Source organism: Leguminivora glycinivorella, chromosome 2 (genome assembly GCF_023078275.1).
Source record: "Leguminivora glycinivorella isolate SPB_JAAS2020 chromosome 2, LegGlyc_1.1, whole genome shotgun sequence".
NCBI classification, from domain to species: Eukaryota; Metazoa; Arthropoda; class Insecta; order Lepidoptera; family Tortricidae; genus Leguminivora; species Leguminivora glycinivorella.
Window position 1 is genome coordinate 1,018,569 of NC_062972.1, and position 459,182 is coordinate 1,477,750.

At 38.0% G+C, this 459,182-nt stretch overlaps 10 protein-coding genes and 3 long non-coding RNA genes across 18 annotated transcripts; 6 read left to right on the forward strand and 7 right to left on the reverse strand.

The window, feature by feature from the left end:
- Positions 1-2,721: 2,721 nt before the first annotated feature.
- Positions 2,722-35,419, forward strand: LOC125236957 (iodotyrosine deiodinase 1). Its single transcript, XM_048143876.1, is given in 5 exon segments — positions 2,722-2,938; positions 31,662-31,886; positions 32,693-32,818; positions 32,821-33,008; positions 34,563-35,419. Coding segments are annotated over 5 exon segments (900 nt in total). The 5' UTR covers positions 2,722-2,760; the 3' UTR covers positions 34,746-35,419.
- On the reverse strand, positions 10,896-11,844 carry LOC125236966. The gene is made up of 2 exons (XR_007178256.1): positions 11,658-11,844; positions 10,896-11,218 (listed from the first exon to the last, which is right to left on the reverse strand). It is a non-coding gene; the product is annotated as an uncharacterized LOC125236966 (long non-coding RNA).
- LOC125236961 lies at positions 16,999-22,601 on the forward strand. Of its 3 annotated transcripts, none has more exons than XR_007178254.1 (4): positions 16,999-17,896; positions 18,804-18,916; positions 20,714-20,798; positions 22,303-22,601. It is a non-coding gene; the product is annotated as an uncharacterized LOC125236961 (long non-coding RNA). The 3 variants fall into 3 exon arrangements; XR_007178253.1 differs by lacking the exon at positions 20,714-20,798 and having other exon boundaries at positions 16,999-17,468; positions 17,703-17,896; XR_007178252.1 differs by lacking the exon at positions 20,714-20,798.
- Positions 35,420-49,448: 14,029 nt separating the features above from the next.
- LOC125241626 (alpha-1,6-mannosyl-glycoprotein 2-beta-N-acetylglucosaminyltransferase-like) lies at positions 49,449-53,612 on the forward strand. The gene is made up of 2 exons (XM_048150191.1): positions 49,449-50,555; positions 53,469-53,612. Exon 1 carries the CDS (start codon positions 49,462-49,464, stop codon positions 50,548-50,550), a length of 1,089 nt encoding a protein of 362 aa, XP_048006148.1. The 5' UTR covers positions 49,449-49,461; the 3' UTR covers positions 50,551-50,555; positions 53,469-53,612.
- Positions 53,613-55,640: 2,028 nt separating this feature from the next.
- LOC125234740 (alpha-1,6-mannosyl-glycoprotein 2-beta-N-acetylglucosaminyltransferase-like) lies at positions 55,641-56,765 on the forward strand. The gene is made up of 2 exons (XM_048141130.1): positions 55,641-55,823; positions 56,187-56,765. Exons 1-2 carry the CDS (start codon positions 55,641-55,643, stop codon positions 56,763-56,765), a joined length of 762 nt encoding a protein of 253 aa, XP_047997087.1.
- A 750-nt stretch (positions 56,766-57,515) lies between these two features.
- Positions 57,516-64,444, forward strand: LOC125234751. Its single transcript, XM_048141139.1, has 2 exons — positions 57,516-58,735; positions 64,219-64,444. Exons 1-2 carry the CDS (start codon positions 57,936-57,938, stop codon positions 64,442-64,444), a joined length of 1,026 nt encoding a protein of 341 aa, XP_047997096.1. The 5' UTR covers positions 57,516-57,935.
- Positions 64,445-64,511: 67 nt separating this feature from the next.
- On the forward strand, positions 64,512-152,563 carry LOC125236796 (nucleolar and coiled-body phosphoprotein 1). 4 transcript variants are annotated; one of them, XM_048143737.1, is made up of 12 exons: positions 64,512-64,627; positions 73,976-74,043; positions 74,424-74,646; positions 75,384-75,566; positions 137,729-137,854; positions 139,112-139,273; positions 139,708-139,815; positions 139,897-140,015; positions 140,233-140,370; positions 140,704-140,899; positions 141,647-141,707; positions 141,785-141,925. In XM_048143737.1, the coding sequence occupies exons 1-11, from the start codon at positions 64,513-64,515 to the stop codon at positions 141,658-141,660; spliced, it is 1,452 nt and encodes a 483-aa protein (XP_047999694.1). In that variant the 5' UTR covers position 64,512; the 3' UTR covers positions 141,661-141,707; positions 141,785-141,925. The 4 variants fall into 4 exon arrangements, with proteins under 4 accessions (XP_047999694.1, XP_047999700.1, XP_047999683.1 ...); XM_048143743.1 differs by having other exon boundaries at positions 141,798-141,923; XM_048143726.1 differs by lacking the exons at positions 64,512-64,627; positions 73,976-74,043; positions 74,424-74,646; ... (4 more) ...; positions 139,897-140,015; positions 140,233-140,370 and adding exons at positions 142,433-142,811; positions 144,005-144,104; positions 144,183-144,713; positions 150,591-150,724; positions 152,169-152,563 and having other exon boundaries at positions 140,821-140,899; positions 141,785-142,276.
- LOC125236821 lies at positions 97,911-106,976 on the reverse strand. Its single transcript, XM_048143753.1, has 6 exons — positions 106,842-106,976; positions 106,341-106,489; positions 105,169-105,292; positions 104,149-104,313; positions 101,602-101,697; positions 97,911-98,501 (listed from the first exon to the last, which is right to left on the reverse strand). Exons 1-6 carry the CDS (start codon positions 106,884-106,886, stop codon positions 97,995-97,997), a joined length of 1,086 nt encoding a protein of 361 aa, XP_047999710.1. The 5' UTR covers positions 106,887-106,976; the 3' UTR covers positions 97,911-97,994.
- LOC125236830 lies at positions 128,058-135,685 on the reverse strand. Its single transcript, XM_048143766.1, has 7 exons — positions 135,554-135,685; positions 135,100-135,179; positions 134,568-134,674; positions 131,627-131,705; positions 130,964-131,032; positions 129,744-129,885; positions 128,058-128,526 (listed from the first exon to the last, which is right to left on the reverse strand). The coding sequence occupies exons 2-7, from the start codon at positions 135,151-135,153 to the stop codon at positions 128,384-128,386; spliced, it is 594 nt and encodes a 197-aa protein (XP_047999723.1). The 5' UTR covers positions 135,154-135,179; positions 135,554-135,685; the 3' UTR covers positions 128,058-128,383.
- A 10,435-nt stretch (positions 152,564-162,998) lies between the features above and the next one.
- On the reverse strand, positions 162,999-202,197 carry LOC125234762 (protogenin B-like). Its single transcript, XM_048141152.1, is given in 23 exon segments — positions 162,999-163,742; positions 164,539-164,622; positions 165,838-165,898; positions 167,064-167,160; positions 167,717-167,825; positions 168,555-168,667; positions 168,670-168,703; positions 169,159-169,263; positions 170,159-170,304; positions 170,783-170,916; positions 171,505-171,669; positions 172,235-172,343; positions 173,483-173,653; positions 174,182-174,257; positions 176,354-176,448; positions 177,102-177,296; positions 177,615-177,702; positions 179,136-179,300; positions 195,786-195,908; positions 196,526-196,712; positions 198,337-198,402; positions 198,760-198,848; positions 202,174-202,197. Coding segments are annotated over 23 exon segments (2,730 nt in total). The 3' UTR covers positions 162,999-163,448.
- Positions 198,763-377,792, reverse strand: LOC125239906. Its single transcript, XM_048147677.1, has 4 exons — positions 377,654-377,792; positions 235,937-236,090; positions 235,240-235,360; positions 198,763-198,900 (listed from the first exon to the last, which is right to left on the reverse strand). The coding sequence occupies exons 1-3, from the start codon at positions 377,709-377,711 to the stop codon at positions 235,267-235,269; spliced, it is 306 nt and encodes a 101-aa protein (XP_048003634.1). The 5' UTR covers positions 377,712-377,792; the 3' UTR covers positions 198,763-198,900; positions 235,240-235,266.
- Positions 377,793-393,346: 15,554 nt separating this feature from the next.
- On the reverse strand, positions 393,347-395,800 carry LOC125242390. The gene is made up of 3 exons (XR_007178865.1): positions 395,756-395,800; positions 395,203-395,286; positions 393,347-393,528 (listed from the first exon to the last, which is right to left on the reverse strand). It is a non-coding gene; the product is annotated as an uncharacterized LOC125242390 (long non-coding RNA).
- A 22,066-nt stretch (positions 395,801-417,866) lies between these two features.
- On the reverse strand, positions 417,867-455,100 carry LOC125234794 (peptidyl-prolyl cis-trans isomerase G). Its single transcript, XM_048141199.1, has 20 exons — positions 454,781-455,100; positions 453,019-453,124; positions 452,010-452,097; positions 449,529-449,558; positions 448,238-448,374; positions 447,067-447,175; positions 446,665-446,803; positions 446,448-446,479; positions 444,514-444,586; positions 443,901-444,002; positions 442,116-442,200; positions 440,777-440,851; positions 439,635-439,700; positions 431,300-431,408; positions 429,980-430,189; positions 428,275-429,009; positions 424,544-424,619; positions 423,491-423,581; positions 419,054-419,111; positions 417,867-418,125 (listed from the first exon to the last, which is right to left on the reverse strand). The coding sequence occupies exons 1-20, from the start codon at positions 454,973-454,975 to the stop codon at positions 418,056-418,058; spliced, it is 2,586 nt and encodes an 861-aa protein (XP_047997156.1). The 5' UTR covers positions 454,976-455,100; the 3' UTR covers positions 417,867-418,055.
- Between the last annotated feature and the right edge of the window lie 4,082 nt (positions 455,101-459,182).

The window sequence follows — 459,182 nt, forward strand, 5'->3', positions numbered from 1 at the left end:
TACAGTGTTTTAGGTAAGTGAACATTAATGAACATAATACTAACTTCCTGCTTTCGTTTAAACACAGTTTAACACTGTTAATTATAGTATTCCTGCCTATTATACAATTTTACCCGTTACTAATACCTAAAGTTACATTCAGTACCTAATTAAATGTGAGTGTGTTTGGTAAAACGTCCCACTTTGTCGGTTACCATTAAGGCGAGATTTACTTGTATATTTATATGAATAAACTGACAAAGCGGTTTTATAGTGGTAGTATATGGACACAGGATCGATAATTAGGTATCGAAGTTAAAAAGTTACTAAAATAGGAATTTTTAATATAATTTATCACAAGCTTGTACTTGCAATACTATGTCACATCTCGGACACTGGCGATCAAATATATGAAAGAGGCACGTTTTTAAGCTCGTGTATAATTTATCACAGGTCGACTGCGTTTTTGTAACTGTGAGGTAACCGAGAACTTTCAGCGGGGAGCGGGACATACTGTACGATAGTACTCTTTATTATACTGTGACTATGTTATCTACTCTTCGAAGGCCGCGATAATATCTGACACAAAGATATAGGTATTTGTAGTCATAAGAACATGTCACATACTATTGCGGCCTTCGAAGAGTAACATATTAGCAACATAGTATAGCTATAGCAAATGTCAATTCCTTCATTCCGCTATAGGACCTCTTTGAGGAGTGTCTTTTCAAAAGGGCTTATTTCCATTTTATCTTTTTTTTAAACTATGAATGCAGTTTTTCTTAGTATAGAATATTACGTGTTGTTTTGAGATTATAGCTCAAAAAGTCTCGCCTTGATCTTTAAAAAAAAGAGTAACATCAAAGTTTAGAACAAATTTTGAAGAATGTGTAATGATTATTTATGTGGATAAACCAATGTATGTAGTACAACAACATTGATATCAACTAACTTAATACCAAATCCAAAAAATAAATAAAACTATTTTAAAATAATAACGTTTACGCTACAATAAGGCCACAACAAAAGGGCTTAATTCCCAAAAGTTCGCATCAAAAGTGCTTAATTCTCAAAAACATATGGTAATTAAATATTTATTTAGGTACACATGTTACGTTTGATGTAATCATAGCATTAACGTCAACTTACAATATTACAATTTTGCAAATTAAATATTAATTTCAAAATCAATACCGTGGAATTATGTTTTTCTCGATTTCCCAAAAAAAGTTCAAAGTGGAAATAAGCCCTTTTGAAAAGACACTCCTCGTTTGATCTCCTTGGCCCACTTTGTTCAGCGTTTCACCATCTTCGCGACTAGGTATCCTACCTACGTTACTAGTTTTAAGTACCTAAGTACCTATCTTGAAAACACCCCTAAGACACAGTATAATAAAGAGTACTATCGTATAGTATGGCCACTCCCGCTCCCCTCTGAAAGTGCCGCCCACCCCCTCTCGGTTACCTCACAGTTACCGCCTGTCAAAAACGCGAACAGTCGACCTGTCATATTTCACTCATACAAGCACAGTACGCGTTCACCTACACGAGCTTAGACTGTGTGCTAGGAACGCGTGAGTTACTAATTTTATTCTAGTACCGTCATCATCATCCTCCTTGCGTTATTCCGGCATCAGCCACGGCTCATGGGAGCCCGGGGTCCGCATTGACAACTAATCCCATGTTTATTCTAGTAGCGTATTTAACATAATTATGTTTTTTTTTACATATTTTTCATTTTGAAAATGTGATGAAAAAATTGTGTAAATATAAATATTGCAAACTCGTCTTTAAATCGCTCCGGCAGGCTGTCGCGATTTACCTTCCACTCGTGTGCAATATTTAACTTCCGCCCCACGTTGCATAATGTACTATTTTTGTCGTATCTCTTATTGTCCGAAGGTTCTTATGACAGAAAAAAAGCGTATGTACATAGGTGTATGCAAAAAAAAAAACAGTATGTAGGTACTTAAGTGTTATTTTGTCTGCCTTGAATAGATGAAGAGGCCTTTGACCTCATCTTTAATAGTGTATTGATAACTGTAAGATAATTATTATTAAGTCCTCTTGTCTATGTACGATTAAGAGTTCTGACCGTTTTTTTCGGCAACAAAAGATAGTATTAATTTTAACTTCGTTGTCGTTTATCCTGGTTGCATCCTCAGCTGCTGCTGTTCGAAGCCCAAGGTCTACTTTCAGACTTTTTTTCTCCACTTCACTCGGTCTTCGGACTTGAGGTAAGTACGTATAAAGGCTCCTTTACACGCCGCGAGAACTGATATGCGATGTTCGTTACATTGCGGACTGTTCGCGTTACAATTCAGCACACCAAATACCGCAATGTACCGAAAGACACATGTGAGATTTCGATCTATGTAAATTGGCCTTTAGACTTTGGAAATTGACACAATAGGTACCCATAAAATTTCATGGATCTGATACATTTTACATTGATGACGTCATGCTTCGAGTAGCTTAAGCATGCGACACAAAGTGCAATAAACTGAGACGAGCGCTTTTTGCGCTCACATGCACAAAATAATAGCGAAATAAAAACTCCAAGGTCATCACAAAGCCCGCCAACAGGCGCCAACTATTCGACATTTACACTCCAACACCATCAATGTAACACTTAAGGCAACTATACAATGTTGAAAATAGAACGAGTTATTATCAGTCAGGCGCAAATAGATTGGCAAATGAAATAAATAATCGAAGTCGAATAAAGTCTAGTTAGCCGGTTGTCTCCGATCGCGTCGCTTGTGTCGGCGCTGCGCGACGATGAACTTTATTTCTGCGTCGATATGGACACTGGAGAACCACTGTTTCATTGTGTACACGATTCTGCTGGTTTCCTTCGTGGTGTTTACTTTGTTTCATAAGAAGAGGGTTGAGGCACAGGTCGTGAGGCATAATGCCAAGGCGAAATTGGCGCGAAATGGACCGGGGACTGGGAGAGGTTAGTTTTCATTTTTTTAATCCGGTAGCAGCAGGAAAAGTTTAGTTAAGGTAACTAATAAAACAAATACGTTTTGATATAGTTAATCATACTTTATGTTATAATTATTACTCTCTAGGTTCCTGTTTTGCTTTTATTTAGAATTGGAAGGAAAACTAAGTTTATTAAAGAGAGGAACGAATAAACAAAGTATTTATTAGATACCTATTCAATAATAATCCTTTCGTAGCAAAAAATTTAAATGAATACTCTTCACATACTATTATTATTATTTTCCACGACAACAACTGGCAAAGGATCTTTTGATACCTACCTCAAAAACTGATAAAATATTGCGTTTTTATCCAGTATCCACATCGTTCAAAGTAATTTCATAAAATGTTTACTTGTTATCTAAACTTGTCAGACTTTTAAATTATGATCTTGAGTCATACATTTTTCGATTTGATTCGGTTATAATTTTCCGTGTTGGTGTGGTCTAAAATCTTTCTCTCGGTGGGTGGCAACATTTGTTACACAAGTCCTTCGATCAAGATTTCAGTAAGTATTTGAGCACTCGCTACGTTCGCGGTACAATTTTGGTATCTTTCGCTTGCTCAACTGTCCCCTCCTAAAACAAATAAAAGTTATTAGTTATATAATCATAATAATCATAATATATATAATTAGTATATTAATAATCTACTAAAGTGAGTACGTATTCACATAATGGTATAGGTAGTTGAGCCTATGCCGATAAGTACAGGTAAGTACTTAGGAAAATTAAACACCATGTTTTCTTTTCAGTTGCGATAACTTAGGCATTCACGTTTGAATGGTACCTAAATACTTATAACCAGTTTAATGTGCCTGCGTTGAACAGGTTTATAAAAGGCCCTTTATATAATACTAATAATCTTTGTCTCCGACTTTGTCTGTGTGTATGTTTAAATATATATGTAACTAGCTTTTGCCCGCGGCTTCGCTCGCGTTAGAAAGAGACATAAAGTAGCCTGTGTCACTATCCATCCCTTCAACTATCTCCATTAAAAAAATCACGTCAATTCGTCGCTCCGTTTTGCCGTGAAAGACGGACAAACAAACAGACACACACACTTTCCCATTTATAATATTGACATGGATGTAGGATGGTTTTCAAGTAAGGGCCTGTTGACAAAAAACCTATGGCTACGGACGGAAACATGAAAGAGTGATAGAGACACAAACGTTTCGCTATCGTGGGGGAACCTCTTCTGGCCACTGTGGCTAGCCCAGAAACACAGATCCATGTAAGGCACAGAGGGACACATCTCGCCTGGGGGGCAAATGTAACTGGTCCATTTAGTGTTTTTAATTTTTTGGTTTTACAATGTTTGCATTATTAAACGTGTCCACCGATTATATATGATAGGCGTGTTCAGTGGATACATTAATTGTAGAATTGTATCATAGTGTAATAATGGAAAAAATGGATCAGTTACAATTGTCCCCCAGTCGAGATTTGCCCTGCTGTACCTTACCTAACATCTTCAATGTATGTAATTATAGACGGTCAACCAAAGTTTGGCACTAGCAACAGGCGGCGAATTTGAAAAATGTACGGCTCAGCGGCCATATGTCTTCATAAAAGGCATGCCTTCCTAAACCTTGACGTTGGCGGTATCATCGACGAGCCATAAATGCCATAATACTGAAAAAATGTTAGAAAATGTAGGGGCGACGTTTAATTCCCATACAAAATTAGAGTTTCGCGCCTTTCTTTAGTGCTAAGATTTGGATGACCGTATATATCGCTGACGATATATCGTTAATCGTTATCGCAAGCGATTGAAACGTTGGGTACCCAGCTTGCTTATCACACAAAGTTGATCAGTAGTACCTAATCAGTCGGTAGATCGTGATTAAATGGTAGGTGTTGTTACATTAAAGGCTGGCGTTCACTTACACCGAATCGAGTCTTCCATACATTTATGGTGCTAGTGTGGGAGCACCATAAATTGCGGCGAATTTGATTTGACGCGTGCCAATGGACGCACTTTCATTAGTATATGCAGAAGGCGAGACTCGTCGAGCCTAGTGGTCATCAGCCTTAACGTTTTCACATTATCCGATCCGATATCGGATCAATCGGATGTAGGACCGATATCCACATTACAGTGTAGCCGAATGCCAAAACGCTTCACAATTCGCTCCTGATTCGTCCACGATTCGCTCACGATTCGTGAGCGTTTTGTGAAGCATTTGTGCATTCGGCTACGCAGACAGGCGCCATCTTGGATTTGCGCCATCTTGGATATTTTTCTATTGAAATCCTTCCGATATCCGATAGTCTACTATCATAGAGTTCATAAAAATAACCACTTAACCACCAACCACTTAACTCAGGGTTAGTGGGATGTCATCTGTCAAATTCCATATGAAATGGAGGGTTAACCCTCGCGTTAACCCTCCATTTTCGTTGGTGCAAGTAGCCCTTAGAATGTTAGTCACATTACTAATATATTTTTATGCAATAATGACCCGCATGCACAAACTACCAGGTACTTAGGAAGCCGGTTCTTTTATTAAAATTGCATCATTAGCCTAACTTGTACCTGGGAGGCCTATTCTGACTGCAAAAACCTTAGTGATTTGATATTACTCCAATTAGATAATGAGTGAGTGGCAGTAACTTGTCAAGTCAATATTTTATTTTTGAAATTGGGATATGTATGCATCTGTGACGTCAGCGCATAGGTCAGGAGTACTAGTTTTGAATATTATTTCTTTATTTACATGAGTTAAGTGGTATCCCTAAGCTAGGCTTTCAAATCGGAGGCTGGTAGCCAGTAAGTTTCTCGGAACACACGTAGGTACCTATCTAATGTACTTACTACCTATGTGCAGAAACCTAGTTACCAACCTACTCAAACTACTAACAGGCAAGCATGGTCGCGCGATAAATAATAAAACATCAGGTCGTTCACACCATTTGTAGGTGCGATAGGCACGGCCTCATGTTTTATCGTTTATCACGCGACCATGCTATCGGTTTTTTTTTATTACAGGAAACAGACTACACAAATCACGATTTAAATCTTCGCCAAACTGCACAGCAGTTTGTTGGCGAAACTCTGGACATCATCGGCCTGCCAGACATGGTCACTACTGATTACACTACTAATGACTACAAGTGATTAATTTCGGTGAAGTATGGTGGAAAATTAGAAAAGGAATACATGTATTTTATAGGTATATGATCAATTAAAGCTCATTTTACTGTTATTAATAGTAATTAACTATTCCAGCTGGCTTTGGACATATTTATATGCCTTTAACGCGGCAATACACCAAAATTGCTGGAAAAGTACTGATGTCTCATAATTAGGTACTTACTCGTACCATTACTATTTACATTTTTAAGGCGAAAATGTTTCGGATACTTTCTAAATAGGTACTCAGCATAACGAATAAGTAGCATTGAAAATAATTAGTGCCTCTAGTGTCCACAGTGAACATTGTACCCACTGAGCATGAAACTTACAATAACTTGCAGTAAGTTTACATACCTCACATTTGTAAGTTTAGAATGTAAGGTCGGAGAAATATGACAACAACATTCAACTTATTGGTAATTTGAAACTTTCAGAAAATTAGTAGTGCTATATTATTGTAACATGACAAATGAAAACTAATATTATAATATTGCAAGGATGTTTTGATTACAAGTTATTTAAATGTTCATTTATTACATTGCTGCAACAAGGTATTAGCTATATTACATATGCAACGTTACAGCAACATTAACTTTTAAACATCAAGTTTTCAATGTTACTTCAATGTCTAAACTTAAAGTTTCCCAAATGTTCAAAATCAATATTACTGCAACTGACCACTTGAAATATTGGTTTTATGCAGTTGCTGCAATATCACAAATTAAGATTTACTTCAATAAAACCTTTTGATATAACCGGTATATTTTTTTTGTAACATTACAGATAATTATAAATACAATGTCACAGCAATTGCTTTTTTTAAAGAATTCATTTCTCAATGTTGCACCAATTTGTAATATTTACGTTTATTGAACATTTCACATCAACATTACAGTCATTGACCGTTTTAAATATACGTTTGATAATTTTGCTGCGATATCACAAAATTAGCACTCTTTCAATGAGTCTATTTATAAGGGCATAACATTACGGTAAATTATAAACAGTGTAAATGTTTAAGCTAGATTTTTTTACATTGTTTTTCTACTCCTCTTTTGGAGATTTCACATTCGGTTATTCTCGAGAAAATTCAAAATTGTTATTTCTTGATTAAACTATAGTCTGTCAAACAAGTCTGTCAATAAATAAGAACAAAGTAAACTATATGCATCCTATTCTTTAGGTGCGGTCGCTAGACGGCGGACGCAGATCTGGACAATGAATTTGAATATACACTTAACCGTGCAAATTATCGGTCGACGGTCGCAGACGTGGCCTTGAGCGCATGGACGTCCGATCGAAATCTGGCTCGCTGGATGTTTTGGTCAGCCGAAGCCACGTCCCGAAGACCGTGCACACTGATCGGTCGCGGTCGCGGTCGCTCGACGGCGGACGTCCGCGTAGTATGTTCCTAGCTGTAATAGTTTTCTGTTCTGAGATTAAAGCTAGGAACATACTACGCGGACGTCCGTCGTCGCGCGACCGTGGACGCGGATCTGGATAATGAATATACACTTAACCGTGCAAACTATCGGTCGAAGGTCGTGGACGTGGCCTTGAGCGCATGGACGTTCGATCGAAATCGGGCTCGCTGGATGTTTTCATCAGCCGAAGCCACGGCGTGATACTCTGCAGCCGTACCACCTCGCTTTATTGTGCTCAGATTACCATGGTGGAATGTACCTCTGACGTACCTCTTGTACCTCGTCGGAAATTAAATGTACTGTACATGTAGTTTACCAGAAATATGGGTTTAAAAGGGGTCCGACTGGGGAGTACTACTCCCCAACTTGAAGTTAGGTTCTGTAGACCCTGATGAATAGGTCAGATGGAAAAGGCGGTATTCCTAGGCATGGCACACATGTACCCTTGTTTCGCCGATAAACTTTTCATCGACAACAAATCATCGAAAATTTAGTTCGAGTAATTTTGTTTCAACTACTATTTATTTGAAATTTTCTTAGGTATTATTAGGTACCTACGAGTATAACGTGCGCATCCCGTACGTAGCGGCGTGTGCATCAGTGGGGTTCGAGCCAAACCACAGACCACATTAATATTATATATATTGTGGAACTGGTAAAGGGTGTGATGGTGATGGTGTTCCCTTTACTGAGCGCAGACTATTTAGCTTGAGGTTCCCAATAAGTTGGCACTCTTAAAAGACGGTGAAGGGTTCAGGCCTGGCTAATTAGAACAACAGCAATAGGATTCATTAGTAGGTACTATCTAACACTAATACCGTAAGTGGTATATCTGTACACTGTCTTTGCTTACACTGAACTGCACTTTGACTATGGCCGCGACGGCAGCGGGTGGACTGAAAAGGGTCCGATATCGGAGGCAAGACCGATATCGCATACATTACAGGCGCCATCTTGGATTGCTTTCATCGAAATCCTTCCGACATCCGATATCGGATCGGATAATGTGAAAACGGACTTACTAGGAAAGATACAACGTGTGATCGGAATTGCGACCTTACGCCATAGGTACGCTATTAACTAACTGGATCTTATCTTGGGTAGTTAAGAAGCCTTTCCAAGCAAGCGTAACACACGTTTTTGTATGGGATACAATTCATGTAAAGATGGCAAACAGACAATAAAATTTATCAACGTAGCTACTCATAAACTCATTCAACATTAAGTGACTCATAAACTAAAAGAAAATACTTACCTCATAAACTATTTCAGAAGACGTCGCGTCGCGTCGTTCATAAATGTTGGAGATAAGGTAATATAATAGGTGGAAACTTGAATTCGATCTTTTACTTAGAATACATACGATTATATTTAATTTTACACAATAGGATCTACCGAACTACAGATTATTATAAAAATGCACTGCTTTAAAATGATCACAAAATAAATAATCTAAAATCGGTGCTGCTGCTTTTTTTTTCCGAATCAGTCTTTACACTGGCTCTAAGACCCCTAACCCTCCATAACTGACTCGAGAAAATTTAAATTTCTTAAACTGTTTTACAGTATTCAACTATGGGACTGACAAGAAACTCGCCATACGTATTTCTTTTACATCTTAACACGTTCGCCCCGGTACTGTTTTACTGAATTGCCTATACTATGCCAGTAAACATTATCTTAATCACACATTACAATACATGCTACTGGTATTCTACGAAATTCATAGTCCTATGCCACTAGCATTAAGGCTGGTTTTAGTGTCACGCGGACGGTCCGCGCGACTAATTTGTATGAAGTTGATGTTGTCGTCCGCGCCACTTTATAATGCTCCCTGAACTTCATACATACCTATTACATACATACGTACGAGAACTCGCATACGAGTTTTATTACATTGCTGTATTTGATGGCTGTGCATAATTGTATGTAACATCAACAGCCCGCAATGTGATTAAAATCGCATGCGAGTTCGCACGCCGTCTAAATCAGGCCTAACGATAAACTATTTGTTGCTTATTTGGTTTCTATCACTTTCATCATTCGATATCCGTTATCTTATAATATCCATATTACATATAGATTCTAGGATTATTGTCATAAATAAGTAATGTAGTAACCGAAGACAGTATTATAGAGATTATTTGTTGAATTCATTTAGACACAATAAAACTATGGAAACGGATTATATCGCGTATAATGAATTTACCATTCATCCCGACGTTTCGAACACTTTACAGCATTTGTGGTCAACTGAGGAAAAATTACAATGTGCAAAAGCTACCCACATACAAGAAATATTAATGAAGACACAGTTAATAAAGCTAGTTATACAATATTTAACAAATTTTACATTACTAGGTATGTAAAAACAATTAATTAGTTAATCTACACAAAATTTGCAAAACCAAATGGCGAATGTCCAACACCATACATTCTGGGTAGATACCGCTTCTCCTTAGCAAGAAACAGCTTATCAAACTTTATAGCGTGATTGACTTTATCCATGACATGTTCAGAGACTGCAGACCTTTGCCAACGGTGCTTGACATCCGCTATGTGTTCCTTCACCCATGTGGAAATACTTCGTTTCGTCTGCCCTACATATGACAGGCCGCACTCACAGTCTAACCTGTACCCTCCTGCATTTTGTAGAGGAGTTTGACACTTCATAGACCTCAGGAATTGTGACATCTTCTTCATGGGCTTCAAATAAGTTTTAATGAAAGTCCGTTTCAAGATGTGACTGATCCTATATGTGACCCCTCTAAGAAAAGGCAAAATAGCAAGCTGGCGCTCGACTGTAGGGATCTTCAAACAGGCCTTCTGCTTGACATGCAGTATCTTGAGCTTTTTCGTCAACAGCGCCTGCCTGGCATGTCGAAGCTCCGCGGCCAAATTCTGGTTGTCACATATCCTCTGAGCTCCCTGAAACAAAGATTTGCCCATAGTAGCTAGTTGACAGGGATGGTGGTGAGATTGGCCATTTATGTACCTATCAGTATGAGTAGGTTTTCTATACACAGTGCAACCTAAGCTAATATCAGGATTCCTCAAAATGAGAACATTCATGAAGGGACGAGAACAGTCTTTATCCATAGTAAATTGTATCGTATGACCATTTAAATTCTATCCATAGTGAACTATGAAGAAAGTTGAAACACTACTTTTAGGAAGCATAGTAAAAGTGCCATCTACATATCTTTTGAATATCTTCGGCTGGACGGCAGCCAATGAGAGTGCTGTCTCCTCGGAGTCCTCCATAAAGATGTCGGCAACTACTGAAGACACAGGAGACCCCATTGTCACGCCATCCACTTGAAGGTAGAATTCATCATTCCATAGCAAGTAGCCCATATGTTCTGCTCTCGCACCCTCTTCTTGACAATTTCATTGCAGTCTTTTATATTCTTGGGGCCTTTGGTTTACTTATTTAGTCTTCACTTCTTCAATGTCATAATTTGGATTTCTTTCCACCCCTTTTTGCCAAGAGTGGCACAGAAACTTAGTAGTTCATGTGCTCTGCCTACCTCTTTATGGGATAGAGGCGTGATATCTTTTTCTAAGGCCCATATTTCCCTCTTGTGCCGTCTTCTCTTCTTCAATGGCCCATTGTAGTTATTCAGTACAATATTTTTCTTCTAAAATTTGCTTCTGGACTTTTCCAACCTGCCTTGGTTTATCTATAACAAAGTAATGTTTCAGAATAGAATTGCATAAAAACAATGGGAAAAAAATTGATAGTATATAAAATAAATATTACTAGCTTTTGCCCGAGGCTTCGCATAAGTCACTCTCTGTCTCTTCCACTATTTCCACTTAAAAAATCACATCAATTTGTCACTCCATTTTGCTGTGAAGGACGGACAAACAAACAGATACACACACTTTCCCATTAGTATGGATGGGCCGGACAATGTCTGTCTCATGCACACACAGAGTTGAGCAAAAATTGCCACAATGCGACGAGTCAGAGATTGCTCAAGACCGTGACAAATGGAGATCCATGGGTGAGGCCTTTTCCCAGCAGTGGGACACTATGTAGTCTATTAATATAGCCCGAAGCTTTAAGCAGGGTCACTACACTGGCCAGACATGTCATATTAACATATAATAACTTACATAAAGCGGGATTTCGTCTTGTTCACAATGAGGCCGACTTCCTTTGAGACCATATATTATTTTCATCATCTCAGAACTAACTTCCCTCAATTATCCTGTGGACTGCAAAATACTTAGATGTAGTTTATATTATTAGACCTGAAGTTTAGAATTTTTAGCAGTATGTTTATGATTCATAAGTTAAACTAAAATTATTTTTTTCTTTGACATTTGCATTACGTTTCATCTTCATCCACATAAAATTTCTTAAAAAAGTTGTATCATTGAACAATGTTGTAGGAAGAATATACATTTAAAGTAATCAATATTAAATACATAATCATGTATAAAATCAATAAAATGTGCAAAATTTCAAAAGGCGTTATAATATGGACCACGTATTCCGTAAATCGAAACGTGAGAAACGTCAATATACAATGTTGCCAGCTGTAACTTACAATTAACGTAGTATCTTCTTAGTAGTTTGTGCAATTAACAAATTGACAATTTTTATTTGGTAAAATAATTTATTGATTAGCTATACTTTAGTAAGACATTGTTAAACAGACCCTAAATATTTTTAACATCGTCAAAAGATTTTAACAGTGTATTCCTGACCACTTTTAGAGACTATAATGTTATGTACTTATACTTTTCTGGATATTGCCTAGCTTCAGAGTTATTACCAATTGAAAAAAGATGTTATTGTTAGTCAGTAAAAAGATCCTTTACGGGAGTTGATGCCACTATGGAGATTATGGTCTCATCGCATCGTCTACTTCCATATCGATAAGATTTGATTTCGTATGCGTCGCATCGCCGTCGCGCGACCATCGCCCACGCAAGCCACGGCGTCACTATCCTCATTGATAAATGTCAAAAAGTAAAAAGTAAAATCTTTCAAGAATGAAGTTTTTAGAAAAAAAGTTAAAACTCGTTTCAAGTGCTAGTTTTATGAAAAACATTTACTTTTTACGTGAAAATACATTCAGAAACAAAATTCATGTAATATCTTTTTTTTGATTTACACAAAAAATGGGTGGTTAAATAGTATATTTCGGCTTATTCACTCCCACGGTGTATAAAGGGAATTAAGATATACAAGAAGCAAGGCCTTTGACACTGTCTCAGTTACCTTACCATCCTACTCAAAAAGCTAGAACATTGGGGGATTCGGGGGTCGCATTGGATTGGCTTGCTAGCTTACAGGGCGCACACAAATTGGATCACCGATCCTAAAAACCGGCCAAGAGCGTGTCGGGTCACGCTCAGTATAGGGTTCCGTAGTTTCCCGTATATTTTTTTCAAAACCTGTTTAACCTATCAAGTTGAAAATAATTATACTAGAAAGACTTTTTCAAGTTGTTGTTCAAAAGTTAGAGGGGGCACACTTATTTTTTTCTTTTTAGAGCCATTATTTATGAAAATATTAAAAATATTTTTATATTAAAGGAAAAAATGGAAAAATTTACGCTTCCGGCGGGACTTGAACCCGCACCATTAAAAAAAAAAAAAAAAAAAAAAAAAAAAAAAAAAAAAAAATGTTTAGAATCGTTAGCAGACGTTTCTGCTTAATAAAAATTAATTTAATATTAAAAATGTCAAAAAAAATATTTTTGTAAACCCCTATTCATTTTTAAATACTTATCGAACAATATATCACACGTTAGGATTGAAATGAAAAAAAAAATTCACTCCCCACTTTACATGTACGGGAGGGTATTCTAATATAATTATATTTTTTTCACTTTTAATTTTACTACATTGTCGGCGTGATTGATATACATATTGGTACCACATTTCAGGTCTCTACTGATAACTTCTCTCGTCTTTAATTTTTTGAGGCCCAAAAAAGGTGTTTGAGGCAACGTGAAAGTAGAGTTCCTCAGAAGTCGCATAGTATTTATTCTAGATCATTTGGCCGGGTCCTTCACCGTGCCAGAACAGTGCAAAGTGGTAAAAAAATAATCCAAAAAAGGTTCTTGAGGCAATTTGTCATTTTTACCAGTAAAAGATGAGGGTCTAAATAGCCATGGAAAAATAATGCCATGACATGAGGTGGGGTCCATACCCAGCCATTCGATCTTGAAAGTCAATTTTTTAGTTTTCCGTAAATAACTCGTAAACGGTGGCCCACAGCAAAAAAATATGGTAAACAGAAAATATCTACATTAAATTGTCTACAAGAAAGGTTATGTACGTTTTTTCGATAGGAACAATATATAAGTGGATAATTTAGTAAGAAAGTTTTTTTTAATCGATTACATGCTCCGTTTTTCGTCAATACCTCGTAAACGGTGGCACACAGCAAAAAACTTTGTTAAACAGAAAATATCTACATAAAATTTCCTATAAGAAAGGTTATTATAAGGGGTTACCCTCATCTGGCAGAATAATTTTAGTCCGAAACACACTTCGCATAACATGTTTCGCAGTAACACTTTCAGTCGAATTGTTTGTTTGTTACAATACAGTAAAACGGAGCTATTTTGCTCCCCCATGGGTAACTTTGCACCACCTTTAAATATGGTTTGATTGCCTCAAGGATCAAAATGTATGGTTGATTAGATGAATTATTCAAATCCACCCTCATACACATATCATAAAAGGGTTACCCTCATCTGGCAGAATAATTTTGGCCAAAAACACACTTAGCATAACATATTTCGCAGAAAAAACATTCGGTCGAATGGTAATTTCGCAGAAAACTTAGTTGGCATTATTACTACCACGCATAAGATACATTTGGCAGAATATTGTTTTACAGAACATTACTTTGGTCAAATTTGATTTAGCGTGATTGTATGTACCATAATAATCTTATAGCATAATATTACAATAGCAGAATTATTACACGCTATCAAAAAAGAAAAACTGCCCCAGAGTCACTATTAGGTACGACGACGAGCGAAGCGAGGAGGAGTGTTAGGTATCTTGCATCCCAAACACATCCAACTCGCTATCAAATAGCGAATTGCAACTTTATGCCTCCTACATATTATGCACAAATGTTATCTATTTCATGTAATCTATTTCAAAAAACTTACCTACTAAAACATTGATCCTAGCGAAAAATCTTATAGAAACTTTCTTGTAGGAAATATTATGTAGATTAATTCTGTGTAACATCATTTTTGGCTGTGTGCCACCGTTTTTGAGTTATCAACAAAAAACTGCCCATGTAGTCTATTTAAAAATACTTTCCAACTAAAAAATTGATCCTAGCGAAAAAACTTATATAGGTTCACTATTCTCTGGCAGAAACTTTTTACTCATTTGATTCGTATAATAGTTCTTGGCAGAAGTCACGTTTGGCAGAAACACCTTACGCAGAATATGCTTTGGCATAAATCATTTCGCAGATTTTTGTAATACCGAATTGTTTCTTGTCATAATGTTGATGAGCATAATAGTCTTCTAGTCAAACAATACTTTTGCAGATAACATTTTTTTTTTAATGTTTTTATCTCTTTATTTACATGAACATATTTACATAATTATATAAGAAACTAAGACTAAACTTAAAAGCTAGCTAATGTCTAAAATAGGCCCTTGAGGCATTGTACCAAGGATACTGGCGACATTAAATGGGCCGCTTTTTGTTGATCGATTTTGAGATTTGAGTTGAAACTCCTAAATTTGCACTTCAGAAAGAATTATAAGACAAACTTTCCTACTAAAATATTGATCCCAGCGAAAATTCTTATATATCCTTTCTAGTAGGCAATATTATATAGATTATTTCCGGTTATGAGCCACCGTTTTCGAATTATTTACAAAAAGCGGCCCATGTAATCTATTTAAAAATACTTTCCAACTAAAAAATTGATCCTAGCGAAAAAACGTATAGAACCTTTCTTATAGAAAATTTTATTTAAATTTTTTCTCGTGAACATTTTATTTAGCTGTGGGCCACCGTTTACGAGGTATTTACAAAAACGGCCAATGAAATCTATTTAAAAATAATTTCCAACTAATATTGATCCTAGCGAAAACTCTTATAAAACCTTTCTTGTAGGAAATATTATGTAGATTATTTCTGTATACCATTATTTTGGGCTGTGAGCCACCGTTTTTGAGTTATCAACAAAAAACTTCCCATGCAATCTATTTAAAAATACTTTCAACTAAAATATGTGAGTGTGGACGTGAAAACGTCCCACTTTGTCGATTGCTATAAAGCCACTTTGTCAGTTTAAATGCATAAAAGATACAAGTAAATCTCGCCTTAATGGTAACCGACAAACACACTCACACATTGATCCTAGCGAAAAAATGTATAGGACCTTTCTTGTAGGAAATTTTATGAAGATATTTTCTTGTGAACATTTTATTTAGCTGTGAGCCACCGTTTACGAGGTATTTACAAAAAACGGCCCATGAAATCTATTTAAAAATACTTTCTAACTAAAATATTGATCCTAGCGAAAAGTCTTATAGAAACTTTCTTGTAGGAAATATTATGAAGATTAATTATGTATAACATTATTTTTGGCTGTGAGCCTCCGATTTCGAGTTATTAACAAAAAACGTCCTACGTAAGCTATTTAAAAATACTTTCCAACTAAAATTAATCTATTTAAAAAAACTTACCTACTAAAATATTGATCCTAGCGAAAAATCTTATAGAACCTTTCTTGTAGGAAATATTATGTAGATTAATTCCGTGTAACATTATTTTTTTTTAGCTGTGAGCCACCGTTTTTAAGTTATCAACAAAAAACGGCCCATGTAATCTATTTAAAAATACATTCCAACTAAAAAAATGATCCTAGCGAAAAATCTTATATAACCTTTTTTATAGGAAATTTTATGTAGATATTTTCTGTTTAACATAGTTATTTGCTGTGGGCCACCGTTTACGAGGTATGGACGAAAAACGGAGCATTTAATCGATTAAAAAAACTTTCTTACTAAATTATCCTTTTCTATATTGATCCTATCGAAAAAATGTATATAACCTTTCTTGTAGAAAATTTTATGTACATATTTTCTGTTTGACATATTTTTTTGCTGTGGGCTACCGTTTACGAGTTATTTACGAAAAACTAAAAAAAATACTTTCAAGATCGAATGGCAGGGTACAGACCCCACCTCATGTCATGGCATTATTTTTCGATGGCTATTTAGACCCTCATATTTTACTGGTAAAAATGACAGATTGCCGCAAGAACCTTTTTTGGAATTCTTTTTTTACCACTTTGCACTGTTCTGGCTCGGTGAAGGACCCGGCCAAATGATCTGGCATAAATACTATGCGACATCTGAGGAACTCTACTTTCACTTTTTAATAATTCCAGGTTGCCTCAAACACCTTTTATGGGCCCCAAAAAATTAAATCTTTAATAATTCATAGCTCGATAAAGCCCCACTCCCCAGCTGCCAGACTTGCAGACCTGATGTTGGTTATGATCAGAGAAGCATCTGAGCACCTTTACAGGTTGCCTCAAGTACCTACTCCAAAATCCTGCCAGCTCTTGGAAGTCTTGGACCATTAATTGATCATTTCACGTAAATTAATATTTTCTTCTTTAAATACTTATAAATTATATGCCAGAGACTAATTACTAAGAGGGGCCGTTTCTTATCAAATACAACTTATTATACTGTTCGCCCGTATTAGGTTTACACCCTGTATATACCCGTCCTAGCGAAATCACGATATGCATTTTCGCCACTGACGGTAACGGAACTAAATAATATTAAATATAATTTTCCCTCGGTTTCTGAACACGGTTTTAGAGTTGGCAACCCCGGACCGCGACGCGACGCCATCTTTTATTTATTCTATCGTGGTGCGCGTCCTTCTGTGAGTTAGCTGACGGAAATATGGTGAGATTTGCTATTTAATTACCAATTTACAGCCTATGTGGCAGTTAACTGTTAGATAGTTTATTGTGGGACTAGGTTGGTTTGTGTAATATATCATATTACAGAAAAACGGCTCGTCACGTCGCGGGTAGCGCTTACGCCGCCTTCGCGCCCCACTTGAATCGACGACCTACATGTCGCATCCGCGAATTATTTTTAACATTATAAATCAATATATTTTTATACTGTGTTCAGGTTCAGGGTTGTTTTTGCCCATGCCCCATCATCTGCCGCGATCCTGGACAAGTTGGCGATCAACAGGATCCGGCCTGCGTGCAATGGCCAGTGAAGTCTATCCCAGTGCCTGTATTATTATCAAGTCATCACGCTGTCGTCGTCGGACTCGTCGGTTACAAATGACGCGGCAGATCTCTCTTAAGCTTAGAAAGGTATGTAGTTGCGCGTTCCATTTATACGTCTACTTTGATTTCCTTTTTGACTTGTGAATATTGTCGTGAGTTCGTGGCATAATAATTAGTGTTACTTAGTATTATCAAAGCTTGTAAAATCGTAAGTGACATACAGTTAATCTAGTACAGTTGTCGGTACGTAATTGCAAAGGTTGTATTTGGTTCTAATTTATCAACACAGAGTTGTTTTCAAGTTTCCAAGTAACTTGTTATTTACATGCATATAAATTTAAAGATAAACTGAATGTTTATGAAAAAAAAATAGTGTTTCTTTGTTCAGTGTCTGCTACTTTATAAAGTTGTAGTTATCCACCTACGTAAATACGTACAGATACAGAATCAGATTTATCGAATCTTTAGTGCCTCCGTCAGACATTTAGGGCCCAGTTGAGCATAAATTCATTTAGGGCCACTTGTACCAACTGCTTAACTCAAGGTTAGTGGGCTATCAACTGTCAAATTCCATATGAAATGGTGGGTTAGCCTCGGGTCAACCCTCCATTTTCGGTGGTGCAAGTGACCCTTAGGTATGTAGTCAGTTGTGATTGCCTGATATTACAACTTGACAATATAAAGCCGTCGAGGGTACAATATTTGTATCTTGTCTACAACATTTATTTTGTGTTTCATTGTGTACCAAGTATAAAAACGTCACGTCACGTAAATAGTCCCACATGACCCTTTGATAGTCCAAGCTCAGTTTAATTAACCCAAGAGATTTGTGTAAATTAAGCATTTGGGTTCATTTAATTGCTAATTATTTGTGTGTGTTCATAAATATTCCTGGGTTTTCTTATTAACTGTTTCTGCACCTCATTAACTAACACTGCATATTTGCTTCTCCCTGTTATTTTCACTTGCTTAGCTCACGCACCGGACATTTCAGATGGTTGTGGCGCAGTGCTCTGCTACTTCGTGCCACAGACCATTCTCCAACTGCAGATCTACGTGTCAGCGCGACAGTGCACTCACTAACCTTGTTTGGCCCGGTGGAATTTGGTTAGCTTGCACATTTTACCCTTCTCTTCATTAATTTATTTCTGTATTTTCATTCAGTAAATACAAAATGTCAACAATGACAGTAGTGATAACAAGAGCGAGGATATTGACGAAGCAAAACTTAAATAGAAATTTCCTTTAAAAATAATCTGCCATATTTTTAAACCCAATTTCTATTTAAATCTCATTGAAATTTATAATGATCATAGGAGTTGACCGTGACGTCAGTCGACACGTTTTCGTTTAATTTCCATATCAGCAAATCATTCAAATTCGTTTTGAGAGTTCTTAAAAAGAAACTGATTTTACTAGAAGGAAAGTAGCCTATAATAAAAATGTATTGATAAATAATCATCTCAATCTCACATCATTTTTAGAATTCTATAGTCAACTAGCAACCCTTATAGTTTCGCCATGTCTGTCTGTCTGTCTGTCTGTCCGTCCGTCCGTCCGTCCGTCCGTCCGCGGATAATCTCAGTAACCGTTAGCACTAGAAAGCTGAAATTTGGTGCCAATATGTAATTATGTATATCAATTACGCCGACAAAGTGGTAAAATAAGAAGCGGAAAAAAATGTTTTGTTAGGGTAAAGTGGGGACTGATTTTTTTCATTCCAATCCCAACATGTGATATATTGTTGGATAGGTATTTAAAAATCAATACGGGTTTACTAAAATCGTTTTCTGATAATATCAATATTTTCGGAAATAATCGCTCCTAAAGGAAAAAAAGTGTGTCCCCTCTCTAACTTTTGAACCATATGTTTAAAAAAAAATACAAATGTAGAACTTCACTCTAAGACCAAATTAAATTATTTCATAGGAAATATAGAATGCCTTGGTCATTTTTTCTTTGTATATGACATTTATTTCAGTTTATAATGTAGAACTTTATAAAGACTTTCTAGGAAAATTGTTTTGAAGTTGATAGGTTCAGTTGTTTTTAATAAAAAATACGGAAAACTACGGAACCCTACACTGAACGTGGCCCGACACGCTCTAGGCCGGTTATTTTTACACTTTACTATGAATAACAAATCTCATAAGTCGATTAAATTTATTGTAGACTAGGGTGGTCCAAAAAAAAATGTTTTTTATTGTTTGAGCTCCACATGGTTATTTCTACACGAAAACTTATTAAAATCATGTCAACCAATTTTGAGAACAATCAGACTTTATTTAGAGGTCGCTCAAAATAAAGCAATAATGCCATACTGAAATGTATGAAATGAACTTGACTAAAGAAAAATCTTACATGGAGGTATTTTAATGGTTTAATTATATTTTTCCCTATTTCATTAGAGCTAAATAAAACATGAACCGGGCAGTTTGCAATGTTTTAATTATTTCGGTTTTTATTTTATTATAGGAGATATCCAATTTTAAATGTATCTTGAGCGACCTGTAAATAATGAGCAAATGGGTTAAAATTTGGTACATAAACTACTAATTCATAATAGAACAAAGGGAACCATGTGGAGAAAGGATTAGTCATATTTATTTTTCTTCCATACAAATGTGGACCACCCTATTGTAGACCATGTTTCAACAAATTTGAGAGCCTTGAATTCGCTTAGGGAACGCACTGACCTGTGGGTCACTCTTATAATATATATAGTTGTCCAAAAACTGGACAGTGTAACTAACGCCGTGTCTTGCGTGGGCGATGCGACGTATACGAAATCAAACCTTATCGATATGGAAGTGTGAGACGCGACGGCGACCGTCGCCCTCGCAAGACACGGCGTCACTAGCAATACTAGCATTAAGTGGAAAGAATAGTCTACTTTCCTTTTAGTCAATTCAGCGTGTGCTACTCTGCGGCGCGGCGGCGGCGGCGGCGCCTTCATAATGAACTTCAACTAACTATATGGTAAAATGATGTACGTAATTACGTATAACGTACAATATGTACGTATGATGTTTATGACTGCACCTATAGGGAGAAACGAAATAATGGGCTTTGATTGTATCAGTACTCATAGATAGAATCTACATTATTTACTTTTTCTTATGGAAATTGATGTACAAATGTCGTTTATTATGTACGTATTGAAAAAATCATTACTTTCAGTAATTCCGCATTACACCTGAACCTTATGAGCTATTATGCCAGGTGTACAGGTAAGTGAGACGGAGATTTGTTCCTTCCACGCTCAAAGCCCATTATTTCGTTTCCCCCTATACTTAGGAGGCCTAAGCCGAAAAGCGCTATCTCAAACGAAAATCCATAATTAACTTATAAAGTATCTATAGGTATCTGTGGAATAGGTATCGAGACAAACCTTATTGGTTTAACGATACTATGTAAATTAATTAGAGATTTATGTTTGTGATTACCTAAATAAATAATAATATCACTGACGTTTACGTTTCCAAAATCATTTGGTTTTGAGACAGCGCCACTCGGCTTAGCAGGGCAGTATAGGTATAGTCATAAACATCATACGTACATATGCCGCCGCCGCAGAGTAGCACACAAATCAGCTTCTTTTTAAGTTTGCTAATTATGGAAATAGTACGACTTTCGTGTTTAGTGACGTCAACTCATTTAGGGTGCGTTGGGGCAATTTCGAACCACAGAAATGCTCTGGTAATTTCGAAAGGGGAACATTGATATGATGGAAATAATGGTGATTTTTCTGTGACTTTCGAAATTACCCCAATGTACGCTATCAGACATATTCAATAGAAATTTGATTTAAAAATAACTTTTGCCAATGTGTTTCTTATAATTATCTAATGCTTCATTTGTAATTTTGTATGGTATAAAATATTTTAAGTACAGGAAAATTCCATGTACAAAACCACACTGCAAAGTCTCCTCTTGAAGACTTATCAGTTTCTAAGAAATCGTGCAGACGTATTGGAGACTGTGCAGGATGAGAGCAGGCAAATAATAATAATTGGCTAGTCACCGCCTGCCTATTTTTTCATGTTTTTATAACATAATATGATCAAGGCAGGTGCCATAGTCTCCCATAGTACCGGTTACAAGTCCACCAGCAATTCAACCTAATAGCCCGGTTTCTTTTATTTACCTTTTTCTATCAATAGTTCTACACTAACCGGCGCTTGTCCTTGGGTGCATTACTATAGTGCGGACAGGGATAATCGCCGGGTAGTGTCACATTACATTTAGAGTAAATTGTCTAGAAAGCACAGCCGAAGCCAACAGCACAGAGGCCGTGCTGTTGGCTTCGGCCCCACACATGCCTCCCAAATGTCCGGGACCCCATGGTCCCGAGTACTGGAAAGGACAAACAAATAATCAATAAGTTAAATCATACAAAATAATTATCATAAATCCTTCATCTCATCAGCGGCAAACTCATGTTTCATGTGTACAATCAGAATTATAGATTGAATGAATTTATTTTTTTGCAGGTATGTCACTTGAGGCGAGGAGGACTTGAGAAGGTGCGTCTGCGAACGGCCTTAGTGACGCCTCTTCAGCGCGACGGGTGGTCTCCTCAAATATGAGAAGGAGCTCGGGTCCTGCGGGCTCTTAACCGTCGTAGTATTCACGCAGTGTTTTAAAATAGTGTTTGTGTGTATTATGATAACATTTATGTTCAATTCAAATGTCTAACTCTACATAAGTATTCATATCATTTTTCATTAGTATGGTGCTGTTTTTGCGGTCTGAAGAAAAAACTTTAAATAAAATAATTATGTTGTCTGTATATCCATGTTTTTGTTTTACAATCAATGATTTTTGTGTGAGGTATTTTTTAAGTTTGACTTTTTCGTTTATAGTTATTTTGATCATACATAATCATTAAAATTATGCTGGGTAGTATCTGTAAGCTGCGCACGGATCCGAACCTGTCGAGCGTACTCGCGCGCTAGCCTTTGGCTGTCGGCTTTTGGAGAGAATCTAGCTTGTTTCAATAGAATCGCGATCGAATCAAGCGAGTTCTCTTTGAACCGGCAGCTGGCAGCCGCACGAGGCTCGCTCAGGCTCACGCAGCTTGCAGAGCACCTTGCGGGCAGTTATATTTGTGACGTCCTACCAACCACAAAAATCACGTTCCCTGAAATATCCCTATGAAATATTGTGTGAACGGTTCACAAGTAACTTTCACAAAAGTTACCAGTGATTTGTTGACACAACATACCAAATATAATCATTTCCAGAAGTTTCAAATGAAACATTATGAGAGCTACTTTTAGGTACATTACATGCGTAACTTGCAAGGAACTTCATTAGAGTTATTAAAGCAATGTTATATTTGTAACGCATTGAAAGGTATCGGTGAAAAGTCAATACAATATACAACATCAAACTTTTTGGTGTATTATGAATGTAACATTGCCGCAATGAATAGCATGTATGTTACGGACAAGTTGCATAATGTGCTATTGATGCAATGTACAAAAATGAACTTCTTAAAAGTTTTCGTCATAACTTTCTAGTAAGTTTATATTTCAATGTATCAGCAACATTGCTATTCAAAGTTATAGAAAGTTGTAAAAATCCGATCTGGGAAACTTACAGGGTTTATCTACAGCGCGGCCGAAAGCGTTTAACATCAATATGGCTCAAACGTTGCTCAAACGTTTCAAGCTTGCAATTGTAAGTTTCAAGCTCCCAGATGTAGCATTGAGCAATGTTACCGCAAGTTCTGCTTGCTTAACGGGTAAGTAAATAACTAAAATACTCTAAAAACATTACATGCGCCTATAACTTTTGAAGCCTTTTGAATTGCCCTCAATTTCTCCAAGACCGGGCATGGCATCAGACCCCGACTTGGTGCCAACGGGACCATCTCGGGGTTATAATCGTACAATTAAAAAAAAAAATTGAAATTCGGTTCACGATCCTCGGAGATATCGAGTAACATATACATTCAAAAAAAATCTGTAGAATTGAGAACCTCCTTTTGTTGAAGTCGGTTAAAAATATCGTACTGGACTATCGTGGGTGAGCACAAAAGTGGCTCTTGTCTGAAATCACTCTTCTACAATAAAAGTGGCAGAATTATTTTTATCAGAAGATATTATTGCCCGACAAACACTATCTAGGTTACCAAATTACGCGGCGTGCCAATTACAGATACAATAGGTATTTGCACTATACACGTATAAATTGCGTCACAAGAATATTATTTTTCACCCTTTTGAGGTTAAGTTTATTTACTTCCTCTTAAATGCATTATTTTAAATAAAACTATACATATTATAAGTACGTAGGTAGGTACGCAAATAAAAAGATGATGGCTTGCATGGGACTTGGACTCGTGGCCTATGGTGTTCGAGTCTCTGGTCGTGGATGTAAATTGTGAGTCCTTTATCACACATAGGTATCGAGTACAGCGCAGCGGTACTCGGCCGACCACATTCTCGCCGCTCAGTATCCTACTAACTAGGTGCTCAAAGCCTAAGCCTGAAAAAAAAAACTTATACCTACCTACTAAGGCAGCATGAATTCAGAATACATGGAATTAGCATATTCTGTCTTTCACAGAGTATGAATTTCTCAAATTGACCTATTTCAGAGAGACTGTACAGTCATCAACACTAATAGTTACTCTTCGATATTCGCAAAAATATGTGACACGCTCTTATGGCTTTATAAATAAGATCGTGTCCGATGATATTTTTACGGCCTTCGAAGAGTAACAGTAAAGCTACATTTCATAATCATTTGTTAATAATAAAAGTGACACATCATACATATAAGTGATTGCCTATATCTAAGTAATAGTAAAATATAGAACAAAGGAACCTATTTAAAAAAAATCTATGTAAAGATGATGTAAAGAGTAAATCAAACAAAATAACACGCGACCTCCATAAGCGGAGTTGCGTTGCCATTGTTTTCGATTATTGATATCATCATGATAGTATCATTACGGATCAGGGATGTAACGGAGTTCTGCTTCTGCTTCCGTTACTGCGGAACTTCCGTTTTGTTTTACACATCCGCTTCTGTTCCGGTTCTGTTATTTTTCAAACGGAAGTTATAACGGATGTCGGAACCTAGCGCGACGGTGGGACATGAGCGGCGTACATCAAAGACCAACAGGTCTATACCTATCATTCGCTCATCTCTCCGCTTGCCACGTGCTGCGATACTAAACATTAATCGCTTCATTCCATTGCGCGCCAATATTTGTCCTGTCCACCTAGTTAGTAGCGAGTGAACAACTATTCAGTGGTGCAGGGCTTATCTACGATCCCCTTAGAAGCTCCCCTTTGATTTGTTTATTAAATACAGTTTACTTCTTTTACAATCACTCCATTTAATTTAAAAATTTAATTGTGTGCTAACAATTACACATATAATTTTTACTGGTTAGTTTTGGATTGTATTATACTACCTACGAGTAAGTTTTCTTTTCGTTTCTAAAACCTTTTACGGCATAATAAAGGTTTAAAAGGATTCTTATGTGATTTTTAGTGATTACCTAAACAACAAACAATCTTAAATTTCAAGGTGATTTAAATTTTTGGATTGTAATGAATGATATACTTAAGATAAAATATCAGGTTACTTTTCTTTTCGTTTTTAAAACCTAAGTGGGCCTAAAGGCTGATTACAAACTGCTGATTACAGGCTGAACAGTAAACACCTAAAAGTTCTAGGTAATTTAATTAGTTTTGGTTTATGTTATACCTATGTGGTATTTTTTCATTTCGTTTTTAACATCTATAACTTCCGCTTCTGGTTCCGGTTCCGCTTCTGCTTCCGTTAAACTAAATTCAAAACTTCCGCTTCCGCTTCCGGTTCCGTTAAAACCACATCCGTTACATCCCTGTTACGGATGTCCGATTACGCCGATTGTACAGGTTGTAAGTATTATATCTCGATTTAAATTATTGTTCATTACTCACGCGAATTTCAAGTAAATTGTGATCAAATAATAGGTTTCATCATGTCTGACAGAGAAAAGTAAAATAAATGTATGTAAATTTTTACTAAAAAAATGTTCATACACCGTGTTTTTTCGGTTTTCATACATAATAAATGATTTAAAATAACATAAATGTTAGTGTCAAGTGTTTGACGGCACATGTCAAAACAAAATAAGTAGTAAAGGCTATCGTCACACATTTGTTCAGTTATTAAATTATTTTTTTAACGACTCGATAACCGTAAGAGTTATGACGCTAGTTTCTTAGAGAAATTAATTGTATTTGACCTAAAGAACCTTCCCTTAAAATTAACGAAATTCAATAAAAGCACTTTGTATGAAGATGCTAGTATTAAAAAAATAAAAATTAACAACTGTCGTAAAATGCAAATATTATGAGAATTTACCTTGCTACTAATAAGTATATCCTTGACGCGATATACTTGGCCTTCCTTTTTAGCAGAAAAAGGCGAATTTTAAATCATTGACGTATTGAACATTAATATTTAATACTGCCGCGAATACTGACGTCACAAATACTTAGAACAAGTTTTGCCGATATCCGACGACAGTTTTTATGTCAGTAGGTAGATTTTTTAGTGACGTAACGTACCTACATAAATGAAAAATGGACGGTGAAAATATTTCATTTAATTTCATTTATTTATTCCTTATATTAACACTTACAGTCTAGCTACACATGTTAAAGGAGTGACAGTTTACAAAGTTAGTTACTTAATTACAACATAAAATGTTAACTTATTGTAAGTCGTAATGGATTCCAGGTATCGGCTACTAACTATCATAAAATAGGTCTCGGTACTTTGAAATATGTCCAGATTGCTGTCGCTGTCCAAGATGAGAATATGAACTACCCGAAAAATTATATCGAAGCATTTCTGGGGTAGAGTAGCAATAGAAGACTAAGAAATAATAAGGAATTGTTTTTATTATAATTCAATGACACAAACTCTGAAATTAGGCAAGATCCAGTAAAGTCGTTTTTTTCAGGTACACCGTGTATACATATTTTCATATGCGTTGTATAAAAAAATCATGGTGGCTTTATATGTACATTGCGTTATCGTTAGCATGTTATAGTATTGTTTTTGTATTATTTATATTATATTTATTACAGTATATACACTCTAATATACATAGTATGCTACTTTCCAACAAAGGAAAGCAGATACATGTGCGAATAAGTAGGTAATTATATCAGGTTAAACGGCGAAACAATCCATGCCTACTACATATACGCATGCACTCCCAAACGGGTTATGCAGAGCACATGAACATGAAACTGTCGAAGTTTCAGTGCCACTATTGGCAATTGAGGCCATTGAGGGGTTGAAATAAAACGAAATTATTTTAATAATTGGCTGACAACTATTAAAATATCGCACCGCTCGCCATCGAAAGGGCGCTCATCCACACACCTTGCAACCTAAATGGTCGCGCACCGTGCGGTTTCAGAGGAATTTCCTCCCACGAACGCTCCGGCTGTGGAATGAGCAAGGTATTCCCGATGCCGAGTATGGGGTTCTTCAAAAAAGGAGTGTACAATTTTCTAATGGGTTGACAACGCGCATGTGACACCCCCTGAGTTGCAGGCGTCCATAGGTTACGGTGACCGTTTTCCATCAGGCAGGCTGTATACCTGTTTGCCATCGACGTGGTATAAAAAAATTCTAAAACTACTTACCTTTATAAGATGATTCAATGCTTCAGGTTAATCTCATGATAATTGTAACCTAGATGCATTGCAAAAGGTCCATGGGAATTATTAAATGGTGTTTAGTGTTATAGATCCCTAATAACAGTGAGTCCGTTTTCACATTATCCGATCGATATCGGATTCGGATGTCGGAAGAACATCAATAAAAAAATCCGATAGTATGCGACATCGGTCCGACATCCGATATCGGATCGGATAATGTGAAAACGCAATAACAATGTATAAATGAATGAACTTGCCTGTTACTTATTTGTGATTAAAATGATGCGGAACTTATTTAGATAATAAAATTACGCTATGTGCGAGACTCAAGTGTAACATAACGCCCAAGTTGGACATCATTTTGCTACCATGTGAAAGATATCTACTTTTCACATTACATTAAAGTGTGTGTGTCTGTTTGTTTGTCCGTCTTTCACGGCCAAACGGAGCGACGAATTGACGTGATTTTTAAGTGGAAATAGTAGAAGGGACGGAGAGTGACATAGGCTACTTTTTGTCTCTTTCTAACGCGTGCGAAGCCGCGGGCAAAAGCTAGTATTTTATAAGTTATAATATACTCGTATATTATACTTGAAGGAAAAAACATAGGTATGAAAAATGACGAACGAAAACGTTCAAAAACATGTGTCGTTGAACAGAAAAGTGTCATTTCGTTGCCTCCTAACAGTGACTAAAAGTACCACTTTGCTCTCCAAAAGAAAAAAAATCTGAAATGAAAAATAGGTATTGTTATGTGCCGTTGAGTAATTAAATGTGTCAGACAGATAAGTGGGTGACCCTTAATATCGTAGGTCAGAGTTACATGTTCTACATTCAAGAGTAGGTATAATTATACCATTTTCTTTCAAGTCGTGGGATTGTTCTATTCTATGTATTTAAGCCGTTCGTGGATGCTATACCATATACACAACAGTCGAAAATTCCATGCGCATGCGGGCGGCTCACCGGACTCACTCCGCGATTCTATCGCCGTGCTACAAGTACATGCCGGCGGCCGCGAGTTCGCGGCCTAATCAAGGGTGGCGCGCGTTCTCACGGAACGCACGTTCGCACTTTCTATTGTTATTTTACGTCGCAAGTTTTTTTAAAGGTTCATATGCGATGTCCGCGTGTGGGATGGCTAACAATGCTAAGTTAAATAGATAGAGATAGAGATCTACTATTGATTAAGTCCCACGGAAAAGTTCAATAATGCTTGTGATGTTGGAACTTAAACCAAAATACTGTATATATACCTAGACAGTACCCAAGACTTAAATATAATAGTATATTAATAGTATAAAATTTTATCAGAGTAATTAATTCGTTTTAATCCATAGGCAACCCTACGAGGGACGTTAAAAAAGTAATGAGAATGGATATGTTCCTGTATCTTGATTTAATTTTTCTTAACTTGTCCATGTAGCAGTACTCATTAAAGTGAAATTGCATAATTCAAATTTTTACTACTTTCATTTGTTTTTCTTTGATATGTAAATAATTGACACAAGGTGGGGGATGAAAATTTTCAGTAAAATAAGAGCATGTTTTCATGAATATTAATGACATGTCGTGAGTTCATTTCTGACATGAATATCAAAAATAATCATACTTTAAATTAAAGCTGGGTTTATCCTTTGTTAGTATTTAGTAACAGCAATAAAAAAAGTTCGTATAGATACATTTTCAAACGGTATGGTATCCAAAAAAAATATAGGTGCTGTTTTGGGTCATGTTCACGATTTTTACAGATTATCACGAAAATTGAGAATATAGATTGGAAACAAAATGACGTTAGTATTAAAGAAGAACATACAATCATTTCCATATTAAAAAAATGATTAGTTACAATAAGAACATTTTAAACAAACAAATAATAATGTTTTTGGCCTTCAGAATGACAGTCGACAGGGCCGAACCCTCAAATTGCCGAGGGTGCTGCTCAAGTTAGTGTAGTTAAAGCTACAAGTGACATACCTAATATTGAAGGCAATGTAAGGATTATTAATATTTTATACCCGACCTTTAAATAAAATTGTAATATAATCGCTACCTGAAGTATAATGAAGTGAAGTGCTTACTGACATGGTATTTAGACTATCCTTAAGATTTTAATTTTTAAAGGGGGCAAAAAATAATAATTGAAAATATTAAATATGTAAATAAATCACAAAAGAGTTACTTTTAATTATAAAAATATAAGGATACTTACATTCTTATGTTTTAATACTCATTATCATTACTTATTGAACGCCCCTCGTATCATCCGACGCTGCGCACGTGCGGCTGGTTTCTTTGTAAAATTTTTGTAGGCATTTAAAAAGGCGGCATTTCGAAAACATCAAAGCAGTGGGCCTTCTGTACTTGTACTATTATATATTCTGTTACGCATGCTACATTTGGACAGAAAAACTGTTAAAGTGGTCACGTAGTTTGAGTATCTGTGTAACGTTTCCTAACAGGTTAATTCCTATAATATTTTTAAATGCATTTTTATAGGGAATCTTTACACAGATTGATTCACTGTAAGCTCAATAAAGCTTGAGTTGTGGGTACTCAGATAACGATATACTTAATATATTAAAGAAAACACCCATTACTCAGGAACAAACATTTGTGTTTACACTAAATTATGCCCTGACCACAAGAATTCGAACCCAGGACCGTAGACTTATCAGGTAGGGCCGTTATCCACTAGGCCAGATCGATCGTCAACTTAATTAAAACGTAGCCTTAAAAAATAACGTTCTTTTAGGAAGGTAGGTACCAGCAGCGGCTGATCCATACAAGCCGACTCCCACAGGCTTGCCTAAAATTGATTAATAGCAAAGTACCTAATAATGTAAAGGTAGGTTTCTTTTTGCTCCGTGTTGCTTAGCAGAAATTTTCACCAGCCGCCACTGGTAGGTACATTGCTTTTCTCTGCAATATACGTAAAGGCTTGTGATGGTTGCTTTTCTACACCTATGTTATTCAGTGATAAGAATATCAACGGTCGCTCAAACTCAAACTAAGCGGAACATTAATCGATGTGATTACAAATTGGTAATTTCATACTATTTCAATGGCACAGTGTACATTTCTTTAAGATTAACTTCTTTCGGACTCAATCCGCAGTAGGTACTCTAGCTGATTTTCCACCGAGGAAGATAACCAATATGAAAGACTTTACGGTCGGTTCAACCGGGCTGCATTCCGTTCCAGTGTGCGTAACCAAATGCACAAACGCCCACGAAACGCTCACGATAATATGATTCAGATTCAGATTCAATAGTTTATTCATGGTAAACACATAAGTATTTCATAAATTTTACAATTTTACAATATCGCTTTCGTAGCTAGCGATCTCTATCGCTCTTCCGTATTGGCGCCACAGAGCGCGACAGCGTTTCGATCGGCGTCTGGCGTAATCGATTGCCATTCGGCTAGGCCGGCAGACTGCAATTTGTGCCGAGTAGGCGTGTAATGCGATTCCTATATCAGTCAGGTTGTAGTCCATCTCTATGGCTAAAGCCTCCGCCACACATTTTGATAGCGTAGCGTTAGCGGAGCGCAATGATAGCGGTGCGCCGGCGGAACGCTGGAGTTTGGAGAACGCGCAATCTGGCCGGTCCGCTGGGCGCAACGCCAGCGTTCGTCCGGCGCACCGATATCGTTGCGCTCCGCTGACGCTCCGCTACCGCTCAGCCTACGCTATCAAACGCGCATGTGTGGCCGAGCTTTAGAGTGTGTGCTACTGTGGTATTACAACTATCGATTTTGTGCGTCAGCATTCTGATCATGTGCCTAACATGACATTGCTTTAAACATTAATTCAGGCGTTTCGTTGAATACCTAATAGATATTCTGTGTATTTGAATGTTTATATGTTTGAATGATCATTAAAAAGCGAGATACACTTTGGATATACATTTATCGCTCATAGTCGTAAACAAAATTACCTAACTGTAGGTATAAGGCAGATGGAATAGGTGACAAATAAACCGCAAAATATTTGTTTTAAGTTCCACTATTTTAATCCCAACGGAAGTTATTTATTTGTGCGAACGAACGGGTAATGATGCCTATATTTTCACTATAAATAATTTCTGATAGATTGATACAATAGCATAATGATAGAATTTTTAGTCGAAGATTCTCCTAACCAAACCAAATTACTTTTTCAGAGCGTGAACGCGATTTTCCTGAAGACGACCCGGACCCGATCCTCACATCAGCTATCCCAGAAGACACGCCCCACATTCCGTACAAGCCAATCCACCGCTCTGATGAAGAAATCCTACAACGGTCCAGGGAATATTATGAGCTGATGGCGCAGCGGCGATCTGTGAGGATGTTCAGCACAGAACCAGTTCCTCAGGAGGTCCTTGACAACATTATTAAGACTGCAGGTACGAAACACTTTATCTGGTCAGTTCAGACATCCACAGCCCTAACAAACTGCGTGACCTCTGGAGATTCTCATCCAGGTCCAGGTCCAGCACCGGTCTGTCAGGATGTTCAGCACCGAACCCGTCCTCAGAAGGTCCTTGACAACATCATTAAACTGCAGGTACGAAACACTTTTCTGGAATACATTTTCTGGATTCTCATCCAGGTCTGTCAGGATGTTCAGCACCGAACCCGTCCTCAGAAGGTCCTTGACAATATCATTAAAACTTCAGATCTGTCTAAAGATACCCAAATGTCATACAGGCCAGTCCACCGTTCTGATGAAGAAATCCTACAAACGGTCCAGGGAATATTAGTAGCTGATGGCGCAGCGGCGATCTGTGAGGATGTTCAGCACCCATACCTCAGGAGGTCCTTGACAACATCATTAAGACTACAGATAAATAAACAACTTTCAACCAATTCTCGAGTATCTTCATATTTATTCCATGTGAGAATGAGTGTCTTGAGAATATATGAAACAAGTCCTCGACTAATAGATTAACGACTGACAGTGAGATCTCGGCTTAGTTCCAAGCTTAGTACCAAGTTTGCCAAATACCACCCTTCAGAGTATGGGGCCCTAGAAAAGCATACAAAGTGTCGATGGTAAACGATTACTGCGATTTAATTATTCATGTCATGGCACTTAAGAGAAAAATACTTCTTTTCAAAAGCCCATTCTGTAGCCTTCGAAAACTTCCGTAAATCATAAGTGCTTATAATTTGCCGTGGTGTATTGACTAATAGATACGTATCATTTCAGGCACCTCACCATCAGGAGCCCACACCGAACCCTGGACGTTTGTCGTCGTTCAAGACCCAGAAGTAAAAGAAGCCATCCGAGAAATCGTAGAAGAAGAAGAAGACCTTAACTACCGTCAGAGGATGTCAAGCAATGGACGACGGACTTGAAGCCATTTAAGACGAAGGCTCAGAAGCCTTACTTGTCTGATGCGCCAGCGTTGGTGCTGGTGTTTCGGCAGACACACTCGTGGAAAGAAGATAGTACTAAGAGGATGCATTATTATAGTGAGATCAGCGTGGCGATTGCTGCTGGGATTCTACTGGCGGCTATTCAGGTAAATGAGAAAAAATTCAAGTTATTCCGAATTTGTATTATATACTTATCAAGTTATCACGAATTGCTACATCGGTATTCTAACCCTCTTATTCATAAACGTTCAATAAAGTTATCAAGCCGATAAAGTTCGTTTGTCCCTTTCTATCACACCGGTACGTCGGAAAGTGACAAACGAACTTTATCGGCTTGATAACTTTAGTGATCGTTTATGAATAAGGGGGTAAGAACCTTCTCTCGGCTCGCTTCCTGTACCATTCTCCTACCCAAGGACTCATTAGGTCTAAGGCTCAAAAGCAAGTAAGCGATGAATTCTATCGACGGCAGAAACGAACACAAGATAGTCGCTCCTGTGTAGACTTACTTAATATTAAACTTATTAAACTTCACATACAATTATACAATCACGCCTGTATCCCATAAAGGGGTAGGCAGAGCACATGAAACTACTAAAGCTTCATGGCCACTATTGGCAAATAAGGGTTAAAAGAAAACGAAACTATGGCATTGCAGACAGGTTGCCAGCCTCTCGCCTACACCACAATTTAACCCATATCCCATAGTCGCCTTCTACGACACCCACGGGAAAAAAGGGGGTGGTGAAATTCTTATCCCGTCACCACACAGGTCCACACTTAAACTTCATAAACTCACATTCACATATAAACTTCACATTTTCTTATAGCTTTATTCATATAAAGTTACGGTCCTGTTTTAGGTAGGTACAGTATTCAGCCTTGTAATTTTTGTCGATATCTCATTTCTAATTCAACAGTAGAACGCCATCTTTACTGTCCTTCATAACTATACCTAGATATTTTTCTGGCACGAACGAAGTGACACTAGTGACTTCCTTCCAATATTTAGTTCATCGATAACTTACATTATAAAATGTGGCATAAGTCTTGAGTAAGTAGTTTCATGTGCTCTGCTTACTCCGTTTAGGGAATATAGGCTTGAATTGTGTCGCTTAACTTCAAAACTTGGTAAATCCATTCTGCTTTAAGGTTGATTATCTTTCAGATCATATTATATTTTTCATTTATTCAACCTTAAAGCAGAATGGATTTACCCAGGTTTGAAGTTAATCGACACAATTTATGTGTATATAACATTTATGTTTTATACAAATGTCACATGTTTGAAAATAAATGGCCGATAATAATAAAACGAACCATATTTTAATAGTTTACATACTATTACATGATCATTCAAGGTTTCTAACATTAGTGAGATTAATATCAATTAGGAGTTATTAATAACCATATGTAAGGCTATTTATCAATAAAAGGATTGTCGATGTTTTTATTTTGTCAAGCACTAACAATTTGACGTTCGTGCCAGAAAAATATCTAGGTACCGTCAACCAATTGGAACCCTAGGCCACTCTACAACCATGTCAAAATGACAAGCAGTAAGAGATTTCTTACAATCTGATTTATAACGTCTCTATGACATAGTTCTACAATGGCCTAGGGTTTCAATTGGTTGACGTACCTAACCCATAACTTATTTACTTGTCAGCTTCATAACTTTTTACCTTATATATTTCCAGTACTGCGGCCTAGTAGCCCTGACGTCCACGCCCTTAAACTGCAACGCGCGCCTCAAAGCACTGCTGTCCAGGCCCAACAACGAGCGCCTGGAATTGTTGCTGCCGGTCGGCAGGCCTCATGAGGGCGCCACTGTGCCAGATCTGCAGCGGAAGACTCTGGAACAGATCATGGTCAAGATCTGACTAGTCAACTCTTGTCTTTCCTAGAAAGAAAAGTTAAAGCTATAAAAGACATGTCAACAACTTTTGGTTTATAAATCCGTCAGTATAGTTAGTACAGACTGGGATTTTAGTATCGTCCATTTTTCTTACACATATTGATTTGAAAGGGACAACACTACAATATTGCCACTTTTTAATTTCTACTCTTCTTTGTCAGACTATAACTTTATGTTTTCTAAAATCAAAATTTAAGTTGGATATTATGAAATATCGAAAACAATCTTAGGAATTTTCAGACCATTATCAGACCAGCATCTTTGGCATCTCACGTATCATCAACTGAGAGGAGGATATAGACCGTGATTACCTTTTTGAATTTATTGAGGTCCCGATATTTCGACGCAGTTGCATGCATCATGATCACGCGAAACAAACAATTATTACATAAAGAACACTGATTCCAGTTCAAATGGAATCAGAGGGCTTTAACTGCGAAAACACAGTAGGCCCTTAGCTGTCGTTTTTAAACTAAGTAGGTATGTTTTCATACTTTTCATATTGCAGATGACACAGATATATAGCTTCGCAAAACAGTGTATTAATAGTTATTTGTTATACAAGGGGGCAAAGTTGTATTTTAACGCCGAGTGTGGAATTGAAAAACGAGCAAGTGAAAGGATTTTATAGTTGAACCACGAGCGAAGCGAGTGGTTCGAGAATAGAATCCTGAACTTGCGAGTTTTTTAACACACGAGAAGTAAAATACATTTGCACCCGAGTGGAACACAAAACTTTTCCCTTCACTATAGCGAGGAAACTAAAACGCAAAAAAAAGGCGTTTATCACTGCTTCCAGTAGTTCCACAGGTGGTAAATCATCTTTATTACTAGATTCACCTACTTTTATCAATTTTAAAGCAGTTAATTTGACTTTATCAAGGTCAAATTACTTTTCCCACTAGTGGATAAAATGCGTTTTTACCCGCTGGTATTAAAGGACAAAACACGTGTTTCCGAGCTAGTGAGGGGAAAAAGTGTATTAAAGTATTAAAAAGTGGCGATATCGTAGTGTCTCGTTTTGTCACATGTATTGATTTGAAAGAGACGACACTAAGATGTTGCAACCTTTTTATTTTAGGTACAGTAAACGGCGATATAGAATGCACATTGGTCTTTGGAAAGAGACAATTAACGTCACATAATAAGCAAGAAAGAGACAACGCTCTACAAAGACGTAAAACAAATGTGAATTCTTTATCGCCGGGTACTGTATTATTTTTTACCAGAAGTTTCTCGTTACAGTAACGAGTAGCGACCATGTGCTATCTTTTAAAAAAGTGTGTTAAAGTGTTCTTAATTTAGGATAACTATTATAGATAAATACATTTAAATAGGTTTAATTATGTGTTAAAAAAAGGCTGATTAATAAGGCCTTGTTCTAGAATTAAGATTTTGCTCAAGAATTGTGATTTAATTACTCGTAGGTACAAGTTTTTTTGGAATTCTAAGTGTATTTATGAATGTGTTCGATTGTACAACATATACACCGTGTCCAATAAGTTTGAATACAGCACAAATAGTCAATAAAACAAAATGAACAAATAGTTACTACATTATTATTATATTTTATGAATGGCACTCTTATTTACTACATTCACAACAAATGTTTTGGAATAACTCCAGCATTAACTTGTTTACCAGCCTCAAACGCTTCTCAAACGGATCACACGCGGCACGCACCGTTTTCTTCACATTTCATCCCAAATACTCTCGATAACCTTTTTGAAATGATCTAGGTTTATGATTTTATAAAAATTTAGTCTTCAAAGCATGTATGACCATACAAAACAGTCTAATACGCCTAAACCTGGAGGCCTGGGTGGCCACTCATGTTTCGGATAAAAAACTGCTAAATTAGTCTGAAACTACGCTAGAATACCATTTGCCGAATGTGCTGGAGGTGCGTCTTGTTGGGACACATGATACTCATTCCCAAGCATCCTTTTTAACTTTAAGGCATTTTTTTCTCCAAAACCTTGGTTTTAAAGAAAAAAACGTTGATTTTAACGCTTTTATCTGTAAGTACTGAAGGTAGTTTACCTCGCTTACATACTGCATCCCACACCTGGGCCGATGGTGAGCTCTGGAACCTAGGCACATTTTTCTAGTTGCCCGGAACGTTATCTATCCTCGGTACCCATAATAGTTTATTTTGGACACGTGGCGTCTGTTTTATCACATACAGATTCTCCTTATAAAAAATAACTCGTCACCTGCGTGCCGAGCAAGTATTTTGTTGGCACTTTACCTCTTTGTTTTTCTTAGACACTTCGGAAATTTCATGTACTTTTATTTTATTTATTTATTTAAACTTTATTGCACAACTAAAGAAACATGTACAAATGGCGGACTTAATGCCAAAAGGCATTCTCTACCAGTCAACCATTGGGTTAAACAGAGACATATATGTTGGCGCAGGAGAAATAATAGCTAACAGAGACAAATATAATCGTGACATCAAACATAAATTTACTAAACTCAGGTTGAATACTAATACTTATATAAATTTATATAAAGATAGACTAATATATATAATTACATATATATGATGGTGAACATTATTTGAATTCTTCTGCCAGAAGATGCTTGCGGAGCAGTCGTTTGAAAACGAGTTTGCTTGGGGCTTGTCGAATAGAGAGGGGGAGAGAATTCCAAAGGCGGATTGCCTCGACGGCGAAGGAGTTAGAGACGAAACCAGAACGGTGAGAAGGAATGGAGAGTTTGAGAGAGCGGGAGGAACGTAGTTCACAGCCTGGACGGGGGGTAATGAAAGTGAATTTACATTTCAGATAACTGGGAGAGTAGGGCTCGAACAAAATGGAGAATAACATGCTCAGGATTCTAAAAGACCTACGACGACGAATGGAAAGCCACGTACTTTGTGCTTGTATTTTATTAAGAGGAATATACTCTTTAGTTTAAATAAGAATTTGATGGCCTGTGATCCCTATATCTTTAGAACTGAGGTAAAATGTGAGTATTCGGACTTATTGGACACGGTGTAAGCGAATAAAGCATTTTTTTATTGAAATAATATTTTGAAATACATAGGTACTTTTATTTCTTACTAGATTTTGCCTTCAACGTCTACGTAAAACTACGTTTAAGAGTTAGCCTCCTAAATTACTAGCAATATAAATGAAAAATCCTATGTTTGGTAATGAAATTTCGACCTAATATAGTTCACAGAATAAATACTGAAGGAAACAAAACCAATCAAACCCGATAAGGACTATAGGTAGAACCTTGGGCCGTTTGAGGATTGAAGACAGAGAAAACTTAGGGCCTATTTAGACGATACGAGAACTCGCATATGAGTTTTATTACATTGCGGTATTTGATGGCTGTGCAAAGTTGTATGTAACCTCAACAGCCCGCAATGTAACTAAAATCGCATGCGAGTTCGCACGCCGTCTAAATCAGTCCTAAAGTAAGAAAACGAAGGGAAAATCAACTTACCATAACTTCTTCATTTATTTCAGGTCCAAGTTTACAGACAAGACTTTACTTAATAATCGGATGCTCTTTAATAAAATAGCAAAAACTAGTTCATCAATAATAGACACGTCTGCCATGACTGGCTATGAATATACACAGTTCTCTGTCTCTCGCGTCGTCCCACCCCCCACAGTCTTCCACCACGTCGGTGCTATTCAGACCATCCATTGTATCAACCTCCAGGTCATATTTATAAGGAAACATCCCGGATGCCGTTGTACGAATGAACTTTGCGATATCCAAGTAGGTAGAACCGATGTCACAACTGCCATCGACGCCAAGCGCCTTGCAATCATTCGTCGGAAAAATCCTTGGCCCTTTCACTGAGAGCACGTAGAACGCCTTCTGGCGAGACTTGGAAGCCAAATGTTTCAACGAGTTTTCCCAAGTGTAATCGTCGAAGTAGCAAAACTCTTCTTTCAGGTCTTTAATCTCGTTCCACGTTGTCCTGTTGAAGCCAAATCCTGAGCTGATGTACTTAATTTTAGACCATCCCCAAATACTAATTACCAGAGTTGTATTTTCCCGACGATAGAAATGCGGTTTTGGTGGTCTATCCGCTAGGGATATAATTTTACATTCAGCGCAATAAAACGTGAGCCTTTTCTCTAATACCTTCGCCAAGATGAGAAAATCCGTAGTTAAATACTGTTCGACTTCCAAGAAATAGACGAAACCGTGGTATTTCTTAAGAATGTCTACATGGTCGAATATTTCGTTAACAGTCCACCACCAGAAAAGCTTTTTCTGAGACGCGAGCGGGTCTCTTTCGTTGGAGTTTGTACACTTATTCAATTGTGGACAGAATTTCTGATCTCCCCCTGGAAACCTGTAAGGATGTAGCTGGACGCTGTAGGGGTAAAATATTTGCATTACTCTCGTAAAGTGGACACCATTTAGAATGTTATAAACTTTAGCATCGTAGTAGTCATGCACGAAGATCAGCAGGCTCTCGTGAATACCCAACACTCTTTTCAACGACTCCAGTAATACTTCTACGTACCTGTAATTTCCATGTACTTGTATTACCAAAACGGCGTCTAATTTTTGGTTATTTATGAATTTGAATCTTTCTAAAGCCTTTAACATAGCCGTAGTATTTAACTTTTTAACACGCCCAATATGTTGACGGTCGTTGATTGGTGTGATTATTTCTTTTATATGTTTAATTCTAAATTTCTCATTTGTGATTTCTTTAAGTTTGCCTATTAAGAACCCTGTGTCTAGTTGGACGATATCGCGCGTACGTCTATCATCGTCCAGGACATTGCGTTTCATTCTTGTTTTCTTATTGCAGTGTATGTAGCTCATAACCAGTATTATACAAATCAAGGTTATAGTTAGGAACACTGTCTCTAATTGTCTTTTATTCATGCTAAGCCGAGACTTCACATATAGCACGAACCTTGAAGTCATTCTGTGATTCGTGGTTTATACTAAACCGAAAAAGGCAGTATCAAAATAAATAAATTTCTAAATCTATAGGTATTTATTGACATGCTCTTGTGACGGGAGCACAATTTGTAATGACAATGTCGTTACTCATTACAGATAAAAATATCTGACTAATTATAAAGAATAGTAAAGAGGACGACAGGCGATGATATTTATCATACAGCCTGGCAAAAAAGAAGAAAATGTCGTCCCGTTTTCTCACAATCATTGATATGAAAGGGACAACACACGAATGTTGCGGCTTTTTAATTTATACTATTTTTTGCTAGACTATGCCAGACTGTAAGCCGTTGTGTAAAGTGTATGGAAAGTTTTCTTTTTATTCTCCTATAAAGAAGTCTGATCGAGCTAGAAATTAAAAGGGTATTTAAAGGGTGAACTACTACTTTTGTGCCTAATTATTTAGATTAATTATGTTCTAAGGACACCACTCTTGAGTACGTCATAAGGTGGTTATAAGTATATTTGATGTCCACTAGACTGCTAACTTGCTAAGTACCTAGTACTTCTCTCTAGAGAATACAGCGGTATTTTACGATACTGTACAAGTGTAAAAATATGTGTGTGCAATAGTTGCTCTGCTCTTATGTTGATGAATTGAGAGCTACCAATGGGACATTCTTTTTGAACAAATTTTGGACATTTTTAATATTATATTTTTTTATTAGGTGCTTTCATTGTTAATTCCACCTTATGTATTTAGGTTAAAATGTACAACTAGTGAATAAAAAGCATTGAGGGTGGAATAGACATGTACAGCTTAAGTATAGAGAATGAAAAAGTAAAAATAAAGGGAATGATATTAAACTTACCGAGTTCGTATAATATTCTATAGCAATAAACAAAATTTTATATTAAAACTATAGCTACACGCTCTATAATAAAATACACTTTCTAACAAAAACTAATTAATTCATACTCTAACAAAAATAACAAATTCTTCAATAATAAACACGTCTGCCGTGGCTGGCCAAGAACATGCACAGTTCTCTGTCCCGCGCGTCATCCCACCCCCCACTCTTTTCCACCACTTCACTGGTATTCAAACCATCATGGTCAATCTCCAGGTCAAACTTATAAGGGAACATCCCGTTGGCCGTCAGATGAACGAAGTCAACGATGTCCCAGAATGTAGAGGTAAGGTCGCAACTGACACCGTTTCCGAGTGCGGTACAATCGTTGGTCGGGAAAATCTTGGCGCTTTCACTGAGAGCATGTAGAATGCCTTCTGGCGAGTCTTGGAAGCCAAGTGTTTCAACGAGTTCTCCCAAGTGTAATCGTCGAAGTAGCAAAATTCTTCTTTCAAGTTTCTAATCTCGTTCCACGTTGTTCTATTGAAGCCGAAGCCTGAGCTGATGTACTTAGTCTTAGACCGACCCCAGACACTAATTACCAGACTCGTGTTGTCGCGACGATAGAGCTCCCGTCGTGGCAGTCTATCCGCTAGAGATATAAATTGACATCCGGAACAGTAAAACGGTAGCTTTTTCTCTAATATCTTCGCTAATATGATAAAATCGGTAGTCAAATACTGTTCAACTTCCAAAAAATATATGAAACCGTCGTATTTCTTGAGAATTTCTACATGGTCAAACACTTGGTTGATTGTCCACCACCAGAAAAGCTTTCTTTGTGAATGAATCGGGTCTCTCTCGTTGGAGTTAATGCACTTATTTAATTGTGGACAGAATTTCAGATCTTCCCCCGGAAATCTGTAGGGATGAAGTTGAATACTGTAGGGGTAAAATATTTGCATTACTCTTGTAAACTGAACATCATTTATAATGTCATAAATTTCAGCATCGTAGTAATCATGTACGAAAATCAGGAGACTCTCGTGTATCCCCAACACTCTCCATAGCGATTCTAATAATACATTAACGTACCTTTGATTACCATGCACTTGTATTACCAAAATGGTGTCTAATTTATTTTTAGTGAAGTATTTGAACTTATCTAAGGCCTTTAACATATACGTAGCATTTATCTTTTTAACATGTCCAACACGTTGCTGGTCGTTGATTGGTTTGATTGTTTCTCTTATTTGTTGAACTTTATCTTTATCTTGTGCTATTTGTTGAACCCTGTTTATTATCAAGCTTGTCTCTAGTTGCGGGATGTCACGTCGTTCATCGTCGAGATAATTTTGTGCTTTTCTGTTACAGTATACGTAGCTCACAACTAGTATTACACAAACCGAGGTCAAAATTAGGAGCACAGTCATTTTCGGTTTTGTTTTCACGCTGAGCCGATGACTTCATATGTAGCACAAACCGTGGTCTCATTTTCTGATTTAAAGTTTAAAGAATCAAAAGTACTTAATTTCATCTAAATCAATATTTATTGATAACTTCGTTAATAAGTCACAAAGTCACAAACGATATGAGTCATTATGTGATCATGTCATAGACAGAAATGTAAAGAATATTAAAGAGGATATACAAAGTTAAGGAAAAGTTTGAGTTCGGTTCATAGAAAAAAATTGGAAAAAATAAATCAAACACGTGCAAGTTGCGTGCAAGTCATGCCTAACCTCTGAGTTTAGACGTGCAAGTTATTGCTGCAATAGCTGCAAGTTTTGAGACGCAACTATAGGTAAGAGTGAGTGGCAAATATCGGCAACTCTTTTATGCAAATACTTCTGTTTCAAAACTTGCTGCAATAACTTGCACGTCTAAACTCAGAGATAAATGCTTTAAAACGTAGTGATTCATTGAATTCAATGCTCTTTGCATAGTAAATGTAATGTATTTCGCCAGAAGCCCATACATATTTATCCTCTTTACTATTCTCTATTATTGTGGCACTATTTTTCTATCTGTGACACTCATTATCGAGTATGTCAGAAATATTAATAAACATTGATTTAGCATGAACTTGCTTTAATTTCTTAGTATACTCAAGTATACTTTAAATTACAAAGCATAAAATGACACTAAGGTTTGTACTATAGATGAAGTCTCGGTTGAGCATGAATATAAAGCTAAAGGCGACATCAGTGCTCCTTATTTTGACCTTAGTTTGTGTGATACTAGCTGTGAGTTATTTAAGTAAATACCTTAACAGAAAAGCACAAAATTATATCAACGATGAACTACCAGTTAGTGATATCCCGCAATTAGAGACACACAAATATCATCAAACATCAGAAGATAAAGAGAAAGTCCAAGAAATAAGAGAAATAATTACACCAATCAACGAGCAGCAACGTATTGGTCGTGTTAAAAAATCAAATGCTACGGCTACGTTAAAGGCTTTAGAAAAGTTCAAAAACTTGACTAATCTAAAATTAGACACCATTCTGGTAATACAAGTACATGGTAATCCAAAATACGTGGGATTATTCTTAGAATCCTTATGGAGAGTGTTGGGCATACACGAGAGTCTCGTGATCTTCGTACATGACTACTACGATGCTTACATTTATGACGTTATAAATAGTGTTGAATTTACAAGAGTAATGCAAATATTTTACCCCTATAGCATTCAGCTCCATCCACACCGTTTTCCGGGAGAAGATCACACATTCTGTCTACAATTGAATAAGTGCGTTTATTCCAACGAAGAGACCCCATACATTCACAAAGAAAGCTTTTCTGGTGGTGGACAATTAACCAAGTGTTTGACCATGTAGAAATTCTCAAGAAATACGACGGTTACATATATTTTTTGGATGTTGAACAGTATTTAACTACCGATTTTATCATCTTGGCGAAAACCTTAGAGGAAAAGCTCACATATTACTGCGAAGAATGTAAAATTATATCCCTAGCGGATAGACCACCAGAACCGGATCTCTATCGTCAGGAAAACACAAATCTGGTAATTAGTATTTGGGGATGGTCTACGACTAAGTACATCAGCTCAGGGTTTGGCTTCAATAAGACGACGTGGAATGAGATTAAAGCCTTGAAAGAAGAATTTTGCTACTTCGACGATTACACTTGGCAAAACTCGTTGAAACATTTGGCTTCTAAGAGTCATCAGAAGGCATTCTACATGCTCTCAGTGAAAGCGCCAAGGATTTTTCCGACGAATGATTGCACCGCGTTTGGCGGCGGCGGCGACGGCTTAAGGTGCGACATTAGTTCTACATTCGATGACATCGTCAAGTTCGGTCGTCTGACGGCCCACGGAATGTTCCCTTATACATTTGTCTTGGAGTTTGATGATCTGAATGAGTTGAATGGCACTGAAGTAGTGGAAAAGAGTAGGGGGTGGGACGCGCGTGACAGAGAACTATGTATTTTCTTGGCCAGCCACGGCAGACGTGTTTATTATTGACTTATTGTTTTTTTTTGTGCAATAGTACGAAGTAGTTCGTTTTTGATAAAAGTATTATTTTTGATAAAAGTATTATTAGTATAAAAGTTTAATATTAACGAGCATCTGATTTTAAAGTGTAGCCTTGGTTTAAATAGAGAAACTTTTGGGTCGACTCACACCGGAATGGCAGCGGCCGGCAGCGACGAGCAGTGGGGGGTGGCAGCGGCCGGTTCGTAACTCGTGTTGATTTGAAACACTCCCTTCGGTCGTGTTTTAATTTATCGCCACTCGTTACGAACTTCCTTTTTTACGCACTAAAAGGAAGTTCGAAACGAGTGGCGATAAATTAAAACACGACCGAAGGGAGTGTTTCAAATCAACACGAGTTACGAACCGGCCGCTGCCACCCCCCACTGCTCGTCGCTGCCGGCCGCTGCCATTCCCGTAATGCTAGTTCCAATATCACGCCCATAAAAAATATGTTTTATGTTTTGCCTTGATAAAGGCAAGTGTACCGTAGGATATTAGCACACTAGTTAGTTAGATAATCATTTAGTTCAGTATAGGATCGGCGAGCGCGAGTTTTCATATTAAACTTCGGTTACTTACAATGACCTATTTGGTCCCATTCGTTCTGATCTTTCCGACCGCAGTGGTCGCTGGTCTGGCTGAACTAAATGAGCAAAAGACCTAAAAGAGCGAACTAGTTCGTGGGAGCGATTGATGCGCCGATTTGATGGCCATTTACTATGTAGACGGTTTATAGTAAATGGCCATCAAAATGTTTGGCATACGTGCGCGACGCGCTCATTATCTAACTATCCTAGTACTGCGCTAATATGGCGCCATATGTACCTACCTACCGTAAATAAACTTTATTGGGTTTATCTTAGCTAACTAACTGGATATTTTAGGAATTGGAATGAAAAAAGTCTATATCTATAAAATAAGGAGCCACATGTTCAAGGACAAAGAACAGAATGGATATTTCCTTCGTTAAAGTAAAATTTGTAAACAAGTTATTTTGACTAGATGACGTCTCTGCCCCATAAAGGGTTAAAGGTTAAAATATGTAGAACTTCAGTTTCGACAATGACCCATATGGAAACCCTGTATGTATTAAAATAGTAAATATGAATATTAGTGTCAACTAACCGAACATACAGTGCGATTAAAATCAGTTAACGATTCGGCTAACTGATGTTAACTGATGTTAATCGCATTGTAAAGTTGTGGCGACAACTACCTAAATTTTTGATATTTGCCGGTCGCTTTTCGGTGAAGCAAAATATCGTAATGAAAGCGGACTAATCCCAATAAAATCTAGTTACCCTTCGGGTTGAAAGATCAGATGGCAGTCGCTTTCGTAAAAGTAGTATCTACGCCAAATCCTGGGATTGGTTGACAAAGCTGACCCCAGGGTCCCATGCCGTGGCGAATGCCGGGATAACGCACGGTGGATGATAATGATTCAAGAAACCTTACAAAATAGTGAAGTTCGAAAATGTAAAAAATACATTTTATATGAGAACATTTCATATCTATTTTTATTGGCAAGAAACATACACAACTTCATATCTCTCGCGTCTCCCCACTGTCCTATTGCTTCTGGTATCATTGTCGTGACATTTGTCTTCCAACCATCAAATTTCAGTTTAAAAACGTAAGAAAAACGCCCGTGATAAGTTTTTGGAAGGAATCCTAAAATTTCTAGGTAATTTCTATGCAAGTCACAGCCTGTTCCATTTCTGAATGCCCCACAATCAGTTAGGGGGAAAAACCTGGGGCCCTCAGTAGACAACATATAGAATCTCTGTCGAGGCGTCTGCAAAGACAAGTATCGTAAAGATTTTTCCCAGCTAAGTAGAATCATCGAATGTGCAAAAATGTTTCTTCAAAAGCCTGATCTCATTCCAGGTTGTTCGGTTGAAACCAATCCCCAAATTACTGTAGTTCGAGAAACCCCACACACTTATTATCAGCAGGCTGTTTTCAGGATAATACATTTCTGGTCGAGGCTTTTGAGTACCGAGTGATAAGATCTGGCAATCCGAGCAAAACGTTGGCTGTAACTTTTCCAACATTCTCGCCATATGAACGAAGTCACTATTCAAATAATTATCTGATTCTATAAAATAGACAACGCCTGTATAGTTTTTCAAAACTTTGATATAGTCGAAAACTTCATTTATGGTCCACCACCAGAAGAGCTTTCTTTGGACTAGAATAGGGTTCCTTTTTCTTGAATCAAAACACTGGTCTAATTTTTGACAGTATGTGGAATCTTCGCCTGGATATCTGCTCGGATATATCTGAATACTGAACGGGTAGAATATCTGCATAAAGTTAGCACATTTGAAACCTCTTATTGCAGAGTTTATATCATCGTCAAAGTAGTCATGTGCAAAGATAAGGAGACTTTCATTGATCGCCCAAACATCACGAATCGACTTTAAGAATATTGTCAAAATATTCGGTTGTACACGTATCACTACAACTGTAGTACCCATTTTCAAACAGGTGTTATTCTTATAGTTGTAGATATACTGGCGTTCATTAATTTTATGAACTAGTCTCTTTATCTTTTGTATTCTGTTGGTAACTTCAGCACTTTCGCGGAACTTGTATAAAATGGTGTCGTTTAATAATTCAGGTTCTGCTTCTGCCACGCTCCAACCCTGGTGAATCGCCCTTCTGTATAAAACAGCAGCCATAAATGCTAAAATCAGTAGCAAAATGATGGTTAAGATACAAAAGACACAAGTTCTAGTTTTCATGCTGTTTCAAATTTGAGGTTAGTTTCTGTGTGTATGTATTTGATAAATACTTAAATGTAAGAAAAATGCAATATTTATCAGGCTTGGTTAGGAACTTGTTAATAATTTGGATGAACATGCATTAAACATTATCAAATTATTTTCTGATTTCAATATCTCATTTTTGACGTGTCATTACCATATGACATACATAAAATGTCATTACATGTCACAGATAACGTAAAATAATACATACCCATCAAAGAGTTACATACACACCAATGATCGGAAAACCCTTTCGTTTATCACTTCGATACGGTAACCCCATCGAATCCTTATACATTTTCACGGTTACCCTATCGTAGGGTTACCCTAAGCATTTGGTTAGATTTTTCGTTTGGGTAAGGCAACAATACCTACCCTTACTGAATTGATATGGTTTTTAAGAACAACCCTATCAAATTGTTCAAATACCCGAGTTGCTACATACAAATGGACATACTGACGTGTAAACAGGAAGAATTTTGTAGGCTATTAAAAGAAATTAGATCAATTATCAGTTCGTAAATCATTTTTAATAAAACAAGCGCCTTCCTTCGGTGGAGAAAAACATACAAAAGTCCATGTCCCTTGCATCTCCCCACTCGCCCCTCGCTTCCACCTCGTTTTTATGAATGACCTATCAAATTTCACGTTAAATGTTGGATTACCCTCCCAATATCTAATGGTTGCTATAAATGTAACTATATCACGGTGAACTCTATCTAAATCACATTCTGATCCATTTCTAAATGCTCCACACCCAGTCAGGGGAAAAAATCTGGGTGCCTCAAGAAAGAGCACGTAAAGATTATTCTCTCTCATCTTTGAGGCTAAATGCTTCAATGAATTTTCCCAACTTGGATCTCTGAAGTAACAGAACTGTTTTCTTAAACGTCTCATTTCATTCCACGTCGTTCTGTTAAAACCGAAACCGGAATTGCTGTAATTTGACCATCCCCAGACACTTACAATGAAAGTAACACTCATCGGGCGGTATAGTTTAAACTGAGGAGGGTACAACCCAAGGGATAGGAACCGACATACTGAACATAACGTTGGCTGAATACGTTCCAGCAGCTTCGCCATGACGATCAAATCTCTGCTCAAATATTTATCAGTTTCAAAGAAGTAAATATACCCTTGGTAATCCTTCAAGACATGGATATGGTCGAAGACTTGGTTGGCGACCCACCACCAGAAGAGCTTCGCTTGTGCAAGAACTGGTTTTCGTTTATGTGAATTGAAGCACTGGTTTAGCTTATAGCAGTATTTGGGGTCGATGCCAGGGTACACTTCTGGATGCAACTGAATGCTGTACGGGTAAAATATTTGTATCGCTCTCGCATATTGCATGGATGTAATCGCTTTGTTGATGTCTTCATCATAATAATCGTGAGCGAAGATTAATAGACTCTTACGAATATCATGAATACGTTTTATGGAGTCGAAGAACAAAGATAAGTAGCTTATGTTGGGATGAACTTGTATCACTAAAACTGTATGATCGAACTCTAAGCTTCTGTACCGTTTATTGTTTATTATATTCTGGCGTTCGTTTATTTGCTGAATACTCTTCTTGATGCGGTTTAACTTGCGCACAACGTAAGGGCTTTCTTTGTACTTGAGGTACTGTATATTGTAAAGGCCCTTGCTCTCTTCTGTTTTTTCATATTTCGATGTGACTAAATCTACTTCTTTCTGCAAAGTGTAATGTTTTGGTCTCCTGTTGATCAGAAGATATATCATTAGGCCTACTATACAAATTAAAAGAACAACCAATATATTAGTTACTGCACTTTTAAATCTCATGTTGTAATATAATTAATTGTACATTGATAGTTTCTTATAAAAATGTATAATAATACAAAATAAATAAATTAAAAAAACGAAATAATAAACATGTATATTCCCGTCATTAATATGACATTAATGATATCAAGATAATAAAGATACTTATAGAATATTGTTATGATCAAAGATAATATACCTACTACAGCAATACTACAGTATGTCAAGCCGTTTTCGTCACTAGAAAAAAGCGGCAAATTAGAAATATTGATTTTCCTTTTTTTTATTAACTTGCTATTGTGTTTGTGATATAAACAAAAATTAAAATAAGAAATTTGTATTCAACGAAGCTAGAATAGTGAGAAGCAATAAATATGCAAAATACTAAATTAAACACTAGGAGAATGGTGAATAGATAAAGCTAATGGCTAATAGTCACATAGTACGTGACTTGCAATGAAAAAAACTTATTACTATCGTAAATTCACTGTTATAATTAAAATCAGCAAAAGAACAGAGATTACAAATAAGAAGATTACATACTCCGTGTATTAACAACAACAAATCACAAACAAGGATAATCTATGGCAGCTGTCAATGTTTTCAAAATAAATAACTCTGAACATACTTAGTTTCGGTCTAAAAATGTAACATAAAAAATATTAACAATAAAATTATAAAAAAATATAAAACGCTTATAAAGTCAATTGATTAATCCCAATAACCATTACAATGACTATCTTAAACAGGACAATAATGTTACTGGCTGTGCTTTGTTTTTGCCTAGGAGCACTTATTAGCCAAATCCTTTACGATAAATTTCAAAAGTATAAAATGGAAGCAAGGGAAAAATATTTGAAGTCGCTAAATGAAATGGACGCTGTAGATGCGGATGAACAGGCCTTGCAAGACGAAATCATTGATATGAGCAAGATGATGAAGTTAATTAATGAGAAGCAACTGATCCGTAACGCTAAGAAAATTGGTTTAAATGACTCCAGCTTCGAAACTGTTCTAGTTGTTAAAGTTCACAATAATATCAAACATCTTGGTGTACTTTTAGACTCTATACGCAAAATAAGGTACATAACTAAAAGTCTACTAATTTTTGCCCACGACTATTATAATTTCGACATTAATTTCATGTTGAGACGCGTGCCATATGTTAGAACAATGCAAATATTCTATCCGTACAGCTCGCAAATATATCCCGACATATATCCTGGTAGAGACGACAGATTTTGCAGAAGAATGAACAGGTGTGTTTTGTCGAATAGAAGAAATGCTACTCTTGCGCAATCGAAGCTTTTCTGGTGGTGGGTGACTAGTCAGGTTTTTGATCACATCGATGCGCTCAAGGAATATGAGGGTTACATATATTTTCTGGAATCTGAGCTGTACCTGTCGTGTGACTTTATCCACGTGATGAAGATGATGGAGAAGCTTCAGCCGCTGTTTTGTCCACAATGTCGCCTGTTGTCGCTAGCGTCTCGCCCGCCGCGGCCCGAGCAATACAGTTCAAACAACAACTCACTAGTGGTCGACGCGTGGGGCCCGAACTTCAGTAGTTCTGTGACAGGCTTTCACAGGCAAACTTGGCACGAAATTAAGTATAGAAAACAGGCATTTTGTTACCTTAATGACTCCAGTTGGGGTAATTCTCTAAGGTATTTATTTTCTACGACGCATGAACAGAAACTTTTAGTGCTTTCTACTGAAGGACCTCGAGCGTTTTCTACTAAAGGATGCGGAGAGTTTAGAAATAGAACGGGGTGTTCTATGGATAGGGTAGTATTGGACATTTCTAATTTTTTGTCAAAAATCCAAAGAGAACTATTTCCGGAGTATTTTGAGCTTAAAGTCGGAGATACTGGTACAAATGAAACGATGCAAGGATATGGGAACTGGGAAGATGCAAGGGATAAGGAATTTTGTATGTACATTGCTATTAGAAACAGCTGAGTGTATTGCATCAACATCTTCTAGCATCGTGCACTTGTTCTTGATTATTCACTTTTGCGCTAGGGTTGTCACTTTGCCTACACACAACACTCACGACATCAGCCGGTGTGTCCCTCGGTGTTTTTTCACGCTTACATTTGCTAATCACTGGGTTCCACGAAGAAGAAATTCCCTGTCCCTCATTTTGGTTGAAATTTCGATGCTTCCTAATTTCAATCGCTTCACGTACTTTTCTGCTGTAGAACAGACGTTCCGTTGATAGAATTTTGGGACTATGGAGCTCGATCCAGTGGTTTGGTCCCGACTGTAGCAGATGTTCAGCTACCGCAGACTTATTAATTTGGCGGTTTTTGACAGCCGCGATATGCTCCTTGACCCTTACCGCTATTGTGCGTTTGGTTTCTCCAATATAGGAACTACCACAGCTGCAATCTATCTTGTACACACCTGGTGTCTGATACGGGATAACATCCTTTGCTGACCTAAGTTGCCCTGACACTTTGGACATCGGTCACACAAATAAGAAATCATTACGCGGAAATAGACAGAGTGCAGTGTGAATTATACGGGTTGCATAGTGAGTGTGGTGCGGTGTTATCTCGCAGTGATTTTGAATTGTGGGATCGGATAACCTTCGAACAAGCGGATCGTATTTTTTATTATCGTGTTAAAGCTCATGATAGGAAATATGAAAAGTTGAGTTTTCGATATGGAAATAACGAGACTGTGGGTGGAAATCAAGATGATAAACCTACTTCCACGGTAATTAATTTATCTACCACTCCTCTGGAAAAAGCGACCGTCAGTATATTAGAAAAGGGTTGAATTTCGCTATGACACCTAAGCGAATTCCATATGAGGCCGTGATCTGTAGTGTTGAAGAAGCAATATCGCGAAACAAGGTTCCGTCTAGGGATGCGGAGGTGCTTAGACAGGATGTTGCGGTTATTTTGAGAAAGGCGACACTACCTAAGAGTAATGTGACTTCGGAGGAGCGTTCGGCTCTGAAGAACCTGAAAGCGAATGAGAACATACTGGTTCTAAGGGCGGATAAGGGGAACGCCACGGTAGTTATGGACTCATCGGATTACGATCGTAAAATAGGGCTTTTACTGAACGATACGAGTGTGTACAAGCCTGTCTCATATGACCCTACTGCCAGAGTTACGCGCCGGATTAGAGCAGTCATCAGAGACTACAGGGAGTTTTTCCAAGATGATGTTTTCGACAGTTTATACAAACCTAAGATAGTGCAGCCGCCGAAATTGTATGGACTGCCGAAGGTACACAAAGCAAATGTGCCTTTGCGTCCAATTGTAAGTCAAATTGCTTCACCTACTTACGATCTGGCAAAGCATGTTGCATCGGTGTTGCAGCCGCTTGTGGGTAAGACGTCATCATTTGTGAAGGATTCCCGTCACTTTATAGACATTCTAAAGGGCATCACGTTGGAACCAGACGAGATAATGGTGAGTTTTGATGTTGAGTCACTTTTCACCAATGTTCCAGTGAAAGAATGTCTCGAGGTGGTTCGGACGAGGCTTGCGGACAATGAGATACTGGGGTCAGTCATGGTGTTGCTACGAAACTGTTTGGAAGGTAGCTACTTTTTATATCAGCATAGGCATTATCTCCAGATTGACGGAGTTGCTATGGGCAGCCCTGTGGCGCCGGTGTTAGCGAACATCTGGATGGAGCATTTTGAGACTAACATAGACCTGCAACCATGGGCAGTGAAATTATGGAAGCGATATGTCGATGATGTCTTTTGTATCATGAAAGGTGGAAAACAAGAAGTTGAGCAACTACTCCAGTATCTCAATTCCATTCATTCAAGGGTAAAATTTACATATGAACTGGAATCGGAACGCAGTTTACCTTTTCTGGACGTAAAAGTGGTAGGTCGGATGGATGGTACTCTGGCGTACACTGTCTACAGGAAGCCTACACACACAGACAGATATCTTAACGCTCTGTCTCATCACCACCCCCGTCACCTGCTGTCCGTCGTGAACTCCTTAAAGAACAGGGCGCGTGACTTGTGTGACCCGGAATTTCTTGAGAGTGAGTTGTCACACGTTCAGGGGGTTCTTAGAAAGAATGGGTACAGATTACACAGTAGACAGCCTAGACGAAAGCCGAGGGGGAAGCATCCAGATGTTCCAAGGCGACCAGCTTTTATGCCCTACGTCAGAGGTGTGACGGACAAGGTCGGGACGGTACTAGGGAAGTATTCTATACGTACCGTGTACTTACCGATGTCCAAAGTGTCAGGGCAACTTAGGTCAGCAAAGGATGTTATCCCGTATCAGACACCAGGTGTGTACAAGATAGATTGCAGCTGTGGTAGTTCCTATATTGGAGAAACCAAACGCACAATAGCGGTAAGGGTCAAGGAGCATATCGCGGCTGTCAAAAACCGCCAAATTAATAAGTCTGCGGTAGCTGAACATCTGCTACAGTCGGGACCAAACCACTGGATCGAGCTCCATAGTCCCAAAATTCTATCAACGGAACGTCTGTTCTACAGCAGAAAAGTACGTGAAGCGATTGAAATTAGGAAGCATCGAAATTTCAACCAAAATGAGGGACAGGGAATTTCTTCTTCGTGGAACCCAGTGATTAGCAAATGTAAGCGTGAAAAAACACCGAGGGACACACCGGCTGATGTCGTGAGTGTTGTGTGTAGGCAAAGTGACAACCCTAGCGCAAAAGTGAATAATCAAGAACAAGTGCGGGTAGTTCGAGAAACTCGCGCGGCTAGAAGATGTTGATGCAATTCCTCGCCAGTCTACCCGTGACCACGAACATAATGTGATGTTCGAAACGTCGGGCCTAATATAAATGTAAGTGTTTACGCGATTAAGTCCCGTTTTGTTCTAAAATTATGAGTGCAAATCGTGTTAGTCTAAATCAATATAAGCATGTGAGTATTTTTAATGTCATATTATGCAAGTGAATGAATGGCAAATGAAGGTATCTCCAAACTCATGTGTTGACTGTGGGTCCTAATAAATTCATTGCTTTCTGTGTTTCTCGTCCAATATCTGGTAATTGTAGTCAATTTACTTTTAAAAACATACTAAGGTACAATTTTATTAATAAATATAAGAACGGTATCTTGAAAATGTATTTTTACTTCACCACTTGAATACTTATCCAAGCCAACAAAACTAATAATCTTTTTTTAATACTTTGACAACATTTTCTAAAACATGACAGAAATCTGTAAAACGCTCTTTAAAAACAAACGGCGAAGTGACTCGATGAAAATATGTGGACTGAGCCTTATAACTTTAATTTACTCCCTCTTAAACAAATAGTAATAGGTATGTATTGTGTCCGTCAGGATGGCGTGAGAGATGTAATCACAGATGTCATATATACTATAGATCAAGCAAACATATCTACTTAGCGTATCAATTGAACTCAGTGAAATCCACTGAGTTGTCCGTCTTTACTCGCAGCTTGCAGCTTTCGGGCGTCAATTTTTGTAAGTTGAAGTCAACCAAAACATAAAAAATGCCTCGTTACGTGATATTCAATTGCAACAACACAAAAATTATGAACAATCAAGAGCCTGAGACATAAGTATTTAAAATTACAGGCAAGAATCAACTTAAGTACAAAATTAGACACGCTCGGCCCCTATACAAATATATGAATTTGTTTCTTCTATCTAAATTAAGTTCTGTGGATGTAATAATAATAAGGTAGAAGTAATGAATAATTTATGTGCATTTATTACATGTATTACGAGAAAACAAGCGCCTGTAGCCAATTTATAGGCAAAACATACAAATGGGCAGTAAAATTTTTTGTTGTTGATTTGACCAATATCACGTGTGATTTAAATACTATTATTGGCAGTTTTATGAAGTACAGTTTAGGTACAGTTTATTGATATATGATCCAGAATATAGTTCCCACACGTTGGGGCGATACACGGCTATGCGCGCCAAACTGACGTCAGAATGGCGTGTCTATGAAACTATCTATTTAATGCGTGATTGCTTGAGATACAGTTTTCTTCGCTATAGGTACAGTTTAGTACAGTTTAGGTACAGTTATTTGGTGCAAATGTTGTGACGATTCAGACATCTCTCACGCCATCCTGACGGACACGTATGTATTTACATTTTAATGAATTCGTCGTAGTTGTTAATGCTGTGTCGGGCTGCAGGTTACTGCTGTGTAGCCTGTGTAGGGTAGCGGTAGGCAATTCCTACGAACTTATCGTAGGAATTGCCTATCGCTACCCTACGCAACCGTACTGTCCCCTGGGTGGCTAGCCGAATGGCACAATCGCTCACGAAACGCTCACGAAACGAAGCGCTAGTAGATATCTATCTCTATCGCGCTTGCGTATTGGCGCGACAGAGCCAGCGGCGTATCGCTTTCGTTTGGCGTCGGAGAAATGCCATTCGGCTACGGGGCCTGGGTGGCTAGCCGAATGGCACAATCGCTCACGAAACGCTCACGAAACGAAGCGCTAGTAGATATCTATCTCTATCGCGCTTGCGTATTGGCGCGACAGAGCCAGCGGCGTATCGCTTTCGTTTGGCGTCGGAGAAATGCCATTCGGCTACGGGGCCTGATCTGACCTCACGCCGTACGATAAAAAACGCGGGCAACTTTGTCGCTGCAACTATTTTGTTTCTCACATCCAGCCATATGTGCGCTCTTTCATACCAGCTCATAGACTGGATGAAAAATTGAATTTTCTTTTGTGATCGAATTATTGTAAACCTTTGTAATTTTTTTAATAACAAAACGAATCCATGTCAGCTGTCAAACATTTCATGGCAAAACTCAAAAAAAACATACTTATTTACTGTTTTCTCATAGTTTTCTCTATAAAAATGTAAAATAATGAAAATAAAGTTTAAATTTACATTACAAAAAATTCAAAGTGGAGTTTGTGAAAGTTAGTAATTTCAAAGGGTACAATGAGTTTCTTAAAAAAAGCCGTACTATTCCTGGCTCTGCTATGTTTCTGCTTAGTAGTACTTATTAGCCAAATTATTTACGATAAACTGCAAACACATAAATACCAAGTAAAACAGAACTATTTGAAAAAGGTAGATGAAATGGAAGCTGAAGACATGGATGAAGATTCAATGTTACACAAATTTAGAAAAACATATTCCATGGAAGACAAAATAGCGGACATGAGCAAGATGATCAAGCATATCAATGAGAAGCAGCGCATCCGCAACGCCAGGAAACTTGGTTTAAAAGAATCGTACTTTGAAACTGTTCTAGTCGTTAAAGTTCACAATAATATAAGACATTTAGCTGTATTTTTAGACTCTATACGTAAAATGAAATACATAACTAGAAGTTTGCTAATTTTCGCCCACGATTTCTATGATATTGAGATGAATTTGCTGCTAAAACGCATGTCATTTGTTAGAACAATGCAAATATTTTATCCGTACAGTTCTCAACTATACCCAGACATATACCCGGGCAAAGATGCGAGATTTTGCACAGAAATCAAGAACTGCATTTCATCGACTCAAAGAAATGCCACCCTTGCGCAGTCAAAGCTTTTCTGGTGGTGGGTGACCAGCCAGGTTTTTGAACACATCAATGTGCTCAAGAAATATCAGGGTTTTATATATTTTGTGGAGTCTGAGCAGTACCTGACGAGCGATTTTATTCACATGGCGAAGATGTTGGAGAAGCTTCAGACGCTGTTCTGTCCGGAGTGTCGCCTGTTGTCCCTAGCGTCTCATCCGCCGCGGCCTGAGCAGTACACTCAAAACAACAACACACTCGTGGTTGACGCGTGGGGCCCGACCTTCAGCAGTTCCGCGATAGGCTTCAACAGACGAACATGGTACGAGATTAAATATAGAAAGCAAGAATTCTGTAGTTTCAACGACTCGAGCTGGGATAACTCTCTAAGGTATTTAGTTTCAACGACGCAGGAACAGAAGTTCCTCATGCTTTCTCCTGAAGGGCCGAGAGCATTTTCAACTAAAGGATGTGGTGAATTGAATGGAACGGAATGTTCTTTAGATAGGATATTCTTAGATATTTTAGAGTTTTTGCCGACAATCGAGGAGGGACTCTTTCCGGAGTATTTTAAGCTGAAAGTTGGAGAAGCAGAATTAAATGGAACGATAGAAGGGGTGGTGAGTGGGAAGATGCTAGAGATAAAGAATTCTGTTTGTACATCGCTAATAGAGCCAGTGAGCCCGTATTGACCACTCCATACATCTGATCGATGAAAAACGCAAATATACGTGTATGTATAAACGTATTTTTAATGTTACTGTGCTTCTGTTTGTGATTTGGATTCGTCTTATGCGTTTGGAATCATGAAATTGTAACAATAGTTTTCATTTGAATTATAAAGATAAAGTTGAATGAATAAAGTAAAAACTTGAAAATGCCTTATTACTAATGCTTCTAAAGCATAAATAGGTACTTCCTAATATTACGTTGTATTTCATAAAAATAAGAACACTAACTTTATTTTAAATACTATTAACAAAGTTGGAAAACTCTATTAAAATCTCTTAAACGTAATTCCATAAGTCTCAAAATCCTAATATTAATTTTAAGTATTTCTAAGAAGCCCCGAAGTGACTCAATTAAAAAGATCGGGACTGAAACATAAAACTTTTATTTACTCCGTTTTCAACAAATATGGGTTAATGTGTTCCGTGTACAGTAATGTCGAAGAAAAGAAAGCACAATGTATAAGAAAATGTGAACGTGTTTGATACAACCATGTAGCATTCCAGACAAGGTTCACATTCCAAAAAACTTTACACAAAAATTTTGATTGTACATTTATACACAGAAGAGAATGAAAAACAGTAAGACACTGCTTTAAAACATTGGGTGAAGTTTTAAAATTGTTTGGCATGAGGGAGTGAAAGTATGGTTAGGTTAAAAATAGTAAATCGGTGGTTTTCGGAAGCGATCGTGAAAGCTCGGCAGTGCGCAGCCGCCCGCCTAGCAGCGCGCGCGCAGGCTAGGGCGGAACGAATTATCGATACGGTTTTACAGTCAAAAATGTATTACTTGAGTGGGAACAAAATAAAAGATATAAATTAAACTTAATTGTAAGCTGAAGTGAAAACGTAAATAAAGTACGCGTGTGTTATTATTGGTAACTTCCATAAGGAAGTTAAACTTCAAATTGAAAGTGAAACGGTATTAACTGTGTGTGAGGGTGAATTACTTACTTGTAAAGCTAAAGCTTAGCTTAATTTAAAAAAAAATGAATAGTTCAGTGTAGACAATAAGAAGGCAATGTATCACTAGTAGCAAATCACGAAATGCATTCCGTTACATTCTGTCTCGCCCCGCCGAACTCCGCACGTGCGTTTATTTTCATTTATAAATAGGGCAGACGCAGCTGCAGCATGATGTCATTGAAAGAAAGCAGTGACGTCACTGACGGCCACGAGAAAGAGAAAGATTTGGCGGAGCTTCCTCCGAGCGGGACATCTCTGCACAAGCGGCGGAGAGGCGAGCCTCCTGCATCCCTCTCAGTCAAGCCGCAGACTCCTTCTGACGAGGGATCCTCACCATGCACCGCCGGACCCAGCTTAGAATACTCCTGGTCACTACCCGAAGGAGAAGTCCTCGATCCAGAAACCCTATGCGAAAGCATGCTCCAAAGACTAAAAGATCGAGACGACTTAGCTTCTAAACGCGGCAAAGATCTCGCTGTCAAAACAAAAGATACCGTCGAAGCGTTGGAACAGCTAGAGAAGCTAGTTCAACTGCTGGATCAGTTTGTAAGTTTAAAAGAGCACAACGCCCGTCTTTTAAAAAAGTTGCGAGACGTGAACCATTTGAAGCGTCTGCATGAAATGTATAAGAAGATAGAACAGGAGAATGTGTTGTTGAAGTCGGAAGCTAAGGAGATGCAGATGATAAACGAAGCATTTGATGCTGAGTTGGAAAGCGAGTACGGTCAGGCGATGTTTGACAGTATAATGGCTGGGGGGAGGAGTATGAAGAGGTCGGGGTCGAAGTGGAAGAGCCATGGGAGGTTCGGGGGCTCGCTGCTGAGGCGACAGAGGGCGCGGTCGGCGGGAGGGGATGAGAGTGACGCGACGCCCGGCACGCCGCTAAGAAGACGGTCAGAAGGCATTTTTTGCAAGGAAGTGGAGAAATCTAAAGTTTCTAAGTGGACTAAAGTGAAGGCTGCTTTTAGGTAAGTGTTTGGTTTTAGTAAAGTTTGTTTACAAGTAGTTATGACCTTATAACTTAGGTAATAATAATTATAAGATCACAGGTTGAAAATAACACAGAAGTGAACAATGAACAATGCCCATATTACAATAAATATAAGAACTTTGTTCATAATTTGAACGTTTTGCGGTTACTATTAAATTATCTTATTCAGAGGTTAAGATCGTACTTAATTTTGAAGAAGATGGTGTTGATAGTCCTAATGATCTCTGATCTACAGGGCCGTGAAGTTTTCGACAAAATTGGTAATATGCGCGTGAGAGATAGCCTCTCAAACATTCCATAAAAAATATGGTTTTAATGTGATTAAATATTTTTTTTACAGTTACTTGCATAATTATAAACTTTTTTATGTTTGTATGTCCTTCAATCTTCTGATTTTCATGTTTTCATAGTATTTAAGCTATAGTTTAAATTGGCCCCCCTTAAATTGCGATGGAGGCTAATTTCGACTAGATGGTAGTTTTAATTGCCCCGCCATATTTTATATGAAAATCAACATCACTAGTGATGTACTCGATTCGAGGTTTTGTATCGATATTAATACCTCATTTAGTGACTCTGGCTCTGGAAAGGGCTAAAATTATATTTTATTGAACGTCATTGTGTATTATCGATTATTTTAAGCATTTAGTCCCTTATTGGTCTGATTATGAACAGAAAATAAGGTGTGCGCGGGCGGGTACAGTTATGCACCTATAGACACAGTATCTAATAGGCACGATTCCCATCACTATACTTAGTATGGAGACCAGTTTTAATTACCCCGCTAACATCTTATAAGTGTTTTTTTATACAAACCGACAGACATACATAATAATGAGTGTTTAATTTAGGTTCTTTACGTTTTGACAAACCACATGATATCTGGTTTACCAGTGTAAGTTCACTGTAACGAAACTTATTATCAATAGTTGGAATTCCCTCTCGGCGGGGTAATTATAACTATTTCACCATCTCATATAAAAATCGTATTAAAGTATACGGAATCTTTATTTTTGTGATGAGCGTCAGATGAAATAGAACTTAGATAACTAATCTCAGTGTGAAGGCAATCAATTATCATTTAAATTACCGTTGATAGTAGTTTTAGGCAGTCAAAGTTGTACTTATATTTTAGTAGTCGCAGTTCCCCCGCTTGACTTTACTTGCCGTCACTTTCGGATATAAACACTATAGCCCTATTACTTAGTGCCAAGGTACTAAAACTGCCTAAAATTCCATTCTATTCACATTTAAGTATGTTGCCAATAGAAAGTATATACCAAACAATTTAAATTCTTCTTTAAATTAAAATAGGTACATTCGAGTTCATAAATATATGTACATTTTTTCACCTTATTGCAACGAGTCACGGTAGTCACATATTTGTGATCAGTATCTTGCCAACATAGACGTGTTTATTTTATACAACATACATATGAATGCATTTTGTTTCCTTTATTTATCGACATTTTCAAACTGCTGTCCTAGAAAGGTATCATAACAGATATTTGTGTAGGTATGTCCTACGAAAATAAATGAAGAATCTCGAGATGTGTTGATGTAGCGATAGATTCAAGTTTTAACGGCCAAGGTGGAAATTATTTCATTTTGATATCTATTAAGTGATAGACAATGTTTGTCAGATCACTTATGAAGAAATTATTATATTATAAAATATGCATGATTATCTATAATCTTAATAGTAAGCCAAACTTACAAAATAATATTTGTAATTGATTTTATTACGTTAAAGAAATTGTAAGTAATTTTATTAGGTATTTGCAAAATCTTCTTATTGCGTTAACAATTTATATTGGCAACATAAAGTTCTTGAACAGAAAAGTGCCATTTTGATCCTTCCAAATAGGGGAGAAAAATTCACTTTCCGAATGGGTAATGTGTGGTAATGTGAATATAACGTTGCTTTAAACAAAGCTGCAGGTACATAAATTCCTGAAATGTTTATGTCGCGGTCTTGTCACCTGCCAACACAGACGTTTCATTGTGATTAATGAATCTTAAAAGTTGTTAAATTGTTTGTGGGGATTGTTACCGGATTGGATAATTAATACATAATTTTTGTCTATGTTTAGTACCTTGTTGGAAATTGGGTACATCTGACAAACATTTTTTTTTACTCCCGAACATTCGTCATTTACAGGGTCGTGCATAGATCTTTAAAACCCTACATAATATTAAAAGTCTATTCCCCAAAGCTAGCGTCCGCCGGCTTTCCGCGCATGCGCGCAGTAACGAAAATATTGAAAACGCATTGTTTGGCTCTGTAACCATGGCAACGCATTGTTATAAAAATACTGCGCGCGTGCGCGGGATGGCTTTGGGCAGCCGCGCTGACAGTGCAAACCTTTGCGTCAAAATACAGGAAGCAGTGTAAATTTCACGAAAGTTATTCTAGAGAACTATTAAAAACTATGTAAGTGCATGGTCGTATTTATATCTTCAAATGAAGTGACTCATATAATTTCGATCGAACTTCAGTTCAAGAAGTTCCTTTGATCATAAATAAGGAACTTAAGAAAAAAATCATAAACTAGAACGTTCCTTTGCTAATCCGCGAATTGATAACGTGCAAGTCAATCAGTGCTAACCTGTTGTACTTACTTGCGTATTTTTTACATGCAATTAATTTTCCCACCCTCCCACCGCAAAAATAAAAATAAATACGCAAATAAATACAACAACCCACCACCAAAAATACAAAACTCGACACGTGTTTCGCCTCTCTACGAGGCATCCTCAGGAGTTGATGTTGACGGTCCGAAGTTCCGCAACTGACTGGTTGTCTCCAGAATGGTCGGCCATATTTATACTTTGTCCACCCCCCCTACCAAGCAAGTTAGATGGAAAAATTCGTACCTAATAACGGCGATGACGCAACATTCAACTGCTCATTAAGGATCAACCCCCTATTGTGGTACCTAATTATTTCCAACTGTTCCAGAACCCCTAAACGCAGCCCTTTCGGACCGTCAACATCAGGTCCTGAGGATGCCTCGTAGAGAGGCGAAACACGTGTCGAGTTTTGTATTTTTGGTGGTGGGTTGTTGTATTTATTTGCGTATTTATTTTTATTTTTGCGGTGGGAGGGTGGGAAAATTAATTGCATGTAAAAAATACGCAAGTAAGTACAGCAGGTTAGTACTGATTTACTTGCACGTTATCAATTCGCGGATTAGCAAAGGAACGTTCTAGTTTATGATTAACATGGATTTCCGCAAAGTAACGCCTGATTCCATCGATTATAAGAAAAAAATGTTTAGTACAACCTACCCATGGTGTTTTTTCCGCACTAGCTGGCAAAGTAGTTCATTTCTTGCCAGGTCGCAACTTTAAAGGGCCATGTACTGAAAAACGTCGTACGATACACGTCCGAAGAGGGAATTCGGAACCCGTTTCGATTTCGCTTTTTGGATAAAGTGCAACATACATAAATACGAATAATCGAGATAGCCTTTTACCAGTTTGGTGAAAATGATTAAACCAATATGACACCAAACAGTAAGGTCCGACCGAGATTCTCGGCCGCGAATAAACTGTACGAAGTCTCGGCCGAGACTTCATACAATTTATTCGCGGCCGAGAATCTCGGTCGGACCTTACCAAACAGATTAAGTACATTGTACGAAATACCATGGCAGCTCAATTTCAAACAAATCCACTCCGCTGATTATTGCCGCGCGTCTATTTCTGGGTTTATGGTACCACTACAATGTTGGCTACCGTGACTTAACCCCTTCATCCCGCGGTTCTATTCCTGTCTGACATTAAACGACTTTGTGGTTTAAGATTTAGAATTTAATTTTGTTTGTTTTTGGTGACCCAATATCGGGCTTGTGGGATTCAAGGGTTTTATATGTCTTATGTCTTATTCGGTTAGCAAAGTCAGGCTATGTTATGTTTTCATGCAAACTGCTCCGTCAAGATTTTATCCGAAATATCCGTATACATTAAGTCCGTTGCAACAAAAATATGTATTTATAATTCTACAACGATTTCGGCACTGTATTGTATTGTCTATTTTCATATGTAATACAACTCAATGTAACTCTTCTGTAATGACTGTTTGTGCCAAAATAAAGAGAAAAAAAAGATTGCACACACATCTTGCACTTATAAAAGTAGTAAATGCCAAGGGTGTTTTTTTTTTCTTTATAAAATTCATTAAACGGATTTATGTTAATTATGACGTCACAATCACAATCTGCGTTCTAGTCCCGATTGTAATCGTTTTTTACTCCAGCACTTTTATTTGTGAACATCGTTAGTTCATATTATAGTACATATATATAGGTGCGTTTTCACATTATCCGATCCGATATCGGATGTCGGACCGATATCCCATACATTACAGGCGCCATCTTGGATTTTTTCTATTGAAACCCTTCCGACATCCGATATCGGATCGGATAATGTGAAAACGGCCTAAGGAGCCTGGCAGCGCGTAGCGGGATGGCCGGCTTGTCAACCGGGGTGGCTTTAGGAAAATTTGAGGTTGCTTTGTTGATATTTGAACGCCTTTAAAATTAACATTATTCATTATTTACTAAAACTGTTACTAGTTAGGCCAATAAATATTCTTGTAAATCTACCATAGAAAATCGCGAATTTACTTACGGTATGACTTTAAAACTAAGTTTTCAAAGTCACCCCTGCGTTTTAAAGCCACCCCGGTTGACCGTGCACAATCTTATGCGCAGTGTCTTGGGATTTTCATACAGTGAAGTGTAAACATATGGGTGTACACATCTTACTCAAAAATATGTCCCATAGCATCTTAATCCAGAGTAATAAGAGCGTACTACCATAATTTATGAGACTATTTTCTCGATACATATTTTTTCTACTCCCGTGTTGTTATTCGTCATTTACCGTGTCGTGCATAGATCGTTAAAGCCCTACATAAAAGATGCCCGCCCCCACCCGGCGCCCCGCGCACCCACGCATACGATATAGCTCTTAAAGCATTGTTAGGTAGCCTTTAAGAGATCCAGCTATATCTCTTAAAGGCTACCTAACAATGTTTTAAGAGCTATATCGTATGCGTGGGTGCGCGGGGCGCCGGCCGGGGGCGGGCGGCGGCGCGGGGGAGTGACAAGTCAAAATACTTATAGGAAACAGTGCGAAATTCACGAAAGTTATTCTAGAAAACTATTAAAAGCTAAGTGCATGGTCGTAGAAAAAGTATTGTAACATGCGACGGTGTTTAACTGAGTCAATAAATACTTGTGGCGTCTTACCCACGCCACTCGTCTTTTTTGACCACCTTTAAACGCCTGTTGCATAAAATATTATTTTAATCAGATTTAGGTACGTTGTCTTATACCTTAAACGCCAAAAACATATTTCCAGGCGTTGTGTTTTAATTTTAAAAATTCAAATTAATTCCCTAGCTATTATTAACGAGTAGGTATCAGTTATAACCTTAATTTATCTTTGCAGATGGGAGAAAGCCCAATGGCCTCAAACAACCGGCAGCGCAGTGGCGTGCGGCGCGATGGTGGGAGTAGTTGCTCTCGCTGGTTCATCACCAACCGGCATGGGGTCGTCTCCACCAAGCCTGGCGCACCCTGAAAGAGATTCAGCAAGTCTCACTCCAGGCAGTGCGCTGTCACTCACGCCTAATTCAAGCTGCGAGGAGTTGAGAGAACCAGGTAAGAACAACTAAGTACCTACTACAGATAAGATTGATCAGTTACAACTATCAGTACCGTCATGGTAGGGATGGTAACTGGCATGGGCTGGTCTCCTCCAAGCCTGGCGCACCCTGAAAGAGATTCAGCAAGTCTCACTCCAGGCAGTGCGCTGTCACTCACGCCTAATTCAAGCTGCGAGGAGTTGAGAGAACCAGGTAAGAACAACTAAGTACTACAGATAAGATTGATCAGTTACAACTATCAGTACCGTCATGGTAGGGATGGTAACTGGCATGGGCTGGTCTCCTCCAAGCCTGGCGCACCCTGAAAGAGATTCAGCAAGTCTCACTCCATGGCATGGGCTAGTCTCCTCCAAGCCTGGCGCACCCTGAAAGAGATTCAGCAAGTCTCACTCCGGGCAGTGCCCTGTCGCTCACGCCTAATTCAAGCTGCGAGGAGTTGAGGGAACCAGGTGAGAGAAAATACATCAAATAGTGGGATAAAGCCCAGGACCTGAAAAAAAACTAGAACTCTTGTATAGAGTATGGTACGGGTGTCAGTTCTAGTTCCTTTTCAAACTAGTTTGGGGTTCTCTTTTTTAAGTCAAATGCACCATATACAGGATACTATGGTAGTTTGACTACAGGGGCATTCCACGAGAATGTCGCTTACGACATGCAATTCTTCTAATACTTCTGAAGACGCTAAGAAAGCGAAGTTGTGTCTGACAACCTTTTGACTTGGTTAATCAATTGGCAGTATTTTCTCGAGCTTTACGGATTTGATTGATATAGCTGCCATACAAGGCAAAAGCATGTCGTAAGCGACTTTCTCGTGGAATGCCCCTACAGACAATACACGAGTCAAGAAAGTTTGGGTGCATAAAGGCCATCTAAAATCGATGAAATAATAAAAATCAATAACTAGGTACATGTAATTCATTTTCCATGTTATAATACTCTTCCATGTTATAATAATCCGTTCCATTGATGCGTAGGATTTTCGGTAATGTTTTATTATTATTAGTCTTCACGTATAAGCGCTGGTAGCCTAGCGGTAAGAACGTGTGACTTTCAATCCGGAGGTCGCGGGTTCGAACCCGGCTCGTACCTATGAGTTTTTCTGAACTTATGTGCGAAATGTCATTTGATATTTGCCAGTCGCTTTTCGGTGAAGGAAAACATCGTGAGGAAACCGGACCAATTCCAATAAGGCCTAGTTACCCTTCGGGTTGGAAGGTCAGATGGCAATCGCTTTCGTAAAAACTAGTGCCTACGCCAAATCTGGGGATTAGTTGTCAATGCGGACCCCAGGCTTCCATGAGCCGTGGCAAATGCCAGGATAACGCAAGGAGGATGATGAGTCTTCACGTCTAACTTCATCTTTATTGCAAAAAAAATACCCAGTTTCCCCAAAAGTAGTATTTGCGTAAATAAAGTGTTATTCACAGGTTATAAGGATTGGAATGCGTATATTTATCCTGTTTATTATATTCGCGATTGATGCGTTCTAAGAACATTGCATCGCCGATGTGTTTATAAGCAAGCTCTAAAATTTTACGGGAATATCGGTGCAATATGAGTAGATATTGTATGTAAAGGATATGACTCAGGAAATAATATGAGATGCTGTTTGATTACTACAAAGAGTACCTAAGGTCAATGTTGGGAAGACCGGCTTTCAGACAATTCCGTCTACCTACCAGTGGCGGCTGGTGAAAATTTCTGCTAGGCAACACTGAGCAAAAAGAAACCTAACTTAACACTAGGTACTTTACTAGTAGACAATTTTAGGCCAGCCGGTGGAATCGGCTTGTATGGACCAGCCGCTGCTACTACCTACTCACAATAACTTTTTTATTTATATCTTGAGGTCATAATGAACTAGATTTAATATGGGACTAATGCCAGGGGCGGCTCACTCCGCGATTCTATCGCCGCGCTACAAGTACATCCTGGCGGCCGCGAGTTCGCGGCCTACTCAGGGGTGGCGCGCGTTCTCACGGAATGCACGTTCGCACTTTCCATTGTTACTTTACGTCGCGAGGTTTTTTAAGCGATGTGGAATGGCTAATAATACTTAGTTAAATAGACATATTGAATAAAATAAATGCCATAAGACATGCTTACACAGATCTACTATCGATTAAGTCCCACGGAAAAGTTCAATAAGGCTTGTGGTGTTGGAACTTGAACAAAAATATATAACTACAGCATATATACCTAGAAAGTACCCAAGACTTGAATATAATAGTATAACATTTTATGTGAGTATTAATTCGTATGGATCCATTGGTAACCCTATCACCGGACGCCGCGCACGTGCAGCTCGTTTCTTTGTAAGAATTTTGTAGGTATTTAAAAAGGCGGCATTTTGGGAACATCAAAGCAGTGGGCCTTCTGTACTTGTACTATTATATATTCTGTGCTAATGCTGAAAACGCGAAGAAATTTCAACCGTAATGATAAAGCTTATTTCTATGGAACAGCCAATTTTTTTTTTCTGATTTCAGCATTGGTCCTACAATAAAAGTTGTTCATTATGACCTCAAAAGTCACTATGCAAAGTTTGAAATGTCCTTTTTATTTCACCCTGTATGTACGTACGCTTCTACGAACTTAATCGTCAAACATGTGAACGGTTATATATTATGTACTTACTGCAAACTATTTTCGTGCTTTAATATGATATAAATATTTTAATCTGGCAACATAAACTTCTTGAACAGAAAAGTGCCACTTTTGAACCCTCAAAGCTGCGAAGAAAAATCGCCTTCCCGAATGGGTGATTTTTTTATGACAGTCGCAAACATAGCATCAAAAACAGAAGAATAGAACTTTAGCTTTAGTTGGCTTTAATTTTATAAAGTATCATAACATGGAGTCAAATTTAGCATAAAGCAAGCTAAGCTGCCAACAATTTTGACTTATTACTTTTTATATTATAATCTCTGATAATCTCTCTTGAAATGATCATACAATTTTTCTCGCCATTAGCAATAAAACGTTTGCAATCCCACGTGGCGCCAAAATATCTGCAAAATCTAACTCATAATATCAAACCGTTATTTTTAGAAATCCAATGCGTCGCTATACTATGCGTACGGCATTATCGCAAGTCTGAAATAGACCGCATTCTTCGATACCACATCCGTTGGACTGTTTTGTAAAAGGGTGTACATATGAGACGTACTATGGCCCAATTCGAAGTTTTGATTCATAAACACTCTGTGTTCATAAAAGATTAGCTCCAGGTGCCTTACAGAAGACCGCAGCCAAATAGCACTAGACCCTACTCATAGTGTTGTGTTCCTGCCGGTGAGTAAGGCTGCCAGAGCTCAACGAGGGTGCGGTGTGCTGATGACGGGAGGACTTACGGAACTGACTTGTTTCGTCTATTGTCCTTTGAGTCGTCGGCAACCCTAACCCTCCTTGGAACTTGTATACTCCTTTTTGCTGTGTACTTAACACAGCAAAAGGGAATGTACAAGTTTCTAATGGGGTGGCAACGCGCATGTGACATTGTTTAAGTTGCAGGCGTTCATAGGTTACGGTGACCGCTTTACATCAGGCGGGCCGTATGCTTGTTTGCCACCGACGTAGTATAAAAAAAAGATATGGATTGCATAGGTCTGTGACAAATAACAACATCAATACAGAACATTTCTAGGATCTTTCCACAGGAGGGCGATTTTTGTGTCACTAAAATACCGGTTGAAAACGGTGACTTGCTATTTTCAGTAACAATTTTCTGAACTCGAACGCGTGAGACTCAAAAATCGGCCCGCAGATTCTGGAATTTGGTGTCATCAGGATAGAAGAGAATTACAGAATTATCGTGTTGTTTGACGCAGAGCAGCGAAGCGCAACCAGTGACCTATTTCACGAAAGTGACATGAACACTTGACACTGACATTTGTGCCTATTTCTAGGGTGCCACAAGTGTGCCTATTTCTGAATTGATATGTAACATTACTATTCAGCAAAATTTCCTTTAATATAAAAATGATTACTATTCAGCGTCCATATTCCTTTGTTGAGCAGGCACTGAAGGGAAGTGTCACTGTCGGGCGACAACTGTCACTGTGGTGAAACAGGCCACAGGCGAGTTTTTGTGCCAGATAGTAGCAATCAAATTGGCAGCTGTCTTTTGATAAATTTAGGAAATAATGATTATATATCACATTCTTTATTTACCTCTTAAAAAACTTAGAATATGGCCTTGTATGTATTAAATGAATTTTCGATACACGTGTTGCTTTCAACTTTTATGTAAGTCACGGTTTACACTTCAGTCGTAAACGTTAGCAATCGTACGTTGGATCTCTGCGAATGATCAATTTGTTTACCGACGATTGATCTACCAGAAATACGGACAAGACAGTAGGACATACACATTTTCTAAGTTATTTCTGGCGAATAATTTTATATTTTGAATTACATCTCAGACTTTCTTGATGAGTTAAGTATGGGAAAAATCAGGGACAGATGAGATGCAGTATAATTTGTTTTACAGAAGGCAACGTTGAATAACTACTCGTATTGATATTGGTCATGTGCATACAAAATAAGACATTTTTTTACCAGCAGCATTGCGTTCAAAATGTTCACCACATAATTTCGTGGAAAATTACTGTACAACATATCAGTACCAACATACAAGAGAGACTCTTAAATAATTATCATTCAAATGCATCACTTCAAATAATTATACGTATATCAGCCAGATAGAGGCAATTAAGACAATAGATTTTTAATACTACGTCGGTGGCAAACAAGCATACGATCCGCCTGATGGAAAGCGGTTACCGTCACCTATGGACGCCTGCAACTCGAGGAGTGTCACGTCACGTGTAGCTAAATTTTTTCAACAATTTCTGGATAACTTCCATAAGTATAAATTGCAACTTTGTCATTCGTTTTTGAAGAACAAAAGGGTTAATGAGCTGGTGAACAGTCATTTAACATGTTGAAACTTGAAGGGTTTCCCAATGTCTCCTGCGGTTGTTATGTGATGTCTGATGATGGCACGGATGAGTGATGGAACTGATGGATGCTTCGGCGGACGTCTCCACAAATAGACAAACATAAACACAGGATGATTGACGCAAATCTTGAAGGGACTGGCATTAATAGTACCAATGTGGAGTGGAACGTAAGAGTTATAATAATAATATTGAGGAAAATTGTGACTTCATGAAACTGGTTAATGAGAGCGAAGGAATTTATAAAAAAGACAAAACTTTGCTGCATATTTTTAAATTCGTAAAGCGGTCTATGTATATGACTGATACTACTAGTATCTCGCACTACAAGGATCATCATCATCCTCCTTGCGTTATCCCGGCATTTGCACACTACAAAGATCTCACAGTAAATTAATCACTTCTTCAAAATAAAGTAATTCAATTCAATTCAATTCAAATCTTTATTGCGATCATGTTCATTTTATACAGGTGTTAGGTAGTAATATAGTTGGTACATGATACCCTGATAGGGCACAGCAAAATTTCTTACATACTAAAGTACATACATTAGTTACATTACATTACATTATATTATATTTTTATAGAAGTTTATACAATTATTAATATCTATTTTACATTATTTAAACTTTCTCATTTATATTATCATCATTTAAATATTCGTTGAGTGAATAGTAGCACTTGTCTATCAAAAGAGATTTAATAACGTTAAACATTTTTTTATCATTTTCTATATTCTTAATAGCATCTGGTAGTTTATTAAATATCTTGATGGCCATTACATAGGTGCTATTGGAATGTTTTTTAATTCTAGAGGCTGGTAGCAATAATTTGTTTTGGTGTCTTAGTAGGTGCGTTGTGGGTAATTCGCGTCGTTTTTTAAATATGTGTATATTTTGCCTCGCAAATTTACACATTTCAAATATGTAGATAGATGGCAATGTAAGTATTTTAAATAGGCGAAATAAAGGTTTGCATGTGTCGGGGTGGTTAACATTTGCTAAGATTCGGATTAGCTTCTTCTGTTGTATGAAAAGTATTTGTTTATCAGTGCTGTTTCCCCATAAGATGATCCCGTATCTTAGCCATGAGTTTGCATATGCATTGTACACTGTAAGGGCTGTCTGTAAGTTTGTGGTTTTTTTATCTCACTCAAAGCGTAGGTAAAACCAAGGACCATTTAATACTAGACTGATATAGCCCATACAAAAAAGCGTACCCCTGAAAAAAGCTTAGTTTTTGCTTTAAAACTAGATGGCGTTGTTTCGTAACCCGGGAGTGGAAAAAAAACATATTTTCACACATATTTTAACTTGTTTTTATATTATACTATGAATAACTATCAAAAAACTTTATTTTAATATCAAAATATTGGCTCAAAACACAATTTTTACAAATTATATTTTTTGGTTGGCCTCGACGTAGTTGTGATCGCTTCGCTGGCTAAGTTTGTTCGCATGTTGTCTAATTATTGCCAAATAAAATGACTAGATGACGTTGGTGGACTAGGAAAATGTCACATCCGTTTCGTTGTTCATTAATATAATATACTTAGTGATAATAAACCTATATGTTAAGCTCAAATACGTTCAACAAAACGCAATCATTGTGCCAACAGATGTGACATCTGACATCCACATCACAAATGTCATTGTATGATTTATTGAATATTCATAATATATGGTATATGGATATTAAATATTTTAGAATCGCAGCAGCAATGCGAGTAGAGATACAGAATTAATAACTGTATAAATTAATAATTGTATATGACCAATGACCTCATTCATAAAATTACCAGTTTAGGTGACAGAAGGCGAATCCAATTTGTAAACATTAAATGTGCTAAGGAAAAGAATCTTTCCGATTTTCAACGGGACACGGCTGAAGGGGCGAGCTGGTTTCGACTGCGCCCATGCATCTCAATTGTCCAGAAAGTTCATTCGAAGATCATTTTGCTTATAATAATCTGAGTAATCACAGTGAATGGTTTGACAGTATTTCAGCTAACATGTAGAGAGACTTGCTAGCTTCGTCGGTCAGGCTTCGTCTTGGACACAACGCGGATAGTTAGGCCGCCAGGTGTGGCACTTTGGATTACGTTTTTATAATAAATTAATGATAGTTTGTATTGTTTTGGTAATATATTTTCTACTCGTATACTACTCGTTTGGTACTCGTATAAACCTAAACTGAGATAATAAATGAATAAAAGGAAATAATTAGTGAAACTCTGACATAAGTAATAATTAATGAGACTAAATGCGTTTTCACATTATCCGATCCGATATCGGATGTAGGACTGATACCCCATACATTACAGGCGCTATCTTGGATTTTTTCCATTTAAATCCTTCCGACATCCGATATCGGATCGGATAATGTGAAAACGGACTAAGACAATAGATACCTTGTTAGTGTTATATATACCTATGCCTATGCCTCCCTATGCCTATGAGGCTATATCCCACCAAAAACATTCTGTAAAAAATAGCCGTCTCGATGGAGCTGCTTGTTTATCTCTAAAAAGTACATAAAGTTCCTTACTGCGATTTCTTTATTATTATAGTTAACTAGCCTTTGCCCGCGGCTTCGCTCGCGTTAAATTCGAAAATCTCTCCACAAACTTCCATCCTCCATTCTAAGGAAGTGGGGGGATATAAAAAGAGACAAAAAGTAGCCTATGTCACTTTCCATCCCTTCAACTATCTCCATTTAAAAAATCACGTCAATACGTCGCTCCGTTTTGCCGTGAAAGATGGACAAACAAACAGACACACACACTTTCCCATTTATAATATTAGTATGGATGTTGTGTGACTTGGCCGTTGAAGTGTAGCGGTGCTGGCGACAGATTGGTGCAATGGTGTCATGGAGCACCTGGTTATAAACTTCTTTATACCCTTGTGTATAAAGAAGTTTATAAGTTTCATATTCGATGGTCCGAGCTAAGGTTCGTTCGACGACCTTTTTCGATTGTGTGTCTGTTTTTACGCGTAAGTACGCGTAAAAACCGCTGCGCATAGTAGTCGACCATCCAACCCGTACTTGCTCGTAACGCCTATCACCCACTTGACGTCGCGCCAACACTTTATGGAAAAAGCGGGTTTTCGACAACTACCAATAAGATTTTAGACATTCAAAAATCTTCAATAAATAATACTCAACTGCTTCGGTCGCACTCGTTCAAATATAGGATAGGATTGGTAATGAGCGAGACGGTCAGGAGATTGATTGTCAACATGATATCTGTCATAAACACCGTTCGAAATGGCCTCATTAAAATCTAAATTTTAAATATATTGAAAGTAATATTACTAATCATTGACGTCACGCTCAAAATGAAAGAGATAGAAAATTTGACAGTATGGTACTCTTTTGCATGATTGTCATAATTCAAAATAAGAACGATGGCTTGCGTTGTAAACAGGGACTGAAACATGACACGGGCCCCTAGCGTCATCTATATACTTTTCACTGTATCACTTGTAATGCCGTTGAACTACCGCGTGCGTATTTAAAAAAAAAACGACATTTTTATTCAAATGACACTCTTAGTGACATCTAGTGACATAGATTTACGGCTGCCAACGGGGTACGGTATTTAGTATGGACTCTGCTGGTCCTTTATAATCGTCCTTGGTAAAACTAAAAATTTTTGATCTTATTAATTGTATGTGTCCCTTCCAATTTACATTTTTGTCTATTACTAGGCCAAGTAAGGTGAATTCGTCTACTACCTCTATCTGTGTATTGTTATAATGAAACTCTAAATCTAATGGAGCTTTTTGATACGGATAAAAGGTAATTAATTTTGTTTTTGTGTAGTTTAATTCCAGATTATGATCGTACATCCAACTAGTTATTTTATCGAATTCTAACGTTAGTTTCTCGTTTATTTGGGCATTGTTTTCGCATTCGATGAGTAATGAAATATCATCAGCAAATAGGATGCAGGTGTCTTCTAATATTTTCGGAAGGTCGTTGATATATAAGAGGAATAGAAGGCATCCCGCTACACTTCCTTGTGGGATCGAGGAATTTACTACTTTGATATTTGATCGGATCATTGTTATTTCTCCGTTTGTTCTGTCATAGTATTCTATTTCCGTAATTTGTATTCTATCCTTTAGATAGGATGCAAACCATTTGTGGGCAGGTCCTCGTATCCCCACTCCATATAATTTATTCAATAGTATCGTATAATTTACCTTGTCATAGGCTTTTGTCATATCCAGGAGAACGCCAACTCCATATTTTTTGTTGTTTATGGTGTTTGCGACCTCCTGCATATACCTATAGATTGCTGTTATTGTTGATCGACCTTTTCTAAAACCATTTTGGCTTTCGTTGAATATTTTATATTTTTCACAGAAGGTGAAAACGCGGTCACACATGGCTTTTTCAAAGATTTTAGAGGCCGTTGGTAGCAGAGCAATGGGTCGGTAATTGATGGGATCGGTTTTAGACTTCTTTTTGTGAATTGGTTTTATTAGGGCTGTCTTTAATTTAGTACCTAAGTATTTAGTACAGTAAACTATTTAGTACCTAACTTACATATTTTGTCTGATTGTTGCAGGATTGTGTCGAAAAAATATCCTGCGCTGTGATGAAAATGATAATACTTTTCTACATGCTCCTCCACAGGTAACTACTGAATTCGAAAACTTACATACTTTACCTAATTTGACCTTACTTTTTACCATACATCATTTATCTTAGGTTTATCTTATCTTACTTCGACCCATTGGGATTTTTTGTGCAATTACCCCCTACGTTCCTAAGATCCTTCAGCTGTTCAAGAGCTTCTCGACCATCGCCATCTCCATGTGTCTGATAATGAGGCCCATGGGTAGCTCATCTTAGGTTTCGCGGGGGCATCTTCCGCAATTATTTAAAGAAAATAGTGGTTTGAAAATACAGCATTTAGCACTGATCTTTAACTTTCGAATGTAGTGTTTATTTCAGTATCACAATATTTTTTCAATTTAAATAAACGAAACTTATAATCTTCAATATTCCCTCAGGATGACAGTTCCACCTCCCCATCCCCGAACAAACTCCACAAAGGACCCTGGGGAAAGATGCGAGACATCATCCAAACTGGGCGGGAGTCCGTCCGAAAGAAAACCAGAGGTTCCAAGAGTTCTCCAGATGTGGTTCCACTGAGAAGACGGTCTTTGAGTGATGGAGGGGATAGCGACGCACCACCAGCGTTGACGTTGACTATACCTTCATCTGAGGAGTTAGGTAAGAAACATTTCCAATCCCATTTTGTATCTCTCAAGCCTTCAGCAATGGATAGTATCCTATTTTAAGAAGTCATTAGGCAGAAGACCAGATGATCCAAGAGTTCTCCAGATGTGGTTCCATTGAGAAGACTTTTAGTGATGGAGGGGACAGTGATGCACCACCAGCGTTGACGTTGACTACTTGACTATACCTTCATCTGAAGAGTTAGGTAAGATTTACAAAACGTTTCCAATCCCATTTTGTATCTCGCGAGCTTTGAGCAATAGATAGTATTCTATTTCATGAAGAAGACCCAAGAATGCAGGAATTCTCCAGACGTGGTACCGTTGAGAAGACAGTTTGAGTGATGGAAGGGATATTGACGCACCACCGGCGTTGACGTTGACTATACCATCGTCTGAAGAATTAGGTAACGCTGCTAAAATATTTTCAACCCTATTTTAGATCTCTTGAGTCATGCCGGAACTTCTTTTAAAGCCTTCTAAAAGCTTTATGTCAATAATTTCTTAATCGAAGATGTCTTAAAAGAAAGTCCAGAGAATCCAAGACTTCTTCAGACGTAGAGTGTCGTTGTGCGAAATAGTATTTGAGTAACTCATGAGCTCAGTCCGCTCATGTTACATCCAAAGCCAATGATGCGAGTCACATCTTAAGCAAATAAGAAACGTCAAGAAGTCTAAAGACAATAGAAGCTTGTTTACTCTTTAAATTAAAATGTATTATTTTCAACACAGAATCCGAGCCATCCCACCCAGTCCTCCGCAAGCAGCGGTCCCTCGAGCTCGGTGCGAGGCCCCCTCAGCACCGGCCTCCGCGGGCCTCCAAATGGACTAAAGTGAAGAGAGCTTTCCTGACTTCGGCTTCGGCCTCCGTACCATCCAGCCCGAACAGACATTCGGCGTTCTTTACCGATGTTGGTGAGTTATGTGTGTTGCATGTACTGTTTGTAAAGCGAATTAAAATTCTGATTGTGATTTTGTTCTTGAGAATATGAATTGAATAGCCTTTTCTGCTGTAAGGCGCGAGCACCATAAGTTGATCGCGTATATAAACTTGAGATTAGGATATCAGGAATTCAGGAAGGTCTGAGTACACGCTCATATTGGGCATGCAGGGGGTGCAATTGAAGCTTATACTTGTAAGTGTCCTACTCAACGCTGCTGCATAGGGTGGACGTATGCTCGCAAGCCCCGTTGTTGTCTCACCGAACGCATCGCTCAGGTACACTTAGTCTTCCAAAGGTGAAAGAAAAGAAGATTCTTCAAAGTGATAAACGCAGCATAAATAATGTATCTGCTATACACTCCTTCGAGCTTTAAGCTTGGAAGACCAAAACTACGATGTTTCTTCCAAAACAAGCCACCAAGCTCTAAAAATACTCCAAGCCAACTTTATGTGGCAATAGAATAGCCTAATTCCCGTCAATTTTCAGCCAATTGGCCCACAAAATCCATAAAACTCACTATAAACCCGACGTAAACCCTCCGAGACCATTACTCTTTATAGGTTCGGTCGAGTCACTAAAACATCTTTACAAGCTATGTTCCAAAAATATACAGGGTGTTATAAAAAGGACATTTCAAACTTTGCATAGTGACTTTTGAGGTCATAATAAACAAATTTTACTATGGGACCAATGCTGAAATCGCGAAAAAAAAATTGGCTGTTTCATAGAAATGAGCGGCATCGTAAGAGTCGAAATGTATGAGACATTTTTTTTTTTGCGATTTCAGGATTTGTCCCATAATAAAAGTTGTTCATTATAACCTCATCAATCACTATACAAAATGGGAACGGTCCTTTTTATTTTACTCTGTACGTATATACATACGCGCCTCTAAAACATGGACAATTATTTCTTGTGAATATAGTTTTGGATCATTGGTATTTGCGTCTTCACACTAACGCGCGTTTTTCGTCGTCTAGAGCCGAAACCGCGTCGATAGGTTTGGGGAAACCCTAAGTGGGAACTGCACCACAGTATACTAAATAAAATAGGTATGGCTACTCCCGCTCCCCGCTGAAAGTGCCGCCCACCTCTCGGTTACCTCACCTGTCATATCTCACTCATACAAGCATGGTGATGGTACGCGTTCACCCAATAAACGAGCTTAGAATGTGTGCTAGGAACGATTTAGCATGTTGTATATATAATGAAACGTTTTTATTTTTAGGTTTGTATGAAAGATTAAAGATTTAATTATGCGACCGAGTATGTTAAAGGGGTATAATAAACAGCCTTTTTTTTGTTCAAAATAATAATCAAGGTTTTTTTCAAGAAAGGTACATATTACGTTTAGTCAAATGACATATGACCTGAAGGGACTACTAATATGACGAGATAACTAACTTCCAAAGAACAAATTATCTTTACTCAAATGTCATATGACCTGAAGTGACTAATATGATAAAATAATTATAAACATATATTTGTTTTACAGTTTGGGCAATTCGCTGTTTAAGCAATCCTGATTTGTTTTTTTGGAATAAATTTAAATATGTAATTCAATTGGCAAATATGGGACATAATAAAACTGCGTTGGTTATAAAGCAATGACACCAATATATTTACTTGTTGGAAACACATCAAATATTCGACAAGGGAGTAAAATCATAAACAGGGTTACTATTAAGTTACGTATAATGAAATAGTAAAACATATCTACTAATTTTTAATTACAATTTCATTAGTCAATTTCATCAATTTATTCAGGTAGTTTTCATTGATTAATTTCATAGTTAAATTCAAATAATTATTATGCAATAATCAGGCATAAACAGTGTTGTTGTCGAGTTATTACGAAACACTAAAACATATTAACTTTTTAAATACATTTTTATTAATCCATTTCATAAATTAATTCAGATAATTTTCATTGAATAATTTCGTAAATTAGTTCAGGTATTTATATTTATTAAATAATCAGATTAAGGCACTTAAAATAATTACATAAATTAATTCAGGCAATTATTATTATTATATAATCAGATCAAGGTACTTATCTCTGTTCGTGGCGCTGGTAGAACTAAAAGTGACCGCTCGCCAGCGAGCAGCCCCTTTTATAACCAACTCAGGTAAAGTGGCCGGATCGACCCGGTTTTCTTGTCAATTAGCATTATTGCTTTAAATTTAAATGTTTGAGTGAAAAGTACCTTCAAATGTTACATTTTTAAATATTATGATGACAAATCCAACACGGCCATACTGACAAGTACTTCGATCTCGAAGTACAAAAGAATTTACATAGTTACATATCTTAATCTAATTCTTATACTAGATTACTCTTTTTATTACCCTTTTTTTTACATTTATATGTCTTAATCTACTTTTATACTAGATTACTCTTTTTATTACTCTCTTTTTTTTGTTTTATAAGTAGCCACAAGCCCTGACATGTAAGCCCCATCACCTGCTGCCCGTGAAGCTAGGCAAACATCAGACTTGGGACCGACCAGCATTCTTTTGTTTTATAAGTAGCCACAAGCCCTGACATGTAAGCCCCATCACCTGCTGCCCGTGAAGCTAGGCAGACATCAGACTTGTGACCGACCAGCATTCTTTTGTTTTATAAGTAGCCACAAGCCTTGTCATGTAAGCCCCATCACCTGCTGCCCGTGAAGCTAGGCAAACATCAGACTTGTGACCGACCAGCATTCTTTTGTTTTATAAGTAGCCACAAGCCTTGCCATGTAAGCCCCATCACCTGCTGCCCGTGAAGCTAGGCAAACATCAGACTTGTGACCAACCAGCATTTTTTTGTAGCTGTGGGCCCTGGCATGAAAGCTCCGTCACCTGTTGCGACATGACGTCGAGCAATCATCAGACACACAACCGACCAACAGTACATATACATATTATAATTATAATATATAATACACATTTTATTACATACGTACATATCCAACACGGCTAATCTGGACTTAAAGCAACCGGCAAAAAAAAAAAAATTGCTACCTTTTTTTAGTTATTTATTGTAATCTTAAATTGATGTAAGTATAGCAAGTACACAGTACATATAGCCAGTATTTTTTTTTGCGGAATGCTTTAAGATAATCAGCACTTATATGGCCATTTACCATTTTGTATACCATTTTACATTTTCTTTACAGATATAGTTTCATCGATAGGTATATCTTTCATCAAGTTTTATCATAAAATGTTTCAGATATTTGTACCATAAAAAGATACAGTATCCAAGGACTTCAATTAATCAATCAACAAGTGTGAATATTATTTATATTTCCCAAACAGCTCGGCCAGTCTGACCGACATAAGATTTTATGAAGGGCATAATATTATCATGTACCTATGTACATGTAAGATGCAAATGACGTACTAACTAAAAACCCGTCTTACTCTATTCTATTCACATGACAAATATCGCATTACCAGCAATGGTTTCATGTAAATAGTACAGAATAGAATAGATTCATACACTATTTACAATACCTAATAATAATATATAATTTAGTGTAGATACCTAATATATTTATTGGGCACTAGCATTACAGTATCACATATTAACTATGTAATGAGCTATCTGAGAAGTAAAGCATAAACCTGGCGAATCATCAGGAAGAGAAGCATATAGAATCGCCAACTTATTTATAGTGTTATATTATTGAGATTGATCATCGATTATATTTTAGTTAATACATTGGAAACTGTCCTCTTCCCAAAGAATTTTCTTTATTTGAGCCTATTCACATTATATTCTCCGTACTCTACTCAGCATGGAAGATGAGTAAGTACCTACCTAGTGACCCTTTTTTTTGCAGTATCTTTTTCTGTGAGATTTTTATTATTGTTCGGCATTTGTGTTATTATTGTTTTTTTTTTTTTTTTTTTGTTAAATTTGATAGTCGCTAGGATCACTATCAGGAACTACCCGGCAAATTACTTATTAAATTCGAAAAATGTTTTTTTTTTTCTTTATCGTTTTCATACATTATAAATTTGTCAATCATGTGAGACACCCGTAGAAATAGTGAAGTCAGTCTCAAGTAAATGACGTCACATGTCACAATAAATAATAATAAGGAATTACCAAAACGGCCTTTATTACTACGCTTACTGAGTCACTAAATTCATTCCCTGAATAACTCGATAACAGTAAGAGAAAAGACAACATTTTCTTACAGAAATCAATTGTAATTTACCTAAATAACCGTCCCCTAATATTAACGGAAATCAATAAAAATACGTAGTAGATATTAATCTACCAAAACTCGAAAACCAGGCAAGCTCAGAGTAAACTCTCTTTTTTAAGCAAGCTGCGTAAGCAATTATTTGCAAAACATTCTAGATTAAATGTTTTATGAGTCTCGCACTAGGTCCATTTATTTATCTATTTATATGTTAATATGTATGTAGGTTCATTTATTGTATCTATTTATGTTTATTTTACAATAGAATCGACTTGTATTTAATCATTAAAATCTCATACTGGCTTTATAATGACGTCCACCAAACAATTGTTCTGCCCAATCGTTGACTGATAGAATCTGGCTTAAGGCGTTAAGTCCACCATTTGTACTTGTTATTGTTAATTTGTGCAATAAAAGTTTAAATAAATAAATCTTTATTCGTTTTGAGCCTAAGACATGCGATAACAGACGCGTAAACGTGGAAGTAAAATTAAAATCTCAGACACGTCCTTAATCGTTACTTCTCAACGAAAAGAGAAAAAAAAAATAATTAAACATACTCGCAATGATGATAAATATGTAATGTAAAAAAATTAGGTATAATAATAATAAAAAAAAAAAAAAAAAAAAAAAAAAAAAAAAAAAAAAAAAAGGACGCTGTCAACGTCAGACGTGTTTTCGAGATTCTCTTCTATAATTTTTTACATTTTATGTTTACATGTTGCTTTTTAATCTTATTTATGTGGAAAATATTGCCCCGGACATGACATGATGCCATCACGAAATTGGGCTTGAAGCTGCAAAAGAAATAAGTTCAACATGTACATAGAACAGAAATGATTACGAGAAGTAAAACACGAGCTCTACAAGCGTCACCACGAGTAAACGCACGCCCACCACCCTCGCCCGCCTCGTCCGTCTCCTCGCAACCGCCGTCGAGTGACGAGTTCGCCACCGCGGCCGACACCAGCGAGTCGAGCGACGAGAGCGGGCCGCCGCCGCCGCCGCCACGACCACCTGCGCGACGAGGGCGGCCACCGCTGCCGGCACGCTTGGGGCCTGCGGGACATCCTGCCCCGCCCACGGCTCCCGCTGCCGGTGGTGTAGTGCGTCGCATGACATGGACTCGAGAAATAAACGAGAATGTCATGCGCGCCTATTACGGGGCCACAGAGGGGGGAACCCGGCTATCCGCGTACCGTTCGAGAATGCTGCCTCTGTTTCAGGCACTCGAGCCATCCACCACCGTATCGGAGCAGCGGCTATCGGATCAGGTGCGCGTCATTCAGCGGTCAAAGCGGTTGGATGACGCCACACTTGATCGGCTCCGCCAGGAGGCTCTCGCTACTCGCACGGACCCCGCCTCGGGGCGGGATTTGCCCGCCATGTCGCCGGACCCGGTGCCCGAACCCGACCTGGCACCGGAGGCGCCGCGGGTTGATTCCGGTAACGACGGCGGGGACTTCGCGAGTCAGAGCGAAAGTGAGCCTGCCAATGAGCAACTGAGGAGGTCTTTGGAAGAGGCGATTACGCAGTATCGCTCCACAAGCAATCCTAGGCCACGATTACCACGTCTGCCCATGAATAGACGCAATCTAGCGCTAATAGGAGCCTTAAATGCTTTACTAGATCCATATATGCGGACTAGTAAAGATCTAGATGATACACACTCGATCATGTACTGCGGGGCCATCGCGGCGTGCCGTGTTGCTCGAGTCAAGTTTCCGGACGCTGACCGTGCAACTAGGACCGCCGAAGGTGTTCCTGCATGGCAAGTACGGATTGAACGTCGTATCAACTCGTTTAGGACTCTCATTGCAAAGCTGATCTGCTTCAGAGGGGGTAATAATCGCCCCCGAGTAATGCGCTTTGTGAACCAGGCGTTCGCGGGGACGGACATTAGGCCCCGCGACTATTTGGCCAATGTCACAGAGCGCATCGACTTCCTGAAGCAGAAAGTCTATGCATGGGCAAGCCGTATTCGCCGCTACAGAAAGCGTGTGGACCGATTCCAGCAGAATCGTCTTTTTCAAAGCGACCAAAGGAAAGTATACCGAAGGTGGGAGGAAACCGACCCTCGTGTGTCTGACGTGCGGCTGCCGGATGCTACTGCCATGTCTGATTTCTGGCGTAGCATCTGGTCGGTGCCCGTCGAACACACGGAGGGTGAGTGGATGACCGTTGTCGAACGCGAGTGCGAGAGCATCGAGCCTATGGGGGCTATCACCATCAGCCCCGACGACGTAAGTTGTGCTACCCGTACGGCCCAGAACTGGAAAAGTCCTGGACCGGACGGATTGCACAACTTCTGGCTAAAATGGTTTCGATGCTCGCACTCGCGTTTGGCAACGCAATTTCAACAAGCCCTCGATCTTGGTTCTCTCCCACCTTCCCTAACAACTGGTGTTACTTTCCTGCTCTATAAGTCCGGTAGTACCACGGAAGCAAAAAACTACAGACCCATCACGTGCTTGCCTACACTTTACAAGCTCCTTACATCCATTTTGAGAGCAAAAATTAACGCGCATATTGTCGCTAACAACATTCTGGCTCCCGCTCAAAATGGATGTAGGGTTGGGTCCCGTGGTACTAAAGAGCTCCTCCTCATAGACATGACCATCTGCCAACAAGTTCGGCGGAACAAGGGGGCCATTTCGGCCGCTTGGATTGACTATAAGAAGGCCTATGATTCGGTGCCTCATTCATGGCTGAGAAGGGTATTGGAGCTGTATAAACTTGATGCAGCTTTAATATCCTTCCTGGCTGCATGTATGAGGCGGTGGACCACAGTCCTTCGTCAACCAGGAGGCAGGGATGGCCCCCCTGGCCCGCAGGACTTCATAAGGATTGAGCGAGGAATATTCCAGGGTGACAGTTTGAGTCCATTATGGTTCTGCCTAGCTCTGAATCCCCTCAGCACGCTGCTGAAGGATTCTGGGCTAGGTTGCCGGCTTCGGAGAGAGGGTGAAGTCATCTCTCACCTTCTGTACATGGACGATCTCAAACTATTTGCACCGAACACCCAAGACCTGATGGTGCTATTGAAAACCACAGAAGTTTTCAGTACCGCCATCAGAATGGAGTTTGGTGTCGATAAGTGTGCGGTCATGCATGTACAGCGGGGGAGGTTGTAAATTCAGAAAATTTACAACTTTCTGAGACGATGTCGTTCAGATCTATCTCTGAATCAGAAACCTATAAGTACCTTGGTATGTCACAGTCGTTGGGTATTGAGGATGTTGGCATTAGACGGTCGGTGAAGGAGCGCTTTTTCAGTCGGCTGACAAAAGTCCTTAACAGTCTTTTGTCAGGAGGCAACAAAGTGCGCGCCTTTAACGCCTGGGTAATGCCTCTACTCACATACTCCTTTGGCATACTACGGTGGACCCAGACTGAGCTGGACGCCCTGGATCGGAGGGTCCGCTCACTGCTTACCACACACCGTATGTTACACCCGCGCTCGTCTGTTATGAGATTGTACATCCCACGGAAGTGCGGAGGTCGAGGCTTCCTAAACGCCAAAGATCTCCACAACCGTGAGGTGTACAATCTCAGGAATTACTTCCTTAACAACGAGTGCGGGATGCATCGTGATGTGGTGGCAGTGGACGGAAACCTCACGCCGCTCTCCTTGGCGAAAGAGAACTGGCGCAAACCTGTGGTACTAAATACTGCGGACCGCAAGGCGGTATGGGAGAACAAGCAGCTACACGGGCGGTTCTACAAGGCCCTCACGGGACCCGATGTAGATCTGCTCGCATCGGTGAACTGGTTACGATTCGGGGACCTCTTCGGAGAAACCGAGGGTTTTGCCTGTGCAATTGCGGACGAAGTTATGATGACGAACAACTACCGGAAATATATCCTGAACGACGGTACGGTCGACATTTGTCGGGCATGCCGCCGTCCCGGAGAGTCACTCAGGCATATTATTTCCGGTTGTTCTCATCTTGCTAACGGCGAGTACTTGCACAGACATAATCTCGTAGCCAGGATTATTCACCAGCAACTTGCTCTTCAATACGGCCTTGTGAACCGCGAAGTACCGTACTACAAGTACTTACCTGCGCCAGTTCTCGAAAATGGTCGTGCCACGCTCTATTGGGATCGATCTATTATCACTGACAGGACTATTGTAGCCAATAAGCCTGACATTGTGATAATAGATCGACTGCAACGCCGGGCAGTGCTCGTTGACATCACCATCCCCCATGATGAGAATCTCGTGAAAGCCGAGAAGGACAAGTCCAGTAAGTACCTAGACTTGGCTCACGAGATAACCGCCATGTGGGATGTTGAATCAACGATCATTGTTCCGATAGTCGTTTCAGCGAACGGTCTCATAGCGAAGAGTCTCGACCAACATCTTAAGAGACTCTCGCTAGGTGGCTGGATCAAGGGCCAGATGCAGAAGGCGGTGATCTTGGACACAGCGCGGATAGTTCGACGGTTCCTCTCTCTGCAGCCCTAACCACCGGCAGCTTGGGCCCTGCCCCGCTGCTGGCGGCACCCTAGGTTAGGTTTTTTATAATATGTTTATATTTTTTTATTGTTTTGTAAGTGGTTTTGTATTTTACTTTTATATTCGTATTATAAATAGCCTAGCCTAAGATTTGAAAGAAATAAAGAGGAATAATAATAAAATACTTTATTGCACTACTACAACGACAACAGCTAAACAAACAAATAAAGAACTTAAATAGTAGGTAACAACAGGCGGTCTAAAAAAAGCGGCCTAAAGTCTACCAAATTTACTAAATAATTTGGTTTAAATTTCAATGCCTCAAACTGTACCTATATGATGGGCAGGACGAGGTTAAAGTAAGCACAGCAAGTTTTGAATCTATTTTTGTTTAATGATGTAGGTAAATATGTAACTAAACTACTGTATTTAACTTTCACTTTGAAGCCATACCATTATATGAAGAAAACACTATAATATACTACTATTAAATTTATATTTTTGCGCGTAGGCAGGGTTAATTACTAATTTGTTTGTTTCTGGTACAGCATAGTTAAATAAACAACGAAAACCACCTTCTAAAGTAAATCACATATCGATTGCCAATTTTTTTGTATCGCATTTTAATGGCAATCGCCTTAACGTTCAACGCGAAGTAATTTATAGCATAATTAGTCAGAGTCAATTCCTTGAACTGAGCTTTCAGTTTTAAACCATTTTGTAGGAAGAAGTGTTTTTAGAGGACCATAAAGAAAAACAATGGTCTCATTCTGGTCAATGTTGAGAAAAACCATTATAAAATGTAAGCGAAAACAAATACTGGATAATTGAAAAGCGAGTGTAAAAAAAAATGAAAGCGATTTTTGAAATGTACATATTTGCTTGAAAACACCGATCTTGACACACTTATTAGTATCAAATTTTACTTATTATTTACTGTTACTAGCGACAAAAAAAATCGATGAACGCTGACAAGCTTAGATACCCGAAATATTTCATACGTTATAAATACTGGCTAGTACCCATTAAGTGAACACTACCTCTTTGCTGAATACACAAACAAAAAATATATTAGTGATTTATAAATTATCTCAGTTTGTAAGAATTTCTCAAATGAAATACGTTGGTCAATACATAGATTTAGACCCCATACCAATACGAAAATCGAAATATTGTTTCGCAGTTATAGGATCCCACGGGCTCAGTCGTGTCCTAATACAATCTTTACAGCAAGAACTTATTTACCGAATTATGTCATTAACAAAGTATAATTTATTCCCAAAGGAAGAAACTAAACCAGTGTTGATCTAAACCTGTATTGTTCAATTCTGACTTTTATACCCTAACTTCAGGATTTAACTTTTTTTTTTTTTAAACAACTTGATCTAAGATGAGGTAATTTCTTTATTCAAGCTGTCATAACACTGGCTCTTTTAATAACTAGCCCGATCAACTGCAGTTCCGTAATAAGTGAACAAAATACTTACAATAACTTAAATACTTCTTTAAATGTATAACATCACTTTTTTGTGTAAATAACTTTACTGTTGCTAACCAATGAAATAAAATAAAATAAATATGTACAATAAAATCAGTTTAAAACACAGTGGGTACAAAAATATTTCTTCAAACAAAAAATTTCACATGATAATGCAGAGCCCTCAGGGCCTTACCGACTTAAATGATCATAACAACGCCAGTCCATTCAGGTTTGCAGAAGGTCCCTAAATCGGTGCACCATGCCTCGGCCGTGCAGTCCCATCATCGCTGCCTGTAGGACCAAATGTAGGAAGCACAATGTTGTGGTATCGGCAGCCCGAAGAAACTGCTCTTCGAATGGTGGTATGAAAGTTGGTCAGCAGACTTCAATCCGTTCTCTCTGAAATATTTAATTCACAGCGTTAAAAGATGGCTAGGTAAAACGTATCCCACTTCTGAATTTAGCATGTTGTATATATAATGAAACGTTTTTATTTTTAGGTTTGTATGAAAGATTAAAGATTTAATTATGCGACCGAGTATGTTAAAGGGGTATAATAAACAGCCTTTTTTTTGTTCAAAATAATAATCAAGGTTTTTTTCAAGAAAGGTACATATTACGTTTAGTCAAATGACATATGACCTGAAGGGACTACTAATATGACGAGATAACTAACTTCCAAAGAACAAATTATCTTTACTCAAATGTCATATGACCTGAAGTGACTAATATGATAAAATAATTATAAACATATATTTTCTCAAACATGCAATGAAATATTGTCTTTACGTTCCTTAAAATGGGCTGGGAAGTATCGCTTTTTGGGCGCAACAACTCGAGAGGACTGTAAAGGGATTTCATATTATTTTTTAGGCCTAGGCCTGCAAAGTAACTTTTTTTTATAAAATATTGTCCTTTAGAGCATTTTTTAGGGTTCCGTAGTCAACTAGGAACCCTTATAGTTTCGCCATGTCTGTCTGTCCGTCCGTCCGTCCGTCCGTCCGTCCGTCCGTCCGTCCGTCCGCGGATAATCTCAGTAACCGTTAGCACTAGAAAGCTGAAATTTGGTACCAATATGTATATGAATCACGCCGACAAAGTGCAAAAATAAAAAATGGAAAAAAATGTTTTATTAGGGTACCCCCCCTACATGTAAAGTGGGGGCTGAAATTTTTTTTCATTCCAACCCTAACGTGTGATATATTGTTGGATAGGTATTTAAAAATTAATAAGGGTTTGCTAAGATCGTTTTTTGATAATATTAATATTCTCGGAAATAATCGCTCCTAAAGGAAAAAAAGTGCGTCCCCCCCCTCTAACTTTTGAACCATATGTTTAAAAAATATGAAAAAAATCACAAAAGTAGAACTTTATAAAGACTTTCTAGGAAAATTGTTTTGAACTTGATAGGTTCAGTAGTTTTTGAGAAAAATACGGAAAACTACGGAACCCTACACTGAGTGTGGCCCGACACGCTCTTGGCCGGTTTTTTTTTTATTTCATTGTATGTTTGAGAAAAGCACTATACATGCCTCGGCGTGAAAACGGATTCCCGGCCTCGTATCCCTATCCGGCCTCGCTCGCACGCTCGCTCGGCCGTATATACCCACTTGGCCGGAAATCCTCATTTTCCCGGCCTCTGATGTAATGTACTATTGTTTTACAGTTTGGGCAATTCGCTGTTTAAGCAATCCTGATTTGTTTTTTTGGAATAAATTTAAATATGTAATTCAATTGGCAAATATGGGACATAATAAAACTGCGTTGGTTATAAAGCAATGACACCAATATATTTACTTGTTGGAAACACATCAAATATTCGACAAGGGAGTAAAATCATAAACAGGGTTACTATTAAGTTACGTATAATGAAATAGTAAAACATATCTACTAATTTTTAATTACAATTTCATTAGTCAATTTCATCAATTTATTCAGGTAGTTTTCATTGATTAATTTCATAGTTAAATTCAAATAATTATTATGCAATAATCAGGCATAAACAGTGTTGTTGTCGAGTTATTACGAAACACTAAAACATATTAACTTTTTAAATACATTTTTATTAATCCATTTCATAAATTAATTCAGATAATTTTCATTGAATAATTTCGTAAATTAGTTCAGGTATTTATATTTATTAAATAATCAGATTAAGGCACTTAAAATAATTACATAAATTAATTCAGGCAATTATTATTATTATATAATCAGATCAAGGTACTTATCTCTGTTCGTGGCGCTGGTAGAACTAAAAGTGACCGCTCGCCAGCGAGCAGCCCCTTTTATAACCAACTCAGGTAAAGTGGCCGGATCGACCCGGTTTTCTTGTCAATTAGCATTATTGCTTTAAATTTAAATGTTTGAGTGAAAAGTACCTTCAAATGTTACATTTTTAAATATTATGATGACAAATCCAACAAACGCGCCTCTTTCATATATTTGATCGCCAGTGTCCGAGATGTGACTACATTGTAATTTACATTACACTTAGGATATAGGTATTTACTATTCATATCGAAATTGAGTAAACCAACAAAATCTGAATCTTCCATCGATCACTACAAATAGAACAGTCAAATGCGTCAATTAAAAGTTAAAGTAAAACATTTCGATTACCGCATACATGTCAAGGTTCTCAATGACGTAGGTACTCAGTTCACTATTTATCAAGCTTAAAGCTTGGTAATAAAGACGATCGATGGTCAATACTTTAAACCAACAGTGATACTTTTCTAACTGATTACAGATCGACCTTAAGTCAATACTATAAAGTTTAAAATAGAACGATGGTTTAGAAATGGGGTATCTTCGACCCATTTAGAATAGAAGCCATGAAGAAATAGAACTGCGGTTTTTCGAGATATTAAATATAGATACGGACAAAGTGCCAAAAAGATGTCATCAAGCAGTAAAAGTTGTGTATACATACTATTGGTACTTTGTCCTCATCTACAAATCCGCAAGTTTCTAATGGGTCAGCGACGCACATGTGGGTCATTTTTTTTTTCAAAGTGGTCCACCCCACTTTTTTTTGGATTTGGAAATTTTTATGTGGTTTCCACCCAGAATCGCGAGCATTTTCAATCCTAATAGGAGAAATAAAGTGTCCCAAGGTTTTTTTTTCCACTCCGTTAACATTTTGTATGGCGGTAACGGAATGAAAGGTCTAAAAATGTAGGAAATCTTGGGACATCTTTTATTCCTATCAGGATCGAAAGACTTCTCGATTCTGAGTATGAATCGTTAAAAAATACCGATGCTACAAAAAAAGTGGGGTGGACAACTTTAAAAAAATGGCCCATGTGACACCACTTGAGTTTGCAGGCGTCCACGGTGGTTACGGTGACCGCTTTCCATCAGGCGGGCCGTATACCTGTTTGCCAGCGACGTGGTATAAAAAAATCTACAGGTTGTTTGACTCATGAACCGACAAAATTTTTTGGGGATTTGTGGTGTCAATTCCTCCCACTTCGTCCTTGGAACCTTGGTGTTTAGCCACAGTTCTGGAGATACGATTTTTTCATCAATCAAACAAAAAAATTCCCGGTTCATGTCCTGTATAGTATATTTAAGACCTTGACTGTACGTCAGTAGCGTAGCGTCGATACAACTCGATTCCCAACGGGTTCCCTAAAATTCTGCAGTATCTGTAGAAGGCTTTACTTACCAGCAAAAATGTTCACGCGTCGCCACTGCTGTACGTACAGATTATTCCATATACATGGTGTTCACATTGTAGTTCGAGCTTCGGAAATGTTTTGACCGGCGATTCCGTAAACCACCAGGATGTTCATAAAGTGGCTTCCTTTCTTGCGTCCAATATTTACTAAACAACCTTTGTTATTATTGGTTGAGCGTGTTTTCGATGGGATTAGTCATGCGAAAAATAACTGATGTACATTGGGGAATAGAGGTATATCCAAATTAAATATGGCGGTAAGAAGGTAGTGTCGGTCACGGATTAATTGAGGGCTTAGCCACGAACCGATTTAGATTAAAATGCTCAAATTACGGCGAGAGAGAGCACTACTACTTTTAGGGATTCAGGTGTTAAGGCCCAAGGTGGAAATCATTTTGCTACCATGTGACACATAAGAGGTATTAAAATTTTGAAAAATCCCCCGACCGCGACATAGTGGACCGATTTGCATGAAACATGCCTAAGAACACTCCCGACTAACTCAGCTTTCAAACAAAAAAAAACTAAATCTAAATCGGTTCATCCGTTCGGGAGCTACGATGTCATAGACAGACACACACACACACACACACACACACACACACACACACACAGACAGACAGACATACAGACAGACAGACAGACAAACAAACAGACAAACAGACAGACATACAGACAGACAACACACCGTCGTTTTTGCGTCGGGGGTTAACAAACTTATAACACCCCGTCGTTTTTGCGTCGGGGGTTAAAAAGTACCATTACTCGACACGCTAATACCCAGTAGATGACACCCTTCTGTCACATTAATAGACAATGACTTAAGATTGAAAGTGCCATCAACTGGGCCACAGTCGAGCACTGGTACTCTCTCGTATAGTAGAGTTCAGTTATATCTGGGGTGTCTAAATGGCCTTCACTTGCTATTGAGCCAACCCACGGCCCCAGTGTTTAGTCCCAAAGACAACTAAGGTGAAATATATTTGGCCACTTTGTTTACTGGGTGAGAACGAGATAATCGGCAATGCGATCAAAATCTTCCGTTAAATAACACTTCTATAAAAATGTGTGCAGTTTAAGTACAAACACTCGAATAACGACGCAGTTATTGGAGAAAACAAAACTGTGCACCTCCGATAAATTCTGATATTCCGCAGGTGTGATCAGAATGGATCGGATTAGGAATGAGTATTATATTTATATATATTAGGGCAAGTTTGAAAGTAGCGCCTATAACGGAGAAGATGAGGTAGCAAGTTAGCGTGGTGGTACAAACATGTAATGAGGAGGGATGAAACTCATATAGGCAAAAGAATGTAAGAGATGAATGTTGAGGGCCATCCCTGTGGGAGGGGTAAACCTAAGCAACGATGGATGGATCGTGTGAAAGAAAATATAAGAAAGAAAGAAGATGCTGAGATGACGAAAGATAGAGAAGAATGGAAGAGGAAGACAAGTTGTGCCGACCCCACATAACGTGGGATAAGGGTAGGAAAAATAAGAAGATTCTGCAGGTGTTTTACGCTGTGACACTAAATTAAATAATAATAAAGAGGCCTTGGCCTAAGGTATCCTGACCTGAAACCGCGTTCGTACGAAACGCCCAATATCGAACCACTGACAGTTAATTCTTCGGGTTATACAGTTAAATAAACTTGTCAATAAGATAGTCATAATCCTCTTCTGGTAAATGAATTTTATCAATTTTTCAACGAGACAACGGATTTTGTGTTAATTCCAGTTTTCCAGAAGTGGGTGATAATTTATTTGACAGGTTCAGTCTAGACGAGCTTGATACTTACGTATATTTATATCTATACTTTTATTCGGCTTTTATGGAAATGGTAACACAGATTCGTACATCTTTTTCCGTTAATTGTTTAAGTTTTTGTATTTATACTTGTATATTGTACTAGCATTTGCCCGCGGCTTCGCTTGTGTTAAATTCAAAGATTGCGGAATGGTTCATACAAACTTCCATGCTCCATTTCAGGGAAGTGGGGGGTTGGAAGGAGACAAAAGTAGCCCATGTCACTCTTCATTACTTCAACTATCTCCACTTAAAAAATCACGTCAATTCGTCGTTCCGTTATGCCGTGAAAGACGGACAAACAAACAGACACACACACTTTCCCATTTATAATATTAGTGTGGATATGGATATCTCATATTTACACTTTCCAAAAGTGAATAAAAAATATATAATAGTTAGCAGCGTTTCATTACTAACAGTTTGGTCTTCAAAAATTTAACACCTGACTGAACGTTTTTAGAAATGTGTAGCTTTCTTTATTATGTTTAAAAACGTAGATTTTCATTATTCTAGTATCTTCACGATAAATCTTTAGTCCAAATATCAACTTTATAATTTGCTTTAAGCAGAATAAGTGATAATATTGTAGACGGGAACATCCAGTCTAGACGGACATAGTTTACGTATTTTATGTCTGGTAATCAAACAGGTAGAGTGGGCGGCGGTTGAATGCTCTCCAAATCCTGGACTTTCACGCCATGGCAGGTGCAGTAATAGTGCATTTTAACTCTTGATCATGACCCATAACTTGTCAACGAATAAAGGGTACCACCAATTACATACAAGAACCAGTATGCTCGGTTTAATATGAAAGTCCAGCCGGCGTAGCTGAAATGACAATCGTTGACGGTAGACGCCGATCGAAAAGCAGCCAATACGGAAGAGCAATGGAGACAGCTAGCCAGTTATACATCCATTTTCAGATGTTAAATCCTGATAGGCAGCATGTGAAATCTACCTAAAACATAAGAGAAACACTTTGCCGGCTGTCTGCGCGCGCGTCCATTAAAATTTGGCTCCGATCCAGAGAAAAAAAATAATTAGAGGAAATGTAGGTGAGGAAGTCATTCACCTCCGCCACATGATACGGTCACGGAAACGAGACTAGTTGAGGGTTGGTCATGACCCTATTTGGGAAACTTGGTGATATATTATAAAGTAGGAAAACTTAGGTACCTACTCGTACATATTATTGTACTTTTCCCCTCACTAACTCGGAAACACGTGTTTTGTCCTTTAATACCAGCGGGTAAAAACGCATTTTATCCACTAGTGGGTAAAGTAATTTGACCTTGAATAAAGTCAAATTAACTGCTTTAAAATTGATAAAAGTAGGTGAATCTAGTAATAAAGATGATTTACCACCTGTGGAACTACTGGAAGCAGTGATAAACGCATTTTTTGCGTTGTAGTTTCCTCGCTATAGTGAGGCGAAAAGTTTTGTGTTACACTCGGGTGCAAATGTATTTTACTTCTCGTGTGTTAAAAAACTCACAAGTTCAGGATTCTATTCTCGAACCACTCGCTTCGCTCGTGGTTCAACTATAGAATCCTTTCACTTACTCGTTTTTCAATTCCACACTCGGCGTTAAAATACAACTTTGCCCCCTTGTATAACAAATAACTATTAACACCTTTCCAAAAAAAAAAAACTTTTCCACTATCTGTAGAAAAAGAGTGAAAAAAGTTATATAGCGGAATCGAAATATCGGGAGCTTGAAGATAATAAAAGAGGTATAGTCAACCAATAGGAACCCTCTAGGCCACTGTAAAACTAGGTCATAGTCTCATAGTGACGTTATAAATTAGATTGTAAGAAATAGGAGTATCTTACTGCTTGTAATTTTGCTATGGTTGTAGAGTGGCCTAGGGTTGCAATTGGTTGACTGTACTCAGTCAGTACAGTCAATTTCCCAGTTGATTTGAGTCTAGAGAAGCTAAGAAGTTAATTTTCTTGTTAATAATACGTTAAAGTACAGTCACGGACTTTAATTGTTAACTTCTAGCTCATTTTACACTGGACAAGTCTTAGCTGTAACTATGAGATGTCCAGTATAAAATGAGCTTGAAGTGGATCAACAATTAAAGTCCGTGACCGTACTTCTGTAGCCTATTTGATGAATAAATGATTTGGTTCTAGTTTGATTTAATAACCGTGAATAATTCTTACAGAAGTCTTAGTTCATTTCTTTTCCATCAAATTTATACTGATTTTGCCAATTTATAGTGCGTTCGGAAGCTGACATTTTAGTAAGATTACAGCTGGACTTTACAAATTGCTAAGATGAATGGGTGGGCGTTGACTGGTTCAGCTGCGAGGGAATAGTTTAAAGCATTTCAAGATAATGAGCAGCACAATTTCACGTTACTTCACAACTGCATAATTAGCCAAAAGTGTTACACTTTAAAAATATTAATGAACTACATATAACTGTTTGACGACCGGTCTGGCTCAGTCGGTAGTGAGCCGAGCCTGCCTGCTGAGCCGCGGTCCTGGGTTCGAATCCCGGTAAGGGCATTTATTTGTGTGATGACCACAGTATGTATTTATCTATTTAAGTATGTAAATCGTCGCTTAACACCCATAGTACAAGCTTTGTTAGTAATAATCTATGGAATGTATTTCCGGCAATAAATAATTTCATGTCATTTCATTTGCTTAGTTTGGGGCTAAGTTGATCTGTGTAAGGTGTCCTCAATATTTATTTATATTTATTTATGTTTCAACTGTCATTCGTTTTGGTTTAAGTTCTTAGATTAGTTTATTAAGTCAGGGACCCATCAGCGCCTCGGCTTGCAATGGCAATATGCTGAGTGGGATCCTATTCAGCATCTAGTTTGTGTTGTATCTATCTTATATTTGTCCAATTGGATGTGAAATAATAGTACATTACGATACAAGTGCGTAAAAAAGGAAGTTCCAAACGAGTGGCGATAACTTAAAACACGACCGAAGGGAGTGTTTTAAATAGATACGAGTTACGAATTTCCTTTTCGCACGTGTATCGTACGACGTTTTTCAGTACAGATCGCCCCCCGAAGTTTCGATCTTGCATATAATGAACCACTTCTCGCACTAGTGCGTATAAAAAGCACCATCTGTACTGAAATAGTACATTACGATACAAGTGCGTAAAAAAGGAAGTTCCAAACGAGTGGCGATAAATTAAAACACGACCGAAGGGAGTGTTTTAAATCGACACGAGTTACGAATTTCCTTTTCGCACGTGTATCGTATGACGTTTTTCAGTACAGATGAGCCTCCGAAGTTTCGACCTGGCATATAATGAACCACTTCTCGAACTAGTGCGTAAAAAAGCGACCATCTGTACTGATAAGTATATTTTATTCTATGTATTTTTTGTCGCGACGTGCTGGTAACTATTTTGGTATAGAAACTATAAAAAGTACAGTAGAAATATTCACTTTTTTATTTTTCGATGGTACCACGCCATATTTTACACCAAGCAGCCCAAAAATAATCTTCATATGGTTTAGTTAACCCTCAATATTCCTTGCCCATCAGTAACATAAACAATGTGTGTTTACAATATGCGCCCGAGTTCACGCAATGCCAACCTCTTTCGGGAGATATCGTAAATAGTAACAGTGATTTTGATTTGGGATAGGTTAGATTCCTGGGTGGCTAGCCGAATGGCACAATCGCTCACGAAACGCTCACGAAACGAAGCGCTAGTAGATATCTATCTCTATCGCGCTTGCGTATTGGCGCGACAGAGCCAGCGGCGTATCGCTTTCGTTTGGCGTCGGAGAAATGCCATTTAGCAGGGGGAAATTAGCTAAAATTACGGCATAATTAATGGAAGGTTTTTTTAAATTGAAATATGTACGTTATAGACCGAAGTTATTTTTCATCAACCCTCCCCACTCCTCCCTCCTCTGCGTCACCCCTCTACCCTCCCTTAAAGTGCCGAAAATGCGGTTTTTCTCGATTTCTGACAAAACTGTTGAAGATACAGAAAAAGCGCGTAGGAACGAAGTAATCCTTAATAAATTTACTACAAATCATTCATTAACACTTTGGTTCTAGCACTTATAGTTTACGCGTGATCCGTCACGAAAGTTGGTCCTTTGCTGCAATCTTCTTTAGTGAATGTTAAGTTTTCGCCCAAAATGCATACGAAATCGTCGAAATTTGTTTGATGTAACTAAAATATTGTAACTCATGACTAAAATAAAATTAAGGGGGAAAAATCACTACCATGGGTGGAATTTCCAATATGTCTTGGAATTCCAGTAACTATTTAAGACGTAATATTTTCACGGTAGTAGTCGCTAGGAGTACCATTGATCTATATAGTGTATCTATGACTGGGGATGAGCTTTTGGTAGCTGTTGGTAGAGCCCTGGAGTATCAATCCAGTAGCCGTGAGTTCAAGTCCTACCCATGGTAGTTATTTTTCCCGCTGAAATTCATTTTCAGTTTATAATATTTTAGTAATATCAAACAGATTTCGTAAGCAATTTGGGAGAAAACTTAACATTCACTAAAGAAAATTGCAGTAAAGGACCAACTTTCGTGATGGATCACGCGAAACCTATAAGTGCTAGAACCAAAGTGTCAATGAACGATTTGTAGTAAATTTATCAAGGATTACTTTTTTCCTACACGTTTTTTCTGTATCTACAACGGTTTTGTCAGAAATCGCGAAAAACCGCATTTTCGGCTATTTAAGGGGGGGAAGAGAGGTGACGCAGAGGGGGGAGGGATGGGGAGGGTTGATGAAAAATAACTTCGGCCTGTAATGTACATATCCCAATCAAAAAAAATCTTCCATTAATTATGCCAACATTTTCATATATAACTTTCCAGAAGCAACGGACTAATTCGGCTACGGGGCCTGACAAGCCCGGAATTCAGCGTGAAAATTTTGGTATTTCTTGGAAGATCTTTTCTGCATATTTCTATGGTTGATTCTGTTTCAGATTATATTTATATATTTTTATACATAATCAACCTTAAAGAGAATGGATTTACCCGAGTTTGAAGTTAAGCGATAAAAAATATGCTTGTATTAAAAAAAATACGGACACCACCAGTGGCGAAGGGCGGATATAAAATATTTGTTGAAAATATTTTTTTTGTTCCCACAGTTGCGAATTTGCTTGTATATTTTTTTAACCAAACCAAATTACATTGATCCCGTTATTCGTGTGTTTTTAAAGATTTTTTTTATTAGACTGATTGGCGATTGCCCCTAGTCACACCTGATGGTAAGTGAAGACAGAGTCTTAAAATGGAGCTCGCCGATTCAGTTATAGCACATTCACTCTTGCTACTTCAAATAGTAGGGATTAACCTAAATGTGTGTTTAAAAGTGGATTAAACAGGAAATGACTGATCCTAGCTAAAACTATGCCGCCGGACACATTTGTCAAATCTTTGAGCCATAATACCAGGTAAACAGTAATCCAGATTATTTATTTTAGACATTGGTTTATTCGTTATAACATGTTTAGGACAAAAATGTTGTAAGCGGTTTGTTGCTTTGGATATCAATCCAAAAAAGAAATCAATATATATTATAAGGCTTTTCGTTATTATCACAGCATATTAATGCTGGTACCAGTATAGCATGATTTTTATATTTGTAATATTTGTATGTTTTACCACATAACTGTTTCATCAGTTTGGTTAATAGTACTTACTACAGAGGCCGGGACAAAGGGGGTTGCCGGTCGAAGACATATAGACGGCCGAGCGAAGCGAGGCCGGATAGGTCTGAGGCGGGCAACCCCATTTCCCGCCGAGGTATGTATAGTGCTTTTCTCAAACATGGTATGAAATAAATAAAGTCTACTGAAAATAGTAACTTTGGATGGCTGTATCTCCTAAACGGTGCGTCGCAGCGCAAAAATAATCGAATTTTCGTTCCCCTTTAATACCCCGTATACGCTTATAAAAAAACAAAAAGTGAAAAAAAAATTTTTTTTGTATGATAACGCACCCAGAATCAAATATTGTCTAGGGCCCGTACCAGTTGCAGTCGGCACGTCTATAAAGCCCCTTATAGTTTTTTTTTAATTGGCTAAATACCTGGATGTTATGTCACAATTATCTGTGTTTGGAAATTAAAAAAGAAGACTTTGCCGGCCTTGGCCTGCAAGGTTTGTATGAAATTCCATTATCTATCAATCGTCCTAGCCGCACCTGCAACGTCATACTTCGCTGCCAATTATAAGGCACATAACATCAATATTTCATACCATGTTTGAGAATAGTACATTACATCAGAGGCCGGGAAAATGAGGATTTCCGGCCAAGTGGGTATATACGGCCGAGCGAGCGTGCGAGCGAGGCCGGATAGGGATACGAGGCCGGGAATCTGTTTTCACGCCGAGGCATGTATAGTGCTTTTCTCAAACATACAATGAAATAAAAAAAATGCTCTAAAGGACAATATTTTATAAAAAAAAGTTACTTTGCAGGCCTAGGCCTGAAAAATAATATGAAATCCCTTTACAGTCCTCTCGAGTTGTTGCACCCAAAAAGCGATACTTCCCAGCCCATTTTAAGGAACGTAAAGACAATATTTCATTGCATGTTTGAGAAAAAATATTATTTTCTATAAAGTTTATGGCAACCATTCATCAGTCGCTATACATTATAAATTTAACGATTTATCACACCAACAGCGTCAAATAATAAAGCGAGTATATTTATAGATTCTCTAATATGTTTTGAAATAAAACGTGTTCTACAAGCTGATATTCAAATAAAAACATCTCAAATAATGTTTCAGATATCATTTGAAATTGTTGAAACAAATGAAGTGCTGTTTAAATCTGCATTAGACTCATTTAAAGTGACATTGGGTTTGGCTGTTGTATTTGGGTCTGCTTCGGCGGATCCCAGATCCTCTTGCAGTTTTTTCAGCTTCTTTTTAAAACGTTTGTCTAAATCATTAACATTAGCTTCACTTAGCATTCTTCTGATCAGTTGTTTCATTTCTACGACTTCTTTCTTATTGGGATCTACTTTAATTTTACGGCTTTTCTTTGTAGGTATATCGAGTACTGTTGCGTTGTTTTCTTCAATGAATTTGTTGGCTTCTTCGGTGTAGTTTCCGAAGGCGCAGTTTCGGACATTGCCGACAAGGTTGAAGGCTTCGTCTTCGACGGTTTTGATGACTTCTATGAGGCAGGCTTCGTGCATGGCGCCGTGGGCGAGGACCTTGGTCAGCTCGACGACGCCCTGCATCATTTGACTGGTCACATCCATCATGGCGGCCTTCACGGCGGGTGACTGAAATGTTAATGATCCATCGATGAGTAGGGGTTTCAATAAAGTTACAGAGCAGAGGATAGTGTACTGAATACTAAGCACAGGAATATTTTTAAGTAATTTTTTAGCCGAATAAAAATATTTCATTTAAAATTATTTAAACCAGATAGTGATTTGAGGACCTTTAAACAGGTTTTAGCCGTTTAAGTTTGAAATCTAGTGGCTCCTAGCAGTTTTGAACCAAATGCGCAATTTCGATACTACCACGGATGTTAGCACAATCCGTGACAGATCTAGCCGAGTGACCCAGATTGAGTTTCGCTATTCCAGTACCCGTGTGGGTGTGAAAATAATATGTTCAATGAAAAGATGTGGAGGAAGTTGCTCTAAATACCTTTGCATTTTTTAAATACCTCATGTTAAGTGCGATCACCCGAGTCAAAATTACTTTGCGAGTACTACTTTTTACGAGAACCTATCTAGCTAATCTAACTATCCATTTTCACATCAGCGGTTTCAGAAGTCATGTGCAAAATACCTAGGTTTATACACCATGTTTTTGTTGAATTCCGTTAACTTTAAGGGATGGTTCTTTAGATCAAATACAATTAATTTCTCTAAGAAACTAGCGTCTTAACTCGGTAGAACTCGGTCAGGAACTCGTTAACCGGTAGGTTAACGAGTTCCTGATAACAAACCTAACGACATGTCGAATTTAACGGAAAACAAAAAAACATGGTGTATAAAAATTATCTAGGTAATACGAACATGGTTTATTTTATGTAGAACAAAGTGACTTGAGAGTGGACAGGACACACGATACAGCTTTTTATTACTTAAAATTTTAGTTGAGTATAGTTAGATAGTTAGTGTGTGGTGAGTTGGTGACCTTACATCTTCTACAGTGTTGTTTAGTCTGCGACCTATAGGCCAATTCGATCGTACATTCTGATTTCAAAATGATACCTTCCCCCGTGTTTCACACTCGTGTCATGTGCGAAAAACTACCAGGACATTAATAAAATCATATCATTTCGGTATTATTTTGAACTGCTGGCCAAACATATCATGGTTCTCGTCACGAGAATTTACAATCTCACCAAAGGAAACGCAGTTGTTAAAGAATCATCAGACATGTCCGTCGCCCGAAGTGTCAGAGCGGGGAATAAACATATTTCTGAAATATACTCGGCGCTTACGGCGCGTAAATTATGAATCAAAGGCCCGAAGAATACGCGAATGAGTGTTTACTGGGAGCCGCGAGTAAAAGCGTGTTGCGAAAGGAACCGTCAGTTAGTTACTTTAAAATGGTGTCTTCAAAAACAAAGTAACATGTAGTAGGAAAATCGTATTACAAAAAAAACGTACAAACAAATGTTGTGCATAATAGTTTGCGGATTTTGTCGGAAACGTGAGTATTGGTAGCGCTAGTTCGGTCAAAGTTAGTACTTCTCGTGAAAATACGAAGGAAAAATATTTCGCACTATATCTGTAGGTAAGTAAGTAAGTAAGTAAGATCTTTATTGCAAACCATGGTATTCACATAGATGTTACAAATTGTGGATAAGGTAACGGACCCAATCATGGACAGTTTAAGAAAAAAATTCGCCTGTTTTTGATATTTCGCCGATAAATGTAAAAATTCTACCGCTAAGCGTGTTAAATCTTGAATGTCCTATCCTTCTTTTACATTTCAAGTGTATTGCAGAATAGATACTCCTATTGGTTTCTTCATAGTAAACAAATTAAAACTAGGTGTTTTTTCTCCAATTATGGACGGCAGTTCTGCAGTAATGGATCCCCCATTATGGACAGTGAATTAAGTTTAAAATTTTACTTTTAAAGCCAACTGATACTCAATGAGTCAATTTTATATGACCATAAATAAAATTCTCTTGTAAATTTTGGTTTTGTAAATTGTTCCTTGTCCAACATAGGAGGTACGCAGTTTTCCGGTTCCAGTAATGGACACTCGCAAAATAACCCTTTTTCTTTATAATTTTGGAGCAACAAACTAGTATGTTTTATATCTCATGCTCAATGCAGTCAGTAAAACTCATTCAAGTTTACACCGAGTATTATTTTTTATTATTTTATATTGTACATGAACTCAACTACTCAACTCTCTTGGCAACATTACTAAGAATTCGTCTTGATATTTTTTTCAGTAAACTGGTGAATTTTACCTTGCCGCCAAATCCTTCAGAAATAACCGAATTAATTGAAGCTTCAAAATTAGACAGCTCTACAACTCTAGTTTATGGTACATTGCCGTCAGTTTTTAGAAACAAATTTTAGATACTTATTTTTAAGGATTTGTGTTTTTTTGTCCATAATGGCATCACCGTCCATTATAGGGTATTTTACATTAGTTACACGTTACACATGGACCCCGGTGGGGTGTAGCAATTTTCGTTATGACTTGTTTCTATAATATACATAATTACACACTAACATAAGGAGCTTTTAAGATGAAAGCCATAGTACAGGTCAATTCACAAGAGCTGGCACGAATGGAACGAATGTTTGAATGAAAATATGCATGTGTGTGACAGATTAACCAATAAAATGGTGGCTCTTGACAGTTACGACTGTATACCAATACAGGTGTCACTCACACAATCAAAGTTTCGTTCATTTCATTCGTGCCAGCTTTCGTGAATCGACCTGTAAAACGCGACCACATAAGATATTAAGTAATTAAGTATTTGTTTCTTCCATGAATTCTTTAACCTCATTTTCATAATGTTTTTGTTATTTTGAGTAACACATCGCATTAGGCATCGAAGATTACAAAATTGATTGACAAGAAAGATGGGCAAATTTACAATTGCGTTCACTCAACTCAAGTACTTAACCCATATGTGCCCAACACATGCTTATTATATTTTTTCCCCTATTTTTTGAGAAGACTACCTCATTCTCCTACTTATTTTAATGAGTAGTAGCGTGTTTTCAGCAGTGGGTCGAAAACGACCCTATGGGCATATATGGGTTAATGAATTTATGACTTGACTGTAGTTATGTATGACTGTAATATAGTATCGCGTGTGTATAAGACTTTCTAGCAGTTTAAGTCCTTAATTATTGATTCCCTAATCAACTTTGGATATTTCTTTACCTTAGCGATGACACATTTGATGACCTTCTTCAAGGAGTCATGTTCGTGGCCACAAGCCTTCAGCAACTCGTCAATGTCCTTCTTCTGTGTGCGGACCTGGAAACAGATTGCTAAATTAGATTTGCACGATTTGGATACCTACAGAATAGAAAAACATATAACCTAACCACAAAATGTATATTTTGAAGATAGAAAAAAATACCACGACATAATGGACAGATTTTCAAAAAACATGGCTAAGAACACTCCCGACTAATTCAGCTTTCAAAAAAAAACTAAATCTAAATCGATTCATCCGTTCGGGAGCTACGATGCCACAGACAGACATACTTATAGACATTCAGACAAACATCAGACACGTCAATCTTATAACCAGAGATCGGACGGATTTGCGACATTCTTAGTGACTTACGTCATTTTAATGACTTTTTGTATGAGATGACGCACAAAAATCCGATCTCTGCTTATAACACCCCATCGTTTTTGCGTCGGGGGTTAAAAAAATAGAGCATAACAGGGTGGCTAGCCGAATGGCACAAACGCTCACGAAACGCTCACGAAACGAAGCGCTAGTAGATATCTATCTCTATCGCGCTTGCGTATTGGCGCGACAGAGCCAGCGGCGTATCGCTTTCGTTTGGCGTCGGAGAAATGCCATTCGGCTACGGGGCCAGGCCACATCTTTTGGAGATTCCTGTTGCAGCATTCAAGTTCAAGTGAAACGTTTCCAAAATCAAAAACGTCTGTTCAGATGTTAGTAGCAGCCAGTATCACCTACCTTCTGGTACAGTCGAGTAAAACCCCTTAATTGTTACAAGTGGCACTGAAAATTACGTCTGCATTTCTAAAAGGGGTAGGTAGGCACAATAAATTGCGGGCAGTGTCAAGAAACAGTGCGGCAAGAAAAGCGAGGGTCTCCATGATACTCTTAGCAATTAAGTGGTTGAAAGAAAACGTGTGATGAACGGTATTGAATGAAATACCGTCTGAAATATAAAAAAAAACCGGCCAAGAGCGTGTCGGGCCACGCTCAGTGTAGGGTTCCGTAGTTTTTCGTATTTTTCTCAAAAACTACTGAACCTATCAAGTTCAAAACAATTTTCCTAGAAATTCTTTATAAAGTTCTACTTTTGTGATTTTTTTCATATTTTTTAAACATAATATGGTTCAAAAGTTAGAGGGGGGGGACGCACTTTTTTCCCTTTAGGAGCGATTATTTCCGAAAATATGAATATTATCAAAAAACGATCTTATTAAACCCTTATTCATTTTTAAATACCTATCCAACAATATATCACACGTTGGGGTTGGAATGAAAAAAAAATATCAGCCCCCACTTTACATGTAGGGGGGGTACATTAATAAAACATTTTTTTCTATTTTTTATTTTTGCACTTTGTTGGCGTGATTGATATACATATTGGTACCAAATTTCAGCTTTCTAGTGCTTACGGTTACTGAGATTAACCGCGGACGGACGGACGGACGGACGGACAGACATGGCGAAACTATAAGTGTTCCTAGTTGACTACGGAACCCTAAAAACCTTCAATTGCGTCAATTTAAGAAGCAATTGGTTGCATATTTAGTTGAAAAACGTTTTTACTCCATTGAAGAATTCTTAGAGGCCGCCTTGTTAATAATATGAATATGAACTAATTATATGTCGTTATTTTTTATTTTTATGAAAATTGAATATAATGAAACGTTATTTAAAATTAATAATTTTGATATTTAGACAATAATCCATACTAATATTATAAACGGGAAAGTGTGCGTGTTTGTTTGTCCGTCTTTCACGGCAAAACGGAGCGACTGATTGACGTGATTTTTTTAAGTGGAGATAGTTGAAGGGATGGAGAGTGACATAGGCTACATTTTGTCTCTTTCTAACGCGAGCGAAGCTGCGGGCTAAAGCTAGTTTTTTTTATATAAGTAAGTTAGTGACTTGATTTTATGACATGCATGCATTTATTATTTCTATGCCGTATGTGGCAGAATGTGCTGATCAAAAAATGTATTACCAACCTACAATGAAACATTCAAAGAAATAAAATATTTGATTGATTGATTGAGTGATATTGCAGTGACAGATTGTTAGCCCATCGCCCACACACAATTCATACTTTAATCGATGGAATCAAGTATATCCATGTCAATCGAAGTCTAGAACATTCCTTTACAAATTCGCGGATTAGCAAATGAATGTTGAACTTTAAATTCATATATTTCGGCCATTTTTTTCAAAGTTATCCACCCCACTTTTTTTGTAACATTGGTATTTTTTACGCGATTCATACTCAGAATCGTGAGGTCTTTCGATCCTGATAGGAGAAACAAATTGTCCCATGGAAATCTTTCCATACATTTTTCAAACTTTCCATTCCGTTACCGCCGTACAAAATGTATGAAAAAATGGTAACGGAATTGGAAAAACCTTAGGGCACTTTTTTCTCCTATTAGGATTAAAACAGCTCGCGATTCTGACTGGAAACCACATGAAAATTTCCAATGCCAAAAAAAAAAAACTGAAAAATGGCCATTTACCGGTTGCAAGCGATTCTTGATCATGTTCTTCATATTAATAACGGCGCCGACGGCCTGCGTAGGGTTATGTCCTATCAGGGCGTACCCACACACAACCATCTGATGCATCGCTTTCTCGGCCAGCTGAGCTGTCTCGTTCTCACGCTCTTTTAGGCATGTATCCAGCTGGAAAGTGGGTAATAGATGTTACTAATTTAACCTATATATATATAAATACATCCCACCCCACTGTCACAGTATAATAAAGTCACAGTTATCGCCTGTCAAAAACGCGAAAAGTCGACCTGTCATATTTCACTCATACAAGCATAGTACGCGTTCACCTACACGAGCTTAGACTGTGCTAGGAACGCGCCTCTTTCATATATTTGATCGCCAGTGTCCGAGGTGTGCCACTGTCGAGCACTTGTGCGTACCTATAGTCGATAGGGCTTGGGCTATAGTCCCTGTATGTTAGCTTGTGGATTCATTTTTTTAGTTAGCTTCAAGTAGAGCCATATAATCCATACTAATATTATAAATGGAAAAGTGTGTGTGTCTGTTTGTTAGTCCGTCTTTCACGGAAAAACGGAGCGACGAATTGACGTGATTTTTTATGTGGAGATAGTTGAAGGGATGGAAAGTGACATAGACTACTTTTTGTCTCTTTCTAACGCGAAGCGAAGCCACGGGCAAAAGCTAGTATTATGTATATACGGCAAAATATTTTACCAGCCTCTCATTCATCTTTACTTACCCTCGTTGTAAACATGCCTATTATGAGGTTAAAATGGGTTCAAAACTTAAAAGAGAACGTGATAATTTTCTATATAACCATCAACCTGGTTGTAGACTGAAATTTTAAAAATCTTCCAAAAGGCAGTCACTTAACTAGAATAAGAAAAGTATGTTTTCTTTTGGCAAACCCTTTTAATGAAGTTCCATGTTTACAAACAATATTTGGAGCAATCATGAGAAAAATATCGACAGTTTTGTTAATCGATAAGAAATGATCTGATGTCAATTGAATTATATTGAAACCTCAGTTCCTGTAGACTTCCTGATCTCCTCCAGTTGTCCTTGTAGGTCGGACAGACGCTCCAAGATGTGCGTGGTGCCGTTCTGAAGAAGCATCTGGATCTTCAGCAGCACCATGTTTACTGATCTGCAGAAACGTTTAATTAACTAGTTAGTATTTGTGTTAATAAATTAAATAATGAGGCGCAATGAGGCTACGTAGACTGCTTACCGCACTGTGTGATTATTTGCCACCGGCGTAAGTATATAAAAATGTAAAGTACAATTACGATTGGCAGGCCATTTCAACTACTTAATCTAAATATTTACAAAATTACACTATTAACTTGATATGTGTGTACCCTGAACCCGCGGACCATATGTGACCAGTGCACACTCAATTTGATAATTAGGCTTAAGACTTTTTATCGTATGCTGTGGTTCTAAAATTCGTGGAGGCCATATGAAAAAAATTCGAAGTCAATGTCAAATTTTTCATATAGCGATTCCACGGATTTTAGAACCACGGTATGCAATAAAAAGTCCTAAGCCTAATTGATAGTGTAAAAACTAAAAGTGTAAAACATTAAAAAATCGATTCGACGAAGTTCTCCCACGTACCTGACGTAGAGCAGTACTTATCTTATACTTTTAAACGAGCAATTCTTGTATATTTATTTATTTATTTATTTATATATACCGACGATCTCGGAAACCGCTCTAACGATTTCTATCGATTCATTCTATCGAAAAGAACTTGAAGAACCATTTGGGGTAAGTTTTTCTAGTTGTGCAATTCCCGAAAAGTTTTTACATTTGGATCACGTCTCCGATTTTGACAACAATTGGTAGGCTGATAGAGTCCGTGATGCTGAGCAAGATCCATTAGGTTTCTCAAATGTAGTTTGTATGAAACCTTCCTTTTTTGTTACCATATTTCTATACATTTTCGGTAACAAAAAAGGAAAGTTTCATACAATCAACCTAGGACATTTTGGGAAACCTAGTGGATCTTGCTCAACATCATGGATTTTATCAAAATTGGAGACGTGATCCAAATGTGAAAACTTTTCGGGAATTGCACAACTAGAAAAACTTTTGGGAGGCCAAAGTCCGATACCAGCAGAAGGCCAGAACGCTATCGCCTTCTCCTGTATACGATATTGATTATTCTCTATTACTGCTTGAGAACTTACTTCTCCAGGTCTACAAGGAATTTCTTCTCAATGCTCTGCGCCAGGTCTTTACTGAGCTTGCTCGTGATCTCATCCTCTATCACTTTATCCACCTCTTGGTTCACTTCATTGCCTGTTGCACTTATGTCTTGGCCATTAGATGTTGATATCTGCGAACTTGTAAACTGTAAGCAAACTTGCAGAAATACTAAAAACTTGACAAGGATAACTACTTAGATGAACATATTTAATAACACGTTAAATTATTTAGGAATGTAGTTGCATAAATGATTATTTATTTTATTACCAAACAAGTATTTAGGCGAAAATAATTTGCTTGACAGAAAGTCCAGATTGTGTGAAATGTGTGGTTAGATACTAAAGAGGTAACTTTTAAAATAATCTCCTACTTTAGAGCACAATTTTTTTTTTAACTAACTATATACTTCTTCATAGATTACCAGATTCTACATAGATTATCTTCTACAGTACCAGAAATAATGATAAAAGTATAATTCTCACCGCCAACACCAATAGGCTCCACAAACATATCATGACACCCGCCATTCCAGTCGCAACACAAAAATATCTCTACCCTATACAATAATATACAACTGAGAGCGTAGCCAACATCAACATCGCTTACGGTTTGTAGCGATTGAAACGCAACTGTCACTGTCAAACCTATCGTCCACTATGCTCCCCAAATCGCGTCTCAATAATTGGCCTTACATTTATTATGAAACTGCGTCCATTGGCGACGCGTCGAATACAATTCACCGTTCACAGCAAATGTATAAGCAGGTGAATTTTGCGATTCGATTCGGGGATTCCCTTTACGTGGAAGAGTGACAGAGAGATACACAAAGCGTTTCATTATCGAAACGATAGCTATTGTGAGACTACCGGCCTAGCCGAAAAAAACAATCGTTGAAAAAATTAAAAATTAAAATGAAAACAAAATATCTATTTTATCAAGTTTGCATTACTATGCGCAAAGACCTATATAACTTCGTATAGACAGATAAAGTCTAACAAAAAAACGTACCCCAAAACCATACAGAAAAAGGTACGGTGAGCTAGATGGCGATACACCTTTCGGGTACGCTCGGCTAGATGGCGCTAATATTAATATTTGACATTTTAAAACATATTAAGCTAAGAATATGGGCCAAATTGTCAAAACTGGGGTTCAAAAGTTTTAAGCCTGTGTCGAGAGGTGGCAGTCTATGCACTGTGATTACACATTTTACTTTGACAGTAACGCTCTTTAACACGTTCGCTGCGGCAAGCCAAAACCTTAACCCAAAATCTAGTGCGTTACTAGGACCAATCCGCCCCGTAATAGTTTACATCGTAGTGCGTTACGGGTATAAAAGTGCCCCGTACGCCTAAGTCTGTTAAAAGTGCTGTAAGTTCCTGAAATATTGGATTTTCCAATATTTTTTTCGACTAACTATAAGAGTATGAAATTTCCTACGTCTCATTATCCCCGCACGTAGATACGATAAAAACTCAGAAAATTATATAGAAAAGAAAATTCGGGGTTATATAATCCCCGTATCGCACTAAAATTGAAAAAATACGGGGCTCAGTACACCCTGTAACGCATGTAATGTATTAATGTCAATAAATTAGTAGTGATGGGAAATAAAATAAATCGATGTATATGCTGTATTAATAAAAAAATGACACATCAAAAATATGATACTTCGCACTCTTGTATTTTTGTGAAAGTAGTTAATATAATTAAGTAACGAAGATAAATGAAATAAGATAAACCATCACCGTTTTTACATATTAAAAACATATATTTAATTACCTGCCTGCAATTAGATGTCAATTTGTGGTGATTTTGACGTTTATTGTGTGGGATAATCTTTGTTTTTGGAATATAGTAGTTCTAACGTGTGGTTCGAGCGCTTCATTTTTAATTTGCCGATAACAAGTATTTCAGTAAGCACTGCACTAGCGATACTGTGCCCACAACCCCGTACGGGCCAGCAAATTCTTTTACGGGGTTCACGGAGACCCGTATCGCACTAGAAGGTAATTTTTGTCCCCTGGTCGGTACGGGGTTCCTGAGACCCCGTATATAATTAATATATCAATAAATAATACTTTTGAACAGAAATCCAAATGTATATTTGTCATTTTCGTAGTTTTAAAAATGACCAAAATACAGCTTCCGCACCAGCGGAGTGAACACGATTTTTCTCACCCGCACTGAGTGATGACAGCGTACGGGGTTCAAAAACCCCCGTAACGCAGTGAACGTGTTAATACTCGATCCTCTTTGCTATGCACAGATCAATACAACAAGATGGCCCTTACAGGGCGACTCGCGGTCACCAAGCATACGACAAATCAGGTTTATAAAAGTTTGAACGCGTGCGACACCGATCAGTAGCGCCCAAGTATACGACCCGCTAACAGTGTCCGTGTCCGCTCGGGAAAAAATCTTAAATAATCAATTTTGGTTGCAAACAATGGTCTCTTACAGCATAAAGTGGTGTGGCAAGTCTTCTAACACTTCTACATGTAAAAAAGATGGAACAACATTCCAGTTAAGTCAAATTAATTATTTTGTTGAATATTGTTTATTGTCCGCGGAGTTCATTTATACTGGTCAATATGGTTGTGCTGAGCGGCGCCGAGGCGCGTCCATCCCTATCGATCCCAATCCTGTCGTCGGCGAGGTGGAGGCGGCACCGTCCGAGTGGGTGTCAAGTCCAGTGTCGCCAAGACGGGCTGGTGGTCGGAGCGGAGGTGGTCATCCAAGACTTCCAGGACGTCCTGCGCGGGCCATGAGGGCAGGCCGCGTACTACCATAAGGTCGATGACGTCCGGGGTGTAGGCTGCTTGGTACGGGTAGTGCGTCGGGACCTCTGGTCCTAGCACCTCGTATCCTTGGGCCTCTGCGTCGGAGTGGAGTCGTTGTCCATCAGGACAGTCTCTCATGGAGTTCCATGCAGTGTGTTTGCAGTTAAAGTCGCCGGCCACAATCGTGGGCAGCGGCGAGTCCAGCAGATCGTGGACGTCAGCTACTGCAAGTCGACAGGTGGGCGGCTTGTAAAACGCAAACACACGCAGAGGGTGGCGGTCGACGCAGATTTCCACGCCGAGGGCATACGATGAACGGAGAGTCGTTGGTAGTGGCAGCGGTTGATGGATGACCTGGCGCTTGACGAGGACAACCAGTCCCCTGTAGGGTTGTCCTAGTGCGTTCAGCTCCTCCTTCCTGTAGGCAACGTAGCCTGATATGTTAAGGCGGTCCCCCGCCTTAAGATGGGTCTCCGAGATCAGGGCTACGTCTACCTTCTTCTCGGCAAGAAGTTGTCGCCCTGACCGACTCCACCCTCGAGCCCGGCGCCCGTCAGGCGCGCCACCAGCAGAAGATCCCCGCATCCATCCTGTTTCTCATCGAGAGGAAGAGGAAACTGCGTCGACAATACCAGCGCACACGATGTCCCACCATGAAGTCCCAGCTGAACTCACTCGCCGAGAAGATCTCGCAGAGCCTCGCGGCCCACGCTGAGAGCTCTTGGCTTGAGTACGTCGAGTCAGCTGGTGAGAACTGGAGCGACATCCACCGCTTGTGCCGCAAGCTGTCAGGAAGACCAGCGCCCATCCGCCCTCTTCTTGCTAGTGACGGTACCCCACGTTACAGAGCAGAAGACCGCGCGGAGATTTTCGCTGACCACCTGGAGACGCAGTTCAGGCCGAATCCGTCCGAGGACACTGAGCATGAAGCAGCTGTTGAGCAGCACCTGGCGGACTACTTCGCCACGTCTATAGCTCCCGATGAAGACCATATCGTCCTCTCCCCGGGCCAAGTCCAGAGGATGATACGACGCACCCCGCTGAAGAAGGCACCTGGCCCCGACCGCATCCCGAACGAGGCGCTGCGCCACTTGCCCCCGCGAGCCATCGCGGCGTTGGCGCGGCTCTTCAACGGAGTCTTGCGAACTGGCCATTTCCCGCGCCCCTGGAAGCAGGGTCGCGTCATCATGATCCCCAAGCCAGGGAAGAATATCCTTCGTCCTGAGAGCTATAGACCCATAACCCTGCTGCCCACCGTCTCGAAAGTCTTCGAGAAGCTGCTTCTGCCTCACCTGACGCCCCACATTCAGCCACGCGACGAACAGTTCGGCTTCCGTCCAGAACACTCGACGACGCTCCAGCTTGCCCGCGTGCTGCACCAAGCTGCAGCCGCCTTTAACAAGAAGGAGCACACGGTCGCAGTCTTCCTGGACATGGAGAAGGCGTTCGATCGCGTATGGCACCCCGGCCTCCTCTACAAGCTGTCCACGTCTACTACTCCTCGTCGAATAGTCAAGATCGTGGCCACCTTCCTGGAGAACCGCCGCTTCCACGTGGCGGTAGAAGACGCCGTGTCAACCGACCGGCCTATTCTCGCCGGCGTGCCCCAAGGGAGTTGCCTCTCGCCCGTGTGCTACGGGCGTTATACCGACGACATCCCGGCGAGCGAGGGCGTTACGCTCGCGCTATACGCCGACGACGCCACCTTCATCACGTCGTCCATCCGCCTGTCACACGCAGCGCACAAGGCCCAGTGTGCGCTAGAGGCCCTCCCCCCTTGGCTGAAGCAGTGGAGGCTATCAGTCAACGTTGCGAAGACCCAGGCGATCGCCATTTCCCGGAAGGTGCTGATGCCGCCGCGTCTCACGCTCCTGGGGCAGGCCGTCGAGTGGACCCCCACGGTTAAATACCTAGGGGTGACCATCGACCGCCGCCTCACCATGGCCCCTCACGTGCGCAACGTGATTGCCCAGACGCGTGCCGCTCGCACCCTCCTTGGCCCGGTACTACAGTCCCGGCTATCCCTCCGCGTAAAGTTGGGCGTGTACAAGACATACGTCCGGTCACGCCTAACCTATGCAGCCCCCGCGTGGTATGCGCTGGTGGGAGAGTGCAACAGGAAGCGACTCGATTCCCAGCAGTCGCTATCCTTACGCGCCGTCGTTGGAGCCCCCCGCTATGTGCGGAACGACGTGATAGCCCGGGACTTGAAAGTGGAGCCGCTACGAGACTTCGTAGCTCGCCTGACGGGTCGGATGTTCGAGCGTGCGGACCAGTCGCGCTTTGGTCACTTACGTGACATAGCGCCCTACCACGCACGCCCGCCCGACCACAGGGGCCTGCCGCGCGAGCTCGCGCCCGCGGCCCCTGTCACACCGGACTGACCACCTCGGACATAACACCACCCTGACACCGGCTGATGTTCGCTAGCCGGGCCTCCCCCAACGGGGTCCCACCCAGCTGGCTTGAGCTCGCCGGTGTGAGAAGAACACCGGACAAGACCCCACCGGAGCAACCGCTCCCCCCCAAGGACCCAGCCATGTTCATGGCTGGCGGAAGAACCCGCTGAAAGGGGCCGATGCCCCGAGCAGCATCCCCAAACCCCCGAGGGGGTATTGAGACGACACCCACTTCTGCGTCCATCCCTCTTTACCGAGTTAACAATGTGATATGCTATCCCTTTCACGTAAACGACTAGGCATGGGGCCATGTTAGTTTATGTCTGTTGCGGGAACTTCGTACTGCCGTTCGTACCATGTGCTACCATTTTATGAAATATAAAAGAAAGCAGATTTGTAATAGTGAATAATTATCTAGAATCTGTAGAGTCTGTAGTGGTATTTAGTTCATTGATTAGTTTAGAATATTTAGTTGGTTATTTAACTTAGTAAACGTAAGTAAAAATGCACAGTTTAGTTATTAGTTACTAGAATGATTTTTATTGAGATGCTATCACAATTATCATCCTCCTTGCGTTATCCCGGCATCGGCATTCGCCACGGCTCATGGGAGCCTGGGGTCCGCTTTGGAAACTACTACCAAGATTTGGCATAGGCACTAGTTTTATGAAAGCGACTGCCATCTGACCTTCCAACCCGAAGGGTAACTAGGCCTTATTATAATTTAATTATAATATTATAATTTGTTGCAAAACAAATTCACCACAGTACTGGTACCGGTACCATTGTCTATAATAGACATGTCCCATTCCCATCCCTACTGCTAATCATAAAGGCGCGCCATTATTTGAAACGACCAATGGCAGCAAAGTGCGCGCCCGCCTCACCCCGCAAGGATTGGTGATTTGCGTCTCGAACAATATCGCTTGCATTTGGCTTCTAGTGGGGTGTTCTGTGTTGCTATGTGTAATATGAACGTCAAATAAAGCTACGCCGGCTCTAACCCTACGCCTCAGCCTCGGGAAGATTTCAGTCCCCCCTCAGTTGGGAGGACAAGAGACACCGATCGAAACACAATCTAGACTAGCTAGCTAGCTCTGTCGCGCCAATACAGAAGAGCGATATATAGATAGCTAGTATAATAACCACATTATCGCTAATTAACGTACCTGTGTGGTGACGGGTTAAGAATTTCACCACCCCCTTTCTTCCCGTGGGTGTCGTAGAAGGCGACTATGGGATATGGGTTAAATTGTGGCGTAGGCAAGAGGCTGGCAACCTGTCACTGCAATGTCACAGTTTCGTTTTCTTTCAACCCCTTATTTGCCAAGAGTGGCACTGAAGCTTTAGTAGTTTCATGTGTTCTGCCTACCCCTTTATGGGATACAGGCGTGATTGTATGTATGTATGTATGTATTGAAATGAAATGAAATGAAATATTTTTATGAAATGAAGTATTATCGCTAACGTTTGTGCTTTTGGCTACGAACGCTGGCTAGCTCGGCTGTTGCGAAAACCGATCGAAACCGCTTTACGACACGTTTTACACCCGTTTCATTGCTATCGAAGTGCGATTTTCAAGAAATCACTTATAATAATATTTAGATAAGCCGATTTATCCGAACGTCGAGCTGAATCATCGATGCCGGCGAAAATATATCGATAGCGTATGATACAGTAGAACCCGCTTAAAACGATTCTGAGGGGACCCAGTCAAAAAAGCGTATTATACGGGAAATCGTATTAAACGTGAAAAAATTGTGTTTCATCGTAAACTTTTAATATGGTTACTTTTTCTTGGAGCGATAATGCTTTTCTTCCTATTTTTGACATCACTGAACCAAAGATGGGACAAATAATTCATAAACTCAACACCGACACTCAACACCGCAGCAGTGATAATGAGCGAAGTGTATGTAGATAGGTACGAACTATCGCACTAACCGCTGAGTTAGGACGACAAATTACAAATTTATCTTTACGGGTGGCGGCGTCGCCAGAATCGCGTCATTAGTACAGTACAATTAGTTCCAATTTTTGTCACCCGCATAAATAAAGTTGTAAAGTAATGCAAGGTGGGTGGTTTTAGATGGTGTATTAAGCGGGGACGCGAGTCGTATTAACCGTGAAAAAATGTCTGAAAACAAGTCTCAAATTGTAGGGACCGGCGTAAAATGGCGTAATATGCGGGAAATCGTATTAAACGTGATCGTTTTACCCGGGTTCTACTGTATATCATTCTCGTTGTGTCTTTGAGCTGCAGATGTAGTGCGAAAAGATTTGCCTTCGTATTGTTCCGGAAACGTACGAACTATTTGAGCCAGTACAAGATGTACTGACATTGACTGAACTAGCATGACAAATACGAACGTTTCCGGAAAAATACGAAGGAAACCCTATTCGCACTACATATAGGGTGAAGTCACATCTTTCAGCGTCGAGCCGCATTTTATGTAGGTACGAAAAATCGCTCGTTAGTAGGAACAAAGAGGATCGAGTATTATAGAGAGTTACTGACGAAGTAAAATGTGTAATCACAGTGCACAAACTGCCATCTCTTGACACAGGCTTAAAACTTTTGAACCTCAATTTTGACAATTTGGCCCATATTCTTATCTTGATATGTTTTAAAATGTCAAATATTAATATTAGCTTCATCTAGCTGAGCGTACCCCAAAGGTGTAATGCCATCTAGGTCACCGTACTTTTTTCTGTATGGTACTGAGGTACCTACGTTTTTTCCATAGACTTTATCTGTCTATACGGAGTTATATATGTCTTTGGTATGAAGACGCTTACGCATCGGAAAGCTGAAAGCATGTTCATACTAACGAGGGATTTCCCATTCACAAAATGCGGCTCGTTGTTGATGTGACTTCACTCTAAGCTAGCGCTATTTAATTTGACTGTCGTGACCTCAAAAGAATTTTATGAAACCGGTGTTTAAGAGAGGCCAAAGTGGCGTTAGTAACAATTTGAGGCGAAGCAGAAACTTGTTAATAAAGACGCCACGAGTATTTTTTGACTTGGTTAAAACGACGTTGCATACAATTTTTTTACAACTATTATTTTCTATTTAAACAGGTTTACTACTCGCCATATGCGGAATTTAATTAGAACAATTTTCTTCATACGATACTGAACTGTCATTGCCTGAGGTCATTGCATACATGATACATCAGAGTAACAGCGCCCTCTTGACAATATTAGTCATCAGAGTGGGGCCTGTAACAAAGGCGAAGAATTGAACTCTAGGCTATTCTCCTTATACTGATCAACATTTGTTCGGCGACTTTTAAAAATAACTTGTATTTTGATTTTTATCACCCTTGAAAGTTTTTTCTAAGAGGTAATGTATTACGAATTCTGTTAACCTCTCGTATGCTTAGGAGCAGATCTGCTCCATATTGTTTCAACTTTAACATGTAGTTATTATGACTAATATATTAATGACAATTTTTTGACAGACGCATACGAAAGGTTAAGTCTAAAGTGTGACAGACAACGTCAATGACAACAATAATGGCGTACATTGAAGTTAATATTTATTTTGTATGAAAAATTAAAAATTTAAAGACTTCATAATTTTTAAAAGTCACTGAACAAATGTTGATCAGTATAAGGAGAATAGCCTACAGTTCAATTCTTCGCCTTTGTTACACGCCCCACTCTGTATATTACTGATCAGGCTTTCCGGGAGTAGAAAAACTCACTAAGTACATGAAAACTAGAAGATTCTTGTCTTATAGGTATATTTCTTATTAATATTACTGAGGTCAGCCATAAGTATTAAAGTCCAATTGTATTAGATACTGAGTTAGATTTGCAAAGCAGCATGTTGAAGTGGATATTTCGGGTTTTGTCAACTTATTATCTTTGTTGTGCCTGTAAAATGAGGAAATGTTATTTAGTTACCGATTCTATGAGAAGTGCGACAAGAGGTATGGGATACATGATATGATAATAATTTATAATGATATAATATATAAAATTTATTCAAATAACTCATAATATAAAGGTACAACAGTGGAAAATGAATCTTCCACTGTTTTACCATTTCTACGACGCGAAACGCCACTGAAACGCCGCAGAAATATAGTTTGGCTCTGTCGCGCCAATACACGATAGAGATAGATAGCTACGAAAGACATATTATCGTGGGCGTTTCGTGAGCGTCTGTGCATTCGGCTACGCACACTGGCACTGTCGCGCTAATACGCAAAGAGCGCTGGAGATAGATAGCTACGAAACAGATATTATCGTGAAATTTTGTACATTTGGCTATGTAATCAGGCTAGCTTAGCCAACGTCACAATCGCTACGCTACGTTACGCTAAGTACTCCAATATGGAACAGAAAGAGCTACGTTAACGATATTAGCGTTTAAGCGATTATCGCGCTGGCTAGCTACCCTCTTCGCAATAGGGAACTTTACTGTAGTTAAAATAAAATATTTTATACCATGCACGAAATAAAGCATCAGATAATTATAATAATAACCTGGACAGAAGTTATTTTTAAATCCTATTTCTATTTAACATATCTGGGTGGCTAGCCGAATGGCACAATCGCTCACGAAACGCTCACGAAACGAAGCGCTAGTAGATATCTATCTCTATCGCGCTTGCGTATTGGCGCGACAGAGCCAGCGGCGTATCGCTTTCGTTTGGCGTCGGAGAAATGCCATTCGGCTACGGGGCCAGGGTGGCTAGCCGAATGGCACAATCGCTCACGAAACGCTCACGAAACGAAGCGCTAGTAGATATCTATCTCTATCGCGCTTGCGTATTGGCGCGACAGAGCCAGCGGCGTATCGCTTTCGTTTGGCGTCGGAGAAATGCCATTCGGCTACGGGGCCAGGTAGAAATATATAAAGTAACTGAGTCGACCGTGACGTCACTCAATTCGATTTCATATAAATTCCATATTAGCAAGTCGTTCAAATTCGTTTTGACAGTTCTTAAAAAGAAGCTGATTTGACTAGGAGGTAAGTAGCCTATTGTATCTTACTACGAAGTTTTACAGTACCTATGGTCCCTTGGAGTTTTGGCGTAGCACATGCACCACTTTTCGGCCTAGTGTGACATCAGCACCATATACTGAGAAATACGTTTACTTTCTTAATGCAGGACACGTGCGTTTGGCAGTAGTACAAGCGCCTTGTGTTTGATTAATTAGCTGCGAAAGCTGAAACATATTCAATTAGAAGAATATAAAAGACAACTACTACATATTTGAGCATTTCTTTTTTTTTTTGCCAATAAAAAAAATTTGATTGTTTTAGGGAATTTTAGGTCAATTGTACTCAGAATCACGAGTACTTACTTTCAATCTCACTGGGAGACAAAAAGTGTCCTAGAATTTCCATACATTTTTGTTACTTTCCTCTTTTGTTACCCCATACAACATGTACGGAAAATGTTAACAAAATAAGAAAAAATCGTATGGGACAATTTTTTAACTACTAGGATTGAAAAAGCTAGTAATTCTGAGTAGAAATAGCATTTTTTTTTTCAAAAATATCACACTTCATAAAAGTGGCAAAAAAAAAGAAATGCTCATTTGTCATAGAAGGGTAACTAGGTTTTTTAGCCACACCAACTGTTAAACGCTTTCTTGATACTTCAAACTGACAAAGTTGCAAAGTAGGTAATCCATTCCATACTAATATTATAAATGGGAAAGTGTGTGTGTCTGATTGACGTTATTTTTTAAGTGGAGATAGTTGAAGGGATGGAGAGTGACATAGGCTACTTTTTGTCTCTTTCTAACGCGAGCGAAGCCGTGGGCAAAAGCTAGTTTCGTATAAATTTTTACTTGATGGCCTAAGCTGGCTGATAGAATTTCTTCCAGAACTTTTAATAGTAGGTAGGTATGTTATGAATATTATGATACAAGTGTGCTAGGTTTACACAGGATTATTATCTACACAAGCGTAGATTATGAGAGCTCTAGCTTCGCTCGCGCGCTTAAGAGAACCGCCGTGTCTAATGACCAACGCACATGTATTTCATACGACGTTTTTTAACACACTTGAGAGGAAAGAAACGAAACAGATGTGTCGAAAAGAAAGTTACGTACAAGCTACCGAATATGTCTCAGTTTTGGGCTATTGGAAATTAGCGGCGGCCACATGTGAAGTCGAAACGTATGCAAGTGAGCCGGCCTAGAATGCAACACAGCCGCCCTAGCTGAAATGACAATCATTGACGCTATAGGTCAGCAATTCCCGGCAACTTTGTACATAGCCACGTCAGCAAATTACCAACATTTAGTAATACAGTCGACTTTCGTAAGATATATACAGATTAATTGTTATAATTAAGAAAATATAGATACTAGAGAACCTTAATGACGAAATAAAACTTAAGAAAATCTGAATTCATCAACAATATCTTGATAACAAAATAGGAATTAATAAAAACAAATTTAACTTTTTCCTTATTTTTTGTACAAACTTTTCGAGAACTGCTGAGGTACTCCGTTTTTTAGGGTTAGAAAAGTCGTGCGATTGTAGTCATGCTATTTTTAGAAAAACAATTTAAAAGTTAACATATCAGGGTAGCTAGCCGAATGGCACAATCGCTCACGAAACGCTCACGAAACGAAGCGCTAGTAGATATCTATCTCTATCGCGCTTGCGTATTGGCGCGACAGAGCCAGCGGCGTATCGCTTTCGTTTGGCGTCGGAGAAATGCCATTCGGCTACGGGGCCTGGGCAATTTCGCGAAAAAAGATTCAAAAACTTTTTTTTCTAAAATAAGAAAATTTAATGTTTTTCCTACTCAGAATCACGAGCCCTTTCGATCCTAGTAGGTAAAAATAAGCGTCCCAAATTTAATTTTTCCATTTCGTTACTATTTTTCAAACACTTTGTACAGCAGTTACAAAGTAGAAAGTATGGACAATAATAGGAAATTTTGGGACCATTTCTGTGTCTCTTGGTTTTTGCTCTAGATCGAAAGGGCTCGTGATTTTGAGCAGGAAAAACATAAAATTACTACCTTAGAAAAAAAAGGTTGGTGATGATTGTTGTCGCGAAAATCCCCATCAGGAACAACTTATTTCCAAGCTACCTATCTTATTTATAATTTCTATAGATGACTGAAATATTTGATGAAACTTACGTAAAATCAACTATAATAATCTAATCTTTAAAAAAAACCGGCCAAGAGCGTGTCGGGCCGCGCTCAGTGTAGGGTTCCGTAGTTTTCCGTATTCTTCTCAAAAACTACTAAACCTATCAAGTTCAAAACAATTTTCCTAGAAAGTCTTTATAAAGTTCTACTTTTGTGATTTTTTTCACAATTTTTAAACATAAGGTCAGTGCGGGCAAGACCGGCATAGTTTATTTGAAATAAAGTTTGAGTGGATAAAACTCTATAATTAATGTAGTCTGGCGTAATGCGCATGGTCCTATGAGATAGCAAATATTATATTTTACAAAGCTTTTATAATATTTTGGTGAAATAAGGTACTTTTAAGTCATAAAAATCACATTTTATAAGGCTCGCCGGGTTGACCGTCCTCCCGCGATGAGTACAGAAAGACCGTCTAGTGCTTGTTGTCGCGTAATTTCATATGAGACTAGGTTCCAAAATTATGATCATTGTTATTTTACGTAATAACAGGGCAGAATGTGCTAGATAATTAATAATGTTAAAATATTGAACATATAAGCATTTTTCTATTTATAAGGCAAGACCGGCATAAGTCCCGTAGATGGGGTTCATAACCTTTTCTTTTCAGGTCCAGATATTGCATAATACTGTTTTTCCAACGAACACCTGTGATACAATTTAGTCACGATATTACAGGCCCATATAAATCCAACTACTTATCTGTTTTTGAAACTTTTTTATTAAGAAAAGGTAATAGGATATTAAGATACGTGAATTAGTTTGGTAACATTTCTTAGCAATGCTTGGTTTTTCTATAGTTACTACCAGAGTTACCTACCACCTACCTGAGCTACCACCCCCGAAAACCTATTGATGACACCCATGACGACTTTTTGTCAAAGTGACAGCCAGCAATGTCAATTAACGGTCGGGTAGCCGTAAAATAGTCGGTCAAAAGTGTCAAAACCCTTTTAAAGGGTACCCATACGGTCCCTGTTGGGTAATGCTGATTATAAAAATAATGACCAACTGGAAACCCTACTCTCTTTTGAAATATTTGTCGCCGCATGTTGCACAATCTAAATATACTTAAACAAAAATAATAAAAAACGGTTAGAGCTTACGATAATTCTACCAACTTAAATATGATGATGAAATTGATGAATAATGCAGTGTAGGCTTACTTCTGTTCACCTCTTATCATTCTTCACAACCATGTCACATATATTTTATTTTTACTTAATACTTTCGAATGATTTTAGTAACACCATACGAATCATTATCAAAACCGTATTTCGAAGTTAAAATCAAAAACGGCACAACTATCATAAGCCAAAAACGTACCTATATATTGATATTGTTTACACTCGACTTATTTCCAATAAAGCCTAAAAAAGGTTGGCAACTCCTTGTTTATCATATGCCGGTCTTGCCTTTCTCTTTTATGCCGGACTTTCTGACTAGGCATAATTTCTAAGTTAGATATTTCAGAACATAAAACTAGAAATTGAGCGCGTTTTGAGTAGAATAATAGTACTAGTCAGAAATAACGGTTATTAAATGACTGCGTTACATACATGATATACAAATATTCCGACTGCTTCTATTTTTTTATTTTTTTTTGCGGAACCATGTTGAACTCGATGTTCGAATTCGAAACGAGAAACAAGTTTATTGTTAACTAGTGTTCGTCCTAGGGATATGTATTAAAGACCAATGGATTAAGGATGAAAAACTGCTATACCTCCAGAGGTGTGAGAAGCGTAGATATATAAACAAAAAAGTTATAGTCAATAGACGGTCTTTCCGGGTAGACGGTCTTCCCCACACTGACCTTATGGTTCAAAAGTTAGAGGGGGACACACACTTTTTTTTCTTTTAGGAGCGATTATTTCCGAAAATATTAATATTATCAAAAAACGATTTCATTAAACCCCCACTTTGTCGGCGTGATTGATATACATATGGGTACCAAATTTCAGCTTTCTAGTGCTAACAGTTACTAAGATTATCCGCGGACGGACGGACGGACGGACGGACAGACAGACAGAGAGACAGAGAGACAGAGAGACAGAGAGACAGACAGACAGACAGACAGACAGACATGGCGAAACTATAAGGGTTCCTAGTTGAATACGGAACCCTAAAAATGGCATTCTGTTTAGTCCGACAGTTAGATCGTTCAAAAATACTGAACACATATTTTTCGCTTTTTCTAATTAATGAAAAAATACAAAGATATATAGAGCATCAAAGTGGAGTGGGGGCTTGTGACGTCACTTTAAGTAAAAATTGTAACTATACGCGTGACGTCACGCGAAACGTCAACGCACTGTACCGTCGTCATTTTTCGTTTAAGAAAAAAAAGAAAAAATACGTGTCTAAAATTCTTTGATAATCTAACTGACGGACTAATTAGTTTTTTTAGTCGTCTCGCCTATTTTTTAAATTTTATTTTTTTATTTTATTGATTAAGGAAATAAACAGCATACATAATTTCTTATAGTCTACAACGATATGTTAACACATTAGCCAAAACAGTTTCCACTGAATGTTAGTACATACAATTTTACTTTGAGAGACAAAAATGCGATTAGGTATGTTTAAGTTTACATAAATGTAACATAAGGCTATTGTATGCTGTCTTGCCTCAGTGTTTGCCTTACCACACCTTACCTTATAATGCATACATGCATACCAACCTCATATTGGATTACGTTGAAAATTTTAAGCAGACATTTACAGATTAACTCCACTGCTGCTGTCAACTTCAGCAACAAACTGTTAAAAACAAAATAAATTTAACATTTTGTAAAAACCGCCGACATAGTCTACCGATTTTCTTTAAACATGGCTAAGAACACTCCCGACTAATTCAGCTTTCAAGCAAGAAAAACGGAATCTAAATCGGTTCATCCATTCGAAAGCTACGATGCCACAGACAGACAGACACGTCAAACTTATAACACGTCGTTTTTACGTCGGGATTTATAATTATAATAAATTTATTGCTTTTTAGCCCCCGACGCAAAAACGGCGGGGTGTTATAAGTTTGACGTGTTTGTCTGTCTGTTTGTCTGTCTGTCTGTCTGTGGCATCGTAGCTCCCCATTGGATGAACCGATTTAGATTTTTATTTTGTTTAAAAGCTGAGTTAGTTGGGAGTGTTCATTAGCCATGTCTCATGGAAATTGGTACACTACGTCGCGGTCGGGGTTTTTTCAAAATTTTAATTTTGTGGTTATTAACACATTCAATACCAGGAACCCGCCTAATGGGCGCTCGTGAACTTTGCTCAGATGCCAGATAACCCGCTAGACAAGACAACAGGTGCTGGAGCCGAATGCCATTTCTGCGACGCAAAACGAAAACGAAACGCCGCGAAAGGTAGTCTGGCTCTGTCGCGCCGATACCCAAGAGCCATAGAAATGGATATCTACGAACGTTTCGTTTCGTGAGCATTTGTGCCATTCGGCTACATACCCAGTTATAGATAACGATCGGTTTCTGGAGTAAGTGGGTGGGACCAATAAGAAATTTGCCAGTAAAAATAATAGTACCTATATTACGATATGAGTGCGGAAAAGAGGCACAGGAATTCCACTGTAGAACGTTGGATTTTTTTCTACTCCCGTAGTGTTATTCGTCACTTTCAGTGTCGTGCATAGATCTTTAAAACCCTATATCCCCCTCCGGCCGGCGCCCCGCGCAGCCAAGCGTACGTTATAGCTCCTAAAGCATTGCTAGGAAGCCTTTAATGGATATAGCGTGGGTGCCAGTGCGGGGGAGGAGTGCGGGCGCCAGGGTGAGTGCAGGAACAGAGAGGAGGCCGATGCCTTAAAATACAGGAAACAGTGCGAATTTTACGAAAGTTATTTTAGAAAACTATTGAAAAGTAAGTGCATGGTCGTAGAAAATGGTTTTTTTCGCTCGGATATCAAAGGTGAAGTTTATCAACAACTATGCCCCCTCAGTTTCATATTGATACGGTAAACCAATAATATTATGAATGTACTTACTGTAATAAGCAAATGTAAAGGTTACAAATAATACACTGCACGTCAGGAATGTCTTCAACTTTTACAAGTTTCTTGCCTTTCTCGGGAGCTTCTTCGTTTTTTGGTGTAACGGCCTGCAATAATGATACCATCATTATTGATGGTAATTTCAATAAGTAATTCTCGCGATAATTAGTAATGTGATAGACAGACAGACAGACTGACAGAGTAGCACCATAAAGGTTGCTTTTATACCTCTTTGACACGGAACCCTAAAAAAAGAAGAAGAAATAGGGCGTATCACATATTTATGATAGCCGACAATGCTTCAAAAATAGTAAAACAAGCTATTGCCCACGGCTTCGCTCGCGTTAGAAAGAGACAAAAAGTAGCCTATATCACTCTCCATCCCTTCAACTATCTTTACTTAAAAAATCACGACAATTCGTCGCTCCGTTTTGCCGTGAAAGACGGATAAACAAACAGAGACACACACGTTCCCATTTATATTATAATATTAGTATAGTGGGACACCCAAATAGGCTAACAAAAAATAATACTTATGTATCTTACTAGTAAAAGTATGAAGATGGACGAGACTACACACACACATTTTATTGTTCGGAACAGTTTGCTGCAGACTGTATTCCCTACACCTGTAAAATAACACTTAATAATAATAATACATTGTGCAACACGGGGCGAAAGTTGAGTATTAATAACGAGAGTTAGTTTTGGGTAAAATTAAAAATTACTTTGCGAACATAGCTCCATCAAATACTCAAAGGTTAACTGGAAGAGATTCCTTAAAGGGATAAGCTCGCCTTTGTACTGAAACTTTTTATGTTAAATACTTATTTATTATGTGTTTTCTTGTACAATAAAATGTTAAAAAGGTAAAGTAGGTAAGTAGGTATGCGTAATTTGGAATTTTTTTCAAGTGTGTCGTACTTATTCCAGGGGAAAAATATTGTAGAAAAAATACTATTGCTAAGTATTTTTCGGGGAGGTGGGAAGACGCTTGAGGGAGAGGGGTCTGGATCCTCGCTCTGGGACCTTCCCGATGCAAAGGTTATCCGGTTCAACGCGGTAATGCGGCAAGCGTTATGGGTACTTTTGCATCGGGAAGCTCACGGGGCCGGGCTTAGTAGGTTAGGTTTTTGTATCTGTGTATAGGTTAGATCTAGTTTTTAAGTTTATGCATGTTAATGTAAGATTATTGTATTTATTAATTAATCATGTCACTTGAATGTTATTGTGAAATAAATCTTTATTGCTAAAGATCAATATTGGTACGTGCGATTAAACAACAACTTCGCTTGTAAAACAAATCTACAATCGAGTCTATAAATATGACTGTGTACATTCAAGTGCAAAAATATGTATAGAAATAATCGTCTCATAAATAATATGGTACTACGCTCTTATTACACCGGACTAAGATGCTACGGGACATATTTTTGAGTAATCTTGCTACATGTACATTTCTTCACCTTGACTCGTTAGTCGTTACTATAAATTTAAAAAATGTACACATATTATGAACCTGTACAAACCTCTGTCTGTCATATCAGGGGTGGGTGGTGCTGGTGGAGGACACTGGGTCTCGTGGTTTCTGGGTCTATCTGAAAATAACCACATTCATCATCATCATCCTTGCTTTATCCTGGCATTTGCCACGGCTCATGGGAACCTGGGGTCCACTTTGACAACTACATACATATAAATTTAAATAGATATCATACACGAAAGAAAAAACGACAAGGCCCACTGGTGGCCGAGCCGGGAATCGAACCCAGGTCTTCAGCTTACGCGGACGGACGGGTGGTCTAGTGGTGAAGACGATAGCCGCGTAAGCTGAAGACCCGGGTTCGATTCCCGGCTCGGCCACCAGTGGGCCTTGTCGTTTTTTCTTTCGTGTATGATATCAATTTAAATTTATAATTTATATATAGTAGTGTGACTACTTGAAAAAGAACAAATCGAAAATATTCAATAAAATAATTTGATTTGTTCCCTAGTTGTAACTACATACATAATCCCAAGATTTGGTGTAGGCAATATAATAATATTTTTACGAAAGCGACTGCCATCTGACCTTTCAACCCGAACGGTAACTACGGCTTATTGGAATTAGTCCGGTTTCCTCACGATTCACCGAAAAGCTACTGGCAAATATCAAATGACATTTCGCACATAAGTTCCGAAAAACTCATTGATAAGAGCCGGGGCTCGAATCGAAAGTCGCACGCTCTTGACCGCTAGACCACCTAGCGCTTTTTTTTTTATACTACGTCGGTGACAAACAAGTATACGGCCCGCCTGATGTAAAGCGGTCACCGTAACCTATGGACGCATGCAACTCAAATAGTGTCACATGCGCGTCGCCACCCCATTAGAAACTTGTACATTCCCTTTTGCTGTGTTAAGTACACAGCAAAAAGGAGTGTGTACAAGTTCTAAGGAGGGTTCGGGTTGCCGACGGACGACGGACAATAGAGGAACAAGTTAGTTCCGTAAGTCCTCCCGTCATCAGCACACCGCACCCTCGTTGAGCTCTGGCAGCCTTACTCACCGGCAGGAACACAACACTATGAGTAGCTTAAAACAAAAACAATACAAAATTGTAATTTTTAAGAACCCCCGACATAGTGAACCGATTTTCATCAAACAAGGCTAAGAACTCCCGATTAATGCAGTTTTCAAAAAAAAACGACATCTTAATCGGTTCATCCGTTCGAAACTTGCACATAATAATATGCGTAATAAATTATCTTTTCCCCTCACTAGCTCGTAAACGTACGTGTTTTGTCCTTTAATACCAGCGGGTAAAAACGCATTTTATCCACTAGTGGGTAAAGTAATTTAACCTTGAATAAAGTCAAATTACCTGCTTTAAAATAAGTAGGTGAATCTAGTAGTAAAGATGATTTACCACCTGTGGAACTACTGGAAGGAGTGATAAACGCATTTTTTGCGTTGTAGTTTCCTCGCTATAGTGAGGGGAAAAGTTTTGTGTTACACTTGGGTGCAAATGTATTTTACTTCTCGTGTGTTAAAAAACTCGCAAGTTCAGGATTCTATTCTAGAACCACTCGCGTCGCTCGTGGTTCAACTATAGAATCCTTTCACTTGCTCGTTTTTCAATTCCACATTCGGCGTTAAAATACAACTTTGCCCCCTTGTATAACAAATAACTATTATCTTATCTTAGTTAAAATACAACCATACATACATCGCGGCATGTTTGCAAGCCGATATTTGCACCAAATACAAACAATCGGCTTGAATTGTCCAGTTTAGGTTTCATGGAGTTCTCTTTCCTGTAATATTACATGAAACGTAAAATGTTACACGAAATTTTCATTATTTGAATCAGATTTGTGTGTGGATGAAGAAAGATTATTTTGGTAACTTTTTGATTGATGTCATAGTGGAAGTGATTGTCATTCTACTGGACCTATTTTCTAGGTTTGTCAGTACAACCTTCTAGGAGTTAAAAATAAATGTTAAGGGTGGTGTAGACTATAGTTAGAGGTAAGAACCGGCATTACAAATGAGGTACTTAAATCCAAGTTTGCAAACGATTTTCACCAAAATTTTCACAGCATCGCCAGTGCAGATGTTTTAAACGTCAAACTTTGGTGAAATTATGACGTTTACTTAACCACTTAACCCTTGCAGCAGGGAGAATAATACCTCCAATCTCCATACCTTGCAGAGAGGCTATTAAAATCGTTGCAGACTTATCATGGCCGGACTCTATGACATTTCCCTTGATATTAAAAAAAAACTGTGTTTTTAAGTAGATAAATTTTTTTTTAAATTCATTATACGCGATTTAATCCGTTTCCATAGTTTTATTTCATGAGTAACCACAGATGTCATATATACCATAGATCAAGCAAACGTATCTACTTAGCGTGTCAAATGAACTCAGTGAAATCCACTGAGTTGTCCGTCTTTGCTCGCAGCTTGCAGCTTTCGGGCGTCAATTTTTGTAAGTTGAAGTCAACCAAAACATAAAAAATGCCTCGTTACGTGATATTCAATTGCAACAACACAAAAATTATGAACAATCAAGAGCCTGAGACATATTTAAGATTACAGGCAAGAATCAACTTCAGTACAAAATTTGACACGCTCGGCCCCTATACAAATATATGAATTTGTTTCTTCTATCTAAATTAAGTTCTGTGTGAGTAACTATCGCGGTAACCGAAGACAATATTAGATAAAAAAGTTAAAGAAAGATAAAAGATCCTACCGACTGCGCCAATGTTAGATAAATGAAAGATCGAGATCCGTAGCAGACTGATTTATTTTAAATGTACAACTACCGACATACTTATAAACCTACCCTACGTAACAATACATAGATAAAAATAGAAATATAGAAGAAAGATACTTAGTAACGTTAGATTAAAGTTATAAAGTGAAAAAAAAAACGTTACTACGTAAGTCCCGTTTCCAAAATTCCGGGCGACGAGTGGCCGAGGCGGGTATTGAACCTGGTGGTTTCAGTTTACGCAGGTAACTTCCTGAGTCATCGCCACGTATAAATGGTATTACGGCATATTTTTATTTTGTTGTCGATTTCACTTTTTTTTTGCAATTTTCTAGGCATTCGTGAGCTTTCTGAGCAGAAAAAGTACAAAATTTGAATTTTCCGCATATGAAAAGAAAAGTAAATCAAAATCTGCCCATTTCGTATATTGAATGCACTGGAAGAGGCAAAAGAAAGTTTCTTGAATAATGGTCTCGTCAGGCCACATCCCATGTATTGCTCTTAAACATTTTTTTGTGACGTTTGAAATAAAACTTCGTATACAGTACAATACGTGTTTATTTAAACTTGTTACAAGTCGCGGCACGTAACTTTAGCGCAGACCGTTACGCAGAAGTCAAAAACAGGTCTCCCAGGGGATTACAGGGGGCGGAGGGTATGCGTCCCCATGCGCAGCTATCCCCTCCACATTTCACTCAGCGCTAAAGTTACGTGTCGCCACTTGTACTACTTACATTTCTTTGAACGTACACGCTCTTATAATTTCTTTCAACAATAACATATTTTTTGAACGTATGTATTGTATGTAGAAGTTACTACACTTCTGTAGGTACAAAAGTAACTGGTAGAATTGACATTACGGTGCTCCTACTGTGGCTGTTATAAATGTTTATATAACAGCCCAGTAAGAACGATATACTTAATACGCAACTTACAAAGGCCGTACAAAAAAGGGTACCCCTAAAATATGTGGGTCTTTGTTTTAAATGGCGCTGTTTCGCAGCCTAGGGCCAATTTATCGAAGCTACAAGTTACGAGTGGTAGTCAACTTTCAGTTTTGAGAAATGTGTATTTGAGAAATGGTAGTGGCCAAAATCATGTTTTCCCCAAATATTTTTGTATGTTTTTATTTTTTATAAGAACAAATGATATATTTTTTATTTTAATATCATGATATCACGTCAATACACATTTTAAAAAAAAATGTAGGCATCATCAGTGTAAATTATATTTAAATCATCCTTGCAGCCAAGTGTGGGAACACCATTTTGTTGATTTTAAATAATACCTATATCTAGATTTAGACAAAAAATGCATCAATTTCAATGTATGGGATATCTGTCCTACATCCGATATCGGATCGGATAATGTAAAAATGCACTTATGATACTCCTCGCTTTGTTCCGTTCTAATCCGCACAAAGCCAGCTCAAGCGATTATTTCTCCGTATTGGTAGAATTGTTGACTTGTTTGGCTCTGGGACAGGATCCCATGCATGTCATCCCCAAAGATTTGCACTTTCTGCACGCCGCAGGCACCCTGGCGTCTTTGGGGGGCTCTTTCAGTTGGCTTGTTGATGCTGTGGACAATAATAGTAGATTAGATAAGTGGCAGCGAAACACTTTGCAAAATATTGATAATGATTCTGACAACTCTCCATGTAAAAGGAATAATATCAATTTAAATTTAGAAAGAATGATGTTACAGATGAATTTTAATGGATGGAGAGTGAGAGGTAAATCCAAACAAACGATGGGATAGATTGTGTGAAAAAGGGTATGAGAAAGAAGTGTGTTGAGATGACGAAATATAGAGGAGAATGGAAAAGGAAGACAAGTTGTACCGACCCCACATATTCGTAACGTTGGATAAGGGTAGGAAGTAGATTCATAAAGACTTACGTATAGATTGTCTCCGGTCTGGCCCCGTAGCCGAATGGCATTTCCGCGACACGAAATGCCGCAGAAATGTAGTCTGGTTCTGTCGCGCCAATACACAAGAGTGATAGAGATAGATAGCTACGAAAGAGATATTATCCTGGGCGTTTCGAGAGCGCTTGCGCATTCGGCTACGCACGCTATCTTTAGCTCCGTGGCGGAGTACCATCGCTTCACCCGGCAGAACGGGGGGGTCGAAATTGTGGTGCGGACCTCGGTAGGACTCAACGATCACTAAGGGCGAATAGTTTGTTATACATAAAGTCTTACGGCCCAGCCACGACATTGGTCTAAGCGCGACAGCGGTGAGCGGCAACCATACGTGCGAATGAAAAGTCCCATCGCTGTGTCTCGCTCCTATGTATGGCCGCCGCTCACCGTTGTCGCGCTTAGACCAATGTTGTGGCTGAGCCGTTACGTGTAGATTCTCTCCGGGCTATCTCGAGCTCCGGGGTGGAGTACCGTTGCTGCATCCGGCGGAACGGGGGGTCGAAGTTGTGGTGCGAACCTCGGTAGGACTCCTCGATCACTAAGGGCGAATAGTGTGTTATACATAAAGACTTACGTGTAGATTCTCTCCGGGCTGTCTCCAGCTCCGGGGTGGAGTACCGTTGCTGCACCCGGCGGAACGGGGGGTCAAAGCTGTGGTGCGAACCTCGGTAGGACTCCTCGATCACTAAGGGCGAATAGTCTGTTATACGTAAAGGCTTACGTGTAGATTCTATCCGGGCTATCTCGAGCTCCGGGGTGGAGTACCGTTGCTGCACCCGGCGGAATGGGGGGTCGAAGTTGTGGTGCGAACCTCGGTAGGACTCCTCGATCACTAAGGGCGCATAGTCTGTTATACGTAAAGGCTTACGTGTAGATTCTCTCCGGGCTATCTCGAGCTCCGGGGTGGAGTCCCGTTGCTGCACCCGGCGGAACGGGGGGTCGAAGTTGTGGTGCGAAGCTCGGTGGGTCTCCTCGATCACCAGGGGCGAGGTCAGCGTGATCGATGAATACTTAGAAAAAATAATCATATTCATTGCTAAATTACCAAATATTATGGTAACTATATATAATTAAAGAATCGGGCAAATGCTGGCGTAGGCGGTCCAACTTTGTCCTTAAAGATAACGTGGTCCAAAGTCGGGCGCCGAAGGTGTCCTCATACTTAAAGATTCGGACGAAACCCGACGTAACGACACCATATAAAATACAAATAAAGTCTACGAAATAAACGGAAATCGGACCAAAAAAGTAAAATTTATACTCTTTTAGATTTTCAGTTAATACTTTAAATGGCGTTCGTATTAATATTTAACAATTTAAACATAACTATATCATGAAATAAAACTATGGAAACGGATTAAATCGCGTATAATGAATTTAAAATACATCCCGACGTTTCCGACGTTTCGACGTTTTCGACGTCGGGATGTATTTTAAATTCATTATACGCGATTTAATCCGTTTCCATAGTTTTATTTCATGAGTAACTATCGCGGTAACCGAAGACAATATTATAACTATATCAGGTAAAAAATATCTGGAGTTTGGTCAAATTGTCTAACCACATGTTCTAAATATTTTAACCCTCAGTCAGGAAATGACAGTTAACTTTGACAAAAATCCTATGTATGTAGTGTTTCGAATTTTTGTATCTCTTTCACGTTGGAATATAAAATATAGAGCAATATTTAATATAGAGCAATATAATATATCCCGAGAAAATTGTTCTTTTTTCGCGGTGCTTTACAAAAGGAAAATAGTAATTTGTTATACAAGGGGGCAAAGTTGTATTTTAACACACGAGAAGTAAAATACATTTGCCCCCGAGTGTAACACAAAAATTTTCCCCTCACTATAGCGAGGAAACTACAACGCAAAAAATGCGTTTACCACTGCTTCCACTATTTCCACAGGTGGTAAATCATCTTTATTACTAGATTTACTTACTTTTATCAATTTTAAAGCAGTTAATTTGACTGTATTCATGGTCAAATTACTTTACCCACTAGTGGATAAAATGCGTTTTTACCCGCTGGTATTAAAGGACAAAACACGTGTTTCCGAGCTAGTGAGGGAAAAAGTTATTACTTGATCATTTATTTTTATTTCTTCTGACTCGTCAGTGGAAAGTTCAACGCGTCGTTTGTTTGCAGCATTCTGAAAAAAATAAACTTGGTTTTTTCAATGGTGCTTATTACATATAACACTTTAAAAACTTATGTAATGTATGACTGTTCCTTGGTTTTACATTACCTATCCAATAACTGATATGAAACATGGAACAATCGGAAAACTATACACTCTTATACCACAGTATAATAAAGAGTACTATCGCACGGTATGGCCACTCCCGCTCCCCGCTTTAAGTGCCACCCACCCCCTTTCGGTTACCTCACAGTTACTGCCTGTCAAAAATGCGAACAGTCGACCTGTCATATTTCACTCATACAAGCATAGTTCGCGTTCACCTACACGAGCTTAGACTGTGTGCTAGGAACGCGCCTCTTTTATAGTAGTACAAGATCAGAAGGTTCACCGCTTTGATATTCACAAACGGAATGCACGCGAGCAGCCCTCATTGAGTTGCATTGCGCCGCGTATCGTCGTTACCACTAAATAAATTGGCCGCGAATGCTCGGCCGCCGGCATGTACTTGGCGAAAGACGTACTTGTAGCTTGGCGAAAGAATCGCGGAGTGAGCCGCCCCTAACCATTACATATAAACTGAATCTGCATTGGAATACATCCTACCTGTCGTTGGAGCTCCCTTATATGATTTTGTCCTTGGTTGTAATAATACTCCAACGTCTTTGGGATAATATCGAAGGCTCTGAAATATAAAAAGATGTCAATTCATTTTACTTTGTTTATGTGGCAGACTATAGGCTACTAGACTCGTATCGAATTTAGCAATCTAATCTCCATAGAAGCAACTCTAGCTCTAGCACCAGCTCTATTGTATTAAAATTCATAGTCGTTGCTCAGCTGTGACAGTGTCAAATATTTTTTTCTAAATATACTGACGTCATGTCATAGATATTCTATAGATTAATATGGCTGATGTTGTTTTTGCCTGATCACGTAAAAGTAAACTTTAAATAATTTTTTTGCAGGTTTTTCAAGTCGTAATAAAATAATTATGGTACTATTTTTTTCGTTTAATTAGACGGTAATTAATAATATAAGACATACTTTGAAAAAGGGTCAAGTAGCCTATTCTGTTTCACCTCACAAGAAAGATAGTGCGAGCAATTCAAAAGGCTGATTCAGAAAACAAATTGTTATAGTTGAAACTAGTTTTATGATTTAGAAAATTTATGATATGAAATGAAATGAAAGCCGAGTAGAAAGCATAACAATTTGTTAATTCTGAAATGGGCTAACCGGCCAGTATTAATACCCCTAAATACTGAAAAAAGGTAAACAACCTCTAGCAATGCGATATACACAATGTTGTATTACGAGTACAATAGAATGGGCACGTAAAAAATAACTAATAATACTAATTTAAACAAAAATATTACCCCCATCAAGATATAGCTCAATCGATTCTACTCTCGATTCTGAACAATGTGTTTTCAGGTTTTTAGTGTTAAGTGAAACACGGTGTATAGGGTATATTAGTATACTTTGTAGCTCGATAGTTTGCGTGACCGCGCCTACAGACAAGTTTATACGTGTCGCCGCCGGCGACCGCGCGCCAGTGTGTTTATACAAGGTGCTCGCGAGGAACCCATATAACTTTAACAGCATATTCTTGGTCACATTTTAAGACTAAAATGTCATATAAACTTTTCTAGATTTCGTCTAGTTTCAGAGTTATTGCCAATTTAAAAAAAACATTTCCGTATTGTTACTCAGTAGAAAAGGTTTCTTAACGGCGCTGATGCGCAATTGTGGAGCATAGTCTCACAGTAGTCATTGATAGATGTCAAAATGTGACAAGAAAAACTTCCAAATAATTTGGTTTTTAGAAAAATAAATGAAGGAACTCATTTTAATTGCCAACTTTATGGATAAAAAAATTTTTATGTGAAAATACGTCCTTAAAAAAGTCGCGAGGAACCCAAAAAAAGAAACATTTTAAAAAAAATTTTTTTTTTGGCGAAAAATTTTAAAATTCATATAACATTTTTTCTTTCTTTTTGCCTCAGAAACGCGTGGTTCAAGTTATGCGGGTTCCTCGCGAGCACCTTGTATAATGAAAATATTGGAAGACAACTTTCACAGATAAACCTAGCCCCGAACTAAGTATGCGATACTTAAATAGAAAAATACATACTATACATAGAAAACATCCATGACTCAGGAATAAATTTATACCCGTGTTCATCACACCAATAAATGCCCTTACTGGGTTTCAAACCCAGCCGGCGTAGCAGAATGCCAATCGTCGACGCCAGACGCCGACAGAAATGCAATCTAACTCTCGTGCCGTAGCCGAATGGCATTTCTGCGACGCGAAACGAAAACGAAACGCCGCGAAAGGTAGTCTGGCTCTGTCACGTCAATACGCAAGAGCGATAAAGATAGATATCTACGAGCGTTTTGTTTCGTGAGCGTTTATGCCATTCGGCTACGTAACCATGTTGCGTCATTACGCAAGAGCGGTAGAGATAGATAGCTACGAAACAGATATTATATGTGCAATCAGCTATTACGCACACAGGACCGCAGCTTAGCAGGCAGGGTCACTACGCGCTAGGCCAGATCAGTCGTCAAATTAAGTTAGCAAACCCGAGTTTTTTCTGTTGGAAAGGAATATTTCGATGAATTTCAGTTTATTTAAAAGAATTACCTAAGTATCCAAATGCAAGGAACAATATACATAGATGTATATTGATTTAGACTAACACGATTTGCACTCATAATTTAATTTTGAAGCGATTGAAATTAGGAAGCATCGAAATTTCAACCAAAATGAGGGACAGGGAATTTCTTCTTCGTGGAATCCAGTGATTAGCAAATGTAAGCGTGAAAAAACACCGAGGGACACACCGGCTGATGTCGTGAGTGTTGTGTGTAGGCAAAGTGACAACCCTAGCGCAAAAGTGAATAATCAAGAACAAGTGCGGGTAGTTCGAGAAACTCGCGCGGCTAGAAGATGTTGATGCAATTCCTCGCCAGTCTACCCGTGACCACGAACATAATGTGATGTTCGAAACGTCGGGCCAAATATAAATGTAAGTGTTTACGCGATTAAGTCTCGTTTTGTTCTAAAATTATACATAGATGTAGTGCGAAAAGGGTTTGGTTCGTATTTTTCCGGAAACGTTCGTATTTGTCATGCTAGTTCAGTCAATGTCAGTACATCTTGTATTAAGACTGACTGAAATAGCATGACACGTTCGTACGTTTCCGGAACAATTACATCAGGCCCCGTAGCCGAATGGCATTTCTCCGACGCGAAACGAAAACGAAACGCCGTGAAAGATAGTCTGGCTCTGTTGCGCCAATACGCAAGAGCGATAGAGATAGATATCTACTAGCGTTTCGTTTCGTGAGCGTTTGTACTATTCGGCTACGCACCCAGGCCCCGTAGCCGAATGGCATTTCTCCGACGCCAAACGAAAACGAAACGTAGTCCGGCTCTGTCGCGCCAATACGCAAGAGCGATAGAGATAGATATCTACTAGCGTTTCGTTTCGTGAGCGTTTGTGCCATTCGGCTACGCACCCTGTACTGTACTTACTGTAAAGGCGAGCAGGGGCAGGTGGCGCACGCGCAGTGGCAGTCGGCCGAAGTGCCAGCTTCGCGCCGCGACCGCTGGCACGACTCGCCGCAGCCGTGGGGCCGCAACTACAACCACATTTTACTAAACAAAGAGCATATGGTTAGCATATCGTCTCACCCCCTACCCCGTGTGGTAACAGGTTAAAAATTTCACCGCCCCCTTTCTTCCCGTCGCTGTCTGAATTGCGACGTAGGCGAGAGGCTGGCAACCTGTCACTGCAATGTCACAATTTTCTTGCAACCCCTTATTTGCCAAGAGTATTGAAACTTGAGTACCTAGTTCGTTTGCTCTGCCTACCCCTTTATGGAATACAGGCGTGATTGCATGTATGTTCATTATGGTTATCACATCGCGAAGCGGTAAATCTCCAATGTGATTTGGTACTCCCCGGTTGTCTGGAGTTACAATAACTATAGGTACTGCTTATTATCAGGAAAATCGTACACTTGTTTAGATGTTTACACCTACACATTATAAAAACAGTACTTACAAATTTATAAAGTACTCCGCAGACGACCGCCAAAAGAAGAATCTTGATAAACATTGGTCTGAGCCTGGGTTTTTGAATGCCTGAAAAACAAACAAATATAAAGGAAAAATAATTTAACATAAATAAAGTCACCCACGAACGCTGTAAAGTATTCGAAACGTCGGGATGAATTGTAAATTCATTCCGACGCGAAATAATCCGATACGCCATAGTTTTATTTCATGAGTAACTATCGCGGTAGCCGAAGACAATAATTATTATAAATCTATATAGTCCCATAATAAGTATACCAAATTTCAAATCAATAGCATAAGCAGTTCCCGAGATATTTAGTAGTGTGACAGACAGACGGACAGAAGTCGCATCATGAGGGTTCCTTTTGTACCTACGTAGGTAACCCTAAGAACCAAGTACTTGTAGCATTACTAGGTGTAATGTTTTACGGATCACTTACATTGTTTTTATACTCTTTCCTCCCACCTCCTAATTTTCTTTATTTGTCATAATTTTATTGAGATTGTATTTCTTAACAATTTGTAACATTTAGGTACTTTTCAACTGCAGATTTTTGTATGTTTTATCATGATTTATAATCCATAAATCTGATTGGCCATGGCCAAAGCCATGACGTCCATTTTGACAAGACATGACATGACTTAGTAGAGTAAAAATATTTCAGTTTTTATAAAAATGAAACGTAAAACTTGCGTAAAATATAAAACAAATTTTATTCAAAAACGCATTTACATAAAAAAAATAGTGTCGATGTGAAGTTAAAAATCCCTGTTTTATTTTACGTTGTGGATAATACAGACATTAAGATTTATTGTGAGAGCGGTGAAAAGTTGCTGTGATTTTTTTTCTTGTCCGATGACTAGGAGGTAAGCTGTCAAAATGACAAAGTGTCATGATGCGTAGGTTATGCGAAAGTTGTGTGTAGGTATTGGAGGGAATGGATGGAAGTTGATTGTCTCGTTCATGTATCGTTATCCATACTTCCTTACTTACTAATTCTTCCTTGCTTTCTAACCCCCCACTTCCCTAATATTGGGGGTAGAAGTTTGTGTGGAGCATTACCATAGCTGGGCACCGTTAATCAAATAGTTAACTTCGTTAATCGCTAATCCGTTACTAAAAAAGTTAACTTCGTTAATCGTTAAAGCGATACATTTCGACAAATTTAACGTAAGTTAAAGTTAATCGTTAATCCGTTAACACGTGAAGAAAAATGAACTTTTCTTTAAATATTTATTTGCATCAGTATCCACTATAACGTATTATATTTCTGTAAAAGGCCGAAGTACAGCTAGCCTATTGAAAGTATTGAACTCTAGGCTGCACGTGGAAGGCAGTGATCGCCTGAGCTACTACCAAAAGCTGTGTCAGGAGAGATGCTGGCGGTGACGGGACTGTTGTGGCACTTTGGGCGGTAGAGGCTAGGGAAGCGAATGTGGTCGTAAATAGGGCTCGAATTTGCTGCCCTATCACTACAACAGTCGCCATGGTAAAGCTTAGGATTCACCGAATCAAAGTTAGTAAAAGCAAATCCACGTGAAGAATACTATTTTAGGTAATATTTCGGACTTTTAGCAATCGACATCGGTAAAACCTAGGATTTACCGGCAAATCATAGGATTTACCGTACTTCGGGCTTTTATAGTAACGTTCAGAACGTGTTTTTCGCAGCGCAGATGGCGCCTGTGCCCTACTAGATTAACGATTAACGGACTCGGAGAAATTTAACGGAAGTTAACGAGTCCGTTAAAATTTTTTCAAGTTAACTAAAAGTTAATCCGTTAACCGAAATGTTAACTTCGTTAATTAACGATTAACGGATTAACGAGTTAATGACCAGCTATGAGCATTACGTAATTTTCTAATTTAGCGCGAGCGAAGCCGCGAGCAAAAGCTAGTTTATCTATATTTTCTCTTTAGGAACCTATACCTACCACGAAACTACGTCTAACCTCAGGTGCATGAGATTCACACATAATCAAGATTCATCTAGATTCAAGATTCAAGATTCAATAGTTTATTCATGGTAAACACATAATTATCTACATAAGTATTATATACAATTTTACAATTAATATTAAAAAATGTATGACGGGTTTACCACGAAATGGTCCCGCCTCTAAACTAGTTACATTTATACTTCGCTACCTATTTTGGCTTAATGTATGTGGCTCGTAAACGGTTTATCTTATAAATAAAACAGCTGAGCAAGATCTACAAAATTTCCCAAATTGTCCTGGGATATTTATATTAAACTTTCCTTTTATATTACCAGATTTCTTGTAGACATTTTCGATATTGTATACCTAGACATCCAGCTGTGATCCATATGTACTAACTTTTTAGGATTACTACCCATCCTTTATTACCAAAAGTCCCAAAAGAACTAAAACATCATCATCATCATCATCATTTCAGCCATTAATCGCCCACTGCTGAGCATAGGCCTCCCTTCGTGTACGCCACTTTTCCCGGTCCTGGGCTAATCTCATCCAGAAGTGCCCCGCAGTTTTTTGAATGTCGTCCACCCAACGAGCCAATGGATGGAGCGCTTCTTACATCCTATAGCGGCCACCATGATTGTAACTAAAACATGATTGTAATTTTGTTTCAGAAACGGAAGGGCTGAGCAGTGGGTGCGAAGCCAGCGGGTTCCGAGATGAGATCGCGCGAGACTACGCCGCGCTGCAGTCCCGGCTGGGCCGGGAGTTCTCCGACCGCAGGGGGAAACTTAATAGCGGTAATACCTTCTTTACAATTTATTGTTTCAGATAAAAAAATCCCTGTTTTATTTTACTAGTGGTCTAGATATTTATTTGAGGATGTTGTGGGGGCTTAATCGAGCTCTCTAGGTTGAAAACTTGAGAGGAACTGCGGAGGATCGAGGCCAATGGCGGACAATCGTGTTGGAGGCCATGACACACTTTGGGTCGCTGAGCTAGATTAAGTAAAAATGAAAAAAATGAAAATGAAATATTTATTTTTCAAGTATTAGGCATATTAAAATGCGCATATATATGAATGTCAAATAAAGCTACGCCGGCTCTAACCCTGCGCCTCAGCCTCGAGAAGATTTCAGTCCCCCCTCAGTTGGGAGGGGGGTATCCACTATGGGACCGGCAAGAAACTCGGCGGGCCACTTCTTTTCGAAACATTCGACAAACGACCGGTCTGGCTCAGTCGGTAGTGACCCTGCCTGCTGAGCCGCGGTCCCAGGTTCGAATCCCGGTAAGGGCATTTATTTGTGTGATGAGCACAGATATTTGTTCCTGAGTCATGGATGTTTTCTATGTATATAAGTTATGTATTTATCTATTTAAGTATGTATATCGTCGCTTAGCACCCATAGTACAAGCTTTGCTTAGTTTGGGGCTAAGTTGATCTGTGTAAGGTGTCCCTCAATATTTATTTATTTATTTATTTATTATTTATTTATTAAAGTAAGCGGGATTTCGATTTTGACGTATTCCACGAGAATGTCCCTGAAGCGCTTCTGTCTTTTGTACGATATCTAGTGTAGTTACTTCAGTAAAATCCGTAAGGGTCGAGAATAAGTCATAAAATATTTAAGAAGTAGAAGAAGAATCGCATTTCACAAGGAACATTCTCGTCGAATGTCCCTTTTATACTTTTTGGCACGACTTTGTATCTCGGCGGACTAGTTTTCCTATGCTTAAAAAGGAAAATGATTGTGACCGTCTTTGTTTATAACAGATACTAGTAGCCAACACTGGCGTCCACACTAAAGAGATTAAAATAAATTTCGCAGCTAACAACCAAGTATAAAGGGGACCCGACAAAATAAGTCATACGACACAAACAACCTCACAGAGAAAAGTGTATTTATCATAACGTGCTGACCATAATAATAAATGAAGTTGACATAATTAGGAGCCTGATTCTGATTTCAAAAACTTTGTTCCAAATTTGTAGCCAGTATTTCTGGGTCAGAATCTCCATGTCAGACTTACACATCATCAAATTTATTATTTTACAGAAGCGGTGTCAAAAGGCCCCGCGCGTCCTGTCCCGACCAGAGAGCAGTTGTCAGCAGACTTCCAAAAGAAGCTGGACGAATGGCAGATGCTGAAGGGCATGCAGCCGCCACCTTTCGTGCCAGAGCGCAAGGACCTTAGTGAAGACTTCTTGAAGAAGTGGGGTTGGTTTTGTTACTAGTTTATATGTATAGGCCATGTTTCGACCTCGCTATGAACATAAGAAGCTGGATGGATGACAGATGCTGGAGGGTATGCAGCCGCCGCCTCTCGTGCCGCAAGGACCTCAGTAAAGACTTTTTGAATAAGTGAGGTACATCTTCTTCTTCTACCATCTCCTACCAGAGGTTGGCTATCATAAGGGCTATACAGACTTTAAATACAGCCGCGCGGGAGTGACCTTGTCTGGATGATCTTTCCCCTTGAAGGAATTCATAGTTCTCGGGGTATGTATAACAAATTAATATTCTATAAGGTATTAGAGAAAATCACGTATATGTTGAATGATAACTGGCATCTAGCTTAGTTTCATTTGATTGATGATCAAACATAAAACCTTGCTTTGGGAGGGAGTTCTTACATTTTATATGCTTTTCAGATGCATGGAATCGCATGAAAGAAACAAACTCTGTACCGTCTTGGGGAGAACAGAGCAAACCGGATCAAGTTCTTGTGCAAACGTCTACAGGTCTCTTCAAATTCCAAGGTTTGTAATCTTTGACATCTGATGGCTAGAGCTTTTATAGTGGTGTGAAAAATCTGATTAGTCCCTTTTTATTTGTTTTAGGCATTTCTCGCTCTTTCACGCGTAAACTTCATGAGTGGGAGAAGTCACGAGGGATCGCCCCCGAAGCGTCCACGTCAGCGCTCCTCAGAGCCGCCCGGGCACGTAGCAAAGCGGCAAGGGTAAGATATCACTTTGTCTTAAATTAACTTTAGGAGTGAGAGGAGGCATAGTCTTAAATTTTTATGCATAACTAAACTCCACGAGTGAGAAAAGTCATGAAAGAGCACTTTCAATCAATCAAGTATTAAATACCACCTGCCTGGGCACAAAGAAAAGATGCAATGAAAACATTAATTTGGAAAATCTTTATGCTTCTTTCAACGTTTTATTATGCAGGCGTCGCCAGCACAATTAACAAGAACGCAATCTGACGGAAGCGTCGCGCCTTCCATGGCATCCGGGCATCTTCATGCTTCCAGCTTGAGCGTCAATGATGCTGATGACTTCGAGTCAGAATACGAAAGAGAACACTTGGTAAGGATACTACTTATGAAACAGAAATGATCGCTTCATAGTCAAGGAATGTTCAATATTATTCATAGCTTTAATAACTTGTGATGGAGTTAAATATTAACAAAATATTTACAAAATCACACAATAGCTACTTTAATCATATTCATATCCCATTCTCTGATTAGGTACATATTGTATACCTGATTAAAATTAAGATACTTACCTGTTTTGGTCATTAATACTTACCAACTAACAACTCAACCATATTGTAATTCGACTGAGTTAGAATCGCGTGGATAGCCCATAGGACCATAGTCATCGATAAATGCTAAAACAGTTTTTTCTTATTCGCAGATGGTGGACGACGAAGACCCACCAACCCGTGGCGCAGTGTTAGTAGAAGTAGAAGCAGAAGAAGTTTGTACAGCGGCACCTTTAGTGGCCGTGTCACCTCGCCCCGCGCCGCAGCAACCAGTTTACAGCTACGGACTTGCTGAAGCGAGGCTGCTTTGTGAAACTAGTAGCGCGGCTGTTACTCAACCCAACGAAGGTAATACACCACCTATTCCTTTTAGTAGTAGAAGCGGAAGAAGTTTGTACAGCGGCAACTTTAGTGGCCGTGACTCCCCGCCCCGCGCCGCAGAAACCGGTGTACAGCTACGGACCTGCTGAAGCTAGGCTGCTTTGTGAAACTAGTATCGCGGCTGTTACGCAGCCTAATGAAGGTACAACACCTATTCATGAAGAAAATATTTACCTTTTAAACTTCGCACGTAATATCAGCTGACTTGAAAAAGTGTTTGAGTCTAAATTATGTAAGTGAAGACATAGGTATGTTCATATAAGTAAATCGGAGTAGCAACCAATATCAAAATCAAGAACGATTTAATACGGGACTGACAAAGCCCATACAAAAAAGCGTACCCCTGAAATGGGTATGGGCGCGTATGGGATTTTTTAGGCTTAAATCTAGATGGCGCTGTATCGCAGCCTGGAAGTGGCCAAAATCATATTTTCTCTAAATATTTTAGCGTGTTTTTATTTTTTATAACAACAAATGACAGGCATATTTCTTTATTTTAATATCATGATATCATGTCAATACACATTTAAAAAATATTAGGTATCATCAACGTAGTTATATGATAGTATTTAATAGGTGGCGCTAAAAATGGAGGTACGATTCTTAGTATGAAGATTGTAAATCCTTTATAAATATCCTTGATCAAAATTAATACTGGAATAGAGTAGCCTAGATGTTATAAATTATAATAGTATTTATTTGTTTGTGTTTCAGGGCACGCACAGTGAAAGCTAACGGACAGACTGGTGCCAGACCCAAGAGCACACGTGAACAGGTGACAAACCGCGTCTAATTGCCAACACAACTAATTTAGCCTTATTTTTCAAACAATTAATTATTAATCTGTTTCAGTTAAAACCTTCAGAAAAGAGCAATAGAAGAAAAATGGCCAGACAACCAAGTATAGAGGAAGATGCAAAATTTATTAGAAAAACCATAGAAGAAATAGAAAGAGGCAGTTCAAGCCGGTTCACTGAAGAAAAAGAAGACGTGGAACCTGAAATACAATATGAAACAGCCACAGTAAGGGAAGAAGCAGAAAAAGTGTACAATCCTCCAAAAACTAGTAAACAACCTGAAGTTAGAGAAAAAACGAAAAGTAAAGAAGACATAGAAGAATCAAAAGAAGACAAAAAGAAAGATGATAGCAAAAGTAATGGGAAAAAGAAATCGAAGTCACGAGCCAGACTAGAAAGAGAGCAATCGAAGCCTTCTGAGAGTGATACAGAGCAGGATGTAGACACTGTTACTGTGGAGATTCCCAGGAGAAGAAAGAGGCCACGGCGGGCATCGGAAAGGCCGAGAACTCCGCCAACATCATTGCATTCAGATTCCGAGGGGGAGGTAGGAATACTTTACCTATTATCTTTCTCAAATAAAAAATCACAATGGTTACGTCATAACGATATAGTCGATTACACCTATCAATCTTACCAGCTTATTTGTATTTTTTCGCGTGATGATGACAATAAGTAGTAATCATTCTTATCTTTTCCCCAGATCTTCGTTCTCAAACTCAAAGCTCCCGGACCCCGAGAGGGTTCACCAGAAGTCATAGTGAAAACAACCCGCAAAATATTTTCCCCCGTCGTCCGGAGCGGTGAGTCCGTCCCTCGAGCTGTCATCCCCGTCGACGTTGAAGATTTGGACGACGTCCGCCCTTCAGAACAAGTCAGACACACTAAAAAGGCTGAAAGAAAGGCGAAGCAGGAGTATTCTCGTTCAAAGAGCTCTGGGGATCTGCAAGAGGAGCAGAGGCCAACGTCGAGACCACCGCTGCCAACGTCACCGTCGTCACAGAGGAAACCGCAGCCTAAGGAGACTGCCCCGTCGATCAGGATTATGATTCAGCGGTACAATATGAAGATTAGTGAGGAAGGTAAGGAAACTATCTAAACCTATATCGTTTTAGTTTTGTAGGTATTTTTTCCTGTTTTGGGCATTATTTATATGATGGAGGAAGAGTAACCCGAGTCGCATTTATAATCATCTAAGAAGTGTTTGTACTGGAAAGCCAAAATGGTCATATACATTGAAACACATCTGCTTACGGTATTCTTGCAGATTCTTATTTTTTATATTCAGTGCCAATCTGCCAATCCATACTAATACTAATACAGGATGGCCCAAAATTACGTTGACAAAAAATAGGGAAATGTTGAAAAAAAAAAATATCGAAGTTTATATATTGTATATTTCTACATACACCATGGATATTTCAACAGCATTCATGTCCATTCCGCAAGGTTTGCAATGTAGACCAATTGTGTAAAGACATTTTTCCCAGATTCATAAGCTCGATACGTTTCAGCCTACTTAAGTAAATTCACCTAACTTAAAACTATAAATTATAATTTGTAATTTAATCTTAAAACCCTAGCCTGTTTACTGATTACAACAATTAGGATATTTTACAAGCTATACGTGCAATAAGTTAGACGAAAGTCATACTAGAGGTGCAGCGGCATATCGTTAATTTTTTGTTCTCATATTTGCGTTTGCGCTTTCAGCAAAGGGAGGATATTTTGAAGAAGATTCGATTTTTTTGGTCAAAAATTATTAAGGTTTCACATTTTAATTTGTAGGACAATTATTCTTGTAAGGACAGAAAAATAATTATACAAACGTTTGTCAACGTATTTTTGGGCCACCCTGTACTAATAATATTATAAATGGGAAAGTGTGTGAGTCTGTTTGTTCGTCTTTCACGGCAAAACGGAGCAACGAATTCACGTAATTCTTTAGGAGGAGATAGTTGAAGGGATGAAGAGTGACATGGGCTACTCTTTGTCTCTTTCTAACCTCCCACTTCCCTAAAATGGGGGGTGGAAGTTTGTATGGAGCGTTCCGCAATTTTCGAATTTAACGCGAGCGAAGCCGCGGACAAAGGCTAGTTATGGTGTATGATGGAGGAAGAGTAACCCGAGTCGCGTTTATAATCATCTATGAAGTATTTGTACTGGAAAGCCAAAATGGTCATATACATTGAAACACATCTGCTTACGGTATTCTTGCAGATTCTCAGCTTTTATATTGAACGCCAATATAAGATATTTTGATACTTGTTTCCAGGTCACACGCCTCCTAGTAGTGGTGCTTCATCGCCGGCCTGGCGCTCCCCCGCACTTGAGAGGCGACGCCCTCCCGATATGCCTGTTGGGGTTAATATCAGGTACCCAGATTATAACACCTCTGACGAAATTTTATAAGCATCTATAACTTTCAAGGCTCTCATTAATTTCCTTTACAGGAATAACCCATTTCTCGAGAGGGAAGTCCAAAAGTCAGCGAGCGCCTGCCAACTATCCAGAAGAGACCAAACTTCAGTAGAAAAACGATTAGCACCCGTCGAACCACCCGGCCCAGACGGCGTCCTCAAATCTCGGAGTGCCAACGCTCTACACCCTGAACAAGGAAATCCAGAAACCCCACTGCAGAAGGAAATGGAAGACAGCCAGGAGACTATAAAATGCAACGCGAGCACAGACACTATAGTGCCTGATTTGGTTAATTTACCAGAGAAGCCTAGTCCTATAGTTGAGACAACGCTTTTAAGACAGATGTCTGAAGTCCCAAGTATTACTAAAATAGTGAAAGAAAACCCTGAGCTATTTGCGAGGTCTATATCGACTGTGGAGTCGGTGGCCATGGAAGTAGAAGCTAGTCAGCTGTCGGAGAGGGCCGCGAGGATACGAGCTGCGAGAGAGAGGTTCCTCTCGTCTCCTGTTGCAATGAGGAGGGAAGGGACCAGTTCGGCCAGTGATCTTAGACCTGGAGATAGGTGAGATTCTTCTGTCTGTTATAGTGGTCCCACATTGGTTGTTATTAATTATATAACATTTATAACAGCCAGTGTGGGAGCACCTTTAATAAGTAAAATTTGTTGCAAATGGCATAAGCTTCTAATAGACATATTGACCGGGATATACTTAGACCGTGATTACCTTTTTGATTTTTGTCGAGCTCCCGATATTTCTACGCAGTTGCATGCATCGTGATCAAGGAAAACTGAAGAAGGCGGGTGGATGTCAAAGTCCCCTCCTTCGCCTAATCTTCCAATGAAAATAACCGTGAATCATTCGAAACTCTCATAAGTTTCAAATATATATAAATTACGCTAATTTATTGTTTTTTTTTTAGGGTTCCGTAGTCAACTATAGCCTTATAGTTTCGCCATGTCTGTCTGTCCGTCTGTCCGCGGATAATCTCAGTAACCGTTAGCACTAGAAAGCCGAAATTTAGTACCAATATGTATATTAATCACGCCAACAAAGTGAAAAAATAAAAAATGGATAAAAATGTTTTATTAGGGTACCCCCCCCTACATGTAAAGTGGGGGCTGATATTTTTTTTCATTCCAACCCCAACGTGTGATATATTGTTAGATAGGTACTAAAAAATGAATAAGGGTTTACTAAGATCGTTTTTTGATAATATTAGTATTTTCGGAAATAATCGCTCCTAAAGTAAAAAAAAATGCGTCCCCCCCTCTAACTTTTGAACCATATGTTTAAAAAATATGAAAAAAATCACAAAAGTAGAACTTTATAAATACTTTCAAGGAAAATTGTTTTGAACTTGATAGGTTCAGTAGTTTTTGAGAAAAATAGGGAAAACTACGGAACCCTACACTAAGCGTGGCCCGACACGCTCTTGGCCGGTTTTTATTTAAAGTTGTCCACCCTACTTTTTTGTGACATGGGTATTTTTTACGCGATTCATACTCAGAATCGGGAGGTCTTTCGATCCTGATAGGAGAAAAAAAAATATCCCAAGATTTCCATACAGTTTTCAAAACTTCCATTCCGTTACCGCCCGCCATACAAAATGTATGGAATAATGGTTTAAACGATTTAAACGATTTAAACGATTTATTTGTTTGTAAACATAGGTAACAATGTTGGTACAAAATTCTGTCAGAGCGCTATGCTTCGCCGATAGGCATACAAAGTACAATTTTGAAATTGGGTATACACATACCAATTACATTAAATTTCTATACATTAACATGCAAACATTAAAAAAAGACAAACAACTAACAAGAAAATGGTTGAAATACATTAAAAATTATTACATTAAAATCCAAATTAAATTAAAAATTGATACTACAAGTTCATTGAATCAAACACATTATTATGAATATTTAGAATAAATAAAATATCAAATAAAATTTTGTTAATAAATACATAATAATAATAATTAAGCACAATACATACATATATTTTCTTATGTCAATAAGTCATGCACACACATACATACATATTATATACACTATAATTACAATCTAATTTAAAGCGTCAACAAGAAATTCAGGTATGGAATAATAGCACTTAGATGTCAATAATTTGTTTAGGTCATTTTTAAACAAGTGCAACGGCTTCATTCTTATAGCAATAGGAATTTTGTTATAAATTTTGTTTGCCAGACAAAACACGCTTTTCCGCATTAATGCAGTACGAGCAAATACTGTACAAAGGTTGTGAGCTCGGTAGGTGTCTCTGTTAAATATTTGTGACACTTGTTTAAATAGATGAAGGTTTGTTTTGACAAATACAGCGGTTTCAAATATAAAGAGGCATGGAAGAGTCAAAATGTTACGCTCCTTGAAATATGGAACACAGCTATCTAATTGATGCAGTCCAAACATAGATCTTATGCATCGCTTTTGTGCCTTGAACACGATCTCCCTGTTGGTCGAATTCCCCCAATATATTAGCCCATATCGAAGAGTTGACCCAACATAGCCATGATACGCGGCAATTACTGCTTCAATGGCTACTATCTTTGATAGTCTATACAGCGAGTATGCATATTTACTAAGTTTTCTACAAACTTCCTCTGTATGTGGTTTCCAACACAACTTGCTGTCAATAATTACTCCCAGAAATTTTGTCTCATCAACTGGTTCAAAAGTATATCCTTGATAGTTACAATTTATTGGCAACATAGGCGTTTTTTGTCGAAAGTGCATTATTTTTGTTTTATTAACATTTATTTTAAGATGATTAACATTAAGCCATTCTATTATACTATTCATGGTATCATTAATTTCGAATTCATAATTATTAATATCTTTACATTCAATTATGACTGTACTGTCGTCTGCAAATAAAACCATTGGATACTTGACATGTTTAGGGAGATCGTTGATGTAGAGTAAAAATAGCAGAGGCCCTAATACGCTACCCTGTGGCACACCATATCTCAGTATACGCACATCTGATCTGTAGGTCCTTTCCTCTTTAGTATTCAAACATATCTGAGTAAGTTCCGTAATCTGTTCTCTGTGACATAAGTATGATTTTAAAAGATCCAAAACATTTCCGCGGATACCATAAGAATTTATCTTTTTTAGAAGTATCGTATGATCCACATAGTCAAACGCTTTACTTAAATCCATAAAAATGGCACATATGTTTTGTCTTTTGTCCATTTTCGAGATTACAGGGTTCACAAGATCGTATATAGCCATATTAATAGTTTTATTTTTGCGGAAACCCTTTTGTTCAGTAGCTAGCAGATTAAACTTTTCCAGATAGTTATATAAGGCTTCGTATATAACTTTCTCAAATATCTTTGAAAACACCGAGGCTAGGGCAATTGGTCTATAGTTACATATGTTGTACTTGTCTCCTTTTTTAAACAGAGGTTTCACAATCACAGGTTTTAATTGATCAGGATAAACACCACTAGAGATACACAAGTTCATTATATGACTAATTGGATATGCTATAATATGTGATACTTGTTTAATTGCTTTGGTACAAATCCCATCGTGACCGACACTGTGCTTATTTTTAAGATTGTTTATGATCCCCGCGATGTCACAAGGAACAGTCGGCCTCATATACAAGGATCCCGATAAGTTCGTTGTAACATTGTGAGGTTCAGCCATTGCGTTATCGTTACCCTTAATTTCGTCGATGAAGAAATTGTTGAATTCATTCGCCATATCTGATGGATTTGTTATAGTTACTCCATTCCGTATAAGTTTCAAAATTGGTTCTTTAGGCATATTCTCAGAGGTATTCTTAATGACTTGCCATGTCGCTTTAGATTTATTAGTAGCATTATTTATAAAATTAGTATTTTGAGATCGTTGAGTAAGGTTAATAATTTTCTTGAATTTAGCACTATATGTTTTGAAAATATTTTTGTTTGTTGTGCTGGGTTGGGTTCTGTATTTCCAGAGAAGAGCCCTTCTTTTTTTACTGCACAACTTAATTCCTTTAGAAATCCATTTTGGTTTTTTCAATATTTTTATTTTAATAGTTTTATATGGGAAACACAAATCATAAAATAATTGAAAAACATCTAAAAAAGTATTGTATGCTAAGTTCGGGTCAGTGCTACTAAATACATCCGTAAACGACAGGCAATTTAAACATTCTTCGAATTTCAATAAGTTTTCTGTGCTCATGTCACGCCTCTTAATTTTCCAATATTTAAGGATACAGCTCTTTTTAACTGGACATTTTAAAATTTGAGCAGTGTGATCAGATAAACTCAGATCCACGACTTCCCCTTTGCATCCTTTTATGTTATGAGCAAAATTGTCAAGGCAGGTATTAGTAATCATTCTGGTTGATTCCTTAATCTCTAAGTGCAGGTCATGGTTAAGAAGCAAGTATTCAAATTGAAGAGCATTGTTGTTTCTATTTAAAATATTAATATTGAAATCCCCACACACTATTATTCGTTTTTTAGTATTATCACAAACACTTGAAAGTAAAGCCTCAATTTTATCAAAAAACAAATTCATATTAGAGCTGGGCGTTCTGTACAGGCAAATAATAATTATCCGGTGACATACCAATTCAACGGCACAGCATTCGATAGCACATTTAACAGAAAAGCTTTTGACATGACTTAGTTCTACATATTCTAAATTCGATCTAACTAATATACACGCTCCGCCTCTTCGACTGTCCCTTGAGAAACAAGCACCGAGTTTGAAATTGGGTATAGTTAACATACTCTCAAGGCCATCTAGCATGAAGTGTTCAGTAATGCATATAACATCAATGGCCTTCCCGTTCGTTGCTAGGTCTTCCAGGTAGACGGCCAAGACATCGGCTTTGTTCAATAGCCCAGCTATGTTTTGGTGTAGCACGTATATGTATCTGTGCGAAAAAAACGCCATTATGATCATTCTGAGTTTTTAAGGTGGAATTTTCATAGTTATTTTTTATTTCATCACTTTCAGGCCTTTCAGCATCTGTGGTTGTACTCGTAGATATAGGGCAGTCAGAGCATTCAGGTGTCTGTAGACTTAAAATGAGTTCAGCAAGTCCGTGAAGCACAGTTTGTATTCCAGAGTTGATAATTTTCCCACTCAGAGAGGAAAACTTTTCAATTGATAGATTCTGGTTAGAGTTGTAGATAAAACCGTAGTTATGTTTTTCAACATCTTGCACTAATACATGTTTAAATGAATCTATCCTGGAGTTATATAACGGCGCACCGCAAATATACGTTGGTAGAGCCAAAATAATGTTGGTATGGGAGATGGGTGTTAACTTTTTATTTATTATGTTAACTAATGCATTGAAGTCTTGAGTTGTATAGAAATCAGTTTCACCGATCATAATTATGCAATAGTCTTGTTTGGTGAACTTGCTGAGCTTTGCTTCGATGTCTCTTAACAGCACATCCATTCCCACATTTGGTGTGATGAAATGACACCAATCGAACTGTGAGTAGAAACTACTTGATTTCATATTACGCAGTAGGTGATATCTTGTACTACTAGAAATCACACATAATTTGTTAAGATGATTATTACAGTTTATTGACTGGGCAACACGCTGAAATTGTTGATTCAATTTCACGGGTGGTGAAACAAACCGCAGTTTTTGTTCAAGGCTCTTGATAATTAGGTTTAAGTCGATTATTTCTTTCTTCGAGTGAGATAATTCCTCTTGTAGAGTTGTTATCGTACGCTCCATCTTTAAAAGTTTAAAGGAGTGACTCGTAGAGGGGCTGGTAGGATCCATGGTTTTAATAGGACTCGCCACTGAAGCTCGGGTCTTACGAATACCTTTGTTTGAGGGTGGTGGGGTCCTACAAAGATTTTTAAGCGCACTTAACTCCTGCGCGAGCTTGTTTGAATGACGTGTAAGCTCATTCTTTTCGAGTATCACATTTTGTATTTCTTGGTCTGCGGTTGCTAATTCAACTCTCAGTCTTTCTATTTCACACCTCAGTTCTATGATAATACTAGATTCACTGGTCAAGTCGACACTTCGTGAAAGCTCCTCGTTGTCATATTCAAACGTATCTTGTATGTAGTCCTGGGTCTGTAGTAAAGATTCGATGGATTTTGATCGTATCATACTATTCTGTGTTGTGGTGACACTTGTAGCATTTTTAAGGTCTTCTGCTACATGACAGCGATCAGTCTGGGCACATGGAATGCTGGGGGAGCTTTCGGGCTGTCGCAACTCGGAAGCAGTAACGGAGCTTCTTCAGGCTCCTGCGCCCCCAAAGAATCCACTTTTGGAAATCGAGTGGGGACACAGATGAGATTAGGTGATTTTTCTACTGTTAGGATTGAAAGAGCTCGCAATTATGAGTGCAAACCACATAACATTTTCCAAATCCAAGAAAAATTGTGGTGGACAACTTTTAAAAAAATGGACCGAATGTCATTTCGCAGATCCAGCCGCATCAGCTGTGAGAGTGACGTCACAGAGTCGCAGTCCTCGGGTCCGCAGGAGTCTGTGCTAGGCCGCAGTGCCTCAACTGGCATGGTCAACGTGGACCCTGAGTCATGGCAACGGGTCGCAGAAGGTAAATGTTTATACAAGTTAGTGCTGTTAGAGTGACGTGACAGAGTCTCAGTCCTCAGGGCCGCAGAAGTCCGTGCTAGGCCGCAGTGCTTCAATTGGCATGGTCAACGTGGACCCTAAGTCCTGGCAACGGGTCGCAGAAGGTAAATGTTTATACAAGTTACTGCTGTTAGAGTGACGTCACAGAGGCACAATCTTCAGGGCCGCAGTAGTCCGTGCTAGGCCACAGTGCTTCAACTGGCATGGTCAACGTGGACCCTGAGTCATGGCAACGGGTCGCAGAAGGCAAATGTTTATACAAGTTACTGCTGTTAGAGTGACGTGACAGAGTCTCAGTCCTCAGGGCCGCAGGAGTCCTGCCAGGCCGCAGTGTCAACGTGTACCCTGAGTCCTGGCAACGGCTGAAGGTAAGAGGCCTAGAGGTTTCACACACAAGTTTGAACGCCAAGAAAGTCAGTTTTGAATTTTTGATGAGGCTAGTTCAAACGACGTCTTTATTTTGGGTGTACCTTTATGTTTCATACTCATTGCACCCAAAATAAGAACGTCTTTCAACGTCGTTTTTAGTTGAGTTCCGTTTTCAAACTTCAACGTCAATGATATATTGTTGTAAATACCGTTATATTAGTTACGAAAGAAATTCCAGTCCAAGGAAGTCCAGTCATATAAGTCGGCTGATGAGGCGAATACGAATAATTAATCTTTGAGATATTGATGATCCATCTCTTATCGATGTCTTGATTAATTAAAATAATTAACCTATAACTTGAAGAAGCGCTGGTGGCCTAGCGGTGTAAGAGCGTGCGAGTTTCGATCCGAAGGTCGCGGGTTCGAACCGCGGCTCGTACCAATGAGTTTTTCGGAACTTATGTGCGAAATGTCATTTGATATTTGCCAGTCGCTTTTCGGTGAAGGAAAACATCGTGAGGAAACCGGACTAATTCCAATAAGGCCTAGTTACCCTTCAGGTTGGAAGGTCAGATGGCAGTCGCTTTCGTAAAAACTAGTGCCTACGCCAAATCTGGGGATTAGTTGTCAAAGCGGACCCCAGGCTCCCATGAGCCGTGGCAAAATGCCGGGATAACGCAAGGAGGATGAACCTATAACTATAGAACTTGAAAAGTTTTTATTTCAACTAGGGAACAAATCTAATTATTTTATTGAACTTTTTTTGATTTTCACCACCCGCCCGCCGTGGTACCCGAGAAATATCTCTAGTGTATGTTATCTCTGATAAGGCTAAGCGCCTTTTGACCAACTCTAAGGGCGAGCAATTAGTGCTTGTCGGGTACCACGGCGGGCGGGTGGTCTAGTGGTAAAGACGTTAGCCGCGTAAGCTGAAGACCCGGGTTCGATTCCCGGCTCGGCCACCAGTGGGCCTTGTCCTTATTTCTTTCGTGGATGATATCTATTTCAATTTATACGTTTTTATTTGTTATTCCCAGGAGGTCGCGGTGAAAGACGCACTCGCTCCCGCTTCAGCCTGGCGCGACTAGCGGCCCGCCTGCGCCGCAAGGACCGGGACGAAGGGGCAGTTTCGCGGCTCTGCCGGCAAAGCTTGCTCGTACACCTACCCAATAAACACTGAACAGTATACGATTATCATTTTGACTGGGCCCATGTCCAAACTGCAGTACTTACTCCATACAACCAGTCACGATCATTTTGATCTCATATGACCTTGAAAATTAGGTTCATGCGTCATGAAGACAGATCGCCAGTTAGTAGGTCGTATCAAAACAAATTGTAAGCTATAACTGTTAAAACTGAACCGTATAATAAAGGGCATAAAGCGTGGTGACCTGGTGAGTTGGTGACCCTTGGATGAATCGTGTACTTGCCCTGTTAATATTTAATTTACAATAAACTATTTATTATAAGTCTTTTGTTTCATTTTCTGCTTGTAATTATTTAAAATTAATTAGACATACGCCAATCATCTTTCGAAATTTCGTAATCAATAAATTTTAAACTTAGGTCAACTAAACGAAGAAAAAATGTCGATAGTAATTCCGTACATTAGCAGTATTGTCCTTTCGGCTTTCTAAAAATAGGCCTATTAATCATAGGACATGCATCGGAAGGAATTTCGTACATTGGCAATTTTGATTTTCGATATCATGTCTTTCGGAATTTCGTACTTCGGACATTTGATTTTCGATATTGTGCTACGTACCCGTAGTTTTCCGTGACTTTTATGCTAGCGAGTAAAGTAAAACTCATAGTAACCACACTGTTTAGGACTAAGAAGGTGGGTAAAAATAAAAAGTGACAGTTATTTATTTAAAATTTAATTTCGCTTCAATCATGACAATACGCTGTAACACTCCATCAACCATTCAATAATTTGGTAACAATAGTTACCTTATCAAAATGTAGGAAATAATATCATTGATGAAACGAGCCATGTGAAAAACACTACAATTTATTAGTAATAAGACTCAAAAGAACACTTACAATCAACATTAAAGGGTAATTTGGTTGAGGTAGATTATAATTTTAATTTACAATACTAACTTTTGTATTGTGGGGACGTGGGGATCTACATGCATTACGTGTCTCGCTTGGTCTTCAAGAAGTAACTTAGTTCAAAGTATATAAGCGGACACTGTCTTACAGATCTTGTTTGAAAAAAAATCTGACGATTTAATGCTGATTTGAGATTGAATTCAAGAAATGAACACAGAAATATATGCATACAATTATATGAGACATGTAACTATACATTTGTAAGGCAGTTTTCAGAAAACAGTGTACCCATCCAATAGTGACGTTTATGACGTCACGCATATATTATTTGTCAAATCTAACCTTCGATAACATCACAATACAAAATCACACGTTTTCGTGAAAGTAAGCTGTTAAAAAAAGTTAATCGATTTTTTGTGATTAACTTTTTCTTAATTCAGGTACACTGTACGATATAATTTAGTCAGTTATACACGCAGCAGTTTTAAAAAAAAAATGGCAGTTTTAGTTAATTCACTTTAGATTCCCAGAGCCCCTAACACATTTCCCTTACTTTAGTTCGAGATGAATATTGCAACACATTACTTATAACATCAATGCCATATAATATAACATTTTCGTTACTTTAAACGTTTACTAGTTCAACAGTCCTGGTTCTGGAAACAAGCTTAATATTACGTTATTTAACAAAAATATTTAATTAGTAGGTACCGTTTATCATTATATAATTTTATTTTACGTTATAAACGATTTCAAAGTGGTTAAATAAAGTGGTACTGTAATGATCGGTTGTAACGTTTGCGACTACTTTATTAGTAATTAATATCAAGGGGTAACTTCTGAATAAAATTTCAAAATAAAATGCACTTTACAAGCGAGGGACCTACACTTACAGTTGAGCCGCCACTTCGTTATATTTTATAATTATTTCTTAAGTTACACAACAATTTATATTAATTACTCCAGGCAGGCAAGTATGGTCGCGCGATAAATGATAAAACATCTGGCCATCCCTATCGCACTTACAAATAGTGCGATAGGGACGGCCTGCTGTTTTATCGTTTATCGCGCGACCATGATTGCCTGCCAGGTTGAAGGTGTTGCAAGAATTTATTGTTGATCAATATTAGAAACAGTAATGGTTCTTTGTAATGGTATTTCACAACTGAAGATAAAATAAAATACGGTAACTTGAAAATAGTTTTCAATTAAAACTTAAACATTACGTTAGAACTTAACGGATAAAATTAAGTATAATATTTACAAATAGTCATATCAATAATAAACTTGCAAAACCATCAACTACTCTCCATTTCCAAGCCAAATAAAACAAAGAAAATACGAATTACAGTTCAAATATTTCCAAAACGCCGTACAGGTTCCGCGCCTAAAGTTACCATATAGTGGACGCAATCTAAGTACATGTCACCAAAACACGGGTCGTGTTCGATGCGTCGTGCCAAAATATCGCCTAAATTCTTTACGTTAACATTTTACGTGGTTACGACTGGGAAAAAATAGATTCGTTAAAGACCACTGAAGGTCTAGATTCTGGCTACGCTAAGTGTGCACCATCTTATTATCAGTTATCTTTCCTTAATTTGAAAAAAAACAACAAAAAGAATAAATAAGATTTCGGAATTTATCTGGATTACGCATACGTAAAGAGCTCTCATAATCCTAATACAAAATAATTTTATTAGGTCTCTAAGGTTTGTCTATTTTTCGTTCCTTCCATTCCGTTACCGTCGAACAAAGTCTATAAAAATTGTAACGGAATAGAAATGAAATGGCTGAAATATAGCGCAGCCAAGTTTTGTCACTGCCAAGTCTACGTATAAATGAGGCAGGCATGTCTTTAGCTTTATGGATTGATTAATGAAAAAAAAAACGTTTTTTTATAATAATGCCAAGCCGTAACCAAAATAGTTGTGCCTTAAATCCAGAACATATTGATAACATCAAAATTCATTCTAACCTAATTGTACGTGCAAGATACTTTAGTATCTACAATATTGCTCTGCGGTTACTTAAAATATATGAAGGCAAACATAAACGCATAACAAAATAATTAATTATTGTATTTACAGTAAAATATGGATGGTGGAACTATTGCAGAAAATGGAATGTAGCATAAAAAAGAGCACTTATAATGGGCCTTGATCGATAGATATATATTTGTATCATTTTTATTTACATACAGAGTGACTTTAGAAAAGTAAGTAACTAAAAATAAAGATAACAATTTAATTGAACCTTTACGAAATTGTTTTATATTTGTTGTAAACTCTAAAATATTCCAATTTCTAATAAATGTGAACAACGCCATCTACCGATCTCAACCTACTTTTAACAAATGAAATGGTAGTACACCTGGAATGGTCTGTAAAATAAATACCCGTTTTAGTTGTGGTGGTTAAAAATTGTTTAAAAGTGTAAAAACATTGTTAAAAAAATATGCGAAACAATATGCAGAATCATCAGAGGCACAATTCAGGCTTAATTTTATATTATTTTCCAAAGGACGGACAAGCCATAAAATAATCAGTTTTAGAAATTTAAAAGCAATGACTGATTTAAGTTTTCTAAAAAGGATGAAACCTAATATTGTTTACATGAAATATTTATTTTTAGTATACTTTCACGGTTTGGTTACAATGCCAAATAAACTGTGTCAAATGGATGACTTTGATATAATCAATTAATCAGCATTACTTAAGACAATTTAGTTACAGTTTTAAGATACTTAGACCAAATGTTGCACACACACATAATATATAAAAAACCGGCCAAGTGCGAGTCGGGCTCGCGCACAAAGGGTTCCGTAGCAGCAAATATAATAAACCAATAACTTAACCAAAATTACAGTTAAATCAACCTATCTCAAAAACTATAAGAGATACTTTGATCAAACCAAAAATCGTTGAAAGAGTTAATTAGCATGCATCACCTCTATTTTTTTTAGAATTTTATACCCCGTAGTTATAAAAATAGAGGGGGGGGGACATACTTTTTACGACTTTGAGAGCTGATATCTCAAAAACCGTTCACTTTAAGAAAAATGTTTTTTAGAAAACTTTATATCATTTTAAAAGACCTTTCCATTGATACCCCACACGGGTATGTACATCGAAAAAAAAATTTTCATCCCTCAGTTACATGTATGGGGGGCCCCACCCCCAATTCTTTTTTTTACTATTTAGTGTCATAATTTTGTAGCGGTTCATACAACACATATTCCCATCAAATTTCATCACTGTAGTACTTATAGTTTCCGAGTAAATCGGCTGTGACAGACGGACAGACGGACAGACGGACAGACGGACAGACGGACATGACGAAACTATAAGGGTTCCGTTTTTGCCATTTTGGCTACGGAACCCTAAAAAGGAAGTATTATCAAAGCGTTGTTCCTACGATACAATGTATGTTTGTTACCTACATGAACTTCATACCCATGAAAGTATACTCGTCAATATAGTAACCCGATGAGCCTACTATTTGCTATTACAGACATTACATAAATACCCTAAACAACTAAGCTACTGGTAATAAAAGTAAACTAGAAATTTATACAAGACAGAGTAAGTTAATACAGCTTTATATTTCTCCATTAGCCATCTCATTAAAATTTGTTTGTACAAATTGTATACACTTTTCTTAAATTTGGTAATTTTTATGTCATTTATATTTACTTACAACTCTCAATGATCGATCGATTTTCCGTTCTTAATTTGGATAAAAATATTCCCAAAAATGCAATTAGTTTTCGGTCTGTCTATTTCGATGATTTCATTATATTATGTTATTTTGATGATGATGAAGTGTGTGATTAATTTTCCAACAGTTCTATTATAAGTAAAATTACAAAAACATTCTCAAATATGAGAAAAGTGTATGACCCTATTTAAATAAAATAACTCAATTGAAATAAATACATAAACTATATGTTGTGTGAAAATTAGTAAAACTACTGTCTTGATAATATTTTGCTTTTGATTATAAATCTATTTCAAGTACTATTCTTAGTTGTATACAATAAATGAAAATGTAAAAAGTAGGTATAATATCTTAAACTATGGAAATACTAAAAACGTTGTACAGTACTCAGGTATCCGTAATACAATAAGAAATTCATTTTGGTTCCTGGGTGATAATAATACAAATAAAAACTTAACAGTGATAAGTTTATAAATATAAATAAAAAAACAAAAAAATGGTCAGAAATAAATATGTAACACAACCTCGAGTGAACTTGCGTATAGCTACATTAGCTACAAAATATTTAAACGTATCACTATAAATCTATTTTACAAATTATTTCGTAAAATAAGGTAAAGAGCTTCAACTGTTTGAAAGCATTTATATTTCTACGTATTTAACGCTAGTTTGATAGTTACTGAGACAAATAAAAATAAGTTTAAGGTATTTTTTTTGCATTGTTGGTTAATAATACACATCCAAAAAAGTAGCATTACGTAGCCCAATCAGGCGTCCTGCGAACATTAGATATCCATGATTTCTATTATAAATGTCAATACATTGCGCCACATTACAGGCATTTGTACACGGTGGTCTTATTTCAGAAGTAAAATGTTAAACGTGTAATAGACAACAGCAAAATTCTCGCACGCAAAATCAATACTATTTCAAAAATCCCAGCTTAACCCGTCGAGCCTTATCCAGAATCTAAATTTAGACCCTGTTAAAAAACCTAGCGTCGAAGATAAAATTCTAGATTTTTAAAAGACCTAACACTACGCCTAAGCCTAGTTAACTTAGAGTAATTGAAATTTCAGGTACATAGTCGGCGTTTTTTTTAAATTTTAACTGAGTTTTATACTTTATTTTAAATATATTTACATAGCTGTTTGTGTTTTTAAAAGTCAGTGTATTTGTATATCACATTATTGCTGAATATTTTACTACACTATGTAGCAATGACGAAAGAAGAGGAGGCGGTGCTTTTATAATAATACTACTTTTCAATGTCTTCATCTGTTTATTTGTACCGCTTTGTATCCAAAGTCGTTTGTCGTTTGTTATTAAATAAATTATACTCTAAAAAACACAAACAGCCTATTTTTTTTACAGTTAATATAAATTGTACCTAGGTGCTTTTATTAAACCACTAAGCCATAGTATTGACATGTTGTGTAATATGCAACATTAATCAATAACCACAAACCTATTTAATTAATTATTCTTATAATAAACTTGAATATAAGTAGAAAAGCAAACTCAATAGGCGTTTAATAATAAATTTCGTACCAAAACCACTTAATACAAGAAACATATATGTATATTTTTAATAGACCGCCAAAGTATTTTTAATAATTAAGTGCAAAAAATCTCATAAGCCAAACTTGTAGATTATTTATGGGTTCCAAGCGAACATTAAATCATTTATTGTGAAGTAAAAATGGCATGTTAGAAAAATCATTAACAAACATCCTATAATATTAATAAATAAATACACTAGCTAACCAGTAAATACCTTTCGGTCGATGGGTAATTACAGAAAACTTAATTTAACATTACGTATTTTAATTTTAAAAGAACCTTATAACGAAGAAAATGAGGTAGATATAATTGTGATATGGAATAAACAACGAACTTCGAGGTCGTCAAGACAGGCAGGTGCTCAGAAATATTTTTATGCATAATCGACGAAATCAAGTTTTTATAAAAAAAAAAATAAGGCACAGAACTCACCAAAAGCGAGTAATCCATGAGCTATCGGCGATTTAAACGAACATAGGATAGTCGCTACCGTATAAATAAAAGAGAGAGAGAGAGCATTTTTTTTTTTTTTTAGGGAATTTTAGGTCATTTGTACTCAGAATCACGAGTACTTTCAATTTCACTGGGAGACAAAAAGTGTCCCAGAATTTCCATACAATTTTGTTACTTTCCTCTTTCGTTACCCCACACAACATATACGGAAAATGGTAACAAAATAAGAAAAAAATTGTATGGGACAATTTTTTTAACTACTAGGATCGAAAAAGCTAGTGATTCTGAGTAGAAATAGCATCTTCTTCTTCTTTGCCTGTCCCTCTTGCCAGTTCATCTGGGGTCGGGTCTCCTTGTATTTCTGCGCCAGTGCTCTGTTCTGGCTTGCCTGCGTACTCAGGTTCTCACTAAGAATCTCTTGCAGGTAGAAATAGCATTTTTTTTTAAATATCGCATTTCATAAAAGTGGCGAAAAAAAAAATGCTAGCGAGCGAGTTATATCATTGCTCGGCGACAAACTATAACTCGCTCGCGATATCATCGCCTGTCTTTTTATTTACACGAAGAGTGACTACGAGTATCTATTGTTCGTTTATATGGCCGATAGATCATCGTGTACTTGGTTTTGGTGGGACCAGAGCTTAAATTATTGAAAGGAGGCAAACAAGCAGATAATTCAGTTTCACGATAGTAAGCCTACTCATGCCAGCACGATACCAGCAACACCAGTGGTGTCGCTGAGACGTTGCTAACTTGCCAGGTATAAGTTGGGAGTGTGCATTATATTAATAAATAAATAAATAATAAATATTGGGGACATCTTACACAGATCAACTTAGCCCCAAACTAAGCAAAGCTCAAATCGATAAATACATACTTATATATATAGAAAACATCCATGACTCGGGAACAAATATCTGTGCTCATCACACAAATAAATGCCCTTACCGGGATTCGAACCCAGGACCGCCGCTCAGCAGGCAGGGTCACTACCGACTGAGCCAGACCGGTCGTCAATATATTATATTGTATTAATACGTTTTCCCCTCACTAGCTCGGAAACACGTGTTTTGTCCTTTAATACCAGCGGGTACAAAACGCATTTTATCCACAATAATGGCGTAAAGTAATTTGACCTTGAAAAAATTAAAAATTAACTGCTTTAAAATTGATAAAAGTAGGTGAATCTAGTAATTAAGATGGTTTACCACCTGTGAGAACTACTGGAAGCAGTGATAAACGCATTTTTTGCGTTGTAGTTTCCTCGCTATAGTGAGGAGAAAAGTTTTGTGTTACATCGGGTGCAAATGAATTTTACTCGTGTGAACAAAACTTGCTCAGTTCAGGATTCTAAATAAACCACTCGCTTCGCTCGTGGTTCAACCCAAAATCCTTTCACTTGCTCGTTTTTCAATTCACACTCGGCGTTAAAATACAACTTTGCCCCCTTGTATAACAAATAACTATTATGCGTTGCAAATGTTTAGTGTGTTTTAAGTCTGTAATATTTGTGAAATGATCATCGGGTAATACATATATTTTTCTATGTTCGTAAAGTCGGTAAAAGAATATTTCTGAATACCCAAAATATTTTAATTTTAACAGATTTAACTTAAATAACCGCAAACTTGGGGAAAACAGCGATCGTGCATCTAACTTTGAATATATCTCAATAACGTGTTTACTAGAATTTAATACCATTTCATATCAGTTAGTTCGTTGTAATAAATTATTATTATTTATATATTTTGTTTACAAATTATTTTTATACTATCTACTTGTTTTCTCTTAGGTTTTTAAGTATCCTAATTTGAATAACTTTTTGTTGAAAAAGTGTAAAGTAACAAATCTTTTCGTTACATGCGATGATATAATAGTACATTACTATACAAGTGCGTAAGAAAGGAAGTTCGAAACGAGTGGCGATAAATTAAAACACGACCGAAGGGAGTGTTTGAAATCGACACGAGTTATGAATTTCCTTTTCGCACAAATAATGAACCAATAAGAGTTTTGAACGACGTTTTTTCAGTACAGATGAGATGACCCTCCGATGTTTCGACCAGACAAATAATGAACCACTTTTCGCACTAGTGCGTAAAAAACACCATCTGTATTGAAAAATGTACTAAAAAATAAACTAAGAGATTTATGGGAATTGTACATATATTATGTTAATTTTAAAGTTAAGTAGGTAACTACTGCACATAGTGCGCAAACTTGTTCAGTAATCTGTTCAAAAAACCCTAATAACATATTCTGTAGGTATAAATTATAAATTGAAATAGATATCATACACGAAAGAAAAAACGGCAAGGCCCACTGGTGGCCGAGCCGGGAATCGAACCCGGGTCTTCAGCTTACGCGGCTAACGTCTTTACCACTAGACTACACGCCCGCGCACGCATAATTTGATTTGTTCCCTAGTTGTACATTCTGTATAGTTTTCTTTGAATGAAATGTGGGCTTGTTCTACCAAATTCAAAATACTCTAATTCCGTCGCATGTAACGAAAAGACAACATAATGTTTAACATGATTATACTTATATGTGCGTTTGAACAGATGCGCTCCTAAGCTTCGACTGACAGATATAGGTATCTCATAGGTAAGCGTGCTCCACCGTAGACCGCATCATCACTTACCATCAGGTGTGATCGTGGTCAAACGTCTACCTATTCATACTAAAAAAAAAAAAAATCAAATGTCCAGTGGCCTATTTCACACCTGTGACATTTGTCGCCCGACAGTGACATTTCGCTGTTCATTGCCTTGTCTTACCAACACAGAAATAGGCACAGTTTTGTCAAGTGACACTGTAATTGTGGTAAATAGCAAACTACTTCTTGATATTCAGCGGGGTTGACCGGGCCAAGTATCTTACAGATACCGCCAGCATAGGTCTTTTATAACATTAACCACAAAATTAAAATTTTGAAAAAACCCCCGACCGCGACATAGTGGACCGATTTTCATAAAACATGGCTAAGAACACTCCCGACTAACTCAGCTTTCAAACAAAAAAAAACTTAATCGAAATCGGTTCATCCTCCGGGAGCTACGATGCCACAGACAGACACACACACAGACAGACAGACAGACAAACAGACAGACAGACACACACACACACACACACACAGACAGACACGTCAAACTTATAACACCCCGTCGTTTTTGCGTATTGTGTTCTTTTTGACCTAGATGAGCATTAAATTAACTATCATCCCTTAGAACTTTACTAGAGACAGGTATGACCAATAGTAGTGCCATAAAAATAGGTACCTTTGACTGTAGCAAACCTTATTAGCCGCCTTTACTCACACGCTCTATCGCGCGTGATACAGCAATCGCGTGTAAAAGAATGCGCTTGTAGGGATGGCGGGAGGCGAAGGGAAAGAACGCGCGATTACGTCTGCCAGTGCGGGCGCGCAATCTCGTGGTTGAGGTTGTCTTTACACGTACGTTCATTCGCGCGCGCAAGATAGCGGACATACGCTCGTGGAATAAAGAATTAGTGGTTGAATTACTTGCTCTTTATAAATTGATACTATAAATAACAATAAACAATAGTAACGCGGTCTATCGCGCACGATTATCCTTTACACGCACGCTCCTTCCGTTTTTAAAAACTTCGACGCGCAATCACGCGCGATATAACGTGAACCTTAAAAACTAACAATACGCAATCGCACAGGCTTAACCGCACGCTATCCTATACGCTCCGGGAGCGCACGATGGAGAAACTGTGTAAAGGCGGCTATTGACTTATATTAGAAGAGACACCTATGCTCAGCAAGTCAGCTGTGGGCGACGAAGGACTAATATGATGATGATACCCTTACTGTGTTCTGCCGTATGACATTGTCCTAATATCTGTCAGTGGAAGCAGCAGCATTTTTTAAAAGGTACAATCCGAGGCGTACAGGTAGGTATATAATATACTCAATGGAATTGGAATGCAAATCGTGAAGGTAACTTATAGCTTCTCAGGCTTTGTCTAAACTGTCTATGAAACTCAGTAAACACAATAAACCGTCGTTCAACATCGATAAATACTTTAAACGTTATGTACACGTGAATTTAGGTACTACAGTGGGTGTTTGGATTTCATTTTGGTCTATATTTTGTACGATTACGTTGCACTAACGGTGAAAATAGGCTATTAGACAGAAGTCCGGTGTCAGAGGCACTGTATTTCTAGACATAGAGGGCGCCACGGCCGTATTATTGTCTCGACGCTGTTTCCGAATAATCTCAGGCCGATTTAAATATATACACGCCAATACGGGCTATATTTACAGTACGGAGCGCGAGGATGGCTCCGCGCTTGCAACCGATAAATTATACTTTGTACTCGTACTCGTTATCAAAAATCAGCCTTTGTCGTTAAAAATAAAGTCTATTAGGAACAAAACACGCCAAGCTATCCTCGCGCTTTCCTAACGTCTCCAGCCTTGCGGCTCGGAGGCCGGAGGGATCGCCTATCCCTGTGTAATTCGAGGGTGGGGGCGGAGGGGGGTCTCAACCGTTGGGTTGAAGCGTGGGTTGGATTTTGCTGTTGTCTAGTGTGAATTCTGAGCTCCGAGTGATTTCGGAGTTCATGTTATCGTCGGGGAGTTTATTAAAGGAGTTGTTAGTTGAGAGATCTCTTGAGGATCTGGAGGTGTCGAAGTCTGGTCGCCTGGAGGTGTCGAGGAGGTAGGAGGCGGAGGCGTCGGGCTCGAGCACGGTCTCCAGTGTCGTGTCGGCATCGTGTCGCGACACGTCGAACGGCTCGTATCGGGGCTTCTTCATCTTACCGTTTGGGGTTTTCGACTGTAGGGAAAACGTATTTTTTAAATATTTACCCCCTTACTCATAAACGTACTCTAAAGTTATCAGCAGACAACGTTCGTTTGTTCCTTTCTATCACACTAATACGTCGGAAAGGGACAAACGAGCTTTTCCCCTCACTAGCTCGGAAACACGTATTTTGTCCTTATCGGGTAAAAACGCATTTTATCCATGATAACTTGAATATAGTCAACGTTTATGAATAAGGGGAAAAGTTTTGGTTACTCGGGTGGTATTTTATATATATCCTTCGGTTAGCGCGATAGTTACCTACTCATGAAAAAAAATATAAACACGGATTAAGTATATCGCGTATAATGAATTTATTTTTTTATTATTTTTTTATTTGGTTCGAGTCACCCGTTGACCACGAAAGCTGTAAAGAGTTCGAAACATCGGGATGTATTATAAATTGCATTTTTAGTGTAATTTTTCCATTCCTTTTTTTATGTAATATTTGTAAATAAATGATGTGTGTATTTATTTAATTATTTGTCTTTCTTGTACCTTGCTGTATATGTTGCTTTTGTTACCCTCATCTCTTTTTATCCTCTCATTCACTCAAAGCCTGGAAGAAATTCCTCAAAGGGTATAAGTTCACCTTTGTACTGTTCTTTACTGTAATTACTGTGCTTTTGTTATTAATTGTACAATAAAGAGTTTACAACTACCTACTACTAAATTCATTATACGCAATATAATCCGTTTTCATAGTTTTATTTCATTATTTAGGGATAATATGGAGTTTTAGTCGAATATTGGTTGGTTGTTTACTGACCGTGGGGTTCTCTGTGATGTGAACGTGGCCGTTGAGAAGCGGTTCCCCCGCGGCGCCACCGTTCGCTAGACGACCTCCGATATTCTGGAAATAAAATATAGGTATAAATATAGATATATCCATACCAAAGACCTATATAACTTCGTATAGACAGATAAAGTCTAAGAAAAAAACCGGCCAAGAGCGTGTCGGGCCACGCTCAGTGTAGGGTTCCGTAGTTTTCCGCATTTTTCTCAAAAACTACTGAACCTATCAAGTTCAAAACAATTTTCCTAGAAAGTCTTTATAAAGTTCTACTTTTGTGATTTTTTTCATATTTTTTAAACATAGCGTTCAAAAGTTAGAGGGGGGGGACGCACTTTTTTTTCCTTTAGGAGCGATTATTTCCGAAAATATTAATATTATCAAAAAACGATCTTAGTAAACCCTTATTCATTTTTAAATACCTATCCAACAATATATCACACGTTGGGGTTGGAACGAAAAAAAAAATCAGCCCCCACTTTACATGTAGGGGGGGTACCCTAATAAAACATATTTTTCCATTTTTTATTTTTGCACTTTGTTGGAGTGATTGATATACATATTAGTACCAAATTTCAGCTTTCTAGTGCTAACGGTTACTGAGATTATCCGCGGACGGACGGACGGACGGACGGACGGACGGACAGACAGACATGGCGAAACTATAAGGGTTCCTAGTTGACTACGGAACCCTAAAAACGTATCCCAAAACCATACATAAAAAGGTACGGTGAGCTAGATGGCGATACACCTTTAGGGTACGCTCGGCGGGATATTTGACATTTTAAAACATATCAAGCTAAGAATATGGGCCAAATTGTCAAAACTGAGGTTCAAAAGTTTTAAGCCCGTGTTGAGATATGGCAGTGCACTATGATTACACATTTTACTTTGACAGTGACTCTTTATTACTCGATCCTCTTTGATCCATACTAATAATATAAATGGGAAAGTGTGTTTCTGTTTGTTTGTCCGTCTTTCACGGCAAAACGGAGCGACGAATTGACGTGATTTTTTAAGTGGAGATAGTTGAAGGGATGGAGAGTGACATAGGCTACTTTTTATCTCTTTCTAACCCCCTTACTTTCCTAAAATGGGGAGTGGAAGTTTGTACGGAGCATTCTGCAATTTTCGAGTTTAACGCGAGCGAAGCCGCTGGCAATAGCTAGTATATAATAATGGTTTGGACCGAATAATATAAACTACGTTAAATTAAATATTATTTTTGTGGCTGTGATTTGATTTAATTTTGAATGATGATAGTGGATAACGTACCTTCATTTCCGAGCTCTCTCCTTCAGGTCCCTCAATAGGAGACATGGTCCTTCTCCGCGATCTGCGTACAAGCAATTTATCACAAATGTAAGTAAATTATAAACATAAATAAGTACTTTGAAATAAAGGCGGCATCATTGAAAATAATCGTACAATTTTTTTCTTAGACAAGATATCAAATATTTGAAAAACCACTGGAGCACAGTATAAGGACGACTCAGTAAATAATTCTTGTAACAAATTTAGCGCCGCGCGGTTTGTCCTTGAGTATTGCTTTGCGCGAGCGAGATGCAGAGAGTACATGTGGCAACGGACGATCGCGGTCGCGCCAGTACACGCCGCGCCACGCGGCGCTGCCAAGCTCGCGCGCGGCGCGTGCGAGAGAGCCAAACACCGATCGCGGGAGATTTACTACTGGGTCATCCTTATACTGTGACTGGAGTTAGCTAATTGAAGAGGTGGTTTCGAACCAAGGGTCATCTTTGAGCCAGCACAAATAACTCCAGGGACAGTTCCTTGACAGGCAATGCGGCCATTATTTTACGTCATCACAGGGCATCGATATGTGACAGTCAGATCACAGTACCAGTACTGTGATCTGACTGTCACATATCGATGCCCACTAAGAAAGATCTCTATGTGAACACATTAACTAGAATTCCCTGACAGGAGAGGCGGCCATTTTCCGACGCCGACACACCAGCATGTGATCTGACTATCACACATCGATGCCCACTAAGAGACAGCTCTATGTGAACACATTAACTTGAGTTACCTGACAGGAAAGGCGGCCATTTTCCGACGCCCCCACACCAGCATGTGATCTGAATGTCACACAATCGATGCCCACTAAGAGACAGCTCTATGTGAACGTGTTAACTTGAGTTACCTGACAGGAGAGGCGGCCATTTTCCTCCGCCACCACACCATCATGTGATCTGACTGTCACACAATCGATGCCCACTAAGAGACAGCTCTATGTGAACGTGTTAACTTGAGTTACCTGACAGGAGAGGCGGCCATTTTCTCCGCCACCACACCATCATGTGATCTGACTGTCACACAGCGATGCCCACTAAGAGACATCTCTATGTGAACGTGTTAACTTGAGTTACCTGACAGGAGAGGCGGGCATTTTCCTCCGCCACCACACCATCATTTGATCTGACTGTCACACATCGATGCCCACTAAGAGACGTCTCTATGAACACATTAACTTGAGTTACCTGACAGGAGAGGCGGCCATTTTCCTCCGCCGCCACACCAGCAGAGCCGCCGCCGCTAGGAGAAGGAGTACGCACGCCGCGCACCCAATGCCCACGCCTGTCAAAAAAGCTAATACATTATTACAAACAAGGTCACACTACGTTAATAAATAAAATACTTACATAAATATCATTATTAAAGAAAAAAATATTAATAATTGTTATCAACGAAACTAAGGTGTATTGATACCAAATACGTATATAACTCCATATAGACTCTATGTCTAAGAAAATAACGTACCTCAGAACCACCAAGAGAAATGTAGTCGCCTAGATGGCGCTACAGTCGCTACTATTACTATTTGACAATTTTTACATATGGCGTTAATATTACTATTTGACAATTTTTACACATATCAAGTTAAGAATACGGGCCAAATTGTCAAAACTGAGGTTCAAAAGTTTTGGTTAGATGGCAGTCTATACACTGTGGCAACACAATTTACTTTGATAGTAACTCTCTATACAGTTTGTATTGCATGTTTGATATTACCGTATATTGTTGCCTATTTCATTAAAAAAAAAAATAGACGTATACTCGATCGTTTTTGCCTGTACGGCATCTGGCATTTGGTTCACATACGTGCTATTTTATTATTCAAAGAGTTTCTCACCTACGGCGATAGAGGGCTGCTCTGGCGCTGGGGGGATGGTCAGCACTTGTCCCGTGCCCTGTGCTGTCACTGTCACGTATGTCGGCAGTGACAAGTCTAACCCCGCAAGCTGTGGACAAAAAACCACAACATTAGTAATATAATATGTCAAAGTATAAGTTCAGTAAAAAGATAAATTGGAGTCGAGTCAAGACACTTTCGATTGGCGTGCCAGAAATAAAAAAGTTTTCGTCCTCTCTTCCAAATAACGAATAACAATGTTCTTTAGATTTCCAAGAGTTACAAGTTATGTAACAATGTTTACCTGAACATGGTTTTGGTAGATAACGTTGATAACGTGCCACTTTTCGAGTGGTTGCGTGATGTTCTGCGCAAACTTGACTACTCGGGGGCCGGTACCGACTACCACTTGTATACATATAGGACAAATACGTTGGACAAAAATTTTAGCTCTCCATCCGAAACAAAAGGTCTACTAGGCTTAGAATAAATTTAAAAGTGGAAAATGTCTGCCTTGGGTGCGTTTAAGAAGTTTAACACTCTTACGGTAGATGTCGCTACGGGTCCCATTGACCTTAGTAGTGGAAAATTTCGCTGGCTTGGTTGAAGTCTTGGTGGCTCAGTTGGCAGAGCGCTGGAGTATCGATCCAGAGGCCGTGAGTTCAAGTCTCACCCAAGGCAGACATTTTCCACTTTTAAATTTATTCTAAGCCTAGTGGCATCGATTGCAGACGTTTCTGCTAATCAGAAGTTAAAAGGTCTACTTTTCCCAACGACCGTTAAAAGAACTGTCTTCCTTGGATTCTTAAAATATTACAGGACAATGTTTATTGTTTACCTGAACATGGTTTTCGGTGACATTGACAACGTGCCACTTCTCGAGCGGTTGCGTGATGTTCTGCGCGAATTTGACCACCCTAGGGCCAGTGCCGACCCACGACACCGTGATACCGCTGCTTGTGTATACGTATGATAGGTCCTTGGCATCTGTAAAATAAACTGATTGTGTTATACGAGAAGTCATAAATGCAAACGTGTAAGATGTGAAATTTTTCCCTTCTTTACGTTTTTTTTTTGAGATTTCCAAGTTTCCGATAACTTTCTGTAGCTGTGTGTGACGTCGATGGGAAACCAGCATTCAAACCACCTGATAGTAACTGGTTAGTGGTTCTATGGTCGTTGCCGAAGCCTTGAAACGCTTCGTTCGTCAATAAGTAAAATTCTTTTAAAAAGAGTTCTCAAAACTTGATGGCCCAACTATGGCTATTTTAGCAAATTTTGTTCTAAGATCAAAGGGACGAAAGAGACGATAATGACTGCAGAACAACTTGACGAATGTTGAACGGCTGACGAAAACAGAATCGGACAAATTTAGGAACGTGACGAAAAACGAACGATACGTCCCAAGAGTATACCCAGAATCGGTATTTTAATACACTTACCAAGATCCTTAATTTGTGGTGGGATGGTGATAGTGTCACTCCCGGCTTTGCTTCATTACTGATCACCTCCACGTAAGTCTCAGAGTTCGGGTCCAGCCCGGTCAGCTGTAAAAATATATATTTACTTTACATTTGGTTGTCTTATACTCACTCACTCACTCACTCACCCACTCACTCACTCACTCACCACACACCCACTCACTTTGGATCATCGCGCCAACAAAGTCAAAAGTGTCTTATAACAACGTAATAATTCAAATAGAAAATTATTTGTCTAATTTCGAAAGTCGCATAAAAATCACCATTATTTCCATCATATCAAGATTCCCCTTTCGAAATTACCCGAGCATTTCTGTCATTTGGAATTACCTTAATACATCTTACACCAAATACAATGTCGCTCAGAGTACACCTGGTTTTCAGGGCACCCAGAATATTAATAAAGTCTTATAAAGGAAGGATTTCTGAGGTTTTGCAATAAAGTGGATTTGTATTGTATTGAATTGAATACAGAATGTACGAGGAACTAATTTTTGATGAGATACAGAATGAGAGAGTGTGTATGTGTGTGTCTACTGACAGCACTAAAATATTATGACCGTTTAGTGTAAGTAGTGTTTTTTAACAAATGTGTTAGTTTACGTATGTGTATCTGTATATAAGTACTGTTTAAGATTGTACTTGAAGGAGGTAATACTGACTGATGGCGGTAAATTGTTCCAACATTTCTTGGGAGCATATCGAAAGCTTTTCAGCTGCACTTGTATTTCTGAAACTCGAATAAGTATTCCCAAAAATTTGCACTTTTCCCAAACTCAAGCGCGGATCCAGCTTCGTGCCCAGGGAGGGGTCACGTGGTAAAGGCCCAGGCCTCAGGGGGGGGGGGGGGTCACGTGGTTTAGTTGTATGGCCAACCTAGGCTCCAAGGGGGGGTCATGACCCCCATGACCTCCCCCCCTGGATCCGCGCATGCCCAAACTGCACACAAAGACGAACTCACGAGTACGGTGTTGCCATCAGTGTTGACCGTAGACCAGTCGCCCAGCGGTCCCAGTTTCTGCCTGTGTCGCACGGTGTACCGCCCGACCCCGTTCCATGACACTCGTACAGTCGTGGTGTTGATGTATTTGTAGATCAACTTTGCGTCTGTAAATTGTAAAAATCACATTAGTTAACTCCAAATGAATGGTCCAACTCAATTAGGTCGAAATCGGGCAAAGGCTAGAAATAAGTATAAATACTAACATCGTTACCGTTCTAAAATTTCGTATCTGGTATTTCTGGATCGGAATGTTAAAGGTCAAAGGCTGGTTTTAGTGTCATCGCGCACCGGACTAATATGTATTAAGTTCAGAGAGTGTTTTAGAGTAAAGCGGACGACAATATCAACTTCATACATATTGCTCGTATGGTCCCTCCCCGCGGTAGTTCCGCGTGACACTTAAACTAGCCAAAAAGAGATCGCAATTATTGCGAATATCATGATTTCTTATTTCTTTTTTTATTCTTAAGAAACAAACAGTCTCATATTGTCAATTGTTACAGTGTAAAGTCTAATGTTGTAGACTTACAGTTTCTTATTGTAGCTATGTAAATATAAGATGTGAATGCTTTTCTAGCTTACCCTCCGCAGCCAACGTAGAGACGCGATACGGCAGCTGAGCCTCCACAGCCTCCAGGTCTTGCAGCTGGGTCTCCACACGCACCTCGTAGTCGCTGGCTGGTTGGAGGTTTTCTATGGTCACTGAGTGCTTGTCACTGTAACATACGGATAGATCCGATTTAAGTTTTCTTCCCATTTTCCCCACTTTAGCAATGAGTTTAGAATAAGAGTTTTGAATGAGCCAGAATTATTTTCATTAGACACCGCCGGCGCGCGCAAAGGAGGGTAGATCGCGCGCTGTCTACACAACTTTGACTTCCACCCGCCTTGTTCAGTTTTCTGTGATCATGTGTGCGTGATTGAACTGCGTTGAAATATCGGGAGCTCGACAAAAATCAAAAAGATAAGTACGGTCTATACTTTAGTAAGAATTTAGAATGTCATAATTTTATGGACTCCACCTGTAATTCCACTTGATAGTTCCCTACAAATGTAGACTTACTGTAGAATAATTAGATGTGGGTGCAAATACAGCCAAGCTCAAGTGGAATTAGGCAGGACATGTTTGCCGAACCTGGAACAGGTCAAAGTGACGACTGAATGGCAAGGAGCCAGGGGCCAAAGAAGAGATGGCGGGACGACCTCGATGAATTTTGCAGGGACTGGCGGCTTTTGCCCAGTAGTGGGACACAATTTAGGCTATTAAAAAAAGCCTGTATATAGGGATCTACACATGCATTTACCTGTGCTGACAGTTCAAGTCATCACTCGACGGGTCGTCGATCTTCAAAACACAGACTAGGAACTTGTACTTCCTGGGTGCAAGGTCATCAGTCTCCCATTGGACGGTGAAGCCACGTGTCGTGATCTTCGTCACTTGGATGTTCCGAGGAGTCGCTCGAACGTCACTGTAATTTAAAACTGATATCAGGTTTTTCTCTAACAGTTTTCTTTAAAGACAGCAGACGACCTCAAGCAGTAAGATCTAAGGGCCAACCGTTTCCAAGAAGGTCGTTTTTAAGAAATCTTATAATCCCATCCCATGAACTTATACGAGGACTACAACCCTCTAACTGCCCCCATAGTGATAAAACCTAATAACTAGGTACTTGTTCACTGTTCTATTGCGCTGATTTACTTCGCAGATCCAAAAATTGTCTTCAGGATCAAGACAGGTAAGTATGGCTCAAGCAGAGGCTGCTCACTCCGCGATTCTTTCCCCGAGCCACAAGTACATGCCGGCAGCCGCGAACACACGGCCCATTGAATGGTGACGACCTTAGGGCGGCGCATTAGAACTCAATGTCAGCTGATGCTCGCGTGCGGTTCGTGTGTAAATGTAGGTAAGAATTTAGAATGGCGGCATTTTGTGAACATCAAAGGAGTTACCCTTCTGTAAATAATAATATTCTGTGGCTCAAATCTTATCACTCCATATCCAAAGGACTTGGTCGGTTGGCGATCAAACCTCACCCAGTGCTAAGGTCCAAGGACCGCCACGGTACGCTGCTCAGATTCTGCTGCAGCCAGGGCCGGCTCCGGGTGCCCAGCACTCTGATCTGAAGGTCTCCGTCTTCAGGAACTGGAAAGAAATAAGACGGTTATTGGTTGAGACACATCTACAGATTATGTTTTGCTTTAACAACATTCAGTCCGAAATATAACAGTAAATTCTTAGATAGCAATGCGGGAACACACGTTTTGATTTGCACGAGGTTTTGAGCTTTGACGGCATTCTCAAATGTTGGCGCTTGACAATCCAGGCGGTTTAGCACAACTTGCGCTGTCGCGCGTCGCGCGCGAGTCTGGACTCGCGAGCGAGAGTGCCAGTTGTGCTAGACCGCCAGCTGTTTTTTTATAGCAGCGCCCAAAAAAATTGAGAGTGAAGTTTTATAAAGCTCTGTTTATGTCTTACTTTATGCCAGGCTTCTAAATGGGAACTTGGAAGGCTGGCGAAAGTGGAGACCATTAATATCTAGACACTTGGAGATACGAGCATTTGTTAGCAGTAGGCAAATGAAGTTTTCTACATTGAATAACTTGCTTTCCAAGGTATAGTTTGTTAACAGCTCCTTCCAAAGTCACGATGCCACCCGACTTTGCAGGATCCACTTTAGTACTTCAGGAGTTTTCTTGGTTTCAAGAGTCTTTGGTTAAATTTATTGGGTCTAAATAACTTACTACTCGTATCTAAGGTATACAATAGACGAGACATCTAAAAAAAACTATTTAGTCCGTAGATTATTAAAAATTTTTTGGACACATATTTTTTCTTTTTTCTCGTAAACGAAAAATGACGACGGTAGTGCGTTGAAGTTTCGCGTGACGTCACGCCTAGGTACAATTTTTACTTAAAAGTGACGTCACAAGCCCCACTCTGGAACATTGATGCTTTGTATCTTTGTATTTTTAATTAATTAGATTAAGCGAAAAATATGTATTCAATATTTTTGGATGATCTAACTGACGGACTAAACAGAATGCCATTATTTTTGTGTAGTCGTCATCCTTATTGGTAACAGCTCCGTCAAAAGTCAGATTGGTGATCGCGTATTTTTTTTTATTGTGTCTTAATAACTAACTATCCAAGGCATAGCTGTTAACCGCTCCACCCAAAGTCACGTTGCCACCCAAATCTGCAGAATCCACTCCATTACCTAATCTAGGAGTTTGCTAGGCTCAGGAGTCTTAGATCAAGTATATTGGGACTGAATAACTTACTATCCAAGGTATAATTGGTAACCGCTCCGTCTAAAGTCACATTGGTGATCGCATCTTGATCGTCTGCCATTCTGCTCTGCAGGATCCACTCCACCACTCCAGGAGTCTGCTTGGAGAACTTCTGCCATGAGACTAACACTGAATTGTCGTCTTTGGTCAAATTTATTGGGACTGAAAGAAAAAATATAAAATACATTTAATACGTTATTTTCCAAAATATTATTTGAACAATCTTCACAAAACATTTTCGAATGCCAATGACGAATGACTATGGGTAGGTATACTGTGCAGGCATTTTTCTGACCTAAAACTACGAATGAGACTGGGAGAGACGCGATGATATTGCAAGCGAGTTTGTAGTTCGTCGCCGAGCTATATATAAACTACAAATCGCTCACTCTTTCTTTTATTTACACGGGAGCGACTATATTTTGTTCTTACCATCGCTGATAGCTCATAGCTTACTAACTAGCTTATGGTGGCACAAGTGCCTTAGGTGCTACTTGCAACATTATACATAACAAAATAAATCATACAATACAATACAATACAATACTCTTTATTGCACACCTTGATAAAATACAACAATACAAAACAAGGAAGAAACACGAACAAAGGTAAACAACAGGCGGTCTTATCGCTAAAGAGCGATTTCTTCCAGACAACCTTAAGGTAGCGGAAATTGAAAAATCATATTACCTCCTTGCCCTTGGCAGACCACGAAATCCGAAAAGTCAGTAGCTGCATTCTTCGCAAACTGGATATACGCTCGAACCTACAAAATAAATGTAGTTTTTAGTAGTAGTAAGATATTTCAAACATAAAACTACCTTTCTAAAGGCCCATTTACACGGTGCGAGAACTCAGATGCGAGTTTCATAACATTGATGTATTTGACTGGTGTGCTAATAGTTATTTGTTATACAAGGGGGCAAAGTTGTATTTTAACGCCGAGTGTGGAATTGAAAAACGAGCAAGTGAAGGGATTCTATAGTTGAACCACGAGCGAAGCGAGTGGTTCAAGAATAGAATCCTGAACTTGCGAGTTTTTTAACACACGAGAAGCGTTTATCACTGCTTCCAGTAGTTCCACAGGTGGTAAATCATCTTTATTACTAGATTCACCTACTTTTATCAATTTTAAAGCAGTTAATTTGACTTTATTCAAGGTCAAATTACTTTACCCACTAGTGGATAAAATGCGTTTTTACCCGCTAGTATTAAAGGACAAAACACGTGTTTCCGAGCTAGTGAGGGGAAAAATAATGTAACCTCAATAGTTTGCAATGTAACTAAAATCGCATGCGACTTTGCGCGCCGTCTTAATGGACCCTAAATACGCAAAGCAGGTAATCAATAAAGTAGGACAGGTAATATTACAATCCATCGCGACAGACAGTGAATGACAAATTTTATTTTCGACTTTAAATAGACCTCCGTAAAGTGACGTATTATAGTGCTTTACTTAATTAAGGTTTCAGAATTAACAAAGCGATAATCGATGAAACCGTAATTTGTTAAAGTTGTCCGGTCCATTTTCTCGAAAAATAACGTTTAATCACCAGACATTACTGTTGAAACACATAGGTACTAGTAGAAACCGGTGGCCCATTTCTCAAAGCTACAAGTTATCTATACTAATATTATAAATGGGAAAGTGTGTGTGTCTGTTTGTTTGTCCGTCCTTCACGGCAAAACGGAGCGACGAGTTGTCGTGATTTTTTAAGTGGAGATAGTTGAAGGGATGGAGAGTGACATAGGCTACTTTTTCTCTCTTTCTAACGCGAGCGAAGCCGTGGAAAAAAGCTAGTAATTTATAAGTGGTAGTGACTGTCTAATATGACAAGAAGAAAAATAAGCGCGTTACAAAACACGGAGAAACTAAAAAGCCAAAAATAATAAACCTTTCAATTCAGATTTCTTATCGTATTGCAATAAGCTAAACATCCAAATTATAAACAAATCAATTATTTTTGTAGTCGGTACCAGACCTGTTCGTCGCCTTGCTATTGCCTGTTTGCCCCACCCAACCATACACAGGCTGGTACCGACTCCAAAAATAATTGATTTGTTTATAATTTGGATGTTTAGCTTATTGCAATACGATAAGAAATCTGAATTGAAAGGTTTATTATTTTTGGCTTTTTAGTTTCTCCGTGTTTTGTAACGCGCTTATTTTTGAAGGCGGTTTTATTTTTTGTTAAAAAGTTTATTTATTTGTTGATTTTTAGTGGTTCCTAGTGATATTATATGTATCAGTCCGAATACATGTACAGTAGTGAAAGAATTATCCTTAAACTCCTAACCATTGAGGAGTTGACCTTCCATCATCAGCTCAGCCACATAAAATTATTACCATCAGACGTAAATACTGGTGTACCTTTGAAAAATAGACTAAAAACATTACATGGAGAAATCGAGGGAACTCTTCAAATGTTATAGGCATAACATTTGAAGAGTTCCCTCGATTTCTCCAGGATCCCATCATCAGACCCTGACTTGGTGCCAATGGGACCATCTCGGGGTTATACCGGTTCGATCAAAAAAAAAATTTTGAAAATCGGTCCACGATTCTCGGAGATATCGAATAACATACATACAAAAAAAAAATAAAAAAAAACATTCAGTCGAATTGAGAACCTCCTCCTTTTTTGAAGTCGGTTAAAAAGAGACTTTCGCTTGTAACTTGTAACTTTCAGCTTTGAGAAATGGGCCACCAGTCTATACAAGTTGTTAGTGTTTCTGAGTAATAGTCTTCACTTTCAAGTCATATTAGCAAATAGCTTGCAGTAGCAAGAAAATGATAGTAATGCGTAGTAAAAATGAGTAAACCTGAAATTTTAGCTGAAAACAATGATATGAAAAGCTTACTTGAAAGCGGTATGGTGTGAGCGCTTTAGGCACGCTGACCACGGCACGAGGGTCTTGCACGGGCGGTCCTAAGGGCATCCCGGTTCCACCAGGTTCTGGAAAAAAGACACATATAGTTACATTTAATACGTTACTGGCGTATAATAATGAACAGCGGCTATTAACTTCTAATACCTAAGTTACAAAACTATACAGAGAAAGGTAGCTTAAACACAGAGTCGTATCAAAAACGATTTAAAAAATGCTAAAACAAACATCGTAGGTATTGAAGTTATCAGCAAGGATTGTCAAAGGTCTACTATCATAGATTAATACCTTGAGAGTGGGTACTGTCTATACCTAAGCACCGGAACCCATCGCACCAATATTTCTTTGGCCCTAGAGGAGCACAAGTAATGTCTTTAGGAACAGGGATAGGAAAAGAAATAGATATAACTATGTAAAATTTCTCTGAAAAATAGATTATTAAGACTGTTAGTTATGGAGGAGCGGGGCATCCCAATACAGGTCTACTTACCTAAAGGGAAGTCCCAACCACTGATGGCAATATTGTAAACCTTTTTCAAGGAAATAAAATATTTTTCAAATATTTTTCATTTTTCATTTTCATTTTTCAGGGATGGCAGGAGGTCCCGCTACGGTCAGCGTCGCCCATGACTGATACGTTTTTGGTGGTAAAAGGTACCCAAGCGAACTTAATACCCAGAAACATGTATTGCATATCTGTTACAATAGCCTATACACATACCTTGAGCTGTAGTATGTACAGTGTAAGCCAATACATCAGTAGGGACAGGAGCCCACCGCACCAGCACTTCTTGGGCCCCCAACGGAGCGCAGGTGATGTCTTGAGGAGCGGCGATTGCTGGTGGACCAGTGACCGTGAGCGTTGCCCATGCTGACGCGACTGACACGTTGTTGCTTGCGAAGCATTGGTATACACCTGCACATATAAAGTTTAGATTTTATTAAAAGACCTTGAGATATTCTTCAATTTAGGCATTTTTTAGAATAGCAACTACCACTAGTTTATAAAGAATGCGTCAGAAGCTCAAAGAAAAGGTTCGTTAATTTTTAGTAAATAAATATATTATTATAAACTTTTTTGAAGTCTTCTGCAAGAATTAGGGTGGACAGGGGTGAAGATGGAAATATGTATATCGCTATTGCTTTTGCATGACCGAAAAGATAATGATCGAGGCAGCATGTGCGTAGAATAATCAATTGTTTGCCACCGACGTAGTATAAAAGAAATATCTACCAGCGTCTTTAGATGTGATGCTGTTGATGACCAGCTCGATCCGCTCCTCATCGCCAGGGTTCAGGAAAGCAGCTTTCCACAATCCAATCTGAAATATTGATTGCTTGATTAGTATTCTAAATTCTCCTACATTCAAAGAGCTTGTCTTCTATAATCTAAAACTGGACTTGGATTCTTATTTTATGTACTAATCTCAAACTACTTAATAGAAAAGTTTATAGAAAAAGAATAGAAAATACTTGTAAAAAAAACATAATGACTGTACTGTATTGATAAACAGTCTTCATGAAAAGCGTGTCAAGCCAACCCACTGATCCACTGCTCATGATAGCTGTTGTATAAGTATTTAAGTAACCTGACAATTTATCTTCTTAGAAAGATTATGAGGTGGCATCTGTTTTGCCAGTACCAAACTCAACTTACCTTTTCTGTAAGAGATATTCTTTAACTCCAAAAACTCACAATTTCTGTAAGAGCCAATGGCACGCCATCCTTGTACCAAGTAATGTTAGGCTCAGGACGGGCAGTAGCTGCACAGTTGAAGCTAATGGTACTGACTCTCATGGCTTCTTTCGACGCCTGTAGTAATATATTCTTTAACATCTAATCACTCACCTTTTCTGTAAGAGCCAATGGCACGCCGTCCTTGTACCAAGTAATATTAGGCTCAGGACGGGCAGTAGCTGCACAGTTGAAGCGAATGGTGCTTGCTCTCGTAGCTTCTTTGGACACCTGTAGTGACATATTCCTTAACTCTTAAACACTCACCTTTTCTGTAAGAGCCAATGGCACGCCGTCCTTGTACCAAGTAATGTCAGGACGGCCAGTAGCTGTACAGTTGACACGAATGGTGCTGGCTCTCGTAGCTTCTTTGGACACCTGTAGTGATATATTCCTTAACTCTTAAACACTCACCTTTTCTGTAAGAGCCAATGGCACGCCGTCCTTGTACCAAGTAATGTTAGGACGGCCAGTAGCTGTACAGTTGACACGAATGGTGCTGGCTCTCGTAGCTTCTTTGGACACCTGTAGTGATATATTCCTTAACTCTTAAACACTCACCTTTTCTGTAAGAGCCAATGGCACGCCGTCCTTGTACCAAGTAATGTTAGGCTCAGGTCGACCAGTAGCTGTACACTTGAAGCGAATGGTGCTTGCTCTCGTAGCTTCTTTGGACACCTGTAGTGATATATTCCTTAACTCTTAAACACTCACCTTTTCTGTAAGAGCCAATGGTACGCCGTCCTTGTACCAAGTAATGTTAGGCTCAGGTCGACCAGTAGCTGTACAGTTGAAGCGAATGGTGCTTGCTCTCGTAGCTTCTTTGGACACCTGTAGTAATATATTCCTTAACTCTTAAACACTTGCCTTTTCTGTAAGAGCCAATGGCACGCCGTCCTTGTACCAAGTAATGTTAGGCTCAGGTCGACCAGTAGCTGTACAGTTGAAGCGAATGGTGCTTGCTCTCGTAGCTTCTTTGGACACCTGTAGTGATATATTCCTTAACTCTTAAACACTCACCTTTTCTGTAAGAGCCAATGGTACGCCGTCCTTGTACCAAGTAATGTTAGGCTCAGGTCGGCCAGTAGCTGTACAGTTGAAGCGGATGGTGCTGGCTCTCATGGCTTCTTTCGACACCGGGGGCAGAGTGATGTTGACAGGTCTGGTCACTGTCACGTTGTATATCTGGCGACAAAAATATATCATTATTAGGATCCCTTTGTTTGACATAATGATTTGCCAGATTAACATTAATTAGTCCTAATTCTGAAACGGTTAACTTTTGCCAACAAACCATATTCTGGTTTGGCAGAAGTTGTGAGTTAGTGTTAAGTTTTAAGTTTGAATAAGTACCTAAGCATTCATTTCATTTCAAACATTTATTTCATTTAATTTTTAGGGCGTTTTTGTTTGGGTCATCTAATAGATATTAGGTTTGTTTTATACGCTAATTCTAATCCTGAAAAGTTATACGCGTTTCTGTGAAAAACCAAATTATGACTAACAAAAATATGGATAAACGATACGTTATGGCAGACTTTATGGAAAGTTGGAAACCAATAGAGAGCCATAATTATTATCTAGTACGCTATCATAATTTTAATGTGGCAGAAATCTGAAGGGTATTTAACTTTTTGAGAAGCAGAAACCTCTGCAATCGATGCAGGCTTAGAATAAATTTGAAATGCAAAATGACTTAAACTTGATAATATTATTGAACCCAGAGGCCAAGAGTTCACGAGTTCATATCTCACGCAAAGAATTATATTATATATATCGTTGTCTGAGTACCCACAACACAAGCCTTCTTGAGCTTACTGTGGGCCTCAGTCAATCTGTGTAAGAAATGTCGTATAATATTTATTTATTTATTCTTAAATTTATTCTAAGGTTAGAACAGATATCTTCAATGCAACCGATGTAGGTTTTTTTCTATCATCAAGCTATACTCCGTCGGACCAGAGTCGTTAAATGTTATCGTACCATCCACAGTATAAGTGACATTTTACTAAAATATGTTTCACCCATGTACCCATAAAACTTAAAAAGGAAATGCCGCAGGCTTGCCTTAAAATAATAATATAGGTACTTAGGTAGTTAAATAACGTTGACATACGATAACAATATATATCTCTTTTCTTATAAAGACCACCGAGGTCGTACTTACGTTTTATTTTGTCAATTTACTTCCATAAAATTACCATAATGTAAAATCAGAAACATAAACGTTTAATATCAAAGATCGTAATTTTTTAACGGCGTGGTTATATTAAAAGGATCCGACCACCGATTCTCCACACAAATGTAAGTTGTATATATTTTCCTCTCTTAATATAATATTAAATAATAACTAGCTTATGCCCGCAGCTTCGCTCGCGTTAAATTTCTTAAATTACGGAATGCTCCATACACCCCCCATTTTAGGGTAGTGGGGGTTAGAAAGAGATAAAAACCGGCCAAGGCGTGTCGGGCCACGCTCAGTGTAGGGTTCCGTAGTTTTCCGTATTTTTCTCAAAAACTACTGAATCTATCAAGTTCAAAACAATTTTTTTGGAAAGTCTTTATAAAGTTCTACTTTTGCGATTTTTTTCATATTTTTTAAACAATATCTGGGCGACCGAGCTTCGCTCGGTTCTATTTTAATATATCACGTCTTTAGATAAAAAAAAAACTCTTATAAATACAAAAACAAAAAAAAAGACAAAAAACAAAAACTTAATTTCTGACCGGGATTCGAAACCCTGACACCTACGATCTATCTGCGTACATTAGACCGACCTCGTGCGACTGAGCTAAGCGGAATCGATGCGCGCGCGGCGAAATTAAGGACCATATTTTACGTTTACAAATGCGAAAGAAAAACTCATGAAAACTCGAAAATTCGCGTTTTCCGGGATCTAAGGCTACGCTAGATCGATTTTTCACCCCCGAAAACCCCCACAAAACAAATTTCAGCGAAATCGTTAGAGCGGTTCCGAGATCGTCGGTATATATAAATAAATAAATAAATAAATAAATAAATAAATATATAAATATACAAAATTGCTCGTTTAATAGTATAAGATATGGTTCAAAAGTTAGGGGGGGGGGCACTTTTTTTTTCCTTTAGGAGCGAATATTTCCGAAAATATTGATATTATCAAAAAACGATCTTAGTAAACCTAATTCATTTTTTTTAAATACCTATCCAACAACATATCACACGTTGGGGTTGGAATGAAAAAAAATATCAGCCCCCACTTTACAGGTAGGGGGGGTACCCTAATAAAACATTTTTTGTATAACTACATATTAAACTGACCTCCAACGTTTCAAGGACGGCGTTGTCCCCGTGGTCTCGGAGAAGACTGGCTTGAAATGACATCAACACCTTCTGACAGCCGCGCGAGTTTTTCGAACTACCCGCACTTGGTTTTGATTATCAACTTGAACTGTTTGCGCACTAGGGATGTTACTCTGTCGACATACAACACTGACGATATTCGATTTAACGACTGTTGATATTATTTTCCGCTTACACTTATTAATGACAGGATTCCATGTGGATGAGATCCTAAAACCTTCGTCCCGATTGAAATTGCGATGTTTTTTGATTCCAATGGCTTCACGCACTTCTCTACTGTAGAAATGGCGTTCCGTGGAAAGGACTTTAGGGTCATGTAGTTCGATCCAGTGGTTTGGTCCTAACTCTAACAAATGTTCAGCCACGGCAGACTTGTTGACCTGACGATTTTTCACAGCCGCGATGTGCTCCTTTACCCTTTCTTCTATGGTGCGCTTAATTTCTCCAATGTAGGAGCTACCACAACTGCAATAAATTTTATAAACGCCAGGTGATTGAAACGGTATTAACGTCCTTAGGTGATCTTAGGCTTCCTGCAACTTTGGATAATGGCGTGTACACCGTCTTTATAGAGTACTTTCCAAGTACTGTACCAACCTTATCCGTCACACCTTTAACATACGGCAGAAATGCCGGTTGTCTGGACACCTCAGGACGTTTCCCCCTTGCCTTCCGTCTAGGTTGCCACTTTTTATTCTTGTGACAACTCAATATGTGACAACTCATCCTTCAAATATTCAGGATCACACAGATCATGCGCTCTATTCACCAGCGATGAGACAACTGACTGCAGGTGGCGCGGGTGGTGGTGAGACAGGGCATTCAAATACCTGTCAGTGTGCGTAGGCTTTCTGTAAACAGTGTGAGTTAGGGTTCCGTCCATTCGACCAATCACTTTCACGTCTAAGAACGGCAAACTGCGCTGTGATTCTAATTCGTACGTAAACTTAGTCCTTGGATGAATAGAATTAAGATATTGGAGAAGTTGCTCCACCTCCTGCTTACCACCCTTCATAATACAGAAAACATCATCCACATATCGCTTCCACAACTTCACTGCCTTAGGCTGCAGATCTACACTGGCCTCGATATGCTCCATCCATAATAATATCGACAGTCGTTAAATCGAATATCGTCAGTGTTGTATGCTGTCGACATAATACACAGTAACATCCCTAGTGCGCAAACAGTTCAAGTTGATAATCAAAACCAAGTGCGGGTAGTTCGAAAAACTCGCGCGGCTGTCAGAAGGTGTTGATGTCATTTCAAGCCAGTCTTCTCCGAGACCACGGGGACAACGCCGTCCTTGAAACGTTGGAGGTCAGTTTAATTTATGTAGTTATACGCGATTAAGTCCCGATTTTAAAAATAATTATATTGATGTAAAATACCCTATAATGGACGGTGATGCCATTATGGACAAAAACACACACAACACAAATCCTTAAAAATAAGTATCTAAGATTAGTTTTTAAAAACTGACGGCAATGAACCATAAACTAGAGTTGTAGAGCTGTTTCATTTTGAAGTTTCAATTAATTTGGTTATTTCTGAAGGATTTGGCGACAAGATAAAATTGACCAGTTTACAAAAAAAAATATCAAGACGAATTCTTAGTAGTGTTGCTAAGAGAGTTGAGTTCATGTATAAAATAATAAAAAAATAATACTCGGTGTAAACTTGAATGAGTTTTACTTACTGCATTAAGCATGAGGTAAGGTATAAAACATGCTAGTTTATTACTCCAAAGATATAAAAGAAATAGCATTATTTTGCGAGTGTCCATTACTGGAACCGAACAACTGCGTACCTCCTATGATGGACAAGGAACAATTTACAAAACCAAAATTTACAAGATACAATCCTATGTTAAAATAACCCAAACTAATTTTATTTATGGTATGTAAAATTGACTCATTGAGTATCAGTTGGCTTTAAAAGTAAAATTTTAAACTTATTTCACTGTCCATAATGGGGGATCCATTACTGGAGAACTGCCGTCCATAATTGGAGAAAAAACACCTAGTTTTAATTTGTTAGCTATGAAGAAACCAATAGGAGTATCTATTCTGCAATATGCTTGAAGTGTAAAAAAAGGATAGGACATTCAAGATTTACCACGCTTAGTGGTAGAATTTTTACATTTATCCGTGAAATATCAAAAACAGGCGAAAATTTTTCTTAAACTGTCCATGATTGGGTCCGTTACCTTAGTACCAAATTTCAGCTTTCTAGTGCTAACGGTTACTGAGATTATCCGCGGACGGACGGACGGACGGACAGACCGACATGGCGAAACTATAAGGCTTCCTAGTTGACTACGGAACCCTAAAAAATAGCGTATGTTACTCTCCACCCCTTCAATTATCTCCAATTAAAAAATAACGTCAATTCGTTGCTCCGTTTTGCCGTGAAAGACGGACAAACAAACAGACACACACACTTTCCCATTTATAATATTAGAATTGATTAGTATTTAGTATGGATATATTAATTATTTTCTTTTTTTTATTTAACTTTTATTGCACAACATGAAGTACAAATGGCGAATTTAAAATCTTTATCTACCAATCAACCACAGAGGCAAACTTGTTGAATTTAATTGCCAAAAACATGTATTTTATCAGCCAAAAACATGTAAAATTTTGTATGAAAACCATTTTTCGCTCCTAATAGGGAGGGAAAAAAACAACAGTTATTAGGTATGTAAAACCGGTCGTCTCGTTTCTTGTTAAAATTACTAGTAAATTAAAACGGTTGCTTCTTTTGATGCCAAGTTAATTGTGTAGAAATTTTCGATTAAACGGTTGAGGAAAATGATGGATTAAAACCGGCCAAGAGCGTGTCGGGCCACGCTCAGTGTAGGGTTCCGTAGTTTTCAGTATTTTTCTCAAAAACTACTGAACCTATCAAGTTCAAAACAATTTTCCTAGAAAGTCTTTATAAAGTTCTACTTTTGTGATTTTTTTCATATTTTTTAAACATATGGTTCAAAAGTTAGAGGGGGGGGGACGCACTTTTTTTTCCTTTAGGAGCGATTATTTCCGAAAATATTAATATTATCAAAAAACTATCTTAGGAAACCCTTATTCATTTTTGAATACCTATCCAACAATATATCACATGTTGGGGTTGGAATGAAAAAAAATATCAGCCCCCACTTTACATGTAGGGGGGGTACCCTAATAAAACATTTTTTTCCATTTTTTATTTTTGCACTTTGTCGGCGTGATTGATATACATATTGGTACCAAATTTAAGCTTTCTAGTGCTAACGGTTACTGAGATTATCCGCGGACGGACGGACGGACGGACGGACGGACGGACGGACGGACGGACGGACGGACGGACATACATGGCGAAACTATAAGGGTTCCTAGTTGACTACGGAACCCTAAAAAAGAGATTATATTAAGCTGGGTTATTTTTGCTCAAAAATATTGGATAATTAAGAAAACTCCATTTGTAAACAGTATTACTCTAGATTATAACCTAAAAACAAAATTTAAATTTTAAAAATAAAAACCCTGAGTAATAGTGGACTGATTTGCATCAAACAATGACAAATCGTCACTACTTTTAAAAAACTTGTATCTTCGTGTGTCAATGAAAAGAAAATTGTAGTAAGTATGGATGGAATGCATATAGACTTAGTGCGTTTTAACTTTGAGGAGCAGCGTGAGATACGAGACTTTTTAAAAGTAGTGACGAAATTCACCCCTCGTATGCGGCCTGTCAATTTTGATCATTGAAAATACGACCTTGACATTTAAAACAATACCTCTAGATTAAAATTCCCACGCACGGATCCGTGTCTAAGCATACGAAGGGTTCAGCTTTCAAACCAAAGTAACCTTACAGCAAGACCGACCGACACGTCAAACTTATATTATAACACTCCTTCGTTTTTGCGTCGTGAGTTAAAATTAAATTTCATTAATCGTATTTCACACTTTGTTATAAAATACAATATTTTAATTAGCTGTAGGTGTCGTTTTCCGGATTAATGAAGCTACAATGTAAACAATAATGCCTATTTACATCGCTTATTTATAATTAAGGGCTGGTTTTTCAATCGCCAGATAAATAATATGTGTCAGATAAATGTTAGCTGTCATTGTCATTTATATGTGTGATGAAAAGGATAGTGATAACTTTATCTGGTATATTTGTCTGGCGACTGAAAAACCGGCCCTTAAAGCAATATCTTCGAATCTTACACGTGTCGTTGTGTCACGTGTTTCGACAATCACCATTTAAATAAGTCAAGGTTAGATTTATGGTAAGGTGCTCACAGTAGGGCTAGCACATGATAGTCGCGAGAGTATGTCGCCGCGAGATAGACTACCCGTCCTTATGTCATTAATACAATTAGACAAAGACATATTTATATCCCGCGGCGACATGCTCTCGCGACAATCATGGGCTAGACCTACAGATTCATGAAAAGTAAACAGAACAAGCGCCAAGAACAGTAGGTAGAGGACATCAAACTGATCAAGTTTCAGTGCCACAAATAATGAGTTCAAAGAACCGAAGAAGACCGAAATTTTCTAATGCAGTGACAGGTTGCAAAAAGGCATCGCCGCCACACCGCAATTGCACCCTAAACCCCACGGTCGACTTCTGAGACATCCACGGTAGGAAAGGGTATAAATAAGTAGTGAATCTGAATTTAAGCCGTCTTCACATAAATTTGTTAAAAATTGAAATCAATTTACATAATAGTACTTACATACGATACGATACAAGTGCGATAAACAAGAAATTCGAAATGAGTGGCGATATATTAAAACACAAACGTAGAGAGTATTTTAAATCGACACGAGTTGAGAATTACTTATTCGCACATGTATCATACAATGTATTACAGTATCGCACAATGTATAATATTATGTACCACAGAACTAAATCAAGATAGAAGGAAAATGCTCGGCGATTAACAGCGAAACCGAGCGTGTAACGTTTTGTGTCGAGCCTATGACGTCACGAGTGTACTTTAGTGATGGGAACGTTGTCGCCGCGTAACCTATTCGATCGATTGTGGAGGTTGCTTGCGGGATGCCCGCCGAAGTTAAAAATATCGGATGTTCATCTTCGTTGTGAAATGAAGTAAGTATATACCTGTATTCGTGTGATGACAAACAATTCACTAGTAGGTATATAATTTGCCTAAGGCCAGGAACAAAGATTTTAGTAGGTAGATATTAATACTAGTTAATATTTCGTAATATTTTTAAGAAAATCGACCATGTACTCACTTCATTATCCTCATGTTATTTGTTACAACTTTTAGTAATATGTATATAAATATAATTAACCATTAACACATTTTTAGAGTTATTTTTATTCATAATAAATATAGAGCGTATTATGTTTGTATTTGTTTTTCTGCCGACCACAAATTCAACGTTAATACCGTAACTGTAACCTATTTTAAAGTTAAATTTACTTTTCACTCGTACTTTATAAATGTATAGTTTCATAACAATATAAAAACATAATTATAATTTCCACTGCTTCGCAAAATCGATTTAAATCGAATAAGGAAATCGCAGCATACATGACGATATAGTTCCGTGGTGCACCACTATTCTTAAGTTCGACGTGAGTTCGACGGACAAAATAACAAATCTACCTTCACTTTGTCTCGACAGTTTGAATAGCCTATTTTTATATCGCTTGTTTTAAACGCACGCCAAGTCGGACTCGTCAAATTAAAGCCGCAATGGAAAACTAGTTTGACGGCCGTACGTCAGCTAATGTTTTGATGATAAAAATAGGAAAATCGTGTTTTTTATTTAATAAAAAATATTTTAGGACAAATGGTACTTACCGATGATAGGAAATACTTTGTTTAACACTCTTGCTTTTATTGGTGGTGTTTGAACAGTTAATTATCGAATACCGACCCATTTTGTATTTTTCACTGTATGTCACTCGCGGGCAGCGGTCGGGAGCAGACTGACTTGCGCGGCGAACAATGTCGCTCGCTATTTAACTTTTCCGCACGCGAAGTAGATACACTTTTTCCTTCTATCTTGATTTAGTTCTGTGTTATGTACAGTAAAATTAATAAAAATGAAAGTAGGTAGGTACTTTATAGGAGGTATTTGGCGAATCAAAGCGCATGTGGCCAAGCTTTTCTTCTTCGAATTCGCCGTTTTTTTTTAACCCCGACGCAAAAACGACGGGGTGTTATAAGTTTCACGTGTCTGTCTGTGTGTGTGTGTCTGTCTGTCTGTCTGTTTGTCTATCTGTCTGTCTGTCTGTCTGTCTGTTTGTCTGTGTGTGTGTCTGTCTGTGGCATCGTAGCTCCCGAACGGATGAACCAATTTGGATTTAGTTTTTTTTGTCTGAAAGCTGAGTAAGTCGGGAGTGTTCTTAGCCATGTTTCATGAAAATCGGTCTACTACGGGTTTTTTTCACAATTTGAATTTTGTGGTTAGGTTATTCATCGCTTGTTTACGTATTATAGTGAACAAAAGATAAATGATATTGATACTTGACAGACAAGTACCAATACGAGTCACGAGTAAAAATACAAATCAACAGGGTATTTTATCAAGCTTCCTAGAATTCGTTGAGGTTACTCGTGCGAAATAATTTATGTTAAGGGGACCACCTCAAAGGAGCAAAATATTCACAGACTTAGTAATTAGACGACGCAAGTAATAACACAGTTTGCGCAGCATATTTAAGTACCACCTCCCTGCCCTATTTGCTAGGCCGCTTACTGCGTTCTTCGTTATCCATAAAGAAGCATAGAACATGAATAATCGTCTATGAAAACTTCTAGCAAGCTAGCACGGTCGCATGATATAGCCTATCGCGTCAGTGCCTTCTTTTCGCACTAATAGCACTATTTGTAAGTGCGCTAAGGATACACCGACTCGATAGGCTAGGCTACACTAGCGTGCTAGGCCCGATGCCTTCCTTGAATTTTTTGTTAGTCCAGGTACAAACTAATTAATGCAAATACATATAAATATTATTTATATGTGATTGGTATTTTACTCTCGTGTCTGCCAATATTAGTAGATATAGCCTGTCAACCAAATTTTGGCAGTAGCAATGTACATCAAACTAAAGTATGGTATCCCTATGAAACGAACAAAAACCAGCAATGTACGTCGAACAGCCACAGATATTTTTTTTTCAATGGGCTCGCTCCTTCCTTACGAATTAGATAATGTATTAAAAAGGGACGGATATGTGCTAGTTATTTCTCTTTTTGGTACGACGGAAATTTTCACAGATAAGATCCAAATGACACGCGAATTTCCACCGATTTTCAAAACTAGTGTTGCTAGCCCGCGATTTTTCAAATTTGCCGCCTTTTTCTAGTGACAAGATTTGGTTGACGGTCTATATGAATCTATTCATACATTTTACGACGTCTTATAAGTATCAACATTAAAATAATAAGTACATATAAAATTATATTAGTTACGGCAGCTGCTACTAATTACTATTAATAATAAGGCAGGTGCTAGGTAGATACAGGGAATTGTGTAAGAATGGTATGACAATCGTAAAATTAATTAACTTATGAAATTATCGTTATGTAGTAAAGATGACAAGGTTTCATAATGACCTACAGTATTGTCAATATATAATCTATTCATCGATAAATTGTCGAAATTAGTAATAAACATGGCTGTTATAGGTATATTTAGGTTAGGTATGGACAGGCACATAACATTGTTACGTATTATGTATTGTGTTACTAATTGTAAGCGCGTTGTCACATTATCCGATCTGATATCGGATGTCGGACCGATATCGATATATTTACACCGCCATCTTTGAATTTTCCCTTTGAAATCCTTCCGATCGGACAACGTGAAAACGCACTTATGGTGAAATTGCTTTTAAAAAATTGGCAGTGTTTGTAAAACTTCTGAAATTGGGACATAAGTGGTATTTTGAAATAACTAAAGTAAGAGCAGTAGCATGATTTAGTGAAGTTGGAAATAACTAAGTTAAAATATAAATAAAGTGAAACAGATGAATAAAAGAAAAATTAACGAATCCGCCATTGGAGAAGCCGGTGAAGGCGGGATGCTGATCGGCGTAAGTATTTAGCACTCGCGGCTAATGCCATGAACTCCTAAGCCACTCCGTCAAGGTGGCACCCGCCATATTTGTTCTGTTACCTATATTATACCACATTACTAAGACTAGGTATCATAAACTATCTGTAAGTAGCTATGAACGGTTGCACCTCCTACACAAGATAAAAATATTTAGATTTGTTGTCCAAGTTGTGACAAAGTTACGTAAAAACGAACGCACCTATGCGTTGTCTATTAAGGTGTGTCTTTGATGATTTTCAAGATAAGTATTTATCAAACATGTTTATCGAATACCCTTAGGAAATATTTGAAGGAAATTAAACCTTCGAGTAAAATGTCTGATTCTTATTGAAGATACAAAATAACAAGAACGAGAGATATTGGTTAAATACAAAAAAATAATTGGTGGTACGCCTATAGGTTACGCGAATCGCACACCTTGTTAGATGGCGCCACATCTGTAAATTAGCATTTTTAATCTTTTTCTGGAGTGATGTGATCTTGCGACAGGCTTATCCGGTTCTCAACTTTTCGTTTAGACTGGTTTTTCCTATATCTATGTTAAACTCTCAATCTATAAGCTCCGGTTTCCATGTAATGCTATGCTTACTATCGGAATTTCCAACCCACACAGGTTTTATTTACGGAATAGGTACCTAAATTATTAGCTATTAAGTGGAAATACAGCCTTTATTGAGAGCTATTTAAAGACATTCAAAAGATATCTAAATAAAAGAGATGTTTTGAGACCGTAAACAAGAATATTATGTAACTTAGCCCTTAAACGTGTCTAAATTTTAATATCAGATTGAAAAGAAATATAACAAGATGTGATTTTTATTTTCGTACGTGACTTTTTATCATACCACGTGTAACGGGAAAATTATCAGAACCCGAAAAACTAAACTCCGCGAAAGGTAGTCTGGCTCTGTCGCGCCAATACGCAAGATCGATAGAGACAGATATCTACGAGCGTTTCGTTTTGTGAGCGTTTGTGCATTCGGCTACGCACGCTGTTCTCGGTATTTCGTTATATTTAACAAGGTTGGTAACAGCGGATATATATCGTTATAATTATTAGCCCTTTATCACCGGCTGCTGAGCAAAGGCCTCTCTTGTAGTACTAACAGTAACACCCTTAAGGGTGCTATCCAAAAAAAACGTCAAAAGAATGTAAAATTGATAGTTTTAGTCGGTGAAATACTACACTTTCCGTTATCCAATAGATTTATTTAATTCAAGTTTCAGTTAGAGCATCTTATTATCTTGGTTTTTATAAGACTGGATTTTTGAAAACTCACTAAATTAATTATGAATTTTTCTTTAATGCACGTTTAGAAAAACTCACGTATAGAGCTGAATTAGTCGATCTTATTTGTAAAATTTGGACAATTTTGAATACTAAACCAGGTAAATTTATAATTCGTATATCTTGTACTACAATCTTCTCAGACTACTTTTTTATTATAAGGTTTTGAAAAAGTGTAAACGAGGCTAAGACGAATTCAATTTTTTTTCAGAAATTACCTAAAATTAAGTGACCATTTCTTTAAAAATCTAGGTTGTCTGGAAGAGATCGCTCTTTAGCGATAAGACCGCCTCTTGTTTTACCTCTTAAGTTGTTGTTTATACTTGCTATGTTGTTTCGTGTATTGAGGTGTGCAATAAAGAGTATTTGTATTGTATTGTATCTACATCACATCGAAGTAATTTTTGTACTTAATTAATCTGCAACGTTTACTTAAATTGCTGTTATGCCTTAGTGATTATAAATTGCTATTATTTATTTTTGGCAATCTTTTGAAAACGAGCCTTCACCGGTACAATTATTACCACTTTTGGGCATTTTTTCATATTTTGTTAGACCAAGTAGAAAAAGTCCTATAATGTGATATATATTTGTAAACAACTCGCAAAGCCCTTTAATTTGATACCACACACGGTATGATCAAACGCTCGGTTGCGATTTCACTGTTTTTCACACGAAAGCCCTCTTAACTAACCATCGGTAGACTTGATTCAAATGTATAGCTAACAGTGTTGCCGATGGTACGCCACTTGTCCCGGTCCTGAATTAATCTCATCCAATTGTGCCCCGCAATTTTCCGGATGTCGTCCACCCAACGAGCCAACGGACATCTGTAAGGCTCACTTGCACCAACCACTTAACTCAGGGTTAGTGGGCTGTCATCTGTCAAATTCCATATAAAATGGTGGGTTAACCCTCCATTTTCGTTGGTGCAAGTGGCCCTAAGTGGCCACCATTCCGTTAACATTTTAGTCCACTTGCCATCGCTCTGATTCGGTACCGTACGATTAGGTGTCCGACAACCTTAATAGCCCATAATATAGTTTGTTACATTTCATTATATCTGGTAAACTAAAACACAATTTGCGAGCAAAAGTGACGAAATAAAATACCTCTCTTTTCGGTTGGAGATAAAAAACACTTCTGTCTTCAAAAGGGCAATATAGGTGAAAGAAAAAAATACCTCTCAAATATAATTAAGTATCTCCTCAAATTGCAAATACCAGCGAGCCTAGCCGAAATGGCAATCGTTGACGCTACGCGATCGACGAGCTTATTCCACCGTCCCCATTCTACCATCGGACTCTTAGACGCACGGCCGGTTTCCATCCTTACTTGGTGGATATTCCACGAATCCGCACGAAGCGCTTTGCTTCTTCTTTTCTTATGCGCACTGCCAAGGAGTGGAATTCCTTGCCGGCGGCTATATTTCCGAGCTCATATAACCCGGCAACCTTCAAATCAAGAGTGAACAGGCATCTTCTGGGCGAGCTCACTCCATCGTAGGCCACGTCTTTGCCTTTGGCTAGTCTGTGGTCAAGAGTAAGCCCATTTATAATTAAAAAAAAAACGCAGTGTGTCTCTGTCGCGCCACTACCACACCTCGGACAACTACCACTACCACACAACGATCAAATATATGAAATGGGGGGGGGGGGGGGGGTTCCTACGCACACAGTCTAAGCTCGTGAACACGTACCATGCTTGTATGAGTGAGATATGACAGGTCGACTGGCTGCGTTTTTGAGAGGCGGTAACTGTGAGGCACTCTGTTCGGTCCTTGTTTGTTTATTTTCTTTCTGACTCTTGAAGACCATGTACATCTCCAAGAAAAAAAGTAGATTAAGTATATCTAATTTTTTTTTCTTTAGTTGAGACATCAAGAGTCTTTTACAACTCTAAAGTTATTTTAGTTATCTTTTATTTGTAACAGTTCGTTTTTTTTTCTTCATCATGTATAATTTTTTTTTTTTTAGATGTACATTAACACTTAGAGACTCTATACATCTCTAACATCTCTTATTAATCATATTTACTGAAATGAATTTCCATAGAATAAGTCTGTTAATATTTCTTTTTTGGATGTATACTTTTGCTGATTAAATTGTATCTCGTTTTTTAATGCATGTTAATTATAAGATGTAATGTTTTGAACAGAAGTGGCCCGCCGAGTTTCATCCGGTCCCATAGTGGATACCCCCCTCGCAACTGAGGGGGGACTGAAATCTTCTCGAGGCTGAGGCGTAGGGTTAGAGCCAGCGTAGCTTTATTTGACGTTCATAAGCGCATTGTAATATGCCTACTTGGAAAATAAATATTTCATTTCATATTTCATTTCATTTCATTTCAACCGAGAGCGGGTGGGCGACATTTTCAGTGGAGAACTGGCCATCATTATACTGTGCCACTACAGGCCCCGTAGCCAAATAGCATTTCTGCGACGCCAAACGCCGCAGAAATGCAGTCTGGCCATGTCAGAGATAGATTGCATTTCTGCGGCGTTTATCGTCGCAGAAATGCAATTCGGCTACGGGGCCTGAAGACCGATACAGAGAGCTACGAAACGCTTACAAGCGTAAGAGATTTTGACGTTTTCCTTGGCACCCAGAGGGCGTTCACCCGGCTCATTATTCGTAATACATAATTTAATACACGTCAGCAAACTGGGAAGTCTTTGATCATTTCCAAGTCACGCTTAAAGGGAGGGCTGACGGCTCGTTGTTCGACTTTGCAAACGGTTCTTTGCTACTTTTGACAGTGGCCTTTGTGAAATCGTGGAATGAAGGTAATAATGACGCTTGCTGGATTGCGGACGTGTGTGTGTGGCTGTTTGTCCATCTTTCACGGTAATGCGGCGAATTGACGTGATTTTTTAAGTGAACATAGTCGAAGGGTTGAAGAGTTACATGTTAGGCTATTTTTTGTTTTAATATGACGTTTTACCCCAACTTTTTGTTGCTCCGTATACAGCTTTTACACCAGTGGTCAACTCTGTTTCTGAACTTGTCGATTTTAATCATGTTATGGTGATTGTAATCATGAACTTACGATATCTTCACTAAGTAAGTAATTAAGTAAGTAAGTGCTTTATTTGTAAATATAAGTTACAGTGGTGGTCAGTTATTATACAGAGTGGGGCCTGTAACAAAGGCGAAGAATTGAACTCTAGGCTATTCTCCTTATACTGATCAACATTTGTTCGGCGACTTTTAAAATTAACTTGTATTTTGATTTTTATCACCCTTGAAAGTTTTTTCTAAGAGGTAATGTATTGCGAATTCTGTTAAGTCTAAAGTGTGACAGACAACGTCAATGACAACAATAATGGCGTACCTACATTGAGGCTAATATTTATTTTGTATGAAAAATTAAAAATTTAAAGACTTCATAATTTTTAAAAGTCACTGAACAAATGTTGATCAGTATAAGGAGAATAGCTTACAGTTCAATTCTTCGCCTTTGTTACAGGCCCCACTCTGTATATGGTACAGTTTCACTATATTTTACCAGTTGGCGTACAAAAACATTAAACTTAATATTAGAAATTAAACTACCATGCTCCTGTACAAGTATTAATGTGTAATTAGTATTTCTCATTTTTTTGGAGAACGGTACTATCGGCAACACTGTTAGCTGTACATGTGTAATCCTTATTACAAGAGCATAAAATCTACCGATGATTAGTTAAGGGTGTTGCTGTTAGTACACATCTTCGATATTGATAAAAATTGGTAGACTGGTAGAGTACATGATGCTAAGCAAAATCTACCAAATATCCCAAAATGTCTCAGGAAGATTATACGAAAGTTTTCCATTTTGTTACCAGATTTCTATCCATTTTTAGTAACAAAAAATTAAAATTTTGAAAAAACCCCCGTCCGCGACATATTACTGATTTTCATGAAATATTTATTTATTTATTTATTTATTTAATAAAACATCTTACATAGAAACTTAAATGTAAATACAATGTCCCCCAAAACTGTTTACACAGTTTGACTGTGGGATCTGGGTGAGTCTAAAGGTACATAATTATAATTAGTTGTCATGGTAATGAATACAGATCTACATAAGTATATTGCCAAAGATGGTTAGGTAGTTCACAAATAAATGAGGCATCTAAATTTTGTCTAGGTAGTGTTTGAACAAAGCCCTCTTAAATCTATTTTTGTTTTTCTCTGTTCTAATAGCCACAGGTAAAGAGTTGAGTAAATAAGGTAAGCGTTTTTTAATGAGCCTATCCCCATAGTAATTGCTTACTCTGGGGACAGCATATTTACCTGCAGCTACAGATCTGGTGTTATGTTGTTGGCTCATTTCAGATAAGTTACTCTCTTGATTGCCATGCTGATTAACTAATAATAGATACTTGTGTTTAAGAGTGGCTGGAAGAATTTTACATAATTTAAATAACTTATAATAATCATTTTTATATTTATTCTTAATTTTACTGCTCACTAATAATTTGAGAAATCTAATTTGCAATTTTTCAACTTTTTCCAAATTTGTTTTAAAAGTCAGGCCATAGCAGTCCAGAGAGTAACTTATGATTGATTCCACTAAAGATATATAGATACATTTTAGGGTGCTTGCTGGTATTCTATAGCTAAGGTGATAAAATCTACCGAGTAGGACTCTTAATTTACTACATAAATTATTTACTACATAAATTTACTACTTAATTTACTACATATGGCTAAGAACACTCCCGACTAACTCAGCTTTTAGACAAAAAAAAACTAAATCAAAATCGGTTCATCCGTTCGGGAGCTACGATGTCACAGACGGACACACACACAGATAGACAGACAGACAAACAGACAGACAGACACGTCAAACTTATAACACCCGTCGTTTTTCGTCGGGGGTTAAAAAGTAAAGTTTCATACAAAATAAAAAAATGTGCCATCGGCCGTCGGTCCTTTGAGCTCTAGACTTACCTTCTTCAAATCCTCATGCCCTGGTACAGTGCAGGTATAAACACCGTCTTGTGACTCATCAACGTTGGTTAAGACGAGCACTGGGCCAGTGTACAGCTGTTTTCCCGCCAACTCCCAGGTCACCTGCAACAGAAAAGTACGTCATTTATTGTTTTTTATTAACTGGTATCCAAACGAAAGCGAACTGTTGGCGCAAAGATATCTACTAGCCTTCCTGAGCGTTTCGTGAGCGATTTCTTAGCCACCCTGGTATCCAAAATTCTGTTATTTGTTTAACCCTGCTATACCGGGCAGAATGAGTGCAAGTTATCCCGCTACCTCTTATCGGTCTGTCTGAACCCCGGCTTGCATCCTCTATATTGGTTCTCATTGATTATTAATCTTCCTAGTATTAGTTTCTGAACAAGTGAGGAAAATAGCAAACGGTTAGCAACGTTGGCGCAGGCGTTTTTTTTATGGAATAGGAGGCAAACGAGCAGACATGTCGCCTGATGGTAAGCGATCACTGCCGCCCATGGACACCCGAAACAACAAAAGTGTTGGAGGTGCGTTGCCGATCTTTAAGATGGATGTACGCTCTATTCTTGAAGGTTTGAACTGTTTGAAGGTTGTATCGGTCCGGAAATACCGCTGGCGACAATTCATTCCACAGTTTAGCTGTGTGAGCCAGCCATCTACCTCTAAATGACGGGACACGCTTCTAGTCTACGTAAGTTTTTTAAAGGAGAAATGGCACTTACTTCAGCTGGCCTTGGCCATCCAGCTACAGGACACGGTAGAACCACATCTCCACCTTCTGGTACAAGTATCTGGTGATCTTCGAAGGTGGGCATGAACTCCAGGTCCTGAGGTTCTGGAGGTGCCACGTGTAGCCGACCTCCATGGCTGGTGCGGGTTTTGTTTACGTAGGAATTAGATGCTATGCATCTGAAATTAAAGTAAAGTAAATGAAAATGAAAATGAAAATGAAATATTTATTTTTCAAGTAGGCATATTACAATGCGCATATGAACGTCAAATAAAGCTACGCCGGCTCTAACCCTACGCCTCAGCCTCGAGAAGATTTCAGTCCCCCCTCAGTTGGGAGGGGGTATCCACTATGGGACCGAAACTCGGCGGGCAACTTCTTTTCAAAACATTACATCTTATAACTAACATGCATTAAATAACAAGATACAATTTAACCTGCAAAAGTATTCATCAAAGAATATGAACAGACTAGGTACTTTATGGAAATTAATTTCAATAAATTATATTATTGCTTAATAATACGTCGTTCTTCTTCAGAGAAAACATATCAAATTGTCACAGAAGAAAAAGATAATATGAATCTCAATGTCATTAAATATGTAATTTACCTACACAACATAAAATATAAAATATTTGATGTGCTTTCTTATCTGAACTGTGTCCTCTATACATAATACAATTATTTTAATTGCTATTCGTTTTTTGTACTTTCTGGTTCGGGCCATGCATGTTTGTCTGTCAAATAGTCCTCGACTCTGTAATAAGCCTTTAACATCAATGATTTTTTTAAGTAGTTCTTAAGAGCTGGGAGGGGTAATCTCAAAGCAGTGTCAGGTAACTTATTATAAAAATGAATGCATTGCCCAACAAATGACTTCTGTACTTTACGGACACGAAACTTCTTTATGGCAAGCTTATTTTTGTTTCTAGTGTTATAATTATGGATATCAGAATTCTTAGTGAAACAGTCTAAATTCTTAACAACATAAATTATACTATCATAAATGTATTGGGAAGCTACAGTTAAGATATTAATTTCTTTGAAGAGTTCTCTTACTGATTCACGTGTTCCTAAGTTGTAAATAGAACGAATGGCTCTCTTTTGTAATACAAAGATAGTCTGTATGTCAGCTGCTTTGCCCCAAACCAGAATACCGTATGACATTACACTGTGAAAATAACTATGATACACTAGGCGAGCTGTCTCAACATTAGTCAGTTGCCTGATTCTCCTAACGGCGTATGCGGCTGAACTTAATTTGCTTGCTAGTTTCCTTATATGAGGACTCCATTGTAGATTTTTGTCCAATGTTAAGCCAAGGAACAGTGTTGTATCTACCATCTCTAAGCATTCATCATTCAAAAGTAGTAATTAGAGTAAGCGACATGTTTAAAATTAGAGTAGGTAGATACAAAGGTGGAGGATAAGGAGGAATGCCGAAACGAGGAGTTGGTATGCGAAGCGAACATCATCGGAGTAGCCAAATCCCACAGACTTCGCTGGTTCGGTCACCTGACTAAGAATGGGAGATGATCGGGCTGCCAAGAGGGCGTATCTGGGAAGACCAAGCCGGTGGCCGCCCGGCGGGTCGGCCCAGATACCGCTGGGGAGACAGCGTGATGGCGGATCTTTGTCAGTTACAAGCCGATAATTGGCAGGAAGCAGCGCAGGATCGGCATAAGTGGCGTGATCCCGTTTTGAAGGCCAAGATCCTCTTTGGATCACAGAGCCAAACTACTAATAGTAGTAGATACAAAAGATAAATCTGCGTTTAGAAAAGATTAAAAGAAATAATATTACCTGTAAAGACCAGCATCGCTGTCTTTCACTTCAGTAATAAGCAGTTGATCTTTCAGCATGTAGTATCTGAAACAAACAGGTTTTATTTAAAATTTTTACGACCTAACTATATAATTACATATTTATAATTATATTATAGAGATAGTAGACTCACGAATAAAAACAGGACAAACTCTGGCAAAAGTACGTGCGACCAGTATAATAAATATATGTAGGTAATTTTATCAGGGTGTTTCAGAGTAAATTTTAGGAGAACGCGCTTGTTTCAGTTTTGTACCTGTCATCTGCAGGAAATTCTTGGTCATCCTTCAGCCTGAAGCTGGTGACTGACGGCGCTGAGCTGACGACACAGGGTAGGGCTACTGGCTGTCCGCACCACCGCAGTATATCCTGGGTATTGGGAAAATGTTCTAGTGGTAATACCTGTCGTCTGCAGGAAGGTCCTGGTCATCCTTCAGCCAGGAGATGGTTGCTTGCGGCGCTGAGCTGACGACACAGGGTATGGCGACCGGCTGGCCGCGCCGGGCGTCGTGTTTTCAGGGTATTTGGAGAACTTGTCCAGGTCTGTGAAAAAAAGAGAGTATATCTATATTAGATTGTGTTTCTTATGTTATAATCAAGAGAAGCATTTTCTAGTCGATTGAAGCGAAATTTTAGGACTCTGGTCCTCCATAGAGTGTGGAATTATTGGCCCATAATCGGAAATCTCGCTAAAAAGAATGCGGAACCCATACCAGCCAATTCCCTATTCAATTCAACATAGATTTTTATCAAAAAATTCTAAATTAAAATAAATAGATGTTAAAATATTTAATTAAAAAGGTAGAAATGATGTGAACCTAATTCATTCTCCAATACGTTTGTCGCTTATTTGTTTATTCCCTGTCATCTCGAAACGGGGTCGTTCGTGTTTATTCCAATAACGTCTATAATTTATACATATTTCGCTGCGACACGGTTTTCCTGCGGTGTCGCGAAACAAACAACTTATTATTGGTTTCCATTTTAGATCTGCGGTTTTCTCTTATTATTTACATAGAATTTATTTAACTTCACAACAGTAGAAGTACACACAAAAGAAGATATGCAAATAAAACTAACAATAGACGCTAAACAGGACTCCCACTCAGCAAGATACCGCAGCGCTGGTTTTCTGTGAGGATCTGACTTAATCTCAGATTAGTGGCGGCCCGTACGCCAACGACACACAAAATAATTTAAAAAAAGAAGAAATAAAATAACATACAAAATCAATTCATTAAAAAAAAAAATAGCATGAATTCAATTCTCAATTTAAAGTTCAAAGTATTTTTACCATTTATCTTTAGGTTCTCTGGTAGACCCTTCATCACAAGTTATTAATATTTCAGAATACGCTGCTCGTTAGCGTAAAGGTCCTAGAAAATGGCATTAATTGTATGGAGAAAGTTGACAGAGCCTCCGAACGGTTACTTACTAGAGCTCAAAATAAAATTAGAAACATAAAATAAATAAATAAATATTGGGGGACACCTAACACAGATCAACCTAGCCCCAAACTAAGCAAAGCTTGTATAGTATGAATTTTCTGAAATGAACTTTTCGCTTTAGCCGTAATCTGTTAAACAAAGGCCTTTGTGTCTATTGTTCACGGCGGCTAGCTCCCGTTTAAACGGCATGTGCTATAGTCTCAGTGTAGTTAAAAAGCAACTATCATGATAGTAATAAGGTTCAAATCCATAAAAAGCCCTTTCGGATATAACACGTTTTGTCATCTTCAAAAAAAGTTACCTGCATACTGCAAACTGTTTAATAAATTTGAACCTTATTGCTATCATGATAGTTGCTTTTTAACTACACTGAGACTTTAGCACGTGCTGTGGAAACGGGAGCTAGCCGCCGCGAATAATAGAAAGAAAGGCCTTTAACAGATTACGGCAAAAGAGAAACGTTCATCTCAGAAAATTCATACATTGATAATACGTCGTTCTTCTTCAGAGAAAACATATCAAATTGTCATAGAAGAAAAAGATAATATGAATCTCAATATCATTAAATATGTAATTTACCTACACAACATAAAATATAAAATATTTGATGTGCTTTCTTATCTGAACTGTGTCCTCTATACATATCCGTTTGAATCAGCCAAACGTATGCTTAAAACAATATGTGTCAGGTTGTTTTTATAAAATCGACTTGTTGATTCAAATATATTGCCGATTCAAATGACAAGTAGCTTGTTGTTTGAACCAAAGAGCACGTAGGCGCTATTTTAACCAAAAAACTTGTTAAACGAACGTGAAAACTGGTTGTATTTTCTCTCAGTGTACCCAAGCCCGTAGCCGAATGGCATTTGGCTGAAGCAACAGCCCGCCTGCAGAAATGTAGTCTGGCTCTGTCGCGCCAATACGCAAGAGCGACAGAGATAGATAGCTACGAAAGAGATATTATCGTTACCGTTTTGCGAGCGTTTGTGCATTCGGCTACGCACACAGGCCCCGTAGCCGAATGGCATTTCTGCGATGCGAAACGCCGCAGAAATGTTATTCAGTTACGGGGCCAGGCGTCCCTACACTACTACACCTACTTTCTTCGTCACATTACATTATTAATTCGTCTGTAGTAAATTTACCTAGTTATAATTAGAAATTCCGTACAAATACTTGAAATTTAATAACCGTATTAAGTCAAAGCCCAAGTAAAATCACGCCAAAATTCTAGAACAATAGCGATATGATATTTACTGTCTAGGACATGGTATTATAATTTATGTTAATTAATTTCCTCAGGAGGCGGCGAACCTAAATAAGCCCTATTTAGTATAGCCTAGCCTTGTAAAGAACCTGGATTTATTTAGGTGTATACGAGTCCTTTGTTTAGCCAGAGACCGGTTAAAAGTAACGATTGGTAATAAGTTCATCATCAATGATTGTTAATTTTTTTTACTTTGGACAAGGACACAGTCGTGTGTTGACATCAAACTCGGGTAAATCCATTCTACTTTAACCCCTGGAACGGCGTTGTCAAAAATTTGCTACTGAATTAATAACCTTCAATCTGTTAATTACAGTTTAAATTGTCTGGGACTGATCTGGAATAAGGCAGTTGAGGGGTTAAGGTTGATTATGTATAACTAACCTAACCACAAAATTAAAATTTTAAAAAAAAACCCCGACCGCGATATAGTAGACCGATTTTTATGAAACATGGTTAAGAACACTCCCGACTAACTCAGCTATCAAACAAAAAAAAACTAAATCTAAATCGGTTCATCCGTTCGGGAGCTACGATGCCACAGACAGACAGACAGACAAACAAACAGGCAGACAGAGACGTCAAACTTATAACACCCCGTAGTTTTTGCGTCAGGAGTTAATAAAAATAAATATTATCTTGAAAAAGAATTAACCTTATAGCAGGAGTTTGAAGGTAAGCGACACATATGATCCCCCGACGCAAAATTATAAGTTTGACGTATCTGTCGTCTGTCTAGCATCGTAGCTTTCGAAAGGATTCCATTTGTGTTTCGACGAAGTCTATTTTATATTTACACGGGAGCGACTGGCTTAAGCGAGGAGCTATTCAGCCTCTTGAGGCGATAAAATTAAAAAATTGTGCGTGTCCCTCCGCGCGGAAAAAGTGAAACTTCGTAATGTAGTAATGAAAATAGTAAGGGTTATTTCAAACTTCGAGTCGGCAACACTGAGTGTTAAACGTGTAACGCTGTCCGTTGAAAGTTGCATTAAGCTGGGTCCACACTTGTGACCATTTACCGAACATTATCCCGTGACCGTATCACGAACACGTGTCAGTACCGTTAAGTGGACGTCTTTTGTTACGCGAACAATTTGTTACAAGCTGCAGTACGGCACAATCCATTCCGAACACAGGAAGAAACTCCCGGACACGGGATAACTGTTAGGACAATGTATGAGGTTACGATCTACTAACTAGTCCCAATGTGGACGCTGATCTGTGTACTGTCACGCATTAAAGTTACGTGTTTCAAGCCGATCCATCGAGAGTTGGTTTTTTTCAAAGGATGTTCGCTATTGTCCGCGTGACCAGGACACGTCCACACTTGCATTTTTGACACGTGTCAAAGTAGGTACGCCAGATGACACAGATACAGACATGGGACAGGCACGGGATAGAAGTGGATCACGTCAAGACGTGTCCTGGCGGTGCGTCCACTACGTCCCTAGCAATTATTGGAAGGAAGAATAACAATCGCGCGTGCCACGCCACGCAGCAGTCTAGTTCGCCACCATGTGTCTACACTTGTAACATTTCGTCGTACTCATGGATTGTGACCGTGTCAGCACAACTTAGATCGTCCACATTTAGCGTAACATGTCCTGTTCGATGCCACGTAGTCCAGTCCGTCGCCATGTCACAAGTGTGGACCCAGCTTAGAAGTCTCACTTCAAAATGGAAGTCTTTATCATTGAGTAATCTCTGTACCGGGTGTTATATATGTCCCTTATTTAACTAACCTCTCCGTCTCGCGTGCTCCTAATTAAACAACACATAATTTACCAAAACTGAATACGTGGCAAAAAACAATACCCACGCGAAACGCTACATTATGCTGGCAAATGTGGGTAATTTTCTCTTTGTATGTTGGTTTTGGAGACATTAAGAACAGGATGAGGGGAGTAAAATTGTTTTTATACACACTTGAGTAAACGTTAAAATGTACGTTTGAATTAGGACATCTTTGCTGTGGAATGTAGACTATATTCAAGACTCGTCTCTTTAACCAGTGTGTCCTGCCCACCATGACATATGGTGCCGAGACATGGACGCTCACTAAAAAGGCTGTGCATAAGATACGGGTAGCACAGAGAGCGATGGAGCGCACCATGCTCGGCATTAAACTCCAAGATCGAGTGAGGAATGTCGAGATCCGACGCCGCACCAAAGTGCGGGACGTGGGTGACGTCATTTCCAAACTAAAATGGAATTGGGCGGGGCATGTTGCCAGGCAGAGTGATGGCAGGTGGACTAAAATGTTGACCGAATGGTGGCCGTTATCGGATGTAAGAAGCGCCTGGCATCCGTTGGCTCGTTGGGTGGACGACATCCGAAAAACTGCGGGGCACTTCTGGATGAGATTATCCCAGGACCGGGATAAGTGGCGTACACGAAGGGAGGCCTATGCTCAGCAGTGGGCGATTAATGGCTGAAATGATGATGATGAATGATGATTCAAATAAATATGAAATGATGGAGAGTATCAGCCATATTATTAAAAATCTTTTTACGCGATATTAAAAGCTCGGCCACACATGCGCGTTTTGAGAGCGTAGGCGGAGCGTTAGCGGAACGCAATGATAGCGGTGCGTCGGACGAACGCTGGCGTTGCGCCCAGCGGACGCCGGCGAGAAACTTACGAGGGCGGATTCCGAGCGGAATACGCGCGGATTGCGCTAGCGCTACGCTATAAAAACGCTTTACGTGTGGCGGAGGCTTTAATGTTTATAAAGATGCTTTTTAACTAATTATTAAGGGTATAATAAATAAACCCACGCAAAGTTGACCCAAAATGAGAAAAACGTATGTCGCCGTTTAGTAAACTTTGTTAAAAAAATTCAATACTTTAGTTATAACATTAAGTGATTCTAAAAGCCAGATAAATGGACTAGAAGTTTTGATGTTTTTTATATTTTTCCTCTCAAAGGAAACAAAGAAATTTTACCTTAAATTTAAACTATCGTAAAATTTCCATACATTCGCCATTGCTGTCAGAATTCTCCTTTCGATTAGACGCCGTGAGCGGCTCATCGGAGGCAGACGTGTCGCCGGTCGCTCCGTGTTGACAATTAAATTTGACAAATATTTTGACAGAAAATAGTGTACGTACACGAAAAACCATACCAGTGTAAAACTGTGCTCAAAATAAATAGGGTAAATCAAATATGTCAGGTGGAGATCCAATCTCATTTAAAGTTTAAAGGTGCATGGCTTGTGCATAAAAAATAAATAAAAATATATCACATTATTAAAGAAAATAACGAACACAACCGAATGAGTATAAATTATTTCATTCTAGTTCGGTTAAATTGAAAAAAGTTTCATGTTTTCTTTTACTCATTGGAATACATTTTCATTACGCTGGTATTAACAGTACGTCATTTTAAAAATATATATGACAGCACCTACGTCAAATTTTGTCAACCAAACTTCACAGGTTGTATGTAAACAATTACAATTTAATTTATCCATACATATTTAGATACTTATTAATCGATTCTTACTTAGAATAGAAAAAAAGGGAATGCGAGCGGGTATAGGTATAGTGCTTCTGGTTCAAATTTAATTGTATATATAAAGCAATGTCTCAATTTCATTAAAGATTTACTCTGTGCATACCGCGAACACGTAACCGTAAGTTGAAAACAATAATAATTATAAAGTACCTAAATACATCGTTGTTTAGAAAGCGCTTGTTTTGAATGGCACTTCTCCACTCAACTAGATATTCATGGAACACCAGCTGGTGACCAGCATAAATGACTATGAACAGCCGTGCAAAAATATCTGATTTTCTATAGGGGGCCATAAGTATATGACGACATGTTCCCGGCAAAAATTGGTGATGCTCCGTGACCATCAAAAACATCGTCTCTCTTTCTAGCGTCTCGCGAGCGTAGCGTCGGGCCAACTGTATGGAAAAAGCCGCCGCGTCAGCCCGGCTTAGTCATACAGTTGGCCCGACGCTACGATCGCAAGACGGTAGATGTGAGAGGGTCCTTATCCGGATAAATATCTGATCGGGTCGCTTAAAAATTTTTGATTTGATTCCTTATAAAAACCTAAATTACACTCTCATCCGCATAAATATCTATCCATTGTTAAAGCAAATATATATCTTACGGGCTAGAAATCATTAATATGTAATTAATTTGCAATAACAAACCCTACTTAGTTGCCTTACAGCCGTAAGTTGTATGAGGTGATTTGACAGTTCATGAAAACGGTGTAGACTTATTGTCATTGGATATGTCTGTCTCATCTGTTTTTAAATTATGACAAGTAAACTTAGTCATACTTGTTATGGAGAATTTTTGGCCAAAAGCTGCACTTTTGGATGGAAGCAAGCCGCTTTGCATGGTGATAGTAGACATCATAGTAAACGATTTTTTCCGAGGATATCGAAATTTCATCCCTTAGGAAACCGAGCGTAGTGAGGTGTTTTATGAAAATAAAAAAAATTCTATCTTTTTATTGTATCGTCCGATTTTGACAAAACGTATCTCAATTGAAAGATATTGCTTTATATAATTAAAAAAAAATGAAACAAAAATTATTTTAAAAAAGTAAGAAAAAATTTTAAAAAAGTAAATTTACGTCTCGCACTGAATAACTTCAAATAATGACAGACAAATTTTGTACAATGTCGATATATGAGTTTTTTTAAATCAAAGACAGATAAATTCATAGTTGAAAACTAAAGACCACATCGAAATCGGATTAGCATTTCTTAAGATACAAGTTGCCAAAGTTGGGAAAATTTGCTTTATATGGCCACTTTGAAATTCCTTTGCCAGAAAGTCAGAAATAATATATATTTCTTACACAGAAAAGTACATAGTGATAGTAGAACTCAAAATAATGTAAAAAATTCCGAGGATATCATAATTTCATCCCTTAGGACGACGAGCGTAGCGAGGTCTGTTACGAAAACCGAAAAAAAAAATCTAATTTTTTTGTGCGTCGTCCGCTTTTGACAAAACATATTTCAGTTGAAAGGTATTGACTCATGTAACTTAAAAAAAAATATTGAAAAAATTGGGAAAAAGTAAGAAAGTTCACTAGTGTGCATATATTCGGACTGATACATATAATATCAATAGGAACCACTAAAAATCAACAAATAAATAAACTTTTTACCAAAAAAAAATAAAACCGCCTTCAAAAATAAGCGCGTTACAAAACACGTAGAAACTAAAAAGCAAAAAATAATAAACCTTTGAATTCAGATTTCTTATCGTATTGCAATAATCTAAACATCCAAATTATAAACAAATCAAAGTTCAAATTTATTGGATTTTTACTTATTTTAATCGTTCATTATCCTTTTGAATGTGTATACACTTCTAAAGTTTATGTATAACAGAAAATCATAAGACATATTTTCATTTTTATAATGGTTTTCATGAAGAAAGCGATGCAACTGTGTTGGGAGAATTTTTACGGGATGAATAAATATCCGCGGCCTGAGGGGTGAATGGGATCAGGAATGGGGGGAATCGGGTCGCAAAGGGCTGAATAGGTTTACGAAGGGGGGGATTAGGGTCGGATGAGGGGTGAATTGGGATGTATGGTCAATGCTTGTCACATTGTATAAAAGATATAATTATAACTTGTTACCTAAAGTGATATTTTTATGAATGACCTCTCTGTATATGGACGCAATTTATACGTCAATGTATTGCTTCGTAGTTAGACTAAATACAAGAAATTAACACTTAGAAATATTAATCACACTTCTGTCAACCTCTACGTTTCTACTTAAGTCCGCAAAAATCACCCATGGTTGCTATAATATAAACGCATTACTTTAAAATAAAAATCATAAGTATGAAACTATACAACTAGGGAAGAAATAAAATTATTTTTAACCGACTTCAAAAAAGGAGGAGGTTCTCAATTCGACTGAATGTTTTTTTTTTTTGTATGTATGTTACTCGATATCTCCGAGAATTGTGGACCGATTTTCAAAATTTTTTTTTTTTGATCGTACGTGTATAACCCCTAGATGGTCCCATTGGCACCAAGTCGGGGTCTGATGATGGGATCCTGGAGAAATCGAGGGAAATCTTCAAATGTTATAGGCATGTAATGTTTTTAGTGTATTTTTCAAAGGTACACCAGTATTTACGCCTGATGGTAATAATTTTATGTGGCTGAGCTGATAATGGAAGGTCAACTCCTCAATGGTTAGGAGTTAAAGGATAATTCTTTCACTAGTGTGCATATATTCGGACTGATACATATAATATCAATAGGAACCACTAAAAATCAACAAATAAATAAACTTTTTACCAAAAAAAAATAAAACCGCCTTCAAAAATAAGCGCGTTACAAAACACGTAGAAACTAAAAAGCAAAAAATAATAAACCTTTGAATTCAGATTTCTTATCGTATTGCAATAATCTAAACATCCAAATTATAAACAAATCAATTATTTTTGGAGTCGGTACCAGCCTGTGTATGGTTGGGTGGGGCAAACAGGCAATAGCAAGGCGACGAACAGGTCTGGGTGGCTAGCCGAATGGCACAATCGCTCACGAAACGCTCACGAAACGAAGCGCTAGTAGATATCTATCTCTATCGCGCTTGCGTATTGGCGCGACAGAGCCAGCGGCGTATCGCTTTCGTTTGGCGTCGGAGAAATGCCATTCGGCTACGGGGCCTGGTACCGACTACAAAAATAATTGATTTGTTTATAATTTGCATGTTTAGATTATTGCAATACGATAAGAAATCTGAATTCAAAGGTTTATTATCTTCTGCCAAAATTTGTACACTTGCAACCTGTGGGTCAATTACACGCAGAGAGCCTTCAACGCCCTCCGAGTACAGTATAATAATGCCTTTAGGATGTTGTTGGGGCTCCCGCGTTATTGCAGTGCCTCGGCCATGTTTGCGCACGCGCGAACGGAGGGATTCGGCGCGGTGATCCGTCACCGCATCGCATCACTCCAGCGCAGAGTACGCGGGAGCCGCAACAACATCCTGAGGGTCATCAGTGACAGGGTGGACTGCCCCATTCAGGGTCACTGGATACGAACGCACACGCACGTACCGGGTGTCCCTGAGGGCGGCAGATATTTAAATTAAAATAATAATAATAATAATTTAAGTCACTAATATAGCTTAAGTGTTATATGTAATATGTTACTAATAATATTATATGGGCCCTGCCTGAAATAAACACATTTTTTTTTTTTTTTTTTTTTTATTATTTTTTGCTTTTTAGTTTCTCCGTGTTTTGTAACGCGCTTATTTTTGAAGGCGGTTTTTTTTTGTTAAAAAGTTTATTTTATTGAATAATTTTTGATTTGTTCTTTTTCAAGTTCATATAAATAATAAATTTTCAATTCGCTCAAAGGTTGGATGAGATCCCTTATAGGGATAAGATCGCCTTTGTACGTCATAACTATACTGTATTTTTATGTCCTAACTTGTCTTATGTACAATAAAGTGTCCACATACATACATACATATATTTAAATAGATATCATACACGAAAGAAAAAAACGACAAGGCCCACGGTGGCTGAGCCGGAAATCGAACCCGGGCCTTCAGCTTACGCAGCTAACGTTATTACCACTAGGCCACCAGGCCAGGTTAAAAAAACCGGCCAAATGAGAATCTATTTTCGCACAATTGTAAAACTAAATTATTTTTACTAGTTACCTCCAAAATACCAATTAAAATTGGGCTACATAGTACATCGTTTTCTGAAGATTTTGGGTTCATGGGGTCGGAACGGGTATAAACTAACGTAATTTATTGTGAATATGGCCAAAACCGACTTTTGAACGTCGATAGCAGTTTTTTTATATGTGCCATGCTAATTTTTTACACAAAAAATCTTCAGAGAGTGTGAACTTTGGTTTTTCTTTGAAAATATGACGTTTTATTTAATAATTTTCGCTCACCCTAACGTTGGGGGTTGGGGTGAATAGGGTCGGGAAGGGGGTGAATAGGGAAAAGTGCTAGGGTTGACTCTTTCGGATTGCGAACAAAATATGACCTGTCACGAGCATATTATATTTATTTGACCAAAAAAATAAGGATTTAATATGTTATGAGTAGTCGGTAATGAAATCTACACATATCATAACGCTTAACCAACCTCTATAGTTAGATGGTGCTCTGACGCGGTGAATAAGTAAGTATGGTCGTGGGCAGTGCGGATAACGTGTCAAAATAAAAGCATAGTTTGTTGCTATTTTTCATGTTTAAATAAACTTCTAAACTAACGAAGTGGGTATTAAAGTAAAAGGTTCACAGTGAATATTAGCTTGCCAGAAATGTGTTTATCTATACCATTGTATTGAATTTTGTATCATAAAGTCAAACTAGGTATTTACTACTAATGATTTACTCTGTGGGGTGTCTTTGATCACTTGCATGGGGTAACATTGACCATAATGACACATAGTTGATTATTGTCTGATTATGTCACGGTACTTGTTGAGTTGAGGCTGATAATTGGATCTCTTCTTATGATAAATATTGAAACAATTGCAAATAAAGTTGGTTTTTTGAAGATGGTAATTTTTATTCTTGATCAAAGTAACCTCAAAATAGCGTTAAAGAGTTGTAATATTTGACTCTGCGAACCATTTTTTTTATCTTTTCTTGAGATAAAATACGTTTGTAAGGAATTACATTCGATTATCATTAAAAAAAATATAGTGTATCAAAGTAACCCCAATGTCAGTTTAAGTTTGATCACATCTTTTTTTTTTTTCTGCGTACATTATTTTATTTATTTATTTATTCTTTATTGCACATAAAACACTAAGTACAAATGGTGGACATAATGCCTTAAGGCCTTCTCTACCAGTCAACCACTGGGTTAAAAAGAAACATTTGATACGTGCAGGCATCGTGACAGAAAACAATAATCCTGATATCACTTATTTTGTTACCTTTTTATATTTTTAGCAGGAAAAGACTTAAAAAGTTGATGGTCCCATTTTTTTCTTTCTTAGTTACGTTACGTTGACCAATTTTGGAATTTATAGTTCTCTTACTCCTACATTTAATGGGTAAAAATACCCATTAAATGTAGAAACTAGAGAAGTTTAAATTCCCAAATCGGTCAATGTAACCCCAGTTTACGGTAGACACCGTCAACCTATTCTAATAATTATCTTTTTATTTGAAAGAAAATTCATTACGATACTAAAATATGCAATCTAAGATAAAAATGCTTTTCATATAGTTACAAACTTAGTTCAGATTTTTTTTGTACAACTTTTAAAAATTGTTCTACATATCAAGTTCAAAATAATTTTCCTAGAAAGTCTTATTAAAATTCTGCTTTTGAGATTTTTTCATATTTGAGAAAACAGCCCTTATGGCCTGAAATACGGCATACGGCAGTGATATTGACATTGACATATGCTTTTTCGTATTTTGATGGTATTTTGACTGCACTGTATTTTTTGCCATGCTAATTTGAACCTTATCTTTGAGCGATGTTTTTTAACACTTTCGCTACCAAGAACCCGACTGTCGGGTACACCGCTCGTAGAAGCGTAGCCGATTACATGGGTTTCCCCGTATGTAGCGAAAATGTCGTAGCGCCGCGTAGAGCCCGGTTTCGGAAGTGTTAATTTTCAGTTACATCACAGATGTTTATGACATGACATCTAGGTATTTAGCCATTTAAAAGAAACTACAAGGGGCTTTACAGACGTGGCGACTGCAACTGGTACAGGGCCGGCAGGTAATTTAAAATTATATTGTGATTTTTATATGTATTTGTGTTTTATTTAATACTAAGTATGAGTTTCAACATTTTCAACTCAAGGAACTGAAATTAAGAGAAGAGACTCGGAAATTGGGTAAGATCAAGAGTCTGATGCAGATGGCGATGGCGGTATCGGTATTGGATAAGATATGCGTCGATATTCCTTGTCTTTCTTTGTGTCTCTGACTTGACTGCTACTAGCTCTGTACTCTATTCATTAGGTTTAATTTTATACACATGCTTTATTTTTGTATTAGAATAAATGATAAAAAACCTAACGACCAAAAAGAATAAAGAAAATATCTGATAGTCTTTAATACAACCCGTATATACGTAATGCGCAGCACAGGCAGGCAATTATGGTCGCGCGATAAGTGATAAAATAGCAGGCCGTCCCTATCGCACTATTTCTAAGTGCGATAGGGACGGCCTGATATTTTATCGTCTATCGCGCGACCATGCTTCCCGTACAGGCCTCTGAAGACCTGCAGGGCAATCATGGGCACGGTGTTCAAAATCAAAATTTCTATTGTTACAGTTTTAAAGCCATAATGAAAGTTTGATTTCAATTACAAATGTTGTTCTGTGATCTGCAAAAATGTCTACTCCATCATTAAAAGTTCCTACTCGAGCGTGGCCATCGCTGTGGCTGAAATCGGTCAGGACCACATCATCAGACCGCCCGGACTGAATTTTTGAACTAGGCCGCATATTTATACTTTACAAGCCCTGTAGCCGAATGGCATTTCTACGACGCGAAACGCCAACGAAACGCCGCAGAAATGTAGTCTGGCTCTGTCGCGCCAATACGCAAGAGCGATAGAGATAGATAGCTACGAAAGAGATATTATCGTGAGCGTTTGTGCATTTGGCTACGCACACTGCTCAAGCGCTTGATGCTACATCCAAATATAGTAGCAAGTACTTAGTTGTAGTAGTGAGCAATGCATTTGTAGCATACTCGTAGCAGCGCTACGGCTACGCTGCATTCGTAGACACAAAGCGTCTACGAACGCATTGTAACCGCTTTCGTCGCCCAAATCTAGTGTTTAATTTGTGTCTTCTTATTTTGTTGTAATATGATTTCTTTGTTTTTAGGGTTCCGTAGTCAACTAGGAACCCTTATAGTTTCGCCATGTCTGTCTGTCCGTCCGTCCGTCCGTCCGTCCGCGGATAATCTCAGTTTAGCACTGAAAGCTGAAATTTGGTACCAATATGTATGTCAATCACGCCAACAAAGTGCAAAAATAAAAAATAGAAAAAAATGTTTTATTGGTACCCCCCCTACATGTAAAGGGCTGATATTTTTTTTCATTCCAACCCCAACGTGTGATATATTGTTGGATAGGTATTTAAAAATGAATAAGGTTTACTAAGATCGTTTTTTGATAATATTAATATTTTCGAAATAATCGCCTAAAGGAAAAAAACGTCCCTCCCCCTCTATGAACCATATGAGTCACAAAAGAGTTCTCCAGAAAATTAGAACTTGATAGGTTCTAGGGAAAACTTCACCCTACCTAGATTTGTTTTTTATTTATCTATTATAAAGGTTACAAAGGCAAAGACGGTTAGTAGTTCTGATGCCTTTCTAGATTTGAAGGTTTTCTTAGTTTTCTTTCTTAGTTTTTTTTTTTAGTTTCACAGTGCTTTGGTTTTACTGTTATACTGCCTATTTATTTTCATAATAATTAAAATTAATAAAAAATAAACAGAAGAGGTTCTCAGTTGGTACTTTTTTCACATTTGTATGTACTATGTAAAATAAGTACTTATTAAAATGTTGTACAGTGGTTGCAAAACTTGGATGTTGCCTTATTTTTTTTGCCTATTTGTATACGTCATCATACGTTTAAATCCATACTAATATTATAAATGGGAAAGTGTGTGTGTCTGTTTGTTTGTCCGTCCTTCACGGCAAAACGGAGCGACGAAATGCCGTGCTTTTTTAAGTGGAGATAGTTGAAGGGATGGAGAGTGACATAGGCTACTTTTGACTCTTTCTAACGCGAGCGAAGCCACGGGCAAAAGTAGTAAATAAATCTGTGAAGACACTCCTCAAATATAATCCAACATTTTCCATGAAAATTTGAGTTGCCAGAAACCAATCGCTGGATCAACTGAGTCGAAAATTACTCTAATTAATAATGTAGCTGTCTGTTCTAATAATTGCTGTCTCGACTTGGTGTAATTAATAAGTCAACCATTATTACGAATTTAGATATCTGTATGAATTATTTATTGACTGTAACTTGTTAGGATATCTGGGTAATTACATAGTCGAATAAATAATTAAATAAATAATATTATAAATGGGAAAGTGTGTGTACGTTTGTTTGTCCATCTTTCACGGCAAAACGAAACGACGTATTGACGTGATTTTTTAAGTGGAGATAGTTGAAGGGATGGAGAGTGACATAGGCTACTTTTTGTCTCTTTCTCACCCCCACTTTCCAATAATGGGGGGTGGAAATTTGTATGGAGCGTTCCTCAATTTATTGGAAACTCATATTATTGGAAATAAAGAGCTGAGAATGTCACCCAATTAATAAGTTAATAACAAACATGACATGTGTGCGAAAGATGAGACAAAAAAACCGGCTAAGAGCGTGTCGGGCCACGCTCAGTGTAGGGTTCCGTAGTTTTCCTTATTTTTCTCAAAAACTACTAAACCTATCAAGTTCAAAACAATTTTCCTACAAAGTCTTTATAAAGTTCTACTTTTGTGTTTTTTTTCATATTTTTTAAACATATGGATCAAAAGTTAGAGGGGGGGGACGCACTTTTTTTTCCTTTAGGAGCGATTATTTCCGAAAATATTAATATTATCAAAAAACGATCTTAGTAAACCCTTATTCATTTTTAAATACCTATCCAACAATATATCACACGTTGGGGTTGGAATGAAAAAAAATATCAGCCCCCACTTTACATGTAGGGGGGGTACCCTAATAAAACATTTTTTCCATTTTTTATTTTTGCACTTTGTTGGCGTGATTGATATGCATATTGGTACCAAATTTCAGCTTTGTCGTGCTTACGGTTACTGAGAAACGCGATTATCCGCGGACGGACGGACGGAACCCTAAAAATCGTCCAGGAACGGTCTTTTACGAACATCATGTTCAAGTTCCGATTTACATTTTACCACGGATCCTATGCCCATTGTCCATTACATTTTCGTATACTTATTCAACATATATTATGTATAACAATTTTTTCATAAAATCTGAAGAGTTTTCTTTAAATGCCTGTCAAATGTATTCTCATATTTTTGTTATCACCCGTTAATAACGTGAGTACAATCGTAGATCAATTATTTGAATAGTAGTTTAACTGTCAGTGTAGTTCTCAGTAAAGTTTGCTTGTCACTCGCTGCCAGTGTGGCACTTTCCTTATTGTACTATTTGTGTGTTAATCAAAGTTAACCAATTACTTAGCTTCCTATTCAATAAGTAATGGGTAAATAGTATTGCTTCTATGCCTTGGATGTTATAAATGTAATACTTAACATTAGTATACAGTTATGTAAATGAGCACTTGACTGATGACTGTTAAATTAACACAATAAGAAGTAAACATTAAATAAATGTCATATACAAAGAAAAAGTGACCAAGGCCTCCAGTGTTCCGAGCTGGAATCGAACCAGCGTACTCCGCTTACCGGGCGAATGCCTGAACCACTCGGCCATCGGTGCACGAAGACAAGGGTCGAAATTTCCAAGTATATGACATTCCCGAAGGCTCGTGGCGCCCTCTGCCATCCCTGAGGTAGAGAACAGTATGGTTCGACCTCTAGCTGAATCAACTCAGGTGATTACAAGCTAGCGAAGAGAGATGGCGCTGCCATTCATACTCTAAGAACAAATACAAGTTAAAATATTTTCTATGAAAATAATTTAATTTGTTCTTAGACAATAAGAAGTAGTGCGAAAAGATTTGCCTTCGTAGTGTCACTTGAAACGTACGAACGTGTCGCAGTTAGTAATGTAGAAATTGCAGAACATTCCCAAAAAGCGGAAACATTCTTGAGAATGTTCGCAGAACATTCCCGCAACATGCAATTTATTATTTAAACAAGAGAATACTTGAAATAATGTTTAAATGGGCATAATATAAAACTATATGTTATTATAGGTATAATATTGTCTATTACAGTTAGCTATTTTGTTGATAAGTGATAAGTTACCTAAATTCTCACTATAAGTTGCTTAAATTCTCACTATACTTCAGGGAACATTTCGACTTTCAGACTTCACAGTTTTAGTCCTGACTTTTTTAAATTAGGTACCGAACTATTATTTCTTGATGCCTGTTTTTGGTCATGACAATATATGTATATACAAAAAAAAAAAAGATCGCTGTCAGGATCGAACCTGAGAACATCGGCATACGAAGCCAGCGCACTACCACGGGACTACGTCTTGACTTGCTGAGTTCGACGAAATTATGGTATAAACTACGAAGTTACTAAGTATTCTGATAAATTCTCGTTCTCGAGAACATTCTCAGAAGTTACCGAAAATTCTCTTGAGGAATGTTCTGCAACTTTGGAAACTTCTCGACCGTGCATTGCGACTTGCAGTTCAAGATGTACTGACATTGACTGAACTACCATGACAAATACGAACGTTTCCGGAAAAATATGAAGGAAACCCTTTTCGCACTGCATCTGTAAAATTAAATTATACTGCAAAATCACACACCTTTATTTCTAAAAGAAAGAAAGAAGGAATTTAGTCAGAAAACGCTTAAATTTAGGTATTACATACACAGTAGGGTGGATCAAAAAAACACTTTTTTGGAATTAGCAAACCTAATAGTTATCAATCAATGACCCTTAGTCTATGAAGCCTTTGTGCAAAATTTCAGCTTTTTTAATCAACATCTTCAGCCCCCGCATTAGGTTTGAAATTTTGAAAATCTCATACAAACCTGAAAATTCAACTTTCAGATAAAAAAAAACTTTCGGCAGTATTATGTTCCGTATACATTACTGATACATATTATTACAAGAAACTACCAAAAGTTGCGAAAATAGCGTTAAAAATCGCAAATTTTCGGTATTTTAGCGGCTATTTCGGCAGATGTACTAAAACTAGGCGAACTTTGGCGATTTTTGATGCTATTTTCGCAACTTTTGGTAGTTTCTTATATTGACATGTATCAATAACATAATACTTAACATAATACAGCCGAAATTTTTTTTAGTACGTTTTTTATACAGTACGACTAATTTTATTTATCTTTAAGCGTAGATAAAAGGGGTATGGGAAACGTTATGAAAGTGTGTGAAGCGAAAGTGATTTGTCAGGATCGTAGTAAATGTAAATCCGTGATCTCTGCCTACCCCTCTGGGAAACAGGCGTGATTGTATGTAGATTGTATGTATGTATAAAAGGGGTAGACAGACATCCTTATGATGAATAATACTGGCTACGAGATTATGTTTGCAAGTATTCACCGTTGGCCAGATGAGAACAACCGGAGATGATATCCCTGAGTGACTCTCCGGGACGGCGGCATGCCCATAATAGTTATTTGTTATACAAGGGGGCAAAGTTGTATTTTAACGCCGAGTGTGGAATTGAAAAACGAGCAAGTGAAAGAGAGTCTATAGTTAAACCACGAGCGAAGCCAGTGGTTCGAGAATATAAGAATCCTAAACTTGCGAGTTTTTTTAACACACGAGAAGTAAAATACATTTGCATTTTCCCGGCCTCCTATTGCACCTGAGTGTAACACAAAACTTTTCCCCTCACTATAGCGAGGAAACTACAACGCAAAAACTGCGTTTATCACTGCTTCCAGTAGTTTCACAGGTGGTAAATCATCTTTATTACTAGATTCAACTACTTTGATCAATTTTAAAGCAGTTAATTTTTTTATTTTTTTTTATTTATTCTATATTAAAAATCTTACATTTGTTTATACACCAGAGTGCCATGAAACCCTATCAGGTTTGTGTTAAAAAATTAATAGTTTAAAAAACACTATAAAACACGCTTTTATAAATGCACGTAAAAGCCAAAAATAAATTATGGATCGTTCAAGTTGTCTCTATTTGTGAGCTGAAGTTTAAAAACTATGTGCTTTTAATTATAATATTTGATTGTAAAAGCGTGGGGCGCTGGAACAGGAAAGACTTTTTGTATAACTTGCTGATAAATCAAATTATGCTATGTTACGGGAAGGAGGTTACACAGATTGACGCGCTAACTGGAGTTGCAGCATGACTAGTAGGTTCTACATTAAACAGTCAAATCAATTAAAAGTCAGTGTTCAAAGTAGGTACCAGTTTGTCGAACTCAGACAAAATATGCGCTAGTAGCGAGGAGAGTCGACAGTCACCGACACTTAGAACGCCGCTTTTTCCGGTAATCAAAGTACAAAAGGGGAAAGTGTCTACAGTGACAGGATGCAGAGTTCTTGTTCGTGGACGAGATATCTTTGGTTCTCTTTGGTAACCCTTAGGCGGCATATGTAAACGTTATGTTCTTATGCAACTTCATTCGCCAGGAAGTTCGGATTAGTATTTGTTTACAAGAAAGTCTTTCCTGTTCCAGCGCCCCACGCTTTTACAATCAAATATTATAATTAAAAGCACATAGTTTTTAAACTTCAGCTCACAAATAGAGACAACTTGAACGATCCATAATTTATTTTTGGCTTTTACGTGCATTTATAAAAGCGTGTTTTATAGTGTTTTTTAAACTATTAATTTATTTTATACTTTTTAGTCATTAATAATGAAATACTTTTAACATTTATACATAAATTTATTTCAAGTAGGCGGATTTTACATGCCATTTATGGCTTAACGTGTACTTATTGCTAATTGCTACTTAATAATAACTAGCGGCTACCTTCTTATTACGGTATTATCATAGAAATGTTTATACCTAGTAAGTTATCCGTAAAAGATAGACAATATAGACATGTGCCATCGCGGACTTTTTGAAGACATTAGAGAGACATACTTTCGCCATACATTGTTTTGAAGCTCTCAGCTAGTGGGATTTTGTTTGACTCGATTAGAAAATATTGTCACATTTCAACTAATTCAAACAAAATTTAAGTATTTCTTTTTTGCCGAGCCCCCCTTTATTTGCTCTTAAGGGTCACAGAAAAACCATTACCCAACTTATTTTAAATACAACGTTGATCTTTCTTTTATGCGTGGGGCTTCGCCCCCCGAGCCCCCCTTTGTTTGCTCTTAAAGGTCACAAGAAAACGCTAACGCCGTGGCTTGCGTGGGCGACGGTCGCGCGATGGTCGCGCGACGGCGATGCGACGCATACGAAATCAAACCTTATCGATATGGAAGTATGAGACGCGACGGCGACGATCGCGCGACGGTCGCGCGACCGTCGCCCACGCAAGACACGGCGTAACCCAACTTATTTTAAATGCTACGTTAATCTTTCTTTTATGCGGGGGCTTCGCCCCCCCCCTTTTCGTTACTCTTAAGGGTAACAAGAAAACCCTAACCCAACTTATTTAAAATACAACGTTTATCTTTCTTTTATGTGGGGGGCTTCGCCCCCCGAGCCCTCCTTTGTTTCCTCTTAAAGGTCACAAGAAAACGCCAACCCAACATATCTTAAATACTACGTTGACCTTTCTTTCATGCGGGGGCTTCGCCCCCCGAGCCCCCCTTTGTTTGCTCTTATAGGTCACAAGAAAACGCTAACCCAACATATCTTAAATACTACGTTGATCTTTCTTTCATGCAGCCCCCCTTTGTTTGCTCTTAAAGGTCACAAGAAAACGCTAACCCAACTTATTTTAAATACTACGTTGATCTTTCTTTTATGCGGGGGGCTTCGCCCCCCGAGCCCCCCTTTTCGTTACTCTTAAGGGTCACAAGAAAACCCTAACCCAATTTATTTTAAATACTACGTTGATCTTTCTTTTATGCGGGGGCTTCGCCCCCCGAGCCCCCCCTTTTCGTTACTCTTAAGGGTCACAAGAAAACCCTAAACCAACTTATTTTAAATACAATGTTGATCTCTCTTTTATGCGGGGGGCTTCGCCCCCCGAGACCCCTTTTCTTTACTCTTAAGGATCACAAGAAAACCTTAACCCAACTTATTTTAAATACAACGTTGATCTTTCTTTTATGCGGGGGCTTCGCCCCCCGAGCCCCCCTTTGCTCTGAAAGGTCACAAAAAAACGCTAACCCAACTTATTTTAAATACTACGTTAATCTTTCTTTTATGCGGGGGGCTTCGCCCCCCGAGCCCCCCTTTGTTTGCTCTTAAAGGTCACAAGAAAACGCTAACCCAATTTATTCTAAATACTACGTTGATCTTTCTTTCATGCGGGGGGCTTCGCCCCCCGAGCCCCCCTTTTCTTTACTCTTAAGGATCACGAGAAAACCTTAACCCAACTTATTTCAAATACAACGTTGATCTTTCTTTTATGCGGGGGCTTCGCCCCCGAGCCCCCCCTTTGTTTGCTCTGAAAGGTCACAAGAAAACGCTTACCCAACTTATTTTAAATACTACGTTAATCTTTCTTTTATGCGGGGGGCTTCGCCCCCCGAGCCCCCCTTTGTTTGCTCTTAAAGGTCACAAGAAAACGCTAACGCCGTGGCTTGCGTGGGCGACGGTCGCGCGATGGTCGCGCGACGGCGATGCGACGCATACGAAGTCAAACCTTATCGATATGGAAGTATGAGACGCGACGGCGACGATCGCGCGACGGTCGCGCGACCGTCGCCCACGCAAGACACGGCGTAACCCAACTTATTTTAAATGCTACGTTAATCTTTCTTTTATGCGGGGGGCTTCGCCCCCCGAGCCCCCCTTTTCGTTACTCTTAAGGGTAACAAGAAAACCCTAACCCAACTTATTTAAAATACAACGTTTATCTTTCTTTTATGTGGGGGGCTTCGCCCCCCGAGCCCCCCTTTGTTTCCTCTTAAAGGTCACAAGAAAACGCTAACCCAACATATCTTAAATACTACGTTGATCTTTCTTTCATGCGGGGGGCTTCGCCCCCCGAGCCCCCCTTTGTTTGCTCTTAAAGGTCACAAGAAAACGCTAACCCAACATATCTTAAATACTACGTTGATCTTTCTTTCATGCAGCCCCCCTTTGTTTGCTCTTAAAGGTCACAAGAAAACGCTAACCCAACTTATTTTAAATACTACGTTGATCTTTCTTTTATGCGGGGGGCTTCGCCCCCCGAGCCCCCCTTTTCGTTACTCTTAAGGGTCACAAGAAAACCCTAACCCAATTTATTTTAAATACTACGTTGATCTTTTTTTATGCGGGGGGCTTCGCCCCCCGAGCCCCCCTTTTCGTTACTCTTAAGGGTCACAAGAAAACCCTAAACCAACTTATTTTAAATACAATGTTGATCTCTCTTTTATGCGGGGGGCTTCGCCCCCCGAGACCCCTTTTCTTTACTCTTAAGGATCACAAGAAAACCTTAACCCAACTTATTTTAAATACAACGTTGATCTTTCTTTTATGCGGGGGCTTCGCCCCCCGAGCCCCCCTTTGCTCTGAAAGGTCACAAAAAACGCTAACCCAACTTATTTTAAATACTACGTTAATCTTTCTTTTATGCGGGGGGCTTCGCCCCCGAGCCCCCCTTTGTTTGCTCTTAAAGGTCACAAGAAAACGCTAACCCAATTTATTCTAAATACTACGTTGATCTTTCTTTCATGCGGGGGGCTTCGCCCCCGAGCCTCCTTTTCTTTACTCTTAAGGATCACAAGAAAACCTTAACCCAACTTATTTCAAATACAACGTTGATCTTTCTTTTATGCTGGGGGCTTCGCCCCCCGAGCCCCCCTTTGTTTGCTCTTAAAGGTCACAAGAAAACGCTAACCCAACTTATTCTAAATACTACTTTGATCTTTCTTTCATGCGGGGGGCTTCGCCCCACGAGCCCCCCTTTTCTTTACTCTTAAGGATCACAAGAAAACCTTAACCCAACTTATTTTAAATACAACGTTGATCTTTCTTTTATGCGGGGGCTTCGCCCCCCGAGCCCCCCTTTGCTCTGAAAGGTCACAAGAAAACGCTAACCCAACTTATTTTAAATACTACGTTAATCTTTCTTTTATGCGGGGGGCTTCGCCCCCGAGCCCCCCTTTGTTTGCTCTTAAAGGTCACAAGAAAACGCTAACCCAACTTATCTTAAATACTACGTTGTTCTTTCTTTCATGCGGGGGGCTTCGCCCCGAGCCCCCTTTGTTTGCTCTTAAAGGTCACAAGAAAACGCTAACACAACTTATTCTAAATACTACGTTGATCTTTCTTTCATGCGGGGGGCTTTGCCCCCCGAGCCCCCCATTTCTTTACTCTTAAGGATCACAAGAAAACCTTAACCCAACTTATTTTAAATACAACGTTGATCTTTGTTTTATGCGGGGGCTTCGCCCCCCGAGCCCCCCTTTGTTTGCTCTTAAACTCTTGATCTTTCTTTCATGCGGGGGGCTTCGCCCCCCGAGCCCCCCTTTGTTTGCTCTTAAAGGTCACAAGAAAACGCTAACCCAACTTATCTTAAATACTACGTTGTTCTTTCTTTCATGCGGGGGGCTTCGCCCCCCGAGCCCCCCTTTGTTTGCTCTTAAAGGTCACAAGAAAACGCTAACCCAACTTATTCTAAATACTACGTTGATCTTTCTTTCATGCGGGGGCTTTGCCCCCGAGCCCCTTTTCTTTACTCTTAAGGATCACAAGAAAACCTTAACCCAACTTATTTTAAATACAACGTTGATCTTTGTTTTATGCGGGGGGCTTCGCCCCCCGAGCCCCCCTTTGTTTGCTCTTAAAGGTCACAAGAAAACGCTAACCCAACTTATTCTAAATACTACGTTGATCTTTCTTTCATGCGGGGGCTTCGCCCCCGAGCCCCCTTTTCTTTACTCTTAAGGATCACACGAAAACCTTAACCCAACTTATTTCAAATACAACGTTGATCTTTCTTTTATGCGGGGGCTACGCCCCCTTGAGCCCCCTTTGTTTGCTCTGAAAGGTCACAAGAAAACGCTTACCCAACTTATTTTAAATACTACGTTAATATTTCTTTTATGCGGGGGGCTTCGCCCCGAGCCCCCCTTTGTTTGCTCTTAAAGGTCACAAGAAAACGCTAACCCAACTTATCTTCAATACTACGTTGATCTTTCTTTCATGCGGGGGCTTCGCCCCCGAGCCCCCTTTGTTTGCTCTTAAAGGTCACAAGAAAACGCTAACCCAACTTATTCTAAATACTACTTTGATCTTTCTTTCATGCGGGGGGCTTCGCTCCACGAGCCCCCCTTTTCTTTACTCTTAAGGATCACAAGAAAACCGTAACCCAACTTATTTTAAATACAACGTTGATCTTTCTTTTATGCGGGGGCTTCGCCCCCCGAGCCCCCCTTGGCTCTGAAAGGTCACAAGAAAACGCTAACCCAACTTATTTTAAATACTACGTTAATCTTTCTTTTATGCGGGGGGCTTCGCCCCCCGAGCCCCCCTTTGTTTGCTGTTAAAGGTCACTAGAAAACGCTAACCCAACTTATCTTAAATACTACGTTGATCTTTCTTTCATGCGGGGGGCTTCGCCCCCCGAGCCCCCCTTTGTTTGCTCTTAAAGGTCACAAGAAAACGCTAACCCAACTTATTCTAAATACTACGTTGATCTTTTTTTCATGCGGGGGGCTTCGCCCCCGAGCCCCCTTTTCTTTACTCTTAAAGATCACAAGAAAACCTTAACCCAACTTATCTTAAATACTACGTTGATCTTTCTTTCATGCGGGGGCTTCGCCCCCGAGCCCCTTTGTTTGCTCTTAAAGGTCACAAGAAAACGCTAACCCAACTTATTCTTAATACTACGTTGATCTTTCTTTCATGCAGGGGGCTTCGCCCCCCGAGCCCCCTTTGCTCTGAAAGGTCACAAGAAAACGCTAACCCAACTTATTTTAAATACTACGTTAATCTTTCTTTTAAGCGGGGGGCTTCGCCCCCCGAGCCCCCCTTTGTTTGCTCTTAAAGGTCACAAGAAAACCTTAACCCAACTTATCTTAAATACTACGTTAATCTTTCTTTTATGCGGGGGCTTCGCCCCCGAGCCCCTTTGTTTGCTGTTAAAGGTCACTAGAAAACGCTAACCCAACTTATCTTAAATACTACGTTGATCTTTCTTTCATGCGGGGGCTTCGCCCCGAGCCCCCTTTGTTTGCTCTTAAAGGTCACAAGAAAACGCTAACCCAACTTATTCTAAATACTACGTTGATCTTTTTTTCATGCGGGGGCTTCGCCCCCGAGCCCCCTTTTCTTTACTCTTAAGGATCACAAGAAAACCTTAACCCAACTTATCTTAAATACTACGTTGATCTTTCTTTCATGCGGGGGGCTTCGCCCCCCGAGCCCCCCTTTGTTTGCTCTTAAAGGTCACAAGAAAACGCTAACCCAACTTATTCTTAATACTACGTTGATCTTTCTTTCATGCAGGGGCTTCGCCCCCGAGCCCCTTTGCTCTGAAAGGTCACAAGAAAACGCTAACCCAACTTATTTTAAATACTACGTTAATCTTTCTTTTAAGCGGGGGGCTTGGCCCCCCGAGCCCCCCTTTGTTTGCTCTTAAAGGTCACAAGAAAACGCTAACCCAACTTATCTTAAATACTACGTTGATCTTTCTTTCATGCGGGGGCTTCGCCCCCCGAGCCCCCCTTTGTTTGCTCTTAAAGGTCACAAGAAAATGCTAACCCAACTTATTCTAAATACTACGTTGATCTTTCTTTCATGCGTGGGGTGTCGCCCCCCGAGCCCCCCTTTTCTTTACTCTTAAGGATCACAAGAAAACCTTAACCCAACTTATTTTAAATACAACGTTGATCTTTCTTTTATGCGGGGGGCTTCGCCCCCCGAGCCCCCCTTTGTTTGCTCTGAAAGGTCACAAGAAAACGCTAACCCAACTTATTTTAATTACTACGTTGATCTTTCTTTCATGCTTCCCCCTCGAGCCCCCCCCCCTTTTTTTCTGTTCTTATCTTCCGGCACCATCATCAGGCCTTGAAACCTAATCGTAGTCATAGTTCATTACAAGACTTTTCTAAGAAGCCCAAAAACAGCTATGATACGATGATCCATCATGTAGTTCCAGTTCATATCTTCCGGCTCCATCATCAGACCTTGAAACCTAATCGTAGTCAAAGTTCATTACAAGACTTTTCTAAGAAGCCCAAAAACAGCTATGATACGATGTTCCATCATGCAGTTCCAGCTCATCATATCTTCCGGCTCCATCATCAGACCTTGAAACCTAATTGTAGTCAAAGTTCATTACAAGACTTTCCTAAGAAGCCCAAAAACAGCTATGATACGATGTTCCATCATGTAGTTCCAGTTCATATCTTCCGGCTCCATCATCAGACCTTGAAACCTAATCGTAGTCAAAGTTCATTACAAGACTTTTCTAAGAAACCCAAAAACAGCTATGATACGATGTTCCATCATGTAGTTCCAGTTCATATCTTTCGGCTTCATCATCAGACCTTGAAACCTAATTGTAGTCAAAGTTCATTACAAGACTTTTCTAAGAAACCCAAAAACGGCTATGATACGATGTTCCATCATGTAGTTCCAGTTCATATCTTCCGACTCCATCATCAGATCAGCTCAACAGTACCATATTATTGTATTGTCATCGGAACTACATATAGCTGCCAATTTTCATTACGCTACGACTCCTGGAAGATGGTTAAATTAGCTTCCTTAGATTCCATTACATACATAGTTACATACACGACGACCTAATAAAAGCGTGTTAAAATAGGACTTTATTCAAGGTCAAATTACTTTACTCACTAGTGGATAAAATGCGTTTTTACTCACTGGTATTAAAGGACAAAACACGTGTTTCCGAGCTAGTGAGGGGAAAAATAAATATCGACCGTACCGTCTTTCAGAATTAAGGCACTGATCCCACCAAGAGCGAGTAAGCTATGATCTATCGGCTATAAAATCGAACAAAAGATAGTCGCTCGGTAATAGGGTCGGTACAACTCGTCTTCCTCTTCCATTCTCCTCTATCGTCAACTCGTCACTGACTTCTTTCTTTCTTATATCCTCTTTCACACGATAAGGGCATTTTCACGAGAACAATCATCATATTTTGCATACTTTTCACTTTGTAACCGCTATACAAAGTGTTTGAAAAATGGTAACGGCGTGGAAAAATTAAGTTTAAGACGCTTTTTTTACCTAGTAGGAAGTAGAATCGACAGGGCTCGTCATTCTGAGTAGAAAAAACATTAATTTACCTATTTTGGAAAAAAAAACAAAAGGTTTTGAATCTTTTTTCGCGAAAACGCCCATAAATGGGCTTACTCTTGTGGCCACATACTAGGCAAAGGCAAAGACGTGGCCTACAATGGAGTGAGCTCGCCTGCCGTTCACCCTTGATTTGAAGGTTGCCCGATCGTACCTATGTGTCTAATATGTCCTTATTTTAACACTAAATTAACATTAAATTACTAATAAAATGCAGTACTCCGATGATTATCAGTAATCAAGTCAGGGCCCGATCTCTCAATAGGCTTCTGCGAACCAAAATGAGGTCAATTTGACATTCACGGTCCAATCGGCTCATCAGTCCGTGGATCAATATAGTTTAATATATATTTTAAGTTTCACGACTAGGCGCTCTTAAGATGAATATAAGTCGTTTCCTTAGAAACGTAGACCCTTTTTTGTCACTGGATATTACCTTAATGTTGTTGTTCTTTTTTTAACGATTTTCGTTATTATAAGTTCCTTGAATCGCTTTTGATCTTTATTCCTTACTACAGTTTTAGAATCAAAACGAGCGGGCAAAGCAATGTTTAAAATACAATACATTAGAGCTGGGCCGAATATTCGATAATTTTTTTTTTTTTTTTATACTACGTCGGTGGCAAACAAGTATACGGTCCGCCTGATGTAAAGCGGTCACCGTAACCTATGGACGCCTGCAACTCAAACAGTGTCACATGCGCGTTGCCACCCCATTAGAAAATTGTACACTCCCTTTTGCTGTGTTAAGTACATAGCAAAAAGGAGTGTACAAGTTCCAAGGAGGGTTCGGGTTGCCGACGACTCAAAGGACAATAGACGGAACAAGTTAGTTCCGTAAGTCCTCCCGTCATCAGCACACCGCACCCTCGTTGAGCTCTGGCAGCCTTACTCACCGGCAGGAACACAACACTATGAGTAGGGTCTAGTGCTATTTGGCTGCGGTCTTCTGTAAGGCGGAGGTACTACCCCAGTTGGACTCTGCTCTAGATTCGAGCGAGACGATATCCGCTGTGCTGTGCCCTACCACACAAAGCGGAATATCATTCGCTATGCCCTACCTCCTACAAACACCTACAAATATTCAAGCAAGCGCCTACAAATATTCGGTATTCGACAAATTCGGCAAGTCTTTCAATGTTCTTATTCAGCCGAATAGTTCGGTTACATTGCCGAATATTTACCGAATAAGCAAAGTAAATAAATAGCGTAAGTTGTTTCGTAATTCATCGCATAATGACATCCTATTTCAGCACTCTAAGGAACTCCAAAGGGGTTAAAAATGTGTTAAAATATAAAATACTACAATAGTTTTGTAAAAAAGGTAACGTAACTTAAGAAACATAAACCAAAATTTTCTTACACACTAAATTATAGGAACATTAAGAGCCTTAGTAAGATAAATGTGTACCCATTACCAATCATTAAAACCAAAAACCCATGGTACGTATAGGCTCTGAAAACCTACAAAATCCAGGTGAAAACGCGAACTAAGATCGCACCCAATTTGAATCTCAACTGTGTGCGATCCGGCATCGGCACGGAAGTTTTTAACGAGTTGCTGAGACGTAGACGGGTCACATAATATGGCGGAAACTTTGTTTTCTGGGACAGCGGCAGTCAGGACCTTCTTCTGAAAATGCTCAAATACAACTTATTTATCCAGACTGTACCTAGGTAACTTTATCAGGGATTTGAGCCCTTGGAGAGGGTCCGTATTTTCTGAAACAAGTCACGTCTGTAATGGTACTAATAGTGTAATAGCTCATATGTGCCCCTTACAGTTTGGACCCTATTTAGAATAAGGGTACGCTTAGAGTTAGAGCCTATTTAACGGCCTGGCCACGACTTTGGTCTAAGGCACTGGTCCCACCGCGAGCTAGTACCTAAGCTATGAGCTATCGGCTATAAAAACGAACTCACACTACCGTGTAAATAAAAGAGACACGGCGATGTTTATAGTTACTCGCCCAGCGGTGAGCTATCAATATCGCCGTTTCAGTTTTATTTGCACTGGACTGCTTATCTTTTGTTCGTTTTTATAGCCGCTAGCTCATAGCTTACTAGCTCGCGGGACCTGTGTCTAAGGTGACAGCCAAAATTTAGAGAATTACTTTGTGAATAGATAACTTCCTAGACAATCAGTGCTAATCCGTTACTTTACTTGCGTATTTCTTACATTTAATGTTTCCACACTCCCACCGCAAAAAAAATTATATATACAAATACCACAGAATATATAAAAGTACATGTACAGAAGGCCCACTGCTTTGATGTTCACGAAATGCCGCCTTTTTTAATGCCTAAAAATTTTTACAAAGAAACCAGCCGCACGTGCGCAGCGTCGGATGATAGGGTTGCCTATGGATTAAAACGAATTAATTACTCAGATAAAATTTTATACTATTATATTTAAGTCTTGGGTACTTTCTAGGAATATATACAATATTTTGGTTTAAGTTCCAACATCACAAGCCTTATTGAACTTTTCCGTGGGACTTAATCAATAGTAGATCAGTGTAAGAATGTCCTATGGTACATATTTTATTCATGATGTCTATTTAACTTAGCATTGTTAGTCATTCCACACGCGGACATCGCATATGAACCTTAAAAAAAACTCGCGACGTAAAATAACAATAGAAAGTGCGAACAAGCGTTCCGTGAGAACGCGCGCCACCCCTGATTAGGCCGCGAACTCGCCGGCATGTACTTGTAGCGCGGCGATAGAATAGCGGAGTGAGCCGCCCCTGCAAACACGTCAACCCATACCGAGAGAAAATATTTATGCACGCCACACAATAAACCTTAGCGAGATTTGAACCCAGGACTATCTACTTCACAGCCAGTCATTACCCAGTAGGCCAGCCAGTCAATAGTAAATAAATAAATAGCTTTTCCCGCGGCTTCGCTCGCGTTACAAAGAGACAAAAAGTAGCCTATGTCACTCTCCATCCCTTCAACTATCTCCACTTAAAAAATCACGTCAATTCGTCGCTCCGTTTTGCCGTGAAGGACGGACAAACAAACAGGCACACATACTTTCCCATTTATAATATTAGTATGGATACAAATCCAGGTAGATAAGTGATGATAAGCTGAAAAACCCACCTTTATCTAGGTATTTTAATCCATTTTCGTTCTATCTATTTATAGACAAAAAAAACAATTTGATTATGATTATCTTTAGATATGGCACGTTTATCGATATTGTATATTTAGTTTGACGAGATATGAAAGTAAACATTGAAATAGGTTACTTGCGTCCTAGTCAAATCAGCTCCTTTTTAAAAACTGTCAAAACGAATTTGAACGACTTGCTAATATGGAATTTATATAAAATCGAATTGAGTGACGTCACGGTCAACTCAGTTACTTTATATATTTCTACCTGACATATAAAATAGAAAATGGATTTAAAAATAACTTCTGTCCATGTTTTTCTTATAATTATCTGATGGTTTATTTTGTGCATGGTATAAAATATTATATTTTAACTACAGTCAATATCCAGTCTTAGACCATACTAATAAGTATTATATTTTTTTCTATTTTTGCAAAAAAACAAATATATTATAAATATTGATGTATTTTCTGTTTTGTGAAAAAAATAAGTGTATCATCAAAAAAGTAGTCACAAATATAGCCATTGTAATAAAAATCGCGAAACTGTACATGTAGAAAATCGTCGCTCCAAGTACAGCGCCATCTACCAGCATATTTAGCAAAGTAAGTAATGAAAGTTAGTCACCTAGTGAACTGCTTATAACAAACTAGCTTTTGCCCGCGGCTTCGCTCACGTTAGAAAGAGACAAAAAGTAGCCTATGTCACTCTCCATCCCTTCAACTATCTCCACTTAAAAATTCACAACAATTCGTCGCTCCGTTTTGCCGTGAAGGACGGACAAACAAACAGACACACACACTTTCCCATTTATAATATTAGTATGGATGAAGTCGGCATTCCCACCCAATACCCTCAACTCAACCACGAGATAGTTGAACAATAAACCAATAGGTAACAGTGCCCCTGGAGGCGACGGCATCTTAAATGAGACAGAAATTCTCTTATGAGCGTCTTGAACCCGAAACCTTTATTTAATGAAAATTGAATTGTACTTTCGCGTATGTAGTATGTAATAATGTTTTCAAACATATTTTTGTATAGTATTTATTCGTATTTACTCTTAATTTTTTTTTAAGTGTTTATTTATATTAAGTATCATTTAACTAGCCATAAAATAAATTCCATGTAATTGACTAATTAAAGCATTCTATGCACTTAGAGTCATATTCAACAGTCAAAAACATGTTTTTAAATATGAGCCGCTCCTAGGCCCAGCCGCCGCTTCTAAAAGTACGTGGCATGGCTAGCGCCCGCGCGCGTTTCCCGCGCAGCCCAGCCGCCCCGCTCGCCGCCTTAGACCATTGTCGTGGCTAGGCCGTTATATACGATCCCAAAAACATGTCATTAGCGCGATGTAGAAATCGTCGCTCCCAGTACAGCGCCATCTGCCGGCATATTTAAACTAAGTAATGAAAGTTCCTAGTCAGCTATTGACCCTCAATAACAAGCGCCCCTGGAGGCGCCGGCAACTTGGATGAGATACATTGATTCGGGGAATTCCATATTGTTTGGAACGTTTCAAGTTATATTGTAATTTGAATATTGTAATCTTAAATAGATGTTGAAGTAGTTACATCGAAATATATTATAAAATATAATTTGATTTGTTGCGTATTATATTTCCTATTCGCAGCAGATTCAATAATAACGAAACCTACGCGTATTGGGGTTGAAAATAAATTGAACCTTGAGGTCTATTACAGACAAAGTACTTACCATCCATAATATACTAATATTATAAATGGGAAAGTGTGTGTGTCTGTTTATTTGTCCATCTTTCACGGCAAAACGGAGAGATGAATTGACGTGATTTTTTAGGTGGAGATAGTTGATAGGATGGAGAGTGAGATAGGCTACTTTTTGTCTCTTTCTAACCCTCTACTCTCCTAAAACGGGGGTGGAAGTTTGTATGGAGTATTCCAATTTTCGAATTTAATGCGAGCGAAGCCACGGACAAAAGCTAGTTTATTTATAATAGTGTATTTGACTAAACTTCTAAGTGAATCGAAAATCCATATACTTCCAAATGTTTGCGTATCTTATGCATATTTTGAACTACGTACGTTTGTAGATTTATTATATGAATAAAGAAATTGTCACTTTGATTTACTAGAAAATAAAGTACGTGATTTATTACCAACCATCAGCAAATTACTTGTCAATGAACAATCATTATTTACTTACTTATTCTTTTTTCATTTTAATGTATTTTTAGAAATAAGATCTCATTAAATACTCAAAATCTCATTAAATATAACATTTTTCGATAAGACAAACACCTGTAATAATGGCTGACGATCAATTTACGCAAAGCGTAGGAACAAAAATTTCAATATGGCGGACAGGAAACGGCCATCTCTTTGGGATGGATACACCTGTAGCTTTTCATGTTCATGTCTCATCTGACAACGATCCATTTGTGAGGAAAATTTGTGAAAACTCGGTACGTGGAACAACTCAGCATTTTTATCTTTTTAAAAGCCCTTGTTATAAATTAGAGGCATTATTTTGAACACATATTTAAAGTCACACACAGGTCGAACGCGATTAATTAACATTATTTTTACCTTTTTTCCCAACGTTTCGGCCAGGTTGCACTGGCCGTGGTCGCGGAAGACTGACGTCCCACGTCCACGTGACGTGTGTGACTTTAAATATGTGTACAAAGCGCGAGAACTTAAAGTGTTACATTATTTTGAAGTTGTGATATTGATCAACGCTAACAAGTAAATATGTGAGTGTGTTTAGTAAAACGTGACGACCAGTTTGGCTCAGTCGGTAGTGACCCTGCCTGCTGATTCGCGATATCTTGGGTTCGAATCCCGCTAAGGGCATATACTTGTGTCGCTTAACTTCAAAACTGGGTAAATCCATTCTGATATAAGGTTGATTATCTTTCAGATCATATTATATTTTTTATATATTCAACCTTAAAGCAAAATGGATTTACCCAGGTTTGAAGTTATGCGACTCACTTATTTGTGTGACGATCACGGATATTTGTTCCTGAGGCTGGATGATTAATTATAACTACAAATGTTTGATCAAAAAGCTGCTTTAACTCTACCCTCCGTATCTTATCATTCTAGTCACAGAACACGTGTCAAAAGGCCCTCTGAAAAGCTTCCAACATTACGCCCAATTTATGAGTTATCCCACGAACCTATAACAGGATACGGAGAAATAAAATTGAGTTTTGCGGTGAAAAAAAGTCATTTTCTTTGTGGAAAGCCTTCTCAATATTTCACTCACGCACTAGGCTTGGCATGGCAATATTCATTCGAGTATCATGAATTATATGTATAAAATGCATTAGGTTGTGTATTACATACATACAATCACGCCTGTATCCCATAAAGGGGTAGGCAGAGCACATGAACTACCAAAGCTTCAGTGCCACTCTTGGCAAATAAGGGATTGAAAGAAAACGAAACTGTGACATTGCAGTGACAGGTTGCCAGCATCTCGCCTACGCCACAATTTAAGCCAAACCCACAGTCGCCTTCTACGACACCCACGGGAAGAAAGGGGGTGGTGAAATTCTTAACCCGTCACCACACAGGCAGGTTGTGTATTATTTCACATAATATTGTAATAGTGACCCTGCCTGCTAAGCTGAAGTCCTATGTTCGTATCCTGGCAAGGGCATGTATTTGTGTGACGAGCACAGATATCTTGTTCCTGAGATGGATGTTTTCTATGTATCATCGTCATCCTCATGTCAGCCCTTTATCGCCCACTGCTGAGCATAGGCCTCTCTTCTAGTACGCCATGTATCCCGGTCCTGAGCTATTCTCATCCAGTTGTGACCCGCAATTTTGCGGATGTCGTCCACCCAACGAGCTAACGGATGCCAAGCGCTTCTTTCTATGTAGGTATTATGTTGCCGTAACATTGAATTACCGTTAGTTTATAAGCTCACTAGTGATATAGAATATAATAGAATTATTTATTGAACCAAATATATTACTCATCATTACATAGGTATACAAATAATGTAGCCTAAGGAAAAAAATTGTAATAAAACATGAAACAGAATAGAAATATCTTATTTTTCCACGCGCGCATTTCTTGCGACAAAAAATACCCAGTAAACAAATATAGTTAACAACGACGCAAATTGAAACAAAACAGACGCGAATTGAATCCATTTATAAGACAAACCGGGACAAAATAGAAAAACTTGTTTACGAATCGGAAATAACCCAGGACATTGACTTATATACTACATAGTAAGGACGTGGCAAACCTACCCATACTAGAAGTAATACCTGCTAGCCGAATGGCATTTCTGTGACGCCAGACGCCGACAGAAATGTAGTCTAGCTCTGTCGCGCCAATATGCAAGAACAATAGACATAAATAGCTACGAAAGAGATATTATCGTGAGCGTTTGTGCATTCGGATACGCACGCTGGGAACGTAGCCAAATACACAAACTCTTACGATAATATGGTTAGTAGATACCTATCACTATCGCTTTTCTGTATTGGCGCGAAAGTGCCAGACTGCGTTTATATCGACATCTGGCGTCAATGATTGTCATTTCCGCTAGGTCACCAGTACAGCTGTGTCCAACAGCTCAGGATGCAGTCTATGCGACCAATCATGATGCAAACTCAAAAGCCAACCGCGTCGTATAGTTCCACCAAGGTGCATCAAACGAGAATGTTCAATCGAAATTATATGAATTCTCTATCCTTACTTTTGAAATCTTTTCCTAAATTATTTATGTTTGAGGACTTCAGAGTATACTTTAGGTAGGTATTTATCCTTCCTGAGACAGCAGGCGAAACTAATGTCAACCCATTTACTTAGGTTCTCATAAATAAAACAATTAGGTATATATTTAAAGAATACCTATATACAATACGTATATTTAGGATACCCGTAGTAATTTTTGACAAAACAAAACAAAATTGGCAGTATTTTACCATTTTTACCCCCTTAGAGCTGTTTCCGAGATAGCCGGTATACATAAATAAATAAATATACAACAATAGCTCGTTTAAAGATATTAGATAGACAGATATTCAGGTTTATTCGATGATAGGAGATAATATTTATTAAAAAACCGGCCAAGAGCGTGTCGGGCACGCTCAGTGTAGGGTTCCGTAGTTTTCCGTATTTTTCTCAAAAACTACTGAACCTATCAAGTTCAAAACAATTTTCCTAGAAAGTCTTTATAAAGTTCTACTTTTGTGATTTTTTTCATATTTTTTAAACATAATATGGTTCAAAAGTTAGAGGGGGGGACGCACTTTTTTTTCCTTTAGGAGCGATTATTTCCGAAAATATTAATATTATCAAAAAACGATCTTAGTAAACCCTTATTCATTTTTAAATACCTATCCAACAGTATATCACATGTTGGGGTTGGAATGAAAAAAAAATCAGCCCCCACTTTACATGTAGGGGGGGTACCCTAATAAAACATTTTTTTCCATTTTTTATTTTTGAACTTTGTTGGCGTGATTAATATACATATTGGTACCAAATTTTAGCTTTCTAGTGCTAACGGTTACTGAGATTATCCGCGGACGGACGGACGGACGGACGGACGGACGGACGGACGGACAGACAGACATGGCGAAACTATAAGGGTTCCTAGTTGACTACGGAACCCTAAAAAGATGAATTATAACCATCTCGGTTTGAATAAATTCTTAGAAGTCGTTTCTAACCCATAATTGTCTGACATTCGCAAAAATATTCTAAGAAATCTGTCAAGATTTGGAAAAAATACACATTTCCCTGTGCTACCTATGAAATAAAATAATTTTATTTCCATTCCATGTCTTATATTTACTATTTATTAGAGAATGGCGCGACAAGATTGATCGTAGTTCATCGCTCAGCGACGAACTAACGCCGTGTCTTGCGTGGGCGACGGTCGCGCGACCGTTGCCGTCGCGTCTCATACTTCCATATCGATAAGGTTTGATTCCGCATGCGTCGCATCGCCGTCGCGCGACCATCGCGCGACCGTCGCCCACGCAAGCCACGGCGTAAGTATAACTCGCTCGCGTTATCATCGCGTTTATGGCATTTTGAGTTTGGGGTATTATGCGTTTACGACATTTTGCGACTTTGGGGCAGTATGCGTCTGATGCAGCTCTTTTATTTACACAGGAGTGACTATCTTTTGTTCTAACGCCGATAGCTCATCGCCAGGGCCCGTAACTTTCATGCCGATGACATCAATTTGATGTCACGTTGCATATAGGATGATTCAAATAGTTTTATTGTAATAATTAATCATTATTCATTAATCAATTTAATCATGTACAAATGACTCCAAAAACGTGAAACGAAAAGGAAACGATTAATTAATTAATTGTTTTGTTTTAATAATTTATTGAAATATGGTAACAAAACTATTTAATGAAATGTATGTATGAAAAATAAACAAATCATTTAATTTACTATTCACGTATCAAGTAAGTGTTAATTATTTCACGTATGAATAGATTCGTTTTGAAGTCATGATTAAAATGATTGATGAATAATGATTAATTATTAAATAAAACTCTTGAATCACCCTATATGCAGCGTGACGTCAAATTTATGTCATCGGCATGAAAGTTACGGGCCCTGCTCATGGCATACTCGCTTCATCTCTATCTTACCCCTTATCAAAACCGCTCCAATCTTCTACCTTATCTTACAACTATAGGTACATCTCCTCGGTTCCTCATGGCTGAGGGTTGCGACCACATGAAGTCGTTATTTTTCGCACCAAAGCTCTCCATTCAGCACGGTATTCTGCTGTCCTAATAATAGGTGCCTGTGTTAAACAGTGTTAACATTGTGGCGTAGGCGAGAGGCTGGCAACTTGTCACTGCAATGTCACAGTTTCGTTTTCTTTCAACCCCTTATTTGCCAAGAGTGGCACTGAAGCTTTAGTAGTTTCATGTGTTCTGCCTACCCCTTTATGGGATACAGGCGTGATTGTATGTATGTATGTATGTATGTGTAAAACAGACTTAACAGATGACAAATAAAGGCAGGTACTCACGGGCAGTTTTCAACCGAACAGGGTAACCTAGCACGCGCCGCGGCGCAGCGCAGCGGTACACTGGTACACGCCATCGGCTCCTTCACGCTTGCGAATGTCTAGCGTGCCGTTGGCTAGGATTCTGTAACAATATAGCACTGGTAAAGTCCCTGTATTCTTAGCTGACGCTTTGAACTAAACCGAGACTGCATCCAACACAAGAAAATGTCAACTTGCTCCAGTTTTCTTGTGTTGGAGTACGAGATCTATCTCCACTCTACTAACGACATGTAACGCCGTGTCTTGCGTGGGCGAAGGTCGCGTCTCATACTTCCATATCGTTTGATTTCGTATGCGTCGCATCGCCGTCGCGCGACCATCGCGCGACCGTCGCCCACGCAAGCCACGGCGTAAGATGATCTGCAGGACGAATCCAAATTTATACAAGCCATGGAATCACACATCTTTCGAGGTGACCAAAGCAGCCAAAAGAGTTCCTTCACAAATAGGGGCTGGGGGTTTACTCTACGCAGAGTTAGGGTTTGGTCTGAGTTTGTTTTATGGATGTGTCTTACTTATGAGAGTCGTTAACTCCTTTTCACCGCTAGGTGTCGGGTTTGGGGAGGTGTCATTCCCACGCCAGTGGGGGAGGCGATTTGCGCATCCAGCATGTAAAGCTAGTAGTAAAGTCTTTAAAAAGTAGACAGAAAAGTCTTACTTGTGCGTGTCATTGGCCCCATCTCGCCTCCAAGAGTACGGGCTGGGGGGGTCCTCCCCGCGCAGAGGGGGAGGCCTGCGCAGCGGCGGCGCCGGCGCAGGCAGCGTGCACGGCACGAGCGTGCGCGACGACCAGTACCATGTTAGCGGGACATCTGGAATAGGAACATGTTGGTTTTTTATACGGTAAGCTTGATAGGAGAGTCAAAGGAGAAAACGGTGAGAGTCTTTTGTTTTCCGTTTTTTCTTTTTTTATGTAGTGATAGTTAGAAATCTGGTGAATTGTAATTATATAGAATGGCATGTCATGATCCTCAGCATTGAGAGAACGACTGTAGAAGAAGAAGAATTGTAATTATAAAACTACGAGGTCATTATCCTCCTTGCGTTATCCCGGCATTTGCCACGGCTCATGGGAGCCTGGGGTCCGCTCTGACAACTAATTCCAAGATTTGGCGTAGGCACTAGTTTTACGGAAGCGACTGCCATCTGACCTTCCAACCCGAAGGGTAACTAAGCCTTATTGGAATTAGTCCGGTTTCCTCACGATGTTTTCCTTCACCGAAAAGCGACTGGCAAATATCAAATGACATTTCGCACATAAGTTCCGAAAAACTCATTGGTAAGAGCCGGGGTTCAAACCCGCGACCTCCGGATCGAAAGTCGCACGCTCTTACCGCTAGGCCACCAGCGCTCCGTAATTATAACTACAAGGTAATGGTAAGAAAATATAAATTGTAGATGTATACTTGTTTGCCACCGACGTAGTATAAAAAAAAAATATATATATGTAGGTAAAACGGAGATATTAGTCGATTGCAGGCCCTCATATAACAAAAATAGATACTTCAATATCAACGTTTTCCCCTTAGACTCTTTGATATTTATTCTAGTTACTATTAAAATAAAATTAAAATAATAACAAACCTCTGTACGAAGGCACCAGAATTCTGCCGAAGTTTTAGAGAGAATTACTTACCCGGAGACGAAGTATGGGCAGTAGACTCGATCCTGCACTTTTGGCACCTAATGCAAAAAAAAGTAAAGGGAAAAAAGGAAATGGAAATGATTTCTACAAAAATTGGAGAGTAAAACGCAATTATACGTCTAGAATAGCCATTGATCAAAAATCCTAATCCTAAGGATTACGAGCTCTCTCTGATGAATACGAGTACAAATGAGTTTTCTTGAGTAAAATAAGGCAAAAATACGGAAATTTAAACAGTAAAATAGGACTGTAATTCTTGCTACACATTTTAAATTAAAGCCAGATAAACAACCCCCAAAATTGATAAGTTAAGTATACACCTAAATCAACGATCACAAAGTCCTAAACAACATTATGAAGGCTTCCAAATTACTTAGGCACCAGTCCCACCAAAAGCGAGTAAAACGACGGGGGTGTTATAAGTTTGACGTGTTTATCCGTCTGTCTGTCTGTGGTAGGTATCGCAGCTCCCGAACGAATGAACCGATTTAAATTTCGTTGTTTTTTTTGTTTGAAAGCTGAATTAGTCGGGACTGTTCTAAGCCATGTTTGATAAAATCGGTCCACTATGTCGGGGTTTTTTTTAAATTTAAGTTTTGTATAGGCTACTAGACTCTTAAGCCTCCGCCACACATAAAGCGTTTTGATAGCGTAGCGTTAGCGGAGCGCAATGATAGCGGTGCGCCTGCGGAACGCCAGGGCGTTCCGCTCGCAATCCGCGCGCATTCCGCTCGCAATCCGCGCTCGTTAGTTCCCGCCGGCGTCCGCTGGGCGCAACGCTATCGTTGCGCTACGCTGACGCTCCGCTACCGCTATCAAAACGCGCATGTGTGGCCGAGCTATTATCGAATTTGGCACAATAAATGATTGTCTTCTGTAGTTTTTGACATAAAACAACAATAGGTATTTATAGATTTTGGGTATTAAAAGTGTATGATGACTACGTATTTTCGATTAAAAATGTGTGTAATTTTTTATTTAATTTGGCCACCGAAAACGCTGTCAGCGATGAAGTGACGTCATCGAATTCGAACCTTACTGCATACCAAAACAATCACTGACATATTGAACTTTATGCCTTCATACTTAAAAAGTCAGATGTTGTTTTCGAGTAGAATGACCTGATGCACAGAAAATCTATAGATTAACATGACTGTGTTGTTTTCGCCTGATTACCTAAAAGTATACTTTAAAAATATTTTTTGCTGTTTTTAAGCAATAATAAAATATGGTAATAGACTTGGCTCATGTGGGATGTTGATTCAACGATCATTGTTCCGATAGTCGTTTCAGCGAACGGTCTCATAGCGAAGAGTCTCGACCAACATCTTAAGAGACTCTCGCTAGGTGGCTGGATCAAGGGCCAGATGCAAAAGGCGGTGATCTTGGACACAGCGCGGATAGTTCGACGGTTCCTCTCTCTGCAGCCCTAACCACCGGCAGCTTGGGCCCTGCCCCGCTGCTGGCGGCACCCTAGGTTAGGTTTTTTATAATATGTTTATATGTTTTTATATTGTTTTGTATGTGTTTTTGTATTTTACTTTTTTATTCATATTATAAACAGCCTAACTTAATAATGAAAATAAATATGGTAATATTTTAATTCGGTTAATTGGACAGTACTCAATCATATAAGCCAAACTTTCAAAAAGGGCCAAGTAGCCTATTGAGGTTATTTACACGGGACCGTCTATCTTTTGTTCGTTTCGCCGATAGCTCTTCTCTTTCTCGCTTTTGCAGAGCCCTACAAGTCATCGAAAGGCCTCGTTCGGTTTCATTCCGGCTCCGTCATGATATATGGCGGTTCACATAACATGTGATGGATAGGCGGAATATTGTGATGCGTCATCATATGAATATGAATATATTGAGGATGAAGATATATGGTTGGGAAAGTAGATGTTTAACAAAGGCTTTGGCTAGATTTCGATGTAATTGTTGTATTGTATGTTTCGATAATTTTACAATTATTTGGACTTTTAAAGTCTCACATAAATTAGTACAAGATCCAACGTCTGTTAAAACGATCTTGGGATATCCTCGGAGAGATTAATATTATTATATTATACTATACTAAGTCTTTTAAACATGAAATAAAAAGGAAAACAATCTGACGTGTCATTTTAATAAAAGATCTGGCCCCGTAGCCGAATGGCATTTCTCCGATCAGGGTGGCTAGCCGAATGGCACAATCGCTCACGAAACGCTCACGAAACGAAGCGCTAGTAGATATCTATCTCTATCGCGCTTGCGTATTGGCGCGACAGAGCCAGCGGCGTATCGCTTTCGTTTGGCGTCGGAGAAATGCCATTCGGCTACGGGGCCTGATCGTTGATTGATTTTAATAAAATACATAATCTTTTCTCTTGTTATTTTTATTTTTATTTGTACATTATCTACTGAAATCGCGCAGGCCAACTGTTCGCCATGTGTCCCGTTTATACAATGTGAAAAGCTTTTCAAAAATAAAATAATGTCCTTTAAGTAAAATGAGCCAGCTTCAAGCTCGACTACACATGCGCGTTTTGAGAGCGTAGGCGGAGCGTTAGCGGAGCGCAATTATAGCGGTGCGCCGGACGGACGCTGGCGTTGCACCCAGCGGACGCCGGCGGGAACTAACGAACGTGCATTCCGCTACGCTATCAAAACGCTTTATGTGTGGCGGAGGCTTTAAGCATTTAATGTACCTAGAGTCCCTCCAGAGCTCGACTTAACTTTCATAATCATATATTGGTAAAATCAGATTACATGTCAAATAACATTCACACTTATGTACAATAACATAAAATACAACAGTATAATGAAAGTACAATAAAATTATCTTATTATAAAAAACTCCTTGTAGTTATAGAAGGCCTGCTCGACAAGCCAGTTTTTCAATTTAATTTAAAAAAATGACGCACTAGGAGCCGCGACAACTTCACTCGGAAGATAATTATTTCATTTCATTTCATTTATTTTAGCATACATAAGCATTACAGTGTTAACCAAAGCGCTTATATACTAGTCACCTTAACACTAATTATTCATTACTTAAGTATCACAAAATTCAATGTCAAATTCAATATAATATAAGTAACTAAAATAATACAAATTTATTTCTAAAATAGGAATATCAAATCTACCAATAAACCCATCTCATTATAAACCTTGCGACCCATGACATGAACGAGCTTTTTCGATTTAGTGAGTTTGAAAGTACAAGGGGTAGTTTTCCGGCTCGCGCACTCCGGGTTTCGTACCTACGGTGAACCTCATTACATTACTTTCCACACTGTATAAGATAAGATAAGATAAGATATCGTTTATTCAAGTAGGATTTTACAACCTTTTTCGAATCGTCAAAATTACATTAAAATTAAATTAAAAAATAAATAACAAATTTACAGAAACAATATAACTTAACAATTAACCTATGAACTTAGCTTCTAATATATTATAAATATTATTATTCATTATTAATTTGGTAAATCCTTGTAGTATTAACTGTACTCCGTTTCCTAATATAAACAAAACAAAATATTCTTTCCTATTTAATTTGGACCCCGTCCATCAGCAGTGAAATATGGATCCCAACATAACCTCTGATAGATGAGGGTAGACGCAAGTTCCGCAAGTCATACGATATTTGCGCCTCAAGATTTATCGCGTCAAGGGAAATACTCTAATTGAAAAGAAGGAAAATGGGCAGGTTCTACTTTAGTTTCTATTTTTAAACCCCGACGCAAAAACGACGGGGTGTTTGCGACCTGTCTGTCTGTCTATCTGTGTGTGTGTCTGTTTGTGGCATCGTAGCTCCCGAACGGATGAACCGATTTAAATTTCGTTTTTTTTGTTTGAAAGCTGAGTTAGTCGGGAGTGTTCTTAGCTATGTTTTATGATAATCGGTTCACTATGTCGGGGGTTTTTCCAAATGTTTTATTTCGTAGTTAGGTTTCTATAAGTCAATGGTGGGAATCCTTATTTCAGTCCGGGCCAAAATTTGCAGGAATTTTATGAGGAAGGCCGTATCACACAAGATTTTGAAGGACCGTACTTTTCCTACCTATGTTTTGCCACAAGCGATCAAATAAAAAGTACTTAATACTAGATCCGTCCAGTGTGCGTAGCCGAATGCACAAACGCTATACGAAACGCTCACGATAATATTTCTTTCGTAGCTATCTATCTCTATCGCTCTTGCGTATTGACGTGAGAGAGCCAGACTACATTTCTGTGGCGTTTCGCGTCGTAGAAATGCCATTCGGCTACGGGGCCTGGCCCTGGCCCCTTCTGGAAAACGAAACGCCGCGAAAGGTAGTCTAGCTCTGTCGCGCCAATACGCAAGAGCGATAGATATATATCTACGAGCGTTTCATTTCGCGAGCGTTTGTGCCATTCGGCTACGCACGCACAAGCTGTCACCACCCGAGCAAGCTGGATTTCGGCCTAGTTTCTCCACAACAGACCACCTCCATACATTAAATCAGTTAATAGAAAAGTCTAACGAGTTCAACGTACCTCTATATCTTGCTTTCGTAGATTATAGCAAAGCATTTGACAGCGTTAAACACTCCGCTATATTTTCCGCCATGCAGAATCAGGGTATAGATCCCAAGTATGTTGAGCTCGTTACGACAATTTATAGTAACAGTACAGCCAGCATTAAATTACACACACCTGGTATTAGATTTACAATAGATAAAGGCGTTAAACAAGGAGAACCTCTGTCTCCTAAACTGTTCACCAGTTGCCTAGAGGAGATATTTAAAAAGCTGGCGGTCTCGTGGGAGGAGTTGGGCATTGTTGTCGGTAACAAAAGGCTAACTAACCTACGTTTTGCAGACGATATTGTCCTTTTCTCCCACACGGCACCTCAACTACAACGCATGCTACAAGATCTCAGCACTGCGAGCCTTGAAGTTGGACTCACAATGAATAGAGCGAAAACCAAGTTGATGACTAACGGAGCAAAAGATGTGGTCACGGTAGATGGGCAGGATATACAATATGTCGATGAGTACATTTACTTGGGCCAGATAGCATCCTTCGAAAACAGGCAAACTCTAGAAGTCAATAGACGCATCGAAAACGCCTGGAAGAGCTTCTGGTCCATGAAAGCGCTATTAAAGGGTGACCTTCCCCTGTGTCTCAAGCGCAAACTCATTGACATGTGTATCCTGCCTATCCTAACCTATGGTGCTCAAACGTGGTCGTTAACGGAGGCTTTAAAGTCCAAACTCAAGGTTTGTCAGCGGGCGATGGAGCGCAGTATACTGGGTGTTCGCAGATTTAAAAAAAGTTATAGTTCACAACCTCTAATAAAGCGAATAACTGGAAACTCTTAAAAGTTTTCTTCACGAGTAATTCTCAGATTTAAATGAATCACATGAAAGACAGCTCGTTTTGTTGAAGTACCGCTGTGGGCGAAATTAGTGATGCCCCATACTATTACTTACTTGGCTGGCGCGATATCCCAAAATGAGTTTTGGCCTCCAACACAAGAGCACGCCACTTGCTTGGTCATGAGCGGTATCGCACCAGGGTGCGTAGCCGAATGGCACAAACGCTCACGAAACGAAACGCTCGTAGATATCTATCTCTATCGCTCTTATGTATTAGCGCGAGCAGCTTTCGCCGACGCCGAGCTCACGGAGGTCTACCTCCACTTTATTTTTACTTGAAACGCAGTTATTAACGTGACATATCACACTACTTGTAAAAATATTATGTAGGATATCAATTAAGAGGATACGGCAGCGAAAATGCTAAAAGGGAAAGGAGCCCCCCTTTCAACTTGGGAATGTTAGTTAAATATACAAGTGTTATTAACTAGATTTATCGAATAAAAAATAAGTTCAAAAACTAAAACCCGACTACTATAAAATGTGTTTTAAAAAGTATGAAATAAGATAGAATTGTTTTATGAAATTATCATGCATGAAATTCACAGCTGTGTATTCTTTTCAATACATAAATTCAATGTTATAATAAGTTTGTAAATTTTATAAATACTTGCAGAGATTCCGAAGATAACCGTGGTCGTATGCCACAATTATAAACTTTAAGGTAAGTACATAAGTGGCATATGACCACGGCTCGTATTCTTCGGGAATACCTCGGATCAAATTCAACTAAAAACGGCACGGTACGCGACCATTTAGGTTGCAAGGTATGTGGATGAGCGCCCTGTCGATGGAATAGTATTCTATAATTTAATGTTTGATAAATTAATATAAAATGTCCCACTTGTTTTTCATCGATATATCGATGTTCCGTTTTGCCCGCTTGTCGCATCACTAGCGTAATTATGACGATCAGCCAGGATTAAAGGATAGCCTGTAATTAGACTGCGGATTTAATATGGATTACCGCCATCCTACCTTTTATACTAATTCGACTATACTTCACCCACGTTGCGTACATTTGAAGAGGCGCAACGATTGAAAATGTTCCTAGCCAAGGGCGAACAGGGGCAAATTTCCAAAAACGGCCTTATTGATTATGGCCCAAAAAAAGGTGTGCTATTCAAAATTGGTAACGATTAGCCAAAAAAACTAAACGATCCGACACAGATTGGTTCATTGTTATTCATAAGTTTTGTTGGAGGAAACAGTCAAGAGCGGAACATCGATTTTAAAGATTTTTCCGCAATATCTTTTAACTGGTTGGTCTGTGTGGACATTTTTTTTTTCGATAAATCTAGTTAATAACACTAGTATATTTAACTAAAATTCCTAAATTGAGAGGGGGGCTGCTCCTTTCCATTTTAGCATTTTCGCTCCTGTAGCGTCTTAACATGACATAGTATCCACCTATACGATTTTAAGAGTTCAAAATAGATAAGTACCTCAAAAGATTGTCCATATTACCCGAAGTGAGCGCGAAATAGATGCCGTGAAACATTAAACAAAACGCGGGTGGTGAGAAATGATCCCTCGGGGAGGCTTCCGCGAAAAGGTATTGAAATACCTACTCTTTATGAGGCACAGTATAATAGGAAAGCAGTACAGTACATCAAGTGAAAGCATTCATATTTGATAACCATAATTACAACACTATTAATAAATTACAATACTATTTAGGTTCCCAGGTTCCTACTTTAAAAATTTTACTTTTTTTATTGAATTGAATTTTAATTTTAAATACTTGAATTTGTCCTATATGGTGCTAGTAATAACTGTATGTACTTCTGGTTTTTTTGACAGCTGATTTATTTTTAAAGATTATTCATTATGTAAGCGTATTTATGTAGTTTGACTGTAACTGTAAACTGTCACACGTAGTCGTGAAAATTAAGGCTTATCATGCGTATAGTAAACAGACTCAAACTTCACATACAAACACATGTATAACGGACGAAAAGATATAAATTCAGTTCAGTTTTAACTCGTATAGTATGGATAAATTTATTGAACAAATATAATTTTCACATTTTCCTCTTTTCGAACATTAATCTTACACGTAACACGGAAATAATATACATTATACTTAATCTTTTTTTTAACACACAAAAATTAACGAACACTAAGCACAAAGTTAGTTGCCATACGGGAGTAAGTGTGTCTGGCCTTTTTACTCATTGTCTCAAGTGTTTTTGCGAATTCATACTTTAGCTACTTGCTACTCCCGATTAGTGGTAAACGTATGAACTCTCAATAAACACTGGTCATTGTTTAAACTGTATATAAATAAGAAACTCGGTAAGGGCTCCGCGTATTATGATGCTACAGCCTCAAAAATACCGTACTGCTGCCTTTAGGGGAAGTTTTAAGTACTCCGCTACAAAATGTTGGAATAACACACCTCCACCACTACGAATACTAAAGAATAAAGTTCATTTTAAAACAAAGTTACGACAACACTTATTAGAAACTCACAAAAGAAGTTCTTAAAATGTAACCCCATCTCGCTCACCATTTGTCCTTTATATTTCCACATCATGACCATAACTCTGTTACCGATAACTAAACATTGTATAATTGTAATATCATACCTAGGTATTCTGTTCACATACCTACCTTACTCTTATTGCGTTTGATGAACATTATACCTCTATATTTGTGATAATATTTTGCTTATTTATTATCTACTCGTACACTCTATAAATATTATATCGACTTGCGCTGCACTAGGGGCCCATTTCTCGAAAGGTACAAGCCTTGTATTACAAGTGCGCGAACTGTCAAATCGTATGGGTTGTCATGGAAACACACTTGTAATACAAGGCTTGTACCTTTCGAGAAACGGGCCCTAGGTCGTTCCCTTAGTAAGTTTGTAAGGTTCTGACGGAAGATCAGCGCTGCGGCTTCCGTAGCATGTATGCTGAGTCAGCGCCTATTCTATACCACAACGCACATTCCACAACCAATACTTCAGTTGAAATAACAAGTGTGCTAATTATTGTATAATGTAAAGTTTTTTTTTCTTTTTATTATTTCGTTGTGTTGCATAGCATGTAAGTTTGTGGTTGAATAAAGAATTTATCTATCTATCTAATCTAATATGTAAGTTCTTATGCTGCTTTACCAGGATCAGGATCGGTGCATGTTGTGACTTAATTTATAAGAACACCAATTTTAAATATAATTATTTTTAAAAACCAGGACTTAATCGCGTATGACTACATATTAAACTGACCTCCAACGTTTCAACGAGTCCCGGTTTTTAAAAATAATTATGTGTAATAATCGTGAAAGTTTAAACCAATTTTAAACACATACATGCAATAAATAATATGAATAAATGAATAACCTGGATAAATGTATTGACTCAAAGTACTGTCAACTTACACCGCGCGCCCGTGGGAGGTCCGCAGTATAGGCAGGTGGGAATAAATGAACCTTCTTTTTTTCACAATTATCTAAAAGCCTAATTGAAACTTAGTACCGGTATTTTGATGGCGGCCCGGAATTAATTACTTTTATTCCGATGTCCCGGATGATTTCTTGATGTTTAATTAGTGTTTTTCTTTTATATTCGAAATACAGGTAATCGTTTTTAATATTTTGCTATTAAAGTTAAAGCTTATAGGTACTTAATTACTGTATAATTCAAAAGATAATCAAATTTTATATAAAGTCGAGCTCAAAAGCATACTTAGAATATAAAAGTAACTTTCAAGATGTTTCCATTCAATGACTTACATGAAAGAGGCGCGTTCCTAGCACACAGTCTAAGCTCGTGTAGGTGAACGCGTACTATGCTTGTATGAGTGACATATGACAGGTCAACCGTTCGCGTTTTTGACAGGCGGCAACTGTGAGGTAACCGAGAGGGGGTGGACGGCACTTTCAGCGGGGAGCGGGAGTGGCCATACTGTACGATAGTACTCTTTATTATAGCGGTAAGAATGTAACCTTAATAATATAAATTTCGACCGAAAGAAGAACATTTCTGCCGACGTATTATGCTACAATTGTATCACTTATCCACGTGGATAAAGCATCCGTCACGCTTTAGCAAGTATGTCAGTGTGACAGTGACAGATGTCTTATCCACGTGGATAAGTGATAAAACTGGCAGCATGATACGCCAGCTGGACATTTTTAAACGATATTTTGATTCTCGCGATAGAACAGGCCAGTCTAGACTTTATTATTCTTCGACCCTTTCAACAGATGCTAAGATTGTTAATTCTCCACTGGGAACACTTATTACCTCACCTACGTTTCCCAGGAAGAGTCGGGCCAAAATAAGTTAGCAACGATGGGGATGGTCCCGCCTGCAAAGGTTAAGTACACGTCATAATTTAATTTAAGTTTGACGTTTAAAATAATATTTGCATTGGTTAGGCTGTCAAAATTGTTGCCAACTTATGTTGACTAAGTTCAGAAATTGAAGGTCAGGCTTTATATAAAATCATATACTTGTATGTACTTATGCGTTATAACACTTATAACAATAATATGACACCTTAAACAGTTTTAATGAAAAACAGTATATGGCGCAGTCGGTAGGATTTCCATACACTTTTTACAGCCTAACTAAATGAAAAAAGAGCCATATTTTTACTCTACTCACTAAAATAAAAATTACTCTACACCATGCGTTAGATTCGCTTTTATATTCCAAACTTCGCTTACAACACATTTGCAATCAAAATAAACTACAAACAAAACTCAATAAAAACTGTTACGTAATAAATTACACTCAACCAAACACAACAATATCATCAAAATAACGAGTGAAACAAAAAGTTACTACTCGTGACGTTACCAACTTACAGACACTAACTTACACAACACAGCTCGCTTCTATAATTGGAAAACTTACCTAAACTAACTAAAAATAGAGTTCACGTTTAAACAACACGACAAGAGAAATGATGCGGCTAAGTTTACTAATCTAACCTAATAATTTATTGGTGAAAACATTGCGTGGGAGCAAGAGAGAGAGATATTATGTTGTGTGTGTGTGAAAGAAAGAGATGGAGTGTGACATGCGCAGTGGGAACCGGGAAGCAAAAACTTGGGTAAGGTCGTATTGGAGAGCGTGGTTAGGTTCCGTGATGAATTTAAATAGGTTAGGTAACCTCAATTGTTCGGTTTTCAGCAAAATTTGAGGAAATACATAAAATTAAGGAAAATAGGCTGTTGGCCGCTAAAATGTGTTAGGAATTTAATAATAGTATAGTCTGCTGAAATACGTAATGTACTATTTTGTTATATAGCCGACAAACAAGACAGATCGCAAAGCAAATTTAAAGGCAATTCTCGCTTACCCAAAGAAACTGACTCGAGCGTTTTACTAAGTACCGAAAAACTGGGTTTCCAGTGAAATAACAACTACTAACAAAAGAAAGGTACCCTACTGTCCCCCTCCGATTTCATTGATTTTTATATATGGTAATATAGCAGCCATTTTTTATAGCGACCCAAACTCATTCTTGTTGGGAGAAATTGTCCTACAAAGTTCCGAAAAGTGACAAAAACCTCTAATTTCTCCAGGGAGATTGGTTCAATCATATTGATAATTAATAATTGATCTCTTTATATGTTAGAGAACAGGAAAAAATAAAGGACACGTGTTCTGCGTTTTCACCTGAAACTCATATTTCGTATAAAAAAGGCATGTCAACATTTCATATTTTTCATCGTTCCACTCACCTCCCTTTTAGTACTACGGCAGCCTAAACATCCTAAAATTATCAAACTGCTAACCATTTCTTATTAGTACATGCTGGTAGGGCCGGGTATGTCTCGAAAGTCATAAAAACATAAGTCTCGACTGTACAAGGTTATGTATCTTTATTTTTTAGTACAGGTTCCATAAGAACGGAACCCAAGGACCCGCTTGCCGCGATCAAAAGGAAACGTTCAAGGTCACGTCGGAAGGTATTCCATAATATTAGTAGGTACTTCAATACAGCAAGCCTCGGTTACGAATACTAAGTACAAATTTTCTTCCGGGTTTTTGATGTTTTATCCGATTATTTTTACAATGTTAGGAAAAATGAATCTTGGTACTTGTACTGGCGTGCACGTAGCTTTGTATAATGTTATACTGTGATTTGACATTTTAATGATTTTTGTGTATATTTTAAAAACTGTAAGTCCTTGGAACGTAGGTACGTCATATAATTTTACGTGGGTGGGTAAGGTTGTGTAGTTTAATCACATAATTTCAATGTTTTTTTTTAAAGAACTGTGTAACTATTAACTAGTTATAAACTTCAATTTCAAATTATCAGATGAGTTAAGGACGAACATTGTTTTGCAAAAGTTGAAGACAATTAACATTTTTACTTATTAATACATAGAGGAAATAATGAACGGCACACTTATAGTGACTTTGGTATGCGGGTTTTAGTAGAACATCTATGCACTTCGTCCATCAACCACGCGCCAACTAGCGTGATATTTCAGTGCACTGCTACTTGTCTGATGACGTCGAGAACAAAAACTCTCAATTGCTCAACAATTTATAGTTAATATTACAATAGTATTAATCAGTACTTAGCTTGCAATTACGTTCAGAACTTATGAATTAAGGTGTAAACTGTTAATATTACATTGATGAACGCAATACTGTCCGCCCCAGTGTCGAGTTCAGTTCTGATAATCATTCGCATCTGTAAGTACTTGACGAGTGAATGACGATCCAGATGTTTACAAATAACTCAGAAATGACGGAGATATCGAATAACAAACATTAAAAATATACTATGATTAATATTAAAAATCCAACATTTGTTTGTATTTATCACCGTCCACGACAAAAAGCGACGAATTGGCGGATTTTTTAAGTGGAGATAGTTGAAGGGATGGAGAGTGACATAGGCTACATTTTGTCTCTTTCTAAGGCGAGCGAAGCCGCAACCCTCATATAAAAAGGTTTTTTTTCCAAAACTGTAAAGAGTTAGTACTGTCAACAACTGAAAACACACACACACACACACACACACACACACACAATCCAACAACACGGGCTTGTTAGATTAATTGTAGGTCTCTCGAGGCTAAATAGGGTTTATCCTAATTCGCCCGAATGGGGTTTGTCAGAATAAAACGGTTTGGGTTAAATTAAACCCAATTAATCCTTAATTGATAAAATATAAATTTAAATAGATATCATACACGAAAGAAAAAACGACAAGGCCCACTGGTGGCCGAGCCGGGAATCGAACCTGGGTCTTCAGCTTACGCGGCTAACGTCTTCACCACTAGACCACCCGCCCGCCGCGGTACCCGACGAAATTTCTCTAGTGTATGTTATCTCTGATAAGGCTAGGCGCCTTTTGACCAACTCACTCACTCACTCGTTAGCCGCGTAAGCTGAAGACCCGGGTTCGATTCCCGGCTCGGCCACCAGTGGGCCTTGTCGTTTTTTCTTTCGTGTATGATATCTATTTAAATTTATAATTTATATATAGTAGTGTGACTACTTCAAAAAAAGAACAAATCAAAAATATTCAATAAAATAATTTGATTTGTTCCCTAGTTGATAAAATATAGTTACAATTTAGTGCAACGAACTATAAATTTAATAACCACACGTGCGAACGTCAGTGTAAATGTCCATTCTAATGTTAAGAATAGATAATTTTGGACCGGTATTTGAAACGTATTTTAATCTGCCGGAAATCTTTTTTTTAATTATGGAAAGTGAAGACAGAGAAGGTGGATCTCGCCGATTCAGTAATAGCCTATTTGCTCTTGCTTTACAGACACCGAAATCGTATTTTTCTGGGAACACCGATGGTGGGAGCGCATTAAAAGTTATTAGTCATTATTCAAAAGTTTAATTTGATTGGTGTGTATTTGGCCCTACATTAAAATAGGTATATAATTTAATGTATTTGATTGACTTTGCGTTGGTGCTAAACCGATCCCCAAATATATTTTCTTTTGTCCAGCCGACGAAGCGGCGTATTATGCTTCCAATTTTATCATTTATCAACGTGGATAAAACATCTGTCACTCTCCCACTGACATACTTGCCGGAACGTGACGGATGCTCTATCCGCGAAGATAAATGCAAATAAGTGATAAAATTGTAAGCATAATAGCCCGGCTGCGAGTAAATCATTGACACGAATATCACTAATTGAATACATAATAAATATTACACTTTGAATACATAATATATATGAATTGAAATTATAGGCAGGAGCAAATTGAAAAAAAAAACAATCTTTTACTTATAAACAAACCTTAGACTGGCCGCTTTCAGGTCAAATTATACCTATACAACTTCGTTAAACAAATTTGGACAAGGGACATAATACGAAACGACTTCTACTTTAATAATATTTACAAACTCTGACAGCCTTCCAGCGAAAACGCGAACCTTTTGATTTTTATCCTATAAGTATTCGGGCAACTTGTACTACTTATCGAGTTCTTTAGATTTAGGCACTGGTCCCACCGCGAGCTAGTAAACTATGGGCTATCGGCTATAAAAACGAACAAAAGATAATCACTCCCGTGTAAATAAAAGAGACACGGCGATGTTTATAGTTACTCGCCCAGCGGTGAGCTATCAATATCGCCGTGTCTCTTTTATTTGCACAGGAGTGCTTATCTTTTGTTCGTTTTTATAGCCGATATCTCATAGCTTACTAGCTCGCGGTGGGACCAGTGCCTTAAGTTTACTTTTTTCAGTTTCATGACAACAATTTGACTTTAAACAGTTTTAATGAAAAACAGTACATGGCGCAGTCGGTAGGATTTTCATACAAAAACATTTACAAAAAAGAGTCAAAAACTCTACTAAAATAAAATTAATGCACACCATGCGTTAGATTCGCTTTTCTATTCCAAATTTCGCTTACAAACGCATTTGCATTTTTTTTTTTCAGTTTTATGGTCAAATAACTCACCGTGTAAAATTTTTTTTTAGTTTTCAAAAGTGCTCGAAATCGAAATGACGAAGCCCACCGCACTATACAGGGTGTCCCAAGACTATGAGGCATGAAGGGTAAGTGCATATAATAATCGTAGAGTATTTTGCTGAAAGAAGACTATTTTATTTTTCGAAGATTTTTCGAGAAGGTACATTCCCTTCATGTCCCATAATCATGAGATATGTATATGAATCTAGCTGACGATGCAAAAACTCCCGGCATTGCCATGGCTCAAGGGAGCCTGGGGTCCGCTTTAACAACTAACCCTAAGATTTGGCGTAGACCCTAGTTTTTACGAAAGGACTGCCATCCGACCTTCCAACCCGAAGGGTAAACTAGACCTTATTGAAATTAGTCCGGTTTCCTCACGATGTTTTCCTTCACCAAAAAGAGATTGGCAAATATCAAATGACATTTCGCACATAAATTCAGAAAAACTCATTGGTGCGAGCCGGGGTTCGAACCTGCGACTTTCGTTCAGATGTTTTTTTCATTTTGACGTTCGTTTTAGGGACACCCGGTATGTTACCGGAATAACTATTTCAAATCAATAATTTGAAATACGAAACGTAACAGCTATTGCCTAGTGTGGAGCCGCAGGATATTGATCAATATCATTCAAACATTTTATCAATACTAATATTATAAATAGGAAAGTGTGTGTGTTTGTTTGTTTGCCTTTCACGACAAAACGGAGCGACGAATAATCATGATTTTTTTAAGTGGAGATAATTGAAGGGATGGAGAGTGACATCTACTTTTTGTCTCTTTCTAACGCGAGCGAAGCCGCGGGCAAAAGCTAGTATTATATAAACTATTCTTATTTTAACTAAAACAATTGCACACATGCATAGCTGCATAATGCATATTTGCATTTCGAAGAAGCAAGTGCACCAAGTGGCCTGAGAACGGCCATTGAAATTATCTAATAAAACCATTACGTCATTGCAGCCAGTTTAAACTGCATAGACTGCAAGTAACGATGTTCCTAACAGCTTGCGAGTCAGACTTATGGGAACTTTGCTACGGTCAAATAACACTGAACAAAAAACTTTGCATAATGACTTTTGAGGTCTTAAGAGGCCGTCAATATCAAAAAGTAGAAAATCGTAAAATTGGTAGTTTTCTACGTCCGGTTTTAGTTTCAGTATATACTTATTGATAAGAAAAGCACTTGTTTTAAACAGCGCGTATTCTTATCTACAAAATCAGTAGTTAACATCAAGGAAAAGTTACTCCCTGAATTAATTATGATTTTTTTCCTGACGCTAGTTTAAGAAAACCCGCAAATAGTGCTCACGTCTGAGTGAGCTGAGCTCAATTTTGTATACTTTAGGCTGCTAAAATTGATGTTGTCGCATTACTTATATCCTAATCTAAAAATTCAGTAGTTTACATGTGTGTTATCATGCTACTAAAATACAGTAAATGGAAGTTAAACGACATCAATATTTGTCTAAAAATACTTCGAATCAAATGGCAATTACTTCGAAAACCTTTTAGGCAAACAAAAGGCTTTCTTGATAATTAAAAACTTTAAGTATGTGTATGCAAAATAGTGTGTAATACAAATCAGGAAACACTTCCAATTTTAGATACATACTTACTTAAAGTTGTAACTAAAATGCGGTCGGCCCCTGTCGGCATCTTCATAAATTTGAATATGTACGACCGTGTTTTAGTTTTAAAATAATGTTATTTTATAAGCTAGATAACTGGACTACAGAATTATTACCTTTTCATATTTTTCCTTACAAAGAGAACGAATAAAATCAATGTTGAATATAAACTTTCGTAAATTTTCCATACAAACGTCAAAATTGCGAACAGATTCTATTGAGTCAGACGCCCGATCGGGCTCGTTCGGAGCGGACGTGTCGCCAAATTTGCTCCAATGACATTTGTTTTTGACACTGGAAATCATATACGGATACAAAAAGATTGCCAGTGCTATGAATGTATTCAAAAGTAATAAGGTAAATAAATATCGTCACGTCTAAAAGAGTCTCAGTTTAAAATCGTTTTTTTTTGTGTTGTTTACTACTTATTATTGTTGAGAAATAAAAAATATATGTAACTTTAATACAATGATAAGAAATATAGGTATTTTTTGTCTTCTAAACTTTAATAAAATGAAAGAGTTTTAAAATTAATTTTAACTCGTTGGACTTTATTTTCATTATACTGGTCACATTATTTAGTGAGTCAGTGTGTGTAACATTCTCTATCGCGAAGAGACATTCAGTGTGGCGTATGAAAAAACTAACAGAACTAATCATTATAATTATATTCTATAAACGATTATTTACGTAAATGGCGAAATTATTAATTGTAATAATATATTATCTTATCACAAAATTGTTCTGTATGACTTACCTTCTTACGTTCAATATAATTTTTAAATGGTGTTTGCACACGGGGCACGTAACCTTAGATTCAGACAACTTTAACTAAATTTTGAAAATTATTATTTTAATGAAGAATTCTATATATGGCAACAATTTTACATGTAAACTGACTGTCAACCTCTGTTCCTACATAACCTCAACCTTTGTCTCAGTGCATTTATAACGGATGTTGGACTTCCGGTTGGGACGCCATCTTAGCGGTTTCGTGTCGTGAATAATTTATTTTTCTTTTACTCATTAATGTTGTTTAAAGTGTAATATTGATAGCTTATTATGCAGTAAACTAATGTTGTAGTGAGAAGCTGATGAAGAATTGTTCTCGAAACGCGTTTAGCCTTTTCTTTGTCGTAAACGGCCGGTAGTCCACGTGCTCTTGTAAAATCTAGCTATCAATTTACAAGTGCTAACTCACCGTACAATGTCGTACTTACCGTACAAAAATTACTAATAATTAGCTCATATCACCTTGACACTGGCGAAATAGTCCCAATGGACTGAAGCCATTTAATTTTAAAAACTGAACTGAACTATAACGGATGTTATAATGGCTAAACCGATCAGGAACAGTGAATTATTTTAATTCATTCGGAAAAGGGTTTAACCATTTATAATTAGAATAAACGAAGCACTGTTTTTTACACCAGTTGTTTTGATTTTATATGGTGTTTGCACAAATTTATTTTGAAAAATAATCGGAGTCAATTCGTGTGAGATGGTAACACTAAATTGACACTGTCCGCAATCTAAACACGCGGCAGCGTGTCAAGCCAAGTTCAAGTAACCGAACTGGCAGACAACATCGTGTGTAATATTACACGAACTATTTGGAGCCTCTATGGGCGTCCTCACAACAAAAACTATTTCACATAAACGTCTTAAATTTGGCTCTTATATTGATATTTGTGACATACATATTATGTGCCTGTGGTGATTGTTTCACCGGATGGTCTGATCGGAAGATTAGACCATTTCGTTGGATCTCCTTCTTGTTTATGTCTTATTATTTGTAACGTTTATTTTGTGTGTGTGTTAACGAATAAATTAATTATATTCTATTCTATTCTATTATAAAAGTTATAAGAAATGATATTTTATGTCATCAATTGTCATAAAACATTTTGAGGACTGCCATTGAACTTGGCACCCGTTTAGATCTCACTGCTTTTGTCGTTGACGCCAACAACCAAGGCATATATAATATTGAACTTGGCTCATATTTCCCTTTTTTGGTTTTGATGGGATTTTAACGTTACAACTGATCTTCAGTGAAACTATAGACCTGTCTTAAGTTCCTCTCACTTAGGTCACTGACCTCTTCCAGTAAATTGCGGTAGTGTGCGAAAAGTATGTTGGTGAGTGTGACGTGCGTTAGTGTGTGTAAATGGGGTAATTTGACAGATACTGAATTTTTACCCATCGTGACGGGCTCTTAAAGCTCGGCCACACATGCGCGTTTTGATAGCGTAGGCGAAGCGTTAGCGGAACGATAGCGGTGCACCGGACGAACACTGGCGTAGCGCCCAGCGGACGCCGGCGGGAACTAACGAGCGCGGATTGCGAGCGGAATGCGCGCGGATTGCGAGCGGAACGCCAGAGTTCCGCCGGCGCACCGCTATCATTGCGCTCCACTATCAAAACGCTTTATGTGTGGCTGAGGCTTTAATGTACAACTTCGTTATGAGACCACTGCTGACATCGCAAACGAAATTGACTGTTTCATCATTTCGACTGTCATTGCCGCTCATTTCTATGGAACAGCCAATTTCTTTTCTCCCTTTCAGCATTGGTCCCATAGTTAAGAGGATACGGTACCGAAAATGCTAAAATGGAAAGGAGCCACCCTTTCAACTTGGGAATTTTAGTTAAATCTAGTTAATAACACTTGTATATTTATCAAAAAAAAATTGTCCATTAAGAACAACTCAGTCAAAAGATATTTCAAAAAAATCTTTAAAATCGAGGTTCCGCTCTCGACTCTTTCCTCCTTCAAAACTTAATCAATCGGAACGAAATTTGAGAATCTGAATAACAATGAAATAATCTATGTCGGACCGTTTAGCTTTTTTGGTTAATTGTTACTAATCTTGAGTATCACACCTTTTTTTTGCGCCACAATGAAAAAGGCCGTTTTTGGAATTTTTTGATTGGCTCTAGAATCTTTAAAAAGTAGAATATAAAAAAAAAATTCAATTCAAAATATCAATCGACTTGAGTTTTCATGAGTAATTTCCGTGCCGTGTTACTAAAATTGTTAATAAATTATTAAATCATATTAATAAATTATTAACCATTTTAGTAACACGGCACGGAAACCACTCATGAAAACTGAAGTGACATAAATGACATATGTAACGCTGACATGATTTACTTTAATATGGAAATGATAGTTGCTTATCAAAAAGGTCAAATGTTACAGAATAATCTTTTAAGTTGATTATGGATACCTATTGCGATATTATTCCGTGATATCGATAAGTCGATAAAACAGTTTGGTCAATCCCTTTGACAGTTTGATTTTTGCTATGAAGAATTCCGCTCTTTGATCATATTCCGTGTGTATTTTTAGAAATAAACAATTTTTTAACTATAAACTGAAATAAATGTCATATACAAAGAAAAAAATGACCAAGGCCTCCAAGTTTTTTTTTTTTTTTTGTATATGACATTTATTTCAGTTTATAGTTAAATAATAGTAGTGTGTCTACTAAAAAACACAAATTAAAATATTTCCTATGAAATAATTTAATTTGGTCTTAGAGTAAACAATTTTTTTTTTAATACAATAGTTCGTCGTTGAGCGATGAACTTTAAATAGCTCGTTCTCTCTTTTATTCACACGGGAGCGACTAATTTTTGTTCGTTTCTAATTTACTTACAGAAGATCGCAGCCAAATAGCACTAGACCCTACTCATAGTGTTGTGTTCCTGTCGGGGAGTAAGGCTGCCAGAGCTCAACGAGGGTGCGGTGTGCTGATGACAGGAGGACTTACGGAACTAACTTGTTCCGTCTATTGTCCTTTGAGTCGTCGGCAACCCGAACCCTCCTTGGAACTTGTACACTCCTTTTTGCTGTGTACTTAACACAGCAAAAGGGAATGTACAAGTTTCTAATGGGGTGGCAACGCGCATGTGACACTGTTTGAGTTGCAGGCGTCCATAGGTTACGGTGACCGCTTTACATCAGGCGGGCCGTATGCTTGTTTGCCACCGACGTAGTATAAAAAAAACTATCGCCTGTGGCTTATCGCTTACTAGCTATTGGTGGGACCAGTGCTTTAGCACACCTCGGACACTGGCGATCAAATATATGAAAGAGGCGCGTTCCTAGCACACAGTCTAAGCTCGTGTAGGTGAACGCGTACCATGCTTGCGTGAGTGAGATATGACAGGTCGACTGTTCGCGTTTTTGACAGGCGGTAACTGTGAGGTAACAGAGGGGGTGGGCGGCACTTTCAGCGGGGAGCGGTAGTGGCCATACTGTACGATAGTACTCTTTATCATACTGTGGCTTTAGGTAGGTACCTACCTAATTATGTCGGCTATTTAAGTCTGTTAAATCCCAAAATAGACCGCTTCAAAGTTTTCAGACCACTTCTAACTTAGCATTACCCGCTAAAACTTTTATAATTACGTATATTATTTACAAAAACTGATTTACAAAATAAGCACGAATAAACAAACAAGATCTGTAGCCATTTTGGAAATCCAATTTTACACTTTGCACCGTTTTTAAGGTTCCACCGTTAAAACGTGCTCTGTCTGTCCATCCGTGCGAGTGTGACAATCCATTTTTATCTGTTAATTCTTCCAAGGGATTTAGAATTTCATAGGAACCGTCAATATTTAATTTTATGTTCATCAAATTGTAAAAAAAATCAATGGTTTGTGTCAAAAACGCTGTTAACTTAGCTTGGCATGGCTAGTTTTACAAAAGGCCAAAGAATTCGACTCTCCTCGCGTACAGTATAACAACACAGCAAGCTTCTATGTGCATTCCACTGCAGCATTCCATCGCTATTGATGTAGGTCATGGCTGTCCTTGTCGCACCCACGGCTAACTGGCAGTTATCTCTGTCGCACGGAATGTGATCGAACCTCTTGGTTGGGCATGTTCGCCTGGTAGTTGTAAGCACTGTGTGCGAATAGTTTATGTTGGATTTAAACCGATTTGGTGTACTATTCGAGTTTGTTTTTTACTTTTGCTCATTTAAAAATGTGCCTTTACATAATTGATACAATTTACATAAGAAAATGATTACTTTTGTGTCATAATTACTTAGGAAAAAAATCTCAACAGTCGTTAAAATGATAGTGGACAAGTAGTTCTCTAGGGAAGAAAATAGAAACTAAGGTAACGGCGGCTATCAACGCGGGTATCGAAATCGACGTCCATTACCGCCGCATTTGCAAATACGCATTTTACAGGCAAACCGACCAATTTCTTAAAAAAAGTTACTCACACAAAGGAAGCCTGTTTAGTTGACTAACGCACATATAGGCGATAGAGAGTGTGAATGAAAGAAGACGCTCGCTATTTGACAGTTTTTGCCACGGGGCCGCGAGAAGAGGTTGTGTCATACTGACGTGTGACGCTAAACCTAAGTGAACTCCAATCTCATTTAGTAGTTTACGTAATAATTATGGCAAACAGGTGAAAGTTATGCATTTCAAATTATTGTTTATAGTTTTCTACATGACTTCTGAGTACTTTTTACATATTGTTTAGCCTGGAAATGTGTTTAAAGTGGAAATTAAAAGACAGCGGTGAAAGGCGCCATTTCGTGAGTAGATTCTATTACTGTGGTATACCACGGTAATAGTTAAAGTAGTGATATTAGTTCTTTTTGCTTTATTTTAAGTATATGTGATCAGTTATATAATGTCTTACAGTTGTTTCAATCTTGATCTATTCACGCTATCAAAGAACTATTTACGCGGTATGAAAATTATTCAACAAAACCTTAATTTTTAGCAAAAACTTCATGACTGATTTCGTAGTTTCTATGAAAACCGTTAATTTGTCAATTTTTTAAACATTGACATAAAGTCTGATGCTTACTTACCAGTTATGTAAACTTGGTTTTAATATAAGGTTGCAATATTTTATTTTGATTTGTAATGAAAATACATCTGTATGACTTTGTTTTTATGGGTCGGAATTAGATTTTATAATACTCCAATTTATGCCTATTACCGATGGTACGATCAGATAACCCTCGGTAATAGAATATATAAGAATCTATTACCGATCCATGCAATATTTGTTTGGGTCGGTAATGGGTTCCTATAGAAGTATCTATTACCGAGCGACATATTAGTCTTGTATCAAAATATGACATTTAGTGTACCGTAAGTACAGATTTCTTAGGTGAAACTGAGTCTTCTGTGGGTATTCATAAAGGAGGATAGTATAGGTATATGTATTTGTCATAATTTGTATATTCAACCATCGGTAATAAGCTCCGAATTTTGAGATGGGTTTCTATTTACCGATGGCAGAAAAACACTGTCATTCATACCCTCGGTAATGAAATCTCAATTCGCGTTAATAGAACTGCAACCTGTTCATTACCACGGTAATAGAAAATTTAGGTATGTTGGCTTCAATAATCATTTTATGACATATAATAAACTAAAATGATCCTAAAACTCTTCAAAACTAATAGTTCAATAAATACTCTTCCATAAAAAAAATATTTGTGGTCGTTAATGAGCTTTGATACCCTTAATTTTTTGGTATCTTTTGAAATCTGCCTTAAGTACCACGTTAATAGGCGCCATTACCTTACCTATATTTGGTCCCTATTTTGCTGCCTAAAATAGAAAATTAAAAACTTGTGTAGTAGGGAACAAACAACTATGCCCCTGGTCCTTGATGTGTTACTTTATGATATAGGAAATAAAATAGTCATTTATTTTCCCATACGGAAGAGCATACCTGTTGTTTTATAAATCCAATTTAGATAAATTTTTATACATAGTCAAATAGGTACCGAGAAGGCCAACGTAACTTCGTTTCCTTTAATCATAACACATAACATACCTACGATTATCTTTATTATCAGAAATTACCAATAATGTAATGAATATAACAATTTTGGTACCAATCCCTCTCAAAAGGTCAATGAGAAGTTTCGTACTTAAATACTATTATAAACAGGGCATCAACCATAATATTTTATTTTATGACTATAAATAAATTGGCATTAATACAGGGTGAAATTTTAAATAGCCATACTCTGCGGAGTGACTTTATATTATAGGTTGTACTGAACAACTTTATACCACATCGGTGACAACCGCCCGTGCTAAGCATTCTCAGTAATCCTTAACATTAACCTTCCCGTCCCGAAGTATTTCCGGGCCGATACCTTCAAGAAAAGAAAGGACTTCTTCCTTAGAAACTGTCATCAAATAGTCATAATACAGGTTAAATAAATAAATAAATGTTATAAGACATTCTTACACAGATTGACTGAGGCCCACGGTAAGCTCAAGAAGGCTTGTGTTGTGGGTACTCAGACAACGATATACATAATACTATGTAAAAACTTAGATTAGATTAGATTAGATTTCTTTATTTCATGATAAAAATTACACTATAAATTTGTTACATGCCAAAGTTATGTTTATCTTCTCATCATGATCGTCAAAAATTACATTATGAATTGAAAATAATAAAATGAATAGTTTCTCCCAATAAGGATCGTCATTTACAAAGAGAAATACACAAAGCACAATAAAATTAACAAATGAAATAAAATCAGAAATGAAATACACAAAGCACAATAAAATTAACAAATTAAATAAAATCCGAAGTCAGTGTAATCAAATGCATGCTATCACAAATTCAATTCCATGTACTCATTTACAGAGTACAGAGGGTTATCTAACAAAAGGTTTCTCAATTTGCGCTTAAATGCAGGTCACATGGCTCATTCCTAAGATCGGCAGGTAAGTGTTCGAAGTAAGTAGGGCCGATGACACGCGGGTTCTTTTTTGAAAGTGCCATGCGACGGGGGACTGTTCTCAGACGGCCTGTAGCTCGAAGCTGTTTGCCCGGACAGGCAACGCGAGCAAATTGAGATATATTTTGCTTAACAAATAACAGTATATCAAACATATATTGTGAGTAGTGCGTCATTATACGTTGAGAAATAAAGAGCTCTCTGCATGGGTGCCTGTCTCTTACACCAGCAAGTATACGTATTGCGCGTTTCTGCATTATAAGTACTCTTATTGTATCTGATGAGTTTCCCCAGAGCAGTGATCCGTATGCCATGATAGAGTGGAAATGCGCAAAGTACACCTGCTTTAAGGCTTCTGCGGAGATAAGAGGCTTCAGCTTTCTTATATACATAGAAAACATCCATGACTCAGGAACAAATATCTGTGCTCATCAGTCTCATCACACAAATAAATGCCCTAACCGGGATTCGAACCCGGGACCGCGGCGTAGCAGACAGGGTCACTACCGACTGCGACAGACCGGTTGTCAGGTTGCTCTATGACAGTGAAAATTGTTGCCGGACATTAACACTTCGCCATTCATGGCCTGTGAATATTGACGCTATACTCTGTCAAACAAGTCTGTCAGTAAATAAGAATAAAGAAAACTATAGGTATCCTTTTCTCCAGCACCCTAAAGAAAAGGATGCGTATAAGGTAGTTTTCATTGTTATTAATGTTATTATTTACTGACAGACTTGTTTATGTTACTTATCAACCCAGAAATAGGCATATAATTGTCAGTGTCAAGTATCAATTTCACTGTGGTGAACTAAACCCATGTATTTCCCACAAACATTTAAGGGTTACAGCATTGTATTATTCTCACAAGCGCTGGTAGCCTAGCGGTAAGTACCTCTGACTTTCGTTCCGGTGGTCGCGGGTTCGAACCCCGGCTCGCACCAATGAGTTTTTCGGAATTTATGTGCGAAATTTCATTCGATATTTGCCAGTCGCTTTTCGGTGACGGAAACCGGACTAATTCCAATAAGGTCTAGTTTACCCTTCGGGTTGGAAGGTCAGATGGCAGTCGCTTTCGTAAAAACTAGTGCCTACGCCAAATCTTCGGATTAGTTGTCAAAGCGGACCCCAGGCCCCCATGAGCCGTGGCAAATGCCGGGATAACGCAAGGAGGATGATGATGAACATTGTATTACTCTCCCGGATATTGTGATAGGTCGCTAAGTACCGTCGCTAAGAAATCGATATGTCGCAGTAAGATAGATAAAGCCGTTATATAGTTATAACCCTAGGGATATAATTATATGTCGTAACATAGTTAAACGAAAGCGATTAATTACTATCTTACTAGGAATATAACTATAATACGTTACTAGTTTAGTGATATAATTATATGACTGGATTCAGTTTAGTGAAATGATTGTAGGCAGGAGTGCGGCCGTGCGGCGGAGGTATAGTTATAACCCTAGGGATATAATTATATGCCGTAACATAACGATATCACAGAAAAAGTGGCGAAAATTCAATAAATAATTATGCACGAAAACTCAACCGTGACGGGAACGACAACTGATGCCGAACGACTGCCTTGTGGTAGCGGGTAAGCTCCCGCCCCCGTCTCCACTGCACCCCCGCACTACACTGCTACAATTATACTACTGAACTTAATCCAGTAATATAACTATATTACTTAACTAGAGACGTATTATAATTATATCCCTAGACTAAGTTTAATCCAGTGATATAATTATATAAATAGGGTTATAACTATACCTCCGCCGCACCGCCGTAATCCATGGCTACAATAATTTCACTAAACTGAATCCAGTCATATAATTATATCACTAAACTAGTAACGTATTATAGTTATATTCCTAGTAAGATAGCAATTAATCGCTTTCGTTTAACTATGTTACGACATATAATTATATCCCTAGGGTTATAACTATATAACGGCTTTATCTATCTTACTGCGACAGATACACTGCACGCGTTGACCGAGGTTAGGGTGACCCTTCAATCATCAATCATCATAATCATACAATCACGCCTGTATTCCATAAAGGGGTAGGCAGAACACATGAAACCACTAAAGCTTCAGTGCCACTCTTGGCAAATAAGGGGTTAAAAGAAAACGAAACTGTGACATTGCAGTGACAGGTTGCCAGCCTCTCGCCTACGCCACAATTTAACCCATATTCCATAGTCGCCTTCTACGACACCCACGGGAAGAAAGGGGGTGGTGAAATTCTTAACCCGTCATCACACAGGCCCCTCATCCCCCACCCTTCATCCTAAAATAAAGGGACTACCGCGTCGCGATCGAAATAGGAAGATCGATCGGACTTATAAAACTCGGATGGGACGTTCGGGACGGGATTAAATCCCGTTAGTCCGATAGTGACAAGGGTTTGAGTAGTCCTTATTGTCCGATAGATCGAACCAGCCGGAATAAAATATTCGTAGTCGAACAAGCCGATCGGACCACATGGCTTAAGGGAAAATAATACCTCTATAATCGTCGAGTACTCATAGTGTTCCTAACGGTGAATGAGGTTGCCAGAGCTCAACAATTTGAGCGCAACGCACACGTTATATTCCTGGAATTGCAGGCCATCATAAAAAAGTATAATAAGGACTACATTGTAGATCCGTGGGGTCAACTAGGCCCAGTCAGCCCAGTGACGTCAGCGCGGGAAAAGCGCGAAAACAACTACTTCAGATGCGCGCGCGCCGCCAACGATCGCGACCAAGGCTGTCTGAGCCTATTGCCGACTAACTGTCCCGCTAGATACATCATCCACTGTACTTACGTCAGCTACGTTTGCACCAATATGGTAAGATATATCAATAAAATAATTTTGTAGAAATTGTATCAAATCGTTGTATCGAATTGGATCAAAAACCGAAACAGCATTTACACTTAAACTTAAACTAACACAAACAAATAACTTAACCACGCTCTTAATTTAATAAATAAGTTTGAAAATCTACCTTCAAAACTAGGATGAACAGGCATCTTCTAGGCGAGCTTACTCCATCGTAGGCCACGTCTTTGCCTTTGGCTAGTCTGTGGCCAAGAGTAAGCCCATTTATATAATTAAAAAATATAAAAAGTTTGAAAATTGTCTTTATAAACTTTCTAACAAAACTTTTATTGCCTGCAATGCACTCAGCACAGACATTGTCCAATAAAGACAATGACAGTTAATGAAGTTGTACGAGATAGATTTCAACTTCATTAACAAAATTAAGGTCAATACTTACTATAATTTAGTCATTACGGGAGTGCGAATGTAAAGGCCCCGTAGCCGAATGGCATATCTGTGACGCGAAACGTCACCGAAACGCCGCAGAAATATAGTCTGGCTCTGTCGCGTCAGTACGCAAGAGCGATAGAGATAGATAGCTACGTTTCGTGAGCGTTTGTGCTTTCGGCTACGCACACTGATGTAGTGCGAAAAGATTTGCCTTCGTATTGTTACGGAAACGTACGAACGTGTCATGCTATTTCAGTCAGTCTCAGTACAAGACGTACTGGCATTGACTGAACTAGCATGACAAATACGAACGTTTCCGAATAATTACGAAGGAAACCCATTTCGCACTAAATCTGTTATGCGACATCTATAGGATGATATCCATGCAGCCCATCCTAGACGCGATACAAGTTCCCATTCAAATATAGACTTTATGACAGACTATTTAAAATAGAAAATACAATAACGATTACTTAACGTCTGTCTATCACTCCGCCTATACTAGACTCACGAGACAAACCATTCAAATATGGACTTAATAATATAAAACATATGATTTAAATTGCAAAACCAGAAATTGCAGTCAGAATAAGTTATCAGACAACTTAAATAGTATTAGATACTATTTTGAACCTTATGTAATGGACATAAGGGTGTGCCGAGTCATGACATATTAATATTCAAATCAAATAGCGTCAATGTTCTAAACAAGTTTTTTTATTGCATTTAATATCCGGACTACATAAAGGTATTATAAAATTCATTCATAAGTTTGAAGTAGTGAATTTAAACTAAAATTAGTTTAATTTTACTGTCAACGGGGTGAAATAACACATTCTAGCTAGGAAAATAATAATAGGGGCGCAAAATACGACATTACATTACCTACATTAATTGTATGTTTAATTAAATCATTACTGGTGTGATTTTTAGTGACAAATGTCTACAAGTATGAAATTATTTTTTAAATATTTGTCTTTTCCTCGCTTGGTGCTATCAAACTCGATACAAAGAAAATAGAAGCGTTCAAATTTTACATAGCGACTTTTGAAGTCATAATGAACAACTTTTATTTCGGGACCAAATAAAAGAACCGATCAAACTTTGCACTTTTGAGGTAATAATTAACAACTTTTCTTATGGGACCAATGATGAAATCGCGAAAAAAAATTGGCTGTTCCATAAAAATGAGCGACATCGCGTCAGTCGGAATGTATGAGACAGCCAAATTTTTTTCGCGATTTCATCATTGGTCCCATAAGAAAAGTTGTTAATTATTACCTCAAAAGTGCAAAGTTTCATCGGTTCTTTTTATTTCAATGTGTATACCTATCTATGAACGAATATGAAAGATTGATAGAGATAAAGAACACAATGCCAACCCGGTATAATTTGTCATGGTAGTTCTTCGATGTCAAAATAGTATTAAAATCAGATCAATATTTTATGAAACATTTTGACAGAATTGGCCGCAACGACTGTTCCACGTGTAAATAATGCTTTGTGTAATTTATTTATTTTGTGACTAACTCATGCAAATATAAACACTGGCTTGTAAATCAAGTTAATTAATTTATAAATAAAAAAACTGTGTATATTAATGTAATTTATATTTAGATGTGTGTCGATCCACAGAACACCCCACTAGAAGCCAAATGCAAGCGATATTGTTCGAGACGCAAATCACCAATCCTTGCGGGGTGAGGCGGGCGCGCACGGTGCTGCCATTGGTCGTTTCAAATAATGGCGCGCCTTTATGATTAGCAGTAGGGATGGGAATGGGACATGTCTATTATAGACAATGGTACCGGTACCAGTACTGTGGTGAATTTGTTTTGCAACAAATTATAATATTATAATTAAATTATAATAAGGCCTAGTTACCCTTCGGGTTGGAAGGTCAGATGGCAGTCGCTTTCATAAAACTAGTGCCTACGCCAAATCTTGGTAGTAGTTTCCAAAGCGGATCCCAGGCTCCCATGAGCCGTGGCGAATGCCGATGCCGGGATAACGCAAGGAGGATGATAATTGTGATAGCATCTCAATAAAAATCATTCTAGTAACTAATAACTAAACTGTGCATTTTTACTTACGTTTACTAAGTTAAATAACCAACTAAATATTCTAAACTAATCAATGAACTAAATACCACTACAGACTCTACAGATTCTAGATAATTATTCACTATTACAAATCTGCTTTCTTTTATATTTCATAAAATGGTAGCACATGGTACGAACGGCAGTACGAAGTTACCGCAACAGACATAAACTAACATGGCCCCATGCCTAGTCGTTTACGTGAAAGGGATAGCATATCACATTGTTAACTCGGTAAAGAGGGATGGACGCGCCTCGGCGCCGCTCAGCACAACCATATTGACCAGTATAAATGAACTCCGCGGACAATAAACAATATTCAACAAAATAATTAATTTGACTTAACTGTGGAATGTTGTTCCATCTTTTTTACATGTAGAAGTGTTAGAAGACTTGTCACACCACTTTATGCTGTAAGAGACCATTGTTTGCAACCAAAATTGATTATTTAAGATTTTTTCCCGAGCGGACACGGACACTGTCAGCGGGTCGTATACTTGGGCGCTACTGATCGGTGTCGCACGCGTTCAAACTTTTATAAACCTGATTTGTCGTATGCTTGGTGACCGCGAGTCGCCCTGTAAGGGCCATCTTGTTGTATTGATCTGTGGTGTCGATCTTGTATCTCGCTGTTGTTATCTCCAAGTATAGTGATTATAAGTATTGTAACAGATAAATATCAATAACCAATGCCATGATCACTCATGTCCGATGATGGGTTTCCATAGCACTCGAAACATGTCACCAATCGCAATATCGTCACTACTTTTAAAAAATTTCGTATCTCACGCTGCTCCTCAAAGTTAAAACGCAGTAAGTCTATATGCATTCCATACATACTACAATTTTCTTTTCATTGACAGACGAAGATACAAGTTTTTTTTTAAAGTAGTGACGATATAATAACGTTAGTACATCAGTATTTTTAAATAAATTACTAACCCATACTTATATTATATTATATATTACTTTAACATTATGAATTTTAATATTATTTACGTTATTCACGAAAAAACGGAGCGACGAATCGATGAGATTTTTTATATGGACATACTTGAAGGGATGGAGAGTCACATAGACTACTTTTAGTCTCTTTCTACCCCCACTTCTATAAAATGGGGGATGGAAGTCTGCATTAAACATTCCGCAATTTTCGAATTTGACGCGAGCTACTCCGCGGGAAAAGGCTAGTTGTAAAATTAAAAATCATTAACATACTCGTAGCGACCAGGAAAACATAAAGAATGCTCGTGACGCTCACAAGGGACGCCGCGGGACATACTAATGCCTCATAGGAAATGCAGGTACGAGGAACAGACCTAGGCAGAGCGTTACTGAATTACAATGCCTAGGGCATGTAACTTGAGATATACCGTGTGCGGGCGGCACGGCAGAGCGGTGCAGTGCAGAATACAATACAATACAATACAATCCTTTATTGATAAAATAAAATTTTACACGTCAGGCCCCGTAGCCGAATGGCATTTCTCCGACGCCAAACGAAAGCGATACGCCGCTGGCTCTGTCGCGCCGATACGCAAGCGCGATAGAGATAGATATCTACTAGCGCTTCGTTTCGTGAGCGTTTCGTGAGCGATTGTGCCATTCGGCTAGCCACCCTGGTACATTGGCATGCTTACTGCTAGATTAAAAATTACATTAATTATTAATAGGCAAGGACGGCAAGAATGACAAAGGAAAGTTTGACGACCGGTCTGGCCTAGCGCGTAGTGACCCTGCCTGCTGAGCCGCGGTCCCGGGTTCGAATCCCGGTAAGGGCATTTATTTGTGTAATGAGCACAGATATTTATTCCTGACATGGATGTTTTTTTTTATATACCACGTCGGTGGCAAACAGGTATACGGCCCGCCTGATGGAAAGCGGTCACCGTAACCTATGGAGTTGTATGGAGCATTCCGCAATCTTCGGATTTATCGCGAGCGAAGCTGCGGGCAAAAGCTAGTATTATATAACTAAACAAATGACTCAGGTGAAAAACATCCGCTGCGCCTAGGAAGGACTTCCTCTCAACAATGGCGAGTGTGACTCGAATGACGGATCGTGTTTACACCTAGCGAGTAACTTTGATTCGTTGCGAAATTCAAGGAAAACACAATTTGAGCCTTCTACTATAAGAGTTTGATGTATTAGAATATAGTGATTTTGATGTAAGGTACAGCGGGGTAAATCTCGACTGGGGGGCAATTGTAACTAATCCATTTTTTCCATTATTACACTATGATGTTGAGTTCTACATGTATCCACTGAACAAGCCTACCATATATTTTTATTATTATTTATTTATTTATTAACACAAGAGGTACATTTATAACAAAAACATAATATAAGTATGTCCCACAAAACGGTTTTCACAGTTTGACTGTGGGATTAGAGTCTCTTCGCTAAGAAAACTAAAATAACATTTAGATTTAGATAGTATTACTTAATTAAAAACTTAAACAGACTTCTTTTGAATTTATCTCTATTGGCTTCCGTCCTGATATCCGCAGGCAAACAGTTTATATAATATAACCGGTGGACACTTTATTTAATAATGCAAACATTGTAAAACATGGAAAAAATGGACCAGTTATATTTGCCCCCCAGTCGAGATTTGTCCCGCTGTACCTTATTAGAATATAGTCGATAGCTTAATCTAAAATGTTACGGAAATTTTATGTAAGTATAAGTAATCGTAAACTAGAACTTTCCTTTGCTAATCCGCGAATAGATAACGTGCAAGTCAATCAGTGCTAACCTGTTATAATTACTTGCGAATTTTTTACATGCACGAGTTTTGTATTTTTGGTGGTGGGTTGTTATATTTATTTGCGTATTTATTTTTATTTTTGCGGTGGGAGGGTGGGAAAATTAATTGCATGTAAAAAATACGCAAGTAATTATAACAGGTTAGCACTGATTGACTTGCACGTTATCTATTCGCGGATTAGCAAAGGAAAGTTCTAGTTTACGATTAACATGGATTTCCGCAAAGTAACGCCTGATTCCATCGATTATTAAATTTGTAAGTATAAGTAGTTTAATATCGCATTGTCACGTGATTTAGGCACATAATGTGTGCAAAATTTCAGCTCAATCGGTTCAAGATATCTGCTTCAAAATTAAGTCGTAAGATTTCACCCGAACATACATAAGTAGGTACAGTCAACTATGTCATAGTAACGTTATAAATCAGATTGCAGAAACCTCTTACTGCTTGTCATTTTCACGTGGTTGTAGAGTGGCCTAGGGTTCCAATTGGTTGACTGTACATACATTGCATGTTAAATAGAAGCTTTTAAAGACAACACTTATAAAGTTACTAAAGTACCTAATCTCCAGGTCCATAAGTTCCATAACATTAGATGTTTAGGTACTAGGAACTCAGGAAAGTGTCTAATGTTTACGGCAGTCGCGTGAAAATGGCGGGGGAGTGACCGTCCGGCACTCTGGGGTATCGTAGTTGTCTAGAATTACTGCATTACACGTGACGTAGTTTTAACTTTAAGAGACCGGCCACACTTAAGAGACGCATGTCCTGAGGTGCGGAACGGACGTCCGCGCCGCGCCGCCTGGGGGCGCGTCTTACGTCCTTCCTATACAAAATGTACTGAGGAGACGTTTTTTGAATTACATTCAGGCGGCGTGGCGGAGACGTCCGTTGCGCGCCCCGAGACACGCGACGCTTAAGTGGGAACGCTGCCTAAGGTGCTACTATTTGAACATAGTACACACAGACCTTTAATGGTCTGTGATAGTACATTACGTTGTATCGTGCGGAAAAGATAATTTCGAAACTGTGGCACATCTCGGACAAGCTGTTAGCGATTTTGACAGGCGGTAACTGTGAGGTAACCGAGAGGGCCTGGGTGCCACTTTCAACGGGGAGCGGGAGTGGCCATACTGTACGATAGTACTCTTTATTATACTGTGCTAGTGGCGATTATGTTACACCAATGATCAATGATACATGGAAGTTTCGTATAAAGCCCTGGCTTCTTAAATGAAATATCATCCCTTAAACATAACATAATAGTCCTCCCAAAACCGTTTACCGCTAACTTCCTAAATTCCTAACTTACTTTGTTACTCGAAAAACATATTACCTTAATACTAAAATATTACCCCTTAAGGGCTCTCGAGTTCATGAAATATTCAGACCGGAAACAGACGTTCCAGGGTGGGGGGTTGGGGGAGCTACTTCCGGTGTTTCGCTTAAATGTGTTTCTGCCGTAAAACAAGATTATTCTTACATTTTATCGCCATAGATTATTGTTTTATTTTATATCATTTTTAAGGTAGTTATTTTATCGTGAGATTTTATTGCTGATCGTTTTAATCATAATTATGAGTTTATGTAGTGTGGGATGTACCCTTATGTAGAATGAACATGTAAGTAAGTAAGTAAATATTCTTTATTGCACCATTTTAGCATTTTAGCGTGTATGCTTTTACAGAAGTTTAAATTCCATGGTTATAACTTAATTGAATTTTTACACGAGATGTTTTAAAAACTCCATGTAACTGAACCCATAATAATAAAAAAATATGAATAAACTGCGGTAACAGAGAACAACTATTAAGGAAACGGAAATAAAATTGTTTAATAATTGTCCCGCAATATAATGTATTCCTTAACAAACAGCTTTCTCATAATGATAATTATAATCTGTAAACAAGGTTCTATTTCAGTCAACGAACTATAAAACCGATTATTATAAAACTACCTATCGAACTTCAAAGTAATTATTACTGCAAACAACTTTCCTATACATCAAACAACATCCCAGCCACTCAAACAAAACCATTCCCTTGCAAACACTGCATCTAAACCAACATATTCGCACTCAGCGGACCCCACAGCATGACGCCCTACTGCGTCGGAGCGCCAACGCACGCAGAGTACGGGGCGATGAACCCCGAGGCAGGTGGGCGGCGAGTTGAAAGAGGCACGCGACACACGCCTATTTAACTTGTAGTTGTAATGTTTGACGGGAAATTGATACATGTAGGTTTACGGAGTTCGCTGAAACTAAATGCATCGTCTTAGCATCGTAGGTCGACAGTTATACCACAGGATTTTATCGCAACATAAAAATTTGATAATCAGGATTGAACAGGAATAACTTGGCTAGTTTCCTATACTAAAATAAAATATTTCATGCAGTGCACGAAATAAAGCACCACATAATTCTAAGAAAAATATGGATAATAGTTATGTTTAAACATAATTTCTACTTATTTAATAAGTCAAAGAGAAAGATATAAAGTAAATGAATTTACAGTGACGTCACTCCTCAGTATTTCATAGTAATTTCATATTAGCAAATCGTTTTGACAGTTCTTAAAAAGAAGCTGATTTGACTAGTAGGAAACTAGCCTATTATAGATTGTCTATAAACTATTGTTTTTTAATCACTCGTCAATCATTTATCGAAGTTATTCTTTAGAGCGCTATCTATAAAAAAAAACATTAAATATAGGTACATAAATGTACTTATTGTGTTTCATCGGTGAAATTGTTTCAAGTGGAAAGAGAGCTAGGAACCTTTCTCTGGTGGAATGCCACATACCTACCACCCGAAACCATAGAACAACGAATCAACGCCAATATTATTTATTTTGCAACGTTGCATCCCAAATTCCAGAGTTATTAATGAAGGGTAACTGATACCTCATGTCAAGTTCCCGATCAAAGCGATTTCCCAATTTAAAAAGCTGATTAAGTCGTCCCAACTGTCCCCCCGAGCTGTCAGTTTGACAGCTGACAGCTGTCACGCGCGGATGCAGCGGTGGCGGAATTAAAAAGTAGCTTTGTGAGCTTTACATTGTCCACTGTGCATCAGAGTGTGCACAGCATTTTGTACTTGATTTTTTAAAGGTTTTTCGATCGTTCGTTTTGATTGGAGACTAAATTTGTAGGTAAAGGAGTACCTTCTACCTTCTAAATAGCTGCCAAAATTTCATTTTTTGCCATTTGTGGAAACTTTGAAAACATGTGCATGTATATTTTTTGCGTAAAACCTAATTTCCTTTGTTTATTTACAGGGTTAAAATAGTGACTATATTTAGAACTTTTCATCTCTATAACTGCAGACTTACATAATAAATGTTACGTTCTTACGCCATTTTTTTTCTTCTTTATCAAAATGTCTACACCACAGTATAGTACGTACACAAGTTAACATTATTCAAAAGAAAAGGGGTACGCTCAACATTTTCACGAATCGTCAATAAAATATCGAATCCAGCAATATTCAAATACAATTTTGACCTTTGTACTTCGCACAATCATCTTTCATAAAACGTTTGATTTAGCGTCGAATCCTTCAGACCCCGAAGTGAAGGTAAATCGATAAATGTTGTACGTGAGATTTCCTTTGAATAGCATTTTCGATATCGAGATGAATCGACGTTTCTGGACGGTTTTGGCTGGCGGTTGCTCAGCTAATTCAATTTCATTCGATATTTTCTATGTGTAAATATAATTTAGCTTGGGGTCAAGAGCGCGGCGGGTCTATATGATTTTATAGTCGTTCAAAGCCAGTGTATTTTTAAATTTATTCATAGGTACTCGTACAAAACAGAAAAGTGTGTAACTTATTAGGTACTTTTCATTTCATTTCATTTCTTTATTTCTTGAACAATATAAATCACAGATGTCATATATACCATAGATCAAGCAAACGTATCTACTTAGCGTGTCAAATGAACTCAGTGAAATCCACTGAGTTGTCCGTCTTTACTCGCAGCTTGCAGCTTTCGGGCGTCAATTTTTGTAAGTTGAAGTCAACCAAAATATAAAAAATGCCTCGTTACGTGATATTCAATTGCAACAACACAAAAATTATGAACAATCAAGAGCCTGAGACATATTTAAAATTAAAGGCCAGAATCAACTTCAGTACAAAATTTGACACGCTCGGCCCCTATACAAATATATGAATTTTTTTCTTCTATCTAAATTAAGTTCTGTGATATAAATTGTGTTACTTACGTGTAACAACCACTCACCTAACTACCTACCATACTTACCTACCTTCACCAAGTTCTGGCTCAGAGACCATCAGTTTTATATGAACATGAACATATAAAATATCTCTACAAACTAATATCACCAACAGGACTTTTGCTTCTATCCTCACAGTTTTAAGGAATTCTGGTCAGTCTCAGCTCAGCCTGCAACTTAGCTAATCAATGTCTACTATCCACAATACATGTCCAGGCATCGCATTCCGTTTGCCCCACACAATACACTTCCTACCAGGGAGCGTACTTTTCGTGCCGATGACATCAATTTGACGTCACGCTCCATATACTTAGGGTGATCACAAATTGTTTTATTGTAAAATATTAATCATTAGTCATCAATCATTTTAAGTTATTTGCAAGAAGGATGGTGTGCTTTACGTTGGAGAGGAATTCTCTTTTCTACGTATTTATTGTAATGTGTTGTTAACAATACTATTTAATTAAATTTATGTACAGAAACAAATCAAATAATTTTATTCACGTTTCACATTTCAAGTAGGTATTATTTATGCCACATGTAAATGGACTACTGTATTTGAAATAATTTGTACACGATTAAAATGATTGACGACTAATGATTAATAATTTACAATAAAACTATTTGGGATCATCCTATACGGAGCGTGACGTCAGATTAATGTCCTCGGCATGAAAAGTACGCTCCCTGCTTCCTACTTTCCACTCAGCCCATCAAAAGCCACAGGCCACAACTTAAAATCACATAGACACCTATTTCCATCGCATGACAAAAACAAACTACTTGACGCCCAGGAAACGCTACTTATCTTGACGCTCCCCGCTTATCAAAGGCCACAGCCTAATCCCACGTAGACACCTACTTCCATCGCATGTCCAAGACAAAGTAATAGGCCCCCAATTTCACGCGAGATTAGCCCCGACCCCACGAGGGGGAGTATTATGAATTCAAAACGATCGGAGACATATTGCGAAAGATATTGGGAAGGAAATATTCTGAAGGTTTAAGATGAAAATGTTAAAGATGTATTGAATAATGTTATAGGCTTGAAGGTGGATTATTTTTGATACACGAATCTGCAGCTAAAAACCTACAAAATATTAATAGTAAATTACGATACAAGTGCAGTAAAGAGGACTTTGAAACGAGTGGCGATAAATCGACACGAGTTACGAATTTCCTTTTCACACGTGTATCGTACGCCATTTTTCTGTACAGATGGCCTAGTGCGGAAAAAAAGCGTCATTTGTACTCAAAATGCTTTTCGTGTAAAAATGATCAAGATAACCTTTATTATTTTTAACTTCTGATTAGCAGAAACGTCTGCAATCAATGCCACTAGGCTTAGAATAAATTTAAAAGTGGAAAATGTCTGTCTAAGGTAAGACTTGAACTCCAGAGGCCGTGAGTTAAAGTCTCACCCGAGGCAGACATTTTCCACTTTCAAATTTATTCTAAACCTTTATTACATATAATATTACAAATGGGAAACTTGTACAGACCTATAAAATTTTGCTTCGACTAAAAAAATGTCTCTTGCTCATTTTGCTGTTTAATATTAAAATAGTCTCATTAACAGCTTATCTATCGTGCATCCACATTCCTCCAATTTAACGAGAACACATATCATCGCACGCCACAATGAAAAAAACGCAACGAAATTGACTTATTTAATACTATTCATTTATTTGCAATGAAAGTTCAAAGCTTAAATCCAGGCAGGTGCACGCGCACCTGAGGGTCCTGAGGTGCTACCGCGCAAACCGAAGTTCACAAATTGTGGCAATCTGCCGTATAAGGGACGACTCAGTAGTTACTCTCCGGCAGCGACGCGAAAGGTACCTACTGCGTTTGAAAGTACGTGTTGTAAACATGAACCTACAATAATAATTCTATGGACGGATAACTTCGAAGAAAAACCTGTGATGCCATCATCCACATTGATAGCTTTGTCTATGACCTCATCCACTAATCTCCCGTCAGTCGGATCGAGGCGCCCGTGGCGAAAACATCTCCAGAAAAATAAGAAAATATGCCTACATGCGTTATCAAACTGTGTAAAAATTACAACAATCGAAAGAAAAAAAAATACGGAGTAACTTTTCATGCGTAAATTAATACATTATCACGTTATTATACGTAAAATCACGATATTCATTAATGTTCATAATCATAAACCAACAAACTGCAAAACAAGAGTGTGACCAGTATTTTTGTTAAATAGTGTTTGCACACGGTGCAGTGAGTCATTATTTTATAGTTATAAACAATATATTTCTCAATTTCATGTAAAATAATTAATTTTTGATAAATTAAATGAAGAATAGATTTTCTCTTGACCTGAATTATCATTATTTTGATTTTAAATCGTGTTTGCACATCGCAAACCGTCTGCCATTGCTGGCTTGAGTGTTCCGCCACCAAGCTATAAAAAAAGTTAAAAAAAATGTCCGCCATTGTTGGGTCACAGCCGGTCTTCAGTGAGGCTCTCTCTGTTTCTATTACTCTATGGTTGTAAAAATACTATTAATGTTACTCGACATCGTCTAAAGTAAGATGTTGTATTTAATACAATTAACTATAAGTATTAGTATAATAATTATATCAGTCAAAAAACACAAAAAATATTTGTATGTCTTTCCCATCACGGAACAATGGTATTCCGGACCTTTGGGAGGCGTGCGCGGGGCCGAAGCCAACACGTAGAGGCCCTTTCGACACTTTAATGAAATGTAAGGGGTACACCGAGCGGATGTTGCCCTTGCCCGTATCATGGGACACACGCAGAGGCAACACCCGCCAGGGTGTAAGGACTATTTGAGAGTTAATGGAATCTAAAATGAACTGGTCTATTTTGATGAAAGTGATGGACTAAATACTGGGCTATGGATAAAAAACCGGACGCCTGCCTAATAAAACGGTATCCAATTTTATTTCCGGCAGACGGTGACTCGTCCCCACAAGATGGGCCCCCACAAAAAGCGACATCCAGGATGGCTCAAGGGCAACACCGGTGTGAGAACTCAAGGGTGTCGAGAGGTGTACACCGCTTTCTGCCCAGTGGCTGTTAAGCCACTGTACCAACTCGCGTCTTATGCAAATTTTCACTTCCACCCCTGGGGCATGTAGCCCTAACGACTCCACTCTGGACGGCCAGCCAAGGCAAGCCAGAGGTAGAGAGTACTGTCCCACCCACCATAAAAAATATCATTATTATGCATATTATTTTTATCAACGGTTATCCAAATCCGCTTGCATGTGTTGCGTACGCTTGTGCGCCCTGCGCGGCGTACGTACGTTTGTAAGAAGAGTTATTGCTGTAGGCCTAGCACATGATGGCCGCGGGAGTATGTCGCCGCGAGATAGATGACACGACTTTGTCTAATTGTATTAATGACATAAGGACAGGTAGTCTATTCGCGGCTGGTTTATACTGTATACTGTGCTATCTGTCTCTGTTAGTGCGTTTTCACATTATCCAATCCGATATCGGATGTAGGACCGATATCCTATAAATTACAGGCGTCATCTTGGATTTTTTCCATTGAAATCCTTCCAACATCCGATATCGGATCGGATAATGTGAAAACGGCCTTAGTTTAGAGCAAAAGAAAAAACAAGCTCTTAATTTGCGACCTATGGTGCTCTTGGTAGGCCCTCTGACTTGTTTCGTTTATGGAAAAAGGATTATTAAAGGTATTAGTTGTATGAATATAAAGTCAATTTTAATAAGATACATGTACATACTTTCCGTAAAACTTTTATGGAGCTATGTCATGAAAGTCGCTAAACCGTTGCTTAAATAAGTAGCCAATTAAATGAGTAATGTGACCTTTAACATAACAAGCATGTGTAAAAACCAATATCAATATATTTGGTACTGTGGTATTTATAAAAGAACTTAACTATTATTTTTCCGCAGATTATCTACTATCACGGAAGACAAAATAAAACTAGAGAGTCACAGAGCAAAGTCAAATAAAATCAGATGGAAAATGGACTAATGAAAAATTCACCATTCTACGACAAGACGGTTACATCTGCAACCTATAAGTTCTACTCTTATAAAATGTATAAATGAAAACTTAGGGCCAGTTGCATCAACCACATTTGACAGACACATCATCGTCACGCAGCAGACGTCTATGGAACTTCCCATACAATAAAATTTAACGAACGCTCTGACGGTGACAGACGATTTGATGCAACCGGCCCTTACTAGAAGCACAGTATAATAAAGAGTACTATCGTACAGTATGCCCACTTCCGCTCCCCGCTGAAAGCGCCGCCCACCCCCTCTCGGTTACCTCACAGATACCGCCTGTCAAAAACGCGAACAGTCGACCTGTCATATTTCACTCATACAAGCATAGTACGCGTTCACCTACACGAGCTTAGACTGTGTGCTAGGAACGCGCCTCTTTCATATATTTGATCGCAAGTGTCCGATGTGTGCTAGAAGTCTGTGATAATACACGTACCATTCCCTACCTTGATAGGACTGGATCGGTGTTTCAAGAGATTCGAAAGTTTGTAATAATTTGGGTCTTGCTGAAGGTGGCAAATTTTCCAATAGCAAATTTCTGAACGTGGAAAGAAAAGAATCAAATCAACACATTCCTTCTGACCAAGCTCGCTCGACCGTAGGCCACGCCTTCGCCTCGGCTAGTCTGTTTTTTTTTGTTAAATGCTAAGGGAATTTAGAGGCAAACCTCTATCCTATCGGCTAGTCTGTGGCCATGATAAAGCCCAGTTATAACAATGAAAAGTATCACGGAATACATAGAGATTCATACAGGACTTCCACACTTCCATGACTTTTATTTTTCCGAACAGACTCTAATAAGAAAATGTACTACCTAAAGATGCTTGACAAAAAATAGTTTTAAAAACTTTTGTTTCAAATCCCGCACAGGAACCACAAAATAAACTGTTCTTTCTTAAAGCTACAGAGTTCAACGACCCAGTTATTATTGCAAAGGCTGTATTAGTTTATTACGTAACGATTATACAATAATAATTGTTCAAAAGGTTCACAATGAACAACCAACGGATATTGGATTGGACCAAGAACAAGGGACTCCATTGAAGAAAACCTACGATAAAAATAATGAGCTAATAGGAGAGAATAACAAGTTAATAACAATAATAAGGGCATTAACACTTTCCTGTATATGCCTCGTGATAGTTCACAAACGAGAAAAAACACATAAGACAGTTATTGAAAACGTGGTACCTAGTTCTCAGTTTTAACCCCCGACGCAAAAACGACGGGGTGTTCTAAGTGCATGCTACATAAAATCGGGACTTCATCGCGTATGACTACATATTAAATTATGTAATATGTAATATATAATAGCTACTTGTATGGGAACTGCTTGCCAAGAAGTTATAGAATAAATAAATAAAATAAATATTGGGGGACACCTTACACAGATCAACCTAGCCCCAAACTAAGCAAAGCTTCCACGATTATTACACATAATTATTTTTAAAATCGGGACTTAATCGCGCTTAAACTATGTAATATGTAATAGTTTAATATGTAGTCATACGCGATTAAGTCCCGATTTAAAAAATAATTATGTGTAATAATCGTGGAAGCTTTGCTTAGTTTGGGGCTAGCTTGATCTGTGTAAGGTGTCCCCCAATATTTATTTTATTTATTTATTCTATAACTTCTTGGCAAGCAGTTCCCATACAAGTAACAGTTGGGTTGCAAAACACTGATTTAAACTTTCACGATTATTACACATCATTATTTTTAAACATCGCAATTTCAATCGGGACGAAGGGTTTAGGATCTCATCCACATGGAATCCTGTCATTAATAAGTGTAAGCCGAAAATAATATCGACAGTCGTTAAATCAAATATCGTCAGTGTTGTATGTCGACAGAGTAACATCCCTAGTGCGCAAACAGTTCAAGTTGATAATCAAAACCAAGTGCGGGTAGTTCGAAAAACTCGCGCGGCTGTCAGAAGGTGTTGATGTCATTTCAAGCCAGTCTTCTCCGAGACCACGGGGACAACGCCGTCCTTGAAACGTTGGAGGTCAGTTTAATATGTAGTTATACGCGATTAAGTCCCGATTTTAAAAATAATGATGAGTTGGGTTGCAATTCATCTGTATCAGCTACAACCCTAGAGGTAACCTGAGGAATGCCAGTTTCCCACCGGGATAATCAAGTCCGTGGGCGTGGGTTCCGATCCCGACCGTTACTGTCGTGACTGCTGCGCATTCCGACACCGCCTGGGGTGAGAGCTGCACCATTCACTGCCATCACTTTACATACGAGTATCTACACTTCTATGTGCTCCTAGTATGTGTAATGTTTTAACAGGTTGGACTGGCGCTTAGGTTTCGGCCGAAACAAGAGCAACATCGAACCTTTGGTTACAGTTTCAATTTCGGCAAACAAAAATCATTTGGATACTACTAAGTACTACGACTGATACTAAATAAAGCACTACCGTTGGAATTATTTCCAGTCGATTATAACTTCACACTAACTCTTATTGATCCTTAAATCAAGCACAGCTCAATTATCAACATGATATAGTGGTACGATTATAAACTAAAAAATGTGCGTTAAATAAAAGCAACATAATAAGCCTCTAAATAAAACTTTCAAAATACTTTCATTTATGCAATTAAAATAATAAAAAAAGTATCTAATTTTATTCCTTTTTTAAATGGCGAAGCTATTAATATTTCGACCGGTAAGTGACTTTAAATATGTGTACAAAGTACAAAACGCGAGAATTTGAAGTGTTATATAAAAAAAGCTTTATCGAGCCACCTCATTACACATGTTGCATAAACTCATCCCGTAAAAAGCTAAATGCTAATCCATTCAACTTTCTTACGAATATCCACTATACGCTTTAATTTATAAGGTTTAAAGTCGTGTGAGGTGGATAAAGGGCAGATATTATGGTGCTCCCACACTGCAAATATAAGTCGGGCACTGGGTACGTAGCCGAATGGCCCAAACGCTCACGAAACGCTCACGAAACGAAACGCTCGTAGATATCTATCTCTATCGCTCTTGCGTATTGGCGCGATAGAGCCCGACTACCTTTCGCGGCGTTTCGTTTTCGTTTCGCGTCGCAGAAATGCCATTCGGCTACGGCGCCTGGATTTAAATAAGACATTCCTTTATTTTTAAATAGAAACAAAACTGCATTCAAAGATTTTCTAAAACTCACTTGCCGCGACCGGGACTCGAACTAACTAAAATAAAATAAAAGAAAACATTTGCTATTTTTATTTTGCTAATCTCATTAATAATCAGTATAAAATTTCTCTAAATAAACATTTCGTCTTAAAAATTTAATATAAATTATCGTTAAATGTATGATTAACTTTATTTTACTATCAATTTAAACTTTTCCACGGCGAGTTTTAGATAATCTTTGAGCAGTTTTTTTTTATATATAAATGGGCTTACTCTTGGCCACAGACTAGCCAAAGGCAAAGACGTGGCCTACGTGGCCTAAAAATAAAGGAATGTCTACTTTAAGTAAAATGAGCCAGCTTAAAGATTTATTTATTTTTATTTATTTATTTATTTATTAGGAGAACAAACAGAGTTAAATGTACATAATTTTGTATAAAAAAAATAACTTAAGTATATGGTAAACATGCATTTACCTCCACAGCAGTTCTTACCGAACCATTTAAGGCAGTGGCCTGACTTACCCTTCCACCCTGTATAACAGCCAGTGTGGGGGCACCATTAGCGTACCTGCGCGCGCGCATGATTCATAATCCCAGCAATTTCCGATCCAACGGTCAGCGCGCGAGCGTTCACCCTGCCACGGTGCAGGGGTAGAAGGGTGTAAGTGCAAATAAGGTTCGCTTGCAGATTAAGCTTCGTAAAAGTACCTAACGTGAGTCACGACTTCACTAAGTGTTTATTTGAACTACAGCTGCAAATGAAAGGATCTATGCATATATCCAAAAAACCGGCCAAGAGCGTGTCGGGCCACGCTCAGTGTAGGGTTCCGTAGTTTTCCGTATTTTTCTCAAAAACTACTGAACCTATCAAGTTCAAAACAATTTTCCTAGAAAGTCTTTATAAAGTTCTACTTTTGTGATTTTTTTCAAATTTTTTAAACATATGGTTCAAAAGTTAGAGGGGGGGGACGCACTTTTTTTTCCTTTAGGAGCGATTATTTCCTAAAATATTGATATTATCAAAAAACGATATTAGTGAACCCTTATTCGTTTTTGAATACCTATCCAACAATATATCACACGTTGGGCTTGGAATGAAAAAAAGTCAGCCCCCACTTTACATGTAGGGGGGATACCCTAATAAAACATTTTTTTCCATTTTTTATTTTTGCACTTTGTTGGCGTGATTGATATACATATTGGTACCAAATTTCAGCTTTCTAGTGCTTACGGTTACTGAGATTATCCGCGGACGGACGGACGAACGGACGGACAGACAGACATGGCGAAACTATAAGGGTTCCTAGTTGACTACGGAACCCTAAAAAGTAACAATTATTTAGAGATTATCACTTGCCATTATATTATATAATTGAGCTTGCCATAAAGTCGTGACTAATGTTACTCTTGCCGCGGATCGACCCTACTACTAAAATTGAAATAATTTACAAGAAGTACATATAAGAAGGTTGACTGGAAGAGATCCCTGTAGGGATAAGTCCGCCTACATTGTATATTACTGACTCTGTAACTGTGTCTCTTTTGTTTCCTTTATGTACAATAAAGCTTATACATACATACATACAACTATCATAGTTTTCTAGGCTAAGGTTAGGCTTCTAAGATAACTGTCACTGTAAACAATCAGCCTAAATTGAAGCAAAATTAGTTGAGACAGATTTTAACATTATTTACACTGTTGAATTTACACTTAAGGAAACATTTAAAAAACATATAGTTACACTACGTCATTGTAAGCAAGCAGTACGTCAGTTTAGAGAGTAAATATTGAGTTATTATTGTATTGAATCCTGTAATGTTATTTTAAATGTCAAACTTGACAAACTTGATGAAATTAGGACGTTTATCTTTGCACAGGCGCCTATCGAAACCGTTGCCAACATAGGTTCGTCTGACTCTAATTTTTAAATTTTAATTATTAATACTATTAGTGTAGTTTTCAGCTTTTAATTTACTCGACTGTACATATCCCGAACTCTAAAAATAAGCTTGTGTTATAAATTTTAAAACAATCCTTTCAGGTCTAAGATCTATGTGGGTGGTTTTACACTAATATCACATACGTCTTTTTTCGCGTGGAGCGCGCTAGGCTTTGCATGTGGTGGGCATTTCCGGAGCGGGGTGAGGCGGGCGGGGGGCGTGGGAGCCTCGCTGGAATGCGCCGTTGCCACTAACCCCATTCTGTTTTGCACTTAGAACATGGTGCCTGGTGTCTTAGATGCGCATTTTCGCGATCGCGATTGGTATAGAACGCTTTTTGGCATTGAGATAGTATTTTATATAGCAATACAATATACCTAAGTCTCGACTACTCCCGAAATTCTATACTTTAGGATTTAGGATTCGAAATCACCTTAAAGTGTTACAAGAGAGCAACATTGCAGGTCCGTAATCTATGTACCTCTATAATGGTTTTAGCTTATTTATGTTTCATTTGTAATTTTTATATGATATGATAGAGTCTGGCTAATGAAAGTAGATCCCGCAAAAACGTGGCAATTTCAAAAAAATTGAGCTGGCAACACATTGATTACATGGATTTATTTTTTATTATTTCTAATAATAAAATTATTTTCAGCACCTATTTTACTACTTTTTATGGTTTTATTCATTATTATTTATAGATTACGCTGTTAACTTTTACCGAAACTCGTTAAAGTGACAGTCACACTGACAGATGACAATCGATGATATGACATCCAGAGTTGCAGTTTAAAAAAATACTGGGATCAAGTTTCATTAGCCAGACTCTATTTCATTGTTTTATGGAGACATATTATGTATAATTATTATATACTTAGGTACAGAAAACACGATTATAGTGATGCGGGTTTTTTTACAACTACATAATTAGGTAGGTACAGTAACTATTCAAAGTTATTATCACATTTTGTTTTGTGTTTTTTTTAAGTAATGTATATGTATTTACCTAAGCTTAAAATATATAAAAATCATAATATACTTGTATACCAAAGAAAATACTTAAGCTTTATCATTTCAGTCCCTGTTTTTGTAATGTGACATTTTACCCAAATCAATTCACGACTTGTACCCCTTCGGGTAAGCTTTAAGCTTGGGTCCAGAAGCCCTAGCCTAGTCTAAAGCCTCCGTAAGCTCTCCATCCTCTCAGAAGCTAGTGTATAAGATGGGGGCTTAGCTTCTCTGCCCGATGGTCCCTAACACGCCTCTATTTTCAACGAGACATTGATTTTACATAAGACAGACTAACGGCCAGTTGTTTTAACCACATTTGGCAGACACGTCATCGTCAAACAGGAGACGAGGCGTCTATGGAACTACCTATACAATAAAATTTAACGAATGCTTTAACGGTGACGGACGGTTTGGTGCAACCGGCCCTAAGTGATACTTAATTAACATAATATTTGATTATGTTATCATCATAAATAATAACTATAAGGAATTACTGCCTCAAATTAAGATATGGCGCGAGCAAAATGTTAGGAAGTTGTTTATTAGCTAAAACCGAAATATCAGAAGTTTACAAGTAATACACAAGAAACAAAACAAATTAAAAGATATGGTCGATCTCTTCCAGACAACCTTTGGGAGCAGAAAAATGTTGAGAAGTAGAATTTAAATACAACCAAACAACACAAAACACTCATTCAAATAGTTGTTTATTAAAGCTAAACAGTGTCATTCATAAAATCTAAGGAAGGGAAAAATATCAGGTTTGATTTAAACGAGGCAAAATTATATTTCAACAGGGAAAAATATTAAATTTATAAAACACTGACCTATCCAACCCATATTTTACTAGTATCTAGAGTTAAATCCTAACCCAGAAATATATGACTACTATACTAAGGCCCCTTGCACCAACCACTTAACTCAGGGTCAGTGGGCTGTCATCTGTCAAATTCCATATAAAATGGTGGGTTAACAGTATTTTCTTCATACTATACTGAACTGTCACCGCATTTATCGGAATAACAGCGCCTCTTGACAATACGAGTAGACATACATTTTTGGTCAGGGTTTAACATTTGACGAATCCCAACATTATCTTAAAGATCACACCAGGTCATACACACTCCCAACATCATTTTAAAGCGTTAGTTCAAATTTCACAACGCCAGTTCCACCAACCCGACTCCCGCGCAACGCGAACCATCGCGGCAGGTGGCATCCTAATCGCCTCCGTAACGACGTCGTCCGTCATACTCTTGTTTATTCTCACTGCCGACATCACGCCATGCCTCGTGTGATCATGTAACTTGAGCAACGCAAAGCAAAGACATATGTAATGGTGCCCTCACACTGTCATATTATACAGGGTGAAATAAAAAGGGATCGTTCAAACTTTGTATAGTGACTTTTGAGATCATAATGAACAACTTTTATTAAGGGGCCAATGATCAAATCACGAAAAAAAATTTGGAGCGGCATTATGACAGTCGAAATGTATGAAACAGACCAATTTTTTTTGCGATTTTAGCATTGGTTCCATAATATATCTTGTTCATTATTTCAATGAGAAAGTTGAAGGAATGGAGTGACATAGGCTTTTTTTGTCTCTTTCTAACGCGAGCGAAGCCGCAGGCGAAAGCTAGTTTCTTATAATCTGATTTATAACGTCACTACGACATAGTTCTACAGTGGCTTGGTTGACTGTACGTTGCGCACGGTCAAAAGATGGCGTTACTTTTGTTGATTCTCGGCTAGATAGCGCTAATTGTCAATTTGAACAATTATTAAGTTTAATAACTTCTTTTTGTAGTTATCATTTATTTGATAGTCTTAAAAATTACATCATAAAACGAACACATGGGCCTTTTATATTACAAATAAACTTAAATTTCACCTAATTTTAATGGAGATATATTGTATGAATAAGAAAAAAAATCGTATATCCAGAACCGTGCTTCCTAGGACCAAGGTCGCAAGGACGTAAAGGAAGAATATTCAATTCAATTCAAAACTTTTATTTCAGGCAAATGACCCATAGATATATACATTACAATAAACATAAAAGCACAGAATTTAAACATAAAAAAATCGTCAATAAAAATTAAAAAAATATTAAAAAAAAATACCACAAACCTCCCAAAAAAATGTTGTCGGTCTTGTGCCAAACACTCTGTATACTGCCGCATATTGATCTGGATCTTTTAGGGATGTTTTCAGCGGCCTACTGAAGCATTTTTGCCAATTGAGCAGTCATGAAAGACATCCCTGAGCACATTGTGTGGGTTGTGAGCAAGATTTGTTGCTTAGTTGAGGATGCTTATTTATTTGTCTTTGTACCTACAGGTACGTATAGATACACCATGGTTTGTAATTCATTGTTTAGTCCTATTTCTTTCCGACTTTTTTTTTACATCCTTATGTTACATTTATGTGATTAATCGCATGTTTGTCTCTCAGAGAAAAATTGTATGTACTAACTTTCAGTAGAAACTGTTTTGGCTAATGTGTTAACATATCGTTGTAGACTATAAGAAATTATGTATGCTGTTTGTTTCCCTAATCAATAAATAAAAATAAAAAAAATACTAGGTGAGCACTGAGCAGATCCCGAATACTTTGTATATATTTATACATAGCCACGTCAGCAAATTTTAATTGATCCTGTTTTGTTACCAACATTTAGTGATATAAGTCGACTTTCGTAAGTTATACAGGATAATTGTTATAATTAAGGAAATACTAGAGAACCTTAATGACCAAATAAAACTTACTAAAATCTCAATTCATGAAATAAATGTTGGTAACAAAAAAGGAATAATAAAATCAAATTTAATTTTTTCCTTAATTTTTGTACAAACTTTTCGAGAATTGCTAAGGTATGATATTGGTCCTACCGTTCCTACATCCGATATCGGATCAGATAATGTGAAACCGCCCTTACCCTTCACACAAAAGCAATTTTTAATATAAAATGTACTGTAAAATTGTCCAAGGATTTTAAACAGACCCTCACGCGATAATCATTTGCTTGTTTTGTTCCCGTATTATTTCCTGCTTTTCAAGCCCCCTATATACAAGTACATAATGTAAAGTGTATTATGTATGTTGTTATGTCGGCAACAGTGTAGCAGGCCAGTAGAACCGGTGACCTTTTAGAGCCGAGCTAAAACCTAGTGCGCCTAGACGGTGAAAGTGGCTAGCCGCGTACGTAATCGAAAGCTTTCTTTTATTGAACTTTGTTGCCATAGGTACCTACTAAATATGTTTATTTTCCCCTCACTAGCTCGGAAACACGTGTTTTGTCCTTTAATACCAGCGGGTAAAAACGCATTTTATCCACTAGTGGGTAAAGTAATTTGACCTTGAATAAAGTCAAATTAACTGCTTTAAAGTTGATAAAAGTAGGTGAACCTAGTAATAAAGATGATTTACCACCTGTGGAACTACTGGACGCAGTGATAAACGCATTTTTGCGTTGTAGTTTCCTCGCTACAGTGAGGGGAAAAGTTTTGTGTTACACTCTGGTGCAAATGTATTTTACTTCTCGTGTGTTAAAAAACTCGCAAGTTCAGGATTCTATTCTCGAACCACTCGCTTCGCTCGTGGTTCAACTATAGAATCCTTTCACTTGCTCGTTTTTCAATTCCACACTCGGCGTTAAAATACAACTTTGCCCCTTGTATAACAAATAACTATTATTTGTATTTAATTTATGTGCTTCCAAATATCTTTGTAACGGCGTCCTTAGTCTGTACATAGTAATTTTGCTTAGATTTAGGAGGCACGGCGTACTAATCTTTATTCGAGCATTTATTAAACATTAACGCTTGTGTTTAAGTTTAACACAGATAATTACTTGTCACTGAGATTTGAGTTTTACTGTGAAGGTAAGTAGGTATTAATTGAATAATATTTCGGTCTACATTGATTTGGAAGTCCGAATTAGGAGAATTGTCTCGAAATACATATTCTATTTACTATTTATACTGAGAAATAGACGTAAAAAACCTCGGATATTTATTTTCGAGTTGATTAATTACTACCTACTTTTTGTTTATAATTTCATGGTATACATGTGAATTCTTGTGAATTTACTGGCCATGAAATTCCTACTTATAGGAATCATCAATCAATGAGGTATATACGAAATGAATATACCTAAATATATGTGTTTTTTCTGTCGGTCAAAGCGTCTCAAAAAAATTTGTCCCCACTTTACATGTAGGGGGTACCCTAACAAAACATTTTTTTCCACTTTTTATTTAAACATTTTGCCGGCGTGGTTGATATATATATTGGTACCAAATTTCAGCTTTCTAGTGCTACCGGTTACTGACATTATCCGCGGACGGACGGACGGACAGACAGACATGGCGAAACTATAACGGTTCCTGGTTGACAAATTGAAAGTTGAAAGACATTAAATATTATATTTCAACTTTTATTAGTTATTTTCATCAAAGCTTACATTAGCTTTCTTCCAGGACATTTCTGTTTTATGTCTCTTGCTCCTGTCGCTCAACTCTAAGAAAGTCTTTTCAGGACGACCAGAACTGACTCCTGCTTTTGGTAGAGATATGCATCCCTTGAGCTACTCGATGCTGCTATCTGAATGAAACACTCACTCACCACCCGCCGCCACTCAGCATCCATGACCCTTAAAATCACTGTACCTTTAATTTTAAATATCATCATGGTAATTACGTTAACACTAATCATCTTATCAAAATAGGTCGGAAAAAAGGACACCATTTAACTTTAGCATTATTAAATATTCGTTCATTAAATACAAGACGCGATGAGTTACTCATTATCATGGATAGATATAAACCTGACATAATGGCGTTAAACGAGACGTGGTTACGTCCCGGGGAAGCGAAGTTTACTTCAGCAATTCCTGGATACACTTTGAAAAGTAACCCACGTCCCGGAGGTCAAAAGGGGGGAGGAGTCGGTTTCTATGTTCGTAAAGGAATTAAAGCACGTATAAAGCAGCACCCACCGTCTTCACTCGAGCAAATGTGGTTAGAAGTACAAATTCGTGCAATGGGCCGTTTCGCCGTAGGCACTGCGTACAGACCAGAATCCATATCAGTTGATAGCGCCATAGATGCACTTAGTGAATCTCTAGATACTTTTGGAGGATGCAAAGGCACCTTTTTACTGACAGATTTCAATGTAAACTTAATGATAGACAGACCAAGTAATAGAAAACTTGAAACATTCTTGACTCAAAGAAACCTTACACAGTTAGTAAAAGAGCCCACAAGGATTACAAGTGACAGTCAATCGCTATTAGATCTTTTTATAACAGATAGTCCTAACTTATGCAAAAGGATATATGTACAAAATGACCACAATATTAGTGACCACGCACTAATAGTTGCAGAATTAAATATAACAAAACCGAAACAGTTGCCACAGTATTCCTACACGCGTTTCCTGAAAAATATAAATCTGGACGTATTTGAAACGGATTTGAGCTGCATTCCATGGGAGCAAATAAGAGATCTTGTTGACGTAAACGATAAGGTAGAAAAATTCAATGAATTTATTTTATATCTATTTAATCTACACTCACCAGTGCGTCGTATCAAAATAAATAATCAGTCGTATCCGTGGATTACAGACAACATAAAAACGATGATGAATCTTAGGGACGATGCTCTAGCCAGAGCCCGTAAGACCAAGGTAGAGTCTCACCGAGAGTATTATAAAAACCTACGAAACTACACGCATGATGCACTCGAAAGAGAAAAAACTGCTTATTTTACTTATTTCGTAAATAAAAACAAGAGTCACCCGTTACAAATGTGGAAACACCTTAAATCATCATCTATATTGGGAGATAATGACAAGCCTAGAATTCCACATCATCTGAACAACGCTGAAGAAATAAATGACTTCTTCCTAAAGCTTCCGGGAAATGCACATAGTACCAGTGATGCAATACACAGATTTCAAATAAAGGAATGCACAGAAAAGCAGGTATCCCAAATCATATCATCAATCGACACAAAAGCAAGTGGTTATGATGGTATTTCAATTGACATGATACGTCTCACATTAAGCGCCACCCTGTCAATAATAACGCACATTATCAACGCGTCCATTCAATCAAACACATTCCCAAATAGCTGGAAAATCGCTAAAGTGAGACCTATCCCTAAATCTGAACAGGCGGAGTATTACAAGGACCTTCGACCCATAAGCATTCTTCCTTTGCTTTCAAAGATACTGGAGAGGGTCGTATGTTCGCAGCTTACTAACTATTTAGAAGAACATAAATTACTTCCACCTTCACAATCGGGTTTCCGGAGTAAACATGGTACCGCCACTGCATTAGCGAAGGTCACAAACGATATCATCGCAGCTTCAGATCAAGGAAATGGAACCATACTCATCCTGTTAGATTTCTCCCGCGCTTTCAACTGCATAAACCATACACTACTATTGGCAAAACTAGCTTACTATGGAGTATCTGAAAATGCATGCAAATGGTTTCAGTCATTTCTCAATGGCAGGCAGCAGTATGTAGAGATACAAACGGAACAGGGTGACCTGGTCAAGTCCAGCCGCAAATATCTTAACAGAGGAACACCTCAAGGATCTATTCTGAGTCCGTTGCTGTTCATTGTATATACTGCAGATTTAGTTAAACAATTGAAATACTGCAATGCTCACTTATACGCTGACGACACACAAATATATCACTCTTTTGCAGTGAAAGATATAAGTCTGGCACTGGAAAAGATAAATGAAGACTTGAGCATAGTACGTGACTGGTCAGTTAAAAATAGCTTGGCTTTAAATCCATCAAAATCACAGTATATCATAATGGGAACCAAAAAACAACGTGAAAATATCCTTGCACAAAACCCCGGCATTTACATAGGATCCGAGCCAGTTACACGTGTGGAAAAGGCGAAAAATCTTGGCCTTATCCTTGACGGCGAAATGCGATATATGGAGCATGTGAATGCAAAAATCAGGAACTCCTTCTATAGACTTAAATCTTTGTATAGTATTAGGAAGTATTTAACTGAGAAAGTAAGAGAAACTCTCACCGAATCTCTAGTTCTATCGCAATTAAATTACTGTGACATTGTATACGGTCCTAGGCTCCTAGAAAAAACGAAAAAATCTTAATATAAGAAAATATTTTTGCTATAACATACCAAAGAGAGCCCACATCTCGCCTTACCTCAACAGCAAAAGTATACTGAACATGGCAAGTCGAAGGCACCTGCACCTTGCTGCTACAGTCCGAAAAGTTATAGAGACAGAGACACCACGTTACCTATTTGATGAACTAAAATGGATTAAAGATATACACAATAGACCGCTGAGAACACACAGAAAGCTTGAGCTGGTAATTCCAAAACACAAGTCAACGTCTTTCAGAGGGAGCTTTAAGTTCGCTGCAACAAAAATTTGGAACGACTTACCGCCACCACTAAAACAGCCGATGCATTTCCTGAAATTTAAAAAACTAACCAAAACCTACCTTCTTCAAATACAAAAAAATAAATAAATCAATTAAGCATATAACTACATGAACAAATTTACATATAGAAAGTAAGGTAAAACAAACCACAAAATATAGCTTAAATCCACAATACAATACAATAAATTACAAAAGCATTTAATTATTACAAAACAATATATAATTGTCGTCTATTATATTATATTTATACAAACACCACCCACCCGCCCACACACACACACACACACACACACACACACACACACACACACACACACACACGCGCGCGCGCGCGCACGCACGCACGTACAAACAGAGACACACACACACACACAATCACACACACACACACACACACACACACACACACACACACACACACACATACACACACATACACACACACACACACACACACACACACTCACACACTCACACACACACACACACACACACACACTCACACACTCACACACACACACACACACACACACACACACACACACACACACACATGCACGCACACACAATTGCGCGAACCGCCCCTCACAACGATTTTTTTTTTCTTCTGCAACTCTAGATTTGGAATACAATAGAATAGAAAATATTTATTTGGCATAGAGATATACATTATAAATAAAACTCGTAATTATTGTTACTAATGATGTTCACCCTGGCAACGGAATAAGGATCAGTCTGAAAATCAACGCTGGGTATTATAACCTAGCACATGTTGAGACCTGAATCCTTTTACCAAGCACGAAAAAAAAATGTACTTAGCTCTTATTTTGCTTAGCTTAAGTGAATTAGCATATTACTTTTTTATTCCATTGCTGTACTCTTTTTGTGTTATGGTAATAAACGTATTTTTATTTTATTTTATTTTATTTTATCTAGGAATCTGGCACTTGTATTAAGAGCAGCTGTCCATTTTTGTTTAAACTAATGCTTGATGCGAGACAGTTTCAGCTTTATGTCAGCAATATTGTGGTCATTTTCCGTATATAGATTCAGTAATACTTGCTCCAAAAATTGCAACTTTTTGTTAAAAGTTGAGCTGTCTGAGCGTTCAATAATAGCAAATAAATCATTCCTATATAATACCCGGATTCCAGAAGAACCTAAAACACAAAAACGTAAAAATAAGTAAAATCTCATGTACCAAGTAACGAATGTGCTTACGGAAAAAAAATCACCAAAAATAGGCGGGTGCATTGGGGTGGCTATTCTGTACTTTATATTATAAAGGAAAGTCTATTCTTCAACATGTCATTCAAATGTTAGCTGGATAATGCTTGGTAACTTATTAAAAATTCCAATGTTCTTGAAAAACTTATCTTTTTATTTAAAATTTCCCGGTACTCACTTCTCAAGGGTATTAATGAAGAAAATCAATTAATATTTAAGTAAAATTTAGTGTTAAATAAAGTACATACCTGGTTCTTTGCAATCCATATTAGAAACCAACACAAAACGGGCCAATCAAGGAATAACAAATTTTTGAAAACAATGAAATTCGAGTGCATCGAACAATCACGCAGACGCTTTCGGCGAACGGTAATTTTCGACTAAGCCTACACGGGTGATAGATGACTTTAGCACGTGGTATTTTTTTTTACTAGGTGGAGGGGTTATTCTAGTTTTAAGAAACAATGGTTAAGAAGGGGTACGGCGTAAATAAAAAAAATGGATTTTGGCCAGCTTTTGAGGCTCAATACCTGTCTGTGGTCTCTTTAGCGTATAATAATACAGTAAGTAGGTACACCTACCTATAAGTTATTATTACCGCATCGCAAAACACCTAACACACAAAATATTTCATTGATTCGAGCGGACACAACAATGAATCAGTCGGAACAGGCGCCATGTCATATTATGCCATGAATGTATAATGAAACGCATATTTATGATGCCTAGGTATTGCACGGTTTTCCGACTTGAATGAGTGCAGCGGGGGTCGATGACCTTTTAACGGGATGACGAAGTTTTCATGTTAGGTTACAAATCTATTTCAAATAATTCTTTGTTGAATATGATAACTTGATAAGAGTAATAATGTTTTCTTTTTATTCAAAACAAAAGACTTGTCGTACATAATAAATTAACCAGCTATAATTTTATTATAAATAATTGTAATACGTTTGTTCAGTAGGTAAAATCGTTAGGACCCGATCCTAACATCATTTTTTTTAAAAATCAAAATGGGGTGGCTGTCTTCACGCTAGCCACCCCAAACCACTTTTTCCAAGTTTTTTTGATTTCTATCGATAGATATTCATTAGTTGACGTTTGTTCACATATTAAAATCGTTAGGACCCTATTCCTCATTTTTTTATTTTTTTTCAAAGTGGGGTGGCTGTCTTCACGCTAACCACCCCAAACCACTTTTTCCAAGTTTTTTTGATTTCTATCGATAGATATTCATTAGTTGACGTTTGTTCACATATTAAAATCGTTAGGACCCTATTCCTCATTTTTTTATTTTTTTTTCAAAGTGGGGTGGCTGTCTTCACGCTAGCCATCCCAAACCACCTATTGCAAGTTTTTTTGATCTCAATCGACAGATATTCATAAGTTGACGTTTGTTCACATATTAGAATCGTTAGGATCTCCTTAGATTTTCCAAAAAAAAAAATGAAAATTTGAAAAATTCAACTTACGCTCCTGCATGATGACCTTATGATGCTATTTTGTGCATACCTTCATAACACAATCGGGTCCTAACGATGCCACTTTGTGCATACCTTCATAAGACCTTGCTGATTGCAGACAGTTAAGCCATTTGCGGGCACTCGAACTAGATTCGCCGACAAAAAATAAAACTTGAAAATTTGAAAAACTCAACTTATGGTCCTACGTCGAAGGCCGAAAAAATTGCTTGGAATCGGGTCCTAACGATGCCACTTTGTGGATACCTTCATAAGACCTTGCTGATTGCAGATAGTTAAGCCATTTGCGGGCACTCGAAACCGATTCACCGAAAAAAAAAAACTTGAAAATATTAAAAACTCAACTTATGGTCCGACGTCGAAGGCCGAAAAAATTGCTCAGAATCGGGTCCTCACGATGCCACTTTGTAAATACCTTCACAGGACCTTGCTGATTGCAGATAGTTAAGCCATTTGCGGGCACTCGAAACAGATTCGCCGAAAAAAAATAAAATTTTAAAATTTGAAAAACTCAACTTATGGTCCTACGTCGAAGGCCGAAAACATTGCTTGGAATCGGGTCCTAACGATGCCACTTCGTGGATACCTTCATAAGACCTTGCTGACTGCAGATAGTTAAGCCATTTGCGGGCACTCGAAACAGATTCACCGAAAAAAAAAAAAAAACTTGAAAACTTTAAAAACTCAACTTATGGTCCTAAGTCGAAGGCCGCAAAAATTGCTTGGAATCGGGTCCTAACGATGCCACTTTGTGGATACCTTCATAAGACCTTGCCGATTGCAGATAGTTAAGCCATTTGCGGGCACTCGAAACCGATTCGCCGAAAAAAATAAAACTTGAAAATATTAAAAACTCAACTTATGGTCCGACGTCGAAGGCCGATAAAATTGCTTAGAATCAGGTCCTAACGATGCCACTTTGTGGATACCTTCATAAGACCGTGCTGATTGCAGATAGTTAAGCCATTTGCGGGCACTCGAAACCGATTCGCCGAAAAAAAATAAAACTTTAAAATTTGAAAAACTCAACTTATGGTCCTACGTCGAAGGCTGAAAACATTGCTTGGAATCGGGTCCTAACGATGCCACTTCGTGGATACCTTCATAAGACCTTGCTGATTGCAGATAGTTAAGCCATTTGCGGGCACTCGAAACAGATTCACCGAAAAAAAATAAAACTTGAAAATTTGAAAAACTCAACTTATGGTCGGGTCCTAACGATGCCACTTTGTGCATACTTTCATAAAGCCTTGCTAATTGCAGATAGTTAAGCCATTTGCGGGCACTCGAAACCGATTCGCCGAAAAAAATCTTGAAAATTTGAGAAACTCAACTTATGGTCCTACGTCGAAGGCCGAAAAAATTGCTTGGAATCGGGTCCTAACGATGCCACTTCGTGAATACCTTCATAAGACCTTGCTGAATCAAGATACACAGGTCATTTGCGGGCACTCGTAGAAGATTCGCCATAAAAGCAGAAAACTTAAAAAAATTAAAAACTCAACTTATGGTCCTATGTCGAAATCCGAAAAAAATACTTGGGATCGGGTCCTTACGATGCCACTTTGTAAATACCTTGACAAGACATTGTTTAATCAAGATACATAGGTCATTTGCGAGCACTAGTAGAAGATTCGCCACAAAAGCAGAAAACTTAAAAAAATTAAAAACTCAACTTATGGTCCTATGTCGAAGGCAGAAAAAAATACTTGGGATCGGGTCCTTACGATGCCACTTTGTGAATACCTTCAGAAGACGTTGCTCAATTAAGATACACAGGTCATTTGCGGGCGCTCGCAGCAGATTCGCCATAAAAAAATAAAACTTAAAAAATCGAAGAACTCGACTTATGGTTCTATGTCGAAGGCCGAAAAAAATACTTGGGATCGGATCCTTACGATGCCACTTTGTGAATACCTTCATAAAACGTTGGTCAATCATAATACACAGGTCATTTGCGGGCACTCGTAGAAGATTCGCCAGAAAAGCAGAAAACTGGAAAATTTTAAAATCTCAACTTATGGTCCTATGTCGAAGGCCGAAAAAAATACTTGGGATCGGGTCCTTACGTTGCCACTTTGTGAATACCTTCACAAAACGTTGCTGAATCAAGATACACAGGTTATTTGCGGGCACTCGTAGAAAATTCGCCATAAAAGCAGAAAACTTAAAAAAATTAAAAACTCAACTTATGGTCCTATGCCGAAGGCCGAAAAAAATACTTGGGATCGGGTCCTTACGATGCCACTTTGTAAATACCTTCACAAGACGTTGCTCAATCAACATACGCAGGTCATTTGCGGGCACTCGCAGCAGATTCGCCATAAAAAAATAAAACTTAAAAAATCGAAGAACTCAACTTATGGTCCTATGTCGAAGGCCGAAAAAAATACTTGGGATCGGGTCCTTACGATGCCACGTTATGAATACCTTCACAAGACGTTGCTCAATCAAGACACATAGGTCATTTGCGAGCACTCGTTGAAGATTCGCCACAAAAGCAGAAAACTTAAAAAAATTAAAAACTCAACTTATGGTCCTACGTCGAAGGCAGAAAAAAATACTTGGGATCGCGTCATTACGATGTCACTTTGTGAATACCTTCAGAAGACGTTGGTTAATCACGATACATAGGTCACTTGCGGGCACTCGTAGAAGATTGGTCATAAAAAAATAAAACTTAAAAAATTTAAGAATTCAAGTTATGGTCCTATGTCCAAGGCCGAAAAAAATACTTGGGATCGGGTCCTTACGATGCCACTTTGTAAATACCTTCACAAGACGTTGCTTAATCAAGATACACAGGTCATTTGCGGGCACTCGCAGCAGATTCACCATAAAAAAATAAAACTTAAAAAATCGAAGAACTCAACTTATGGTCCTATGTCGAAGGCCGAAAAAAATACTTGGGATAAGGTCCTTACGATGCCACTTTGTGAATACCTTCACAAGACGTTGCTCAATCAAGATACACAGGTCATTTGCGGGCAATCGTAGTAGATTCGCCATAAAAATATAAAACTTAAAAAATCGAAGAACTCAACTTATGGTCCTATGTCGAAGGCCGAAAAAAATACTTGGGATCGGATCCTTACGATGCCACTTTGTGAATACCTTCATAAAACGTTGTTCAATCATAATACACAGGTCATTTGCGGGCACTCGTAGAAGATTCGCCATAAAAGCAGAAAACTGGAAAATTTTAAAAACTCAACTTATGGTCCTATGTCGAAGGCCGAAAAAAAATACTTGGGATCGGGTCCTTACGTTGCCACTTTGTGAATACCTTCAGAAGACGTTGCTGAATCAAGATACACAGGTCATTTGCGGGCACTCGTAGAAGATTCGTCATAAAAAAATAAAACTTAAAAAATTTAAAAACTCAACTTATGGTCCTATGTCGAAGGCCGAAAAAAATAATTGGGATCGGGTCCTTACGTTGCCACTTTGTGAATACCTTCAGATGACGTTGCTGAATCAAGATACACAGGTCATTTGCGGGCACTCGTAGAAAATTCGCCATAAAAGCAGAAAACTTAAGAAAATTAAAAACTCAACTTATGGTCCTATGTCGTAGGCCGAAAAAAATACTTGGGATCGGGTCCTTACGATGCCACTTTGTGAATACCTTCACAAGACGTTGCTCAATCAAGATACACAGGTCATTTGCGGGCACTCGTAGAAGATTCGTCATAAAAAAATAAAACTTAAAAAATTTAAAAACTCAACTTATGGTCCTATGTCGAAGGCCGAAAAAAATACTTGGGATCGGGTCCTCACGATGCCACTTTGTGAATACCTTCACAAGACGTTGCTCAATCAAGATACACAGGTCATTTGCGGGCACTCGTAGAAGATTCGCCATAAAAGCAGAAAACTTGAAAATTTTAAAAACTCAACTTATGTTCCTATGTCGAAGTCCGAAAAAAATACTTGGGATCGGGTCCTTACGATACCACTTTGTGAGTACCTTCATAAGACGTTGCTCAATCAAGATGCATAGGTCATTTGCGGGCACTCGTAGAAGATTCGCCATAAAAGCAGAAAACTTGAAAATTTTAAAAACTCAACTTATGGTCCTATGTCGAAGGCCGAAAAAATAATTGGGATCGGGTCCTTACGATGCCACTTTGTGAATACCTTCACAAGACGTTGCTCAATCAAGATACACAGGTGATTTGCGGGCACTCGTAAAAGATTCGCCATAAAAAATAAAACTTAAAAAATTTAAAAACTCAACTTATGGTCCTTTGTCGAAGGCCGAAAAAAATACTTGGGATCGGGTCCTTACGATGCCACTTTGTGAATACGTTCACAAGACGTTGCTCAATCAAGATACACAGGTCATTTGCGGGCACTCGTAGAAGATTCGCCATAAAAGCAGAAAACTTGAAAATTTTAAAAACTCAACTTATGGTCCTATGTCGAAGGCCGAAAAAAATACTTGGAATCGGGTCCTTACGATGCCACTTTGTGAATACGTTTACAAGACGTTGGTCAATCATAATACACAGGTCATTTGCGGGCACTCGTAGAAGATTCGCCATAAAAGCAGAAAACTTGAAAATTTTAAAAACTCAACTTATGGTCCTATGTCGAAGGCCGAAAAAATAATTGGGATCGGGTCCTTACGATGCCACTTTGTGAATACCTTCACAAGACGTTGCTCAATCAAGATACACAGGTGATTTGCGGGCACTCGTAAAAGATTCGCCATAAAAAAATAAAACTTAAAATATTTAAAAACTCAACTTATGGTCCTATGTCGAAGGCCGAAAAAAATACTTGGGATCGGGTCCTTACGATGCCACTTTGTGAATACGTTCACAAGACGTTGCTCAATCAAGATACACAGGTCATTTGCGGGCACTCGTAGAAGATTCGCCATAAAAAAATTAAACTTAAAAAATTTAAAAACTCAACTTATGGTCCTATGTCGAAGGTCGAAAAAATACTTGGGATCGGGTCCTTACGATGCCACTTTGTGAATACCTTCATAAGACGTTGCTCAATCAAGATACACAGGTCATTTGCGGGCACTCGTAGAAGATTCGCCATAAAAAAAAAATCTTAAAAAATTTAAAAACTCAACTTATGGTCCTATTTCGAAAGCTGAAAAAAATACTTGGGATCGGGTCCTTACGATGCCACTTTGTGAACACGTTCACAAGACGTTGCTAAATCAAGATACACAGGTCATTTGCGGGCACTCGTAGAAGATTCGCCATAAAAGCAGAAAAGTTGAAAATTTTAAAAACTCAACTTATGGTCCTATGTCGAAGGCCGAAAAAATACTTGGTATCGGGTCCTTACGATGCCACTTTGTGAATACCTTCATAAGACGTTGCTCAATCAAGATACACAGGTCATTTGCGGGCACTCGTAGAAGATTCGCCATAAAAAAATAAAACTTGAAAATTTTAAAAACTCAACTTATGGTCCTATGTCGAAGGCCGAAAAAAATACTTGGGATCGGGTCCTTACGATGCCACTTTGTGAATACGTTCACAAGACGTTGCTCAATCAAGATACACAGGTCATTTTCAGGCACTCGTAGAAGATTCGCCATAAAAGCAGAAAACTTGAAAATTTTAAAAACACAACTTATGGTCCTATGTCGAAGGCCGAAAAAAATATTTGGGATTGGGTCCTTACGATTCCACTTTGTGAATACCTTCATAAGACGTTGCTCAATCAAGATACTCAGGTCATTTGCGGGCACTCGTAGAAGATTCGCCATAAAAAAAAAACTTAAAAAATTTAAAAACTCAACTTATGGTCCTATGTCGAAGGCCGAAAAAAATACTTGGGATCGGGTTCTTACGATGCCACTTTGTGAATACGTTCACAAGACGTTGCTCAATCAAGATACACGGTCATTTGCGGGCACTCGTAGAAGATTCGCCATAAAAAAATAAAACTTAAAAAATTTAAAAACTCAACTTATGGTCCTTTGTCGAAGGCCGAAAAAAATACTTGGGATCGGGTCCTTACGATGCCACTTTGTGAATACGTTCACAAGACGTTCCTCAATCAAGATACACAGGTCATTTGCGGGCACTCGTAGAAGATTCGCCATAAAAGCAGAAAACTTGAAAATTTTAAAAACTCAACTTATGGTCCTATGTCGAAGGCCGAAAAAAATACTTGGGATTGGGTCCTTACGATGCCACTTTGTGAATACCTTCATAAGACGTTGCTCAATCAAGATACTTAGGTCTTTTGCGGGCACTCGTAGAAGATTCGCCATAAAAAAATAAAACTTAAAAAATTTAAAAACTCAACTTATGGTCCTAAGTCGAAGGCCGAAAAAAATACTTGGGATCAGGTCCTTACGATGCCACTTTGTGAATACCTTCATAAGACGTTGCTCAATCAAGATACACAGGTCATTTGCGGGCAATCGTAGAAGATTCGCCATAAAAGCAGAAAACTTGAAAATTTTAAAAACTCAACTTATGTTCCTATGTCGAAGTCCGAAAAAAATACTTGGGATCGGGTCCTTACGATACCACTTTGTGAGTACCTTCATAAGACGTTGCTCAATCAAGATGCATAGGTCATTTGCGGGCACTCGTAGAAGATTCGCCATAAAAGCAGAAAACTTGAAAATTTTAAAAACTCAACTTATGGTCCTATGTCGAAGGCCGAAAAAATAATTGGGATCGGGTCCTTACGATGCCACTTTGTGAATACCTTCACAAGACGTTGCTCAATCAAGATACACAGGTGATTTGCGGGCACTCGTAAAAGATTCGCCATAAAAAATAAAACTTAAAATATTTAAAAACTCAACTTATGGTCCTATGTCGAAGGCCGAAAAAAATACTTGGGATCGGGTCCTTACGATGCCACTTTGTGAATACGTTCACAAGACGTTGCTCAATCAAGATACACAGGTCATTTGCGGGCACTCGTAGAAGATTCGCCATAAAAAAATTAAACTTAAAAAATTTAAAAACTCAACTTATGGTCCTATGTCGAAGGTCGAAAAAATACTTGGGATCGGGTCCTTACGATGCCACTTTGTGAATACGTTCACAAGACGTTGCTCAATCAAGATACACAGGTCATTTGCGGGCACTCGTAGAAGATTCGCCATAAAAAAATTAAACTTAAAAAATTTAAAAACTCAACTTATGGTCTTATGTCGAAGGTCGAAAAAATACTTGGGATCGGGTCCTTACGATGCCACTTTGTGAATACCTTCATAAGACGTTGCTCAATCAAGATACTCAGGTCATTTGCGGGCACTCGTAGAAGATTCGCCATAAAAGCAGAAAAGTTGAAAATTTTAAAAACTCAACTTATGGTCCTATGTCGAAGGCCGAAAAAATACTTGGTATCGGGTCCTTACGATGCCACTTTGTGAATACCTTCACAAGACGTTGCTCAATCAAGATACATAGGTCATTTGCGGGCACTCGTAGAAGATTCGCCATAAAAAAATAAAACTTAAAAAATTTATAAACTCAACTTATGGTCCTATGTCGAAGGCCGAAAAAAATACTTGGGATCGGGTCCTTACGATGCCACTTTGTGAATACGTTCACAAGACGTTGCTAAATCAAGATACACAGGTCATTTGCGGGCACTCGTAGAAGATTCGCCTTAAAAAAATATAACTTAAAAAATTTAAAAACTCAACTTATGATCCTATGTCGAAGGTCGAAAAAATACTTGGGATCACGTCCTTACGATGCCACTTTGTGAATACCTTCATAAGACGTTGCTCAAGCAAGATACATAGGTCATTTGCGGGCACTCGTAGAAGATTCGCCATAAAAAAAAAATTTAAAAAAATTTAAAAACTCAACTTATGGTCCTATGTCGAAAGCTGAAAAAAATACTTGGGATAGGGTCCTTACGATGCCACTTTGTGAATACGTTCACAAGATGTTGCTCAATCAAGATACACAGGTCATTTGCGGGCACTCGTAGAAGATTCGCCATAAAAAAATTAAACTTAAAAAAATTAAAAACTCAACTTATGGTCCTATGTCGAAGGTCGAAAAAATACTTGGGATCGGGTCCTTACGATGCCACTTTGTGAATACCTTCATAAGACGTTGCTCAATCAAGATACACAGGTCATTTGCGGGCACTCGTAGAAGATTCGCCATAAAAGCAGAAAACTTGAAAATTTTAAAAACTCAACTTATGGTCCTATGTCGAAGGCCGAAAAAATACTTGGCATCGGGTCCTTACGATGCCACTTTTTGAATAACTTCACAAGACGTTGCTCAATAAAGATACATAGGTCATTTGCGGGCACTCGTAGAAGATTCGCCATAAAAAAATAAAACTTAAAAAATTTAAAAACTCAACTTATGGTCCTTTGTCGAAGGCCGGAAAAAATACTTGGGATCGGGTCCTTACGATGCCACTTTGTGAATACCTTCATAAGACGTTGCTCAATCAAGATACTCAGGTCATTTGCGGGCACTCGTAGAAGATTCGCCATAAAAAAATAAAACTTAAAAAATTTAAAAACTCAACTTATGGTCCTATGTCGAAGGCCGAAAAAAATACTTGGGATCGGGTCCTTACGATGCCACTTTGTGAATACGTTCACAAGACGTTGCTCAATCAAGATACACAGGTCATTTTCAGGCACTCGTAGAAGATTCGCCATAAAAGCAGAAAACTTGAAAATTTTAAAAACACAACTTATGGTCCTATGTCGAAGGCCGAAAAAAATATTTGGGATTGGGTCCTTACGATTCCACTTTGTGAATACCTTCATAAGACGTTGCTCAATCAAGATACTCAGGTCATTTGCGGGCACTCGTAGAAGATTCGCCATAAAAAAAAAACTTAAAAAATTTAAAAACTCAACTTATGGTCCTATGTCGAAGGCCGAAAAAAATACTTGGGATCGGGTCCTTACGATGCCACTTTGTGAATACGTTCACAAGACGTTGCTCAATCAAGATACACGGTCATTTGCGGGCACTCGTAGAAGATTCGCCATAAAAAAATAAAACTTAAAAAATTTAAAAACTCAACTTATGGTCCTTTGTCGAAGGCCGAAAAAAATACTTGGGATCGGGTCCTTACGATGCCACTTTGTGAATACGTTCACAAGACGTTGCTCAATCAAGATACACAGGTCATTTGCGGGCACTCGTAGAAGATTCGCCATAAAAGCAGAAAACTTGAAAATTTTAAAAACTCAACTTATGGTCCTATGTCGAAGGCCGAAAAAAATACTTGGAATCGGGTCCTTACGATGCCACTTTGTGAATACGTTTACAAGACGTTGGTCAATCATAATACACAGGTCATTTGCGGGCACTCGTAGAAGATTCGCCATAAAAGCAGAAAACTTGAAAATTTTAAAAACTCAACTTATGGTCCTATGTCGAAGGCCGAAAAAATAATTGGGATCGGGTCCTTACGATGCCACTTTGTGAATACCTTCACAAGACGTTGCTCAATCAAGATACACAGGTGATTTGCGGGCACTCGTAAAAGATTCGCCATAAAAAAATAAAACTTAAAATATTTAAAAACTCAACTTATGGTCCTATGTCGAAGGCCGAAAAAAATACTTGGGATCGGGTCCTTACGATGCCACTTTGTGAATACGTTCACAAGACGTTGCTCAATCAAGATACACAGGTCATTTGCGGGCACTCGTAGAAGATTCGCCATAAAAAAATTAAACTTAAAAAATTTAAAAACTCAACTTATGGTCCTATGTCGAAGGTCGAAAAAATACTTGGGATCGGGTCCTTACGATGCCACTTTGTGAATACCTTCATAAGACGTTGCTCAATCAAGATACACAGGTCATTTGCGGGCACTCGTAGAAGATTCGCCATAAAAAAAAAATCTTAAAAAATTTAAAAACTCAACTTATGGTCCTATTTCGAAAGCTGAAAAAAATACTTGGGATCGGGTCCTTACGATGCCACTTTGTGAATACGTTCACAAGACGTTGCTAAATCAAGATACACAGGTCATTTGCGGGCACTCGTAGAAGATTCGCCATAAAAGCAGAAAAGTTGAAAATTTTAAAAACTCAACTTATGGTCCTATGTCGAAGGCCGAAAAAATACTTGGTATCGGGTCCTTACGATGCCACTTTGTGAATACCTTCATAAGACGTTGCTCAATCAAGATACACAGGTCATTTGCGGGCACTCGTAGAAGATTCGCCATAAAAAAAAAATCTTAAAAAATTTAAAAACTCAACTTATGGTCCTATTTCGAAAGCTGAAAAAAATACTTGGGATCGGGTCCTTACGATGCCACTTTGTGAATACGTTCACAAGACGTTGCTAAATCAAGATACACAGGTCATTTGCGGGCACTCGTAGAAGATTCGCCATAAAAGCAGAAAAGTTGAAAATTTTAAAAACTCAACTTATGGTCCTATGTCGAAGGCCGAAAAAATACTTGGTATCGGGTCCTTACGATGCCACTTTGTGAATACCTTCATAAGACGTTGCTCAATCAAGATGCACAGGTCATTTGCGGGCACTCGTAGAAGATTCGCCATAAAAAAATAAAACTTGAAAATTTTAAAAACTCAACTTATGGTCCTATGTCGAAGGCCGAAAAAAATACTTGGGATCGGGTCCTTACGATGCCACTTTGTGAATACGTTCACAAGACGTTGCTCAATCAAGATATACAGGTCATTTTCAGGCACTCGTAGAAGATTCGCCATAAAAGCAGAAAACTTGAAAATTTTAAAAACACAACTTATGGTCCTATGTCGAAGGCCGAAAAAAATATTTGGGATTGGGTCCTTACGATTCCACTTTGTGAATACCTTCATAAGACGTTGCTCAATCAAGATACTCAGGTCATTTGCGGGCACTCGTAGAAGATTCGCCATAAAAAAAAAACTTAAAAAATTTAAAAACTCAACTTATGGTCCTATGTCGAAGGCCGAAAAAAATACTTGGGATCGGGTTCTTACGATGCCACTTTGTGAATACGTTCACAAGACGTTGCTCAATCAAGATACACGGTCATTTGCGGGCACTCGTAGAAGATTCGCCATAAAAAAATAAAACTTAAAAAATTAAAAAACTCAACTTATGGTCCTTTGTCGAAGGCCGAAAAAAATACTTGGGATCGGGTCCTTACGATGCCACTTTGTGAATACGTTCACAAGACGTTGCTCAATCAAGATACACAGGTCATTTGCGGGCACTCGTAGAAGATTCGCCATAAAAGCAGAAAACTTGAAAATTTTAAAAACTCAACTTATGGTCCTATGTCGAAGGCCGAAAAAAATACTTGGGATTGGGTCCTTACGATGCCACTTTGTGAATACCTTCATAAGACGTTGCTCAATCAAGATACTTAGGTCTTTTGCGGGCACTCGTAGAAGATTCGCCATAAAAAAATAAAACTTAAAAAATTTAAAAACTCAACTTATGGTCCTAAGTCGAAGGCCGAAAAAACTACTTGGGATCAGGTCCTTACGATGCCACTTTGTGAATACCTTCATAAGACGTTGCTCAATCAAGATACACAGGTCATTTGCGGGCAATCGTAGAAGATTCGCCATAAAAGCAGAAAACTTGAAAATTTTAAAAACTCAACTTATGTTCCTATGTCGAAGTCCGAAAAAAATACTTGGGATCGGGTCCTTACGATACCACTTTGTGAGTACCTTCATAAGACGTTGCTCAATCAAGATGCATAGGTCATTTGCGGGCACTCGTAGAAGATTCGCCATAAAAGCAGAAAACTTGAAAATTTTAAAAACTCAACTTATGGTCCTATGTCGAAGGCCGAAAAAATAATTGGGATCGGGTCCTTACGATGCCACTTTGTGAATACCTTCACAAGACGTTGCTCAATCAAGATACACAGGTGATTTGCGGGCACTCGTAAAAGATTCACCATAAAAAAATAAAACTTAAAATATTTAAAAACTCAACTTATGGTCCTATGTCGAAGGCCGAAAAAAATACTTGGGATCGGGTCCTTACGATGCCACTTTGTGAATACGTTCACAAGACGTTGCTCAATCAAGATACACAGGTCATTTGCGGGCACTCGTAGAAGATTCGCCATAAAAAAATTAAACTTAAAAAATTTAAAAACTCAACTTATGGTCTTATGTCGAAGGTCGAAAAAATACTTGGGATCGGGTCCTTACGATGCCACTTTGTGAATACCTTCATAAGACGTTGCTCAATCAAGATACTCAGGTCATTTGCGGGCACTCGTAGAAGATTCGCCATAAAAAAAAAATCTTAAAAAATTTAAAAACTCAACTTATGGTCCTATTTCGAAAGCTGAAAAAAATACTTGGGATCGGGTCCTTACGATGCCACTTTGTGAATACGTTCACAAGACGTTGCTAAATCAAGATACACAGGTCATTTGCGGGCACTCGTAGAAGATTCGCCATAAAAGCAGAAAAGTTGAAAATTTTAAAAACTCAACTTATGGTCCTATGTCGAAGGCCGAAAAAATACTTGGTATCGGGTCCTTACGATGCCACTTTGTGAATACCTTCACAAGACGTTGCTCAATCAAGATACATATGTCATTTGCGGGCACTCGTAGAAGATTCGCCATAAAAAAATAAAACTTAAAAAATTTAAAAACTCAACTTATGGTCCTATGTCGAAGGCCGAAAAAAATACTTGGGATCGGGTCCTTACGATGCCACTTTGTGAATACGTTCACAAGACGTTGCTAAATCAAGATACACAGGTCATTTGCGGGCACTCGTAGAAGATTCGCCATAAAAAAATAAAACTTAAAAAATTTAAAAACTCAACTTATGGTCCTAAGTCGAAGGCCGAAAAAAATACTTGGGATCAGGTCCTTACGATGCCACTTTGTGAATACCTTCATAAGACGTTGCTCAATCAAGATACACAGGTCATTTGCGGGCAATCGTAGAAGATTCGCCATAAAAGCAGAAAACTTGAAAATTTTAAAAACTCAACTTATGTTCCTATGTCGAAGTCCGAAAAAAATACTTGGGATCGGGTCCTTACGATACCACTTTGTGAGTACCTTCATAAGACGTTGCTCAATCAAGATGCATAGGTCATTTGCGGGCACTCGTAGAAGATTCGCCATAAAAGCAGAAAACTTGAAAATTTTAAAAACTCAACTTATGGTCCTATGTCGAAGGCCGAAAAAATAATTGGGATCGGGTCCTTACGATGCCACTTTGTGAATACCTTCACAAGACGTTGCTCAATCAAGATACACAGGTGATTTGCGGGCACTCGTAAAAGATTCGCCATAAAAAAATAAAACTTAAAATATTTAAAAACTCAACTTATGGTCCTATGTCGAAGGCCGAAAAAAATACTTGGGATCGGGTCCTTACGATGCCACTTTGTGAATACGTTCACAAGACGTTGCTCAATCAAGATACACAGGTCATTTGCGGGCACTCGTAGAAGATTCGCCATAAAAAAATTAAACTTAAAAAATTTAAAAACTCAACTTATGGTCCTATGTCGAAGGTCGAAAAAATACTTGGGATCGGGTCCTTACGATGCCACTTTGTGAATACCTTCATAAGACGTTGCTCAATCAAGATACACAGGTCATTTGCGGGCACTTGTAGAAGATTCGCCATAAAAAAAAATCGTAAAAAATTTAAAAACTCAACTTATGGTCCTATTTCGAAAGCTGAAAAAAATACTTGGGATCGGGTCCTTACGATGCCACTTTGTGAATACGTTCACAAGACGTTGCTAAATCAAGATACACAGGTCATTTGCGGGCAATCGTAGAAGATTCGCCATAAAAGCAGAAAAGTTGAAAATTTTAAAAACTCAACTTATGGTCCTATGTCGAAGGCCGAAAAAATACTTGGTATCGGGTCCTTACGATGCCACTTTGTGAATACCTTCACAAGACGTTGCTCAATCAAGATACATAGGTCATTTGCGGGCACTCGTAGAAGATTCGCCATAAAAAAATAAAACTTAAAAAATTTAAAAACTCAACTTATGGTCCTATGTCGAAGGCCGAAAAAAATACTTGGGATCGGGTCCTTACGATGTCACTTTGTGAATACGTTCACAAGACGTTGCTAAATCAAGATACACAGGTCATTTGCGGGCACTCGTAGAAGATTCGCCTTAAAAAAATATAACTTAAAAAATTTTAAAACTCAACTTATGATCCTATGTCGAAGGTCGAAAAAATACTTGGGATCGGGTCCTTACGATACCACTTTGTGAATACCTTCATAAGACGTTGCTCAAGCAAGATACATAGGTCATTTGCGGGCACTCGTAGAAGATTCGCCATAAAAAAATAAATCTTAAAAAATTTTAAAACTCAACTTATGGTCCTATGTCGAAAGCTGAAAAAAATACTTGGGATAGGGTCCTTACGATGCCACTTTGTGAATACGTTCACAAGATGTTGCTCAATCAAGATACACAGGTCATTTGCGGGCACTCGTAGAAGATTCGCCATAAAAAAATTAAACTTAAAAAATTTAAAAACTCAACTTATGGTCCTATGTCGAAGGTCGAAAAAATACTTGGGATCGGGTCCTTACGATGCCACTTTGTGAATACCTTCATAAGACGTTGCTCAATCAAGATACACAGGTCATTTGCGGGCACTCGTAGAAGATTCGCCATAAAAAAATAAAACTTAAAAAATTTAAAAACTCAACTTATGGTCCTATGTCGAAGGCCGAAAAAAATACTTGGGATCGGGTCCTTACGATGCCACTTTGTGAATACGTTCACAAGACGTTGTTCAATCAAGATACATAGGTCATTTTCAGGCACTCGTAGAAGATTCGCCATAAAAGCAGAAAACTTGAAAATTTAAAAAAAAAACTTATGGTCCTATGTCAAAGGCCGAAAAAAATATTTGGGATTGGGTCCTTACGATTCCACTTTGTGAATACCTTCATAAGACGTTGCTCAATCAAGATACTCAGGTCATTTGCGGGCACTCGTAGAAAATTCGCCATAAAAAAAAACTTAAAAAATTTAAAAACTCAACTTATGGTCCTATGTCGAAGGCCGAAAAAAATACTTGGGATCGGGTCCTTACGATGCCACTTTGTGAATACGTTCACAAGACGTTGCTCAATCAAGATACACGGTCATTTGCGGGCACTCGTAGAAGATTCGCCATAAAAAAATAAAACTTAAAAAATTTAAAAACTCAACTTATGGTCCTTTGTCGAAGGCCGAAAAAAATACTTGGGATCGGGTCCTTACGATGCCACTTTGTGAATACGTTCACAAGACGTTGCTCAATCAAGATAAACAGGTCATTTGCGGGCACTCGTAGAAGATTCGCCATAAAAGCAGAAAACTTGAAAATTTTAAAAACTCAACTTATGGTCCTATGTCGAAGGCCGAAAAAAAAACTTGGGATTGGGTCCTTACGATGCCACTTTGTGAATACCTTCATAAGACGTTGCTCAATCAAGATACTTAGGTCTTTTGCGGGCACTCGTAGAAGATTCGCCATAAAAAAATAAAACTTAAAAAATTTAAAAACTCAACTTATGGTCCTAAGTCGAAGGCCGAAAAAAATACTTGGGATCAGGTCCTTACGATGCCACTTTGTGAATACCTTCATAATACGTTGCTCAATCAAGATACACAGGTCATTTGCGGGCAATCGTAGAAGATTCGCCATAAAAGCAGAAAACTTGAAAATTTTAAAAACTCAACTTATGTTCCTATGTCGAAGTCCGAAAAAAATACTTGGGATCGGGTCCTTACGATACCACTTTGTGAGTACCTTCATAAGACGTTGCTCAATCAAGATGCATAGGTCATTTGCGGGCACTCGTAGAAGATTCGCCATAAAAGCAGAAAACTTGAAAATTTTAAAAACTCAACTTATGGTCCTATGTCGAAGGCCGAAAAAATAATTGGGATCGGGTCCTTACGATGCCACTTTGTGAATACCTTCACAAGACGTTTCTCAATCAAGATACACAGGTGATTTGCGGGCACTCGTAAAAGATTCGCCATAAAAAAATAAAACTTAAAATATTTAAAAACTCAACTTATGGTCCTATGTCGAAGGCCGAAAAAAATACTTGGGATCGGGTCCTTACGATGCCACTTTGTGAATACCTTCATAAGTCGTTGCTCAATCAAGATACACAGGTCATTTGCGGGCACTCGTAGAAGATTCGCCTTAAAAAAATATAACTTAAAAAATTTAAAAACTCAACTTATGGTCCTATGTCGAAGGTCGAAAAAATACTTGGGATCGGGTCCTTACGATGCCACTTTGTGAATACCTTCATAAGACGTTGCTCAATCAAGATACACAGGTCATTTGCGGGCACTCATAGAAGATTCGCCATAAAAAAAAATCTTAAAAAATTTAAAAACTCAACTTATGGTCCTATTTCGAAAGCTGAAAAAAATACTTGGGATCGGGTCCTTACGATGCCACTTTGTGAATACGTTCACAAGATGTTGCTCAATCAAGATACTCAGGTCATTTGCGGGCACTCGTAGAAGATTCGCAATAAAAGCAGAAAACTTGAAAATTTTAAAAACTCAACTTATGTTCCTATGTCGAAGTCCAAAAAAAATACTTGGGATCGGGTCCTTACGATGCCACTTTGTGAATACCTTCACAAGACGTTGCTCAATCAAGATACATAGGTCATTTGCGGGCACTCGTAGAAGATTCGCCTTAAAAAAATATAACTTAAAAAATTTAAAAACTCAACTTATGGTCCTATGTCGAAGGTCGAAAAAATACTTGGGATCGGGTCCTTACGATGCCACTTTGTGAATACCTTCATAAGACGTTGCTCAATCAAGATACACAGGTCATTTGCGGGCACTCATAGAAGATTCGCCATAAAAAAAAATCTTAAAAAATTTAAAAACTCAACTTATGGTCCTATTTCGAAAGCTGAAAAAAATACTTGGGATCGGGTCCTTACGATGCCACTTTGTGAATACGTTCACAAGATGTTGCTCAATCAAGATACTCAGGTCATTTGCGGGCACTCGTAGAAGATTCGCAATAAAAGCAGAAAACTTGAAAATTTTAAAAACTCAACTTATGTTCCTATGTCGAAGTCCAAAAAAAATACTTGGGATCGGGTCCTTACGATGCCACTTTGTGAGTACCTTCATAAGATGTTGCTCAATCAAGATACACAGGTCATTTGCGGGCACTCGTAGAAGATTCGCCATAAAAAAATAAAACGTGAAAATTTTAAAAACTCAACTTATGGTCCTATTTCGAAGGCCGAAAAAAATACTTGGGATCGGGTCCTTACGATGCCACTTTGTGAATACTTTCACAAGACATTGCTCAATCAAGATACACAGGTCATTTACGGGCACTCGTAGAAGATTCGCCATAAAAAAATAAAACTTGAAAATTTTAAAAACTCAACTTATGGTCCTATGTCGAAGGCCGAAAAAAATACTTGCGATCGGGTCCTTACGATGCCACTTTGTAAGTACCTTCACAAGACGTTGCACAATCAAGATACACAGGTCATTTGCGGGCATTCGTAGAAGATTCGCCGTAAAAGCAGAAAATTTAAAAATTTTAAAATCTCAACTTATGGTCCTATGTCCAAGGCCGAAAAAAATACTTGGGATCGGGTCCTTACGATGCCACTTTGTGAATACCTTCACAACACGTTACTCAATCAAGATACATAGGTCATTTGCGGGCAGTCGTAGAAGATTCGCCATAAAAAAATAAAACTTAAAAAATTGAAGAACTCAACTTATGGTACTATGTCGAAGGCCGAAAAAAAAACTTGGGATCGGATCCTTACGTTGCCACTTTGAGAATACCTGCAGAAGACGTTGTTCAATCAAGATACACAGGCCATTTGCGGGCACTCGTAGAAGATTCGCCATAAAAAAATAAAACTTAAAAAATTGAAGAACTCAACTTATGGTACTATGTCGAAGGCCGAAAAAAATACTTGGGATTGGGTCCTTACGATGCCACTTTGTGAATACCTTCATAAGACGTTGCTCAATCAAGATACACAGGTCATCAGGTCATTTGCGAGAAGATTCGTCATAAAAAAATAAAACTTTATTGAGAAACGTCTTATGAAGGTATTCACAAAGTGGCATCGTAAGGACCCGATCCCAAGTATTTTTTTCGGCCTTCGACATAGGACCATAAGTTGAGTTTTTAATTTTTTTAAGTTTTATTTTTTTAAGGCGAATCTTCTACGAGTGCCCGCAAATGACCTGTTTATCTTTGTTGAGCAACGTCTTGTGAAGGTATTCACAAAGTACCATCGTAAGGACCCGATCCCAAGTATTTTTTCAGCCTTCGACATTGGACCATAAGTTGAGTTCTTAAATTTTTAAGTTTTATTTTTTTATGGCGAATCTTCTACGAGTGCCCGCAAATGACCTATGTATCTTGATTGAGCAACGTCTTGTGAAGGTATTCACAAAGTGGCATCGTAAGGACCCGATCCCAAGTATTTTTTCGGCCTTCGACATAGGACCATAAGTTAAGTTTTTAAAATTTTCAACTTTTCTGCTTTTATGGCGAATCTTCTACGAGTGCCCGCAAATGACCTGTGTATCTTGATTGAGCAACGTCTTATGAAGGTATTCACAAAGTGGCATCGTAAGGACCCGATCCCAAGTATTTTTTTCTTCCTTCGACATAGGACCATAAGTTGAGTTTTTAAATTTTTTAAGTTTTATTTTTTTATGGCGAATCTTCTACGAGTGCCCGCAAATGACCTGTGTATCTTGATTGAGCAACGTCTTATGAAGGTATTCACAAAGTGGCATCGTATGGACCCGATCCCAAGTATTTTTTTCGGCCTTCGACATAGGACCATAAGTTGAGTTTTTAATTTTTTTAAGTTTTATTTTTTTAAGGTGAATCTTCTACGAGTGCCCGCAAATGACCTGTGTATCTTGATTGAGCAACGTCTTGTGAAGGTATTCACAAAGTGGCATCGTAAGGACCCGATCCCAAGTATTTTTTTCGGCCTTCGACATAGGACCATAAGTTGAGTTTTTAAAATTTTCAAGTTTTCTGCTTTTATGGCGAATCTTCTACGAGTGCCCGCAAATGACCTGTGTATCTTGATTGAGCAACGTCTTGTGAAGGTATTCACAAAGTGGCATCGTAAGGACCCGATCCCAAGTATTTTTTTCGGCCTTCGACATAGGACCATAATTTGAGTTTTTAAAATTTTCAAGTTTTCTGCTTTTATGGCGAATCTTCTACGAGTGCCCGCAAATGACCTGTGTATCTTGATTGAGCGACGTCTTGTGAAGGTATTCACAAAGTGGTATCGTAAGGACCCGATCTCAAGTATTTTTTCGGCCTTCGACATAGGACCATAAGTTGAGTTTTTAAAATTTTCAACTTTTCTGCTTTTATGGCGAATCTTCTACGAGTGCCCGCAAATGACCTGTGTATCTTGATTGAGCAACGTCTTATGAAGGTATTCACAAAGTGGCATCGTAAGGACCCGATCCCAAGTATTTTTTTCGGCCTTCGTAGGACCATAAGTTGAGTTTTTAAATTTTTTAAGTTTTATTTTTTTATGGCGAATCTTCTACGAGTGCCCGCAAATGACCTGTGTATCTTGATTTAGCAACGTCTTATGAAGGTATTCACAAAGTGGCATCGTATGGACCCGATCCCAAGTATTTTTTTCGGCCTTCGACATAGGACCATAAGTTGAGTTTTTAATTTTTTTAAGTTTTATTTTTTTAAGGTGAATCTTCTACGAGTGCCCGCAAATGACCTGTGTATCTTGATTGAGCAACGTCTTGTGAAGGTATTCACAAAGTGGCATCGTAAGGACCCGATCCCAAGTATTTTTTTCGGCCTTCGACATAGGACCATAAGTTGAGTTTTTAAAATTTTCAAGTTTTCTGCTTTTATGGCGAATCTTCTACGAGTGCCCGCAAATGACCTGTGTATCTTGATTGAGCAACGTCTTATGAAGGTATTCACAAAGTGGCATCGTAAGGACCCGATCCCAAGTATTTTTTTCGGCCTTCGACATAGGACCATAAGTTGAGTTTTTAAATTTTTTAAGTTTTATTTTTTTATGGCGAATCTTCTACGAGTGCCCGCAAATGACCTGTGTATCTTGATTGAGCAACGTCTTATGAAGGTATTCACAAAGTGGCATCGTAAGGACCCGATCCCAAGTATTTTTTTCGGACTTCGACATAGGACCATAAGTTGTGTTTTTAAAATTTTCAAGTTTTCTGCTTTTATGGCGAATCTTCTACGAGTGCCCGCAAATGACCTGTGTATTATGATTGACCAACGTCTTGTAAACGTATTCACAAAGTGGCATCGTAAGGACCCGATTCCAAGTATTTTTTTCGGCCTTCGACATAGGACCATAAGTGGAGTTTTTAAATTTTTTAAGTTTTATTTTTTTATGGCGAATCTTCTACGAGTACCCGCAAATGACCTGTGTATCTTGATTGAGCAACGTCTTATGAAGGTATTCACAAAGTGGCATCGTAAGGACCCGATCCCAAGTATTTTTTTCGGCCTTCGACATAGGACCATTAGTTGTGTTTTTAAAATTTTCAAGTTTTCTGCTTTTATGGCGAATCTTCTACGAGTGCCCGCAAATGACCTAAGTATTATGATTGACCAACGTCTTGTAAACGTATTCACAAAGTGGCATCGTAAGGACCCGATTCCAAGTATTTTTTCCGGCCTTCGACATAGGACCATAAGTTGAGTTTTTAAAATTTTCAAGTTTTATTTTTTTATGGCGAATCTTCTACGAGTGCCCGCAAATGACCTGTGTATCTTGATTGAGCAACGTCTTGTAAAGGTATTTACAAAGTGGCATCGTAAGGACCCGATCCCAAGTATTTTTTCGGCCTTCGACATAGGACCATAAGTTGAGTTTTTAAAATTTTCAATTTTTCTGCTTTTATGGCGAATCTTCTAGTAGTGCCCGCAAATGACCTGTGTATCTTGATTGAGCAACGTCTTGTGAACGTATTCACAAAGTGGCATCGTAAGGACCCGATCCCAAGTATTTTTTTCGGCCTTCGACATAGGACCATAAGTTGAGTTTTTAAAATTTTCAAGTTTTATTTTTTTATGGCGAATCTTCTACGAGTGCCCGCAAATGACCTGTGTATCTTGATTGAGCAACGTCTTGTGAAGGTATTCACAAAGTGGCATCGTAAGGACCCGATCCCAAGTATTTTTTTCGGCCTTCGACATAGGACCATAAGTAGTGTTTTTAAAATTTTCAAGTTTTCTGCTTTTATGGCGAATCTTCTACGAGTGCCCGCAAATGACCTGTGTATTATGATTGACCAACGTCTTGTGAACGTATTCACAATGTGGCATCGTAAGGACCCGATCCCAAGTATTTTTTTCGGCCTTCGACATAGGACCATAAGTTGAGTTTTGAATTTTTTTAAGTTTTATTTTTTTAAGGTGAATCTTCTACGATTGCCCGCAAATGACCTGAATATTTTGATTGAGCAACGTCTTGTGAAGGTATTCACAAAGTGGCATCGTAAGGACCCGATCCCAAGTATTTTTTTCGGCCTTCGACATAGGACCATAAGTTGAGTTTTTAATTTTTTTAAGTTTTATTTTTTATGGCGAATCTTCTACGAGTGCCCGCAAATGACCTGTGTATCTTGATTGAGCAACGTCTTGTGAAGGTATTCACAAAGTGGCATCATAAGGACCCGATCCCAAGTATTTTTTTGGCCTTCGACATAGGACCATAAGTTAAGTTTTTAAAATTTTCAATTTTTCTGCTTTTATGGCGAATCTTCTACGAGTGCCCGCAAATGACCTGTGTATCTTGATTGAGCAACGTCTTGTGAACGTATTCACAAAGTGGCATCGTAAGGACCCGATCCCAAGTATGTTTTTCGGCCTTCGACATAGGACCATAAGTTGAGTTTTTAAATTTTTTAAGTTTTATTTTTTTATGGCGAATCTTCTACGAGTGCCCGCATATGACCTGTGTATCTTGATTGAGCGACGTCTTGTGAAGGTATGCACAAAGTGGCATCGTAGGGACCCGATCCCAAGTATTTTTTCGGCCTTCGACATAGGACCATAAGTTGAGTTTTTAAATTTTTTAAGGTTTATTTTTTTATGGCGAATCTTCTACGAGTGCCCGCAAATGACCTGTGTATCTTGATTGAGCAACGTCTTATGAAGGTATTCACAAAGTGGCATCGTAAGGACCCGATCCCAAGTATTTTTTTCGGCCTTCGACATAGGACCATAAGTTGAGTTTTTAATTTTTTTAAGTTTTATTTTTTTAAGGCGAATCTTCTACGAGTGCCCGCAAATGACCTGTTTATCTTTGTTGAGCAACGTCTTGTGAAGGTATTCACAAAGTGGCATCGTAAGGACCCGATCCCAAGTATTTTTTTCGGCCTTCGACATAGGATCATAAGTTGAGTTTTTATATTTTTTAAGTTTTATTTTTTATGGCGAATCTTCTACGAGTGCCCGCAAATGACCTGTGTATCTTGATTGAGCAACTTCTTATGAAGGTATTCACAAAGTGGCATCGTAAGGACCCGATCCCAAGTATTTTTTTCGGCCTTTGACATAGGACCATAAGTTGAGTTTTTAATTTTTTTAAGTTTTATTTTTTAAGGCGAATCTTCTACGAGTGCCCGCAAATGACCTGTTTATCTTTGTTGAGCAACGTCTTGTGAAGGTATTCACAAAGTGGCATCGTAAGGACCCGATCCCAAGTATTTTTTCGGCCTTCGACATAGGATCATAAGTTGAGTTTTTATATTTTTTAAGTTTTATTTTTTATGGCGAATCTTCTACGAGTGCCCGCAAATGACCTGTGTATCTTGATTGAGCAACTTCTTATGAAGGTATTCACAAAGTGGCATCGTAAGGACCCGATCCCAAGTATTTTTTTCGGCCTTCGACATAGGACCATAAGTTGAGTTTTTAATTTTTTTAAGTTTTATTTTTTTAAGGCGAATCTTCTACGAGTGCCCGCAAATGACCTGTGTATCTTGATTGAGCAACGTCTTGTGAAGGTATTCACAAAGTGGCATCGTAAGGACCCGATCCCAAGTATTTTTTTCGGCCTTCGACATAGGACCATAAGTTGAGTTTTTAAAATTTTCAAGTTTTCTGCTTTAATGGCGAATCTTCTACGAGTGCCCGCAAATGACCTGTGTATCTTAATTGAGCAACGTCTTATGCAGGTATTCACGAAGTGGCATCGTAAGGACCCGATCCCAAGTATTTTTTTGGCCTTCGACATAGGACCATAAGTTAAGTTTTTAAAATTTTCAATTTTTCTGCTTTTATGGCGAATCTTCTACGAGTGCCCGCAAATGACCTGTGTATCTTGATTGAGCAACGTCTTGTGAACGTATTCACAAAGTGGCATCGTAAGGACCCGATCCCAAGTATGTTTTTCGGCCTTCGACATAGGACCATAAGTTGAGTTTTTAAATTTTTTAAGTTTTATTTTTTTATGGCGAATCTTCTACGAGTGCCCGCATATGACCTGTGTATCTTGATTGAGCGACGTCTTGTGAAGGTATTGACAAAGTGGCATCGTAGGGACCCGATCCCAAGTATTTTTTTCGGCCTTCGACATAGGACCATAAGTTGAGTTTTTAAATTTTTTAAGGTTTATTTTTTTATGGCGAATCTTCTACGAGTGCCCGCAAATGACCTGTGTATCTTGATTGAGCAACGTCTTATGAAGGTATTCACAAAGTGGCATCGTAAGGACCCGATCCCAAGTATTTTTTTCGGCCTTCGACATAGGACCATAAGTTGAGTTTTTAATTTTTTTAAGTTTTATTTTTTTAAGGCGAATCTTCTACGAGTGCCCGCAAATGACCTGTTTATCTTTGTTGAGCAACGTCTTGTGAAGGTATTCACAAAGTGGCATCGTAAGGACCCGATCCCAAGTATTTTTTTCGGCCTTCGACATAGGATCATAAGTTGAGTTTTTATATTTTTTAAGTTTTATTTTTTATGGCGAATCTTCTACGAGTGCCCGCAAATGACCTGTGTATCTTGATTGAGCAACTTCTTATGAAGGTATTCACAAAGTGGCATCGTAAGGACCCGATCCCAAGTATTTTTTTCGGCCTTCGACATAGGACCATAAGTTGAGTTTTTAATTTTTTTAAGTTTTATTTTTTTAAGGCGAATCTTCTACGAGTGCCCGCAAATGACCTGTGTATCTTGATTGAGCAACGTCTTGTGAAGGTATTCACAAAGTGGCATCGTAAGGACCCGATCCCAAGTATTTTTTTCGGCCTTCGACATAGGACCATAAGTTGAGTTTTTAAAATTTTCAAGTTTTCTGCTTTAATGGCGAATCTTCTACGAGTGCCCGCAAATGACCTGTGTATCTTAATTGAGCAACGTCTTATGCAGGTATTCACGAAGTGGCATCGTAAGGACCCGATCCCAAGTATTTTTTTCGGACTTCGACATAGGACCATAAGTTGTGTTTTTAAAATTTTCAAGTTTTCTGCTTTTATGGCGAATCTTCTACGAGTGCCCGCAAATGACCTGTGTATCTTGATTGAGCAACGTCTTGTGAAGGTATTCACAAAGTGGCATCGTAAGGACCCGATCCCAAGTATTTTTTTCGGCCTTCGACATAGGACCATAAGTAGTGTTTTTAAAATTTTCAAGTTTTCTGCTTTTATGGCGAATCTTCTACGAGTGCCCGCAAATGACCTGTGTATTATGATTGACCAACGTCTTTTGAACGTATTCACAAAGTGGCATCGTCAGGACCCGATTCCAAGTATTTTTTTCGGCCTTCGACATAGGACCATAAGTTTAGTTTTTAAAATTTTCAAGTTTTATATTTTTATGGCGAATCTTCTACGAGTGCCCGCAAATGACCTGTGTATCTTGATTGAGCAACGTCTTGTGAAGGTATTCACAAAGTGGCATCGTAAGGACCCGATCCCAAGTATTTTTTCGGCCTTCGACATAGGACCATAATATGTTGAGTTTTTAAAATTTTCAATTTTTCTGCTTTTATGGCGAATCTTCTACGAGTGCCCGCAAATTACCTGTGTATCTTGATTGAGCAACGTCTTGTGAACGTATTCACAATGTGGCATCGTAAGGACCCGATCCCAAGTATTTTTTTCGGCCTTCGACATAGGACCATAAGTTGAGTTTTGAATTTTTTTAAGTTTTATTTTTTTAAGGTGAATCTTCTACGATTGCCCGCAAATGACCTGAATATTTTGATTGAGCAACGTCTTGTGAAGGTATTCACAAAGTGGCATCGTAAGGACCCGATCCCAAGTATTTTTTTCGGCCTTCGACATAGGACCATAAGTTGAGTTTTTAATTTTTTTAAGTTTTATTTTTTATGGCGAATCTTCTACGAGTGCCCGCAAATGACCTGTGCATCTTGATTGAGCAACGTCTTGTGAAGGTATTCACAAAGTGGCATCATAAGGACCCGATCCCAAGTATTTTTTTGGCCTTCGACATAGGACCATAAGTTAAGTTTTTAAAATTTTCAATTTTTCTGCTTTTATGGCGAATCTTCTACGAGTGCCCGCAAATGACCTGTGTATCTTGATTGAGCAACGTCTTGTGAACGTATTCACAAAGTGGCATCGTAAGGACCCGATCCCAAGTATGTTTTTCGGCCTTCGACATAGGACCATAAGTTGAGTTTTTAAATTTTTTAAGTTTTATTTTTTTATGGCGAATCTTCTACGAGTGCCCGCATATGACCTGTGTATCTTGATTGAGCGACGTCTTGTGAAGGTATTGACAAAGTGGCATCGTAGGGACCCGATCCCAAGTATTTTTTTCGGCCTTCGACATAGGACCATAAGTTGAGTTTTTAAATTTTTTAAGGTTTATTTTTTTATGGCGAATCTTCTACGAGTGCCCGCAAATGACCTGTGTATCTTGATTGAGCAACGTCTTATGAAGGTATTCACAAAGTGGCATCGTAAGGACCCGATCCCAAGTATTTTTTTCGGCCTTCGACATAGGACCATAAGTTGAGTTTTTAATTTTTTTAAGTTTTATTTTTTTAAGGCGAATCTTCTACGAGTGCCCGCAAATGACCTGTTTATCTTTGTTGAGCAACGTCTTGTGAAGGTATTCACAAAGTGGCATCGTAAGGACCCGATCCCAAGTATTTTTTTCGGCCTTCGACATAGGACCATAAGTTGAGTTTTTAAAATTTCCAAGTTTTCTGCTTTAATGGCGAATCTTCTACGAGTGCCCGCAAATGACCTGTGTATCTTAATTGAGCAACGTCTTATGCAGGTATTCACGAAGTGGCATCGTAAGGACCCGATCCCAAGTATTTTTTTCGGACTTCGACATAGGACCATAAGTTGTGTTTTTAAAATTTTCAAGTTCTCTGCTTTTATGGCGAATCTTCTACGAGTGCCCGCAAATGACCTGTGTATCTTGATTGAGCAACGTCTTATGAAGGTATACACAAAGTGGCATCGTAAGGACCCGATCCCAAGTATTTTTTTCGGCCTTCGACGTAGGACCATAAGTTGAGTTTTTAAAATTTTCAAGTTTTCTGCTTTAATGGCGAATCTTCTACGAGTGCCCGTAAATGACCTGTGTATCTTGATTGAGCAACGTCTTATGAAGGTATTCACGAAGTGGCATCGTAAGGACCCGATCCCAAGTATTTTTTTCGGACTTCGACATAGGACCATAAGTTGTGTTTTTAAAATTTTCAAGTTTTCTGCTTTTATGGCGAATCTTCTACGAGTGCCCGCATATGACCTGTGTATTATGATTGACCAACGTTTTCTGAAGGTATTCACAAAGTGGCATCGTAAGGACCCGATCCCAAGTATTTTTTTCGGCCTTCGACATAGGACCATTAGTTGTGTTTTTAAAATTTTCAAGTTTTCTGCTTTTATGGCGAATCTTCTACGAGTGCCCGCAAATGACCTGTGTATTATGATTGACCAACGTCTTGTAAACGTATTCACAAAGTGGCATCGTAAGGACCCGATTCCAAGTATTTTTTTCGGCCTTCGACATAGGACCATAAGTTGAGTTTTTAAAATTTTCAAGTTTTATTTTTTTATGGCGAATCTTCTACGAGTGCCCGCAAATGACCTGTGTATCTTGATTGTGCAACGTCTTCTGAAGGTATTCACAAAGTGGCATCGTAAGGACCCGATCCCAAGTATTTTTTTCGGCCTTCGACATAGGACCATAAGTAGTGTTTTTAAAATTTTCAAGTTTTCTGCTTTTATGGCGAATCTTCTACGAGTGCCCGCAAATGACCTGTGTATTATGATTGACCAACGTCTTTTGAACGTATTCACAAAGTGGCATCGTAAGGACCCGATCCCAAGTATTTTTTTCGGCCTTCGACATAGGACCATAAGTTTAGTTTTTAAAATTTTCAAGTTTTATTTTTTTATGGCGAATCTTCTACGAGTGCCCGCAAATGACCTGTGTATCTTGATTGAGCAACGTCTTGTGAAGGTATTCACAAAGTGGAATCGTAAGGACCCGATCCCAAGTATTTTTTCGGCCTTCGACATAGGACCATAAGTTGAGTTTTTAAAATTTTCAATTTTTCTGCTTTTATGGCGAATCTTCTACGAGTGCCCGCAAATTACCTGTGTATCTTGATTGAGCAACGTCTTGTGAACGTATTCACAATGTGGCATCGTAAGGACCCGATCCCAAGTATTTTTTTCGGCCTTCGACATAGGACCATAAGTTGAGTTTTGAATTTTTTTAAGTTTTATTTTTTTAAGGTGAATCTTCTACGATTGCCCGCAAATGACCTGAATATTTTGATTGAGCAACGTCTTGTGAAGGTATTCACAAAGTGGCATCGTAAGGACCCGATCCCAAGTATTTTTTTCGGCCTTCGACATAGGACCATAAGTTGAGTTTTTAATTTTTTTAAGTTTTATTTTTTATGGCGAATCTTCTACGAGTGCCCGCAAATGACCTGTGTATCTTGATTGAGCAACGTCTTGTGAAGGTATTCACAAAGTGGCATCATAAGGACCCGATCCCAAGTATTTTTTTGGCCTTCGACATAGGACCATAAGTTAAGTTTTTAAAATTTTCAATTTTTCTGCTTTTATGGCGAATCTTCTACGAGTGCCCGCAAATGACCTGTGTATCTTGATTGAGCAACGTCTTGTGAACGTATTCACAAAGTGGCATCGTAAGGACCCGATCCCAAGTATGTTTTTCGGCCTTCGACATAGGACCATAAGTTGAGTTTTTAAATTTTTTAAGTTTTATTTTTTTATGGCGAATCTTCTACGAGTGCCCGCATATGACCTGTGTATCTTGATTGAGCGACGTCTTGTGAAGGTATTCACAAAGTGGCATCGTAGGGACCCGATCCCAAGTATTTTTTTCGGCCTTCGACATAGGACCATAAGTTGAGTTTTTAAATTTTTTAAGTTTTATTTTTTTATGGCGAATCTTCTACGAGTGCCCGCATATGACCTGTGTATCTTGATTGAGCGACGTCTTGTGAAGGTATTCACAAAGTGGCATCGTAGGGACCCGATCCCAAGTATTTTTTTCGGCCTTCGACATAGGACCATAAGTTGAGTTTTTAAAATTTTCAAGTTTTCTGCTTTTATGGCGAATCTTCTACGAGTGCCCGCAAATGACCTGTGTATCTTGATTGAGCAACGTCTTGTGAAGGTATTCACAAAGTGGCATCGTAAGGACCCGATCCCGAATATTTTTTTCGGCCTTCGACATAGGATCATAAGTTGAGTTTTTATATTTTTTAAGTTTTATTTTTTATGGCGAATCTTCTACGAGTGCCCGCAAATGACCTGTGTATCTTGATTGAGCAACTTCTTATGAAGGTATTCACAAAGTGGCATCGTAAGGACCCGATCCCAAGTATTTTTTTCGGCCTTTGACATAGGACCATAAGTTGAGTTTTTAATTTTTTTAAGTTTTATTTTTTTAAGGCGAATCTTCTACGAGTGCCCGCAAATGACCTGTTTATCTTTGTTGAGAAACGTCTTGTGAAGGTATTCACAAAGTGGCATCGTAAGGACCCGATCCCAAGTATTTTTTTCGGCCTTCGACATAGGATCATAAGTTGAGTTTTTATATTTTTTAAGTTTTATTTTTTATGGCGAATCTTCTACGAGTGCCCGCAAATGACCTGTGTATCTTGATTGAGCAACTTCTTATGAAGGTATTCACAAAGTGGCATCGTAAGGACCCGATCCCAAGTATTTTTTTCGGCCTTCGACATAGGACCATAAGTTGAGTTTTTAATTTTTTTAAGTTTTATTTTTTTAAGGCGAATCTTCTACGAGTGCCCGCAAATGACCTGTGTATCTTGATTGAGCAACGTCTTGTGAAGGTATTCACAAAGTGGCATCGTAAGGACCCGATCCCAAGTATTTTTTTCGGCCTTCGACATAGGACCATAAGTTGAGTTTTTAAAATTTTCAAGTTTTATTTTTTTATGGCGAATCTTCTACGAGTGCCCGCAAATGACCTGTGTATCTTAATTGAGCAACGTCTTATGCAGGTATTCACGAAGTGGCATCGTAAGGACCCGATCCCAAGTATTTTTTTCGGCCTTCGACGTAGGACCATAAGTTGAGTTTTTAAAATTTTCAAGTTTTCTGCTTTAATGGCGAATCTTCTACGAGTGCCCGTAACTGACCTGTGTATCTTGATTGAGCAACGTCTTATGAAGGTATTCACGAAGTGGCATCGTAAGGACCCAATCCCAGGTATTTTTTTCGGACTTCGACATAGGACCATAAGTTGTGTTTTTAAAATTTTCAAGTTTTCTGCTTTTATGGCGAATCTTCTACGAGTGCCCGCAAATGACCTGTGTATTATGATTGACCAACGTTTTCTGAAGGTATTCACAAAGTGGCATCGTAAGGACCCGATCCCAAGTATTTTTTTCGGCCTTCGACATAGGACCATAAGTTGAGTTTTTAAAATTTTCAAGTTTTATTTTTTTATGGCGAATCTTCTACGAGTGCCCGCAAATGACCTGTGTATCTTGATTGAGCAATGTCTTATGAAGGTATTCACAAAGTGGCATTGTAAGGACCCGATCCCAAGTATTTTTTTCGGCCTTCGACATAGGACCATAAGTTGTGTTTTTAAAATTTTCAAGTTTTCTGCTTTTATGGCGAATCTTCTACGATTGCCCGCAAATGACCTGTGTATTATGATTGACCAACGTTTTCTGAAGGTATTCACAAAGTGGCATCGTAAGGACCCGATCCCAAGTATTTTTTTCGGCCTTCGACATAGGACCATAAGTTGAGTTTTTAAAATTTTCAAGTTTTTTTTTTTCGGCAAATCTGTTTCGAGTGCCCGCAAATGGTTTAACTGTCTGCAATAAGCAAGGTCTTATGAAGGTATGCACAAAGTGCCATCGTTAGGACCCGATTCTATGCAATTTTTTCGGCCGTCGACGTCGGACCATATGTTGAGTTTTTAATATTTTCAAGTTTTATTTTTTTTCGGCGAATCGGTTTCAAGTAACCGCAAATGGCTTAACTCTCTGCAGTCAGCAAGGTCTTATGAAGGTATGCACAAAGTGGCATCGTTAGGACCCGATTCCAAGCAATTTTTTCGGCCTTCGACGTAGGACCATAAGTTGAGTTTTTAAAATTTTCAATTTTTTTTTCGGCTTGTCTGTTTCGAGTGCCCGCAAAAGGCTTAACTATCTGCAACCAGCAAGGTCTTCTGAAGGTATCCACAAAGTGGCATCGTTAGGACACTTAGGACCCGATTGTGTTATGAAGGTATGCACAAAATAGCATCATAATGACCCGATTCCGTGTATATTTTCGGGCTTTGATGCAGGAGCGTAAGTTTAATTTTTCAAATTTTCATTATTTTTTTTGGAAAATCTTATGAGGTCCTAACGATTCTAATATGTGAACAAACGTCAACTTATGAATATATGTCGATTGAGATCAAAAAAACTTGCAATAAGTGGTTTGGGGTGGCTAGCGTGAAGACAGCCACCACACTTTGAAAAAAAAATAAAAAAATAAGGAATAGGGTCCTAACGATTTTAATATGTGAACAAACGTCAACTAATGAATATCTATCGATAGAGATCAAAAAAACTTGCAAAAAGTGGTTTGGGGTGGCTAGCGTGAAGACAGCCACCCCACTTTGAAAAAAAATAAAAAAATAAGGAATAGGGTCCTAACGATTTTAATATGTGAACAAACGTCAACTAATGAATATCTATCGATAGGGATCAAAAAAACTTGCAAAAAGTGGTTTGGGGTGGCTAGCGTGAAGACAGCCACCCCATTTTGATTTTTAAAAAAAATGATGTTAGGATCGGGTCCTAACGATTTTACCTACTGAACAAACGTGAACTAACGATGAACTAACGATTCTGATATGCCATTTGCGGGCAAAAAAAATGGGGTGGTCAACTTCACGAGCATATAATTGTAAGGTAACGGACCCAATCATGGACAGTTTAAGAAAAATTTTCGCCTCTTTTTGATATTTCACTCATAAATGTAAAAATTCTACCGCTAAGCGTGTTAAATCTTGAATGTCCTATCCTTCTTTTACATTTCAAGCGTATTGCAGAATGGATACTCCTATTGGTTTCTTCATAGTTAGCAAATTAAAAATAGGTGTTTTTTCTCCAATTATGGACGGCAGTTCTCCAGTAATGGATCCCCCATTATGGACAGTGAAATAAGTTTAAAATTTTACTTTTAAAGCCAACTGATACTCAATGAGTCAATATTATATACCATAAATACAATTAGTTTGAGTTATTTTAACATAGGATTGTTTCTTGTAAATTTTGGTTTTGTAAATTGTTCCTTGTCCATCATAGGAGGTAGGCAGTTTTTCGGTTCCAGTAATGGACAGTCGCAAAATAACGCCATTTCTTTATATCTTTGGAGCAACAAACTAGTATGTTTTATACCTTATCTCATGCCTAATGCAGTAAGTAAAACGCATTCAAGTTTACACCGAGTATTATTTTTTTATTATTTTATACATGAACACAACTCTCTTAGCAACATTACTAAGGATTCGTCTTGATATTTTTTTCAGTAAACTGATGAATTTTATCTTGTCGCCAAATCCTTCAGAAATAACCGAATTAATTGAAACTTCAAAATGAAACAGCTCTATAACTCTAGTTTATGGTACTTAGCCGTCAGTTTTTAGAAACTAATTTTAGATACTTATTTTTAAGGATTTGTGTTTTTTTGTCCATATGGCATCACCGTCCATTTTGGGGTATTTCACCTTATTAGCAATTCGGCGGGGCGGAGAACAAAAAAAAATTACAACTGATTTCTGCTTTGCCACTGCAAATCTCCACCTTGGTGAATAGTCAGCCTATTTTTTTTTAACGGATTGATACAGAGTTATTTATCTTTTCAAATAATTAAATTATTGTTCTATATTTCACCAACTTCTCGCATCTCCTAAACCAGAGATTCCCAAACTTGTTTAAAGCAGCCCACAGTTTAAAAAACGGTGACCTCATTCGTCTCTTATTTGATGTTACAAGTGCATGAGAATGCTATTTACCTAGTGTTCTTCGATATACTCAAAATTCAAATACTTAGATCAAAAAGGTCGAAACAAGTTACGTGGTTTCTCGATTTGTCATTTAAAATCAACCGTCTCTGCTAAAACTAAATAAATGTAAGCACCAAAGAGGATCGAGTAGGTATTACAGAGTTACTGTCGAAGTAAAATGTGTAATGACAGTGCATAGACTGCCATCTCTTGACACAGGCTTAGAACTTTTGAACCTCAGTTTTGACAATTTGGCCCATATTCTTAGCTTGATATGTGTTAAAATGTCAAATATTAATATTAGCGCCATCTAGTTGAGCGTACCCCAAAGGTGTAATGCCCTCTAGGCCACCATACCTTTTTCTGTATGGTACTGAGGTACGTTTTTTTCTTAGACTTTATCTGTCTATAAGGAGTTACATATGTCTTTGGTAAGTACTTATGTTGCACAAAATAAATAAGTAATTCTCCACTCTTTAACCGAAAACTAAATGACAGGGACTACAATATTTCTCCCACAAAATAAACGTAAAAACGCAGGCACATAAACATTATCCCAAATGAAACTTCGTATGAATGACTGCACCGGGATCGACGACCTTTTGACGTCGCCTCAAACATGGCCGCGCCATCCCAAGAGCACTCATTTCGATTGCCTCTCCACTTTTTATAAAAAGGTTGCGGTTTTTCTAAATTTGTTGCTTGCGGAAAACTAGACGATAGTTTATTTTAAAGTTTTTTGTAGCGGAAACTATCGCCACTTACGTTTAAGTGTATGTTCTAGGTATTTAAAAAGAACTCTGAAGCTTATCGTATTGACTACGCGGCGTAATAAAATATACATTACGATACAGGTGCGTAAAAAAGGAAGTTGAATTTCCTTTTCGCACGTGTATCGTACGACGTTTTTCAGTACAGATAGATGGCCCTCCGAAGTTTCAACCTGGCATATAATGAACCACTTCTCGCACTAGTGCGTAAAAAACAACATTTGGGGACCGATTTTTGAATCTTGAACGCATGAATTCGCCATTCGAAACTTGTAAACATTACGTCGTTTTCCACAGACTTTCGAGCGGCGAATTCAAGCGTTCGAGATTCACAAAATCGGTACCCCCTGTACTAAAAATATCGTATTTTTTTTTCAAAAAAGACGAGTGGCGTGGGTAACAAATTGAGGCGAAACCGAAAACACGCCATGAGTATTTTTGACTCAGTTAAACACCGTCGCATACAATACTTTTTCTACGGCCATGCGCTTACTTTTTCATAGTTTTCTAGAATAGCTTTCGCCATTCGAAACTCGTAAACATTACGTCTTTTTCCACAGACTTTCGAACGGCGAATTCATGCGTTCGAGATTGAAAAATCGGTACCCTGTACTGAAAATATCGTATTTTTTGTCAAAAAAGACGAGTGGCGTGGGTAACAAATTGAGGCGAAACCGAAAACACGCCATGAGTATTTTTGACTCAGTTAAACACCGTCGCATACAATACTTTTTCTACGGCCATGCGCTTACTTTTCCATAGTTTTCTAGAATAACTTTCGTGAAATACACACTGTTTCCTGGATTTTGACACAAAGTTTGACAGCTTGAAAAACCATGTCTATGGTTCACATGTATTTTTTCTGGGTTAAGAATGTAACGCAGTACGTTAAACCCGAAAACACACTGCTACAAATCCGTTTTTGGGGAATAGACTGTAAACTTATCTTGACATCTTTTATGTAGGGTTTTAAAGATCTATGGACGACCTTGTAAAAGACGAATAACAGTACGGGAGTAAAAAAAATAGGGCGCCCATAGGGCGGGAAACATGTAGGCGTTTCGATAATACCCGGTGCTTAATTATTGACGTGTTCTCAACTTAACAAAAATATTCGTTTTCCCGTTTGCGTCTATTTATACAAACATTTTAGGCTCTGTGAGTTGTAAACCTCGGAAAAAAATACGTCAATTAAAGATATTTTTATAACTTGTATAGACAAAAAGAGATAGCTGTCGAACATAATGAAACTACGAAAATAAAAGAAGAAAATTTGTGTTAAAAATCAAGTTTTAACTAGGCATAAATAAATTACAATAAACGCATGATATAAAAACGTTTGATGTAAGTTTTAGAGCTATCGTCTAGTCAACTAAAGATATGGGCACACCTCGAACACTGGCGATTGGCGATCAAATACTCGTATATGAAAGAGGCGCGTTCCTAACACACATTCTAAGCTTGTGTAGGTGAACGCGTACCATGCTTGTATGAGTGAGATATAACAGGTCGACTGTTCGCGTTTTTGACAGGCGGTAACTGTGAGGTAACCGAGAGGTGGTGGGCAGCACTTTCAGCGGGGAGCGGGAGTGGCCATACTGTACGATAGTACTCTTTATTATACTGTGATATCCAGGGTGTCTACTCGTAATGACCAAATCCACCAAAAGTTGTTACATATTGATACCGCAAACGTAGGGTTTTCTAAATTACGGATATCTTGTTACCTTTAATTAAAACTTTCGAAGAATTGAAGAGAAACATTCGCCACAAATCGTAAACTTCGATTTTCGCGGTAGGCCCTCCGTAACCAGCTTTTACGAACCTTCATTTGTACATAATGTTTATAGCAACCCTATACGTAATAACTGTATAATAACAATCCAACGCCCGTACCCTAATCGATACACTCGCCGTCACATATATCAAAGCGCCCGAGGTGCTCAAAAACATGTATCCACGACTTGGAAATTGGCCATTTTTATTTTTCAAAGTGGTCCACCCCACTTTTTTAGATTTGGAAATTTTTATGTGGTTCCCATTCAGAATCGCGAGCTTTTTCAATCTTAATAGGAGAAAAAAAGTGTCCCAAATTTTTTTTCCATTCCGCTACCATTTTTACATACATTTTGTGTGGCGGTAACGGAATGGAAGGTTTGAAAAATGTATGGAAAACTTGGGACATTTTTTTTCTCTTATCAAAATAGAAAGACCTCGCGATTCATGAGTATGAATCGCGTAAAAATATCTATGTTACAAAAAAAGTGGGGTGGACAACTCTGAAAAAAATGGCCCAAATACGAGTATAGGCGTGGTTAGACATTTATGAGCACCTTGGTCGCTTTAATATATATTATGGCGAATGTAAACTAAACATTTAGTTCGGGGTTCAATAAAATTAGACTTTCCTCCCCTAACTCAAGGCATATTTTTAACGGTTAACGCTAATGATAATGCCATATGCGGATATTCGGAATGCCAGAAGCGAAAAGTATTTTTGCGGTATTAATATTAGGGATGTAAATATCTGTGATCATTACAGAAATAAATGGCCCTCATTGAAATTCAAACCTAGGACTGTCGGTTTCATAGCCAGGATCAATACCCACTAAGCCAACCCGCTAGTTAAAAAATAAAAAAATCTCATAGAACTTAGAACGTGTAAAAATAATGAAAATTGCGATTTAATGATCAAAAAATCTGGTGATTTTAGTCGAACATTATGTTCTGGCCGACTAGCCGACTAGTCGGCCGACTAATCGGCCACCCAACCGCCGACTAGTCGGTAGTCGGCCTAGTCGGCCAAATCAATAGTCGGTACATCCCTAATTAATATTATGGTGGAGAAGTCGTTTTGCTGTTGGGTCTTGTTGGAACTTGTTCAAAAACGAAGGATGTTGCGTCAGTGATACTGTTACGTAATACCCAAAACTGTTTGGAATTAGTAGGTAATATTATTAATAAGATATTACTTAGTATAGTAAGTATATTTATAGCTTGAGAGTTCGATTTGAGAAAACTGAAAGTCTCTATCGATATCGCTCATCGCTCTTGCAAATTGGAGACATAAGTAGAGACGCAGGTAACTTAATTTCTACAAATGGAAGCATCCAACATGAACCTCACGATATATTATGTACATACTTGTACATATATATATATATGGTCAGGTATGGAATGAAGGTGATTATGAATACTGTCTATGGCTTGTAGTTTCTGGCACCTTTTGGCAAATTATTCTTGAATTTTCTGTTTGTTTTTGTATTAATTTCATTGAGGTTTTTTATTTCTAAATGTTTATTTATTATATTATGTTTATTTATTTATTATATTATTTGTTTTTCTAAATGTTTATTATATATATCGTTGTTTGAGTACCTGCACCACAAGCCATCTTGAGCTTACCGTGGGGCTCAGTCAATCTGTGTAAAAATGTCCTATAATATTTATTTATTTTATTTATTTATTTATTTATTTACTAATCTTTCTTAAAATCTTATTTCATATATAGTAATATTGTAAACACATGTTTTGTGTTCCAAATTGCTATTAACAATTAAAATGTATGATTTCAATGTCAGGCAGCACAAATCTATGGAAATTCCCATACAAAAAAATGCGAACGCTAAATTCGGTGGCAGACGATTTGGTGCAACCGACCATAAGATGGAAATGTTTTTGCGTCTGTGCCTAAAACGAATGTGAAAAGAAGAAAGGAGATAATCTTAACAATTCCTGTACCAAGTCGTACACAAAGCCACAGAAAATAGATAAATATAACCTTCAGAAATAAAATATAACCTCAGCAAACATCCCTGTACGAATTCCTGACATGATTTGTGTAGCAATTATTTACAATATGTTGCGAGCACTCAACGATATTGGAAGATCAAAAATACTTCATAGGCATAAGAAATATTTCCTTCCAGAACCTGGATATAATGACATTGGAAATGTTTCGTTTGTAGAAAATATAAATATATGTCTACAATTTCATATGGTGCTCGATAAATTTATTGGAATTTGGTAAATGAACGATTCCAATATTCCATTAATTGACTGAGCTGAATCGACCATCGCCGGGTCGATGGTCATTGGTACAATGCCTCAAGTGTGTCAAGAGTCTATTTTAGACATTAGCTAGCTTTTAAGTTTAGTTTTAGTTTCTTATATAATTATGTAAATATGTTCATGTATAAAGATTATATCAGCAGAATATTGAATATCCCAATTTTTTTAAGAAGCTTTCAGCCCGATTCTAATTTTTAATTTAGGTCAAAAATTCGTTTTGGATACGTTATGCTGGAACTGCCAGTATCAAAAGTGACGATTTAGTTTGAGGTAAGGTCACTTTTGACACCGATAGATCCTATATCCCTGTCAAGAACTTATTTTTAACGTATATTTAAATTAGAACCAGCGGGAGGATTTTTGAGTCTCACGCGTTCGAATTCAGAAAATTGTCACTGAAAATAATAAGCAAGTCACCGTTTTCAACCGGTATTTCAGTGACAAAATCCCGTATGCGAGATTCAAAAACCGCCCTCCTGGGGGCCGATTTTTGAGTCTCACTGTCACTAAAATACCGGTTGAAAACGGTGAATTGCCTATTATTTTCAGTGACAATTTTCTGAATTCGAACGCCGTGAGACTCAAAAATCGGCCCCCAGGCCGTATGTCCACCAAACTTCGAGTTATTTCTTCGCCACCATTGTGCAGTTTCAGCGTTTTCTTAGCTTTTGTCGGCGAACAATAACTTTCATTCTTTTCACAGCGGTAAGAATGTTCCGAGATGAGTTTCTTTCATCTTTCAGTGTTTGATGAGAGGTAATTTCTTTGTAAAGGAAAATCGGCAGATTATGTTTATGGCAATTAATTTCCTAAAGTCTCAGTATTCGTCTAGTTGTATATCAGTTTGGTGCGTTTTCGTAGTTGCGTCTACGCATAATGACAACATTGCTAAGTTGGTCGGCAGAACAATACAATATAAATACTTTTTACTTCACGCCTCAATAAAATGCAGCAATACAAACGAAATTAGCAACATAAAGCGAGGTAAATAACAAGAATTTTAGTGCTAAAGAGCCATCTCGTCCACACAACCTTAAGGTTTGCATTGCAGATAAGGAGTAAAGCCTTTTTTACTGACTGGGGCCTTATTCTACATGCATATTAACAAAAAATAATTTTGTTTTGTTACTACTGCACAGTTTATTGAATGGGACCCCAGCGTGTACAACATTTTGCAGAAATCGTGAAGCTCTCTATATTATTTTTCTCGATTAACTTCTGCTGAATTTTTGTTTTGACCTATGACTGATATAGAATTCCTTACGGCGCTAATTCCGCCATCTGTACTTGTTCATTGTGCAGTAAAGTTTAAATAAATAGTAAATATATTTGCGGTTTATTGACGTATTAACTGGCGTTCAAAGAGCTAGCGAATTCCTCGTACTACATTATCAACATTGCGAATATTGCGATACAGACGTCTTGTAAATAAATACATTTTAGATTTGTTTAACTTAATTCTGTGTTAAGCTGTTCATAAAGAAACTTAAACAGTTATTCAACGTGGTGTAAATATTAATAAAGTCCGTATATTTGTTGTTGTTGTGAAACATGCGAACGCTATATCGACTTAATACGTGAGTCGTCTCACGGGAGTTTTATAGTTAAAAGTGGTGTAAATAGTAATAAAGTCCGTATATTTGTTGTGTTGTGGCGTTTTCGCCGCATGTCAATCGATGATTTAGCCGTCGGGTCAAGGCGAATCGACCGGGCCCTCCCAAACTGTATTTATAGAACTACGTCATAAACAAGTAGTTAAGTATGTTAAAATGTAACTAGGCTAGTTAAAGTCCGAGTTGAGACCTAGTTGAGTACAGAACTTTGGGAATTAATCAAAAGAAAAGACATACGAACGTGGAACGTTTTATTTTGAATTCAAAACTCCTTTTTGCTGTGTACTTAACACAGCAAAAGGGAATGTACAAGTTTCTAATGGGGTGGCAACGCGCATGTGACACTGTTTGAGTTGCAGGCGTCCATAGGTTACGGTGACCGCTTTACATCAGGCGGGCCGTATACTTGTTTGCCACCGACGTAGTATTAAAAAAAAAATATATTTATTCTGCACTAACTCGAAAAGTAGTACATTTCTTATTAGATAAAAACTCCACACGGGCCATATGTATTGAAAAACGCAGTACGATGCGAAGATGAAGTTCTTTTGCGCACAATTATCGTAATGTGTGTTATTTTACAGGAACTCTTAAATTCCGTAAGTACTTTTTAGGGTTCCGTAGTCAACTAGGAACCCTTACAGTTTCGCCATGTCTGTCTGTCCGTCCGTCCGTCCGTCCGTCCGTCCGTCCGTCCATCCGTCCGTCCGCGGATAATCTCAGTAACCGTAAGTACTAGAAAGCTGAAATTTGGTACCAATATGTATATCTATCACGCCAATAAAGTGCAAAAATAAAAAATGGAAAAAAATGTTTTATTAGGGTACCCCCCCTACATGTAAAGTGGGGGCTGATTTTTTTTTTTTCATTCTAACCCCAACGTGTGATATATTGTTAGATATGTATTTAAAAATGAATAAGGGTTTACTAAGATCGTTTTTTGATAATATTAATATTTTCGGAAATAATCGCACCTAAAGGAAAAAAAAGTGCGTCCCCCCCCCTCTCTAACTTTTGAACCATATGTTTAAAAAATATGAAAAAAATCACAAAAGTAGAACTATATAAAGACTTTCTAGGAAAATTATTTTGAACTTGATAGGTTAAGTAGTTTTTGAGAAAAATACGGAAAACTACGGAACCCTACACTGAGCGTGGCCCGACACGCTCTTGGCCGGTTTTTTTTCTATTTCGTATCCAGTGTTTTCGATCCTGCTGATAGGAGAATATCCCATTTCAAATAGAAATGTTATGACAATTTTAGTACATTTATTTTCTCCTCTCAATATCGACGGTACTAATGGAATAAATTTAAACACAACAGTCAACGAAATTAAACTTTTGCCACTACACTTTCAATCAATTTTTAGTGTTAAGTATGGTTCGTCGATGATTCCGCCAACTTCATGGTTGGAAGACACACGTTTTATGAAGACGATTACATTAGCCCTACATTTTTTTTAAATTTGCCACCCTTTTCAATTCAAAAAAAATATTTCACGCAATATTTTTTAGTAGCTAAATTTGGTTGACCATCTATATATCCATTCCATACTTAAATAAAATAGCCCCCATACATTTAAGTAAACACAATCCCGGTACTACCCCACTATAAAACCTTTATTAGACCTTTCCATTACTAAAAGTCGTTTGAACATGTAAAAGGTTGATTATTCGCCAAGGACTAACCCCAAAAGGGTTGATAATGTACGGCTACAACTTCAATAATCACAGGATACCTAACACAATACCTACATGTTTTTTGTACTCTTAGAGCAGTTAGAGCGTTTTCACATTATCCGATTCGATATCGGATGTAGAAAGGTTATGGTTTCCACATTTTTCCTTGTGAAAATTCAATACCTGTCGTTACTTAATGCAAAATTAATTATTTTCTTTAAAATGGCGTGTTGGAGTTCTGAAGCATACCTTTCGGGTTTAAAACTGCACCCATCATTGTAGGGAGAATTAGTGATGTGCACGTTACGGAAACTTTCGCAAAAAAATCTTCAATTTCTTAAAAAAAATCACGAATCTTTCACTGAAAATAAAGGGAATTTAAATTTATGAAATAGAAAGTTTCCATCCATATAAAAATTGCACATACAAAGTTTCCGAAGTTGTCCTATGTGAAAATTTCAGAATTTTATAATTTTTCTTTCTTTTTCAAAGATGTCCTTCGATTAGACGTTATTGATAGAATTGTAAACTATATTTATATTATAGTTAGACATGAAACTGGACCGAGGACAGTACACAAATAGGGCGTTTTCTACACGTGTATCATATTAAACATACCAAACATGTGTTATGACTTATGATGTAATTATCACATTGTCTTACAAGCCCCTAATAGCTCCCAAAGCCATGTATAAAATAAAACGGGAATGAATACAGTTGAGTTTGTACTAATATAACCTAACCACAAAATAAAAGTTTTGAAAAAACCCCGACACAGTGCACAGATTTTCCACAGATTTTACAGATTGCACCGATTTCACACAGTCCCGACTAACTCAGCTTTAAAACAAAAAAAACTAAATCTGAATCGGTTCATCCGTTCGAGAGCGACGAATCCACAGACAGACACACTCACAGATAGACAAACAGACAGACAGACAAACAGACAGACACGTCAAAACTAATAAAATTATAACACCCCGTCGTTTTTGCGTCAGGGGTTAAAAATGCTGTAATATACCATTCTAGATAGCCACTACTAGAGCTTTCGTAATATCTAATGGAGTTGAAAAGCAGTGTATGTAGGTGGTATGTAGGTACAGAATGAAACTGTAAGATATACACATAATTACTACAATGGCGATTCTAAAGGACCTAAACTAAAAGACTTGACTTTTTTATCATTTCCCTATAGTTGACATAAATCTGTCATCACTCATCAGTCTTTCTTGACGATATTGTTTAATTTGGGATTTTTTTTTAAATTATTTTACTGCTTTGTATATCTAAACCAGACTTAAAAATATACTCAAATCAAAGTAGGTAACTAACATTGTAGGTAAAAGTAGAAGCACTACATTACATATACCGCTTATAAAACCGAATTCTCGTCAAAGGAATTGAAACAGTCTTAACTGTTCCATAATGGTTTTTTACAACCTGTAGCACAGAGTACCTATAGGTTCAAGTTCATGTTATACAAATTAAAGTACAATTTCAAGGCATCCTTGTACCGTTAAAACGCCATTATAATTCTTTGCAAAAATCCGATGTGCACATTAGGTCTGCGAAATTAGATAACTCAAGAGCCACGCTCGCGCCCTTTAACGAGCCTCCCTACCCGACCAAATTAAAAACCCACGCCCACCACAACACCGCCACGCTATCACCGACTTCCGAAATAACCCGACCTACACACCTACTATCAACGAAAACATCCGTCGATAGTCCGGTTTCGGTCGCACGCATGTGAGTCATCATGCGTGGGAAAGGGACGGGGGATCTGACGTAGGGTTGGAGAATAGCGCTACAAGGTCATGCGGCCTAGTACAGTGCGTAAGATGCCAGAAAAAATACTTCCCAACGTTTAAGGTATGACGTTTGGGCAGTGATGGGGCGCGCAGACGCGACATCGAGTAATCTACCTATGCGCAGTCTGAGGTGAGGTAAAATGGTCTAAAAACTCCTAAGTAATTATAGTAAAATATTAAAATCTCTAGGTTTAAGTGTCAGGGTTCCTATTACATATTTGAAAAGAAGCAACATAGCTGCATAAATAAAAATGTATAGGACAAATATTCTTGCTTAATTGTGGACTAGGTATATAAACATAATCCATATTATTGTTGTAGTCTTTGAACACCGTAAAAAATATTAATTTCAGGTAGCTTGGACACAACATTTCTCATTTTCCTCCCATTCAAATCGGATGCCCAGGAATTTTCCAAGTTTTTGGTTCCAGTAAAAGTAAAGTTAATTTTAGAAGATTTTTTAAAGGCATTGGACTTATATTGACCGTGAAAAAGGTATTTAATCACGGTCTATATCCCGGTCGATATATTTAAGTCTAATGAAAATAACGGGGAATAATTCAAAACTCTCATTTATAGGCATTTTGCGAAAATCCCATAATTCATACACTATACGCACGCACTTAATTTAAATTCTCTTCATCGTCTTATCTTTATCTCTTCAAATCATAACCCTGTCATATTTTTACTGTCATCATATTGTTATAGATGTGTAGTAAAAAAGCAATAAAGAACGTAGCGAGTTATTACGTTGTAAATGTAGACGCGAAATCAATACAGTTAGAATTTGAGGGACGTCTTGGGGTTGTTTATTAAATTAATTTAGAAGATGGGTTTTAAATTGGGAAAACAAACTGGGGAAATGATATTGGCCGTGGTAAAAAGTCGTTATTTACAATTTTGTAGGCGGGGACTTACTTAGGTACTGGGAAAAGAAACGGGGATACAAATGAATTATGCACGCGTAATACAGATTTTCTTAAAATAATTATTCAAAAGAAACATACTGTTTCTCTTGCCTCACAGAATTTTAAAGCTTACAATTATAGATAGCTTTTGCCCGCGGCTTCGCTCGCGTTAGAAAGAGACAAAAAGTAGCCTATGTCACTCTCCATCCCTTCAACAAAACTCTACTTAAAAAATCACGTCAATTCGCCGCTCCGTTTTGCCGTAAAAGACGGACAAACAAACAAACACACACACACTTTCCCGTTTATAATAGTAGTATGGATTATTCCTGAATGCCAGTATGACTAGTGTATGTAAGTGAAAAAAAAATATTTGCGTAAATAAGAAATGAGGAATTCATCTTAACAAAAAAGCTTTTTATTCGAAGTGCGATCTATCTGCCTTTTATTTAAGTATAAGCTATTTTTAAAATTTTCTATTGAAATATTTTCGTAAATATATTTGAGTGTAAAGTCCTTACTTTAGAAGTCTTTGAAAAAATGCAGATGGAGCTGAAAACGCCCCGGTTCGTTTCCGGTCCTGGTGATTATGAATTATGATCTATATACATATTTTTAGTTAATAACATAATATACATAATTAAATGTGATTTGAATATACTTTTTCCGCACCAAATTTCTTAATTGTAACAACCAATATAAAAGGTGCAAACTAAAAAATAAACAGGTTTCTCAATCAATTTAAAACAAAAATATACCTAATACTAGAGTCTGTTCGCAAAGAGAAGAGTTGTGAAATGTATGGGGTCCAATACATTCCACGACTCTTCATTTTCGGAACAGACTCTACCTAAGTACGAGTACGTTTAAAGAACCAACAAGGCCAAAAGTTTCCTTGAAAACCCAAAATCCCACAATTTTTCTATGATTTTACCTATAAAACCTCAAAAAATCCCGTTCGCGAAACCCTCTACATTGTATTAACTAATCTTTGCCGAGGTCATCGACCGGGGCACCCGCGGGTTCCGAGCGTTTAGAACCGAGCGCACACCAACTTACGTAACGCACACGCGGCCGCCTTATCTCAAGGCCGTGGGGTTGAAATTCGCGTGCGCCTGCGGCGGATTTGGCTGGTTTTCCCGAAGATCTCTTGCACACTAGACGGAGCAAACTGAAAGTTGAATCATGAGAACTGGCGATACGTAGTATGACTATACAGACCGAGGACAGTACACAAATATCTATCATATTTTTTCGGAAAAATTTACATACCTATTTCATACATACATACATATAATCATGCCTGTATCCCATAAAGGGGTAGGCAGAGCACATGAACTACTAAGTTTCAGTGCCACTCTTGGCAAAAAGGGGTTGATAGAAATCCAAATTGTGACATTGCAGTGACAGGTTGCCAGCCTCTCGCCTACGCCACAATTTAAGCCATATCCCACAGTCGACTTTTACCTATTTCATTCATTTAAAAAAAACGGCTATTGCGATGTCGATGAAATTTACAATATAGGACATGAAGAAGATTATTTGGGCAACTTAAGGTTCATTTTTAAAACAATTCGTATGCCCGAGTTATGCAGGGTAGCCCTGTGTGCCTCAAATAGTAAAATAATGATGTGGTGTAATTTTCATACAAACGACTTCTGAGATTGATAAATCCATCCATGTAAATAATTGTTAGTAGGATTCGCTATTTTGTGTTTTTATAATAAGAAGTTCAATATTAGTAACATACACGATCGGTGTGTGTAAAGTCTCTAATCCGCATCAGGCTCTCGTGGCTGCCCACGGGCCACGTGCAGTGGGTCCTAAGACTAGTAATTATTCAAATACATATTTGTAATGATGATCCCGTAGTTGTTTACTTGATACAAAATTCTAATTTAAGAATTTTCGACTTATTATTTTCGATATATATAAGTATGATAGATTTTTTCCGCCACTCTATATGGCATGTGTACCGGGACAAGTGTTATGTTATGTCATAACTAATTGTGTAAATTTTCAATACAATCCACCGTAAGAATCCTGAAAACATTATAATTTTTGACATAACCACTAAGGTATAAGTTTAGTTTAGTACATTGTATAAGTTTAGTTTAGTAGGCCTTTACCTGCAGAGGGATTCTTGCAATTTAAAACCAATTAAAAAAAAAAGGTATATAGTTTTTTAAGTAAAAATTTAGTCACTTGTATGCAAGAAATAAAAGGCTTTTTTATTTTTATTTCTATTTATTTTTATTATAAGTTTAGTACGAGACATTAAATACTAAGCAATGTGGCATCTAACAGGCGGTGATCTGCATTCACACACGCAGGGTTACGGCAGACGCTCGTTTCCACCACCACGAACTGTTTGTAACTCTCTGCCCAAGGCGTACGGTCTATTTTTGGACGCCGCGCAAATAACAACAGACGGATTCATTTTCAAATAGGTACTGTTTTTATACAAAATGACAGTTCTGTGGCCAATTTACAACTTAAGCTTGATTTTATACTAATTTAGAAAAGAGCCGTTTTTTTTGTATCATTTAGATTTAGATTTATTTTTTTCATAATATAAAATTCTACCTTAATCTATACGAATTTATATTATGATCGTCGAGTATGATTTTATATAGAAATGTCAATTACAATTACAATTTGATACTAATTTAAAAAATAATAATGATTTATATAACCACAATGTCAATGTTTTCATAATCAGGAAAAAAGAAAAAAACAAGTCAAACTAAAATTAAAATACGAATAAATACAATAATGGATGTCTGTGATAAAGTATTTTCTTGTACTATTATATTCTGTGGTATTTTTGAAACAGTTAAACCGAACTTCAAACTTCAAAAATCAATTATTTCAGTTTAATTTTTATTTTGAGTTTAATTTTAGAATAATTTTAGATTTATTTAGGTTAATTTTATTTTAAACATAATGTATTTGTGAACTACCTTTTAAGTTTCCATATGTTTAAATAAATAAAGTTTTCAAAAAAACAAAAACAAATATTTCAGTACATATGGAGCTTTTTTTCCGCACTAAAGTAGTTCGCTACACAATGTAGTACATTTTTTGTTGAAATTTCAAAGGACCATATGTTATGTACTTAAATACGTTGTACAAATTATTAATACACGTGCGAAAAGGAAATTAAAAAACGTCCTTTTTCGCATTTGTATCGTAATGTTTCCTGTACTATCTAGATAGATAGATAGATAGATAGATAAGTCATTTATTTGGCAGACTGCAAACACACACAATACAATACACAATTTAAAACACACAAATTAGGCGCAACATAAAAAAGAGACAGATCAGTAAAATACAATTGAGACAGTAACAAAAAAAAAGAGAAAATAAATATAAAATACAAACTGTGTGCGTTGCAGCAGGACAAAAGGGTCGCGGCTCAGTGATACGCTTCGCTCTTTCGACCGAAGCACTGATTTTCTGCTGGATCTGATGATCAATAAGGTTTATTTGTTTATTTTACAATTAGTACTAACAGTAAAACCTTACGTACTAATCGGTGCTATAGGTACTACTTATGTCTATCATGCATACATATAAGCACTTAATTAAGCAAATTTAAATTACAATTGTGTCAGAAAGAAATAATTAGGTACAATAAAAATCAGGTGGTATTACTACTTCCTATCTGTACAAGATTGTTGATCTAACTTGTAAGTGTGACTGCCTACCAGCAGCGGCTGGTCCATAGAAGCCGATTCTCACCGGCTTACCTTAAATTGATTACTAGCATTTTCTCTGTTACTAGTAAAGTACCTAAGGTTAAGGTAGGTTTTTTTGCTCAGTGTTGCCTTGCAGAAATTTTCACCAGCCGCCACTGCTGCCTACCATCAGGCGTTGTATGTTTGTTTGTTACCGTATCCGTAGTATAAACGACTCTTCCAGGACGAAAACAAGAGTGTTGTCTGGTACCAGGGTTCGAAAATATCCGATATTTATAATAAATATATATATGGGCCGAATATGGACTGCCGAATACGAATATTCGGCCGAACATTCGGTTCAGCTCTTACCGAACCGAACATTCGGCCGAATATTCGGTTACGCCATATTTTTAAAGCGGATGTTAAGATTAAAACTATGAAATGATTGATAATGGTTATACATACTACAAGTATGTTCTTATGATTTAGTGGATAACTAAAACTTAGTTAAAACAACTCTGAACTCTTCTCAACTCTTAAACTACGGTTGTTTTTACATATTTTGATGTATTCATTATCTCTTTTTAGTAGTTCTTTAGAAAGCTACTAAAATAGGAGCTTATTATCCAATGGAATACGTAAGATCTTCATTAGTTATTTACTTTGTTTATTCGGTAAACATTCGGCAATGCTACCGAATTATTCGGCCGAATACGAACATTGAAGAACTTGCCGAATATGCCGAATACCGAATATTTACCGAATATTCGGCCCATCTCTAATAAATATCAAAATATCGGATATTTATGATAATTATATATCGGATATATATCAAAGTTGATTTTGTATGGAAGGCATATTATTATTTTGTTGCATTATTTATGGATACAACTAAAAATAAGGAAAATTCTACTAAAAATCATAACATTTAGCAGAAAAACAGTAACAAACACAAAAAAACTATATTTTTAACAATGTATCATTTTTTTAACCATTTTTGTATTGAAATATTTATAAAAAAATGATATTTATCGGATCTTTATATCCATTGATATATATCGTCGAACCCCGCTGGATATATATCCGATATATATCGGATATATATCGTGATATATATCCATTGATATATATTCTCGAACCCTGTCTGGTACTTAGTATACTACCTATCGTAAGTCCTACTTAATACATTTATGTTCCAAATCAAGTAACACTAAACTATAGAAATATACAACAAAATTATTTATTTACCAACATGGATAAACCGATTACTACCGTACCGACTCGTTATTCAAGAATTAGCTCTAGACACGATATGAATCGGATAGGCATTTCATTTTCAAAAATGTCATTTTTTTTTATAAAAAGTCACTTTTCATACTGATATTTACGATTCCTACAGCTGAGCTTTACGACTTTCGTTCCGGAGGTCGCGGGTTCGAACCCCGGCTCGCACCAATGAGTTTTTCGGAATTTAGGTGCGGAATGTCATTTGATATTTGCCAGTCGCTTTTCGGTGAAGGAAAACATCGTGAGGAAACCGGACTAATTCCAATAAGGTCTAGTTTACCCTTCGGGTTGCAAGGTCAGATGGCAGTCGCTTTCGTAAAATCTAGTGCCTACGCCAAATCTTGGGATTAGTTGTCAAAGCGGACCCCAGGCCCCCATGAGCTGTGGCAAATGCCGGGATAACGCAATTAGGATGATGATTCACGATTCCTACAGCTACTTTTTGACTTATAAAGTTATATAGAAATCCTTTCTTTGCGTTTCTTTTGGGTCTCAGTATAAAAGATGGAAATCTAATATTTCCAGCTCCTCGCAAAAGTTGCGTGATGGATCGCCTCCGAGAAAGTTCTATTTTTTTATCCCGGAAAGATAACTGTAGTACCGATAGTGGGACCAAGGACGCTGAAGCAAAAGGTTTGATAATCTTCTTATCGATGTAATCTTATTTATCCTGTACTGCCAAGGAAAATTTAGGAATAGGTACTTTTATTTTGCAAAATGTCATTAAAAGTTAAAATATCGAAATCATACAAATAAGAGTTTCCAATGATTTACCGGTCAGTTTCATTAGACCAGCCATTCTCAAAGTGTGCTCCGCGGACCCCTAGGGCTCCGCAAAGCCTCTCTGGGGGCTCCGTGTGAATTTTGGGTACCTGATATGCAACTTCAACTCTCTCCCATAAAACCAAATATTCAATTGTTGAAAAATAAAAAACAGATTCATGTCATACCTCATATTAGAATCTAGTGATTAGATTTTACTATCATGATTGCTTACTAAAATAAAGATTGCAATAAAAAAAATATTTAATTTAAGGGTTCCGTCATGTTTTACTTTCTAAAAGGGTTCATGGGAAAATAAATTTGAGAACCGCTGCATTAGACCGTGATTACCTTTTTGATTTTTCTCGAGCTCCTGTTATTTGGACGCGGTAACGTGTCATGACCACGAAAAACTCCGTTATCATCGATATTTTCATTTAGCTTAGGGCTAAGACCACGAAAATGGAAGCATTCAGTCATTCAGTCATTTATTGCCTTCATAAGTAGGTACCTACATGATAAGGTGGTCCATGAAAATTATGGGCAACTGGAACTGTGAAATGGTTCTGCAAGTTCGTTAGTTGCGGGGAAATTTCTTCTTTCTTGGCGAAAATGACAGAAAAATTTGCTCCGAATTTGAGAATTTTAGGATACATACAGATGGACAAGAGCGAACAAGTGATCCATAAAACTATCAAAATATAACATTAATTGTCTAAGGTACAGCGGGGTAAATCTCGACTGAGGGGCAATTGTAACTTGATCGATTTTTCCATTATTACACTATGATGTTCAGTTCTATATGTATCCACTGAACACGTCTACCTTATATAACCGGTGGACACTCTATTTAATAATGCAAACATTGTAAAACATGGAAAAAATGGACCAGTTATATTTGCCTCCCAGTCGAGATTTGTCCCGCTGTACCTTGTACAATTAGTCACTTGCAAAAACCATTGTAACAAAATCTGTTATTGTGCAATCACATGAATAGGTTTTTGATAGGTTTACGATAAACGTCAGAATATGTAACGAAACTCATCTGTAAACTCGAATACCGACATTACCGACTAACTTTAAGCTTTTAAAAATAAACTTAGAAACGACTGAACGAGTGAAATCTCAGTTCCCTTTGTCGCCATACAAAAGGTTTTTTGCGCATCCTCTCCAAATCGCGTTCAACCAGTTTCTAATACTAAGCTAAGGTCGAAGTACCAACACTAGGGTCCATCTGCCCTGTTAGGGTAGTCATTGTATCGATAATACAAATATCCATTATTTCATGGGATTTGAGCTTCAGCTAATTTTTTTTCCGAGGCGGTCGAGAGATGAGTCTAGAATTTTGTTGTTTTTTTTAATGAGAAATGAAATGAAATGAAATGAAATGAAATGAAATGAAATGAAATGAAATGAAATGAAATGAAATATTTATTTTCCAAGTAGGCATATTACAATGCGCTTATGAACGTCAAATAAAACTACGCCGGCTCTAACCCTACGCCTCAGCCTCGAGAAGATTTCAGTCCCCCCTCAGTTGGAGGAGGGTATCCACTATGGGACCGGCAAGAAACTCGGCGGGCCACTTCTTTTCAAAACATTACATCTTATATTTAACATGCATTAAAAAAAAAAACAAGATACAATTTAATAAGCAAAAGTATTCATAAAAAAAAAATATTAACACAAGAAATTATACAAAGTACAAAGCTATTATGATTATTAATAAGAGATGTTAGAGATGTATAGAGTCTCTAAGTGTCAAAGTACATCTAAAAAAATTATACATGAAGAAAAAACCGAATAACTAAAATAACTTTAGAGTTGTAAAAGACTCTTGTTGTCTTAAGCAAAGGAAAAAAAAAATATATGTATACTTAATCTACTTTTTTCCTTGGAGATGTATATGGTCTCCAAGAGTCAGAAAGAAAAATAAACAAACAAGGACCGAACAGAGTGCCTCAACGTAATCTCATTCAAAATTAATGTTACATAGAATAGCATAGCCCCTATTAGCTGAAACAGACCGGTCTTCACAAACAGCACCCGTTCACGAATATGGCGCGCATCTCAGCCATCGCCTCCCTCAACCTTCATTCGGGAAGGTGGCGACCCGATCAACGACGTCACCGTAAGCAAAGACTTTTTAGCGAGCATGACATGTTCAAGCTGTCCGGGCTGTATTAAATATTCCAATAATAAGTGAATACGGTATACCTAGATGTAAGACACAACATTCCGTGCTTGTATGTTACATAGTTTAAATTGACTTAATTGAAAACAAGATCTTGGGAGATGTAAAAGGTCCCCACAGTCAATTATAATTAATGGGATATAATAAAAAATAAAAATTTGGAGGTGTAAAGGTTCTCCAAGTGTCAAAAGAACTAGAAATAGAAAAAAAAATGCGTATGAAATACAAATTTCACGTCAAGAGACTGTTAAGCTAGCAATCTCCAACTAATTCTACAGAATACATAACTAGTATGTACTCAACAAGTCAATATATATATATACCAAATTATAATTATACAATAATAAGGATCAATAATTTAAACAGCCAGTAGCAACAGCGCCTTAAGCATGACACAATGTCTCCCGGGACACTGCTAGCAAAACTATGACAGATTTTGAGTCTGGATAGTCGGCCATGGTGTAGTATCTCCCAGGTAATCATCAATTTTGTAGTACCCCTTTTTGAGAAGTGCACTTTTTATGTACTTCTTGAATGAAGTAAAGGGCAGATCCCATGCCTCTAAGGGTACCTTATTATAAAATGTTACACAGTTTCCCAGGAACGATTTCTTCACTTTCTGTAGACGAAACTTGGAAACCGCTAGCTTATGTTTGTTCCGTGTATTATAACTATGAATATCTGACAGTTTCTTAAAGGACTCTATATTCTTATGAGTATACATTATCACATCTAGTATGTATTGTGAAGCTACTGTAAGGATGTCTATCTCCTTAAAGCGTTCCTTCAGTGAGTCACGTGACGCCATGTTGTAGATAGATCGTATTGCCCGTTTCTGGAGAACGAAGATGGTTTGAATATCTGCTGCTTTTCCCCAGGCCAATATGCCGTAAGACATAACACTATGAAAGTAACTGAAATAAACTAGGCGAGCTGTCTCCACATCAGTTAATTGCCTAATTCTCCTTACGGCATACGCGGCAGAGCTCAACCTTTTTGCTAGGGCAGATATATGAGGACCCCATTGCAGATTGCAATCTAAAGTAAGACCAAGAAAGAGCGTATTCTCGACAAGGTCCAGGTTTTCGCCATTCAGCGTGATGGTAGTATCTGTCTTCCTTACATTGGGTAAAGAGAATTTAACACATTTCGTCTTCTTGGCATTAAGGAGCAAGTTATTTGCTGTAAACCATTCTAGTACCTCCTTCAAAGTTTCATTCACATGGCTATAGTCACTCAGTTGCCTATCAACTTTGAAAATTAGTGAAGTATCATCAGCAAATAAGACTATCTCACATTTGTTCTTTACAAGACATGGCAAATCATTTATATACACAAGGAAAAGAAAAGGTCCCAGAATAGAACCCTGTGGTACTCCAAGCTTTACAGTTGTACCGTTAGATTCAGTACCATTTACAACCACTTTCTGGGTTCTTTCGTTTAAGTAAGATTCAACAAGCTGTAAAGCTTTAGAGGATAGACCGTAGTGCTTCAGCTTGTGTAGTAGTGTGTCGTGCTCCACACAATCGAAAGCTTTGGAGAGATCGCAGAAAATACCGATAGCATCTAACGAGAGTTCCCAGGCATCGTATATGTGCTTGATTAGCACAGAGGCAGCATCTGTCGTCGAACGACCTCGTGTAAAACCAGTGAGTACCTAGCTGTCCAGTAAACTGTGGCCTACCAATCTTCAATATCGATTATCGCGACTTAGCCTGCATGTTTCGTTTTCAAGTTTACTTAATACATTTAGTAGAAACGTAATTCAAGGTACAAAGAAGATCGTAGAATAGTTTGTAATAATCATTACTCAAGTACCATCGTTACACGTAGACATACTCAAAGGTAAAAGCTAACGAAGAGGACCTGTACCAGTTTAAAAGTTCCTGTAATGTAACCATATGGAGAATGCCAGACTTAGGACACATTAAAAAGCGTATTTTTATAGGTATTTCCTTTAGTAAACTTTTTTTAAAGAAAGGAACATATATAATCACTAGCTTTTACCCGCGGCTTCGCCCGCGTAATAAAAGTATTCATTAAGATTTTCATTTAGATCCTTAGGTTTCTCTGTAGGTATATTTATCTGCGATTATTTCGATTGCACATAATACTTTTGCTTGCAATTATTGTAGAAATATTACACATCGACCACAGCGTAGGTAATTCTATATACGCTGGGGAAACCTTTATAAACATCCCACATAGCCCGTATTTCGACACTATGATCGGTGGGTAAAAAGTACTTTTTTCTATTATCCCTTACAATTTTTTACATTTTGCTTATACTTATCGCAAACGTAATCTTCAAGCAAGCAAACAACGATCGTCTTAGAGCACATTGATTGTAAGAGACCGCCGACCGATTATCCGTATCCCGCTAACGATACCTACCCATATTATCCGTATCCGTATCCGTATCCGTATCCGTATCCGCATCCGTATCGCTATCGCTATCGCTATCGCTATCGCTATCGCTATCGCTATCGCTATCCCTATCGCTATCCCTATCGCTATCCCTATCGCTATCCCTATCGCTTTCCCTATCGCTATCCCTATCGCAATCCCTATCCCTATCCCTATCCCTTATCAAGATGTTTAATGATAAAATACTAAGTTCTCGCGCTTTGTACACATATTTAAAGTCACATACAGGTCGAACGCGATTAATTAACATTATTTTTACCTTTTTTCCCAACGTTTCGGCCAGGTTGCACTGGCCGTGGTCGCGGAAGACTGACATCCCAGCAAAATGTCACCGGAGATGTAAACAACACAAAACTACCCGATATTAATTTATATAAATGTTCGGGGTAGACAAATAAATATAATCTACCCGCTTTTAGTTAATGTTTATTTCCCACCATGTTTATTTTAAAGGTAAAAATAATGTTAATTAATCGCGTTCGACCTGTATGTGACTTTAAATATATGTTTAATGATTTCTTATCAAGTCCTAAAATATAAAGTTTCATGGTTTTATCATTTAAAATTAAGAAATCCCATACAAAATTTCAACCTCTTTTTCAACCCCTTCATCCCTTTTTTTCGAAATAAAAAGTAGCCTATGTTCTGTCTCAAGGTCTAAAGATTGTCTGTTCCAAATTTCATCAAAATCGGTTGCGTGGTTTAAGCGGGAAAGCGTAACAGACAGACAGACAGACAGACAGACAGACAGACAGACAGAGTTACTTTCGCATTTATAATATTAGTATAGTATATAGTATAGTATGGAAGTATGGATGGATATAGTAAATATAGTAATATAGTATATATAGTATATATAGTATATAGTATATATAGTATTATATAGTATAGTATATATAGTATATAGTAAAGTAATATAGTAATAGTATAAGTATATATAGTATATATAGTATAATAGTATAATAGTATAGTAAGTATAGTATAGTATGGAAGTATGGATAGTACTAGTATAGTATGGAGTATGGATTAACCATGAACCTTTTTCCTAATGTTTTCATGCTTTCAATATACGTATCATACATGTATATAAGCGCTGGTGGCCTAGCGGTAAGAGCGTGCGACTTTCGATCCGGAGGTCGCGGGTTCAAACCCGGCTCGTACCAATGAATTTTTCTGAAGTTATGTGCGAAATGTCATTTGATATTTGCCAGTCGCTTTTCGGTGAAGGAAAACATCGTGAGGAAACCGGACTAATTCCAATAAGGCCCAGTTACCCATCGGGTTGGAAGGTCAGATGGCAATCGCTTCCGTAAAAACTAGTGCCTACGCCAAATCTTAGGATTAGTTGTCAGAGCGGACCCCAGGCTCCCATGAGCCGTGGCAAATGCCGGGATAACGCAAGGAGGATGATGATGGAGTAGAAAACAAGTTATGAATGACCGATGGATATTTAAAGACGCTTGGAACTTCAAATAATATACCAAATATAGCACCTAAATTATAATTTTAAAGTATAAGCAACATCAAAAGTTTCAAAGTTGGTTGTTTTCAAGCGATTTTCGAAGTTTAATCAGGCAAAGTTTCAAATTTAATTTCAGCGTTAATTCCATTAACGGTTCACGAGATCCCAAAACCTCTTGCTTACTGCAGAGTTTGGCAGCATGGAGTAATAATAATATAATAATACCTAATAAATCATTTATTTAAGACCAACGTGGATCATAGTGTTAGTAACATCAATAATCTTAGTCTAGTGTTAGTTTATACAGAAACTTAATAGCTAGGTTATGTATTCCTGCGTGCATGCAACAAGCAGCAGGCATTCAAATATAGGCAGTCAAACCTATTCGCTAACATATTCAGAATACTGACTCTTCGTACAAGCGATGTGGCTCGCTTGCGCATGGTGGTGTAAAAGCAGTCTACCCGCGCCTCCGCGAACATCCCCGATGCACTGCAGAATCTGGGCAGCCCCATCATATAGCCGTATAATGACGTATAGCCGTATTTCTCAAACTATAGATAGCAAGCGAATATTCAAATTATTGGGCCCTCTTGAATCTGAGCGTAAGCAACATTTTATGTCCCTTTTTTAAGACTGTCAAGAAGCGTGTCCCGAATTTTATAGTATTGTAAGGTGGATTGGGCCTTATTAAACTTTTGTCATCCACTAATTTGTCAACGTGTAATTTAACTACAGGTACAGTCAGCCAAGAAAGTGGTTTACCACTTTTCGACTCTATTTCAAACACATAATATAAGGTCGAAAAGTGGTAAACCACTTTTTTGGCTGACTGTACGTAAGGTAGGTAAGATGAGGACAGCGAATTTACAAATTATTTAACTGAAAATATTGTAAGCTCAGAATGACATTTTCATTTCCTTTGTGTGTTTAGGAAATCTCAACTGTGCCACCGATTCCGGAAACAGTAATAACATCCTCAATCGCTATTTTTTCAGATATTTCCTCCTCTCTTATCGGGTAAAATCCCTCAGGTCATCAAAACAAATAGGGTGTTTGCTAAGGCCGCTACACTATTAATTGGAATAACATTTATGCTTGTCAATTTTTGTCACTAATATCTGGGCGACCGGGCTTCGCTCGGTTCTATTTTAAAATATCACGTCTTTAGATAAAAAAAAACTCTTATAAATACAAAAAAAAAAAAAAGACAAAAAACAAAAACTTAATTTCTGGCCGGGATTCGAAACCCTGACACCTACGATCTATCTGCGTACATTAGACCGACCTCGTACGACTGAGCTAAGCGGAATCGATGCGCGCGCGGCGAAATTAACGACCATATTTTACGTTTACTAACGCGAAAGAAAAACTCATGAAAACTCGAAAATTCGCGTTTTCCGGGATCTAAGGCTACGCTAGATCGATTTTTCACCCCCGAAAACCCCCACATAACAAATTTCAGCGAAATCGTTAGAGCGGTTTCCGAGATCGTCGGTATAAATAAATAAATAAATAAATATACAAGAATTGCTCGTTTAAAAGTATAAGATAAAAAAGTCAGTAAGTATTACAAAATAGCAGATTTAACTAAAAAATTTTATACGTAAGACAAGTATAACCAATACTTGTGGGCCGTAAACAAGGCTCGAAATGTATAACTTGACCAGCAGAGCTCTTAAAATGAGTTTACGACTAGTAGTAAACTTTTTAAGGTCTATTAGTGTTCGATTACATGCATAGATACGAGAAAATGCATCGAATTACTGCGAACTGAATTTACTATTTTGAAATACTGAATTTACTATTTATTGCTATTTTAACATAGATGGACTTTTTCCATAAAGATCTAAATGTAAATTACAGAAGTTCTGGCCCAAGAGCAACATTCAATTATTCATCTAGACTTTTTTCACAAATTATTTATCTGCTAGTTTAATCGAAACTCTGAAAACGCTAATCAAAGTATAACAAATGTATCGAAATTATCACATGACTTTTCATTGCATCTGTCATCTCAAGACATATCGTCACTACTTTGAAAAAATCTCGTATCTCACGCTGCTTCTCAAAGTTAAAACGCAGTAAGTCTATATGCATTCCATACATACTTACTACAATTTTCTTTTCATTGACAGACGAAGATACAAGTTTTTTTTTTTAAAGTAGTGACGATATTTTCTGTATCGTACCGCGCTTGTTTATGTAAAAATTGGACGATCCCCTTGGGTCCGCTCAACTTTTATCGATAACCACGCCGACCATCACTACTGTCCGGCCTTGGAACTCGCAAAGGACCCTTCCAACTGGTCTTTTTTCCTGCCTAATGACAAACAAGTTATAATAATACGGTTATAGACAGCCAGAGCTTGCTAAGTGATTGACAAGGTATTTATGATTGAGCTAGGTCCGCGTTCTTCGTGTTTTAATTCAACAGTTTTTCTAGCCATATATGTGAGTATAATTATGGGCACACGTTGGCAGTTATAATTATTATTATAATATATTGACAAAGGCCGGAATTCGTTTAAAAATAGGTACGCCAAGTTTTTATGACGTTATAAGTATTGATTTACATTTGAGTTTGGGACGGATAGTGCGGTAGCCAAGGCACATCTCGGACACTGGCGATCAAATATATGAATGAATGAAAGAGGCGCGTTTCTAGCACACATGCTAAGCTTGTGTAGGTGAACGCGTACCATCCATGTTCGTATGAGTGAGATATGACAGGGCGACAGTTCGCGTTTTTGACAGGCGGGAACTGTGAGGTAACCGAGAGGGGGTGGGCGGCACTTTCAGCGGGGAGCGGAAGTGGCCATACTGTACGATACTCTTTATTATACTGTGCTCCAGGGCTGTTTCGTTTTTTTCTAAATTTATTACAGATTATTTATCATAAATTATATGAGTAATGTCAGCGGACGCACTAAACGTTTTGACTAGGTCATAAGGATCCGTCACACACGAAAGGCTTTCAAAGAGTTAATAAAAATGTCACCAATATTTCATCAGATTTAAACCAGTTCTTGGGACAAAGTTCACATTTCAATTGAAGCAGGATTCAGTGTAATCTAAATTCGATATTTATCAAAATACAATACACATAACCCTCTGTATACTCTCGTGGTTGGATAATGAATGGGAGAATTTACGCTTGATGCAACTTTAAAAGATTCATATCGGATTCTGGAGAAATAGGTAAATTATGAGAACGGTTAAAACCTAATGTAATGGTTTAGAAATTAATCATAACAAAATCTTATTAACACCTAAAATCTGAAAAACAAGAATCCGTCTTTGCCTTTGGCTAGTCTGTGGCCAAGAGTAAGCCCATTTATAATAATAATAAAAAAATCTTATGATGGGTATGGCAATTCCGGAATTAAAGAAAACTACTCACTAGACTAGAGACATCAGCAGTCATAGAGTATGTTTAGTTTGTTGTCCAGATTTCCTAAAAGATGTCGCTGTCCCAAACGCAAACTGGGTAATGTCAGTTTAACTGTCAATATAAGAATTAATATTTATTTTGTTGTCGTACATATATCAAGGTGTTTTATTTACAGTGAATATGAAATATGGCATTCAAACCTGGGTGGCTAGCCGAATGGCACAAACGCTCACGAAACGCAGCGCTAGTAGATATCTATCTCTATCGCACTTGCGTATTTATCGCTTTCGTTTGGCGTCGGAGAAATGCCATTCGGCTGCTGGGGTTATACGAACAATATTTTCACTATATTTTTGCACATTATGACATTTATAATTTATAGTACGGGACTTAATCGCGTCTAATTAAATTTTAAACTTTACTTCCCACATTTCGAGGACGGTGTTGTCCCTATGGTTGTCACATTTTCAACTGTCTGTCTGATATGATGTCAAGTCTAATTTCTCAATCAGGATCTTTATGTAGATATTTTACACCTGTCCAAATACTATTGGTTTTTTAGCTAATGCCAAAAAATGGGGCGTTCAATTCTCACTCAGGTTCAGGGAATGAACGGATGAAATTCAACGAAAACAAAAAAATATTTCTAAAAACATCAATAGCTAAAAGATTATTCGAAGTTAATTGTATATCATCAGGATAACATGGGGTTCACAGAGTTCAAGGACCCCTGAAAAGATGCGCAAAAGAAACAGGTTAGCGAACGAGGGGAGGGCGAATACTACAGTGAACACCCAATGTCAGCACGCGATGAATAACGGCTTAAATAGTAGCAAGTTGGAGTTCAATGGCCTCCAAGTAAAAGGTGCTAGAGTCTGGGTTTGAGTCCCGGTAGGTACCTATGCACCTGAACTTACAAGACTTTATGGGAGTATGTCGATTGGTGTAAAATATTATATATTGCAATAAGATTAAAGGTCGTATTTTTTTGAGATTGTAAGATAGATTGGTATAGGTATTGGTAGCACTGGAAGTCACCAGCAACACGCTGAGATGAGGCCATTTCGTGGCACTTCATTCCTTTCTGTCTTGTTGTTATTATGTGTATTTTGTCTTGCCTGTGTTCAGGAATAAATTTAATGTTTATTCTATATTTTGAACTGTGTATAGGTATATTAGGTACCTACAGTTTAAATGACGAAAAAAAAACACCAAATTGATTTGTAGTATGATAAGCAAGATGAACGTACCTACGGGTAATTCCATGTAACAGAGTAATGTAAGTGACCAATTATTTGCATGTTTTTTTATTCATGGTGCTAATTTAAATATCAATATATCTAAGGATTAAAAGTAGGCTTATCTAGAGATAAATTAAGATTTCAATTTGCATCATAAATAAAAAAACATGCAATGAAGTGGTCACTTACATTACAGTTACGTGGAATTGCCCGAGACGCTCTTTCGTGAAGGCTAGAAGATCGGTCTGTAAATGCCCCAGGTGACAGTTCAATCTATAGCGTTTGCTGTGCAAGTTTCTAGAGAAAAGTAGGTACAGTTGAAGATTGCCAGCCATCTAAGCGGACCTTATTAAGGTTATTATTAGTATATGAAATTAGGGACGACGTGTGCACTCCCATTCCAAACAGGCTTGAGTCGGACCACGAATTCGTTAAAAAAAAGTCTTAAATAACCTTCCATTAGAACCAGAATGCTAAACAAAGTCCTCAAAAAGTTTCAAAGCAATAAATTTACGCTACAGCTCCCCTTCGTAATAAATGCCTGACCTTCCACAAGTTCCACAACAGGACGATCTAGACCGGGGACCCTTGAAAGGCGAGTGTTTCCTTTCCTTCGTTGTTACTTCGACTTTAGGGTTTAAATGGACATTCGGGGATATATTTCTGACCGGTTTTGTGTTTTGTGTATGTGGATAAAGAGTTATATACTTGAGTGGAGCTCTGAGTATGGGATTGTTAACGAAATCACTGTGGAAAAGAATTGACTTCACAAAACTGCATCTTTTATGCTCTATTTCACCATCCCTGCCAACTGCCATATCCATCATAGAATATGGTACGATAAACGAGGCCTTATGGTTTATAATTTTATAATAGTGTCTGCTTGTGACTGGGAAAACTGTAGTTTTCCATCATTAAATTTAATAATCAATTTAATTTTTTGTAGACTATTATTCTTCTATTAATGAACTATTATGTCGATAAAAGAAGTTATTATATTTTAGCAAAGGTTTTAATTAATAGGTCTTAACGCAATTCATTCATGTTCATTTTGTGTGTCCTCTATATATCAAGTATTTATTTTTTTCGGGAACATTATACACGGTATGGGGAAAAAGAGGAAAAAATATTATAGCTACACTGGTAATTTCTCTGGTTCATCCTTCTACTCAGAATGGAAGAGAATTGCCAAGAGCGCACCTACTCAGTTTTTTTTTAATAAAGATTAAATTATTAGTACATGTACCTACTTATCTACTTAGCCACGAAAGAAATATTTATATTATGCAGTGCCTCAGGAGTAAAAAAACTGGCTATTCTTAGATTTAATCCCTTTAACTTCAAAAGAACCTTAATACGTTTAATTGCGAAGCTTTTAAATAAAGTCCAAACTTAAACGAGGGGTGCGGCCGTCAAATATTGACACAGGTCATCTGATAACAATCTGAACTTTGAAGAAGCCAGAATTTATAAAAGATGGTATTAGGAACTGAAAGAAATTCGAAGCCCTTTTGCTTGCTGCCCGAGGCCAGATTTGGACCTGCTTTATGCTGCTAACACCATACAGCTGGGCAGTCTACATTTCCCAGTCTACATTCGAACGCGTTCGTCCTAATTTTACATGTTTTTTTTAATATACCTATCAGTTTTAATTCAATATTAGAACTGATAGGTATAATTGTATTTATTATACTTACATTGTCTATACTATACATTTTTCCATGAAAGTCAACTCTTCGAGCCTACATTTCTAATACTTTTCCATATACTACCGGCAAAGTCGAACCCTTATAATTACTCATTATTTTGTTGTTGAAAATGAAAATGAAATATTTATTTTTCAAGTAGGCATATTACAATGCGCATATGAACGTCAAATAAAGCTAAAGCTATACGCCGGCTCTAACCCTACGCCTCAGCCTCGAGAAGATTTCAGTCCCCCCTCAGTTGGGAGGGGGGTATCCACTATGGGACCGGCAAGAAACTCGGCGGGCAACTTCTTTTCAAAACATTACATCTTATAATTAACATGCATTCAATAACAAGATACAATTTAACATGCAAAAGTATTCATCAAAGAATATGAACAGACTAGGTACTCTATGGAAATTAATTTCAATAATAGTTATTTGTTATACAAGGGGGCAAAGTTGTATTTTAACGCCGAGTGTGGAATTAAAAAACGAGCAAGGGAAAGGATTCTATAGTTGAACCACGAGCGAAGCGAGTGGTTTGAGAATAGAATCCTGAACTTGCGAGATTTTTAACACACGAGAAGTAAAATACATTTGCACCCGAGTGTAACACAAAACTTTTCCCCTCACTATAGCGAGGAAACTACAACGCAAAGAAATGCGTTTATCAATGCTTCCAGTAGTTCCACAGGTGGTAAATCATCTTTATTACTAGATTCACCTACTTTTATCAATTTTAAAGCAGTTAGTTTGACTTTATTCAAGGTCAAATTACTTTACTCACTAGTGGATAAAATGCGTTTTTACCCGCTGGTATTAAAGGACAAAACACGTGTTTCCGAGCTAGTGAGGGGAAAATTATATTATTGCTTAATAATACGTCGTTCTTCTTCAGAGAAAACATATCAAATTGTCACAGAAGAAAAAGATAATATGAATCTCAATGTCATTAAATATGTAATTTACACAACATAAAATATAAAATAAATTTGATGTGCTTTCTTATCTGAACTGTGTCCTCTGCACATAATACAATTATTTTAATTGCTATTCGTTTTTTGTAGTTTCTGGTTCGGGCCATGCATGTTTGTCTGTCAAATAGTCTTCGACTCTGTAAGCCTTTAACATCAATGATTTTTTTGTAGTTCTTAAGAGCTGGGAGGGGTAATCTCAAAGCAGTGTCAGGTAACTTATTATAAAAATGAATGCATTGCCCAACAAATGACTTCTGTTTAGGTACCTACATAAAATTCTATATTCCAATCTAATAGCATTATTTACTGAAACTCGCATACAAGCCGCACCATCTACACGAGATTTTATCGAATAAAACTCACAGTTAGAAAAACAAAATGAAAACAAAATTTTTCATTTGTATACTTGTTCCTCGTTTATGTAAATACTCTGAACCATAAGTGCGTTTTCACATTATCCGATCCGATATCGGATGTCGGACCGATACATTACAGGCGCCATTTTGGATTTTTCCTATTGAAATCCTTCCGACATCCGATATCGGATCGGATAATGTGAAAACGGCATAACGCGCGTTTAATTCCAGGATGCATAGCCGAATGCACAAACGCTCACGATAGTGTCGTTATCGTAGCGAGCTATCTCTATCGCTCTTCCCTATTGGCACACCTCGGACACTGGCGATCAAATATTTATGAAAGAGGCGCGTTTCTAGCACACAGTCTAAGCTCGTGTAGGTGAACGCGTAACTTGTATGAGTGAAATATGACAGGTCGACTGTTCGCGTTTTTGACAGGCGATAACTGTGAGATAACCGGGCGGGACTTTCAGCGGGGAGCGGGAGTGGCCATACTGTACGATAGTACTCTTTATTATATTGTGGTATTGGCGACAGAGCCAGACTGCGTTTTGATTGGCGTCTAGCGTCAACGATTGTCATTTGGCTAGGCCGGCTGACGGGTTAAATAAAGGGTTTTTAGGGACACGGGATTGGCGGATATTAAAAGCGATACGTTTATGTTTTGCTAATTGTTATTTACTAGCTTTTTCCCGCGGCTTCGCTCGCGTTAAATTCGAAAATTGCGGAATGCTCCATACAAACTTCCACCCCCCATTCTAGGGAAGTGGGGGGTTAGAAAGAGACAAAAAGTAGCCTATGTCACTTCCTATCCCTTCAACTATCTCCACTTAAAAAATCACGTCAATAGGTCGCTCCGTTTTGCCGTGAAAGACGGAACAAACAAACAGACACACACACTTTCCCATTTATAATATTAGTATGGATTACTGCTCTAAAAGTATGGAAGTATATGCTGTCTATTTGCAGTCGATAGGAATTAGAAACCTTCGCTCGCTTCGGGTAATTATATATCGTGGCCAATAGATCTTCCATTTTTCCATTTCATGATGTAGCAATAATTCATCGAAATCATCTGCTGGGACTCAATATCGTCTAAACTAAATGAAATCGTTAATTATAAAATAGAGATAGCGAAATAATCAATAACGCGTTTACGTAACAAAATAGAATTTCATGAACTAATGAAATCTGATGAAAATGGTAACGACATGATGAATTGTTTAGCAGTAGTCAGATTAAAACCAATAAATAGGTACGTAAAATAGGTTCCTTTGCTTACTTCAGATGCAGAGTACCAAAAACCAAGCAAAAATAATAGAAGCCCCGGGAATAGCGGGACTTCGTCAACTCGGGGAGCGAGAATATAATGTTTAGGAATTTCATCATCGGTTGTCATATTAATCTGAATTAGGCCTTAGTCAATAATCGGCCTAGGTAAATACACGTTTGGAAACGTATGAAAGGGAATCTAAATTGACTCGTGATTACACCAGATTAAAATAATATGTTGCCCACAGAGTGGATAAATAGACAGATGTATTGGCGGAAAGTTTACGTGTGAAATATGTATTACGGAAAAGTTCTGAATAATCTCATATTATTGTATAGGAATCAACATTTATCAATGCCAAAAGAATATTTCTGAGATTTTCATCACTCTGTGAATATTTTTAAATAATTCGCAACTCGTACGTACTTTTATAGTCCCTTTGATTCAACTGTGATTTCATGACAACTCGAGTTCATAAGGAAACATACTCATTGAGGGATTTCAATATGTAAGAAAAGCTTTCGAAAGCAAGTGAATTATGAGAAGACGGAAAGATGTACCTTACCTATGTATGAGGAAGACGTGCTGCGCCGGCCCTTAATAATTGAGATAAGGTCAAGCGAATGATGATGATATGATGATGAGCACAGATATTTGTTCCTGAGTCATTGATGTTTTCTATGTATATAAGTATGTATTTATCTATTTAAGTATGTATATCGTCGCTTAGCACCCATAATACAAGCTTTACTTAGTTTGGGGCTAAGTTGATCTGTGTAAGGTGTCCCCAATATTTATTTATTTATTATATTTATTTATATTGCTGATGTGCGAAAAGCTCTCGATTTTTTTCGGAGAATTTCAACGTGGGAAACAAACGCCTAAAGTTTTGTCGTTGAAGGCACTTTATTCAGCGGAAAACCGAAAGTGGAGGAAAGGGAATATGAAAGCGGACTCTAACAAATTCTGGAATAACTAGAAGATTAATTTCCTGAAATTTTGTGTAAATTTAAAAGTGGAAAATTACTACCTTGGGTAAGACTTAAACCCACGGCCTCCGGATTCCACATTCCACTTATTAAGTAATGTATTCTAGACCTAGTGGCATCGATTGCAGACGTTTCTGCGTATCAAAAAGTATTTTTTTTTTCAAATGTTGGAAAGTCTCCATCTACAGTACCTCTGTTTATTTGTCAACTCTGTGAGTTTGTCCTACTTTAGGTACTGGTTAGTAGGTATTCGCTTCGCATAATTTTATCTGGTTAGGGAAACTAACAAGGTCGGGACGATTCGACGAATCCAAACAAATGTATGTAAATAATCCTAGCGCTGAAAAGCATAAGGAAAATATTAATAGGCGTAGTTTTGCTAATATTGAGGAAAATCAATAAATTGCTTTATCCATAGGCAATTGAAGTACATATTAATCTTGTTATTGAATAAGTCCAGTGATCGTTTCATGTCATTTAGGTTATAACTGTTAGCTTTGTAAATTTCAACGCATAGGAAACATCAAAAACTTAAAGTAATTCGGCGAAACACTATTTTGCCCTTCCAAGCGCCCTCTACAGTATGTAAACTAACGAAAACCATTTACTGTAACCCGTAAATGTCCAGGTGATACTGAGAAACTTTTACTATGGGACCAACACCCAAAACGCGAAATAAAAATTTACTCTCCCATAGGAAATAAACTAACTAACTATTGTGGCTCAGTGATCCAAAGTGAATCTTGGCCTCCGAAACGAGAGATCGCCACCTGTCCCGATCCTGCGCAGCCTCTTGCCAGTCTCTGACTTGAAGCCGACGCAGATCCTCCACCACACTGTCCTCCCAGCGGTACCTGGGTCGACCCGCCGGGCGGCCACCAGCCGGTCGACCCAAGAACGCTCTCTTGACAGCCCGATCGTCTCCCATTCTGAGTAAGTGACCGAACCAGCGAAGTCTGTGGGCTTTCGTTTCGCCGATGATATTGGGTTCGGCCACTAACTCCTCGATCTCAGCATTTTTCCGGACCCTCCAGGTGCCATCGTCTCTCTGAATAGGTCCCAGGATCTTGCGAAAAATCTTTCTCTCCGCTACCAGGAGCTGACTTTCTTCTTTCAATAAGGATAGGCCGTATGACGGTTTTATATATCCGTAGCTTGGTATGTTTGCTGAGAAGCCTGGACACTAACACTTTATGAAGGGCTGCACTGCACCGCAAGGAGTTTTGGATACGTATTTGGATTTCCTCCTCTCTGGTGTTAGTGTCAGTTACAGTGCATCCAAGGTACCGAAACTTGTCGACTCCACGATAGACGGTACCTCCTACATGAAGACTACATAGGAAATACTTACTATAAAATAAAACTACCTATGAAACTGTCAGAAGATATTTTCGTGATTTCGGGGTTGATCCCATAGTAAAAGTTTCTCAGTATCACCTGGACATTTACGGGTTACAGTAAACGGTTTTCGTTAGTTTACATACTGTATACCAAACGAACACCAATCTCTATATATTTTTGATAACAATAATAATAAATCTTACAAGCTCATGCAGTAGTTGGTACATAACTTTACACGTGTTCGTGTTACGCCGCTGTGGCATCATCAATTTCAATCGAGCAACTATAATTATTGTTTTAATTGTTAATTGTAGTATCATCAATTCATCAATCATCACTTTAATACTGCGGTTCGCAATGTCCTCTAGTTTTTAACCCCCGACGCAAAAACGAATGGGTGTTATAAGTTTGACGTGTCTGTCTATGTGTATGTCTGTCTGTCTGTCTGTCTGTCTGTTTGAATGTCTGTCTGTCTGTGTGTGTGTCTGTCTGTGGCATTGTAGCTCTCGAACGGATGAACCGATTTTGATTTAGTTTTTTTGTCTGAAAGCTGAGTTAGTCGGGAGTGTTCTTAACCATGTTTTATGAAAATCGGTCCACTATATCGCGGTCGGGGGTTTTTTCAAAATTTTAATTTTGTCATCTATGAGAATTATTTATAACTATAACTAAATTCGAAAATTGCAGAATGCTCCATACAAACTTCCACCCTTCATTTTAGGGAAGTGGGGGGTTAGAAAGAGACAAAAAGTAGCCTATGTCACTCTCCATCCCTTCAACTATCTCCAATTAAAAAATCACGTCAATCGGTCGCTCCGTTTTGCCGTGAAAGACGGACAAACAAACAGACACACACACTTTCCCATTTATAATATTAGTATGGATAGCGATGCAGTTATCACAATTATCAATGCATGCTAACAAATGTTTAAGTTAAAATACTTACTAGTATCTAGAATAATCCATATACATTAGAACTACAAGAAAACATACGCTGGCGAAAACTGTAAAATACGCAGCAGGTCCAAGTCGACAACCAAATTTACTAATAGTTTATACTGGAAGTTTTATTTCATTGTATTGTACAATTTAGGTACGACTTTCTGTAATATTAAACAATATAATATGTTATTGTGTCTTGTAATGTTGTCACTATTGTTGCTATCCTATTTCAATTTTTGACCACTGTCATTGACTGTATTTTGTGTTTCTTTTGTCTGTTACTTTCATCCATGTATCTTCTCACTTGATGGTCTCATCGGAAGATCAGCGCTGGAAGTGACCAGCAACACGTTGAGGCCATTTCGTGCCACTCCATTCCTTTCTGTTTTGTTATAATGTGTAATTTATCTTGCCTGAGTTCAGGAATAAATATTTATTTTATTCTATTCCATAATAAGAGTTATTTAGTCTCTCTTTCACTCGGATTATTAGGAGAGTTTGTTTGTCTTTCAGCTTGTAACAACCCCGGAAATTACATTTATTAATAATTTAATTAATTATATAAACAATAGCAGGAAGTGGTTCGCTTCCCATCTCAAGTGTTTAGAGAATCCGAAAATATGGAATATCGCCATTTTGTTATTGTTATGCTTCGCGTATTAAACAATAATCAAATAATAATCAATGTATCTGTAATCCTCTATCGTTGAAATAATTCAGCTATTGCGTTTCGTTGTTAGAAGCAGGCAGTGTCGTTTTTTATACACTAAAAATAGTTATTTTTCCAAATAACAGACAAGCTACCAATAACTACTATCAGTGCTCTCCACAGGTGCTCTCATAAATTTGTAAAATTCTTGCCTCTGCACTCAAAAATCAATGAATCTAAATGGTATTTTTCCCTCACTAGCTCGGAAACACGTGTTTTGTCCTTTAATACCAGCGGGTAAAAACGCATTTTATCCACTTGTGGGTAAAGTAATTTGACCTTGAATAAAGTCAAATTAACTGCTTTAAAATTGATAAAAGTAGGTGAATCTAGTAAAGAGATGATTTACCACCTGTGGAACGACTGGAAGCAGTGATAAACGCATTTTTTGCGTTGTAGTTTCCTCGCCATAGCGAGGGGAAAAGTTTTGTGTTACACTCGGGTGCAAATGTATTTTACATCTCGTGTGTTAAAATACAACTTTGCCCCCTTGTATAACAAATAACTATTTATTAAGCATGAAGACTTTGAAGAGGTAATAAAAGTGCAAAGTTACTTCCGCATTTTAAATACGCTAGAGCCAGCTAGAGATAAGACGCTACAGGAGCGCCCCCCCCCCCCCCTTTCAATTTGAGATTTATAGTAAAATGTACTAGTGTTATTAACTAGATTTATTGAAATAAAATTGTACATTCAGAACAACTCAGTTAAAAGATATTGCGAAATAGTATTTTATGCAACTGGTGGTTAAAAGAGGTCAAAAAAGGCGAGTGGCGTGGGTAACAATTTGAGGCGGAGCCGAAAATTGTTAATAAAGACGCCGCGAGCATTTTTTGACTCAGTTAAACACCGTTGCATACAATACTTTTTCTACGACCAAGCACTTACTTTGAAAGAAAATTATAAATTCAATAAATACATACTTTCAGTCATCTTAGTTATCTAGTGGACCACCTACCATTTCGAATATGCAGTTTGAGTGCAAACATGAAAATAAAACTGTCTATGGTACATGGTTCTTTGAAGCCTGGCGACTAAGACGAATCGAGTCGAGTTGAATCGAGTTCTCATACATTTGAATGCGATTCGACGCGTCGCCAATGATCGCAGCAGAAAACGAACGAGTCTCGACTCTGCGAATGCCAGGCTTTATCTGACATTCTAAGGTTGGCAACAATGTACCTATTTCATACAATATTTTAATTTTCTACGATGAAGTGATTGGTTTGTTAAGTTGGTAGCAATGTATTTACTGAACTGTAACAGCTATATCGTGCTACTGCTACTAAATGTTTTCAGGGTATAGACTAGATAGACTTGTCCTGACATCTTTTATGTAGGGTTTTAAAGTACTATGCACGACCTTGTAAGTCACGAATAACAGTACGGGAGTAGAAAAAAATCTTTAAAATCGAGGTTCCGCTCTCGACTGTTTCCTCCTTCAAAACTTAATCAATTCATTTCATTTTTATTCAGTAACAATATACATTGTATTCGAATGTCTATAATATAATCCTTAATTAACAATACACTATTTTACAATAAATATAATTATATTACTTACTACTAAATTACATTAAACAAGCTACTATTCATCAAAATTTGGTTTTAACTATGTCATAACATTATTATATTTATACAATTATTGAGATCATTTAAATAAATAACAAACAATGATTTATTGAATATTAGGAAATTTAGTTACTCATCTTTATCATTAATGAAGTCTATCACAGAATAGTAACACTTTTTTATAAGAAACTCTTTCAGTCTTGCATTGAAAACGTGATTATTGGTAATAGTTTTATATTCCACTGGCAGTCTATTAAACAAGAGAACGCTCTGATAACATGCTGCATGTTTCACGATGTTTAGTCTTGGCACTATCCTATTCGACACATCCTTCCTTCTAGTTAACAATCTAGCATTCTGCTCATTCTGGCTTTCATAATGTAGTATATGTTTAATAAAGTCCGTTAGAAGAACGAGTATATACAAACAAGGCACTGTCAAAACCTTTAATCGCAAAAAGTGTTCCCTACATGATTGATACTGAGGAATGCGCACTATGGTTCTAATTGCCCTTTTCTGCATCTTAAACATTTCATCCACGTTATATTTGTAGCTATTTCCCCAGAGTTTTATGCTGTAACGCAATTTGGATTCGACTAAACTATGATAGACCATTTTAAGGTGTTTAGACTGGACTTCATCGCGTAGACTGCGGAGGGCATAGCAAGCAGAGCTTATAGAGTTTCGCAGTGCCTCTATCTCATGCTTCCAGTTTAGTTGGGAGTCTATCTGGATGCCTAAGAATTTGACACTATCTGTCTGTTCTATTTTTATTCCGTTAATACTAACATCCAATACATCAGCCTTATTTGCAGTCGCCGATAGGAGCATAACATTGGTTTTGCTTGTATTTAGCTTTAGTTGGTTTACCCCAAACCACTTACTAAAGGCTCGTAAGGCTGCGCTAACATTACTGTTTAGTTGCACCATGTTGTTGGCCGATATAACGGCATTTGTGTCGTCGGCAAATACAACTAGCTTGGTATTGGGAACAACGTTGCTTATATAGAAAATAAGATCGTTCAGGAATATAATGAAGAATAAAGGACCCAAAATGGATCCTTGGGGCACTCCTCGTGTCACAGTTACTAGTCTGGACTTGACAACCTTCTCAGTACCCCCTTGAACCGATCTGAGTTCAATAAACTGTTTCCTGTTTCTCAAGTAGGACTCAAACAGTTTTAGGACCTTGTTTCGGACTCCATAATATTCCAGCTTATTTAAAAGAATCGTATGATCGACCGTGTCGAAAGCAATCGTAACGAAATTTGAGAACCTGTATAACAATGAAATTGTCTGTGTCGGACCGTTTAGTTTTTTGGCTAATTGTTACTCATTTTGAATACCACACCTTTTTTGCGCCATAATCAATAAGGCCACTTTTGGAAAAAAATTGATGGGCTTTAGCGTCTTTGAAAATAAGAATATCAAAAAAATCAAAACGGTCCGACACAGATAAAAATAATAATAATCTGTGTTGAAAAAATCAGCGCTCTATCTTCAAAAACCAGGGAGGAAATAGTCGAGAGCGTTTGTATGGAGAATTGACCCCTCCTGTATCGTCATAAACACTGTTGCCAATATTCGCCTCCTGTAACTTTTTCCAAGAACTAAACAAAATTTCGGTCTATCTATCAAACCTGCTCACAAATTGAGAATCTTTTGAAAAGGGCAACCTACAGAACATCCCAAGAGAGCTCTCGAAAGCTTTCATATTATCGACCTTCGCTAAATCCGGATCCAGGATCGATCAATTATAACTTCATTAACAATTCATCACAAATTCAACAGTAATTCTAAATTCCTTGAAACTGGCGCCTCCTAGAACACTAGAAGCAAGGACAATATAATACGGGACAGACAAAGCCCATACAAAAAAGCGTACCCCTGAAATGTATGGATCTTTTAGGCATAAAACTAGATGGCGCTGTTTTGCAGCCTGGAAGTGGCCAAAATCATATTTTCCCCAAATATTTTTGCGTGTTTTAATTTTTTTATAAAAACAAATGACATGCTTCTTTATTTTAATATCATGATATCACGGCAATAGGTACACATTTTGAAAAAAAAAAAATTTGTAAACGTCATCCACAGAACTATATTTAGATAGAAGAAACAAGTTCATCTATTTGTATAGGGGCCGAGCGTGTCAAATTTTGTACTGAAGTTGTTTCTTGCCTGTAATTTTAAATATGTCTCAGGCTCTTGATTGTTCATAGTTTTTGTGTTGTTGCAATTGAATATCACGTAACGAGGCATTTTTAGGGTTCCGTAGTCAACTAGGAACCCTTATAGTTTCGCCATGTCTGTCTGTCCGTCCGTCCGTCCGCGGATAATCTCAGTAACCGTAAGCACTAGAAAGCTGAAATTTGGTACCAATATGTATATCAATCACGCCAACAAAGTGCAAAAATAAAAAATGGAAAAAAATGTTTTATTAGGGTACCCCCCCTACATGTAAAGTGAGGGCTGATATTTTTTTTTCATTCCAACCCCAACGTGTGATATATTGTTGGATAGGTATTTATAAATGAATAAGGGTTTACTAAGATTGTTTTTTGATAATATTAATATTTTCGGAAATAATTGCTCCTAAAGGAAAAAAAAGTGCGCCCCCCCCCTCTAACTTTTGAACCATATGTTTAAAAAATATGAAAAAAATCACAAAAGTGGAACTTTACAAAGACTTTCTAGGAAAATTGTTTTGAACTTGATAGGTTCAGTAGTTTTTGAGAAAAATACGGAAAACTATAGAAGTAGGTGCAATCGTTACCGCATGTTAAGTCTTGAAGACAGACGACTTTTACTGGATATCTCTGTACTATTTGATATTATTTCAGCACGTTTAGATAGCTCTTTACTTTTGGCGGAAATAAAACTCTCGGTACCATCAATCAGAACCCGTCACTCAGAACGCTGGCTCTTCAGTCTGAATAAAGTTCACACTAAATATGCTCAAAACTCACCAATAAATCGTATGTTAAAGCTTTATAATACTAAATTTACTAGTATAGATCTGTTCGACTGCACAAAGTGCACACTAAAGAACCGTATGCGACTTTTATTAATGCAAGACAGCTAAGTAACTAATATATATTTATGCATTATTACACATTTATATACCTACCCTTCATCCACTTACTCACACACACACATAAACACACATGACACATGAATACCTCTCACACATTCAACACACTCTCACCTTTTTACGCGTGCTAGTTGTCAGTTTTTGGTTTTAGCTTCTCTTGCTGTTTATGGTTAAATATATTGTTATATTTACTTTTCCTTCCACCTAGTATTAAGTATTCACTATATTCTTGTGGACATCTTTCATTGGCTTACTGTATTGTATTCTAATATGTTAAGCATTTGTTTGTTTGTATCGCTGTTGATGCCCCAAATATATATAAAAAAATAAAAAAATAAAATAAAACTACGGAACCCTACACTGAGCGTGGCCTGACACGCTCTTGGCCGGTTTTTTTATGTTTTGATTGACTTCAACTTACAAAAATTGACGCCCGAAAGCTGCAAGCTGCGATTAAAGACGGACAACTCAGTGGATTTCACTGAGTTCATTTGACACGCTAAGTAGATACGTTTGCTTGATCTATGGTATATATGACATCTGTGACGTCATCAGTGTAGTTATGATAGTATTTAATAGGTGGCGCAAAAAAATTGAGGTACGATTCTTAGTATGAAGATTGTAAATCCATAATCCATAATTCCTTATTCCATAATTCCATAATAATATTATAGGTAAATGGGAAAGTGTGTGTGTCTGTTTGTTTGTCCGTCTTTCACGGCAAAACGGAGCGACGAATTGACGTGATTTTTTAAATGGAGATGGTTGAAGGGATAGAGAGTGACATAGGCTACTTTTTGTCTCTTTATAAACCCCACTTCCCTAAAATGGGGGGGGGTGGAAGTTTGTATGGAGCATTCTGGAATTTTCGAATTTAACGCGAGTGAAGCCGCGGGCAAAAGTTAGTTCCTATATAAAATGATCCTTGCTAGACGTTACAACAGTAGCTAGTAGCTACGGTCCGACAGTAGGTATGTCAGATAATGGGTCCGTGAGTCAGCGCCCCGCCCTGCCATAACTAATGTGAACGTTGCCAAACAATGGCCACGTGGTTCATGTATGTATACAGCTATTTAATGTTTAAGTATGTATCTCCAGGGCACATGATTGACGCGACAGAATCTCGCCGCGACATAGACCTACGTATTTTTACAAGCTTTTATTCAACTTGCCTTGTTAGTTTGGGATCAAAAACGTAGAAGCTAAATTTGACCCACTTCCCGGTTTTCGATTGAGCTGAAATTTTGCACACATATGTAAATCACGTGACAATGCAATGTTATGGTATCATGGAGCTGATCTGATGATGGAGCAAAAAGGTGGTCATAAGAACTCTGTTATGAATAGTATCCCCATCGAGTAAGGGGTTTTTAGAAACGTCTCGGAGAGCAGTAAGTAGATGACTGTTGAAAGAAAAGTACGGTCGGCGATAAAAGCTTGTGCCAAAATTCGCAAATTGCGGAATGCTCCCTATAAATTTAATTTTAGGGAACTGGGGGGTTAGAAAGTGACATAAAGTAGCCTCTGTCACTCTCCATCTCTTCAAATATCTCCACTTAAAAAATCACGTTAATTCGTCGCTCCGTTTTGCCGTGAAAGACGGACAAACACACACTCTCATTTATAATAATGAATTAATCACAAAGACGGGCAGTCACTGCGGTAGAATCTCACGAATCATGTGCTGCCTAGCCTTGCAGCTGATAAGTATATAAGAGTTGTCTAAGCCTCACAAATATCGGAATCGCAACACACACTCGATCTCTTGTCAATATAAGCACACCTCGGACACTGGCGATCAAATATATGAAAGAAGCGCGTTCCTAGCACACAGTCTAAGCTCGTGTAGGTGAACACGTACCATGCTTGTATGAGTGAAATATGACAGGTCGACTGGTCGCGTTTTTGACAAGTGGTAACTGTGAGGTAACCGAGAGGGGGTGGGCGGCACTTTCAGCGGGGAGCGGGAGTGGCCATACTGTACGATAGTACTCTTTCTTATACTGTGATATAGGCGTGATATTGTATACAGTCGCCATCATGAGACGAACCCTGTCAAAATGACAAACAGTAAGAGATTTCTTACAATCTGATTTATAACGTCACTATGACATAGTTCTACAGTGGCCTATGGTTCCAATTGGTTGACTGTACATATCTAATTTTAAGACGGTATTTATTTGCTAATCGAATCGGAGAAAATCTCGCTGACTAAAAACTTTAATTAAAAACGCTGCCCAAACCGTTTGAGCTGAAGGCAGCCCTTCAAACAATGTATGGCGAAATTTTATCCTTATAGGTCTACAAAAAAGTCCCTAATAGCCTATGTCTATCTATTGAGGATAACTTATTATACTAATTTTTATTACTCCGCGTGCGAAACCGAGGCAGGTCGCTAGTATCTACAGATAGGTAAACGTTTTATTTCGCAACAATGCTTCTTTTGTGACCAACTGTGAAAAGTTTCGTGCGTGTAAGGATTTATTTTTAATCGCGTTTGTCCACAATAGGTAAGAAAGATATACTTTGGAAAAGGGTAATGTTACCCAACGCGGAAATGCTGTGAATACCAGTTTCAGGAAGAATTTTGTTACATGAGATTAAAGTAAACAATAGAATAAATATTCCTGATATATCTACAGAAGGTTAGTTTCATGTGTTCTGCCTACCCCTTTATGGGATACAGGCGTGATTGTATGTATGTGATTGTATGTATCTACAGAAGGAACATCTGCCAAAATCCAGACAGTGTGACTTTCAAAGACGGCCTCCTTACCCAAACGCAGTTTTCCAAAAATTTTACTAGCCACATAACTTGTCACCACTTCACCAGTAGGTAGTTAACACTTTCATCGCTGAGCTTCAGTCATTTGGTAAAATGCAACAGACAGAGTTGATGCCTTGAGGCATTCTCTACCAGCTAACTCTTATCCAGTTGAGATTTTTATACCATCCGGGCCTGAAGGACCAAAAATCCCATCCCTAGTTACGACTGTTATGGACACTTGGAGAGATTTATAACATGAGAATTAAACAGGAACATTTGTAAGGAATGCTCTTTATTGAACCATTTGTTCTTAGAATTCTATTTTTTTTTCTTAGATTTATATTTATCTTTGAGATTGTTGTTTTCGAGAAAAGCTTTGTTTAAAATGTGCTCTTTAAAAAGTTATTGTAACCTCGTTCTAAAATTTAAATCAAGCAAGAAATTTCATAATAGACTTGCAAGTGTATTAAAGTTCAATACTTAACAGTGGAAACAAACATAAAATTGCCAAATTAAACTTAAAAACTGTTGTGTACATATTGACTATATGAAATAACGTTTTATTTAGGCTGCATACAAAACAATTATTACATATAATCCATATTTACCATATTATAAAAAAAGTTTAAACTAAAGATACCTAGGTATAATTATTAAAGATTATTAGGCACGCTAAGAAACCTATTCTAGCTAATCGCATCAAGCCGCGCGTTCCCACAACGGCATCAAATTCCAATACGAAATCACCAAAACCTAAGTAACTGCCTATTCCGCGAACCCACTACGCCAGAGCGAGACAGACGAACTCGTTTTGCAAATATTAATTGCTCAAACCTTAGGAAATGAGTTAGATATTCTCACGCGTACGCCATGTTTTTTGCGCCATTTTTTCTTTCAAACGACTAGACGCGTCGGAACCAACGTTTTTAGCCAGCAGGTGTATCGAGTACTGGCCGAAAAGAAAATACACGCGCGTTCAAAACATTCATTAAGCGAAAAACAAAGGCACGCAAATGCCACATTGCCGTTTTTGGTCAATAGACGCGTAGTACCATCATCGGCGTGGTTGGTTGTCGATTAGTGAGCTGTATGCGAGTGTGAATAAGGTTTAAGAGTGGTCAGTGGTGTCGGCGAAGGTTCGGCGCGCAGGGGCCCCTGACCTTGCGAGCAGGCGGCGCCCCGCGCCCCCCGCCCCGCTCTACGCTACTCTGATTTCTACCGTTTATTTTGTATCGATTTGGATATCGAACGGAATTCACCCATGAGAATTTGGTAACAATCTAACAATACACTTAAAATATTGAGCCATTACTAGGATTTGAGATTGTTTTCACGGTTTTGCGATGTTCGGTACGTTTCCTCGGCGCCGACGAAGATGATACGGAAAAATTACAATCTAATAATAAGCAGTAACCAACGGTTTAAGAATAAAATATAGCCAATCTAATTCCAATTTAAGCCAAACTAAATGAAATCTAAATTGGCACAAACTTTTCAAAACATAATATATACTGTGAGAATATGACTCTACCGCATTTTTGACTGTTTTAATATAGGATCGTACCTAAGCGTGAACGGGCTCCTGTCAGTTACACTAATCAACATAGAGTCATAGTCAAAGTCATACAATCAGAGTTCTCAACATTTTTTTAAAGGATTCTGATGTACTGAAATTACTTCTCATAAAACATCGTCATTTTAGGTTTAGGTTAGGTTACAAGAACGATGCATACTACATATATAACGATAGCGAAATGTTGCATACTCGTATTTTGAATTTCGACTAAGCTAGACTACACTGTAGAGTTTGTGAAGTTAGAGCTTGCATAAATGCTAGGACCCTAAAGTTAAAAGCGGGGCTCTAAATAGCTATGGTATATATGGTTGGGGTATTTATGTTCGGTAAACAGTATGAGTATGTATGTATATGTTTCGTAATTTTTCATGCCTAATTTCATTCAATTTAAGAATGGTTTTTAATAATAAGATAGTCACTGCGGTTGTACGGGATCTGATTTTTGCTCAAGCTTCCATAAATAAGATACAAATATCGATACATTACTAATGTATTAATATTTGACTAGTTTCAGCACATAAAAGCCTCTTTGGTCATTCGTGTCATATCATTCCGTTCATCCATCAATTTAGGGATCCCTGTATTGAGAGCATTTGGCTCGGTGCCATACATTTGAATCAGGCTTACGCCACAATTTCTACTTCAAATCCTTACATATAAATAATATCCTTACGGATTTCTTTGTCAGTATTTATTTGATCAGGAAGATCGTGAAATTCCTAGGCATATAGTGAAAGGTCTATTTTGATATGTGTTTTGGTGTCGAATGTTTATTAATACATTAAAGCAATCATTGACACGTGCAACAGACCGTTAGAACAGGTTTTATAGATAGGTATGTATATTAATAAAACATTAAAAACGTCGATTTAACAGGTGGACCAAAATAACTTAACAAAATAACTGTATTTGTGTCCTTAAGAGTACCAGAATTTTTACCACCTGCAACTTTTCTGATTCGCCGGAAGGTTAACTAGTAGAGAATGCATTTAAGGCATTAAGTTCACCTAATCTCCTATTACACGTTAAATTTTCTTTGCGCAATAAAAACCAAATAAATAAATAAATACCATTGGCCCTGTGCGCTCTACAATCTGTTAGCGAACCGTCCCGTCCAACCTTGATTACAGTCATCACACACTTTTTTAACGGACATGAGTAAAAAATAAGCATGGCTTTTTTGGCAAGCGATGAAATACGCATAGCAGAGCAATTGCCGTGGACTTATTAATCTTATTATTTAATGCGACGTGAGAAGTACTCTCAAAGGCTCAAAGGATACACCCATTAACAGTTATTTTGACACTGTTAATGTCATTTCATTCAAAGATAATGATATGAACAATATGAAAGTGAGACGGTTAAGTCTGTACTTTTTTTCGCGGTTACCACATCTCTGTCATGCTCATGCTCATGATTTTAATTTGTCTTATAGATCGTTCATTAATTATTTATCTCTCTGTCTGTCTCCTTCAGTCGTTCCCTCAATGTTGAGGATCGTGATATCGTGTCATTCTATTGCAGACTAGGTCCCTCCATCAAGCTTCTGTTTCTCACCAAGTCTCCTCACCTCGTGCAGTTTTAATACCATAATTATATTATAAAATTCATTGTATTGCCTTTCTCAATCAATATTCAAGAAGTTATAAATTATAATCATCTTCATCTTCAACTTATACTGGTCTCCTACATATGAATAAACTTTCAATGCCTTTTACATTTCATCATTTCATTTTAGGTTTCATCGATTCAAAGATGTTTATTATGTTGTTTATGAGCAAGGAGATGAGATTTTTCTAGATAGGTATTGCGATTGTTGTTTACAATCAGATTGTTCTTCCAATTGTCATCTTTTCTATCTAAGATGCTTGAAAAAGTATTATTGAAGTCCTTCTTGGATGAAGTTGAATGTTTTCTGTTTTCTTATTTGTAAAATATCTTATTATCTTTTGATTAGACTTATATTGACCGGGATATAGACCGTGATTACCTTTTTGATTTTTGTCGAGTTCCCGATATTTCGACGCAGTTGCATGCATCATGATCACGGAAAACAAAAATACCGGGAGCTCGACAAAAATCAAAAAGGTAATCACGGTCTATATCCCGGTCAATATAAGTCTAATGAAAATAACCGTGAATCATTCAAAACTCTTATCTTTTGATTATTTAAAGGTCGTCTTTTATGTCTTGTTCTGTTTTTCAGTAGAGATGTTGGATGTTGGTTTGTTTATTCATCCCTTTATCAAGAACATCAGATACTCGGTGAAATGAGAACCTTGTATTCGAATGAATACCAATGAAGCAGAAAATTAATGGAAACATACACAATGTTTCAGCGTGATCCAGGATTCCTATTAATTTACCACGAGTACCTTTATACAAGCTTGTCTACGGCCTGATTGAGGTTGGCAGTTTAAAAGGACTCCTTCATTTCTGACCCGTTGTTACCCGTGTGCTAATCTTTTTTATCATTATCAGTTTCGCTGCGGGAAGTGGGCCACTTCCGAATTCTATAACCATTAATATCGTCACTACTTTTAAAAAATCTCGTATCTCACGCTGTTCCTCAAAGTTAAAACGCAGTAAGTCTATATGCATTCCATACATACTACAATTTTCTTTTCATTGACAGACGAAGATACAAGTTTTTTTAAAAGTAGTGACGATATACATGATACCTATGAGACGAATAGCAGAGCAGTTGACTGAAATCTGCTTAAAAATCTTTCCACATTGTTTGGATATACATGAAGAGTTGTTATTATTGCCACATCGCATCGCATATTGCAGGAATCAAATAAATAATAGGAATATCTGGAATGTTACATTTTCATTACTTCCTTTAGCTTTTGTTCAAGAGTTTACTTTTTTCCGGGTGTAAAGTAACATGGATGCAAAACTGTCTTTATTCATGTTATATGTGATCTATCTGCTATCTGTTGTATGTATTCTTACGTATAATTTAATCTTACATTTACTTAAGTATATGTTACTTATATGTCCAGTTTTTATTGAAAGATGTTATACGTCTTTGTATTTGTATATTTATTATAACCAAATCTATTAACGTTTCCATTCACCAAAATTTCTCTCGAGATATTCTACTAAGGCAATTTTCCCTTATCCTTTGTCATAAGTCATCCTGCATTGTTTCCCACAGTAAATGAGGTTATCGCCTACAATCTACATAATAAGAGTTAGCCACAGATATAGAAAGAAAGGAGATATGACGTGCCGGGCAATTTGTATTGCATACATACACATTTGTAGATGTAGATGGACGCTCCTATTGGGCTATTGCGCAATACACGCGCGTCATTTCCATGCTTGTGTAGATGCGAACGACCGCAAGCACAGTGGATAGCAAGTCGTGTCGTCATATTTACACGCACACAACGACCAGTGTATGTTCAATGAGCTAAGAACTGCGTGAGCGTCAGAATGGCGGGTGTACATCAAGCAATCCTGGTGTGGTAGGTATACGTCAGGAGTTAGTGCTAGCAATGTGCCAAATTTGCTCTAAAATTCGAGCAATGTGCTCTTTGAACTCCAGAGATATTTAAGAAATTAATGACACCCGCCATTCTGACGTCAGGTTGGCGGGTGCACTTCCAGTTCTAGCTAATGGCTGCCTACTCAAGGGTGAAAGTACTGCCTAGGTTAGTGCTCGCAATGTGCTTCCACATGTATGAAACACAAACTAATTCAGAGAGCCGTTGAAGAGTAATATGGGATTGAATAAATATGTACACCCGCCATTCTGACGCTCACAGAACTGCGACATGTCCGCTTTCTTGTATTATAATGCTCTGAGGAGTTAGCCTAGATAGCGGTTTTCCCAACAATGGAACACTTAGCCGCCACGGCTCGCGTTTCTGGCCGTTATAAGAGAATATCCTATCAATTACACCAGATATATCTATACAATAATCACCTTTATCTCACTGACATTACATATCTGTACTGAACAATAGCGAACCTAGAACTCGAGTGAGGTGAATGTCAAGGATATCCATTAGCACCTGAACTTGGATCACTTTCTGTAAGAAAGAGGTTTTGTTACTCTATTTGACCTGCATTTATGTATCAATGGTATACGAAGATCTCATATAGTATTTGCAATACTACGAGTAATTCACTTCGTTCTTGTGACTAAGATCACTAACACTAAGACATCCTCATTTTCTTGATGAAAAAATAATTCAGGAATTTCTTTGAGATTTTCCGATTACACTGTTAAAAATAATTGAACCGTGATGGTGTCACTTTTTCAGGTCCGTTTATATAGAGAAGAGCAATTAGATTCTTGCTAACAGCTGCTAATTAGAAGACTTGCCCTGTTTTCTAAGGACATGGAAACTAGCAGTACCATAAGTAAAATGGTGTTGACCAAAATTCTAGCAATTAATGTCAGATCTTCTCTATATACATAACTAACTACCGTATCTCAGATTTTCTCAAACAGTAATGTAAGAAGGACGGCCTATTGTTGAAGGGGATCAAATAGAAATACTGCACATGTATAAATTACATAGAACCACACTCAATTGCTGCTTCTATTCAAATGCCTAATCAACCGTTCTCCTTGACATTTTTAGAAGGTCCTAAATTCAAATTGGCGGCTACTAGGTACCAGTCATCATCCTGTAAAAGATTTCATCCCGCATATGAAACCTCTTACTTGTAACTACTCGTGTTTTTAAGCCAAAATTGATCTAATTTTGAGCTTTCAGGCGGCAAGATCTCAAACGAGCTGTTCAACCTAATAATTCTTGTTTGTAAGTCACTTAATAAGATTTAAGTACGTAAATAACGTTGGAGGTTAGATCTAGGTGCCTTTGAAGTAAGTCTCCGGGAATTAGGTTCCACAAATAATGAGAAATATAGGAATTATTTAATTACATGTACCTACTATTTGTCTAACTTTGATTTCACAGTTAGAATTGGTTCGTGTAACTTAATTATGAAACGTATTTTGCGAACTGCACTCTGGAGTATTGTCGTTCATAAGGTTTTTGGGGATGTACCTATTTACTTAAGAGAAAACGTAGTTTCTCATGATTACTACTTCGGTCACAACTGTCACACTGACTGACTGACTGGTCAACGCACAGCCGAAACCGCTGGTCCTAGAGATTTCAAATTTGGCACGTAGGTTCCTTACTAAGGGGGTCAAAGTAGTCTACTAAAAGGGTGAAAAGGGGTGATAAAGTCAAAAAATCAATATGGGTATCGTTTTTATGGTTTATCGGGTCGCTGATCACGATAAATACAACGTTTTTAAAATCTAACGAGGCGGAAGTGAAATACCTTCTCCCCTGTTGTGGTGCAATGGGGTTTAAATATCAAAAATATATATAAAAGAAGATATTGACTGACTGACTGCCTCCTAAGGGGCTCAAATGGGGGTTCAAAGTTTGTATGTGGAAACAAGATTAGTTTGACTATTTTATACTAAACTTCACAGGAGGATTCCTAAAGATTATTTTCTCCCCTGTTGTTGTGCATCTCAAAGTTCACCTCCTAGAGATAGGGATAGGGATAGGGATAGGGATAAAAATAGGGGACGGGGACGGGGATAGGGATAGGGATAGGGGAGGGACAGGGACGGGACGGGGATGGGGACGGGGATAAGGATAGAGATAGGGACGGGGATATGAATAGGGATTGTGGTCGGAAATTATTCCGGTCGGCAATCGCTATCTAGGCAGTGTAAAATGCAGGTGGCTCAGCGGGAAGGGATTAGTAAGTAGGCATCGGCTACATTACTTATATACCAACAGCCAATTGCCTGAACTGCGAGCCATTTTAGTCTTCGTCTTATCAATCTAATGTGTCAAACCTAATACGTGATCGAATCCACAGGGATTTGATCCAAAACAGCCACGTTCATAACTTTCATATGTAGCGACGAAGATGGAGCTTTAGAACCTCCGTGAAAAACGAAAACAGAAAATCATTACCGGCTGACCATAAAAATTGTTCGCTTTTTTCGCAGCTAGTGTTCAAAATGACAAATTCCAATGGAAGAGTTCTGGAGGTTCTAGAAACCCCTTCATACATGGTCACCATTTATGAACGTGGCAGTTGTTTGAGTTAAATGTACAGGGCGCCATTGGATTGAGTTGACGAAGGTCAACCGAAACGTTTTCAGTTTCAGGCAGTTGGCATGATGATATTGAGGACTCCCAATGTTTGTAGACTGATTTTAATGAGGTAGTAATCTATGTATATATAGATGTTTTGGCATTGATAGACATAAATAAAAACACAAAAGGTAATGAATTATTTATTATGGTTGCTTTTACAATGTAATGTGTAAACTATCTACACGGGGTTCTGCATTCGCGTACCTACATTATGATCAGATATCATACCCGCTTAAATGAGCACCCACGAAGTATGTGGATCCAATGAAAATACAATAGCAATTTGCGGCGTTAACAAGAAAACCTGTATTATAATGGAGAAGTAATGAATTGCTATTGAATAATGAATCAGATTGCTTATGGCATGAGTAATTACCAAGCTACCTGTTTTAGAAGTAAACAATTAACTACTCTCGAGTCAATGAGCGACTATTCAACTGGAGGATGTTTATATATCCAATTATTACGAAACTTTCGATTATTAGGAACTTTTAAGTGCCTGAAAATACTCTTAAACTTCGCAAACATAAAGGCGTGTAGGTATTTTACCTAGAAATAACGACCATCACAAACAACGTCCACGATTTCCATAAAGAGCCGGCGGCAGTGAATATATTCTCATATAAGTAATGAATGGCTTGTGTTTTGAAAGACTAACAGTAACACCTCAGAAACGAGTTTTTAAAGAAAGCATAACAGCTAAGTAGAATTGAATTGTGTTCCAATCAAACGGTCATCGGAGCGACAAAAAATCCCACGTAGACCTTGAGCGTATGACATGCACGACTTGCACGAGCAACAAACGGAATGCAGGTCTGAGGACATGCCGCATTATCTAATAACCATTCGAATTGGAGCTCCCGGAGCTCCCATTAGACTTGAGATACGAAGACGGGACGAGGAAGGACGAGGACACAAGGAATGTAACCTTTAACGTCTCCAACAATCTTCGGCCGCATGTCGATCCTGCCCCGTATAACTAGACTTACTTGGCAGCCTCTAACGAGTATAGGCTTTGTAGGTTAGGTGTTTGACCCGCGGACGACGCAAACAATCCAGGCGCATGCGTCGGCCGCCGTAAACACATCCCGGGACGGCACGTGGCTCAAAAACACAACACTAATGACTAACCATCTGCCGCTGCCGCAAACACACCGAACACGAGCACTTGTAGTAACATGAGCGCCATATAAACACAAGCATTTGCACTACACTCGAAATACCGGCGTAGCGGGCTGCGTGGTACGTGCGTCGCAGCCCGCGTCGTGTGGCGCACTGGCTGGCGGCCGGCAGCGAGCGACGCGGCTCCGCGCCCCGCGCCACCCCCGCGCGCGCCTTCCATTCAACGCATTTTCTGTCATAGCAATCGATAATCGCATTATACTTCCGCTTTTAAGCACGCGCGGTGCATCCGCGACGTGAGATGCAAGTCGATGACATCAAAGACGTCAAGATGCATCGCTAAAATTCTTGTTGGCCCAAGTGTTTGGTTATAATTATTCTTTCTGACACGCCGTTTTCTTACCTACCTACTACCACGAGAGCCTACAACCGATACCGGAAATTGTTTACATATTTCAAAGAAATTTGAGCTCTTATTGCCTAACCAGTCGAGTAGTTCGTATCGTGTTCTCTGTGCTAACTAGGTACTTGCCTGTAAGTTGTCTTGGATCTGCAAATATTTGCTCCAGTTTTTTTTTTGAGTTTTTTGACATCGTGAGCATAAATAATATTTTCCCATATATTGATATTCAGGAATAGCCATCTCAAAATGTCGTAGGTCACGATTTCACGAGATCCGGAGCGATATTACACAGTAAAATGAAGAACTGACCTAGTGTAAGGCGGCGTATTCAGATTTTAAAATATGATTATGTCGATCGAAGTTTTCCGGGTTATTCACGGTGAAAAAAATGGTAAAGAATTGTTTATCAAATTGTAAATAGTCATAGTACTTTATTCATAAACAATATAGCATTGTGTCTGAACATACAAAATATTACATGAAAAGAAAGAGGAACAAAAACACTTCCGAATCTAGATATAACTATACAAATAGAATATTATCTTTATTAGGTATTCTTTAAATTGTAGGTATATTTTTATTTATTTAAAATGCCATTAACAATTAAAATGATTACTTTACTAACATATTTGCAGATTGTCGATTGGTCGTGTGGGCAAAGTTATTATATTAAAAGTGAGTCTGTTATGTCCGTAATTTTTGCTTAATTCATAAGATAAACATAGTAAAGACATACAGAAACAAGAAATATTTTTTTAACTTTATTTTCAATAGTTGATTAAAGTAGGTAAACCTACAATTTAAATTTGAGAAAAAAGGAAAAGGCACCCAAATATTACGAGACTTTATGAATGAATCGTGTGATCCATCACACAACAGGAAAAACTTTTTTTTTAATTTTATTACTTAATGTTTATACAGTAACGGTGTAAACATGTACACGCTGGAGCACGTACATATATATTTAAATTTAAATATCATATTTATTCGTGTATTGGTAATATTGGTATCACAATTGAAATCGAAAATGCGCCCTTTGCGCAACGCAGGAAATGAATAAATTGGATGCAACGAATAAAGGTTTGTTTTGGCCCATATCAGTTGGTGACGTCATTTCTCTGTTTTTGTATGTATGTCTATGTGTGTGTGAGTGTGTGCGAAGCAGTTTACTTTATAATTTGTGGGCGGGCTTGTTGATTGCTATTTATGTGTTGGTGAATTGTGGACGAGGTTGTTGTCGCTGCGAAGTGAGTTATGCAGAATGGGTACCTAGTGTAGTCGTAGAAATGTGTTTATCGATTTATTTCAGAGTTGTAGGTAAGGTGCACACTTTGGAATTCAAAATCACATTATCCGATCCGATATCGGGCGTAGGAAGGATTTCAAAGGCAAAAATCAAAGATGGCGGCTTAAATATATGGGATATCGGTTCTACATCCGATAGTGTATGGGATAGTGTAAAAACGCATTAAACCGGTAGAATACGTTGGTTATGGCGACATTTAAAAAGTACATTTAAAGGGTACTGATAAAATAGAAACTGCGAAATTGACATCATATCATACCATAATACGTCTTTGACGTCGGCTGTAGGTACCTGCTACGTTGATCACTACTCACTATTACGTATTATGAATTCATTAAATGACGTCATTAGGTCATTACTCCTGTACTATATTATCAAAACAAGATCCGATTCTGTAATTTGGATTCGTTCTCGTCATGTTTTCGGTCATATTAAGAATTGATTTTAGTTTTAACACGAGGAATCTGTGGAAGAGGTAGGTCCTATTGTATTCGGGTTAGACTATTTAATACAGTTCATGGCATTTCTACGACGCGAAACGAAAACGAAACGCTGCAAAGGTGGTTCTGTCGCGTCAATACGCAAAAGCGATATGTATATTCGTTTCGTGATCGTTATAGACGTTTCGTTTCGTGAGCGTTTGTGCATTCGGCTACGCTCGCAGGCCTAGCTGAATGACAATCGTTGACGCTAGACGCCGATCGAAACGCATCCTAGCTCTGTCGCGCCAATACGACGGAAGAGCGATAGATATAGCTAAGCGTTTGTGCATTTGGATTTGGGGGTTAGGATCATGGGGTCTAAAACGCAACTCGTTTATGGAGCGACTCGTCTAGCTGCTCGTCTAAGTCACAGGTGGTCTACTTCGCATCTGTACCTATATTTTTATTCATTTGTTTTAGGTGTCCATGCTTATCACCGCCCGATACGTCAGTCTCTGTCATCAATGTCATCATTTACCCCATATCTCATGCAAATTGTGTACAAATATGTATATTAGGTATAATAAATAAATAGGTAAACATATAGGTAGCAGTGGCGTAGCGTCGAAAACAACTCTATTCCCAACGGGTTCCCTAAAATTTTGCAGTATCTGTAGAAGTCCATACAAAACAGATCCCGAAAACCCCTCCGGCTTTACAAACGAAAATCTTCACGCCTCGCCACTGATAGGTAGGTCGCTCTATTTTAATGAAATGTAACAACTCTACGTATACCATGGTTCGCAATAAAGATATTCTATTCTATTCTATTCTATATATAAGTAGGGCGATATAATCCGTTTCCATAGTTTTATTTCATGAGTACTATCGCGGTAACGGAAAACGATATTACAAAAGTAGATAAGTATATTAAAGTCAAACTCTGTTTTACGATTTTTCTTATAATTGTTGGACCCGTGAATCCTTATAATTGTTGGACCCGTGAATCCATATAGTACGGATAGAGATACAGCAGATTTAGTATAGAGCCAAAAAATTATACCTTTCACCCGTATAAGGTACAGCGGGGCAAATCTCGCCTGGTGGACAATTGTAACTGATCCATTATTTCCATTATTACACTATGCTGTTGAGTTCTACATGTATCCACTGAACAGGACAGCATACATAACCGGTGGACACTCTATTTAATAATGCAAACATTGTAAAACATGGTTGATTTGCCCCGCTGTACCTTACGTCTGTCCATCCGTTCTATGCATCCTTTGTTTTTTCACTTCACAGTTGTTTTGCTCCAAAACTATTAATAAAATAAATAAATAAATAAATATTGGGGACACCTTACACAGATCAACTTAGCCCCAAACTAAGCAACGCTTGTACCATGGGTGCTAAGCGACGATATACATACTTAAATAGATAAATACATAGATTTAGATTTAGATTTAGATTTATTTATTTCATAATAGCGATTACATTATAAATTATTCTACCTTAATCTATAAGAATTTATATTATGATCGTCGAGTATGATTTTTAATGAAATATCAATTACAATACATACATACTTATATACATAGAAAACATCCATGACTCAGGAACAAATATCTGTGCTCATCACACAAATAAATGCCCTTACCGGGATTCGAACCCAGGACCGCGGCTTAGCAGGCAGGGTCACTACCGACTGAGCCAGACCGGTCGTCAAAACTACCAGATCTATTGGGTTAAAATTGTATAATATTCAATACACTTACCTATGTGTGTGTTGGTGAGTCAGTGACCGAACCTGCAAAATAAATAAATGAATTAACATGGGGGCCACTTCTGGGCGTCTAGCGCTGTCCTAGTGTTTTTGCGATGCTTCGCAACTTGACTACCTATCTGGCGTAGTCGGTAGGTTAGTGACCCTGCCTGATAAGCCAATGCTCCTGGCTTCGTATACTTGTGCGATGAACACAAATATTTGTTCTTGAGTCATGGATACGAGATTCGAATCCAGGATCGCGGCGTAACAAGCGGGGTCACTACGCGCTATGCCTCTACGCCAGACCCGTCATCAAAATAAAATAAAAACACTCTTCGAAGCCCTGAAAACTACCCCCAGCAAAAATTGGGGTAACTATTAGTTACGTGCTATTGTTACATACTAGCCATTATGATACCTTAAAATTTCACATACTAATCACGTTTAGGGATTGTAACCCCATAACAAAGGCAAACTTTACAACCGGCCGCGTGTTAGGGCAGGTCAGTAGTGACATGTTCATACAAGTTGAAAAGGGGGTGATTAGAGAAACAGGGGTTAGAAAGAACTTTTGAGCCGAGTGAAACAATGCGGGATTTAGATTACCTACCCATAAACTTTAATATCGGTTGTAATATATTAGAAACATAAGTACTATTAAGTACAGACATAATATATTAAAAACTTTTGTTAGGCTAAAAAACAATTAAACACGATGCCATTGTAATATGTAGTGGCGGCGCCAAGCTCTACATGCCTTAACTTAAAAACTTAACACCCTTGTCAGAATTAAGTAAAATAAGTATTGTACACTCAACAGAAAAGTAATCAACATTTTTTAACCACGCCCAATGTGATTGTAGCGAAACGAAATACATAATTTTACTAAGGTAGTCTGAGAATTTAATAGGGCTAGTAGAGTTAGAAGATTGTGTACAAGAAATTGTATGAGTTAGTTAGCAAAATAGTAGTATCGTCCCTTCGAAGTCAATATATAAAACAATTGCATTTTTTTTGTCGTACCTGAGACAAACGATAACTAATTAATTATAACATTGATAACTTTCTAGGTCTCGATCTGGTTTTTCATGAAAATGGTTCGGGAGTTTTACTATACTTTTATCCTCTAATTTAAGGGTTGATTTTAGCCAGCCAGTCTCCTCTCTCGACCTATAGAATACCGCCGTCCTCGAAACGTTGGAGGCAAACTCTTTCTTCTACCCTTAATTTACAGTAATTATTTTGTAACAAAACGTTGAGCTAAATACCTCTTTACTGATCAAAATGTAACATAGACGAAATATTCTCAAAAATAAGTTAGATAATTATTTATTAACCGACTTCAAAAAAAGGAGGAGGTTCTCAATTCGACAGAATTTTTTTTTTCATCCCGGTTGGCCTTATTTGAGAGTTATTTCCGTAAATATTTTTTATTTCTTTTACCAAATACTTAATAAGGAAGTTGAACTACGCGTGTAAGGAAATAGACAGAAAAAACATCCCTGTTTTTGTTTTATGAACAAAATGAGAAATGGCTGAGATGTTATTATTCATTTAGTTCTGAGTTTTGTTTTCGTTTGGGGTTATATTACTTACACGAGTAGAAAACTTTGATCTGAGACGAGGAAAAACAAAAATAAACAACTTAAAGGGTCTTCGATGTTGATCCTAAAATAGAATTTAATTGGCTTCAGTATCTACTTAATTTGCCGAGGGAAAGTGTCGGAATGAGTGTGTGGGGATACACATAATATACATATACACAGATTGACATGTGTAGTGCAGTCCTTGAAACAGTACTGTTCTGACAAGAACAGTGATGTTAGTATCGATTGTGAAACATTGAAGTTGCTCTGAGAAGAGCAGTTTATATTGTGCCGCCGCCGTGGAGTGAACATCGTGTCGTCGCGCGCCGTGCCTCGCTCCGCTGCGTGTTTCTCCGCTGAAGATGAAGACACGACGACTTCGACGAGGATGCTGCAGGCTCCGATGATTGTCTTGTCCTTGTCAGGACGATGATAAAACTGTCCTTTTCGGGACAATATAAACTGCTCTTCTCAGAGCAACTTCAATGTTTCACAATCGATACTAACATCACTGTTCTTGTCAGAACAGTACTGTTTCAAGGACTGCACTACACATGTCAATCTGTGTATATGTATATTATGTGTATCCCCACAAGTGGAATGAAAACCAGTTGGAAATTTTAATTGTAATTTTCCTGAAATAATGAGGATTTTTGGTAACTTGAAGTTTAAAAATCAGAAAACTATTTGTAGAGAACACCATCAAGCCACAAATTACAATTTGACTAAAGTGTAGTTTGTGAAGTTAGCAGATGTACCTAAGTACTTAGGTCGTACGAAGCTCGAGCTGCAAGGCCCTCCAGTGTTCAGCGGAGTAGACTGTCACAACAGTTTGAAAACGACGGGCCCGCAAAGGCAACGCTGGCGGGGTCTCGGAGGCTTACTCGAGTGCCCACAACCCTGCGCAAATAGCGAGCGTCAGAACACCCCAGGGGGATAGTCCGTGGGAGTGCAACAATGCTATGCTATTTCCGAAGTAGTTAGTAAGTAGAACAATGCTATTTCCGAAGTAGTTAATTGGTTTAGTGTTAATAACTTATTGTTAAATGAGAAAAAGACTAAATGTATTAAGTTTGTAACGAGTAATGCTAAAAATGAACAAGCAAGTGTCGTTGTGAAGGATGAGGAATTGGAACTGGTAGATAGTACAGTTTTTCTTGGCATAACTTTAGATTCTAAACTTCAGTGGGGTCCCCATATTGCTACCCTCTCGAATAGACTGAGCTCTGCAGCATTTGCAGTGAGCAAGATCCGTCAGTTAACAGACGTGGAAACAGCTCGATTAGTTTATTTTAGTTACTTTCACAGCATTATGTCATATGGTATTTTACTATGGGGCAGTGCTTCAGAGATAAATACCATATTTGTTCTGCAGAAGAGGGCTATTCGAGCAATATACAAAATGAACCATAGAGACTCACTTAGAGATAAGTTTAAGGACATTAATATAATGACAGTGCATTGTCAATATATTTATGAGAATATTATGTATGTACATAAAAACATTTGTAAATTTAAGAAAAACTGTGATGTACATAATATAAACACTAGAAATAAGCATAAGCTTGCAGTGCCCTTCACTCGGCTCCATAAAATTAAAAAATCATTCATGGGTAATTGTGTAAGATTTTATAACAAACTTCCTAATGCCATCACTGAACTGTCTTTTAATCGATTTAAACATTATGTAAAGCGTATACTGATCTCTAAAGCCTACTACAGCACACAAGACTACATGATATTGTTGAAAACCATTAATTATATAGCTTATTAATGATGATAATTATTGATAATTCAATGTATTTTTATACAATTTTTTTGACATTTAGAATTTATTCTAGAAGTTTTTATACTAGTATTTTTTTATACAATTTAGATTGATATCATTTTATTAAATCAATGTAGTTTTAAAACAATATTGTTTATTGCACCAATAAATTGCTCTGATATTTAGAATAAGATGAATATTGTACACTGTTGACAATTTAAAAGTGCTTATTGTAAGCCTATTTGAATAAAGAATATTTTGATTGATTGATTGATTGATTGAGTCGGACATACCCAGTAGCTTCTCCTTGGCCAGTGGTATCCGTAGGTAATGGTTTCCCCCGGATAAAAAAGGTCGTAGAGAGCCAGAAACTTCGCTCTATCTGATGCTGTATTCAAAGACACGGCCTAATGGTCAACATTCGCGAATTTCGAGATGCCGTCTCTTTCTTTTCCCTTGGATAGCAAGAGACGGCGAATATTCGGCATCGCGAATATTCGCCAAATCTCTACTTGTTTGGATGCACTTTAATATAATCTATAATAAAATGATAACGTTTAGAGAATGTGACTTAATAGGCTCGAAAGTCACATTCTCTAAACGTTATCATTTTATTGAATGGTCTCGACTCGGCAACATTTTACTGCATGTACCTAACAGCACCGGCTGGTCCATACAAGCCGATTCCCACCGGCGTGCCTAAAATGATTACTAGTAAAACTACCTAATGTTAAGGTAGGTTTTTTTTGCTCAATGTTGCCTAGCAGAAATTTTCACCAGCCGCCACTGGTACCTAATTATAATAAAACTTTGCAAGGCAACAGTGAAATACTTACCGCTGTTGATACGTCCGGCAAACACATATCCGCGATATTTAAATGTTGTAACTTTTGATTTCACGTTTTTTCCTGCCGTGCCGTTCGTCCATGATTTGTAGGGTAGGGTAGGGACAAGTAGCTAAGTAACTTTACACTTTGGATAAAACGAGTTATGAACGCTAGATTATATATCGATATTTAGACATAGACATAGACATAGACATAGAATGGCTTTATTTAATATCACAAATTTCACAATGTTACAATGTTAAAATTAAAATAATTAGGTCAAACATGGATATTAAAAAGGGGCGCGACTCAGCATAATGTTGCAGTATTTTTTTACTGCAACGCTGGTTTTCAGTCGGACCCTAAGTACTTCACTAAACCTAAACTAATTAACCTAAACTAGTTTGTGTGTGTGTGTGTGTGTGTGTGTGTGTGTGTGTGTGTGTGTGTGTGTGTGTGTGTGTGCGTGTGTGTGTGTGCGTGTGTGTTTGTGTGGGCGCGCGTGTGAACCTATTGCGTATGATTGCGCGTATAAAAGCGCTATAATAGGGAACTGTAGTCAAAACAAAATATTTTATACCATGCACAAAATAAAGCATCAGATAATTATAAGAAAAACATGGACAGAAGTTATTTTTAAATCCAATTTCTATTTAATAAGTCACGTAGAAATATATAAAGTAACTGAGTTGACCGTGACGTCACCCAATTCGACATCATACAAACTCCATATTAGCAAGTTGTTCAAATCCGCCTTGACAGTTCTTACAAAGAAGCCGATTTCACTAAGAAGCAAGTAGCCTATATGTGTATACAAGTATACATTATACATATTCAACGTTTATAAACAAAAGGCAACTGTTGTATGCGTACAATATTAATATTAAGACGGCCGGTCTGGCTCAGTCGATAGTGACCCTGCCTGCTAAGCCGCGGTCCTGGGTTCGAATCCCGGTAAGGGCATTTATTTGTGTGATGAGCACAGATATTTGTTCCTGAGTCATGGGTGTTTTCTATGTATGTATGTATTTATCTATGTATGTATTTATCTATTTAAGTATGTATATCGTCGCTTAGCACCCATAGTACAAGCTTTGCTTAGTTTGGGGCTAAGTTGATTTGTGTAAGGTGTCCCCAATATTTATTTATTTATTTTATTTATTTATTTAATTATGCTATATACTTTGGCTGGGCTATTATCAGAGATAGGAAGGTATTACTCTAATGCCAAGAGGTAGGTTAATTTGAATTTGAAAAAGGTGTCTTTTTAGTCTAATTTTAAAAGTATTAAGATGGTTCAAAGTCTGTAATGGAGGAGGAATATTATTCCAGCACTTAGATGCCTGATATTTAAAACTACCTCGAAAAGCGGTCGTGGAGTGATGTGAAGCTGCTAATTTGTTGCTGATTGATCTGAGACCAAAATTTTTTAAAGTGTTTGAGCGCCAAATGAGTTTTTCAAAAAGGTACTCAGGTTTAGAAGACTTTAATACGTTGAACAACAAGGAAGATAGGTGCAGTTCTCGTCTGTATGCCATTTTGAGAATACCTGATGAATTTAAATAAGGGGTGATATGCGCTCGTGGGGGAACTTTAAAACAGTAACGTGCACATGCATTTTGGACTCTTTGTATAATGCGATCTGTTCTTGCTAATAACCGTGGACCATATACTACATCCGCGTAATCAAATCTTGAAAGTATAAGAGTATCACAAAGTTTGATACGAAGATCAACGCTAAGAAAATCACGAATTCTATACAGGACTTTTAGTCTATAAAACGAGTTTCTGGCAATATCTGCTATGTGACTTTCAAAACGAAGAGACTCATCCATTATGAGACCTAAGTTGCGCGATTCAGAGACACGATCTATTTCTTCACCCGAGATAGAGATTATTGGTTTATGGTTATCTATTACTTTAATTTGGTTTTTAGAACCAAACAACATAACTTTGGATTTGCTGGGGTTTAGCACTAAGGAATTAGAAGATGACCAATTTGCTATATTGTTCAGATCTTCATTGATTTTCGCAACTGCTTGAGAAATATTATTTAGATCACACGGGACGTATATTTGTATATCATCAGCATATATGTGGAAGTTACTATGTTTTATTACGTTACAAACATCTGCTGTGTATAAAATGAATAATAGCGGGCCTAGGATCGATCCTTGCGGCACTCCTCTAGATAAAATAGATGGTTTAGACTTCAAAACTGTACCACTACTATCTTGAAGTTTAACAATTTGCATTCGGTCATTAAGGTAACTTGAAAACCATTGAATTGTGTCTGGTTCAAAGCCATAATATTTCATTTTAGATAACAATAACTTTGAATTAATTGCATCAAAGGCACGGGAGAAATCGAGAAGTGACATTATAGTTCCTCTGCCCATATCTTCTGCAGATAATATATTGTCTACTACATCAAGAAGTGCTGTTGCCGTACTACGCGATTTACGAAACCCAGATTGCAAAATAGGGAGGATTTGATGTTTTTCAAGAAAATCGGATAGCTGTGCATATACAAGCCGTTCGATTATTTTAGAGATGCAAGGAAGAATGCTTATAGGTCTGAGATCTTTTAAAGTACTGACGGTACTTTTTTTAGGAAGGGGTGTTACTAACGCTACTCTCCAGGCATCAGGGAAGACTGATGTTATTATGGATTTATTTATTATTGCAGTGATTGTACCCAGTGAATGAGGAAGAGTTAAAAGCAGCATATCTAATGAAATACCGTCATCGCCCAGAGCAGAGGATTTCAGTGATTTAATTGTTTTTAGTACAAAGCTCTCATCTACTGTTTCCAATTTAAAAGAAGAGGTGTGATAGCGATTGGATTCAAAGTAGGTCTGATATGACTGCGAAGCTACAGGGTTACCTGGAATATCGAGAAAATGTGAGTTAATAAGATCTGGGTTTTGTAAATGCAAAGGAATATCGCAGTTTTGAAGTTTTTCAGTTATTTTCACGGTACGTTTCAGATTATTCCATAAAGATCGAGAATTACTAGCATTACGATTTATATGTTGATTGAAATATGCTCGTGTTTCATTAAAAATAGCTTTATTGACGCAGCTTTTTAAATCAGAGTAATATTTTTTATGTTCATTTAGTCCAGATGCTTTAAACCTCTTATGAGCCTGATCTCGCAACCGCATCATTTCCCTAATTGTGTATGTTATCCAGGGATAGCTTTTATCTCTGATAATAATCTGTTTTTGAGGAGCGTGTAAGTCAAATAGTGATATAATCATGCTATTAAAAGAATGTACCATTTCATTTACAGTTGGTAGCGAAGTAATGCAACCCCATGGGAGACGTTCAAGTGTTTGATTAAATATTAGTGAGTCAATATCGTTTAGAGGTCTTAACGTTATTATTTGTGGTATAAGTTTACTTTTCTTAATATTTACTTCACAAGATAAAAATGCGTGGTGACTAAGGGTAGGTATATAATCTACTTGAGTATTTAAAACGGTAATGTTGCTACTAATCAAATCTATCAGTGTACTGCTATGGCTTGTAAAGTGAGTAGGCTCCTTTACATGTTGTGTTAAGTTGAAATAAGTTAAAAACTGGGTGAGTTTAATGCGATTTCCGTCGTTATTTAATAAATTTATATTAAAATCACCCATTAGTATAATGTAATCGTAATTGGAAAACGAGGAGATAGTATCAGTTAGTGAGTCTAAAAAAATATCAATATTAAACCATGGTGGTCGGTAAGCCGTTCCTATAAGTAAGACTACACCTTTAATAGATAATTTGAGCCACATTTGCTCGGTGGCGGAGTCGGAGGGATGAGCACAGCGCCGCGCAGTGATGCCGCGTTTGATGTAGAAGCCGACGCCGCCGCCGCGCGCGCGCACGGAGCGCGGGCGCGGGACGTGGCGCAGAGTGTAGTTTGGCACGACGGGCGCCCGCCCCTCCTCTCCCTCCCGTAGCCAGGATTCATTTATAGCCATTAAGTCTACATTACGTTCTTGCACTGCAACTATAAATTCGTTATGATTAGTCCCTAGAGAGCCTGCATTGAGAAAACCTAATTTTAAATTTATTTTCTTAGCCATGTATAAATAGTATGTAAAACTGTGGTGTTTGGTTTAATATATAAACTGGACGATACCGGAGCAGGCTCTGAGAGAGAGGGATAGCTGAATTTAAAAATACGACGTAATATATACATATTTGTATAGTAATTGTATAGAGTTGAGTAAGTGTATACCAGTAAGAATGTAGTATTAGTAGGCGCAAGTAACATGGAGTGTGTAACAGAACAAGCGTCTAAGACGAGGAAAATGACTCGTTATTACATATAAAACTTACGGTGAATCAACTTATCCTTGACCAACTTTTTGGTGCATATTTCCTTTGGGATTTCATTGGATATTTTGACAAATAATATCTTTGAAGCTTTATCACATGTTTAGTCACGTCTTCACTCATAAAATTCAATGTTATTTGATGCAAAACAGGTTGGAAAAAACGTATTTATCAACAAACTACGTTCACATGGACGGAATACTGACACTGACAGTTGTCAGCTGCGTAGCGTTCCGATATTATGTCTTGATTTCAATCACAGGTCATGAAAGTTGATAATGATTAGTAGTATACTTTCTGGATGTGTTTAATGTAGCATTTAGAAACAAAAATGATATTTTACTGCGTATTTGATCTACAAAACTAACTAAAACCCTCTAACAAAAAAATATCTGCATACCTATACTAACCGCAATACATAACTCTTCGTCGCTAACTAGGTATCAATAAAATTATTCCTATATCACTTTGGAACACGTGCAGTCATCCAGGTGTTACTATTGAGAAGCAAAAACGTACGTGCTGAGCTGTCTTGGACAATAATGCCTAAGGCATACGGCTTAGTAAACAAAACAGTTATGATCTTTTTCTTATGTGCGCAAATTAATGGCTTTCTGTCGATACTGTGTCTGCGGTACGTCTGCAGTCCGCATTATGTCTGTAAAACATCTGCATTGTGTCTGCGGTACGTCTGCAGTCCGCATTATGTCTGTAAAACATCTGCATTGTGTCTGCAAAACGTCTGCAGTCCGCATTATGTCTGTAAAACATCTGCATTGTGTCTGCAAAACGTCTGCAGTCCGCGCTATGTCTGTAAAACGTCTGCATTATGTCTGCAGTCTGCGGTTTGTCTGCAAAACGTCTGCAGTCCGTATTATGTCTGGATTAAAGGCTATAAAAGGGTCGGAGCGAGCCGACGCGCGTCATTCTTAAAATATCTACAAGACTAGCAGTGTCTCTGGCTTTCGTGTGTTATACTGGTGAGTGAAGTTGTTCTGCTATTATTTCTCTGTTTGTTTTTACTTGGAAATTATTCTAAGTGATTGTAAACTTTGAAATTGTGTCTTTGTTTGGTTGTGCGGGGACAATATCGTCGTGCAGTTGAACTTAGACCTGTGGTGGAATTGCTTTACTGTCAGTTGTGGGGTTATTTTGGTGTTCTATTTATAGTGTAGTGTTACATTTAAATTGATGTGTATAGTGAAGTTTTCTGTGCTTTGTTTCATGAGTGCCGTTAAGCAATACAAAGACTGGGTCGATGTATGGCTGGTGCTTGGAGATAAGTCTGTGTTTGGTTTTGTAGGGAGTAATTCTTGCAAAACTAAGCTTAGATTATAGCACGTAAAGGAAACTTCACTCGTTTGTTTAGTTGGTCAGTAAAATTGAATTTAGTAATTTTCTATGGGGTTATTTTGTGAAAGTTATAAGCCAGATCATTGTTTGTGACAGACTGTTGTCCGGCTAGGCGCTTCTTCCCTTACGGTGTCAAATAAGAGGCGTTTAGGGGTCTTTTTGTTCCAAGTGGAGGGCTTGGACGCTTTTCTATACTTACAAAAGCGTATTTTCTCACCGGTCTCAAAGAGTCCAACTGTTAGATGGAAGTGAGGACTTTCACGATTGACGAAAGACATTAGGAGTAATCCTTGCTCACTGAAGTCGGCAGTATTTGAGGCTGGGGTCCTATATATATATATATTTATTTACTCGGTGCTCTGGTCCATGCTGGCGTTGGTCGCTGGGGATTTCGGTTGTGATTGATCCATATCTAAGTAAAGTTTGATCGCAGCTGGGTCTCCCATGTGGCTGGTACTGGTGTGTCCTAGAATACTGGATATATACACGGATAGGGCGATCTACTCTCTGCTACCCTAGCCTGCGGGCAAAAGCAGAGGGGGGGATAAGAACACAAGCCTATAGGTTGCCTATCTCAGCTTCGCTGGCTGAACTGTACAGCTTATGGTAGGGATACACTTGTGCATATTTTGAACACAAGATCTATGGTAAGTGACGGTCTGTGTTTCAGATATGTTAGAGTAGGGAAAACGATAGGAATAGGGTAAAGTCACACACTATTTCTATGAAAGTAGAGTTTTTTTATGATTGGTCTTGGAATATAATTGGTCAACGTGTATTGTGGAGAAATAATTTAACTACTACTATTTATATGGTTTAAATGGACTTTAAATGTGGTGTTTATTATCTTAATATATGTGGTAAAACTGGTAATTTATAAAACCTCTTATTACTTAATTTATTTGAGTGAAATTAATAATTGTGGTAGCAATTTCTGATTCTTCGTGTAGCATCGAGCCAGTGAGTGTTGCTAACTAGTTTTTCAAGGTAAATTCTATCAAGTTGGTTAGGGAAACAAACTATACTTTGGAATAAAAAGCATAGGTTTGTTATAGGGCCCAGTGGCATGCGAGCGCCGTCCACTGATGACAAGTCAAAAGCTTCAAGGAGTTACTAGACTTACTTACTTCGTTCTCAGTGGTAGCAACTACTCGGAGCCTTGATGATACATTAGAAGGATCGAGAAGTTATGGTCTATTAGCAGTATTGGGGAAAAGGGGGTTTAGCTAGTGAAAAGAAACAAAATAAAAAAGGGGTTAGTTTGTAGATAGATAGCCCTTCAGGCTTACTTGCTTAGGATGCCCGATAATGTGGTTTGATTGGGCCTAAGGATTCCAGACGGTATCGCAAGTTCTCACCCCAAACCGGAATCGAAAATAGAGCGTAGCCGATGTTTTCTAAAATATTTTTTAATATTTATTTCATGTATGTTTCACTCACTAACTTTTATTCTAAAATTTCTTCATCACGTCATTAATTTTCTCACATATAACTTTCTAGGCCTAAATCTGATAAAATACTCTTCTATAACGCTATATTATTATGCTACAATAACCTTTATTCTTCTTTAAAATATAAATAAATAAAATTTTAAATATTAGTCAAAAATACAGCTGATACTCATTAAAGGATCTAGGTTATCGCGGTTCACATCGAAGGGTTCTACTTATTTACGCTAGACGATCACAAGGCCAAATTTACGGGGTATTTTTAAAGGGGGGTTAGTTATACTAATGGTTAGTCAAGTAAGTAAATAAGTAAGGTGAGCGGAGATTTAGTTACATTTGGTTCCGTGCCCAAGGGATCTAAGATGTGCTCTGTAGAACACATCTTGGATACCAAGGTTTATAAATAAATAATAGGAATTAGCCTTACCAGGCTACATTTGTTGTTGTGAAAATGAGTGGGTGTGCTGTATTTCTTGACTTATTTCATCTCTAAATAAAACTCATATACCTAATATTTTTATTCAATCGCTATTTCATAAAAACAAAAATAACTTTATTGTTAATAAACACGTCTGTAGTATTTTCTTCCATTGTTTTTTTCTTGCCGCGTTCCGGGCGAAGTCATGCATCGATGCGGAGTCAATTGTATGTTCATCTCCTTCCACTGGTATCTAAAAAAAAACATAGTAATAAAAGTAAAGTAGCGTAGTAAACTAAGACAAAATTAATTTCTAGGAAATTAGCTCATAATCGTAGTGGTTAAACATCGTCCCGATTAGGCCATTTGGTTGCATTGCTACGTAGCAATTGTTGGCTTTGGCGCAACTTAACGTTTCCTTGCGCCTATGTGTAGTACTATTATTTATTCTGTGCCTTAATGTATGTTTTTCTAGCTGTGGGATAGGCAGGGCTAGTACGTAAAATACTAGGTACTTATAGAAAAAATATTCATGTACCTAAAATAAAAGAAGGCGCGGAGCTGTAGCACTTTAGAAGAGTTTGCCACCTAGTGACCGGAATTGGAAACATAAGTGTGTGAACTATGTACAATAGCAATAGAATTTCATGTTAAAACAAATAGTTCTCTATATGTCTAGTACATTTTCATAGCAGGCTCTGCCATCTTCAGGGCTATTTTGAAAGCTCACATCACGTTTGCACTTCACACCGGAGATCGGATAGCTTCGATGCTGTCTGATATAGTCTATGAACTCTCTGATGTTATGTATGTTCCTAGAAGGCGTCTGTTATACAGAATTTCATTTATAGGCAGGATAACTACTAGTTAGGACAGTAAGTAGGTCGCTATCATAGTCTAGGTGTAAGATGATTTTCCTAAAATAATCTAGGATACCTAAGCCCTAGATTTAAGACCTAGTAATACAAGAAGATGGGCTCTAGTCTAATGGCTATGGGGGCGCGATTATTCATTGTCGCGCTGAAGTACAATATTATATGGGGCGTCCCGCCATTTTTCTATGAATGCTGAATAACTACACGCATGTGGTACTATGACAAGTACATCCTTCGATGGATGGTTTGTTTGCATTTCAGTTGTAACTCTATAATCTAAAATTTGGCTGACAGGATTTCATACATCATACGATAATTTGGCAAATTGTTTGTACCAAATATTGTCACTGTAGTGCAGCCGTGAGAAGAACAGATGTCTGTCTGTTAGGTTATACGTATTAATCATGTTAGGACTAATTTAGTTCATTAGCTTATAAGTCATCATATATTTTCATATTACATCCGTAGTAAACAAGCATACGTCCCTCTTGACGATGAGCGGTCACCGTAGCCTATATCTGCCAATTATTTCAATAAATTAAATCCACTGTACGAATTTCAACTTTCTATAGGTATACATTTTTACTGTAGTAATACAAATAAGTATGTATGTATAAACAAGATTTTCAATAGCTTCATATGACATGAGTTCGTTATCTTACATGATAAGCTGTAGGCTAGTCTAAAATAGTAAGTGTAAAACCATACAATTATTATGTTCGGTAGATTGGGTACACAGCTTTTATACAATATTTCACAAGTCAGGAGTATGCCAACATACTGTACTTCATTACAACCATGTCAAACATATCCTACGAAATATTAGCATTACCAGCATCTGGGAGGTCGTACCTCGCCATACCCTTACTCCACTACTGCTTGATCATTGTCACAATTGCTTAATGAATTTCATGAAAATTGATTGAAATTTGTAATATTCCTGTTAAGTAGGCATACTCGTAGATAATAAGCACCATTACTACTATAAAACTATATTTTACTGAGGTTCAGAAATAGTATGTATGTAGTATGCAGTAGGTATGTAAACTTACCTAACGTGACCGGGTCCAGTCTGATTGTCGGATTACTTTGTTGTTCAGTAACGTTGAACGAGCTGGTAGTGCAGATCAGCGAGACTGAGAGGAAATAGTCAGACATTAGAAATGTTCATGTGGATAGCGTAAGAAAAGGGTTTAGTTTTAGAGTGGGGTTCTGCCAAATAGGTTCAATATTATTTCATTTATCTACTCACGGGGGCGCGTCGCTTAATTTTGGAACTAAGACACGGCCCTGAGAAATATTGTGTCAGAAAAAACAATGCATACAGCAAAATTTACAAAAAGGAAATTAAAAATAAAAAAGTTTGAGAACCCCTGCCTTGCAGTGCATATCTACACGAGTTAGGACATAAATGAGTTAGTAATAAGTTTGCTTAGCCAATAAAATGATGATGAGTCAGTTAAGTTTGATTTTTATCCGGTCGCTCATGCCTCGCCGTTTTGCTCTACGCTTCATTTCAATTTTCTAGATAAAATATTGATGCCATGAGCTGTTCACTTTTAAATTTAATAATTAGAACGTGTTATTATAATAAAACATAAGTACCTTTCATTTATATGAAGTCAGTAGATATATGGAAGACGGTCCAACCTGAAGCTTGGCCTCTCGGGTAAAACCTGAAATTGTATATATGAAAAAAAAATTAGTTAAAAAAAAAAAGGGTGTATGTATGTTTAAGGAATCTTATTTATAAATACGTATCATTAAGATTGTTTATATTTATCTAGGCCATTCATGATTAAGAAAAAAAAGAAGAAGAACAACCATATCCATGTTTCTATGTAAAATTTCCTGACGAGTCGTTTTACTCACTAAGTAGAGTTAATTAAGTTAAAAAGTAGCTGTTTAGTGGCAATGATTTTTTGTACTTACTTGAGGATAGTGCTAGAACGGAGTACAGTCCATAAAGGATACACTGGAAAATTCCTCAGTCCACCTGCACATTGCCGACAGCTGGTTGATATTCTTCGAGGATGGTTACCCATTTCATATACTGAAAATTAATACATAAACTATTTAAACTCATTGTAAACTTTCCAGAGAAATTCCAATTAGATGTTGAAACTGAAAAATCGAACAACCATGTAAACCTCATTGAAAGTAACAAATATATATTGTTAGTTAGGCCTATTTCACGTACATTTAGATCCTCTTAGGGAATGTGAAAGTCTGAAATTAACGTGGGAAATTTACTATAATTAACTTATCTGACGACAGAACAATGAAATAAGCAACATTTCACCATATATATTCGGTCTAGTCGTTGTAGTTCGCAAGTATGTTCTGCCGGGTTTCGAAAACACATCAAATAATAAAACAAAAGCTTACCTTTCATGCAAAACTGCTTTTGAAGTAGGCAATTAGTTCACTTTATCAATTGAGGCATAGCCCGATAAGACATCCTTTGCATGGGCTGTTTGCTCATTAGATCATGAGTATGAGCACTAAATTCTTCTATTATCTTGATGAGAAACACAACAAAACACATGTCCATTGCATTCACGTTTTTTTTTTCCAACAATAATGTCATGTCAATTTCGTAACCTCACTTTCGCTAACGGAAAATTACATTGCAATTGCAGTTCAGAGTGCAATTTGATAAAACAGGCTCACTTTGTCGACAAAATTATTTAGAAGTAACGCGTGTTTAGGGCAAATAATGTTTTGTTTGCATTTTCTTAGTTTGCTAAATGACAAAATGGCGAATATGGACGGTTCATGACCGGCGTCGGCGCAGAATTGCCTGTCGTATTGTTTAAGCAGATTAAAATAAAGCGAATATTTAAATAATTCTAGTTGTAGATCACGTAATTAATAATGAGCTAAAGAAAACAAAAACGGATCTGCCATTTTTTCGCGAACAAGCGGATTAGCGGTAAGCATGACATAGATTAGAGAAAATAATTTAACCACAGATAACATATATCTTCGCCAAAAGGTGTTCTATCGGTGACATTACACAAACTATCATTGTTTTTAAGTTGGTACGCTTGATCGGTCATACAATTTTCGACAAAAGATATTCAGTAATTCAGTAATTTATTGTCCGGTGTTGTCATTTACAAAACTTTACTTCATTTTTCTCTACTTCATTATAGTAAAATTAATACAATAGATGTATTTAAATACAAAAGATTTTGTTAATTTAATTTTCTATTGCTTAAATCACATCAAACTATTCAAGTTGTGTAGATTTTGAACGGTATTTTGTAAATAGGGCCTAACACATGTCCCCTTACAAGTGCGGTCCGACCGTCTGTTAGATCCTTAAAGAATCTCACAATATATTTTTAATGTGGTCACACTTTTGTAAACCGATGCGCACACGCGATTTCCTACGCATTGACAAATTTACACGATAGTTTTCGTTCGATTTCATTAAATTATGAAAAAAAAAACAATTATATATTTCTAATAACTAGTCAAATATTTGAACATTATGATAGGCTAAATTTATGATATCAAATAATTGTTTTGTTGATTTAATGTTTGTGACTACTAAAAACACATTAGTGTGTTTACAATGAAAATACGCCCATGAGGACAATTGTAAAAGAAAAAAAAAACGGTTAAGGATGACAATATTGACAGTGACAGTTCCTTACGAAAAAAAATCTGAGCGCGAAGTTATTAAATTTTATTTAAGAAAACCGATTTCACTGAAATTATAGTGTTATGTAGCTTCAAATAATTAGTGTAATTGATAGTGTAGGAGCATGTGTGATTTTTAGTGACGTCTTATTATCACACGTAGAGAAATGTGAGAGTTAACTACGTTTTGAAACGAAGAGCTCTGTTAGTGAAAACATAGTAATTTCAATTAGTTTTAGGCTATAATTAGTCAGTTAAAAAAGGTGTTAGTGCAACAGTGCATGACTTGAGTACATGGAAATAGAGTTAACAACAAATTGGACGCGACAAACATGAAGTGAACATTGAAATATTTCGTGCGACGTTAGAGTTGACGTATCCGACTTGTTTGATGTCAACTAACGGAGGAGTAAGAGTTTTTGAGCCTGGTCTCATACCTGCTCATAGGACCAATGTGTTACTGAAGATTTTCGATATGATTATGTTGTTAGTGGTGCCATATTATGCCACACTAAACAGAAGAATGGAACAGAAAATGCCGATCAAGAAAAATACATATATGTAAGTGTTCAAAACCCCAGTTAATTTACCCTATTCTAGTTTTATTGAGCAAACAAGACGGAGTTTTATAGTCTGCAGTAATTTTTGAGTTAGAAAAATTAAAGTCACTTAGCGATCAGACATCATATTTGAGGAAAATGAAAAAAAAATAAATAATTGTAGGTGAACGTAAATGAGACGTATGTCTCATATGGTTAAAGTACCTAGATGGTCCTGCAACCTTAGTTGGCAAATATTTTTGGAAAATATTTTGACCTTGTGATTTTTATTTTATCTTTCCCTCTGTTTATTGGAACGTCTATAACTTGGCTTTAGTTTCAACCTAAGATAGATTCTTACCACAGCAGTGTTTCTGTCATTGAACATAGTGGATCAGCAAGGACAGTGGAGACATGCGGTGAAAACTTCAGTGAGTGATTGGGTGAAATGCTTAGTAACGCTAGTGAAATAACAAGTGTTTGTGATATTCAACTTAAGTAATATTTTATTTATGACAAACTAGGAAAAAAAAAAAGAGGAAAACTGGAAGTAGGTTGTAATCCTCAAAAACTTGCCATTGATTTTACAAATAAGGAGTCGACTTTGGAGATGAAGAAAATATTGATTAGTTTTGCTGTGTTTAAATGACTGGATCTTTTGTGATTATGCTGATTGTGATCAAGTCTGCAGCGTGTCTTCGGAAGAGATTTCATGGTGTCCTGGGTTATGACACCGACTGAGAAGAGAATAGTTTGGAAAATTTTGAAATATTACCAGGAGGCCAGCAGGATTTAACCATCATCATTAGCTACTCGAGAACCCATCATAGAACTAGCCAAGTATGAAGGAGAAAAAAGGAAGAGAGACACCTTTGACCAAGTTCCTCAACCCATTGTCGTGTTTGTTAACAATTTGCTAAGTTTGCTGCAGCTGCGAATGCCATGAAGAAGGAATGGATTGTCTGAGGTTACAAAACTTTCGGGGCATGTTATACAATATTGAAGACATAGAATAGGACAATACAAGTTTTAAGCTCGTTTCAAGAAAAAAATCATTATTTTGTTATATTATTATTCAATCAAATAAAAGTATTTTGAACCTACTTATGCCATCATTTTGTATTTTATCATAAGGCAATTAAAACCAAAATAAAATTTTGCAGATAGTTTGAAAAAAAAAAAGGAATATATTTTATCAAAACCACATCAAATTTGATGTTACATTATATTTTACAAAAAATATTAAAACCATATCAAAATTAAGGATACATCATATTTTGCGGGAAAAAATTGAAAATATGAAAACCACTTCAAAACTGCAATTACTTTTTTTTTGCAAAATTGTATTATGCGTTTATTATGAACATTACCTGATGTGTAATGTAAATTTTATGAGTACATTGGTTACAAGTCAATGACTTCTTAGTAAAGAATGTTTATTTATTGCGACATACTTAAGTGGAACATTATTATTTTTCTTTCTTATCATCATCATCATTGTCATTATTTTAAACGCGTTATGAGTTCTTCAAAATTTTATTGAGATGCAGTGTTATTATTATAGGGGTGGTAGAAGTCGAAATTTTGTCTGAAATTAATTTTATTTCTATAGTGATCTGTGTGATAAAGGGCCTTATTGGCTAGCCCATCGTAAAGTTTCACTGTCATTTAGTAGTTTCATTCCTAGGATTATAAAGTGGTGTATGGTGGATGTAAATCTATAATACGGATCTTTTTTATTATCTAGATAAAGAAGTCGGTTCATTATATGGACAACAATTTTTTTTTAAATCTTTATTTTGTAAGAAGAATGTATTGGATATACATTGTATGGTTAGATTATTTTAATATAACAATAACTGGACATCATAGTAGCTAGTCTGCCTGGGGTAGACGTTAGGAAAATCGAGATCGGTGGATAAGCTATTTTTCATTTTAGTTATTACAGTTAGCAGTGATATTTATTATTTATGCGTTATCATTTATTACATTATATAGGGTGGTATACTGTACGATATCGGTAATCACCAGTGCAGATCCTCGATCCTAAGCATAACTTGGTCAGTATTTTATCCTACAAAGATCGGAGTAGAGAGGGCCACTAATTTTTTAGCTGACTGTACTTACTTTTATTAAATTTTTGCATTTTATGCTATCAATTTTGCATTATGAACTGCAGGAAAAAAAAACAAAGACAGGAAAATTGAAAGTAGGGTAGTGTCCTTACAGTAATTGACTCTAGTTAAAATGTGACCATAAAATATAATATTTTGTTTCGTACGAACATTTTATTTTTAGTATGTGCATCAAACAATTTTCACACATTGTCAAATTTCTTGCGGTTAATAAATACTTTGTAAAAATGAAATATAGATGTATAAAATGAAACCTATTATAAATAAATTGAAATTTTCTTTGTCCTCGAGTCAGGGTAGAGTGGGGTAAAATGGGATACGTGAATTTTGAAGTTATTATGTTATTTTATTTCCATTTTTATTCTTTATTTTGATTACTTTTAAAAGCGTTGGCTTTCTGTTGAGATCGAGTGAAAGAGCGAATGAGGAAGTAAGAATGGTTACATTGTGTGTGTGTGTGTGAATAATTTAGAGATGATGAATGTTTATAGATGTAAGAATGTTTTGAATGGGATGAATGACTGAATGATGTGTGTCTTGAATGTTTTTTTTTATGGAATGAGTGGATTGATACGGACAGACAGCGCTGGAAAGTGGTCAAAACTAGTTTGGTCGGAATTTGCGGGAACAAACAAGGGGGGAATTTTGGGAACACATTAGTCATAAAATTCTTATTGGTTAGGTTAAAATCCAATGGATTCGACCCATTTCAAGGGTAGTTTTTTGTGACTACTACTACACAAGGTAATAAGACCCATACGAAAACCACACACCTCATCTTGAATGGGATGTATTTGACAATCGACATAATTAAGGGCCGATATCGTCTAGTGAGAACGAGGCTCTTTTCAATATTTGTTTCCTTGTTATGTTTTCCAATATGTGGAGTTTAGTATCATCAAATCATTTCTTCATTTGATCATGATGTGGTGCCAAGTTGAGGTACATGCTTATGTCATTTAAGGTTTGTTTTATAAAAAAAAAAAACACATCCAAACAAATCTTAAGTCAGTATATTTTATTCAAGTATGAGACATGCGCCAAGACATGTGGCTGGAGTGATTAGGTAGAGGAATTGGTTTGAGTTCCGACAATGGAGATTGAAGGCTCTGGACTTATAATGAGAGCTCAAAAGGTTTCTTCGTAATTGCGTGGGAAGTTATTGTGAACTCGTTGAAATTATTACGATAATTATTCCGGTCCAACAGTGTGGATGGAATGAATATTCGCCGCGACCGGGGAACGAGCTAGCAAGAACGGGTTAATAGGACCTATCAGATTCACAACCTGGTATCCCTGGCGATGCGTGGACTCTGAGAAAGGGGTTATCATGGTTCATTGTCGAGATTCTAATGAGCTGATTTCAAAACTGAGTCGCTAGCAGTTGCATAGTATTGGAATACACACTACACGATTAGAAATGGGGGAATATTTCCGACTGATCTAGAGATATTAAACTTTTATTCAATTTATTGCTTCTTTTGCTAAATAAGATTAGATTTTTTTACAAACCACTTTGTATTCTGTAAAATAAATCTAATCTGGGGGCGAGTTGTAACAGAACAAGCGTCTAAGACGAGGAAAATGACTCGTTATTACATATAAAACTTACGGTGAATCAACTTATCCTTGACCAACTTTTTGGTGCATATTTCCTTTGGGATTTCATTGGATATTTTGACAAATAATATCTTTGAAGCTTTATCACATGTTTAGTCACGTCTTCACTCATAAAATTCAATGTTATTTGATGCAAAACAGGTTGGAAAAAACGTATTTATCAACAAACTACGTTCACATGGACGGAATACTGACACTGACAGTTGTCAGCTGCGTAGCGTTCCGATATTATGTCTTGATTTCAATCACAGGTCATGAAAGTTGATAATGATTAGTAGTATACTTTCTGGATGTGTTTAATGTAGCATTTAGAAACAAAAATGATATTTTACTGCGTATTTGATCTACAAAACTAACTAAAACCTCTAACAAAAAAATATCTGCATACCTATACTAACCGCAATACATAACTCTTCGTCGCTAACTAGGTATCAATAAAATTATTCCTATATCACTTTGGAACACGTGCAGTCATCCAGGTGTTACTATTGAGAAGCAAAAACGTACGTGCTGAGCTGTCTTGGACAATAATGCCTAAGGCATACGGCTTAGTAAACAAAACAGTTATGATCTTTTTCTTATGTGCGCAAATTAATGGCTTTCTGTCGATATTGTGTCTGCGGTACGTCTGCAGTCCGCATTATGTCTGTAAAACATCTGCATTGTGTCTGCGGTACGTCTGCAGTCCGCATTATGTCTGTAAAACATCTGCATTGTGTCTGCAAAACGTCTGCAGTCCGCATTATGTCTGTAAAACATCTGCATTGTGTCTGCAAAACGTCTGCAGTCCGCGCTATGTCTGTAAAACGTCTGCATTATGTCTGCAGTCTGCGGTTTGTCTGCAAAACGTCTGCAGTCCGTATTATGTCTGGATTAAAGGCTATAAAAGGGTCGGAGCGAGCCGACGCGCGTCATTCTTAAAATATCTACAAGACTAGCAGTGTCTCTGGCTTTCGTGTGTTATACTGGTGAGTGAAGTTGTTCTGCTATTATTTCTCTGTTTGTTTTTACTTGGAAATTATTCTAAGTGATTGTAAACTTTGAAATTGTGTCTTTGTTTGGTTGTGCGGGGACAATATCGTCGTGCAGTTGAACTTAGACCTGTGGTGGAATTGCTTTACTGTCAGTTGTGGGGTTATTTTGGTGTTCTATTTATAGTGTAGTGTTACATTTAAATTGATGTGTATAGTGAAGTTTTCTGTGCTTTGTTTCATGAGTGCCGTTAAGCAATACAAAGACTGGGTCGATGTATGGCTGGTGCTTGGAGATAAGTCTGTGTTTGGTTTTGTAGGGAGTAATTCTTGCAAAACTAAGCTTAGATTATAGCACGTAAAGGAAACTTCACTCGTTTGTTTAGTTGGTCAGTAAAATTGAATTTAGTAATTTTCTATGGGGTTATTTTGTGAAAGTTATAAGCCAGATCATTGTTTGTGACAGACTGTTGTCCGGCTAGGCGCTTCTTCCTTACGGTGTCAAATAAGAGGCGTTTAGGGGTCTTTTTGTTCCAAGTGGAGGGCTTGGACGCTTTTCTATACTTACAAAAGCGTATTTTCTCACCGGTCTCAAAGAGTCCAACTGTTAGATGGAAGTGAGGACTTTCACGATTGACGAAAGACATTAGGAGTAATCCTTGCTCACTGAAGTCGGCAGTATTTGAGGCTGGGGTCCTATATATATATATATTTATTTACTCGGTGCTCTGGTCCATGCTGGCGTTGGTCGCTGGGGATTTCGGTTGTGATTGATCCATATCTAAGTAAAGTTTGATCGCAGCTGGGTCTCCCATGTGGCTGGTACTGGTGTGTCCTAGAATACTGGATATATACACGGATAGGGCGATCTACTCTCTGCTACCCTAGCCTGCGGGCAAAAGCAGAGGGGGGGATAAGAACACAAGCCTATAGGTTGCCTATCTCAGCTTCGCTGGCTGAACTGTACAGCTTATGGTAGGGATACACTTGTGCATATTTTGAACACAAGATCTATGGTAAGTGACGGTCTGTGTTTCAGATATGTTAGAGTAGGAAAACGATAGGAATAGGGTAAAGTCACACACTATTTCTATGAAAGTAGAGTTTTTTTATGATTGGTCTTGGAATATAATTGGTCAACGTGTATTGTGGAGAAATAATTTAACTACTACTATTTATATGGTTTAAATGGACTTTAAATGTGGTGTTTATTATCTTAATATATGTGGTAAAACTGGTAATTTATAAAACCTCTTATTACTTAATTTATTTGAGTGAAATTAATAATTGTGGTAGCAATTTCTGATTCTTCGTGTAGCATCGAGCCAGTGAGTGTTGCTAACTAGTTTTTCAAGGTAAATTCTATCAAGTTGGTTAGGGAAACAAACTATACTTTGGAATAAAAAGCATAGGTTTGTTATAGGGCCCAGTGGCATGCGAGCGCCGTCCACTGATGACAAGTCAAAAGCTTCAAGGAGTTACTAGACTTACTTACTTCGTTCTCAGTGGTAGCAACTACTCGGAGCCTTGATGATACATTAGAAGGATCGAGAAGTTATGGTCTATTAGCAGTATTGGGGAAAAGGGGGTTTAGCTAGTGAAAAGAAACAAAATAAAAAAGGGGTTAGTTTGTAGATAGATAGCCCTTCAGGCTTACTTGCTTAGGATGCCCGATAATGTGGTTTGATTGGGCCTAAGGATTCCAGACGGTATCGCAAGTTCTCACCCCAAACCGGAATCGAAAATAGAGCGTAGCCGATGTTTTCTAAAATATTTTTTAATATTTATTTCATGTATGTTTCACTCACTAACTTTTATTCTAAAATTTCTTCATCACGTCATTAATTTTCTCACATATAACTTTCTAGGCCTAAATCTGATAAAATACTCTTCTATAACGCTATATTATTATGCTACAATAACCTTTATTCTTCTTTAAAATATAAATAAATAAAATTTTAAATATTAGTCAAAAATACAGCTGATACTCATTAAAGGATCTAGGTTATCGCGGTTCACATCGAAGGGTTCTACTTATTTACGCTAGACGATCACAAGGCCAAATTTACGGGGTATTTTTAAAGGGGGGTTAGTTATACTAATGGTTAGTCAAGTAAGTAAATAAGTAAGGTGAGCGGAGATTTAGTTACAAGTGGCCGTAGTACAGTTTTTGATGTCAGTATATATATCTAAGTTGTTGTATTGTACATTAATGTTAGGCCGGTACAAACAGGAGGAACGCCAAAAACCTTTGTGATATCTTCATCATTGCGGATCCTTTGAGCTTGGGTATTGGGTAGGCGCCTGGCGTAGATTCTACCGTCACGGGTCCAAATATACCGCCAATTAGAGCGTGTACCTTCTTGACGCGCTTTATAAAACAGCTGTCGATTGGCGCGTGTAAGCCGTTCGTTAACATAGAACTTCCTGGGTGGACCGGGCAGATCAAAGCCTGTGGTATCTGCACCACGTGTGCGGCGCGCCGCGCGCAGTAGTTGGTCCCGCAAAGCACGTCGTGTCAGTCGAACAGCCAATGTACGCGGTCGACTGTCGCCGCCTCCAGCGCCTTCACCTGCCACGCGACGTAGTCCTAACCGCTCAGCGCTCACGATGTCTTGCGACTCGATCTCTATGCCAAGTTTTTTAGACACCAAAACTGCAATGTGAATGGGGTTCTCGTTGTTTAACTCAGTGATACCACTTATTTCAACATCGGTAGAGAGCAATTCCTGGTCTCTATCATTGAGTTCAAGCTTCAGGCGTTCAACTGTCTCTGTCAAATCTTTAATTTCGATCGATTCACTGGCCGGCCGGTGAGAGCGTTCCTCCAAAAGTTCAACTCTTTGTTCCAGGCTGCCGATCCGATCATTGAGCGTATTGACGACTATAGAGAGTTTTTTAAAATGGGCGTTGAAATTAGAAAGCTCTAGGCGCATGGCTGTAAATTCAGATCTGAACAGCTGAAACTCACCGATTAGGCTGGTAAGATCGGCACCACTCATCGCAGGCGAAGCTGTTTTGCCTACATTGCCCGGTGGGCTGGTTCCATCAGATATTGGTCCATTATTCATTTCGAAAGACTCATTTTGGAGGTTTAAAAGCGATACATCGGATATGTTCATTTGGTGAGTGATACTCTTCTCTTGTTCTTTGGGTTCGTTGTGGTGTGACTCTACGGGTGGTTGGTTTTCGAGAGTCGGCGAGTTAGAGTGGGTTATACCTCGGTTAGACGTGGCCTTCGTAGATTTATCGATACAGTAACGGCACTTCCAATTATTTTTGTGTTCAATGGTCATAAGCGCAAAACGTTTATAACTTACACTAATTTCTTCCAAGCATTCCATACAATATTTTTCGTTACATGTATAGCACATTAAAAATCTGCGAGGCAAAATTTTGCAACCGCATTTTCCACAGGGTAACATGTTTTTATTGTTAGGCGACATTGATTATATGATGATATAATTAATCACAAAATAAATAAAATATTTTCAGGGGAGAAAAAAATTGACGTTGACACTTCTTGACACTATTTGTCTTTAATTCTTTATACAAGCACAAAAAAACCTAAAATGAATGAAATAATAGCAGTTTGGTTATTATCAGCTGAAATTCTTAGGCACTGACAATTTGCATGCCTAACACATTTGACATTTTACTCCTGAACAATTTGCTGAACAAAACAATCTGTTTAAAAAATCGGTTTTAAGGTTTTAACCCCCGTTAAAGAGTTTGTCATTAATTTCATTGCAAATACAGTGTGATTTTCTGCGCTTTCGAATTGGATATGGTTTTTGCTCAATAAATACGATTTTCCACAGAAACGGGTCCCTTATACTTATATGTACCTTATACTTATTGGACGACCGGTCTGGCCTAGCGCGTAGTGACACTAGTGACCCTGCCTGCTACGCCGCGGTCCCGGGTTCGAATCCCGGTAAGGGCATTTATTTGTGTGATGAGCAGTGATCGGTTTTTTGGATTCGACATGGGGTGAACCACCTCAATCATTATGTTAGTATGGATATGCCCCGGGAATCCGGGCTTAATGTTGTTAGAAAAGGCAAAAAAATATGTACAAATTTATCTCTCCCGGCCGTATCCGACCATGGTGACTGTTCTCAACTCCTTTGTTGATTACGCTGATGTGCTCGCATGTGGCTCACGTAGCCGATTTTATTTGCGAAAACCCGTGCACACGACGGGCATGACAGCACACCGTTAAAATAATTATATGGAATAACCGCAGGTGGGCGGGCCTTCAGCTCATCCCGTCGGATATCCAGTTCTAAAAGTCGACGGGACTCAAAGTCATTTGTTTTCTTAGCGACAAAAGATCTCCACCCAGGGCGGTCGGCGGCTTGCTTCTCCCAGAGAAACGGGTCAATGTCACAGCTCTTCATGTGGCGTTTAAGCACATCTTTATACCTGAGGAGTTGCCCGCCATGCTTTCGCTTGCCCTCCTCTAGCTCCGAGTAAAAGATGCGCTTAGCCACCCGACCCTCAGCCATTCTTGAAACGTGGCCGCCCCAACGAAGTTGTCGTCGCATAATATAAACTTCGATCCCACCTACTTTGGCTCTCCGCAAAACTTCGGTGTTCCGTACACGATCGGACCAGCTGATCTTTAAGATTTTGCGAAGGCATTTAAGGTGGAATCGGTCTAATGCGCGGATGTGGCGACGATATACGGTCCACGTTTCAGAAGAATACAAGATATTAGGAAGCACAATCGCCATGTATATAGAGATCTTTGTCGCTAATGTTAAGTCATGTGAACGGAAGACCTTTGCATCCAACTTACCAAATGCTGCAGCAGCGGCACCGATTCGGTTGTTTATTTCAGTGTCGAGGTCACACGTAGAAGTAACTGTGCTCCCCAGGTAACGGAACCTATCTACCTGTTTCAACACATCCTCCCCAAGCCGGACAGTCAGTGTCTCGCGACCGCGGATGTCTAGTGACATAACTTCTGTCTTCTTAACACTGATTTTCAGTCCAAACTTGTTGCAGGACTCGTGAAAGTCAGTGACAAGTTCCTGCAGGTCACCAGGAGATTCCGCAATAAAGCACAAGTCATCCGCGTACATGATCTCTGTGATCACAGCGTACGAGACTTTAGTGCGAGCTTTGAATCTAGCCAAGTTAAAAAGACCAGCGTCAGTACGGAAACGGATGCGAATTCCATTCGACGAGCTCTGCCTCTGCAAGACTTCACGGACAGCCACAGCAAAGTAGAGAGCAAAGAGTGTTGGTGCTAGGACGCAGCCTTGCTTCACCCCACAGGTAACGGGAAAGAAGCTAGACTCTTCGCCATCCACAGCGACGCAGCACTCCATATTGTCATGCAAAAGTCTCAGAAGTCGAACGAATTTATCCGTACACCCTAGCTTACTTAGCACCATCCACAGAGCTTCACGGGGGACACTGTCGAAGGCCTTCTCAAGGTCAACGAAGCAAAAGTACAGACTTTGTCCCTGTTCCCTGCTTTTTTCCTGCAGTTGACGCAATGAAAAGATGGCTTCACAGGTACCCCGATTAGGACGGAAGCCAAACTGTGTTTCGGGTAGGATCTCTTCAGAGAGATTTATAAGGCGGTTCAAAAGAACTCTGGCAAAGACCTTTCCAGGAACTGAGAGAAGCGAAATACCGCGGTACGAGTTACAATCCGCTCGGTCACCTTTGTTCTTATACAGGGCCTTAATACGTGAAATTTTAAAGGCAGATGGAACCTGTTCTGTCTCCCACATACGAACAAAAAGTGTCCAAACTGACGAGTGCAACTCCTCGCCTCCGTACTTTAGCAGTTCACCTGGTATAGAGTCAGTGCCGACCGCACGCTTATTCTGCTGTTGTTTGATGGCAAGAACTACCTCGTCGCGCGACAAAGGCTCATCCAGCTCCACGCGTGTGGAGAGCTGAGGTATTAGGCTAATATGCATTAGATCTGCTGTACGATCTACATTGAGCAAAGCGTTAAAATGTTCAGCCCATCTGTTCAGCACATCCTCCCTAGTTTTTAGAAGACACTCACCATCAACTGATTTTAGTGGTATCTTAGCTTGGGAGTTGGTGCCGATCAGCCTTCTGACCTCCCCGTAAAACTCTCCGAGCTGGTTTGAGTCAGCGAGCCATTGCATATGACGAGCCTTGTTCTGCCACCACCGTTCCTTGGTTTCCCGGCATAGTCTTCTCACCTCCAGTTCACTTCGTCTAATGTCTCCGTTTTGACGCTCTCCTCGTTGTTGTCTTAGGATCTGACGGTGTTTATCCAAAGCTTCTACCAGAACCCTGTCATGTTTGTCAAACCAGTCTTCGTTCTTACGGACTGCTAAACCGAGCGTAGTCTCAGCTGTGACAAGTATATGAGAGGACAAAGAGTTCCACAGAGCATCAACACTCAAGCTGTCGTCGATAGATGACGGAAGCTCACAAGACAAGCTGTTAACATACTTTCTCCTTACCTCCGGATTTTCTAGACTGTTAATATTTAAGCATACAGGTTTCTTTTTGCCAGATCTTCGAGGGCGACGAAGACTCAGAGACAGTTTGATGACAACAAGCCGATGATCTGTCCAACAGTGCGCGCCACGCATTACACGAGTGATCTGAACTTGGGAAACATCCTTATGCCTCACAATAGCATAGTCTATTAAGTGCCAATGTTTAGATCTTGGATGCATCCACGTCGTCTTGTGCTTGGCAGGTAATCTGAACATGGTGTTAGTTATTGCAAGACCATATTGTGCACATAAGCTAAGCAGCAGCTGACCATTGCTGTTCATATTGCCGACGCCGTGTCTGCCTAGCACATTAGGCCAAGCTTCAAAGTCACGCCCAACTCTGGCATTAAAATCGCCAAGCAGAAGGACCTGCTCCCTAGCACTTATGCGGTCGAGACATTGTGTTAATTCCTCGTAGAATTTATCCTTAATGTCATCAGATTTGTCTAGCGTCGGAGCATAGACACTGATGACATTCAGGTATTTATCATTGTCGAGATGGAGACGTAATGTGGTAACGCGATCAGAAATATGGACGGGATATTCCTGTAGCGAACTTACAAGACTATTCTTGACTGCGAATCCGACACCTGATCTTCGGGGTTCTGAAGAATCAGTTCCTTTCCAAAAGAAAGTATAACCTCCCCCGTTCTCTACCAGCTCTCCTTCGTCGGCAAGGTGTGTCTCGCTGATGGCAGCTACATCCACATTGTATCGGCCGAGTTCCCGAGCTACTATGGCGGTCTTTCTTTCAGGACAGGCATTCTCATCGCGGTCAAGAAGCGTTCGCACGTTCCACGCGCCGAATATAATTTTTTTGTTTTGGACAGCCTTATTTTTGTTGCGTCGACCACGATTTAAAAGATGCGGAGGCAGCCGCGGTTACTGCCATCCCTAGTTGAGGGTGAGCTTTGTTTAGGGCACCTTTTCTAGCCCCCTCCCCGGCTAAGCGGGGAAAGCAGTGCCTCCCTAAACAGGGCTGCTTTGTCACCCTGGGTGCTGCCGAGTCCTCTCTGTCACCCCAGTGCAGAGCGAAAACGACCACGGCGCATACTGCGCCCCCAGGGTCGCCAGTGTGCAGGCATCAGACAAAGCCCGGCTTGCATCAAACCGAACCTCTCTACCTCAACCTATCGCCACTGGACTTAGTGAATAATCGGAGTCCTTTATTCTGAAACAGTCAAGTGCGCAGGAGATATTAAGGTGCATAAGCGTACGCGCAAACACAGATGCACGCTCTCGTCGTCACCCATCCTGACCCAGTGGAGCGGAGAACCGTTACGACCGGAGATGGGGTCCGATGTTGTGTCTGGCCGATGATAACTGTGCCCCCTACCATCGCCCTAGGCCATCCACCTTGCCTTGTTATCCCGCCGGGTCCACCAAACTCGACTGCATATCTGCTCTGAGCTGCCTTACCACCGGGATAAACTTATGCATTTTAAGCGAGGGGTATTCGCTGTAAGACCTACCATAAGCAGGTTCCCCTCACCAGTTTAGCCCGCGAACCGACGCGGTTTACCAGGGTGTGGCCGCTGCATGCACTACAGCTTCTTGGAGCCACTGGTGAGAGTATGGGAGCCTTTGCAGTCATTAAGGCACCAACGTCTTCAATAGACCGGTTGGTGATGCCTTAAAATAATGAATGCTAGGCGACCCACTACACCACTACACTATATGTACAATGTCCACAATGTCAAATGGTTTTATTGCTCAACCAAAAATATAAAGCAACAACATTAACATTATAAACTTAAACTAAATAGTACATAACGTAATAGGCCTTACTAACATGCGATTTCATAACCACTATAAATCTCTCCAACAATTTAAAAATATGAACTCTTTAGCTTTGATATTGAATAGGAAAAGAATAGAAGTTTTTGTCTCAACTGGTTGCCATGTAAGAGTAAAAAGTTTCTTAGAGATAATTTCGTCGTATCAATATTAACTTTTCTACTTGATATCCCGCGAGGGTGAATCCAAAAAACCGATCACTGGTGATGAGCACAGATATTTGTTCCTGAGTCATGGATGTTTTCTATGTATTTAAGTATTTGTATATTATATATATCGTTGTCTGAGTACCTGCAACACAAGCCTTCTTGAGCTTACCGTGGGACTCAGTCAATCTATGTAAGAATGTACTATAATATTTATTTATTTATTATGTAATAAGGACCGTTTCTGTTTTATTTTCAAATAGAAAGGATCTTATTGTAATGGAATATCTCAAATTTATACGCAGAGAAAATAAATAATAATATAATTACCTTCTTTGATTTATCTACCAACTCCAAGAAACATGATTCCTAACATCTTGGGCCGGAAACTGATATTCTCGGAATATTTTTTCATTACAATTCCTAGATATATTATTTGCTGAGCAAACCAAGACGCCATTGTAGCGACAAATGTATATTGTATGAAATACAATAGTCCAATCATAACTGAGTTATTTTTTGACAAAATCTAGCGGGTGCCGGTTTTTTCCTGGTTCATAATATAGGCACAGTATAATAAAGAGTACTATGATCAAAAACGCGACCAGTACCTGGCAAACGTAGTACGCGTGGTTACACGCGCCTCTTTCATATATTTGATAGATGAGGCGACACCATTAGATGACCGACACCCAGAAGATGACTGATGGGTCTAAAAGTCTAAATAATTAATTCACGAATTATTTTACGCACCCGGGAGTATTTTTCTCAAACGCAGCAACTCATCGCTGAAGCTAAAATGTGTATTCTCAGACGATTGAGCCATGCACAAGCCCATGAGCGGTCGTCGAGTTTGCGCTTCACGCCAAAATCGCATTTTGTACGGATTTCTTATTAAGGAAAGACTTCAAAATTTAAGCTTTTTAATTCATAAAAAATCGAATATTACATTTATTGACCCGGTTTATCTGCCTAAATATCCTTGACTAATAAGTATCTCTATTGTTTACATTATTAAGAATTGCGTTTTTTTACTTAGATTATGAGATATTTGCTGGTCAAGTTATGGTTCCAATATTTTACGTTCGAGACAAAAGATGAACGATGGTCAACTTATGGGCAAAGGCTCGTTTTTTCAAATGTTATTATATATTTGAATAAAATAGATACTTAGATGTACTATCATTACATCAAATTGATTGTTTGTTGTTCGTTGTTTTTTTAACCAAAAGATGAACGGAGCTTTTTTATATAATAAGGATTTACCTAATCGTAAAACGAGGTGGCTTTGAAACTTAAGTTTAGAAGACATACTGTAAGTTAACTCGAGATTTTATAAAGTAGTATATATTTCAGCAATTCCCGTCAACTTTGTACAATGCCACGTCAGCAAATTTTAATTGATCCTATTTTGTTACCAACATTTAGTAATATAATTCGACTTTCGTAAGATATATACAGGATAATTGTTATAATTAAGAAAATATAGATACTAGAGAACCTTAATGACGAAATAAAACTTAATAAAATCTCAATTCATCAACAAAATCTTGGTAACAAAATAGGAATTAATAAAAACAAATTTAACTTTTCCCTTAATTTTTGTACAAAGTTGACGGGAATTGCTGATTTATTGATCTAACTCAATGTAACTAGTTACACGAACAGAGTCAGTAAATAACGAATAATGTTTATTTTAAGGCCGTTCAAATATCATCAAAGTAACCCCAAATTTTCATAAAGCCGGTTCAGCCATGCCTGGTATGTCAGTAATATGGACTGGAGGAAATTAATACCACCTTACTTCACCTACCATCTTACAGTCTAACCAAAAAAGTAGAAATGAAAAAGTGGCAACATTTATAGTGTCCTCCCTTTCAAGTCTATATGTGTGAGAAAACGGGACGACACTACGTTGTTGCCTCTTAATTTCTGAGCATTTCTTTTTTTTTTTTGGCATTTTTGTATTTGTATTTTGATTTTTTTATTGAATTTTAGGTCAGTTGTACTTTCAATCTGGGAGACAAAAAGTAATACTCAGAATTTCCATACATTTTTGTCACTTTCCTCTTTTGTTACCCCACACAACATGTACGGAACATGGTAACAAAATAAGAAAAAATCGTTTGGGACAATTTTTTAACTACTAGGATTGAAAAAGCTAGTGATTCTGAGTAGAAATACATTTTTTCAAAAATATCACATTTCATTGGCGAAAAAAAAGAAATGCTCTTCTACCTTTTTTGGTCAGACTGTACATATAGGCCGGTAAATAGCCCGGCGAGATGTCCAATCTTCATGGCCGTCGACGGCGTTGATCGCTTACCATTAGGCGATCCGTCTACTCGTTTGCTTCCTATTACGTAAGTTTTCTTGAACACTATGGAAAGCTGAAGTTTGTCTGACATAGGCTACAACTTTTCCATCTTGTTAGATTAGTACATTATGTAGTAAGTATTAGTTAGGTACTTACCACACCATTGGACCGATTTCCTGCATTTTGCTACCCCCTTTTGGACAAAGAGCCCTAAGTTGCCAGAACGTCCTAATTTTCTCAAGAATTCATGTAGTTAGTGTCGCGACATTTAACCCGTCGACTGTTTCGGTCAAAAAAATCATAAAATAATTAACTTTGATAATTAGGTACACATTTTTAGGGTTCCGTAGTCAACTAGGAACCCTTATAGTTTCGCCATGTCTGTCTGTCCGTCCGTCCGTCCGTCCGCGGATAATCTCAGTAACCGTTAGCACTAGAAAGCTGAAATTTGGTACCAATATGTATATTAATCATGCCAACAAAGTGGTAAAATAAAAAGTGAAAAAAAAATGTTTTGTTAGGGTACCCCCCCCCCCCTACATGTAAAGTGGGGAATGATTTTTTTTCATTCCAACCCCAACGTGTGATATATTGTTGGATAGGTATTTAAAAATGAATAAGGGTTTACTAAAATCGTTTTTTGATAATACTAATATTTTCGAAAATAATCGCTCCTAAAGGAAAAAAAAGTGTGTCTCCCCCCCTCTAACTTTTGAACCATATGTTTAAAAAATATGAAAAAAAATCACAAAAGTAGAACTTTATAAAGAATTTCTAGGAAAATTGTTTTGAACTTGATAGGTTCAGTAGTTTTTGAGAAAAATACGGGAAACTACGGAACCCTACACTGAGCGTGGCCCGACACGCTCTTGGCCGGTTTTTAAAGTTATACCTACGTCTTATGTTAGGATCCTTTTCAAACTCAGACGAAGGGCCATTTTTTGGCTAAAAGCTTAAAACAATAAAACACTAACTTTCCTTAAATTCTCAAGGCTGATTTGTATGTGTTAGAAAATATTGTTACGAATTGATAATCATTATCGCCAGACCATTTTCGCCGGCCCTAGCTTGAGAAAATAAGGTAAGTTAGAGAGACTCAATCGTCTAGTAAAAGTGCACTCGTACTAAGCTTACAGATGAGGAAATAGGACACTGTGTATGTTACAAAAACAAGTTATAATTTAATACGTTTTATTGAGATAGTAAGTCACATAATACCATTACAGCTAAACTGATTTAGAAGACTAACTTTTACATCAAGTCGTCAGTCTAAAAAACAAAAACTTAGATACACGAAATTTTGCCACGAATTTATTAAAAACAGCATCCACCGTATGATGCGGCACTAGAATATTCGTGTTAGCAGAAGTGTCATCAGCGCAAATATGTATATAAAAAAAATAAAAAGACACTTTAAAACTTCATTATACGTGTATAATAAAATTATTGTAAATGATGTTAACTCTAGTGATTGCTAAGGCAGTATACCAGGCAGGCAAGCATGGTCTCGCAATAGGCTACTAGAATCTTATCGAATTTGGCACAAGAAATGATTGTTTCCTGTAGTATTTGACATAAGAAACCAATGTCTATAGATTTTCGGTATTAAAAGTGTATGGTGGCTACGTATTTTATATTAAAAATGTGTATATTTATTTTAACTTTGGCCACCGAAAACGCTGTCAGACGTGTAGTGACGTCATATAACCCAACTTAACTTCATGCGGAATCAATCACTGACATGATGAACTTTAACTTAAGTCAGAAAATTTTGTGCTCAATTCAATTTACGTCATGCGCAGACAATTTATAGATTAACGCAAACAAATAGTGGGTAAATTGCACATACAAATAGTGCGATAGGGACGGCCTGATGGTTCATCATTTATCACGCAACCATGCTTGCCTGCCTAGTGCCTAGTATAGGTAGCATGTTTTGCAACGTCTAGCTTCTACGAAAAGTGCTACGAGATGTTCGTCTATAGTAAAGACACCAGCAAGTGCAGGCGGCCTAGCCAAAGTGACAATTGTCATTGCTCCGTGGCATATACTAAATGTCTCTCTCAATCGCTCTTGATTGATGCTTGGCGCGACAGTATCTCGCCGCGACATAGATCACACGTCCTTTTCCAATTTTATTAAATGACATAAGGACGGGTAGTCATGAGCAAGCCCTGCAGGACAGTATCGGAGCAACATAGCCAGTTGAATTTGGAGCGTGAACGATTGTCACGGGCTAGGCCGGAAGGATGTTTAGCCAAGATGTTCGCTTCTTCCCATAAAACATATCACTCTATACTTGCCCCTCTGTATGACCATAAATTAAATATAACAAGATCATACGATCCCATACATTAAAATGCGACCGCCTACGAACGCGCTTACACTCCACCACACATAGATGGCGCCACAAAAAAATGTCTTGTAGCTTTCGATTATACTTGTAGATGGCGTTAAGTATCACTTTTGACATAGATTTACGGCTCGGAATTGACACTTAATGCCAATCTACAAATAATCGGTGGCAACAAGGCATTTTTTTTGTGGCGCCATCTATGTGTGGTGGAGTGTAAGCGCGTTCGTAGGCGGTCGCATTTTAATGTATGGGATGGTATGATCTTGTTATATTTAATTTATGGTATGACATTCTTGTCTACCTTTTACAATTTAGATCTCACAATTGATTTGGTCTCCAAATTCACCAAAACTAAAAGAACATTGCCTTATCTACTATGTTACTAATAAAAAAAAATTGCAATATCGGAAAATCAAGACTACCATACAATACTCTCCTATTTTAAGTTTAAATGGAACCTTGTAGAATAGTAAATAAGAAAAAATTCTTTTGTTTATTAAATTAACCCTTTAATCGCCGTAGTCCGATATATAAGACAAACAATATCCAAAACATTTCGCCAAAGTCTGATAAACTCTTACCCCCTTATTCATAAACGTACTCTAAAGCTATCAAGCCGATAATAGTTATTTGTTATACAAGGGGGCAAAGTTGTATTTTAACGCCGAGTGTGGAATTGAAAAACGAGCAAGTGAAAGGATTCTATAGTTGAACCACGAGCGAAGCGAGTGGTTCGAGAATAGAATCCTGAACTTGCGAGTTTTTTAACACACGAGAAGTAAAATACATTTGCACCCGAGTGTAACACAAAACTTTTCCTCTCACTATAGCGAGGAAATTACAACGCAAAAAATGCGTTTATCATTGCTTCCAGTATTTCCACAGGTGGTAAATCATCTTTATTACTAGATTCACCTACTTTTATCAATTTTAAAGCAGTTAATTTGACTTTATTCAAGGTCAAATTACTTTACCCACTAGTGGATAAAATGCGTTTTTACCCGCTGGTATTAAAGGACAAAACACGTGTTTCCGAGCTAGTGAGGGGAAAAGTTCGTTTGTCCTTTTCTATCACGCCAATACGTCGGAAAGGGAGAAACGAACTTTATCGGCCTGATAACTTAAGAGTACGTTTATGAATAAGGGGGTTAGTATTTTTTTTAATACTCTACCGGCGACTACAAGATTAAAGCAGTGGTACAAAAGCGCCCTTTATTTGATTCATGAAAGGTACACAACCTATACTCTACCGGCTTTTGGCGATTTTGGTGTAGTGAATCTTGTATCCATTACTAATATTAAAAGTGTGTGTGTCTGTTTGTTTGTCCGTCTTTCACGGCAAAACGGAGCGACGAATTGACGTGATTTTTTAAGTGGAGATAGTTGAAGGGATGGATAGTGACATAGGCTACCTTTTGTCTCTTTCTAACGCGAGCGAAGCCGCGGGCAAAAGCTAGTATAAATATAAATATGAAGCGCTGGTAGCCTAGCGGTAAGTGCGTGCGATTTTCGTTCCGGAGGTCGCGGGTTCGAACCCCGGCCCGCATCAATGAGTTTTTCGGAACTTATGTGCGAAATGTCATTTGATATTTGCCAGTCGCTTTTCGGTGAAGGAAAACATCGTTGCGAAACCGGACTAATTCCAATCAGGTCTAGTTACCCTTCGGGTTGGAAGGTCAGATGGCAGTCGTTTTCGCAAAACTAGTGCCTACGCCAAATCTTGGAGTTAGTTGTCAAAGCGGACCCCAGGCTCCCATGAGCCGTGGCAAATGCCGGAGGATGATGATGATGTGTAGTGAATCTTGTAAACAAGCATTGTATGTATTGGTGGGTATTGTTCGGAGATGTCAGAGTTTTAAAGTAGATGTCGCTATCGGTCCTCGGAGCGGCGGCGGCGCGGGCTGCGCGAGCGGCGGCGGCGCGGCGACGGTGACCGGCGACTGTAACAAGCCAACTTTAATCAATAATGTACTTCACTAAATTGGTTCATAAATCATTACGTACTCATTAGATAATTATAATCACTACACATAATACTGTAAGTACTTTTAAACTAAAGATGTACCGACTATTGATTAGGCCGACTACCGACTAGTCGGGCGCTTGGGTGGCCGATTAGTCGACCAACTAGTCGGCTAGTCGACCAGAACATAATTTTCGACTAATTTATCAAAATTTTTGAATGACATTGGTCCTTTGTTGGCGCTTTTCATTGTTTTTTAAAGGTTCAAAGATCAATGAGAATATTGAAAATTTGATATACAATTTCCAGTTTTAACAAACGGTTTGGCTTAGTGGGTAGAAATCCTGCCTATGAAACCGATAGTCCTAGGACATTTCTTTCTGTGATGATCACAGTTTTGACTAACAAAGGCATAACAAATAGGTTCATAATACAACAATATCAGCTGTTCATTTATGTTTGTACTGTTTTACTATCACTTATAATGTGCCGACTAATCGGCCTTTTTTGCCGACTAGTCGCCGACTAATCGCCGACTACAAATGTGGCCGGATAGTTGGCTTTCCCAACTAGTCGGCGACTAGTTAGTACATCCCTATTTTAAAAAGGTTTTTTTTTTTAATTTGTAATTTAAAGCGCAAGTTAAGCAGTATTACATTTACGACCAATAATTATATTTCTGACAACTTTATGTTCTGCATTTACTATTTAAACAGCAAAAAATGGGAATATCCTGATCCACACAGAGCGATGCACGTCACGAGGCATTCTCTCGCGCGGCAATCGTGTTATGTAGACGTGCCTCGGCCGAGGCAGCCCGTATTGCTGAGGCATGTCTTCATTGACGTTTGCCGCGCGACCTTGTGCCTTATCGCTAAAATCCCAACCAAGTAAAGCATAGTTACCGCGGACTGGCGCTGCGATCAGATGCAGAGGACCCCGACCGTCGTTTCTTCTGAGCTTCTGCGAATAAGAAGCTTGTTTAGTAATATTTTTAGTAATAAATAATTTGACACATGGTAAATAAATTAATTCGTGGTAAATAAGGTTTTCGGTGAAGTAAAACACCGTAAGGAAAACGGGTTAATCCCAATAGCGCCTAGTCTACCCCTCTTCAGTTAGCAGGATACGTTGCCGAATGGCACAAACGCTCACGAAACGAAACGCTCGTAGATATCTATTTCTATCGCTCTTGCGTATTGGCGCGACAGAGCCAGACTACCTTTCGCAGCGTTTCGTTTTCATTTCGCGTCGCAGAAATGCCATTCGGCTACGGCAGCAGGTCAGATAATGGCTGTCGCTTCTGTAAAAACTTGTGTCTACACCAAATTCTGGGATAAGTTGTCAAAGCGGAGCTGTGTATAATACACCGTGTTTCCGGTATCACTCAAAACCTCAGACACCCCAACTGACTTTTAACCCCCGACGCAAAAACGACGGGGTGTTATAAGTTTGACGTGTCTGTCTGTCTGTCTGTCTGTCTGTCTGTCTGTTTGTCTGTGTGTGTGTCTGTCTGTGGCACCGTAGCTCCCGAACGGGTGAACCGATTTCGATTTAGTTTTTTTTGTTTGAAAGCTGAGTTAGTCGGGAGTGTTCTTAGCCATGTTTCATGAAAATCGGTCCACTATGTCGCGGTCGGGGGTTTTTTCAAAATTTTAATTTTGTGGTTAGGTTATTATTTTTTAAACGTATCTAGAATATTCATTTTTTAATTTGATGATTATTATTTTTTTAAATTGAATATTTAATTTTCTGTGCAGCTCTACTCGACTTTTAACTCTACACTCAATAAAATAATTGCTAGCTACCATCGTAAACCTTAAAACTGATTAATTGTGTACGTTACTGCAACGACATAAGGTTTACCAATAGACAGCTATGTCACTGTAAAGCACGTTAAACTGTGTCACAGTAAACTTCAAATTGGACAGGTGACGCAGTAAGCAAACTTAAACCTAACATCCAAAATGACAAGGTTGTAATTAGGTAAGAGTTCAATTTGTTATGACTTATGATAAACTTTAAAATTAAAGTGACGCACAACGTCAAACTCGTAGCGGAAAAAATAATCGTCCAAGTAACCAGCCAGTATTAATACCCCTAAATACTGAAAAAGGTATACAACCTCTAGCAATATGATATGCACAATGTTGTATTACGAATTTGTAGAATGGTCACGTAAACAATAGTTAATAATACAAATTAAAACAAAAAATATTACCCCCATCAAGATATAGCTCAATCGATTCTACTCTCGATTCTGAACAAACGGTTTTCAGGTTTTTAGTGTTAAGAGGCCGTCAATATCAAAAAGTAGAAAATCGTAAAATTGGTAGTTTTCTACGTCCGGTTTTAGTTTCAGTATATACTTATTGATAAGAAAAGCACTTGTTTTAAACAGCGCGTATTCTTATCTACAAAATCAGTAGTTAACATCAAGGAAAAGTTACTCCCTGAATTAATTATGATTTTTTTCCTGACGCTAGTTTAAGAAAACCCGCAAATAGTGCTCACGTCTGAGTGAGCTGAGCTCAATTTTGTACACTTTAGGCTGCTAAAATTGATGTTGTCGCATTACTTATATCCTAAACTAAAAATTCAGTAGTTTACATGTGTGTTATCATGCTACTAAAATACAGTAAATGGAAGTTAAACGACATCAATATTTGTCTAAAAATACTTCGAATCAAATGGCAATTACTTCGAAAACCTTTTAGGCAAACAAAAGGCTTTCTTGATAATTATAAACTTTAAGTATGTGTATGCAAAATAGTGTGTAATACAAATCAGGAAACACTTCCAATTTTAGATACATACTTACTTAAAGTTGTAACTAAAATGCGGTCGGCCCCTGTCGGCATCTTCATAAATTTGAATATGTATGACCGTGTTTTAGTTTTAAAATAATGTTATTTTATAAGCTAGATAACTGGACTACAGAATTATTACCTTTTCATATTTTTCCTTACAAAGAGAACGAATAAAATCAATGTTGAATATAAACTTTCGTAAATTTTCCATACAAACGTCAAAACTGCGAACAGATTCTATTGAGTCAGACGCCCGATCGGGCTCGTTCGGAGCGGACGTGTCGCCAAATTTGCTCCAATGACATTTGTTTTTGACACTGGAAATCATATACGGATACAAAAAGATTGCCAGTGCTATGAATGTATTCAAAAGTAATAAGGTAAATAAATATCGTCACGTCTAAAAGAGTCTCAGTTTAAAATCGTTTTTTTTTGTGTTGTTTACTACTTATTATTGTTGAGAAATAAAAAAATATATGTAACTTTAATACAATGATAAGAAATATAGGTATTTTTTGTCTTCTAAACTTTATGAAAATGAAAGAGTTTTAAAATTAATTTTAACTCGTTGGACTTTATTTTCATTATACTGGTCACATTATTTAGTGTGTCAGTGTGTGTAACATTCTCTATCGCGAAGAGACATTCAGTGTGGCGTATGAAAAAACTAACAGAACTAATCATTATAATTATATTCTATAAACGATTATTTACGTAAATGGCGAAATTATTAATTGTAATAATATATTATCTTATCACAAAATTGTTCTGTATGACTTACCTTCTTACGTTCAATATAATTTTTAAATGGTGTTTGCACACGGGGCACGTAACCTTAGATTCAGACAACTTTAACTAAATTTTGAAAATTATTGTTTTAATGAAGAATTCTATATATGGCAACAATTTTACATGTAAACTGACTGTCAACCTCTGTTCATACATAACCTCAACCTTTGTCTCAGTGCATTTATAACGGATATTATAATGGCTAAACCGATCAGGAACAGTGAATTATTTTAATTCATTCGGAAAAGGGTTTAACCATTTATAATTAGAATAAACGAAGCACTGTTTTTTACACCAGAGTTGTTTTGATTTTATATGGTGTTTGCACAAATTTATTTTGAAAAATAATCGGAGTCAATTCGTGTGAGATGGTAACACTAAATTGACACTGTCCGCAATCTAAACACGCGGCAGCGTGTCAAGCCAAGTTCAAGTAACCGAACTGGCAGACAACATCGTGTGTAATATTACACGAACTATTTGGAGCCTCTATGGGCGTCCTCACAACAAAAACTATTTCACATAAACGTCTTAAATTTGGCTCTTATATTGATATTTGTGACATACATATTATGTGCCTGTCGTGATTGTTTCACCGGATGGTCTGATCGGAAGATTAGACCATTTCGTTGGATCTCCTTCTTGTTTATGTCTTATTATTTGTAACGTTTATTTTGTGTGTGTGTTAACGAATAAATTAATTATATTCTATTCTATTATAAAAGTTATAAGAAATGTTATTTTATGTCATCAATTGTCATAAAACATTTTGAGGACTGCCATTGAACTTGGCACCCGTTTAGATCTCACTGCTTTTGTCGTTGACGCCAACAACCAAGGCATATATAATATTGAACTTGGCTCATATTTCCTTTTTTTGGTTTTGATGGGATTTTAACGTTACAACTGATCTTGTGAAACTATAGACCTGTCTTAAGTTCCTCTCACTTAGGTCACTGACCTCTTCCAGTAAATTGCGGTAGTGTGCGAAAAGTATGTTGGTGAGTGTGACGTGCGTTAGTGTGTGTAAATGGGGTAATTTGACAGATACTGAATTTTTACCCATCGTGACGGCCTCTTAAGTGAAACACGGTGTAAAAGCCGCCGTAAGCCGTGAGTAATCTTTTGACGACCGGTCTGGCGCAGTCGGTAGTGACCCTGCCTGCTACACCGCGGTCCCGGGTTCGAATCCCGGTAAGGGCATTTATTTGTGTGATGAGCACAGATATTTGTTCCTGAGTCATAGATGTTTTCATGTATATAAGTATTTATATATTATATATCGTCACTACTTTTAAAAAAACTTGTATCTTCGTCTGTCAATGAAAAGAAAATTGTAGTAAGTATGTATGGAATGCATATAGACTTACTGCGTTTTAACTTTGAGGAACAGCGTGAGATACGAGATTTTTTAAAAGTAGTGACGATATATCGTTGTCTGAGTACCCACAACACAAGCCTTCTTGAGCTTACCGTGGGCCTCAGTCAATCTGTGTAAGAATGTCCTATAATATTTATTTATTTATTTATAACTACGTGGAGACTCACGGTGGAAAAGGAGGCCGCTTCTGTGGGCCTCGGCGGGGCGCGCCTGAGGAGGCCGCGCCGGACCGGGAACAGTGGAAATCCTTCCAAAGAACTCTATGCCCTCATAATCATCGTCAAAAATGGCGGCATGACGCTAGGAAAAGGAATATGGTAAATAACTCGTCAGTCTATCTATAACACTTATTATAATATTACCTTGGGCTTTGGTTTCGCGGTCCTTCTGTCTCGATTTGATGAGTCGCACGATCTCCATCAGCTCTTTGCGCGCCTCGTCACGCTCCTCCACCTGTGTAAGAGTGAATTAGAAATGTTTGTCTATTTTTCTTATCATAATGGTTGACTGTACAAAACCATCTGTAACGGTTAACGTCTCGTGCGTATGACGGTCAAAAATAGGGGACTAACTGAGCATTTCTTTTTTTTTGCCTTTTTTTTTTCATTTTGATTTTTTTTGGGAATTTTAGGTCAATTGTACTCACGAGTACTTTCAATCTCACTGGGAGACAAAAAGTGTCCCAGAATTTCCATACATTTTTGTTACTTTCCTCTTTTGTTACCCCACACAACATGTACGGAAAATAAGAGTTTTGAATGATTCACGGTTATTTTCATTAGACTTATATTGATTTCCGTGATCATGATGCATGCAACTGCGTCGAAATATCGGGAGCTCGACAAAAATCAAAAAGGTAATCACGGTCTATATCCCGGTCAATATAAGTCTAATGTACGGAAAATGGTAACAAAATAAGAAAAATCATATGGGACAATTTTTTTAACTACTAGGATTGAAAAAGCTAGTGATTCTGAGCAGAAATTGCATTTCTTTTCAAAAACATCACATTTCATAAAAGTGGCGAAAAAAAAAGAAATGCTCAACTTCGATTATGCTGTATAGAGCAGAATAATAAAAAAAAGTTTGAAGAACAATATTTCTACCACATTCTAACCATAATGATTTAAATGAGTACAGGGTCAGGCACACATTTTATAATCATCGACTTATACAGGGTGTTTGGCACATGAAGCGACAACATTTTTTGGGGGATTCGTGGTGTCGTCCTTGGAACCTTGGTCCTAGGATTTTTATACACAATTTCCAATACTAACCACTGTAGTTCGTTAACTGGTCACGTTATGATAAAATGAATTCCGTTTATCAATACCTATATAGAGTTCATTTTTATTACAAGGTGTCCAGTTGCTTGAAGGGGGGTCAGTTACTGGCAGTTTACCCTATTAGTTTACCTTCTTTTTATCCTCATGAGGCGACTTGCCTCCCGAGGCTGAACGCTTGGCGCGTCGAGACGATGGCGAGGTGCTTCTGAAATTACATTAGTACATTACTATAGCCAAGCTAAATCGCTATCCCCGACGTGAGTATTTACACTATTTACTGAGCGAGACTATGTAGGTAATGCAACGGGCGAGGATACACGCCGTTTAGTAAAACATACATACATACATATAATCACGCCTGTATCCCATATAGAGGTAGGCAAAGCACATGAACTACTAAGTTTTAGTGCCACTTTTGGCAAAAAGGGGTTGAAAGAAATCCAAATAGTGACACTGCAGTGACCAGTTGCCAGTCTCGCCAGTCTCTCGCCTACGGCACAATTTAACCCATATCCCACAGTCACACCTCGGACACTGGCGGTCAAATATATGAAAGAGGCGCGTTCCTAGCACACAGTCTAAGCTCGTGTAGGTGAACACGTACCATGCTTGTATGAGTGACATATGACAGGTCGACTGTTCGCGTTTTTGACAGGCGGTAACTGTGAGGTAACCGAGAGGGGTGGGCGGCACTTTCAGCGGGGAGCGGGAGTGGCCATACTGTACGATAGTACTCTTTATTATACTGTGCCACAGTCGACTTCTACGACACCCACGGGAAGAAAGGGGGTGGTGACGCCACACGGGGTTTAGTAAAAGAGACTGAAAATTCGTAGCTGTAGCAAGGACGATTATAAAGGACCAGCAGAGTCCATACTAAATACCGTACCCCGTTGGCAGCCGTAAATCTATGTCACTAGATGTCACTAAGAGTGTCATTTGAATAAAAATGTCCTTTTTTTTTTTAAATACGCACGCGGTAGTTCAACGGCATTACAAGTGATACAGTGAAAAGTATATAGATGACGCTAGGGGCCCGTGTCATGTTTCAGTCCCTGTTTACAACGCAAGCCATCGTTCTTATTTTGAATTATGACAATCATGCAAAAGAGTACCATACTGTCAAATTTTCTATCTCTTTCATTTTGAGCGTGACGTCAATGATTAGTAATATTACTTTCAATATATTTAAAATTTAGATTTTAATGAGGCCATTTCGAACGGTGTTTATGATAGATATCATGTTGACAATCAATCTCCTGACCGTCTCGCTCATACCAATCCTATCCTATATTTGAACGAGTGCGACCGAAACAGTTGAGTATTATTGAAGATTTTTGAATGTCTAAAATCTTATTGGTAGATGTCGAAAACCCGCTTTTTCCATAAAGTGTTGGCGCGACGTCAAGTGGGTGATAGGCGTACGAGCAAGTACGCGTTGGATGGACGACTACTATGCGCAGCGGTTTTTACGCGTACTTACGGTGACACACAATCGAAAAAGGTCGTCGAGCCATAAGTACGCATACCTGCTCGTATCATACGTTTATCACCCACTTCAGACTGCGTTTCGATCGGCGTTTAGCGACAAACGACAATGATTATCAGCTCGGCTTCATGGCTTTACGAACCTTAGCTCGGACCATCGAATATGAAACTTATTAACTTCTTCATACACAAGGGTATAAAGAAGTTTATAACCAGGTGCTCCATGACACCATTGCACCAATCTGTCGCCAGCACCGCTACACTTCAACGGCCAAGTCACACAACATCCATACTAATATTATAAATGGGAAAGTGTGTGTGTCTGTTTGTTTGTCCATCTTTCACGGCAAAACGGAGCGAAGTATTGATGTGATTTTTTAAGTGGAGATAGTTGAAGGGATGGAAAGTGACATAATACTTGACATAGGCTACTTTTTGTCTCTTTTTATATCCCCCCACTTCCTTAGAATGGAGGATGGAAGTTTGTGGAGAGATTTTCGAATTTAACGCGAGCGAAGCCGCGGGCAAAGGCTAGTTAACTATAATAATAAAGAAATCGCAGTAAGGAACTTTATGTAGATTTCATTACTTTTTAGAGATAAACAAGCAGCTCCATCGAGACGGCTATTTTTACAGAATGTTTTTGGTGGGATATACATAGGCATAGGTATATAACACTAACAAGGTATCTATTGTCTTAGTCCGTTTTCACATTATCCGATCCGATATCGGATGCCGGAAGGATTTAAATGGAAAAAATCCAAGATAGCGCCTGTAATGTATGGGGTATCAGTCCTACATCCGATATCGGATCGGATAATGTGAAAACGCATTTAGTCTCATTAATTATTACTTATGTCAGAGTTTCACTAATTATTTCCTTTTATTCATTTATTATCTCAGTTTAGGTTTATACGAGTACCAAACGAGTAGTATACGAGTAGAAAATATATTACCAAAACAATACAAACTATCATTAATTTATTATAAAAACGTAATCCAAAAAGTGCCACACCTGGCGGCCTAACTATCCGCGTTGTGTCCAAGACGAAACCTGACCGACGAAGCTAGCATGTCTCTCTACATGTTAGCTGAAATACTGTCAAACCATTCACTGTGATTACTCAGATTATTATAAGCAAAATGATCTTCGAATGAACTTTCTGGACAATTGAGATGCATTGGGCGCAGTCGAAACCAGCTCGCCCCTTCAGCCGTGTCCCGTTGAAAATCGGAAAGATTCTTTTCCTTAGCACATTTAATGTTTACAAATTGGATTCGCCTTCTGTCACCTAAACTGGTAATTTTATGTATGAGGTCATTGGTCATACAATTATTAATTTATACAGTTATTAATTCTGTATCTCTACTCGCATTGCTGCTGCGATTCTAAAATATTTAATATCCATATATTATGAATATTCAATAAATCCTAATAAATCATACAATGACATTTGTGATGTGACATGGATGTCAGATGTCACATCTGTTGGCACAATGATTGCGTTTTGTTAAACGTATTTGAGCTCAACATATAGGTTTATTATCACTAAGTATATTATATTAATGAACAACGAAACGGATATGACATTTTCCTAGTCCACCAACGTCATCTAGTCATTTTATTTGGCAATAGTTAGACAACATGCGAACAAACTTAGCCAGCGAAGCGATCACAACTACGTCGAGGCCGACCAAAAAATATAATTTGTAAAAATTGTGTTTTGAGCCAATATTTTGATATTAAAATAAAGTTTTCTGATAGTTATTCATAGTATAATATAAAAACAAGTAAAAATATGTGTGAAAATATGTTTTTTTCCACTCCCGGGTTACGAAACAACGCCATCTAGTTTTAAAGCAAAAACTAAGCTTTTTTCAGGGGTACGCTTTTTTGTATGGGCTATATCAGTCTAGTATTAAATGGTCCTTGGCTGTAGTAAGGAAAAAAGTTAAAAAACTTAGATGAGCCTAATAATCATAATAACACCAAAATATCATATCTCACCTGATGTTATGCGTTTCGCGACGCCTAAGGGACGTTAATTAAAACCATTCTTTAGAAGCTTACAAATATGTCGATTAAAATTGGTCACAGCTTACCTTTAGCTGAAAATCTATATCACTTTATTAAAAAAACGACCATTTAAAAATATCAAAATTAAAGAAAAATCTTGTCAAATACAATTAATATTAAGTTAATAATATAATCATAACTAATTGGCGGGTCTTTAATAACAAATGTTTAACTCATTTATGGCTAGTTTTTTACAACCCTAAAAACAATTTCATAGCCTAATAATAAAATAATATCACAATGGTTCATTAATATTCCACAAATGAAGCATTGATTAAAAAAAAATGAAACTCACCTAGACTTGGATCTGGATCGCTTCTTCCTTTCACTCCTATCTCTATCCTCTTCCCGCGTCTCGCTGCGCTCCGTATCCCTTCTCGCTCTTCTATCATTAGATCTGCTTCGTTTTCTATCTCTTTCCCTGTCATTGGATCTGCTACGTTTCCGATCTCTTTCCCTATCGTTGGACCTGCTTCGTTTTCTATCTCTTTCCCTCTCAATAGACCTGCTGCGCTTCCTATCTTTGTCTCTCTCGTTGGATCTGCTGCGTTTCCTATCTCTTTCCTTCTCATTGGATCTGCTTCGTTTCCTATCTCGTTCCCTCTCGTGGGACTTACTGCGTTTTCTATCCCTTTCATTACTACGTCTTCTATCTTTCCGGTCGTTAGATTTGCTGCGTTTCCTATCTTCACTTCGGTCTGTATCTCTTCTCACTCTTTCGTTGGATCTGCTGCGTTTTCTATCTCTGTCGCTCTTTCTATTATCACGAGATTCGCTGCGTCTGCCGCTCTCACTATCTTTTCTCTTTCTGTCATCGGACTTTTCTCTAGTTTTCTCACTTCTTCTTTCTTTAGAACGCGAGCGACGTTCGCTGCGCTCTTCCCTCTTGTCTTTGCGATCTTCTTTCTCGCTCCTGTGCCTGTCGCGTCTATCGTCCCTCTCTTTCCTGTCTAGTTCCTTATCTTTGTGTTCGCGATCTTTTTCTTTCTCTTGATGACGCTCTCGGCGGGGTTCGGGACGTTCTTCTTTTCTGTAGACAAATAGTCAAGTTAATACATTTTAAACTAATTCAGCAGTAAAGAAACAGCCCGGTTGTATGAAATCAATCTCCGTAGTCCGTACCCTATAGACTAACCAACACCAGGGGCGGCTCACTCCGCGATTCTATCGCCGCGCTACAAGTACATCCTGGCGGCCGCGAGTTCGCGGCCTACTCAGGGGTTGCGCGCGTTCTCACGGAATGCACATTCGCACTTTCCATTGTTACTTTACGTCGCGAGGTTTTTTTAAGCGATGTCCGCGTGTGGAATGGCTAATAATACTTAGTTAAATAGACATATTGAATAAAATAAATACTATAAGACATTCTTACTTAGATATACTACTGATTAAGTGCCACGGAAACGTTCAATAAGGCTTGTGATGTTGGAACTTGAACAAAAATATATAAATACAGTATATATACCTAGAAAGTACCCAAGACTTGAATATAATAGTATAACATTTTATGTGAGTATTAATTCGTTTGGAGCCATTGGTAACCCTATCACCGGACGCCGCGCACGTGCGGCTCGTTTCTTTGTAAGAATTTTGTAGGTATTTAAAAAGGCGGCATTTCGTGAACATCAAAGCAGTGGGCCTTCTGTACTTGTACTATTATATATTCTGTGCTCTGGCTGGTGGCAGGATTTGTAGCCTGGGAGTACGGATCTATGAAATCCATGTATGATTATTCGACTGCCCATCCGCTGGTTTCTCTCCTCGTGGCTTGGAGCATGTGTGGGTTTGTCAGTGACTGGGTTTACGTCGGAAAGGGATAAACGAACTTTACCGGCCTGATTTTTTTTTTTACTAGCCTAGTGTAGTATCCCACTGCTGGGCAAAGGCCTTCCCTCGCTTCTTCCATTCAACCCTGTCTCGTGCGTAATCCGACCAGCGTTAGAATGCGTCCAATGCGAATAAGGGGGTTAGTGTACATATAAATCTGTGATGATGAGTACCTGGCAGGTTCCTTAGGCTTGTTAGCCTGGAACGTGCTCCTCAGCATGGAGAAGGGGTCATATTCTCCATCAGCTGGCTTCCTCTCCTCTTGGCTTGGAGCATGTTTCCGCGTGGGTTCAGCGACAACTGCTGATGATAGGCGCGGGGCAGCGGCTACTACGGTGGAGGCGGGGCCGAGGCGGCGGCGAGGATGGCGGGAGTCTAGATCCCTGAGATAAATGATAAGAATCAGTAAAATATATTCAATCACAGGAATCAAATATGTAAATCCATACTTAATATTATAAATAGGAAAGTGTGTGTGTCTGTTTGTTTGTCCGTCTTTCACGGCAAAACGGAGCGACGAATTGACGTAATTTTTTAATTGGAGATAGTTGAAGGGATGGAGCACCTACATATATTGGACATAGGCTACTTTTTGTCTCTTTCTAATACGAGCGAAGCCAGATTAGTCATTTTCGATTTTGATTTTTTTTCTCGAAAGTTCCTGTATATTCCTGCATTTCTTTTATTTTTTTACTGAAAGGTGATTAGCTTCCCTATATGCCATAATTATTTCATTAAGCAATTCCATAGGATCTAGAAATTATGGTGTTTAAACGTCCCATATAAAATCCCCATAGAGTAATTAAGCACACCATAATTTCTAGATCCTATGGAATTGCTTAATGCAATAATTATGGCCTATAGGGAAGCTAATCACCTTTCAGTAAAAAAATAAAAGAAATGCTAATGTACTGGAACTTTCGAGAAAAATTAAAATCGAAAATGACTAATTTGGTTCTAATACCGATATGAACGATGTTAGGACCGTGCTGATTATTCCATACGATAGTATATTGCTAGTTCTATAAGTTATCTTAAAAGTATTTTTTGATAATCGATACCGTTCTCAGGATATTTTGAGTTTTAGTCAATTTTCGGGTACATTTGCCCTAAATTTCAAAAAATAATTTCTCGTAAACTAGTCATATTTGACATTCGGGAGTTTTAGTCGTAGCATTGTTTTGGTCTAGGCTACCGGTTTTTACAATAAAAAGACCATGGTCAAAAATGAGGTCTGATCCCACACTGTGGGACGGAGAGTGAAATAGGCAATTTTTTGTCTCTTTCTAACGCGAGCGAAGCCGCGGGCAAAAGCTAGTTATGATATATTTATGAAATAGTTTATGGGTGTTATGACATACTGTCACTGTGTAAGTTTAGCTTGCGAAATAAAGCTTTTGTGTTTCGGTCTGAGATGGCGTATTGATTAATTACTCATCAATACAGTACAAATACAACAGTCGGAACGTTACAAATAGAAATGAGTCAATTACCTTTGGTCGTGTTTCGGATCGACGCCGAGCGCCATAGCGAGCATGTCGGCGCGCGATTCGGGCGCGGGGCGCGGGGAGCGGCGCCGGCGCGGCGCGTGCGGCGCCGCTTCTAAACCAACACATGAACACACTTATGGCCGCTGTACACATGTGGCCAACGGTTCTACCAACCCTTGGTGGAATCCCTTGGCCAAGCGTGTAGAGGGCTCCTTGGCCGTATGTTTGTGGTTGGTGCTAGAGCTGGCCGGCCAACCCACTGGTGTCGGTTTTTTGTCCACACATCAAATGGCCGCTGTACACATGTGGCCAATCGAATTTTTCTGACAACGTAAATGACGTAGAATTTCCTAACCTTTTCCATTCCACGTCCATCTTTCATTAAGAGCCAATGGGAAGTGGTTGGTTCGCCAATGTGTAAACAGCGACACTTATCTTGGTCAAGGGGTTCCACCAAGGGTTGGTGGAACCGTTGGCCACATGTGTACAGCGGCCATAAGCGCGACAGCAGTGAGCGTGAGGCAATCATGCGAATGAAAAGTCCTATCGCTGTCTCTCGCTCCAATATATGGCCGCCGCTCACCTCTGTCGCGCTTAGAACAATGTCGTGGCTGAGCCGTTAGGGCCAGTTGCATCAACCACATTTGACAGACACATCATCGTCACGCAGCAGAGGTCCCTTCCCACATAATAAAATGCTCTAATGGTGACAGACGGTTTGGTGCAACCGGCCCTTATTATATCTAACCTAAAGAATATTCTTAAAACTAATGACTAGGAAAACAGATTATTGAAAAAATAAGCGTTTAACACTTTGGCAACCAAAAACCCGCCTGGTGGGCACTCGTGAACTTTGCTCAGATACCGGTGAACCCGCTAGGCGGGTTCTCGCCATACAAGCGGGCGGTTATAAATTATAAATTACGGCCGTTTCTGACGCAGTGCGCCACTTTTTGTCTGGTAACGAATGTGTTAAGGTGGCTCGCTTTCCATACAAAAAACATCTACCATTTATTTAGTCACCGCACACTACAACTAAATAAAAATATGCGCATACATCTACTATACATTATCCGTCGTCGCGGTAGTGAATGAAATACATTGTTTCATACAGAAATCATGGACAAATCCATGTGATTTTTTTATTAATTTTACGTAAATGTGCGTGCCAAATTTTTGTGTACAGACACAGAGCCGTCATATTTCGCGCATTTTTAGTTGACATTGTCATCAGTGACATTTGGCTCTTGACAAGTAATTATTTAAAGATATTGGTTTAGTTGACTCAAGCAGACTCAGAAATAATGACGCATTTTGTCAACAAAGATACATATCGTGTATTTCGACACTGCTAATGTAAATCGAAATGGCGTCTCGGTCAAACGACTGACTATGATGCAGAAGATCGTGGGTTCGAGTCCGAAGTTTTTTTTAATCATTTGAACTTTTATGGATTTATTAAGTATTTTTTATTTTTTTAATGGAATATTTGACTATTACTATATTGCTTTCCTATTTTTTATTTTCATACAAAAATACAATACAATCCTTTATTATGCCTTTGTTGATAAAATAAAATACACACGTCTGGTATAATACATTATACCTACATAGGTCATAGTGTGGGCATAGTATTAGTAAAGTATTGCATTTACTGAGCTGGTTGACCTATGTTATTGTTGTGTGAATGTTTTTCTTCAACAACGAAATGGTTATATACAAGAATATGGGCAGCTTTTGCACATTGTAATTTTTCCTCAGTCACCCGTTGACCACGGACGCTGTAAAGTGTTTGAAACATCGGGATGAATTTTAAACTCATTACGCGAATTAATCCGTTTTCATAGTTTTTATTTCATGAGTAACTATCGCGGTAACTGAAGACAATATTAACTAAATGGTTACAAATAATAATTATCATCAATATAATCTGGTCCAGGCAGGCAATTATGGTCGCGCGATAAATGATAAAACATCTGGCCGTCCCTATAATCGCACTTACTAATAGTGCGACAGGGACGGCCTGATATTTTATCGTCTATCGCGCGACCATGCTACCCGTGCTGTACTAGCTTTTGCCCGCGGCTTCGCTTGCGTTAGAAAGAGACAAAAGTAGCATATGTCACTCTCCATCCCTTCAACTATCTCAATCTCTCTAACATGTCAATCCGTCGCTCCGTTTGGCCGTGAAAGACGGACAAACAAACAAACACACATTATCTTTGGTCAAACAACGAATTCTTCCACTTCAGATTATAGAGTAACCAGCTTTTCCCATTTATAATAAACTAGCTTTTGACCGCGGCTTCGCTCGCGTAAGAAAGAGACAAAAAGTAGCCTATATCACTCTCCATCCCTTCAACTAAATCCCCTTAAATAATCACGTCAATTCGTCGCTCCGGTTTTGCCGTGAAAGACGGACAAACAAACAGACACACACCCTTTCCCATTTGTAATATTAGTATGGACGTATGGATTTGACATTATTATTTATATTTAAATAATTATATTGTATAGCCCAATTTCGTCGGGAACAGCGTGTTATGTAATGGCGTCGTTGGTGTACAGTCGTCTGTCACGCCGTGAAGGTGCGTTCGATTCCCAGGATTCTATAAACTTTTTGTATTTTTTTGGATATAAATTTCGTATTTTTTATTGACCGAGCAAGAATGGAGAGCCGAAGGTATCAATTTTATCTTATAGACCCAGAGCCCAGGCCCGCCAGACCTTCCTCAAATTCTCAAGGATGAAACTTTGGGACAATGTAGAGTTCATATCGGCGGTTAATGTGTGCATATTTTCTAGTTCGGCCCATCGGCCAATTTTTTGCTATCAAGTGATGAAGGTGAAAAAAAAAAGTGCTTACTTTCCTTAAATTCTCAAGGCTGATTTTTATATATGTGTTAGAGCACGTTGTTAGAAATTGGTTATCATCAATGCCAGACCGTTTCCGCCGGCCATAACTTTTTCCAGACGCGACAAAGTTGGCAAAAAACGACTCTAACTTACCTCATTTTCTCAAGCCTGATTTTGATATATGATACGCAGGGACCTATAACTAGACCGTTTGTAAGCAGCCAGACCAATCGGATGGACCCAACCATCCGCCAGACCGACTTAAAGTTTCGATATGAGCATTAGTAGAATTGAAATATTCCGGGTCTATAAAAGCTAAAAACTTGAATTTTCTACATTAAGCTACGTGTATATTGTATACTTGACGTTATAAGCGACTTTCAAAAATTTTACTTCTAAGGAAATAAAAAAATGAAAGTTTATATGTGGTGCAAGATTAATTTTAAGCTATGAATTTTATTTACACTGCGTAAGTACATGTGTATTTTATTATAAATATAACTTTTACCAGACGCGACAAAGTTGGCAAAAAACGACTCTAACTTACGTCATTTTCTCAAGCCTGATTTTGGTATATGATACGCAGGGACCTGTAACCAGACCGTTTGTAAGCAGCCAGACCAATCGGATGGACCCAACCATCCGCCAGACCGACTTAAAGTTTCGATATGAGCATTAGTAGAATTGAAATATTCTGGGTCTATAAAAGCTAAAAACTTGAATTTTCTACATTAAGCTACTTGTATATTGTATACTTGACGTAATAAGCGACTTTAAAAAAATTTACTTCTAAGGAAATAAAAAAATGAAAGTTTATATGTGGTGCAAGATTAATTTTAAGCTATGAATTTTATTTACACTGCGTAAGTACATGTGTATTTTATTATAAATATAACTTTTACCAGACGCGACAAAGTTGGCAAAAAACGACTCTAACTTACCTCATTTTCGCAAGCCTGATTTTGATATATGATACGCAGGGACCTGTAACTAGACCATTTGTAAGCAGCCAGACTAATCGGATGGACCCAACCATCCGCCAGACCGACTTAAAGTTTCGATATGAGCATTAGTAGAATTGAAATATTCCGGGTCTATAAAAGCTAAAAACTTGAATTTTCTACATTAAGCTACGTGTATATTGTATACTTGACGTAATAAGCGACTTTCAAAAATTTTACTTCTAAGGAAATAAAAAAATGAAAGTTTATATGTGGTGCAAGATTAATTTTAAGCTATGAATTTTATTTACACTGCGTAAGTACATGTGTATTTTATTATAAATTTAAAGAAGAAAAGTAAATTAAACTTTTTTTCGGTCGTCGAACAAGGTGGTTTAAAATTAGTTTTAAGATCGATCCTTTTTAATTTGTGGGCGAGGGACCTCACACTATGTATAAAGGCACTATGTGTATGTTGCATATAATGTCAAATCCCTCGCATACTACAAAAGTTATTTAAGCATTTATATAAGTTCAGTTAAAATGAGGTGGAAAGTATAAGTGTATATGTTGTGTACACACGTAAAGTATTCTAAACTTTTTATAACGGCATACATGTATTTGAAGAATGCCAAAAATTTATTCGTGTCTGAAAATTCAGCATCTCCGACATGGGTTATAACGGGGTTGATGATGTTCGTATTGAGTACAAATGTTTAAACTTCCTAAACTTGTAATTCTAAAGTTCGTCACTTAGGTATGTTACCATGTTTTGTAGGAGAAAGGAAATTCGTTTAGTTATATACCGTTGTAACATTGATTGTTTACTTCTTTGAATTGAATATTTAATTTATAATGCACTGCACCAATTTGTTTTTTCCTTGTTTACGTTATTTATAATATAAAATTCAATTCGTTATTCAAGTTTTTAGCTTTTATAGACCCGGAATATTTCAATTCTACTACCTAATGCTCATATCGAAACTTTAAGTCGGTCTGGTGGATGGTTGGGTCCATCCGATTGGTCTGGCTGCTTACAAATGGTCTAGTTACAGGTCCCTGCGTATCATATATCAAAATCAGGCTTGAGAAAATGAGGTAAGTTAGAGTCGTTTTTTGCCAACTTTGTCGCGTCTGGTAAAAGTTATATTTATAATAAAATACACATGTACTTACGCAGTGTAAATAAAATTCATAGCTTAAAATTAATCTTGCACCACATATAAACTTTCATTTTTTTATTTCCTTAGAAGTAAAATTTTTGAAAGTCGCTTATTACGTCAAGTATACAATATACACGTAGCTTAATGTAGAAAATTCAAGTTTTTAGCTTTTGATAGACCCAGAATATTTCAATTCTACTAATGCTCATATCGAAACTTTAAGTCGGTCTGGCGGATGGTTGGGTCCATCCGATTGGTCTGGCTGCTTACAAACGGTCTGGTTACAGGTCCCTGCGTATCATATACCAAAATCAGGCTTGAGAAAATGAGGTAAGTTAGAGTCGTTTTTTGCCAACTTTGTCGCGTCTGGTAAAAGTTATATTTATAATAAAATACACATGTACTTACGCAGTGTAAATAAAATTCATAGCTTAAAATTAATCTTGCACCACATATAAACTTTCATTTTTTTATTTCCTTAGAAGTAAAATTTTTGAAAGTCGCTTATTACGTCAAGTATACAATATACACGTAGCTTAATGTAGAAAATTCAAGTTTTTAGCTTTTATAGACCCGGAATATTTCAATTCTACTAATGCTCATATCGAAACTTTAAGTCGGTCTGGCGGATGGTTGGGTCCATCCGATTGGTCTGGCTGCTTATAAACGGTCTCGTTACAGGTCCCTGCGTATCATATATCAAAATCAGGCTTGAGAAAATGAGGTAAGTTAGAGTCGTTTTTTGCCAACTTTGTCGCGTCTGGTAAAAGTTATATTTATAATAAAATACACATGTACTTACGCAGTGTAAATAAAATTCATAGCTTAAAATTAATCTTGTACCACATATAAACTTGCATATTTTTATTTCCTTAGAAGTAAAATTTTTGAAAGTCGCTTATTAAGTCAAGTATACAATATACACGTAGCTTAATGTAGAAAATTCAAGTTTTTAGCTTTTATAGACCCGGAATATTTCAATTCTACTAATGCTCATATCGAAACTTTAAGTCGGTCTGGCGGATGGTTGGGTCCATCCGATTGGTCTGGCTGCTTACAAACGGTCTAGTTACAGGTCCCTGCGTATCATATATCAAAATCAGGCTTGAGAAAATGAGGTAAGTTAGAGTCGTTTTTTGCCAACTTTGTCGCGTCTGGTAAAAGTTATATTTATAATAAAATACACATGTACTTACGCAGTGTAAATAAAATTCATAGCTTAAAATTAATCTTGCACCACATATAAACTTTCATTTTTTTATTTCCTTAGAAGTAAAATTTTTGAAAGTCGCTTATTACGTCAAGTATACAATATACACGTAGCTTAATGTAGAAAATTCAAGTTTTTAGCTTTTATAGACCCGGAATATTTCAATTCTACTAATGCTCATATCGAAACTTTAAGTCGGTCTGGCGGATGGTTGGGTCCATCCGATTGGTCTGGCTGCTTACAAACGGTCTAGTTATAGGTCCCTGCGTATCATATATCAAAATCAGGCTTGAGAAAATGAGGTAAGTTAGAGTCGTTTTTTGCCAACTTTGTCGCGTCTGGCAAAAGTTATGGCCGGCGGAAACGGTCTGGCATTGATGATAACCAATTTCTAACAACGTGCTCTAACACATATATAAAAATCAGCCTTGAGAATTTAAGGAAAGTAAGCACTTTTTTTTTTCACCTTCATCACTTGATAGCAAAAAATTGGCCGATGGGCCGAACTAGAAAATATGCACACATTAAACGCCGATGTGAACTCTACATTGTCCCAAAGTTTCATCCTTGAGAATTTGAGGAAGGTCTGGCGGGCCTGGGCTCTTGATCTATTAGAGAACATATTGATTTTTTTATTGTCATTTTGATTTTCTATTTATTAAGTTGAGATATAAAACACAACTTTTAATACCCTCGCTAAATATAATATTTTATCGAAATTACTCCTTAGATAAAAAATGTCCACTTGAGTTTTTAAAGCATTACGTTACTCAGTTAACTATTGCATTTTCATTTACTAATTTAAGATTTCAAAAGCGATTTGAATACCCTTGCTCCATCGAAAATAAACAATTAGAAAAAAAAAAACATTCAAATCGTAGTTTAGAAACTAAAATTTATCTATACTTTTTTGGAATTTTTAAAAATATCAGATTAGGATAATTATGTTAGAAATTCTGAGTTCGACGAACCCAAAAATTATTACCATGTAAGAGAATAGGTTTTTAATCTTTTTTGTGGAAAACGCTCAGTAACTACTGTACGAGTACATATACATTTATGTATAATAATAAAACAAAAAATAGTGTCTCATAGTATTATGTTCCTGCCGGTGAGTAAGGCTGCCAGAGCTCAACGAGGGTGTGGGGTGCTGACGACGGGAGGACTTACGGAACTAATTTGTTCCGTCTATTGTCCTTTGAGTCGTCGGCAACCCAAACCCTCCTTTGAACTTGTACACTCCTTTTTGCTGTGCACACGCAGCAAAGGGGAGTGTACAAGTTTCTAATGGGGCGGCAACGCGCATGCGACACTCTTTGAGTTGCTGGCGTCCATAGGTTACGGTGACCGCTTTCCATCAGGCGGACCGTATGCTTGTTTGCCACCGACGTAGTATTAAAAAAAAAAGAGAAAAAGTCCTGGATTCGAACCCAGTACTTCCATGCAAATCATGCGATGGCACGTATTTACCGCAAGGCTATTTAAACAAGCTGTCGCCGCGTGAAATTATCGACTAGAAGGAATACAAAAACACTGTTTGTATGTGTGAGTGGTACTTAAAAATAGTGTAAAATAGTAAATTTATTTACATTGATGGGATTAACGTTACAATGAGAAGTTGAATGTTTGTTGTAATACGTCAATTTTAATATTAAATGTTCGCGAAGCATAATTGAAAGTATATAAATGCCTGTACGACTCCACAAAAAAAATAAGACTGGTAATTTGCAGATTAACGCCATCTAACGCAGCCTGAGCTTCGGGTAACCTAAGCGAGCCACCTTAAATACAAGGTTAGATAGATTTTTTTGAATATTGTATAACTAGCTTTATTTATAGTGTATGAACCTGCCTTATAAATCTATATTATTTAAGGTCATGGTTCGTTAATATTTCTTGTATGTGGGTAGCTTTTGCACACTTTAAGTTTTCCTCAGTCGCCCGTTGACGACGAACGTCGGGATGAATTGTAAATTCATTATACGCCAATTAATCCGTTTCCATAGTTTTATTTCATGAGTAACTATCGCGGTAACCGAAGACAATATTACAAAATATTGAATTGAATTGAAATATACAATTTTACTTGCCGTGTGACGTGTAACCTCGGCGCGGTAAGTATTCGTTTTATAAATTAACTGATAGATTATTAACTAAATAACACATACCATCATGTTCTATGTCCTCTTCGAAGTCCAGAGCGTTGTAGTCGATTCTCTCGTGACGTGACCGTTCTAAAACAATATAAATTAAAATAATAGGTTCATACATTTATGGATTATCAACAAACCTCATAATTGTCGTAGCGTGTGAACGAAACCTTATGTATTGGCATGAAATGCGTTATCTGTACTACCGTGCCCCCGCCAAGACGAACCAGGAAACGAAACGCAAGGTAATTATTTACATAAATAACAGACGATATTACGAATATGGTTAGTTATGATTAGTGAAGCGCTGGTAGCCTAGCGGTAAGTGCGTGCGACTTTCGTTCCGGAGGTCGCGGGTTCGAACACCAGCTCACACCAATGAATTTTTCGGAACATATGTGCGAAATGTCATTTAATACGCCAGTCGCTTTTCGATGAAGGAAAACATCGTGAGGAAACCGGACTAACTCCAATAAGGTCTAGTTACCCTTCGGGTTGGAAGGTCTGATGGCAGCCGCTTTCGCAAAACTAGTGCCTACGCCAAATCTTGGGATTAGTTGTCAAAAGCGGACCCCAGGCTCCCATGAGCCGTGGCAAATGCCGGGATAACGCAAGGAGGATGATTATGAATATGGTTAGTAAAAATAAATATAAAAGAAAATCTAAGTTGTAATACTGACATATTTAAATAGGTTACTAGACTCTTATCGAATTTGGCACAAGAAATAATTGTTTCCTGTAGTATTTGACATAAGAAACCAATTTTTATAGATTTTGGGTATTACAAGTGTATGGTGGCTACGTATTTTCGATTAAAAATGTGTGTAATATTTATTTTAACTTTGGTCACCGAAAACGCTGTCAGACGTGTAGTGACGTCATAGAACCTAACTTAACTTCATGCCGAGTCAATCACTGACATGATGAACTCCTAACTAAAATGTCAGAAAATTTTGTGCTCAATTCGATTTACGTCATGCGCAAACAATCTATAGATTAACATGGCTAATAATGTTTTTGGCTAATTAAGTTAAAGTAAACTTTAAAACTTTTTTTTTGTGGTTTTCAAGTCGTAAAATATGGTTTTTTTTTTCGGTTAATTGGACAGTTATAAATAATATAAAATTGACTTTAAAAAAGTGTTAAGTAGCCTATATCACTTACCAAAGTAGTATCGCATTCGCCCTCCTCTTTCTCTTCGAAGGGACCTTCCGGAGTGCCGCCTGATACCGCGCCTGTCACAAAACGGAATACATTTTTTTCAATACTACGTCAGAACAGTATAATAAAGAGTACTATCGTACAGTATGGCCACTCCCGCTCCCCGCTGAAAGTGCCGCCCACCCCCTCGGCTACCTCAGAGTTGTCGCCTGTCAAAAACGCGAACAGTCGACCTGCCATATCTCACTCATACAAGCATGGTACGCGTTCACCTACACGAGCTCAGAATGTGTGCTAGGAACGCGCCTCTTTCATATATTTGATCACCAGTGTCCGAGGTGTGACGTACAAACGTGGCAAACAAGCATACGGTCCGCCTGATAAAAAGCGGTCACCGTCACCTATGGACGCCTGCAACTCAAGGAGTGTCACGTGCGCGTTGCCAACCCATTAGAAACTTGTACACTCATTTTTGCTGTGCTAAGTACACAGCAAAAGAATGTACAAGTTCTAAGGAGGGTTTGGGTTGCCGACGACTCAAAGGACAATAACGGAACAAATTAGTTCCGTAGGTCCTTCCGTCACCAACACACCCCACCCTCGTTGAGCTCTGGAAGCCTTATCGTCCGTACATTATTCTGAATGGCCATAATGTTCATAACTCGTGTCGATTTAAAGCAACTCGTGTCCCTTTGGTCAAGTTTTAATTTATCGCCACTCGTTCCGTGCTTCCTCTTTTCCACACTTGTATCGTAATGCTTGATTTTTAGGGTTCCGTAGTCAACTAGGAACCCTTATAGTTTCGCCATGTCTGTCTGTCCGTCCGTCCGTCCGTCCGTCCGTCCGTCCGTCCGTCCGCGGATAATCTCAGTAACCGTTAGCACTAGAAAGCTGAAATTTGGTACCAATATGTATATCAATCACGCCAACAAAGTGCAAAAATAAAAAATGAATTTTTTTTTTTTTATCAGGGTACCCCCCCTACATGTAAAGTGGGGGCTGATATTTTTTTTCATTCCAACCCCAACGTGTCATATATTGTTGGATAGGTATTTAAAAATGAAATACGGGTTTACTAAGACCGCTTTTTGATAATATTAATATTTTCGGAAATAATCGCTCCTAAAGGAAAAAAAGTGCGTCCCCCCCCTCTAACTTTTGAACCATAAGTTTAAAAAATATGAAAAAATCACAAAAGTAGAACTTTATAAAGACTTTCTAGGAAAATTGTTTTGAACTTGATAGGTTCAGTAGTTTTTGAGAAAAATACGGAAAACTACGGAACCCTACACTGAGCGTGGCCCGACCCGTTTTTATTAATAAATAATTGTGACTTACGCTCACGAGTATGTTTGGGGTCCGGCCGACTCGGCTTACTCTTCGCTTCTTGGTGTTCCCTGTCTGCGCGCTCCTGTTCCGATCTCTAATATAAAACAAACACATGAGACGTTAACCATTATACAAATATAAAACAGGATAAGTTCGCCTTAGTGAGGCCTGTTTAGGGTTGTAAATAGAAAAAAAACCAAATGTTTTTTTTCAGAATTGTGAAAAAAAAACATAATAAAAAAACCGAGCAAATTTATTTTTTTCTAAATATGTTTTTTTTTCAGATGAACAAATAATACGACAATAACGGTTTTTCGTGAGTTGTAACATGTTTCAATAACAATAACGTACATTTTAATTCAATTAACATTCAGTATACAAACGTTTATTGGGGAATACCCGATGCTGCGTTTAGCGTGGAGAAGGCTGGTGGTGTTATCAACAGCCATGTAAAGTGGGGGATGATATTTTTTTTCATTCCAACCCCAACGTGTGATATATTGTTGGATAGGTATTTAAAAAGTGATAACTACCAAATACAGATTTCGTAAAAGTTACTTTTATAAGACCAGAAATTAAAGTTATTTGATTAAATTCGTTTAATAGTTAACATAAAAAGTCTAAAAAACCGTATAAAAGTATTAACTACTTTAAAATTTTGAGATTTCGTACTTTAGAAAAAAAAAACTACATACTACACTGAGAAAAAAAACTGTTTTTTTAAAGTGATTCTTAAATTTTTTTTTCATAGTCCCAGAAAAAAAACCGTCTATAGTATCCTTCGTCTGAGCATAAGACGACCTGTGAGGCCTGTTGTATTGTATGGATCTGAATGCTGGGCGACAAAGGTGGAGGATGAAAGGAGAGTGCACGTAGCGGAAATGAGAATGTTGAGATGGATGTGTGGAGTTACCAGAATGGATCGGATCAGGAATGAGTATATTAGGGGAAGTTTGAAAGTTGCGCCTATAACGGAAAAGATGAGTGGCAGGTTGGCGTGGTACGGTCATGTAATGAGGAGGGATGAATGTCATATAGGCAAAAGAATGTTGGAGACGAAGGTTGATGGATGGAAAGGGAGGGGTAAACCCAAACAACGCTGGATGGATTGTGTGAAAGAGGATATGAGGAAGAAAGATGTGAGTGTTGAGATGACGAAAGATAGGGGAGAATGGAAGAGGAAGACGTGTTGTACCGACCCCCCATAACGTGGGGTAAGGGTAGGAGGAAGAAGAAGCATAGACAGTTGTTTTAGGGTCTGGTGATACTTACTTCCAAATAAGATTCTTATGCTAGCTCAATAAGGTTCACTACAGAACAGACCATACACGGTGTAACATGTGAAAACCGAATAATTTTTAACAGCATATTCCTCATCATATTAGAAAAGTAATATGTCATATAAACTTTTTTGGATTTCGCCTCCTTTCAGAGCTTTATTTCTCAGAACATAACGCTGTTTTGATGGCGATGATGCCGTTATCGGACATAATTTAAATATCCTAGTTGATAGATATCAAAAAGTAACTACTGACACATTGCAAAAAAAGTTTTTTTTAGAAATAAATTGTAAATTTTTATTATAAGTGCCAGTTTTACGAACAACCTTCACTTTTTATTTGAAACTACACCCTAAAAAATCTAAAAAAAATTACACAAAAACATTTTTTTTGGCGAAATTTTTGACATTATATAACATTTTATAACACTCTATCTTTATTTTGCCCTCAAAAATAGCGTAGTTAAAATCTTTCGATTTCCCAATCTTACACGGTGTATTATACTGATACTGACCTCAAATTCTGACAGTTTGATGATGCGTCGCTGAGCCTGACGCCAGTGGGGCGGGGTCGCCGAACGCGAGCGGGAGCGAGAGCGGGATGGCGTACGGTAACGCTGCAACATAGTGCATTTCCATACTAGTGTCAAACCTGGGCCATTATTTAGAGTTCGAGTCCCAAGATATAGGTAAGGTAAGGCTCAAATTCTCTTAAAAGACATAGAACAGTCACCGGCATAAATGTGATGATTTCTATACCTTGTCACATTAACGTCTTGTTTGAAATGTCATACGAAATTGTCAAACGATTTAAAGCGACAAGGTACCAAAATCATCACTTATTTATGACGGTGACTGAACAAGTAAATATACACAATCACACAATAAATTACGTTTTTAATACATTTGCAAAAATATCATTAACATTTACGAATTTAACTTTGAACTTGAATGATATTGTCAAATCATCACTATAATCTACCTTGAGGTCGAGGAGCCATTTACGTCGATCAAAAACATTGTTGTTAAAATAATTTTGATTTTACACCTCCAGAAAGAGAAATCAAATAATAATATCTATAATCAAGTCAGTGTCATTTAATTGTTACATAGTAATTGGATACTTACGAAAACGCCTCGTCCTTTGATGATACGACCACTGCGAGTGTAGGCGTTACGATCTCTTTCACGGTAACGCATCCTAAAACAAGTAAAGAAAATTAAAGTTAATCCTCAAACATCATACAAACATCTATGGATCAAAAGAGATCATAATTCATGATAGTAACATGAATAAGGCAAAATAATTTTGGTCAGAAACACACTTCGCATAACATGTTTCGCGGAAACACTTTCGGCCGAATGGTAATTATGCAGAAAACTTAGTTGGCATTATTACTACCATGCATACAATACGACACATTTGGCAGAATATTATTTTACAGAACTTTGGTCGACTTTGATTTAGCGTAATTTTATGTACCACTAGCTTTTGCCCGCGGCTTCGCTCGCGTTAGAAAGAGACAAAAAGTAATAGTCACTGTCCATCCCGTCAACTATCTTCATTTAAAAAATCACGTCAATTCGTCGCTCCGTTTTGCCGTGAAAGACGGACAAACAAACAGACACACACACACTTTCCCATTTATAATATTAGTATGGATAAGAATCGTAAAGCATACTATTACAAGAGAAGAATTATGACACGCTATCAAAAAGGAAATACTGTCCCAGGGCCACTGTTAGGTACGACGACGACCGAAGCGAAGAGGAGTGTTAGGTATCTTGCATCCCCAACACACCCGACTCTCTATTATGCACTAATATTATCTGAGAAAGTACTATTCGACTAGAAAACTATTATGCTCATCAACATTATGACAACATACGATTCGGTATTATAAAAATCTGCGAAATGGTTTATGCCAAAGCATATTCTGCGTAAGGTGTTTTTGCAAAACGTGACTTCTGCCAAGAAGTATTATACGAATCAAATATATTATGTGAAAAAAGTTTTTGCAAGACAAATAGTGAACCACAATTCAAACTATAAAGAAAAACACGCGCGCTCTGTCTACGCAAGTACGCAACTTTGACATCCACCCGCCTTCTTCAGTTTTCCGGGATGCATGTAACTGTGTCTTAATATCGGGAGCTCGGCAAAAATCGAAAACGCATACAATAAAAGTAAAATCAAAAATAAGATAAAACTTACATCAGAAATTGGCTGAAACTGTAAGAAAACTATTATTGCATTTTTGCTGTGAGTCTCCGACTCTCTGTCAACTGGGTTGATATTATGTTTTAGGTCCCAATTTATTTCAATATCAAATTAAATGTATAAAATATCCACAAAAGACATTGAACATAACCTACTTACAAAATAAAACTTAAATGTTATAAACTAAAACTACCTAAAAACTAAACTTAAAATAATAAGGTCAAGGCGACGCTGTTTACGGCATATTTCCAATCTTTTTACACCTGTAGCCTATGGGTCAGCTACACGCAGAAAGCTTCAACAACGCTCTACGCGTGCAGTACAACAATGCTCTTCTGGCATGTTTGCCGATGCAGGAATAGATGGTTTCCATGCCATCATGCGAAAGAGGTCTGCGTCAACCGTGATCAGGATACGGGGCAGCCCCAATAGAATCCTAAGCATTTTTTTTTAAATAAACCTTGCTAGCGAGGCAAGGTAGTACACGCAGGCAGCATACCCGCGCTGTATTGCGATTGCAATCCCCCCGTTGACTCCCTTAACCGCCTACCCAGCTCTCTGCAGAGATTGACTAACTAATCCTGTATCAAAGCATATACCTATAGGCTTCAACAATACCTTTCTCTGTCCCTCTTAGGATCCAGCCTGTCTCTTTCCCTGTCCCTCTCATTGTCCCTGCCTCCTCGCATAAGAAAACTTAATTGGTGGGGACCTCAGAGATCTCATAAGGGTCTCTATTGTTTAGTGATTTAGTTTAGATTTGATTGACTACTAATCCTGTATGAAAGCATATACCTATAGGTCTCCACGATACCTTTCTCTGTCCCTCCTAGGGTCCAGCCTATCTCTTTCCCTGTCCCTCTCATTATCCCTGCCTCCTCGCATAAGAAAACCTTATTAGTGGGGACCTCAGACATCTCATGAGGGTCTATCTATCGTTAGGTGATTTGGTTTAGATTTGATTGATTACTAATTCTGTATGAAAGCATATACCTATAGGTCTCAACGATACCTTTCTCTGTCCCTCCTAGGGTCGGGCCTATCTCTTTCCCTGTCCCTCTCATTGTCCCTGCCTCCCGCATGAGGAACCTGTTGGTGGGGACCTCTGGGATCTCGCGAGGGTCTATTTTAGAGGTCTGCACGAGGGGATGAGCTGGTTCGGTGATTTCACCCTCGTCTGCAGATGCTGATTGATGACTGAAAAGAAAGGTTCACTAATTAGGTTTGCACATTAGTTTTTCTGTAGTTGAGTTGACGGTATTTTGTACTTGATGTGATGATGTGGTTTTTATCTAATCGCAAAAATGGAATTCCCGACATTTGGAAGGGGCAAGGGGCAAAAGTACAAGTTTAAAGAAAATTCGCGTCTTTCCAAGGAGGGAATTCAAAAGGTATATAATTTGTTCGAAACTTCGCATCTGTGCACTGAAATGCACACTAATAATTTCATTTTGACTCACCGTCTCTTTTTCTTCTCTTTTTTGTCCTTCTTTCGCTTCTTTTCTTTCTTATGCGACTTCTCAGATTCTGCTTCGCTTTCCTCGCTCTTTTTATCCTTGCGTTTCTTGGCTGTAACAAAAACACTATAAATAATATATTGTTATTATAAAGGTAATCGGCAGACCAGTGTAAGAAAAAATATAAATACGAGATCCGTGACAGTCAGCATTTGAAAAGACGAGTTAAGCATTCAGTCTGTCAGATTTAAGTCAGGTTGTCGACTGATCGCAATTTATCGCGTGCTATTCAGTCAATCACGGCCCAACTGACGAATTGACGGGTCGCGATATGACTTAGGATGGCCGAGTTTACAAGTCACGATCCGGCCGAATCCACAGGTCACTATGTAAGTCAGGATGGCCGAGTCGCAAGGTCTTCATGAGTTGAGTTTTGGCCGTGTCGGAGTAATGTCCGAAGCGTGTCCTATTAGTGTAGTAGTGACCCTTCAGCCGCAGTAGTTGTCTGCAGTTGGCGACGACGGCGTCCTGCAGGGGGCGCGAGTTGCGGTCCACGGGGAGCGCCTCCAGCTGCCGCACCAGCATCGCGCCGCTCACCATCGCTCCGAATACTTACACTGAGGCGTGTGTACATAATAGCAGTCAACGAGTCACTGTGGTAGTCAGGATGGCTGAATTGCTAGGTCGCGATAAAAATCAGAATAGCCGAACTGACGGGTCGCGATGTGACTTGGGATGGCCGAGTGGCAAGACCTTGATACGAGTTAGGATTTGGGATTGGCCGTGTCGGAGTAATGTCCCAAGCGTGTCCCTATTAGTGTAGCACTGACCCTTCAGCCGCACTAGTTGTCCGCAGTTGGCGACGACGGCGTCCTGCAAAGGGCGCGAGTTGCGGTCCACGGGGAGCGCCTCCAGCTGCCGCACCAGCAACGCGCCGCTCACCACCGCTCCGAATACTTACACAGGCGTGTGTACAGAATAGCAGTCAACGAGTCACTGTGGTAGTCAGGATGGCTGAATTGCTAGGTCGCGATAAAAATCAGAATAGCCGAACTGACGGGTCGCGATGTGACTTGGGATGGCCGAGTGGCAAGAACTTGATACGAGTTGGGATTTGGGATTGGCCGTGTCGGAGTAATGTCCCAAGCGTGTCCCTTAATAGTGTAGCACTGACCTTTCAGCCGCACTAGTTGTCCGCAGTTGGCGACGACGGCGTCCTGCAGGGGGCGCGAGTTGCGGTCCACGGGGAGCGCCTCCAGCTGCCGCACCAGCATCGCGCCGCTCACCACCGCTCCGAATACTACGTGGACACTGGGGGCAACGAGATGGGAGTTCAGAATTATGACAATACCTAGAGACGGAGAGTTTACGAAATGATCTATTCACATTTTTACCAATAGGCAACCTGTGGCCCATTCTGACAAGTCATAAATATCAAATGGTCTCTGTCTAATATGAAAAGTTGAAAAGAGACTTCCGCTTATAACTTGAAACTTTCAGCTTCAAAACGGGCCATTTGTACCTTGGTTCGCAATTTTGACATGAAACATAACTAATATTGTCTTCGGTTACCGCGATAGTTACTCATGAAATAAAACTATGGAAACGAATTAACTCGCGTATAATGAATTTAAAATTCATCCCGACGTTTCGAACTCTTTACAGCGTTTGTGGTCAACGGGTGACTGAGGAAAAATTACAATGTGCAAAAGCTACCCACATACAAGAAATATTAACGAACCATGACCACAAATAATATAGATTTTTAAGGCAGGTTCAGACACTATTAATAAAGCTAGTTATACAATGTTCAAAAAAATTATCATTACTATGTTAAAAAATAATTAACTAATTAATCTACACAAAATTGACAAAAACAAACTGTAAATGTCCAACACCATACAAAACAAATTCGAAACGTCAGGATGAATATTTAAATTCATTATACGCGATTTAATCCGTTTCCATAGTTTTATTTCATGAAACTTAACTGTAATAGGAACTTATGTAATATTCTCCTGACAGAGAATAAGAATTATACAATATTAAACATGCTTTTAAAATCCGCAATATCTTAAACAGAATGGTAACAAGATTGTTAATAATCGAAAAAAACTGCAAAAGGCAGTGTGAATACTTTTTGATACAAATGGCGGTATCTTCACACATTCTGTCCTAGCTAAGTTTTCATGCCAAATACTAATCAAAGTTGAATTAGTAGTAGTGCTTATAGGTTATACCTTTTTTCTACCAAGTTTGTGAGTTGCTCAGATTCGTAGTAAAAGACAATGTAAAAGGTACTCATTGAAAATTGCAAACGGGGCTTAATCGCGTATTATTATGTTTCTAAAACTAACCTCCGATTCAAAAACGGCATTGTCCCCGTGGTCCCGGAGCAGTCTCAGCGATTCCCGTTTGCAATTTTAAATATTGTGTAAAAATCGTGTAAGTTTAAAGGTACTCACTTGTCGAGATGAGGCGCCGGCTGTGTGGTTCTACAACACACAGAACAACAAGAATGAGTGCGCGGGCCCGCAGCGACCAGCCGCGCCGCCTCTACAACACAAGCGCGCGTTAGCACGACCCCTGACTTTATTTGTACATTATTCTAAGCAGGGACAACCCTAGCGCTGCTTCGCTGGTGCATGTTAACCCATCCTGTGACTCAGAGATCTTAACCCTTTAATGCATATTGTTGCCATTTGGCTACAATGCATATATTTTTAAATAAACTAGCCAAAATATAAGCTGGACGTTTTTATATATTTTTCCTAGATCCTGCATCTAAATAACTAAATAAAAAGAATTATTTCCAACCAAAAATAAAAAAAATCATGCATTTAATTAAGGATTAAGATAAAATGGCGGAAGTGTGAAAAAACTGGACGATGGCGATTTTTAGTAAATGATTTGGGCAGATTTTTTCAGAGTTAGTAATTATTTTATGTTTAATTATTTTATCATAGGGGTTCCACAAATAGTGTACCTTTTTAATAGTAGTCATTTCTTTTAAATAAAACTTATCAATTACGATATATTTATATAAATAATATTTGGCCTATTTAACTTCTAACACTGATTTAGTATAAAAATCGATCTTAAATATTTTTTTTATTATTTTTCCCAGAGTCAGAAAACCATTGTCTATCACATATATTAATATCTCGTTAAAAGAATAATTCATGCATTTAAGGGTTAATGTAACCTTAACGCATGTAGCGTCGGTCGATGAACTCCCGGCTGATTATATCATTTGATTAAAAGAGCAAACGGTGGTCAGAATAGATTCGTTCGAAATGTGGTGTTGGCGTAAAATGTTGGGAATTTCATGGACAGCACGTCGCACACAGACCAACCCCTATAGACATCCGTTACAAGACGACTCGCGGTCGCCAGCCTTCCTAGTATTTGCACTGATATAAGCGCGGGCGCTCGCCGTGCCCGATCAGTATCGACCAAGTAACAGACCCGAAAGCAGCGCGTGTTTTTCGCACTAAAAAATTGGAAAAGGGTATTTTGATGCCTTAAAGATATCCCCCTGTAGTGTGAAATGGTGTGGAAAGGTAACAAGAAGCTCAAATTTAAAAACAGACAGCATTACATTCCACAAATAAGTCATATTTATAATTTATTCAGAGAGTCAACTTAATGTCAGAGACACTTCTGTCCCTTTTCATCTGGCGCGCGCCTCCTTGAAACGGCCAATCTGCTATCTGCACCCCAAACACTGGTGAGTATCGCGAACAAAATATACAAGAATTATAGGTTTCTTTGACCAGCTTAATGTCAAGACAGGCGCCTCTCTGCTATCTGCCGGGAGAGAATTATAGGTTTCTTTGACCATTTGGCCAGACGAGATCCTGACAGCCTTGAGAAGGCGTTGATCGTCGGACCAGTGGAGGACCATCGTAAAAGAGCCGGATTACCCACGCGCTGGTTCAACACAATCATGAAGGTCACACGCGGTGGGCTCCTTTAGGAAGGCAAAAGATCGGCCTGAGTGGAGAGCACTGCAACATACAGCGACTTATGGTGGTCACAACCCTCAGTGATGAGGTTTCGACGAAGAAGAAGAATTACATCAAAACAATCACAATTATATTGCTTTGCCTGTACATGCAGTCCTCTTTGTGGTAGGTGTCTTGTAATTATTAACACGCTTTTGTGATTAAAACCAATATTGGAAACCAAACCTTTGTGCAGCGATCAAGTATGTCAATGAAAATATTATTAATTCCCAGGTGCCATGGGATTACCAGAGAGTATTCATGTGAAAACCGGTAAAAATCTCAAATAGGAAAACTGAAAATCCTATCACTGACACTAAATAAAATGTTAACATGTTTACAAAGTCACTTAAATACTACATTACAATACCAACATCTGTTAGAAGTTGAAATATACATATATGTTTATTGTTTAATAATTGTTAATTTACCAGTTGTATAAACACCTTGTTTTGTTGACTTTCAAAGTCATAAAATAAAGTGGGTATGTCTCCTGTTCAATCAATTGATACCTAACCTTTTATCAATGACTGTACTATTTTTCTTTAAAGGGACATTTTTGTAAAACCTAAAGACAATAAAGATAAGTTATTTACCATAAACATCTTATAAACACCTCCTGGGTCCATATTTCTCAATTGTTAACAAATCAAATAATGTGATGTGGGTCTAATTTTAGCTTGAAAGATTTGACCTCATCACACTCAAATAAAGCAATAAAAGGAGAATTATTTTATTGTTTCAAGGACATGTTTTTGAAGGCCAAAACATGTTTTACAAAAAAAAAAACGCTTTGAACTTGAACTATAAGTTATCTGCTCACAGATTTTAACCCATAGACAACAATCCCAGATCTTTTTAATTGAATATGAGATATCATTGTCAGTATCTACCCATCAAAAAAATTGGAACATCCTTACCATTTGCCGAAGAACTTACATGAAGAATTGTGAGCCGTTGGTGTCCTTGCCTCTGTTGGCCATAGACAACAAATATGGCCTGTCATGGGGAAGCTCAAATGTCTCATCTAGAAGTTGAAATAAAACAACATTTAAATATAAAACATTAATTTAAAAGTATTTACATACAAGAAACTCTTCAATACTTGTCTGATGATGATTTTGAAAGTGCTTAATAGAAAATTTAATAGTGGGGGTGTAATAAATGAGATATCAACATAATTGTTATTGCCTAAAATATACTATGATGGTCTACAGTCATCCTGAGGCTTGCCATTACATTATACAGTATTAGTTTCTGTTTGGTCCAATGGTTGACTGGTAGAGAATGCCTTAAGGCATTAAGTTCGCCATTTGTACTTTATGTTGTGCAATAAAGGTTAAATAAATAAATATAATAATAATAATAATAATAATAAGCCTTTATTTCCTTTTGAAAATTGCATTTTTTACCAGTTATTTTAGATATATAAGTTTTTATTTTAAGGTCCCATTCTGGGTAGGCCTCCTCCAATAATTGCCAGGCTTTTGTCTCCTGCTATTGTTTTCCAATCACGTCCTGCTGTTCTTTCTATATCGTCAGCCCACCGTTCTTTTGGGCGACCTCTGTCCCTGTAGTTGATTGGGCCCGACCATGTAGAAACTTTTTTTATCCACTTTTCTCTTGGTGCTCGTGCCACATGTGTGCCACATGTGCAATCCAAAGGTGAAAATAGGGCAATGATAATGTCTTTACATTTAAATATATCATGATATGAATAAATATACATTTTAACACAATCACAATCCAGAACCAGCCAGTCACATTCATTATGTAAGATTTATCTTGAGTCGCTATAAATATTATATGAAAGAGGAAGCGCTTGTTTCCATATTTAGGAACAAAACACAAAACACTCTTGGCAATTTACAATACTGTTACATTTATTATTAATCAAACTCAATTTTACTAGGAAAAGCTGTAGGCCTACCATAATTAAAACTAATACCTTCAAAGGTGCCTCCATAGATGGATTCTCCTCCAGTCCCATTGGCATTGGTGAAATCTCCCCCTTGGATCATGAAATCCTTCACCACTCGATGGAACAGCATACCCTATAATAAAATTAAGTTTATGATTAATTAGCAGAGTCCACACTGGCAGCAAGCCTCTGTGCTCAAGCGCGCATGTTTATCTAGAAGCAAATTTACTCCGCAAGCTGGCAACCCTTGGTCAGCGGTTCAAAATAGTTCTACACATATTCACCCAGCTATTCATCACTTTTTCTGACTTGGATACATTCAACCTGCAGGTTGTTAATGTAATGTATAAATAAATAAATATTGGGGTCACCTTACACAGATCAACAGTAAACGCGAGCGAAGCGAGCGCGAAATTTTTTCTTTGTTGTCAGCGTCGGGATGCCCATTTAGGTGTTTTGCCACTACATGATGCCTTTAGGTTTCCAAGTGTTTGAAGTTCTCTCATCGTCACGCTTATTATCCTCCTATGCTCCTTTGACTCATACAAATTGCGCCTCTATGTGACGTTTTGCGCCATTAGCTTTATGAGGAACTCCGCTTTGAATTGTCGGATAGATACATGGACAGCGACGTAACTTTATCTTTGTCGTTTTCACATCGCCCTAACAGAAGCACCTGACTTATGAATGTTGTACACGGTGACATTGTGGTGCAACTTTCTAGTTAATCTGAATCACAATAACTGAATTTATTCCCGACCCCCTTCGCCATTTTGGAATATGTGGGTAGGGCACGCAATGTAAAAAAAAATGTGGATTTTTACACATCTACGATTTTGGGCCGGATAAATTAAGGTCAGCTAGAGCATGAAGATATATCTCGTTAGCAATCACTGGGATGGAGGCCAGGTACTATACTTGTCATGAAAAGTCTAAAGAGACAATTTTAAGTGGCTTTAAAATCACTACCGGGAATCCATCTTTGCTGTCATGGATGTGGCCAACCCAAGAAATCATATTATTTTTTCAATACTTTTTGATTTTTTTTCTTGGTGCCAAGTTTTTCCCTGACCTCCAAATCATTTCCCTGACTTTCCCTGACTTTCCATGACCACTATGAGCTTCCCTGACTTTTCCCTGACTTTCCCTGACTTTCCAGAAAGTGGACACCCTGACTTAGCACCAAACTAAGCAAAGCTTGTACTATGGGTGCTAAGCAACAATATACATACTCAAATAGATAAATGCATATTTATATATACATAGAAAACATCCATGATTGAGGAACAAATATCTGTGCTGATCACACAAATAAATGCCCTTACAGGAATTCCAACACAGGACCGCGGCTTAGCAGGCAGGGTCACTACCAACTGAGACAGACCGGTCATCAAAATAAAGTCACTCTTCTTCATACTTCAAACTTTTAAGGAACATACAAAATATGCATTATGAATTTAGCCTTCAGTCCCAGTAAACTTGTACCTAGAGGCAAGATTGCAAAGGCACCTACCATACATAAGGAGATTATTCACCTTTCATATTTTTTATAATGCATTACAGATTTGCTTGAGCCAGTGATGATAAAAAGATGTCAATTTTACCATTGCTGGATTATCAGAAAATTTCACATGTATGTCAAGTTTGAAATATCATTAATTGATAACAGCAATTATGGCTTACTTGTTGATTGGGTTTGATGACCGTTACTAATAGCTGGATTAAATGGGTAAGACACAAAAGTAAAATTTACAAATTAACCTTTAAGATTTGAGACATTTTTACTAACCTTATAGATAAGGGGTTTCCCTGTAACTTTCCCAATCCCGGCGTCTCCCGCGCACAAGGCGCGGAAGTTCTCAGCGGTTTTGGGTGCAACATCGTTGTACAGCTCAAAAACAATCCGGCCGGACGGTAGGCCTCCAATCGTTATGTCCATGAAAACGCGATCGCGTTCCGGCTTCTCGTCGCCGTCCACCGTCATTTTGGACAGCTTGGATACTCCGGCTCACAGGACTTACAGATTTGGAACTAGAAGCACTATCAGACAATCACTTCGTGAAAATTCAGAAGATAAATTCTTGAAAACGCAAGCCAGCACCAGCCAGCATTAGCTGTCATAGCCAATAGATTTTTTTTTCTTCTGGCGAGGCCAAGATTCTGCCATTTTGCCAAGATTTTGTCATTATGCATTGCGCTATCTGTGGCCCCTTTGTTTATGGTCAACTATAGTGTGGAGAAAACGCTATTTGTGTCGATATCGAAAATATTTTTGACGTGATAACGTCTAATAAAGCTAGGAACACACTACGCGGACGTCCGTCGTGAATCGACCGCGGACGGGAATCTGGACAATGGAAATACACATAACCGTGCAAACTATCGGTCGACGGACGCGGACGTGGCCTTGAGCGCACGTACGTCCGATCGAAATCTGGCTCTCTGGATGTTTTGTTCCGTGCACACTGATAGGTCGCGGTCGCGATCGTTTTACGACGGACGTCCGCGTAGTATGTTCCTAGCTTAACTCGTTACTACGGGCAGCATGCACGAAAAAGATGACGTCATTGTCCCGTTTTCCAAGAGAGCGAAAGCGCCATCTATTGGCGCGCGTAGGAACTAAGCGGCTGATCGATGCGCTCGGTATGGTTGTAGCGTGTGGCCTGAGTAAAGCGGTTCCCCTTGTTTTGGCATAATTTTACAATCGATAATTCTTTTTGGCATAATATATATTGGCATAATTCACCTTTCGCATAATCTGTTATGGCATAGTATAGTTACGCATAATTTGTCTAGGCATATTTTTGTTTGTCCGAATATATTTCATGCATAAAGGTTATTCGCCGAATGGTTTTTATGCATAAATTATTTCTGCATAACATGGTTTAGTGGAAATTTACTACGCAGAATTTTTATCATAGGTAATACTACTATATTAATGTTGCAGTTCTAACCTAACCTAACCGAAATTCTTGACAAAATGTTTTATTTGTTGAGGTCGCAGTTCTAACCTAACCAAACCGACTCTCTTAACAGCATTTAGTAAGGGGGGATATTCTGATTTGAAGAAATATGCCAAATACAATTATGCGAATTAATTTTATTCATAAAAACAATCGGCGTAAACAGAATTATGCGAACTTATTTTCGGACAATGTGTTATTCGTATTATTTTCGATTATGACAAATAAGTTTTCTGCCAAATTAACATTCGGCGAAAATCGATTATGCGAAGTCTGTTATGCGAAAATCGTTTCGGACAATTAAAGTTATGCCAAATAGAGGGAACCCGAGTAAAGCACCACAGCTGCGACAGATGGCGCGCCCGTGGTCGTTCGATTCATTTATTATTTTTGAGTGTTTGTAATTTAAAAACATGAAAGATTGCATTAAAATAAGCATCTTTTATAGAATGAAGTTGTTTGAAAAACCTACTTATTTAGGAGTTAGAGCAGTACGAAGTTGCGAATTTTCCCATAGTATTTACTAAGGCGCCAGAGACTTAATAAATTTACGATGATTTTTTTTACCAATATAACCTATCTTAATATTGATAAATCATATAGAACACGTTTAAATAAGGATGTTTTGTTATATAAACTTTTTCTTTTCCATTAATATTTACTGAGATATTAGGGTTCTAAGATTAGTAAATAGCACTAGCACTTTAATAAAATTAACGCGTGTCTCGCAAACGGTCTAGGATACAAAATGACGACTTTTATATAGGTATAGGTTAGGTTCGTTAGGTATCTTCAAACGGCCGAAGGCTCCTATTCTGTGCAGTTTCTGTAATAAGCGGGGCTCCGTCGATATCGCTTTCTGTCTCTGGCGCCTTAGTAATGCTACGGGAAAATTTTGCAACTTTTCACCACTCTAACTCCTAAATTAGTAGGTTTTAAAAAAAACTTTAATTTATAAAAGATGCTTATTTTAATGCATTCTTTCAAATAAGAACAAAACACTATGCTAGAAAGAGTGCAGAGGAAGTTCTGTAGGCACATTTACAAACGACTGTACGGATATTACCCATATATGTATCCATCTCTATTCGTAACAGGAATGGTTGGTCTTCAAACTCTAGAAACCAGACGGAAACTGCTGCATATTATGCATTACCGCCAACTGTTTCACCATAGAGTAGATGAGATGACGCATCCGTGCTTGAGGCGCGGCGGCGGCGGCGCCTGTTCGCGGCGGCCGGCGCACCGCTCGAGCCCGAGCTGCTCTTAACCGCATCATGTTGGAGACAGACGATATTGACATATTTGCTGATAGTGTTGGTGTGTTTTACAGAAAACTCTTAAGGTTCATAGACTCTACACTCCTTAGGTGATTAATGTAATAACCATAGTTTAACTTTTAAGTGTGTTTGCTTTTATTTATGTCAATTTAACACGTACATAATTATATTACCACATAAGTGCTTTGGTGAAATACTGTTAACTTTTGTGTATTTTTAATAAATAAATAAATAAAAAAACGTGAAAAAAGTCCCAGAATCGGGCCCCTTTTGCTATACTCTGACCGCCCCTGTCTATACTACTGTAATGTTTGACGTTATCACGTTAAACTACCGTCCGTAAATCGACTTTACAGACAACCAATTTTTCTTTAAGTGTTGTATAAATATGAAAATGAAAATGAAATGAAATGAAATGAAAATGAAAATGAAATATTTATTTTTCAAGTAGGCATATTACAATGCGCATATGAACGTCAAATAAAGCTACGCCGGCTCTAACCCTACGCCTCAGCCTCGAGAAGATTTCAGTCCCCCCTCAGTTGGGAGGGGGGTATCCACTATGGGACCGGCAAGAAACTCGGCGGGCAACTTCTTTTCAAAACATTACATCTTATAATTAACATGCATTAAATAACAACATACAATTTAACATGCAAAAGTATTCATCAAAGAATATGAACAGACTAGGTACTCTATGGAAATCAATTTCAATAAATTATATTATTGCTTAATAATACGTCGTTCTTCTTCAGAGAAAACATATCAAATTGTCATAGAAGAAAAAGATAATATGAATCTCAATATCATTAAATATGTAATTTACCTACACAACATAAAATATGGTAAAATATTTGATGTGCTTTCTTATCTGAACTGTGTCCTCTATACATAATACAATTATTTTAATTGCTATTCGTTTTTTGTAGTTTCTGGTTCGGGCCATGCATGTTTGTCTGTCAAATAGTCCTCGACTCTGTAATAAGCCTTTAACATCAATGATTTTTTTAAGTGGTTCTTAAGAGCTGGGAGGGGTAATCTCAAAGCAGTGTCAGGTAACTTATTATAAAAATGAATGCATTGCCCAACAAATGACTTCTGTACTTTACGGACACGAAACTTCTTTATGGCAAGCTTATTTTTGTTTCTAGTGTTATAATTATGGATATCAGAATTCTTAGTGAAACAGTCTAAATTCTTAACAACATAAATTATACTATCATAAATGTATTGGGAAGCTACAGTTAAGATATTAATTTCTTTGAAGAGTTTCTATGAAAACAAATTTTAGTTTTCTTTCAACCCCTTTTTGCCAAGAGTGGCACTGAAACTTGAGTGGTTCATGTGCTCTGCCTACCCCTTTATGGGATACAGTACAGGCGTGATTGTATGTATGTATGTATGAAAACAAATCGGTAGAGTCTGTTTATTATTATTTATTTAAGGAGTACCAACAGCTGTTTACACAGATAATACAACAAATATAAGAAACAAAGAGCCAATTACAGGAACTCACAGGTAGTGATAGAACAAAAATAAAAAGATGTACACACATTCGTGTCACCGCACACGCGAACATAAAAAGAGAAAATGGAAAAAGAAGTTATACATAAAAAAAGTTTTTGCAGGAGAAATTAAATTTCACGACTTCGACAACTAAAAAAAAAACCCTTTTCCAATACATTCCACGATTCTTCTCTTTCCGAACAGACTCTAAATCCGGTGATTTCTTTGTACAAGGTGAAAGTTAGGCAAATGACCCTACGAGTGGTTAGAAATCACCATGGCCTATGGAATATGGATGATTAAAAACGTCCATAAATATTACATACAACTTTGTGATCCTTTATTAACTATGCATGTTTTTACAAATAAGAAGATATTTGATGCAAATACTTTCATGTTATTCTTAGGTAACTAAATAGGTTTAATGGCCGCTGTACACATG

Excerpts from the sequence above, each read along its gene's own strand:
- LOC125234794 (XM_048141199.1), bottom strand. The coding sequence starts at position 454,975 with ATGACGGTGGACGGCGACGAGAAGCCGGAACGCGATCGCGTTTTCATG. Across the intron at positions 452,098-453,018 it reads CTATGGAGGCACCTTTGAAG|ATGAGACATTTGAGCTTCCC; the intron begins GTATTAGTTTTA and ends TTCAACTTCTAG. Across the intron at positions 439,701-440,776 it reads ATGCGATACTACTTTGGTAA|AACGGTCACGTCACGAGAGA; the intron begins GTGATATAGGCT and ends ATATTGTTTTAG.
- LOC125236796 (XM_048143726.1), top strand. The coding sequence starts at position 141,818 with ATGGCCAGACAACCAAGTATAGAGGAAGATGCAAAATTTATTAGAAAA. Across the intron at positions 142,277-142,432 it reads ATTCAGATTCCGAGGGGGAG|ATCTTCGTTCTCAAACTCAA; the intron begins GTAGGAATACTT and ends TCTTTTCCCCAG. Across the intron at positions 144,714-150,590 it reads GATCTTAGACCTGGAGATAG|ATCCAGCCGCATCAGCTGTG; the intron begins GTGAGATTCTTC and ends GTCATTTCGCAG.
- LOC125234751 (XM_048141139.1), top strand. The coding sequence starts at position 57,936 with ATGATGTCATTGAAAGAAAGCAGTGACGTCACTGACGGCCACGAGAAA. Across the intron at positions 58,736-64,218 it reads AAAGTGAAGGCTGCTTTTAG|ATGGGAGAAAGCCCAATGGC; the intron begins GTAAGTGTTTGG and ends TTATCTTTGCAG.
- LOC125241626 (XM_048150191.1), top strand. The coding sequence starts at position 49,462 with ATGGACGCTGTAGATGCGGATGAACAGGCCTTGCAAGACGAAATCATT.
- LOC125236821 (XM_048143753.1), bottom strand. The coding sequence starts at position 106,886 with ATGGCGGGTGTCATGATATGTTTGTGGAGCCTATTGGTGTTGGCG. Across the intron at positions 106,490-106,841 it reads GGAGCCTATTGGTGTTGGCG|ATATCAACATCTAATGGCCA; the intron begins GTGAGAATTATA and ends ACAAGTTCGCAG. Across the intron at positions 105,293-106,340 it reads TTCCTTGTAGACCTGGAGAA|ATCAGTAAACATGGTGCTGC; the intron begins GTAAGTTCTCAA and ends ACGTTTCTGCAG.
- LOC125239906 (XM_048147677.1), bottom strand. The coding sequence starts at position 377,711 with ATGGCGCTCATGTTACTACAAGTGCTCGTGTTCGGTGTGTTTGCGGCA. Across the intron at positions 236,091-377,653 it reads GTTTGCGGCAGCGGCAGATG|ATGTCCCGCTAACATGGTAC; the intron begins GTTAGTCATTAG and ends TTCCTATTCCAG. Across the intron at positions 235,361-235,936 it reads GGGGCCAATGACACGCACAA|AATCCTAGCCAACGGCACGC; the intron begins GTAAGACTTTTC and ends ATATTGTTACAG.
- LOC125234740 (XM_048141130.1), top strand. The coding sequence starts at position 55,641 with ATGGAAGCTGAAGACATGGATGAAGATTCAATGTTACACAAATTTAGA. Across the intron at positions 55,824-56,186 it reads AAACTGTTCTAGTCGTTAAA|TCTGAGCAGTACCTGACGAG; the intron begins GTTCACAATAAT and ends TATTTTGTGGAG.
- LOC125236830 (XM_048143766.1), bottom strand. The coding sequence starts at position 135,153 with ATGTTTATCAAGATTCTTCTTTTGGCGGTCGTCTGCGGAGTACTTTAT. Across the intron at positions 134,675-135,099 it reads GCGGAGTACTTTATAAATTT|TTGCGGCCCCACGGCTGCGG; the intron begins GTAAGTACTGTT and ends ATGTGGTTGTAG. Across the intron at positions 131,033-131,626 it reads TAAGGGAGCTCCAACGACAG|AATGCTGCAAACAAACGACG; the intron begins GTAGGATGTATT and ends TATTTTTTTCAG.